The sequence below is a fragment of the Amia ocellicauda genome, chromosome 5 (assembly GCF_036373705.1).
Source record: "Amia ocellicauda isolate fAmiCal2 chromosome 5, fAmiCal2.hap1, whole genome shotgun sequence".
Classification (NCBI taxonomy): Eukaryota; Metazoa; Chordata; class Actinopteri; order Amiiformes; family Amiidae; genus Amia; species Amia ocellicauda.
The window spans coordinates 12,024,589-12,591,005 of record NC_089854.1 but is presented as its reverse complement, the minus strand read 5'-3'; the positions used below and the strand labels follow the sequence as shown (position 1 = coordinate 12,591,005).

General features: G+C 44.3%; 33 protein-coding genes and 3 long non-coding RNA genes across 81 annotated transcripts; 19 read left to right on the top strand and 17 right to left on the bottom strand.

Moving 5' to 3' along the window:
- The first annotated feature begins 49,334 nt into the window (after positions 1-49,334).
- chp2 (calcineurin-like EF-hand protein 2) lies at positions 49,335-54,933 on the top strand. The gene is made up of 7 exons (XM_066703873.1): positions 49,335-49,634; positions 50,178-50,250; positions 50,636-50,716; positions 51,306-51,433; positions 52,214-52,275; positions 52,602-52,724; positions 52,893-54,933. Exons 1-7 carry the CDS (start codon positions 49,568-49,570, stop codon positions 52,944-52,946), a joined length of 588 nt encoding a protein of 195 aa, XP_066559970.1. The 5' UTR covers positions 49,335-49,567; the 3' UTR covers positions 52,947-54,933.
- Positions 54,934-55,019: 86 nt separating this feature from the next.
- On the top strand, positions 55,020-64,911 carry rnaset2l (ribonuclease T2, like). The gene is made up of 11 exons (XM_066703872.1): positions 55,020-58,411; positions 60,059-60,114; positions 60,960-61,058; positions 61,196-61,253; positions 61,356-61,417; positions 61,945-62,002; positions 62,539-62,606; positions 62,994-63,107; positions 63,236-63,284; positions 63,808-63,882; positions 64,519-64,911. The coding sequence occupies exons 3-11, from the start codon at positions 60,967-60,969 to the stop codon at positions 64,708-64,710; spliced, it is 768 nt and encodes a 255-aa protein (XP_066559969.1). The 5' UTR covers positions 55,020-58,411; positions 60,059-60,114; positions 60,960-60,966; the 3' UTR covers positions 64,711-64,911.
- A 59-nt stretch (positions 64,912-64,970) lies between these two features.
- On the top strand, positions 64,971-71,462 carry adad2 (adenosine deaminase domain containing 2). Of its 2 annotated transcripts, none has more exons than XM_066703871.1 (9): positions 64,971-65,158; positions 65,699-66,165; positions 66,696-66,824; positions 66,997-67,147; positions 69,006-69,164; positions 69,406-69,620; positions 69,977-70,211; positions 70,547-70,679; positions 71,147-71,462. In XM_066703871.1, the coding sequence occupies exons 1-9, from the start codon at positions 65,046-65,048 to the stop codon at positions 71,255-71,257; spliced, it is 1,713 nt and encodes a 570-aa protein (XP_066559968.1). In that variant the 5' UTR covers positions 64,971-65,045; the 3' UTR covers positions 71,258-71,462. The 2 variants fall into 2 exon arrangements, with proteins under 2 accessions (XP_066559968.1, XP_066559967.1); XM_066703870.1 differs by having other exon boundaries at positions 65,115-65,158; positions 65,654-66,165.
- Positions 71,463-72,141: 679 nt separating this feature from the next.
- Positions 72,142-77,266, bottom strand: LOC136749497 (ras-related protein ORAB-1-like). Its single transcript, XM_066703875.1, has 6 exons — positions 77,170-77,266; positions 75,133-75,205; positions 74,574-74,669; positions 74,194-74,289; positions 72,985-73,116; positions 72,142-72,836 (listed from the first exon to the last, which is right to left on the bottom strand). The coding sequence occupies exons 1-6, from the start codon at positions 77,181-77,183 to the stop codon at positions 72,618-72,620; spliced, it is 630 nt and encodes a 209-aa protein (XP_066559972.1). The 5' UTR covers positions 77,184-77,266; the 3' UTR covers positions 72,142-72,617.
- LOC136749498 (uncharacterized) lies at positions 74,695-79,064 on the top strand. The gene is made up of 3 exons (XR_010816756.1): positions 74,695-75,198; positions 77,160-77,470; positions 78,625-79,064. It is a non-coding gene; the product is annotated as an uncharacterized LOC136749498 (long non-coding RNA).
- A 5,538-nt stretch (positions 79,065-84,602) lies between these two features.
- Positions 84,603-87,163, bottom strand: LOC136750555 (ADP-ribosylation factor-like protein 13B). The gene is made up of 2 exons (XM_066705698.1): positions 85,860-87,163; positions 84,603-84,843 (listed from the first exon to the last, which is right to left on the bottom strand). The coding sequence occupies exons 1-2, from the start codon at positions 86,983-86,985 to the stop codon at positions 84,788-84,790; spliced, it is 1,182 nt and encodes a 393-aa protein (XP_066561795.1). The 5' UTR covers positions 86,986-87,163; the 3' UTR covers positions 84,603-84,787.
- Positions 87,164-96,697: 9,534 nt separating this feature from the next.
- Positions 96,698-104,502, top strand: LOC136749493 (uncharacterized). 2 transcript variants are annotated; one of them, XR_010816755.1, is made up of 4 exons: positions 96,698-96,942; positions 97,581-101,189; positions 101,753-101,812; positions 104,370-104,502. It is a non-coding gene; the product is annotated as an uncharacterized LOC136749493 (long non-coding RNA). The 2 variants fall into 2 exon arrangements; XR_010816754.1 differs by having other exon boundaries at positions 97,581-101,812.
- On the bottom strand, positions 104,344-106,837 carry LOC136749492 (ADP-ribosylation factor-like protein 13B). Its single transcript, XM_066703869.1, has 2 exons — positions 105,516-106,837; positions 104,344-104,431 (listed from the first exon to the last, which is right to left on the bottom strand). Exons 1-2 carry the CDS (start codon positions 106,639-106,641, stop codon positions 104,376-104,378), a joined length of 1,182 nt encoding a protein of 393 aa, XP_066559966.1. The 5' UTR covers positions 106,642-106,837; the 3' UTR covers positions 104,344-104,375.
- Positions 106,838-111,355: 4,518 nt separating this feature from the next.
- Positions 111,356-119,913, bottom strand: ercc2 (excision repair cross-complementation group 2). Of its 2 annotated transcripts, none has more exons than XM_066703866.1 (23): positions 119,741-119,913; positions 119,312-119,411; positions 118,642-118,719; positions 118,365-118,427; positions 118,129-118,242; positions 117,842-117,958; positions 117,585-117,701; positions 117,189-117,312; positions 116,985-117,081; positions 116,589-116,722; positions 116,331-116,499; positions 116,040-116,158; positions 115,830-115,899; positions 115,649-115,718; positions 115,413-115,514; positions 114,240-114,303; positions 113,655-113,776; positions 112,956-113,048; positions 112,774-112,846; positions 112,591-112,661; positions 112,200-112,343; positions 111,929-112,072; positions 111,356-111,749 (listed from the first exon to the last, which is right to left on the bottom strand). In XM_066703866.1, the coding sequence occupies exons 1-23, from the start codon at positions 119,743-119,745 to the stop codon at positions 111,657-111,659; spliced, it is 2,283 nt and encodes a 760-aa protein (XP_066559963.1). In that variant the 5' UTR covers positions 119,746-119,913; the 3' UTR covers positions 111,356-111,656. The 2 variants fall into 2 exon arrangements, with proteins under 2 accessions (XP_066559963.1, XP_066559965.1); XM_066703868.1 differs by having other exon boundaries at positions 119,775-119,913.
- Positions 119,914-125,640: 5,727 nt separating this feature from the next.
- On the bottom strand, positions 125,641-133,524 carry LOC136749490 (cdc42 effector protein 2). Its single transcript, XM_066703865.1, has 2 exons — positions 133,360-133,524; positions 125,641-128,842 (listed from the first exon to the last, which is right to left on the bottom strand). The coding sequence occupies exon 2, from the start codon at positions 128,510-128,512 to the stop codon at positions 127,736-127,738; it is 777 nt and encodes a 258-aa protein (XP_066559962.1). The 5' UTR covers positions 128,513-128,842; positions 133,360-133,524; the 3' UTR covers positions 125,641-127,735.
- A 10,740-nt stretch (positions 133,525-144,264) lies between these two features.
- zc3h4 (zinc finger CCCH-type containing 4) lies at positions 144,265-158,421 on the bottom strand. The gene is made up of 14 exons (XM_066703864.1): positions 158,028-158,421; positions 152,542-152,797; positions 152,299-152,412; positions 151,777-152,041; positions 151,126-151,277; positions 150,510-150,615; positions 150,240-150,382; positions 149,697-149,810; positions 149,358-149,469; positions 149,072-149,181; positions 148,575-148,963; positions 147,930-148,300; positions 147,518-147,790; positions 144,265-147,388 (listed from the first exon to the last, which is right to left on the bottom strand). Exons 1-14 carry the CDS (start codon positions 158,111-158,113, stop codon positions 145,545-145,547), a joined length of 4,335 nt encoding a protein of 1,444 aa, XP_066559961.1. The 5' UTR covers positions 158,114-158,421; the 3' UTR covers positions 144,265-145,544.
- A 272-nt stretch (positions 158,422-158,693) lies between these two features.
- On the top strand, positions 158,694-171,022 carry sae1 (SUMO1 activating enzyme subunit 1). The gene is made up of 9 exons (XM_066703863.1): positions 158,694-159,012; positions 159,592-159,703; positions 159,803-159,976; positions 164,889-165,034; positions 165,279-165,378; positions 165,700-165,805; positions 167,805-167,949; positions 168,105-168,174; positions 170,557-171,022. The coding sequence occupies exons 1-9, from the start codon at positions 158,924-158,926 to the stop codon at positions 170,647-170,649; spliced, it is 1,035 nt and encodes a 344-aa protein (XP_066559960.1). The 5' UTR covers positions 158,694-158,923; the 3' UTR covers positions 170,650-171,022.
- Positions 171,023-172,250: 1,228 nt separating this feature from the next.
- On the bottom strand, positions 172,251-183,944 carry bbc3 (BCL2 binding component 3). 4 transcript variants are annotated; one of them, XM_066703859.1, is made up of 4 exons: positions 183,581-183,944; positions 180,460-180,850; positions 177,010-177,182; positions 172,251-175,053 (listed from the first exon to the last, which is right to left on the bottom strand). In XM_066703859.1, exons 1-4 carry the CDS (start codon positions 183,926-183,928, stop codon positions 174,952-174,954), a joined length of 1,014 nt encoding a protein of 337 aa, XP_066559956.1. In that variant the 5' UTR covers positions 183,929-183,944; the 3' UTR covers positions 172,251-174,951. The 4 variants fall into 4 exon arrangements, with proteins under 4 accessions (XP_066559956.1, XP_066559957.1, XP_066559958.1 ...); XM_066703860.1 differs by having other exon boundaries at positions 180,460-180,847; XM_066703861.1 differs by having other exon boundaries at positions 183,592-183,815.
- Positions 183,945-195,739: 11,795 nt separating this feature from the next.
- Positions 195,740-208,295, top strand: ccdc9 (coiled-coil domain containing 9). Of its 2 annotated transcripts, none has more exons than XM_066703857.1 (15): positions 195,740-195,885; positions 196,464-196,553; positions 196,912-197,016; positions 197,195-197,344; positions 197,624-197,977; positions 198,249-198,332; positions 198,839-199,009; positions 199,177-199,355; positions 199,439-199,500; positions 200,097-200,217; positions 200,346-200,406; positions 200,614-201,379; positions 201,598-201,765; positions 202,395-202,484; positions 205,364-208,295. In XM_066703857.1, the coding sequence occupies exons 2-15, from the start codon at positions 196,551-196,553 to the stop codon at positions 205,366-205,368; spliced, it is 2,319 nt and encodes a 772-aa protein (XP_066559954.1). In that variant the 5' UTR covers positions 195,740-195,885; positions 196,464-196,550; the 3' UTR covers positions 205,369-208,295. The 2 variants fall into 2 exon arrangements, with proteins under 2 accessions (XP_066559954.1, XP_066559953.1); XM_066703856.1 differs by having other exon boundaries at positions 195,741-195,885; positions 197,621-197,977.
- Positions 208,296-210,476: 2,181 nt separating this feature from the next.
- Positions 210,477-213,307, top strand: LOC136749486 (uncharacterized). Its single transcript, XR_010816753.1, has 2 exons — positions 210,477-210,585; positions 210,839-213,307. It is a non-coding gene; the product is annotated as an uncharacterized LOC136749486 (long non-coding RNA).
- A 5,030-nt stretch (positions 213,308-218,337) lies between these two features.
- pak4 (p21 protein (Cdc42/Rac)-activated kinase 4) lies at positions 218,338-245,657 on the top strand. Of its 4 annotated transcripts, none has more exons than XM_066703851.1 (11): positions 218,338-218,507; positions 237,208-237,434; positions 238,566-238,759; positions 238,858-239,083; positions 239,276-239,509; positions 239,635-240,156; positions 240,398-240,531; positions 240,928-241,054; positions 241,276-241,401; positions 241,541-241,675; positions 242,451-245,657. In XM_066703851.1, exons 2-11 carry the CDS (start codon positions 237,213-237,215, stop codon positions 242,604-242,606), a joined length of 2,076 nt encoding a protein of 691 aa, XP_066559948.1. In that variant the 5' UTR covers positions 218,338-218,507; positions 237,208-237,212; the 3' UTR covers positions 242,607-245,657. The 4 variants fall into 4 exon arrangements, with proteins under 4 accessions (XP_066559948.1, XP_066559945.1, XP_066559949.1 ...); XM_066703848.1 differs by having other exon boundaries at positions 218,338-218,514; XM_066703852.1 differs by lacking the exon at positions 218,338-218,507 and adding an exon at positions 226,041-226,148.
- A 3,562-nt stretch (positions 245,658-249,219) lies between these two features.
- Positions 249,220-255,647, top strand: LOC136749481 (sushi domain-containing protein 6). 5 transcript variants are annotated; one of them, XM_066703847.1, is made up of 5 exons: positions 249,220-249,387; positions 251,246-251,363; positions 251,747-251,947; positions 253,477-253,618; positions 253,923-255,647. In XM_066703847.1, exons 2-5 carry the CDS (start codon positions 251,270-251,272, stop codon positions 254,251-254,253), a joined length of 768 nt encoding a protein of 255 aa, XP_066559944.1. In that variant the 5' UTR covers positions 249,220-249,387; positions 251,246-251,269; the 3' UTR covers positions 254,254-255,647. The 5 variants fall into 5 exon arrangements, with proteins under 5 accessions (XP_066559944.1, XP_066559943.1, XP_066559942.1 ...); XM_066703846.1 differs by having other exon boundaries at positions 249,221-249,387; positions 253,920-255,647; XM_066703845.1 differs by having other exon boundaries at positions 249,222-249,387; positions 251,747-252,004.
- Positions 255,648-261,522: 5,875 nt separating this feature from the next.
- nccrp1 (P1, F-box associated domain containing) lies at positions 261,523-264,025 on the top strand. Its single transcript, XM_066703855.1, has 6 exons — positions 261,523-261,832; positions 262,370-262,447; positions 262,666-262,762; positions 262,854-262,949; positions 263,187-263,325; positions 263,584-264,025. Exons 1-6 carry the CDS (start codon positions 261,682-261,684, stop codon positions 263,719-263,721), a joined length of 699 nt encoding a protein of 232 aa, XP_066559952.1. The 5' UTR covers positions 261,523-261,681; the 3' UTR covers positions 263,722-264,025.
- Positions 264,026-265,053: 1,028 nt separating this feature from the next.
- hif1al (hypoxia inducible factor 1 subunit alpha, like) lies at positions 265,054-287,476 on the bottom strand. Of its 2 annotated transcripts, none has more exons than XM_066703853.1 (15): positions 287,394-287,476; positions 278,764-278,954; positions 278,490-278,632; positions 278,208-278,292; positions 277,965-278,077; positions 276,639-276,871; positions 272,773-272,879; positions 272,391-272,538; positions 271,958-272,154; positions 271,565-271,710; positions 271,035-271,130; positions 270,727-270,863; positions 270,316-270,409; positions 269,827-269,938; positions 265,054-269,630 (listed from the first exon to the last, which is right to left on the bottom strand). In XM_066703853.1, the coding sequence occupies exons 1-15, from the start codon at positions 287,417-287,419 to the stop codon at positions 269,548-269,550; spliced, it is 1,911 nt and encodes a 636-aa protein (XP_066559950.1). In that variant the 5' UTR covers positions 287,420-287,476; the 3' UTR covers positions 265,054-269,547. The 2 variants fall into 2 exon arrangements, with proteins under 2 accessions (XP_066559950.1, XP_066559951.1); XM_066703854.1 differs by lacking the exon at positions 287,394-287,476 and adding an exon at positions 280,465-280,591.
- Positions 287,477-287,886: 410 nt separating this feature from the next.
- LOC136749480 (delta(14)-sterol reductase LBR) lies at positions 287,887-296,345 on the bottom strand. 8 transcript variants are annotated; one of them, XM_066703836.1, is made up of 14 exons: positions 296,192-296,342; positions 296,008-296,058; positions 293,179-293,240; positions 292,678-292,798; positions 292,190-292,377; positions 291,551-291,605; positions 291,327-291,391; positions 291,017-291,149; positions 290,701-290,804; positions 289,984-290,103; positions 289,229-289,397; positions 288,825-288,905; positions 288,469-288,591; positions 287,887-288,125 (listed from the first exon to the last, which is right to left on the bottom strand). In XM_066703836.1, the coding sequence occupies exons 3-14, from the start codon at positions 293,200-293,202 to the stop codon at positions 287,965-287,967; spliced, it is 1,344 nt and encodes a 447-aa protein (XP_066559933.1). In that variant the 5' UTR covers positions 293,203-293,240; positions 296,008-296,058; positions 296,192-296,342; the 3' UTR covers positions 287,887-287,964. The 8 variants fall into 8 exon arrangements, with proteins under 8 accessions (XP_066559933.1, XP_066559931.1, XP_066559938.1 ...); XM_066703834.1 differs by lacking the exon at positions 296,008-296,058; XM_066703841.1 differs by lacking the exon at positions 292,678-292,798 and having other exon boundaries at positions 296,192-296,339.
- Positions 296,346-298,128: 1,783 nt separating this feature from the next.
- LOC136749479 (WD repeat-containing protein 20) lies at positions 298,129-303,677 on the bottom strand. Its single transcript, XM_066703833.1, has 4 exons — positions 302,964-303,677; positions 300,899-301,081; positions 299,087-300,706; positions 298,129-298,756 (listed from the first exon to the last, which is right to left on the bottom strand). Exons 1-4 carry the CDS (start codon positions 303,447-303,449, stop codon positions 298,709-298,711), a joined length of 2,337 nt encoding a protein of 778 aa, XP_066559930.1. The 5' UTR covers positions 303,450-303,677; the 3' UTR covers positions 298,129-298,708.
- Positions 303,678-304,751: 1,074 nt separating this feature from the next.
- Positions 304,752-332,133, bottom strand: map4k1 (mitogen-activated protein kinase kinase kinase kinase 1). The gene is made up of 32 exons (XM_066703832.1): positions 331,937-332,133; positions 325,714-325,771; positions 319,302-319,392; positions 318,771-318,835; positions 318,374-318,429; positions 317,764-317,811; positions 316,893-316,935; positions 316,665-316,737; positions 316,017-316,148; positions 315,756-315,818; positions 315,573-315,654; positions 315,188-315,304; positions 314,761-314,839; positions 314,452-314,507; positions 313,892-313,959; positions 313,535-313,588; positions 313,142-313,165; positions 312,933-312,978; positions 312,648-312,807; positions 311,497-311,597; positions 311,145-311,186; positions 309,950-310,028; positions 309,696-309,772; positions 308,749-308,809; positions 308,508-308,610; positions 308,233-308,291; positions 307,629-307,732; positions 307,174-307,351; positions 306,681-306,749; positions 306,156-306,248; positions 305,727-305,853; positions 304,752-305,466 (listed from the first exon to the last, which is right to left on the bottom strand). The coding sequence occupies exons 1-32, from the start codon at positions 332,042-332,044 to the stop codon at positions 305,370-305,372; spliced, it is 2,613 nt and encodes an 870-aa protein (XP_066559929.1). The 5' UTR covers positions 332,045-332,133; the 3' UTR covers positions 304,752-305,369.
- Positions 332,134-346,777: 14,644 nt separating this feature from the next.
- Positions 346,778-350,459, top strand: eif3k (eukaryotic translation initiation factor 3, subunit K). 2 transcript variants are annotated; one of them, XM_066703831.1, is made up of 8 exons: positions 346,778-346,969; positions 347,412-347,510; positions 348,590-348,710; positions 349,057-349,131; positions 349,284-349,350; positions 349,569-349,646; positions 349,776-349,901; positions 350,141-350,459. In XM_066703831.1, the coding sequence occupies exons 1-8, from the start codon at positions 346,908-346,910 to the stop codon at positions 350,170-350,172; spliced, it is 660 nt and encodes a 219-aa protein (XP_066559928.1). In that variant the 5' UTR covers positions 346,778-346,907; the 3' UTR covers positions 350,173-350,459. The 2 variants fall into 2 exon arrangements, with proteins under 2 accessions (XP_066559928.1, XP_066559926.1); XM_066703829.1 differs by having other exon boundaries at positions 349,054-349,131.
- Positions 350,460-352,663: 2,204 nt separating this feature from the next.
- On the top strand, positions 352,664-364,062 carry LOC136749476 (calpain-9). Of its 3 annotated transcripts, none has more exons than XM_066703825.1 (21): positions 352,664-352,818; positions 352,952-353,132; positions 354,386-354,455; positions 354,613-354,731; positions 354,933-355,066; positions 356,064-356,235; positions 356,736-356,807; positions 357,004-357,095; positions 357,203-357,277; positions 357,403-357,575; positions 357,816-357,970; positions 358,164-358,372; positions 358,582-358,618; positions 358,779-358,853; positions 359,370-359,430; positions 361,457-361,521; positions 361,896-361,964; positions 362,169-362,247; positions 362,537-362,653; positions 362,893-362,951; positions 363,053-364,062. In XM_066703825.1, exons 1-21 carry the CDS (start codon positions 352,679-352,681, stop codon positions 363,077-363,079), a joined length of 2,181 nt encoding a protein of 726 aa, XP_066559922.1. In that variant the 5' UTR covers positions 352,664-352,678; the 3' UTR covers positions 363,080-364,062. The 3 variants fall into 3 exon arrangements, with proteins under 3 accessions (XP_066559922.1, XP_066559923.1, XP_066559925.1); XM_066703826.1 differs by having other exon boundaries at positions 352,721-352,814; XM_066703828.1 differs by lacking the exons at positions 352,664-352,818; positions 352,952-353,132 and adding an exon at positions 353,898-354,168.
- A 5,382-nt stretch (positions 364,063-369,444) lies between these two features.
- actn4 (actinin, alpha 4) lies at positions 369,445-397,163 on the top strand. Of its 2 annotated transcripts, none has more exons than XM_066703824.1 (21): positions 369,445-369,704; positions 385,791-385,905; positions 386,025-386,144; positions 386,351-386,437; positions 386,635-386,722; positions 386,830-386,908; positions 387,131-387,212; positions 388,650-388,735; positions 390,039-390,131; positions 390,236-390,466; positions 390,565-390,712; positions 391,021-391,171; positions 391,295-391,403; positions 391,522-391,662; positions 391,756-391,938; positions 392,061-392,195; positions 392,323-392,502; positions 392,649-392,795; positions 393,352-393,432; positions 394,630-394,788; positions 395,034-397,163. In XM_066703824.1, exons 1-21 carry the CDS (start codon positions 369,570-369,572, stop codon positions 395,190-395,192), a joined length of 2,709 nt encoding a protein of 902 aa, XP_066559921.1. In that variant the 5' UTR covers positions 369,445-369,569; the 3' UTR covers positions 395,193-397,163. The 2 variants fall into 2 exon arrangements, with proteins under 2 accessions (XP_066559921.1, XP_066559920.1); XM_066703823.1 differs by lacking the exon at positions 388,650-388,735 and adding an exon at positions 387,439-387,524 and having other exon boundaries at positions 369,447-369,704.
- A 3,292-nt stretch (positions 397,164-400,455) lies between these two features.
- Positions 400,456-430,484, top strand: LOC136749474 (sodium/calcium exchanger 2-like). Its single transcript, XM_066703821.1, has 13 exons — positions 400,456-401,258; positions 417,465-417,929; positions 418,115-418,252; positions 418,545-418,772; positions 418,980-419,291; positions 419,570-420,043; positions 420,244-420,623; positions 422,801-422,904; positions 423,400-423,417; positions 424,811-424,935; positions 426,755-426,854; positions 428,635-428,919; positions 429,125-430,484. The coding sequence occupies exons 2-13, from the start codon at positions 417,558-417,560 to the stop codon at positions 429,499-429,501; spliced, it is 2,913 nt and encodes a 970-aa protein (XP_066559918.1). The 5' UTR covers positions 400,456-401,258; positions 417,465-417,557; the 3' UTR covers positions 429,502-430,484.
- A 5,700-nt stretch (positions 430,485-436,184) lies between these two features.
- cbr1l (carbonyl reductase 1-like) lies at positions 436,185-438,488 on the top strand. Its single transcript, XM_066703820.1, has 4 exons — positions 436,185-436,654; positions 437,165-437,345; positions 437,744-437,867; positions 438,068-438,488. The coding sequence occupies exons 1-4, from the start codon at positions 436,366-436,368 to the stop codon at positions 438,305-438,307; spliced, it is 834 nt and encodes a 277-aa protein (XP_066559917.1). The 5' UTR covers positions 436,185-436,365; the 3' UTR covers positions 438,308-438,488.
- Positions 438,489-439,850: 1,362 nt separating this feature from the next.
- Positions 439,851-454,692, top strand: hnrnpl (heterogeneous nuclear ribonucleoprotein L). Of its 10 annotated transcripts, none has more exons than XM_066703810.1 (14): positions 439,851-439,995; positions 442,564-442,682; positions 443,152-443,389; positions 443,707-443,794; positions 444,056-444,150; positions 444,304-444,376; positions 449,273-449,290; positions 451,874-451,942; positions 452,405-452,700; positions 452,863-452,984; positions 453,073-453,274; positions 453,485-453,555; positions 453,691-453,797; positions 454,055-454,692. In XM_066703810.1, the coding sequence occupies exons 1-14, from the start codon at positions 439,906-439,908 to the stop codon at positions 454,111-454,113; spliced, it is 1,647 nt and encodes a 548-aa protein (XP_066559907.1). In that variant the 5' UTR covers positions 439,851-439,905; the 3' UTR covers positions 454,114-454,692. The 10 variants fall into 10 exon arrangements, with proteins under 10 accessions (XP_066559907.1, XP_066559913.1, XP_066559908.1 ...); XM_066703816.1 differs by having other exon boundaries at positions 451,871-451,942; positions 453,497-453,554; positions 453,702-453,797; XM_066703811.1 differs by having other exon boundaries at positions 451,871-451,942; positions 453,497-453,555.
- Positions 454,693-458,762: 4,070 nt separating this feature from the next.
- Positions 458,763-469,785, top strand: ech1 (enoyl CoA hydratase 1, peroxisomal). Its single transcript, XM_066703808.1, has 10 exons — positions 458,763-458,985; positions 464,846-465,023; positions 466,774-466,862; positions 467,772-467,896; positions 468,285-468,333; positions 468,437-468,501; positions 468,645-468,715; positions 468,960-469,031; positions 469,113-469,263; positions 469,484-469,785. Exons 1-10 carry the CDS (start codon positions 458,949-458,951, stop codon positions 469,586-469,588), a joined length of 942 nt encoding a protein of 313 aa, XP_066559905.1. The 5' UTR covers positions 458,763-458,948; the 3' UTR covers positions 469,589-469,785.
- Positions 469,786-489,107: 19,322 nt separating this feature from the next.
- On the bottom strand, positions 489,108-495,979 carry srsf7a (serine and arginine rich splicing factor 7a). 4 transcript variants are annotated; one of them, XR_010816752.1, is made up of 9 exons: positions 495,374-495,681; positions 494,346-494,576; positions 494,013-494,195; positions 493,740-493,820; positions 493,563-493,598; positions 493,155-493,199; positions 492,391-492,561; positions 490,540-491,591; positions 489,108-489,967 (listed from the first exon to the last, which is right to left on the bottom strand). XR_010816752.1 is itself a non-coding variant. In XM_066703807.1 (8 exons), the coding sequence occupies exons 2-8, from the start codon at positions 494,567-494,569 to the stop codon at positions 489,916-489,918; spliced, it is 792 nt and encodes a 263-aa protein (XP_066559904.1). In that variant the 5' UTR covers positions 494,570-494,576; positions 495,703-495,979; the 3' UTR covers positions 489,108-489,915. The 4 variants fall into 4 exon arrangements, 3 of the variants coding, with proteins under 3 accessions (XP_066559904.1, XP_066559903.1, XP_066559902.1); XM_066703807.1 differs by lacking the exons at positions 490,540-491,591; positions 495,374-495,681 and adding an exon at positions 495,703-495,979; XM_066703806.1 differs by having other exon boundaries at positions 489,108-491,591.
- A 7,594-nt stretch (positions 495,980-503,573) lies between these two features.
- On the top strand, positions 503,574-516,489 carry meis3 (myeloid ecotropic viral integration site 3). The gene is made up of 12 exons (XM_066703804.1): positions 503,574-504,471; positions 510,991-511,124; positions 511,320-511,464; positions 511,665-511,715; positions 512,063-512,113; positions 512,492-512,641; positions 512,832-512,943; positions 513,260-513,405; positions 513,919-513,995; positions 514,453-514,511; positions 514,715-514,798; positions 514,979-516,489. Exons 1-12 carry the CDS (start codon positions 504,460-504,462, stop codon positions 515,212-515,214), a joined length of 1,257 nt encoding a protein of 418 aa, XP_066559901.1. The 5' UTR covers positions 503,574-504,459; the 3' UTR covers positions 515,215-516,489.
- A 5,541-nt stretch (positions 516,490-522,030) lies between these two features.
- Positions 522,031-532,129, bottom strand: LOC136750572 (cation channel sperm-associated auxiliary subunit gamma-like). Its single transcript, XM_066705713.1, has 29 exons — positions 531,914-532,129; positions 531,641-531,694; positions 531,337-531,484; positions 530,971-531,094; positions 530,455-530,527; positions 530,139-530,294; positions 529,829-530,000; positions 529,379-529,516; positions 529,058-529,123; positions 528,473-528,589; positions 528,044-528,091; positions 527,510-527,642; positions 526,957-527,071; positions 526,689-526,850; positions 526,469-526,587; positions 526,166-526,379; positions 525,870-525,932; positions 525,417-525,603; positions 525,161-525,285; positions 524,869-524,949; positions 524,615-524,671; positions 524,211-524,367; positions 523,824-523,887; positions 523,485-523,583; positions 523,252-523,353; positions 522,919-523,011; positions 522,576-522,675; positions 522,316-522,420; positions 522,031-522,093 (listed from the first exon to the last, which is right to left on the bottom strand). The coding sequence occupies exons 1-29, from the start codon at positions 532,127-532,129 to the stop codon at positions 522,031-522,033; spliced, it is 3,351 nt and encodes a 1,116-aa protein (XP_066561810.1).
- Positions 532,130-534,711: 2,582 nt separating this feature from the next.
- On the bottom strand, positions 534,712-547,289 carry rinl (Ras and Rab interactor-like). 4 transcript variants are annotated; one of them, XM_066703799.1, is made up of 12 exons: positions 547,022-547,289; positions 546,025-546,186; positions 545,611-545,764; positions 539,810-539,921; positions 539,643-539,715; positions 539,256-539,344; positions 538,890-538,990; positions 538,451-538,700; positions 537,499-538,245; positions 536,098-536,409; positions 535,825-535,956; positions 534,712-535,635 (listed from the first exon to the last, which is right to left on the bottom strand). In XM_066703799.1, exons 2-12 carry the CDS (start codon positions 546,069-546,071, stop codon positions 534,896-534,898), a joined length of 2,757 nt encoding a protein of 918 aa, XP_066559896.1. In that variant the 5' UTR covers positions 546,072-546,186; positions 547,022-547,289; the 3' UTR covers positions 534,712-534,895. The 4 variants fall into 4 exon arrangements, with proteins under 4 accessions (XP_066559896.1, XP_066559897.1, XP_066559898.1 ...); XM_066703800.1 differs by having other exon boundaries at positions 537,499-538,242; XM_066703801.1 differs by having other exon boundaries at positions 538,466-538,700.
- A 2,458-nt stretch (positions 547,290-549,747) lies between these two features.
- sirt2 (sirtuin 2 (silent mating type information regulation 2, homolog) 2 (S. cerevisiae)) lies at positions 549,748-555,558 on the bottom strand. Of its 3 annotated transcripts, none has more exons than XM_066703796.1 (16): positions 555,355-555,558; positions 554,807-554,850; positions 554,628-554,682; positions 554,312-554,428; positions 554,118-554,159; positions 553,899-554,005; positions 553,448-553,504; positions 553,090-553,158; positions 552,750-552,879; positions 552,286-552,345; positions 551,950-552,005; positions 551,687-551,763; positions 551,527-551,578; positions 551,376-551,443; positions 551,170-551,236; positions 549,748-551,036 (listed from the first exon to the last, which is right to left on the bottom strand). In XM_066703796.1, exons 1-16 carry the CDS (start codon positions 555,368-555,370, stop codon positions 550,863-550,865), a joined length of 1,191 nt encoding a protein of 396 aa, XP_066559893.1. In that variant the 5' UTR covers positions 555,371-555,558; the 3' UTR covers positions 549,748-550,862. The 3 variants fall into 3 exon arrangements, with proteins under 3 accessions (XP_066559893.1, XP_066559894.1, XP_066559895.1); XM_066703797.1 differs by having other exon boundaries at positions 554,807-554,878; positions 555,355-555,557; XM_066703798.1 differs by lacking the exon at positions 554,807-554,850 and having other exon boundaries at positions 555,355-555,557.
- A 393-nt stretch (positions 555,559-555,951) lies between these two features.
- kptn (kaptin (actin binding protein)) lies at positions 555,952-561,435 on the bottom strand. Of its 2 annotated transcripts, none has more exons than XM_066703791.1 (12): positions 561,101-561,435; positions 560,687-560,769; positions 560,445-560,529; positions 560,217-560,271; positions 560,056-560,134; positions 559,793-559,866; positions 558,255-558,361; positions 557,945-558,058; positions 557,617-557,680; positions 557,192-557,327; positions 556,778-556,963; positions 555,952-556,659 (listed from the first exon to the last, which is right to left on the bottom strand). In XM_066703791.1, exons 1-12 carry the CDS (start codon positions 561,303-561,305, stop codon positions 556,498-556,500), a joined length of 1,350 nt encoding a protein of 449 aa, XP_066559888.1. In that variant the 5' UTR covers positions 561,306-561,435; the 3' UTR covers positions 555,952-556,497. The 2 variants fall into 2 exon arrangements, with proteins under 2 accessions (XP_066559888.1, XP_066559889.1); XM_066703792.1 differs by having other exon boundaries at positions 561,185-561,435.
- A 482-nt stretch (positions 561,436-561,917) lies between these two features.
- On the bottom strand, positions 561,918-565,555 carry dmac2 (distal membrane arm assembly component 2). Of its 2 annotated transcripts, XM_066703795.1 has the most exons (6): positions 565,481-565,555; positions 563,271-563,467; positions 563,103-563,183; positions 562,818-562,957; positions 562,514-562,676; positions 561,918-562,369 (listed from the first exon to the last, which is right to left on the bottom strand). In XM_066703795.1, the coding sequence occupies exons 1-6, from the start codon at positions 565,496-565,498 to the stop codon at positions 562,183-562,185; spliced, it is 786 nt and encodes a 261-aa protein (XP_066559892.1). In that variant the 5' UTR covers positions 565,499-565,555; the 3' UTR covers positions 561,918-562,182. The 2 variants fall into 2 exon arrangements, with proteins under 2 accessions (XP_066559892.1, XP_066559890.1); XM_066703793.1 differs by lacking the exon at positions 565,481-565,555 and having other exon boundaries at positions 563,271-563,605.
- Between the last annotated feature and the right edge of the window lie 862 nt (positions 565,556-566,417).

Sequence of the window (566,417 nt, the reverse complement as noted above, 5' to 3'; positions counted from 1 at the left end):
ATTATATCTGGATGTCCTACTTAGGAACTTCTTAAATGCTCAATGATGTCATCAAGTGATGTCCCAACTCAGTTACTCAGAAACCACTTTCTACTATTTTAAATAAAAACAGGATAGAGTCTGAGAAGTACAAATAAATTCATAATAATGATTTGCACCTCAGCAGGGGGATTGAATAGACTGGTGAAAATAAGTCTAAGCTTTATTGCACTCCATGTTTAAGTCTACTTTCTGTTTGTTAATCCAATGAGAGAATGTAGTCCTAGGATAGATAAAAACACAGTCATGATTTCGATTACATTCAGGCCCTAATCAAACAGTAGGCAAGCAAGTCTGATATAATAAAAGTGATTTATTGGTTTGTTTATTTATTTGGCTGATACTTCCATGCCTATGGTGGCTCATGTTTAAAGAACTAAAAGGAACTGGATCAATTTCCCAGGGGCAAATGTGCTAGGCTTTCATTTTCATAAGCACTGTGTAGGAAAAACAACTCAATAGTCCTGATGCACCAAGGTTAACCAAGTTTACATGAAATACTTCACTCCTTAATTGTAAGGATGTGTTTTTTACATTTGTAGAGGCCTTCCTTACCTAATGCAAGACAAAGAAACTCCTACATTTCAGTGAAAGTCAAGAAAATTACAGAAATGAAACCAAACCTGTAGTGCTGTTTGCTGGTATAAAAAAAAAAACGTAATGTGCATCTTTTGGTGTATGTGTGTGAGAAAGTTGCTCTTCTAAGAAAGGTGAAAAAGTTAAAGTAACCTTGTAGTTTGTAATTGCTGACAAAGGTCATATGGCGAGATATGGTGTACAGTGTGTTGGAGGACAGGCACTGGGGCAGTAGGAGAGTGGCAATGGGGGGACTTTCATTTCATGTAACTGTCTTTTCTTTTGTGTGTGTGTGTTTTTGGATTATGATCTTGCCCCCCATTCCTTCCAGGATGGCTTCCTGTTGTTGAGGTATTTTTAGGCCTGACATGGGAAGGGAAGTGAACTCTGTTGTAGAGCACGCATCGCATTTCTGCCACTATTCTTTATTTTCAAGAAAAAGGAAATGCAGTATCTTCCTGGTTTTAGAGGTGGGGGGGTGGTGTAGGGGCCACACACATTCACACAAACACACACACACACCTCGTCCCACACACATTGACACATTGACACACATAAATATGTCAATTGTCACTGTGTCTACAGTATGGGTGTACATATGACAATAAAAAATGTGTGAAGCCTAGTAGCGAATAGGAGCGAATGCAGCCTGGTAGGCCGACCGCTTCACTGAATTCTTCCAGTTACACAAAAGGTCACCCTGGGATCAACTTTTTCAACACGTCAAACGAAGCACCAGTGACGAGTTGTGTTGGAAGCAGCCAATGCTCTTCTTTAAACAAAGTTCATATCAGTAGAAGAAATCTGTTTCCCTGACAGAATTCCCACAACTTACCTTCAACAGTTCTCTATCTCTGATATGTTCCACAACCCTATGTTTAGACAGGGTTGGCTGTGGAGCAATTGAAATAGAACCTGACATTTGAGAGCCACCACAAGATGATTTGGAGACGCAAGCGAGAATACAAACCCAGACGCTGACATGGATTTACACTGATGGGAAAACAATGCACAGTGACATGGGAAGGCATCCCTGCAAGCGTGACGGCACGGTTTGTATTTTGACAACAGAAGCGCTGTCAGACACAGTCTCGGCGGTAAAGGCTGCTGCAGATTAAAGTGTTGCATGGATATAACCCTGGCTAGGCTGAAGAGATAAGTACAGAGAGAATGGATCGGTATGGCCAGTATGTTTTTATTCTTGGTTTTTTAATTGCCTTCATTGTAACTGCCTACTGTGACCCCACGGCTTGCAGTTGACAAATGAGTCTCTTACCACCTCTCTTCTTACACCTGCATTGCTGTGCATTGTATCTGGGGACCAAACTTCAGTGTAAATCATTTCAAAACCAAGAACAAATAGAAAAGAAAGGAATGCTTTGCATACTTCAAGTCAACAGTGGACATGGATTCATATGACGCTTTGGCAACTTTGTAAACTGCAGTATATGTGGTCAAAACAACCATAGAAAGAGTGCATTGATGAAACTAAATTCCGGAGACCAAAATGTTTTGCTCCTATTTAATTTGTACAGATTGACCTTTGACACATGCCCACCACAACCTGACAGGACAACAATCAAAGAACATGACAGCGGCCCATTGTGGGAACTGTTTCAAGGGTGCTGTGTGGTTGGGGGTAATCGGTTTCTGCAACATTGTTCCCGCATTATATTTGTCAAATCCCCAAATGCGGCCAAATTATCACACAGCGAGGCCAGAATGCAAAAGGGGTCAGCTGGGAAGTGTGCAGTTAATGAGAGCGGCAGATTGTCGTTGAGGAGGGAAGCCATCTGAAACATAGGCTTCCTTTCTCATTCACAGGCCAAACTCCTGCCAGTGCACAGTTGCGATGGCCAGAGGTTCCAAGAGGTCACGGCAGATAGGAAGTGACCATTTCTCTCATTCGTCTGGAGGGGTCAGGGGTGATTTACGATAGGGAGTGCTTAAAAAAAAAAAAAGTGGGGGAGAAAAAAAAAAAACATTGACCCAGACACTAGCCATGCTAAAAAAATATGTATGGTCCAATTTAAAGAAAACAAGATAAAACAAACATGTCAAGTCTAAGCATTGATTTAGTGACTTGGTTCTTCCCGGCTTCAATACACAGAGAGAAGTGTATTTTCCTTGTCTTTTTGTGTTTGTTTGTTTTTGCTGTTCTTCTTCTTCTCCGTACTAGTTTCCAGACTGTATTTTGACTGTTGCAAAACCAGGGGTACATTTTTTGACATCCTGGCATTGTTCAATCCCACAGCCTTCGGAATGTCTCTCTTTCTGTTGTCTGTCTGTTTTGCAAGATTTTAATAATGTTTTTTTTTTTTTTTTTTTTCATTTTCTGCCTCTTGAAATGTTTCTCGGGAAACGGGGTGGGAGAGGACTGGGATTTGAAGAAAGTTAGGGATTCCAAGGAAGCTGGGAAAGGTACAGTTGCACTTCATTAATTCAGTCTGTTCAATGATTAGCATAGATTGAGGCCTGATCATCTGGAGATAAAAGATCTTGGCATTGAAATGAAATTGTTAATTTATTTATCTAATTTGGCTTTGATTTCCGTATCTCCTGAATGAAGTAATATCATTGAATTCCACATACACTTATCCAAGTTGGGTCTCTTTTATGTCCTTTTATGTGTCAAGAGTTTCTTTTTTTGTTCATAAACAGATGTTTATTTTATGAATGACCTACACGTTTTTTGGTTTTGTTTTAAATATGAGTGCATAATTAAGACAACGCTTCCTCATTCTCACAGTCAAGCGAGGGAGCTATTTAAGAAATTCAGTGCACAGGAATCCAAGTCTTAATCTGAGTGTGCATGTGGGGGGAATTTTGAGTGACTTGGAAGAACAGTCTTTTCTTAACCCCTGGAAACCACCTGGAGACTCAGGGTAACTATTTTGATAGTGAGCTATAATATAGAAAAACACCAACCATATTATTGATTTGGGTTACACTTTGGTGTCAGCTGGGGTATAGGCAGTTGTTTGTACTGAAAATGCAAAATAAATGTCCAATGGTTACATTTAGGTTGTTTATATGGTAATTTTGTAGATGTTTTCCCTAAATTTAAAGTTTAGTAATGAAATTAGCGCTGTATTTGGTCTGGGCCAGGTTAGACAGAACTTTTTTTAAGGTCAGGATTGTTTTTCTACAAAGTTAACTGAATTAAGTCTAGCTTGGCTTTTGCTAGGGTGGTTAAGATTGGGCAGGTAGTCTATTGATGTAGTACAACTGTGTATAGTGTAATGTTTCTCAGTTGGACCCTACAATGCATCACCATAGTTCAGAATAAAGACTCAGAATATTATTTAGGTTGTCATTGGACATCAAGGAAAAGTACATTTAGAAATTACTTTACAGATCCCATGTTTTGCTTCTCAAATAAGATTTTGAGTCAATGCTGAAATTAAAAAATAGAATTCTCTCTCAACATTTGCAATAATGCAGTATTCCAATGCATACTGTGTTTAACATAAACAATAATATAGTGTGGCACATGTAGGGTGTATCCTGCCTTGTGCCCTGTGCCAGCCAGATTAGACTCTGTCCTGGTCAAAGTGGTTACTGACAATAGATGGATGGATGCATAATGACAGGGCATTTTTCGATTGACCTGGAGTTCTGATTTCATTACTTTTAGCTCTGATTCAGAAAACAAGAAAAACAATGTGTGTGTGTATGTTTTCATATACCTTATTTGCCTAAAACACACAGCAGTTAAATCATGAAAATCTATTGCTTTAGCTATAAAATCACCAGTGTGGAAAATAAGTAGAGCAAGGCAACTTTCCATATCCTAATCTGAATTGTTATCCAAACTATGTAGATTTTGGCACTGTTGTCTAAAAAAAGTCCTTCTTTTACAGTCAAAATGACAGCATCCCTTAGCTCAGAGGAGCAAGACAATATTTTGAAAATAACTGAGGCCCACAATTGTTCAGTAGAATTTGAGGAACTGAAGGGCATTAGGATGAAAGGGACTGTTACGCTGTAGCCCTTTGACCTCTCCCAGAATTCCCCTAAAGTTCGAGCTGAAATGACAGGATAGCCACTCTGCTTGGCTTCTAGAAATAAGCAGGAAAACAATAGCAGTGTGGGATAATTACAAAAAACAATCAAACCTAAAATAAACAAAGTCAAAAGCACCCCCCCATCCTCCCACTCACAGCCCCAAGATTTTAAGTTTCACTGTGAATACAGTCATAAAAATCCCCTCGGCAAAAAATCTAAATAAAATAAGGTGAACTTTTCAACTTCGCATATTATCTCAACATCTATTTCATAACATATGTTGGGGAAAAGTTATCCCTTCACACGGAACAGAGAGGCCTGCTTGTACAGTAGGAATTTTTTAATTATTTATTATTATTATTTATGTATTAGCAGAAGGCCTTAACCAGATCAACTAACAGTCCTCACAAAATACATACATTTCAAGACAACTTACATCAAGAAAATACATTATACAATTTCAGTCCCAAATAGAGTAAAATCTATTAAGAGCAATTATCGCCATTATTACTGGGACTGTTATCACTTCTATTACTTCTACTTCCACCACTGCTACTATTACATCTACTACCACTACTAAAAACAATAATATTAATGATATCCCTGCTGCAGTATGAAGTGCAAGAGTGAATCCATCCTCAAATCTCTCTTCACAGCTAAGAAAAATCATGGTTGCTGGATTTGGAAGTTGGTATGGTGAGGGTACGGGTGCAGGTTGGGGGTTAGTTGGCTGTTTGGCGTGTGGAAAGGTTAAACACACGGGCTAATAGCGTAACATCCGCTCTCTTCCTCCCCTCTGACCCTTAGCATCGTGGGAAAGGCAGCAGGGACAGGCAGCGTGTCCAGGGGTATTATCTATGATTGTTCTAGCAGACCTGGTCACACCTGTCTCCAGCAGTACACTAGGCTGTACTCAAACCCTAGCTGGCAGGACTTGTTGGTGGTGGTGGGGGGGGGAGCTGTTGGTGATGTGGTGCCGGTACAAGTCAGGTTCAGATATTGTGAAGGGTGATGTCATGAAAATAATCTAGTTAATGATCAGTTTGTGTCTTTTATTGGTGTCTATTCCTCCAAACAACGTGTAGTTTAAAAACCCCAATCTACTTTAAGTGGGAGTAAGTAAATCAAGAAAGAAAGAATTAAAGTCCCTATGTTGTCTTGTGCTTGTTTTGGTTATCTGAAAAACCTTACAAAAACGCTCCCACTCCTGTCTTTGCAATGCATAACAATCTCTCTCTCTCTCTCACACACACACACATGCAAATCCACAGATCTTAAGTGGTAATTTGGCAAGGGCATTAGAAGCACTGTAATGTGCAATCTTTTGTGGCTAACGTCATAAACCAATGTGACCGTCATCTGGAATAACTTTTCAGCCGTGGTTGTGTCGTTAAAAGAGCATCACCAAGAGCGGGTCCGGCGCAGGGCATTGGGATCTGCTGTCGGGCTGAGAGGTGCTGAGTTATGATGACAGGTTTGAAAGAGACAGAGCCATTTAGTCTGGCCTCCTGTCAGCAGGGAACAAACCCGCCTGAGGTCTTTGAAAACCTGAAAGACGGTAGCTGGGTTGATGTGCCAGCTGTTCCCAACTGTAGTGCCTGTGACCGAGCAGTGGACATGAAAGCAGTTTAGTGCGGAAATAAGTAATACAAAGAAATGCTGGTCTTACTATCATCATTATAAGTAATAAAAATATCAATAAAATGTGTATTAAAACATATAGGTGAACCGCTCCTAGTCCAATTACTTCTGGTGCTAAACTACCTGTAACAGTAATGTATTAATCATTGTGTTCACTCACATCTCTTCACTCTAAGGTAACAATGCATGTGTTACTATTAATGCTTTTATCATGGCTGCTACTTTTATTGCTTCAGCTACCAAAGCTACCTTTTTTAGCACTCCCAACTACACCTGCAACAGCATCTTATAACTCAAAATAGAAATGTACGTGCAAATGAAGTTTTGAAATTCACTTCAGTAGCATCAGCATATTTGTTCTTATATTTGATGTATAATAAAATGGGACAAACAGTGTGAACAGAGTTTACAGATGCAGTGAGCTATTTCATGTTGATTTTATATATTTTTAGAAAAGAGTGAATCTTTTACTCTTTTTGCATGGTAGCACATTTTATGCAGCAATTATAAAACCTTGTTTTAATTGTGTATTTCTAATGTAATAATTGATATAGTTGAAACAGTTTTGGTGAAAACTTTTGATCTTGGTGTTTGTACCTAATACAAATCTGTCCTTTTATAGTTCTATCCATCTAACTATCCACAGTAGATATCGTTTTTTTTCCCATTGTATTTCTCCAAATTAATGATCTTTGATGAAAACAAATAATTATGCCTGCTCAAAATACACAATTCTTTCAAAGAATACCATGATACAGCTGATGAAACAGCTACCCGATGAGACTGGGCTTCTGAAACAGCCGCGGTACATTTTTTATGCTTTTAGGATTATTGATGGAACTTGAAGATGATGAATTGTGATTTTTTAAAATTCGGCTCATTCTTAAAATGTATTCCTTGTTAGTTCCACCGCTCTGCTTACTGTAGTTGTTAGCCTATCAGAATCCCCAGAGCAGCTACAGAAGTGTTCCACTGTCTGTTTGTAGATTTCTTAATTTTCCAAGACCTGGTTTTCAGTTTGACTTAAGATAATGGCTCATTCTTTCTCTGCCCCATTAGTGAAAGGTTGGAGAACCACACCTGAGGTTCTCTCTTTCTCTGTTTTCTTTCCAACCACAATAACACTGTATGTGGGACAGACCAAGGGAAAATCACATTGACCTTTACTTCAAACAGTTTAACAAATATTGGCTGTACTTATAATACAATACATTTTTGGATTTTGTCTTTCTAAACTATAATTATGTATACATACAAATATATCACACTTGCCAGCAGGCCAGTACAGTTATTGTCCCCTTGTCACTGTAAAATAGTAAAACAGCTGGCTGCTGATCAATAACACTATTTATAGAAAATATATATCCCCCTCCCCCACCACCACAGTAGTTAGAGCATGTTCTCACTCTGCTCCTACATCTCCTAACCCTGAGATGTACTGATACAGGCTTGGCATCCCACTTCTAACACCACACCCCTGGTTTTGACATCATGTATTTGGTATTTCGCCCATTGAGTACAGCTAGGCAGTCGAATGTGTGTGTACAGATCATTGCAATCCCTTTCCATGAATCAAATAAAGTATAAGTGAAGAATAGAGGAGTGTGGCTTTTTAAGATTTTCCTGAATGTTAAGCTCACGCACATTAAAAATATAATCCTCACAACAGTTTGTGATTGAATGTTTGTTTTATGGTTGTTAATAATACAACTTGGGGGTCATGATTACGGCTCTTTAAAACTATTCATGCAAATGTTGTCAAGATACGTTAATTGTCTGGAGATATTTATCTGCAAGATTCGAATTTCGAGTTTATGTAAAAGACTCAGTGTTTTCATTAAGTGCACGACCGCAGACAAATATTTAAAATGTAAGTCACATTAAAATAAACCATTGTTTATATTAAAGATACTACAATTTCACACACATATCTGTTTCGGGAAGTCATTTTTTAGGAAACCCGCCTTTTTATTTCCCGCATACCCAGGATACATCGTTTACCATAGGGACGAGTTACTCAGTCAGTAGTAATTGGCTTTTCACCCAAACTGAATGCTTGAAATGTGTCACCCAAGCATGATGATGTATGCAACACATACATTTCTTTTCTGGCTGTTCGTAGATGGTGATGGTGAAAAAAAACATATCTTGTACCTAGTGTAAAAATTAAACTCCGGTTCACAAAACAGTCAACAGTACACTAAATGCACTCAGTCAACTGTGTTATTGATGCTTTGTTTTCTTGGCAATACTCCTTCAGTCCTTTATAATTATTTACTATTGGGTTTCTGAATGAAGTTAGTTTTTTTTTTCTGCTCTCTCTGTGGTTTGAGTGCACTCCTTGGCGCTGGTCCTGCTCCTCAGCTTGATATTTCCCATGCCAATTAGCTGTTTTAATTAATTACTCCGTGCATGTTAAATAAGTACAGATGTGACTGCACACATAAATGTAAATAGCTGTGTGGAAGGTATCTCCCAGGCTTATGGTAAGGAGATGTGACAGGAGGGAAGTATATTAGTGCTGCACGATTCTCAGAACGCAGTACTAAACCAGTGGGGTTCACACCATTATACAATATTAAATTGCTTCCCCCTCTACCACATGTATGCAGTTGGCTTAGAGGAGTAATTCCCTTAAGCCTTCTTATTTTATTCTTGAAGTGTAGATGGATTTTATTTACAGCGAGATGGGGCTCGCAATCTCAAGTAATGCACCATGGACAACTGAGTACAGGTAGATGGGTTTATTTACACAATCAACTACAGCAACAGGGGTGCAGCAGGGCATGACGTCTGCTGCACACGATCAAGGGCTAAAGCTACTAAGTTACAGTTAAAATCGCCTTTAACAACACGGGGCAATAAATAAAACCTACAAAAAATGCTAAAACCTACACTAAAAACCTATAGCCCTAAATAAAATACTAATTAGCACCAGGATATTTACACAAGAGATTACGGTTAAAAAGAAAATAATAAAGAAAAAGTTCACAGTCCCACGGTCTGTCTGATCAAAGTACACGGTGTCCGAGTCTCACGTATGTTGCAATCCAGGCCAGCAGGACGGGTCTCCTCTTCTACTCCTGGACTCCTCCTTGGGACGAGAGTCAGAGAGTCAGAGAGAATGGGCTTAGGGAGAACGCCTGCACAACACAGATAAATGACTTATACTTTGACATAGCAGGCAGCTTGCAACACACGTCCCTTTCTCACCCCCTTTTACAGCGTGTCTCTCTCCCCAGGCTGACCTGATCCAGTCTCCAGACCTCCACGAATTCAAAGGGTCCTTGTCTCTGCCGGCACTGTAAGGTAGGTAAAATAGCAATAAATGTAAAGACTGTACATCCATTCGTGATGTTCTCTTCTCTTGCAGGTGCAACTGACTGGTGAGCGGGGCACGGTGTGGGATTTAAACAGCTGTTTATATAGTGGATCCCTTCTTCCTCACTGTATCTGTATCACAAAGTTTCTTTAATACTTAGCTTTGTGGCTTGCTGGACTTCCTCACAGCTTCCATCGCTGGGGAGTTTGTTCCAGATTGTGATGCCTCTCTGTGTGAAGAAGTGTCTCCTGTTTTCCGTCTTGAAGCACAATTTCCATTTGTGTCCCCGGGTGCGTGTGTCCCTGCTGATCTGGAAAAGCTCCTCTGGTTTGATGTGGTCGATGCCTTTCATGATTTTGAAGACTTGAATCAAGTCTAAATGTGAGGAGTCCATGTAGACTCCTAGGTCTTTCTCATGTGTTACCTCATCTAGTTCTATTCCTCCCATAGTGTAATTATAGTGGACATTTTTGTCACCTGCATGTAATACTTTGCACTTGTCCACATTGAATGTCATCTGCCAAGTGTCGGCCCACAACTGAATATTATCCAAGTCCCTTTGAATAGCCTGTGCTGCTGAGATTGTATCTGATGATCCACCTATTTTAGTATCATCTGCAAATTTGACAAGTTTGCTAACTATCCCAGAGTCCAGATCATTAATATAGATTAGAAACAGCAAAGGCCCTAGTACTGATCCCTGTGGAACTCCACTAACAACCCCAGTTAGAAGCAACTCCTCTAATCGACGCCCTCTGTTTCCTATACATAAACCAGTTCATAATCCATCTACTTACATTACCCTGAATGCCTGCAGCTTCCAATTTGAGGATCAGTCTTTTGTGTGGAACCTTATCAAAAGCTTTTTGAAAATCTAAGTATATCATATCATATGCTATCATGTGATCTACAGCTGCAGTTGCATGTTCAAAGAACTCTAACAGTAAGTAATTAGTAAGACATGATCTGCCTCGTCTAAACCCATGTTGACTATCTCCAAGAAAATGGTTTTCATTAAGATTTCTGTCTAATCATTTTTTCCAACATTTTACAGGTGATGCAGGTGAGACTGATTGGTCTGTAATTTCCTGGCTCAGTTTTGTCCCCTTTCTTGTGGATTGGTATGACATTTACTGTCTTCCAGTCAGTTGGCACATCCCCTGTTCTAAGTGTCATTTGGAATAATTGAGTTAGCGGCCTATAAATAATTTCCCTAAAAATAAGTACTGTTGGAAATATCCCATCTGGCCCAGGTGATTTGATTGTTTTTAATTCTGCTAGTCCCTTTAGTACCTCCTCCTCATTTATCCTGATCTCTCTTAGGGTTTGACTGGACTGATTGTTAACCTGTGACATGTTATCCGTTTTTCTTTTGTAAAAACCTCTGTGAAATACTCATTTAGAACATTTACCACTTCTTGTTCATTTTCCAAGATACTTGCATTTTTGGCCTTCAGCTGTTTCACTTCCTCCTTTATTGACCGCTTGCTGTTGTAATATTGCAAAAGCTCTTTGCATTAGTTTTAGCTCCAAGAGCTATGTTTCTTTCTATTTCCCTCTTTGCTTTCCTGATCCCTTTCTTAAGATCTCTTTGCAGCTCAACATATTCTTTGTATTTTGTTTACTCTCTATCCCTTTTGTACGTGCTATTCAACATTTTCTTTATCTTTATACTTTTTTTGCATACTTCTATTAAACCAATTTGGCCAGTGTTTTTTGGTCCTCAATTTGCTCAGTTTTGGCACAAATTTCTCCTGAGCCTCAAGTAGTATATTCTTAAAATATAACCATCCATTTTCAACTGAATCTGTATCCAATGGGCTCCAGTCTACCTCTTCTAAGTGCTGCCTCATACCTTCAAGGCTTGCTTTTCTAAAATTGTAGATCAATGTTTTAGACTTGGTCTTTTTTTTTTAAAGAATGCCTCAAAGCTAACCATATTGTGATCACAGTTTGCCATTGGTTCTCTATCTACTGTCCCCCTGACTCCATCTTGGTCATTTGAAAAGATCAAGTCAATACATGCACTCTCTCTGGTTGGTTCCCTGACAAATTGAGTTAGAAAGCAGTCATTTACCATCTCAACCATTTCTATTTCTGCTTCTGTAGTCCCAACTGGGCTTTCCTAGTCTATGTTTGGGAAATTGAAATCCCCCATTATAACAGCCACATCCTTGCTACATGCAGTCCTGATTACATTGCACACAATAATAAACACAAATACAAACACACCTAATAATAAATACATCAATGAAGTGAAAACAAATAAAGACATTTAATGAGCTCAGCAAGCACCTCTCGTGACAGGATAACAGGGGTTGTCAGCCCTAGTCCTAGAGTCACAATCCAGAAGACTTTCTGTAGTGGTCAGGAAATGTAAATGGTTACAGAGCATGGATAAATGTGTTCCCCGTCCCGCCCTCCCTCTTAATTTACTTTTCGTGTATTAGTGGCCAGCTCTCTTCTATAATATCTGCAGTGAGTTTTTTCATCTTATTTCTTTTTCTGCTTACTGAACTTAAGGCATTTCTTGACTGGTCAAAATAAAATAATAATGGCAAAGCGTTTAGAATTTGTGGATTTAAGACAGACATCCAGCCTTCAGCCCACTAGTCCGGGTCTCCCCAGCCCGCTTGGAGGAGGCCTCTGTTCCATCAAATCATCATCAAAAGGCGTGCACGGGACTCCTTTGTAATACAACGGCAAGGGAAACGCATAGGATGTGATTGTGTAGTTTTATTTTATGTGATTTGATTAATTTACAGTCAGGGAGGGAAACGAACAGTAGCAGAGGAAGCTCCAGTCCTTTTTGTAATTTATTGTGCCCGTGTGATGAGGCAACGCTTTTCTCACGGACAATGTGCCCATCGAAACCCTCCCACGGCTATAGAAGAAAACCGCTGGGCTTTCCAAAAAAACGGAACACGCTACACATTCAATGTATATGGATGGGCTGAGTCTTTATTATGAATAGCCCCACTGCAGGCGTGCATTTTTTGTTTTGGTTGTTTTTTTTGTGTGTGTGTGTGTTTTTTTTTCTTTTTCTTACAATAGGGTGAAGTGTGGGAATGAAGCGAGAGGAAGGAAGAGGGTTTCATTCGAAGCTCACTGCGATAAAAATCTGCAGAAAACGACTTTGCCACTTTTATTCTCTTAGTGACTAACTGCATTTTGGACCCCTTGTTCTCAATTACCTCATTAAAAGCTCTTCATAGGAATTGTGCTGCTTAAAAATTAGAAAAAAAAATACTGTTCATTATTTCAGCCTACTATGGTGTTCTTGTTCTTTTTTTTTTTTAACTATTCTTTTAGCCCCACATTACAATTGTTTCCAGAAACAACAAATGGAACAATTAAGGTACTTTTCGTATCTTTATGCATAGAGGTATTCATTTCTGGAAACTACCACGAGATATGCAATGAAAAAATAAAAAAATAAACAAGACAAGCGCAACCTGAGATCACGTTTTGATAGGAAAAAAAAAAATACCCCATGAATATCTGTTCAACCAGTCCTCAATACCCTTTAGTCTGATTCTAGGCCAGGTTTTAGAAACCACCTTCATTAACAGAAAAAACAGTCCAGTCTTTCCTTTTTTTATTTTTGTGACTTTTTCCCTTTCCTATTGCAGAGTTTGGAAAGGCCACCTCTAATAATCCACACGCCAGGGTCACAGGTCACTTCCTGTACAAGGTCTGGCTCCTTTAAGAGGCTGTGTTTTTCAGCTGTGTGCCTGAGAGCAGAGAGAAGACAGGGGGGAGTAGGAGTTGGGAGAGGAGAGCAGTGGGGGTTTGTTGTGGTCGATCGTTGTCAAGTCTACATCAGAAATGTTTAATCAGGGCCAGAGAACTAATCGTTCAAATGTGCAAATGCTTTCTGGAATTTGTCTAAAATGGCAACAGACACAGAAAAATGAGCAATTCTGTGCTCTCAATTCTGTGTTCTTGGTTTTGGGAATGAAAGCCAGTTTTAAGACTTGAAGAAATCCGTTTCCTCAGCTGAGGAGAATTGGACCATTCCCAACCCTGGGACTCAGTTTGAGGGAATTGTATAGGATCTCCCCCCAGTTTGGAGAACTGTCATTCATTAGTACAGAGAGGAAGGTTGGTGGTAGTGCAAGGGGGAGGGAGGGGGTGGGGTTTTGTGGTAAATGTATACCGTGTCCTGAACAAGAGGTTCCCACACTGAGCATCCTTTGAGCTTTAACTAGGTGTCTGCTAATGGTGGTTAGTGAAGACTGGTTCAAAGTCATCCCAGCTCTCCCAAGAGGTGGTGAGGAGAAAGTGTGCCACTGGGATTCTCCAACCCAGGCACACTTTCTGCACTTCAAAGAGGTTCCTTGTCACACCTCAAGGCATTCTGCTTCCCACTGGACTGGCAACATATTCGGATTACAGAGCCTTTAACAAGCAGTTGTAAAAGTGTGCCCAGTTTTAATGGAGCCCCATAGAAGTTGAGTCACAGGCGCTGTTAACAAGACTTAGATCTTTGCCACATCCAGCCCCGAGACACCTTTGATTTTCACGGCACATGGCTGTACGGGAGCGAGAACAGGAACTTGATTTTCTTTTGTTCTTTTTCTTTCAAAAATGTTTGTACTCATCCTATTTTTTGGTGTTGTTTTACTTCTATGTTTCTTGGTTTGCATTTGCCTTTCATTTGTGCTTTTTTTATTGCTCTTTTTTTCCTCCTTTCTCTTCCACTATTTCCAGTACAGGAAACTAAACCTGCAACTTATGTCAGTTACTACAGTATTTATTTATTTTTATTTTTTATTTTTAATGGGTATAGAAAACTTTTTTATGCGAGATGCAAAAATGCAAATGTGAGGATCAGCATTTAAACGTGTTTCAAATGTATGCATTTGTACAACATCCTTCTGTGTTTGTCTTTCAGTAAATAATTTGCATATTTAATTAAAAAGAAAAAAACTTTCCAGCTAAAACTCCTGGTCATGAAAAACCTTCAACTTACCGTGCAGACCTCCTCCGATTAGCAGAGATGTTATGATAAACCAGAATGAGTCAGATCAGCTTAAATATGGTCACTTTGTTCTCGTTAAAATATCCAGCCTCCTTACTACTATGTTCTCTGCTAAATAGAAGAGGAACTTCAGGTTCCATTTTTGTGCTAAAACTTCTGCAATTTGCACATTTTGAAACAGTTTGACATATTCCCAGGAACAGCCTTTTATAGTCTATTGCTGTCTTTTCCAAACATGTCATTTTATTTAAACCTATCGAAACCATGACCCAAGGACTACATCCTTTGTAAAACTGCCCAGTGATGAATCAGGTTCTTGAAACAATGGTCTATATTAATATTAAAATTATATTAAATGAGTAGCCATGTGTTTTCACGCACTACACAAAACTACTGCCCTTTTAATGGGAAAAATAGCTAAATCTATCTTTTTTTCTAGGGTTTTTGTATTTTGAAAAATATTGTTGTGAATTTTGGTCACATGGTGCACATTTCTGTAACTGGTGAACCTACAAATCAAGATCCATGAGACTGGCTCTGTATATTACAAGAATGTTGCATTCTCCTTGAGAGAAATAAAATAGATCTCATTTAACACTTTGAATGAAGCTTATTCCTTCTTTGTAATGTTTGGGAGCACAATTTCATAGCAATTCCCATCCCAGCACTTACTTCAATGATTAGTGTCAAAGGATACAAAGAGAAGGTGCAAATTAGAACAACTATTACAAAAAAAAGGTGTCATCCTTAGGCCTTATGAAAACCATGGAGATGGAGTGAGGAGTGTGCCCAGGAATAGTGTGTAATTTCTGGGAAAGAGGTGTGAAGAAGTGTGCCTGTGCCTGTCATTGGCATGTTCTTGTTAACTCTCCCGCACCTTCATTTCAAGAATGAGATAAGTGGTTAAGTAGAGCTTTCTTCTTTTAATTATTTTGGGTGTAGAGGGAGGGGGGTTAAATTACCTCTTGTCCACATCAAAGAAGGCTGTGGAAAGTATTCTGCTTTAACACAAACATTTCCCAGGCCCTCACATCCCTTTATAGAGGCCAGGAAGGGAAAGAACGGAAACTTCAAAGGTGACATTTGCATAAATAAAACAATACAATGACCAGTCACAAGCAACAACTACATTAGAAGTGTACAGACAGTTCTGATTAAAACATGTCTTACAGAGTCAAAGAGAAGGTCTCATTTGGGGTCTCATACTTTGCTTGTTGGACAATATTGACTGCTTTTGCTTATAATATTTATGCCCATGCAATGTGTTTAGAAACTTTATTTTGAGTTGGGTTGTTACAGAGCCCCCAGTTGGTGTCTAAACTGCCTCTGGTTAAGTGCAATTCAGCTTTGCAGTCTCTGAGAATATCTGGGGAGCAATCAAGTATTTAAAATGCTTCACAAATGCCCCAAAACTTTTAGATTTTTAACTGAGCTTTTCAAGGGGTAAGAAGCCAAACAGAGAAATTGAAACATGACAGTTATATAATATTTGGTTTGATAGTTGGCCTTAAGATCTTCCAGGTAGTGTGGTCAGTGAAAGATCTGTACAAATACAAGGAAATGTGATTTTTGTATTAGCAGGCAAGTGTGTCTGTAATAATATCTGACTCACAAAAGTTAGTGACCAAAATGTATTATTTTTCTTATTCGTAGTGTAATCTCTGCTGCTTGCCGACTCAAACCACAACCCCCTCCCCAATGAACACTGGGTAATATGTCTTTACTTGCAATACCCTTTCAAAATGGAAACACTGCTATTTAATAATAAAAACAAGTATTTGGTATCTAATCTCTGTGTGTCCTCACTGCCTGACTTAGTCCAAAACTGGCTCAGGTAACCTTCTCTAAAAATCCAAACCCTGCCTTCCTGTTTCCTGTGCCAGACACTATGTAACGCTGTCAGTGTGCCTGCTGCATGATTTGTTCAACACAATCTCAACAAGTCTCTAAACAAGCTGGCAGTCACGCATGTGTTTTTCACATTGTCCTGCTCAGGATAGAATCCCCAACCTATTTCTCCTATCTCCCAGATGGATTCTTTTAAGTTTTTATGTCAGAAGGTAGTATTCGTAAGATAGGCTGGAGAGAGAGAGAGAGAGAGAGAGAGAGAGAGTGAGAGTGTGGGTGTGTGGAAGGGGGGGTCACAGGAGGAAGATGGAAAAGGGGGGATTTGGTGGTGAGAATTCCAGTGCACTCTTAAGCAAATAAACTGAGCAGGTTTACACTTGACGTGAGCGTAAAGTGCAGGTTGTTGTAACCACTTTTAAAGTGGCCAGCTCAAGCTCTCTTGGGTTTAGGCGCTTGGACAGTCCTGAGGATATCCTGTCTTATTCATTGTTCAGAAGAGGAAAACGCTAGATTTGGGCCATGATTTCGCAGCAACACTACACCTGCCACTTTCTGTTTTAGTACTGTAGTAGTGTTTGGTACTCAAAAATGAAAGTGCCCAGATCTTTGGGAGTTTTTTAATAAGTTCACCTTGTGTGTTTGGTGTTTTGTTTTGATTTTTCTGAGGAGTCATTTTAGGTCATATTCCGTGGAGAAAAATAAACTCCAGATCATGATGCCCATTAGTTTTTTCTCTACGCCTTTCTCAGAAAAGCAAATACGTAGATGTGAAGCTTTACAGAATCTGAGGGACAAACTTACTTTTATTTGCCACTGTGCATTCCAACAGGGCTAAAAATATCCCATTGTATTCCAGCAAGATCAGTGCCGTGATGTCCTGGATTTGTGATGCCAATGGAAAATGGAGGGTCTTTTGAAATGTCAATACATTTCAGAGGGGTCACAGTTACCCTGAACCTTACAGTTTTAGTTGACCATCATCCAAACACTTCTGGTCTTCTGAAGCTTGCCAGTATACTTATATTCACTTCAGATTTGCTCTGAAATGGGTGATGGAATACTCCTGTTCTGTTGACCCATACACAATATAAAGAAGTCAAATTAATACATATGATCACTACTTGGTGTGAAGAATAAGCAGTAGTGGGTAGGGTTCTGAATTCTGGAGCAGAGGGTCGTGAGTTTAATCCCAACTGCTGTTATACCCTTGAGCAAGATGTCTCCAGTAAAAACCCAGCTGTAAATGGATAATTGTATTTACAATCTGTAACAGTTGTAAATTGCCCTGCATTAGGTTATGTGCTTGCTATCCAAAATATGCTTGCAAGTGATGTTATTCTGGAGTTTGTGAAAATGGCATAACTGTCCTGAAGTGCATCTCTTGAAACTACAATCTTTGACTTTGTGAACCATGGAGCCTTTTGTAGGAGCTGTGGATGACGCACATGTCCAGACAGTGACCACCCACCTTTGTCAGTGCCGGTCCTGTTCTCCCTTTCCCCTCAAGCATCTGACAGGCCATCCTTGTGCAATCCCCCCAAAAAAAGAACTTGTTTCCCACAGTTTTCCCTCAGCTCACTTTACAAAACTAATCCTGTTTTACTATGGGCCTCGTTAACCCAGCAGTTCAGATTACAAGGAGCAGATCCCCTCCTTGTCTCTGTGAAAGACATTATGGAAGCTCAGTCCACTAACCATGTAGATTTAATCTTACCTTTGTCCTTTGCTGGAACATCTTCCTTCCGATCTTCCTCTTGCTGTGTTTACTGTACATCCATGACATCACTCTGCTCACTGTTTGGGGGGGGTATGTAATCTATAATGTATATATATATATATATATATATATATATATATATATATATATATATATATATATACAGATGCCTGAAATCAAAGCTGTAGTAGGATGCTTATTCATCAATGAATATTGTGCCATGCCATTCCTGCCTGCAGTGCAGTTTGTAGGGCAGTCAGCTAAATGTATCCAGTATTTGTGTCAATGTGAATTGAACAATTTTATTCTGAAAGATAGTTATATTCACAAAATTCTAAATTGATTAATATTCTCTTAAAATACATGAAAATGTTCAACCGAGAGAGAATCCAATTCTTGCGGTTATCCCTGTTAAATACATTTAAATTTGTAGAAACAAAAACAGTCCATCACCGTCTAACAGTACACACAGCTATACGTAGATCTGTAGTAACAGGATCTGAGAGCAGAGCCTTATGGCACACTTCTAGTCACATCCTTGTCCTTGTCAAAGGTAAAATCACACATAGACTATTCATGTAAATCATTTGGCTTCACACATCACACACAGGAAGAATCCAATTTGGGTATGAACAGGTGTGTGTCTTCCATGAAATCCCTTTGTCAAATGAGTCTGGCCCGAGTGTGAAACGAGAGCCTTAATTCTTTAACGTGGCATCAAAACCAGAATATGCACTTCAGTTTTTCACCCTTTTTCTTCTGAATGTACTTGTGAAACTTTCAAGATTCAAGTTTAGACTATTTTGGGGGGAAAAAATGTACTAGCCCATAGTTAAGTTACACTGAAAAAATGCAATAAGACAGGGAAGAAAGTAACAGTTCAATACATTATGGAAAAGGAAAGTATGCAATTGTGTTTTCCAAAAACTTTTCCTCCGCACAACCAATCTTGTTCCATAGGCATGTTATGTGTCTTCTACATGACCCATTGTGGGCATATCTGCTGATTTATCCTGGCAATTGCTTACACCATTCAGCACCAAGCGAGCCTGTCTGTGCAAACTGGTGCTACTGACAGCCCTTTTTCTCACTGGCCTTCAGACTGGTAGCCTGCGTTACACCACTCTGCATCCCCCACAATATCCCTTCTCCTCCTGCCCGACAGACCATTTTCCAAAGCAATTCCTGTACAGTACATTAGTGATTACTAGAACACACGCACTAGGACACAAGAAATGAAATGACAGGGGGAAAAGCAAACGTTATTAACTACTGTTTTAAGTGGATTTCAATAGGGGGCGTTCCTCGTGTCACATTCCTGTACAAATAAGACAGCTGCTCTCCCCTCCCTCTCCCTGCTCCCTCGGTCTGCTCTGCGATTCGTCAAGCCGGTGTTGACTGGGAGCTCCCTGACCTTCAACCTCTCGCGGGGGTGCTAAGCTGCCAACTGTCGTCAGGAGTCAGAGCAAGTGATTTATTCCTGGGGGTCATGGGCTTTGCACACATGGGGGCATAGGGAGTTGGCCATGCTATACATTTATTTTTTTAACTGGGTGATTCAAAATTCTAACCTTTTCAAGATTTGCTCAAATATTAATTCAAATATTAATTCTCTGGCCAACTATTTGCAAATTGTTGTATTTCTCATTTGCTGTAAGATATGCATATTATTCTTGAGGTATTTCTGATATTAAAGAAAATATCAAAGTAGTCTGACTGTCAAGGAGTCAGTGAAAATGATTTGTTCAGTAGCACAATGATTGTGGATTATGGAGTCGCATATTGTCAAACTCCATACATCTTTTTTTTTTTTTAAATAGTGAATCTTGGGTGACCAGAATGCAGAAAGTTTACTGATATAGACTACTCTCTTCCTGTCATTTTTATCTTATGATGTGGATCTGCTTTTACAAGTCAAGGTGCAGTGAAGTTATTACAAAGCTCCTGGAGAACAGCCACTTTGCTGAAATGCAGTCATTTGGATTAGGATACCATCTTGCACTTGCAGTTGCTGTTCATGGAAGAGCATAAATTAACCAGCAAAACGCTGATACACCTGACTCCTCAGATTTAATTCATCTTCAGAGTCTCCAATATTAGGACCCCAGTTTTAGGTCTCATCTGAAAAATGAAGCCCAAGGAGGGAGATTTAATGCACCTAAAGCAGTTCCCAGTTTAATTCAGAACTTTTAACTTTGCTGTACCTAGAAAGTCTCGAAACAGACATGCTGAGATTCAGGAGAAGACCGCTAAATGTTTTGGCAAAAGACAGTCCTGCAAGCACTCTTCCACCCTGCCACTTCACCCTGTGCCTTCGACTCCAAGATGTTGGGAAAAAGATTAATAAAAACGATTAATCAGAAAACTCCAAACACCACTGTAAATGGGATTGTCAAAACTGGCCTCTGTTTCGCTTTATTTGTGAGGAGCAAGCCAGCTTGACTGTCCTGTCCAGTCCCGTCCCATCCCCCTTAACCGGCAAGGAATGAGTTACATTTTTTGCATGCTCTATTGTTCCCCCCGCCTCCATCTCTGTGCGCACAAGGTCTTTGCTCAGGGGATAAACAGGAAAAGAAGGATGGGGAATTCATCATGGTCTGGCATGGCCTTAATCAGGACTAGCAAATGTGGTTAAGGCACCGGGTCTCTCTTGAATGGTTTGCACGTGCTTGATTTTTTTTTTTCACACATTTGGTATTGCCAGTGGGAGAACTTTTGGTGACTTTTGCAAGAGCTACGTTTCTGAAGTTATCCACTTCCTGGCTGATCAAGCTGTTGCTTAACTGTTCATGTGCATTTGTCTGGACACAATCCTGACCTATTTCCCAGCAACCAGTTTGATCATCTTTTGACCTTGATCTTGCTGGTGCTGCTTTTCTTCTTCTTGTACTATGGTATGAATGATGAATGAAGTTAAACAAGCTGGAAAGATTTGCTAGTGAGTAAAATTACCACCTGAGCAGAAATGAGATTTCATAATGCAGGGTAAACTAAAAGGGATTAAATAAATGAAAAATGCAAAGGAAAAAAGTGAATTCATATTATATATTTTATTTCTATTAAAAAAAGGCGTAATGTCTAATCCACCTTTATGAGGAAGCTTTGCATGGCTGTACCTTTAAAACCTTAGTTTTTGCAGATGAAAAACAGTGAAGAATGCAGGGAATTCCCTCCTCCTCCTCCTCTCCTCCGGCCTTTCCACCCTTTTCCCTGCAAGCAACGCCTCAGGTTGTAACGTTGGTCCTACGCCAGCTCTTGAGTCCGAAAAATAAGAGTGCAAGAAACAAACAGCTCTGTGAACCCCAATCTTTCAACTTCCTGCGGCTGGGGGGTGGCTCTGTGATCACAGGCAAAACAGGATGCATATTGAAAAATAGCAATGCAGAAGCTAGCCGTAATAAAGAGGGGTGAACTAGGAAAATGTGGAAAATGGTCAGCTTGGAATGTGTATTTGGGACGTAAAGAGGTAGTGGGTGCCTGTTAAACTTTAGCATGGGTTAGGATCCAAGAGTACCAGGATATGTAACGTGTGGGAAGGACACTCGAATGTATCACTTTTGCCCCTTCACATGTACACCTTGTGCTTATTCCTGGTCTTTCTGCTGGTTCCCACGCAGGCTAGTCTTCAAAATTTGCAATTATGTCTTTTTAGCCTTATTTTTTTATATTCTTAAAAATAAATAAATGACCAGCCAAACCATGTTTACTACCTTACCTTACCCGCGCTCATGCTCGTCACCCTATTTTACAAGGAAACATCTTCTACCCCATTGTGTGGTGCCTCAATCAGGGATTATGATTGAGTAAAAAGTCCAGCCTCTACCCCTCAGTAACGTCAAGACTGCATAGATATCTCCTTAGCACGTCGGCTTTGTTCAACATGAAAGTCATTCACTTACTTATAGAAAATACAGATGATAACAAGGGTGATTTGCGTAACTGCAGCCCTGTCTCTGGAGTAAACAGGAAACCCCTGTAGCTATCCCCCCTTTTTGCAGCCCTTGAGGACCCATTGTGTCACTGCCTAGGGGCTGGAGTGGGTGACTTGGCTTGGGTCACATCCATTCATCCCCACTGTGGAGCTTCCTGGACAGAGCAGTGTCTGCTGGGGTCCTTTCTTGTGAATGAAATGTGCTGAACCTTGGATGACATTGCCAGAAATCAATCTATCTCTCTCTCTCTCTTTAAAATCACACTTAATTTCTGATATTAATATTGGTTAAATATACTCACTATACTACCTTGATTTAAATGATCAATTCTGACTCGCCAATGTAAAGCCATGCGTATGTTTTTTGCACCCTTACTCTAAAGCAACTATAATCCCTGTCATCATGCAAATACATAGCTCCCACAGCTTTCAAACAGTCCCCCAGCTCCCTAGCTGACGAGTCTTGGTGCTTCATCTCGGGCCTGTTAAAGACTAGCCCGTTTTGCAAGATGGAGATTTTATTCAGGGAAGTTAATTCTAGGATGCAAAACTCTCCGAGACAATATTCCAGTTGCAATTCGATCTGGCATGAAGATGAAAGTCTGTTTATTTATCACACCGTCTCTTTGCAGCAGTATAAGTTTGCATGGTGGAGTGGCTGTAATAAAACTTTCCTTTGTTCACTAAGAGAACCTATGATTGGCCCTCAAGGGAAACGCGGTGCAATAATCAGACAGTATACCTACAGAAACAAAAGCCTCTGGTTTTGATCCTTGAAACTCATGCTGCACAACATCTTGTCTTTCACTTGTGGGAAGCAGGTATGAAATTGGCTGCAGGAGCCCGCACCTGATGTGTTAACAAGGCATGAAAAAATTAGAAAACTGAGCTAAAACTTGAAGTAATGTTTGCACACATTCCCTGCAAGCTTAAACTTGTGTTGTGTAAGTAAAAGGCTACCAATTAATGTACTTGTGAATGACAGGAGGCCAAAAAAGAAGACATTTCTTCTTAGGCATTTGCAGTTTCAGGTCCTTCTTTCCTTTGATTTTATGCAAAGTGCCACATAGATGTTTATATCCATCATCAAACATGTATCACTTCATGAGCTCTTTTCCGTATGGCATTTATAACTGTACTAGGTTTACATACATTTTAACTCCTAACACAAATAACCACAAATATTACTGATATGTAGGGCATATCAGTAGGCTTTCTTGTACACTCCCTGATAATGCGCTTTGAAAAGTATTTTTTTCAGAATCATGGAATGATAATTTGCAGCAACAACGCTTTTAAGATATTCATCAAGTTTGCTAATGAAATAACAGGAAAGTTTTGCTGATACCCATGGCTTGTTTTGTTTTGTTTGAGCAGGTCAATTGAAAGAAAAAAGGAGAACGAGAAAAGCAGCAAAGGAAGCAGTGTAAGGCCCCAGCTTTTAATATCAAAGGCTAACACTGTTAATTGAGGCCTCATCTGCCCCAAGACATTTCCCCTACACGATTTTTGTTTTTATGACCGTCTCGCAGGAAATGCGTTTTTTTCCACAGTTTGCTTTTTTCAGTTATCGGGAAACAAATGGTTGGATAAACAAAAATGTAAATACTGAAAAAACAACAGCTTAAAATCAGACCTAGACAAACAGACAAACAAACAAATGACATGCAGGAAAGCCTGTTAATTGGTTTCTGGTTTTCATTCTTGTTTTTCTAAAATCAGTTGAAACAACAGCACTTCTTGAGAAAGGAAGCATGGGAGATGTCTTCAGATGTTCTGTGGTGCAGTAGGCAGTTGCTGAAGGGCGAGGGGAGAAAGGAGATGGTTGGTGGGGGGTGGGATGAGAGTTGATTACTGCACTTTCCTGTCACTGAAAAGTTGCCTAAAAAAAGCCTGGAAACTGGGCCTGGGTCAGCATGGGGAAGTGATGCTTTCCTGTTGACATGTTTCCTCTAGGAGATCAACCACATCCTGTTGTCTGTGTGTCGGGCTCACCATTACCATTGCCATCTGCTCCAGACTGGCCCACCAACACAGACTCCCAACTCTGGTCCAGCGGAATCCCCGTCTCGCCGGATTTTTGTATCAAGCTGAGCTCTTAATTGAGCTTAATTGAAGTAGTGATTGTCGTATTTCAAACTTTTCGGCTGCTTTCAGTGCTTTAACAGGTGGAGAATGGTGAGGTCTGTACCTGGCAAGCAGGCTAAAATACAAACTAACCAAAAGACACAGGGAGTCCTTCAGGACCAGAGTTGGGAACCACTGCCCTACAGCATCTGTGCTCCAAGTCACCTTTCTCCCAGCTGGCCATTCAGTTGCCACATCTTCCCATGTGGTTCCCAGGCAATGTGGCTTTTGGAGGGACAGTGTCTAGTGCAGGTTTCACTTCTGTATCCCCTATTGACTGCTCAGGATAATAAAGATTGTGGATATACTGACCAAGGAGTTGGGATACTGGTATTTGGAGAGTAGACGTCAGTTTCATACAGCTCTCCTAGCTCTTGTGACAATACTAGATGTTTTTTGTCAATAAGGATGCATATGTCAAAGTGATTTTAGAGCTGGTTGACACAGTGTTTCAGCAGGGGTACATACAGGTAGAGCAGTCTATGTACCAATAATCAATGTGTTCTCCTGTGCTGTAAGCAAGTGTCCTGCCAGCTTTCTGGCCAACTGCAGTTTAGTTGTAGAAGTCATCCCATTAGAGGAAATACTCTCTCTTCACGCATTCCTGTTCCAATCAGCCTTTAGTCGTGTTGACCCAGTTAAGAGGCATGTATTGGGCATTGAATGGTGTCCAGGTTGTAGATGAATAGATAAGGAAATGCAAGAAGCTTATATAACTAACACAAGCTGTAGTGGTGTATGTGTACATGGAGTTAATAAGCCCTCTCTGAATTATTTGTTGTTGTTGGGTTAAATGTCTTTATCTTATACGGAATCAACTGGCTGCAATTAATTTGGCAGTTGGAATTTGTACACTGAAAACAGCCTCCAGCATGTTATGGTAAGATTATTTAATAGTTTTTTTAAGAGAAAACTAACCAAAAAGCAAGATGGCTTCAGGGAGATTTTACAGGAAACTTGAAAACAAATTTTGGAAGCCAGCTGAATTCCTTTTTCTAATTTCTTATATATAATGGGACCAGAGATGCTATGCTTCATAAAAATCAAGTGAAAGCAGGTCATTCATTACCACCCTTGAAGTAACTGTGAGCCTAGTGTAACGGGACTCATTCAGTACAAATGAATGAGCACGTTACAAGTTATGCAACTCCTCTAAATCAGTACAATGTGAAGCCTCCCATGTCAGGAGACCTGGTCTTTTGGGCATCATTGGGCAGTAAGATTACTGATCACCAGAATACACACAAATAGCACACTACATGAAACCAAAAGTATTAAAGGATTTTACTAAACATTCCCGTCAGAGATTTTCTCAGTGATAACACATCCTGTGGGAACAGATGGCCATGACTTATTATGATCTAAAACTGGGAAACTCTGACATATCAGTCTAATAGGCTATAATTGGTTATTGTAAAGGGCTGGAGTATATACAACAGCAAGCTGGGCTTCCTGAGGGAACTAACAGATAAACTTCATGTTTACAATGGCTGCATTTTTTTACTCACTGTTTTTTTTTATCTGTCAGGTATGTTAATGTGCTGCTTGTTTCTGTTGAGAAGTGGCTCAAACAGCAGTTGCTGATCTTGAACTTCTGGTTTTGGAGGGGCGAAGGAGAGAAGATCTTAAAATGAAAGCATGACAGAGCCAGTAACCAAAAATCCCTTGTTTACAAAACTGATACCTGCCAGTTTGCGGGAAAACCTGCCTTTTTCAAGAAAACGAAAAAAGCCCAATTTAATGTTGCGATCCAAGAAATCTATAAGTATCTAATGTAATTATTATAATAATAAGCAAGTGTTCTATAATTGTCATTGAAAAATGACTTTGTAGCGGCTAAGATTTTTGGGATCTTACATAGTGTCACCCTGTTAATTTTTTGTTTTTAAAATTAAAAAAAAAAAAAAACTTTTTTTAAATAATTAGATTTGTATTTAATTGTATTTGTAATACTTTCATGTATTAAGTCTCTCCCTATCTTGCACCACAGTGGCCATTTGATTTATCCTGCCCACTGACATTTCTGGAAGGTGTCTGGGGCTTTTGTTCTAAAATGAAAGAATTACAAGGACTTTATCTTGGCAACAAACAGTTTTGAATGAGACACTTGTAATTGTAACCCATATTGAGGAAGGTTTGCAAAAGTATTAAAACATATATCCCTACAGGCATTGGAGTGCATTTTTTATTTGAATTCCATGTAGACGGGTTTGGACAGACAAGTTCATAGATGTTTGAAAAAGGAAAGATCTTATCTATTTTTTGTATCTACTTTCACCTGCATTTTTCTTTCATTTCATTTTCTATCCTTGAAAAATCTAACCATGGGGTTTGGTATTCACAACATACCCCTCCCCCACATGCATTTGATTAAAGAAGAATAGAAAAGCCTTCAATTTTCAGTCCTAAATTTACCTTTATTCCCACGTGTGTTGTGTGGCTCACCTACCACTGAGCTGGAAGCAACCCCAGTCGCAAAGATTGACACCACATGTAACAAGTAAGATGTAACAGTTGGCAGGAAACACAGACAACATGGAGTGTCCTTATACGCCAGCACATGCCTCAGCAGGAAAGACATGCATGATATAAGGATCAAAACATAGACCTATATTGATTGTCAGGAACTGCTGAAAATTGATGCTTGGAACATTGTTTTTCTGTTTTCCCCCAGTCCCCAGTTACTGTAATTGACCAAACAAGACAGTGTTTATCTTCTGATCAAAAGCTTAGGGCGTCAGACAGCTTTTGTAGTCACTGATGGCTCATAGTTTAGTATGAGCTATCTATTATCTATTTAGTATCTATTTAGTATCTATTAGAAACAACCCATCTAATAGCAGTTGATTTTGAGTTTCCAGTATTACGCCCATTTTATTGTGCAAAGCCTGCTCAGACCAACTTGAATAAATTGCTTAACAGTTTGCAACACCCACTCTTATCCGCAGATCATAGACTTTATTTATGTGAAACAGCTGTGTGTTGTTTATTGTCTGAAAGGATGGCGTGAATGTTTGGAAAATACATCAGCAGCATGGTGGTATTAGCCTACAGTTACTGTTACAGTAGAATTATAATTATAATTGTTTCACAACAAATAAGATATCAAGTGCTTTGAAGTCATCTGTGTGATCCATTGGAATACCTCTTAGTGTCATCAACACTTCCTTACTATCGATAATCACTGTAACAGATTGCGGAAACTTTAAGAAACACAATAGTCAGATTTTGTTTTGTCTCAGTAGGGAGGTTTCTTTTTTAATAGATGTTGAGGAAGCCATACTTTTGTCTCTGTGAAATTACCTTTATATATATGATCTCTTACTGTGTAATATGTACACATTTATTCTTAAAAACAACTGCATAACATTAATGTAATTAAACTCCAGATATGAGTTATTTTAGGGGTTAAGTTATGGTCTTGTGCTTTCCAACTCATGCCAATGTTTAATCGAGAAGTCAACCCTTCCTCCAGTCGCATAGTCCAGATGTGTTATTCAGGGTCACTTTAGCTTGTCGTCCATTAATTTCCTGAGGTGACCCAGAGAGTTGGCTGGCTTCACATACATTGAACTTGAATTGTAATAGATGTTATGCAGCAAAGTAATAATTTAAAAGATAAATTAGCACAAGGACAATTCTGCAGCCACAATGTGGAGGGAAGAAGTAGGAACATTGCAGATGGTGCTGCTCTTTTCCTGTTCCACGCCATTATCATTGTCATAGAGGTTTTGTGGAAAACATACACAGTAGTTTCCCTTTGGTCTGTGTTTTTTAAATACCATAAGAGCTTTCCTTTTAAGGCACAACTTTTAGGGCTGCTAGTATCCCATGAAAACTCACCTTGATTGAAAATGTGCCCTTGTTGAGGTTATTGCTGTTTCTACTGATGGCTGGGCCCTTGTCTGGAAGAACAGTGATGACTACACTCTGTTAATCAGATCTTTAATATTTGAATGGGAATGTTTGACCTGTAAGGTTTTTTTTTTCTGAAAACATCTCAGAGTTTATGTGACTTGTTGCAGTGCCTGGGAACAGAGGCAGACTTTTTTGGGGGTTTGGGGGGAGAGATAAGCACAGAATGCCCAAATAAGTTGGAGGATAATTTGCAAGTTTGAAAGGTGGGTCCCCCCAACTGTTCTTCTCGTACATTACCTTGCCCTTCCCCAGGCCTTTGGTGAAATGGCAAATGATTACCTTGCAGGGCAGTTTTCACAAACACTGTTTCTTGGCATACTGACAGACATCTGTGCTGTCATCCTAACTTTTCTGTAATTTGCCTTTTCTCCTTTTTTGTTAGTTTATTCAATTAATGCATCTGAGATTAATTTTGCAATGATTGAATACAGACATGTATGTGTGGGTGTGCGTATATGACCGTCTTAATGAAAGTAGACCAGTCACTTCATTTTTTGGAATCTAGGCACTAGACCCCTCCATCCCCCCACATTGGAGAGATCAGGAGCATTCTGATTCATAGTACTGGTCTTTATACTCATGTTACTGGATACCCGACTATTTTCACTGTAACTTTACTGAGAAATTCATCATGACTGTATTAGACCTATTATAGATTTTTGCCATGTACTGTTGCATTGCTCAAGTGTATACAATGGCTAGCCAGAAAAGGTTTGCTTTCAGATCACCGTGGTTAATGATAATCTAATAATAATAATACATAATCATTGTTTTAACATCAACTCATTGACTATTATTAACAGCAACCTACTTTACCATACTCTGCTGCAACCCAAAGGGAATTCATAAAGATTTGGGATCCAGGCGAAAGTTGCAGTTTGGTGGTTTTACATTTAATTATACTTCTTGCAAAGTTTACTTTAGCTAACATTAATTGAAACCAGCTTTATGAACTACAGATATCTCGAGGCAGCTTTTCATTGTTTCATAACCTTTGATGTTATGTATGGAGACCAAGGCATGCCTGAGTCAACAGGTTAATGTGATTAATGCATTTCAGTCATTAACAGTAATTAAATGTTGGGCCCCTTTCAGACATTTCTCAGTCTCCCTGTTATTAGGAATATAAATGAGGGGAGAATATATTTATATCTTGTTGGGTAACGAGGTGGAGGTGTGGACCCAATGAGCTATTACCACACAATTACTTACTACAGTGTACTGCAAAACAACATGACTCTCTCAATCGCAAGCATGTTTACCTTACCTTATAATAATGAGAAGTCCAAGATGTATTAGTAAGAATACACATGCTGTGCAATCCTAATTAAGACTGCTTGCTATGCCCCCCCCACCCCCCATCCCTCACAAAAGTGAATTCCATCTGCCTCTGCAGTATTACCAGCCAGGCTGTTGTACTGTACTGCTGTGCAGTTTATGACCACACAAGACGGATCAGCATGACAAGGATCAGAAGTGGCACTTTGGAGGGAAGGAGCGTGAACGGAGTGGGGAGCTCTGAGTGACAAGTGAGTCGTCCCAACTGGTCTTTGAGGGGCTGTCCTGGAAATTATGTTTTTGTGGAAACTATCCACAAGAGGCAGTTCGAGAAAGAAAAAAATAACTCTCCTGTAGCGCCCCTTAATATCTAGAAATGGAAAGTATGCAGTGCAGGGCCCCAGATGGACAGATGGACTCTTCAGCACTGCTAAGATGATTTGATTTGTCAAGCCAAGAGTCTGGTCAGCCCTCACTCAGGAAAGTTTTTGTGTCTGATTCTGTGGAGCAAATCACAATCCTTCTTCCTCTGAAATCAATTCAAAAAAAGAAAACGCCGACAACCCAAGTCATTCTGAAAGGAGACGTAGTGACACCCCGGTCACTCAAGTTACCCTCTGTTCTGAAGGGCAACTTCACCCAGTGGGGAGTGTCACAGTCACAGATAGGACACGAGTTATGAGTCAAATAGGCTCATTCATATGTATTTACCTTTTGCAAATGTGGGCAAAGTTCTACAGGTCAATTTGCCCAACACAAACTGAGACAGCTGCCAATCCTAGTGCAGTCACCTCTCACTCTCTGTTCCTGCTTTTGGGGTTCACGTGTGCACATCCATATTTCCCCTGTAATAACTGAGTGGGATCAAACAACCACGTAGTGTCTTCTTTTCATCCTGGGCTTGAGCAGAATTCGAGAGGGCAAGACCAGTGCAATACATGTAATGAACAAAATGCTGGAAATTAGAGACCCTGTAAGACAAACCTACCAGTATCGTAAGATTGATAGAAATCCTACTCAGTCCACATTTGAAATTCCTTGAATGTGGTGAGCAGTACAGACAGATAAGTTAGTTAATGTCTTATGGGATGTAGATTTATTTTTCTTTCTCTACTTTGTATTCAGCAAGGCATTTGTTCAGTTGAAAGCCAGCCAAGGGTCAAAGGGTCAAACAAGCCTTTGTCAGCAACTCCCAGAACTGTGGTTCGCTTGAAACCCTGCAATATTTTACAAAGTGTTAGCCAATTGAATTCCAAAAGCAAGATTCCAGCTGTGAAATTGGTTAATGAATGAAAACATAAATGAAAATCAAATAAATAAATCAAAGAGATTAAGCATTTGGCTTTCATCTATGGAGCTTTTTCTTGTAATGGCTCCAGTTTTCCACCCAAATGCCAGTTTGGCAGGCTTTTTCAGAGAATCTAGTGCATTGTAACCTAAACATGTTTTATCCATTTCTTTCTCACAACCTCTGTTTAAGCAGGGACTTGTCTCCTGTCCTGTTTTTATCTGGAGGTAGTCGATTTGTTTTGTTTTCTTCTGGTTCAGTCTAGACCACCTGGACTGGGCATTCTAGAGTTCAACACTGTGAGAGTTCTGGGCAGTTCACACCTCCGAATGCCCCTTTCCAACACACAAAATTCTGTGAATTAGTAATATACCCCATTGCTTATATATTTTGTACAATGATTTGACAAAATACAAAAACAAAATGTTAAATAAATGTAAATATTAGTATTAAAACAATTCCAGACCATTTTTAATTGTTTTAATTTGTTAAAGATTATAGGCATATAGATAAACATAATAGAAACTTCAAGTCTTTACCATTTCCCTTTATCAATGTGCACTGTACAAAATGAGGGCAAAGAGGATTGAGGAATTAACGGTGGGGGGTGTGGGGGTCCCCCCCCAGATTCTTTTTTCTTCTTCAAAATCTCCATGAAATCAAGCATATCTTTGCTTCACAGCCACATATCACTATGGGACACATCCAGCGAAAACTCATATATCAACCAACACTATGCACTATGTAACCTAAACGCGGTTTGTGGTGCTTGTCAATCACAGATTGAAGCGGATTGAAGCAGGTGAGGAGCACAACTTTAGATTTGTGCTCCTGCTAGAAATATGCCTCTTTATTGGAAATAAGCTGTTTCCACCACTGATGTAGGAGTTTCTAGGTGAATACAATTTGGCACCATGTCCCCCGCCCTAAATACGTCACTGGTCGTGTGTAAACACTTTTATATTTTGGAGATGAGGTTGAAATATGACCACCAGTGATCCGTTTACTTATAGAAATCAGGAAAACAAACTGAATACATTTATTTATTTATTTATTTATTTATTTTGACAAGTACAAAGTGACGCTCCTGCCCCAGTCCAGAATGTGTACACTGACGTCCGAACCGGGAATCTGTGAGCAATCAACTAACTGACTGATGGGAACATGAGCTCTATAGGACATCCCATATTAATGCGTAACATCCTATGGGCTAATAACCAGGAAGGGCTGCTACTAGGCTCTAAACAATACGGTGTTTTCTCCAGTAAGAGCGGGGGGCTGACGGTGCAACAGAAGGCACTACTATGCGGGATAATTTATCAACGCACCTAACGGGGACTATTGTAATTACTGTAGTATGAAAGACAATCTAATTGGAATCTCGTTTTTTGTTTTATTTTCTTCCTTGAATGATTAAGTAAATCAACAAAATTCCAGGGGGGCTGAGCACTGAGTCTTAAATGGTCTCTGGCCCCTCCCTAAGCTCAGACTTTCATGAAGTAAAATATACTGAGGTCATGCATCAAGAGTTTTTTTATAAACTTTTTTTTTTTAATTATGTTGTTTTATAGATTGCTGATGATTTAAAAAAAAAAATTGTACATAATTGTGAATTATGAAAAAAAACAAAAAAACATCTGTCCTACTGGCAAGCACTATTGGCAAGCCTGTTCATCATGGTGGTATATGGGCACAGAATGACAATTATCTTGTACACTAGAGGTGGTTGCCATTCAGAGTATGAAAGTAGGTTTGTGGTGAAGCCTCTAGCACGCTTGATTATAATGCAGTTTGCTATTGTACGAACACTATCATCAAGAATAAAGAGACCATCCTTTCTTCACTGATAGTCATGTGCTATGCACACGTTTTTTCTGGATTGGGAGCCTTTTATGTTATTGAGTACTTGCAACAAGACATAAATGTACCATGTCATTAAGAAGTGAAGTGTGACACACTGCTCCAAGGCAAATCCAAAACTAGATGGTAAAAACATAATTTGAATCTTCTTCATTTTAATTTTAATTGTATTTATTTTTTTATGGGACGGTTAAGCACACAGCTCGCATGCAATAACTTGCCCATTTGTGCATCCTGCATAGGCACAGTGAACCAGTTAACACCTGGAACTGTGTTGTGCAAAATCATCCTGATTCAAAAAACAAACAAAACAAGTTTTGTTTTAGTTGTTTTTGTAATGACTATGATGATTATTTACAGTCAAGGAGCTCTGAATTTGGATTTTACACCTGCAGGTTGTGTGTTCTTCCCACAATTCCTTGCTGCTAAGTGAAACATGGTGGCATACAGCCAGAATTCCAAAGAGGTGCACTCAGTCAATCCTGACACCAAATTTGATCTGGAAAAAAGCAACAAGAATGTTGGCGCAATCATATTTTATTTCTTGACCAAAATGCTAAGAGCTCATTGAAATTATGGAAAACAGAAGGCAGGAAAGGGGAGTTATGAAATGAAAGAAGTGTTTGGGACTCATGAGTGTCTAACCCTGGAATTTGGAATCCCTAGAAACTTCCATGGAAAAGTGAGAATTTGCTACATTATGCCACGGCTAGACTCATGTTTACACCAAGCAGGAGCCTTCAAGAACAACTGGTACAACTGGTGGATTTATACCTCTCTTCCAGATCAATTTCATCATATAAACAACTTTTAAAACTGAAAAATGTAAAACATACCAAATAATGGCAGATGTGCTGTATCATAATTCCTGGACAGCAGAAAAACTACAGATTCACCAGATCCACACAGCAACTGTCAAGTCAAAACAAGTTGATAGTGGTCATAGCTTCCATAGCCAACATGAACTGTTCCCGTGTCCATGGTTGCAGGAAAAACTGTGAAAGTTTTCCTCTAATCAGGACATGATGCCAATATGCCAATGTTTAATATTTTAAAGCGTTAGTTGCTTATATGATAGAATCAATGTGGAACGGTGTTTAACATCTTACTGATACACTATAGCAACATGTAAAGATGCATTAGAACCATAATTTTAGGTGATGCCATGTTTATATTTAAATAAGTGAGTTAAAAAACATTCCTCTTAAAATTGTTTGGCAGGGGGAGCAGATCACATGGATGCCGGAATGTGAGGCATATAAATCAGATTCCATGCATGATGTCTCCGTAATGTACAATTGATGTTCCACAGACTGTTCCACTTCATGGTTACACTGGAGCCGAACAGAAGGGCCGATCAAATGACTGGGGGCAAATGATAGAGCAGTTTGAGTTTTCAAGCATAATTATGCGATTGGGTTTGGGTTTTGCGCAAAGCAGCTTTCTTCCGTGGAAGTGCTTGTTGAATTGTGCACCAGTGCCTTTGTGAAAAGATAAAAAGATACCCCTATTAGCAATTTTTCTCTCCATCTACATTCCTGACCCAGTCCCCCTTTGTAATATGGCAGGCATGCATTCTCTTCCAGTAAGTATTTGGCTGCACTCTATTCTTGTTTTATTTTTTTCTCTCTAGTGGTTTTCCCTGGAATCTGTTGTGTTTTGGACACTTTTTTTTTTCTCCTTGAAAACGCTGACCAGAGCTGTTAAAAATAACACCTGCAGCAATTCCAGATCAGTCTTCTTACAATAGGACAGTACTGGCTCTTCTGTGATGTGTACAATTGTATGTAAATATGACTGTACCTCTCAGGTTTTCCATATTTGCAACATCATGTCTGTTCATTTGAATAAAGGTCTGTGCCTCAGCTCTCTTCATTGATTCCAGATGACCATATGGGATCTGCTCTCCCAATTGCTATTCTGGGAATAAGAAAATCTAGAATACTGACATCATTACAACAGTGTCCCCTCAGCACAGCCTATATAACCTCTACCCTATGCATTTTATATTTGTATTTTATATTTATATATTTAATATTTATTTTAAAAATATATTTTATATTTATATATTTAATATTTATTTTAAAAATATATTTTATATTTAAAAAAATATTTAAAACCCATGATTCCAAGTTTAAATAAAGGTCACCAAATCTCAAAGAGTTACTGTTGTGGCCCTCTACAATTTGGTAGTGGCAACACTAGTCTAGAACCTCAGAGGATACTAATGCATCTTTTTGTCTCCTTGTTAGGAAAATTAGGAAGAAGATTCACAGAATACAATCTTTTGTTCCTAAGCATTACAAGGGTTCGAGGATCAGTGTGGCTTTTGGAACAGAAAATCCACCCTTTTAAAATACATAGATATAACTAATGTTTAGTATCAGTAAATCACACTTTTTTACGGAATTGGGATCTAGCATTCTTCGAATGAATAAAGATAGTATTAATTTATTTTGCTTGTTGGGTCACTTCCTATGTAAAACGTACGGAGCTCATATTTTTTGATCAATTATTTTGCAATGCCGGGAACTTCCCACTGGATAAATTAATGTTTACCAGGTGTTGGCCTTTGTGATGGGGCAAGTGATTGCACCTCTGTTTTACAATCATGCCTTTACTCTCATTCCCGGTACTAGAGTGAGCAGCTCTCTGTGTATATCATGATCAACTGCTGATGACATGTTCCTCCATCCTATAGATGTCCACGGTGTTGGCATTCTTCTGATGGTGTTTTCACGGGGATGAACGTGTGCGCTGGGGCAGGCTGATGCAAGCCTCTTCTACGAGGCAGTTTTGGGAAGCTTGCAATCAACCAAGTGTGTTCCAGGAAAAAAAAAACAGGAAGTCATATTTATTTATGCTGCCATGTGCCGTGTGAGCCACTAAACTGTCATAAACACACACAAGTCTAAATACAGTGTGATTTAGGCGTTGTGCTAATCCAAACCATGTGCACAAAGGGTAAGACAAGGATGCATCAAAACAACTACTGCCACTGCTGCAGGGTCATTTTCAACCTAAGTTTGGGATTTCATAGGAAGAACAAGGAAATTCAGAAAATAGGAGTGACTCATAATCATAAAGCTGCCGAGTCACCATCACTGATGAAAGGGACCTTTTTACCCTGGAACCTGAACATCCTTTGGGGAGTGCAGGCTATTGTCAGCTGGAACATAAGCTATCCCATGGATTTCCAAATGTTAGTTCTCACTATGACTCTCTAGACAGTGTCCTTTTCTTCTCAGTGAGTCACTCTGCAAGCTTCCTTACCTCTAGGACTAATAGAACACAGCTCAGGAACTCTGCAGATTTGAATACGCTTCTCTGGGACAAGTCTTGTTTTGGGTGCTGGGGCTACCATCTGAGACACTATCAATGGGAAATCTTGAATTTAGCTTCCGCACAGCAGGAGGAGCAAAGTTGAGCTGAACAGCGTCAATTCAAGCTCTCTGAAAATGTCTCCTGAGAACAGCTTCAGATGATGCTATTCCAGGCCAGGCTGTAAAAAAAATATGGTTTCAATTCTTTGCCCCCTGATGGGAAGGAAAAAAATGTGTCTGTGTCTAGTTTATGTAATGTGCAACAGTTTGCCGTAGGGAAGACGTTGCTTGAAATGGGAAACAGACTTAATTCTGCAGTGATTGTAAGCATGAGTGGGGGTGAAGTTTAAGGCATCCAAGTGTGACACTTTTGGAATGAACGAGCATAGAAGTGGGGGGGGGCAGTGTCATGAAACTGATGACTTAAGTAGCTGTTCCTACAGAGCTAGACACCTACTTGTTCCCTGCAAAGCAAAAAGGAGCATGATCTGTCACGTCTGGATAAACATTACCTCATGTTTTGCGTATCGAGTGTGGCAGGACTGGAAGGTTAGTGTGAAAAGGCTTAAGGCACTTGGAGTCGATTTGTGGTTTTGTCCTTAATTTCATTTTACATAACCTGTGAAAAGGCATTTCTCTTGTGTAGTTTTCTTTTACCCAAGGTGACCCATCTTAAAGAATAGAAAATGCACAACACAAATGTTACTCATCTGTGACAAACTGCTCTAGTAGTGGTTTAGCAAACTAAATGTAACAAAGAAGCGAGACTAAATGTATACAGTGGAGCCACATACAGGGATGGGGGCGTGGATTGTAACTGTGCAGGACATTTGCATAAATTAGATGTGTCTTCTCTGAACAAAATTGGACAATAAGTTGGCAAAGTCTTGCAGCACCATTTTCAGGTAGTCAGTTTTGTTTGCATTCAGAATGTCTATTTCAATGGTAGATCTTTTAACACAGGAAGCAAAGTTTCCCTATAGGATCTTGTGGTCTTTCTGTGTCGAATGTGCATGTCTTTATGTTGGTCTTTCCTCCTGGTACCAAACATGTTTCTTCTGCAAAATTAGCATTCTCAAGGTGTGGCTGTTTGTCAAGCTGGGATGAGACCAGCATCTGGAACCTGTCTGAATTCTCGATCTGATCAATCAATCATCCTCCTCAATCAATCATTTTCAATCAATTGTCTGTCAATCAGTTCATTCCAATAAAGTAAAAAAGTAAGCAGTAAGAATGTAAAAAAATATAATATGGCAAATATAAGCAAATGTTAGTATGTGTAAACCGGGGTGATTCCAATACGGTCTTGTTTCAAATAATCGCAAGCGGGGGAACATTCCCTAATATTTCAGAACTGGCAAATTGCACTCTCAGAGCAATTCCACACACTACAAGCACCACTACTGAAGCCCCGTGCTCCATCTGCTGGGTTTTCCACCCCTGCAAAATGATTTCTTGTACAGGGCCTGCCTCTGAGAAGAAATGGAGTAGGAAGTACCAGTTTATGTTTTGGGAAAATAACTAAAAAGGTCAACCCTCTTAAGGAACTTGGTAATTAGTTATTATAAATTAAAGGATATGACTATATACAAACGTTAAAGGAAAAAAATCTGAAAGAAACCCGTTTGTTGACAAACAGCCCTGGAATTTCCCTCAGATGATGTTTCGGGACTTTTTGTCGGGACAGCATATGTGGCAACTAAAACAAGTTTTCGAACTGATGCAATTTTACCTGGTGGTGCGTGGTCTCTCAGTAACTTGAAACCCCAAAATGTGTTTTTCAAGATATCAAGACTTTCAATAATGGCTGCTGCTGTGACATCCCTGTAAAAGAAATCTAATCAGTAATGTTAACCTGTGTTTTGTTCCCAGTTACCAAGTGCCCGACGCATTATTTTCCTATTTGGACCAATGTGTGATTATTCAAGATTTCTTACACTTAATGTCGGTTCTCTGTGACACTCTGAGAATTTTCAGCAGCCGTATGTTCAGAAAACAAATGTGTCCACCTGAAGGTGATGTATTCAGATCAGATAATTTGTCTGATGTGTTGTAGATGCCTACGATATTCCATTGCATAGAAGCAGGAACTGTCTGTTAATCATTAATCTGCCATCAAAAATAGTTCCAGCTGTGTGATTTGAGATTGTCACAAAGATTGAAGTTTTAATTCATCCTTGGCCTGAGTTGAACTTTGAGCCCAAACCACATTATTGTCTCATTTAATGTAATCGTACATATGATGATCCCTGACTCATTGTCCGCTACTTTCTTTTTTCAGGATTTAATAAGGACTTCAAGAACCAATGGCAACTCTTACACTTTGTTTTGCCAAAAGGTGCAATGATACTTCCAATGCCCCCAGAAATAAAGGCTTCAAGTACTTCAGGGAAGAGTGTTGGAGAAAGATAAAATACACACAAGACTTTTCTTTCTTTCTTTCTTTCTTTTGAAATCGGCACTCGGAATTTTAAACCGTGAAGAGCACAAAAAGTGCACATTTATCCCAAGGCCAGTTTCTGGGCAACAATGTCTATTATTCACCCGCTCCTGCTCCGGTCTGTGTCTTCTTGATGTGAAGGACAGAGGAGAAAAGGTGGTGGAAGCAAAGGTTCAACCCTGACTACCCTTGTCATGAGTCGCCTCTTAAATAAATAAATAAATAAATAAATAAAATAAACAAACAAAACTTGAATTTTAAGAAAGCAGGAAATTATTGGATGTCCAGACTGAAATTACGGAGACCTCATGCTGCAGCACAGGTAGGAGAGAACTGTTATTATGTGTTTATACAAGACTGACTGCATTCTTCAGGTAGTGTGTCGTTTTCCACTAGTTTTGGCTTCAACAGTTTAAACACTGCACATGTCAGAGCTTCAAAGTCGTCTTCTCCAGAACACCTCAGCCAAGACTGGAGAGTATCACTCTGCTATTCCGGTACTTTGAGCAATTTAAACTCTCTTGGAAGTCTTGGGAGAACCCGAGCAGAGATTAGACAGGAGCTCGCTCCCTGCTAATGAGTCTCCTTTCATATTGTGTTTAAATAATTACAGACTGGCTGAGATCCAAGCCACTGTGGTATTAAGAGGACACACTTTCACTTCGGCTGCACAGCTGAGGAAATGGTCACATTGTGTGTTTGGTTGGTCCTTTTTTAGATCAGATTTAACTGAACTTTGTATTTCTGTGCAGAGCATATTTGAACTGGAAACGGTGTGTAACACATCGCTCAAAAATCTCCCATAGGTTATTCAATTGGGTTGAGATCTGGTGACTGCGAAGGCCATAGCAAATGATTCACATCATTTTCATACTCATCACACCATTCAGTGACCCCTCGTGCCCTGTGGATGGGGGCATTGTCATCCTGAAAGAGACTACTCCCATCAGGAGAGAAATGTGTCACCATAGGATAAAGGTGATCACTCTATATATATATATATATATATATAATATATATATATATATATATATATAATTATAATATATATATATATATATATATATATATATATATATATATATATATATATATATATATATATATATATATATATATATATATATATATATATATATATATATATATATATATATATATATATATATATATATATATATATATATATATATATATATATATATATATATATATATATATATATATATATATATATATATATATATATATATATATATATATATATATATATATATATATATATATATATATATATATATATATATATATATATATATATATATATATATATATATATATATATATATATATATATATATATATCAATTATTACAAATTCAATTTAACTAAAACATAGCATATATATATATATATATATATATATATATATATATATATATATATATATATATATATATACACACTCACCTAAAGGATTATTAGGAGCACCATACTAATACTGTGTTTGACCCCCTTTCGCCTTCAGAACTGCCTTAATTCTACGTGGCATTGATTCAACAAGGTGCTGAAAGCATTCTTTAGAAATGTTGGCCCATATTGATAGGATAGCATCTTGCAGTTGATGGAGATTTGTGGGATGCACATCCAGGGCACGAAGCTCCCGTTCCACCACATCCCTGTGGGGGCCAGTTTAGTACAGTGAACTCATTGTCATGTTCAAGAAACCAATTTGAAATGATTCGACCTTTGTGACATGGTGCATTATCCTGCTGGAAGTAGCCATCAGAGGATGGGTACATGGTGGTCATAAAGGGATGGACATGGTCAGAAACAATGCTCAGGTAGGCCGTGGCATTTAAACGATGCCCAATTGGCACTAAGGGGCCTAAAGTGTGCCAACAAAACATCCCCCACACCATTACACCACCACCACCAGCCTGCACAGTGGTAACAAGGCATGATGGATCCATGTTCTCATTCTGTTTACGCCAAATTCTGACTCTACCATCTGAATGTCTCAACAGAAATCGAGACTCATCAGACCAGGCAACATTTTTCCAGTCTTCAACTGTCCAATTTTGGTGAGCTTGTGCAAATTGTAGCCTCTTTTTCCTATTTGTAGTGGAGATGAGTGGTACCCGGTGGGGTCTTCTGCTGTTGTAGCCCATCCGCCTCAAGGTTGTACGTGTTGTGGCTTCACAAATGCTTTGCTGCATACCTCGGTTGTAACGAGTGGTTATTTCAGTCAAAGTTGCTCTTCTATCAGCTTGAATCAGTCGGCCCATTCTCCTCTGACCTCTAGCATCAACAAGGCATTTTCGCCCACAGGACTGCCGCATACTGGATGTTTTTCCCTTTTCACACCATTCTTTGTAAACCCTAGAAATGGTTGTGCGTGAAAATCCCAGTAACTGAGCAGATTGTGAAATACTCAGACCGGCCCGTCTGGCACCAACAACCATGCCACGCTCAAAATTGCTTAAATCACCTTTCTTTCCCATTCAGACATTCAGTTTGGAGTTCAGGATTGTCTTGACCAGGACCACACCCCTAAATGCATTGAAGCAACTGCCATGTGATTGGTTGGTTAGATAATTGCATTAATGAGAAATTGAACAGGTGTTCCTAATAATCCTTTAGGTGAGTGTGTATATATATATATATATATATATATATATATATATATATAATGAAGTCAGTCTGATTTCATTCTCTCTACAGAGTTTAGAATCACACGGCATCGAGAGAACCCGCTAAGCTATCCTCCACTTCCAGATTGTAGGAGCCAGTCCTTAGGGGTCCAAATCCTGCGTTTGTGACGGAAGGTGGCAGTGGGAGTGGGGTGGGGGGGTAGTCACAGATGGGCACTGCTCCAGGCCATGTTTTGATTAAAGGGATACTCTGAACAAACACTTGGCGTTTTCACCAGCTGCAGCGGGTTGTCCATGCCCTGGGGCCAGTGCAGTGTGCCTGGCCTGCTCCCCCCGCAGCACTGGCACAACAAGACAGTCGGTCTCGCTCTCTTAATTGCTTCGAGAGCTGGGAAGAGGGGGCCTTGTAATCCTGCCTGAAAACATCCCAGTGTTGCTTCTGTGCTCACACTTCTCCATCTCCTTTTTAACAAAATTTAACTAAAAGTGTATATCCATTTGGGTATAATACAGTGCCATTCACACGGGACCAATCCTCAATCGTATGCTGTTTGTGTACCTGGACTGTACACCCCCAAGAACCCTCACTGGGGAAGCACCGTTTTACTGTACTGATGTCAGCCTGACTGGCTTCCCCCTTCTAACTGCCCTCACACTCTCCCCCACTTGAAAGAGCCAGGAGTGGCTGTCAGGGTTGGTAAGGAACTTTATTTTTTAATTATATATTTTTTTACCATTATTGTTATTTTGTGGGAAGAGTGCTGGCCGACTAGCTCGCTGTGATTTCCTGGCTTGTCACAATGAGTTTTGCTCTTTTAAGCCCACTCAGTGGCCTGGAACGTTTCCCCTTCATTATCAGCCTCCTTCTCCCAGCTGGGTTCCCCTCGTTGCACACTGCTGCCTTGCAGACCCGAGCAGAAGAAGAGAAACTGCCACCCCCACCGCCATCCAATTAAGGTTAATTGACCTAGTTTGCGCCTCGGCACACTTCAGAATTCCTTGTCACCTTCTGGGTCAAGTATGCAAGGAGCCAAAGGCCGGAGGACTGTGACAACAGCCCAAGCAGAGAGAACCAGAGCAGATTTGAAACATTCAGACAGATTTAGTTCCTGCTTTACTGTCATTGTTCATTTTTTTATTTTGTTTGTTTTGTTTTGTTCTTTTGCTGCGGGGGAATTGTGGAAGAAGAAAAAGGAGAAATGAATGTCAACATTTACCCTTTAGCGACAGGTAGAGGAATACCTTATTTTTTTTTTTTCAGTCTGCTTTTTGGAAACGGGCAATAAAAACGTGTAGGAGAAGTGAGCCATAACCATCCACGAGAAGCTGAATCACTCTGGAATTTTGTATCACCTCTTGTAACAGGAGAGAGGGAGGTGTGAGGTACTTGTTCTCCATGCACATCCAGTAACCAAAGCCACAAGCAGAACAGTCACCAGCACCTATTTGGCTGCAAAAAAATGAGGAGTAGAACAGTGAGCTGGAGAGAGAGAGAAATACATAATGGTTTCAGGTCCATATTTGCACAAATTGATTTTGCTTTCGTTTTGTAATGAATCTCCAAGTCAAATCTTACAGGTCAAATGTCACATGGTGCCGTCAGACCTGCGCCGCTATTGGAAGAGATCTTTGTGAACAAACACGCAGAAAGCCAGAGGTCCCACAGAAGAAAGTGAAAATGAGAGAGAGAACTGACTGCTCCCTCTCTTCACCACAGCACTGTCCATTTCCAGTAAACACAGACCAAACTGAGACAGGCTTTATTGACATTCTCAGCACTTTTAATTCTCTCCAACTCACAAGTATTAGAATAACATTCAATCACCCGTGCCTTGTGTCTTTCCTCATCTGTGAACAGTCGTAGGGAAGCTTTTATAAAAAAATGTAAGCCTGGTTTCATTTTGATTGTTGTATTGGAGGAAAACACTTTAAAAACTCTCCCAGTGCAGCATTTCTAGGACTGCTACTGTAGGGCTGTTCATTCAGCCCTCGACTTGCTTTAGACACCTATGTAATAGGTAATGTAATGTGTTTTGCACTGATATCCTGTAGTACATGTTTGCCTGTCCATTGTTATCAGCTGTACAGAATGGGGTTAAAGTGTACCAAAGGCCATTCCCCAGTAGTTCGGTGTCGCATAAACTTTCACTTTCACTGGCCTTGGCTGCAATAGTGACTGAAGTGCTGGTTAAATAAATCTCGCTGTGTTATGCCATATTTAGTGCATAGCCCTAGTCAGCAGATCTGATTCGACTCTTGTCCCTCTATCTTTCCACACCCCCCACCACATCAGCCAAAGGTCACCAAGACAAACCTTGTCTGTTTCTGCTGACTTCAGTGACTCCGTTTCAATACTCGCTGCAAATGCCCTGTAGGGTCCCGCCTACCGCCCCACCACCTGCCTTGCTGACAGTGCAGCAGGATTGTGCAGAAAAGGTTGGGCTTCTAAGAAAGTAAGTGAGTGACAAGAAGAGCAGGGGCTGTCATATCTAAACTCAGCTGCTCCAGTCAAACAGTGTCAGAAAGGCTGGAAAAGAGGACGTGTTTACCTTACCGTGCTTCTATACCCCTCCTCCATGCTCCCTATTTTTTAACTACTTCCTGCATTGTTTGCTGCATTACTGTAATCTGTAATTTGATTGTCTTTGACATCACTCAGTGCACTTATGGTGTATGGTGTCTAGCACTGATTTTAATTTACTTTCAGTAGGACTTTTTCATTGCTAGTACCCGTGTTTATATTGTTTACCCCTATGTCCCCTTCCCCTGAGCTATTAACTATGACTTCACATCTTGTCTGCAATTATTAGCTCACAAATCTAGGATGTAGGACTGTATTAACTGTATATTTCTCTTTTGCTCTTATGTAATTATGAACTTGTAAATTGTACAATGCTTTGATCTGTAATTCTAGACTGTATTGCACTTTTATAAAACCCTTATGTTTTTTCAGTTTTTAAGTCGCCCTGGATAAAGGTGTCTGCTAATAAATAAATAAATAAATAAATAAATAAATAAATAAATAAATAAATAATAATAATAATAATAATAATAATAATAATAATAATAATATGTATTGTACTTAAACTGTCATATGTATTATTATTATATATATTACATATTCATTTGTTGTGCCTACTCTCCCCAAGCAAAATATTTTTCCAAATACTAATAATACTCCAGCCTACACATCCAGGCAAATGTATGTTTTTTATTTTACTTATTTATTTAAATGTGATCAAATTTCTACATTCACAGAGTCAGAGTTGCTGTCTTCAGCAGCAAAATGGCAAAAGAAACTAAAACAATATCTGGCGCGCACACACACACACACAGACACACACACATATATATATCTACAATTAAAAAAACAGGAAAGGAAGGGTGTTCAGCTGTTGAACTGACTACAGAATTAACTTAAGAATGAATGCACTCAGTGCTTTTTGCAAGCAACAAATAGGACCCTGGCTTTGCCCATGCCCAGAGTACTTGACCCATCAGTGTGTTTTGCCCTGGTACAAAGAAACAAAGTACACAGCAGAAGTCAGGCTAAAGATCTTGGGTCACAATGTTATGCTACGTGGGTTGAAGCTTATTTTCTTTCTGCACGGCAGCTTGGAACCCAGATGCAGGTTCCTATCAGTCTGGCACCATCAAACTGACAGAGATCAAATGAACCATCCCTTTTTTAGGGCCTTGCATGAATTGTCTTCAATAAAAGCATTTTGTACTTTCATCACTTTCCTCCTACTCCTCCCTCCACCACCACCATCAACACCCTCGCCCTCTCACTGTTGCAGGTCACAAGTCTTCAATTTGTATATATTTCAGTCTCTTCTGAAGTGGAAAGAGATACATGAATCGGACTCTGCACTGAGCTTTTGATTTTTCTGTCCTCGTCCTGGAACCTGACCCTTTTTATTTGTGCCTTCTGTGCACACTGGACTATGCTATGCATTTTGGCTGCCGTTTAACATGCATTTGAGTGGTCAGATAGGCCTTAGGATAGTCTTGGCTGGATCTTGACTGACTGCGTATATTTAAATGTACGATTTCTGATGCTCTATTGGATGCTTCCCAGCCCATGTAATGCATGCTCTGCGGGGATCCTCTGTTGAGACTGGGATGTGTTCTCATGCTTTGAGAACACCGCAATAGCACGTCGGGGCTGAGTGTGTTGTGTGAAATAACCGGCACAGCACAGACTGAGGAGTTTTGAAAGTTGAGAAACCAGGAGATCACCATGTTCCACTAGCAATGGACTTGTACAAGATTTCATATGCACCTATATGCTGGGTGAACAATGTGCATCTTTTTTCCAGCAGGAAAAGACGGGCTACAAATCTGGATAAATTGATAATACAACGATGCACAACTGACAGACCACATTGTGTTAGAATCTACCAACACACTTTTTCCCCCCTCACACTGTAACATGTCTCTTAACAAGCATAATGTTTTTGTGTGTGTATGGGGTGGGGGCGTTATTTTGTTGCCATTGTTCAGGTGTCTTTTTTTTCCATATTCTGTTGTCCACCTCTTTTTCTCACCGTTCTTACTTTTCCGCTTTGTCATGTTTAATTATTGACATGAAGAGCCGTAATGGGCTCTGACAGGACTATGGGATGTCAGCCAGATAATAACTCATGTGGTGTAATGAGTGCACTGGACATATGTTGTAACTAAAACAAGATCCCAAAAAAAGAAAGAAATTCCATCTGATACTTTTAACAAGTGTGCACTGTGGCTTTAGTGCTATTATGCATTATTAATTCATTATTAATGGCAAGTGTGGATTTTCAAACATATCAGACAGGTGTCCAGTGAGTCTCATCATTTAAGGGAGAGGGAATGTAGGGACAGCTCCCTTGAAATTATGGCAGCAGGCAATTATTTTCATACATTCGATAGGTATGTATTGTCAGTCCACCAGTGTTTAGGCAAGCTGTGAGCAAGATGTGCATATAAGCAAATCCTTTTGGAGTTTCCTGAGGACCACAAAGGAATCTTATCTTGTGGGCTCCTTATAAAAAACGCGCGCACACACACACACACACACACACACACAAACCATCCTCTCTGTCTTATATTTTTGTGTGTAAGATAATATAAGATTGCCATCTAGTGGCCAACGTTTCTATTTACAACCCCAAAGAAGGCCTTCCTGGGAATTCAATTGAAAAGCATGAGAGAGAGAAAAGCAGGAGAGCAGGCTTTTTACACACCACATTTGTTCTTGGCACAGAGGTGGGTATACCGCAGCCAAACATATTTGTTATTCTGACTGCCAAAAGCCGTTGGAGGTCATAAAACACAAGTGAAAGTGCTATTTTTTGAATGCTATCAGAAGACGAAATGGATCACTTTATTTTATGGGGTGCTGTGAATGTGTGGGCTTTCCTGATTCCTCCAGCTGAACCACTGAGCTAATCATTGCTTAAAAAGACCGGATCCTATTTTAACGGTTTGGCAGCTCCCACCAGTGTTGCAGAGGTCAATTTAACCAACGTTGTTGTTTATTTGAATAACTGGAAAATGTTCAACTTTAGTAGGAGCTGGAAGTCATGTTATAAAGGGTCTAGTCAGGTCAGTTAGCACTGCAGTTAAGGAGTGAGCTCGCTTTGCCTCCGCTCACGGAATAAGACTAGTTGTAAATGCATGTTGTACATGTGTCAGATGATAATCATACAGTCATGGGATATTGTCACTGTGCTGAGATTCAGTTTAACCCCTGGCATGCATAAACGCATGTAGCCTGCAATTATTTAAGTGAATACACCATTTTGAGTTTGACCAAGTGCTTGCCTCCCCTCCTGCACATTTCTGGTAAAGCTGGGGTACACGATGTGGGTCCTTGTTGTGGGGATGGGGCTCTTCAAGTTTTCATTCCACCTGTGCTTTTTTTGCTTAACTGGACTGAGTTAACAACTGTTCCCAGATCCGAAGGTGTTTTGATGAGGGAAGGAGATCTCAGACAAACCTGCTGGACTGGATTCACCTCTCCAGGACCAGGCCTGCGCACCCCTGCGAAGAGAACACGAAACTCACACGAAGCGGGCTGTTATCAGCTCCTTCAGAAGGGACCACCAATCTTTAATCCCTCCTCATTAATCATTGATCATTAATACCCATGTCTGACCAGCCTCCACTCCTCGTGCCAAGATCAATATTCTGTCAGGGGAGGAAGCACAGAGCGAGTGTTTGGAGACCTGTAAACACAAGTGGGGGGCAGTGAAGAATCCGTCCTTCGCTGTGTTTTCCACACGGCACCTAGAAGAGCAGCAACCTACTCACACCATGCACGGGCTTGCTCTCTGGAGCTCAGCCAGGATGCCACAAAGCTGAAATCTGTAAACCTCTCCACTGCCAAAGCCCAGCGCCTCTCTCACCAGCAGCTGCTCTTCCTTCTCACTCCGAAAAGAAGCAGTGGCAAATGAACACCAAGCAATCAACCTGCACTTTGACCTTCACCGGTCGTTAAAATACCTCTGCAAAACTGGAGACATCCGCAGTTGCACATCAGTTTGCAAACTCTCTAATAGTGCTGCGGCCACCATTGCACTGTGGAAACTATAAATACATTAATGCGTGCAATTTTCAAAAAATCAGGTGAGATGTTTATCCGGATCCAACTGCCCTTGCGGCTCTAAAACACGCACTGCTGCCCGTTTCTCCTGGTAGCGCTCCTGCCTTGTGTTCAAGCCCTGAAAAGGTACGACGCAGTGCCAGCTTTCCTCAGTGCGAGGTCGTATAGCGTTCTTGTGACACACGATGTGCTCATTGTTCCAGAGTACACAGCCCACCGCACTGAGCCCAGGGTGCTAAGGGTCAGCCTCGGCCAAACAGGAACGGCTCATTGATCCTTCTGCTTGGCTCTCATGCCTGCAGCAAGGTTATACCAGTGTGGAGCGGGGACAGCCAGCTGAATTGAACTGGTTTGCAAAGGCTTATTGTGTGTAGGCTTTTGCTGAAGAGAGAGGCCTCTTTTACACCTTACACATCTTTCCTGTTCATTTATCAGTCTGTATGTATCTATCTATACATCAATCAACTCATCTATCAATCTACCTACCCATTAATCTATCAATCCACCTACTTACCTACCTACCACTCTGCCTATCTTTGTATGTGTCTGTGTATCAGTTTCTTGGTCATGAATCTACAGTTGCTAAGTGTTTTAGCTTTCAGTTTCTCTTTGTTGTTCTCTTGGGTCCCAAATTGTGGATCGGAGATGAGTTATCTCATTGCAATATCCCCATAGTGTTTGTCATTTTCTGTCGGATAGTATGAAGGCAAATCCAATTTGCCCTGGGCCCCTGCCGGCACTGTTAGATATTTAGGAGGGGTGAGTTTAGCTTAGTTTGCAGTGAGTTTGTTCTGTTTGTCAGTGAAAGCTTCCTACTGAGTGCACTTTTATACCTCCCACGACTGCCTTAGTTTTCTGTTTATGCACAACTGACTTCCTTTGCACTAATTGTATGTATTTTCTTTAGTTTACCCCTCCTATGTAGTTAGACACATGCTGGGAGAGGCCCAGTGTGGTTATAGATCTAAAACGTTTTTGATTGCTGCTTTACTGTATTTGTGACTATAATTACTTCTGTCCTTCCACCTCTCATTTTTTGATCTCGGTTCTCCACTCCTGGTTTTCTTACCAATGTAAACGCATACCCCTTACTGTACAGTTCTATTTTACTTTTTCAGTTCTCTCCAGCCATGCCTTAATGAGAATGTAATGCATGTATGTACTTTCTTACTTCCCCTTATTTTAGATGCACACTGTAAAGCATATATATCCCTTAAGGTTGAGTGTCTCCTCTTGTCTGAGAACAGTACCAATGACCTGTTTTATTAGAATTTAAAACCAACAAGAGTGCACTTAGATATATTATTGCAGTATTGAATTTAAGGTGGGTGGATATAGGATTTTTTTTCCCCTTAATGTGTGTGGGAGCAGAATTAAGACAAATGTAATTTTAAGATCCCAAATGTGAACAGTTTTGTTTAATCTGAGCATTAGAAGAGGGCGGTCTTGCCAGCTTTGCCGCATCTTTCCATTTCACCTGTAGTCTTCTCATACTGTAATTTCATGTAATATGTAGATTAATTTTGTGATGTTAACTGTTGTCAAATGTATAGGACAGTGTTTTTGTTCAAATTAAATGGCCTTGGCTGCATCTAAAAAATGAATTGACAATTTGGGAGAATAGTCCTGTGGAAATAACTGACAAGGCTGAGAACAAGGCATTTTAATTCAATTACTTATAAAATAAATAAATAAGACAAACCCGTCAAATTCTCACTCCAGAGAAAAACAACTTCCTCTTGCCGGCTCCTGATTGGTCGCCTCTCTCTCTCACAGGAGATCACTGATTGGCTGGCCCCAGTGCCCGTCACGATGGAAGCTGATGCACGCCGAAGTAACTGATCCCAGATTCCAAAGTTTTCTGCTGTATCTTCCCGAGTTATTTTTAATCGTAGTGTCAATACAATCCCTATGCACAGAGATTTATATGCACATGCGTACAAGTGAAGATTTCTCGATAAATATCCGAAACAGACCGAGCTGTTGTGTATTTGTAAACCGCCCAGCCCGCTGCACAGGGGATTGAAATGGGTACGAATAACTCCACCATCTCTCGTATCCCAGAAGCGGAAGAAATCATGCAAGAAACTGGATGTAAGTTTAGTTGTTGTTGTTGTTTGGTTTGTATAATTGCACATTGCTGTACTGCGCGTCTTCCTGTTGATTTGTAGACGCAGCTGAAAAATGCCACTGGTTTTGAACATGACAGGCGATTTGACAGGATATAAAAATATGAAGACGAATATTCGCCCCGTTAAGTGAGTCAGGTTCAATTGTCCAGTAATGACACACCGTGTTTACTGTACAACACTGCTGTCCCTGTCCTATCACCCTCAGACACACCATCTTATCTCGCAAGACTACGTGCTGCACTGCAACTGCACATTTTAAACTGTATAAAACTTACTTTCTGTTAGAAACTCGGGCTTTTCATAATGTCCTAGTTCACCTATTTGTTTTATTATGGCAGGAATGTATGTAGCTTTTTTTATTATTATTATTATATGTGCACAAGTACATATCATTCCTACTTTAAATCTTACATTTACGTTGTATTTAGATTATTCTGTTGTATTGGATTTTATCCCAAGCTTTGTTAATTTATGCATTTATTTATTTGTCTGCTCTTGTCCACAGTCACACCTTCTCATTTAACCCGTCTCTATGACCGATTCAATGTGTTGGATAAGGATGAGAAGGGATTCCTCAGGTGAGTCCAAGGCCAGGGGATGGATATGTAAGGGTTAAACTGAAGACATTACATTTAAAGGTTTCAACTGGCGGATGGTGTTAGAGTTTAAGATATGGGATAGTATTTTGGGATTATAGCTGAGAATGGGTTCAGGTTTGGGGAACGTGAAGTGGGTTTTAGGTTTATGAAAGAAAACACCCTTTGGGAAATATGGAAAGAGTTAGGATCTGGGGCTGGTGCTAGGGCTCATGGAGTAAGGGTTGGGGTTTGGGGTCGGCGGGAGGTTAGGGTGTTTAGTGAGGAAAACAGTTTGTGATCTCTTGTAAATATCCAATGATGTGGTGCTGGTTTAAGATTCTTTGCCGGGGGGGGACTTCACTCTCTTTTCTCTGCTTCTTTACAGTCCCAAGGATTTTGAGAGCATCCGGGAGCTGACCTTTAATCCCCTAGGAGAAAGGATAATCAGCGCGTTCTTCGCCGATGGGTACACTCACATTTAAACAGTGCTTTCAGATCAGCTTTGAGATGCTGCTTCTCTTTTTCCGCTTCTTTCTTCTTTGTGAACTGAAAACTAAAAATAGCAAACATGCTTCTAATAACGTTGATATCCTTGTCCCCTGACATTTCTCTTATTATAACGGTCTGTTGCAAAACATAAAAGAGGCTGGGGCGATGCTTTGATTCTGTGATAAAATAATGGGGAGAGAAGAAAGAAATTGTGTATGAAAGTTTGGAATAAGGATTTTAGGGTTACAGATACAAGGTTGAAATGGTTTTAAAGATACATTTAGATTGTTTTTAGAAATGTAGTAGAATTTTGCTACATTTAAAAATACATTTAATGAAATTCATTAAGTTTTGGTCCTGCTTATGGTTACAGTCACGTTAGACGCTGAAGGGCATGAAGCAAAACACAGCACAGTGGAGTTGTTGTTGCAGATAACAACTCCACAACACTCTGGGAGATTGACGATAAACAAGTATATTTCGTATATAAACGTATAATATGTACTTAATGGCTCCACTGGTGCACTTTGGTTATTGCCCGTATCATGTTGTGATGTCGTTGCCAGAAAGGACACTCTGAGCTTCCGCAGCTTCGTGACTATCCTGGCACACTTCCGTCCGCTAGACAAGACCCGGCAGCCGCGAGACGCTTGCAGCCCAGAGCCCATCAACAGCCGGACCAGCAAACTCAAGTGTGAGTGCCAGTCCCCCCACACTGCAATTTTTCAGTCTTTTGTTTGAGTGTGGGGTTTGTGTTGGAGCTTGTTTTTTTTGTGTGGTGTTGTTGCACTGTGTCATGTTGTGTGTTTTGCTTTTTTTGTTGTTTGGTTTGGATTTAGTTTTGTCTGATCGTGTTTTGTTTTGCTGTTTTGCTTTTTTTCGGAGCAGACTGTAAAAACTGTCAGCTGCTTTTCACAGGAGTACAGGTGCTAAACCCAGTGCCTTTGCTGAGATCCAAAAACTGATGATAACATCAACCCTGATCTGAAGCTGCTTTATCTTAATTAGGTTTAAAGACTGTGACCTGCCTTGCCTCCTCCAGTTCTGAACTGAGGAATAGAGATTCGAATCTCTTCTTCCTGGTTAAATAAGGGCTGAACAAAAATAGATGAATTGTTAATTAAAAAAGGAAATTCTCTGCAATAATTGGACAGCACCAGTGGAATTTCCTCTTGCTTTCTTTCTTGTAACACCTCTCTGAAGAAATGACTCATTTTAAAATCTGCACACTTCAGTCTTCAGTTGCTTGACATTATAAACCTAAGTTGCCGGCAGTAAAGCAGCAGGTGGAGATTAGATGCATAAAATGATAAACACTCTGTCAATAAAAAAGCAGGTGTTTTGTTTCTAGCATTAACTGTAGTGTGTGGGACCTGGCTTCCAGTACATGCGTGTGTGTGTGTGTGTGTGTGTGTGTGTGTGTGTGTGTGTGTGTGTCTCCCTGTGGCCATCAATGATCTCTCCTCTGTTCCAGTTGCCTTTCAGCTGTATGACCAGGATAAAGATGGGAAGATCTCCCGCAGTGAGCTCCTACAGGTGAGGTGCTGCCCTGAACACCAGCTGGCAGTGTGGAGGGTGCACTGACTCATATAGTAAAATATTGTAACGTTTACAAACGAGAGGAGGCCATTCGAACCATCATGCTCATTTGGTGTCCATTAATAACTAAGTGATCCAAGGATCACGTCTAGTCTATAATTTACCTTTTGTAAACCTGTTCCTTAATCTAAGGCATCACTGAAGAACAACTGTTTGAGAACTAGATATTAAATAGGCTGGTCCACTTAGCGTGAGGTTTGGACATATATGAATGTGTATCTAGAATGTGGTTGCAGTGCGTTGGTGACCTTGTACCCCACCAGGTGCTGCGAATGATGGTGGGGGTGCAGGTGACAAACGAGCAGCTGGAGAGCATCGCAGACCGAACCATCCAGGAGGCAGACCTGGACGGGGACAGCGCCATCTCCTTTGAGGAGTTCAGGAAGGTCAGCAAGTCCACAGCTGCCTGTCTGTGTGTCTCTCTCTCTCTCTCCCTCTGACTCTGTGTCTTACTGTGTTTCTTTCTCTCTCCATCCATGTATTTCTGTATCTCACTCTGTGTCTCACTGTTTCACCTTTTCTCTTTCTGTTCCTGTACTACTCCTCCTCTGCAGTCTCTGGAGAAGGTCAACATCGACCACAAGATGAGTATACGCTTCCTACGATGAAGATGACGATTGGGAGGTGCCAGGGGGCAGGGAGGACCTGGGAAAACAACTGGGGCAGCTCCCTCTTCCTCTCTCTCACACTCTCATTCACTCACTCTCTCAATCTCTCACACCATTAGGCGCATTTACACTGCCATTTCTGATCCGGATCAAATGCATCGATACATTTGATCAGGATCAGTGATGTCGCGTCTACACTGCCATTTGATCAGGATCAACTTTCAGCCGCCTCAGGGGTCTTCACATGCACACTGGCACGTAAGTCCAGACTTAATTATATGCATTTAGTAAATTAGTCCTTTAGAACACAGAGCTGTATCAAAAACTGTCTTTATCTCGTTACAAATTATTTTATCAAGTAAAATCAATGCACTTGAATATTTTTTTCACAACTGAAGCATTTAAAATAAAAATACAATTATGTATTTTTGCTAAAATAAAATAACAAGTGATTTAGTGTTAAATTTAACTTTTTAATTTATAATACAGGAAGTAGGGACATGTTCTCTTATCTGCTCCAATGATGTGAAGGCTGATTGTCTGTCGTCTGCCTTTAAAACACAAGCCGTTTGAGCATCTACACTGCCAGGCTCAAATGCTACCGATGCATTTGATCCAGATCTGTACCATCTCCCTGAGAAGTACATTTGATCCGATCACTGAACTTTAACACTGCCATTTTGGATCAGAAATGGCAGTTAAATGTGCCTATTGCTCTCCTCGCTCTCTCATTCACTCACTCTCTTTCGCTTACTGTCTCACCCAGTCACTCTCTCTGTCTCTCAGAAACAGAACCCCCAAACTGCACAAATGGATCAGAGTGACTGTTCAGTCTGAAGTTGATGGTTGATTTTTTTTTTCTCTTAAAAAAAAAATGGAACACACTATGTAAATTGATTTATCACTTAAAAGAGCTGAGAATATTTAAAAAGGTCTTAATTTTTAATTTTTTTACATTTCTCTTTTGTCTAGTGTCAGATCACCTTAAATAAGGTCCATCAAATGTAGTAACAAAACTTGTATGACCTTCACCTTTTCAGCTACATCATTGTGTTTCTATTAAGTGCAATATGTAACTTTGCTAGAGTGAGGTTTATTTTTATTTGTTCTTTGACGGATTAGAATTCCTAATATTTTTAAGAATTGCTCATCGATATTCTCCTGGAAGTCTTAATGACACCCAAAGAAGGGATGTATTGTGTGAGAAGTCTACCGCAAAGCATATCCTTAATAATGTAATGGGGCTCAAAGTGTATGAGCTTGTTATGGTGACATCATCCCTCTCAGAACTTGATAGAGCTTTCAAACCCCACAAGTGTCAGGGGACTGGTCTGTTGGCATAGTGTGGGTAGTATGGTGTGGTATGTTGTAGTGCTGTGCAGGTTTGACGCTGTGTGGCAAGCCTGTTGAATGGGTTGGCTGGAGGTAGGTGTGCCTCAGATGGCGCTGCAAATCTGAGTGGGGGGATTGTAAATTGCACTAATTGCCGCAACTTGAGCCTTATAAGCTATAGTGAACAACTGGAAATCCAAACCAAACTGCCTCCCAGGTGTTTCCACCTGTCTTTACGTTTTACCCCAGACCACAAACAGAAACCGAAAGGTCCCTTGACTGCTTTTTAGTTTTCTGCATCTCATACAAATTAAAAGTATCTTGCTTGACTTCAGTAAATCCCACATTGTCCTTCAATGCAGAACAATATAGTTGGCTAGAATGGAGCTGGCTCTAATTAGCTTCTGCTTGCCTGAAGAAAACATTTTATTTTTTAACCTAAAAGTCCAGTCTTGTATGGGAGTCTGGCATCATGTTTACACTGAAATAACCTTGCTGCATATGTGATTAATGCCAGGGAGGAGTGACTTCCTGACATAACGCCAAAAGCAGACTATCATTGTTTGCTAAGCATGAGTTTTGTACTAGAATGATAATGTGTAAAAATGAAATTGCTTTGATTAAAGAGAAAAATAAAGGCTTGCATTAGACCTTTCTTATTCACTTACAGTTTTTTACTGAGGGGCTTTAATAATGTGAAGGTATTGGAGATGATTGTTAGAAGACTTTCTTTTTTAATCTTTTTAATCAAAGACAAAATCTTAGGTCAATGGGGCCTTATATAACGCAAGTCAGTAATTAACTATTGTTTGCCTCTGTGACAATTTGTTTGGGAAGGGCGCTGAACCAAACAATGTGATTGATATAATGTTCTTCATCTGGGCACTTCTATTGCAATCCACTGAATTCTCTGCGTTGGTTAATCATGTGGAATTAAAACCATCTGTGGAGACTATTCAGTAGAGAAACTATAATTTTTATGTTCCAGTTTGATCAAGGTTCTCTAATGGAATGCAATAGCGGAACATAGATCATCTCTCTTATCTGCCCTGTCCTCTCAGCCATTTACAGATTGTTCATTGACTCCTCTGCACACACAATTAAATAGGCATAATTAGCTCCTCTTGGTTCACTCGTCAGTGCTATCCAAAGGTCTTTTCAGATTTATGGCTTCTTGACAAAGTGCAGTTTAGAACAGTGTTGGTGCAGGTAAGTTTCTATAGACTTGATTTACAAAGATGATCGCCCCCTGGTGACTCAGAGAATGCGGTTGTTTGTCAGGTGTGGTTTAGTGTCAGATGAATGTACTGAAATGCATATTCACGTTTTGGATGGTGATTTTACTCCCTATTTTTCCAAACAAATCTTGAAAAAAATTAAAATTAAATAAAAAGGAATATCACCAACTCAATTGCCTAGGTTAACAGACACAAAATTGCGAAGTAAAAATAATAACGCTAAACAACTATGTATGTGTAAATAAATACTTGTAATATATACAGTATTTTTTTCAATTTTGGAATGAAATGTGGCAATGCAGGATTCATAATTTAGCAAACTGTGAACCTGAACATGGAACATGTTTTTCAGCACTGCAACGCACACTTGTGTCATCCTGCACAAAATAATGCACTAACTGTTTTCCACACATTAAAAGGCTTTATTGTAGACAGGGTCATGAGTTACATTCAATAGTGCTGGGCAGCGCGTCTTGGCTCCTATCTATTTCTGGGCTTACAGGCAACAAGCAGCCAGTAGAGGGAGTAGCAGGTTCCTGAAAAAGCCAGAGAGGGTGATAGATAGAGTGGTATAGAGAGAGAGAGAGAGAGAGAGGGAGAGGGAGATAAAATGTTCAGATCATTCTGGCTGCCTCTTTGTTTTCAGCAAATTGAGCCACATTTATAGAACACATAAAAAGTTCACAGCTATTTTTTCTTATGAGGCAGAGGCACACACACAAAGGAGAAGGGAAAGTGGCACAACATTTTCACAATTTCAGAGCCTGATGTATGTAACCAAAAGCAAAGCAAATGTCATTTTTCAGTTTAGGAAAAATGACCTCACGTCAAGTCAACAATACACTAGTCAAGGAGACACTGCAATATGTCACATTTACAGTTATGCAAAACCTAAAGGATTTTATACATTATATATATATATATGTACCTTGGCCACCCTGCACCACCCACCAGTTCTCCAGTCTTGTTAGCCCACCTGTTCTCCAAGTCCCCAGATTGGAGAACAGGCGGCCAGGGCAGGATGGCCGAGGTACCCGGACCCCCACGGTGACCTGTCCTCCCAACAGTTTAAATTATCTTCCATGAAGCTGACTGCTTTTCTGACCTTCAGGTGACCCTACCTCCAAGGGTGATTCCCATGGTGAAACGATATAGCAGGACATCCACTGTCCCCCCTTTGATATGGACGGGGAGGCCGTTATCCTCCTGGAAGAGAGAGAGAGGCAAAAATCATCTTACATTGCCACTACTCAGACAGCAGTAACAGCACAGGGACTGTAATGTAGGCATTGCACACTTTGTTTATTAGTGCCTTCACTGATAAAAATATATTTAATATTCTCACACTACAGATCAGCATTTACATCTACAATCTAGATTCTAAAACTAAGGTGCTAGATTCTAGAACTGCACTAGGAACACCCTGCTTAAATCATACAGTTCCAGCCTACAGTTCTAACCCAGCTCCTGCTTACTTCATCAGTCTGACTAGCTGATTAACTAGATGACTCTCCACTGTTTTACCTGGAATACTTTCTGGCATTCTGGCACTTTGTTCTTTAACTGATTCCTGGCCGTCGTTGTGAAGGAGCGAGACGCCAGCCGCTGCAGGTTCTAGAATGAAGAACACGTGTCTGTTTTGCACTCCAGCCCTAGTTGTTGCTGTCCTGACCTCCCCGCTCATCCAATGAAGGGCTTAATTAAGAGCTCAGTTAGGACACCTCATGGACCAGGGTGGGGACTCACTGTACTAGAGTTTGTACAGATTGTTCATCCAATTCATGTGTCACATTTACAAAGGATGGATTGGATAAAATGTTACTGACTATGAAATAGTACTCGGCTTGCTAAATTGATTTTTAGTACTTTGTACCTAAATAACTAAATCCGGGATATATGCATGCACAAATGTGTACAACTTCAGTCAAAAATAATCGCCACCTTCATTTGAAACAGTTATTTGGTAACTTGTTTAGTTAAATATTGTTTGTTAAACTCCATCAGTCATATTTGTGCTGTTTTCATTCCATTTCCCCCTTGCATCCACTTTTGCACTGTTAGTGAGTGTGAGAGAGAGAGAGAAACAGGTGACAGTGAGGTATTTATAGCGAAGATGTGATTTTAACTGTGATGGCAAAATAGAGAAGTGATTTTCTTCTGCAGACCTTTCAGTTCCTCCTGTTCAGACCATAGATCTGCCCAGAAAGGATAACAGCTAAGGGCTCTTACCCTCAGACCAGCCTCTCCCCTCAGCTTACACAGCAGAGTGCTGTGCTGTAAATTCCCTTTCTCCGTCAATCACTATTTGTTAATTGATAGTTAATGGGGGAGTCTCTGGATTTTAATCCCAGGTGGTGGACACTGCTGTTGTAAGATACTTTACCTAGATTGCTCCAGTAAAAAGCCAGCTGTATCAATAGATAATTGTATGTAAAAAGAATGTGATATATTGAAATAATAATAAAATAATAATAAATCAATAATAGTATCAAAATGGTACATTTAGTGAGATTTAATTCTCTATATTGTGGTTACCCGACTATGTTTTCTCAGGCATGTAGTTATAGTAAAGCTAATTTTAAAACATTATTTTGCAATGTTTTGACTAAATCTCCTGGAGTCTACAAACTTTTCTTGCCCCTACTTTGTACTGTCCTGTGGTAACTTTATTACATGGTTTCCCCAGATAAAGAATATAAAAAAACTTTAAAATATATTAAAACAACATTTATTTATTTTACTTCTTTTAACAAAGACACTTTCTCTTTAATTGGGTCTGAGTCTGGTCTCTCCAGTCTCAAGGTCAGACCTGTCCATTAACCATGACCGTGCCTTGCAGCCAATCAGCTCCATGTACTGTAACCCTGCTGAGGACCCTCAAGGAAAGCCAATCAGGTGAGTAGGAGTAGAGAGTTCACCCTATCACTACAGACCCTCTATCTGCGGACTCCCACCCCTCTCTACCCTCAGCAGTCAGACACAGTGTCCTGGCTGCCTGTAGTCTAATTTCGGAAAGACGGGAGTGTGACTGCTATGGTATGCGTGTCATGATTTGCACTATCCCTTTTCTGAAGCCCTTGTACTATTCCAAAGACCGTTTCTGCAGCAAAATCACAGCAAAACAGCAGAACCACATTCCTGCACAATGGGCCTGTTTTCACTCCCCTTTTAGGCATATTAATTTGAACACCAGTGTGTCACAGTTCATGGTAATCTCTGTAATCGACGGCCCTTGCCAAACAACAATCCTGTTCCTGGTTTTGTGTTTTATTTTTATTTATTTATTTATTTATTGTCTTTCTCTTCTTAAACTAGCACAGACATGTACCATTTTAGGAAGGTAAGGAGGAGGTGGTAGGCCAGCAATAATACTGGAAAGCAGTGCAAGGTTACAGAGAAACCTAACCTCTGCACCCTTTTCAGTTCCTCTCTGGCATACAGCAAGCAAGAAAGAAAACACCTGCAATCTGCAACCGCTTTGTATGATAAATCTTATTCTTATTCTTCCTCTGCGATCAATACAACACTTCGGTGTAGACATGTAAACATCCACCCTCATTTTCCCCCTTTTCTACCTGCCTGCTTGCTTGCCTGTTTGCACAGATACCTAGCAAAGAAAGACTGAAGAACTCTCTCAATGTTTAGATCCACATTACAACACATCAGAGCAAGGTAGAAAAAAATAAAAATAAATGTGATATTACCAGTAAGTGTCTCATTCTGGGCGCTGATCTGTGTAGCTCCACTATCTGCCTCACAGTGCACAACCCTTACAAGGACACACAAACATTGCAGTGGTTCTGAACGAGAGCCAAAGTATGGACTGCAAGAGAGTACAAACTGTGTTGTGAAAGTGCAGTAGCTAATTTTAGAATTCTCTCCGAGGTGAACTGTGAACTCTCAGAATACGTCTACACCAGAACCCCAGTTCAATTCCAATTGCACCCCCCACCCCCAAGCTTGTCCCCCTTCATACTTCATCCATCTTCTGTTCAATGCATTGACAGGAGGGTTTTCAAGTATTCAGTTGCATTTCAACTGGAAGTCACCCTGGGTAAGGGCATCATTTCAGAAATGATTGTTAGTAATAATAATAAAAATAATAAATATATGTCAAAATTGTGGTTACAATCATTCGTCTTGATGTTTACAAGTTGGCCAACCGTGCAATTTTTATGCTTTAGAATTTGTTGTTTAACACTGCATGTGAATCATTGTGTGCAAATAAAGATGTATACATACAAAGATACAAACATTTAGCAGGAGAAGAAGTAACCAAACACCAAATACATTATCAGTGTACCATATGAAGAATTGATGCATTTGCAGGTATTTAGTGGACAGACCAGACCAGACCACCGGTCAGGCCAGCCAGGCTCTTTATTTGTAATTACCGATCTCAGATTCTCAGTCACCCTAATGGAACAGAAAGCTGGGCTTCCCTGAAAAAAGGAAGTGAGAGTGCACCACAACTTAGGCACAGTCATGTGGTTACTTGCGTGTGAGCTGAGAAATAAAATGAAAAGTCTCTGCATTACACAGGACACAGCCGTCAGACACACTGCGATCCCCAGGCTGCTCCAGACACACTGCTGCTGGTAAGCCGGTCTTTAATTAATATTGGACATATTTTATTTTTATTCAGTCTGGGGCAATGTTGGGTTGCACTGGGCATCATTTTCAGGGGGTATGGTCAGAGCATTACACACAGTTCAGTTGCTACATACCAGTACCCTAGATGATGATGTTCTTGACTTATTTATGTTTGGCGTGGTTGCTTTATTCATTGTGTTGAGGAGTTGACTCAAGGTTCGGGTTCACATGACAGTTCAGCACAGTTTCAATATATATTCATTTGATTTGATGGAAAATACTTTTGTTCGTCATATTTTTTTATTGTTAGACTGGCAGATCTGGCATTGAATAGTGTACACACACACACACACACGGGGAAAGAGGAATCGAAACATCCACTGTAGCTGCCAGGTAAACAAAAGGAAGAGACAAAGTGAAGTGAAAGGCAGCTAGTGAAAGTGTCTGATTGCTCTACTCATGTCACACAGTGATCAGGCTTGTATCTCCATGGCTATTTTTCTTGTTCACGATGTGAGGCTCCTTTGTGGTCCCTGTTAGATAAGGTACCGTGAGCAAGCCACAAAACAGACACCCATGAGCCTTTTACTCCAGTGAGAACCTCATTCTCCAAAACTATGGTGAAGTAGAAAAAATTTAATAATAATCATAAATAAATACTACTACTACTACTACTACTACTACTACTACTTCAGCTACAAAAAACATTTCCTATAATATTAATAGTATGATACAGTTTAAATGCGTATTTATATACTTGTAGCTGATGGGGTTTTTAGTTGGTTTGTTTATTCCTGTTAGTCCTGTAACTCCACCAGTCCTGCTGTGCACCATCTCTGTATTTCTGCAGTGGGACAATGAGTCTCTTCTCCAGCCTGTCTCTCGCCCTGCTGCTCGTCCATGCGCTCCCTGCTGCCACCCAGGACAGCCACACTGGAGCTGACAAGACGTAAGGGAGTACTCTTGACTCGGATCGACCCGCTTTCTCTCTGTGTCCGTGCTTTAACACCGACGACAGTCAGAACTCGGGTTGGAGTGAAAGGGGGCTTTTGATACTGTGTCCCTTTGTCTCTCTCTGAATCGCAGGACCTGTCAGTGGGAGTGCATGAAGTTCACCCTCCTGTGGCCAGGATCTTTCTGTGTGGTGAGTGACACTTTATTTATAAATATTTTTTTGGGGGGGAAATGTAGGGTTTAGAAAAGGACAATTTAAGCCATTTCTTCCTCCACCCTTCCCTTTTCTCAGAGCCTGAAGGTACAGTGTATGATCCCAGAGTATGTGAAGAGCTGGACAATTCATGGACTCTGGTAATTACAGCCTGCTAAACTGTGACAGCCTGCAAGCAACCTGAGTGATGTGTTATGACTAAATCCAGACTATAACCAGTCCACCAACCGTGGGCAGATTTTATCCATAAGTGGTTTCTGACAATAAATTGGACCACAATGAGGTACAGGTTTGTAATTTGCTATTTGTGTGTCGTTACGTAGTAGGCCAAAGGTGATGGCCATTTCTGTGTAGTTCTTTTTATTTCTTGTACTTATTTAGTTTCAAACATGGGTTATTCGAAGCGTCTCTGTATCCTAACAGAACATTATTTTTTGTAAAAGAAATCCCTAAAACTATTATTTCAGATTTCATGTGCTGTCTTTCTCTTGTTCTAGGCCGTCAGCTCATATTTAAAATAAAAACGAAACCAAAAAACAATGTAAACTTAAATGGTCTTAAGAGACTCCTATTCCTAACAACATTTTACCTTAGGAGGTGTTTGTGTTTTTTGTTTTCTGTTGTTAAGGGTCTTATCTCGTTTTGTTTTTGTTTCCCCCCTCCCCAGGCCAATGTCTATAGGCCACTGTTGTTCCTGCTGGCCGATATTTCCCTCAGATCTGGAGGTCAGTCCCCTGCGCGCCACCACTCGAGAGTGACTATCCAGAATAAATGCAACTTCTCTCAGCCAGTGTAGAGTGGTATTTGACCTCACTTGGCTGGTGTGCCCGCTGTCTGGGAGTTGACCTGTATGCAGGGGAGGGCAATCTTCCCACGTGAGAAGAACCAAGATCCAAAAGGCTACACTTACATAGAATTATAAAGAATATAAAGTATTTTTATTTGTATTTATTTTTATTTATCTGTCCATGACTGTGAATCCCACGAATGGTGTAAAACACCCAAAAAGTGCTTTAAATGTTATTGAGAATGTTATCGCTGTTTTACGTTATAAATTACTAGCAATTTGAAGTTGAGCACCTGGTCCTCTTGACTGGAGTTTGGCCCAGGCAGCAGTGGCCAAGCTTAGGAATAATTGGGAAAGTCAGACTGTAGTTTGGTAGACAGATGGGCTGCCTCTGCCTTCATCGCTCTTCAACTGCAGGGGCTTGTCAGAAGAGCCCACAAGTGTCACTAAGCGCCCCCTGTTGTTCTTACACAGGAACTGCAACCTCAACTCTCCCAGGTCTGGCCCACGCTGTTAAAATCCAAATCCAACTTCACCTTCTGGTAAGTGCCAGCTACACAGATGCCATGTGTGTGTGTGTGTGTGTGTGTGTGTGTGTGCGCGTGTGTGCGTGCGTGAGTATATATTTATAGCAGCCTGAAATGAGCACACCTGTGAAAAAGCATAAGTGTTCAGCCTCAAGCTCTATGTGAGAATGCCTGCATCAAACTCTGCTCAGCGCATTTACATTTTTAAGCTGACGCAGTGAGGTTGACTAGACGAGATGTAAATCAGTTGTTGATCTCAGCTGTAGCACTGTAAAGACAAAGTTGTAGAGCTCTGTAAAGCACTGTACAACACTGTCAGCATGACTTGATTCAGAATGTGATCCCGTCCAATCAGCCCTGACACTAAAGGGGTCCTTCCTGTCCTCTGTCATCTCTGCACAGGAAGGAGGAGTGGATTAAGCATGGCACCTGTGCCGCCTGCGTTGAGGGCATGAACTCCCCCACCAAATACTTCCAAACCTCCCTCAAACTGGAAGCGCACTACAACATTCAAAGGTGAGGGGTCAGGGGTCTGTACCCTCCCCCCACACCAGTACAGAGCAAGGGGCCCTTCTGTGACTTCCTGCCCCCCCACTAAAAAGGGGCATTCACCCAGACTATCTTTCATCTCCTTGTGTTTTCAGTGTCTTGAAGGGTGCTGGCATTGAGCCCTCCTGCAACATGTCCTACAAGGTAACCTGAGAAAGTCTTGCACTGCACTGGCACTGTGTTTAACACTCCCTGTAGACACAAACACTGAAAATATGTATAGATAAAAAAAATATATATATTTTTTAAAAGCCAGAGTACATTATCTTGCATTTAAACACGCATCATTTACAATGTAGAGCAGTGGTCTCAAACCCTGGTCCTGGAGCGCCCCAATCCACTTAGTCTTGTAGTTTACAAAAAGAATTAACAAAATGCTTTAGGAATATACTCTTGGAGACTACAATACCTTAATATGCACTGAGATTGATAGAGAATTCCTGTTTAATTTTACTGCAGTGCATGAAACAAAACAAATAGCTTCAAATTAGATGCATTAATACAGGCCCTCCTCCCCACCGATGCTGATGCCTCGCTGACTTTAAAAACTGAAACTCATAAACTCACCCTTTGACTGTCCTCCCCTTCTCTCTCTCTCTCTCTCTCTCTCTCTCCTCTCTCTCTCTCTCTCTCTCTCTCTCTCTCTCTCTGTTGTGCTTCTGCCCAGTATGAGCAGCTGCACTCTGCTCTGGCCCCAGTCTTGGGAGATCTGCATTTTATCCAGTGTGTAGAAGATCACAGGGTAAGTGGGGCCATAGGAGATATGCAGCTCCTGTTCCATTCCATTCCACTCTATTCTCCTGCAGGGGTACAATTCAACTTGTACTGCATTTGCTTAACTTGACTTCCATTTACTTGAATGGCCCAGCTGAAGCTGACCGGTAGAGTGGAGTAGGCCATCGTATTAACAGTTCCATCCTACAGGTTCAGAGTTCTCAAAGAGGAGTACATTTGAGGTCTCGCAAAGGAGTTATATTATTAATACCATTAGGAGTAGTGGTGGTTGTTGTTGTTGTAAAAAAACAAAACGTAAAACATATTATTAATGTAATTATTTATATTCAGTGAAGACTTTTACATTAAAAACCTTAAAAGTCTCACACTGCTGTGCAATGATAGTGAGAATTGCCACCCCTGGTCTGTGAGTGTGAATCAGACTTGAGGTGGATTGAAGATCAGATATCCTGTGGGGTTTTGGCCTTGCTGGTCCAGAGACCTCAAGAGTAAGACATTCAATACATTCCTTCATCTCTCCTTCCTCCTCCTTTCTATCATCCTCAATCTCTCTCCCACTCTCCCCATCTCCCTCTCTTCCCTTCCTTCTCTTTTTCTCTCTCCATGTCTCTCTCTCTCTCTCTCTCTCTCTCTCTCTGTGCAGAACCGGCAGGTGTGGGTCCAGGTGAAGATCCCCATGTTTAAGAACTTCACTCTGGGCTGCCACCGTCACCTCTTGGGGACCCACCAGCACCCTCCCCATCCCCACCCTTCCCCCGGACACCCCTGCCCCCAGCAGACCCCTATCTACCTCTTCCCCATCAGCTACGACAATCCCCACCAGCCCTGTGACTGAGCACACACTGACAAGACCAGAGCTCATTAACAACACAGTGATAATGATCAACCTGTACATACATACATACATACATGCATACACGCACGTACATGGATACATACTTACATTCACATTTCGTTTTTCTATTGTGTCAATCAATATTTGTAAAGGTTAAAAAAAATGTATACACATTTCATTAAATAAATACCTATTATTATATTTGTGTTCTTAATTGTTTCCTTGAGTACAGTGTGTAATAAAATCAATTTTCAGAACTAACGATGTTTTTACGTGTGAATTTTGCTGGCTTGCTAGGTGAACTTTTATTATCTTTATGCTGATTGGCTGCACTCATGTCCAAATCTGAATTGTGCAATTTGATTGGTGCGTCTGGACGTCACTTACTGAAAAGGCCAACCCCTCTACGTCTGTGGCACGTACGGCTACGCAGTGCAGGAGGGAGAAGGTGAGTTCCGTGTGTGAAAATAAAGAGAAAATCTAAACACAACATCGTAGAGCAAAAGTGACAAAAATAGATTACTTAGGGTTTATTATTGATGTTCGCAAATACTTCGACAAGAAATAATACCGTAACATTTTTTTCTTTTTCACTCGTTCCCGTGGTTCTAAAATGTCGATGAAACTAATGGTGTAAAACCATAAAAAACTCTCAATGTTACGATAAATAATAACTCGTTGTATATTATTTAGTTTATATGCTATTCAAGCGATGTTTTACAATAGTCGATTTGTATACTACATTATAATTGGAAAACACGTTAAAGATTTTCTGCGTAAGTCGGCCACCTGTGATGCGTAGCGTTGTTGTGTTTTGTACATTGATTATAACCCCAGGTTTTGGGCATCGTTTGGAAGATACAGGTTGTGTATTTAAATTGTATCTGGGAAAAGAGGTTTGCTTTATTTAATAATCAAAAAACATGAATCACATTTTCCACAGTCTCTCTGTCCCTCTGTATCTCTGTCTGTCTGTCTGTCTGTGTAGCAAGATGCTCGATTCAGAAGGCACGCTGGACCACAGGCGCCTGCCACGTATGGCTGCCTCTCTGAACCTCGGGATCTCTGTCAAGGAGCCCCCCACAGACACATCCGAGACACCGCTGTCCCTGCCACCCCTTGCTCCCGCCCTTTCCCCCATCACTGTGCCTGACTACGAGCTTGTATGCCAAACGCCCCCCTACCCCGACACCCCAGACCTGTCTCCCGACCCCAGTGTTGCTCCGGCTTGGGGGTCCTCAGGTTCTGACATCCCATACCGAAAGGGGGTGGAAGAGAGCGCAGAGGAGATAGGTGAGGGAGAGGAAGAAGACAAAGAGGGGGAGGAGCAGAAGAAGAAGCAGGAAGAGGAAGAGGGGCAGGATGCCCATGTGAGGGGGGGAGACCCAGGGGATGGCAAACCCTCTTCAGTGACAGTGGAGAACAGCCCCAAGAAAAAAAGGACCTGTGTCGATGGTGAGCCTGAACACAGAGCCTCAACACAACTGGGCACAACACACCATGCAACTCACAACTAATGCAGTTGTGTTGTCTGCATACACTAGTCCTGTACATGTGATGCTTAGTGTTTTGGCTAGCCCTAGCCCTGGTGCCTAACCCTAGAAACCTGTTATGGATGGAAGCAGTAGCCATGTACAAATAATACAAAAATAATTATTATAATGATCACCCTTATCATACAAATAATACAAGTTTGAAGTGTTGAAGTGCTGCTGTAAGTGCCATTTTATTGTTTATATGTGGTCAACCAAAAATGCCTACGTCTTTCATCCGTATTAGTTTGAAAGTAGTAAATCAATACCGATTTAGCCCCCTCAGTGACCGTACCACATGTACCACAATTAAATAAATTAATGAATAATGTCCTTGGCGTTTACATAACCCACTTCCAGTGGCTGACATTGGTTAAGTTGATGTTTTTAAATGCTTTCATTCCAATTGTAGTATTTGATGATGATGATGATGATCCTCTCTGGTCTGTGCAGCAGAGTACAATATCTGCCACCTGATGCGTTCGGCGACCGTGTGCAGCGAGTTGTTCGACCGGCTGCTGCAGGACTGCCCCCAGTTCCACGACTGCAAGAGCTGCCTGGCTGCCTTCCTGCTGGAGAAAGGTGGGCCGGGGGAGTGGGGGAGCCTGCTACACTGACCTCTACTGCCCAGACATAACAGTTTAGCAGTGGAGTGCAGTGTAGTAGTACAGTGCAGTAGTATAGCTTGAGGCGTGAATCCATGATCCAATGATTAACTGGCAGCATCCCCTCTGTGTGTTTTGTTGATATCCAGAAGTTGTGGACACCGCTGGGCTGGCTTTTGAGAGGTACCAGGTGGTGGCCTTTGGCACAGGGGAGTCCTGCTGCTCGGGATGGCTGGGCTTCACAGGGCGCATTGTTCACGACTGCCACGCCCTTGTCATTGCCCGCCGAGCACTGCGGAGGTACCCCCACATACAGATACACACACACGATCTAGGGATGGGCACAAGTATTCGAATATTCAAAGTCATTTATGATAGTAAAAAAGTTGTAGGTGTATTAAAAAAAAAATTAAGAACTGTCTAAATATAATAATGCATTAAGAAGCACACATTTTAATTTTATTCGCAAACCCTCATTGCTGGTAACTATATGTAATACAGTAATGCTAGTATGGACGGTTTTCTGAACCACAAAAACTAAAGGTGTCAGACTTGTGTGCCCACAGAGATGTTCAGCTGCTTGTGAAACCAGAGACAGACATATGGTTCTTAAATATATCGATGGCAGAAATAAATCACTACCTTGAAAAATGTGCGATTAATACAACCACTGCCTGATCCATTGACAACAGTGTCAGGACAAGGTATATTGTTTTGATGCTGCATATGATGTTATAGATATTTGATTAATTTAATTAGTGACGCTTATTGTAATTGATTAAGCTTATGTGGAGGTTATCCAGGAAAAAATGCCAACACTGAATTTGTGAAAAACTGTTTAAGAAGGTTATGTATTCCAGAGTGATGTTGGTGTATTCATAATACTATATGAATATATTAGTTGTTCTTAAAAATAAGTTCTGCCAAGTTAGTTACAATCAGTATAGCTACATAAAGGCAGCGACTGTATATTTCATACTTACATGCTAACACACATGGCTATGTATAGCCATGACAGATTTGAGCAACACAAACATGCACTTTTAATACTGTACTGCAGTTTAATTATTACGCAGACAAATAATAATGGAAAATATCTGGGATACCTAACTTAACCGGGCTCCATACGTGTAGTGGAGTTTTCCACCACCAATATTGATAGCATCCCCCTACTCCATATTAGTGATGTCGAGTCTGCCCCCCCCCCCTTGGCAAATCCACTTATCATCCACCCCCCCCCCCCCCCCCAGACTTGAAATCTATGTCCCCCCACCAATTCTGAAACATCCACCCCCCCACACTCACATGGAACTGCATAAATGGGATGTATGGAGAGACGAGTGTCTGAAGGTAGCTTGGTGCAGTGTGGTCGAGACAGCGGTAGGTGAGGGTCAGTGTCTTGAACTGAATGCGTGCCAGTATCGGGAGCTAGTGGAGGGAGCAGAGCAGTGTAGTAGCGTGTGTGAATCGGGGCAGAGAGAATACCAGACGAGCCACAGAGTTCTGGATGAGCTGGAGCGGCGGGTAGTAGTTGCAGTCAGGCCGGCCAGGAGGGCGTTGCAGTAGTCCAGGCGGGAGAGGACCAGGGACTGGACGAGCAGCTGAGTCGAGTAGTCGGTGAGGAAGGGTGTAGGAGAGCACAGGATCGAGGGTGACTCATAGGTTCTTAGTGAAAGAAGAAGGAGAGAGTGTCGTAGATTCCAAGGGGATTGAGATGGAGAGATCAGCAGAAAGTGAGGAATGGGGGAAAAATTTGGAGAGGTTGAGCTTGAGGTGGTGCGAGTGCATCCAGGCAGAGATAGCAGACAAACAGGAAGAGATGCGAGAGGGGATGAGAGGGTCAGAAGAGGGGAAAGACATCTGGGCATCATCTGTGTAGAAGTGGTAGGAGAAACCATGGGATGCGATGAGGGAGCCCAGGGAGCGAGTGTAGAGAGAGAACAGGAGGGGGCCCAGGACGGAGCCTTGGGGTATGCCTGTAAGGAGAGGCTTGGGGGTGGATGTGAGTGGAGAAGATTCATAATATATTAGGATACGTTATTTGAGTAGGACCCAGAACAAGCTTGTCAGCACTGCAGTTTGACCAGTGGGATTTCTCCTGTGTGTTGGGTGCTGCTTGTGTTGAGGGGCAATGTATTTTTTTTTTTTTTCTTTTCAGGTTTTTGTATAAGCAGGTTCTACTGTTCTACAGCGAAGATCAGGAGAAGTCCATTTACAAGAGGTCCCCGGACAGTGAGCTCCTGCAGCTGAAGCCAGGCATCTATCTGCACCTGTACACCAACCAGACTCCCAAAGGGGCGGCCCAGTGCATTCTCATGTGAGTGCGCGGTGCTGGGCTGAAAATAACTCTTAGCTACTGTGTTCTCCCTGTTTTTGTCCATCGCCCTTCTCTCTGCCCCTCTCCCTCTCGCCATCTAATAAATAATAAATAATAATTATCCCTACCCTTCTTTTTGTCTCTCTATCTCTCCCTTTTTCATCTCCGTTTTCCTTTTTCCCTCTCTCCCTCCCTTTTCCTCTTTCTTTCTCCCTTCCTCTCTCCCCCTCTCTCCCCACAGGAGGATGTCCAGCAACAATTACACCTCCCTGAAGCTGCAGTGCCACACCAAGGGCTCCCTCATCCCCGCCTCCTTCCAGCCGCCCAGTGTGTGGGCCTCGCGCATCTGCTGCATGTCTGACAGCGACAAGCTGACCCGGTGGGCCGTGCTGGGGGTGCAGGGGGCGCTGCTCAGCTATTTCATCAACCCCCTCTACATCGTCAGCGTCGTGCTGGGTGAGAACACGGCAGAGCAGCTGAGGCTCAGTCCAGCACACACTCGGACACGGGCATGTGTACATACACACATCACTAACTGACACGCATACCCATGTAGCCACCCAAGTAGGAGATTTGAATGCCTACACAGACACACAAACATACCCACTCAGGCACACATACCACAACCTTAAATATGTACTCACACACACACACACGCCATTAACCTACATGAATAGTAATGTTCAATGCATTTTATTTCTTTGACCTGCCTGTTTGCTTGAACCCCATGTAAACTGGTGCAAGAAGTCTCTTCTGGTATCGCCAGCATAATTATCACCGTGAATCAACTGTCCCCCCTCCTCCCCTCGCAGGAGATTACAGCCACAGTGTAGAAAAAGTGTCAGACGTGATAAACGAGCGTCTAGGGCAGGGCTGGCATAGTCAGCTGCCCCCCCCCTTTGAGAAGCGGGAGATGTACATTTTCGGTGGGGCCAACGTTGGCCCGTTAGCCAGCCCACCTGAGTACAAGGACCTAAGCCTCAACTGGTGCCTGGGAGATGTGGGTGTGGAGATCATTGACAGCACCACTGGCCGCGCCATTGAAGAGTAAGCCGATGCACTTGGAAGTTTAAGAAAAGGATAACGATAAAAGTGGTGCATTTGCCACACAAATCAGAGTTTGAGTTGCAGAGTTGCTATATATATATATAAAAAAAAAAAAAAATCCATTCCATAGATTTTTGAATTAATAATATTAATAATATCTGAAAATGCTGCTTTAATGAGGCTTAAGTATCTCTGTATTAATAATAATAATAATAATAATAATAATAATAATAATAATATTATTATTATTATCATCTTTGTCCACTTACATATTATAAATCAGTGATGTTATTGTAAGCCGTGTGTGTGTGTGTGTGTGTGTGTGTGTGTGTCAGGTCTCCCTTCACCAGCGGCCCGTGCCTGTCCAGCCGGTTGTGTAAGGCAGCTTTCCTCAGTGCATTCAGGGCCGTCGCAGCGTTGACGCAGCGCCAGGACCTGCTGGAGCTCTCCACATATCGCCAAGCCAAGGTAAGGCCCCCAACCACATGTCGTCAAGGCAAAACAATCATCATCATCATTTATTATTTTATTATTATTATTATTATTTTTATTTTTATTTCTTGGCAGACGCCCTTATCCAGGGCGACTTACAACATGAGTGCAAAACAAAGTGCAAAAATACAAACAACATGAATGGATTCTGGGTTATGGTGAATCCACTCAGTATTCCATTCACTGACACTGTTGGACGCTTTACCAGAGTGATAAAGCTGTAAGGCAAACAGGGCACACTACTAAAGTTAGACCCATGTCCAACAGACTGCAGCTGTAAACCAGGGGCAAAGCCATAGTGCCTCAGTTTGGTGCTTTAAGTGGGTGTTGAAATATGTTTGGCCACTTAAGGTGCCATGAACAAAATAATAAACAAACTGTTCTGGGAAATTATCCTGGCAGGGATGTTAAACGGGGGGGGGGTTGTTTTGTGTTAATCTCAGGTGAAGGCCAAGCTCTACCAGGAGGCGAAGGCAGTGGTCAGGGCACAGTTTGTGAGCAACAACGTGGGGACCTGGAACTCCAAGAACATCGTGGACAGCTTCAGTGACTGATCTGCTCTGCCAGGCAAGACTCATTTAGGGAATGTTCTGTTTCTTTTAATTCATTTTTTGCTGCATTACTGTTGTACTGAAACTTGTCAGTTGGTTTTTAAGTTAACAACCGTTGGCGTGTGGGCCTGGTGTGAATTTATTATGGTATGCTTTATTAAATATAGAAGGAGTAAAACACCATTAAATTATAGTGTTTACATTGCAATGCAGAATAATAGTAGTTGATTTATGCTGCAGGCTTCACAATCTCCTTACATTGCCTTGGCTCCTAGTTTTCTATGTAGTGTATGCTGTGAGGCTAGATTTAATTTGTGACTCAGTTAATGCAGATTTCTTATGATCATTTTGACAATTTTATTTTGTTGCATTTCAGCATAAATGTTTTAATTGAAGGGATTATTAACCATAGAAATGGCCTGTTACAAATCTTTGGAAAATTGAAAATATTTGGCATGTTTATTTCTTCTATATATTACAGATTTCTATATAGATTTTTTTCTCTGTGTATATAGTTATATATTCAATGTAAAATGATACATATTTCTGGATTTTCCTGTATGGAAAACAACAAGATAAAGTTTAGAGTTTGTCTCAGTCAAGTCTGCCTGTTTCTGTTCAGTACACAGAGCGTGTTTAAGTATTGCTCGGTACACATTGTACACATTGCTCTGTGTACATGACTGATCGCTGTGCTATGCTGGGGGAAGAGCCTCAGCAGACTCTCAGAGAGTGGGGCTGAGAGGGTGACTCAGGACTCTGTTCTGCCTAGGAATATTCTGTAATCAGGTGGCAAACAAAAGCAACCAGGTCCAAGACAGTTCTAGTGGAAGATATTTTTAGTGAAACCTAATTTCCCACTATCAAGGCGTTTTTCATTATTTTCATCAGATTTCCCCTCCCACAGTTCTTTGTTTTGCCAGTTTCCCTTCACTGTGACTCTGGCCCTTTTCCCACTGTCTCTGCACACACAAACAACAAATGCAGTGTTGTGAAGGGTTTATTCATTTTACTGTCAGAACAATGAAAAGACAACAAAAGTTATTCATACCAGCTAGAAAAAACAATGGGGAATAAAATGCAAAAAGTGTCTGTGACCGACTGTCTGACTGGAATACTAACACAAAGAGTGACTGGCTGGTCTGTTCCTAGGGGAGAAAATCGAAATCACTTTAAAATAACAATTAAAAAACAACAACATCAAGGCAGGTGATTAACTGTTAGCAAGTTCTCTCGTTACTCTGTGACGATTTGTCAACAGAGCAAGAGCAACATCTTCATCCTGCAGGAATGTTTATCGATTATTAACCCCCCCAACCACCATCACCATCACCACCACCACCATCTCAAATCCCAGCAGTGGTCAGCAACAGCCCCCCTCCTCGGCCCTTGCCTTTTCTGCCCCCAGCCACAGGGGGGCGCTGTGGATGGGCGTGCTGCCTCGCTCTGCCTCGCTGTGCACCCCCTCGTTGCCCAGGCGCTTCTTGATTTCCGCTGCCATGGCCACAAAGGCCTGCTCGACGTTGGTGGCGTTTTTGGCGCTGGTCTCCAGGAACTGGATTTGCAGGGAGGCGGCGAACTCCTGAGGGCAGAAGGAGGAGAAAAAGGCGATGAGTGGGAATCGGTGCAACAGTAGTAGTAGTAGTAGTAGTAGTAGTAGTAGTAGTATTGATTGGGTTGAAACTATGACCTGCATGACCCTTGCCCTGTGACCTCTGTTCTTTGTTCACCTGTCCTGTTGTGAAATCCACCACTTTCCTGGAGGTCAGGTCACACTTATTCCCCACCAGCAGCTTGGACACATCCTCGCTGGCATAGCGGTCAATCTCCTCCAGCCACTGCCTCACATTGTTGAAAGACTCCTGTGGGGGCGACACAGACGGGAGTCCCATTCACGAATACAGTCCTGGATGTTTAGGGCTGGGCGATTTAAATTGTGTTGATAAAACCGCTTTAGTAAATTGAGCTCTGCGATTGGCTTAACAAGAGTACATGACCGTGTGGTAGACTTCTAATGCAAGACCATGATGTCAGAGACCAACTAACTTGGCCTGATCTATTTCATATTACTACGCCTTAAGAAATGTAGTTCTGGCATCATTTGGATCCATGAATAAAACATTGTGGGGTTAGATTATATTATGTTTTACAATACAATAAAACTTTATTGTCTACAAAAGGTGGAAATTTGATTTTGGTCTCACTTAAAGAAAAACATATAAAAATATAATCCATCCACACATAAGTCAATACATGCAATCAATAAATACATTATACATAAAAATGCATTCTAAAATATCATTTAAGATCATCCTGAGTAAAGAAAGCTAATTGCAGTGGGAATAAAAGATTTCCTGTATACATTTTTAGTTGACACAGGCACCCTATATCGCGTTCCTGAAGGTAACATCTCAAACTCTGAGAACAAGGGATGCAGGTCATCATCCAGAATACTTTGGGCCTTCTTCCTAGTTCTCAGTGCATATAGATCTCCTAACTGACATTGTGACCTATGCACTATTTTGCTAGCAATGTTTACCACTCTAGTGAGCTTACGCATATTTTCTGGCTATGGTTCCTGTACCAGGCAACAATGTTAAATGGCAATACACTCTCAATCAGGGATTTATATACCATCTCTAGAATATTCTGTTTCCAAGTAGGTAGAGGCATTGCATACACTTTTTAAAGATATAGTCAGTATTCTCCAAAAAGCTTAATCTTTTATCCAGGAAAGTGCCTAGATATTTAAATTGGTCTACAATTTCAAAAGGTTGGCCATTCATAATCACTGGCCGTACCACAAGGTCTTGTTTAGCACAAATTACTAGCTCTTTTGTTACCCTCTCATTTTTATTGGCAAACGGACAAGCTGCTTAATAAAAAATAAATATTGATAACCCGCGCCAAAGCCAAGAAAAATGAGCGGAGACCGGTACCTGGTCAGTCACGTCGTACACTATGATGATGCCGTGGGCCCCTCTGTAGTAGCTGGACGTAATGGTGCGAAACCTCTCCTGGCCTGCAGTGTCCCACTAGAGGTGAAGGAATAAATACTACAGTATCAGCTTATATAGCGCCTTTCCACAAAACCAAGGCGCTATAGTGGACTTCTACCTAATATGACAATTCTGCCTTCAAGATGTACCAGATTACCACTGTGTTAGTACTGCACCTTACTGTACTGTGTTGTGCTTTTCTGTACTGTTGTGTTGCCCTGATTGCCTGCTGTCCCAGTGCTTCTGATAAAGGGAGTAGTGGGCTGAGGTGGCCATTTTCAGGTGCTGGCGTCTGGCGCACAGGCAGGGCTGGGACTTACTATCTGCAGCTTGACGGTCTTGCCCTCCAGCTCGATGGTCCTGATCTTGAAATCCACCCCGATGGTGCTGATGTAGCTTTCAGTGTATGTGTCGTCCTGCAGACACCGCATCATTGGAAACCGATGTGTAGGGTGGGTGTGGGAAAGTCAATCTCAGTTTAAATATGAAAGCAAAAAGCAGAACGATAATAGCAGGCTGTTAACACTGAACCTTTCCCACAGATTCAGAATTTGTGTTGTGGTGACGGCAAGCTACAATAAATGACATGCAAGCTGCCAAATTAACCAATGACTTTAAACACACACAGGTGTAGATTCTTTCAAATTAATTGTATGTGAATACTGTGACTTACTGCATTTTAACTGTATTTTATTCCTCTCCAAAAAAGAATATCAGCAATACCAAATTGGTGTGAAAATAGTTTTTAGTATAGAACAGCCCAAGTGCCCTTAAACAGAAAAGGGCCACCGCCACACAGGGTAGCACAGCAGCCCAACACAGGAGACAGGAGCAAGTCTGCAGGGTTGAAAAAGGGCAAGTGTTACCACAAAGACGTACCGCAAAGCGCAGCAGCAGGCAGGACTTGCCCACTCCAGAGTCTCCAATCAGCAGCAGCTTGAACAGGTAATCACTGTAAAAGAACAAGATCTGTCTGATCCTTGGCAGACAGAACTCTCAGCGCACAAATATTCCACATCTAAGCCATCATTCTTTTACAGCGTTCCCAGAGGTGGGTTCAAAGCAGGAGAAGGTAGGGCTGCTTGTTAATCACAGACCCACAGACCCAGACACCATTGTATTTGGATGTGTTGGTTCCTGTCTTTGAATCTTTGCCTGTTCGGGCCAGCATTTTAAATTGAGATTTTACTCAAACGGACCTAAACCTAGTTCTTAAGAGCCCTCACAAAATAATTTTGTAGTGGTAACAAAAACTCGGAAATGCTAACTGATAAATAAGTAGTTGCATGAACAATATTTATTGCATTCTATGATTCATATGAAGGCTGTGAATACTTGCACCTACAATTGTGTGTGTTTGTACTTGAGCAGTGTGTGTGTGTGTATGTGTGTGTATATTTTATTTATATATATATATATATATATATATATATACACCGATCAGCCATAACATTATGACCACTGACAGGTGAAGTGAATAACACTGATAATCTCGTTATCATGGTACCCGTCAGTGGGTGGAATATATTAGGCAGCAAGTGAACATTTTGTTCTCAAAGCTGATGTGTTGGAAGCAGGAAAAATGGGCAAGCGTAAGGATCTGAGTGACTTTGACAAGGGCCAAATTGTGATGGCTAGACGACTGGGTCAGAGCATCTCCAAAACTGCAGCTCTTGTGGGGTGTTCCCAGTCTGCAGTGGTCAGTACCTATCAAAAGTGGTCCAAGGAAGGAAAAACGGTGAACTGGCGACAGGGTCATTGGCGGCCAATGCTCATTGATGCACGGTGGGGAGCGAAGGCTGGCCCATGTGGTCCGATCCAACAGACGAGCTACTGTAGCTCAAATTGCTGAAAAAGTTAATGCTAGTTCTGATAGAAAGGTGTCATAACACACAGTGCATTGCAGTTTGTTGCGTATTGGGCTGCGTAGCCGTAGACCAGTCAGGGTGCCCATGCTGACCCCTGTCCACTGCCGAAAGCGCCTACAATGGGCACGTGAGCATCAGAACTGGACCATGGGGCAATGGAGGAAGGTGGCCTGGACTGATGAATCACGAGTTCAAGGTGTTGACTTCAAATGGCCTCCAAATTCCCCAGATCTCAGTCCAGTTGAGCATTTGTGGGATGTGCTGGCCCCACCTCTCAACTTACAGGACTTAAAGGATCTGCTGCTAACATCTTGGTGCCAGATACCACAGCACACCTTCAGAGGTCTAGTGGAGTCCATGCCTCGACTGGTCAGGGCTGTTTTGGTGGCAAAAGGGGGACCTACACAATATTAGGCAGGTGGTCATAATGTTATGGCTGATCTGTGTGTGTATATATATATATATATATATATATATAATATGCTGCACACAACACATTTTCAGGCCTATGACTTAAGAAGAACAAATATTTTTAGTAACATGTTTCCGAGGAGTTTTTTTCTCTCTTTGCCTAATGTTATTTTCTTTACTGTCCTTAATTGTGTGAAGCACTCTGTGGCAAACTTGTTGGAAAATCGGTTATGCTAAATTTAAAAATAATAATAATAGTTCAGCTGTAAACTCAGAATACTGTATATTTTACATCATAATGAAAACTATCAGCAGGCCTTTGCAGTGACAGGGCCCTGTATCTGAAGGCCTTTCCACCACCCATGACTACGATCCAGATTGCATTAGCCTAGTGTCTGTACTTCTTGGTTATAGTGATGATTTTGTACTGCGGCCAATGCAGCGCAGGTAGTGTTATTTTTCCACACAGTCCCCCTTTTAACACAGATGTTAATATACATTTTCCAAAACGGAGAGAGGCCTTCTCCTGTACACTTCATCTGCCTTTCCATAAGACACCACCTATATATATAAAAATACATGTGCATCTATAGATTAATAGAGTTGTATTTTTCTCTCTGTTCACAGTCCTACTTACTACTCTGGATTCATGGCCAGGCGAGGTGCAGGGAGCCGTGGGGAGAGAAGTGCAGAGAGAGCGGTGGAGTGGAGATTGACGGCCTGGTGTGTCCTTGTCCTGTTGGCGCTGTGTGTTGTGTTAGCAGAGACAACCTGCAGCCACAAAAGGGCGAGCACTGAGAAAAGGCATAATTTATTAAAGACACGGATTGAGTTACACACGGACAATCACCTGCGTCTTAAAGCTGCAGTTACAGGTGGGCTAACAGGAGTGCCAGCAGTCACAGCAGTGTGTCGGACCAGGTTGAGACTGAAGTCAGGTCAGTCTGTGGGGCTGCGGTGGGAGGCAATAGAACTTGAATCTGATGGGTGGTACTTGAATGGGTGATCTGTTTTTGTTCTTGTGGGCAGTTGGGTTTGAATAAGGGTGTCTGTGAATATATCAATAATAATCCGATGCTATGAAAGATAAAATATGGATTTTGACTGTTATTGCTGTTAAACTTACCCATATATATGTGTCTGTGTGATATGGTTTGCGTGTTATTTCTGTGTCATGTTTGTGTATTAAGTATTCACGCCAGCAGTTCCAAACCCCACAAAGAAATGCGTCGTTCCCCCAGCAAGGGAAGTCCTCAGCAGCAGAATGTAGTCAGAGAAGCTTTTGAGACTTTACTGTCACTGTTCTCTGTGCATCCTGTGAACACTAATCACAGGGTGTAACTTGTTCACTCGGTTCCCAACCTCCCCCTCCCCCAGCTGCGTTTTCCACACACACACACGCAGCTCTTACATTATTATTGCAAGGGCTGGTGAAGATGCATGCTTTACATACCCATCATAAATCGTGTGGAAACCAAATTACGGTTACAGACTCGCACACACACATTCACACTAACACCCATACACACACGCGCTCACACTCTCAGACACATGAACGCTCACTCTCACATATACACACTAATTGACTCACTCACACATGCACATAAGCTCACTCTCTCTCTCACACACGCACTCACTCTCTTTGCAGGATATTTCACGCAATAGTCACACACAAATGGCAAGTACACTTCCAATGCAAGACCTATTCTGCTGTTGAGACCTGAGCTGGAACCGATTTCTCAGTGATGTTCTGACCTTGGCCCTGTGGCGTAATCTTTAGATAAGTGTTTAAATATTAGAACATTAAAATGAGCTGACAGAAGCTGTATGGTTTTTGACCATATAGGACTAAAATCTATATTCCAGGTGTCCCCGACGTGTTTTACCGTTACTTTCTGGATCCTGCCTTATTATGGGTCGACTTATGTTAATGATTTCCGTACCAAATGTAAGGTATTTGTAGATTTAACAGCGCTTGCAAATTGTGTTAAAGCAATTCAATCAATGGTGTCATATTGAGGAATGTAAATTATAATTACAAATAGTAGTACTTTGGTCAAGACACTAATGCAATAATGTTTATTTTATATAGCGCTATATACAAACCTACAGAGACTGAGGGAACTGAACCTTTTCACCCTGGAACAGAGGAGACTACATGGGGACTTGATTCAAGTCTTCAAAATCTTGAAAGGCATCGACCACATCAAACCAGAGGAGCTTTTCCAGATCAGCAGGGACACACGGACCCGGGGACATAAATGGAAATTGTGCTTCAAGGCATTAAAAATGGAAAACAGGAGACACTTCTTCACACAGAGAGTCGTCACAATCTGGAACAAACTCCCCAGCGATGTGGTAGAGGCTGAATGTTTGGGAACAATAAACTGGATAGGATCCTTGGATCACTCCGTTATTAATGGACACCAAATGAGCATGATGGGTCGAATGGAAAATTTCTTATGTTCTTATGTTACATGCATCAATTTCTAAATAAACGTTTACCTTCAACAAACTATGCAGTTGATTAGGTAAAACATCAAATACCTTGTCTTTATTTGTTTTTTGTTTAAATACAAGTCAAAGTACATTTACAAATCACTCCTCTTTGTTTTTATTGGCATTTTCCATACTGTCCCAACTTTTTCGGAATTGGGGTTGTATTAAAAAAACACCTAGTTATGTTTCAAGTCGGAAGCACTGCCCAAGGGGGAGGGGTTTCTGCGCACTGCCGTAGGAATCTGATCAAAACGTCACTCTATCAAAGCTGCCATTGTTCCCTGTGCTCATCACTCAGAACAGGTCCCTTCCCACATCCTGTTCCATAAAACGTGATGTCAGTGCAGTGCTCTTTTGCCACTTAGCCTGGACCCGAGAACGTGAGCTCTCTGTCTCTTGTCCGTGTATTAGACCCTTATTGTTGTCTAGCACGCCATCTGCTTCTGTGGGTGCAGCCATGGTTCTGCTCCATCAGAGCAGTTCACCTCTCAGGCCTAGCCAAAATGGCAGCAGACCTCCCCTCTCTGGGAGGCTCCCTGGTCTCGGAATGGTGCCTCCTCCCGTCTGTGGTACAGGAACTGTGGAGCCGGTTCGGCAGGGCGGACGTAGATCTCCTTGCCTCGGCAGGTTCTCTGTCCAAGACCACTCGGGAACCCTAGGGTGTTGGCTGCAGTCAAGCCCCAGTAGCCTACGGGCTCTGGCTCCTGCCTTTCCCTCTCCCAGTCTGTCCCTGTTAAGTGCATCCTGAGGGAGCTAGTGAACCGAGTTTTTCACTTCCACCAGACTATGCCTTCCAGTCGAGCACCTGTGCGAGCTGCTCCTGGATTTACTGACAGCCTGTCAATGTGTTCCCAGGGTCTGTCATGCGGCCTACAGGCACGTGCCTTATGAGGCCGCCCTGTATATAGTTCATTCATTATACATTGTGTTGCGGTAGTGCATGCCTCTGGCCTGTAACCAGCTCTGTATATATATATATATATAATATGTGTTAAACAGCAGGACTGTGGCTTCATCTGACCTGTGCAGCATGGAGCTCACTGCCGCTGTTCCCAGCTGATGGCGCTCGAGTTTCGTTGCCTCGCTGTGTATATAGTTCCTTGGTCAGCAGGTCTGTGGCCCGCTCTGGCTGTGTATGCCATGTAGCCAGGGGACTGCTGCTGGTGTCCTCCAGCGGAGGGCACTTGAGTTTCTCCAGTGCCCCGCTGTGTACAGTTTATTTATTCAGACGGTAAGAGCTGTAGTTGCCCTGCACTAGCTGCGCTATTTGGCAGGTGTCAACTGCTCCTGTGTTCCACATGTGGCACATGGGATGGCTCCTGCACCCCGTGATGTATATAGTTCGTTTGTCACGATGCAGACAGGCTGGTGTGGCCTTGCTTCTAGCTGTGCTAGTGTGCTAGTGTGGTGTATATAGTTCGTTTGTACGTAATCTACTTGTCAGCACAGTGGAGCTCTTCCACTCTATACTATTCAGTTGAGTTGGATGCTCCTGTGCTGTGTGCCGGTGTCATGAATGTCCCTGTGGCCATGTGATATATATTGTTGTTTATTTGTACAACATTGTAGAGCTGGTGTGGCCTCGCTCCTAGCTGGGCTAGTGGAGCAGGCGGCCAATGCTCCCATGTTATACAAAGAGTGCATGAACGGTTTCCTGCACACCGCAATGTTATGGTTTGATGGTCATGGTGCATTAGCTGCACTAATAGGTGACAACTGCTCCCATGTCACGTGGTGGTGCATGATTTGCTTCCTGCACCCCGCAATGTGTTTAGTTGTTATGACAGCACAGTGGAGCTGGGTGCTCTGTACCGTTCAGTGAACGTGATTTTCCTGTGCTGCGCGGAGGCAGCATGAATGTTCCTGCTGCCACACTGTGTATACTGTTATGTCCAGCTGTAGCTACTCAGTGAACTAGCCAGCTGTGTTATTCAGTGGGTCTGTGGCCCCTCTCCTGCAGGATTAGGGGTTCACTGCCACGTTAATGCGCAGAAGGCGCACAAGTTGCTTGATTGCCCGCACCATATTTTGTGTCAGTATATATACGGCCTTGCTCCTAGATGCACTAGTAGAGCAGCCGGCCTTGCTATTGTAAGCGGAGGGTGTAAGAGTTGTCCTCTGTAGCCCCACTTTGTATATGCTGATTGCAGACAGTCCCCGGTAAGAGCGTGACTACGGTCCTCGCTGCTGGACAGCCCAGTTTGGCCCCAAGGGGTCTCTATGGCTCCTGTCTGGAGTTGTGTTGCCGAGGCCCCTAGCGGTACACCTCGGTGCAGGCTCCCTTATCAGCTTGCTGCCTCCTCCCTTGCGACAGCTTGGTTATACAGTAACCCCTCCCCCTTGGGCAGTGCTTCCGACTTGAAAGATAACAATAGGTTGCATATGTAACCCCGGTTATCTGAAAAAGGAAGCACTGCCCAAGGGTTGCAAGGTTGCGCGGGAGTCCTAGCTCCTGGCAAAAGAGGACGAACCTGCGCTGACGTCACATTTTATAGAACAGGAAGTGGGAAGGGACCTGTTCTGAGTGACGAGCGCAGGGGCCAATGGCAGCTTTGACAGAGTGATGTTTCGATTGGGTTCCTATGGAAGTGCACAGAAACTCCTCCCCCTTGGGCAGTGCTTCCTTTTTCAGATAACCGCGGCTGCATGCGCAACCTATCGTTGCATTCACAGTCTTTCGAGTCTTTCTAAAATGACATGAAGCCAAAATTGTAATCAGTGTTCAAATTGAGGGGGAGTTGGGGGGGTCCCGGACCCCCTATAAGAGTTAAGGGACCCCCCATAAGAGAGAAGAAATTGAACTTGGGAGGTCCCATGCTATTTCATTGAATACAATTAGAATATTTTGTCAAAATTAATGCCCTAACACAAGATGACATTGTCCTCTTTTTCCCAATTTTCTTCAGTGTTCCAAATTAGATATTTTTACCTAACTGAAGTTCTTAACATGTGCATTTGTTCAAAGTCGCAGTTTTGTCAAGCAGTTTACAGCAGCCGACCGACACAGCGGAGCCTCGTATGAACACAAAATTCTCCTCTGATTTAGGATTGTTATTACACTTGAGTTACTATAACTATTAAATTGTTCAACTTTGTGCTGAAAAGCAGCTAGTTTGTTATGCAGCTGCTAGGCTGATATTTTTTTTATCTAACACTAGCAGACAATTGTAGGTAGCTAGCTGTGCTAACGTTACTACACATTCTGAATGAAATTATTCTAGTCATTATGATTGAAGAGAAAGAAATCTGAAATGCTGTACGTTTACATGCCCCACTCATCTTAAATGAGATCTTGAGCAGGGGACTAACATTTGAATGACAGCTCAAGGTTCATAGGGACTCCCTACAATAAAAAATAAAAAACATTGATACTGTATGACTGATATTTGCCAGCCTCAAACCTGCACAAATTGAGCATGATTCGAAAGCTTAGACAGTTAGCCACTGTGACAGAACGAGTCTGAATACATGGACATCCCTACCATTTTATTCCCTTCTATCCAGTTCTGCCTGCTCTCTCTGTCTCTCTCCCTCCCTCTCTCCCTCTCTCCCTCTCCCCTCTACCGGTTTGGCTCTGCTAACACATTTTCCCCATCAGATACTGCTAGCTTGGCAAATCCACACAATTCCATTCAGGTAATTCACTACTGGTTTTAAATAATGACATTACAGGCAGGTATTTAACATCCTTCCATTTATTTACCTTACATTTCAAACCGCAACAACGAGCAGTTCATACATACACCTCTGTTTTTTACATGTTTTGATCCTGACTTTCAGGGTAGGTAATAAGTATCTGGACAGTATTTTGGGGTGTCCTAAAATAATGTTGGCCTGTTTAGACCATACCACTCATGGGGAAATTATATTTGTATGTTATCAAAAACTTTTCTATCAGATGTGATGTAATGCAGTATGATTAATTACAAGACGTTTAAAAAGCATAGTTTGTTTCTTGCAAAATTCATATCAGTTAGCCTAATGTTTGTTTAATTTATTAAATACATTTGTAAGCTATGTTACGGTTGCCCCTCCTATATATGTAATTGTGTACATTAAGGATAATTACACCATGTGTTTATAAGGTCAATGGTCAGTTCTGAGGTGGTTTCTCCCCGTTACCACTGTGAATTAAGGGGCCATTGCAGCACCATAATCTGTGCTGATCATTTAATCATCAATTCTTCAGCTTAATATGTTTTTTTGTTGGGGGGGGTGGGAGTTCTTGCTCTGGTTCATTCACAACCCCACATTGCACTCGGGACACAGCCATTTTGTGTGATGGGACTCCTTCTTAGTGCTACATTGAGCGCAGCATGTTGATTTGCTGTGCCGTGGAAGGTGAGCAGCCCCAGACCTGCGTTTTTCAACTGGCACATGAGGTTTATACCGCAGGTCCTGAGCCTAAGTCCTCTCTCCTCAATCTGGCATTGACCAAGCCTGTCACAACAGTGCAACATACATCCGTGCCATCAGTGTCATTTAATCATGTGGAAATTGCTGGTTGTCAGTAATAGCATCACAAGAACAGATCCAGTAACCATTTTGTGATGAGAGATATATGGTAGCACATTTTCATTCTGGAAAAACATTTACAAAGATTTAGCCTGAAGACTTACTATGAAGAATAAGTACTTTGAAAGAACAGAGGCCAACAATTTGCCAACAGTAAATTTGAAAGAAAAGAAAGGCAACAGGCTTTAAAATATGTTTGGGTGTTTGCCTCCCATGGCAAAGCGAATCAAGATGCTGCGCTGAATGTAGCACTAAGAAGGAGCCTGTGTGGAAGTTCCTTGTTTGTACATTTTCTTAGTATGCACATGTTATAACTATATACAGGTGTGCAGATGCTTTGGAGAGCAGAAAACTCTCATGCATGATTAAATGTCATGGTCAACTTCCTACAATGTCCTTAAACCCAAACACATATTTTAAACAACATGTAAATTGTTGGCCTCTGTTCTTTCAAAGTACTTATTCTTCGTAGTAAGTCTTCAGGCTAAATCTTTGTAAATGTTTTTCCAGAATGAAAATGTGCTACCATATATCTCTCATCACAAAATGGGTACTGGATCTGTTCTTGTGATGCTATTACTGACAACCAGCAATTTCCACATGATTAAATGACACTGATGGCACGGATGTATGTTGCACTGTTGTGACAGGCTTGGTCAATGCCAGATTGAGGAGAGAGGACTTAGGCTCAGGACCTGCGGTATAAACCTCATGTGCCAGTTGAAAAACGCAGGTCTGGGGCTGCTCACCTCCCACGGCACAGCAAATCAACATGCTGCGCTCAATGTAGCACTAAGAAGGAGTCCCATCACACAAAATGGCTGTGTCCCGAGTGCAATGTGGATTTGTGCATGAACCTCAGCAAGAACTGCTTTCCCCCCCTAACCCCCATCACAAAAAATTTAAAAAGCTGATGAATTGATGGAAGTGACTGATTAAACGGGGAGAAACCACCTCAGAACTGACCTTTGACCTTGACACTAACCAATATGATCCTAAACTTATGATTGATTTGTTTCTCATTGATGTCAATAAAATTCAACTTTTGAAAACATATGTGTGTGTGTGTGCCTGAAATGGATAAGTGTGTACTTATATAAGTATTATTTAAATAATCTAACACATGCTTTCATCATCCCCATTGTCTCTGCATGCTGCATTGTGTACAGTCTTTCAAATGTATCTTCCCCCTTCATTTGTCTTTCCTTCCCCCTCTATCTGTTCTCTTCTCACAGGTGGACTCATCTGTAGACTTTCATGCGTTTGAACACCACAGGCTGGATTTCTTCCGATTGCACTGTTAAACAGAAAATACATCTCTTACATTCTGACTGCTTATGGCAATAAGTAAGCCTGTAATAATTAATGTTTCTATTCAGGTTGCAATTTAACTGATATACATACAATAAAGATACAGTGCAAATAATATAGGGTGAAACATTGTAGGAGGCTGTTCATTTTGAAACCTTGCAATTATGTACAATTTTGCTCTCTTGAGAAAAATGGCCAGTTAAAGAAATAACATATTAGGCTGCCTGAGGCCATTCATTAAATGGTGCTTGATGCAGCTTTTGACTGTCCAGGTTGTCCACCTAACACAAAATGTACAATGTACTTTTATTTTATATGGGGTCATGTAGACTAATCATAATTAGAATAGCGTTTTTGGATTGGCTCCTGATGGATAACTAAATTAAACATTGTTTTGAAATGTTATTTTATTGATTTTGTTCGGAGCACCTGGCAGATGAAAGAAGCTGGTTTTGTTTGAGGGATGTGGGAGCGAGAGGATTAGAAAAAGTCCTACAGGCCTTGGATGTACTGCAGGTTTTATTGTCACCTGTTTTGATATTGAAAAAGTGGTGGTTAATAACAGGACAATACTGTTCTGCTTGAGCTCGTGCATGAACACTGGCACTACTTACATTAATATACGGATTCAGAAGGGCTCTGAAGAGGCTCTGTGCGGTTTCCTTACAAATCAAAATAACCGGAGTGTTTTTTGTGTGTCGCCTCCCGAGTGGTCCTCTCCTACCCTCGGATGCGTGAGTAAAACACTGACTGTAAAAACTGTGTTTGTTTCTCAAGTTTGTGCACCACCAGAGCTCAAGACTTTCTTTATTTATATTTGTGATAATAACATGCTAAATTATATTCCTGAATGTAAGTAGTGGACCCTGCGGCTTCACGTTTCTCTAGTAATCGCTCTGACCTGCATCTTGCTGCACCAGCTCAGTGCTACACCTGGGATCTTGCAGTGTAACGAGTCAAATCACTAATTTGGGAGTGTTTATTCCACCAGAGTGGGGTTACCTTTTGGGGGCTCATATAGGATCTGCCGCTCTCTCTCTTCCTGCCAGCTCTGTGTCGCTGTGAAGATATTGTACACAGCGCTGTCGACCTTCTGGGGGCTGCTCTCCTCCGCCACGCCCGTCGTCAGTGGGCATGTCCTCTCCCAGCCCCGGCGCCAGGGGAACCGCCTCAGTTTCTTCTTCTTGTCCTTCTCTCTACAACTCTTGTCCTCATTCTCACTGCTCCCCTCTCCCACGCCTGTTGTCAGTGGGCATGTCCTCCGCCAGCCCCAGCGCCAGGGGAACCGCCAATGGCTTGGTTCATTCTCCATCTTTCTTTTCTGCTTGACCTCCTTCTTATTGAAAATGTCAGTTATGGGCTGGAAAGGGTTAGACATGGTGCCATCCTCCGCCTCCTCCTCCGGCACGGCCCTCCCCTCTCGCTCGGCCTCCTCCCTCTCTCTTTGCTCCCGCTCCTCTCGAACCCGGCGCACTCGCTCAGCTCTCTCGCGCTTGTCCTGCTCCTCCAGGGCCCTCTGCTCGGCCGTGTCTTTCTCCACGCGCTCGTTCAAGGCCGCATAGTCCCTGTCGATTCTGCTCAGCAGCCATGCCAGCCCCTTCTTGATGGACTGGTCCTGTTTTTTCACGTTGCCTGTCACAGCCGAGCACGGCTGAATCTGACAACACTTGTTTTCATTCACTACCTTCTCCAGAGCGAGAGATTTGATGAGGTCTGCCTCGCACAAGGCCCCGTCGCAGTCCTGTTTATTGGCCAGCACAAGCACAGGCTTCCCGGCAATGCGCGGGTGTCTCAGGACCTCGGCCAGGGTGTTCTTGTTCTCCTGGATGCGCTCCACATCGCTGGAGTCCACAACATAGACCACGCCGTGCGACTCGGCGTGGTAGTTTTTCCAGATGCCCCGGATCCTCTTGCCCCCGCCCAAGTCGAAGATGGTCACCTCAGACTTCCCCTGCTTCACGTAGATTTTGGAGAAGCCCACGGTGGGGGCCACGTCTTCTGGATTTTCTCCTAAAATGCCTCTCACAGTCGCTGTTTTTCCAGCTTTGTCCAGACCCAATGTCACTAAGGTCACTTTCCTTGACGGCTGATTTAACCGTGTCACCCAGTTGCAGCAGTTCGCCATCATACTGAACGAGAATGTGTGACTGGCTACTCTTTACTCGCTGCTGGGCTGTTCTAGCTACTCCAGTTCCTCCTCTCTACACTGAGATGGGTGATAAACAATAAAGCAACTAGAAAAAGTATGCAGATCCTGAGCTCAGTTTATCCACTGTTGCAGTTGTGCTCCAAGTGTGTCCTGACCCTCTAGCACGAGGGGATGATGTCATAATTGCAACTGGAGGCAGGTCGTCAAGCTGTTATTCAGCCAATGATTGAAGCTGCTTATGATGTCATAATTGAAGGAAAAGGCAGGGTGTCAAGCCTTATATGGTCATTACTGAATCAAATGTCCAGAAGCTCATAGTTATATAGAAGGGATGGCAAACCTTTTTTTGTCTGGAGTGCCCAAAGTCTAGTTTGTTCACGTCGCTAAGTGCCAAGGATGCCAATGATAAATTTGGGATTTTTAAACAATATTTATATTTATTTTTTTGTAATTAAGCAATCATGCCAACAAAACAAACATCAATGCACAATACAAAATAATCAAAAACACTATGGACAGATGGAACCCCTCAATCCACCCTCCCGCCACCTGCATGCACTGTTAACCTCCCCCCACCTTGAACCCCCCATGTCCCTCTGTGGTCTGGAGAGCATATGAATCTAGTCTGCTAATGGGACTTCTGCTTGAATGAAGTGAGTCAACAAGAAACAGTGTAGCTGGAGTTGGGCTCGTATGCCATAATCCAGTGGTGTGCAACCTGTGGTCCAAAGTGCATCCCCTTGCAGCCCATGACCACCCTCCCCAAGATAAAATTAAGAAAGAATACAGTAGTATATTTATGACAACTGCTTATTTTGTATCAGTGTTACTCCCTTAATACATTGTTGATATGTATTCATTGCTTGATATTGCAATTTTTTATTTAAAATGTAGCATTTGTAATTGTGGTAAAGGGGTCTTGCTGCCCAGGTAGTTATCTGTCACCTGGACTTGCGGCCCACTGCTTAATTTAGATTGCTCACCACTGCCATAATCAAATCAATGATAAGTGTTTTTCTTCATATATGACTTCATTGTGTATTGCATTCATTCTTGAAAGAAATTTGATGACAATAAAGCATTGCCTGATTTGCCATCAAACCATCTAACATGAGACCAATTAGCTGTAAAACATCAGATAGCAGAATTTCACACAAATTGCTTCATGATATTTTCACCCTTGGATTTGCAACCCCGTTGACTGTAGAATTGTAGATAATGGTCAAATTCTTCCTTGGATTACTAGTCTCCTGTATTCTGAAAAAAAGCTGGGAATATTTTCTCCCCTTTATTTTTTCATATGAGTCAAGCTACCCCTCCTGTTACTCAATCCATATGAAACATCATCACAGTCACAGCTGTACCAGTGGTTAGAACTGCTGTGTCCAGCAGTGGGAGCTTGATGGGACTGTGCTCTTGTTTATGGTGAATGTAGAGGTCACTCGCTCACTGAGGTAAACAATTCCAGGACTGAGCAAACCAGAGACTCTCATACAGTATTATCATTGCTATTATTATTTCTTTCTTAGCAGACATCCTTAATGCAGTTTAAGTGAAAAGCTAGTGGAAGAATAATAATTTCCATAATTGTATGTGTGTGTGGCTTATTTTGAAATGAATTTAGCATGTTTATGCGATTTGAAGTGAAATTATTACAGCAATGACCTTTCTATTTGCATAGTCATATTACCAGGTGTATAGTTCTTATTTCCTTAGCTCTTCTGTAGCTAACAGAAAAAACAAAACCTGTAATTGTAAAACTTTAGAGAATTTTACCAGTTCCAAACAAATGGCACCTCACAATGTATTTCTGTATTATTTATGTTTTCTAAAACTGCTTTCCTAAACATGAAAATAGATTTCAAATCTAGAAAGTGAAACCATAGATGTTTCAATCACTAATGTCTGAACAAGTTCTTGAACAGGAACAGTTTGCTTTTCCCCTGAAATGCTGAAACCAGTGTGAAGATAACAGCCCAAATAATGACAACTCATTGGAGCAGTTTTTCAGGTGGGACTTGTTTTGTGTTTTCTTTCTGTGTTTTTTCTTTTCATGGATTGTACCTTGGAGTAAAACAAACCAAACAATTATTGGAGACAATCTGAATGCAAATCTACAGGAGAAGTAATGTGTTTGGTCAAAGAAGCTTATACTATTAAGAGAATAAGTTATTATTTTTGTAATGCACCTGATGGCTTATCCCTATATGAGGTGAAACAAGCAGGTGGGGATCCTCTCTTCTTGCAATACATTAGTGGTTAAAAGCCGAGCTCTGGTCTGCATGCTCTCATTTGCCCAATGCAATTATATCTAAAGCAAAGTATTCACAATGCAGTGCAGAATACGAAGGATGGAAGGACACGGTGCTTGCTAAACATCTAAATACCTTGTTATCTGTGAATATAAGTGTTTTAAAAAAGGATGGAAAGAACATCACCTTCAATCCATGATGGCGCACAATAACACAAGTCTATATATATAACTTTATATCTATATCTATTCAATTGTTCACCTTTGTGCTGAAAAGCAGCTAGTTTGTAATGCAGCTGCTAGGCTGATATTTTTTTATCTAACACTAGCAGACAATTGTAGGTAGCTAGCTGTGCTAACGTTACTACACATTCTGAATGAAATTATTCTAGTCATTATGATTGAAGAGAAAGAAATCTGAAATGCTGTATGTTTACATGCCCCACTCATCTTAAATGAGATCTTGAGCAGGGGACTAACATTTGAATGACAGCTCAAGGTTCATAGGGACTCCCTACAATAAAAAAAAAACATTGATACTGTATGACCGATATTTGCCAGCCTCAAACCTGCACAAATTGAGCATGATTCGAAAGCTTAGACAGTTAGCCACTGTGACAGAACGAGTCTGATTAATACATGGACATCCCTACCGTTTTATTCCCTTCTATCCACTTCTGCCTGCTCTCTCTCTCTGCATGCTGGGAGTTTGTGGGAGGAGTCAGTGGTGGCAGGAGGTTTGTTTGGAGAGAGTGTGTGTTTTTACTACTCATTTTCTTTCCTTTTCTTTTTTTTTATACATACTTTTAATCGTTTTTTTAGGGGGGTTCTATTAGAGCGACATGGCGTCGCGCGGGGGAGACCCCCCACCCCCACCTTTGTTTAGTTATGAAACCCTGACCCGAAAGCACGGGTTTAAACTCGTGTCCCAGGAGCAGGTGTGGGTGGAGGACTGTGCGATGGAGATCGGCAGGAAGGTCGGCTTCCAGAACATCGTCTCTGCGGCTCGAATGAATCGGGGCGTCGTGGTTTTCCTGAGGTCTGAGGCTCTGGTGAATGATGTGGTGGAGGAGGGGGTCACGGTGAACGGGACTTTTCTGCCCGCGCTCCCTCTGGCCACCCCGGCGGTTAAGGTGGTTATTTCCAATGTGCCCCCCCTTCCTGAGCAACGATCTGCTGGTGGCGGAGTTGAGTCGGTATGGCAGGTGTTCAGTCGAAACATCCTACCCGTCAATTTTCCTACTTAATGCTAATGCGCATGCGTACATGGTATTTGCGTCATTTTTGTTAGGATTGTGGAGAACGCCCATAAATCCGTGCTACCTGGACCGCATTGGTTTGCTGCATTTGTTTTTGTTAAATGGTTAATATATTTAAAATTAATTTTTAAAGCATATATTTATAATTGCAAAAGCATGATATTTAACTTATGTCATTGTTATTTAGTTGTTTTGGTTCGGGTTGTCCAAGTAGCCAAACTGGTCATACCAGTACACGTTTAGGTCTTAGTTATACCGTTATTGCTAGGCGCTAGCGATAGGTCTATGTAAACACTGATAACTTGCTGCAGTAATGCCTATAATTGAATTGATTCGTCCTAATTTTTGACGTTGTTAAACGAGGCAGATTTACAAACTATTTTCACTGAGGGGTGGCGTTTCTATCATTACTAGTCGAATGTGTAACATTGGCTTCATTCATCTATACACATGTTGTGCCCATTGGTAAACTATTTACTAAGACCTTACTGATGGCTACACCACACATTGTTACTTTTTATCGTTTGTACAATTTCTTAAATTTAAATTTAACACTATAAGACACTCCATTGCACGTTTTCAGTACATTTACACTTGTGTGTATTACATTTCAACGAAAATATTGCATCTATATACTATACTGCAGGTAGGATGTTTTGACAAGGTTTAATTTAACCATAAAATGATAATACAATGCGTTATTATACCATTAACTGCCACTAAATTACTCCATCATGACTACTGATTTCTCTCAATAAAAAAACGGCAAAGGCTCCGAGCGGTAGTATTTTTCGACACGGTAGCACAGATCGATAGAGAGAACTGTCGGTTTACGCTGCGGTAGGATAATCTGACGAAGCAGGACAGCTCGACACAACACCGGCTCCCCTGCGCCATTAGGAGGGTGCCGCTGGGCTGCAGGCCCCGGAGCTGAAGCACGTCCTCTCCTACCGCAGACAGGCTCTCAAGGTGCTGGCGGACGGCGCCGATGAGTTAAGCCTGTCTCTGAAGTTTAAGATCGAGGCGGTAGTGTATGTGCTGTTCGTGTCGACTGATACCATGAGGTGTTTGAGGTGCGGGGCGCAGGGAGAGGCTCCGGCGGGGGGGCGAGAGGTAGGTGAGGAGCAGGCAGGGCCGTCCGGTGTCGCCTCTGCCGGCCGGGCGAGCGATGAGGGGGAGGCGGTGGCAAGCGCTACTGTTCTCGGTGGGGACGGAGCAGGGGAGCCTAGTGCCGAGGAGGGAGCTGCTGTTGCCACTGATGCGGCCGCCACCGAGACTGAACACCTAGCCAGTGATGACGGGTTTGAAGTGCCCAGGAAAATACAGCAGAAGCGGTCTGCCCCGTCTTCCGAGGCCGTCGATACAGTGTCTAAAAAGGCGAATGTTGCGAGGGCGGCTGGTGAGGAGGAGCCCGGAGACGGTGTGGGGGCTGTGGGGCGGCGGGACTCGCAGTCAGAGGAGTCTGTCTGCGGGAACCTGCCGTCTCAGGCCAAGGAGTCTGAGTGCAGCGCTGCGGCTGTGGAGAGCGCAGACTCGGACAGCGCTGCTGAGGGGGACATCGCTGTCTCCCAGAGCCAGCCCGTCTCCACCGACACTGCGGGATACAGCGCTAAAAGCATCAAGGATTTTTTAAGGGAAACCAAGGGGAAGAGGAATATAGTTTTAGAAAACTTCTTCCCTGATGCAAAGCAGTTCCTGGCATCTGCACAAGTGATCCTGCAGGATGTGGCACTCGTGGAGTTTAGTGAGCCGGAGTGCTACAGGTTAAAGAAGTGGAAGAGTGTTGTCAGGACTGCTTTGCAATCTAATGATGATGGTTAATAGTATGTTTTTTATGTCTTTCTCCTGTTGTCTCACATTGTTTTTTTCTAATCTTTTGGTCACCTCTTTTCTCTCTTTTATCAATGACTAAGCTCATGTGTGGGAGCATCAATATCACCGGTGGGAGGGCAGTGGTGAAGCGCACGGCACTGCTGCAGTGCACAGAGACACAAACTCAATGTTTTATTTGTGTTTATTAATATCTATGCCCCCAATGCTGTGAGAGACAGACTGTCAGTGTTTTCGGTGCTCAGCAAAGCGCTAGCAGACTGTGGGGCAGAGGAGATCCTGGTTTTGGGGGGTGATTGGAACTGTACTGTGGATTATAGATTAGATAGGAATCATTTGGTCCACAAAACACCTGGAAGGTATTACACAGTTGCACAATCTGGTCGATGTCTGGAGGAATGCCAACCCGAAGGTGAAACAGTATACCTGGGTGAGGCCGGGTTCCAGCATTATTTCGCTGGCCAGGCTGGATAGATTTTATACCTTCAGACATCAAGTAAATCTGATCAGTGGCTGCCGTATCACCCCTACCGGCTTGTCTGGCCTTTGTCTCATCACTATGAGTGTCACCCTGCCTCCTGTCCAGCTGCACAGTGCCTACTGGCTTTTTAATAATAGTTTGCTGCAGGACAGGAATTTCTGTGACTCTTTTATTTTCTTTTGGAATAGGTGGAGGCAAGAGCAGCCTAGGTTTGCCTCCCTGAGGCAGTGGTGGGACATTGGCAAGGTTCAGACCAGGCTCTTCTGCCAGCAGTACACTGAGCATAGTTCTGACAGCTTGAATAAATCTATGAAGGAGCTAGAAGAAGAGATTCAGGTGCTCCACGGAGCCCTGGACTCTGGAGATTCAGGGGCATTAGAGGACCTCAAAGCTAAGCAGCAGGCATTGTCAGACCTGCTGGGTACGCGGACTCGAGAGGCGATGGTGTGCTCGCGGTTCCAGAGCCTGACACAGATGTATGCGCCCACCAAGTTCTTCTTTGGGCTGGAACGCAGACGGCAGCAGAGCAGGGTGATGCTCTGCCTGAGGACGGCTGAGGGCCGCGTGCTGCAGGACGGGCAGGAGATGCGCAGTAATGCCGCCCAGTTCTATAGAGAGCTGTACTCCGCAGAGGGGGCAGCCTGGAGCAGCAGCAGCAGTTTCTGCAGGTATCTTAAGATACCTTCCCATATCCTTCCTTCCCTGCCTGTTTTTTATCATACTGTTTTAAAGGTGTGACAGCACTTCTCCCTGGGTAGGGAGGTAGGGGGCAGCAGTCTGTATTGGCTGTTAGAGGAGCCACTGCTGTGGAACCCCGGTTTTAGCTGTCCACTCCTGCTCTCCAGCAGCCTCAGGTCGGTCCTGCTTAAGGCCGACGTGATCCGACTGAGGGATTTGTTGGATTCTAACAGGGGCCAGTGGGTTGGTGCCGACAGCCTGGCTGCCAGGCTGGGTGTGCGGTCACTGAGAGTCGTAACCAGACTTCTCTGGGCAGTGTAGAATGCCCTTCCCATAGGCGCTGTGGAGTGGCTTTCCCAGGCCCTCACGCAGCGCTGCTGGCCCAAGGACCCTGACACCGTCTTTCCCCTTGTTTGTTTTGTTTGGTCTGTGTCTCTCAGTCCCCCCTAGCTCATCAGGCCGCCTTCTGTCACCTCACAGTCTGTGTAGTGTCTGTCTCCACAGCCCAGCGTCAGGAGCTCTATCAGCTCAGTGTGAGGGAGCTGCATCATCATGCACCTGGCTCTGGGAGAAGATGCCCGCCCGACCTGGAGGAGCCTGTACAAGCCCCCGCTACCTAAGTGCTCCACAGACCTGCAGTGGAGGCTTCTGCATGGCGTCGTCACGACGAACTCTTTTGCACATACACTGGACCCCCGAGTGAGCGACGCCTGCCCCCACTGTGGGGAGAGAGAGACACTTTTTCACTGTTTCTGCTACTGCCCTAGATTAGAGCCGCTGTTCGCTGCACTGGAGGGGCTGTTCAGACATCTGGGCCTCCTTTTCTCTCGTTTTTTTTTGGAGCGCAGTACAGGCAGCGCCACAGACATGTTTGTCAATTAGCAAACTTTCTAGTGGGGCAGGCTAAGCTGGCTATCCTGAGTACATAAGAACATAAGAAAGTTTACAAACGAGAGGAGGCCATTCGACCCATCGTGCTCGATTGGTGTCCATTAATGTCTAAGTGATCCAAGGATCCCATCCAGTCTATTTTTAAATGTTCCCAAACTTTCAGCTTCTACCACATCGCTGGGTAGTTTATTCCAGATTGTGACGACTCTCTGTGTAAAGAAGTGTCTCCTGTTTTCCGTTTTGAATGCCTTGAAGCCCAATTTCCATTTGTGTCCCCGGGTGCGTGTGTCCCTGCTGATCTGGAAAAGCTCCTCTGGTTTGATGTGGTCGATCCCTTTCATGATTTTGAAGACTTCGATCAAGTCCCCACGTAGTCTCCTCTGTTCCAGGGTGAAAAGGTTCAGTTCCTCAGTCTCTCCGAGTAGGACTTTCCCTTCAGACCTGGAATAAGTCTGGTTGCTCTCCTCTGAACTGCCTCTAGAGCAGCGATATCTTTCTTGAAGTGTGGAGCCCAGAACTGCACACAGTATCCAGATGAGGTCTAACTAGTGCATTGTACAGTCTGAACATCACTGCCCTTGTTCTCAATTCTACACTTTTGACAATATACCCTAGCATTCTGTTTGCCTTTTTTATTGCTTCCCCACATTGCTTGGATGGAGAAAGTGAGGAGTCCACATAGACTCCTAGGTCTTTCTCATGCGTTATTTCATCTAGATCTGTACCTGCCATAGTGTAATTATAGTGGACATTTTTGTTACCTGCATGTAATACCTTGTACTTGTCCACGTTGAATTTCATTTGCCAGGTGTCGGCTCACAACTGAATATTATCCCCTCTGAATAGCCTGTGCTGCCAAGATTGTATCTGATGATCCACCTATTTTAGTATCATCTGCAAATTTGACAAGTTTGCTAACTATCCCAGAGTCCAGATCATTAATATAGACTAGAAAAAGCAAAGGCCCTAGTACTGATCCCTGTGGAACTCCACTAACAACCTCACTCCAAGAAGTGACTCCTCTAATCGACACCCTCTGTTTCCTAGACATCAACCAGTTCATAATCCATCTACTTACATTACCCTGAATGCCTACAGCTTCCAATCTGAGGATCAGTCTTTGGTGTGGAACCTTATCAAAAGCTTTTTGGAAATCTAAGTATATCATATCATATGCTTTCACGTGATCTACAGCTGCAGTTGCATGTTCAAAAAATTCTAATAAATTAGTAAGACATGATCTGCCTCGTCTAAACCCATGTCGACTATCTCCAAGAATATGGTTTTCGTTAAGATGCTCCTCTATTTTCTGTCTAATCATGTTTTCCAACAGTTTACAGGTGATGCAGGTGAGACTGATTGGTCTGTAATTTCCTGGCTCAGTTTTGTCCCCTTTCTTGTGGATTGGTATGACATTTGCTGTCTTCCAGTCAGTTGGCACATCCCCTGTTCTTATCTTCTTAAAAGTGTCATTTGGAATAATCGAGTTGGCGGCTTATAAATAATTTTCCTCATTTCTTTAAGTACTGTTGGAAATATCCCATCTGGCCCAGGTGATTTGTCTGTTTTTAATTCTGCTAGTCCCTTCAGTACCTCCTCCTCATTTATCCTGATCTCTCTTAGGGTTTGACTGGACTGATTGTCAACCTGTGGCATGTTATCTGTTTTTTCTTTTGTAAAAACCTCTGTGAAATACTCATTTAGAACATTTGCCACATCTTGTTCTTTTTCCAAGATACCTCCATTTTTGCCCTTTATCTGTTTCTCCTCCTCCTTTATTGACCGCTTGCTGTTGTAATATTGAAAAAAGCTCTTTGCATTAGTTTTAGCTCCAAGAGCTATGTTTCTTTCTATTTCCCTCTTTGCTTTCCTGATCCCTTTCTTTGTTTAATCTCTATCCCTTTTGTATGCGCTATACAACATTTTCTTCCTCTTTATATTTTTTTGCATACCTCTATTAAACCATTTTGGCCAGTGTTTTTTGGTCCTCAATTTGATCAGTTTTGGTACAAATTGCTCCTGAGCCTCAAGTAGTATATTCTTAAAATATACCCATCCATTTTCAACTGACTCTGTATCCAATGGGCTCCAGTCTACCTCTTCTAAGTGCCGCCTCATACCTTCAAGGTTTGCTTTTCTAAAATTGTAGACCATTGTTTTAGACTTGAACCTTGTTTTTTGAAAGAAAGACAGGTGTTTTTAATGTGGAACCACCCTAGCGCTGTTATTGAGGTGGCGTGGACTTCTCATGTACAGGGTGTGAGCTGTGTGGTGTTTGCCATTTCTGTCCAGGACATCAGAGGAAATCGTGTCCCATGAAAGACCCGGGACAGGCTACTGCTGGCGGGGAGGAGCTGGGGGTGAACACGGGGGGAACACGGAGGTAGAGCCGGCGCCCCGAGCACCGTCACCGGGACCTGATATGCAGGATCATAGTGAACCACCGCAGCTAAACCCGCAGCCAGACATGGATGCGCAGCGGCAGGAGAAAAGGGATCTTTCTGCAGGAGAAGGGGGATAAAACGAAAGGCAAGCGTGGTGTGGAGGTAGCAACGTTTTTTTCTGATTTAAGGTCTTTTATTCAATCCACAGATTTAGCATTACGGAAGGCAACAGTGAAAGAGCTAGACATGCCAAAACGATACAGACTTTAAAAGATAGTACGCACTGTACGCGATTCATTGAGACAGGACAGAGACAATTGCATGTATAATTTTCATATATATGTAATATTTTTGCTTATTGTTCTTTTAACCTTTTTAATGGCTTCTACAAAAATGTTAATGGCTGCAGACTGAGTTTTAAGAGCGCACAAGTTTCCAGTGTTGTCCTCCAGGAGACGCGCTCGGGTCCGGGGATGAAGCGCAGTGGCGGCGGCAGTGAGAGGACAGTGTGTGCGGAGTCACGGCTCTCATACCAGTGCAGGGGTCGCCTTGCTTTTTGAACCTAGTTTAGCAGCAGATATTTGATTAATTGAAGAGATTGAGAAAGGGCGTGTTTTAAAAGTTAAAGCTAGAATTAATGATGTAGTGTTTACTTTTATAAATGTTTATGCCCCGAATATAGGGAGCAGAAGGGTATTATTTTGTAGGAGGTTAAAACGGACTATTTTAAATATTGATACTGAGGATATTTTATTTGTTGGTGGGGATTTTAATTGTACTGTTGATTTTCCTAATGACAGAAACGCTGCTGAGCCCCACCGCCCTTCCTCTGGAGAGCTGGCAGCGGTTTTGTTTTGTGGTGGCCTGATTGACATCTGGCGGAATCTACACCTTAATACAAAACAATATACATGGTCACATAATCTTTCACAAGGTATTGTTAGTGCTAGATTGGACAGATTTTATACTATCAGCACTCTCTAAATACATTTACAACAGCTAAAATAATTCCCACTGCCCTGTCTGATCATCACTGTCTCTTGGTCCCATATATTTTTGCCAAAGAACATCATTCTTCCTCCCATTGGCATTTTAATCAAGATGTATTGCAAGATACAGTTTTCACACAATGCTTAAAGGACATGTGTGGAAATTGGAGAAGCCAAAAGCGACAGTATAGTAGTCTGCAGCAGTGGTGGGACTTAGGTAAGGTGCAGATTCACCTTTTTTGTCAGCATTACACTCTGGATGCAACCAGGTCTCGGAATGCAGCCATGACAGAGCTTGAGAGAGAGACTGTTGAGTTAGAGAGCCGAGCAGACAGCCACCCAAGTGAGACGGCACAAGATACCCTGAGGCAGCGGAGATCTCCAATGAGCAGCCTGCTGGAGGAGAGGGTGCGGGGAGCGCAGGTGCGCTCCCGGTTCATAGAGCTGAGGGACATGGATGCCCCCAGCAAATTTTTCTTCGGCTTAGAGAAGAAGAAAGCCAATACTAAGCGGCTGCTCTGTGTTCGACTGCCCTGCGGCAGAGAACTGTTCAGTAAGGAGAACATCAGTGTAGCGGCGGTGAACTTTTACCAGGATTTATACAAGAAGGAACTTCTGCAATTCTGCAGACCTGGGGATGCTGCTGCAGGACCTTCCCAGGTTGAGCAAGGAGGAGCAGCAAGGCATGGAGGGAAACATCACACTGGAGGAGCTGAGCACCGCCACCTCACAGCTGACTAGTGGAACGGCCCCAGGGAGTGATGGATAACGATTGATTTGTGGTTTGATTCTAGAATGACCTGGGGCCTGACTTCCTCCTTGTGCTGCAGGAGAGCCTGAGGTCCAGGGAGCTGCCGCTAAGCTGCCATAGGGCCGTCATTGTGCTGCTGCCTAAGAAAGGGGACTTGTGCCTGTTGAAGCATTGGAGACCAGTCTCACTTTTATGTGCAGATTTAAAAATATTTTCGAAATGTTTGACAAACAGATTGAGAAACTGCATGGTTAACATCATTCACCCAGACCAGACGTATTGTGTGTTGGGGACATTTTTATAGCAACAGGAATGTGTGAGTTTAATGTGGGACTGGTCTCCTTAGATCAATAAATGTTTTTTGATCGTGTCGACCATTTTTATCTGTTTAAAACCCCGGAAGCCTTTGGTTTTGGTCCTCAATTTATTAAGTTTATTCGACTTTTATATAATAATATTTTTAGTGTTTTAAAAATTAACCATGGGTTGAGCCAACCTTTCCCGGTGTGCAGAGGTATCAGGCAGGGCTGCCCCCCCTCCAGGTATGCTTTACTCCCTCTCGATTGAGCCCCTGCTGGCTCTGTTGAGGAGTAGACTGACAGGCTGGAAACTGCCATGCTCCGCTCCTCCTGTGTCAGTGAAGGTGTCTGCCTACGCAGATGATGTGACCGTGTTTGTCTCGAGTACTGAAGATATCCTAGAGCTGCAGCAAAGCTTTGAGATGTTTCAGAAGGCGTCATCTGCGAAGATAAACTGGGACAAAACTGACACCTTCCTGTCAGGGAGCTGGCAGGGGAGTGGCCCTCCAGTTCTGCCACAGACCCTGATTTGGAGCAGATCAGGGATGAAGGTGCTAGGGGTTTTCCTTGGTACCGCTACTTATATGGAGCAAAATTGGGAGGGCCTGATAGACAAAAGCAGGGGGAGGCTGGAGCGGTGGCAGGGGCTGTTGGAACACGTCATTTAGGGGGAGGGTCCTGGTAGTTAATAATTTGACTGCCTCGAAGCTGTGGCACAAGTTTGTGTGTGTGGACCTTCCCCGGGATATTATTGATGGTTTTCAGAAGCTTCTCCTGGAGTGTTTTTTTGGGGGGAAGCATTGGTTAAAGCCAGCTGTAGTGTACCTCCCTCGGGATGAGGGAGGGCAGGGGCTCATCAGCATTGCCGGCAGGGTGGCAGCTTTCAGACTGCAGGCCATACAACGGTTCCTGTATGCTGGGGAGGGAGCCCACTGGAAGAGGTTGGCCTGCTTCTTCCTTTATAAAGTAGAGGGGCTGGGTTATGGCACTCATTTGTTTTTAATTAGCCATCACACTCTGGACAGTTCTAACCTACCTACTTTTTAGTGCAGTTTTTTAAAAGTGTGGAAGGCTGTGGAAGGGGTTTTCAACAGTGTAGAGCCTCCTAGAGGAACCACTTTTGTTTAACTCTTTGCTCGGAGCGCAGTGCCTGCAGTCATTCGCACTGCAGGAAAGGTTTGTGAGGGCAGGTATCACAAGGTTAGGACACCTGATGGCACCTTGACTCTCTCGCTGGCTCAGTGAAGCAGAATTGGCAAGCAGGCTGGGTTGCCGCTGCGAGAGACAGGCAGAAAGAGTACTGAGGGAGGTGAGGGGCTGTCTGTCTTCAGGGCAAAAGCAAACCCTGAGAGATGATGCCACACAAGTAGAAGGACAGGGACAAGACGCTGTTTTCCCTGAGCTGCTGGTGTCTCCCATAGTTGTGGTGGAGGAGCAGGGGGAGGATGAGGAAAGAGGTCAGTTTTTAAAACTTCGGAAAATGACACATCTAAATTTTAGAGTTTTACAAAGGTAAGACCTGTACAGGTTATGTATAAAGTCAGCCCACTGCAGAGAACTGAGAGGGAGGGTAGAGTCCAGATGGAGGGCTCACCTGTCCCTAGGAGAGGAGGGGACCCCAGAATGGAGGGTGCTGTATAAGCCCCCCCTGGATAAGAGAACAGGAGATCTGCAGTGGAGGCTTATTCATGGCATCCTGGCCACAGGCAGACTCTCGAGTGCGTTTTCTGTTCGAAGGAGGAAACTGTGTTCCATGCGTACAGTGACTGTGAGAGGCTAGAACCTCTATTCCACCTTCTCAACACCCTGATGCAGAGATTGGGGATACTGTTTACAAGGCGGCTGTTTACTTTTGGGGTCCCCTATAGGCAGAAACATAGCAATGTCTGTGTCCTAATTCATTTTCTTTTAAGGCAGGCAAAGCTACCTGTACTGAAGTCCCGAAAAAACAGGCTGGCAGGCTCAGGGCTGACAGAGGTGGTGAGGCTGTTCAGAGTGCTGCTGGTAAGCAGGCTCAAGCTGGATTTTGCCTATTTTACATTGGTTAGTGACCTACAAGGTTTCCAGGTGAAATGGTTTGTGAGTGAGGCTGTTTCATTTTAATTTGGACACTTTTGTCTGGTTTTAATGAGTTTCAGAGTGTTGATATAGTATTTTCTTTTCCTTTGTAGTTTTTTTTTGTCATGGTGAGTTGCTGGACTCTTATTGATTACTTTTGTTACAGGTTTTAAATGTGAAAATACTGAAATTTAAAAGTCAAAGTCTCTCTCTCTCTCTCTCTCTCCCTCTCCCCCCTACCGGTTTGGCTCTGCTAACGCATTTTCCCCATCAGATACTGCTAGCTTGGCAAATCCACACAATTCCATTCAGGTAATTCACTACTGGTTTTAAATAATGACATTACAGGCAGGTATTTAACATCCTTCCATTTATTTACCTTACATTTCAAACTGCATTTCATACATGCACCTCTGTTTTTTACTTGTTTTGATCCTGACTTTCAGGGTAGGTAATAAGTATCTGAACAGTATTTTGGGGTGTCCTAAAATAATGTTGGCCTGTTTAGTTGGTGGTTGTTGTAAATATTTTTTCTAAATCTGACATTATTCACTGTTGACACTGTGCACTTAAATAAACAACCTTGCACTGGATGTTTTATATAAGAAATTAATGCCTTGTAATGAGCACGGCTACCCTCACCAAGAGCCAAGGTGTGACAGACAACAAGCTTTGATTTAATGTCAGCCTATTTGCACAAAGTCTGTTTGCACTCTGCAAAGAATAAATATTTTACCAACTTTTTTTGTTATTCTTGCCTAAACTATATCATCCTTATTGTATCACTGTGAGATCTAGGAAAATTACAAACACCAAATTTCAAAATGATAATCACTGTCAAGACCCTAAAGATTAAAATGCAAATGTCTTCACAGAAATGGACAAGGAAAAGGGAAAGGGGAGAAGAGGAGGCTGATAAATGACTTTTTTGAAGGGTAAATATCTTTTTCAGTTCTGTAGTTTTAAAAAGGTGGTTCAGCAGTGAATGTTTATGTAAGATAAGCAATCAAAGCCACATGAAACATACACTGTACAACATATTGGTATGTTATTTATTTATTGTCGAGTCCAGCCTAAGAGGAGTGATAGCAAAGGTCAGACCAGTAACAGCAGCTCACTTCAATATTAGGGCAGCATAGACAAGCAGGGCCCCGGTTACTGGCAGAACAGACAGGCCAGCCCTGCCCCAGTCCACCACTAGCCAGCACTAGCAGAACAAAAAGGCCACATCCAGCACAGACCACAAGCACAGAGCTGTAAAACTCTGTCCCAGCACATTGACAAAATGTAGCAGTACACCCCTTGGCTGTGCATAAACAGTAATAATTTAGGATGTACTGTGTCCAGAGATGCCAAACGCCCCTTTGGAAGCTAAAAGGGGGTACAGGTGGCAGAGAAGTGCACTTTGGGTGAGGTCTCAGCTAAAGATGAGAAAGAAAATCTATAAAAATAGAGACAGCCTAGCCCATGTTGATGTTATTGATGAATTGGTGTGTCAAAACAGGAGACTTGCAAACACCTAGAACCTCCTACATCAGTGGCGGTAACAGCTTATTTCCAATGACGATGCATATGTCTAGCAGGCACACCACCAAATTAGATCTGTGATTTTTTTAGTTCCGGTGATGAGATGATGTTGCCACTGTCCCAGAGAAAGTCTGTTTACACCACTGCCTTGGGGTGTATGTTTTCATGCAAAACAGAGGCTGTTTTGTTCATTGATGTTTAACAGTTTAATTGTTTTTATTCATTTTATTTTTATTTTTTCTTTACTATGTCATTGTGTACATTCAGGATAATTACACCATGTGTTTATAAGGTCAATGGTCGCTTCTGAGGTGGTTTCTCCATGTTACCACTGTGAATTAAGGGGCCATTGCAGCACCATAATCTGTGCTGATCATTTAATTATCAATTCTTCAGCTTAATATGTTTTTTTGTTAGGGGGGGGGGGGGGGGGGGAGTTCTTGCTGAGGTTCATGCACAAATCCACATTGCACTCGGGACACAGCCATTTTGTGTGATGGGACTCCTTCTTAGTGCTACATTGAGTGCAGCATGTTGATTTGCTGTGCCGTGGGAGGTGAGCAGCCCCAGACCTGCGTTTTTCAACTGGCACATGAGGTTTATACCGCAGGTCCTGAGCCTAAGTCCTCTCTCCTCAATCTGGCATTGACCAAGCCTGTCACAACAGTGCAACATACATCCGTGCCATCAGTGTCATTTAATCATGTGGAAATTGCTGGTTGTCAGTAATAGCATCACAAGAACAGATCCAGTAACCATTTTGTGATGAGAGATATATGGTAGCACATTTTCATTCTGGAAAAACATTTACAAAGGTTTAGCCTGAAGACTTACTATGAAGAATAAGTACTTTGAAAGAACAGAGGCCAACAATTTACATGTTGTTTAAAATATGTGTTTGGGTTTAAGGACATTGTAGGAAGTTGACCATGACATTTAATCATGGATGAGAGTTTTCTGCTCTCCAAAGCATCTGCACACCTGTATATAGTTATAACATGTGCATACTAAGAAAATGTACAAACAAGGAACTTCCACACAGGCTCCTTCTTAGTGCTACATTCAGCGCAGCATCTTGATTCGCTTTGCCATGGGAGGCAAACACCCAAACACATATTTTAAAGCCTGTTGCCTTTCTTTTCTTTCAAATTTACTGTTGGCAAATTGTTGGCCTCTGTTCTTTCAAAGTACTTATTCTTCATAGTAAGTCTTCAGGCTAAACCTTTGTAAATGTTTTTCCAGAATGAAAATGTGCTACCATATATCTCTCATCACAAAATGGTTACTGGATCTGTTCTTGTGATGCTATTACTGACAACCAGCAATTTCCACATGATTAAATGACACTGATGGCACGGATGTATGTTGCACTGTTGTGACAGGCTTGGTCAATGCCAGATTGAGGAGAGAGGACTTAGGCTCAGGACCTGCGGTATAAACCTCATGTGCCAGTTGAAAAACGCAGGTCTGGGGCTGCTCACCTCCCACGGCACAGCAAATCAACATGCTGCGCTCAATGTAGCACTAAGAAGGAGTCCCATCACACAAAATGGCTGTGTCCCGAGTGCAATGTGGATTTGTGCATGAACCTCAGCAAGAACTGCTTTCCCCCCCTAACCCCCATCACAAAAAATTTAAAAAGCTGATGAATTGATGGAAGTGACTGATTAAACGGGGAGAAACCACCTCAGAACTGACCTTTGACCTTGACACTAACCAATATGATCCTAAACTTATGATTGATTTGTTTCTCATTGATGTCAATAAAATTCAACTTTTGAAAACATATGTGTGTGTGTGCCTGAAATGGATAAGTGTGTACTTATATAAGTATTATTTAAATAATCTAACACATGCTTTCATCATCCCCATTGTCTCTGCATGCTGCATTGTGTACAGTCTTTCAAATGTATCTTCCCCCTTCATTTGTGTTTCCTTCCCCCTCTATCTGTTCTCTTCTCACAGGTGGACTCATCTGTAGACTTTCATGCGTTTGAACACCACAGGCTGGATTTCTTCCGATTGCACTGTTAAACAGAAAATACATCTCTTACATTCTGACTGCTTATGGCAATAAGTAAGCCTGTAATAATTAATGTTTCTATTCAGGTTGCAATTTAACTGATATACATACAATAAAGATACAGTGCAAATAATATAGGGTGAAACATTGTAGGAGGCTGTTCATTTTGAAACCTTGCAATTATGTACAATTTTGCTCTCTTGAGAAAAATGGCCAGTTAAAGAAATAACATATTAGGCTGCCTGAGGCCATTAATTTAATGGTGCTTGATGCAGCTTTTGACTGTCCAGGTTGTCCACCTAACACAAAATGTACAATGTACTTTTATTTTATATGGGGTCATGTAGACTAATCATAATTAGAATAGCGTTTTTGGATTGGCTCCTGATGGATAACTAAATTAAACATTGTTTTGAAATGTTATTTTATTGATTTTGTTCGGAGCACCTGGCAGATGAAAGAAGCTGGTTTTGTTTGAGGGATGTGGGAGCGAGAGGATTAGAAAAAGTCCTACAGGCCTTGGATGTACTGCAGGTTTTATTGTCACCTGTTTTGATATTGAAAAAGTGGTGGTTAATAACAGGACAATACTGTTCTGCTTGAGCTCGTGCATGAACACTGGCACTACTTACATTAATATACGGATTCAGAAGGGCTCTGAAGAGGCTCTGTGCGGTTTCCTTACAAATCAAAATAACCGGAGTGTTTTTTGTGTGTCGCCTCCCGAGTGGTCCTCTCCTACCCTCGGATGCGTGAGTAAAACACTGACTGTAAAAACTGTGTTTGTTTCTCAAGTTTGTGCACCACCAGAGCTCAAGACTTTCTTTATTTATATTTGTGATAATAACATGCTAAATTATATTCCTGAATGTAAGTAGTGGACCCTGCGGCTTCACGTTTCTCTAGTAATCGCTCTGACCTGCATCTTGGATTTAGGTGCGTATTGCCTAGAGTGGGGGCTCAATATTTGAGTCAAATCTATGGGGTTTGTAGCGGATTTCACCAGCTCAGTGCTACACCTGGGATCTTGCAGTGTAACGAGTCAAATCACTAATTTGGGAGTGTTTATTCCAGCAGAGTGGGGTTACCTTTTGGGGGCTCATCCAAGATCTGCCGCTCTCTCTCTTCCTGCCAGCTCTGTGTCGCTGTGAAGATATTGTACACAGCGCTGTCGACCTTCTGGGGGCTGCTCTCCTCCGCCACGCCCGTCGTCAGTGGGCATGTCCTCTCCCAGCCCCGGCGCCAGGGGATCCGCCTCAGTTTCTTCTTCTTGTCCTTCTCTCTACAACTCTTGTCCTCATTCTCACTGCTCCCCTCTCCCACGCCTGTTGTCAGTGGGCATGTCCTCCGCCGGCCCCAGCGCCAGGGGAACCGCCAATGGCTTGGTTCATTCTCCATCTTTCTTTTCTGCTTGACCTCCTTCTTATTGATAATGTCAGTTATGGGCTGGAAAGGGTTAGACATGGTGCCATCCTCCGCCTCCTCCTCCGGCACGGCCCTCCCCTCTCGCTCGGCCTCCTCCCTCTCTCTTTGCTCCCGCTCCTCTCGAACCCGGCGCACTCGCTCAGCTCTCTCGCGCTTGTCCTGCTCCTCCAGGGCCCTCTGCTCGGCCGTGTCTTTCTCCACCCGCTCGTTCAAGGCCGCATAGTCCCTGTCGATTCTGCTCAGCAGCCATGCCAGCCCCTTCTTGATGGACTGGTCCTGTTTTTTCACGTTGCCTGTCACAGCCGAGCACGGCTGAATCTGACAACACTTGTTTTCATTCACTACCTTCTCCAGAGCGAGAGATTTGATGAGGTCTGCCTCGCACAAGGCCCCGTCGCAGTCCTGCTTATTGGCCAGCACAAGCACAGGCTTCCCGGCAATGCGCGGGTGTCTCAGGACCTCGGCCAGGGTGTTCTTGTTCTCCTGGATGCGCTCCACATCGCTGGAGTCCACAACATACACCACGCCGTGCGACTCGGCGTGGTAGTTTTTCCAGATGCCCCGGATCCTCTTGCCCCCGCCCAAGTCGAAGATGGTCACCTCAGACTTCCCCTGCTTCACGTAGATTTTGGAGAAGCCCACGGTGGGGGCCACGTCTTCTGGATTTTCTCCTAAAATGCCTCTCACAGTCGCTGTTTTTCCAGCTTTGTCCAGACCCAATGTCACTAAGGTCACTTTCCTTGACGGCTGATTTAACCGTGTCACCCAGTTGCAGCAGTTCGCCATCATACTGAACGAGAATGTGTGACTGGCTACTCTTTACTGGCTGCTGGGCTGTTCTAGCTACTCCAGTTCCTCCTCTCTACACTGAGATGGGTGATAAACAATAAAGCAACTAGAAAAAGTATGCAGATCCTGAGCTCAGTTTATCCACTGTTGCAGTTGTGCTCCAAGTGTGTCCTGACCCTCTAGCACGAGGGGATGATGTCATAATTGCAACTGGAGGCAGGTCGTCAAGCTGTTATTCAGCCAATGATTGAAGCTGCTTATGATGTCATAATTGAAGGAAAAGGCAGGGTGTCAAGCCTTATATGGTCACTACTGAATCAAATGTCCAGAAGCTCATAGTTATATAGAAGGGATGGCAAACCTTTTTTTGTCTGGAGTGCCCAAAGTCTAGTTTGTTCACGTCGCTAAGTGCCAAGGATGCCAATGATAAATTTGGGATTTTTAAACAATATTTATATTTCTTTTTTTGTAATTAAGCAAACATGCCAACAAAACAAACATCAATGCACAATACAAAATAATCAAAAACACTATGGACAGATGGAACCCCTCCATCCACCCTCCCGCCACCTGCATGCACTGTTAACCTCCCCCCACCTTGAACCCCCCATGTCCCTCTGTGGTCTGGAGAGCATATGAATCTAGTCTGCTAATGGGACTTCTGCTTGAATGAAGTGAGTCAACAAGAAACAGTGTAGCTGGAGTTGGGCTCGTATGCCATAATCCAGTGGTGTGCAACCTGTGGTCCAAAGTGCATCCCCTTGCAGCCCATGACCACCCTCCCCAAGATAAAATTAAGAAAGAATACAGTAGTATATTTATGACAACTGCTTATTTTGTATCAGTGTTACTCCCTTAATACATTGTTGATATGTATTCATTGCTTGATATTGCAATTTTTTATTTAAAATGTAGCATTTGTAATTGTGGTAAAGGGGTCTTGCTGCCCAGGTAGTTATCTGTCACCTGGACTTGCGGCCCACTGCTTAATTTAGATTGCTCACCACTGCCATAATCAAATCAATGATAAGTGTTTTTCTTCATATATGACTTCATTGTGTATTGCATTCATTCTTGAAAGAAATTTGACGACAATAAAGCATTGCCTGATTTGCCATCAAACCATCTAACATGAGACCAATTAGCTGTAAAACATCAGATAGCAGAATTTCACACAAATTTCTTCATGATATTTTCACCCTTGGATTTGCAACCCCGTTGACTGTAGAATTGTAGATAATGGTCAAATTCTTCCTTGGATTACTAGTCTCCTGTATTCTGAAAAAAAGCTGGGAATATTTTCTCCCCTTTATTTTTTCATATGAGTCAAGCTACCCCTCCTGTTACTCAATCCATATGAAACATCATCACAGTCACAGCTGTACCAGTGGTTAGAACTGCTGTGTCCAGCAGTGGGAGCTTGATGGGACTGTGCTCTTGTTTATGGTGAATGTAGAGGTCACTCGCTCACTGAGGTAAACAATTCCAGGACTGAGCAAACCAGAGACTCTCATACAGTATTATCATTGCTATTATTATTTCTTTCTTAGCAGACATCCTTAATGCAGTTTAAGTGAAAAGCTAGTGGAAGAATAATAATTTCCATAATTGTATGTGTGTGTGGCTTATTTTGAAATGAATTTAGCATGTTTATGCGATTTGAAGTGAAATTATTACAGCAATGACCTTTCTATTTGCATAGTCATATTACCAGGTGTATAGTTCTTATTTCCTTAGCTCTTCTGTAGCTAACAGAAAAAACAAAACCTGTAATTGTAAAACTTTAGAGAATTTTACCAGTTCCAAACAAATGGCACCTCACAATGTATTTCTGTATTATTTATGTTTTCTAAAACTGCTTTCCTAAACATGAAAATAGATTTCAAATCTAGAAAGTGAAACCATAGATGTTTCAATCACTAATGTCTGAACAAGTTCTTGAACAGGAACAGTTTGCTTTTCCCCTGAAATGCTGAAACCAGTGTGAAGATAACAGCCCAAATAATGACAACTCATTGGAGCAGTTTTTCAGGTGGGACTTGTTTTGTGTTTTCTTTCTGTGTTTTTTCTTTTCATGGATTGTACCTTGGAGTAAAACAAACCAAACAATTATTGGAGACAATCTGAATGCAAATCTACAGGAGAAGTAATGTGTTTGGTCAAAGAAGCTTATACTATTAAGAGAATAAGTTCTTATTTTTGTAATGCACATGATGGCTTATCCCTATATGAGGTGAAACAAGCAGGTGGGGATCCTCTCTTCTTGCAATACATTAGTGGTTAAAAGCCGAGCTCTGGTCTGTATGCTCTCATTTGCCCAATGCAATTATATCTAAAGCAAAGTATTCACAATGCAGTGCAGAATACGAAGGATGGAAGGACACGGTGCATCAGTGTATTCAGTGTATTCTGTACATGTGATCTACTGTTGAAAGTATTGTGTAATTGCTTTGGCAATAGTGTTAGTAATAGGCATGCCATAACAGAAACCTTTGCATTTAAATGAGGGAATGGGAGTACAACTAAACTATACAGACAGATTTAAAGTGAAGTGGGACCGAATTATTGAATGATTTAAATGGAAGTTTTTCTAGAGGAAATTGGAGGTTGTCAAATAGCTGGAGAGTGTCTGCATTTATACGTGGAGGATTTAATGAGGTTTGCTTTGCTGATACACTGATGCACCATGTCCTTCCATCCTTCGTATTCTGCACTGCATTGTGAATACTTTGCTTTAGATATAATTGCATTGGGCAAATGAGAGCATGCAGACCAGATCTCGGCTTTTAACCACTAATGTATTGCAAGAAGAGAGGATCCCCACCTGCTTGTTTCACCTCATATAGGGATAAGAGGAGCTGCAAAAAACAACAGGACACTTAGTAGGATCTGCCGATAATAGCGACTTGCATTGTTTTGGCTCATCTGCATGGGGAAATGACAAGGATTGGCACTCTTCCCTGTCCCGTCTGCATTTTCTGTGATTCTAATAATCAGCTGCTTTGATAGACTAGAACAAAGTTTTTACATTAGATAATCGGGCCTATAATTTGAGTGTGAAACAATTATTTATAGTCCTTTATTTATGGAAGCCATTGCCCTATGCTTTCCACTCTCGAGGACCACAGTATTGTCGGGGGATGGTCAGAATTAATTAGCAATCCTGCTCCTCTCTGCCTTACTCACCTCTTGCCAAAGTTCTAAATACCTTGTTATCTGTGAATATAAGTGTTTTAAAAAAGGATGGAAAGAACATCACCTTCAATCCATGATGGCGCACAATAACGCCAATCTTCTTCCCCAGAAACAGTCAAACAGCAACATTTATATAAGAAGTAAGATTCACAAGCCCAACCCTCTCTTCCCCATGAGGGCCTACCTCTTGTTTCCACTCTTCACTTCTGCAAACTTCTGTCGGATCACAAAACTTGCCAGGACCTCTGCCACCTGAACACAAACAGAACAACAACCCCAACGTTATATCCAGTGTTAAGTAAAAGTGTTCATATCCTTCATGCAAGAAAATGTAATTCAGTTATTTATTTTAACTGAAAAGTCATGCTTATAAAACTATACTTATCCATCCTTTATTTTTTCCACAATAATCTTTAGAAATAAATGGAGTGGCGGTCCAGAGATTACACACCTGCTGTCTAAACTCAACTGGAATCTTAAGTTTTATATTAGATGTCCACAAATTGCATGGTTTAATAAAGATACTTTCCACTTCAACTGATCTGTACAGTATTTCTTGTTGTAACATTTCTGTGGTCTCCCCATGATATTTAGATTGACTCAATCAGAAAATTGGATTCTTCCCCAAAATCGGTTGAAGCACGAACAGCATTTTATTACACAGCAATCGTTTGAACAATGAATGTAATTAATATCAGTATTACACATTTCAGATGTCATTTTCAGCATCCCTTCAGTATGTAATACAACTATACATAATTGTATATTACTATTACAAGCTATGGCACCGGTGTCTGTGCATAATAAATAATAAATAAAAAGCTAGACACTAACTCTATCAGGAGTATCCTCATGCACTGCGTGTCCACAAGGGGGCAGAAGTTGCATCATGAACTTCCTGGAACGCAGAGACATTGGGTTTCAGGAGCTGATAGACTTCTCAGGGCAAATGGCTATTGTCCTTGATTTTATATCATCATCACAATGTAAAGTATTTCAATAGTTTCCATTAGTTTACTGTGTATGATTCATTATTTTGTGCATCTGTTGGTATTGTACCCTCTGATGCTTGGTGGAGATTCCTGCTTCAATTTCCATAATATGTTGAGAGTCTGAGCCTTTTTTTCTTTTTGAACAGGCAGGCATAAACCTCAGTTTCAATGCAGGTAACTAGGCCCTCCTCTGCATTACCCTTGTGCCCATCACTCAAACAGGACCCTTCCACCTCCTGTTTGTATAAAAAGTGACGTCTGCACAAAGACTTCCTCTTTTTGCCCTTCGCCTTGGTTCGTCACCTAAGAGAGCCTTCTATGTTTGTCCAAACTAGAAATCTGTGAAAGTGTAATCAATTAAACTTCAATTAGGCTAGTTTGTGTTCAGCTGCATCCACGTGCTGTGTGTTGCAAACGATATATGACGTTTCTCTAACCTAGCTATGCTATTTTATACAAAGTTTAGTTTAAACCCCAGCAGTACAGTACAGTACAATAATACCACAGTCACAGACATCATTCAGAACTGAAGGATTATTAGAAATGTGTTTTTTATTACTGCAATTTCAAACAATAAAAAATATACACAAATAAACACCGCTTTTCATCCTGTTTTTCTTCCTCCCAAGCCTGGCACAAGTAATGAGTAGTCTTTGTACACGTGTTCTCATACATACACACATACATACATATTCAGGCTTACATACATGCATACATATATAGACATATACACAAGCTGGTGTGATGTCCTCTCTGCTTTCTCTCACCCCTTAACCCCCCCCCTCTCTCTCTCTCCCTTCCTTTCCTCTGTGTGGGTGTGTGTGGGGGTTAGACTTGGTGTGCGATCTGAGCGATCCTCTTCAGCATCTCCTCAGACTGCAGCTGATCCAGAGTGAGGAGAGAGAGTCCCAGCTGGTCCTCCTGAGAGAGAGAGAGAGAAAGAGGTTAATGAGAGGGGAGAGACAGAGACAGGCAGAGACTGAGGTAATGGGTAGAGAGTGAAAAGGGGCGAGAGGAGATGAGATAGGGGACAATGAGATGGACAAGGGAGAGCGAGAGACAGATGGAAACAGCGTGTGGTGCAGATGTGGGCTGCGTACCCTCCTGAAGGGCTGTGCCATGTCCCTGAGGAAGTGGCGTGCCAGCTGCAGCGCCTCGTCGATGGTCAGGTTCAGGCTGCTGTCGCTCAGGTGCTCCTGGATCCAGCGAGGCAGTTTCCCCCGCTTATCGGCACGAGCGTATCGCTGAGAGAGAGAGAGAGACAGACAGAGGGAGAGAGGAGGAATGGGTAGGGGTGAGGGTGACTGTATTGTACAATGTCTCTCTCTGCGCCACCTGTTTGCCCAGTTAGCCGTCTCTCAGCCTCTTTACCTTATCAGCGAACACCATGAGCCCGTAGTCAGTCTTGCCGCGAATGACCCGGCCCACACACTGCGCCGCGTGCCGCATGGCATCAAACGTCAGGAAGTCATTCTCTCTGATCTGGAACTGGTCCCGCAGGTATTCCAGACGAGCCTACAGAGGTCAGAGTAGGGGAAAAAAGAGGAAGTGGGGAGGGGGAGAGAGTGAGCTTTCTGATTCTGTTTTGAAGCTAGCATAGACACACATTCTGACTTTTTATCTATCAAAATTATAGAGATAGATGAGGGACCAGAGGGCTGAGAAAGGCAGAGGAGTAGAGGAAGAAGAAATGGGAAAGAAAACAAAAAAATAGAAGAGAAGATGAATGGAGGGATCAGAGTGGGAGGAGGGCCGTCCTTACCTTGAGGATGCGACTCTGTGTGTAGACGTAGGGCACGCCGAACATGATAACAGCACGACCAAAATGATGGACTGGACAGGAGAGGAGAGGGAGGAGAGAGTCAGTATCAGTCAGTCAGTCAGTCAAGATTCTGTGTACATCCCACTCTCCCTCCCGGCCCCGATTTCTTTATTCCTGTCTCACCAAAGTCGATCCCCTCGGACACCTTCCCTCTGGCCACTGACAGCAGGATAGCCCCCCGGCCATTCTCACACGCCTGCAGAGGGAGGGAGAACGTGAGAGTAAGGTTAAGTGTGCAACTCAATCGCTCATTTGGGTTTCCCTTGCTCCCCTCTCTCTCTCCTCCCCTGCGACCCCGCCATGACCTCCTGGTATTTCTCCAAGGCCATGCTGGTCTCTGCTGCGTCCTGCGTCTCAATGAAGATCAGCTTGTTCCTCTGGACGTTCTCCAGGATCCCCTGCAGGACAGACACACAGACGGGTGGAATGATGATATTTTCAACAAATGACAGGATGTGCTTTCATTGTGGCTCCTCTCCCCTTTCCTCTCCTTCCTTCTTCCCTCCCTCCTCCTCCTCTCCCATCCTCGTCTCTTTTGTTTTCTGTCACCTTCTTATTAAGGGTGTATTTAGAGTATTATAGTTAGTAATTTAGTTACATTTTACACTAAAAAGAGGTTGAGTGATGAAATTAGGGTTACCATTTTGGTCCAGGCTAGGGTTGCAATTGGAGTCCTCGGTAAACTTAGACGTCCATTAAGGTCATGGTAAAGGAATTGGGTGTAGAACTGTATGGACTTCACTTCAAATTTGAGTTGGCTATGGTGGGGATTCAGGCTGAAGAGGGGCTAGGTAATCTATTGATGTAATACAATATTGAAAAGACTCTTCCTTCTGTACTGCAGTGTCACAGTATTGCTAGGTGCTGTAATTGCTAATAAATTCTATATTTTGCTCATCAAATTAAGAGTTGTAGTTGTAGACAAAAAATAAGAAACTTAAAATAGAATCCACCCCATGATCCTCTATGTCCTTCTCTCCTCCTTCTATGTGTTCAGTACCCACCTGTTCATACCAGCTGGCCACAATGTTCTCCATGTACTGGTAGCTGGTGAAGAACGCCACAATGCCATCGGGCACCACCCCAGACAGCTCAAGCAGCAAATTGCCATAGTTACGGATGACAGCTGCAAAGAGAGACAGAGAGAGAGAGAGAAGTAGAAAGAGAGAGGGCAGGTACTCAACCCCCCCAGACATAAGGGAAATTAAGAACCAGCCAAATGCAAAATAGTCATGATCTTGGCAGCAAGAAGCTTTCCATCAATCAGAGCTGGAGATGAGTTTTGTTTTACCCATTTTGTCAATTTAACTAACAAGCGTCTTTTTTCACTCTAAGAATTACATTCACCTGGAACATATACTGACAGACTGTGCTTAAATCTCAGTGGATCACCTGAATAAAGTGCGTGTTTTAAAGGATTGAATGCAGATGTTTTCAAATGAAAACAGAAGTGCTTTAACAAGGCTAATCACAGCTTTCATGGCAGGTAGGCTGTGTAGGAAGTAGGCAGGGTAACACATCAGTGTTTTTGCCTGGTATTGGTATTGCCTGGGGTGAAAATGAAATAAATAAATAAAATCAATTCTCACCAAAATCTTCCCGAGTCTCGAATTTGGAGCTGATGGCCACCTGGTCATTGCCACGCCCCACAATCTGAAGACAGGGCACAAGTAGGTGCAGTTGATATACAATTTTATCCATCACTCTGTTTTTATTTTATTTTAGTATTTTAATCTGCTGGAATTATATTTGAATACTATTGATTATATATATATATACACAGTTAGGTCCATACATATTTGGACAGTGACACAAATGTCATAATTTTGGCTCTGTACGCCACCACAATGGATTTGAAAGGAAACAATCAAGATGTGCTTTAAGTGTAGACTTTCATCTTTAATTAGAGGGTAGTTACATCCACATTGGGTGAACTGTGCAGGAATTACACCCATTTTTATATGTGGTCCCCCCAATTGTAGGGGCTCAAAAGTCATTAGACAAACTAACAATCATGAATTACATTGCGAGTTTCAATACTTAGTTGCAAATCCTTTGCAGTCAATGACTGCCTGAAGTCTGGAACCCATAGACATCACCAGATGCTGGGTTTCTTTCCTGGGATATTTTGCCTTTAGTTTTACCTTCAGCAAGTGAAATGCTGCTCAATTGGATTCAGGTCAGGTGATTGACTTGGCCATTGCAGAACATTCCACTTCTTCACCTTAAAAAAGTCTCGGGTTGCTTTCACAGTATGCTTCAGGTCATTGTCCATCTGCACTGTGGAGCATCGTCCAATGAGTTTTGAAGCATTTGGCTGAATCTGTGCACATAATAGCCCTAAACACTTCAGAATTCATCCTGCTGCTTTTGTCAGCAGTCACTTCATCAATAAATACAAGGGAACCAGTTCCCTTGGCACCCATACATGCCCATGCCATAACATGCTGCACAGATGAGGGTGGTATGCTTCGGACCATGAGCAGTAATTCCTACACCGTTCACCCAATTTGCATGTAACTACGCTCAAATTAACTTCCTTTCAAATTATTTCCTTTCAAATCCATTATGGTGGCGTACAGAGCCAAAATGATGACAACTGTGTCACTGTCCATATATTTATGGACCTAACTGTATAAGCCGTTTGCAAATACATATATCATTAGAAACAATATATTATTACACTACTATTTTTTACAGTAATATTATATTATACTTATTATTATTTTGTGTTTATTTTGCCATTATCATTGTTTACTCACCAGAGGACACAGGCAGGTGCGAGCCAGCGTCATTGTGAAGGACGCCACAGTAACAGGTCGGAAATCCAGAATCCTGGGGTAGATGTCCAGTGGGGAGAGAGTCTGTGCAGAGACACACATACACACACACAGATGCACTCTGTGACTTTGAAGCACACACTAACTCACTTGTATACAAAACAAATTTTAACAGAAGAAGGTAGATAAAGAAAAGACAGAAAAGAGAGAGCGATTACCCCAGAAGTGATGATGACAGACTGGAATCTCTCAAACACTGGCTTGATGGCAATGGAGGAGTCCATGCAACTGAGAGAATAGGGAGGGTGAGAGATCATCAATACACACATCCAGTTGTAATCAAAGGTTTTCACACACTTCATTTGCCAACATAGACTCTCCCCAGACAGACGGACAGACCTAAAGTGCAGTACAGGGTTGGCGATGGTGGGGGTACGGTCCTCAAACGGCTCGATAATGATGGTGAAACCTGAGGAAAAGGAATAAAAACGCAGTCTGAGAGAGATGCACCAAGACAGAGATGGAGAGAGAGAGCGAGGCGCACACACAGGCAGACACGGATGCACCCATACAGACACAGACACACATGAAACCGGGGGGGGGGGTTACCTTTGCTGTATGTGCTGACCAGAGTGGCGAAGTGCGAGATGAGCGTGACAGCAGAGAAATCGGCAATGTCTGCAATCTCCAGCGTGCGCAACAGCGACCGCAGGCGCTCTGCACAGAACCTGATAGAGAGAGAAAGAGAGAGTGATACTGAACTGTGGGTCTGAACACTGTGAATCTCTCCCTCTTATTTCTCCTCTCTCCCTTGCCTCTCACTCTCTTCCTCTCTATTCTTTCCCCTCTCCCTTGCTCTCCATCATCCTCTCTTTTTCTCTGCTCCTCACTCTGTCTCACCTGAGCGGCTTGCGGTCGATGCAGACCTTGTCAAAGACATCCTTGAGGAACTGGGGGGGGCTCTCCTGAACCATGTGTTGCACGCGCAGCCGGGCCTTCAGGTACTCCAGGAAACGCTTCAGGAAACCCACAAAGTGCTCCGCAGTCCGGATACTGCCAGGGACCGCCTCTGAGGGGGAGAGAGAGGAGTGAGAGGAGGAGGAGGAGGGGTTGAGGGTTGAAAGGGAGTGGGAGGGAGGAAGGAAAGGGGGGTCTGACCTTGCAAGATCTCATCAGGTAGCACAGGATTAGACAGGTACACGTCAGTCTCCCGGGCAACGTTGGCCTCCTTGAGCCCCTCCACCAATCGCCTGTACTCCTCCTTCAGCCTGGCTGCGTCCGTTTCCTTGATCCTGACACAGAAAATGAACAGACAGAAGGACCGGGCAGGCTACAGTTTAAGCAAGTATTATCGATAGTCAGTCGAACATAAAAGACTCTCCATTTGTTTTGCATTTCATGACATTTCTACTCCTCATTTAGTAATGTAGACGTGTGTCTGTCGCAGTGGGTGCTCAGGTTCAGTCACTAACCTCCCATGTGGTGTGTTGCAGAGTGTGTGTGTGTATGTGTATGTGTGTGTGTTCAATCAGTGTGTTCAGTCAGGAGCCTCACTTCTGGATAGTGTTCTGTAGGGTCTCCACATTGGCCTGAGTGCGGTCCAGGGTGCGACGCGTGATGTTCACACTCATGGAGTCAATACACACGTTATCTGAGAGAGAGAGAGCACATAATGCGCTGAGGGATCAGTCTGGGCAAGGGTACACTCTGGGCAAAGCCTGGGGCACAAACTGTGTGTAGGGGTGCCAGGCTGTGTACCTATGTTGTGTGCCTCGTCGAAGACCACCACAGACTTCTTGGCCAGCTCCTTGGAGACCAGGTCTGCAATCTTGGGGTCCAGCAGGTAGTGGTAACTGTAGACTACAATATTGGCATGGAGAATCTAGAGAGAGGGAGGAGAGGGGAAGAGGGGATGGTGAGATGTGAAAGGAATGCAGACAGAGTGAGAGAGAGAGGGATGGGGACAGAAACAATTATGGAGAGATGGAAGGATGGTGACCTATGGAAAGATCTTGAGAGGGAATGGGACAGAAAGAGACCAATATTGTGTCATGGAGGCAGAAGGTGTTGAAATGGGACAGGAGGCAGGTGTAGGACTGAGGGGGCAAGGGAAGGGATGGGGAGGGCTGTTCAGGGGCTCAGTGGGACACTCACAGAGTACCGTGCCAGGTAGTAGGGGCACCAGCCTTTACGGCGTCCAAAGGCCTTCAGGTCATCTAGGTTGTAGACACCGGCAGGGAGGGGCACCTGGCGACCCACGGCATCAAACTCCTAAAGAAGGGAAGGACATACAGACAGACAGACAAATACACAGGCATTTTGGTAGTTAGGCAGACAGACAGAAGTAGTTACTCTCTTGTTCAGTCTTTCATTATAAATTGCTATTGTGCCCCCAATGCTCCCTCCCTCACCTCATAGAAGCGGCAGGAGGACATGGAAGGGTTGGTGTGGCGCTGGGCTCTGATGTACGATGCCGTCAGACTGTGACACTTCCCGTCCACCTCCTTACCAAACCGCAGAGAGCTCACCTGGACACAGAGACAGACAGTCATATGTACATACAGCTGAGGTAAAGGTGATAGACTGTACGAGGACACAGAGACACACAGGTACACTTAGACACAAGGAGAGAGAGACAGAAATGGAATGAGACGCACACGAACACAGGAGGGACCGAGAGAGGGGCGCAGAGACGCACCTCGGGATGCACACACAGGTTCTTCCGTGAGGACAGGGCTAGTGCCAGGAAGCTGCTCTGCTCCCCAGTCTCCTTCACTATGAACTCCAGCAGCTTCCTCAGCTCCTCCACCACCTGCACAGGGAGGGAGGTGTGAGAAGGGGGGGAAACTAAATAAAAGGGATTTGATAGGATCTATATGTAAGTTATAAGTTGTGGATGGACTAAAACATATTTAAAGAATTCCAGAGCCCCACCTTCTCAATCTCAGGCACAGTCCGGGAGCAGTAGATGAGTTTGGTCACTTCCAGAGGGTACGCCTGTGGGACAGGGACAGCACTTTTACTGGAAGCAGCCAGTGTGTGTGTGTGTGTGTGTGTGTGTGTGTAAAATCAGTGTCCCAGTGCCTGTGTGTGACTGGTACGGGGGAGGGTTCTGTGTTAATATCTATGCAAGTCTGTTTGTACCTGTTTTAGTGTCGGTCTGTCTGGGGGGCTGCGTGCATCGGCCTGTGTGTACTTGTGTGCCACTTACCCGCTGGTAGGCGACAATGAGGGAGAGGAGTGAGATGGTTTTGCCAGTTCCTGATGGCATCTCCAGTACCCCATGACCCTGCACCAACACCACAGAACAACATGAGAACAGTGCATCTATCAACAGCACAATACACAGCCTGTCACAAAACCAGGATAGTAAGCACTGTTGGGTACAAGCAGAAATACTGTATTACATAGGGGGCCCTGCAAAATCTAATTTGCTTATTAAATATTATGCATATTTACTGATCTGTAATGTGGTCTTTTTTAGTAATTTATGACTGGTAATATTGTTTAAAAAATCCAAATAAGTAAAATTCTAATACATTTACCAAACAAATGGACCTACATAACTCCCCCAATCAAAAAAAAAAATTTAGAGAGAAATTTCGTTTTACCAAGACTTGGAAACATTTCATTCCTATCAATCAAACAGGTCATGTTTTGGACATTAGTTTACAGACCATGTATGCTTGGAATCATTGTTACAGGAGTGCAATTAACTTAATTGCATTAATGACTGATTCGGTTAATTGAACAATAAGTAACACATGTTCCAAGTAACGACGAAACGTATGACAACCTATAAAAAGCCAGGCGGAGCGGAATTCTCCCGGATCAAAAGGGGTCTAGAGAGCCGGGGCAGTGCGGGGCAGTGCGGGGCTCACCTTGGCATCCAGAGTCCTCTTCAGCTCCAGCATGTACGAGTACTGCTCCGGGTAGATGTAGTCATAAGGGAAATGCACCAACAGCCCGTCAATATTCAGCCTGCGTGTGAAAACACAACAGTCAGTCCGAAAAGAAGTCAGGGGCAGAATATACCAGGAAATAGAAACAAAAAAGACAATTGTAGAAGAGCACGGCACTGAATGATGTCTTTGTAGGAAATGCCACAAAACAAAACTTAATTCTGCACTGCACTGTTTTGTATCTTGCTGCTTTATTTTTACCCGGCTTAGTAGCAAATGGTAGACATGGGTCATTTACACATCTACAGCGACGCCCAGCACAATTCATTGCAGCCCACTTAGAGCTGCATTTGTTTGGTACTCATTCAAATGGTAGTCGCTGCTAAGAAATAAAAGTTAGCTGCATACTTCATTTTAACGCGTGGCCGCGGTGCTCTTGCACCTTAGACAGTTCCAGGAAAATCCTTCGGCTCCACAAACAAAAGTTATTACATTAGATTCAAACTGAAATTATTTAATCCCCCAAAATCTCCGGCATCTGCGTCCCTGCCCGCTCTGATTGTTTATTCACGTGTGGTAGTCTGTCACGCCGCAGCCTAACCTAGCGCCTCATTAGCGTATGGCACCGCCTACCTGCTCTCCCATTGGTAGTTGAGTGCTGACGTGCTGCGGGATGTAGCCACTGAATGGCTATCGTAGCTGTCAATTATTCATCATCTTCCACTAACTAGACCTGATTAATCGCTCCCCGAGTGAATTACGAAACCGTAAACCCGAGAAATAACGGAAAGTGTCAAAATCGGTTTGTACACTGAAATAATTTTAACATTGTGTTTCGCCCCATTATGTATAATTTTCAATTTTGTCTTGTAACTTGGAATGTGTTTATTTTTAACCATTTTAAACAAATTCTACAAACTTTTGGAGTAAAACGTATAGATTGGGTCAGATTGGATAATCAGCATACCCACTTGTTATGTGTTTTTATTACTAGCTTGTGCCGTTCAGTGTTAAAACCGAAATGTAATTTATTTTGTAGTTCTTCCAAACATGAACATTTTTCTAATTTCTACAACTGTCACGATTTCGATCGTTTCAAAGTTTTGTTTGACTTAAATTAAATCCACGCATGCGTGTATAATGCGACCAATCACAGTACCCCTGCGCCACCCACTATAAAGCGCCCAAACACGCATGCAGAGGGGAACATGTAATTATTTAGGCCTACTGGTGTCGACGTCGGTGTTTTAGGGGCAAACCAATCTTTTCAATTAATCTCACTGATGAAAACATGTTTTGAAGATTATGATATCGTGGTCCTCAATGTCAGGCTGCAGAGACCTGGAAACGTATTGCATCAAGGCATTGGAGACTAACAGATGCGTTATCGCATTGTTTTGTTCCTTATCTCTGCCTTCCACAATTTTATTTCTAGATTAATTAAATTGGTTGACCGAAAAAACATTGTTGAATTTCTAACAACACATCTGCATTTGTCCTATACAGTACTTTATAGTTGAGTGTAAAAAAATAAATAAATGCTTAGTGTGTAAGGTAACATTGCAGCAGTATTAACAATACAGAAAACCCTTTGTGTATGTGTATAAAATGTATACGCCCATTTTATAGAGATGGCTATAATTGTGATGTTCTACTAATTCAAATCTTCCATAGGGCTCAGTATTCGTCAGCCCGTCCGTCTTCCTCAATGGACACTGCAGGGGGTTGTGGAGCCCAGAGAGAGGAGGTGGCAAAACAAGCCCAGGACCCGTGGAACATGATGTTGAGGACCCAGAGTGCAAATGGAGCCTGGGAAGGCGAGAGGGCGACACTGAGCCCTGTCAGCACGCCAACCCCACTGGCCACACCTAGTCCAGCTGTCCAGCCTGGAGACCACCGCTCTACACAGTGGACAGAGGCAGGAGAGTGTGCAGGCATCCGACTCCACTTAGGAATTTGCAATAGTTTAGTGTATTCCTGTTACCAGATGAACTGCATGTGTGTGTATAGGCCTTGATGTTCAGCTAATGTTCACTGTAGGTGTCCAAGGAGTTCCTTCCTTGCTGCTCTGTTAGGGGTTGGTTCTTTTCACTGCTCTCTGCCTCCCAGTGTCTTGCAGGATGTCCATGTCATCTACGCCGCTGTTGAAAGAGGAAGGGAGTCTTCCCGTAGACAAGCCAGGTGAGATAGGTGTGTATACCCTGCAACTTTCAAGTCAAACAGTTGGAGCAGTCTTCATTCTCAATTAAGTAAGGCTAAATGTGTATTTTTAGAAATGCTGGTATTTTTGTGATCTCTATGCTGTAACAGTCAAAACCAATTTATTTTAAAGTTCTTCTAAAACGAAGCAGTAGAGGATGGTTATATTTTGATACAGTAGGGAAAACATTCAGAGCAACAGTTTCCACTCTGAAACAATCAGCCCATTCATCCCAAAAGAGGAATGTGTACAACTCCTTTTTAAAGTCCTAGGATGCAGGAATGTTCTTGTATTTAATGTGCAATTGTAAAAAACTTTGTGCTGGCAGGATGGGCCGCCATTAATCACTGCTGTCCTCGGGCTGATGCTGCTCCAGATTGACCAATCATCTGAGCCAGAAAAGTTTGTTTGCAATTGCATGTACACGCTGGCCAGCTGCCATGATCTGCAATGACTCAACTTCTACATGTGTTGCAGAAAATCCATAAACCCCAGTATTTGAACACAAGCTTCCATTTAAATATAAACACGAAGTACAGTAATGGGTGTGGGTGGGTTTTTATAAATCCAAGTGACTATTGAACAGCTGTTTGTTCACTAGTTGAGGATAATGGGAGAGCATCAAAACACTTGCTTTTGCTTCTCTAGAACACTTTAGCATTTGTTTCATACTTCTACATCTGATAAACCAGTGACTCTGAATGGAAGTGTAGAGACCATTTAGTGCATCCTAAAGCAAAATAAGTACCCAATATATTGTTATCAGTGCTAAATGTTGTTCAGTGAATTATTTACCTCAATATTTAATTTCTTGGCAGATCCCTAAACAAACCACATTGCCACAGTCTGTCCGAGGAGCTTTTCTGATTTGTCTGCTGTTGCATCTGGAGAGAGGTATTGATGGGAGGCGACTGTTGTACCATCTCAAGAGGTGGAGATTGAAAGTCTGTGGCAGTTCCCCAGACCTGAAGATGAAGCCAAGGTAAGTTGTACTTAAATGTGTGTGTGTATATACACTCACCTAAAGGATTATTAGGAACACCATACTAATACTGTGTTTGACCCCTTTTCGCCTTCAGAACTGCCTTAATTCTACGTGGCATTGATTCAACAAGGTGCTGAAAGCATTCTTTAGAAATGTTGGCCCATATTGATAGGATAGCATCTTGCAGTTGATGGAGATTTGTGGGATGCACATCCAGGGCACGAAGCTCCCGTTCCACCACATCCCAAAGATGCTCTATTGGGTTGAGATCTGGTGACTGTGGGGGCCAGTTTAGTACAGTGAACTCATTGTCATGTTCAAGAAACCAATTTGAAATGATTCGACCTTTGTGACATGGTGCATTATCCTGCTGGAAGTAGCCATCAGAGGATGGGTACATGGTGGTCATAAAGGGATGGACATGGTCAGAAACAATGCTCAGGTAGGCCGTGGCATTTAAACGATGCCCAATTGGCACTAAGGGGCCTAAAGTGTGCCAAGAAAACATCCCCCACACCATTACACCACCACCACCAGCCTGCACAGTGGTAACAAGGCATGATGGATCCATGTTCTCATTCTGTTTACGCCAAATTCTGACTCTACCATCTGAATGTCTCAACAGAAATCGAGACTCATCAGACCAGGCAACATTTTTCCAGTCTTCAACTGTCCAATTTTGGTGAGCTTGTGCACATTGCAGCCTCTTTTTCCTATTTGTAGTGGAGATGAGTGGTACCCGGTGGGGTCTTCTGCTGTTGTAGCCCATCCGCCTCAAGGTTGTACGTGTTGTGGCTTCACAAATGCTTTGCTGCATACCTCGGTTGTAACGAGTGGTTATTTCAGTCAAAGTTGCTCTTCTATCAGCTTGAATCAGTCGGCCCATTCTCCTCTGACCTCTAGCATCAACAAGGCATTTTCGCCCACAGGACTGCCGCATACTGGATGTTTTTCCCTTTTCACACCATTCTTTGTAAACCCTAGAAATGGTTGTGCGTGAAAATCCCAGTAACTGAGCAGATTGTGAAATACTCAGACCGGCCCGTCTGGCACCAACAACCATGCCACGCTCAAAATTGCTTAAATCACCTTTCTTTCCCATTCAGACATTCAGTTTGGAGTTCAGGAGATTGTCTTGACCAGGACCACACCCCTAAATGCATTGAAGCAACTGCCATGTGATTGGTTGGTTAGATAATTGCATTAATGAGAAATTGAACATGTGTTCCTAATAATCCTTTAGGTGAGTGTATGTTTTATTGTAGAACCTGACTCTCTGGTGCTCCCCCCCCCTCTATTAACTAGCCTATTGACTCCATTGTCTTATGGTACTTTGCCCTAAGGAACTCAAGCAATGTTTATGGGGAAACCTGAGATGTTTAATACAGCAGCACCACCAGACCTCATCGACCGAATCATCTGGCTATGGAAGCTGACTTTTTGAACCTCAGAGTGACTGGAACCCACCCTAGCCATGCTTTCTCTTAATGTGAGGAGTTAAAATGCAAAATATTAATTTTGTCTACAAGGTACATACTGTTTGTTCTTGTTAGTGATGAAGCTGGGAGTGTCCTGATGTAAAACTTAAATCGCATCATGCCTAAATTTCGTGATTTCAATCTACTTTTTATTGCTCGGCCTATTTAAAAGCAGGAAGGACCATACAACAATTTGCCACAAAGTATACAAGTTTTAAAATGTCAATGCCCTGTTACATACAGGGAGCAAGTGTGTGCAGCACTATGATTGGGTGGGGATCTGACCAAGGAAGTTGTATTTGCCTTTATTCTGATCTGAATAGTAAAGCAGGGTAATTCAAGTTTCAGTTGATTCTGTTTAGTATTAGTCATTTAGCCCAAAGGCAGTAGCCTGGTTCTATGGCTGCTGTGTTCTGTCCTTTTAAGGAGTTGTTTAATTTAGGTCGGTGTATCTCTGACAAGTCTGGTTGTTGATGCCAGTTGTCATTTTAGTGCTGAAGTTCAGTGTTCAGTCCTACTTTTATAGAGCTGTTCCATTTTTGTTCTTGATTTTTCTTGAAGTTGTATTCCTGTTCCTCCATTGTTAATAAAACTTTTTTTAATGCCAAAACCTTGGTCTGTTTCTCCTTGCCTCCCTATACTATACCCTCCCCTTCTCCAGCTCCTACTGTAATGACTCCATACATTGTTTTAATAGATAAGTCAGTTGGTAATAATTTGGGTTTTAACTGGCATAGAAACATCACTGATATTTGCTGACAGAGCCGAACTAAAATGGGTAAGAATTTAAAACCTATTGGCAGGCAGTCATTCTTTTGTATTGACTTTTACTTAAGTGGATTAATGCTGTGAACTAGTCAACCTAAAGGTCTTAGTCTGGCTCTGCCACCAACCAATCTATTTAGTTATTTATTGTATATAAATGTGTAGCACGTATTTGGACGAACAAATTGTTACTGTTACGGTATTTAGTTTAGAATTTAGTTTAATTGAGTTTTTAACCTGGTATGTGTTCCGTTTTAATTATTGTAAAGTCCCCATTTTAAAATATAAGATTACATTTTCTAATCAAAGCATGACCGTCTGGTTTGTTTCAGTAACGATACAGTAAGTTGTTTTGTAATGTGTCTGATGTATTTGCAGCAAGGCAGCTCGAAGGTTTAAATGATATGGATGGTTAATGTGTTACAATGCAAAAGACAATGCGATGACCATGTTGCCAAAAGTGTGAAGAGTTTTTATGCATTTTTTTATTCCGACGAACGAATTGGCCCTGGTAGGTGAAGTACTGTGATAGGCTCCATTATTGCGGGTTAAACCATTTAAACAGATTGATGGAGAAAGTTTGGGGATATAGCAGTATATAGAATTATCAAAGAAAGAATCCGTTACCTCAGGGCGACACGTCTGTTTTAATCAAATGTATAGGATATGTCTAGCTCTGTCTATCAAATGTATCGGTTTTGTTTGTACTGGTCTAGATTCCAGATAGAATCTTGTTCACGTCCTTAAAATAAACCCTGGTTGCTCAGAAGTTGTTCAATACTTTACTGGTTACCTGAATTGATTGACTTTCTAAAGAAAGCCCCGATGTGCCAATAACGGAATTAAAGAAAAACATACACACACATACAATGGGACTGTCTTCTGTTCTTGCATTCATATTTATTATTTACAATATGAAGACAAGGGGGTAAACCGTAATTTAATCACATTAGAAAAGCAGTTTAGGATTGTTTACAGGAGCCACAGTGTCCCTGCAGAGTTGGGTTTTGGTTAAAGAGTTTAGAACTTCAACTGGATTTTAAAAGTTTTCAATAGAAAAATTCAATAAATATTTTTGTATTGTCTCAAAGGATGAGACGAATAAAATAAAATACTCAAAAAAAGAAAATTGGCAAAAGACAAAAATCACTAATTTCTACATCTTGTTTCTCTCTCAAGCCAGTACAGACCACTGGCGCTTGATTCCTGACATCAGCTTCCACACATTGCACCTTCTCTTTATCTCTCTCACTCTCCCCCTCCACCCAATTTCCCAAAGTCCATGCCACACCTGGTGTCCATAGAGGGCGCTTCACTTCTCCTCAGCGGTTCTTACGTGGTCATCATCAGCATTATCATATATTGTCCATCTTGCATCAGATCCCCAAAGCACATCTGGACATTAAAAGTTTAAGTCTCACCCTTAGAACCTGGATGCAAGATTATTTTCTATTACTATGTCGAGAGCATTCAAAGTCATTCAGGGTGAGAGATCAAAATCCACTGGTCAATTAAACAACCCCCACAAAAATTCAATAAACTACAGAAGTGGTTTACATTTTAATTGAACTAACTTGAACAACAACCGGTATCTTCAGAATCCTGCTATGACAAAAGCAGACCCCTTAACCTGTTAGGTGGGACACAACAAGTGTGCACAAGAGCAGGGGATCCAAAGGGTCTCATGGTTTTGACTCTTTTGTTTTGTGATATTCCTCCATTCAATTAAAGTAAAAGCATCTGACCTAATTATTAAACATCCAACAGGGTTGCTTGGACCACACACTGTATATTGCCAATCATCAATGATGGGGTTTTGTTGCCTTGAAATGACTGTCAGCTCTGGGTGATTGAGTTTTTTGTTTAGTATTATGTTGATTGATTGTATTTATTTTTTTAGATCCCTTTTCAAATCCTGCCAGACTGCACTTTCTTATCCCTCCAGTAGATGACACCCTACGCAAATCTCCGGAGATGTCTTACTGTTCGGCACTGTCCACAACCTCACAGGTATTCAAAACAAATAACTTGTATAGAATAAATATTTACTTCCTGTACAATAAAACAAATATACATCTTGCATAGATGGAATATGAGTAAAATACACAGTTTTTTGTTTTACTTTACTCCTCGGCAGTTTGAAGTCCGTTCCCTTCTGGTAACTTCTTGGTGTGTTTTCCTAAGCTTTTCATAAAGGGATTCACTGGAATTTAAATGCAGACCTAACGTTTTTTTTATACATTGAGATATATAAGGTTTAAAGACTTACTTTCTTAGTTTCATTCTACATTTGTAAAACAAGTATGAATATTTTAAGTTCAAAAAAATGAAAAAAAAACTATAAAAAGACAGAAGCCCCCAAGACATACTGCTACCAGTTTCCACACTGAAAGACGAATTAAAGAAGGAGAAAGCTATGTGCAATGGACAGTAACACAAGCAGCGTAACGTAAATGAGAAAATCAAGGTAACGCTGACTAGTAAAGGGCATTAGAACAGCAAAATATTTCCTCAAGGTTCACTTACCAAGATTTTTTTTTTTTTATTGAGTATTTACTTTTGTATAAAAAGAAAAATATAGAATTTAAAAATGATGAAATACAATAAAAATAAATGTAATGTATCTTTGATTTTTGTTTGCTCCTCACACATAGGAGGAGAGTTGATATGGTACCCCATTCCTTATGCAGGGGTGGATGGTGGGGGTTGCAGTGTTGCCGTCTCTTTACTGTCAAACCTAAAAGCAAGCCCTTCATTCTTCTCTCTTTCCCTTCTGTCCCATTCCCATGAGCAAAACGAACAGACAAGAACCCGTCTGCCCCCTCTTTGCTCTGTCCTTCCCACTCTGTCCACTCCACGTGTAGAAGGCCTCATCTTGGATATCCTCTGTGCCGCCAACCCTCCCCCAACCACCCCTTCCAGGAAGAAAAAAGCCCTTGTCTCTTTCCACCCTGCCTCCTCCTCCAACACCTTCTTCACAGTTCATACCCCCCATCCTGTGTCTTGTACTGGTCCATGATGCGCAGCACGTCCTCCAGGATGGACGGCCCCAGGTCCAGGTCCAGCCCCAGCAGGGACTCGGAGTGGGGCAGGCCGGGCGACTCGCTGCGCTCACTCCGCTCACTCCGCAGGTCCTCATTGCTCAGCCCCGCATCCGAATCCAGGCTGAGGCCGCGCCGGGCGTCCAGTGGGGGGCAGCCGTCCAACACCGAGTCCTCCGACGATGCCTCGGAGAATGAGCCCTCCGACGCCACCAGCTGGCCATAGCCCGGGAAGGCAGGGTAGCTGAGTGGCTGTCCATCCCCGTACAGCCTCTCCGTCGGCTCGCAGCTCACAGACATGGAGCGCTGGGCCTGAGGGTTCTCTTCTAGGTGCAGCCTTGGGGGTTTCGGGGGTGCCTGTTCGGGGGAGAAGGCGGGGAGGGAGATGGTGTTCTTCAGCAGTGTGGGGTTGCCGTTGAGGGGGTAGTGGCCGTGGTGGTTTCGCCGGTCGTCTGCGAAGCCATCATCCATCCCCCTCTCCACACTCTGGGACCGCACCCGGCTCATGCCTGGCAGCAGGTCCAGCTTGCCCTGCAGGAAGCCCACATCCCCGAACATGCCCTGCTCCCCCTCAGGCCCCACGTGGGCACTGTGCCGCAGGTCCCCCAGAGGAGGGCTGATCATGTCCCCAGACAGGACGTCCCGCAGCTTCAGCTTCTTGCCACGCTTGGGGGTGGACGTCTTCAGGTAGATTGGCGTCTTAGCAGGCATCCCGTTACCCAGAATTCAGAAGTCTCCCTTGGCTATTCCGAGCTGTATCCCGATTTGGACTGGACTATGCTATCCCTCCACTGGCCTCTCTCTCACACCGAACATCTGACTGTTGGTCTTAGGGTGACTACTACCTCCAACTGCACCCCGGTCAAATCTTTTCAAATGTGTTTCAGAAAGAGGAGCTCTTGGTGATTCCGGAGCCGGGAAGGCAGTAATAACTGTAATATCCCTCTTTGTCTGCTTGCCTCTCCTACATCTGACGGAGGGGTGCCAACCAAGAGTCAGGAATCTCGCAGAATGTGGCGTCCAAATGCTACTCCCAGGGATCTGCAGTGCAAACCGAGAAGAGAGGGAACAGAAGAGTGAGATGGGAAAGAAAGAAACATTCAAAATATAACATTTCCATATTTGTAACCCCCAGTGCTTTGATTTAGCCTTTTTTTTAATTATTATTATTTGGCGTGGGAGTTTATCGTGATGGTTTCTGTGTGACTTATTGCCATTCGACCCCCGATTGTTGTGATTATAAATATGATTATAATATGAATATTAATAATATTGTCATCATGGTTGCAATTCTCTGTTATCCCGCTGACGTTGCAGCCCCAGCGGGATAAGAGAGATTAGTGCAGTACAGCACACAGTTTCCTCGGCGGTGACATCAGCAGAGATCAGAGGCTAGGCACAGCTGCAGTGTGGGAGAGGAGCAGCCCTGTGCTCCAGCAGTGACTCTGAACCAGGAGGAGAGCAGGGAGGAGGTCAGGGAGATTAAGGGGAAGGAGGCAGAAGCGGGGGGGGGAGGGTTCTGTGTTTGTGCCAGCTCAGTTGTGTGCTTGGCGTTTTGGTAATCGGTAATACGTTCTGTGTATCCAGGCTGCACACTTCAATTCAACCAGCCTTCTTTGTAACAAATAATAAACTAAATCCTGCCTATATTTTTTTTAATATGGTGCGAGGAGACCGAGGTTTACATTTTTAAGACTGTTTGGTGCCTTGTGTTTTTATGTTGCCCTCACTGCACTATTAAACAGCTGGGTAGTTTTACTATTATTGTTATTGTTTTTTTTTTAATTAAATGCAATCCCACGTGTTCCAGATCTTTGGGAGGTTCAGCAGCTCATTCCCACAGACAAACTTCACAAGGTCTATAAACAGAGATCAGACAGAGAAATCTGAAAAGCAGTGCAGCCTGTTTATATATTTCACATCTGTGCTCTCACACCGCTGTCATACAGAAGCTCCTCTCCCTCTCCCTTTCTCCCCCATCTTGCTAGCTTGCTTTCTTTTCCCCCTCTTTCTTGATCTCTTACTATCTCTTATATAATGTCAGGCTGCTATAGTGATCACCCAGGGTGTGTGTCAGGCCTGTCCTCTGTGCTGTGTCAGCACCCTGGCCATGTGAAACTCTCAGCCCTTAAAGACAGATCAGCTGTAATCCTGTATTCAATTCAAGAAGCTCTGTTTATTCCATCACCTGTGTACGGTTCCTGGCTTACCTTACTAATACCTTCACTGAGACTATTATAGCCAACTCACACACACACACACACACACACACAATCACTCCCTCACAGCAGCTAATTGATTCAGGAATGGACATTTTTTCTCCCTTTATTTATTGCACCATTTGTTACTCAAGAACTGAAAACAATCAGTGCGTAGCTCGTTAGTCTTTGAAAGGACACATTATTTGTGAAACGACGCGTCAAAGTGGAATTCCACATTTTGGCTTGGCAAAGTTCCTGAGGAGACTGAATACACCGCTTGCTCTGTTGCCTCTCTCAAATTGTCAGTTGTGGGTGGATTAGCGTCTACCCCTTTGTCCCAACGGGTACCCAAAGTCTCCCATAAACAACTGAAATGGTTCAATGAGTAAAACAATAACCAGTAATATGCTTGTTGTAATTGAAGCAGGTATTTTAACACAAAGCCATACTCAGTATGAGCAGAGAGAGACTGAATACAGAATAGTCCTCTTGCGTCAGCCTGGATTTGATGAGAACTGACAGGGGCCTGTTCCACCATGTGAAGCTCCACTTCCCCTGTAAGCTAATTAAATGGCCCTGATGCCGACCTACAGCTACTGTGTAAGCTGTGATATTATCCCGTTGCCACCACCCTGCTTCAATGAAAAAGAAAAGCAACCTCTACCTGACCATTTTATTAAGGCAAGGGCACGCATAGTGAGAGAATAGGCAGCTGGTTGTATTTTTTCATAATCTACCTTAATAAGTTCCACCTGACATGACTGAGCCTTCTCTACCACAGAGAGACAGAAACTTATTATCATGACATTTCAATCATTGTTCCATGCTGACATCAACTGTCCAGAAATACTCCCAAAACAAAAACAAAATATTTAAAAATCATCCCATCAGTTTGGAACACCTCCTTGAGTCTGAGCTAACAAAATACAGTGAATGAAAACCTTAATCGTTTCACTTTCAACCCCCTGCTTTTAAAACACTGTAACATTACCCCTCCTATCGCCTTTCTTGGCTGATCAATACTAATGTAAGCTTTGAGTGCTGTACTAAATCCTGAAGGACTTACAACCATAAGTCTTCATTCTTTTTTTTTTTTACCCCTTTCTGGAACAACACAGGAAAATTACTTAAGGAATTTGGGAAAATCACAGATAAGCTGCCTTTCCCAAAACATTCAACATCTGCTTTCCATTTCTGCCCCCCATTAACCCCCACCATCACCGTCAACATTAACGCAGAACCTCATCCTGTGCGAAGGGCAGGCATTAGCAGGCTCCGACGTGCATGACCCCTGATCTGTGACCACTCCCTGAGGACCAGTTACAGCCCACCCCCATCCTCTTGTTCACAGGGATTTCTGCTGTATGTCCATCTGTAGTAACACCTGAAATAGGAGCTGCAAAGTCTCAACTACAGCCTGGAAAAGGTCAGAGGCCCAAGGACTCACACTTTGCTGGTCAGGAATAGTCCTCTCTACCCCAACCCCCTCCGCTACTAAACTAATAATTCATACGTGAGCTAAATCTGAGCTTCTCAAGTTCTGTCTCAGAGTAGATGTTTGTGTGTGTGTGTGTGTGTGTGTGTGTATATATATATATATATATATATATATATATATATATATATATATATATATATGTATTTATAGATCTTATAAAGAAACAACTCATCCTCTCCCAGAGATCTTTCTAACATATGGATCCAAAACAAACAAACTCCCAAACTCTCACTTAACAGTAATGTATAGAGGCCAAACTGTATTTGAATGTGTATATATACATGTATGTATATTTTGATAATAGAAATGTATATTTCCTTTTTTCAGAATTTTTATATTACTATTTTTTTCTATCAAAGCCCCAGCTGTTTTTACAATAACTGACGTAATCTTGCTTTGTAAATCAGCCACTACCCACCCCGCCTATTATAATCCTGTACTGATGTTGCTCCCTGTTTTGAACTAAAATAGCACAAAATGGATTTAACATATTAGTCCATCACACAGAGCCTTGCACTAATACTTAAGCCACACAACAACACAAGCACAAAACGGAGCAGACCCCCAACACACAAGTAGCCTGGCATAGCTTGGAACCTATCCCTCCTGAAGCAGCCAGTGTGTTTGGGCTGGTGGCTTTACTGACATTTGCAGCCAATTTTGAAACAACTGGGTGTTAAAAGTTATGTTCCCCCTAAAGCTGTGCCACTTTACGGTGCGAAAGAGAAACTTGCCACAGACGAGTTGGGGATTTATTTTCAGAGTTCAACTTTATTTTGGTGTGTAGGGGATGAACCCTGATTTAAAAGCGGTTTCCATTTCGGTGCCCGACTTTGTTCTCACATCCATTACGTCACTGGAACGCAGTGACGCGCTTTCATAGAACCCAGTGGCCCGGACGTCCTCTGATCCGCAGCATTGAAACCGACATCTCAAAATCCCACACCCTTACTGACTATTTTTGAACCACAATAAGCGACCAAACTACCATTCACACACACTCAAAAAAAAACATTCCCCTTCTCAACACTTTCCCCAAAGTTAAAGCGTCATTTCTGATAACTTCTCCTTTGTTTTGTATCATTCTTGCTTGCATCCAGCATTCCATGGGGACTAATTTACATCCCTCAATAAGAACATTACACACTAAGAAAGCGGTAGAAACGTCACATTTTTATTTCACTTTTTTGGAGAACGTGTGGTTGAAATTTGATCATTGGTTTTGTGTTTGAGAAAAGGAATAACATAGAAACAGACTATATACCCGAATATCAGGGCAATATCGCCACCATCACTTCCAGATGATTATTGTTTTAACACGTCAGAAATACCTCGTCTATATTAAGATGTATAATCTTCTTAACGAGATTGGCGTCTCAGATTCTAACCTACATCCCAAAGCAGTTACCTTCCATCTGCACATTAAGAGTCAACAATACACATACAAATACATCCAAAAAAGTGCCTTCCCGGGAGTTTATGTTCAGATCTGTCCGATAAATATATGAATCGAACTGAAACATTTAAAAAACAAATCAACATTAATTATCCCACGCCACGCACAATTCTCCAGCATCACGCCACTTCGGGGTGAACTTGTAATGTATTGAATTTAATAATTTAATAATACAGTGCACGCACTTTAATATTGAGCAAAACAATGAATCAAAAGTACTTGTGAAATTGCTCTCTGGGTGTATTTAGGTTTGTATTACACGTTATTTTAGAGGGCAACCCGCCCCCCACACCCCAGAAGACAACACACAGCAAACAAGCACACCTTATAATAATAATAATAGTAATAATAATAATAATAATAATAATAATAATAATTAACTGAAAAGTAAATGGGTACTTGCCTGGGCTGTGAACCACACGTCTCTCAGCTCTCAGTTGTCCGATAGTGAAGGATGTCACCCAGTATGCGAGCTCTGCAGTGGGACTCCTGGGCTCTTGCGTTAAGCCTCTTATGCGACTACGGCCGAAGTGGCTGCGATGTGCGGGGGGCGTGGAGTCGCTGCTGAATGAATCCCAGAGAGAGAGAGAGAGAGGGAGAGGGAGAGGGAGAGGGAGAGAGAGGGAGAGGGAGAGAGAGAGAGAGAGAGAGGTTAATGAGAGAGAGTCGTAACATCTGTTCACGAGTTCTCGCTCGTCCAGCTGTTGTGCTGGAGGCGCTTGTGCCGAGGTTTTGCGATCTATTAGACAACCATATGCAACATTATACAATAATAATAATAATAATAATAATCTATCCCAGTTATTAACTATCGTTTATAAAACGCATCTTCATCAGGGGCGAGATTTTTTAGGACTGGTTTCACAGCCCCAGATTAGCACCCGCCTTGAACTAGCCAATGTTATTTAGGTAGAGTGCTGATCAAGATCTGTGAATCAGAATAGTGCATTTTTTGGTATTGTTAATTTTAGACGTATAGTGGCAGTGTTGAAATAACAGTAATCTAGTGATGATAATACTTTCTTTGTCACAAACTTCCACATTGAGGGGGGAGAGGGTGAATTGTGGCGTCTTTGATAAGATCTGGGCTGTGGTGTCCCTGAAGCGCCGCATGCGTCAAACCAGTCCAGATGTGTGTGTGGAAACACAGTTCTCCGCTTCAGAGCTCCGGGAACTTGTACTCGTTGTCGTAATAGAATAGGGATTTCTGACTTCAACAGGGTATTGTAATAATAATAATAATAATAATAATAATAATAATAATAATCACTTTGTATTGCGCTTTTATTTTATAAGTTGCACTGGATAAGGGCGTCTGCCAAGAAATAATAATAATAATAATAATAATAATAATAATTATTATTATTATTATTATTATTATTGTTTAATGTAGATTCATCGATTTTAATGTATTGTAAAGTAGTTTCGGATTGTCCCTGAATTAATAGCTTTGACTTAATTCTACTGTCGTTAGTACACGATTGTTATACTTACAATATCAACAATAACACCCTAAAGTGTGTATTGTGTTCCAGTCATTCATTTGCATTGGTTATCACCCTACACTTCTTAAAGTGATGTATTATTGGTTTTGTCTAATCGATCGTAGCCTTCACCTCGAATCTGGAAATCTTGTGGTCCGTACCACATTTTTTTTCCTTCCAATTTCGCATGTTTTGACCGGATTGTCAGTTATCTGTTTTTTTCCCGTCCCCCGACAGGCTCCTTTCTTGCAAATTCGTTTTTTAATGCATTCTTTGAGATGAAAGAGAATGAAGGGCGCCTTGCTTCCTATCGAGTGTGTGCGCCGGAGACCCAGCCGATGAGATGACCTTCCTGCGGTTGCAGTCAATAGCCGATATTGTTATCTCAGTGTATTGGGATGAAACGCGGCGCAGTTTGATTGTGTCGTCGTAGCGTTTGAAGTGTGGCGCGCCGACGACACGTGTATTGCAGGTGTGAATAGACTTCGGGTACGTGAAGAGTGGGTGGGCGGGGGGGGGGGAATGTTTTTGCATTTTGAAGCAATTAGATAATTATTTATTTATCAAAATATACCAGCTCTAATTGTTTCTTTTTACTTTTTTTCCCTCTCCAAAACATTAAGTCGAACAGCCCATCGCCGTGGCAGTCCGAATATCTACACAGTTCCTGTGCTGTATACTATAAGCGGCTCCTTAATTGATAGTTTACTTTAATTTAATAACCAATCACTCCGGTAAAGAGTGGATTACAAAGTGTTTGGAGTGTCATTGATCGATATGGAACAATAACTGTGCTGTGTTAGAGGCAGGAGCGTCTGCAATCGCTAATTGAGATCTTGTGAAGCTTATGGTGTCAGTATAAGCTGTTGACACTTCCTGCTTTAAGAACCTAAAGTTTGCAATGCAGAAAACAAAACGCTATACCACAACTTTTATATTTGACCTCATTCACCTCAGAGCCCTACACAGAGTAGCACAATCTCTCCACATTCTCCACACTGGGGTTTAAATGCTCAGGCCTTTCTGCTGACTGTCTCGGTGATAAGCTGGAATTGACCACAGGGAGTCAGAATCACTAGATAACCCCTTATTGCTTCACAATGGATTCCAGACTGGAGGAGATGTGCTTACTGACTGGTACACGGGATGACTGATATAGGGAAATCTTTACTTCTTTTCCTATATGCATCTTGGTATTTACATGTGTTTTTCCAGTACTCCAGATTCTCCAGTGTTATTGTAATTTTGTCAGTGATAAGTCACTGACTGTACAACAGTCTGGATTTTGCAGAGCCAGGACAGCCTATTACAGTACAGTACAGTACAGTGACTCTGCTGCAGTATAATCCAGTCAGTGCCTCTGTAGAAGTTTTACAGTACATTCCAGTCCAGTCAGCGATTCTCCAGTCGGTGTTGATGCAATAGCTCACCCTCCTCCCTCCCTTCCAGGATGAGTCATATTGGGTTAAAAACAACAACCTGTGAAATGATTAATTCAAACATTTCATGTGAATGTCATTTTCCTTGAATGCTTTAAATCCACCAGGCGGTGAAACAATTTGTGAAACATCTGTAGTGAATCAATCAGAGGGGAGTGAGAGTGGCCTAACCCTAACAAGAATATCTAACTGACTGAAGGTGCTGAGGAGACAAATCAAAGGCATTAATTAAGGCCTTTGTCAGGTGTAATCCAATCTTTGTTTCTCTCTGGGGTGTTAATTGTGATTAAATCATCACTGCCGGGGCCCTGTCTGTCCTCAGCCTCTGTACTCCAGGGAGTGAACATGGGGACAGGTTTCCACTGAGCCAGCACTGTCACCATTTTCAAACAATTAATGAATTAATTAATCCATTATTTTTCCTTCCCCCCCATCTTTACTCCCCCTTTTGAAAAGCATTGCAGAGAAATGTCTGTGATGGGCTTGTTGATTTAGGTTCATTGTTTGTTTTGAATGCATTCTCTCTCTCTCTCTCTCTCTCTCTCTCTCTCTCTCTCTCTCTCTCTCTCTCTCTCTCTCTCTGCTTCAATGGATAGTAATACAAAATGTAAATTAAATGTAAGCCTTCAAAGGTTAGACAACACAGTCTATTTAGAATAATAATGAAGAATCCAGATTTGACCAGGCTAAAACTACATTTGATGATCTGTGCATTGGAAAATCAACAATAACCACCAGAATAAAAACAATAATAATCATGATTACTATAAAAAGAAAATGTGTACACATACATATATTGAGGCTTGCCACAGTGGTGAGGTTACTATGTTTTTTATTATTAATTAATTAGCAGATGCTGCCCTTACCCAAGTTGACTTATTGTGAATACAAAAAGAAAGGAACCCTGATCGCCAGAACACTACAGTAAGTGCAGTTAAGTAGAATACGCAGCATTCGTCTTATTTAAAGAAAACTAAAATCAGTATGAATAGGGCCAAAAAAGTACACCACATAACTACTACTTAAAGTTAACTTAAATTGCTACCAAATAAAATACAAAAGATTACACCAACACTGTGTGTGCTCAGAATGACTGCTATTACAGAAGTAGTTGGAGTAAGGTGATTAAAACTTCAGGAATAAGTGCCATTATGACAACAGTGAGCACAAACAAACAAACAGGGCACAGGGGGACACAACGCAATCTTCCTCACACACCCTAGGGAGCAGCTGTCCCCAGAGGAGCCTCCCCCTGAGACTGTGGTTCCTGCAGCACAACAAGCTGAGAGCACTGAAAAACAGGACAGCACACTCCAACCCCGAGAGAGAGAGAGAGAGAGAGAGAGAGAGATCTGTGTGTTCCCTCAATGCTGCCCTTCCTCCTCCCCTTTGAAACGCACAGTAATCACACTTTTCTCTCTTTCTCTGTTCATGCCACAACACCTCAGTTTTCCCAGTGGGTCAGCCCTCAGACCCCGTTCTATTCTTTTCAGGGAAATGAGAAACACTTGCTTGGAAATCCCAGTCACTTTCTCAGCCAACCAGCCAGCAAGGCAATTAGCCTTTTCCTCAATTCCATTAGGAAGAAGAATTCTTTTCACTGTGATGACTTGAGGCTGAAAAAGTAAAATAAAAAGTATATATATTTTATTTTACTAAAAAACAAAAACTAGGCTTGAAGTTTACAGTTTAATTCCTTGGAATTAGGGAGGGTTGGGGGGAGGGAAGGAAACAAGGTCTGAATGTTGGGCGCCCGGTGGCTGCAGCAGGGATGGTTTATTTTCAGGAAACTGTTAGTCACTTTGGCAGGATAACAGGGATCCCAGAGTCAGGCTGTACATTACACACACATACACAAGCATTAGGGTGTGCACACTGATAAGGGATGAGGTCACAGGAAAGTGGGGATGACACATCAGTTCCGTCTTGTCCCTCAATGGCACTTCAAAAAGTCAGGGACAAGAGCTAGGAGGTTGAAAAACACTCATTAACCAATCTCGTTAACCAATCTCTGCCTTTATAAAGTGCCTCTGCTGACACTGCAGATCATTTGCAGCATTATTAATAATAATACAGGAAAAAAAAATTGTACATGGTGTGCATAGACCATTACAAAACGTGGTCAAGTCATCCATAACTGTTAAGAAAATATACATTGAAGTCTTAATGAACAATGAAATAAATAAATACAGATGCATAATTAACTGCTTATAATTAGCTGGTTTCCATTTTTATACCTATATATTTTTTTAAAGTACATGGAAGAAAAGTTTAGGTTTTTTCAGATGGGAAATAGGTCTGGCGATCAGCTGCATTGAGCTGCAGATGAGATTTGCAGACTTCCTCCCTGGGCAGATTGAGTCTCACAGTTTGCATACAGCTTGCTGGGGAGCACAGAGATCCAGTTCTGGCTTGTTGTGAGCTTCAGTCGTTCTCATTCCAGCACCAGTACAACCCCCTATATATTAGTACAGACAGACAGCATGGCATTTGCCTATGAAATAAAGAATGATTGCGTTAATGAGTGATGCACTATGAGGAGCTGAGTGTCTCAGGTGTCCATGTTGTCTTGGTTTTTCTTAAAATTGGAATTATAGGGCTTTATTCACAGAATAGAGTAATTTAAGAGAGGATATGAAGGAGATTGAATTACAAAACATGGTTAAAAAAATCCTTAACTCTTAAAGATGGAAATAAAAAAACATTTAAATTGCTTTACACTTACAATATTTTATCCTTTGTATGTCTAATGCAGTTGTGCTCATGAATGCGTAAGGCCAGAAGTACAAATATGAGCCAGATAAATAATGGTAAAGACTGAAAAATTGTACAAATGTGATGGCTGCCCCATCTGTGGGGTGGCACACAGTTGGGATGTGAGGGGACTGTGTGCGCTCCTGGGTTGATGATTGTGTTGTCTGGCCGGGCTGCGCTGTGTGGGCTGGGGAACAGTGGGCAGAACTGCGGCGCTGACCCTGGGCTCTCTCCCAAGCTCCAGTGGATCCTAAAAGCGCTGCATTGTTAATCCACACACATGGAACAGCTTGGCAATTCTTGCCCGACGAAAGACATCAAATGTATGGAATTCTTGGGGTCATGGCAGACAATGGGCCCATGCCAGCAGAACTTGGCAGACAGCAAGAGTAGAGAGAGGAATCCTGGGAATCCCATATAGAACACATGGTTTTAATTTGTAATACAAATTGAAATCTGGCTTACATTTTTTTAAGATATATATATATATATATAATAATACACCTTATAGATTTCCTGTGATATTGCTTGCAATTTCAACAATGTCAAAAGAAAGACCTTTGTTGAAATTGCAAGCAATATCACAGGAAATCTATCTATCTGTCAAAAGAAAGACCTTTATCTGGGACTTTTGACCTTGATAGAAAGTTTTGAATTACTATTTATTTATTTTAATAAATCAAGCTAGGCTTCATGCTGTAACCCCATATAGCACAGTGCAGGACAGCAGACTGTACCCTTAGAGAAAGTTAAGGGCATTGTAAACGGTTGGAGCACTGTAAAGTTTAGAGAGGAATTTGAGTGGTAACTGGAAGCCACAGAAAAAAACACAGTTGAAGGAGTGTTGTGAGGAGTTAAATTGGGAACTCTTACTCTACCCTTCGGATTTGGTAATATTTCCTTAACAAGCATAGCACTGACAAACTCACTCACTCACACAGACATACAGGCTGGAAATAAACACAGTATTCACAGTTTACCCCACTGAACCAGAACAAGCCTGTAAAAAAACCAAAAACAACAAAAATGACAAAGGGTGATGTAATCCACAAAGGAAGGGGAAGCTCACGTAAAGGATATAAGAGGAACCTGTAAATATGTCAGTAAGTGAAGCCATACCCCCTCCCCCTTTAAAAAAAAATAAAAAGGAACACATCCGTTATTCTTCATATCCTACTTGGAACAATCCAGGCTCAATCGAGAAAAACACCCACGGGAAAAACCATCCAAACAAGTGGATAACCCCCTTTTTTAAAAGGTGAATTCGAGGGAGTGAAACTACTTTAAGGTTTATATCCAGGAACGTCATGTACATGATATAGTGGTGCAGTGAAAGAGGGGGAGGTTACCAGAGGTTGAATTAAGTTTGTCCAAAAATACTGTTATGAAGGCGTTTCCATTGTTGAGGCACAAGTTGTCATCAGAGCCCAGTCTGTCATTTCAGAACTCTCTCCAAGTGCTTTAAATACTATGACTACTAACATCCATCCATCTATCTATAGCATTCAGTTTATTGAGCTTTATATATGTATGTTTCTATTTTTATTAGATTTTAAAGGCAGTCTTTGAGTTATAAAAGCCAATTTTATGTTTTCAGTTTATATTTTGTAAATGGAAGAAGTTTGGAACCACCAGGACTCTTCCTAGAGCTGGCCGCCCGGCCAAACTGAGCGATCGGGGGAGAAGGGCCTTAGTCAGGGAGGTGACCAAGAACACGATGGTCACTCTGACAGAGCTCCAGCGTGTCTTTGTGGAGAGAGGAGAACCTTCCAGAAGAACAACCATCTCTGCAGCACTCCACCAATCAGGCCTGTATGGTAGAGTGGCCAGACGGAAGCCACTCCTCAGTAAAAGGCACACGATAGCTCGGCTGGAGTTTGCCAAAAGGCACCTGTAGAACTCTCGGACCATGAGAAACAAAATTCTCTGGTCTGATGAAACAAAGATTGAACTCTTTGGCCTGAATGGCAAGCGTCATGTCTGGAGGAAACCAGGCACCGCTCATCACCTGGCCATTACCATCCCTACAGTGAGGTATGGTAGTGGCAGCATCATGCTGTGGGGACGTTTTTCAGCGGCAGGAACTGGGAGACTAGTCAGGATCGAGGGAAAGATGAATGCCCTTGTGAATGTCCTTGAGTGGCCCAGCCAGAGCCCAGACTTGAACCCGATTGAACATCTCTGGAGAGATCTGAAAATGGCTGTGCACCATGTGCTTGAGAGGTCCTGCAAAGAAGAATGTGAGAAACTGCCCAAAAATAGGTGTGCCAAGCTTGTAGCATCAAACTCAAAAAGACTTGAGGCTGTAATTGGTGCCAACAAAGTATTGAGCAAAGGCTGTGAATACTTATGTACATGTGCTTTTTTTGTTTTTTATTTTGTAATACATTTGCAAAGATTTCAAACAAACTTCTTTCACGTTGTCATTATGGGGTATTGTTTGTAGAATTTTGAGGAAAATAATGAAATTAATCCATTTTGGAATAAGGCTGTAACATAACAAAATGTGGAAAAAGTGAAGCGCTGTGAATACTTTCCGGATGCACTGTATCTTGTTCAGATATTTGTAGTTGTGAACATTAGAAAGCACTGAATTGGGAAAGTAAGTTGCACAGGACGAGGTACAGTGAATGAGGGTTCTCGGAGGTGTCGCCAAGCTCAAGGCCCAGCTGTACTCAACATGGCTGTGTTTGGGTCTGCTCCATTTTGTGCTTAGTGTTAGATCACATGCGTGGTGCCTCTGTGTAAGCTTTTTATTGTGATGATGCTTTTTGGGTTGTATTTTGTTTTGTTTTGAGCAGAGAAAAACATTAACAGACCCAGACAGATTGGGTCCCTCTGAAGTAGTTTGTCTGAAGCCTAGACTGCTGAGGGTGAGAACTTTTCCACTGAGAAATCTGCCAAAACTACCCCCCACTTCCCTCTCCCCCCATCCTTATAAAACAATCTACATTCCTAAAGGAGATCAGACACTGATGGGTTCAGGGCTGGAGCCGCAGAGTAAAGAAAAAAGAACAAGCAGACTAGTTCCTTCTGGAAGAAAGGGGGGTGCAGGGGTTAGTATTGGAATCTTCCCAGGGAAATCCACTGGGATCTGGAATTCCTGGGACAAGGACACGTGTTTGTGTGTGTGTCTGTGTGCAGAAGTGGAGTAACAAGCCTCCTGGCAGTGAAATGCTGGGCTTGACCCCATCCCTGACTGTCCAAACTGCACACACGGCACCAACTGGAGGGGCCTGGGGAGCAGCCTGCTCAAGGACAGCCCACCCAAGCCAGCCGGCAGCCCCTTGAATGACACATACACACACAGGCTCCCATGGTTCTTGACATCTATGTGTCGGCAAGAGGAGCTCTCTGAGAGAAGCAGTCACTTAAAAGAAAACTGATTTGTAAAGACCTGGGCCAGGTGAAGATAAATTGTAAAACTTCACAACAGGGCACAACAGCCAGCAACTTTTGGGAAGAAAAAAAAGGAAAACAAACAAACGAGGCTGCCTTGGCTGTCAGAATGTAAACTTTACCTGTCGTATTGAAGGGGAACTCTACCACATACAGATTGATTGATAGTTGCATGTTCTGATTTTGTGACACCATTAAAACCTGCATGATTAGTTAATTAAACTGGAAATATAATTAAAATCGTGTGAAATTTCCATAGTAAACTAGTTAGTTTACCAGGTGGGCCATTTTTTCAGATTTGCAAGCAACATCAGTGTGTGTTTTTCATGAAAAGTCAGTATTTTAATCCACAGCCTGATCAATGCTAGAAACACAGACATTTAAATGGAGAAAGATTGTTTTTAGTCTTGACATCTCACCCCTTCTCTTTCAGCCTGTGACCTTTCTGGATGACCCCCGATCACTAATCCTGCCTATCGGAAGGGGGGTGGTTAGAGCAGAGAGCATGTGATGGTTTAAATAAACAGTTCAAAAAGGAACATGTAATGCATGGCCACTTCAGTGTGACTGGCACCACTGTGAACTGTGGGTGGGGGGAGGGGGTGTCTTTAAAGGCAAGCATGTTCCCAATTATTCCAACAGTAGTTTTTGATATAAATATATTTATATATTTTTTTCCAGGCTAGGAGATGACTCTAAGGAGTTTCCAGCAGAGAGTGAAAGTACAGGTAGTGGGATTGGCTCTTGTGGATGCTTTGAAAGTGTACTCTCCCTGTGAGTAGTAACTCTCCATTCTGCTTTGCATTTGTGAGAAAACCTCAGGTGTAAAAAAAAAAACAAATTTGACCCCTCCTTTGCTTTCACACCAGCGACAATCAGCACCCAGGTTTCAGAACTTAGAACCTGGGTTGGTGTGCTAGTATGAAAGGGGTTAAAATTCCCCCTTTAAATACCCACTCCAGACAAAGACGCATGACAAAAGTCTCAAGTCACAAGACAAGCCATACATTGCAAATAAACTATCTGGGCAATTCCTTTTTAATAGGTTCCTGGAAGAGGGGGGTAGCCAACAAGGAGAGAGATGATGCTAAGAGAACAATAACAACAACAGAAAGAGGCATAAGAAAAGAGAGAGTGGGAGAGTGGAGATGGCCAGAGACAGAGCCACAACATTGTGAAGCTGGCCTTGCTCTCCCAGTGCGGGAAAGATTGCCTGACCCATTTTAAGCTGTAAGCAGATCAGGCAGGTTATATATACTGACCCTGCAGGAGCTCCAGGCCCCTTCACTTTAAATTGAGTAATATATGGCTAAGAGGATTTAGGAGCTAGCGTCTTCCTGTGCTGTAAAAAAACAAAACAGACTGTAATCTTACACTGTTATGCGTGTTTATATAAATAGATGGATGGATACCTTGGCATGCAGTGGCCACTACATGTCTATATCCCCTTTCACACTCGCTCACCAACCGGGGGTGAGAACACAGACACAGGGAGAGAGCGTGTTGACCCGGGTCAAGAGCAACCCGCCTCAGGGGGTAGGTTGGCCACCAAGCCAGCACTAACCTGGGTAGAGCGAGACAAAAGTGTCCCTCCAGCAGTAACCACGGGTCTAAATCGCTAATCAGACTGGGGAGTGATAGCGGGTAGAGGATGGCAGTGCCAGAGGGGATGGGCTTTTCTTAGCTAATATTTCCTGGTACTGTGTATACACCTACCTTTGAGGTTGTCCACAAAGTAGTCATGTCAGGGGAAGCATTTATCATTTGCAAAAGGTCTCTACTGGAGGAGGTTTTTTTTTTCTTCTCCTGTATGCACACAATGCAACCACTCGAGGGCGCTGCACCCACATCACAAAAAACATAAAATCAGTCTAGAATAATTATATCAATGATATCGTGATATAACAATAGCAAATGACTCAATAGCAAATAATTCTGAAGTATTTTGTGGGGGTCTACACAGTTGGTGTCAATAATAATAACAATTTCAGTACAGTGAATGTGCAGACTTCAGTAAAAACTAACTGGAGGGACAATGAAATACATGACACAGAATTCTAGGCTTCAGATCATTATCAGCACCCTCAATCCACACTGCGTCTGTAGTTAGAGACAACAAGGTGGCAGGGACTAGCCGACATCTTTGCACTCGCTTCAAGATGAATTGGCACAGAAAAATCTACACTATGCAGTCCACGCTCCCCGAGTTAAACAGACCAAGGTGGAAATCGCTGGTTTATTTAGATTTTATTTTTAAAACAACTGGAAAAGAAGAAGTCCATCTCTATATTTTTTTGTCTTTTTAAGGGTTACAAACTTCAGATTTTTTCAAGTGTTCAGGTGTGGAGAAAAATAAAAATAGGACAGATTCAACTTCCAAATGACACTGAAGAAGCAGATTTGTTTTTAAAGTATAAAAATAATAAATACAAAAAAAAAATACACATTACAAAGAGCTTCTCAAACAGCGACTGTAAAAGTTTTTTTTCCTGTTCCTTTTTAAGTGGCAGAAAAATTGTCTGTGTTTTTAAATACAAAGCAACAAATGCCTAAAGCAGGAATACTAACCCATTCCCCCCACCCCACCAAAAAAACATCTAACATACTGCAGTTACTGAGAGCTAGAATATTTAAAACCGTTAAATTATTGACAGTTGAAAAGAGGGGGAAAGTAACAGCACAGGTGATGGTTGAGTCTCCAGCTTTGCTTTGAAATGAACAGTCAGGCTCAAATAACTAGTGGAAATAAATCAAAATAAATGCATAATTGTGTGTCTGATTTGGATAAACATTTGGAAGTTTCATGGCAGTGCATGCTTGATTTTTGTTATTACTTTTCTTCCTTTTCCTCATTTTGTAACTGGGCGACTGCTATACAACCATGCATAAGACAGGCTGACAAAGCAAGAGAGAGAGAGAAACAAAAAAAGCAATACAGAAACAGACACCCAGGCTGGTAGGATGACAAGTAAGAAATGTAATACAAAATAGGTGGGGCTCACGAAAAAACGGGAACCTCGTCTCCCTCTGTGCACCCACACCGATCACTGTGTTCTGATTAACTTCAAAAACATTGAAAATCTCTTTCACAAAGTAAACAAGGTTATGTACAAGCAGAAATTTGTCGATTTTCTTCTTTCTTTCTCCATTAGATTTGATTATGATTTTATTTTTTGGTAAAGTAAAGGAACAGGAACTGAATTTTTTACAGGAACGATAATTTTTCTTTAGTTTTTTTTCTCTTTTAAATCGTTTTATTAAAAATAGAAGCTGCTGTTCCTTTTCCCCTCCCTCCCTAACCAGCAAATGCACCAACACTGTACGGTGTCACAAAGCAGTAACACACACACTCACGCACACAAGCACACACACACGCACGCACGCACACACAACAGTCCTTCGTCACGTCATACTGCATTCCTCGTCCTCGCATACGGGAGATTTAAAACAAAACACAAAACGGAAAAACAAACAAACAAAAAAGTGAAATAGTCCGAGGACGCACGCCTCCGTCACTGGCAGAAAGGGGAGGCGGTGGGGTCGAAGCCCTTGAACACGTCCTTGAGAGAAGCCGCATCTTGCTCAGCGCTGTCCGGCTGGGCCGGGCTGTTGCCGCCAAACGGACTCCCGGTTCCGCTGGGCTTGCTGGCCTGCTTCACCATCCCGAAAAGCGTGGACACCGGTAGATTGTGGACACCCGGCTGGGGCTGTTGCGTCTGTGGGCCCGACTCTGGGTTCCCACCGGCCCCCGCCGAGAGACCCCCCCCGACCCCACCACTGGAGGAGGAGGAAGAGGAGGAGGCCGAACCTGCCCCCCCGCCCGCGGTTCCGGAAGCTGGGGAGGGCGTGGGTTTGGGCCGGGGTCGGTTGTAGCTGTTATATCGATCTGTGGTTGGCTCACTCGAGCTCTTCTCCGTTTCCGGCTGGTCCAGAGCCGACTTCCGCACAAACAGGGGCTCTTTGGACTTGCTCTTGCTCGCCTCAGGGGGTTTGGGCTCCCCCGTGGAAGAGGAGGAGTTGGCCGTGGAGGATGAAGTGCTGCCAGCGCCCTCCGTTTTGCTCGAGCTCTGAGTCCTTGGGTCGTACAGGCTGATCCCGCTCAGCACGCTGCTCTGGCTGCCCCCTCCACTGCCCCCAACCGCCCTGCTAGACCCGCCTGCCGACAGTAGCCGGGGGTCGTAGGGGGCAATTGTAGTTGGCGAGGGCGGGGCTGCCTGAGGGGCAGCAGGGCTCTCACTAGGCTGCTTGAGTGCTGGTTTCTGGGGCTGCAGTCTGGGGTCGGCGGGGGTCTTGCGGGCCATCCTGGGATCCACCAGCTTCTCCACAGCTCCGCCAGATGAGCCGGAAGGGGCGCCCGCCGTGGCAGACGCAGACGTGGAAGTGGGGGGGGGCTGGGAGGAGGAAGAGGAGGAGGAGGAGGAGGAAGAGGAAGAGGAGGGGCCCTGCGAGGGTGTGGGTGAGCTGCCTGAAGCTGCATTCACCGTCTTCAGGATGCGAGACAGCAACTCAAAGTCCGGGAGAGAAGATGAAGAGGAAGAGGAGGCAGAGGAAGAGTTAACAGCGGGAGAGACGGAGGAAGCTGTGGGGTCGGGCGTGAGCTGTGGGGGTGGCGGGTGCTGTGGTGGTGGCGCGGGGGCGGCGGTGTGGAGCTGCTGCTGGGCGCGGTTGAGCCGGGGGTCCAGGGCGCTCACAGGGGGAATGCCGGGTGGCAGTGGCAGGAAATCCTGCTTGGGGAGTGGCAGAGGGATGAGGTCCTCAGGGTTCCACAGCACCGCCCGGGCGAAGTGCGGCCTGTGCAGCACGATGTCCTTCTTGATGTGGCTGAACTGCTGCAGCTGCGAGCGCGGGTCCCTCAGAGACGCCCCCAGCAGCGGCTCCAGTGGGATGGGCACCGGCTTGTCCCTGAGCACGCGCTCCCCGTCCTCCTCATCCGCAGCGGAGGAGGCCGAGACGGGGGCTGGGGTGGACTTGTGGTGCCCGTGGGGAGATGAGGAGGACGAGGAGGAGGAAGAGTTGGGTGTGTCTGATTTGGCTGCAAGGCGAGCCAGCCTGGGGTCAGCCGGGGCCGAAGAAGTAGAGGAAGAGGAGGTAGAGTTGGCAGGAGGAGCAGAGGGGCTGCCATCCTCCCCAGCCCTCAGCAGGCGGGGGTCTCGGGCCAGGCGGGGGTCAGCCGGCCTGCTGGGGGGAGCTTTCTGCAGCCGTGGGTCGCTGGGCCCCACATTCCCTCCCAGGGGGCCGGAATCAGGCGGGTGCGGCTTGGCAGATGCCTGGGTCTGCTGGCGGAGCGTCTTCAGGATGGATGTGACGCTGCCCCCCCCGTCCTCTTCCTCACTGGAATACCAGTTAGCCGAGTCGCCTTGTTGAGAAAGATAAGGAAAGGAGCCGTCAGACCACATTCACACTAGTACAAACATAGTACAAAATGCTAGTAATTCTAGCATTTATAAACTTATGATAAATTAACGGTTAGAGAGAGCACACGTACCTTCTGCGTCCCTGTCGCCCCCACCCTCAGCCAGTCTCCGGGCCCTCTCCTCCTCCTCCTGCTGCTTCTGCTGGATCCTCATGAATAGTGCGCGCTGGGCTGCGGGCAGGAAATCGGGGACGTTCATCCCCTGCTGCTGACTGGGCGCCCCAGCGTTGGGGGGGGGCTCCATGCCCATCATGGGGCCCTGGGCCCCTGGGGGCGGCTCCCGGAACGAGCCCATGTCTCCTTCCTCCTCCTCCTCCATCCCTCCGTACTCCTCATACTCCTCTCCTGCAGGGAACAGAGAGATGCCCTTGTTACTTTTACTCGGCAATCTCTTGCACAGCGCTGCACTCTACGACCCTGTATCCCACACAGACACCTGCACAGAGAGCTGGCACATGACAAACAGACAGACGCCTTCACTCACCGTCTTCTCCTCCCCCTTCCATCTCCATGCCCTGCTGCTGGTGGTAGAAGTTGTCGTAGAAGGGTCCAGGAGGGGGGGGCCCCGGGGGCATCATGCCCGGGTGGGGGGGCCCGTCGCCAGGTCCAAATCCTGGCATCATTGGGGGGCCAGGACCCATGGGGGGTGGCCCCTGGTTCATTCCTGGGGGACCCATGGGGGGCATGTCATGGGGGCCTGGGGGCCTCATGCCTGGGGGACCAGGTGGTGGGCCAGGTCCCATGTGCCCTGGGGGACCCGGGGGGCCAGGGAAGCGGGGCGGAGGGGGTCCAGGAGGGCCGGGAGGACCTGAAGGACCTGGAGGACCAGGGGGGCCAGGGGGACCACCTTGACCTCTGTAAGAGAAAGGAAGAGTGTCAAGCAGAGTGACCAACAAAATATTACATTATATATAGATGTATGTGTATACATTTATTTAAAATATATATTCTGAAGAAGAAAGGAGCAACAGGTTTTAGCAGTTCACAGAGCAGGACAAAATCAAATCCAGATAATTGAAAATAAGTAAAAAGATAAGTAAACAAGTTCAATTCAGTTACATGAGTTAAGGTAACCCAAATAAAACAATGATGAGCATAACCACCCCAGTGTCCAGTCACTCCAGCTCACCTGACGCCCAGTTTCTGCGCCAGCTGTCCAGTGGGCTGCACCACAATCTCGAATAGTGATGGGATCTTCTTCTGGGAGTTCCCAGAACAGGGTGGCGGTGGCCCTATGGGGGGTGGCCCAGGTGGGGGCTGTCCTGGGCAGGGGCCGGGGCCAGGGGGACCAGGGGGGCAGGGGGGGCCAGGGGGCATGGAGCCTGGGGGAGGTCCCGGGGGTCCCGAAGGGGGCATGGAGCCGCCCGGGGAGCTGGGGTCGGGGGGGCCAGGACGCGGTGGAGTGGGTAGCAGGCCGACCCCGGGGGGGGGCTTGGGCAGGGGGTTGATGCCCTGCTTCTTCAGCTCCTCCACTTCCTTCTCATCCTCTGCTCCGGCCTCCGCATCCTCTGCCAGCATCTGCAGGGACAAAAGAGGGACGCCTGGTTACTGACTGTACTACACTGTATTGCGCTGCAGTGCAGTAAGATGCTGAAGGCACGTCTCAGGGTGGCGCTCAGCACTCACCTTGTCCAGCAGGTCCCTGGTGTCATCGGTCAGCGGCTCGTGGGAGAACATGCAGTCATCCCCATTCACACAGCTGCCCGTCGTGTGGTACAGCTTGCAGGGGAAGTCCCGTGGGTATAGGTTAAGGGAAACACAAGCCAGTCGAACCACATACCACCACTCACACATAGACATTATATTATTACTAATAGTTTGGTCCACGTCTGCGTGATACAGCATCATGGCTGCGCAGCTAGTGCCTAGCATTGCCTATGCCTCAGCAGGAGCAAGAAGCAGTAAAGGATATCATGCATGTAGGGACAGTTCTCAGCCCGGGCACAGAAACCAGTGATGTAAAACTTGCACAGTTCCTTCTTCTTGGGCAGCTCGATGTCGTGGCTGAAATTACAATGTTCCCCCTGCAAAGAAACAGACAATCAGGAAACATCATTTGGTGAACAAACTTCAAGGAGGCAAACAGAGAACATTGAAGGAACGCATCGCCCTCTTAAAAGGAATGCTGTTTCTCTGAAAATTCTGAGACCACAGAATACACCAGTTCCGGCCAAGCGTGCAATTTAATCACTTATGCACCGACTGCCCCCCAGGTTGATCCTGAGCGTGCAGTGACACCGGTGTGGCGTACCCAAGTGCAGCGGCCCTCGATGTAGTATTTGCAGATGACCTTGCCCTTCTTGTCCGAGACCTGCTGGTGAGATTTGTCCTGGTCGTTCCTGCGCGGGCCGCCACCGCCTCCATCCTGCAGGGACAGCATTGACAACAACATGACACACAATCAATACACCACAGAGGCACAGTGGACAACACAACAACACTGCTCTGCACAGGGACACTGCTTAAACACAGCACGACACTACTCTAAAAAGACTCAGCAGGGACGTAGTTTTAGGGATTTGGAAAAGAGGAACTGACATTTGCTTTCTTTTATACTACATGATTACACAGATGAACTACCACTAGGTGGCACTAGCCAGACTGTTACTCTAATAGGAAGTGACATTAAACCCGACTGCAAATTGTGTAAGTTTTAAAGCACATTTTCTGGGTGTTGTGCAGACAGAGAGAGAGAGAGAGAGAGAGAGAGAGAGAGAGAGAGAGAGAGAGAGAGAAAGAGAAACGGGCAGTGAGTATCCTGCCGGGTCAGCTGTGTTCAGTCACTCTCACTCACCCCCATGTCCATGTCTCCATTGTTGTCGTCGTCACCACCGCAGTCCATCCCTCCTCGGCCCCTACCTCGGTGGTTCCTGCCCCGGCCCCGGTTCATGCCTCGGCCCCCCTTTCCTCTCCCACGGCCCCTCCCACCTTTACCACCTGCAGGAGCAACAGAGCGAGTTACCACACACACACAAGTATGCATACACGCGTACATGCATACGAGGACCCAAGCCAGAGTATAAATTCAGAGCCGCTGATATCTGACATTTTGCAAGAGACTGACCCCGGCCTCGGTGCGGGCCCTCTTTGGACTTCCGGTACTGGTTGAGCTCCTTGGAGTAATCGTCGTACTCCTCTTCACCCATATTGTCGTAGTCGTCTTCTCCATACTACAGCAACCAAACAAACAAACAAAATAAAGCGAAGATTAAAAACAAGGAGAAACATCCTTTATTAATAGTAGTGACAATTAAGTTTTTTAAACATAAAAAAAAGTCTTTTTTTTTGTAATTACGTATGAATATGTTTGCTTATCATCATTATTTGAACTGATAAGGGGTGTGTCATAGCCGGTCTTTAGTAGTGTGCACCATGAAGAGTGATAGTAATACTAATGATATGGATTATAATTCTAATACCCAGCCGGGTTTGACTCGTGTTGGGATTGTACTTCTCCGCACGTAGAGTTGTGCGAGTCTGAAACAAGACGCCTGAATGCAGACAGGATCACTACTAAGGATTACTGAATAAACAGCTGGATGAAATCCTCCTTTACAACAATTAGTTATTAGCAACGGAACCCAATGAAGAAAATGGGCGAACCGGGCCCCCGCATTCTTCTCCCCCCCCCCCCCCCCCCCGAGACCTGCAAGTGATTGACAGCCAGCGGGACGCCTCACCTCCATTTCTTCTCCATACATCCCATCTCCGTCGTCGTTCTCCCCGCCCATCTTGCCCCGCCCCCGGCCCCTGCCCCCTCCCCCCCGGCCGACACGTCCCCTCATCCCTCCTCTTCCGCGACCCCGCTGGTTCTTGATCCGCCCTTTTCCTCCTGAGGAAAACAAAAGGGAACAATTTTTGTTTTAATTTTATTTTAGCTTTCCCGTTTTGATGTACCCAGACACAAACACACACACACAGCAAAGCCAACTGACATGCTGCATATATGCCCTTGAAGCAGAATTCACCAAATTGTTCCAAATTGGGACATAGGCTCAACATGGTCTGTTTTTTAAGCTGTTACGGTGGCCACCAACAGTGTAGATGCCACAGGGTTTTGAATAGCTTTCCAAATCAAGATCCAAGTGCTTTTTCGCGTAGCTGAAGACATTAAGACTGATTTCTGACTCATTGTTAGTGTGGCACAGAAGTAGATCAGGACAGGAGCCAGCTGTGAATAAGCCAGCAGGCTGGGGCAGTAGGTGCCTATGCCTCACATTTGATGTAATTAAAAAAAATATACACAATTCAGTTCAGTTCTGTGCCCCATGGAAAACAAACTCTCATAATGAACTCTCAAATGACGCAAATACTCGTGTTCTGCCAGTTACCTCGCCCTCCGCGGGGCCCGCCTCCACCTCCTCCCTCCTTGGCCTTGCGGTACTGGTTGAGCTCCTTGGCAAAGTCATCGTACTCTTCCTCCCCCATCTCCTCCTCCTCCTCTCCCTCGTACAGCTCCTCCTCATAGTCGTCGTAGCCGTAGCCCTGTTTCTCCATCTTTATGTAGCCTCCGCCTTTCTTGGGCATGGGCATGGGCATGGGCATGGGCATGGGGCCGCCATGGGGGGGTGGTGGTGGGGGGTAGCCCGGGTGAGGCTGGAGGAGGGGAAGAGTGTGTGTCAGTGGACATATAATACTATCATTCTATTACCATGAGGAATACTAAAAACATATATGTATAACAAAATCAAGGTAGTTTATGGGCTCTATAATGCTGTTGACTCTTTCTATGGGACAGCAACATTACAGCTAATGTCCAGACATGAGGAATATTATAGAAATGGAACCCGCTGGTTTGCTACAGAATCCTGTTCTGCAATTGGAATACGCAAGGCTGTGATTGGCAGACTGACCTGGGGCGGGTACTGGGGGCTGTACTCGCTGTACTTCCTGTGTCTCTTCTCGCTGGGGCTGTAGTCAGAATCGTCACTGAAATCCGAGTGGTCATCACTGGAGGAAGCATGTCGCTGCGGAGAGGCACAAACGCACACAGAAACGGTGTTAAAGGTCCTAATTGTAATAGTGCAGAGTTACATCTCTCTCTATCTATAGATTTAGAACTATAGGTACAGTGTGACAATGCGTAAGAGGCTCACTTTGTGCTTGGATTTGCGTCTCTTCTTGGCCCTCCTCTTCTCCTTCTCTCTCTCTCTCTCTTTCCTCTTTTTCCTCTTACGCCGGTGGGCCTTGTCCTTGTCCTTGTCGTCATCGGACCCGCTGCCGTGCCGCTCCCTGCTGTGCCGGACCTTCTCCTGCGCACCCCCGCCCCCGCCACCACCTCCCCCGCCCGGCCCCTCTGCCTCCCCTCCGTCGTCCTCCAGCTCCCCTTCCTCCAGCTCGCCATCCTCCCGACTGCACAGCAAGAGAGAGAAAGAGAAATTATAGAACCTGTATTTGTACCATATTATTATGATTACTAATAATCACTTAAACACTTATCCCAGGCAACTCCCAAAAGGATTACAATGTAACCTTCATTACCTGTCACGCAGTATGTGTGTCTCAAACTCTGAACAGGCTTGAGGAAAACATATACCAATTTAGCAGGCCTCTACATGGGGCATATGTCACTATGGGTTCGTAGGGGTTATTTTTTTCTCTCCAATAATACAAATGTAAAGAGACTCTCCCTCATTCTACCTTCCCTCACACCCACAATCCTGTACAGGCGCTCAGAGTGTCAGTGGTGTTATAAAGAGTAGGGCAGGAGGGGCACAGAGAGAGCCTGGTGTACTCAGGTGCAAAATCTGTTCCAGGTGGGAAATCTGACGTGAGGCACTGCACTTTTTTAAGAAGATTATAAAATACGTGTAAAAAGAAATGGTTGTGATATAGGCCTAAACCGCTCCCTGTTATGGTCAGGCCTGTTTTGGTGTTAGAACAACTCACCACACCTCCACCATGGGAGACGCTTGTTTATTTCCCAGCCTGGAGCCTGAGAGTCATAGGGCCGGCTGCCTGTGTTTGTGTATTGCTCTGTACTGCTCTTCTTTGGTCTGTTCTGTGCTCTATGTACCGCCCTGCACTGCTCTGCTATAGCTCTAGTAAAAAGGCTGCAAGTTTTCCTGGGAAATTTCCACCAGAGCAACTGAGCTCGAGGGTGTGGATGTAAGTTATGTCATCCTTCCTGATATAACACCAAGTGAAATACACCGAGATAAACTCAACAAAGAACAACAATGGAAAAGGGGGGGTAAAAAAACAAAACATTTAAGTGACCTTAGTGCCACACTAGGAAGATTTGTATTATTGTACTAGAACTATTGCATCGCACAGATACAGACGTCTATGCATCTTCTGCACTGCTGTAATCATGGCCACCTCCACCCCTCACCTGAAGCAGTTGATTATGTACTTGTTTGATTAGGACTAACACTTCAGTGGTGGATGATGGGAGTCTCCACTTAACGGAAACGCATACCACTACAATCATACATCACACCATGTGTATTACACCCCTTATTATTAATATTGATATCACTACTCTGACTTCCACCAACTACTTATGGCAATGAACAGAAAACCTTGACTGAACCTTGTCACTTAAACCAAAATCCAAAAGGAAAATGACAATGCCAGTGCTACAATACTGTCTGTCCTTCATTAACCACTCTGGCTGAATGCAGGCTGGGCTTCTTTAACCCTGTTAATCATAACCAAGAAAATAAATAAAGACTGAGGTGCTGCTGCTGGTGGGCCACTGCAGACTGACAGTGAGGCCATTGCATTCGTCTCAGACTGATTGGATCACAGAGCCAAGCCATCTATTCCCCGAGCCGTGCTCACGAGCGGCCGTTAGCTAGCAGTGAAGGTGCTGCACAGGGGAGCCGCAGTAACTCAACGTGGACTCGCCGCTAACCAGTTTTTACACAAATTGGGAGAGGGGCGGTTTTCATTGTTTCCCATGCAATATGTAATCTTACAGTTCAGCAGACTGTATACTACACACTACTCAGATCACAAGCCCGGGCTGCACACAATGTCAAGTGGCAGGGCAGCCTGGGAGCAGACCCACTGTGCTGAAGGGGTTATATTTAGATGCAGTCAAGGCTCAGGTTGCTGCATATTTAATAACAAAATGAATATCTACTAGTGGGCAAGTTTGTAGCCTTACAGCAGTTCTCAACGGCCTAAATATATATATTTTTCATTTCATGCAAGCCTATGCTTTATAAGAAATCCTCCCCCAAAACCAGACAATCACAGGTTGGTGGGAGTTCTCCATTTTCTGACCTGAAGGCATGTAGTGCTTGCAGAAAATGGTGTAATTGCCTTAAAACACAAGCTAATTGTCCCCTTAATCCACATTTATAATACAAATGATACACAAACGTACTCTCTCTCTGCTTAGATGCTGGTAGCTTTTCTATATGAATACAGGGGCTCTTTTTACTAATTTGTTTTGCACAGCTGGCAGTGCACAAGACATCCCATCGCGCAAGCTGACAGATTAGACAAAGAGACTACTGACTGCCCCGACTCCTGGCCCCCTCAACCCTCTCTGTGCAATGCTCAGTCTATGCATAGAGGCAGGCCAAAGAGGGGGGAAAAGACAATATGACAATGCTAATAACAATGGTAAAAATTATCCTGCCATATTGCAGGTATGTTTCAAAGCAAGGCAGCCCAGTTCACCAAAACTGAGGCGCCATCTAAAGCCACCAATTTGTTACAACTTCTACACCTTTGTTATAAAAACACAAGGAATATAGGTCTATCTCCAGTTTCTACATCTTAATTTGTACCTATATTAAACACCTTCTACATACTTTATAAATACAGGTACAAAAATCTCATCACAAAATCACACCGGCAGTGCAGCTTTCTTCCCATCGTTATTGTCATAGTGAATTTCAAAAGTTGCAAAGAAAAACCTACTTATTAAATATTCAGGCAAATTGTTAAAAAAATATATTAAACCCTAACCTTTTTTTTCACCTAAAATATTCTAAAAAATAAATAATAATGCTGCCAATAGTGGGGAGTGCTTGGGGTACTGGGGCAGATCTGTTTGAAAATGAGAGGAAACCAGTCATCCCATATGTATGTGTGTGTGTGTGTGTGTGTGAAGGTGTCAGAGCAAAGACCAGGAACTGAACATAGGGGGGTGGGGGGTGGTGGGGAGGGGGAGATTCCAGTACCTTGCTATGAGAAATAATTCCCATCATCAGCAATCAAAGAGACAAAATATAATTGTGTTCCTGCTCTTGAAAACATACCCCCTGAAGGGCTTTTTCAGCCAAGTTATTTGGTCAGAAGAGTCCAGGTGTATTTCTGCCTGTGGCTCACTTGGTGGGGGACTGTGTTGGGTGCAGAGAAAGTCATCAGTGAAAATTAAAGATCTGTAACCTGCTCTGACACTGACACACACACAGCAGGCAAAATTGAAGTCTTTTGGTTGTATGGTAGCTCTAGGTGTTGGGAGAACTGGTACTGGTACTTGCCTAAGGTACTGCCTAATGTGAAGGAAGACATGTACAGGAAGTAAACTGGGACTATTTACAAGAACAAAAACAGGTTCCAAACAAACATGTTAAGTGACGTTACTGGCTGACTGAATGAGTTCACTGTAATGTACAATATTTGTTTAAATACACAGTATATATGGTTATAGGCGGGTGTTGGTGGAACAGGATGGGGGGTTAACAAGTTGCCTTAATTTACTACATATAAAATGAGCTTATTTTTATAACATTCAAAATCAATACCAAAATGATGTATATCACAATAAGATCAAGTAAATAACCCTAACTGGATAACTGTGCCCACTGTGAAAATGTCTCTAGAATTGTAAGTAAAATCATAATAATCCTACCAGTTATTACAACATATCAGACTGCATGCAAGGCTTTCAATGAAAAACTGCGATCACAAAAGACAAAAAAGATAGCACGAGGAAATATTTCAAAAGTTTCACTGACTTAACTGATCTAGGCAGGCTTTCTGAAAAGATGAGCAGGCCTCGTTCTTTGTAAATAATGGAATACTTACTGTCGCCATGGCTATCTTCATAATTCCATTGAAAAGCATTGGGAATTCATAATTGTTTCTATATATCCATTGTGTTGGTACATTAGAGTGTTCCATTTTTATTATTGGCAATGGGGTTCATAAGTTGAAGGGAGGAAAATAAGGAAGACTCACAGCTAAGTTGCAGGGGAAAGATGAAGATACAGTTCAATTGCAACTACTCTGCACAGAAATACTCAATGGCAAGCAGGGAGTTAAAATGGGGAACTTTTTGTGGGTTTTTGGTTTACTTTTCTTTCGGGAATGCTTTTGGAAACGTTGAAACACTGTACTGGTCCTGTAATAAAGGGATACTGTAAAAGAAAATTACCTGAGAATGAAATAGGCTTTAAAACAAGAATAAAGTGACTTTTTAATGTTAAAATAAAAACTATAAAGTTTTTTGCGTTCTAATAATGATTTTTTTTTTTAAGCTAAGTATGGGAAGGAGTGGAGAGGGTAATTATTGTAAAGTGTGATTTTTTTAATGTTAACTTACTGTAGTTGCACAACATTTCACGTTATGTTTACAAAATAAACCTAAAAGTAATCGTCCATGCTTTCTAAAACATAAAACATGCATTCAGGTTCGGGAAATCTTTAAAGAAAAGAAAAGAAATGCATACTCTCTCTATTTAACAAACGTGTTAAAGATATACACATTCGCTATGCTTTCATGTGTTAGGCTAATACTACGTACGGTAATAACGTTAGTTACGTTGGACTTGTCGATTAGCAAATCGCATCGACGTTTTCTTAAAGGATTAAAAAAAAAAGGCAACAATAATTCAGAATCAACTCTGTAGTTACTCAGAACAAATATTTTGAAGAAAAAAAATATAAAATAAAAAGTTTTTTAAAGTAGTTGATCTTAAAACAATTGCGCCCAAAGATTGGAAGAGATCTAAAGTGCGTCACAGCTACGATTGTAGCAATAAGGTAATTAATATCAATTTAAAAATACTATATAGAAATATAGGTCAATTCAATCCGTTTATCGTCCGGAAACAACTATGACGTACACAATATGCATATAAACATATTTTTTTAAATAATTAACATTTATACTAATTAACATTTTACGATTGCTAGTCTGCAATCCATGAGAAAAACGTTAATTTTGATCTTGATCCATATCTATTTATTATGAATATAGTTTTGTTCAAATTATATTTTACTAAATATTTGTCGCGGTTTCATCAGATTCGCTTTTGCAATCCAATGTTGGTTTCATACGGAAATAACTAATTACGCTTTGTCTAGCAGGAGATTCATTTAAGTCTTCTCCTTTCCAAAAATATGTAGAAGTTTGTTCATTTTCAAGACGTTAAAAATACTGAACATAGATCCCAGAATATATTGTTTGACCTTCCTGTCGTTGGCTCTCTGCAATGTTTCAAGATGGCGTTTGTTACCTCTGTTACTTGTTCCCCAGAAAAAGGCGACTTTTAATCCCTTTGAAAAGAAACCAAAAAAAAAGAAAAGAAAAAGAAAGCCAGAGCTTTTTTAGGCCCTAAAAAAGCTCAGGTTAAATCAACTTTGGTATAGAAATATGATGGTAGAATTACTCGACCTTTCGTCAGTGAGAAGACTGTTGATGTGTTCGTGGTTGGAGGTTGTTGGGGAGATTGGATGGACAGTCATGCTTTCCACAGCCATTTCCTCCTAACATTTAAGTGCAAAAAAAACACAACTCGACACTGTAATCTACTGGCTTATGCGGCACAGACTTGGAGCTATTTGGTTACTGTTGTTGTTTTTGGAAGTTTCAGTTCAGAATAGTCAATTCCCCATTTACAGTTATAAGAAAGAGGTTGACTTTTTTCCTGACGTTCTCCTTCGTCCTACAGTTGCGCTGTGTAAAATGAAACTCATCCACATAAAATGGCGGCGGCCCTGTAACTCAGGGAAGAGGGAGGAGCTAAGCGGGGGCTCGGCCGAAGATGACGAAACAACGGGCTCCGAGCCTCACGGCCGTTTCTGAACACACTTCGTTTGAGTGACGTCGGCGAACGAAAATGCCCGAAGGTTAACTCCCTTTTTTCAGTCGTTTTTTTGAACGCAATAAACAATCCTTGCCATAGTTCTGAATTGTTACATTGGTATACATACGATTGTCATGAAGTGGTAACCTACGATGCAGCTACACTGAGTAGTAATATCGATCAGATCCACAAATGTAAACTAATCAGGCTGTTGAAAACGTCGCCAGGCTGATAGCAGGAGTTCCGTTTTCGTGGCACAATCGCATCACATGACAGGGGTGTGTCGGTGGAGACGCGTCGCGGCTTCAGCGTTTTTGTGGAGCGTGTAACGTCATCAACACGCGTCCATTCAAATCGCACACAGCGGGACTTTTGTTAATTTGGGGAAGCCGGATTTGTTAGTTTTTTTCGTTTGACTAACAAAAATATAGTACTTCCAGAACGGACTAGTCCCTGTTTTATATACCGACAGCGGAGTGCGACCATGGTTGAAAAAGAAGCGATTATCAGCGAAGAAGAGGCGGCGCAATACGACCGCCAGATTAGACTATGGGGGCTTGATGCACAGAAGAGGTGAATTGTATAATTATGTAGTGTACGTTTTGATTATTTCACACAGTACGTTCCAACAATGGAATATGAAATCAAAAGCGTATTTGATTTTTTAACTTGTAACCGTGTTTTGCAGTAATAATGCAGCCCTAATGATTCCTCTGAATTATTGCACACGAAATAAAAGCACAATGAACATTCTTGATATTCAAAATATCAAAACCTATTGCATGAGAAGCACGATGGATCACGTAATGTGATTCGTTTCAGCACCAGCCAACTGGCCAGAACTATTTGTAAAGTGTATTATGCTTTGAATTGCACTGTATTCTGTGAATTGGAATTTGTGATGTGTTATGCCTTGAACTGCATTGTATTTGTGCACTTTGTGTTGCGCTTATATTTTGTAAGTCGTCCTGGATAAGAGCGTCTGCCAATAAATCATAATAATTTGTGTTTGTGACTGGCATTGATGTCCACGGTTTTATGGAATTGCCCAGTTTCCATAGCCCTTTTTCAATTCACGATTATTTCACATTTTTGCACTGGGCTCGATTAAAACGCTTATACTGACGTGTTTATACGTGCTGCCTGCCACAGGCTACGTGCCTCCCGAGTGCTGCTGGTGGGGCTCAGAGGGCTGGGGGCTGAAGTTGCCAAAAACCTCATCCTGGCCGGAGTGAAAGGACTGACGCTGCTGGACCACGAACAGGTGAAAGATTAGCCACTCCTGTACCCCTCTCCTCCCTTTTCTCCTTGTCTCTCTCTCCCCCTCCCTACCATACTGAGGAAGAATCACTGTCTCCCCCAGGTGACGGAGGAGTCCAGTCGAGCCCAGTTCCTCATCCCTGGAGGTTCTAATGGGCAGAACCGGGCCCAGGCATCCCTGGAGAGGGCCCAGTACCTCAACCCCATGGTGGAGGTGAAGGCCGACACAGAGAGTGCAGAGTCCAAGCCCCGGGATTTCTTCCTGCAGTTTGATGCGGTGAGTGGTAGAGCGCTGTGTGGGTCACTGCACCCAAGGACAGCGGTTTGTGCAGGCCTAGCTTTAAATCTGAGTGTTTGCTTGGCTTGGGGTTAAAGCTGTCATTAGGGCTTAAATTGGGGTAAGTGCTTATTGCTGTAATAGTGGTTTATAGTGTCAGTTCTCTTTTTGCACCATATTATAGTTCGGCATGAATTAGGGATACAGATGAAGATAGAAATGGTCTGTTTTCACTAAGGTTGTTCAAAATAGTTATCAGTAATTTAGCAAATGTATGCACACATTTAAGTTAAGTGATGAAACGGGTTACAGTTAGGTCCAGTTTAGGGTTAGAGTCCCCAGAAAACCTAGGCTTCTGTTCAGGTTAGGATTGCTTTTCTACTAAGTTAACTGAATCAGGTGTAGATGTGTATGGGTCTAGCTTCAGATCTGAGTGTTGGCTAGGGCTGGGGTTAAAGCTGTTTGGGCTTAAAATGGGACAGGCAGCCTACTGATGTCATACAATGGGTTGTAGTGATTCAATCTCTCCTCTGCACTACAATGCAGCATCACTGTTCATATTAAGGTTCTCAATATATTATAGGCGATGTTATAATTAATGTTTATCTTTACATGAACTGAAGATTTGGATGTTTAAGGGAAATTAACATTAAAAAAACCAAACATTTGGCAGTTGTACATTTAAAATAGGAATGCTCTTATGGGTACATTTAGCTTGTTGTTAGAGTATTGTTTGGGTAATATAGCAAACCATTGAACTAAAATGAAGTTTATTGATTAAGGTTAAATTTGGTGAGGGTTTGGGTAAATCTGTAAACTTCCATTGATGTTAGGATTGTGTCTCTTCCAAGGTAACTGAGTCAGGTGTAGGTTTTTAGGAGCCTATCTTAAAATTATGTTTGCCTTTTGTTTGGTCTTAAAATTGTACAGGATGTATTGCAAAAGTATGTGGAATACCTTTTTTATGTTGGCATTAGCAATATAGATGTGTGTATAGGTATATTTTTATATTTGTTTTTTACATTAAATATTGTTCTGCAGTACTTTAAATAAACACTAGATGGTGCCTGAATTCTTTTTCTAATTTCTGCTGACAGTTGTAGGGTTAGGTGAACCAAACCAGATTCTGATAGGTGTACTGTTATGGGTTTCTCCTCATCAGTATACATCGTTATAAGGTCACTCCTCTCCTTGCCTTGAGTGATTTGCATACTGTTGATCTTGTGTTTGTTTCAGAAATTGAGTAATTCTGGATGTCCCTGGAGAGATTATCAAACATTTAATTTGCTGTCACACTAATTCAATGTGTATATGTGTCTGCTTATGTATAAATGCTTGAGTCTCACACCCTTCCTACCATGAAAACTTGTCAGTCTCCTTATGGGGAGCCTAATATGCACAGTGCACACCTCTTATTCTGAATTGTAACCATTTGTTTTGCCTGCTCTGCCAAAGCCAGTACTGCATCTCATCAGGCTGTGTCTGTTACTGAGTTTACACAGCAAGGGCGCACCTAAACCAGGGTGACCTGCACTCATACCGCCGAATTACAATGCGCGGTGGATGACCTCATAATCGCCTCCTGTGGGCGACGTGTTTTCTCCTCCCCCCAAGATGGTAGATTAACCCTGCTGTGGTACCATGGGGTCTCTGACCCCACCCCAAATGGTACTGTCAATGTAACTTTTTTTTCATGGTACCAGAGCAGGGTTAACAAACCAGTCATCACAACCCTGCTAGTTCAGAGTTGTTTTGTAGAGGTTAATCTGAGAATATTCATTACAAATACTAGATATCAAAAAGGAAATTAAGCAACACACTGAGTCAACTTCATCCTCTGTTTAGAGATTGTTAACTACACCTGCTTGAAGTGTTTGAAATCTAATCAACCGATTTATTTGTAACTTAATTGCATTCTGGTAGAGGATTGCAGTCCTTTCAAACTAAAACAGATATAAAGTTAGGTCCATAAATATTTATGGACCTCACTGTATAATTTAATAACTACATAATCTGGTCCATCGTCTTAATCGATCATTATTAATCATCAAATTCACTCGGGCATTGTTACCAAGGTGACTAGACCGCATTCTAAAAAAAAATATTCACACAAGATACATAATGTACATGTTTGTTTGCCTGGGACTTAATTTTGCATTTATACACATTATATGTAGGAGCAAAGACAAAGGTTATTTATAAGTTCTCACCAAATACTGCACTGCAGCCAGATGTAGCTGTAAGCTCGATAAACCCGTCTGCACTCCGTCAGTGTTTCGATTACGTTTAGGCCTAGACCACATCAAAACCTTTACCCGCGAACAGCAAATCACACACCTGTAAAAAGCTTCTGACAGCACATGAAACCACTTGGGTAAGTTTTGATGTGGTCTAGGCCTAATTCCTTATCATGTGATGATGCATGGAAATCGAGAGTCAAAATCCTCTTGCAAGATTCACTATAAAACCTGTGAAGAATCTCTTTCCAATAATGCCAGTGTAGCCTAGATATAAGGCAGAAAAAACACAAGGACAGGTAGAATAGCATTGCTGTCAAATTCAAAATATTAAACAGAAAATTATACTTTTCTTTCTTTCCTCTGGTGAGTTCAGTCAGTCCAGCCTTATGTTTGCATGACAGACTTCCAGACACTGCAGCTCTGAAAGCTTAACGGAGAGATCTTTTTTTTCTTATTCTAATATAGTTTTTCATTCTTTAATCATTATTTGATGTAGGCTAATTGAAAGCAGATGATGGTTGTGCTGTGAAAGATTAATAGACTGGGTTGGCTGTACAGGCAACAGCATGGCGTATAATACTGCTGCTATCGCTACACAACTCTGGTGCTGCCTTCCCAATGGGACTGTGATCTGACGTTCAAGGGGGGAAGGGGAGAGATAAAGAGTGATAGATGGGGAGAGAGAGGGATAGTTTTTAATAACGAGTGTTGAACAGACACACACTCAGTCTCTCTCTTTCTGTCTCTCTCTCACACACACACACACACACACACGCAGACTCTCTCGCACATTTGACACACTGAGAGAGCGTGAGAACTCTGTGCTGTGAGTTCCTGTCACTTCAGTTGGCAGTGTGGAGACTTACTCACTGCCTCCCTCTGTCTCTCACTATCCACCCCACTACCTCAGTCTCTCTCACCATCCTGAGTTTGCTCTTGTCCGGCTGTGTCGGTTGAAACCCCCTCCCCTGCCTGGAAACAATGCCCCCAGTGTTTGCCTGTGTGTCCGGAGCCTGTCCCATTGCTGCTTCTCCCTGGCTCAGTGGGAGTGGGGGGGTAAGCTGTGGTTTTGGACAGTTACATTTCTCCCAGGCTGCAGTCTTCCGCCCCTGCCAGTTTGTCAAGCAGTGAATACAATTCTCTCTTATAGAAAAGTGCTCAGAGTGGCACCCGTGGGAATTTGTGCTCATTAAGCCAGGCTGGTGTGCTCACACTACTTGTATGTGCCCCACTGCCAGACACTGTCCAGACTGGGGTGAGCACGACCTGGGTAGAGGATGGTAGTGTGAGAACAGCATTAGGAGTTGAGGTGTATTATATCATGGTCAAGGGGTCGGAGGTCAAACCCATTGGCAGTTATGATGTACTCTTTTCTGGCAATCTGGCCAATTAATAATGCACCTGGAGCTGCAGTGACCTGAGGGAACCCCCCTCACACACGCACAGTCTAGTGTCCAGAAGGTGATTGCTCCTTCTTTCCGCTCTCATTCATTTCCCAGCGTTTCTCCCGCTGTCTAAACGTGACGATGTCATCACCCTCACTGTCCCTCAGGGCCAGACTGCAGCATATTCACTGACTGGCATTGATCCACTGACTGATACAATGACCTGATAGACTGACCGACAGACTGATACAGATTTGATACTTAGCCTGACTGTGTGACTGATTGATACACAAGACTGATGTTGTCTGACACACTTTCTGACTGAACGATACACTATCTAATTGACTTACTGATTCCCTATCTGACTGCCTGATACTCTGATTGATTAATTGCACATCTTCCATCTTCCATTCATGCATATCAGAAGTCCTCTCCTTGCATAGAAGAAATGGATTATCACCAACAACATCGCTAGCATAGAAAAGAAAAATAAGTTTTCTTTTGATTTACTGTTGGACTGTTATTTAGTCTCATCCTATCACCCCCCAGCCCAGTTAATCTGCAATGTGTCTCTAGAGAATGGGAGGCAACCCAGACTCCCCCCTCAGTACACAGTGTTCTGACGCCCATACACACCCCATGCTGGGAGGATAAGAGAGAGTGGGTGGGGGGGTTGGTATACCCGTACTCCTCAGGGCTGAGGTTATCTCCAGTTAAACTCTTCTTGCAAACACACACACACACACACACACTCACTCCCTCCCTCCCTCCCTCCCCATTCCCAGCACCTAGATAGAGCTCCTGCTCCCTTGGATGAACGTTTGATTAAAGTTATCTTGCTGGAAAATAAATATATACATAACAATTCCTTCTGTCTCATTGAGTGGCCTGGGTGATGACCTGAAAGCTGTTTATTTGTGTGGGCCTGTCTGACTCTGGCAGTGCTGTGAAAGAATACATCTGCAGATCTCTCCTTCCAACAACAAATGAGTGAATAAACTGCATGTAAAAATAGTTCTTTCATTGATTTTTCACAGTTTTCTGCAGGCTGTGTATCTATAATATCACTATTAAAACTCTTACCTCATGGTAAACTTAATATAGCAGTTATTTGAACCATCAGTATATCATAATTTACTTAATAGAGATCATTAGAAGGTAGGGTGCAGCTCGGTATGTGATGTGTGCTGGTACCAGACAGAATCCTTTGTCCCTGCTCCCCCTCTTCTCTGCCCTCCGACTCACTTCCCTCTCTCTCTCTCTCTCTCTCTCTCCCTCCCTCCCCAGGTGTGTCTTACCTGTTGCTCCCGTGACCTCATGATCCAGGTCGACCAGATCTGCACTGAGAACAACATCAAGTTCTTCGGCGGGGATGTGTTCGGTTACCATGGCTACATGTTCTCGAACCTGGGGCCAGAGCACCAGTTTGTGGAGTGAGTGACCAACCTTTCTCATCCGTTAATGTGAATCTGATATTTGATTGATTGATTGGTTTTCTGGTGTCTGCTCAAGACTCACCTGTTAAGACTTTAACTGTGTTGCTTCAGTACCCCTTTCCTCTCACTTTAACACATTCATTTTCCCTAATCTACCTTGATTCGACACTCGTTTGTTTATTTATGTTTAATTAATGTATTTAATAATGTATGTATGTGGTTTTTCGGGTTTGTTTTTTAGAGAGAAACCGAAAGTGGTGAAGCCCACAGAAGAGGTCAACGATGGACCAGAGGCCAAGAAAGCCAAGATTGACCCCAGTGAGACCACCATGGTGAAAAAGGTACAGATAACATACATTGTGGGGGGAGCTGGCAGGTGCCTGTCTGAGTTTGTGCGTCTGTGCATGTCTTTTCTTGGGTGTGTGTGGGTTTCTGTGTGAGCAGGTGTCTGTTTCTGAGTAGGGGTGAGTGTTTCTATATCTTGTGTGTCTGTTTTTCCATTTGTCTGGTGTGTGTGTTCAGTTGTGCATATAGATGTGTATTGGTATGTGTATTTCTGTGTGGGTGTCTTTTTTTTTTTTTTTTTTTTTTTGCGTTTGTGTCTTGTGTGCAATTTTGACCATTTCTCTTGACTCTCTCCCTCCTCTCCCCTTCCCTGACAGACGTCAAGTTTCTGCTCTCTGAAGGAGGCTCTGGAAGTGGACTGGACGAGCGAGAAGGCAAAGGCCACTCTGAAACGCACCCCCACTGATTACTTCCTGCTGCAAGGTAACTGTTCCGTCCTGCGGTCATGAACTCTGAAATCTGACCCTATTATAATCTCTGCCCGGCAGAGTTTATAATGCTCTCAGAATCGACACCTCGGCAGGTTAGTAAGAGGTAGTGCGTCAATCTTTAAATTTAAGTTTAATTAATCTAGGTAGTACCCTTATGCAACACACAGGTAAACTGAATCACAGGAGCAGGTCTGTTCTGTCCGTGTATCAGGGCTTGCAAGTGGTGCGGTAAGACCTGTCAATCATTCCAGCGTACGGCCTCTCCTGTAGTATAACGGCCTGTTCTGGCATTAATAATTCCCTGTGTTTAAAAAAAAATAATGATAAGTAAAAAAAAAAAAAAAAACTGCAGAATTTGCAGCAGATCTGATAAAATGGCCGCAGGCGATGCCTTTTGAAGGGGGGAGGGGTGGCTAACGTTGGGGGGAGAGGGAGAGAAAGATACAAGGAAAAGAGTGGATGAGAACAACAAATATAATAAAGGTCATCCGGCGGCCAATTTCCAGCCGATCCTCACAACTCAGGAGGGAATGAGTCCACGGCTTTTGGGGCAGGTCTGTATTTTAAAGATGTTTTTGCTGTCCCTCAGTTAACCAAGTACAGACTTTCAGTGTTAAGGCAGGCTAACCTTCAGGGGGAACGCAAATGTCTCGTAGAAATGGCAGTTGTGGTTTTGTTGACCTGGTGGGAGGAGTGGGCCGGGCACAAGGCGTGGGGGCTCTAGGGGAGGCTGTGCAGGTGCAGGGTAGGTGAGTAGGTGTGTTTTCGTTTTCTCTGGCGTGTTTTTCCTGGGGCTCCTCTGACACCCGGACGTTATTAATAGCCCCCGCCCAGTCTCCTCATACAGGCTCTTGTGACATGTTCCATCACAGGCTTTCCTTGGCTAATCATGCATGAGGATTACAGACCACAAAACACTAGATAACGCGTCTCTCGCCTTAATAGTCCAACAGACCTGGTTATAGAAAGCAGGCCACTACATACATATTGCAAAAACATTTCCTTCTCTTGTTTTGGTTATTTTCAAGTTATATTTGTATGTGCTATAAATACGAAGCACTTGCAGAACATTCTCACTTGGAGGAAGAATCGTTTCCTGTCTCCCTCAGTCTCTCTGTGCTGTAGAAGCTGTTTCCTTGACATTTGACCCAATAATTCTATGTAGCAAATGCTTTTGTCCAAACTGACTTTGTCTCTAGTGGTTAAACTATAACTATAACTCTACTACACTGTACAACTGCATGTGCGTGCACTTGTGTGTGTACAAGTGAGCGTAGCGTGATAGTGTGTGAGAGCATGTGCACGTGTTGCGGTTGAATTCAAGAGAAATTGTGCTAGTGTGTGTGTGCGTGTTTGTTATTGTCTGTAAGTGCATGATTGTTCGTTTCTGTGTGTGAGAGGCTGTGTGTGTGTGTGTCTGTGTGAGAGGCAGGGGTGAGGAGCAGTGATCCAGGCAGGTACAGCCCTGTGAAGAATGGCTCAGTGTCTGTTCTGTGTCCACTGGAAACTGGGGTGGGCGGGATCAGAGACCTAAAACTCGGCGGTTGATGGACAGCTGGTGGCAGGAAATGGTGTATAGGGGGGCCGTGGGTAGTAATTAAAGGTGCGCGGGTGGATTCGGGAGGGGAGGCACACATTGGCACACCAGACGCTTGGCAAAAACGCTTGAGAGGCTAGCATCCTGGGCTGTGACTTTCTATTGAACCGTCCCGATGTTTGTTTGCTTTCTTTCGTCTGTGTCTTGGTGTGGAGATCGTGCAGAGGAAAGAGCACCGTTCTGTTTGGGCTGTTTCCTCACGGTGGCTTTGATTTCCTGTTTCTCACGGCTGCTGTCCTCTTCTCCCCTGTTCCTGCCCCCTTTTTTTTTAGTAGATTAACTCTTCCAGAGAACTGTGGGGTATTTGTAGTAGTATCAAACTTTTATTTTTAAGCTTCAATTGTTAAGACCTTCTTGTAATGTCTCTCTTCCCCCCCCCCCCCCCGTCGCGCAGTACTCCTGAAATTCCGTACAGACAAAGGTCGCGACCCCCACCCTGCCACCTTTCCCGCCGACTCCCAGCTACTGCTCCAGATCCGCGATGACGTCCTGGACTCCATGGGCCTTGGCAGCGAGCTGCTCCCAGATGAGTTCATCAGGTAAGGTGGCAGCACCGATGTGGGGGGTGTTGTGCCAGAGTACTGTAACACATTGAAGTCAAAATGTTTCCCCATACTTGTGCCTGTCCTGTGTGTGTGTTGAGTAGTGGCAGCTGTTTGTACATGGATGTGTTATTTATGTATCATGATTTCAGCTACTGTTTCTCTGAGATGGCCCCCGTCTGCGCAGTTGTTGGAGGAGTTCTGGGACAGGAGATAGTTAAGGTGAGCATTTTTGTGTCCCTACCTGCCTGCTGCCTCGCTAATGAATTGTATTGCAAATTTGTATTTGGTATCTACTTTTTTATGTAGTTTTCCACTGTGCTGCCGGTGCTAAAGTCTAATGCTGAAGTAGAAAGAACCTCTTATTGAACCATTCTACTCTGACCCTGGGGGGGCGTTTGGTGATTGTTATTGCCGTACTAACAGTTCATAAACGGGATATTCTGGTATATATGTTTGTTACCAGGAAGCCTGTTAAACTCATTCACGTCTAATTGATCAAATAAAACAAGTTGAATGAATGAATGAAACAATCAATCAATCGAAACCGGAACAGCTTGGACTTAAAACTACAAGACAGTGCCCTGAGCCTGGGTTTGAGTCACTTGATTTTACCAGTCGCTGTTCTCCAGGGCCTCCAGAGATTTTTTTTTTTTAAGAATACTAGCATGCAGCGTCTCAATATAAACAACACTTGCAAGGGCTACCATCTACACAAAAATAACATTATCATAATAAAATCATCCACACATTACAGTAGATGATTTGAGTGGCCAGTTAGGTTAGGTGTCAGTGCAAACAGGTCCATCTTTAACGTGAGGAGATGACCAAAATTAAAAACAATAATACAGGCGAGTGTCACCGTGCAGGGTTTAGATCTGTCCCGGCTGGGCCGTTATGCAAACTGGGTATTTGAGTAAGATTGCTGCAGGCAAGGCCTACTGGAGTTTGTTGCTGAGAGAGAAAGAGAGAAACAGGGAGGGAGGGGTGGGGGGAGGGAGAGTGTTCATGGCCCATGTTCAGTGCTGTCTTAGCAAGCAAGAGCAACACAAAATACTTAATATTCTTCTGTTCTATTTGTAAAAAAAAAAAAAAAAAAAGTCATTATCTTTGTTGACAGTGGAGAATAATTGAGCTCTGTCTGGTCTCGCTGTGATGAGAACGAGCGAGTGAGTGAGTTTGGTTAGACAAGGCCAGCGTGGCTCCTAGACTCATCCAGTCTCCTGCTAGCCTGCGAATGATGAAATCGGGTGCAATTAGAGTGTGAACAGGAGTTCTCGTTCGAGCCAGACAGCTGTGAAGGGAGGAGAGGGAGAGGAGGGGAAGAGAATAGAGGAGAGGGAGAGGTGAGGGAGGGGAAAGGGGAGGAAATGGAGGGAGAGGTGGGGAGAAGGAGGAGAGGGCAGCGGTTCTGCTTAGTGGTCAGACAGCAGAACATCACACAATAAAGCATGATTTGCTTAAGTGGTGATTGGGTAGGGGGGTAGTGTTAGGAGTCCAAATTCAGTGCAAACCCTTCAGACAGTCGGAAGAGAACCGTCTGCCCGCTCCGGTATGTCATTGACCTAGTTCTGCAAGCAGTTATGTAAGAAATGTGTTATTCATATTAAATGTTTTTTATTTTTTTCTCCTTTCTCTCTTTTCCCCTCCAGTATTCTGTCAGTTCCCCTGTTGTGTCTTTAACGGCTCCAATTATAACACACAGCGCTGGTAGTCATTAGATTCTCACAGTGGAGATGAAAGTAATAAATTACTAATTAAATAAATAATTCACATCACACGGTCAAGTACATGAAATCCACTTTTGAACAAAGTACGATGGCAGTACAGACCCTGTCATGCTGCTGAAGATTAACATATCACTTTCTGAGCCTGCGCCCGCCTCGGGGCCTGCATGCTCTGTGTTTACTGCTTCAGCTGTGCTTGTGCCTGTTCTTTACTTGTTTGGGAGTTTTATATCAATATTGTATACATCTAACTCTGTGACGGTCATCTCATCTTGACCCTCACGTCAAGAAAGACTCCCTGTTACTGTTGTTCAATCCTTTGTTTAATAATTTTTTGTATTTACTGTACTGCCTGGAGGAGAGAGCAAACCACTCGACCTTTGACCCCCCCCTCTGAGATTTAATGATTTAACCATGCCTGTGGTTCATTCCACTGCACTACTGTCAACATTTACCGAGATAATGCAAAGAGCCCTAACCCAAATAAATAAATGTATTATCGTCATTCGTATGCGACCAAAAGAAAAAAAAACACTTCTCCACAAGACATTGCATGTCACAGTAAGTGGAATTAAGTACAGAAAACAGCATTTGTCCTATTTAAATAGAAGTTAAATCATCACAAAGCACAGTCAAGTACAATTCACAGTAAAAGTCGTACTATAATCAGAACAATTGCAGTACAACAACTTACAACAATATGGGGCAGTGGGGTCCGGCAGCCATAGTGATTGATATTGGAGGTATTTACATTAATTTGATAAAAGTGCAGGAGTAAGTACCAACATAACCTTAGGAAGCAATAGAGGGCAGTGTATGGATTTTATTTGATCGGTTGATGCGATGGATCGATCCCCTGAAATGCCTCTCGTTGCAGGCTTTGTCCCAGAGAGACGCCCCGCACAAGAATTTCTTCTTCTTCGACGGGCGCAAGGGCAGTGGGGTCGTGGACTGCTTGGGCAAGCAGTAGAGGAGCAGAAGAAAATCAACGAAAGTTGGGAGGGGAGGGAGGGGTTGTTTTCCAGAGTTTGGGCACAGAGGAGCAGAGCTGTGAACCTGGACGCACTGAAACTCACTCATTTCCAGACGCACAGAAGGACGGACAGTCAGACAAACGCACCAAAAACAGATAGAAGAGGAACAGACTTGTGATGTTGGTCCACTTTCCCCTGGTGGAGAGGGGGGTTCTAGGCACAGTCTCTAGGCTGCTCCCTGTTCTGTCCTCTGCATGAAGGGACATTTTTTTTATTTTCTCGTTCAGCTTACTGTAAGTTTGCAGGATGTAATTTTTATGGGATGGGGGGTTATTGTAATAAAAAAATAAAAGAATCCAAAGGACTAAAGCACCTTTATTTTTGGTTCAACCTTTGTGCAGTTTGTATTTCATATTTATTACTCTTCACTAAAGAACTGTACTGCCCTGCGGGGTGATGTCCACAGAGTTTCGGTCGTCGGGTTCTGCATCTTGTCCTTTCTGCCATATTTCAAGTTCAGTACGTCTGCAATCCCCACTGTCCTGCTCAGCATATTGTCAGGGCAATTAAAAGTCCTCCTTGATACTGATGCTTCACCGGTTAAACCCAAAAATGAAGTTATTCGGAATGTGTATCGCCCAGCCCTGATGTGCCACACAACATCGCCTTCCTGGGGCAGAGAGTGCAGGGCCTCACCGATGCAGACCTGCCTCCGGTCAGCCCTCATGCCAAAGAAGAGAGGACTGTGACTGCGGGCTTGTCGTGCCACTCTCAATTTCACACGAACAAAGTAATCGCAAATGAATATGTGATAAGTTATCTTTCTGTTCTTTTCCCCTCACCCCTCTCTCTGCCCAGTGGCTACACGTTATCCCCATGTATCTGGGCCTCGCTCCAATTTAACCGTCGCGGTTTTATTTTTCATATAGATGCAAATATTGTCCTTTCTGCCAAACCGCTGATGTCATGCTTATTTTTTTTTTTACCTGAAGGGAATAAGTTGTGTACAGTATGTTCTATTATAGTTTGTTTTTTATAACACTGTTGGAGTGGTGTTCCACAACACAAAGCTGAGCACAAAACGGAGCATGCACAAACATCAGGGAGTGGAGGCGGGGCCACTAGCTAGCCACACTGTACAGTTCTTTCCAGGGAGATGGGGAATATCTGTGGGTTTTTGTCTGAGAGGAGCCTACTTTGCCTGTGAAACCACCCCCCACCCTGGGCCTGCTGAAATTGATCTGTGTTTACATTAGTATCTAGGGACCCAGAGTAAACTGACTGGGTGAGTGTGACTGAGTCTCGTGTGCAGCAGCTTTAGAAAGTGCATTTGTTTGCATGTGGATATGGGTGCGTGACAGCACTGTGTACACATTGTGTATGCGTTGGTGTCGTTGCCAGACTGGGACATTTGTGACTGCATCCATCCTGTACTGTGTCGAGCCACAGACGCGTTGTCACCGTGTGAAATCGGCAGGTTTGCCCTAGTGCAGTTGTCCCACACACAAATGCACACGCTTTTAATGCAGCAAGATGAACAGTGTATCCGAGTGTGGAGGGCAAGAAATCAGTGAACCATTGAAATTCCATGGAGGGGTTGATTTTTAAAGTTCTTTATTTCTTAAAAAGATGTACAAAATTCACATAGAAAAAAAACAACGGGGAAAAAAGATAGCAAATATACACAGCTTTTTCATCACAGTCTACAATTATCCAACAGGCTCCATCTACAGAACTGTCCTGCCAGCCCTCCCTCTGAAAATGATTGACAGCTCCCTGAAATGTCTTGTCAGAAGTGGTACTTACCAGCAGTGTTCAAATACCACCAGAACCCAGCCAGTGAACAGTACGTTGTGTGTGTGTGTGTGTGTGTGTGTGTGAGAGGGAGTGAAATATTTGACTTGGACCTGGACCACAGAATGAACAAATGCATAAATAAATAAATAAAAAAAACAAATTGATGTTTATAATGATAAATTGGGATCAAGTAACAGCAGGTTCTGCAGAACTGAAACCATCCACAAGTTATAACAAAGTCGTCATGGATGCACAACAGCGACCATGGCTGAGAGAGAAAAAATAAAAGCTACTGCTGATAAAAGGAAATGAGGCGCGTCTCTGACCCCCCATAGCTACAAGGCAGTGAAAGTTATTAAATGCATGAGGATAATTTGACGCTGCTGTACTGTACTGTGTTGTAAGGGATTTACCGTGATTGTTCTGCAGCACACTTACAGTATGGCTTCTCCTGTAGTTTTGCACAGCTATGCACAACTGTTAAGAACTTCCCCTGAACTAGAGTTAGAATAGTCAATCTCCAAACTCGGGCACAACAGAGTTGCATTTAAAATCTCTTGGTCTTTTGAAATACAGTACTACACAAAACTATATAACAACAGGACCAGCGAGAGCAAAATAAGTCATCATCGATCATATTGATAATTCCTATTGTTTTCAGTTTTGGCACAAAATAAGGAGAATTCATTTTTTTTAAATGGCTACTTTCCTTGCTGTTCAGGCAGTGATTATTAAGCGCTTTGGCTTAAACCTGGATGTTTGATTTTCTCGGTCAGTCCTTAGGCAATTAAAATAAAACACAGCTTCATTTCCAGTCACTAGATTGAGCAATATTTCATTTTTTTCTTCTTTCTCTTTCCAATCTGAATTACATTTGTGTGCATATATATAATATATATGTATGTATATTTTTTAAATGACAAATTAAATTGAGCCCTAACAAAAACCAAAAAACTGTTTTTTAAAGTTAGTATCGTTAAAAACAAATAGCTCCTTTAATGACTGTTATTAATAAACCTGAACATTTGTTCGACTGGGATAAGAAATTCAAAAACAGCTTTGTCATTGTTTTTCCAGAGTCAGGGTTACACTGGGTAAGTACAATTACATAAAAACACAGTTTTGTTTTTTCAAAACTATTTTTTTATATAGTTCAAAGATTGAAACAAATTACAGTTAGTAATGAGAACTAAAAATATTTTAAATCCACTGGATTTAAAGCCACTAACTTCATGAACAACCAGTACTGGTTTGCCATGTAAACTCACAGTATGCTTTTTCATCGTCCTATTATGACAATAAAAATAATAATAATAAATTAGAGATTAGAATGTGTTCAGTTAATTCTAGTTGGCCTTTTTTTCATCCTTGCGTCTTTGTGAACAGAATATTATTAAACCTCGCAGGCCGTTCCACCGCCTCACTATTCCAGTGTATTCAGTGCTTCATTGTCATGGAACTGATTGACTAGTGTCCAATAAGAGCAACACAGGGAGAATTAAGAGGGATTACAGGACAAGTCTGGGGTAGTGAGGGCGTGGTTATCAGGTGGCTTCTGCGGCTCAGTTCCACCACCCTTATGATGTCTTATTTCAGTTCAAACAAAAATTCAGTTTTTAATCTAGACACTATGAACTACCACACACCTGTGTAACTGTCTTCGACGCAGCCTGTTCACCCTGTGAGTCTGTGGTACAGTTCAGGGTTTACAGTGTGGCCGGGGGGCCCCCTCTGTGTACACTAGGGAGGCTGTGTCTTCAGTCAATCCCATGTCAGGTTCTAGAGTCTGGATTCCCATTCTGATTGTGGAATTGATATTCTGTGTTGCAGTTATGGAATTGGAATCAGAATGTGGATTTGAATCCGAATTGATTCTGGAACACAGAACAGAATGGGAATCTGCACAGACCAGACTGACTGAAGGCGTCACTAGAATCGAGCAAATGGAAGACACCCCCCCCCCCACCTCAGACTCTGGCTGCAGCTGTGTCTTAACCAGCAGATCTGTACAGCGTAAGAGCAGGGAAAGAGACACACCTGGAAAGTGAAGGAGAAGCTTGTTCTGCTTGTACAACAGCTGCTAAATCCCTGCTAGTTTAATTCACAGATTTACAAACTTATTTATTCTTTAAAAGCAAAAAGCGCGCATTTGGAAGTAGCAGTCTTGACTCCCAATCTTGTGTGAGGCTTGTTCACTGTAGAGAGGGAGGAAGGGATGGAGAGCAGGCAGGGATAGTGGCATAACACCCAGCTCCTCCTCTACTCCTCCCCCAACATTGACCACAAAACAAAACCCAATAACAATGACAACAACACAGGGATGATCCTCACCCTTCTACCGTAATGCTACATTGTTTTTCTGATAGTAAAGAAAACACAAATAACCATAAACAAAGTTGCCCATGTGACTGATCCAGCAGGCACCCCCACCCTCCCCCTCTTCCTCTTCTCAACTGTTCCAAGGGGAGGCCGGCCTCCCCTCCCCAACCCTCACCCACAGTCTATCTCAGGCCAGGCAGGTAGAGGGTGCTCAGTGTCTCTGTAAGGAAGTTGAACAGTTCTCTGCACACCCCTCTCCAGTTCTGCCAAAGCTGCATTTCATCCTGAAAAGAGAAGAGAGGGGGGCTCATTTTAATATGACAAGAGCAGTATACAGGTATAAAGTGCAGCATACACACCTCCATGCATGTAAATGAACATGTCTACCAATATTTACACATCACAGTATATATGTATAAGTTCTGAGCTGAAATAGGCACAGTTTAAATTGACCGTTTTTTGTTTTTTTTTATTAACCGCACCACCTATTGTTTGTCTGTTATTGTTGCAATCTGGAGTTCTGTCCGTTAGAGACGCGAATGTATGGAGAGAGAGAGAAAATATTTAAACAGCTTCTTTTGCTGGGCCGGGCCTGTTTGCTGGAGTGTATTGAGGCCCTGCTTGCCTTGTACTTTTCCATGCCTGTTGCCAGCGCTTGGCTGTGGAAGAGATAAACAGCAGGCATGGCGAGAGACACCCAGGCAACCAGCCAGCCAGGAAGGCAGGCAGGCAGGTGTGTGTGTGTGACACAGAGAATAAGTGTTTGCACTTTACTGTGCTCTGCTTTACTGCACTCTTCTGGCAGGTGTGTGTGTATTTGAGTTTAATTGTGTATGTCTGTGAGTGTTTGTGTGTGTATTTTGAATGTGCATGTGTGAATTAGAGTGTGAGTGAGTACAAGTCTGCGTGTGTGCGTGTGTGTGTGTGTGTGTGTGTGTGTGTGTGTGTTTGTGCGCATTTGCAAGTGCAGGCGTGTGTATTCCAGTGATGTATGCGTGTGGGGTCTGTGTGTCTGTGCCGTGGGGCGTGGCTGCTCTCTCTAGGCGCTGGCTGTGAGCGAGACGGCGACAGGAGTCAGGAGACAGCAGCCACACGACAGCAGCTGCTCTGACTCACTGCCTAAAAATAGCAGCACGCTTATAAAACACCAAGACACGAGACTCACTGAGAGAGGGAGAGAGAGACTGGGTGAGAGACACAGACACAGACATAGACATAGACATAGACATAGACACAGACACAGACAGCAGCCCGAGAGATGCAAAGACAACCATGCAGAGAAAACACGGGGCGGGGGAGAAGAGATAGAAAGATAGATTAATAAACAGAGAAAAGGAGGAGGGGAAGAGAGGCAGATGCAGATGGTCAGAATGTGACTACAGAAAGGGAGAGAGCGATGGGGGAGATGGTTGGGGGATGATGCAGACACAGGCTGTAAAAGAGATAAGAGATAGGGGGAGAGTGTTGTGAAGAGAGAGAGGGAGAGGAAGAGGGAGGGTGAGAGATGGGAGTGTGTTTGTGGTCTGCAGCCAGACTTTCCAGTCTGCACGGCCTGCTGTCAGTAAACACACAGACACACACTGCAGAGTAGCATCCCCCTCCCTCCCTCACACAACACCCTGCTGGGCGACTGGACTGTGAGGTGGGGGAGGGCACGAGGAGTCCATCATTGGGGGGCCGGGGGCACAAACCCTTGGCACGGCTCATGATGGTGCTCCACATAATATCTGTACTGAAATTGAATTTGTGCATGCCAGCGCTTAGACCGGCCATCATCACAGTGACTATCACATGCCTGTAGGTTTATCACCTGTGCTTCACCTGTGGGGACTCAATGTACTGGACAGGAGTATAGAGCAGCTGCATTAAACTTGAATAATGTATATACCCTCATTTTGTGGTAAACACTCTATTTTGTATATAAGCTAGATGTTATGCTGTACTGCTGTGGTGTGCTGTACTGTCCTGAGTTTGCCTGTGTTGTGACAGAGCAGGAGTTTCCAGTTGTGGGTGAACCAGGACCCCCCCACTCTTGCCCCTCCCCCAGCAGGCAGACATTGCATGAGAGGCGCTGTGCCAGCTGATACAGACTGAGTAAACACAGCTAGCTGTGCCCTGCTAAACAGGCCCTGACATCACTGACACAGCTCGCTTGCTCACTCACACAGACAGATACTCACTAATGCAAACATACAGATACTGGCTCACTCACACACACACACACTCAGCTGGCCACTCACCCTCCTCTGCAAGTAGATTTCGTTCATTTCATCTCCGATCACTCTCAGCTGCTCTGCCACTCTCCCGGACAGCTCCTCCTCCGACTGCCTGTGGGACTGCAGGTTCGGTAGGGGTGGGGCTCTGAGATGCCCATCACTAACTGGCCTCTGGACACTCCTCTGTGGGTCCTCTCCTGCACACACACAGAGACAGAAACAAGGGTTAAGTAAAGTTTATGGTTCAAACAAAATACATTAAACTAAACACACTTCCCACACACCTCACCCTCCCCTCTCACCCTGAGCCGACTGGACACAGAGGAGATAGATTGTCCTGTATGGGACACAATGCTGAGCACAACATGGAGCAGAGTGATCTGGGGTTCTTGAGATCCAGTCTGGGCTCCATACTATAGTCCACACAGCACTGGCTCCAGTCTGAGCCCTATACCACATTATAGCCCACACAATGCACTCCAATTAGGAATGTCACAAAAAAAATCTGCCCTAAGGCATAGCTGCACCCCGCCTCCCCTTCCTCCAAATCTCCAGGAGGATTCCCTGTATTAACTTGTGACTTCTTAAGGCTCTTAGCAGTCTAGTGCTGGCATGACTGTCTGGACTGTCGACCCTTGTTAACACCTTGCGCTCTGGTGTTTATTTAGAGCCGGGGGAGAGGGGGGCAGGGGGAGAAGGGTTCACATCCTGGCATTGCATCATAGTGGCCATCAAGCACTGGTTAGTTAGTCAGTGGAAAGGCCAATGCAAAAAGTTAAATATTCCACTGGTTCGATAGCTGACACTGACTCGTAGGTCAACAGAGAGCTGCAGCCCAGACCTTATGCATGTTTAAAAACAGTGTCCGCGCTTCTAACACGGTTTTACAGCACCTTAGCGTTACAGTGGACTCCTACGGTCTTCAGTGTGCCTTCGCTGTGCTGTACCACAATGGACCATGGGAATACCAGGATGCATATTTCTAAGGCATGCTTATAATGGTAGGCCAGGGTTTACTCGGGGCCCAGTGTAGTACAGCACAGCGATGTTGAACAAACCACAGAGTAACTGTCATATGGTAAATGTGCGTTAGGGAGGGCCCTCTGGTTTTGCTGTTGCACCTGGTCTTTGACAGGGAGCCTCAGAGAGCAGTGGGATCGGTTTTGCAGTTAATTAGGGGTTGTTATCGGCTTCCCATGACCACCTGCGCAGTCAGGCCCTGAATTGCAAATTCAGCTGAGGGCATAAGAAGGTGACATGTAAAAGCAGTACAGACAGGCGTGTTGCCTGTTGTGACAGCTGCGGAGTAAAAGCAGCCAGGTGAAGAGGGAGCTGATGTACCCTGGCCCGTGGCGGGGCGTCACTCCTGTCCAGGACAGGCAAGGGTGCGAGAAGTTCCCACAGTGAACTGTGCCAATTCCAGCAATTGCATCATAGTTGTGCCACTGAATTGGGTTCTATCTGCACTGTATGTACGTGAATTGCGAACTGCACAATCACAATCGACTCAAGCTCTCTCCAACCCCAGAATAAGAAATTGAAGGAAACAAAATGGAAACCTAAACCTGTTTTTTTTTTTTTCATTTTCTGCGGTATTGTCCTTTGTTGTTGTTTTTCTGTGGCAGTGTTGTTCCTGTTTCTCAATCAACCTTTTTTTTTTTTTTTTTTTCCTTTCTTTTAAAGTTGCTTTGATTATGTAATCTCTTAATCTGCTTAATGAGTCTAGGACAGCTCTACTGGTGTGAGTGTGTGAGTGCATGCATATGTGTCTGTGTGTGTGTGTGTGTCTGTGAGCGTGAGCGTGTTTAGGAACCCAATTAATTTCACTGATTATTTACATTAACCAGGAAAGTCACAAAGACAGCAGAGAACTGACTGACGGTGTCAGCTAAGTAGCAGGACAGAATATGAATACAATTTAAAAAGCATAAATACGGAGCCCTGCCTTAAAATGAGCAGCCTCTGAGCATTCAGAAATGACATGCATGCAGCACAACACCAAGCACAAAATGCAGCAAATACGTACTGTGGTGGGTGGAGGGTCTTAGCCTCTATCCCATTATCAGCTCTTAACGTGTACCTGTAGTTGACTGGAAGCGTGTTAGAACCAAAGGTGTTCTGATCATAAGCACAGAAAGACAAATGCATATTTTCTGTGCATCACCATTAAGTGCTGATATTGTAGTTGTAACATCAGCCTGTATACATACATGTACGTTTGGTTTTGTAACATTTTTTTTTCTCTGTAATACAGCAGCACTAGGTTTTTTTTAGCTGTGCTTGGCTGAAGTGTGCCCAGACTGGTAAACACTGACCAGCCCTGGCACAGCCCTGCAGGATCACAGCGTCAACGAGGCAGAGGCAGGCAGGCTGGCCTGTTGCTAGGGCAACCGCTGCCCGGTGCCTGCAGTGACGGGCTTCACCCATTGGCTGGCAGCCCAGGAGCACATCGCTATCTGATTGGCTGGCAGTGGTGGAGGGGGTGGGGAGGAGCTTGTCAGCAAGGAAGGATAACAAGTTTCTTTGGATACAGTGACAGAGCGAGAGAGAGATAGGGGAAGCAGAAAGAGAGGAGGGGGGAGAACGGGAGATTGAATGGCAAATGGACAGAATGAGAGAGAAATCAAGAGAGAGAGAACACTTCAGTACAAGAATGGAAAAGGGTTAGAATGGGGAGGGAGGGGGGGGGGGAGTAGGTCACCTCCATGAAAATAACCTCCCCTCACTGTGCTCAACATTCACCACCAGTTAAAGGAAACTAACAATGTCAGCATGTCAGAGAGACAGCCCGGTCAGTGCCAGCAGAGAGACTAACCGCGTTAGAAACAAAGAAACAACACACCAGAAAAAACCCTCAATACTGCACCAGCTACACAGTCAACCCATCCCTTTGCCACACTTAGCTTCAGCTCCCCCCCCTACATTACAGTGCAAGGAAGAAAGCGCAAACTGCACCCCAAGCTCTCAGACAGTGAGGGTGCGTGGGGGGGGTTAGGGTGCCCACTCACTTACCCACGTCCCACTGCAGAATACGGCAGGCTTCCTTCTGCAGGAAACTGCTGACAGAGGCAAGTCTGAACATGCTCTGAGCGCAGCTCTCCACACACGGGCCAGACAGAGAAAGAGAAAGAGAGGGTGGGGGGGTAAAGAGAGAGTGAAAGAGAAAAAGAGAGAAAGTCAAGGGTGACGGAGAGGAAAATCGGAGTAAGAGAGAGTCATGAGAGTGAGTGAAAGAGAAAAAATGAAAGGGAGAGAGAGAGACCGTCATTTTCTAAAGCGCTGAGCGTTCTCTGAGGCTCCGCGGCGCTCGGCTCGGCGCCAACCCGTACGCTGGGGCACTGACCCACGTGGGCCTGTGTTGGGGACTGCTCAGTTGTGTGCTTGGTGTTGTGCCTAGGAAAACTAAATGTGGGGTTCCGTATGACAGTGTAAACTACCCCCTGCCCCCAATATTTAAAATCATGATTCTCTTACCTGTGCTTCTCCTCCTGAGGGCTCTTCCTCCTCCTCCTCCTCCTCCTAACAGGACCGCCGGGGAGGGACGGGGGGAGAGCAGGATCAAGCTGTGGCCCCTTAGGGTGAGTGTTTGCGAGTGGGAGTAGCTCTGGGTGCCCATGTCTCTCAGCGTGGGGGAGGGGGCGGGCTGTGGCAGCCGGGGAGGGGGGCAGCCCGAGCCTGGGCCAGTGCTGGGGGCGGTCGGGAGGTAGAGGTATGAGTGGACCCCCCCTCGGCACAGGGCATCCGCTCGAAAAGCCTCCGTGCGACAGCTCTGACGGGTGCTCTGCCCACTGCTGCTGCTGTTGCTGCTATTGCTCTCCACTATGCCATCTTTCTGAGACCGGGCCATCAGGGGAGAGGAGCCCTGCTAGAGAGAGGGAGAGAGAGGGTTACAATATTAAAGTACAGCCACAACCTAAATCCCAATACACTGCACTGCACTGCACTGCACTGCACTATACCCCCACCACACTTATAAATTGTTGCTGTGCATTTCCATTCGCCTGCGTGTCGCCCTCCGGTGGGCACGGTGTGAACTGCAGGGCTGACAGCATCTCGGGTCTTACCAGTTCAAGCCGTTTATAGTGACTCTTACGTCCTGCTTTCTGCTTTCTTGAAACGCCCACTGCCCTGGTATTATAACTGGGCTGGAAAACTAATTTCGGCAGCAGAAACCAGCAGATTGTTCCACTTGTGTCATTTTTGTCATTGCAAACAACTGCGTGTAAGCGAGCGAAACTCCAGCCAGGCTGAAATTGGAACTGAAACATAAACTGAAAGTCTTTTGCTAAGTATTTCAGATCCGGATAACAGCAAGTGTACCTCCACTGATATGTACTGTAATCCTGATGTCTTAGTTTTCAATCCCCCCAGCGTCTCTATACATTTGCCACTGTATATGCACGTTCCTCACCCATTTATAGGACACAGTATTCACGGGAACTGAAACGATGCTGTTGCTGATCACAAATCAGATATATATCAGTAATACAGATTTTTAAATATATTTATAGTTTGCAGAAACACAGAAATCCAGCCTCAGAAAAATGTTAATCTTACAGTTTCTCCCGCGAGTAAAGACAGGAAATGTTGTATAATATGTATTAAAATAGATAGTAGGAATGAATCACCAAATATAACGACGTCTGTGAATAAACTGAACTATTCTCATTTCAAATATGTGTACACCATAAAAGGTAAATATTTGACCTACTAATTTATAGGCGATGTTGTGGAGATCGTGGGGGAAAGTGTCGATATGGAGGTGGGCGGGATGCAATCATGTCTCAGAAAGAAAGACAGACAGACAGACAGACAGACGGGATGTCCGACAAATACCGACGCCGTTTATGTTATTTTTTATATATTGACCCAGCAACCTATATATATATATTTAGTCATGACCGCTAGGGGGCAGCGCCGGGCGCCCTCGTGTGCCTTTAGTTTGTAAACAAACCGGAGCCAGAGGAGGAATCACACACTACACACTTACACACACACTACACACTTACACACACACTACACACACACTACACACACTTACACACACACTACACACACTTACACACACACTACACACTTACACACGCACACACTACACACTTACACACACACACACTACACACTTACACACACACACACACTTACACACACACACACACACACACACACTAACACACACACTACACTACACACTTACACACACACTACACACTTACACACGCACACACTACACACTTACACACACACACACTACACACTTACACACACACACACACTTACACACACACACACTAACACACACACTACACTACACACTACACTACACACTTACATACACACACACTACACACTACACACTTTTACACACACACACACACACACACACTACACACTTACACACACACACACAGTCTTCAACAACAGACCCCAGGGCGCGTCTGTTTCACAATTTCGCCACGATAAAAGGGTGTGCAGCCCATTTTCCATTTTGCAACACGATCAGATCAAAGGCAGCGAGAGTGAGAACAAGAGTTACTGTATCAGATGGAAATTTGTGACGGGGGAGAAAAACTCCATTAAAAATTGCATGGAAATACTGAAGCAATAAATAAAACAGAAGGTTACATCACACGCATGCCGTGTGTCTTATACGCACGCATCCATCACACGGTGCCGAGCAGCCGGACCCGGCGCACACGGGTTTCTGATCTCTGACCCACTTTCGCGCACCGGCTGGACAAGACTGCGGCCTATCCATGCTTATTACTGGGGTCTCCACACGTAATCTGGGCTGAACTTGGAAACCATGGCTAATAAATACTCGGCACTTATTTGAACTGAATCCCCGGTCTTGGTTTGTGTTCGCTTGCGAGGAGAAGCGACAGGCAGTGGTAGTGATGAGCAGGGAAAACAGACAGTGCTGGATGGACGGTCACGGTCAGCCGGGCTGCCCTGGCTCGCCACCTGCAGCGCGGCGGACAGAAACGCAAACAGGCGCAGCCGGGCGGCCAGGACTGGGACAACGAAACACTGCGCAGACAGACACACAGACCGGCCACCACAAAAACAGACACCCACGCCAGTCAGTCAGCCGTGTCGCGTCTGCGCTGCCTCCGCTGCAGGCAGGGAACTCGCAGCGTCAAAACAAGCCCAGGCGTGACCGCCGCGGTCCGGACACAGCGTCCCCTCGCACCCCGTCACAAACACAGCCCCTCGCTACTGGCAATCCACGCAAATCAGCCGTTTTCCCGCGTGTGCCACGTCAGAATACACGCATCGACACACGAATGACACGCATCCAGCGCCCAGTGCGCTACAGCCTGCGTGTCACCATCTGCATGACCGTCCGGACAGAAACACGGCGCGCCGCGCATCGATCCGCGGCCACTTCCACTAAGTAGGTTAGGGTGTCAGTCCAGACACGGGTCAAAGTTGAGGTGGACCTCAGCGCCACACCGCTGTCACTCGTGTCATCCTCATCATCCTCATCACAACGATCTCACATTTGCACCGCACGAAAAGCCAATAGCTTTATACTACACACACTGCCCGGGTGTCGCCTCAGAAAAGAAAGACAAATCCACGGAAGTCTTACCCGAGGCTTACATGTAAGATCGCACGCAGTCCTGGCTCTGGCGGACGGGAGGCCGGTGCAGATGCTGCAAATACAGGCTCTTGAGGTTGAGTTACGCTGCGGGACACACGTCCCATACGCAATCCTGCCTGCGCGCCGTCTCCGCTGCTGCTCTGCGTGTGTATGCACGTCTTCCGCCAGATCTGTGTACTGCTGTGACAGACACCGACTCCGTGCCTCACTGTGTGCCCGTGTGTGCGCGTCTCCGGCCGGGGTGGGTTTGTTGTGAGCCCGGGGCGGGGTGTGGAGGTGCGCGTCCCGCTCGCTCTCACTGGCTGCGCACTCGTCGCCCCGCCCCGTTTCTGACATGTCCTGACATGTATAGTCTCCGGCTAGAGAGAGAGAGAATCGTGCTTACCACACACTGCTAACCATGGGCAAGTTCACTTTAGGATCGCAGTTACTATATCTCCCCACACACGAACACACACACACACACACGCACAGGCACACACAGGCACACACGCACACACACACACACACACACAGGCCCTCCCCGTGGTCAGACTTGGGCAGTTTTTATTTCTGTGTGGTGTCTTGTGACGGTTTAATGTGAGCCCGCCGCGCACACTCGACATATCTTCCTTCCCTTTTTCCAAAACGACACCGCAAAATGAAAGTCCCACAGTTATCTCTCTTCCTCCCCCTACACTTTCTTCGTCAACTCCTCTTCCTCACCCTCCACGCAGCACCATTTCAGTGCCACTCTTTTCTGTCCTCCACAGAATGTCTATTCTTAGTACTCGTAGAAGTGATATAGTGGTGGCAACAGCAGATGTACTGAGATGAGATGGCTATACCCACCAGGACTGAGAGAGTATAGTAGGCCTAAAAACATGGAAATCAACAACACTTATTTAAATTATGGGCTACATAAAACTCAAGTCCTCATGTCAGGATACAGCAAGTACATTGCACTGATCTATCCAGTCCAGTGGAGCTATTGTCACCATATATCGAGTGCTGTTAGTGGCTGATTGTCTGATTATAAATTATTATTAATTAGTTAGGTTGTACGTGGGTTGAAATATTGTGATCTGCATGCTCTGCATAGTGACACTGGTGCAGTAATACTGTAGCCTGTGTCTGGTGACTGTCTGCAAGCCTTCCAAAAAGATGCAACGCCACTGATTTCACAGGCCTGGTGGGGCTGCTCTGTTGTGTTTGAGAATCCTCTTTTTTGTGTTCTGTGCTGTGTTTATCTTGCATGATCTCACAACCGTCCGTTTGATACCTAGTACAAAACGTATTTTGTAAATATGAATTTAAGATTTCTTTGAATTCATTCAAGTCAAATCAATAATATTACGTGTGTGTGTGAACTTCTGCAGCCGGGACAGTAAAAGTTACTAAAAGAGTGTTGGCCCCTGTGAGACGTATTGTTGTTGGCTCAATAAAAACACATCCGCTCCGAGGAAGAGGCGCTGGACAGGGTGCAGGAATAAAGGTGGGGGGGGGGGACAGCATGGCTGAAGCCAGAGAAGGTAAACAATACATTTCTCATAACCCCTCCACCACCCCCTTCTCTCTCGCTCTCTCAATGCGGCGTGTTGGTCTGTTTACCCACTGCTTCACTGTGACGGGACGGCTGTGCAGAAATATTATTACTGTAGTCCTGCTCTGTTTTGTACACAGGAAGCCCAGATGGGTCTGAGAGTCGCTGCAGAGTAACGCGGAAAAAGCCCAACTGCCCGTTCGAGGTTGTCTCGGGTGAGAGGTCAACAATAGCAGTCATAATACATTGTACCGATTGTAATGCATTTTTAAGTACTGCATTTTTAAGTACTAAGAGACAGGAACTGTAATTGACAATAGAGGCATCCCCCCCAGCAATATTAATTGAACCTGACAGACTCATTGACTCCTTAACTGAATTCCTTAGAAAAAAACAAACAAAATGATGAGCTTCTAAGTGCCACTAATTACTATAGGGATTGTTGTCTCATGTCTTTATTAGTGCGTCATTTAACGTCATTCACATTAAAAAATGTATGGAAATTGGGCAATACGTTTTCCCTCTTCTGACCCTCTCATCCCCTCTCACATCTCTTTCTGTTTGTCTGCTATCTCTGCCTGGATGCACTCACACCAGCTCAAGCTCAACCTCTCCAAATCAGATCTCCTCTTTTTTCCCCCTCCACCTCACCTTCTGCTGATCTCTCCGTCTCGATCCCCTTGGAATCCACCGCACTCTTTCTCTTCTTCCGCCAAGAACCTAGGAGTCACCCTCGATCCTGTGCTCCCCTACACCCAGCACATCACCACACTGACGCGCACCTGCAGATTCTTCCTGAGCAACATACGCCAGATCCGTCCCTTCCTCACCGACTACTCGACTCAGCTGCTCGTCCAGTCCCTGGTCCTCTCCCGCCTGCACTACTGCAACTCCCTCCTGGCCGGCCTGCCTGCAACTACTACCTACCGCCCCAGCTCATCCAGAACTCTGCGGCTCCTCTGATATTCTCTCGATTCGCACACGCTGCTCCGCTCCCTCCACTGGCTCCCGATACCGGCACGCATTCAGTTCAAGACACTGACCCTCACCTACCGCTGTCTCGACCACACTACACCAAGATACCTTTAGTCACTCATCTCTCCATACATCCCCTCCAGACCTCCTTTCCACTCTCCTTCCTCCAGAGCCGCTCCTTCTCATCCCTGGCCCCTAAGTGGTGGAACGACCTTCCCGCTGAAGTCAAAACAGCAGAGTCCTTGACCTCCTTCCAGCGCTTACTCAAGACACATCTTTTCAGACAGTACTTGTAATTTAGCCATTTACTCTTCTGTAAGAGAGCACTTATACAATGTTTTATCACAGTACTTGCCTTGCATTACTAGCACTCGTATTGTTATTTTGCTTTCCCCTATGCTCCCTTTCCCTTGGCCCTTGACTGTGACCTAACATCTTGTCTGCACTCAGCTTTTACAATCCTGGATGTAAGACCCCATATATTGTGTAAATTTGATTTTTTTAAATGTATTATGCTTTGAATTGCACTGTATTCTGTGAATTGGAATTTGTGATGTGTTATGCCTTGAACTGCATTGTATTTGTGCACTTTGTGTTGCGCTTATATTTTGTAAGTAGCCCTGGATAAGGGCGTCTGCTAAGAAATAAATAAATACATAAATAAATAATAATCATAAATCAAACAGGTTACATCACGTGTGTGTTATACGTCACAATACATGTTTTGTAGTTAAACTTCTTAACAAAGGTTTTGCTATACACGACGTGAATAGGGCTTGGTATTATATACTACTACTATCACAAACAACACAAATAAAAATAGAAAGGAATTGACCACACGTGTTATATAGCCTTACTTCCAGCCAATCTTAATACAGGGATTGATCGCTCTCTGTGCAGGGTGCGTTTCCCGAGCCTACCAGATCTCCTTAAAAGGCTACAAGTTCAATGGGCAGGTGTGTGATGTTATGACGGCGTGTCGTGATTCAACACCAGCGCATAACAGGAAGAAAAATGGAAAACAACACGTCGACGAGAACACGAACACAGCGCCCATCTTTCCAGGATCCCTTCCTGGCTCGGGTGCCCGGGCTCGGCCCCTCCCCGCGGTTATTTAACGCAATTTACGGAGCAGAAATCCGGCTCCGGGCAATATTTTAATCGAGGATTAGGAGATGTTGTGGTAAACATTGCGATCTGGTTATGACAAATCGCTCCCTGATCTACTGTAATTCTGGTATTTACACTGTATCATATTCCACCAACCACTTGCATTGTTTAGTCTTATTATTGTTAATATGGTTGATGTTGAATTGTATGGTGCAGTTAAAAAGAAGAAACTAGAAATAGAAAGTGAACTCTTTTAGTGCTGAAAAGATACAGTATTTTAAGGTTGTCTACCAGTCGCACCTATATATCTACCTCTATTTGTGCACATCTGCTATAATCTATGGATAACCATAACTGAAAGCACACACAACACGGACTGTCGCGTTTGAGATTCTGCTTGGCCTCGTACATGTTCTGCAGCCTGGGTGGACAAGCAGGCCGGGCAGGAGGAAAGTACCTCCAACAAAAGTTTCTCTTCGGGAATCCCCTGTCTTGGGCATGTGCATATATAAAGCTAGGGCACAGTATCTCCCGAGGCCTTGCTATTGTCTTCCCCCAGCAGCTGTGCCTGAGTGTATCAGTGTGTGTCCCGGTGTGTTTGTCTGCAGTTTTTTTTTTTTTGTTCTTGTTGCTTAATTGGCTGGAAGTGACAGCTTGTCTAGAGACCCCTGGCCTGTCCCGTCCGGGGACGAGCTGTCGGCCGTGCAGGGAAATCCCCAGGTCGGTACATGTCCGGGCGCGCCCCTGGGAGATGAGCCCCACAATCACCCCGCTGGATCCGTATTTAGATTCAATTACCTATGTACATCCCTGTTTTTATTTATTTATTTACTTGCTTAATAATATTTTAGTCCCTAATATTCCACGACAGAAATCAGTTGTAAACTTACAGTGAAGTGCAAAGTAATAAGGTGTAGACAATGGTAGCCTTTATACTGACTTTGACTCCTACAATCAGGAAGGCGCTAAACGTCCTGTATTTACATTTGTGATGATAATTACTCTTATCATTAGTAGTGGTAGGAATGCTAGCGACAGATTTATGTAATTTCTCAGTTGGTAAAATACTTGGACGTCTGTTGATGTGATTTGGAAACCTAAGAGTGCTCAAATAGTATAAACTAAATACTACCACTAATAATAATAAAGGTTAAAAATAATAATAAATACTGGAAAGAATATTAGGGTCTAATTATGAGTAGATTGCATTGCACTAACTGTGCCTATACCAGGGGGCAGACTCCAGTACTGGGGATGGGGGGTGGCTTTATTGTCTTCTGTTTTTCATTCCATCCCAGCTCTCAGCTGCTTAATTAAGTTAATTAAACAAACCGTCTGAATTTAACACTTGATCTCCAGACTCTCCAAAATGTGTTATGGGTCCCATATCACATTTAAAATGATCAGCTTAAATAAAATTCCCCTGCCTGAGAAAATAATGAAATTAATTGAGTAATTGCAAGAGAGCTCCTGTTGCAACAAAAAACAAAAGAAACTCTGTGTACTGGAGCTTGACAGGCCTGAGAAAAATAGTGATATCATAAGCCCCCCCACCCCCCCCATCATCTCCATCAACATTGTTAGTTCTCGGGCCCTGGGGAAAGAAAAGCAAGAACGCAATGGATCCCTGGTTGTGGCAGGTTTGCAATGAGTTTTCTTTTGCCTCTGTGTTAATGAGCTCCTGTTGTCGCGAGTTTAACCTGCTGCACAATCAGCGGCTGCCTCCTCTGGTAACATAACAGGCGCATGATGTGAGACAGACACCCCCCCTTCAGAAGAAGATCACAATAGAATTGTTTTACAGCACAAAGACAGAAAAACACTGAGTGAAATAGCAACACTCTATTTTCAAGGTGTGGTATCTGAAGCACAGTCAAGTACAAAGAAACATCATCTGTAATTGACAGACCCTGGATGCGAAGACCCAGAAAGCAGTCTAACAAATATGAACAAAACTGTAAGATAATATCTTTAAGGAATAGATAGAAGACAAATGTTGAATTGACAACAGAGCTGGTGGAAGGCTGGGGTGTAGTTGCCTGTCCATCGACAGTATTTAGGTCACTCTTGGAATCAGGACTTATAGGATGTGTGGCAGAAAGAAAACCTCTTAAGAAAGGGGAACAAGACTAAAAGGCTAAAATAGTCATGAGAACATAGGACTATGGAGCAATGGAACTCGTCAAAGTTTCACTGAAGGTCCTGTATGAAGCGTGGAGCACCATTCCACAAAGTTTTTTACAAAATGATTTTAAAGTCTCCCTAGAGGAAGTGAAATGGCTTTGAAGGGAAAGGGTGGACACCCTTGCTATTAGTTTATATCATGGTATATTGTATAAATATGGATATTTTTAACTAAGGGTGTATTTGCATTTATTTAACCATTATAGTTTCCTTATGCATCAGAGTAGATTAGCACAATGCACTTTTGCATATATACATAACCTAACTCCAGAAAGTGTGACAGTGGGTGGTTGCCATGTGCTCTGTCGTTGCCCCTGACACTGTACAATCACAGGCACAGAGTCAGTCGACCTCAGAGGCTCGGCATGCCAGATTACATCATCGGCCACAAAGCCAGGCACACGTGTGGCTGTCAGGGCTGGGACTGTCACACCCTGATCATCCCACCTGCAATGTATTGTGATGTGTTGGACCACATTTAATTTTAAATAATTATTTGATTGTGTATCATATTTCTTTGTATGTTATATCTTATTCATCATAATTTAGTATCTAGTGCAGTATAAAATATACAGTATAGTATAGTATACTATAGTGTAAGGTAGCATAGTATAGCACAGTGTACTGTAGGGTACACTATTAAGTATATTACATTACCATTTGTATAGTATTGTATATTATTTATTAATACACATCATAAAAAAAAGCCTGGAGTGTGTTAATGGAGGATTGGTGTCGCCATGTTTCTTTGTGGCAGTGTTAGAGCACCATGTCAGCACTGCTCCCCTGGGTGGTAGAGGGGAGGAACGTCTTTCTCTGACTTCATGGGGCAGATTCTCATAGCAGGATTCCACTTGTTGCTTTCTCTTGTAATCTCTCATTCTTTTTCCTTCTTCAAATTTCACTCTGTAGCTCAAACGGCCCTGGCCCTCGGGGATGCAGTGCAGAGCTGGTATTCGGTGTGATTCCCGATACACTAGGATTAGTTTAAGCCAGGCCTAGAGGTGTTAATGAGGTTCTGCCATTTTATAGACACCTGTCAATTAGAGAGTTATTCAGACCTGGAAATAACAATTATCACTCTAATGACTTCAATTAAGTAATTTAGATCTGAGGAGGTGATATGAAAACCTGGAAACCACTTTGGCTCTGGAGGGCAGTGATGCCCAGCCCCCCTTTATAGCAAGGTACAAAGATCCCCATCTGCTTGGTAACGGTCCTAGGCCCCCATTGTTCTGATAGTTTGTGTTCCGTTTAAGCTCTTAAGTACTTAATTGGAACCTTAATTGAACTAATTATTGTATTATTATTATTATTATTATTATTATTACTTAATTACTATTTACTTAATTATTCTTTTTAAATTGTATAGTTTGCAAAAGTTGGTGAATTCAACTGCTTTATATAATTTACATAATGAAATAAAATTGTCCAAGTGTTTACAATTATTAACAAACGGAATTATTAACAAAGCAAATTATTAGTTCAATTAAATAACTGAGAGCTCCTTTGGAACAAAACCAGGATGGAAACCCCCTCTTAAAAACGCTCATAAAAATGGGAAAACGCTCAGAAAACATCGTACCCAGATCCTTTCTTTTTTCATTTTTCCTTGATTCTTTCAAAGTGTCGCTCCGGCATCGTCCTGTGAGCTTGCGATTTCTGCATATTTTGGCCCGACAAAAATGACGTCAGCCAACCTGATGCAGAAACATATTACCTCTGACAACACGGAGTGGTGCACGTCCTTGACCACGGCACAGTAACACGGGTTGCACGATGCATAGGCCAATTTCAATACATATCTCACACAGTTCTGTTATGTTGCGTGCGTAAAGTGTGTTGTGATCAAAGTCCGTGAAATCCCTAAGCATTGGGAAACAACCAGGGGAGAAAAGCGCAGGACGGTGCAGTCTGGGGATGGAAACATAGGGACAGTGAAAGATAAAGCAGCACACAAAGCCAGCAGGAGCCAGGCGCGCATCACGCCGCGGCCAGCTCTCCTTTCTGCCCGGAGACAGGCAGCGGGGCAGGCTGTGTGTGTGTGCGGCAGCCGCGTCTCCGCCTCTCCAGCGATGACGACACTGCGGAGCAAGTGGACGAGCAGCGCCGCGGCTCGCTGTGCACGGTGGCCGTGTCCTGTCCCCCGCAGGCGACACCCGCCCCGATCCCCTCGTCCTTTAATCTCTTCTGCGTAGCCATAAAATCCCGTGTTTGTATTATTATTGGTGTGGTGTTTGTTTTTGTAAGTTTTATTTTACTATTGTTTGTTTCCTTCCGCCAAGTCTTGAAACGCTCGAAGTCACAGGGGAACTCATGGATCTTGGCATGTGGCAGAGCCTGTGAAAAGTAGATGTACTGGTCAGGTCACATGCTGTGGGCGACATATTGCGTTTTGCAGCGAACATTTGACATTCTGCAAAATTCCCTGGAACCTAATGTACATTGTTGTGTTTTGGTCCAGTTTTACCACAGAAGTCAGTGGGTCACATGCATCATTCAATGAACTTATTCTAGAAAACCATTATGCCCACTGAGGCAAAATATTGCATGCATGACACTACTACAACAGAGTACTATCAATTTTGTTCAAGGTCAGTTGCTCCAATGAAGAACATGACAGCCATGGGGATATACATAGGAACGAATGTGCTGTGTAACACATTACACATTTTCTACACACTGGAATAAACAAAGACGTATGAAACTTCATAGTTCAAAATTCAACTGCACTACTTGAAGCTGCAACAAGGAAGTTAATTTTATTAGGTGCATGGCTTAGTTGCTATCTTGGATACCTTGCTAAGCTGGAGTATGTCAGAATGTCTGCTTCTCCAATAATGTGTTGAAACTTTCTATAGGTGATACTAGTAATGCTAACAGTCAGATCTGTGAGTGGTGACTGGCTGCATACACAACCATGACACCCACAGACCCATTCAATTACATTTACTCGAATGTAGTAAGAACAGTAAAGTGTGGTGTGGTTTGGTGTTTTTAAAAAACACAGTAAAGTGTAAGGTGGTAAAAATACAGTATTGTGTAGGGTGGTGCAGTGTACTCTATTATAAACACAGTAACGTGTAGGTGTGATTTGAATTCAACACTGCTGTCCTCTACAACACTTTTGTGACTGACTGACTAACTGATGGATACACTAATTAATAACTGACTGACTGACTGATTCACTGACTCCCTGTCTTTGTTGTCTGTCCAGTAGTTTTTATTAGCATGTGACAACACACAGAATACTGTTCTCTCGAAGGATTATTGTTGTTGTTAAGCCCTTCAGACATTAATTATGTTCCAAGGTTGTGAAAAATATAATAATGCCTTTTTATTATCCTTAATGCAACCAGAAATGTTTTTTTTAATCAAAACACTTCAATTGTTACATTTGTTGTCCTTTTTAATGAATATTGGGTCCAAACAGTTGTAAAATACCAATACAATACAAACATCATATGATAGCATGATATATATATATATATATATATATATATATACACACACACTCACCTAAAGGATTATTAGGAACACCTGTTCAATTTCTCATTATTGCAATTATCTAACCAACCAATCACATGGCAGTTGCTTCAATGCATTTAGGGGTGTGGTCCTGGTCAAGACAATCTCCTGAACTCCAAACTGAATGTCTGAATGGGAAAGAAAGGTGATTTAAGCAATTTTGAGCGTGGCATGGTTGTTGGTGTCAGACGGGCCGGTCTGAGTATTTCACAATCTGCTCAGTTACTGGGATTTTCACGCACAACCATTTCTAGGGTTTACAAAGAATGGTGTGAAAAGGGAAAAACATCCAGTATGCGGCAGTCCTGTGGGCGAAAATGCCTTGTTGATGCTAGAGGTCAGAGGAGAATGGGCCGACTGATTCAAGCTGATAGAAGAGCAACTTTGACTGAAATAACCACTCGTTACAACCGAGGTATGCAGCAAAGCATTTGTGAAGCCACAACACGTACGACCTTGAGGCGGATGGGCTACAACAGCAGAAGACCCCACCGGGTACCACTCATCTCCACTACAAATAGGAAAAAGAGGCTACAATTTGCACAAGCTCACCAAAATTGGACAGTTGAAGACTGGAAAAATGTTGCCTGGTCTGATGAGTCTCGATTTCTGTTGAGACATTCAGATGGTAGAGTCAGAATTTGGCGTAAACAGAATGAGAACATGGATCCATCATGCCTTGTTACCACTGTGCAGGCTGGTGGTGGTGGTGTAATGGTGTGGGGGATGTTTTCTTGGCACACTTTAGGCCCCTTAGTGCCAATTGGGCATCGTTTAAATGCCACGGCCTACCTGAGCATTGTTTCTGACCATGTCCATCCCTTTATGACCACCATGTACCCATCCTCTGATGGCTACTTCCAGCAGGATAATGCACCATGTCACAAAGGTCGATTAATATATGCCCAATAGAGCATCTTTGGGATGTGGTGGAACGGGAGCTTCGTGCCCTGGATGTGCATCCCACAAATCTCCATCAACTGCAAGATGCTATCCTATCAATATGGCCCAACATTTCTAAAGAATGCTTTCAGCACCTTGTTGAATCAATGCCACGTAGAATGAAGGCAGTTCTGAAGGCAAAAGGGGGTCAAACACAGTATTAGTATGGTGTTCCTAATAATCCTTTAGGTGAGTGTATATATATATATATATTTCATCTTATAATTGTAACTGACATCAAATGGAACTTGAACATCTTAACAGTTTTTTTTCTTTTGTAATGTATAACATCAAATATTTAAAATAATTAAGGAATTAATTAAAATGTTCAGTGTAGAACTCGGATAGTTCCAAAGGTGAATCAGAAGACAGGAGCCTGAAAGGTTTCACATTCAATCCAGCATTCTCACAATAGTGCAGAACTCAGAGTTCACCTCAAGGGAAGAATCACACCATCAATAATTTAAACATTTGTCCCAAGCAGAGCTATACACACTGGTTGTCTGTGTAGCAGGGTGACCACACCAACACACCACTGTTTACCTGGGGTGACAGCTGTGACACTGTCCATATCATTGAGAACAACGGGAATATGTGGAAACACACACACACACACATATATATATATGGCATTGTATTATCACCTTACAATTCTTAGGAAAACCTCAGCTTTAATCTAGGTTTTAGCTTTACCGTCAACAAATTGCTTCTCTTTGTTCATGTTAGAAGAGGCATATTTAGTAATAATAATAATAATAATAATAATAATAATACAAAAACAAACACTGCTATCGTGAGGACATACTGCTACATGTATCTTGTATATAAATAGCGGTATCTCTGCGTTGATAATGTTGCATTGACCTGGCAGCCCAGACAGCCAGAGGCCAGCAGGAAGACGTGGTTTATAATGACGACATTGTTAACCGCGACGGTGACGTTAACGTCTCTGAAAATGAATAGGGTGGAGACTAAAGTGGTAGTGGGGTAGTGAATGCATCTATGTAACAAACCGTGATTTACATATTTATAATACTGCAGTACAGCACAACAGTGCTTCAAACGCGCATCTTCTTCTTCTTATTATTATTATTATTATGGACGAATTCACTTCTAGTGACGGTGACGCAAAATACCTTTATCCCAGAAAAAAGGACTAAACATTGAATTGCATGTGCAATGTCGCCACCTTGTGGGACTTCCAGTGAAGGGATTCATTCTCAGTCGTGAGGGGGCGGGCAAGCCATTGACATTGCTACACTAGATGTATTGTAACGACTGACCAGATACATTATGTCTGCATACAGAATATACTGGTACGTCAATCTCAAAATGATGACACCACTGTCATAATATGAAGCGTGTTTCAGTTTCCTCCTCCTTCTTCTACTTTTTATCGTTACTACTTATACACTGCTATGAATAACAATCCTGACGTATTTCGTGAGTTACTCAGTGGAAAGTCTATTTTCTGCATCTCTGACGGGAATTCGCCTTATTTCATTATATCCATCTGGCACCCAGGACTCTACCTTACAACCTTAAAAGTGGCATAGGCGGCCATCTCTAGTTTTTGGTAGTTAATCTATGTTACCTTTCAGTCATTTGCTGTCAAGTTAGATACGGTTAGTGCAACCTCCTATTAACCACAGTCTAACTAGCTGTGTGCACTGTGTGAACGTTACCCTTGCCCATTCATCTGTATGTTAGTCTAGCAGTACATCCACTATTATTTGACGTAGCATTTGTACGTCTTTCCGTTGCATTGTCTATTGTTATCGGAAACAACATGCCGATAAAAACTCCAGCGCCAGCCGTAAGGACGCACGTTGCCAGATCCGCCTCCCCCCTTTCGAAATCGCAAGCCGGGCTCTCACTATTTGGCAGGAAGCTGAGGCTGGCGTGCAGGAAGTGACTGGGAGGAGGACCCAATTTCGCAGAGGCCGACACTGGGAACAGTGTATCTGCACACTGTTAGCACAACCATAAACAGGCCCGCCGTATTTTAAACAAGCGGCGACGTTGGAAGCAGGTAAACAACAATAACACGTTTTCCCCCCCCAGTTGTCTATGCCGGCGTGGTTTGAATATTATAGCTCAGGTTAACAAGACACATGTTTCTGTCGCTTAATCGTGGAGAGTGACTGAAGCCGTGTGCAGAGTAGCTACAGATATTTGTGTACGTTTTTGCAACATTCATATAACGCCAGTATTTGTACAGAGGGCTTTCCTTTCAGAGCGGAAGCGTAAGACTGTGACGTCGGACGACTGCCTTTGAAACGCCGACGTACGCGCCCCCCCACCGCCGGGATGCACCGGCACCGATGGAGTTAACGCCGCACTAATACGCTTACAACTTACGTCTTTCAGAGAAGATTAGGATGTTTGGTAGCAACTGGAAATGAGTTCCCGTTGGAGATTTGCACGGATATCCCACCTCGTTACAGTTCAGTTTGGATGCAGTGTTTCTGCCTTCTCCCTCGGAGCAGAAATAAGTCCCCTGCACCTTTAGTTGCAGATGGGCTCTGTGTGATATTAGTCACATGATTGTTTGCATTTTTATTTTGCAATAATCGTCACCCTTTTATTCCTTTCACTTTTGTTTTCCAGGGTCCTCTCAGCTGAGCTCTGGATACACTTTTATTTGTATTTCTTTAAACCTTTCATATAGAGATTGTAAAGGAGCAGAACACAGGAATGGTGAGTGTCTCTTTTGTGTTTATTGAGGAATGTGTGTGTGTTTTGGAGGTGTATTATTATTTTGGGTAGATGTCTTCCTTACCCAGTACCCAGGGTGACTTGCAGCTGTATGCAAATACACATAAACATTTGATTAATGAGCAAAGAGTACTTTATGTAATTTAACTGTTACACTGCAGTCTGCTACAACATACAGTCTGGGGTTCTTGGTGCAAGATACAATGCAGTGTGTGTGTAAGTCTGGGGTCTGACTTCTTCATTCAAGGGAGATCTATTTTGCTTCTACTTTAAATATTTAATCTCAGTCAAGTTTGTTGAATTGATTTTCCATGTCCTCCTGTTTCTCTCCTGTCCACAGTCCACAGCCCTAGACCTGAAGACGAAGGAGGAGAAGGACGCGGAGTTAGACCGGCGTATTGAGGCCCTGCGCAAGAAGAATGAGGCGTTGGTCAGACGCTACCAGGTGAGGGTGCACAGGGATGTGGACACACATGGGACAGATGCATACTGAGACAGACGCACAGACATACTGGGGCTGAGGGACAGTGACATGCAGTCTCTGTCAGTGTCTCAGTCAATCTGCCTGTTGTGCATATACAGGCAGACACACTCATACTGTTGTTATTCTTCCCTACCTATAGGAGATTGAGGAAGACAAGAAGAGGGCGGAGCAGGAGGGTATTGCCATCACAACGCCACGCAAGCCACGACCCCCAGAGGCAGAGTCTGAGCGAAGGAGACCGGAGAAAGAGAGTCTGACCGTCACCGTGGACCTGTCCAGGCCGCCTGGGGTGAGAGTCCCTGGCTGTCACTGGACACGGGCAGCTACTGCTTAGTGTGCTTCTGTGTCCAAGACCTACGGAGCTGTATTTCATGGAAATGTTTTAACCTTGATTGTCTGTATTCCTTATGAGTATTAAGATGCCCCATCGTGTACTGAAGCAGGATGTAGGAAATGCACAGTGTCTGATCTCTGAGACTGGCCATTTCTTTTCAGTCGTCTCCAGTGTGGGTGTGGGTGTGGGTGTGTGGTGGCTGTGCTCACTGGTGCCTCTGTGTCCCTGCAGCAGGAGAAACGTGTGATCAACGACAGGAAGCCGCTGACTCCTCGAGCTCGAGGGGGGGAGGATGGACCTGCGGGGCCAGAGACCCCTGGTGAGCCCCCCCATGGTGACCCAGCTCAGAGCCCCCCCAGGAGAGCGGTGTCAGGGCGGCTGGGCAGGGGTGCCAGGGGTGGCCCGCGCCTGGACAGAAGAGAACCACGACCTGAAAAGACAGAGCCCCGCCCAGATCGGCCTACCTGGGACTGTGAAGCGGGACCGGAGGGGGCGCCCAGGACAGAGCGTACTCCCAGGGGAGGGGGGGCCAGGAGAGGCCGGGGGGGTGTGCAGCAGGGTGGTCTGGGGCCAGACAAGAAGGTTAAGGTAGGTCAGTTGGTCAGTGTGAGTCTGTCACTCAGTCACTATCAGTCACTGTGTCAGTCTGTCTGTCAGTGTATTAGTCATTTATACACACACGGTATATATCAGTCAGTGTCTTGGGTATTCATATAGAGTCTCAGCCAGTCAGTCTGTCATTCATACAGTGTATCAGTCTGTCTGGTAGCACCAGCACTGATAGAAATTGGGTGTATTTTATTTTTTTGGGAGTAGTTGACAGGAAGGATCCCTCACTTGTCTTGTCCCTCTCTGTCAGGAGTGGGAGGAGAAGAGACGGCAGAACATTGAGAAGATGAATGAGGAGATGGAGAAAATTGCAGAGTACGAGAGAGGTCACAGGGTAAGGGGAGAAGAACGAAAAACGACAAAGCAGGGTGAACTGATGGTGGGGTGGAAATAATGGAGCTTCAACATTGATTTGATTAATGAAATGCAGAAATAATTGTGTTAGGATGGCTTTTGGAAGCGTGTGGTCTCCTGTATTGTGATATTATGAGCGTCTGAAGCCGTTTTTCAATAAAATGGAATTTGGCTTTGATTTGCTCTGGCCCTCTTCTCGATCACATGACAGTCACAGAAAGGGTGTAAACGGCACAGAGATGGACAGCCGCTGGAAAGGGTTATGTAAAAAGTCTAGTGCAGTGCAGTGAAGTGTTTAAAGCTTTTAAGTATGTAATTGAGAAAGCAAAATACAGTAATACAAGGAAAAGAAAAGCAGTGTAAATTAATGAATTAAACAAAAAATACTGTCATATTTAGGTAAATGCTGTTATTCAGATTAGTTGTCTGTCTGGCACAACTCGGTGCTTAATAATCTGATTTTTATTTTAAAAATTTTTCTCCAAGGGGGAACAAGGGGACAAGAACCCCATCCGTAATTTTCTGGATGACCCACGGCGCTGTGGCCCGGTGCCAGATGGAGACAGAAAGGAGGGGAGCCGGCGGCACGTCCGCAACTGGGGGGGGCTGGACTTCGAGAAAGTGAGGACCAGTGCCGAGTGGGACAAGGAGTGGACGGTGGGTGGACGCGGCTGCTGCACTGTTTTTGTGTGTCGCGGTGAACGTCTGTGTTGCTGTGTTGTTGTGTGTTGCGTGCACAATACAGTTTACACCATTTCCTCCACTTCTTTTCTCTCCCTCCCCTTTTTCTTTCTCATGCTATCTCCTCTCTCTCCCTCCCACAGAGCCGGCGCACTGGTGCGAAGTGCTCTGACATGACCATGTCGATGACGGGCAGGGAGCGGGCGGAGTACCTGCGCTGGAAGAAGGAGCGCGAGGAGATTGACCAGGAGCGCCTGGCGAGGCACCGCAACGCCACGGGACAGTGGAGGAGGGAGTGGGATGCACAGAAGACGGAGACCATGTGAGCGCGTAGTAGCCTTTGTAAGAGATCCTGGTTGGCAGTGGCATGCTCAGATTTTGACTGCAGGTGTGTTTTGTTTGTAGGTTTAAAGAGGAGGCGGCTGCAGCTGCTCTAGAGACCCCAGAGCAACAGAGCGGCAGGAGAGGTGAGACCGCATTTGTCAGTGCGTGTCCATGTGCTTTTACCTTTGTGTCCCTCTCGGTCTGTCCCTCTGTCTCCCTCATGCCAGTTGAACTCAGGTGTGTCAGGTGCTCAGTCCTGTGAAGGTGCTGATCGTTATTCTGTCCTCCTGCAGTTAGAGGGCGCTTTGGCAGAGTGCAGGGAGGTGGCAGCGTCTCAGGTCAGGGGTCTTGCATGGCAGTGTGCCTGTGGACAGGGGGCCTAACCCATCTCTGCATTGTGGATTGGCCTTTACAGCTGTTAATTACTTTAATCCTTTTTCTTTCTCTGCTTTCTGTCTCTTGTGCTTTCTCACTCTGTTCCTCTCTGCCTTTCCGTTTGTCTCAGGATATCTCTGTCTCCCGCTCTTGTGTGTGAATTGTTTTTTAAAAGCTACTATATTCTGCTTTTGATCAGTTTTGGACTGAAGCAGTGGCTGGTGTGCCAGTGTACCTCATAGTATTTGCAAGACAAATCTGAAATGCCTGCAATATTCTGAAAGCTTGCCCCCATATCTTGGAGTGCTCTGATTGTCTGTCACTCAGTGCTGATGTCGTTGTTGTCATTTTATTTTTCCCTCAGACGACTCACGGAGGCCCCCCAAAACACCAACGTTTGGTGATTTCTTGGGTCAGGGCCGGGGGAAGGAACCAGGCCATGGGCGGGGCCGGGGGAGGGGCAGGTCACCTGGGAAAAGCTACAGGTAGGAAGCAAGGGGCAGACTCAATCAGTAATGCCAGTCAGTCTCTGTGTGTGCGTGTTCCAGTGGAAGTTTTCTGTGCTCCTTCCTTCAGTTGACAGATTGTTTTGAACCCATGTCTCTGTCCACAGCATGCATGATGACCGATGGGTGGATGAAGGAGAGAGAGAGGAAGCAAGGCCTCAGAATAAGGTACTGTTCTTGTGATTTACATATTTATATACTTTATTTTAATTCAGCCATTTTTAGTTGTTTAAATTGTTGGAGAGTCTGGGAGGGAAGGAGAGAGATTGTGGTGGAGAGGGTGGGTAGGAAGAAGAGTCTTATGGGCATAGTCTGAGTTGGTTCATTCTCACCTCACATTTTTCTCCCCTTCTTTTCCACTTTTTGTTTCTCCAGCCAAGCGCTGCCGAGAAAAAGAGTGGAGGTGGTGGGGGGCCGCGGACAGCACCAGAGAAGCCGGTGGAGCGGCAGGAGGAGGGGCTTGAGGAAGATGAGGATGAGTGGGAGGACGAAGGGGAGGAGGAGATTGTGGGAGAGGGGGAGGATGAGGAGGAGGAGGAGGACGACGACGAAGAGGCAGAGGAGCAAAAAGACAAAACAAAATCGCCAACGGCAACATCATCTTCATCAACTACCCCTGCTCCCTCTGTCCCCCACTCTCGGCCTCCTCCTGTCTCACCACCATCAGGCTCCGCCCCCCCCAAGGGCAGGGTGAGCCCCCGTGAACAGCGACCCACTCCCCGCAGAGCCAGGGACAACCCCAAAGTTGTCATCCCTGACCCCCAAGACCCCCACTTATTGCAGTCCCCTGAGGCAGGCAAGCCCCTCAGCCCATTCTCCCCCATCGATGGGCACCAGCCTGTGATGGACTGGGGGGAGGAGATGGAGATGCAGTCCCCTCGCAGCAGCCTGGGGGAGAGCCCCCTGAAGGCCGAGGAAATCAGGGAGAGTCCCGCTCCCCCACAGCCTGCAGAGTGCCCCCCCAGTCCCCCCGCCGCCCCGACTCCCATAGACACGCAGCCACAGAGCCAGGCAGCCCCCCTCCCCACCACCACCACTACTCCTACTACTACTACTACTACCACCACCACCACCACCACCGACCTCCCAGAGGAGATGAAAGCCCCAGCCCCTGTGCCACAGGAAGACACACAGACCGCAGGTGAGCTCGACTTCCTGTTCCTGCTGCAGTCCAATTAATAGACTTCCCAGTGTTAGTTTAGGTAGAGCAGTCTGTGAAACCAACCAATCGAGTGCTACTCTTGAACTCAATATGTGGAAGGGTTGGGAACGGTGACACGTGTTTGCAAGATGCACAGCTGTACTGTACTGCCCAGTGGACTTCTCACTCACCACACTGTCATCCCCCTCATCCTGTAGTGACGCAGCCATGTGACCAGCAATCTGAATCACGGACACAGGAAGATCTCAAAGAGGTGCCGCAGGCAGAATTGGAGCAGTCGGAACTGGAACAGCACAAGATGGATGAAGAAGGGGATGCCCCTGTCCTGTCAGAGTGCGCAGACTCCTTTCCCCCAAGTGTGGAAGGTGTGACCTCACAGAATACCCCCTGTTCTGCAGTTCTGGGCACCCTGCCTGAATCGCTTCCCAGGAAGAAACCTGTGAATTCAGACTTAATTTTCTAAATTAAAATGTATATGCTGATTATTTTTTATAATTGTATGTGTATTTATATCACAGTTCAGAGTAAAGAATCCGAATGTTATGCAGCTGGTAGGCTAGTTAATTGTTGTACCTGCACAAACTCACTGTTTACATTTAGATTTGTTTTCAGAGAATGTTTTTAATTAATTAATGAGATTAGGCACTAAATAAGTATTAATTTAGGGTTACATCTAGGTCCAGGTTAGGGTTCGAGTCCCCATTAAATCTATTCTTCTGTTGAGGTTAGGATTGCGTTTCTGCCGAGTTAACTGAATTGGGTGTAGATTTGTACGGGGCCTAGCTTCAAATTTGGTATTGATTAAGACTGGGGATCAGGCTGATGTAAGAGGTTAAAATGAGGCAGGTAGTGAAAAGTCTCCCTGCTGCACTACAGAGCTGCATCAGAGTTCATTAATATTCTGAATATTATTTAGGCATTAATTAATTACCATAGCTGTATGAAATGAAGATTTTATGAATTCATCCTCATTCCTGTCTGTGTCTCATCTCAGCTGGTTCCAGTGCTGCCAGCCCCTCCGACTTGGAGCAGGAGCAGACACAGACCCAGAGCCCAGCAGAACCCCCAGAACAGCCGGCCTCAGGTGCGGTCCAGATCACTGGGTTCGAGAGGGTGGTGTTCCGTAAGAACTCTCTCACCGCTGCTGACCTCTAACTAACCTCTGACCTCTCTGGGATGCCCTATTCTTTGCCAACTTGAGGGAAGGGGTGTTGGGGGTTGGGTGAAGAGAGAGGGCTGTGGGGGATTGGGTGTGGTGGCTGCACACTTTCTTCTGAAGCATGCCTTGGCTGGAGATGGGGAGGGGTGGAAGACCGGCTGATTTAATTACTTACTCGCAGACTCTGATCTTCACACCTTTTCTCTCTGTCTCGTTATTTATTTTTGTACTCTGGGACTCTGCAGTTCTCTCACTCTCTCCGTCTTCTGCCAGATGGAACACAGAGCAGAGAGAGCGAGTTCTGTTTTTGTGCTGCATTCCAAACCTGGGACCACCAGACTGATTTCCTGGAACTAACTCACTAACACCATCAACATATTGTTTTGTTTTTTATCTCTGCATTCTTTATTTTCGTTATTTATTTATTTTGCCTTGTATGATCCAATATTGCTATAATGCTTTTGCAACCATTCAGAAAGGGGGAAAAAAAAAAAAAAAATAAGCTCACTCTTGACAATTTCCTGCCACTGCACCTGTGTGCTGCCCACTGCTCAGTGCAGTGTGCTGTTTTGCTGGTCTCTGTCCATCGTGTCATCAGGGGGACAGAAGTTCCTGTGTGAGGTAATGGTCTGCGATCATAGTTTAATGCTTTGAAATGAATTGAGTAAGCTGGCCATTCCGTCACAAGCAGTATCAGACTGGGTGTGTCCAAACTCTAAACCGGAGCACTCTGGGAGGGGCGGCTATATGCTTTCCTCCTCAGGGACACAAACTTCTCGGATCAGGAACATTTATCATTCATCATTTATCAAGTCAGTGATCTGTACATTTTTATTTTTAAATGCTGGATTGTGGCTTTACAGGACTGCTTGATCTTAGATCCTCCTTTTGCTTTTATTGGAATAATTTGTATTCCTTATCCTTATTTATTTCTTAATTTTGTACAGCATATGTGTAAAATCTACTTTTTAAACTGTGCATAAGTGCAGTGCAGCCATGCTACGGTCCATGACCGTTTCGGAATACTAGAAGCGTCCGCATCCCTCAGACAGTGTTTATAACAGAGAATATACACAAACAAACCAAAACGATCTGAATTGTTACATTGTTTCCACTTCCTGCTGTACCTTCATTTTCCATTTAAGATTTTTCTCAGGACTAATCATTCCATCTTCCTATCTATAGTCCCCGGGTCTGATTAATTACACTCCTGGGACTGATTATGGGGATGCATGAATTAACCTAATTGGTTTAATTCATAATTCACTTAAATTACCCAGCTTTCTGGGAATTTAATTAGGGTCCGATTGACAAACGTAAGCAGTTGGAACAAGTTGGTTCATTAATGCCAGTTCCAATCCTCCTGTGTGTGCTCATCACTCTCCACATGTAGGAATCAGAGCAGGAGTGAAATGTTGCTGAAGGATGCATTCGCAGACACTCGGATACCGTTGCACACAGACATGCAAACCCCGACAGACGAACACGCATGCTGCTTATGACCTTTGTGACCCTACTGTAAGGGAGGTGAAATGAGGGGGGAAAAAAAACTGATACTGCCCTCGAAGTCTGGATTGGTCAAGAAATTATACTACGATTGCAACAAAACACTGAACATAAAACGGTATGTCTCCAACACCTTATCGCACATCCCCAGTCCTCAAGGGGTTAACCGGTTCCTCCCGATTTTATAAAGGGCCCTGTCAATAAGCCACTGATCTAAGGGCGAGAATAAACGGGGCAGCTTGACTTCTGGTCCCGAAGTGGGGGGGTGTATAGAACCCACAGGAACCTGCCCCCATTGTGGACTGGAGGTCTCAACCCCTGGCTGGGACCTTGTATATTGTGTAGAGGGCTGACAAACGCAGTCATGCAGAAAGCTCATGTTTTGACCCAGTTGCAATCCGACACACTCCACCCTCCCCTCCCCCTCCTCTCGACTGATGTACTCCATCTTACTTTGGAAGCTTTTACAAGGAACCTGGGTGTGCCAGTCTCATTAATGGCAGGGAGAGTGTAATGGAAGCCTTTAAAAACGTATTAAAAAGCAAGTGGTGGTCTGACAGGGATGATGGAGCCCATGAATCTGCCCATCTCTAATTGCTCCTGTTGTTATGCGGGCAAGGGGGAGGGAAGACCTCGTTAGCTTGAATTTGCAGAAGTATCTGGACATTTTGTGCGCCTTCACTTGAGAGAAATTCTGTGGTTTTCCTGTATTCTTACTGGAATCCGTAGAGTTAAGTAAGAGAGGAAATAAATAACATTCCAAGAAATATTTGCTAAAATCACAAAGGAATTTTCACTACAGGGCTAACTTGAGGGTTACATTTTCAACTTTTATTCTGTGAAGAGTTAAATCTCTTCCCTTGCCGTGCTGTATTTGTTCATTCTGGAAAACCCTGACTGCTGTCTGGGATTGTTGTTCCAGCCCATTCCCTGCACACACATTGTCTTCCAAATTCCATTTTAGATTTTATGCTTTTAAAGAAGTATAAGGCCTTGTGCAACAGCACTGTTTGATAGAAATAAACAGTAGCTGTATTCACACAGTCAACATGTACAAATGTGCCGTTTTATTTTCCAACCCTATTTTGTATGCTGGGGATGGTTGAATCCCACATCAGTGTCCCGTCACTAATGGCATAAAAATAAATCGTACAAATAAAAATGTTTTTATTTGATTTGATTTTTATTTAATTTCTTTCCCATTTCCTCTGTTGGGTTTGCTGTTGTTTTGTGGCTGCTGTGCCAAGAAGCAGCACGTGGTCTTGCAGAGGGGTGATGCTTGTGTTCTGTATCGACAGGTTGACGGGGGCTCGGCGTCAGTGTCTAGACCCATCACTGCCAGTGTTCACAGTTGACAAGGAGAGAGAGAGAGAGAGAGAGAGAGAGAGATGAAGAATGAGAAGTTGGAACCCCCAGGTTTGCCTTTACAGTCTTAGAACAGCAGTCTGTGACAAGCAATCTGGGCAATTGCACCTCGCTTTTTTAATTTTATTTTTTTAATGGAATTATGATTATCATTTATGGGTATTGGCAATCAGTCTAACTAAAGGACACTGCCACCTCTCGGGTGAGGAGAAGATCTGGACATTAAGAAAGAAAATTTATATATTTCTATTTTTGCTTGGTTGGTTTTGTTCTTTTTGTGAGAGCATCCTTGGCCCAGGAGTCCCGATCAGAGAGGGACTTGTCTGTTGTAAACAAGTGAAATCAGTGTGTTTTTTTTGTTTTGGTTTGGTGGAGACATGTACCCAACCCCCCGGATACTCATCCTCCGCTGTCGTCTGCTCTTATTAGGAAAGGGAAGGCGGCCAGCCATTATCAAAACGTACAATTGACCAAAATGCAATTAGAAGTCAATCGCACAGGCCTTACAAATTGCTACTATTTGTGTTTGATTTGATTGTGCTGTTATTATTATTGTATTCTTTAATCTCCCATCCTCCAGTATCGGTCAGTGGGAGCCGCTCATAGTCGCCCAATGCCTATACTTTTTTTTTGGTCCTGTTCTTCCCTCCTCCTCTTCACTCTGCTCATGCTGTCTGTGTTTAACATCCAGACCCAGCTGGGTGAGAAAATTCAGTCTTTGCAAAAGTGAAGTGTGAACATGACCTCTCCAAGAAGAACACTGCGTCTTTCTCTCAGAATTCAATTACAATGACGTACTACTGAATAGAAAGAGAGAGAGATCAGACTTGTACACAAATAGATATATCAGATTAGCATGCTGCAGATGCATAGAAATGCCTGTTTTGGATGTGGCTTTGGCCAGGTCAGAGGTATTATGTCTGTGTTGGGGGGACAGATAAAGACACTATGTTGGGGAGGGTGTGGGGTGGGTGCTTATTTTATATTACAGCTCTGTATGTTACTGCACAGATCAGGGATGCTATACTGCAGCTTAAAACAGATTGATTTTTTTATTTCACATTAAAAAAAAAAAAAAAAAAATGCACTAATCTCCACGTGACCCAGACATGGAGAAACATAAGTCATTTTGTTGGTTATTTAAAGTGTTAAGACCTGATAGCCAACAGGAAGCTTCAGAGTTAATCAAACAAACAAAAAATGGAATTGAATTATGGATTTTAAGATTTGAATCATTGTCACTCACATTCCAGTTTTTAATGTTTGAAATCTTTCAAATGCTTCCATTTATGTTGTCATGAACTGCAGTGAGAGTTTTTTTGTTTGCATTGCTAAACTAGAGGCTCCAATCAGTCGTCCTCTTATAAATCCATTAAATCATCTTCAGCTTCCAAACCAGTGATGCCTGTCCTCTTGTTGAAAGTACAAACCCAGTATTTTTTTTAATAATGATAATCATTATTTGTGTATATAAGTGTGACTCTAAGGATGTTTGCAGGTTTGTCTGCAGCAGTTTAAAGATCACTCTGTCTGTGTGTAAGGCAGATGGGGCAGGTTGTAGAATCATGAACAAAATTTTAAAAAATCTCTAAATCTAGTCTTCACTTTTACTGGCACTTTTTCCTGTGACGGAACCTCTGGAAACAATAAACTGTCCTATAAAACAGACAGATGGGTTCCTGTAATCATGTAGGTTGAAAAGAAAATGCAATGGGATTATTACTTATGATTTTTGTATTAAAGTCTCTTCTAGTTGGGCGCTTGCATAATGAAGAAATTTGATTTGTTTTTTGGGGAGTTATAATTTGTCCCTTTTTTTAATTTAATTTCCAATAAACATGGCTCACTATTAATTTCTGATTTATCTTACCTTCACACCATACAGCTGATGGAATTTACCGCTCCACTGCGGAACTGCCAGATGTTCCGGGACAGTTCCGTTTGGTTCAGAAGCAAATGTTCCATCTCTCTAAGTAGCTCTGCAGGGTGGCTGTTACCACTGAGGTTTTTGTGTGTGTGTATTTGAATCTCTTGTCATCCCAGAGCATGATTGTGAGGCAAGACAACTGTTCACCAAGTAACAGGCATACTACAGCATCCCATAGAGACCGGTACTAACCGATATCAGGCTTTGGGGAGTTAGTGTACAACTGAGAGTGTGGAGTATGCAGGGAGCAAATAGTCCAGATCAGGGCTCCTCAGCTCTAGTCCTGGTCTGCAATCCAGAAGGTTTTTAAAAAGTGGCCTTGGGGTTCCCCAATTCAGTGGCTGGAAGGCCACCTTGTGTGTGGCATTCCTTCTCAAGTGCAGCTCTCTCAATTAGTCAGTTCATTTAATGATTTTATTAATCGGATGTGATTTAGTCCTGCCCCAATCTCAAGCCTGACTTCTGCCCACTCAAAGCATAAGTATCTGGCAACAAATGCACCTTCCCAGCATTCCTTGCTTTGCCATGGTTTTTTTAGAGACATAATTTAAACATACATCTGGGCATCTCCTTAACCTTGGAGTATTGTTATTTATTTACTCTGAAATAAAGGCAACAGGACAATCTTTAATCTGTAACTATTTGACCAAAGTCCCGCATTAACACAAGTTATTTATATCTCACACACTAATGCATCAGTGGATTAGTGGTCCGCCAACAAAATCAATAGCGACAACAAATTGCACTTTGGACTGTAAAAAGCTTTTTCTTTCTGCTTTTTTTTTTTCCCCCTTCAGTGACATTGATTGGGTTCTCTCTCTCTTTCACTGCACGTTTTGCTGAAGCCAAAATTGTTTTTTTAAACGTTTTTATTTAGTTTGGACCTCACATGCAAAAAATAAACCTTTCATTAAAAACCCTGCTTTAAAAGTGTAAAACTGCATCAGTGTACCCATTGTTCAATTGTTTGAATAAGTAAAAATGGGGGAGAGGAAAAAAAACAAAAAACTAACAAACCATCTTAAAAACGTGTTTTTTTTACGTTTCATTAGACAGTTTATTTTTTTCAGTTGGTAAAGGCATAGGCTTGGAGAAGTTGGGTTAACTTAGCGATACAGTATTGAGATTTATATATATGAAACAAATTGCAGTGATAACCCATCAATTTAAGTTAGTGTTTTTGGTAGTAAAATAAATATAAATTCATCCCCCCTACAGCATGAAATTGAATATTCTGGAAATGACAAATCTGCATGACCATCCTTGTTTTCATTGGCAGAACATAGAGACAATTATAATGTTTTATTATCCATTAAATAGAACTAAGATGGATGTTTCATTTGTATTCAGCTCACATTATGCCATATTACCTATGATAAACATAACATTGAGCTCACAGCATCAGTAAATATTTAAACTATTGATAAACAAGTAGTCCATGTTAATATAAATAAATAGCAACTGCAGCTCATTATTGTCCAGCTACAGACTCCGGTCCCCCAAGCCATCCCATAGAGCCACAGACATGCCCATGCACATTATGCCTGTCTAGGGATTTAACCCTTTACCTTGTTCCATCATTGAGGAGTGAAAGTGCAGAGGGAATAAAAAAATGTCTAGCTAGTGGAACCTGATGGCAGTAATTGAAACAAGGGACAGAGGATTGAGTGCCTGATGACAAATCTGATGGTCTCAATTGTTTGGTGCCAGTTAATTTGCTGGCCTGGTTGACTACCCTTGCCGGTTTTGTTTTATTTTTTACTGAGAGATTACCTTACCACAAAGCAGTATTAAAAGTGAGGATAGGACAGACACTAACATTTCCCTGCAGACATTAAAAGACATTCTTAGTCTTAGAAAAATAGTACAAATTCCAGTTGATTGAAATGAGTCAAGACTGGCCAATCCATACAATGAAAGGAGACCATCTGAAGTTTATTACACACACACACACACACGTCCTGACTTCGTTCATTGGAGTGTGTCTGCTTCGCTGACCTCACAACCTGAATACGCAACGTTATTAATGTGCTGAGACTCGGTGCTTTAAATCAAAATAGCTTCAGTACACTGTCTTCTCGTTTTCCACAGAAACTGGGGCGAATAAGGACGTTAAAATGATTTGATCGCCTGTCTACAGTTTTCTCTCTCTCTCCCTAAGCTGAAACCAAAGGACATAACAGAAAGGCTCAAAATTGAGGGAATTTATTTTAAGACCGATCAAGACTCAATTACTAAAAAGTCACATGGTAGCAGCGGATTATTTCCACATTAGCGATGACATGTCCCATTTTAGCTCCAGTTATAACCTATTAGATATTGCATAGTGTTTTTCACTACTGTATTGCTTCAAGGGCTTTGAACACTGATGAACCGAGCCTCCAAAGCACTGCATTGGGGATTCATTGTTATGATGTGGTTTCAAACAGTGCCACAGAAATCCCATTGAAGACGCTTAAGAACCAACTCTCTGATCTTTTTCCACTGTGTTAACTTATTTATGTCAATCAATCGTATGAAAGAAAACTCGTTATCTTCCATGTTTAGTGCTCTCAGGTCGGTAAAGGGTTAAACTCTGAGCCCGTGAACGACACTTTTGTAGCCGCTGGAGGGGGCGGGGCGGGCGACCGGCAGGGGGCGTGGTTAGAGCTAGCGTCGACCAATCCCAGGCCGAGGTGGGAGAGGCTGTGACCTTGCGAAAGCGCTCATAAACAAACGCATGTTTCTCCGGCTGCTCTGAGCGCCTGTCTGTCATCGCGGCGCGGATGCGGCTCCTCAATGCACCGCAGAAAACTAGCAAAGACAATGATTTCTGCACGGAAATGTGAGCAGAAACTATAACGCAGGACACAAACGGGACACTGCCTTTCTAATACAGTCTCCGCAATAGGGGGAACCGCGTTGACTGACTTAAGATTGTATATACACACAGAAAAGCAGCATGAGAAGTCACAATAAGGACGCGCACAAGGGTGCCAGCGCGGAGAGAAGGCCCACTTACCCGGGGGAGATCCGGGAGAGGGTGGCCAGTCGGGCCACGAACAAATGGGTCAAAGTGGCCATGGCGATTGCCTATTTCTTCAGCATCTCCCTGGCGGCCCTGATCCTGGTCATCTACTACGGCGTGTTCTGGTCTCCGAACAACAGGAACAACAGCACCGCAGTCAACCTGACGTCGTCCCAGCTGTGCCCCACGAAGCAGTCCTGACAGCAGGGCGAGGGCGGCGGGTAGGGCCCCTGGGGTGTCCCGTTGGGCAGCGGCCCGGGGGGAGCGCGGTGTGCCGGGGAGCCCGTCCGGCGCTGGTCGCTCGCATGTCTCTAGTACTGTAGTAAAGATGTTTGACGGAGAGCAGGAGTAGCACAGCATACATCCCAGTACCCAAGTCTCATTTATTTATTTGCATTATTATTACGAAGGTTGACAGTTGCGTTGGAGGTTGTTTTTCCTCTTATTTTGTGCTCTACTTGTCACATGTCTTAGTCCCGCAGCACGGCGTGAGGAGCGGACGGACGGACGGACCGACGGACTGCACTGAAGGGCATTTAGGGCGAATGAAGCGCAAGTTCAATTGACAGGCACGAAAAAACCAAAAAAGCATCCAGGACAAAACCCACCAGGACAGAAATATCCGCTCCCCGCCGGGCCCGGGCGAGCACAGAGGCTGCTGCCTGATCTGACAGATGTGTCCTGCGGGGAGATGCAACTTTAATGCAGTACAGCATGCCAGGTACTGGGGCACGACATGACCATAGAGTGGCAGAGACTGTCTTATTGAGACAGGGCAAGAAGCAGCTGAGTTACCAACAGACACACGGACAACAACAAAAACAGGCATCGGGGTTTCTTAACACAAACTTGTATGAACTAAACATGAAGGTGTGTTAAATGCATTTTATGGTTTTGTATGTATGTATGTATGTGTGTGTGTAGTGTAAGACATCATATTATCAAGGCAATTGACTACTCGAATCGTTTTCCTCAGATTCCCTGTTTGCAGATGTCTCTTGTCAGGGTTCAAGCCTCGAAAGGAGCTATCATATCGGTAAATGGTTATTGAATCGCACTGGGCATCAATACAATAAACCGCAACCACTGTGACCATTAGTGCATGCAAACAAATCATTGCCTTCAATATGATGCGAGAGAGCCCGATATGAATAGGTCTGTAACCGTGTTGGCGTTTTAAGTAGTTGAAGTGTATATCTGCACAAGCAAAGACAGTAAACCCTGCCGGAATCAAATCGAGTCAAAATAATCAGGACATGTGCTACGCGGACGGTTTGCTTCAATGTACACTGATGCCTTCAGTGTCGATGGTTAATGGAGGGATGCAAATAAGGTCGAGTCGGTGCCTCCAGCCTCCTCTTTGAGCAGAACACGGGTCCGATTATACCCCGCTGTGAGGGTTAGACAGCCCCCAAGCCCGTCCAGGCCGTGTATAGTGTCTGCACGCACAGATGCACTCTTATGCTAGCGTTGTCATCCTCCCCAGTCGTGACGCAGTCGTGCTTTGCCATTAAAGCAATGCAATGCAATGCAACGCCGTGCTGTGCACTAACTGTAGTTCAATCACCCCAGGGCTGACTGCGCCGGCTGGATTCTGCGTGTCCACAGCGGTAAGAATCAACTGTACGGGATCGCTTTCTGAATCGCTGTACGTGTTGTGTGCCATTCAATGAGCAGACCCGGGGTTATTCTGTATCATACTGACAGCCTTTGAGAGGATATCTCCAACCACAAGCAAATGCATGAAATGACAATGGCTACATTGTTTCGGGCGCCCAAGGTCAGCCCGAGGTCACAGAGGAGCTCAACACGGGCGCAATGGACACGGACATCAAATTAAATAATAGATCATAGCACAGCTCGGGTTGCAGTTATTTTCATATTGTTCAGTTCACCCAGATGTCAGACTGGATATAGCCTGTGTTTCAACACAATCTCGGCATTTAGTTTTAGGAATTGTTTATTTTGACATTTACAAAGTGCGTGCGTGTCTCTAACCCATGTATGTCCATTTCTGTCCATTGTTTTGGTAGCCTGCGAAGACTGGGTAGTTGAAAAGCTCTAGATTGACGACTGTGTTATTAGTACCAGATGTAGCGCAGTACTGGATTTCATTCCCCCAGGTTTAAATGTCCGTGACGTGGATGGCCGTGTTGTACTAGGAATATGCACTCACTCCTGTAAAGTAGCTGCTCTCGGTGTTTTTACTACGTACACTTTATTCCTATGTCATATCTGTTGGTCCAATGTATATATTTAGGTTTTTCTTTTCGCTTTCTTAATGTATACATTAGGGAGTTAAAGCCATAATTTTGTAGTAAAAATAAAATGCATATTTTAAAATAATATCAAATAAAAAGTACTAATAAGTGTCTAATTTAGCATATGTAGTATTGTACTTAACAGTGGAATTTGATGACACCTTTAGATAAACTGTAGTGTAAAAATGACAGTTGGAATAGGGAAGTCCAGTTTTTTTTGTTACAATCAGACAAACACAAAGACTATGGGCTGCTTTTCCAACACAATGCCATTCAGTTGTCCTTTGTGTCAGTAGCTGTTCTGTGACACTTTTATCACAGAACACGTGTTCCAATTTGAACAGCACACTGTGGTTTTAATTAACCATTCATTATTGTTAATGTGCGTACATAAACCATTTATATGGCATATATCTCCATACAACGTGATTGATCGTGAATTAAACACAACACACGCCTATATAGAAAGGTGGTTTTCCCCACACACTTCCACTTGTCTGGATGACCCAACACGGACTGCACACTACCAGTGACTGCAGACTAATTAAAAAGAATACGCCTACCAATGCAAAATGTATCTTGTGCAATATTTTCTCAGTTTTTTTTTTTTTTTTTTTACCCAATGTTTTCTATTTCTTGTTCACTCAGCATTGTTGTTTTTAATAAAATGTATAAGACTGGCTTTTTTGGTGTCTTTTACCCGAGTTTGATTTAAAAAACATAATTTCACGTTCTCTCCACAAGGGGGGGATATTTTCCATCACAAGCACATATTTTTAAATCTAAAAACCTCGCTATAGCACACAAAGGCAGACCGTTGTTTGGACTTTTTTCCAGCTGATTTTCCAGTTACAATATTGAAACCTTTTAACGCAACGACCTCCAATCATTTAACAGCTGTCAATGATTGTAATAAAAAGTCCAATTAAGCAATTAACCTTCATTAATTACTTAAGTGGGTCATTCAAAAACATCCCCCCCACCCCTCCCCAACAAATACAAATAAAAATATGCATAATGTACTTTACAATCAGCCTGAAATCAGGGAAGGAAACATGAATAGCATTATGGGAAATTAAATTCCTGGTACTACTTTGCATGGGTCACAGAAGAACAATAGGGAAGATAATTCTGATTCGATATGAGTAATAACTATTTCATTCTTTTTTTTTAGCCCGGTAAATTTTATTATTTTAAACCACCCTGTTCACACTCTTGGTTCCTCTAAAGCACAGATCCATCAATACTTTATAAAAAGCAGTCTCTTCCTATTGACAGCTGTAAGAAATTCCTCCCATGTTTTATGCTTTTTTTCTCTCCTTGTAACACTTGGATTTATTTAGATGTGAGCAACCTGTCCTTTTCCCTATACAGAGCTACTAAAGTGCCGTGCCCCTGTACTGGATGAAGGGGTTGTTGAAAATAGACAGATGGATGGATAAACACTGAAGCCTCTTGCTCGTGGCAGGTCCATCTTTTCTCCTAACTCATTTTTAGTTTTCGACCTGAAAAGCTGCCATCACTCCTTCACGCTGCATAAATAATTGGATTGTTAAAAATCTGATCACTTGACTCTGATCTGCTACACACAGTACAACACGGCCTGCTGACACAGTTCCAGTGAGCCCGGGTCCGATCTGAATTTCTGATCTCGTCAGTCCACTTTGTGACCCCCTCCCCAGGGCCCCGTGATCGGTCCCTGACTGACACTGACTTCAGCGCTGGGTGTGACTCACCGGGCTGCTCATGGCATGGCAGTGCCGCAGTGTCCTCCTCCTGACGGAACGTGCTGGGGGTCTCCGTCGTCCCGGAAAAACTTGTTCCGGAGCACTGTGTCTGGTATGTCCTGGGAGGGCGTACCTGGAGGGGTGGAGGAGGCAGTGGGGGTGAGGGTGGTAGCAGTTCCAGGGGGGCATTTGAGCTCCAGGGTGGGAGTGGGCATCTGTGAAGGCTGGGTGGGGTGATGGGGCGAGGGGTCACTGCTGCTGGTCACTGTGCTGAGGCACTGTCCTGCTGGACCTGGAGCTGGGGGCTGGTGGAGGGGCACTGTGGATGAGCTCCCAGCAGCACCTGAAATAGATAATGCTCGTTAGCTGCAGTGTTATACAGTATATAGCCCTACACTACAGTGTAATGCAGTGTGAAATACTACACTACAATGCAGTGCAGTGCAGAGCAGATTACAGAGTAGTACAGTAGTGTGCAGTACTGCAGGGTGCAGAGCAGTATAGTACCAAGTGGGTGGTCCTGGTTCTGGTTCTGGTCTCCCCCACTGGTCGCCGCTTGTTTCCTCTGCCTCCCGGGGATCTTGGGCAAGGAGAGGAGGAGAGAGGGGGTGGGTGGGTGCGGCGGGGTCCCTGAGGGGTCGCAGAGAGGAGGCGGTGGGCGAGGGTGGGTCCGTCTGAGCCAACTGAGCAGGAAGCTGGTCCAGGGAGCCGCCCTTGGACTGGGCTGGCTGTGGGCCGTCTGGCTGGGATCAGGGCTGGGTCCAGGTCTGGGCCTTGGTTCTGGGCTGGTGAGCACAGGCTTCTGGATGAGCCGGTCTGTGTGCGTCAGTGACAGGCAGGGCAGCCCGTGGGTTGCGGAAGAACAGGGACCCGAGCTCCCCTCCACCTCCTCATCCTCCTCTTCCTCCAAGGCGTAAGGGTTCCTGATGACGTGTTGGGACAGCCCATCCTCACCCCCCCTGATGATATCACTGACCTGCTTCTCTTTCTCTCTCCCTTTCTTCCTCTCCTCCCGACCGGACTCCCACGCCCACTCTGGCAGTAGAGGCACTGTCTCTGTCTCTCTCTCCGTCTCACTCCCTCCTTCCTCTTTCTCCTTCTCTGACTTCTTCCGTCTCCTCCTGTCCCTTCTCCCCTGCTCCACTTGTGGGAACTTCCCTACTGGCTCTGGCCCATCCCAATTTGTGTCCGTCATTCCGACAGTGTCTAGGTTGCCACGCTTGCTGGGCAGGCTCCCCTCTATCCCTTCACCACCCCCACCCATCCCAACCCCTCCGCATGGCAGCAGCCCCCTCTCCATCAGCTGGGACAGTAGTAGGATGCTGTCCCCCGTCCAGACATTCACGATGGTCTCTCCCAAGGTGGCTGCCATGCAGTGGGCTCCCGGGACTAAACCATCCGACATGGCCGGCGGGGAGGGCTCCATGCTGGGACTGCTGTCCTCCTCTTCTCCCTGCGCTTCCTCTACCTCCTGGAGCTCCAGTGCCAGTCCAGTCACTATAGACATGCCTCACTCGCACTCTGTCCTGCTCGTTGTCTCTGTGAGGCTGTGTGTGTCCAGAGAGAGAGAGAGGGGGGAGAGCGGGACAGAGAGGACAAGAGAGACAGACAGAGAAAGAAAGAAAGAAAGAAAGAAAGAAAGAAAGAAAGAAAGAATGAGAGAGAGAGAGGAGTCTGTGAAAGGGAGGGGCAGCTGGAGATAGAGAGGGGTAGAAAAATGGACAGGTGAGGGAGAAAGCAAGATGGTAGAGAGATAGATGAGAGAGAGCAAAGAGGAGCAAAATCAAGGCAGATGAGAGAAGTCAATGAGAGAAGACTGCTAGAGAGAAAAAAAAGATGACAGAGAGAGGAAAGAACAGTGTGAGAGAGATGAGAGAGGAGTCAGATGGAGGATGAGAGAGAACTCAGCCCAGCCCTGCCCCCCCCTACTCCTCCCTTCATCACACATTGATTTAAGAGCAGAAGCCTGCAAGGCATATTGTCCCCCCCCATCTCCCTCTCTCTCTCTCTGTCACTCCCTCTCTCTTTTTCTCTCTTTTTCTCTCTCTTTCTGTCTCTACCTCCCTCCCTCTCTTTGTCCACTGTTGCACTCCATCATCTGCTGTTGGTTTTCTGTTTGTTGCCGTGTTTTGCTTTTTCCTCTTCCTATATTTAAGCAAAAAACGGAAAAGTAAATCACCAGGACGATCCTCTTTTTGCTGTTTTGGTTCGTTTTGTGCGTTTATTCCACCTCACTTCTCTTTTTCCTGTCCTCCGCTCTCCTCTTCTCTCCTCCCCTCTCTTCAGGCGGCTTCATAGGGGTTTCAGACGTTGCCACGGTGACGAGGGCAACTCACGATAGGACTGAGTTAGTAGCAATGCCTCCGCATACTCCACTGTGTTGTACTCCACTGCGCTGTACTGTACTGTGCTGTACTCCACTGTGTTGTACTGCACTGTGCTGTACTGCGCTGTACTCCACTGTGTTGTACTGCACTGTGCTGTACTGCGCTGTACTCCACTGTGTTGTACTGCGCTGTACTGTACTGTGCTGTACTGCGCTGTACTCCACTGTGCTGTACTGCGCTGTACTCCACTGTGTTGTACTGCGCTGTACTGTACTGTGCTGTACTGCGCTGTACTCCACTGTGCTGTACTGCGCTGTACTGTACTGTGCTGTACTCCACTGTGCTGTACTGCGCTGTACTCCACTGTGTTGTACTCCACTGTGCTGTACTGCGCTGTACTCCACTGTGTTGTACTGCACTGTGCTGTACTGCGCTGTACTCCACTGTGTTGTACTGCACTGTGCTGTACTGCGCTGTACTCCACTGTGTTGTACTGCGCTGTACTGTACTGTGCTGTACTGCGCTGTACTCCACTGTGCTGTACTGCGCTGTACTGTACTGTGCTGTACTCCACTGTGCTGTACTGCGCTGTACTCCACTGTGTTGTACTCCACTGTGCTGTACTGCGCTGTACTCCACTGTGTTGTACTCCAATGTGCTGTACTCCACTGTGCTGTACTACGCTGTACTCCACTGTGCTGTACTACGCTGTACTCCACTGTGCTGTACTGTGCTGTACTGTGCTGTACTACGCTGTACTCCACTGTGCTGTACTCCACTGTGCTGTACTACGCTGTACTCCACTGTGCTGTACTACGCTGTACTCCACTGTGCTGTACTGCGCTCTACTCCACTGCTCTGTCTTGTTCTACCCTGTACCCTGCTACTCCACTACTCTGTTCTGGACGGCAATAATGGAATAACTGCAAAAACCAACATGCAAAACAAAGCAAAATATTATTGAGATCGAATTTCACACATAACTTTGTCGGCGGCCGTCAAGCCAGTGGGGCAGAGCTAACAACCGTGTGTGCGAGTGTGTATTGACGACCCTGTGCACCCTGTGTATCGCACGGCCCGCTCCCCCTCTCTTTCTCTCTGTCTCCCCTAGGGCAGTCGCCTTTGCTTTCCTTTTTTCAGTTAACAACACGACCAATTTAAAGGCGTACAGTACATCCCGAGTGCCAGACCTCCACCTTTCCAAAACACGACGCCCACAGCCCCGGGCAGCAGCCTCCCCCCGGGCCCATACGCTACACCCATCACAACAGCAACACGAGAATACTACAACAGGTGCTGCTACTACAACAGCTGCTCTTACTACTACTACTTCTGGTCCTATTACTTCTGCCATTCTTCAATTACTATGCTATTGCTGCAATTACTACTAGTGATAATGCTACTACTACTTCTGACTACTAGTGATAAGGACATAACTGTAATGATAGTTGATTCAACTGTGTGAACATTTATTGCATCACCCCTATGTATCAATTAAAACCACTATAGCACACCCAGTCATTATAATATTGGATGATTGATTTAATTATCAATATGAATCTGACATTAAATCGGTGTCCCTGCGAGGTCCGCCTGTCAATCAGCGGTTGCTAAGGCTGCGTCCTGGCGGATCGGGGGTCGGTTGCTATGGAGCCGGAGCGACTCCAATTCCCCGGATGTTGCGATTTGCTCAACATGGCGACCAGATAGTGAGGCTGGATTTGTACGGAACCGAATATAAATCAATAATACCCCAGAGAGAGCGCACCGAGCTCGGAGGGGATTTCTACAGGGGTCGGGGAGCGGGAGACACGGGAGGAGGACGCAGGTAAGAGGTGAGAGAAACTTTTGGAGAGCCGGTTGGCTGGCATGTGTGTCTCTCTTGCAGTGCAATTGTTGTAAACTTGGGAGGTTATCTGGGGTGTCCGCAGGCTGTGCGGTCTGTGGAAACCTGTGGATTCAGTCTCCTTTCCCGATTGAAGTGTTTCACGACACGTTGGGGGCTTTACTGTAGTTTTCTTCTGATCGGGGGGGGGGTTAGCGTCATCTGAACCGTTGACCCACTTCAAAAGAGTCTCCTGCGCAAAATACGTGCATCAGTGAACTTTTCTCTTTCGTGGTGATGAACAAATGGAGCAGAGAACACAAGGTGAGTTTTGGAGGTTCGGCACAGTTGGGTCTGATTTCTCCAGAAGTATTGGGAAAGGCTGCGACAATTTACTGACTGGACAAAACAGGACGACGGAGGGAGAGTACAGTGGCATAGGCAATGTAGCTTTTATGTTCTTTTTAGTTAGTGTTGTGAACTGGCTACCCTTTCGTCCTGTTTTATGGAGAAGTTTCCTGGCGAGAGTGCTTTACGTTTTATGACAATAACACTCCGATGAAAGTGCCAAAATGTTGTTTTAAAAATTATATATATTTATTAAAATGTGTTTTGGTATATACATTTTTGTTTTGCTTTAAATAATCCCTAGATTGGCAAAGTATTGATGTCCTGACTTTATTTTTCAGACTTCTGTGCTTTGAAGTAGTAGTGTAGTCCTTAAAGATCATTATTAACCTTGAGTAATTAAAATTAACTGTTACTATTAATAATATAGTTCAGACTTCATTCCAACGGTGGTAACATCCCTATACAGAATTACACAAAGAGTTGCAGGTGTCTGGAACAATCTGATCATTCAACAGTAAACATGTATGGGATGTCAGTGTTGATTAGCTACCAGTAATCACACATGCAAAAAGTCTCATGTGTGTATGTGTATCCTCAATTCTGATTCCACAGTTAAAATTTACACAAGGTGTGACTCACTACCACTTGTCCCTTTATCTCTTGTCGCCCACTTGTTATTTCATTATTATTTTTTTAAAGGTTTTATCTCTTTATCCTGAAGCCCTAGGCCTGCAAAATATGTGTACAATCTCTGACAGCTCTAGGGTTAAATTGACATTTGATCAAGGCATACAGTACTAGATGTGCTTGACTCCCCACTCTATGTGTCACCCTGAGCCAGTTATTCAAGTCCTTTCACCTCCTTCATTTGAGGTGGATAAATGTAGTCCCTATTATTGCTAATTTGTTTCTGTACCAGTATTAGTAGATTAGTTGTTCACTTAATCGTCTCTAGATAAAAGCCCTGGGTAAGTGATTATTATTATTGTTATTATTTTACAGCCCTATAAAAGCTGCTGTAATACTTGGTTTTCATTTTTTTTAGGCTTATATTTAGATTTGATCTCTGTATTTTTAGACCAATGTTGATAGATTTTTTTTATAACTGAATTTATCTTGAATTACATGCATTTTAAAACTTAATCAATGAATAGAAGTCCTTACCAGATGGCAGGAAATCTACACTGATAGTCAAAAAGCAGTACAGTGGATTTCAAGCAGTCTGTTCCATTTAGTTGTTTCTGATTATTTTCTGGCAGGGTTGTTGTTGAAAACTGCTGTGTGAAGTTTTCAGTTTCAGTCTTCTCCATGTTAGGGCCTGTCCTGGTGCCAGGGCTCTGGTGCTGTGCGGAGCGTGGGGACGGTTGGCGGTCCATTAGCAGCTCTGGACGGCTTTGACAGATTTGTCACTGCAAAATTCAGTGGGATTTGCTTTTGCCTTTTGTTGAGATAAAGAGGTGTAGTGTAGGTTTTTCTTTGCCAGCGCTGACTCACATCTTTCCCTTCTGGAGTCTGATTTCTGACAGTCTATGTATTTCTGTAGCTGTGGTGGTGGTGGTGTTGGTGGTGGTGTTTTTTAATAGAATCTGATTTGAGTCGTGATGGTGCATGGGAGGGGTGCTGCTTGGGTTCAGTTCTAGATTTGGAATTGGAACTGGAGTCCACATTGGTTCCATGCTGAGAGTTACAGGCCAGGAACTGGAATGGACTGTCTGAGATGGAGTCGGAAATGACATTGAACAAAAGGCGTTGACCTAGTGACCTGTGTCCTCAAAAGACTCCCAGTTTTGGAATGGCTATTCTCTTCATTGTTGACATGCACACAGCTGGGTAGTGCATCCACAGAGCAGGATGTAGGGAGCTGTATGACCCAGATGCATCTTAAAACGTCTTCAGTTCAGACTCCCTTAGGAGTTCCTGGAGTTGAAGTTCACAGGTCACAGTCAACCCCGTCTGGAAGTCTTTCCTTTGATTCACTCCCCTTCCATTCCATATGGCTTTATTGGCATGGCGGGTACTTAAGTTGCCAAAGCACATACATGGCATGAAGAGAAAGTGTATATATATAGACATATGTATATATAAAATAAATAAAATTGTCTCTGCAGCTCTTGGTCTCCTTCACTGCATCTGAGCCATGCCCTTATTAAAAATGGCAACAACATCACAAGAACAACAATGCCAGTGACATTGTGGTTCTGCACAGGATTTGTTCAGGAGGGAATTTCTCTCCTAGGGCTGGGTGGTGCAGGCGGTGACCTTGTTCTGTCTCCCCATGCTGGTGGCAGCAGGCAGGCGTGTGGAGGGCGGTAGTTGCAGAGGAGGTGTGGCAGAGGGCCAGGGAGTGGTGATGGAGCGCTGGGTTTCAACTCAGCTGGAGGTGGAACGCAGGCATGCACAATCTCATGCCTCCAAGTTAATTTCATTTGAAATTTTATTTGAATTCTCCTTATTGAATTGGGCCAGAGGTTTCTTGGCTGGGAGAGATGAGCACTGGACCCACGCACACTATCACATACACACACACACACAAACTTGCACACTCCTATTTCCCCACTCCCCCCTTCTGCACTCTTTCTCACCGATCCACACTCTTCCTCTGTCCCCCTCTCCCCCCTTAAGTCCATTTTCCTCTCTCTGTCCCTGTATTCAACCTCAGTGTAATTCATTATCCCCTTTACCCGTAGTGAACACATGATGACCGCACCGTACCTTCTTCATTTCACCACTCACTTCTCTTCTGTCCCTACACTCCCAACTCTCTCTCTCCTCTTCCCCTTTCTCTCTCACCTCCACTCTCTCTCTGTCTCTCTCCTGCTGATAGGTGACTGAGTGAATGTATCAGCAGGGTGGGGGGGCACGGGGGGCACGGTATGTCGGGGGAGAGCTCAGTGCTGGGTACTCGCTGCATTCCTCGCATGCCTGAGTCCCCACTCTGTCCCACGTTTGCTCTCTCCCCCCCCCCTTCTCGCCTCCATCACACTGCAGCAGGGTTAGGGAAAGTATGGGTGGGGGATTATTGTCAGTTACTGTACCCTCTCCCCCTTTCTTTCTCCAGCTCTGTCTCTCCCCAAGCCTTGTTTCGACAGACAGGCAGGCCTGTTTCTAATTTGTACAGCTACTGCAGTGTGTGCATGTTGTGGCTCACCAGCACACATTAAAATACTTGCAACTCAGCTCAGCCCCATGAAAATATCCTGCTGTGTTTGGATTTTCTGCTGTTACTCCTTTACATGTTTTTTTCCCCTTCTGTCTCTCCTTCAGCCTCTCCCGGTCTCTCTCTCTCCTGCAGAAAGATGTATGTAACCCCCTTCTTGTTGCTCAAATGTAGAATTAGCATTTATTTAAACAGAGAGCATTGTCCCTGTGGAATAATATCAGGGTGTTGCTGGTCTTCATCCACACATGTAATAGTCTTGCTATTTTGGAAGCCTGCGCTGTCTGTTTTAAACTTAGGGGAGGAGTGGCATCTGAGAGAAAATGTACAGTGGAGTGGTGCAGTGGTGCAGAGTGGTGCAATATGGTGTTGTATAGTGTGGTGTAGAATAGTGCAGTCTTTAGTCATTGCATTGTTGTGCCTATCGTGTGCAGTGTTGTGCACAGGTTTTTTGTTTTGTTTGCAATGTGGTGCAGTGTGTTCTTGTCGTGTCGTGTGTTCTTGTGCTTCTGGTGTTGTTGCCTGGCTCAGTGTGTGTCTGGGGGCAGGGAAGAGCTAGTTTCCCAGGTTGGGGCGGTGAATCAAACGCTGTCATTGCTACTGTAATAGCGCAGTGTCACCTGGCTGGGACTTGCAGGGTTTTGCAAGTGCAGGTGACTTGTCTGTCTGCCTTAGTCTCCGTTTCATAATGCTAAAAGTCTTCAGACTCACAGTCTCTCAGCCTAGCAGTCTTTCAATGTTTGTCTCTGTCTCTGTCTGGGGTTTTTCTACACCATGAAACCGCACTTTTCCTCCCTGAGGTTTTCTGCACTACTGTAGGAGGATATCACAGCTGAGGGGGCTTGGTTCCCTCATGGGATGAGGCAGCGCTTCTGTAGTGTTGTATGGTGGTGTGTTCTGTATGTGGTGGTGTGTTTGTTGCGTGTATCATGTTCTGCGTGTGGTTTGTGTTCTGTTGTGTTCTGCTGTGCGGTGCTGTTTTCTGTTGTGTGTTGTTGCAGCGGCGGTGACACTAACCTCCCCCAGATATTCTGTTTGTGGATGGATGAGCGAATGCCTGTAATTAAATGGGGCTCCAAAGGCTCTTGTTTTGCGGATAGTCTTATTTTAGTGGTAAACCATCAAAGTTGTTTTGCATCGTCACCTCCATTGTACAGGCTGAGCTGAGAGGGAAGGGGAAACATTTTGATACATTTTTTCAGCAATTTTAGCACTTCATGACTCCGTTTAGAGATAACTGCCTAGCTAACTACTAAAATAAACACTACCTGATTGTGCTAGAATGTAGAAAGTTGCTGCTTAGCAGCTAAGTGATCGTGCTTGGGACAGCGAGGACGTGTTAGCTAGTGGAGGAGACGTCACAGGCATGCGCCTGTGCTGTAGTCCCGTTCTTCTGAAAGTTACAGTTTTGTTTTCCTTGCTGTCGGTAAGTTTGTGCTTCAAGACCTATAATGGCCAAATGTATTGGAATAGGGTAACTTCCACAACATGAATGTTGAATGTAGACCTTATTTGAGTTATGTTTCTGAATCTCTATGGGGAAAAATGAATGGGATTTTTGCGTTAATGCAAGTTAATTTGCATACGCTAGTACCTACACAGTGACGACACCACTTCGGCTCTCTATTGTCTTTGGTGAGAGTCTGTGCCCAAGGACACATAGTATGACAGGCCCTGACACAATTAGCGCCATATTCATCTGCGGACTGCCGCGCATCCATTTGAATGTAACAAAATTTACAATAACAAACAACATAAAAATGAGAAAAACATGTATTTGTTCAAGTCTGGACAAGTAAAACACCCACAAGTCAAGTCAAGTGACAAGTCAGTGATTGCCAAGTCTAAGTCAAGACTAAGTAATTTCAGCTTTTTTCAAGTCAAGTCCCAAGTCTCATAAATTCTGACTCAAATTAACTAGAGTCCCAGGTCACTTGACTCAAGTCTACACCTCTGTTACTAATGCCCCAAATTCCTTGAAAATGTATATGTAAGGAAATGGGTTAATAAATAAACCAAAAGTCAGACAACCGCCAGCGCAAAACAGGATGCACCGGTACATACACACAGGGATTTGTTCCTACAATTTTGTGTTATTGCTGTACTTCATTCTTTTTTAATAAAGAGCCCAGGTAGCCTGAGGGCTGGACTGTGCGCTGCAGCTGCAGTGAACAAAAGCTCAAGAAAGGGAACGCCAACCAGTAGGGCAGATTTCTGCACTACATCTTGCTGGTTTAAACCGAGGAAAGCGAGAACATTAAATTAATGCAGTAAGATAAAATGATCGAAGAGAGCTTCTACAATGAAGTGTTGCGTAGTGTGTTCATATGAGAGCACCTGAGGCAGCTGTTCCATGGATTCTTGTCTCGGGTGTCTCTCTGTGGCCCTGTTGCTCAAAACCACTCAAGTGTTCTCTGTAAGTGTTCCTTCGCTTTGAGGGCATTTTATTCAACACATTTGAAGTCAATACATTACACTACTGTACAATACAGTACAGTAGAGATTTATACAGTACAATACAATGTAATACAGTATATTTATCTGCACTACAATATTGTACACCACAAATACAGTACAGGAGAGCTCTACAGTGCAGTGCATTACAAGGGAATAACTGATGCTTAATGCTGAAGTTATCCAATGATTAAAGTTGTTGTGTGCAGCTGATCCTTTGGACCCTGGAGTCTGGAGCTCCCAATTACTTAATTGAGCTCTTAATTTAACTAACAATTAGCCTTACTGGACCTCAATTGGCGTTCTCTTAATCAGCTGGAGATTTAAAGTAAAATATATATGTATGTATATATGTGTGTGTGTGTGTGTATATATATATATATATATATATATAATAAAAAATCTAAAATCATACACCGATCAGCCATAACATTATGACCACTGACAGGTGAAGTGAATAACACTGATAATCTCGTCAGTGAGTGGGATATATTAGGCAGCAAGTGAACAATTTGTCCTCAAAGTGGATATGTTAGAAGCAGGAAAAATGGGCAAGCATAAGGATCTGAGTGACTTTGACAAGGGCCAAATTGTGATGGCTAGACGACTGGGTCAGAGCATCTCCAAAACTGCAGCTCTTGTGGGGTGTTCCCGGTCTGCAGTGGTCAGTACTTATCAAAAGTGGTCCAAGGAAGGAAAAGTGGTGAACTGGTGACAGGGTCATGGGCGGCCAAGGCTCACTGATGCACGTGAGGAGCGAAGGCTGGCCACGTGGTCTGATCCAACTGACAAGCTACTGTAGCTCAAATAGCTGAAAAAGTTCATGTTGGTTCTGATAGAAAGGTGTCAGAACACACAGTGCATCGCAGTTTGTTGCATATGGGGCTGCGTAGCCGCAGACCAGTCAGGGTGCCCATGCTGACCCCTGTCCACTGCCGAAAGCGCCTACAATGGGCACGTGAGCATCAGAACTGGACCACGGAGCAATGGAAGAAGGTGGCCTGGTCTGATGAATCACGAATTCAAGGTGTTGAATTGTCCTCCAAATTTCCCAGATCTCAATCCAATCGATCATCTGTGGGATGTGCTGGACAAACAAGTCCGATCCATGGTGGCCCCACCTCGCAACTTACAGGACTTAAAGGATCTGCTGCTAACGTCTTGGTGCCAGATACCACAGCACACCTTCAGAGGTCTAGTGGAGTCCACGCCTCGACGGGTCAGGGCTGTTTTGGCGGCAAAAGCGGGACCTACACAATATTAGGCAGGTGGTCATAATGTTATGGCTGATCGGTGTACATGTTCAGGGGTTTGGAAAACATTGCCATCTGGGAATAGAGACATAAAAAGTAGAAAAAAAAGAGGACTGGGAAGAGCTGTCCTGTGTGCAGAGAAACGAACCAGAACAAACCAGATCCCGGCAACGGCCGAGCACGAGCAGAGAGAATTAAGGAGGAGCTGCATTCCCACAGTGTGTCTAACAGCAGAGATCTCATTTAAAACAGTCAGATCAGAGTGGGAGTGGAAGTCAGCTGGGGAGTTTCTGTACACTGGGGACTGTAATCTCCCACACTGGCTGCTCGGCTGCTTCCCAAAGCAGAGCTGCACCCCGGTCCCCAGGAGACTGAGGCTCCCAGCGCAGGAACTTGTTTTTCCAGTTGGCGTCCAAGGTGAAGGAACAGGTCTGTGAAGAAATTCCTGGTTTTTCAGTGGAGCTTGCAGGCAGGACTGTAGGCAAAGTTAGTTTAGCATCAATATGAAATAACAACAATAGTTTTACTAAATTGTGGGGAGTTTAAGTACCCCACCCGCCCCACACACACACTTCCTTCTTGAATTATTAGTCCATTAAACAAACGCTTCCTGCCAACACCTAATGGAATCACTGCTCGACTCGGAAAATGCATGCATGGGTTATTGGATTTTAAGACCAGTTAGGAAGTGCCAGTGTATGACTGCCCTACAGTGAACATGTCTTCAGCTGCCTGATCCAGGGCTGTGGTGTGGATGAACACCTGGACTGGGAAGGGGGGTCAGCATAGGTGTGTGAAGTGTGTCTGGGTGTTAACAGACAGATGATGAATGATAAAATCCAGTTATATTAACTTACCTTAGTCTTTTATTAGTGTAACAAATTATTATTATTATTATATTATATAATATAACATTAAGCTGAAATCCTACAGTCTAAACTCACAGTAACACTGGAATTTTTCCCAACCTGTCCAAAGAGGCCTTGGCCATGATTCTTCTCCATCTCCTTATTAATTGTATTGTCATTTGATATTGCGGGTAATCAGCAGCAGGTCTTTGAGGTGCTGATTTCCTTTGGGCTCCCAGGGCTTTGTGTGGTTTAGGGGAATATACAGTATAGTATAACAAGGATCTGATGACTAGAGCAGAAACTGGGGCAATGGGTGCAGGTGAGGACTGTGAGTAAAGAATAAGCTTCCTTATTCTCTAAGGTGTGTGGGGCTGACTGACTTACTCTGATGTCTTATACACCTACTGACCAACTGATACCCTGACTAAAGAACTGACTGTCTCCCTGGGTATAGGGTGTCTCCAAATTAAATTCTTCATAATTACACCTTGATACACTGACTGCTATTTATTTTATGAAAAATTGCAGGGTGTAGTAGAGTAGGTTAGCATACATAATAAATACAGCAATGCAATACATTAAAGCAACTCATTGCAGTAAGAGATGCCGCACAACGACTGTAGCACAGTGTGTGAAGGGTTACAGCATGTTTGAGTAGTGATTGAGTGTGTAATAATTACAAGTTTAACGAAACCCCCAGATAGCATTTTGAAGCAGAACAGTTTATAGGCTGAAAGAAAAGCTGAGATATTTTCTTTTTCCTCAATGTTATACTGTTGTGCATTGAGAGGGAGATGGGGGAGCAGCAAAAGCTTGCATAATGGAGCTGACGGTCCCAGATTGAGGTGTATGTGTGTGTATTTTAGCGAGTATTTGGTTTTATCAGAGAGTGCAGTGCTGGGATTTTGGAATTCCGGCAGACAGAATTTTACTGCGAAGGTTCCAAGCTGACCTTTACATTCCATCTGACTTCAATGGGCAGCCGCTGCTGGAACACTGGGCTATGATTGGATAAAGAGAGTGGCTGCTTTGTTTGAACACTGCCGCCTGATTGGTCCAAAGTGTGTGTGTGTGTGTGTGTGTGTGTGTGTGTGTGTGTGTGTGTGTGTGTGTGTGTGTGTGTGTGTACAAATTAATTACTCTTAATCTCTGTGTCTGGTGTTGTGATTGGGTGAGGAACTAGAATGTCCATTGTTCCTAAATTCTGTGTTTGTTTTTAAAGCCTTTTGTTAAAGTGAAACAGTTAATTTCACTACACCTTGACCTGAATCACATGTTCCAGTTAATCCTGAAAAATAAATACACTAGAATCAATGCTGTGTAATCTCCGTTATGTAATTTTAAATTCTAATTAAAATGACCGGTTGGTGTGGTCCTTGTGTTTTGTGTTCTCCCCTGAGGAATTTGTGCCAGGGCTGTGCTCATTAATTAGTGAGGCGCTGCAGTATGTCACAAGCTGTCTTTACTCAGGGGGTGTGGTCCTCTGAGCCCATAGCGGGTCACAGGTCACTCGACATTGTGAATCATGAAGTGCCCTCAACACACACATGCACAAAGACACACACTGACTTACATGCTCACACATTGGCATGCATGCACACACAATCACATGTGCACACTGACTCACACACACCTCACATGACAGCTTTGTCACATTACTGCAAGTTGTTTTTGTTTTTTGGAATGGTCAAACGGAAATATTTCTATATTTTCATTACTCGCAATACTGGAGTGTGTGTTCATGTATAAGAAGACATGCCGATTTAATCTGTTCAAGATGATCAAGTCCTAACATATTTCGGTTCTGGGAAACAATGCACGTTACCCCACCTCTTCGCTCACAACCTGGTGTTGTTGCCGCGGGGGGAAGCGTACTCCAATGCGGTGTAGTGCGAGTGTGAAGTGGTTGCGTGTTTGGTGCATTGTTTATTATGGATTTGGCACTTTGGTGCTTTAAATGTGGATCCTAGAAATTCGAGCGGAGCGGGCGTGGCTTCCGCTGCACTCCCACCTCCCGTCCGCCCGTCCGGCCTCCGACACACACACACCGCACCTCTCTCGCCCGCTTCCCCGGTGACGTCACGATACTGGGCCTTATTGGTGAAACTAGGAATGCGAGCGAGGATAGGGCGCTTTTCCCAGTCTCCATAGCGAGAGAGCCGGGGCACACTTTTCATCGCGAAAGTTAGTCCCCATCACCTGCCTCTTACTCCTCCTCTTCTACAAGACCAAAAGAAAAAACTTTGATCATCTATTTTTAGTGTTGAAGTATGTTGTGCGTTAACACGTGTATGCACTCTGCTTGTTTTTCTGCAATAATAAAATAATCAATGGAGACTTTAATAGATTCTACCCTTTTTTTTTTTTTTAAGTATTTTTGGGGGATTCATTTCTGATTCCCGAGACGCACTAGGTTCCGGGAATGCTCTTGGATCAATCTATTCTTGAATAAATCTGGGAATTCAAAACAGAGGTGAGTAGAGTACTGTCAGTGAAAGCGCTTCCTGCTTCCTTGTACGGAGCCGTAGATCGCCGGACAGTGACGGCGAAGGATTCTGGAATATAAACAGTGTTCTGTGACTTGTGTCGGTTCCGCCCATGTTCTTCTGTAATCTCACTGTAAGGCTTATTGAAATACATGCAGCTCTTTCCTAGCAACGTTACACACTCTTGGGTTTCACATCTAAATCTGTGTTCGTTTACTAAGTTCTTATTTGGATAGTGTTACTAATGATTTGTCTCGCTTTCAAAACCGCATTTTCATTACTTATGTAATGTGAACTGTAAAAAGTAACTTCGTTAATAAGTTAGTAAAGTGTACACTGTTTTATAAAAAAAATCTTTAGGTTTAACGAATATACAGTACAAGGCAATGCAACTGCAGCACACAAGTTGCAAGATTGTAATACAAATACGTATGGTGTGTCTGTGTGGACATACAGTACAATAAGGGTTGAGGTTTGGGTGTTGTTTGGACTTAAAATGGTGTAGGTAACTAATTTATTTAATACAGTGGAGTATAGAGTGAAGTCTCTCAATTTGGCATGTAGTATCACAGTTCAGAATAGATTGTCCATGTCATGTAGGTGTTAGGATAATTAATAGTTTCACTGCCGTTTACTGAAGATTTGGATGTTTAAGAGGAATTTCCAACAAAAAACATTAAGAATTACTGTGCTGTCTTTATTTGACATGATTAAGGCAAGAATGCTCTTATGGTTACACGTAGGTAGTTTTTACTGTCATGTCATGAGTAATTTAAGGGGGGATGCACCAAAATGACGTTTATTGATGCAATTGGGATTATATTTTGGTCTTGGTTATTGTTAGAGTCCCCAGTAAACTTGGGCTTCAGGATAGTGTTGCATTTGTCTTGAGTGAACTGATTTGGGTGTAGATTTCTATTGGCCTCACTTCAAAGATCACTGTTGGCTAGGGTTGGGGTTCAGGATGTTTTTGGTACTTCAAATGAGGCAGGTCATGTATTGATATTGTACAGTGCTGTATAGTCTCAAGTCCTTGTTTCACTCTGCAGTGCAGCTTCACAGTTAAGATGTTTAATATTATTGTGGTTTTAGGCTAATCATGTATTCATCCCTGCATTCCAGTAAAAAAATAAAATAATATATATAGGACATGATTGTCGAAGAAGCACATTGTCAGTTTTGCTGCTCAGATTTTTAACCACTGAATTCTAGTCTTGTGATGTGTCTGAAATATCCCCTCTACAGTATGTGATTCCTAAACATCTGGCCTTTCTTGTATTTTTTTTTCTTTTTTGTTTCTTCTGTTCTCCCTTCCCCCTTTCTTCTTCTCCCTCTTTCGTTGTGCTCCTGCAGCCGATGTTTTTAACTGTGGTTTTTTGAAGAGTTGTAATTTGGTCGCAGCCAACGCAGTTGGCGCCTAGGCGCCTAACAGTGACATGTACAGTACAGAGCACAGCATAGCATTATACAGCCAGATACAGTACAGTATGTAGAAGAAGAGCTGGGCACTACAGTGTAGATTTCAGAGACAGCCTCAACATGTCTGATCTGTGCTATGGTGTACATCACCATTAGATTGCTCAGGTTCTTTACTCACGCGGTTTGCATTGCACCCAAGATAGTTAAGCCAAGCGTGTGAGCCGACAGCACTATGAAAACCACAATCTCGTAGCCCCAAGCTTTGTCGAGCAGACTCTTCCTTGAGGATGAAAGCATCATCTCCCTGCTGCTTTCTGTTTCCAGGGTCAGGGGTCATGGCAAGGTGTGGTTGTGGGGTGCTGAACTCTCTATCAGGGTCTGGCTGGGGTGTTCCAAGCATCACCCACCTATCCATCCAGCTCTCAGTAATTTAACTAAGTAACGTCTTGTCCAGTGTGGTTGCATTGGCAGTGTAGCCCACTCTGGGGTTGTTACAATGTGCCCAGTTATATAGAGCAGGGATCCCATGCCTGGTCCTAGAGGACCCCCTACCCTACTGTTTTTTGTTCCAACCAAGCCCTCCATTACTTAACTGAACCAATAATTAGTTTACATTTGACTTCTTAAATTGTGTAACTGATAAAAAGTTGGCTCCTTAATAAGAAGTTCCTTTAAAATTTTTTTGAAAAGCAAATTATTAGATAAATTAAGGTATCAATTAAGTAATTCAGAGCTCGGTTGGAACAAAAACCAGCAGGGTAGGGGATACTCCAGGACCAGGGTTGAGAACACCTGATAGAGTACAGTTAAGGTGCAGTCTTATTAGTATTATTCATGTAGCCTTGTGTAGCTAGGTTCTGATCAGCTTTATTCATGCTGGACTGAGACTTGGTAAAAGGGCTGAAAACATTTTGTGACTGAGCATTTTTTATTGTTCGCGAAAGTTCGTGCAAACGTCCGTGGGAATGTGTAGGAGCGTGCGAAGTGCGTGTGTGCGTGCTGTTCATGAATGTTTGACCGTGTACGCGTGCGTATGCGTTAGTGAAACTGCGTGAGTGCATTAGTGTGCTTGAGGTCTTCTCACAGGGACAGTCGTCTTCTCTCCATAATGCTGTTTTGTTTACGTTGCACTTTACAGTCCAGAAGGCATTAAGTGTGGGTGTGTGTGTACTAAAGTGGTAAACCTCACACAGGGTTCTTTGGTGTGGGTGCCCAGCTGGAAGTCACTCGGCAGACAGAGCAGGACCCAGACCTACACACGTTGGCCACGTTCACCAGCCGTTTAACCGCCACGTCAAGCTTACAGCTAAGAAAAACACCCTGGCAGTCCTGTGGAAGACCAACCCTTCACAGCCATGTTCACAGAAACCACTCCATTAAGACAAGCAGCAGGTGTCCCAGGTGCTTGTGAGCGACAGAGTGTACTGTATAGTTTTGAGAACTGCCCCATCATCCTCTGCAACCGCACTGGACCTTGTTTGTCTAAAAGCTCAGTATCTCTTTGTGTCTGTGGAGAGCCCAGGAAACTGAACGCAACGTGCCCCTGCCAAAAAGGCCAGCTGACTCTTCTCTCCTCTTCCCCATCAATGCAGTCATCACAGCGACGTCTTTCTTGCTGTTCATCGGTGCATAATAGTATGCTAATGCCAAGGTCCACAAAACAAGGAAACATCCGATTCCCTGAGGTCGATTAATCCTGTGTATGAGAGCGAGTGTCTGTGTGAGCTTCTTTGAGTGTGTTAGTAGTTGGGGTGGAAAAAAAAAAGTTTATCGCCCCAATTTCAAACCTTGTGGTGTAAATACCACCCCTGAGCATATGTGGCATGCTCCTTTTCAAGCTTGGTGTTTGATTCCTCTATGTCAGGGGGGACGAGAAAGTAAAACTTGCAGGTCAGCAGAAAAGCCATATGGTTAATTACACACAGCTGGTGGTGCTGCCAGTGAGAGGGGCTGTCTCTGCACACCTGTGTCTCTCACTCTCTCCTGTTTCAGCTGTGGGGAGTTGGGGAAGGGGTGTGTGTTCTGACAGGTCAGTTTTAATCCTTTTGCTGCCTGGGGCTGAGAGAGAAAATTGGACCTGTACTGAGTGATTAGTGGCTAATATTGCTCTGTCACACTGCTTTGTACACCTGCACACACCTGTACACACCTGTACACAAACAGGTGTCTCCCCCTGCCTGCCTGCACTTCTGCACAGATCAGTACACATCACATTATCTGTTTACTTGAAGTGCCAGTACAAATGGTACACACTCCTCAGTGCCAAACACGTTCAATGCGTCCTCATCTGTGTGAAATTATGGGCTGAGGTCAAATGAAACTCTGCTGAACAGCTGGCAAAGTTTCTGTTGAGACTGAAAACTGAACCTCTTGCTGTACTGCCTCTTTCACATCAGCTGTGTGTGTATCGGTGCTGAGCTCTTGGTTTTGATAAGAAGCAACTGAAATTGTTAGACTAATTAGAAAACAAATGCCCTGTGTAATATATACTTAGAACCCTGGATACAGAAGTACCAGTTGTTTCACCTATTATCTTGAGTCATGCATCACTGTTGTTGTTTGTGTTTTGATGCCTGCAAGACCATTAAGTCTGTGGTTTCCATCCCTGGTCCTGGGGGTACTTAACTGAAACCTTAAATTAACTAATGACTTGCTTAATTTGACTTTATAATGAATTGTTTCACTCACTAACAAGTTTGACAGTTCAGGTGCCTTATTAAAAGAAACGAAAAGAAAAAACCTGAGCCAAATTATTACTTCAGAGCAGCATTCAATTAAGTGATTGAGAGCTTAGCTGGAGCACCACCAAGGAGGACAATGGGGCCCCAGCACCGGGGTTGAAAAGCACTGCTCTGATGGAAAAGACCAGCAGCTACTTTCCTCTGGGCTTTATTTTCAGCCCTGTTCTTATCACTAACCGGGGTGGCTGTTTTGCAGGATTCTGTCTTATCGTCCTGAGTTTTTTTCTCAGTGACTCATGCAGCTGTTTGGTTTTTGCCCCGCTGTGGCCAGACTGTTTAAATACGCCACCATTAGATTACACTGACCGTGCAGGCCTTGTGTGTTTCTCTTGCCTCCTTTGTCAACTTTGAGGATTACAGACCAGTATACAAAGCAGAGCACTGTACAGGGGGCATGGGGGGTTTGTGGTTGTACTACAGAGACAGGCCAGGGCAGTGTGACTGGGAGCTGGCGTACTCCAGCCCGGTATGTATTCAAACTGGGTTCCTGAAACAAACCAACCAATTACAAAGAGTCTAGCGTTCATTTGTTTGCAGTCGATTTGTTTGACGTTCTACAACTTGATCTTGGTAGTTTATGATAGTGTATCTCTCTCGCTTCCCTTCCCTCCCCCAGTATAGTTCAACTCCCTGCATTGGAAATTCACTTTTGTTTCCTCTTGCTTTATTTATACTTTTTGACTATAATGAAAGCTTTAATTCATCACTGTTCCTGTTCTGGTGGCGATTGTCTGGACAGGACTTCACACCTAAGGCCAATGTCCCTGGCCATGACCACCACCTTCCTCTGGTGCAGCCCAGTTATGATCTGGGAGTGGGATTGAGTGTCACCCCAGACTGCTTTGCCTTTACAGTTGTGTTTTTAGATACAGATGAGTTAGACTAAAGCTCTATATCTTTTTATTAAATGTACAGGAGGCAAAAAGGGAATTTAACTTTAATTCCCGCAATCCTTCAACAAAACCACTTGTCACACCGGTCTGAAACACAACCCTCTCCGCTCCAAACACTTCTCTGGTCCCTCTCCACTCACTCTTAGCAGCAGAGGCTCCTTATGAAGGGTGTGGTGGCAAGCTGGGGGGAGAATTTACTGATTGTTAAACCATACACGAGATGGCATGATGCTGCATTCTCACGCTGGCCAATCAGTCCATGAATCCTCCCGGATAAGAGTCTTAGAGTATGTGGCAGGGGAGCCCACACACAAAATTGGCAGGATTTACTGAACGACCAGTGGGCAACATGGGACCGCTTGTTCAGTCTTACAAATATAATAATATCCAAAACACCACTCCTCTGTAAAAGCAGACAAGGCGGCGGGTCTGACCACCCCACGCTGCCCAAGAAATGCATGCAACCTCCCTCTCACACCCCCTCTGCCCCTGCACTGAGCAGACTGCGCTGCCTGGGGGACTGTACAGGAGCGACAGCGGGAGAAAAAAAGTGGAACTGGGAGGGGGGGAGTAGATTATGGAATCAGGGTGTTTTTGTTTGTGGTAAATACAGACATAATTCCTGTATACTTTCCCTGGATTATCATGGATTTAAGAAGTGCAAATTGTTCTTGGAGCTCAACATGAAGGATTAGAGTTGAAGAGGTGGGGGGGGAGCATAGCAGTTGTGTGTATTTAGGGAAGTAGGGGGTTGGTGTTATTTATTTCCTTAGGAGCTCATTCTCAAAGTTGGAGGACCCATATTCAAAGTTGCACAGGATGTTGGATCCGTGCCAGGTTGTAGCCTTGGCCCAACACGGGTCTCCTGGGTCCTCTGTGTTTGATGCCCAGACTTCAAACTTTTTGCATAGAAAAAGCTTGAGGTTTTGTATAGAAAGCTGTGTGGAGAATATAAAAATAAATAACCTAATAGAGAAATACAGACCTGTCTGCTTTCATGCTGCGCCTGTTAGATGTGGAGGTGGGGTCCGGGCAGGTACGGCATGAAAACGTCTCTGGGCAGCTGCTCCGTGTGGGCTGTGGTTTGAGTTCCCTTTGGTTTCAATCCTACCTCCAGCCTGCTTTGAAAACTGGCAGCGAAATCACTTAAGTGATGTCCTGAAGAGGATCCCACGGCTGGCAGAACAGCTCCTATTGCCACAGCTGCTCTGTGGTTGATTTGATTATTTTATTATTGAATTGACTCATTATTTAAATTTCCTTCAGGCCCTTTCTGTTTTTTCTTTATTTTACTTTTACTTTTTCTATTTCTTAAATTTTTCTTTCTTCCATTGTACATTAGGAGTCTGATCTGCTGATTTGCAGAATGTGGACGTTTTAAAATATTTACTTTGACTGCATTATCATTATTATTTATGATGATTTACTTTTTATTTCTTATCAGACACACTTACCTTTGATGACTTACAGTCGTCACAAGCAATACACATTTTCACGGAACATTACGTTGAGTGCAAAATAAATACATCAGCCCTCTTTACAGAGAACAGTGTTACAATATACAGTGCAATAGTGTGCTCTGACCAGAGGAAACATGCCATGTTCAGCGTGGCGTATTTTTCCACCAAATACAAGAAGCAGTACCTCCTATTTAATAGCCTGGGTTAGTAGCTTATATTAGTTGATGCACAGCAGCGCTGTGTAGGTGGTAAACTTCAGGACATCTCCAGCTGCACCATCCTACAGGAGTCTGTCTCCCCATCCCAGGTTTTTTTTATTCCTAGTAAATTATCCCTATCCTTCCTTCTGTCCTGCCCTCCCTCGTTTCTGACTGGGCCAGGTGCTGTGGGTTAACTGGGATTTTTCCACTTCCCTTGAGGGGGGTTAAGGGTTTGTATTATTTTCATCACAGTGCTTGTGTCTCCGCACCACCCAGGCCTCAGTAAGAGAAGAGGTCAAGGGTCAAGGGGCTCCAGCCATCTCTGCTGGAGCCACGAGGCATGGCCGTACTCCTGTGTGTTTAGATTTTTTGTATGTTTGTTTGGTAGTTGTCTCTTTCTGCAATCCTACCTCAGGGCAGGAAGTCTTAAACAACTATCCATTCATACAATTGTTTTTTTGTTTTTATTTCCTTCACTGGAGCATGCTGTGGTACACGCAAACATGCATACTTACCTCCTCATTCGCACGCTCTCACGTTCTCGCAGGACGCTGTGTTTTCATTTCCCAGGGCACCTGTGGTTTCAGTGTAAACGATGGTCGCCAGGTTGTTGTGATTGACCCCACCATCAGCAGATCAATAGATGTGATGGATGCCATGAGCTCGGCCATTCTCCCGCTGTCATCGCTCACCATCTCTGGTGCTGTTGTCCTGTGCAGTGCTGCTGTATTGCAGCACATCAGTTAATTCATTAATTAAATTTGCATAATTGCTGGAACTACCCCTGAACAGAATCCTGCGCTGTATTTTGTACTTGATCGGAGTTAACTGGCTTGACTATCATTGATCTTTGCATTTTTATTTTTATTTTTTTATTTTTTTTAAACATGTCCTGTGAAATGTTTATAGTTATGACTACTGTAATTGCCCCTAGGTAAGAGTGTCTGCTCAGAAATAAATACAATAATGGTAATAATTTTGTTACACAGCTCTGCTCTAGTGTAACTCGGTTTACACTTCATGGTCTTGGTTCTCTCTCTTTCTCTCTTCCTCCCTCTCCCTCTGTCTCTTCAACTACACTCCTAAGGCCTTGAATGACCTTGCTGATGAAGTGAGACAGTCAAGTCAGTCAGCTCCTTCCTGCAGCTGTCTATTCTTAACCCATCTGATTAAAACAAACTTTTAATTAGTACAACAGAACTCTTTTCACAGTTTTCATTTTTGGTGTAATTTTTGCTCCATTTAATGCCTCTTTCTCTGTCTCTGTCTCTGGGCGTGCTCTTAATTCTACCTTACATGCCCCAGTGGTGGTCGACTTGGTCAACTTTATTTCCAGATTTTTGGGGTGGGGTGGTGTAATTGATTGGTAATTTACTGTTACAAAGACTGTAATTATTGAACTGCCTAACCTTGTCTTACCCTCCCTCCCCTCCCACAGCTCTGATGTCCAGACGGGACGGTGGCGCCATGTTCAGTAAAAAGAAAAAGCGGATCCAGATCTCTGCGCCTTCCAACTTTGAGCACCGCGTGCACACGGACTTTGACGAACGCGAGCAGAAGTTCGTGGGTTTGCCGCGGCAATGGCAGAGCCTGATCGAGGAGTCTGCCAAGCGGCCGAAGCCCTTCATCGATGCCTCAGTCATCACCACTGTCGAGCCACGCAAGGTCAGTGGCCGGGAGGGTGTGGTTAATGGTGTTGGGCTACAGAAAGTCCTGCAAAGTGATCAACTGGTGGGCAGGGCGGGGCTTGGGGAATGTCCTAGGTTATTGTGATGGTATGTGTGGCTCTAACCCAGGGCAGGGACTGTCTGTGCTTACGACACAGACTGGAGGATTTAATCTGCTCTCTGACACAGCCGCTCCAGGACAGATCAATGCAGCCGGCCACACAATCGATACTCCTGCCCCAGATATTAGAGATGACATATAAACAGTCCCCAACTGCCCAGGCTGACTCCCACTCTGATCTGACTGTAAATGAGATCACTGCTGTTAGACACGCTGTGGGAATGCAACTCCTCCTTATTTCTCGCTGTTAAATGAAGGCAGCAAGAGTTTGAATTATCATAAACCTGCTCTTAATCTGTCAGTCTTGTTTGTCGCACACCCAAAACTCGTCTCTCTGGCAGGCGCTGGTTGATGTCACTGCGGCGCTGGTGTTAGGCACTTTCATAACTTTTCTGTGTTATGCTATGCTGCCCAACCCCTCACCATTTCCTTTCCTCTCCTCAGAGGATTCTACAGTCAGGGCTGTTCAGTGATTATTCATTGGTACATTTATTGCAGCAGGTGGGAGAGAATAAAGATAGCACTGAGGGAGAGAGATGGGAACTCCACTGCCTGCAGTTCAACTCAAGAGCACCATGGTTCTCGTTCAATTATGGCTCATATATTTTAATATTAGCTCAGATTGTATGTACATTTGAATAAAGTGTTTCACCCACAAGGTCAGTCTGAGAATGTTGTGTGTGTTTGAGCAGCTCCACCTGCTGTACTGTCGCATAACTGCACTCAGACCTCCCTGCAGTGGTGTGTCTCCCCATTCCCCCATACTCATATCAGCCCTGAGCCAGCTAGTGTTTGACTGCTGTGGTTTCTATGGTCCTGAGTAGGGCTAGACATATCACTAGTAGTTGTATGTGGCCCAGAGGCAGTATATATAAATTATATGTGCAGAAGTGAATTAAAGTTCAGTTTTATAACCCTGTCTCCCACTCTTTTTCTTCCCTATCCCCCCTCCCTCCCTCCCTCCCTCCCTCCGGTCTCTTCTCTCTTCTCCTCCCTCTCCACCTCCAGATGATTGTACGGGGCAATAAGATGGCGGTGGACGGCTCTCTCACCTGGCTGCTGGATGAGTTTGAGACTATGTCGGTCACCCGCTCCAACTCACTGCGCCACGGCAGCCCCCCCACACAGCCCCGTCGGGACTCAGCCTCCTCAGGGGGCGGGCAGGAGAACGGCGAAGCCCGGCACAGACCCCACCCAGACAGGTACAAGACTCCTGGGGAAAGAATGAGAATAAAACTTATTTTTTGTATTCCTTCTGTCAAACATTGTTTCTCACCTTGCTCTCCTCCTCCTCCTACAGAGACTGGCACAGGCAGGATTCTAGTGGAAGTGGTGGGGGGGACGCAGGTCGCGAGCGGCAGGGTCACCTGCCCCACCGTTCTCACCGTGAGGAGGGAGGGAGACCACAGCAGCTGCCCCGGGGGCAGGAGCCTGTGCGACACAGAGAGAGACCAGGCCCCCCCCCACCGCCCCCACACAGGGACCGAGACCGAGACAGAGCCAGAGACCGCAGCCAGCAAGACCAGGTGGATTTTCCAACAGTATTTTTATTATTATGGTGATGATGACAAGAAGACATTTCTGCTCTTTATATCTGTGGTGTTATGTGGGTGCTTTTGGTTCAAAACGGATATGGGGATTAGAGTGAGACAGACAGGTGACAGTTTTTTTGCAACAGCTGGGGACGTATTTTTCATATATTTCGCGGTCCCTCCCAGGTTGTAAAGAGGGAAGGGGCCGGGGAGCCGAAGAGGCCCAAGTCCAGCTACACCGGCCGGGACCCCAGCCCCCAGTCGCCCAGGGAGAAACGCCCACTCTCCGGGCCCAATATCCAGACGCCCAGCCTGCCTCTCAGCGATGGGGTGCTCAGGACCACCCAGCAGACCAGCCGGCCTTTCAACACCTACCCCCGCACCGAGAGCGACGGAGGAGGGCGGGGGACCAGCGGACAGGTACTGGAGCGAGATGGAGAGAAAGATGGGTGTTTTCCATGGGTACCTTGCAGATAATCCTGTTGAAATCTGTGCCTCTTGTGACCAAATAAACAGATTTCCCCTCCCTCTCCCCATGTTTGCAGGACCTGAAGCCCAGCCATCCCCCCCACAACGGCCCTTCCAGAGGGGAGGGCAGCAGTGTAGTCGGAGGAGGGGGGCATGGGAAAAAATCTCCGGGGCAACCACGGGGGGGCGACCCAGCCAGCCAGCCACCCCCCCGACACCACTCCTCTCACCCGGGTCTGGGTCCAGAACCACAGCCACAGCAGAAGAAACCCAACCCCCCTCCTCGTCACCCCAACCAGCTAGGCCAACAACCGCCACCCCCCCCTCAACAACAACCGCAGCAGCAGCCGCCCCCACCGGCCACCGCCCGATCCCCGCAAAGGGAGCCGCAGCGCGTGTCCCACGAGCAGTTTCGAACCGCCCTCCAGATGGTGGTTGACCCCGGGGACCCCCGTGCCTACCTAGACAACTACATCAAGATTGGCGAGGGCTCCACCGGCATCGTGTGCATTGCCACGGTGCGCAGCAGTGGCAAGCTGGTTGCCGTCAAGAAGATGGACCTGCGCAAACAGCAGCGCCGAGAATTGCTCTTCAACGAGGTCAGGGGCTGTGGGGGTGGGCGGATGCATCCACTGAATGACTGATACAATGGTACACCGACTGACTGACTGACTCCTTGACTTTACTGACTGATACACCGATACACCAACTGACTTGACTGACTGAGTAATACACCAATACACCGACTGACTGATACACTGACTCTCTGACTTGACTGACTGATACACTGATACACTGGCCGACTGACTGACTGACATTCTTTCTCTCTCTTCCTCTCAGGTGGTGATCATGAGAGACTATCACCATGACAATGTGGTGGAGATGTACAACAGTTACCTGGTGGGGGACGAGCTGTGGGTCGTAATGGAGTTCCTGGAGGGTGGGGCTTTGACTGACATCGTCACTCACACTAGGTAAATGTGCACACTCACCCACACACACACAGACCTGCTCACAAGCAAACGCACTCAAACACAGACATTTAATACAATAATGCACACTTCGAGAAATGAAAACTATAATGTGTATATACATATAATTTTATTTTATTCAAATATTTTGTGACACGCCACATAAATATATTTAGATTTAAATGGGTTTTTGCCCTAAGATATTGGAAACAGGTGACTTAACTCCACTGATGGCCACAAGGGGTTGGGGGGGCGGGCTGTACATTTGTATGGCTTCTTCTCTTGAAGTTTTTAGAACAGACAGAAAAATTACTTGCCAGATTCAGTCGTGTGAGATTTCACAAATGCCTGCTTTTTCTTCTCCCTCTCCCCCACCTCTATCCCCTCTCCTCTCTGCAGGATGAATGAGGAGCAGATCGCCGCGGTGTGTGTGTCTGTGCTGAAAGCGCTGTCCGTCCTGCACACTCAGGGTGTCATCCACAGGGATATCAAGAGTGACTCCATCCTGCTCACCCACGACGGACGGGTACGAGGGAGAGGGGGTGGGGGGAGAGAGTGAGGAGTGTTGGAGGGGAGTGGAAATGGGAGAGGTGGTGTTCATGGTTGTTTTTATTAGTAATAATAATAGGATTATATTTATTATGCTGTTGCTGGGACATAAAAATGTGATGCTAAATTCTCGGATGATGGCTGAAGTGTGTCCTGTGTTTCTGCCCTAATTATGACTCAAACTCTCTCTTGCTGCAGGTGAAGCTGTCGGATTTCGGGTTCTGCGCCCAGGTGTCCAAGGAGGTGCAGCGCAGGAAGTCTCTGGTGGGAACACCATACTGGATGGCACCAGAGCTCATCTCCAGATTGCCCTACGGCCCAGAGGTTAATACACCCTCTCTACCCCACGGCTATTCTGTCCATCCCTACTCCCCCCTGCCTTCTCTCCCTTCTGCCCACTGACTGGCTAACATGCTGACTGATCACACTCGCTGTCTAACCTCTCCTCCACTCCCTCTTTCAGGTGGATATCTGGTCTCTGGGGGTGATGGTGATCGAGATGGTGGACGGGGAGCCCCCTTACTTCAACGAGCCCCCACTCAAGGCCATGAAGATGATCCGGGACAACCTGCCCCCCAAACTCAAGAACCTGCACAAGGTGAGTCTGCCCCCCAGACATGAGGATGCAAACCCCCGACACACAGAAAGACACAGACAAACAGACACTCGCAGACATAGAGACACTGTCAGGTAGGGTTTTTATTTGTTGGAATGTTATTAATTTTATTTTTACGAATCACACACACACACACACACACACACATTTTCCAGTATTCCTTATTTGAGGACATTTATCAGTTGGATAATTTCAGTCTTCTACAAAAAATCAAAATTCTTGGTGACCAGTTTCTTGCCTTTCCCGTGTCCGAAACCCGTGCTGTGCATCTCCACCACTCTCTGGAGTTCTTCAGTGCCCTGGCAAGTCTCCCCCGCAGCAGCTGTGCTAGGATGTGGGCTGGCACTCACTCCCCTGCAGGCCTGTGTTTACGCCAGACGTGGTGAGGTGGGGTCTGCTTAGAAAACCACCAGGCCTGTTGCTGTCGTTTGGTCCGTTGGTGGTTATTTGTAACCGGCCCCAGCCCGTTGCCCTGCCCTTTTTAAAAACAGCCTTTGAGCTGCCGAACTGTCCTGTCTGCCACACCCTTCCTGTATGTGTCTGCTGCGGTGCCTCAGCCTTCACTCGACAGGGTCCCCACCCCTGAAGATCTGAGTGGGATTGGTGTGGATGTGGGTGGGTTTGTACTTGCATACAATCTGCACCTATACCTCCCGTTTAAAGTTATTTATCTTTCCGCCTGTTGTATGACACATGCATTTGTATTTGTGTTTGCGTGGGTTAATGTGTGTCTTGTCTTGTGTTCGCCTGTCCACAGGTCTCCCCTCTCCTCAAAGGCTTCTTAGACAGGATGTTGGTGCGAGACCCCACCCAGAGAGCCACGGCCAATGAGCTGCTGAAGCACCCCTTCCTGACCAAGGCAGGCCCACCCTCCTGCATTGTGCCACTCATGAGACAAAATCGCATGAGATGAGTGACATCACCCTGCGCCAACCACCCCACCCCCCTTACACACACACAGGACAGCAAACCCACTCACAAGGCCCAAACCAGGAATTCTTTCAAGACTCTCAGACTGTGGGTATAGACACTCAAAACACAAACACTGAGCGGCCCACTGACCAACTGATCCACACCGATCTTCTAAAAACACACACATACACACATGGCGGCCAGGGACCACCCACACCCTTTGAACTGAGAGTGTGATCTGCAAAAGGTGGAGGCAGAACTCTTTCTGGTTGGAATATGTATTTTTAAAACAAAGAAACACAATCTTTAAAGTCTGCCTTTTTTCCGGACATTGAAGGCGTAACTGGAAGAGAGCAGGAGGTTTACACATCTCCCTGAAGAACCTCCTCTATTTTTTGGCTTTTCCCCCCCATCTGAACTTGCTTCCCTTTTTTTAGTTTTCCTCTTTATTTTATTAGATTTTTTTTTTTATCTTCTCTCTTTCTGGCGTTTTGTTTGCCTTTTAAAACTCTGCGACAGACTGGCAGTAAAACAAGGACAGCTCTGGCTTCTGCTGTGGAAACACCACACCTGGTGAACTCGGAGGAAGGAGGAAGGAGGGACGGAGAGGCAGGGGACAGGAGAGGACAGGTGAGGGGAGGGCCCAGCAGCCGGCACACTACACCCCCCCCCACCCCACTCTTCAACTTCTGACAACTACAACGACAAAAAATACAAACACTTAACACTACATACAAAACAGTCACACTACACTTCGCACAAAAGGGACTGTTTCTATCCTGCCTACCTGCCTGCCTTTCCCCTGAAGATGGATTTTTTTTGTGTGAACACGTTTTTTTTGTTTGGTTGTTTTGTTGTGTTTTTTTTAAATCAGATGTTCGCAAATTTCCCATTGCTTAAAAAGTAACCTACAAGCCTAATGTCATTCCTAATGGGAGGAGAATCCACAGGACACACACAATCGTCCCTCTCGCCCTCTGCTGCTCCGTAGCCAAGGAAACTGAATGCATTTTAAAACGTCTGAAAGAGTTGTGGCAAGCATAGCAGAATTACCTTATTGTGACACTACTGTTCACCTAGCTGGGGACACAACCACCTCTATCTGAGTTAGGAAAAGAACGTAAATACTACTGAAGAAGGACCACAATCTGGGTTTATATAATGTTTTTTTTTTTTCTTAATAAAAAAAATCGCAGATCTGTGTTATGAACACTACGCAAACGATCAACACTGGAATTGTTTTTTTATAAATATTTGAAAATATATATATCTTTGTGTGAGTGTATGAGTGATGTGTTCTAGGAAGAGAAACAGTGTAAAGAGGAACAGGCTGCACATTATATTTTCAGTGTCAGACGGGGAGTTTATGGTGACCACTCAGAAGTCATTAAGTCCCTCACATGTGATTAGTATTATTAGAACTGTTTTTATTTGTTCTGGCTTTAAAAAAAATATATAGATGGAAATTCCCATCGATTTTAATTACAATGAGTTTAAATTGTTTTGCTTCATTGTCATCGTGTGCTAAGAGATTCTCTGGCTGTACTGTCTGACTCTTCTGTGTCTGTGTCTGTGGGGGGCAGGGGCTGTAGACAGGATTTTGGGAGCGCCGGGGTTATAGGGGACTAAATTCATCTACATCCAAGTTGACAGTCATTGTGTTAGAAGAAGCAGAATGAGCCACAACACAGAACTGACACAGAACCACAGCCGTGGCTGGAGAGAAGTGTCACTGTGTGACATACACACACACACACACACAGAGGCACAAACATTAACAAAAAAAAAGCTTTTTACAGAAACCCACTCGCACACACATACACATACACACACACGGCTACAGAGTGCAAGATGGGCAAAGACAATTGAAAAAAATCCTACTTGTGTACACACATTGGGGCACAGACGTATGCGAAGACAAGATTGCACTCTCACACGCTCACAGGCATGTGAACACGCACAAACACGCAAAGACACAGGCACGGGCACATGCTCACAAAATCCCAGGGGAGCACTGACACTGAAAGAAAGAGGCACCCCAGCAGGAAAGAGCTAATCCAACCAAAGACAGACACTACTATGAGTGCATGCGTGTGTGTGTGCATATCTATGCATGTACTCCACAAACAAAAGCACTCACACAAAAATAAAAAAAAACCTAAGTAATTCCTATAGCTCTCCTGTAGAAGTCCTCTGAGGGATCTGTTCCTAGGACAGCAGACAAGATATCTGCAGGACTCCATGACTGTTTATTGGGGGCACAATTCTGCAGTATTATTTTTTGCACATTTTCACAACACCTGCACACAACAAAAAAATATAGTATTTGTTTGTTTACTCATATTAAAGGCAGATTTCCTGTTCTGCCTGTTCTACTCAATTTCTCCCATCCACCCCCCGCCTACTGACAACAGAACACTAACCGAAAAAAAACGGAGTGCCTTTTCCTTCTGTGTCCCAGTTACACACAACGCCTACGTTACTGAATAACTTGAGTACAGCGGGCCTATTTCCTAAAGCTGCTTGAAGATTTGCTCCTGAGTCAGACTGGCAGGTTTTAATCCAGTTGCTCATTAATTAAGGTCATTTATGGGGGCTTTTACCAGCCTGGGGAAATTGGCCCAGAGTGTAGCACTATTTCCCTTCAGTAATGTTTTGTACTGTGTTGTATTGGCATCAATGTGGTAAAGGTGGCTTTCAGGCAACACCTTCAGACCCAAAGGTACACTTCAGGGTAAAACTGAGAGGTGATGTAAACTGAGGTGTGTTGCACAGCTGGCGAGTCTGGGATTCTCCAGCTCTGGAATCCTCAGTCGCTAATGTAGCCATTAAAACGGAAAGACAATCGAAACTGCCTGCTAGAATCCCATTGTTACATTTTCATTGATTTTTTTTTTTTTTTTTTTTTTTTTTGAATGGTTGGTTTATTAGTTTTTTTGTAGTTTTTTTCTGTTTTGTTTTTTAAGAAACTTTTAAACTGTGCCAGCTTTTATGAAATACTACAATTCCTTTTGATTTTTTAATAAATAAAATAATGAATGAATATCCACTAGGTCACGTGGTCTCTGGTATTGGTATTGTCAGATTCTGGGACATTCTGTGGTGGTGTTTTTATGTTTGTTTTTGTCATGAAAGAAGCAGGTCAGTTTTCATTAAGAGAATTTATGCCCCCTAAAATTGAGCTATTATTTTAATGTGGTTGGCTACATCTTGAGCGAGGCTTTCTGGTTATATATAAATGGCAGGTGTCCGTATCTTCACACTGCACCCTGAGAGAAGCTCACATGGTTTCAGGCAATGCAGTTAGACTGGGTGCACCCAGGTTTTGACTCAAAGTGACCTCAAATTTGCTGCTGCTTTATTGTTCAGAGGAAGATTTCTCAGTTCCTTATTTCTTAAGTTTTTTTTTGGCAGCACTTCAGAAAGTGGTTTGGTGTAAAGTTGCAGTTACTTCCTTCTCCATTCCAGGAGTCTTCATTATTAACCAGTTCCTTCAACTGTATCTCCCCCCCCCCCCCCATGTAGTTTCTGATATTTTTTTTCTTTCTCAGTTTAGTTTGTCAGTGTGCTGCAAATTGCATGTCAAGTATAAACTGGCAATCTGTGCTGATGGAGTTTTTATTGTTATTAACAGGATGAGTATTGTTAATTGCTTTTTTAAATTCTGTATCATATAATCTTTTGCTCATTTCTAACCTTCCTGTTCAAGAGACACTGAGAAACACTAAAATTTGCTTTGTTTTACAAACTCCCCACTGGTGCATCTCCCTTTAGATGACCACTTCAGTCATTGGCACACTGAAAGACGTGTCTTTTATGTGGGTTTTTGAACACCATTTTTTGTCCAATGTATTCACACCCTTTCATTATGAAAAGGTTCAGTTCTGGAGTTTATGTAATTTGTTCAATATCGGTTGTTAAACTGTACAACTTAATCAGTGGTCTGTCTTCACTCTTGGTTCAGCTCCAGGAAGGAATCTGTGTTCATGGAGTCCAAGTTAAATCCTGAGGACAGATGCAATAACATTTGGACTGTACCGCTCTGCAGGGATTGAGTGTTCAGTTCGATCATGTGTTTTGATGAACCAACGCTCAACAAAACTCTAGAGTAAGTAGAAAATAGAGTAAATAGACCACAGATAAACAAAAAAGTGTAAGGATTAATACTGACGAAACTCGACTAATCGCCGCATAACACCATTTCAAACACTGCAGCTGCTACTGCTGATACAGAAGAATGTTCACACTGCAGTGTCGCAACCATTGGATTCTGCGGTGAGTGAATTGAGCAATTTAGAGATTCCAATTTGATTATTATTTTTATTTTGCTAATGGCAAGAGCCTTAATGTTTGGTGATTTTTTTTCTTTTTCTTTTTCCAACTGTTGTCTACTTGAGATTCACAGAAGATTGCACATATGAAGACGGTTTTGACTGCTGCCATTTTGTATTTCTTCAGGATTCCAGCAGCTGTTTATTTTATAGCTGCTAACTGATTTACAGAGAAAGCTTGGTTCAATTGGGTGAGCACAACTCATGACCTGATTGTGACTACTGCTGACTGGCTTGCTTGGAATTATGTAATTGCAAAATGTAATTTAATGCATTGGAATGTTGTTTCATACTTTAATTTATACAGCATTTAATTTATTAATGTTTGTTTGTTTTTGATCGTTTGTAATTGTGTTGCAAGTCTTCCCAGATTCTTTTTTTTTTTTGCATTCAGATTTTAAATTTGTGCCTCTCTTGTAGAAAAAGGAAACCTTAAGAAGAAGAAAACGTTATTTAGTTGTTGCATTTTGCAGAGTTTAAATACTTTAGCAAATACATTTTTAAATAACCTCTTGTGTTGTGCTTGGTTTTGAGTTTGTGGTTTGTGGGTGCTGCAGGGAGTGAAGCCAAGATGCAGATCAGGCAGGCAGAAGGAGGAAGTGGCACACTTACAGAGACAGTATGCATATTATACCTATTTGGAAAACCTTTGAAAAGTAAATGCCTGCAGTACCTGGAGTTGGCACAGCCATGTACTAAATGGGTAACTTCTGTCTTCTCAATGTATCTAATCTCTCTGTCATTCTGTCTGTCTTTATCCGTGTCATGTTTCTGACTGTCTGTCTGTGTATTTGCATATCTGTCACAGATGGGGCATGTACACAACACTTCAGTGTCTGCCTGTTTCTCCAAGTTCTGTGAAGGTTGGGCTGCATATTACTGTTGTGTTATTCCTCTCTGGGATGATTCCAAAACACACGGGATGTGATTTTAAGATGCTGACGTTATTGTGCAAACACTGGAGACCAGTGGCTTCCTCTGTTTGTAAACTTCGTCCCTTGTACGTGCAGCACTGTACTGTATCGGTACAACATGCCATGCAAACTTGCGTGACCCCGCCAAGGCCTGCTTAGTATGGAATTACTGGAGCAGAGAAGATGGTTATATTTTGTCCCAAATGAACAGAGTGGTAATGTACTTTACAACTTAAACAGGCAAGTACGCAACACGTCATGGGGTAATCATTTAATTGTCGGGCTGTCGGAGTCACGTCACCTTTCACTGTGGCCCATAACTCCCACCCTCCCACACACACACACACATGATTGATGTATTTTTGCATTTGTGTCTTCCTTTCCGTGTGTGTGACGAGTCGAGACAGCACATGGTGGAAGTTGCCATCACTGACGCCATGGCTGGTATAGGAATCTGACGGAAGTTGGCAATCGCCGAATTGGCGGTGACATCAAAGGAACCTGGTGGAAAGCAGACACTGCTTTAGTTTATATGTATATAAATTATAATCTAATATATCTTTCTTTGAACTACCTGTGGGTGCGGTGGTGTGCAACTTTAAGTCCTCACCCACAAATCTGGTTTCCTTATCCGTCTGTGTGTTTTGTCTAGCGCTATATCATCTTAATATGTTAAGAAACTTGACATCCCTTCCAGCTTTTACACTGAATTTATAACTTGACCTCAATGAAGAACCGAGAGTCAAATCGCATGTATTGCACAGGCAGCCGGAGGGTTGTATATACAGTGAATAATGTGCAGGATGAATGTGCTACATTAGGTGCATATATTGTTCAGCAGAAAATGAAATAGCTTAGTTATAAAATATGTAAACTCCATTAACCCAGTCGATTCTGCAGCATAAAGAGGATTACGGGATATTAGCCTCCCTGTATTATTATTATTATTATTATACTTTATTTTATCATTAGTGTGTGTGATGGTGGTTTATTTGTTGTACAGTGTATGACCAAGGCGATTCGCATTCTCAAAAGGAATATAAAGTTTACTTATTTAGCGCACAGTCGTTATCAGCAAGTTAAAGTCTCTATAAAGCACTTTAAATACTGTGCAAAAAGATTATATATATATATATATATATAATATATATATATTATATATATATATATATATATATATATATATATATATATATATATATATATATATAAACTTTATCCCACAACAGACCGCTGGATGAGAGTGAGATGCAATCTAATATATACTAACAAACTATTTTTATATTTCTGTGAAGTGACTGGGGCTTTCTCAAATGTGACACGCCGGCGGGGGCGGGGCTTGCGGGCTGACGTCACCCGAGGACCACACTGCGTGCCAGCTCGAGCGCGGAGCAGTCGCCGGCGCTGCGTTTCTGCCGTCGAGTTATTACCGCATAAAACAGCGAAACAACGCCGAGCAGGGTCTTGTTTTCTTTGTCTTAGTTTAGTTCGTCTACTTTTTTTTGTTTGTTTGTTTCTCCCGCCGTCGAAATTGTCGGTAAGTAACCCCTATTCTGTTGACATTAAGTTTTTTTTATATTTGTGTTATTGGATGTAAATACCTTTCCCGGCCTGTCCTGGCTCGTCTAATGCTTCGGTGTTTGTTAAATATTAGATATACACACACACTGCGATGTCTTGTAAACTTATATAAGCTGTCAAAATCTCCAGCGACTCAAATGAATACATTATGCATGTTACATATATCATACATGTAATATACTTGATCCAGCCTACGATGTACATGGATAGAATAAGAGCGAATAAGAAATGATAATATTTAGTGACGTGTGTCTAAGGACTCGCAATAGTTTTAAAAACTTACGTTGAAAACGCATAATCTACGTATCATTGGTTTAACGCGTAGCCTGAACAGAATACACGTTATTATTTGGTGGTGATCGTATAGAAAGGGATCTTTGATCATGTATGTACAGTGTCGCCAGTGATTTGATATTCCTGTAAAGCGAAACTCGCCTACGCTCCGAGACAGGACACTACAGGCAGTGTTGAGCAATCCTCCGCCGCGCTCATGCCATTCATTCCCGGCGGATGGGACGGGTGCCGGCTGCTGGACCCGGAGCTTCAGATCTGATTTGACTGTTTTCGCCACGGTAATGCGAGAGTGTGAACTGCGTCAGAATCAGCCCAGTTCAGTCCCAAGGTTGTGCTCAGTCCAGTACATTGTATCTCCTTATAAGGAAAATCCTTTTATTTATTAATTTGATTGCTTGATTGTTTATTGGGGGGGGGGGCGCAAACGCCGACTGTTGTAACTAAAGTCCGTTCTAAGGCAGTCATAAATAGCTACAAGTTCGCCTTCGCTTGGTGACTGACTGGCTTACCGGAGTCTGTGGGCGCTTACAGAGGCGTGCATATAAATATAATGACGCACCACATGAACCAGCGATGGACGAAACGGTTAGCTTGTGTGATGCATTTCCAGCTGGCGAGTGTGTCGGTGACGTCACGCAGCAGGACGTTTGTTTTTCAGTTTCTTAGCATTCATAGCTTAAGATATCTAGTTGCTGTTAAGAACAATTCAGCTATTACTTATAACCATTTTAAACCTTAGGATTCCACAGTGTAACTCATACATTTAGACTTGATAATACAAAATATACCCGTTTACCAGACCTCTGCATTTGACTTGCATGTCACACTTGGTTCCCAAGAGTTAAACATGGTTATTCATTATTCATTATGCACACTGACTCATGAAAACACTTGCACACAATCACATTCAAAACAGTACAAAGGCAGTGCAGGTTGAATAGTGAAAAGTGTAGCAGAAGCAGCAGTCACTGAGAGTATTGATGCATCAAATTGATCATTTATTGTAGTATCTTTACTATGTATTTTTCATTATTTTAATAAGTAACAAAAAATGAAATATTGTTGTGAGCCAACCAGGCCCTTTCTGCACCCTCAGTAGCAGCAGCAGCCACAGAGTCTGCGCATTGAGTACTGCATCAATGAGGATCGTAAGATCTGCTCTCACACCCGCTGCTCCCGGTCTCCCACAGTGTGGTTTTAGGTGGGAAGATAGGGGGCCAGCCCAGTCGTTTAGCAATGACTGTAGCAGTGTGACAGCTTCAACCGCAATGAAATAAACTAAGCTTCCTGTGTTGTGTTTGTGTTTTATATGTGTAAAACCTTGCAAGGCAAGCATCCAAAGCAGTTCCCTGCAGTTTGCATGGGGAAAAAAAAAAAAAAAACTTCAAAGGTTCAAATGTAGTAAAAATAAATAAATCTGTGCATCTCTGTGTGTGTCATTGTCTCTCCCACTTTCTCTTTGCTGTGTGTCATCACGTCTCTCACTGTGTGTCTCATGGTGTCTCTGTCTCTCCCTACAGCAGGAGAACAGTGTTTGCGCGTGGATGTCTGTGCAGGGAGTGTCGCTATGGCAGTGTGTGCGCTCCGTGCTGTGCAGCGGAGTCCTGCTGCTGGCCTTCGCACTGGACTTCACCACAGGTACTCCCACTCACTGTGATTTGTATTCGTGTGTAATAGTAGGAGCCGTTTTAGTAGCTGTGCTGTACAATATATTGTTCCACCTGCAGGAAGAAGTATCCTGAAAACTATTTTGCTCCAGAACATAAACAATATGTATTACAAATATAATTGTAATGGTTAAAATGGTACAGTTCTAACTAGAAAAGTGTGTGTCTGTGTCTGTGTGTCTGTCTCTCTGTCTGTCTTTCTATCTGCCTTTGGGTGTCCCTCTGTAAATCTCAGTGTGACTGTATGTGTGTGTTTGTGTCTCTAAGTCTCTGTGTATGCCCCTGTGCATCCCTGTTCATGTCTGTGTGTGTCCATGCACAGGTAAGTGTTGACTTCCTGTTTGTCTCCCCAAGGTCGGAGGAACTGCAGTCACCCTCTGGTTCCAGAACACGGGGGCTTCCGCTGTGACCCCTCCCCCTGCCGAGGCTTCCCCCACAAAGGCAAGATCCGCTACTTCTGCGAGCCGGGCTTCTACCTCCCCAAGAACGAGCATGTCGCCCACTGTAACCAGGGGACATGGACCTCCTCCCCGTCCGCCTGCGCCCCCATCCTAGGTGAGAGAGAGGTGCAGCACAGAGGGAGTAAGGGCTCGCTCCCCAAAGAACCCTGCGGTAAGAACACAGCCATGCTGGATTAGTGGGGTAGAGCACTGGGCCTCATAGAAAAACTGGGAAATGCTAGAACACTGGGTGGCATTGGAACACTGGAGCATGTATGAATAACAATATAAATTAAAAGGATAGAACTGTACTGGACATGACTACACTGGCCTGGACTATAGACCACAGACTGGACTGGGTTATACTGCACTAGACTGAACTAGATTAGACTGGCTTGGACTGGACTGTGGCTTTCCAGGACCAGAGCTGTGTAGCCTCGGCCAGTAATGGAGCTCAGTAAGTGTAGTGTAGTGTAGTGCAGAACCCAAAGACCCTGAATCGGTGACTCAGGACCAGAACCGCCTGCTGTGGTCTACCACTGATGTTGCTTTTGGTCCAGAGCTGTAATCTAAACAGTGAGCACAGGCCCACCACCTCCTGCCCACTGACTGTAAGAGGGCAACTTGGGGGTGAAATGCTGTCTGTGGTTTAGATTACAGTAGATTACAGCCCAAAAATGTACCCAGTGATGGTGTGCAGATTTGCAGAACGACTGTGACCGAGGGCTCAGCACAACTAAACTTAAGGGGCTCGCTTAGTCATGAGCTCAGCTGTAATGAAAGCCAGTGGATACAGGGGGCCCCAGGATTTACACCATGTAACAATCCACACACACAACAGACAGCTTTGATGAATGAAATTAATTAAATTAAATGGCAGAGAGAGAGACAGATGCAAATGCTGCAGAGCTCTGTGCAGAAGTGTTATGCCAAGTGTTTTTCTGGCATGTTCCTCTTTCGGTCTGTGCAGCAACAGTGGGAAACGGTGACTGCAGATACGGGAAGACAGCTCATTGCATACCAGTCTCTTTCCTCTACTCATTGAAAAAGCATGCAAAGCCCCCACACACACACACACATACACAGCGTCACAGGAAAAAAGCAGAGGTGTGATCCTGAATCAGATTATGGGGAACCCCCCCCCCTTCCCTCCACCCCAATTAAAACCCACACATAAGCTCTCCTGCTCCACACTTCACCCCAGGAGGAGCCACAGCCCGGGTGCACAGTGCAGCGTGGAGTTAGCTCTCGGGTTGTGGCCTAATTTCTCGTTCTGCTCACTTGTCTCTGTTCTGCTTTCAGCGGCTGAAGTGTGGCACTGAGTGCAAGACATCTCCATAACTGGTGGGCAGTGAGCAGCCCCATTTCACCCATTTTGCTATTCAAAGCATAATAAAAAAAAAAAAAACGTGTGCCTGCTTTTCTCACAACTGAAATGAAACAACAAAAGCATCCATGAATAAATAAACCCACACATTCTTGTCTCTTCCTATATTCCTCTCCCAATTTCACTGCTTCTTTGTTTCCCCTTCCCCTCTTGTTCTTGGTCAACTATGCTGTCTTTGCTTTGTCACTCTCTCCCACCTAACACATCCCCTCCTGCACTGCCTCTCTCTGACTGCGATTGTGTATGTGTGTCCACAGTGGGAGACGGGAGCCCCGTGGACAGGGACGAGCAAACTGTTCACAGCGTTGCAACGACAGCAGTTGGCGTGTCCATCTTCCTCCTAACAACCACAGTCTGCATGGTTATAAAGTCCCGCCTCCACCCTTGTCACTCACAGAGGTGAGTAACTCCATGCCTTTCTCCTCTCAACCTGTAACAGCATTGTGACCAAGGGAATCATGGCAAAGCTCATCCAAAATCAATGGCTATTACTGAATGGGGGACTGTCCTCCAATCAGTTAACAAAGTTTATATTAATCTTAAATTGTTATTATTTTAAAAGATATATTTAATTATGTAATATATTAAAAGTATGGCAAACTGAGTCTACAAAACTCCAACTATTGCTATGTAAAAATAAATACAATCTTGTTTCAATGTTTTTTAACCCTGTTTTTAATTATAATTTTGTTAATTTCAGAAGACGGTCTTCAGACCAGCTGGACCTGGTAATTGACGGCTTTCCAGTCTTGCCATCCTATGAGGAGGCAGTATACGGGAGCTGGGGTGAGCGCATCCCGCCGTCCCAGGGACCAACTCAGCTCCTATTGGCTCAGGAGCAATCTGGACCTCACCCACAAACTGGCCAACCACAAACAACTGTCCCCTTCCAGCCAGCCAATCAGACTACAGACCTTCAGCCCCCACCTTATGAAGAGGTCCAATCAGATCCCAGAGGTGATGAGAGGGGAGAAGGCCAAAGAGAGATTGGTCAAGCGCTGAGAATCATAGTGTCCTCTGACAAGGATAACTAGACTGCCACCCTGGAAGGCCGTTTCCTGAACAATGTTGCTGTTAGGTTGGGTTCGAGGGTGCAGTGCAATAACTGACCTGAACCGGCGTTTCTGAATGTAAAGACTGGTCGGCCCAGAGTCCACAGCAGTCCGGTGTTTAGAGAGAGTCCGCCATGACACAATATTAGGTGGGAATGAGGATCTTGAGCTGAACAGAACGGTTGCACGGTTTCAGGCTGCACTGTCCAACAGCCCCACCAAAGCTGCTGTGGAGACACGGCTGACCGGTGCAACGGGAGGGGTTTGTGTGGAGTTGATCTGTGTACTAGTAATGTTGTTTCCATGGCTGTAGTGGGAACTGACTCTTCATGACTCCTGTCTGTGATGGGAACCTCGTTCAGCGGAAAGTGCTTCTGTCTGAACTGTCTAAACCAGCCCCAGAACAGAATCACGAAGGAATTTAGCACCTGACTTTCATTGGGAACAGTTTTATGATTTAAAAAAAAAAATATATATATATATATATATATGTTTGCATGGAACAGTTCTGTCTCATCCAGTTGTTTATGTAACCCGCCCTCAGTCATTGGCCTGACTGAGAAAGGCCGTGACAGATATACCACTGTCCGCCAGCCCCCTTGAATGACACGGTTCCTAAAGCACTTGGATATAACTTCATAATTATTATTATTATTGTTGTTGCTGTTATAATCAAGTTGCCATTCCTACTCACAAGGATTACTTTGGTTAAACAAAATCAGAGGTTGACCAATAATTTAACTCGACTGGATGCCGCTCCTCTCGTTTGTAACTAAATAAACCTGACTGTATATATCTGTGATTTCTGAAACTGGCCTGTTTCTGTGTGGTGTTCTGCCGACCTGCCGGGTGACGGCACTGAAACTTTTTATTACTGTACTCCTGCAAGGGGGGGAAAAACTACAGAAAATGGCAAAGAAACCAACTGTGTTACCTGTTGGATCCTGCTGTGGACTGGAGGGCATCACAGTCTGAGTCACAAGGTCAGAATGAATGCTATCTATTTATTTATAATTTTAAGTTTGATTATGAGTCAGTGACATTTTCTTGTTTATATTTAATGTGGTTTTGAATCGATATGCGAGTCGAGACCAGGAAACAGAAGCCTGCAAGATGCTCCGCTCAGCCAGACTGTGAATTAATGACCTACTTTTTCGCTGTGTTGTCTGTGCTCACATCTGCCATTTAAGAGCCCCAGAAACCTTTATGAAACTCCTTGGCCTGTGTAGAAAAAATGAATGTGCCTTTTAGTTTTCTTATTAGAAAAATAAAACAACCACTATAAAATGAAAATCTTAATATATTTTATATAAATGAAAGAATGAATAGTTTGTATACAATGCATATCCATATATTAAAGTATATTCTTTTGTTGATGCTTAGTTTTTGTCCCCTTCTCACACGCTCGGTCTCTGACCACATCCTTTTTTAATTTTATTTCCCCTTCCCTTTTTGTAACCTAAATATTTCCGTCTCAACGCCTTGAAAGCTCAAACCACTAACAAGAATGAAACTAGATCGAATGTGGTTGTTTTTTTGTTAATGGGGAGGGGAAGGGAGTTTTGAACTGCAAAGATCACTAACATAAGTTTTTGTATTTGTCATTTTTGGGCTCTACAACATCTTAAAACCTTTTCCTTTTTATAGATCAAGATTGCAAGAGAAAAAGAGTAGAGTTTCTGCAAGGCTCATAGTATCCCGTGGTAAACTCGCACAAGTATAAAATTGACATACAGTGAGAAAGTAAGTGGTTGTGGTGCAGGGCAGTGAAGCAACACACCCAAGACACACTGGAGCTTCTACAGTAAGACTGGAATTAAATTATCCCTTTAAACCAAACAAGCACAACAGACTGCACTGAAAGTACCAGAGTAGACAAGAGTGTTTATTTGAGGCATCCTTCCCAAAGTATAGTGAAGGAAAAAAGTATTTGATCCCCTGCTGATTTTGTACGTTTGCCCACTGATAAAGAAATGATCAGTCTATAATTTTAATGGTAGGTGTATTTTAACAGTGAGAGACAGAATAACAACAAATAAAATCCCCTATCAGCAAACTCTCCACCATGGCCAAGACCAAAGAGCTGTCCAAGGATGTCAGGGACAAGATTGCAGACCTACACAAGGTTGGAATGGGCTACAAGACCATCGCCAAGCAGCTTGGTGAGAAGGTGACAACAGTTGGTGCGATTATTCACAAATGGAAGAAACACAAAATAACTGTCAGTCTCCCTCGGTCTGGGGCTCCATGTAAGATCTCGCCTCGTGAAGTTTCAATGATCATGAGAACGGTGAGGAATCAGCCCAGAACTACACGGGAGGATCTTGTTAATGATCTCAAGGCAGCTGGGACCATAGTCACCAAGAAAACAATTGGTAACACACTACGCCGTGAAGGACTGAAATCCTGCAGCGCCCGCAAGGTCCCCCTGCTCAAGAAAGCACATGTACAGGCCCGTCTGAAGTTTGCCAACATCTGAATGATTCAGAGGAGAACTGGGTGAAAGTGTTGTGGTCAGATGAGACCAAAATCGAGCTCTTTGGCATCAACTCAACTCATCGTGTTTGGAGGAGGAGGAATGACCCCAAGAACACCATCCCCACCGTCAAACATGGAGGTGGAAACATTATGCTTTGGGGTGTTTTTCTGCTAAGGTGACAGGACAACTGCACCGCATCAAAGGGATGATGGACGGGGCCATGTACCGTCAAATCTTGGGTGAGAACCTCCTTCCCTCAGCCAGGGCATTGAAAATGGGTCGTGGATGGGTATTCCAGCATGACAATGACCCAAAACACACAGCCAAGGCAACAAAGGAGTGGCTCAAGAAGAAGCACATTAAGGTCCTGGAGTGGCCTAGCCAGTCTCCAGACCTTAATCCCATAGAAAATCTGTGGAGGGAGCTGAAGGTTCAAGATGCCAAACGTCAGCCTCGAAACCTTAATGACTTGGAGAGAAAATGTGCAAAGAGGAGTGGGACAAAATCATCTCCTGAGATGTGTGCAAACCAGGTGGGCAACTACAAGAAACATCTGACCTCTGTGATTGCCAACAAGGGTTTTGCCACCAAGTACTAAGTCGAAGGGGTCAAATACTTATTTCCCTCATTAACATGTAAATCAATTTATAACCTTTTTGAAATGCGTTTTTCTGGATTTTTTTGTTGTTATTCTGTCTCTCACTGTTAAAATACACCTACCATTAAAGTTATAGACTGATCATTTCTTTGTCAGTGGGCAAACGTACAAAATCAGCAGGGGATCAAATACTTTTTTCCCTCACTGTATTAATTAGGGATACAGTTTAAGGTAGAAATAATCTTGCAGTTACATTTAGGTTTTTAGAGTATTTATTGAGTAACTGAGGATGGAAATGCACCAAAACATAGTTTAGTGATGAAATTAGGGTTACAGAGTGGTCCTGGCTTGGGTTAGAGTTCCCAGTAAGCTTAGACTTTTGTTGAGGTTAGTGGTTGTGTTAACTGGTGTGAATTTGTATGGGCCTAGCTTCACATTTGGTATTGGTTACGGCTGGGGTTCAGGCTGCTGTAAGAGGTTAAAATGGGGCAGGTAGCCTACTGATGTAACACAATGGGTTCTAGTGAAAAGTCTCTCCCTGCTGCACCAAAGAGCTGCATCACAGTTCAGCATAAAGATTCTGAATATTACTTCGTTAATAATTATTGGTAACATATAAGAAAAAAATCTATACATATCCTGTTTAGTTATGCAAATTTGATTGGGAGTTCCAAAAATGCTAAGCAAATTAATATAAATATTCCTATCCTAGGAGAGGTGTGTATGCAGTGAAGTATTTGTTCCTTTTCAAATTACCAGAACTCAACCATTAAATATATATTATATATAATATATTATATCTAATCGACTGTCCTCAGAAAAGTGGAGCAATTGTAACAATTATGGAATTACTTAATCTCCCCCTAGTGGGAAACATGTATACTGCAGATTGTTTTAATTTTTTTATTAAAACCTTAAACTCTTCAAACATGAATTACACTAATGATATCTCAAGGGCAATATTATACAAGATGTATTCATATATGTGTGCATTTGTCTGTGTTTGAGGATGGGTTTCTTTGTTTGTAATCTTATTGAATTCCAATTAAGACATAATGGTATGTTTGAGTTGGTAAGGCAGTACCCCTGCTGTGGGCCACACCCCCATGTTTATATACTCTTTATACAGCAGTATAGTAAAATAAAAGCCTCTATCCCTTTACACGTTTGGGAGGAAGAGATTGAGATAATGTTTACAGCCTTTGTGATCTGTGCTCAACTCCAGGAATCACACCAAATGACACCTATTACAAACACAAAGGTGTGTGTGTGTGTGTGTGTGTGTGTGTGTGTACGTAGGGGGGCCTGGCAGGGCCTACTGATATTCTCACGATGATTGATGAAATCTGCAGAACTGAGGACAACAGAGCTTTTTTGCCCTGAACGAAGCTGCCAACATAGAGCGTGAATTCTGTCTGTTAATGTATTCCAGCACTGTGAATGGCTCAGTCATGTGGTCTGGTTAGCACATCCCTTATGACAAAGAAGAAGAGTTAAGTACACTTTATCAGTATACTTAATAGTATATAAGTGTGCATATACTATACTTAAATATACAGTTAGGTCCGTAAGTATTTGGACAAGGACACAATTGTCATCATTTTGGCTCTACACCACCACAATGGATTTTAAAGGAAACAATCAAGATGTGCTTTAAGTGTAGACTTTCATCTTTAATTTGAGGGTAGTTACATCCACATTGGGTGAACGGTGTAGGAATTACGCACATTTTTACATGTGGTCCCCCCAATTTTAGATGCTGGGTTTCTTCTCTGGTGATGCTCTGCCAGGCCTGCACTGCAGCTGTCTTTAATTCCTGCATGTTCTTGGGGTGTTTTGCCTTTAGTTTTGCCTTCAGCAGGTGAAATGCTGCTCAATTGGTTTCAGGTCAGGTGATTGACTTGGCCATTGCAGAACATTCCACTTCTTCACCTTAAAAACGTCTTGGATTGCTTTCACAGTATGCTTCAGGTCATTGTCCATCTGCACTGTGAAGCGCCGTCCAATGAGTTTTTAAGCATTTGGCTGAATCTGAGCAGATCATATAGCCCTAAACACTTCAGAATTCATCCTGCTGCTTTTGTCAGCAGTCACTTCATCAATAAATACAAGGGAACCAGTTCCCTTGGCAGCCATACATGCCCATGCCATAACATGCTGCACAGATGAGGTGGTATGCTTCGGATAATGAGCAGTTCCTTCCCTTCTCCATACTCTTCTCTTCCCATCATTCTGGTATAAGTTGATATTTGTCTGTCTCATCTACCCATTGGATGATTCCAGAACTGTACAGGGTTCTTTAGATGTTTGGCAAACTCTAATCTGGTCTTCCTGTTTTTGGGGCTTACCAATGGTTAATCCTCTGTATTTACTCTGGTGAAGTCTTCTCTTGGAGGGTGTTCTTGATCTGGCCAACTGTTGTGAAGAGGTTTTTCATCACAAGGGAAATAGGTCTTCTGTCATCCACCACAGTTGTTTTCCATGGTCTTCTGGGCCTTTTGGTGTTCCTGAGCTCACCAGTGTGTTCTTACTTTTTAAGAATGTACCAAATAGTTGATTTTGGCCACACCTAATGTTTTTGCTTTCTCTCTGATGGGTTTGTTTTGATTTCTCAGCCTAATGATGGCTTGCATCACTCACAGTGGCAGCTCCTTGGACTTCACATTGAGGGTTAACAGCAACAGATCCCAAATGCAAATGCCACACTTGAAATCAAATCTAGACCTTTTACCTGTTTACCTGTAATTGAAGTAATGAGGGAATAACACACACCTGACCATGGAACTGCTGAGACAGCTGAGCAGCCAATTGTCCAATTACTTTTGAGCCCTTAAATTAGGGGGAACACATATAAAAATGGGTGTAATTCCTACACTGTTCACCCAATTTGGATGTAACTACCCTCAAATTAAAGATGAATGTCTACACTTAAAGCACATCTAGATTGTTTCCTTTCAAACCCAGTGTGGTGGTGTACAGATCCAAAATGTTGACAACTGTGTCACTGTCCAAATATTTATTTACCTAACTGTATGTGTGCTTAACTGCATCACATTCTGTATTTTGATTAGATTTGTCTTGTGTTGGTCTGTTAAAACACCTCCCTGTGAAGTGAATATCCTCTTGCAAAATATCTGTATCTGGCAATCTGTAAAACTCCTAGTGTATCTGTTTCTGTCTTCCCATCCACCTATCTGTCCATCTTACTCTTTATCTGTCTGTCTGTCTGTATCTATACATTTTTCAGTCCGGTGCTGTGACAGTGAATTGTTCTCATCTGCCACAACTGTACTTGGCCCAAGAAGAACATAAAGTAGAACAAGAAAAAACACAAATTTGCATTATTGTGGGAAAATCATAACTGCTGTGTCAGAGTGAAGCAACTGTACATTTTCAACATGTTTTTCAGTTGGGGAACTGTTGCTAAATTATCAATAAAACCGCAATAGTCGCAATACACCAGCTGAGCCCAGTTATTGACCGTAGGTTACAAAATAACGGTCTTCTTTAGAGTTGTGTACATAGCTTGAGATGTCTTAATCAACGGGAGGGGGACATCATATTTGAATAATAATTATTAGTAATAATAATAATCAACAATGTATTTTTTCTCCCTGGTAGATGACAGAGTGTAACTTAATTTAGAAACATTCCTCCCTCTTGTGTCTATTATTATTTCCTTTGTTCCTGATCTTCCCACATTTAAATGGTTATCTTTGCCACAGACCTCTGAACCCCCTCCCCCAACCAACACAATATTATTACAATTGGTAGCAAAAACTGATTTTGTACTCCTGCTAGTAGTAGTTTAGTAATAGCAGCAGCAGATGTAGTAGTAGCAGTATAGTAGAAGCAACAAGTAGTTGCAGCAGGAGCAGTTGCCGAAGTAGTATATTAGGAACTACAATTGTTATTGTAGTAATATTATAGTAGTTGCAGCAGCATTGGCTTTTAGTATTAGTAGTAGTACTATAGTAAACTAACACCATAGCACTCATGGTTCATTCTCTTTGAAGGTTTAAGATTACTGTGTTGATTCCCTATTATAGATTAACCAAATAATATACAGAAAATATCACAGACACCACCTTCCCCTGAGCTGGCCTGACCCCACGCTGTGGTCGTGTGCAGATGTGGGTGGGGTGGAGAGCGCCTGCGCAATGTGTCGGTTCCCAGCATGGGTGGGGTGGGCTGTGTTCACAAACAGACACTGACTCACTGGCCTTAAATACGGACACCACATTGAAAACAGCAGTACAGGCACAGCGCTTTACGTGAAGTAATAACTGGTACAAAGTAAACTAAATAGGAATATAACACAAGAAGAAGAAAAATGTGTGCTGCCACCGACTGGAAACAAAAATGCCAGAGCGAGTGGAAACTGAAGGGGCGGGACATCCCGGCTCCGGACGGTGTGGACTGGAAATCCGTCCACAGCAAGAAACCGTTCAATCGCAACCTGCTGAAAAACCCTGCGCCACACGGTAGTATTATTAATGCGCTCACGTTTTTCTGTAAGAAATACCCAAGAGCTGCAGTGCGTCTGAATAGTTCATGGGATAACAAACAGAAGACAGGACACAGTTAGTGCAATGGGCAGGATTCAAGTTTATTATTATTTCTTTATATTTGACTTTCTAATGCAGCTGCAAAAAGTTTCAAACTTGTACGTTTGAGTGGTTTGAATAAACTTTGAGAGCAACTCGCACATCAAGGTGCTGTGTGATCTCCCGCAGGGCGAGCAGGACAAGTGAGGTGACCTATGATGGATACACTCCTGTCTCCCACTTTCTTTCTCCCTCTACTGCTGTGCCTATGTTTGTCTGTCTCCTTGGTTTTTTCTTCTCTCTCACTCTCCCCCATCTTTATTTCTCTCTGCCCCTCTCTGTACCTCCCTTCCTGTTTCCCTGAGATTCCCTGACTATCTTTCTTTCTCTCCTTGTCTCTTTCCCTCTCTCTGCCTATTTCACCGTCGCCCCCTCTTACGTTCAATGTCTCTCTGTCTGTCTGTCTGTCTGTAGGCCTGTCCCACACACAGCCCCCCCCAGAGCTGCCTGCACCTGGGTTTGGTGATGAACCCCCCCGTTTTGAGCCAGAAGGTAAGCAAAACAATGACACGTCTGGAGGAGCAGGAAGCTTAAAACATGATACAGATACTCAAGATACAGTATCTGCACAGAACTGGTGGTACCCTGGAGAGAATTTTGTATAAAATGAATCTGGTTTACTGTGCATTTCAATTAGACCGACATTAAAGTTGCCGAAGATGCTGTGATTAGTACACTCTTAACCATTGGCTGCCCCTCTGCTGGATCAGGTGACTTCAAAGACTGGACAACCAGCACAGAGAGACTTCCACTGGACAGCAGTGGCATCCCTGAGGGTGCGGCCATCTGCCACCTGCCTCAGTACAGGTGAGAGAGGAAGAGAGAGAGCGGGAGAGGAAGAGAACGTGAGGTAGGGACCGAGTGTTTAACTGAGCCTGTGTCTGGTGTCTCGGTGCAGCTGGTTCACTATGGAGCAGCATGTGGACCTGCTGGGACAGGGGCTGTGGGTGGAGCTGCTGGACTCCTATCAACCGGACATTTGCATCCAGGACTGGTAGGAAACTGTGTGATTAAAGTCATCTTCATCATGGAGTCAGTAATGTTTTCCTTTTTTTTTTGCACTCAACTCACTCCCTTCCCCTCCCTCACTCCCGTTCCCTCCCTATAGAGTTGTCTCTCACTCTCCCTGGCTGTGTCCCTCTCTCCCCATGTCTTTCTCCGTGTCCCAGTCTTCCAATGTCTGTCTCGGTGCGTCTCCCAGTCTGAGAGTGTCCTCATGTGGCCTGTGCAGGTATGAGGAGACCCTGCTGCACAAGTCCCTCTACCAGCTGCAGGTGAAGCTGCTGGGGGCCGACAGAAAGACAGTGATCCAGGAGCACTCCGTCTCCCCCGAGGAAGACCAGAGCCAAGACGAGCATCGCTGGAAGGAGGTACGTCTACTGTCCTTTTTCATGTGTTGCCTGTCTACACCGTTCCCTCCTTCCCTTGCCCTGAATCTCTCTCTCTATTTGCCTCTCCCTTAAATGTATATATTTATACTTCTAATAATAACTGTTACAAACTGCAGCCACCCAGGTTTTGCTGGGACATGTGCTAACCCTGTCTTACTCATAAGTGTCTCTCTGTGTTCCTGTGTGGCTCTGTGTGTCCCTCCCTCTCTTGCCCTCTCTGTCCGTGTGTCCCCGCAGGTCTCGCACAAGTTCAGAGGCTATGGCCCCGGTGTGAGACACGTCCACTTCCTGCACAGACTAAAGTGCATGAGCATGATCGGATTCCAGGCCACACGAGCGACCGACAGCGCCGTGCTGGTCCGGCTGAGGGACTGAACACCATAACGTTCCACAGGATCCATACAAATAGCACACAAACACCATTAACCCCACACACAACCACCGCACAAACTCCATGAAGCTCCACAAACCCCCACATGACCACCGGCCAAAGCGCAGAAGCAGTGGGAGACACCTCTGCCCATCCTGCAGTGTTTATCCCTGCCAGTGCGGCTGGGCAAAAACGCCATCAGCATCCAAACTTGGGACTCTGGTTCAACCAGTTGGGTCCCCTTTGATGTCCGGTCTTAAATCATTTTAGGAATAATAATTTTGAAAATAAAAATGATAATGCAGTGTATCTGCCTGTTTGAATTTTTTCTTCCAGACAGTTCCCCTGCAGAGTTCTAGAACCCAAAGTGTATTCTTTTCTAACCAGAGAGGGGGGAGAAAGACAATTTGCTTTTGACTGTATTTCTTTTTGGCTTTTTTCCACAGGGACATCACTCTGTAGAGTTCTGCAATAGTTACCTATTCCGTAACCAGAAAAAAAGGGAAGGCTAGGAATGAGGATTTTTTCTTACTTGCTTTCCAAGATCATAAACCATGTATCTTTTCGATAACTCCATTAAAGACTAGCATAATAACCCTGAAATAATTAGTGTGGGTGTTTGTTAGTTGATAAGTTATTTAGCAAATGCCTTTATCCAAAACAACTGAACCACTACAACAAATCGACTATTGAATCGAATTAAGGTATAAGATTAGAGTGGTCTACACACAGACTGCAGTTTTGACGGCGGGCCTGTGAAACTCTTTTGGCTCTTACTGATTAATACATGTGCCATGGACCCTTTTGAAAGTTCACAGTGGTGTACCATGGTAAAATATCTGAAACACACACTAGAGTGCAGTAAGCAGGGAATGAGATGACATCCAAAGGAATCACTGAAAATGAAAGTCTTAAAACTTGTACCATTTTGGTGTTACTGGGAAGTATAACTCATTTTCAAAAAACTGATAATGTACAGAAAGCAGGACGGGTACATGTTTACAACAGAGAGTTTGCACAATGGGCAGGATTAAACTTTATTATTATTGCTGTTTATAATTGTATGTAAAGTCGTCCGCTGTTGTATGTATGGTGTCTCCAAACATTGGCAAACATTTCCTGCCTTACTTAGAATCTTGAATTCTGTAGAATTGTAAGTTTCACCATTTCACTGAAGTCTCTTTGGATTTATGTTCCAGGAGGTGGCGCTATACACGTGATCCCATACATTTTACTTATGCATGGTTTAATGTTGCGGTGTGTGTATAACTGTGATCAACAGGACTTTTACACACACACATACGCCCTCTGAGCATATACACCCGTGAGGCTGTGACTTCAAAGCAGACTTGTTTATTTTCAGTCTATAATGGATACAAGATTTAAAATGCCAACACATTATGACAAAATGAAACCACAAACGGATAAAACAAGAACGAGGGAAAGAAAATGTTGACAATTTGTCAATCTTCAGGTTTAAGTTTGAGAGATGTCACAATTCTTAAAAAGCAACAACAAAAAAACTGCCTTTATCTTTCAGGATGTGTGGGTGTTATACTTATGTGGAATTGTTCCTTGGTTTGTGTACTGTAGAATCTGATACTGTGTTGTGCGAATTGTCTTGCACTGCTACGCCTTTTCATAGTTGTTTTTTAGTTTTCTACACAGAAGTACAAACCACAAGGCTTTGGTTGTTAAGAGACCCAGTGTAGCTGATCAAATGTGTTGCTGTACAGGATGTGTGTTAATTTTTGATCTTGTTCATACCGACAGTCCTGAGTGGATGTGGGTCACATCATCTGAGATGCAAATAATTTAGGCTATTGCACTGTTCGAAGACTAGGTATATGCGAAAGATTTAAATTGAAAGTAAAATAATTATCATGAAAATCAAGACATACACTTTTGAGAGAGAAAAAAACTTTAAATGCTATGTTTTTTTTGTTTTTGAACTTCACTTGATTAGTAATAATGAGAACGATAACAACAGATTAAAATATCACAGTGGCACCATCCTTCTACCTGATACAGAGCTCTCCCTCAGGGTCACTACAGCAGGTCTGCTTCACCACATTAATTTCCCAATGCGTTAGGAATTTAGGCGCTGTGACAGTGGCCTAGACCAAATCCATACTTTGCGTTACCCCTGAACCACAAAGAGCAAACCTGTACCACATCACAGTTTTCATTTTTAAGTAGTATAATACTGCCACTGACGATGCATTAAATCTTGTCAGTGTGTGACATTGTTAATGTGTGATTCACAGTTTTGATTTGGTCCAGGCTCATTTGTGGGTGTGTGTATTTTTTGGGAGATAATTAAAAGACCTTTGCACTGGTGAGGGGTCTCAGTCAAGGTCTACACTGTGTTCTGGCTTTATTCCAACCTACTAACTCACTTGCATTTACATTTGTACATTTTCTGACGATAGCCACCCCAAAACTGGTAATTTTGAATTCAGTCCAGTCCGTCAGTCAATGAGGTTAATGGTAAATGGGAGACTGGAATGATTATGAATTGCCCTTTAGTGATGGAATTCTGAATTCCTGTTCCTGTTCTAAATTCCAGAGGGAAAACCCTGCTGTAGAGTTCGATGGCCGAAGTGCTGTTCTCGACAGACACACGAGATTGAGATTTCACAGTAAATTCCCACAGTGCTGTTCACAAGACACAGACCGAGGGTTGTTTTATTTGTTTTACACACCGAGTTCTTTACCAAAAACCTTGACATGCTTATAGTCTCTTCTTTTCCTTGCACTCTCTCTTAAACCTGCTGTGTGTACCAGTCACAAATCAAGAAGAACAAATACCTGAAGTCCTACAGCGATATTTAAAAATAAAAAGACGAACATTGTTGGAAGAGTTGCCTCCATCAACTGATTTGCATACTATCTGTGCTTGAGCATTAAACAAAGAAAACATCCATGCATTTCTCGAAGCTTAAAACAAATAAACATACTCAGGAAGTCAAATTAATTAGTATTCCTGTTAAAATGTCTGACTTTTCATATAGGTAAATTCAGAAGACTAAATACATATATAAAGCAGTTTTGTTAATAATATAGGTAAGCAAACAATCAATTAGGAGCAAAAAAAAAGAGAAAGAAGCCATGCCATGAAGAAATACTCGTCCTTTTTGTGTTTTTATTTAGAGTTTTTATCAGATTGGTATACATTTACTGTAGTGTTAAGGGCTGGGTTTGTGTTACCCCAAGAGAAAGTGCAGTAAAATTGATACATGCTTTGCTGTGGAAGATGTTTGGTTTTGAAATTGTTTTATACCCAGTTAATGGCTGGATGAAGAGCGTATCTGAAAGGGTATGTGGAGTCTGGAGTCCTGTTCGCTCACGGCCCACAATTGCTGGCTCCGTCACCTCTCATAGCTAACTGCAGTAGCGGATGGGAAGTTAGGATCACCTTTCCTTATTACTTAGTGCATAACAAAATAAACTTGCTAATGTAGCCAAAGCCTATGGGATACAAGAACTGTTTAACTTAGCATTGGTCACAGTTGTCATCTGCATTGCTTCTCTGTGACTCGCAGAGCACCTTCAACTGAACTATCAGAGACCTCATTTCTCTATTCAGTATAGGTGTAATGCTAAAGTGAATTTTTATGTTTGTTGTTCTTGTTGAACTATTCACACCAGCAACCCGATGCATGGACTCTGTAGGCTGTCATGTGGATTTCAATGTTCTGAAGCCTAAGGTTGCATTGTGATGTGTGTTGTCGATCTGGCATAGGAAATTACATCCGGTTTATCGAAATAAAATGCATTTTAAAAAAAGCAAAACAAAGTTTATGGACTCCTATTACATGTCCCAGGATGCCATACACAAGAAAGAGGTTTAAATAGCAACATTAGCCTTCATTGTCTGGGTGAATACATGTGGAGCCACAGAAAACACATTTACACTGACGTTAAAAACATCAACAAAATTCTACAAGAGTTACAAAGAGTATAAAAAAGCGGTTATATAAAGATGCCACTGATTTTTTTTTGTCTCACGTATTCCTTATTGATATGAGAGTTTCTTTGAGCTGAGTTTTTAAGTTTGTCAAACCTCAGCGGAAAAGAAAACGCTGAAATTGTGCGCTTGTTCAGGAAGTGGGGACAGTCTGTTTTCCAACACACGTGATTTGGACCAGAGGTATACAGGCTTTTCGGCACCAGCGTCTGAAACAATCACCATTCGTTTGATTGATTTAGTTTTTTTTTGTGTGAAAACTATGGCTTTTTCTTATTTTTGTAAACTTTGATCTTTAGGCAACGCTCAGAAAGCAAAAGAAATCAATCTTAGAATTTGCTTGAAATTGCATTGTTGTGTTTTTTGTGGATTTTCATGTAATAAAGCAAAACCAAAACTTCTCGAAAATATGGCGATAAATTGTGTTTATGAAAACGTCAAGCCCTTCCTTTGGAAAACAAAACAAAAACAAAATCACGCCACCCAGATCTCATGTATGTTGCCTGTTCGCTGTTCCCGTGGTTCCCTCACTAAGGAGAGCTGTGTGATAAAACCCCAGGGAACACCAGTCTGGTTTTGAAAGGTAAAAAAAAAAATGACATGAAAATGACAATGTTTTACTAATCTCTGTTACCAGGCTCTATCCCACAGGTTTGCACTTTGTGTGTGTTTATTTGGGAATTTTGAACATTAGTTTTTAAGCGGAAGCCCAATTGAATGAAAACACCCTAAACTAATAAGTGTCCATTTTAGTTTTGTCTGTACGTGTTCCCTGTGTTTAATAGGGAACTTAACACAGTGCACTGAAGTTAACAGTATGTTCATGTCTGAGTACTTCGGTGCAACTCTACATATACTGCAGGTTATTCTGGGTCTAGAGGACAACAGTGGAACTGTTTTCCCACATCATTGCATTATACATTCAGGCGGACTATACCTAGAGACGTTCCCTCTGGGGGCAGTCAGTTTGTGCGGAGGGCATATGCCTTGCCCAGTATGTCCCGGTCAGTGCAGTGTGTGGAGCGTGCAATTCCTGTGCAAACCAGAAGGAGGCGAAAGAAGACCTCACTCAGTATGTGTTGTACTCAGTTGGCATTACACGCCCAGGGTTCTCCCAGTGATTCAGCACCACCAATCCCAGCACTGTCATTTCCCCTTCATACGCAATGTGAGCACTTAGGCCTGGTAAAAGTGGTGTACACAATTGTACACACAGTGACCGAAAGGGATATGGAGATCTCACGCTACACATTTTAAGTAAGTTTAGACTGCTGGTTTGAAGGGAAAAGCTTCTGTCTGTGGATGTTTTTGAAATAAACATCCTTTACCACCGCAGGCTGCTTCCCACGCTCCAAACAGAAGCACAGCCCAACTTCTGGATTCCTGTGTGTGGAACCCCTGCTGTGGATTGTAACAAAGAGGAGGCAGCTCCTGTGTGCGAAATTACGATAACAAATGATCTGTCTTGGCAGTCCGCACACCGAACTCTGGCGGGGTTCTGAATTCCGAGGGGAGAACCCTGAACTGTTGACCAAGCTGGGCTTCATAAAAAAGTAAAATTAATTAAAATATGAAAAAAATAACATTTCCCAGCCACTGATTATGTCAGCCTGCAGTGAAAACCTGCAAACTGGACAGTATGTGGACTGTAGAGGGACCTGTACTGTACCGGTCTGTACTGTACTGTCCTGTATTGGCTGTCTGTTTGTCTGGCATGTGTCTGTCATGTGTCATGGTTTTCGAGTTCTGTGGGTTGAGAGGGACAGGCTGACCAGGCGACATCCAATCCAATCCAGTTGCGGGATTTTGTTTTGTTTCTGGTTCCGTTTGTTTTCTGGCTGCAGAGATAGTGGTCCACGGCTCAAGTCAAAGGTGACCCGGGTCCCACCTCCAGGGGGAGGGCCAGGGCGTCGGCTGGGCGGGACAGGAACTGGCTCATCAGGGCTGTGAAGATCATTGAAAAAGCAGCGTGAGACGAGGCATGATGCAGATTGACTTAATGATGTAATGTTGTACAGATCCCTGCCCTAAGCATACCTGGGATTTAAGCATTTTACACAACACACCACACACCCCATGATATATTGTGACATTGTGGACTGTAATACAATCTACTGCAGTAAAGTGTAGTGTGCTGTACCTGCAGTGTCACACAGCCCCCTTTCCATGGGAGGCTCCTCTGTGGCCAGGAGGGTCTTGGTGCGTCTCAGCGTCTCCAACTCATCTGTACCGTCTCCATCCACCAGGCAGCCCTGCCATCAAAATGCACTCAGTCAAGAGGACACGTCTTAAACATTGCACAGCATTTGAACTTTAAGAGTCATGTGATCTGTCTTTCGCCATACATGTCAAGTGTCTGGTAAACAACGTAATTCACTGTGGATGAAGACTTCACCCAAATGACTTTATAATAATAATAATCACCCTTGACTTGCACAAAACTAATGAAGCCTTGTTTGTTCCTAGATCGCAGACATCCAGGCGGAAGGCACAAAGCATGTGACACGCACTCTTACACAATCGATACTCTGTGTCTCCACTAGGCCCCAGCCCCGACTCCCCCCTCCTTCCCCTACTGTCGCCGTCTGGCCTGAGTGACGCCCCCAGCCCGCCGTGCCCCTCCTCTCACCAGCAGGGCATCGCTCAGGAGCACCCCCTCGTGTTTCTGACGCTTCTCCTGGCATGTCTTCTTCAAAGGCAGGTCTTCATCCAGCTCCAGGATCCTGAAGAGCGAGTGAGGCAGGGAGGGGCGGTGAGAACACACAATTAACCTCTGGATAGACCCAGAACGCTGCAATTACTCTGCTTGATCGGCGTGTCCCAGGGCACTCTGAGGTCACTGTTCCACAATGCAGTCAGTTCAGTGCAAGCATTCCAGTTTAGTACATGTATACATATGTGTGTTTGTGTTTGCACATATGTGTCTGTGTGCATGTGTGTGTGGTTAAGACACTGCGCAGTCATAATGTTCATTCACGTATCCATGTATGAATGTGCATTTAAAGAGTGTGTTTGTGTGTTGGGGGGAAGGGGGCCTTACCGTTTCCTGAGCGAGGGGCCGGCGGGCTCCAGCAGGGGTGTGTCGGGCTCTGGCAGGTGATTCAGGAAGGTCAGCTGGAAGTCATCGTCCATGGAGATATAGGGAGCCAGCATGTCTAGGTCCAGACTCTCCACGTCCTGCCACACAACAGTAGAGGATGAAGACATGAGACGACAGCAGAGGCTGGAAATGGGGCAGGTAGTCTACTGGGGCAGTTAATTCAGTGGAGTATGAGCTCATTATGGTTCCAAAACAGCATCGCAGCCTGTAATGGAGGTTCTGGAGTTGGATAACCCTGTACCTCATACCTCGAATTTGGAGGCAGACTGCGTGTCATCCTCCTTCCTTACGGCAAAGAATTTCTCCACAGAATCCATATCCATGGAGACCTCATCACCTGAGCTCTGGAACCCAAAACACACACGGGGGTCAGACTTTCAAGATGCATGGTACAACTGAAGAAAACTGGGGGAGAAGTACAAGAAACAGGAAGTGGAGGACAGGAATGAGAAGGAGGAGATAAAAAACAGGAGAAACGAGAGAGCATTTACAAGAAAGTACAGGAGAAAAGGAGAACTAGAAAGTGACAGTGGAGGAGGAGGAAAGTACAAGCAATGAGAAGAGAAACAGGAAAAAGGGGAAGAAAAACAAAAGATGAAGGGAGAGAAGATGATGTATAACAAAGGAGTAAAGGAGATAAGGAAAAAACAGAAGGGAGATTGGAGGAGAAATAAGACCGGAATGAGACCAAAGAAGAAAGAAGAAGCACAGGAAGGAGCAGGAAAAGAATAGACAGAGACAAAGCAGAAGAAATGCACGGGGCAGACGGTAAACTCACGGAGGTGGGCGAGGGGGCGGCGGGCTGATCGAAGATGGGACTGAGGAGCTGGCGCAGCTCGGGGGTGCAGAGGTCCTTGGGCGAGGAGGCGGTGGAGAGGGGGCTGGAGGGGCGGCAGAACGACAGGTCCTTTATCTCCACTGGTCCTGCGAGGGATGAACACAGACAGGCGCCCAAGAACGCAGTGAGACAGATGGACAAAGACACACAGAGATGCACAATGAGACAGACAGAACGAGAGACTGGGCCTGAGGCAGTCGACTGTATGGGTGATGTGGGGCTTGGCAGTGTTTCCGTGTTCGATTGATGAGGTTCTCGGGTGTTAGGTTTTCTGTTGATCTGTTGTTCAGTGTGTCAGATGTTAAGTGATCAGGTGCTCAGGCAGGGCCCTACCTGTCAGTGGGATGATTTCATCCCCAGCTGCAGGGGCCAGCTGGGTCAGATCCTCTGGGCTTTCCTTCAGCTTCAGGAAGAGGCTGGTGTTCGTATCCATGGTGGCATCCTCGGACCCAGCCTCGAGTTCGGGTTTGGGTTTGGGGACACGCTCGACCTGCTCCATTGAGAACACCACATCCGCGTGCTCCACCCCACTGAGAGAGAGAGAGAAAGGGAGACAGAGGTGTTATATTTCTGTCCAGTGCACCATGTGAAATGCTTTGGTTGTCCTTACTTCAGTTTCAATTGCAGAGCGAGACAGCGATGGAGTCAAACAGCTTGCAGGTAAGTGTGTCAGAGAGAGACGGGGAGATCGAGGGCGGACCAGTGCGTGAGGTATTACCCGAGAAAGAGAGAGAATGTGAGCAGGGTCAGATGGGAGTGTCAGTACCTGAGGATGTAGTTGAGGCAGACCACGCCCTCGGGCTGGGCGCTCTTGTTGTTGTAGATGACAGAGGCCTGAGTCTCCGCCCACACAAAGCCACCCGTCTTCACCAGGAAGCGGTAGTGGGCTGTGGTCACCTGACCCTTTGACAGCACTGCGGAGACAGGGGAGGGGTGTGTGAGTGGGATGCAGTCTCGCTCTTAATCCATTCTCTCTCCCTCCTTTCTTCTGTCCCTTCCTTTTCCCTCTCTCCCACCATCTCTATTTCTCTCCCCCTTCTCTCTCTCCTTCCTTACTCTCACTACCCATTCTCTCTCTCTCTCTATCTCTCTCTCTCTCTCTCTATCTCTCTCTCTCCTTTCCTTGCTCCTTTCGCTCAGACACTCACAGATCTGTAGGCTCTTTGTCATATGGTCCGAGTCCAGGGCATGGTGGTACTCGTAGGCCGAACGACCAATCAGATCCTCTGGCTGGTATCCCACCAGCTCAGAAACTCTGCAGAGATGGAATAGGATAGAGTGGTCAGAGGGGACAGGGCCTCACTCAGGGCTGAGGTAGTTTATTATTAATGTTATTAATATTATGTAGAGTTTAAGCAGCAGGTATAGTAGTGTATTGCTAGTAGAAACATTGCACCAGATCAGACAACCACAGACATTTTAAATATCCAGTCTGAACTGAGTGCTGAGTTTGATCAGTTTCAACCTCAGAGGGCGCTGTAACTAAACAATCTGCGTTTACGCTGTGCTGTTGCTCAACAGGGCTAAACTCTGAACAAAACTTCCCAGGCTGACTTCTAGTCCCATTTAAATGTTACTATTTATAATACATTGGTACTGCTATACAGGGTCGCTGTGTGAATACAGCTCCTCTTCATTTCTGTCTGTTAAACAAAGGTGGCAGAAATGTTTGAATTATTCTAAACCTTATTATTATCACACACAGACCAGACTTTGTTGATGATGTCAATGTGACGCTCGCATTAAATTACATTTCATGAGTGTTTTATTAACAATGTTATCCTGTTCTACAGGTTTTGTCTAATTAGCAGCCAGCCCAGTCAAATATGCTTGAGTTTAACAGGCCCACAGGCCCTGAGCACAGAACTGAGCACGCCTGGGTTGGGTATGGCAGCCATAGAGTGGTCTTATCACACAATGCAATCAAGTCACAGGAATGCGAAAATACCCTAAAGACAGACAGACTAATAACCAAGGTTCCTAGTTTTCCATGATGAGAAAAAACAAAACTATTTAAATATATGTTAAAATTATATTCTGGTTAGGAATACTTACAGAAACATTATATTGAGTTTAAGAGTTTTTTTATTCAAACATTAACCATTTAACTCAAGATCGGAGCTCCTATCGAGAATTATCAGCCTAATAAAAAACAGCAGGCTACATCACTTTAATAGTTCTGCAAAACAACAAACAGTATGCACGATTTTCCTCTGAGGTAAACAAATCGCCATGTACAAACAGAAGCAGAAGTGAAAATGTATAGTTTATTTATTTATTTATAGTTTGTCTGGACTTTAATCGATATCATCGCCAACAGAATGGAAGCATTCCAGCCACGTGTGGTTTAGACATTGGCGTTGAACACAGAAAATAAGCCAAAGTTCATTTGCTTATTACAGTATAGATAGACACTGATAAACAGAGGATGATCTGTACGATGCAGAAATTGCACTCAATAGAAAGAGAAACATTCAAAATATATTTATCAATATTTCTAATAAAATAAAAACAAGTCTGTGCTTTTCTGCATTTTTCTGCGTCCTTGCTAATTACACAACATAACATCCTAACAATTTTCTTCTAGCTGACAAATGTTTTAAACAGCTGCTAGTTCAGTTTCAACATAGAGACACTAACATTTTGTTCTGTGTTTAACTCCACTGCAGAACATTTATTCTGTAAATCGCATTAAAACAACTTCAAATCTCAACACTGTGTTGGAATTCCTTTTTTCTATAACCATTTACTAAATCGGAATCCCCTCGGACAAGGGATTCCTTGCAAATTGTATTATAATACTTACTAACGACAAAGGCATCACCGACATAATAATACATGTTTAGTTCTGATTACTGTGCAGAATGAGGAGTGTGGAAGTATTTTTATATGCTGCTCAACTTTCTGCAAATAATCTTAATCGGTCACGTACCATTAGACACACAGTCACAAGCACTCACTCAGACGTGCACACAGGATCAAAAACACACACGCAAAGTCACCCAGGATCAAAACATCAAACACAGCCAAACAGGGTCACACTCAATCAGACAGATGGTGGGTGGCCACTGTAATGATCTCCAGCTTTAATCCCTCCTACTGTACAGCTCATTCTTTTTCTGATCTCAAAGACAGAACATGACGTTGCACTCTGTAAATCCAGCAACCTCTCTTGTAAGCCCTCCCACCGGCCCTCTCTCCCCCTCTCTCTCTCTCCTCCCTTACTGCCCGCCCTCTCCACCAGTGATCAGCTCAGTTAGAACAGAATGTTCTGCACTGAGCTCCTTGTGTTCGTGTCCCAGCTGGTTGACACCATGTGTCTGGCAGCCAGCCGGAGACAGACGAACAGGCGGGCAGGCAGGCAGCTCTGAAACACCCAAATCACGTTTCTTCCTTTACTGCATTCCCCTGCACCTGAGTTAGTTTTAAGTTGTTATTGTTTTACACTTGACTCACTTGGTTTTGTTTTCAGTTCTGTTATGATTTATATCAGGATTTTTAATGTTTTTTATAATTAATTTTAACAAAATTGTAATCATAAGTAATAAAATGTGTATGTTTTTAATTTTGAACATGTCAAATACAATACCAATAAAACAGTATATTACCCTGCTCTCTCCCTCTCTCTCTCTATTGCTTACTCTCTGCAGCAGCAAACAATACAGGTGGGGGCGAAAGGACATAACTGTACTGGAAACTAACCAAAACAATAACTATAAAAGGCGATAAATGGAAGAAAAGCAAACATGACAAACATACTGATGTCTGGCAGTCTGGTTTTTCAATAAAGGAGGTTTGACGAGCAATGAATGGAAGATTTTTTACTAATCCGTGCGTCCTGTGCAGTAATCCAGTGTTCATCAGTGAGTGTTTGTGGGCCTGAGCACCCCCTACCCCCACCCCCCCACTAACAGCCTCCTTTTGATTATCAAGTTATTTGCAAAAAGCTGAAGTGCTCTGGAGGGTATTGCAGTGCTGAATCTAGATTTGATTAATTTTGTTTCCTGCAGTCTTTCACAAAGCAGAAGTCTGTGTTACAGAGACTTGGTTTTGAGTTTAAGTTAAACTGCAGGATATATAAGGACTGCATGTACACATCGGTTGACAGTTACACAGGAAACACTTGCTACTTCCTGTGTTGTGTGTGTGTTTTGTGTGCATCTGTGTAGGGGGTTGTATATTATCATTTTACAACAGCATGATCTGTAATCATTAATTGCTTACTCAACATTTCAGCTACAGTTTTGTTAAAAACAAACAAAACAAAAACCTAGGCTAATCGAATTGTTACATCTTGTATTTGCACTGAAGCTACTGCCTCAAGTTAACACCTGCTTTCCTAATGAGGTAAGGAAAGTCAAATAAAACAAGCTGGGGAAGAGACATAGCCAGACATAGCACAAAGCCAGAAAAGAAAAATTCTCATTAAGCAAAATAAATATATATATTTGTAACTTTGGACCCATGCTTGTTTTTCATCTATAAAAGGTCCATGTTGACTTGAAATTGTCAGCAGCCAAATTCAATAAATACAGTTGGCCCTCTTTTGAAAACCAAAGAAAACATTTTTTTGCACACCACCAATAATTTTCTCTCTTGAACATGTCTGTTCCCGTCTCTCAGTACCCTTCCCTCCTTTTGCATTGCGTTCCCTGAGAGCTGTAGGTATTACTGTGCTGTTGATAGTGTAGTATGGTATGTTTATTTCTGCTACTACTAGTACTGCTGCTGATCACCTGTTATAACAGTAACAAGAGGGCATTGAAACCCAATTCCACCAACATTACCTTTTGTTTGACCTAATCACACGCACAATGCACCAGCACACATACAAACACATACTCCTACATACAACACACCCAGACCTCACCCCACGCTAACAAACTCAGGCTTATACCACAACAACAGCAGCAGCAGGAGAAATTAAGTGTGGGGGTGGAGAAGCCCCTGCCTCCACATCCCCCTAATTAAAACCAGCGGCGGGGAGTGGGGGGAACAGTCCCTGCCTGCCTACCTGCCCTGGCAGTGTGTAAACTTGAGGTCCAGGCTGTGGCGACTCAGAAAGGTGCTGCTGTCCAGGGGGAAGTCCAGGCTGGACGGGTGAGGAATCGGCTCACACAGGAGAGTCAGGAAGGTGAGTGGCTGTGGGGGGGGCAGCCCGAACCCAGGGGCTTCGCCGTCACTGGGGGTAGTAGCCTGCTGCTCGGGGGGCTTGTAGGTCTGGATGTGGCCACTGCAGTGCAGGACCTGGCGTTGACGGAGGTGGGGGGTGTAAAGGTCAGAGATTAGTGTTGTTATTATTATTATTATTATGATTAGGGCTTGAATATTTTGGTGTTTATGTTTCCTTTTAGAGAATGGGAATACAAATATCAGGAGGGCCAATCAAATGTAATAATACAGGGAAAACCTTGCCCCAAGATCAGCTGCTGGCTGTGGTTAGGGTTGTGCCGGTAAACTGTATACCGTCTCATCGCGGTGTCATGCTCTCACCACAGTGAAACATTATTTATCATCAGTACCAGTATTTTTATAGAAAGCTGTGCTCAATAACTGCAGCTGTGATGGAAACTAAAACAATTTGTGGAGTGACACATTGGAATAGGTGTCTGTCAGGTTGTTCACAGCTGCAGATTCAAAACATTTCCAGAACATCCGTCTGTCAGTTACCAAGCCGCATTTTCTTCTTCTAATACTCTAATAAATTCTCCCATGATTCTTTTAGGTTGCCATTTTCAACATCGACTTGCAGTCAGTTAAAAAACTACATGGCGCTACTTCTTATTATTCAACATATTGGAAAATATATTAAACACTTTCTTTCAAATAAATTAATGGTGATGTGTAATTACGGTTGTTCATGAGCAAGTGCTGCGAGAAGAAAATGTGACTCCGCGTCTGTTAAACAGGAAAATACATTTGGGCATTTTTCTCCTTTTGTAGTAATCTTATTTTCCCTCTTCGAGGCTATTCTAGTTTGGTTTTCATATTTTTTTATTGTTATGATATGACCAGGCTTTTTATTGGGCTCCAGCGCTTTGATAATGCAATTGGTTATGAAGCTCCATTGAAGAATTGTTTTTAAATAGCGAAACAGTGTCATATTTTCACAGTAGATGTAATTTAATAGTAAAATACTTTCTTTTGTAACAGTTATATTTGTGCCACTTGAATGGACCTATATTGGATTAATGTGTACTTCTTTGGAGTTTATCTAGGCCTGGTTGTGGGTATTCTGGTAATGCGTTTGAATCAGTTAATCTCAAATTTGGATTAACAAGCAAGAGACAACCACATTTGAAACAATGCAGTGAAGGCAGTGGGTCGCTCGCCCTCTTACCTTCCAGGAGGCAGACTTGATGTTGACAGTTCGTCCCCTGCTGGTCAGGGTGCTCTTCATGCGCAGGAAGAAGCTCCGCTCCGTCGGCACTTCCCGCTGCTTCCGGGAGAAACCTTAGAGGGAGAGAGATGTTATTGACGGACAGGGCGAGAGAGGGAGAGGTGTGTCGGGATGCGGGGAAAGTCACAGGTGGATGGACAGACAGAGATGTCACAACAGATAGAGTGTCCAGGCTCTGCTCACCCAGCCTAGTGGTCAGCGCGTCTCTCAGCTCCTCCTGGTCACAGGGGTGGATGAAGTCAAACACACTCTGTCCGAGCAGGTCCAGCTGAAACACAACAAGACACAAACTCAATACAGCTAGAGTACAACACGACACACACTCAATACAGCTGAAGAGCACGCACTACAGCACAACCACGACAAATCCACACAACACAAGCACTCACTCACCTGCACGCACAAACACACACATACTTCCATAAACACTCATTCTTGCTCACAACCTGAGCGCTGGGTGTATACCTGTGGGATGCCAATGTGCTTATTGACACTCTCTGACAGGAACACCATGTCCCCATCGCTGGACAGCACCATCACGAACCCTGCTGGTGCCCGGGCCAGGATTGCTGCCCTCTCCCCCTCCCCCTCCTCCACACTCACACCCCCTGTGAACAGAGAGAGAGAGAGAAAGAGGGTTAGAAACACAAAATAAATATATAAATAAATTGCACTATACTAAATACACCACACCACACAGTTAACTTCAAATTAGTGGGGGGAGCATCCCACCCCTTACCCGCTTGCAGGAGTCTGTTGATGCGCAGGTAGCTGAGTGTGACGCGCATGATGGCGGCCTTGTCCAGGTGTGCTGCAACGCGGCGGGGCAGAGGCAGGGCGTGCGCCAGCTGGTAGAACACCTCGGTCTCCTGGCTGCGTCGAGAGCGGGCCGCGTCACGGGAGCGCACCTTCCGCTGCTCCGAGCTCGGCCTGGAGGTGGGGGAAGAAAGGGATGGTTTTATTCTGGGTTATTATTGATTGATTATTGATTTACCATAAAACTTCAATTAAACGTCCCCAGCATTTATTTTAAATAACTGCAAGAAGCCCCGGCGTCAATTATTATTAACCATTCATAAATAAAAAGACATTGCGGACTCATGCAGGGTAAGAAGAGCCTGAAACATTGCTGCATTGTAGAATTAGGGTAATAGGCCAGGCTTTTATTATTATTATTATTATTTGTAATTATTCTTTTTTTGAATAATTTGCTTTCCAAAGATGCAAACAAATCACATTCAATGTGAACTATACACTGGATTGAAAACAAGATACTGGTAATTCTGTTAGCAGTCTGTAAATATGCTGTGAGCTGTCACTAAATAAACAAAAAGCACTTCAGCGGAACTGTGGAAATACGCTTTAACCAAATCAACATTATACTTCATTAATGCATTGTTTATGTCGTAATTGACAGTTCAATCACTAGAATTAACAGCAATACAAATATACAGTTACAACTATATATATATATATATATATATATATATATATATATATAGTTAAAGTGAGAAATAAATTAATAAAAACACACGTGATAGTGTTTTTTTTAATTAACATACGGTATATATATTTACTGAAAACAAAGATGCATAACCCGGCATTTATTAGAGACCGGCTGCTATTTGAGACCCAGACAATACAGGCATTATAAACAAATCATCCAGCAAAAGTAGAATTGTAAAAAAATCGCAAAACGTAACTGGAGTGTGCAACTGGAGAGAGATGGTGGAAAAATGAAGATGGTTCATAGTTGGAAGTTCATAGTTAAAGGCCTGGCAGAATAATCTTGATACTAATGCTGTGCCCCAGTGAAACAGTAGCTCAATCTGTCAACAAAAACTAAACGCACACAACACTTCAATACAGTAAGAACGATAATAATAAGATTCAAAATAATCACCACCGCCATCATTTGTTTAATATCAAATGATAATGTAAACACTACAACTACCTTAAAAAGCTCTCTGCAAACTCACAACAAATAGCACAAGAAACTCATAATGTCAACAAACTCAACAGTAATAATGAAAGTACAACCACCACTACCAGTATTAGACACTGTATACAAATACTGCCATGCACAACTCCAGCCACTGAACCATATCTTGTCTGTCATTTTGCAAGCTGGAGATATCTGACTGTAACAATCCTAGGCTTACAAAAGTGAGAGAGAGCAGTTTCTGAAACTATGTTCTTTTTAGCCTGTGGTCTCCTAGGGACTGAGCACTGCACTACAGAAATGTGCTACAGAGATAAAGCCAAAAACCTCTCTCTCCTTCCCTCCCCCACTAGACAGTGGTAGACCAATGCACCCAAAAGTTCTGCTCTCAAATAAGCCAGACTCTTTTTTTTTTTTGTGAATACACATTTTAGTAAATTACCCCCACCCCCACCCCCACACAAACAACACACACCATACCCCAGTTGGATTCCTTACATGGCTTTTAGATTCCACACAGAAGTCCCTAGGAAAAAATAAATGTGGGTAAAGTCTTCAGGCTTCTCTTCCCCTCCCTCTCTCTCTCACTCGATTTCCTTCGTTTGAGTGGGACACAGATAAAGTTTTTCTTCACTCCCTGCCTCCTAGTCCCACCCCACCATAACCTCCCCTCTTCCCCTCTTCCCCTCCCAGCTGCTCTCTCTGACTTCACAGAGGAGGAGTCTGTGTTGTAGTGTTTACGAGATTTGACCTCCCTCCATTCCTGGCTCCTTCTCAGCCTTCCCACCGAGATCTTCAAAAATAGGCCATCTAGCATGCCCCCTCCCCCAGAGTGAGAGAGGGAGGGAGGGAGAGAGGAGAGGAAAATAGGGAGAGTAAGGGGTAGAGAGGAGAGAAGGGAAGGAGGGAAGAGGGCAAGAGTAACAGACAGAGACTGGCTGCATGTGGTAACTGTAATAATCTGGTCTTTGTGCTTTTGGACAGAGACATGAAGACAAAACAAAACAAACACTCAGAAATAAACTCGCTGCCTTCATGCATGGAACACGTCCAACTCTTTTCTTTTGCGGACTGTGACTTCAATCCTAAGACTATGAAAATGTTATTTTTAGGTGAGGAAACAGTCCACCGACCAGCCGGAGGCAGCGTCTGTGTGTTTTCTGGGGTGTGGACAAGACAAAACAAACAGTCCCTATTCGTCCTTTCGGGGGAAATTGCCAGCAAAATGGAATGCGGTTGTTGTTTTTGTTTCGTAAGTGTATCAATTATGATTAATTATGTCCTGTTAGTGTGCATATTTTTGGGTGGGTTTGATTCTGGAAAACAGCCTATTCTCCATCCCACAGATTCAATCCCCCCACTCTCGTGGAAACACGCAGAGCTCATGACAGTCGCGAGCATCGCTTCCCACCATTTATCGCTTTTCCTTGCAATTAAGAGAACAAAAGTCTCCTGCTTCTGCTGTAGCCCCCCCCCCACCCCCTGTCTGTACTGGGCACCCTTCACAGCAGGAGTTTGCTGATGAAAAGGCATGAACAGTCCTATTACCCCCCCACCCCCTTACATTTTTAAATCATACAATGAAAAGCTTTGCCGGACAGTTCCTTCACTATTTTGATTAATCAGAAGTGATATGGATCAGTTTTGTAATGTATAAATGTTGTTTTTTTCTTCATAAATCAGTTGAATTGTAGTGTGCACAGAAATACGGGTTAAAAAACATACAGTCCAGTGTCACTGCTCCTGTGACTGCCTTGTGAGGATTCGTCTACTCTCACAGACACTGAAGAAACAATTAATTTGAGTCAGTGGCCTGTAGGAGCCATTTTCCCTGAGGCCTCAGAAGTCAGCATGCATTCCACAGATGAAAGAACGGTGTTTTTGTTTTAGTTTTTTTGGTCAAAGTGGTAGGGCTCCATTGTTCCCTGCAGTGCTATCAAAACAACTTCAGACTGTGGTGTCCCTATGCAATCAGAAGTGGGGGAGGGGTGGCTGCCTGCCTGCCTGCCTGGCTGAAGGTCAGTCAGGTGACCCTTTACCTAAGGAAAACTGTGCTTGCCAAACTTTTTTTTTTTGCTTCCAGAGAAACCTGAAATTCAGAGCTGGGCATGGACGCCTTAAAGAGCACTGTGCACCATTTCTCACCTGAACTTTCTGCAGTAATGATAATTATAATAATAATATGCATGTATATTGTGCTTTTAAAAATATTAATAAAATACAGTCATGTTTCTTAAATAATATACATTTACATAACAAATATGTACATTTATATTGCATTTCCTTTTTAAGGTGTCTGAATTCCCTTTTCCCTTTTCCATTCATGCTAACCTTTTATTACGTTTCATTTGTACTTTCTTGCTCACCACTAGGGCACCACAGAGGCAGGAAAAAACACCACTCTGTATAGGCAGAACCATAAATATTAACTTAACACATAAAGGAAATCATAAAAGCTGCTCCTTTAACTGTAGCACACTGCCCCACTTCCCTGCTTCAGCCCAAGTCTGCCAGCCCCTTATCTCCTGTTACAAGGGAGATGTCATTTTCTGGTAAATTTCCATTGGTCTCGCACAAACTCTATTCTGTCTGTCTCTGGCAGTATACCCTCTAGCCATGCAGTATTACACTGAGCAGAACCACAAACTCTCTCCCCACCCCCCTTTCCTTTCTCACTTGCAGTATTATACTGAGCAGAACACATCCCCCCAGCTCCTCTCCTTCTCTCACTGTGATGCATTACACTGAGGAGATCAAACTCTCCCTCTCCTTACTCTCTCTCTCCTCTTCTCCCACTCTGTCTTCCCATCTCTCTCCAATTCTGATTCTAAGTAAAAGAAAAGCCTGACTGGTGTGGCAATGTTACCCCAGTCTTGCCAAATCACTGTCGTACAGGTCAAGAGCAAGGGAGACGATAAACAAGAAATATATGTTTAGTAACTTAACACATACACACACACTACACATGTGGGACACAACACTAAGCAGTAACCCAGAGCAGCCTCAAACACATGGACTATAGCTGGTACATGTAAAGGACAGTTGGGGGGTGTGGTTTCACCCAAGGCTCCAGGCAAATCTTGATGTCACGTGATTACACTCTCACACACACACACACACACACACACACACACACACACACACAGAGAGCTTCCCGGTTTAAAATGAAAGGGGCACTATTTGCTGTTTTTGCAGTTTTGTAAGATCAGTCTTTGACTAGTCTCTGGTCACAAGTGACGACCTGGGTGTTAATTCCTAAATATGAGTAAACCAAGGGTTGTTTAATATTGCAGTCGAATAATCCCATTGTTGTTTTTTGGCCCTTTCTCTGCAAGGCGTTTTCAAATAGGACAGAAGCTAATCAGTAGAGCGTATAAAAAGGGAAACAGTACAGGCGTCAGCACATGGCAGAACTGAACTGGCCAGTTTTTAAACAGTGTTTTAAAGAGATAAGTTTGTTTCATGCCCCATAGAGAGAGCACAGGGACCACCCATTACATTATGCATGTGTCTGTGTGCATGCCTATCTCTGTTTGTGTGAGAGTCTGTATGTTCCTAAGATCTCAAGGGCACTTGAAATATTTATAAAAATAAATACATTGAAAATAATACTGTCAGGGGAATCTGCATTCTCTGGCTTTCATTGTTGCTTATTTAAAGTGCTGGGAACTGAAAATACTAGCTAGAATATATTAAAGTGGACAATTGAATACGAGTAATGTAAAGAAATCAAAACCCCTTTGTTGAGTTCACTGTGATGTTTGTTTTTCTTCCCCTCCAAAAAAATAAGTTGTAATTACTCATTCAGTACCGTCCTGTGGTTTTAAGATATTTCACAAGGGGAAATAATAAGAATAATTGCTATCCAGGCGGTGGCTGAGGCTACTGTACACTGTGTTCTGCATTACTGTACCGTGAACACCAAATCAGACTCACGGACGGGCTTCATTAAGACTCGGCACACAATGTTCTCGAGCAGCCACAAGAATATAAGAACAGACTGCCTCAGGAACAAAGCAGACACTCGCACACACAAACGCGCGCACCCTGACTTCCTCTCTCATGCACTTGCACGCATACACACTGAATTTCTTGACACTCGCATGTGCGCACTCTTTCTCTCTCTCTTACACTAGACACACACAAACTCTCTCACTCTCACTCAAGACATACACTCACCCTCTCTCTCATACACACACACATTCACTCTTACACATGCAGACACTGTGGCTCACTCTAGATTGTCTTTCCCTTGAGCGTGCCTAGGGACTCAGTTACAGAAATAGCACCGCTGCCTACGTTTGGGTCTCTGCGGGCCTTTCATTCATTAAGGATAACAACCTGGCATAGGGGCCTTGCAGGTCTCTATATATATGTGTGTATGTATATGTATATATACATACAAATCCCTCCTACCTTGCCTTATTTCCCCTCTGTCTGTCCTCTGTACTTGTAATCTCCAGTGCCTTAAAGGTCTCTGGTACAGGTTGAGTCCTACTCAGCACAGCACTGGCTCCAGTCTGGGCCCCCTATACTGTAGTTATGTGGCTATATTTAAACTAATTTAAACATTTTAAATCAAGGGTTCCCAATGTCTGGTGATGGAGGGCCAATTTCCAGAGGTTGCATGGGATGGGGGGCCGCAGTAGAAAATGAACCACAGATGACAACAAAATATGTTCCAAATCATAACTTTTTATTTCCTATACATTTCTGTTAGGGAACATTTTTGAACTTTAATTGTTGTTTTATTATTTCCCCCCAAGTTACATGTGCAATTTCTAACAGAAAATGTTCAAAAAGTGTAAAAATATAGTAAAGGTTCAGAAAATGGGGGGTTGAAGGTTGGCTTTGTGGGGCCGCACCAAACATCCTCGAGGGCCACACTTTGGGAACTCATTTTAAATGCACTAATCATAAGAATATATTGGAAAAGCAACAGGCCTGGATAAGGGTGTCTGCCAAGAAATAAATAAATAAATAAATAAATAACAAAAACTAAAATGTAATGTAACCATCAATGCAAGGGAAATATGTGTACTTCCTTATAAACAACGTGGAGCTTATTTGTATATATTAAAATGACAAATGAACTAACAAGAAAGTAAGGGGTCAAATTAAAGATATACTGTTACATTCATTGTAATGTACACTCACCTAAAGGATTATTAGGAACACCATACTAATACTGTGTTTGACCCCCTTTCGCCTTCAGAACTGCCTTAATTCTACGTGGCATTGATTCAACAAGGTGCTGAAAGCATTCTTTAGAAATGTTGGCCCATATTGATAGGATAGCATCTTGCAGTTGATGGAGATTTGTGGGATGCACATCCAGGGCACGAAGCTCCCGTTCCACCACATCCCAAAGATGCTCTATTGGGTTGAGATCTGGTGACTGTGGGGGCCAGTTTAGTACAGTGAACTCATTGTCATGTTCAAGAAACCAATTTGAAATGATTGGACCTTTGTGACATGGTGCATTATCCTGCTGGAAGTAGCCATCAGAGGATGGGTACATGGTGGTCATAAAGGGATGGACATGGTCAGAAACAATGCTCAGGTAGGCCATGGCATTTAAATGATGCCCAATTGGCACTAAGGGGCCTAAAGTGTGCCAAGAAAACATCCCCCACACCATTACACCACCACCACCAGCCTGCACAGTGGTAACAAGGCATGATGGATTCATGTTCTCATTCTGTTTACGCCAAATTCTGACTCTACCATCTGAATGTCTCAACAGAAATCGAGACTCATCAGACCAGGCAACATTTTTCCAGTCTTCAACTGTCCAATTTTGGTGAGCTTGTGCAAATTGTAGCCTCTTTTTCCTATTTGTAGTGGAGATGAGTGGTACCCGGTGGGGTCTTCTGCTGTTGTAGCCCATCCGCCTCAAGGTTGTACGTGTTGTGGCTTCACAAATGCTTTGCTGCATACCTCGGTAGTAACGAGTGGTTATTTCAGTCAAAGTTGCTCTTCTATCAGCTTGAATCAGACGGCCCATTCTCCTCTGACCTCTAGCATCAACAAGGCATTTTCGCCCACAGGACTGCCGCATACTGGATGTTTTTCCCTTTTCACACCATTCTTTGTAAACCCTAGAAATGGTTGTGCGTGAAAATCCCAGTAACTGAGCAGATTGTGAAATACTCAGACCGGCCCGTCTGGCACCAACAACCATGCCACGCTCAAAATTGCTTAAATCACCTTTCTTTCCCATTCAGATATTCAGTTTGGAGTTCAGGAGATTGTCTTGACCAGGACCACACCCCTAAATGCATTGAAGCAACTGCCATGTGATTGGTTGGTTAGATAATTGCATTACTGAGAAATTGAACAGGTGTTCCTAATAATCCTTTAGGTGAGTGTATATGTTTATGTTGAGCTCATGTCAGAAAACAATGCGAAAACAAAAGCAACTATTTAACGGGTTTCATAAAACACTTCCAAAATAAATAAATACATAAAAAATCATAACAGACCTGCAGGCTGACTTGTAGATATCTGTATTGCTCCGTGCACGATCAGATGATCTGTCCCGCCTGGCACCGCTTTGACCTGCAGTATGAGCCGCACTGTGTCGCTCACCTCGTCTGCCCCACTCGCGTTACTTTGTATCCTATAGCTTTTGTTTCCTGCTGTAAAATCGAGTGCACAGCTGCACCGAGCACTGCTTTCTTCTTGGATGTAAGTTACTAAACTTTAGTCGAGTAAAAGCATTTAAAAACACTCATATAGGTTTGTGTAAATGTGTGTATATATGGGTGTGTGAGCCTTTCTTTTGACATGGCACAGGTTGTTATGCAAAGAGGCAGATCTTGAGACGGTAATTCGTTCGCTGTATAATGATTATTTAACCGATACTGTTTAACATTGTATGCATTCGTGTATTTATATAATTCTTGTCGATTTTCCTGCATAACAAACACACGCATCATTTGTCCTGTTGTGCGGATCTTTTGCGATGATTTGTATAATACGAACAATGTATACATTGCACACGTATATGTACGCATTATATTAATATTTGCATTGTTCAAGAATGAGGCAATCTCATACAACACGTCTGTCTGCTGGGACGGTATAATCAGCGCAGCACCGTGCAGCCATCTGGGCTCAGCAATAACATCGTAGTTATACAGGCCAGAGGTTTACACTTCCATATGACAACCATAAATACATCCCAGCTACACGTTTCTCAGTTTTTTCTGGAAACGGTCAAGCGTCAGTTCAACACAACCCTCCTGCGCTAATGCAACTCTGTTGATTGATTTATTATTATCACTGTCACAGTACGATGGCACATAAAATACACATTTTCGCACAGATAACCAAGTCTTCTCTGATAAATACCCAAATACATGATTTTCCTTAATGCATTCGAAGCAAGTTGAGTTAAAAGGCAAAATTATAAATCGCATTACCTTGCGCCTTCCGATTCCGGCTCCATGCTTTTATTGTACACTTTGTTCTGTTCTGCGATGCTGTTGTTCTTGACAGTCTTGCGCCTGCGCACTGAACTACTTGGTCGCTCCACCCCGAAGCGTCGCCGGCTCGTCAAACCCCGCCCCCACGCGTGCCATTGCAGTGCGGTCTGGTGCTAGACTTTTGTAATTACAATACATGTGCAAATTTAAACTGCACTTTTTAAATGTATTTAATGAATTAATGGGTGGTAGGATTTGTATGTACTGCAATTATTACTAGTTTTGTGTTTATAATTATTTTATTTCTTAAAAGTCGATATAAAAACTGTATTGTGTATACTGGGGCATTAGTCGCTTTGAAGAAGAGTGTCAGGGAAGTCAGTAAATCCTGTATTACTGTACTTCGCACATTTGTTTTCCTTAAGTTTGCCACATTTTTGTATGTGCCTAGTCCCCCCACCCCAGACTCAGAGACAACAAAACACAGAGCTGTTTTGACACACGATTTATTTTTGCAAATTGCAGAGTGTGCGAGAGGTGTGGGACAAGGGTGTCTGCCCGACGGTGTCTAGTACACGTATGGGAACAGCCTGTATGGGACCCTGCGGCAGTACTCCTCCCAGGCGGGGCCATACTTGGCGTGACATTCGCTCTCGATTTCGGCCGCTCTCCTCCTCAGCAGGTTGGCGCAGTGCATCACGGGCAGGTAGGGCAAGAGGCTACAGAACCCTTAACACACACACACAGGGTTACTGAAGACCATACACAAACACACACACATCCTGTTACTGCACACACACAGTCACTGAACACTTACCTGCCCAGCACTCACATACAGATACACAATCACAGCCATACACACCCAGACACTGACAACACACACAGTATAGTAATGTAACAGCACAGCAGTCAGAGTTTGTTCTGTGGAATCCCCTTCATCTTTGACAAAATACAAGATTGTATCTCGATTGCATCTACATTTTTTACACCCTCCAAGTTGTCTAATGTATAGTCATTCAGCCTGATAACAATAAACATCACCATAATCTTCATCACAGTTTCATTGTCTTACCACAAGGAAGACACCATGCCAGGGTCATCATTATGTCTCCCAGGTAGTTGGGGTGGCGGATCCAACCGAACCAACCAGACACCAGCAGGCTCTTCCCTGTGTTGGTCGGGATGGTCACCAGGTCTGTGAGGTGAGAGTCAGTTAGATCTATATATATAAACATAATTAAAGGTATTTTCATATATCTTTCATTGGGTTGTGTGCTAATCATCAGCGCAGTAATTGATCCAGGCTCTATTACCAACATGAATCACACTGCCCTCTCCTGCCCCCTGACAGCTGTACTCTCTGGAACAGTTTGGGACAGATGTACATCTCTCTCTCTCTTGTAGGGGGGTGGTTGCACAGTCACTCACGGGCATAGGCAGGGTCCTCAGGGTTCTTTCTGAAGCCGTCCTTCTGCACGTTGGACAGGTGATAAAACAGGAACCCCAACCCTGAGAGAGGGAAGAGAGGAGATATGCACACGGGCCCCAAATTCATATTATCTTATACATGGAAAAACAAGGCCGAAATAAATATATAAAATACAGTATTTCATTGACATTAGATATACCTTTTCTCCCCCACACACTCACAACCAACACCCAGCACAGAACAGAGCACACACCCAACACAGCAGGACTATTTATCTGCTATGGTTTATGGCTTAAACTAACAGTTAGCCTTACTGGACCTCAGCTGCCGTTCTCTTAATCAGCTGGAGATTCAAACTAAAATGTGTATGTGTGTGTGTTTATCTGTGCGGATGGTGACTCACCATACAGCACACACAAAGAGAAGGCCCAGTGCACGCTGAGGGGGGGGTGGCGCTTCAGCAGGTAGTACACAGGGAGGCTGGAGAAGTAGGGAATCCACATGAACTCCCCCAGCATCATGAGGAAGCCCAGCCCATCCTGTGTGTACTCCTTCGTGGGCAGCACTGACGCCTGCAGGCCACAGAGAGTATTACACCCACACACACTCACAGCAGGGGATTGGATTGCGTTGATAAATTAGTTCAGAACGAGGAATCGGAATATGATGTGTATAGGTGTGAGGCTAATTATTTGTATGGAAACCCTGTATGAAATGAAGATGTGAAAGTTTAAGATTGAAAAGTTCTACAAAAAAGGAAAAGAAAATTCAAAATGTTAAATTAGGCATACATTTGAAGTTAGCGATGTTCTAACAGATGCGTTTAGGCTTTATTTATATGATTGTTTTGAGTAATTTAGTTACATTTAATAGTTTAATAGTTAATAGTGATGCAATTAGGGTTACATTGTAGATGGTTAGGGTTAGGGTTAGAGTACTCTGTAAACAGGCTGTGTTTCTACCGAGTTAACTGAGTCAGGTGTATAATTGTATGGACCTAGCTTCAGATCTGAGTATCCACTATGGCTGTGGTTCAGGATGCTGTTATGGCTTACAATAGGGCAGGTAACCTACTGATGTAATACAATTGGTTCTAGTGAAAAGTCTTAGTTTGGCACATCATTGCACATCTCAAACAGCTCTGCCGTGACCTCTGACCTCATCAGTCAGGAGCTCCAGGATGTAGAGGAGGTGAAAGGTCACAACCAGCAGCAGGGGGATCGAGGGCGCCCCGTGCTTCTCGATCTCAGTGAGCAGGAAGGACAGATCCACCACCGCCTGGGGGAGAGGCACCGTGGTGTTGACATTATTGTAATTACCATTAGTAAAATAAGTCGTATTAGTAGTAGACGTCATTGCAATAGTAGAAGTAAAATTGAGGCAATAGTAACAGTAGCAGAAGAATGCTAATAGTAGTTGGTAGTGGTAGTAGCAGTAGTAGAAGTAGTCACAGGCCTAGACCAAATCAAATGACCTGCAAGTTAATCACAAACTACAGACTTTAAAAACCAAAAAACAGTTACAGTTTATTTTGTGTTAGAAGCCACTTTCTTATAGATACATATATAGATTGCAAATGCCATTGGGTTCAACTTTGAAGTCTGATCTGGTCTAGACAATGGCTGTAACTGTAGTAGTAACAGTAGTAGGAGTAATAATAAAAGTAGTAAAACCATAGTGGATTTATTATTAATTTTATTACAGTAGTAGTTATTGTAGGACAAGTAATACTTTAGCAGTTTTAACAGTAGCTGTAGTAGCAGCAGTGTGGCTGTGGACACAGCTTAATTGGCGATGAGCAGTTAATTTTATCGAGACTAATTGCACACAGCAACTTGAGAACTTGTCTTTGGGCAAATGAGAAAGATGTCTCACCCAGCCCATGAAGCCAATCCTGACCATAACAAATTGCTTCATATCGATCCTGCCGACGCGAGGGTCCGCCACCCTGCCCAGCGCAAACTCCTGCAGGAAATTACCTGGCAACAGGACCAGAGAGCCACTTAAACCAAGACTGTGGAGGTTAATTGGTTAATTGATGGCTGTGTGTTTCTCCATGAGCATGTGTGTGTTTCTGTGTATGTTTCTGTGTGTGTTTCTGTGTGTTTGACTCTCTTTTTCTGTATTTGTGTTACTCTGCATGCGTTTCTCTGTGTTTGTGGTGCCCCCCCCCCCCGCTGTAATAACTTACTCTTCTTGCCGTAGTTGACCAGCTGTCCTGGGGGCAGCCAGAGGGAGTGGAGGTGCAGCCCAGAGCTGAGCAGCAGAGCCACTACAGTGGAGGCACACACCAGCTGCAGAGTCCTGTCACCCACCATCGAGCCCTGGGGTGGGGGGGTGAGTACAATCTTTGTTTATATATGTCATTTTATAGTGCCTTTGAAAGGGGGGGCTGATACACTAACTAACTGAAACACTGTTTGATGGATTGATAACTGAGAGAGTGTGACAGAGAAACTGTGTGAAAGATGGACAGTGAGAGAGTGTGACAGAGTGCACACCTGGAACACGCCACGGTACCACAGCCCTCCCAGCAGCAGCAGGGTCACTGCGAACGCATACAGACCTGCACGGCAAAAATAACAATATCAGCATCAACATTAGTATTATTATTGTATGATATATACATACACAGACACATACAAATACACACAATCACACATGCAGAGAAATTGAGAGAGACACACAAACACATGCAGACCCAAACACACACATATCTCTATACCATTCATGTTGTACTGCAATCGTTTCCCATTGTGTCCTATTTTACCTTCAGCCACCTGCAAACAGAGAGGGAGGGACAGGGACAGACAGAGAGAGGGAGGGTTAGACTGAGAATGAGAGATAGAGGCAGAGTTTTACAGCCTGAATGACAGTTTGTGTCTGCAATGACAACAGGAACACTGCAGTACTCATTTCTATAACTGCATGAACCAGTTTGTTATATTACTAAGAGAATATATACTGTATGTTCTCTGCATTTATTGACACATAAACAACACTACTGAACTCTGACGCACTGAAACAAGTTCTTCAGTAGTTATGAATTGAGTTACTCATCACTGTGCCCTCCGTTTGAGTGAATCTATGACATTGCATAAGCGATACAATTAATTTGGGTTTAGATTAAACCAGGGCTACATTTTGAACCTTGGTAGGGTTAAAAACAGACTATCATATTGCAGTTAAGGACAGAACATTCAATGCGGTACATACTTAGTCACGGTTTGTAAAAGAAACATTGATTCAGTTTTTGTATTTCTCCTGCTCTGAACCAAACGTAATATTCAATTTTTCGTCAATGCAACTGTGACGCCTTTCCTACAGAAAACAACTGAGGGGTGGGGGCATCCTGAGAGCTCACCTGGCCAAAAGGGAGGTAGTAGAGTGCCCCCTGCAGGGAAGTGTAGGCCAGCACCATGCCCAGGGCGTTCCAATCCCACAGCGTCTCTATCTTGAGCCTGAACACACGCCAGGGCTGGGCTGGGGGCGCGCAGCCATCGATCAAGAGCATCGTGAACACCGAGAGGAGCAGACTCACCAGCAACAGGTCTGAGAGACAGAGAGAAAGGCAGGGAGAGGGATGGTGAGAAAGAGAGAGCTGGGGAGAGTGAGAGACTGAAAGAGAGAGAGACAGACAGATAGACAGAGATGCAAAAGCACAGTGGGACATGCCTGTGTGTGCGTCTCTGCGTGTGTCTATGTCTAATGTCCACCTGTCTCTGGGCTCCATGTGCATCTCTCTGTTAGGGCAGGGAGAGTGGGACAGAGTGGGGAAGGAGCAGGAGGCAGGGGGAACGCAGGCTCTTTAAATCAGATTTGGACACATAGGGAAAAAATCGAAATGCTCACGGAGGTTGTTCCAGACTTTGTGTTCGGGGGTGGAGCTCCCGTTTCTTGCACCTTTCTCCCCCTCCACTCCCTCCTTTTCTCTGGAGAACTCGGGCTCTGCCCTGCGATGCACCACACATCCCTTTGTGTACAAAAACACAGACAGACAAACAAAGCAACCCAGGTCACCTGCTTGTTGCCTTTACAATGTGTCACAGCGATTCCCCTCATGAGTTCACCTTCCTAGTAATTGATTCCAGGATAATTTAATCTAGGATAGTGCTGTTGTTTTTTAAAGACTTTATCAAAACTCCCAGGATACTAAAACTACTCACACCGATATTTATATCTCAGTTTCCCAAATTGATTTTGAATTCGGTAGTTTAGTGAAGTTTTGCTTTATTTATATTTTGTACAATGCATGGTGAACTATGTACCGTGTGCGTGTGCGTGTGCATATGTGTCTGTGTTTTTCACTGTATATAGGTTTGATGCCCAGGACTGCTCCCGTCCCATCCTCACCTCGGATGAATTCAGCTTTTCCATTGCGGCAGGTGTGAGAAAATAATTCTACAACCAGAAACCTACACACACAAAAACAAATACACAAATATATTATTATAAACAGGGCAAGGGTTTTAGAGTCTGAGCCCCTCCATTTTGACACAGTCATTGTTTTTCAAAGACTGCATCCCTCACCTGCCAAGGCCAGACTATGTACCACATAGACAAGCTGTCTCACTATTAAAGCCCAGCTGTCTGCATAACCAATGAGGAAAATAATCACCTTGGTATTAGATAATAATTTAATCTCCTATGTCTTCCAGGCAGTAGTAGTTGGAGTAGAGGTAGTTGTAGCAGTAGCAGCTGAGTCTACTACAATAGCTTTACAAGAACAAAAAGCTCAAAATAAGTACAGTTCTAAAAAGTGGAAGAACTACTTCAATGAATAACCCAAATAAATCAACCTTCAAAAATACTTATTTATTGTTCAGTCAGTGTGTCAAGTGTTCAAACAACAGCTATGGACAAGCATGTCATAAAAAGCATGCAATTTTAAATAAAATAAAATAAATACATCGTTTATCGCTAACCTTATCACAGGGACTTCGAAGCACTGCAGCTGCATGCTGATCTCGGAATAAACTGACGAGAGCAAAGTGTCCATCTTTGACGCCACATAAATGGCATAGGTGCGAGCTCGCTAGCTCTGCAAATGCAGCTCTTGTGTGCGTGAACCCTGTCAACATGAAACAACTCGCTATGGTGCGAATGACTGGATTAACCTCACGTCAGCTGCATGCATTGAGTGCCGCTCAGGCGGTAGACACAGCACTGGCACCTCGCATCGCATCGCATCGCATCGCATCGCATCGCATCGCATCGCATCGCATCGCTGGCTTCTCTCACTGACTGGAATTCAAAGAGCTGCAGACACTGGGTGATGGTACTGTAGCAAACGTCCGCTAACCGCTAGATGACCGCTAGAGTGACCTGTAGTGCAGCGAAGTGACCAAGCGAATGGTAAAAAGTACCGGTGGGCTATGCAGTTACACCACATACAAATGAAGAAACAAATGACTCCGTGAGAGTCCTAAACTGCTTTCACACAACCAGCCTGTGTCCTCAGACTGCAGATTAGCGACGTGCAGTTCGCGAACGATTGGTTCTTTCTGAGCGACGGGACCCGGATCGGTGCCGCGTTCACTCGGCTTCAGCGGCGGATTCGTCCGTCCTGGCGACTGGTTCAGAGCTGTGAAGCTGAAGACCGTGTGCGCCATGTTGGTTCCAAATTCCCTCTCGCTTAGTGCATACAAAATAAATATATATGAGCCAAAATGGCGTCAGTTGCATCATCCAGACCGAGTATAGACTACTGTCAGAACATGAGATTAGACGTGTATGCAATATTATATACTGTACATAATGTGTGTGTATTACTGTCAGTATTCATTGGGTACATCTGCCAAACAAAACAAAACTATATAATACATCGCTATGAGGTCTGTTTTTGTATTGTTTTATACACATAAAACATTTTGCACAAATTATTATTAATTCTTGCAAGTCACCCTGAGGTGAATCAACAAAATGACCTATAATAATAATAATTAATATTAATAATAATTGAGATATACCTATGCGTAAGACATTTATGTAACGTTATTATTATTATTTCTTAGCAGACGCCCTTGTCCAAACAATATATTACATTTAATTAGATTAATTGTGTTGGCTAAATAATATTAATGCTTCAAACTGCTGTCATCTCCGGGATTTTAAATACATATTTGTCACAACTGTATTGGATTGAACCCAGTCAAATATAGACTCTTCCCAGCTTTTGTGGTGTGCGTCTATGTAACCCGTCCTGATTCGGGCTGCATTGGTGCGAGTCACTGAATCAGTGAACGAAATGAACGAATTGAATGGATTCACCGAACTGAACCGAATCAAATGAATCGAGTGACTGAAAAGACTCGAACTGCCGTCACTACCGCAGATGTGTTCGCGAACGTTACCGTGTTTAAAGCACAGAATGTTCACTAGACAACGTTCGATAACAGTTCCTAGCCAGCGGATGTAGTTTCATGTCAACTTGCTTTCGCTAGATAGAGAGGTTTAACAAGGTAAAATAAAATTGTATTTATAACTGTGTTGGCTATATTAGAAGTCACACCTATACAGTCAGTTTTGTTTCTTCTCTACTCTCCGACGATCACTTAACTTACATGATATTTTTCATGCAAGTGCTCAGCCCCACCTGCCTACACTTTCTTCGTTGTTATTCGCTGAGCACCTTCATTCTTGTAGCGCATTTTCCGCAGTTCTTCGCCGATCTGCAGGATTTCACCGACCCCATTGGTGGAGCATCGCAGATCTGCGCCGAACTGTAGTGATCTGCGCTACACGATCGGCACCTCTTTTCTCCTGCAGGGGCCGCAGTCTCTGCTGGGTTTTGTTCCAGCCCAACACTTGGCTCATTAATTGGTTTAATTGGTGAACAATTTACTGGATGTCTTCGCTCCAGTCTCTGAAATGTTCTGTGGGTTCAATGTTTTAAGTAATCAACACATTCTAAGATATTTCATATAAAAAAAATATATATGAAAATTGTAGATAAGCTTACCAGAAATAATTCAATTAATTCATTGGGAGCTCCTGTTGGATTAAAAACCAGCAGACACTGCAGCCACCCAGGACTGGAGGCTGACAACCCTGACTTAAAGTAATCGTCCACATATTGTTGCAGAGCCAGATTGAGCTCCTTTTAATATTGGGGGGACATTCCCCACATACATTACGCCCGTGAATAGTACACATTTTCCACAGCGTTACAAATCAACTAACCTTTCACAAGATCTGAGAGACCACTTCTGTGTCTGAAAGGAGCGGTTTTCTCTACAAGAGATATTTTAATCAGTTTAATTAATCAAAATCACGTCTGTTCATACATTAAACTATATATATGTTTTGCATTGTTCTTATGATTATGTTCCCTGGATAATATTACTGCCCTCATCAGCAGACTCACCTGCTCTGTAAGGTTGCGTTGGGGCTTCGCTGCAGTTCAGATCAGATTGCAGTGAGAGAGTGAGTTTACAGTTGACAGTTTAACAAAGGTGTGAGTGCAATGCTTTGCTACAGCTCAACAGACCCTGCCATCTGCTTTTCAGGTTCCTGTTGCACCACCCAACATTCAACGTTCACAAGTAAATTAACAGACATTTGAATCCAAGATGACTTGCATGGTTAGACGCAAACAAGGGGTTACAACAGCAGTCTGTGTAACATCCTCTGCTGTGTATGTCTTTGGGATTGTGTTGTTTTCTTGCTTATGGACTGACTAAAGATCCTGAATGTCATTTACGTAGGCTTGTTATTCCTATCAGATGCTTTGCAGAACCTGCAATTGAATAACTACATTTTAATATGGGAATCAATTGAATGTTGGAATGCTCTTACAGTTACATAGTACTATTTAGAATAATGGTTATATTTTGCACTAATATGAAGCCTAGTGATGAAATTATGGTTACATTGTGGTCCAATCTAAATCCAGTAAATGGAGGGTTGTTAGGGTTATGTTTCTAGTGAGTTAACTGAACTGAATCAAATTCAAGTGTTGGCTTAGTTTGGGGTTCAGGCTGCTATTAGGTCTTAAAATGGCATCTATCATTTATTGAGAAGTGCTGTGGTGCGTTGTGTCAAGTGAAGATCAGTAAATACTCCGACACACTTGCTTAACATTTTATGAGACTTACCAAACCCTTCCATTATGAACTTCAAAACAAAACCAACATTATGAGCAACCTGACCATGTATCACTCTACACTGAGTTTGTGTTTGACGATCCTGATTGTAGGAGTTCAATACCAAGGTTCTCTCATCCTGGAACATCTCCTCAACACACCCAGTGTTTAACATGCAGGGTGTGAATACTTTAGGCTGCAGCTGTACAGACACAGCTCAGAGTAGTGTGAAACAGCCCCTGTTGACCTGTCAGAAGATCAGCTGGAGAGGAGGGGGGGTGTTGACTGTTAAATCCACGAATACTGTTGCTTTTCTTTTATTATGTTTTTAGCCTATAGAAAAAGATGAGACCTAAAAACCAAATGGCAACTTTCAGACATTTTTAGACGTGCTCCAGTGCTGAAAATGTTGCCACCTCTTAATAAAGAACACCACTTGGTGGAGAGAGAGATGATACAGACCTTTCTTCTCATCCATGTCAAGTAGTTCAATTAACTAATTAACAGACCTGGGACAAAAACAAACAGGAAAAAAAAAACTTTTCATGCTGTAATTAATTAACCCCTTGTCCTCATTAACCTTTCATCCATTGCCTTGTACAGCTGCTGCTAAGAGAGCAGTTTGCAATTAAGTGTTTCCAGCTATTTCACTCGTACTTAAAACATTTTTTTTTATTTGCATATGGAGAAATTGAATTAGCAGTTATTAACTTTGTGAAAACTGGGTGTATATTTAATATTCACAATTGAAACATCAACCAACTAGGCTAGGTTTGTCCCAGGTCTGGTCATTAAAACAGGACTCAAAAACAGGACCCCCTGCCCTGCGGTTTTTTATTCCAATAGAGCTCCTAGGGTACATAATTGAACTCTAATTTAACACAATTTGCCTAATCTAAGATCTTAACATGACATATATCACTGTTTAGTATGAAACTGTAGTTAGAACTTGAAATCTCCATTTTCTTTTTTTAAGCTACACAATTTAAAAAGTAAAATGATGCAAATTAGTTAAATTAAGTCATTTGAGAGCTCGCTTGGAACAGAAACCACCAGGGCAGGGGTCCTCCGGGACCAGGGTTGAGAACCAATGACTTAAGGACTGGAACCCCCTGCCCCTGGTCAACACCTGCAGCCTTGGAGGCGTGTGCTTGTTTTCACTTGCCACGTTCTTGTTTTTCGTGAAACCCAGAAAATGCGCGTCTTAATAGAGGCAACATGCGTCATATGTTTCCTTTAATTTACATGACATTTACTTCCGGAATACTATCACACACTAACACTTAACACTACAGCTATTTGTTTTTTATTATCATTTTGTTCTTTTTTTTTTTAGGATTTACTAGTGCCAGACATTCAAGTTTAAATGTGTTACTCTGTACAATATATATTTTAATATATTAAATATCTTTTGCGTTCTTATTTTTTTAGTTATCTGATACCTCTAATCCTCTGTATTTATATTTCTGAATATGTACAATATAAATTACTAGAGTCCGTAATGTTAAAATAAATAAATAACCAAGGGAAACAGTCGTGGCTTCATAGTGTTTCAGGAGAGAGAGATAGAGAGAGAGGCAGGCAAATCCCCTCAGAGCTCCTGGCTAGAGCAGTTTGTGCACAGTTTGTCTTGTCCAGGGACTGAGAGAAAGGGAAAGAAAGAGACTGAGAGACCGAGAGGGAAGTGGGGTGCAATACTGTGATGAACTGGCGAGTCCGCAGTCCTGTGGTCGATGGAGGGAACGAGTCCGTGTCTCTGTGGTCGGGCCAGAGCCCAGGTTTTGGTCAGAGCTGTGGAGCTATACGACGGTGCCGCTGGGGGAGCTGCCGTTCTGTGCGGTCAGGTTCTGCCGGGACAAAACAGACACACAGATTTAACCTGCTGTAGGTTTAGCGATGCTGTTTATTTGCAGTGTGTTGGTACCATTCTGACAAACACAGCGTCACCCAGCCCCAATGATAACACTTATAATAACAACCTATGCAGTAAAAAGATACATAATGAATGCTTAATTGTGTGGCTACTGGCTCCTCCTTGTATGGGTGTGGCAACTGTCTCCCCCCCACCCCTTTGTTGTTGTATTGCACGTGAGTGTGAGTGTGAGTGTGTGTGTGTGTGTGTGTGTGTGTGTGTGTGTGTGTGTGTGTGTTTGTGTCCGGCGACTCGTCCCCCTCACCCCTTTGCCAGGCCGCGCCCAGGTGCAGATGAGCCCCTCCTGGCAGGCGGTGATGATGCAGTCATCCATGAACAGCAGCACGGTGAGCCTCTCGTGGGCGATCTTCTTGCACACCAGCGGCTCCAGCAGGGGCACTTCAGTCATGCGTGGGCACAGCGCCGTGCCCAGAACCTTGGCGGCATCCAGGCGACTGCTGCCACCGCCACTGCCCCCGCCCCCCCCGCCGCTGCCGCCTCCCCTAGGCGTGGCCACGTTGATCTTGTCGTTGCTTTTGCTGATGTTTCCCAGGCTGTGGTAGCGCTTGTGCTCCTTCTCACCCGAGGAAGAGGAGGAGGAGGAAGAACCGCCACCGCCTATGAGACTGCCCCCCCCCGACTTGTCCGATTTCCTCTCCTGCAGCGACAGGGTAGCGAAACGGCCAATGCTGAAAGGGACTCCTCCCCCACTGCCGCCCCCTACGCCACTTCCGGTGCTGTCCGAGCTCTGGTTCTTGGAGGAACTGCTGGAGGAGGAGACGGCAGGATGGGGGAGGGAGTTGGAGCGGGAGAGGGAGCGGGGCAGGGATGGGGGGTGGTGGTGAGGGTGAGCGTGAGTGTGCGTGTGGGAGTGGGAGTGGGTGTGCGAGTGGGTGTGGGTGGCAGTGGGGGCGTGGCTGTGGTGGTGGTGGTGGTGCCCATGGCTGTGTCCGTGGCCCAGCCCCAGCGCCCCGGCCTCGCTGCCGTTACCCCCCAGGGAGTTGAAGGTGTTGGTGAGGGTGCGCGCCCGGGAGAGGGGCAGCCGCGGGTACAGCACATCCTCCGTCAGGTCCCACAGGCAGAACTGGGTGTCCTGCCCCACCGAGCCGAATCGGTAGGTGACGGAGCTGGCCGCGCCCTTCCCCGAGCCACTGCGCCGCGACAGCCGGGAAAGCGAGCTGCCCGTCCGCACTCTCCTGAACCCGCCCCCCACCCCCGTGCCGCGCAGCTCCTCCTCGCTGGCGCTGAAGTCCATGGGCTCCGGCCGGGACCTCTCCACCGCCTCCCCGTTCTCCTGCCCGTCGTCGTCATCTTCCTCCTCGTCGTCGTCATCCTCCTCCTCCTCTTCCTCCTCCTCCTCCACACTGGTGGTGAAGGGGTCGAACGCCACCACGTTGACCCAGGACTTGTGCCCGTGCCCCCTGGCCACCACCCGGCTCTCCGAGAAGGACCAGACGGTGACCAGGTCGTCCTCCCCTCCCGTGGCCAGGAACTTGCCGTCGGGGCTCCAGGAGACGCACAGCAGGCCCCCGAAGTAGCTCTTCATCACCCCCTGCAGCTCCATGGAGTCAAAGTGGAAGACCCGCAGGCAGCCATCCTGCCCCACACACGCCAGGTGGCCTCCGTCGGGGGAGAAGGCGAACTCGTTGAGCGCCCCCTCCCCCACCGCCCAGCGCAGCAGCGGGTTGCGGGGCGTCTTGGCCTTGCAGGTGTAGACAGCGAAGCCCTCGCCCTGCCGCAGGAGGGAGTACTGGGGCGCCGCCGTGCCACAGGGGTGCTCTGCGTTGTACAGGTACAGTTGCCCGCTGGCGTGGGCGGCCAGGAACAGGTGCTCCGACTTGGGCAGCCACTTCAGGCATGTAACCTTGGACTTGTCGATCAGCCTCTGGGAGGACGGAGGGAGGAAGGGGGGGGTGAGAAAGAGGGATTGATTTGAATGATTAATGAGGACTGATTGCTGGTTTGTGTTGACATGCTCACACAGACGCACCACACTCACCCAGACACGGACAACATTCCCTTCCACTCACATCCACCTCATTCACACTCCCGGACAAGCACCCACAGCCCCACACACCTCCTCGTTGAAGAGCTTGCTGGTCTCTTTCTTGATAGGGTCCAAGTACTGCACCTGGCCGGCCGAGAAGCCCACGATCAGGGACACGCTGTGTGCCGTGGCCGAGTGCTGGTTGAAGTCGTGGCAGGTGGGCTGGGTGCCCTTGTAGATGCGCTTGTCTATGGGCTTACTAAGGTCCACTGCCTGCAGGCCAGGAAGAAGGAAGGGGGAGGAGGTTGGGGCAGAAGAGGAAGGGAGAAGTGGGTGAGGTAAGAGGAAAGGATGAAAAATAAATGCATCATTATAGTCTGGGGAGAAAGACAACTGGACCGAATCCCATTTTATTTTGAAAAAGAGCGCCCTCTAGTGTTGGAACATTTCTCCACACAACTATTCCAGAGTGCAGCAGAAAAATCAATTGGTTTTGAAAGCCATTGTGCCAGCAGAGAAAAACACAGGCCCAGCCTCCAGTTGAGAATACATGGAGCAGTGTGGTGCTATAGGGCTGTGCTGCAGTATTACTCTGTGCTGTAGTGCTCTAGTGCTGTTATTCTGTCCTGTGCGGTTCTATGCTGCAGTATTCTGTGCTGTAGTATTACTCTGTGCTGTGCTGGCCTGGCCTATTTGCAGCATCACCTTCACACAGCTTGTCCATTTAATGGGCATGTGTGTATAGCTGCAGATAACTAGAATTATCCAGTGACTGGTGATGAGAGACCTGTATAACCTGTCAGATTGCAGCTCTCCCAGAACAGGGTTGAGCACCTCTGTATTAAGTCATTAGGCTATTTTCGAGCGCTTTGGGTGTTTGTTTTAGTTTAGATTGGGCTGGAAAGCAGATTGCAGGCTGCGTCAGGTGTACTGGAACACAAAGAGGACATTTCTCCACCTGCAAAGGAGCTGAGGGCGTCTGCCTGGGCATATTTGAGCGACAAAAAGAACAGTCATAACGAAGATGCTTCCCCTTACTGTAGATCTGCAGATGAGCAGCTTCAGTGCGAGGAGGAAACACTTTTAAAAATACACCTGATGTGTGGCATGGCATCTTGTCACCACGAGTGTAGAGGAAACAAACTGCAGTTTGTGTAGCAGAAAAAAGCACCTACATCTAATCTCATTATCTTCATACTCTATCACTGTTGGGTTCACAGTATGTAGGGCTATGAGTGCGAATTTGAAAAAGCAGTTGCTTTTCTTCAGTATTATTTAGAGACAAACTAAGCAATTTGTGCGTTTCAAATGTCAATCCTCATATATATCGCAACATGTTGCTTTCACATCAAGAAAAAAGCTGATAAGTACATCTCTAATAATACAGTTCTTTTCTGTTGTTCAGGGATTGGTATTAAGGTTTATGAAGCTGTAGACCTAAGTAAAATAATCATTAAAACAAAAAAGTGAAATTATCATTGCAGTGGCCAATAATGTATGTTAGCATAAGAAGTTTTAATTTGACACATTTAATACAATGACAACACCCCCACAGAACAGTATAACATATATGGATTTAATTTTGCAGTTACATTTCTTAACCTAAACAACCGTAATCTCTCTATTCCCTGTCAGGCCCAACTGTAGGGCAGGCAGGCAGGGAGGGAGGTGGCAGCTCAGCCTCGCAATCATTGGTTACAAAATTATAAAGAGAAACTATCAGTGGACAATACATTAAAGGTTTATAACCACGGCCTTGTTTGTTTTGGATTAAAACAAAGATTAATAACGTGACAGTATGATTACCGTGATATACCGTGGTAAGAATATTCCATACCGTCCCACCCCTAATACACACACCTATTGCCTTTTTACAGTACAGGTGCCTCCGAAAAAATCAAGTATCTGTATTTATGCATTTGTGTCGGTCTTGTGCCGTTCAGTCAGTACAGTACACCCTGATAGTTACCACCATGCAGTCATTACAGAGCAAAACGCCCCCTAACCAGTCTGCAGCCCACTGAACCCATTGCATTAAAACACAGATAGATGGCCAATGCGATCACTATGTTTTACTGCATTTATTCCTGCACCGCGTCTCTCTCGGTCCTCACATTATGGTATGTATATTATCTGGTAAACATATATATTTTACCTTTTTAATGTTGGTATAGGTGTAAAAATATAGTTCCCTGCCGATGTTGAAGCACACTCGCTCGGACTCTTCACTGGGGTCTTCCGGCTGCAACTTTACCATAGAGACCCGGACTGCAGGCAGAAACCCGGCCGCCGATGAAGAGGAGGCGGCGGCGGCGGCGGCGGCGGTGGCGGAGGCTCCCGAGCCGGGGCCGGGCACGGAAGCCCCGCCGGGGGTCGCTCCCAGTCCAGCCCCGGGAGCCGTGCCGGAGGCCGAGGCGGGACCCCGGGGTAACCCGCCCCGTTGCTGGGAGTCCGAGAGGGTGAGCAGTTTGTAAAATCCCTCCCGTGTCCGAAACTGTGATTTAATCTCATGTATATCTTTCAGTGCGCCTCCATCACTGGCCATTTTTAATACAAACACACCGCACAGGAAACTCGTCCCCCTCCCTCCCTCCCTCACCCGGAAACACAAACCATGCAAAACACGGCTCGGTTTCCACATCCAGTGCTGGGGAAGAAGGGGATGGGAGCTGGCAGTGTGTGGGTTTATATTATTGTCTTATAAGTGATAATAGTGTGTTATCATTATTACCCACTGTAGAAGAATTGGTTTAAATGGAATTGTTTCTGGTTATTCAGTTTTTGGAAACAAACGCATTGGTATCCATACACGTGTTGGGATTGTGTGTGCAGTCTTGTGGAGGACAGACAGGCTGTCATGCAATAAGGGCTTAAGTGTCATTGAAAGAGAAAACTGGGCAAAGGTCGGAAGATGGGGGTCAGCCAAATCCCCCCCCCCCATCTATTATATTTAGGATAGTTATGAGGAACTATGATTAAGCATTTAATATGTCAGGTGTTTCTAGTTTCTGGGGTCTGGAAGCCCCCCTAGTGGCCATCCAAATTATGCATTTCACGTCTTAAAATTGGCGGAATGCTACTGCTGTGACAGTTCTGACTTCAGCTCCTGCTTTAATATTAGTTCAAAGGAGAGCTACAACCATCAACATGTACGGTGCTGGTCCTTAAGGTATGGTGATAGTATCAGTATTCAAAGTTGGGATAGAAATCTCAAAACATTTCTGAAATATTGGCTCATTGAATGGAGCAGGATGAACATTCAAAACAACGCCAAGGAAAAAACGTGTATTTCTTGAATAAAGGCATGTGCCCTCGTTTAAAAGAAACCTTAACATAACTTGAATATTAATGCAGTGAAGGCTTTACAGGGGGCTCTATGGGGGACACTTCTTGATTTTGGGAAGAATACACATCTGATTTAAGTCTAAAACTGGGTATACTGCCAGGAAATATTTTACAATTCAAATTAAAATCACTTGTGGTCAAGACCTTTATTTAAAAATATCAAATTAATAGCTTTGGTGATAGTGATTTCAAGAATGCTCTGATAGTGGTATTCCATTTTAAAACCTGAAAATTCATATTTTGGATAGCCACTAGCGGGGCTTCCAGATCTCAGAAACTAAAAACACCAGACATGTTATATTTTATGGTTAATCATATTTCCTCATAACTATCCTAAATACATTTGGCTGACTCCCATGGTCTTGGTTTTCCAGATTGTGCCTGTTTTTCTCACGCAGTAAAACAGAACTTGTTTTGATGCTCATGTTAAGAGATGTTAAAAATGGATTTGGATACATCATTCTGTATTTGTTTTCTGATTGTGGTACATTCTGGAAAGAAAGGTGCTTAGTGTAGCTTTAAGAAGTTAGTAATGATACTAGCCTTGTGTTAATTTATCAAAGCCAACTCGGAATCAAGAATGAACAATAATACGTCACACAGTGCTAATGTTATTTAGTGGAACGCAACAAAACATTCAAAAAGTTAACAGAGACACAAAACACAAAATGATACAGAGATATACATACAGCATCTATAGTTGCATGGTTTAAGTCCGTGGCTGAATCGAGTCACAAGCGTCCTAGATGTTTATTTTTGCAACGCTGGACTCTGGTGGGGATGAATGGGTTAATTTATTAATACTACTAGTAGGACTATCAGGTTTGATGTGAGAGTGTGTTCATATGGTTGGTTGATAATAAGACACCCAGTGAAACAGAAACCTTTGTTTGGACCATAAAAGACACACAAGTGTACACAAAGCACACATGGCAGAGTTTGGGGTTTATAAAAACAAAAGGAAATACGCTTTCCGATTGGGTTTGAAACACTTCATAAATTATTCCTCTTTTTATGTTTATTAAAAAAAAAAAACCATCTCAGCATTAATAGGTTCACTGACACCAAAGTAGCTGTAGAAAGCTTCATGTCCAGGTTAAAAATGTACAATAAGACCCCACTCACGCTTTTCATACAGTCACACAATTAGTCACGGGGCTGCCTTTCTCATGATAGACATTCACAGTGGTCCTCGTATTCTCATATCTGTGTGAGTTCACAACACAGGCACCATCTTCTCTGCGATGTCCAGGACGTACAAGTTGCTGTGTGCAGACTGGTCCTCTGACGGCCGGGTCTCCACGACCACCATCCTGCATACAAACGACACAACGCCGTTTGTCATGGCACAGCACACACAATACACACTCGCACAGAGGCAGACATATGCAACACAGCTCACAAACGACACCCAGAATCACAGAGCAAAACACAGCTTGTCACAGCACAACAAACACAAAACACTAGGCACGGACTCACAGATAAGGACAGACTCACAGATAGATGCGGGCACAGACTTATGCAGAGGCTCGCACAGATGCTTTCATTATAATGTCTGGCAGAACACACCCACCCTTCGGAGCCCACCAGTCTGAATGTCTTCCTGGGCTCAGTGAACTCCTGCAGCACCTCTGCAAAGCTGGTGCTGCGTCGCTGCCACCCGTGCTTCCACAGAGCAAGGATACTGTCCTCGAAGTACACTGCCAATGCACACACTGTCAGTTAATACACTGCACACAATGCACACACACACTGTCAGTCTATACACTGCAGTGACTAGGTTTGTACAGCTAGAAAAAGGTTTTTTCACAATGTCTGATTCGAGTGATTACAGGGTATTCCTTAATTGTTTATATTTAATTATATTTCTTAGTAGAATGATATCTATGGCAATTTCTAATTGTTACAATAGAGGGTCCCCCACCTGAGCCCTAACCACTGTTGCCCAATTTAACCTGTTTTGTTAATTGGCAGCTGTGTTCCCCGCCCACTCTCCACTTACCCACAGACTCCACTGCGAAAGCAAAGGAAATTTCTGACAGCTGCCTCCTTTGGGTCTTCAGCGTTCCCTCCAGATTGACCATGTGTACATTCTCTGCGAAGGCAGGAGGGAGAGAGAGAGAGATTGCATACATATTTGTTTTGGTTCACATGTACGTATTGTTGTATGGAAAATCAATTTTAATGTAATCGTTGCAACACCAGAAAAACAGGGAGGTGTAGATGACAGAGACAAATATTGGGTCACTTAATTATAGGTTTGTAAAAACAGTCTGGGAGACAGAAAGAGTGGTGGGGGTCTGGAAACTGCCCCCAGAAATCCCACATATTATTACAGTATAGCGGGACTGGCTGAGTCTGTCACTTTGTACACTCCTTTGTGTGTTCTTACTTCTTACAGTGTAGTGAGACTGTGCCTGAGTCTAGTCTTTCTGTAGACACCTCCCTCTCTCTCTGTGTTCAGTGTGTGCCTCCTGTCTTGGGCCATGGCTTCCTGTCTCATGTTGCCACAGTGACTGTCACTTACTCTGAAGTAGGACCAGCAGCGTGGTGACATCAAGCTGGGACACCTGCACTGGGTCTGCGTTGGAGCCCCCTGGAAGACAGACACACAGCAGGAAAGGTTAGTGGAGTACTGCACTACGATGGAAGTTATTGATCAATTAAGCAAATAACCTGTTCAATTAAGGGAATGCTGGTCATTGGCTGAAGTTAATTTTATTTTACTGAATCTATAAATAATTTAATTTAACAAAGCACCTGCTGAAGGTGTTAAAAAATGGATGATTTAAAGGTTACCTATAAAACCTGTTGGATAGGGGCTCTCAAGGTCTGGGTTTGGGCATCGAGGCCCTCTACCCCATTCTCCCTCCTCTCCTCGCTCCACTCTTCTGTCTCTGCTCCCATAATCCCTGTCTCCTCTCTCCTGATACCACTGTCTCCTGCCCCCTTCCCCCCTGCCTCACTTTTATCTGTTACACCTCTATTCTGCCCCCATTTTACCCCTCCTCCCATGTTACCCATGCCGGCGTCCGTGAACCAGGATGTGCAGGAGTTCAGGTTGATGTTCTCCAGCTGGACAGGTTGTGTCACGCTGGGCCCCCGGGAGACCCCGATGCACACCAGGGGGTACTCCTGCTCCGGCGCCACCACCATCTGGAACACGCGCAGCGGCGAGGGCAGCGGGAAGTCAAAGTGCTGCGTTGCAATCAAACGGTTAATTGGTCAGCTTGTGAGTGGTTAGTTGATACATTGAGTTATTTCACACATTCATAACACATATAAATTATAAGTTAACAGATAAATAGTAACAGGAAGAGATATGGTTGTCCTCATACAGGGGTTAAAGTCAGCAAAGCTTTCCTCAGGGGAGGGAGATATTGTAATCTCAGGCCTTGGATCAACTAAATGCCTCCCCAGGTGAGGCCACAGGGGGGGTGTGCTACTGAGCGGTGTCGATGACAACAAGACGCACCTTGATGAGCAAGAACTTTTGCATGGGCTCGTACCACTGCAGCAGCACAACACTGGATTCCAGAGCCCCACACAGGAAACTGCAGCCCCTCTGAGTGTTGTGGACTGGAGCGAGAGAGAGGGAGGGAAGAGGAGAGAGAGTTGAGAGGGTAGGGGTTAGAGGGGAGACAGAGAGGTGGATGAGAAGTAGTGAGGGTAACGAGGAAGTATAAAGAGGTATGGAGAAAGAAGGAAGAGAGGGAGGAGGGGGGAGGAAAGAGATGGGGAGAAGAGGAGAAGGAAGGGAGAATAGGGGAAGCAGGGAGGATGGAGAGTGGAGAGGATAAAGGGGAAGGATAGAGAGTGGAAGGAGGAAGGAGGGAAGGTGATAATGATGCTAGAAGGTGTGGCACCTTGAAGTTAAAGAACATACTAAACCATACATTGAAAAAATTCAAAGAAAACACCCAAACAAAACACTTTAAATCTATTTTTTAAATATCACATTGATTAAAATAATTAAATCAAACTGCAGAGTCTCCAGGCCTTCCTCTGAACCTGGGTTCATGGGGCATGATCTGTCCTGGGTAGCCAGAGCGCTCGGGCTGGGTCAGTGTTGGACTCACCCACGGAGCAGGTCCGGCAGCCCTTGGTGTCGGGGATCTTACTGGTGATGGCAAACTTCCTGTACCACAGACAGAGTGGGGTCAGGGGGGGTCAGTGAGAGTGTGTGTGGACAGTATGTATAGCGTGTTATCTGATGATCTGTGTGAATGGACAGTATATGCAGCATGCTACCTGGGCAGCAGTGTGAATGTGAGGGTATATAGCCTACGGTGCATTTTCCTTGGCAGCAGTTTGTGTGAGTATGTGTGTGTGGGCAATATATTCAGTGTGTTACCTGGGTAGCAGTCTGTGTGTGGGCAGCACTACCAGCCTGTGTTCTTTGTGGGCCTGCTCATACAATTCCTTCAGGGAGTGGGAGTGTAGCTGCGACGCCTTGCCTGCAAAATGGAAACACAGCACTGTAACAGTACAGCTTGTTTTATTATTAGTAGTTATAGTAGCAGGGTTCTGAAGCAAGTCTCCGTGCTGTATAAGACAGAGATGCAGCACACTGTTTATCGTCACTGGACGCCTACCTGATATTGACATGAGGACACTGCTGATGGTGTAGACCCAGGTGCACCGCCCAGTATAGAGCTGAGGGAGAGAACAACAGGGCAATGGAGTATTTCAGACTGTGAGAACATTACATCATCAGAATATCAGACCATCAGAACTTTAGAGCATCACTTATATAGAAAGTCTACACCCCCTTGGAACTTTTTTCACATTTTGTTGTCAATGCCCAAGTGTTCCATGCATTTAAATTAGGAATTCCCCCCAACACACTTATATACACACCATACTCCACACTGTTAAGCGGAAAAAATAAGAAAAATCCCCATATCATCATGCTGTCCCACCGTGCTTCACAGTAGGGATGATGTTCTTTGGGTGATGCGTGCTGTGTGTTACGTAATGTTTTGCTTTGAGGCCAAAAAGTTCCATTTCAGTTTAGTCAGACCACAAAACATTTTGTCACATGGCTACAAAATGTTTCAGGTGGGCTTTCTTGAGTAATGACTTCCGTCTTACAACACTCATTCAATCATTCAATTTTATTTAATATAGCACCCTTTGCACGGTAGCCACAGAGTGCTTTAAAGATGGAAAATAGAAAAACTAAAATAGAGTGCTTTGGATATTGTTGTCTAATGCGTACTTTGACCATAAAAGTCTGCAACTCTCGCAAAGTTTCCATTGGCCTCTTAGTAGCCTCTCTGATCAGTCTTCGTCTTGCTCAGTCAAGCAGTTTGGAGGGACAGCCTATTTTAAGCAGGGTTTTGGTTGTACTATCCTTTCCACTTAATAATCGTATTGACAGTATCCAAGATATTGAAGGCGATTGCTTCCACCTGAGATAATTTAGGATTGCTATTACAAGGGGGGTTAACACTTATTCTTCCAAGGTATTTCAGATTTGATTTTTAAACTGAGAATGTGAGTGTTTGTGTGTGTGTGTGTGTGGAGGTGTCGCTCTCACCAGCTCCAGCGTAGCCTCAGACTCGTTTAGGTTCAAGGTGAATATTCCCTCCTCTGCCGCAAAGATCAGGTGATGATCTGAAACACAGAGAGATGCCACGGTAAAGGCCTTAGTCATAATGATGAATAATTGTACAAAATGATTTAAATAAATGGAGTGCTTTTTTGTTTAACTTGAGCAACAGCTATGCTATTCTGGACTGTACTGCTGCAGAGTCACTGACTGGACAGGACTGGACTGCAGGAGGTCTGTACCTTTGGTGGTGGGGTGGATCCAGGTGGTGGAACAGTGGATTTTCAGGGGGCAGCCAATAAAGACCTTCTTCAAAAAGAGCTGGGAGGAGGGATGAGGGTAGTGGAGGGGAGTAGATGGTTTGGATGAGTAGAAGATGGAAGAGAGGAGACGATGGGATATGTAGGAACAGAGTGGAGGAGGAGGAGGAAGGAGGAAGAAAAGGTTATTCCATACATGAGAATCAAATGTAGGATAACACAAGCACTACACACAGTATACCTACACCGATCAGCCATAACATTATGACCACTGACAGGTGAAGTGAATAACACTGATAATCTCGTTATCATGGCACCTGTCAGTGGGTGGGATATATTAGACAGCAAGTGAACATTTTGTCCTCAAAGTGGATGTGTTAGAAGCAGGAAAAATGGGCAAGCGTAAGGATCTGAGCGACTTTGACAAGGGCCAAATTGTGATGGATAGACCACTGGGTCAGAGCATCTCCAAAACTGCAGCTCTTGTGGGGTGTTCCCGGTCTGCAGTGGTCAGTACCTATCAAAAGTGGTCCAAGGAAGGAAAAGCGCTGAACCGGCGGCAGGGTCATGGGCGGCCAATGCTCATTGATGCACGTGGGGAGTGAAGGCTGGCCCGTGTGGTCCGATCCAACAGACGAGCTACTGTAACTGAATTTGCTGAAAAAGTTGGTTCTGATAGAAAGGTGTTATAACACACAGTGCATTGCAGTTTGTTGCGTATGAGGCTGCGTAGCCGCAGACCAGTAAGGGTGCCCATGCTGACCCCTGTCCACTGCCGAAAGCACCTACAATGCGCACGTGAGCATCAGAACTGGACCACGGAGCAATGGAAGAAGGTGGCCTGGTCTGATGAATCACGAGTTCAAGGTGTTGACTTGGTCTCCAAATTCCCCAGATCTCAATCCAGTTGAGCATCTGTGGGATGTGCTGGACAAACAAGTCCGATCCATGGAGGCTCCACCTCGCAACTTACAGGACTTAAAGGATCTGCTGCTAACGTCTTGGTGCCAGATAGCACAGCACACCTTCAGAGGTCTAGTGGAGTCCATGCCTCAACGGGTCAGGGCTGTTTTGGTGGCAATAGGGGGACCTACACAATATTAGGCAGGTGGTCATAATGTTATGGCTGATCTGTGTATGTATTAGTGAATTAATTAATCAATTATTTAACACTCACCGGGGATCGGGTCAGGGCTGGGCTGACAGACTCTGCGGCACTCTGTAAAGACACAGCACGGGTCAGCATAACTTCCAGGACTGCACCAGCCACAGGTATTGCACACACTCTACTGCACTTACACTACCACACACTACCACACAAACTGCACACCCACTACCGCACATACTACTACTACTACTACTACTATCATCAAATGTAATAGAGTTGTGCTGAATCCACTCCCTCCCACACTTTAAAGATGAAGAACAAACAAACCCAGACCATCTGCAGGTGTGTATTTGTGTATCGTCATGTATATATATTTTTAAATATATGTAGTATCTGTTGTGCCCCAACCACCCCCACTTACTTTCCGCTGCTGTAGAGGCTTCCTGTCTTTCTTGGGTGGCAGGAGGGGGGGCTGCTGGTCCTGGGAGATGTTAATCTTCTGACCCCCGCGGTTGGTGGGGTCTGGGTAGGATAGTGTGTGGAAGAGAAGAGGTTATTTTTAATTTATTCTTATGTTGAATTCCTTTTTTATTTATTATGTTCCTTTATAAAGTTTGTTTGTTTTTGTTGGAGCCAGCGCTGTGTGGACTATAGTATAGTATTGAGCCCAGACTGGAGCCAGCGCTGTGGGGACTATAGTATAGTATAGAGTCCAGACTGGAGCCAGCGCTGTGTGGACTATAGTATAGTATAGAGCCCAGACTGGAGCCAGCGCTGTGGGGACTATAGTATAGTATAGAGCCCAGACTGGAGCCAGCGCTGTGTGGACTATAGTATAGTATAGAGCCCAGACTGGAGCCAGCGCTGTGGGGACTATAGTATAGTATAGAGCCCAGACTGGAGCCAGCGCTGTGGGGACTATAGTATAGTATAGAGCCCAGACTGGAGCCAGCGCTGTGTGGACTATAGTATAGTATAGAGCCCAGACTGGAGCCAGAGCTGCGGGGACTATAGTATAGTATAGAGCCCAGACTGGAGCCAGCGCTGTGGGGACTATAGTATAGTATAGAGCCCAGACTGGTGCCAGCGCTGTGGGGACTATAGTATAGTATAGAGCCCAGACTGGAGCCAGCGCTGTGGGGACTATAGTATAGTATAGAGTCCAGACTGGAGCCAGCGCTGTGTGGACTATAGTATAGAGCCCAGACTGGAGCCAGCGCTGTGGGGACTATAGTATAGTATAGAGCCCAGACTGGAGCCAGCGCTGTGGGGACTATAGTATAGTATAGAGCCCAGACTGGAGCCAGCGCTGTGGGGACTATAGTATAGTATAGAGCCCAGACTGGAGCCAGCGCTGTGGGGACTATAGTATAGTATAGAGCCCAGACTGGTGCCAGCGCTGTGGGGACTATAGTATAGTATAGAGCCCAGACTGGAGCCAGCGCTGTGGGGACTATAGTATAGTACAGAGCCCAGACTGGAGCCAGCGCTGTGTGGACTATAGTACAGTATAGAGCCCAGACTGGAGCCAGTGCTGTGTGAAAGTTCAGGGGTCAGGGGGTCAGAACTCACCAGAGCTGACGTTGCGGACTGTTCTTGGGTGGGGCACGGGCTGGGGGCGGGGACTGCTGGCTCGCCGCGACAGCGGGGAGGGGCTATACAGAGAGTTTCCTGTGTAGCAGCGATTGTCTTCTCCTGGAAAATTCTCCTCTGATCCAGTGCGCAGCTTTGGCTGGAACACAAAAGCACAGTCAGATAGGGGAACAGGAGATGGAGAATGGAGGAAGGAGACATTTGCACACAGATAGACAGACTGGGAGATGGAGAAAGAAGGAGGGATGAATGAAAGTTTCTCACTTTGGGTGGCAGGGGGGGTGGTACCTCGTCAGCTGGCAGTGTTTCACTGCAACACAGAAGAGCGAGAGTGTCTGAGTTGCCTGTCACTCACACACACACACACGCATGCACACACACACACACACACACAAAGACACAAACACACTCACACACACAGTATATAATAAAGGCTATATTAATAATAAATACAGAGAAAGCAGTATTCCCACCTGTTTGGGCCATAATTGCTGGGTCTACAGAGGGAGAAAGAGAGAGAGAAGAAATAGGAAGATGGATGGAGGAAGAAAAGGGAAGATAGGTTGGGGAGGAAGGAATAGGCAGCAAAGAGGCAGGGAAGGGAAAGAGAGAGAGAGAGAGAGAGAGAGAGAGAGAGAGAGAGAGAGAAAGTTAAAAATAAAACTCCATGCTTAGACTGCTAGAAGCAACTGAGACATCTACTATATTGTAGTTCTCAATCGCATTGAATTAATTGAACATGTAATATTAATTAAACTAAACAAATTAGGGAATAGCATTTATTTATATATTTAACTGAATGCTGCAAACACATTTCTCTGTGACCACATTGAAATCAATTTGATGGTTTTTGTTTAAACTCTCACATGTCAACGTCGTCGTAATCGTCGTCTTCATCTTCTGAGTCCATGCTCTCATCTCTGAGGGAGAGGGGGGGGTTAAAAGGACAGAGAGAGGAAAATGTGGTCTGTTTTAGAGTCTTACTGGAAGAACATAGTCAGTGTATCTCTGCAAGAGTCCATCAACCAGTCAGTGTGTCTGTGCAACATAATGTCTGTCAATCAGCTATTCAGATCATCAGTTGGTCAGTGAGTCAGTCAGCTAGTCAGTGTATCAGTTAGTCGCTTCATCAGCTAGTAGTTCAGTGCATCAGTCATTTAGTCAGTGCGTCAGCAAGTAGCTCAATATGTCAGTCAGTCAGTGCGTCAGTCAGGTCCGTGTACCTGGTGGAACCCCTGGTGTCAGTGCTGGTCCTACTGCCCACTGCTCTCCTCTCCCCTTTCTTCTGTAACTGAAATGCACAGAACAGGTATTACAGCACACAAACACAGGGACACCCCCTTCAACACCCACACACACAAACACATACACAGATTCGTTCACACACAAGCCCACATACATGCTATAAGATGTGCTAAGGTACAGCATATCCTGTTTCCTCTATGCCTGTGTCACCTCACAGCCTGTATTATGAATCATTTAATATCCCTATATGCTATGAACTAATGTAAACTGCTTGAGTTCTTGTGTTCAGTTTATGATCTTAGGCCTAAAGGGTTCCATTTCCTGAAGGACCTCGCCAACTCAGCAAAACAACTAGATCAAGACGGGGACATGTATTTCAGATTTAATTGGTTGGGATAAACCTATAGAAAGCCCACAGTCAATCCAATAAAGCAGGAGAAGACAAAGGAAGAAGACCCAGATGTTCACACACTATATACGCCCACCTACGCATTTGCACACATACACCCACACATGTCCATCTCCCAGTCATACTTACTGATCCCACGGGGGAGTCGGACTCAGTGGCAGGTTTCTTGGTGTGGATCTGCTCCACTGAAACACAACAGCAGAAAAGACGTCAGACTGGAGATACAGGGTCTCGGACACTGAGAGACACACAGAGACTGAGGGACACAGAAGGACGGACAATCAGACAGACACACAAGACACACTGACAGACAGTCAAAGAGACCTTGTGAGGCAGACAGTCAGAGACAGACACAGACACGCAGTAGATGACTGTCAAACCATCGGACAGACAGACATAGAGAGGCACAGACAGAGAGACAGGTGAAGAGGGACTCACGGCTGATGTCAGAGTTTGTGCGCTCTGCCTGGTTGTGTCTGTTGGTGGAGTGAATCCTTCTGAGAGACCCAGGTAAGGCCTAGATACAGGGAGAGAGAGAGAGAGAGAGATACAAAATCAGAGGTACAGAACTTATTAAATAATATATTAAACATATACAATAGACTACATATTGCACTCTCTCTTGCCAAAGGACATTGATGGCATTATTGTGCAACTATAACACACATATGAATCCATCCTCCATCCCTCCTCCTCCCTTTCAGTTCGATTCAATTCAATTCAAAAAAGCTTTATTGACATGGCTAAGTTACATATTGATATTGATAGTCTTGATAAAGCATTGACATGCAGTTCCAGTGCTCAGGAACAGGGCACTGGGGAACAATAAGTCTATCTCTCTTTCTTTCTTTCTCTCTCTCTTTACCTCCATTTCTTCTTCATCATAATGCATGCAATCTTTCAGTTTCTCTGGGTGTCTCATTTTCTCCAGCAGCTCCAGGGTCAGTGTCTTCTTGAGACCTGACTGGGTCACAAACAGGTGCTGCGGCGAGAGAGGGTTGGGTGGGGGGGGGTGGTGAGGTGGGTGAGAGATGCAGAGAGGGAGAGACAGGAGAGGAAATGTGTGTCAGCCAGTACTGTGTGTTTTCGAGACTGTGTTGTGTGCTGCTTCAGTCTTTCGTGTTTTTTGTCCGAGTGTTGTATATTGTGTCGGCGTTGCGTGATGTGACATGCAGTGTTGTGTGTGGCGTAGAGACAGCATTGTGCATTGTGTGTTGTCAGACAGTGCAGTTTGTTTTGTAGAGACTCACTGTGAGCATTTTGGAGGCACTGGGTCTTTTCTTGGGATTCCTGATCAGCATCATTTTGACAAAATTGTGGAAGATAGACGACCTTGTGAGAAACAAATACACACAGACACACAGTTAGAATACAGCACAGTGCCATGTAGTACAGTATAGTACAGTGCAGTGCAGTACAGTTCAGTCATTCACCATTTGGACTTGTCCTTCAGTTTGGGCGGCTGGTATCCACTTTTAGACATGAGAAACAGGACCCTGTAGAGAGAGACAGACACACAGCCTTAGAGAGACAGAACCGCTGTGGCACACAGACTGTATAACACAGTGCTGTGCCACACTTACAACACACACACACACACACACACACACAGACAGGCAGAGACACAGAGACAGAGGGACACACAGAGAGAGTCACACAGACACAAACACACAGACAGAGGGTGGTGTGGGTACCGGAGGGGGTGCACGTCGAACAGGGGCGGCTGCAGCTCGGCCAGCTCGATGGCTGTGATGCCCACTGACCAGATGTCACACAGCTCGTTGTAGCCACCCTTAATCTCCACCGCCGCCACCTCTGGCGCCATCCTGTAGGCAACACGGCGGAAAGCAGGGGGTGAGTTTTCTAAATAAGGAGCATAGGGTGTGTCTTACCACTTAAGACACATCTGTTTATCTCCTCCCATACCTTAATTGTGCTTAGTGTGATGTGTGGATGAACTTGTATTGTGAATGTTTTACCCTTGTAGAGTTGTGTGTCTGTAGAGTCACCTTGGATATAGACATCTGCTAAATAACTTCTTAATAATAGTATAATGACACCTAGGATAAAGACATCTGTTCAATAGCTTAATAATAAGAACAACAAAAACAACAACAACGACAAGAATAACTCTACAGTTGGTTTGTGCACAGCACTTTCCAAAATCTCACTCACAGTATTCAAAGCATAAGCGAACGCCACAGGCAGAGGAGCATGGCGCTGACAGCTGATGTGCTCTACGTGTCACACTGTGCTTTGTACGTGAATTCCAAGCAGGGGAGAATGTTTTGACTGTGAAAGGTACAGACTGGACACAGACAGGTCATGCAAAGGTCTCTTACCAGTAGGGCGTTCCAATGAAGGACATGCGGCGCGCAAAGGTGGCCGTGATCTGAGCAGAGATCCCAAAATCAGCTGAGGAGAAAGACAGACAGACAGACACAGAGTGGGCAAGACAGACAGACAGAGAGGAACATTACACTGACTAAATGAATCACTAAATAACATGAATATTCCAAATACACGTGGGTGTGAATGCTCCCTCCCTGTCTCTCTCTCTCTGTACTTACCCAGCTTCACCTCTCCCTGGTCATTCAACAGTATATTGGCTCCCTGCAGAGAGAAGGTTTCCAACAATAAAACATGCATACATAAACCAATGAATACATCAATTAAATGGCAGCAATTTCAGCAGCAGATAGCAGTAGCTGTTGTCAGTAAGCAGGGCAGTTGTGCGCTGTGCTGCTGTATGTCAGGGCAGGTGTCATGTTTTAGCACGTAACTCAGCCCCGACAAACCACAGATACAGACAGCTTTATTACTGAACAAGATACTCTCTCTTATACTACCAAGATCAAGCACTGACCGCACAATATTAACAAAGGACTCCCTTATTTATTTATATATTAGTTGGTGTTAATTAATTTCTGTATCCACTCCACAATACAGAGTCCTCACACTTAGTGCAGTATTATGGAGTTGAGGTTTAGTTGTCATTCCCAGGCTTCTCTGAGCTGCTGTGTGGTTTGCTGATTCTGCAGCCGTGTAGCAGACAGCGCACACAGGCATCAGAGCTGTGCAGATGCAACTCTCAGTAACTCATCTCTGCTCTGTGTGAAGACTGCAGGCTGCATTGTACATTGTCTGCAGGGACCATGTGTGAAGGGACAGTGTGAGAATGTCAGATACACAAACATCTGAAAGGGTGTGAGTGAGTGTGTAAAGGTGTGAGAGAGTGAGTGTGTGTGTTTGTTTATATATATATGTGTGTGTGTGTGTGTGTGCGTGTGCGTGTATGTTAACTGGTTACATCCCACTTACACATTCAGCACCCAAGTCTTAGGGGTGAGCCAGGCTCAATGAACAATGGCCTGATAGGATCAAGAAATTAATTATTATTGCTGCTTCCTAATTTACGAAAACAACAACAGCCTGTCTTACCTTGATATCTCTGTGGATTTTCTTCTGGCTGTGCAGGTAGTCCAGCCCCTAGGATGTGAAATAAATACAACACATAACACTGTCAAAAGCACCAGCTATCAGCTGTATTACACATCCAATAATGGTGTGATCTGGAAAAGAAATGTTGTAAATGGAAACAATTGGGGGAGGCCTTCATCCAGCAGTTATATGCTGCTGATATATATAGGCTGCTGATGATGATTAAATTAATTATATTTATTAATTGATGTCAATAGACTGTGTAGCTAAGGTGAAGCTGAAGACACCTTTTCAGCCGAACACTAATCTCCATTGCTATTAATTATAGAAGTTACGGTTATTGTTGTTGTTAAAATCGTATTGTTTTCTGGTGTTGCTAAGCTAGTATTTATATATACATATATGTGTGTGTGTGTGTGTGTGTGTGTATTCATATATGTTATTTCATGGTTTCCTGCAGTTATATTTGTACTCCCCACCCCCCTCAACAATCAACTCCCCCAGCTCTTGCATATTTATCCCCTCCTGTTTCTTTCACAAATACAATAAAAAAAAATGTCCTAAGTCCTAAGTTACAGGTCTGTGTGTGTGTGTGTTTGTGTGGACTCACCGTGAGCATTTCTCTGCACACATAGGCAATCTGCAGCTCAGACAGGGCTCCTGTCACTGGAGAGATATAGAGGAAGGAAGGAGAGAGAGTTTTAGGGAAGTGAAGGGGAAAGAGGGGGAGTATGGAGGTGAAGAAGTGGGTAAGGGAGAGGGCGATGCAGAAGAGAGAGAGAGAGAGAGAGAGAGAGACCTGTTGCCAGCTTGACCTCCACACACTCCCCACAGTCAGCTACAGTCATGTAATTTGTTACAATACAGCTGAACCTGAGGATCCTGACAATCCAAAAAACAACAATGGCACTCATACACATTCCGGTATGCAGAGCAATGACCTTTAACCAGAGCATCTGCCTTAGTCTGCAATTGCAAAAGCCCCCCCTGCCCACCCAGCCACTGACCGTGATACACGTCCTGCAGTGACCCCCCTCCACAGAACTCCATGCAGATCCACAGTTTGTTCAACCTACAGACACACAGAAGATACACACAAACACAGAAAGAGTATTAAATGGTGAAGTTATTTAACTGGCCACAAGGCTAGAGACCCCTGCTGTACTGTACTAAAGGTCAGGAGATTACTGCCATTTAGCTAGGCCCCTTAACTGGAGATTACAGGTAGGCCTCAAAGCACAACCAGAGAGACAGGAAACCAAGGTTTCTGTGGGTGTGTGAGAGAGGAGAGATGTGAGAGTGTGACCTTCTTGTTTGTTAGTGTGGGTGTGTGTGTGTGTGTCAGTGTGCATTCCTGAATTTGTCTTTGTTTGTGAGTTAGTATGTTAATCATGTGAGTTCGTTTGTATACACCTTTGTCTGTGTATGTGACTGTGCCGTTGTGAGTGTGTTGTGTGTCATTTGATGAAAAGTGAGCATGTGAATGTGTGTGTGTGTGTGTGTGTGTGTGTGTGATTGTGCCGGTGGGTGAGTCTCACCGTATGTAGCTGCCATGGTATGCTACAATATTCCTGTGAGTGCAGCTTTTCACCATAACTATCTCCTGCTGGATCACCGAGAAGTCATCCTCTGAGGAAAGACACAGACACACACAGGTTAGTCTCAGTAAATGTATGTCCGAAGCAGTGATTACACAGTAAGCAAACTAGTAGTGGTAATACTAGTGCATGTACTTTACAACCTTATAATATTTAGTGTAACTAATGTTCCACTAAGTGAAGCTTGTAGCACCAAGAGGTGCAAAGATGCAAAAAAAAAAAAAACACACACAATACCAATACAAATTCAAATAAACACAACCCACTATATACAAAGCAAATACATGAATGTACAATAAAAGTAAAAATTGAGAGTGTATGCATGAAAAGATTCAGCAAGTGCATTCGTCAGATAACAGCTCAGTTAAAGTGTTTTTGAAGGATGTAATGTAATATATTGAAGGCACTTTTGTAGCTCATTCCAGTCATTGGCAGCAGAGAACTGGAAAGAGTGTTGGCCAAAGGAAGTGCAGGTTTTTCTGAAATGGCCTACCAGAGCGCAATTTGCTGTTGATGATAGAAATATTGAGGAGTGAGCTGAGGTAGAGGGACTTGCCTGTGAGGGACTTTGATAAATTGATACCAGTAAATCTGGCGACGTGTATGCAATGAGGGCCAGTTGAACAAAGTATAAAGGTCACAGTGATGAGTGTGAAAACGGGCCCCAATAACAAAGCGGATGGCAGTGTGATAGGTTACGTCTAATTTTTTGAGGGAGGCTTTAGGGGCAATCCTATAAACTGTGTCACCATAGTCCAGAACTGGCAGGATAGTCATCTTCACAAGGGTGTGCTTAGCAGAGTGGGTGAAAGATGCTTTGTTACGATACTGGAAACCAGTTCTAGATTTAACTTTAGATTGAAGATGGTTGATATGAGTATGGAATGAGAGTGAGCAGTCCAGCCATATCCTAAGGTATTTGTAAGTGTGGACGTAATCTATTGCTGACCCACTCAGCACGAGAATGTTAGGGAGGCAGGCAGGTTGGGGCAAATTCCGATTGTTTTTTTGGGGTTGAGGAGTAGGTGAAGGTCAGAGAAGGCGTGCTGCATGTTGTAGGGTGGTCCACACAATGTTCAGACAGGGGTCAGATGTGTACAACATAGTCATCATAAAGATGGATAAAGGAGTCACCAGCAGTGTGTGCAACATTATTAATGTACACAGAAAAAAGGGTTGGCCCAAGGGTAGATCCATGTGGGACTACCATAGATATATTAGTGGGGTAGACAACAGGCCCTAAGATTTCCCAGTGTACCTGACCAGAGAGATAGCTCTCAAACCATGCTACACAGTCCTCTGAGAGCCCTAGGTCACTTAGTCCAGCGGCTCAACCCCAACCTTAGTCTGTGGAGCAGGACACAATGATTCACTGAGTCAAAGGCTTTTGCTTATGCTTATTGTCAAGCGCAGATACACTCACCTAAAGGATTATTAGGAACACCATACTAATACTGTGTTTGACCCCCTTTCGCCTTCAGAACTGCCTTAGTTCTACGTGGCATTGATTCAACAAGGTGCTGAAAGCATTCTTTAGAAATGTTGGCCCATATTGATAGGATAGCATCTTGCAGTTGATGGAGATTTGTGGGATGCACATCCAGGGCACGAAGCTCCCGTTCCACCACATCCCAAAGATGCTCTATTGGGTTGAGATCTGGTGACTGTGGGGGCCAGTTTAGTACAGTAAACTCATTGTCATGTTCAAGAAACCAATTTGAAATGATTCGACCTTTGTGACATGGTGCATTATCCTGCTGGAAGTAGCCATCAGAGGATGGGTACATGGTGGTCATAAAGGGACGGACATGGTCAGAAACAATGCTCAGGTAGGCCGTGGCATTTAAACGATGCCCAATTGGCACTAAGGGGCCTAAAGTGTGCCAAGAAAACATCCCCCACACCATTACACCACCACCACCAGCCTGCACAGTGGTAACAAGGCATGATGGATCCATGTTCTCATTCTGTTTACGCCAAATTCTGACTCTACCATCTGAATGTCTCAACAGAAATCGAGACTCATCAGACCAGGCAACATTTTTCCAGTCTTCAACTGTCCAATTTTGGTGAGCTTGTGCAAATTGTAGCCTCTTTTTCCTATTTGTAGTGGAGATGAGTGGTACCCGGTGGGGTCTTCTGCTGTTGTAGCCCATCCGCCTCAAAGTTGTACGTGTTGTGGCTTCACAAATGCTTTGCTGCATACCTCGGTTGTAACGAGTGGTTATTTCAGTCAAAGTTGCTCTTCTATCAGCTTGAATCAGTCGGCCCATTCTCCTCTGACCTCTAGCATCAACAAGGCATGTTCGCCCACAGGACTGCCGCATACTGGATGTTTTTCCCTTTTCACACCATTCTTTGTAAACCCTAGAAATGGTTGTGCGTGAAAATCCCAGTAACTGAGCAGATTGTGAAATACTCAGACCGGCCCGTCTGGCACCAACAACCATGCCACGCTCAAAATTGCTTAAATCACCTTTCTTTCCCATTCAGACATTCAGTTTGGAGTTCAGGAGATTGTCTTGACCAGGACCACACCCCTAAATGCATTGAAGCAACTGCCATGTGATTGGTTGGTTAGATAATTGCATTAATGAGAAATTGAACAGGTGTTCCTAATAATCCTTTAGGTGAGTGTATAATATAATTTAAAACCTTCAATGTGGTAGAAGTACATCCATGACCTGATCTAAAGCCAGACTGCAATGCAGAAAGAACACTGTGGGCTCCAGGTGGTGAGTTAGCAGTTTGTTAATCAGACTTTCTAACACTTTAGACAGACAAGGTAAGATAGAAATAGGTCTATAACAATTCGGTCTCCTGTACTTGTTGGAAAGAGAACTGGGGGTTGATGTGAGGGAAAGCTCTACAAGGGAGTTTAATAACATGACTAGCGGAAGAATTGGACATGGCAGAGTCAAAGGCGTATCCAGCCCTGGAAAAATGTTTGTTGAAATTCTCAACTATTCTAAGTTTGTCTGAGATGATAGTGTTCTCAATATTGAGTGCAGTAGATATCTGAGAGGAATATTTATTAATCTACAGGCCTACATGCAGCAAATTGATGCTTATAATATACTGCTTTTCCTTTCCTAATTGACAGAGTACATTTATTCCTTGCTTCCCTAAAGAGTTGCCAGTCAGATTCATAGAGGCCTTTGCTTTGTGCCAGACCAAGTGTTTCCGCTGGATTAGATCAGACAGATCAGTGCTAAACAAGGGGCTTAATAATTTTTAGTTCGAAATTTATTATGTGGCACAGGTATATAACGATATAGTTTTTAAAATAGGACCAAGCGTCCTCAACAGATGGAATAAGGTTGATTCTGGGTCAGTGTACAGATGCAAGGTCGTGTAAAAAAGCCTGCTCATTAAAGTGCTTTAACAGACATTTAACAATAATCAAAGGAGGCCATTTGACAGTGATACAGTTGTTGCTGAAGTGCTGATCGACGAGGGGGCTGACTTATCACCAACAAGAATGAATACAGCATGCTGAAATGCTATAAATGCCTGTTTGTTAAACTAAAATTTTTGTTAGTGTGCTGAACACTCATACATCAAATATCTCTCTGGACACTCAAGGACAATTCAGTAGAGGATCCTAGAGAACACAACTATAGAGAATCCTATAGATTATCCTACAGTACATACTAAAGGTGAATCCTTTATATTCGGATATTCTATAGGACTTGTGACCAATTTACTATAAGACTTTTTATAGGAGTTTCTATAGTTTTTTTATAGTACTATACATGTCCTTTAGGACATTTCCTGTAAGGGTGGGCATGATCAGAAATGTATATGCTGAAGTGTCTAGAATGAACTGACCAGAAAATAAAAATACTGCTATAATTTGGTGGTGTGCACAATACAGTTATAGTATACTAACTTATTTCCTTAAACTTATTTCCTGTGTCAATGACAAATATAGTTTGCTAAGTTAATGTTTGATATTTTTTTCTCACAAAGTTTATATTATTTGAAAACATTGGAAAAAGGATTATAAAGGAAATGTTATTTTTAATAATTTTCCCCATTGCTTCTCCAGATATTGAAATTATATGCAAATATTTAAATAGGAGTAACATAGTTTGAACTAATTGAACTCTGTCTATGTGTATAGGTTATAGTGTGTGTGTGTGTGTGTGTGTATATATGAGTGTGAGTATGTTCAGTGTGTGTGTATGTGTGTGGCAGTGTGTGTGTTTGTCTATGAGTGTAAGTATGTTCAGTGTGTGTCTATGTGTGTGACAGTGTGTGTGTGTGTGTGCACTACTGCAGTGTTCGTTCCTCTCAGGTGTCTGTGGTCTCTCTCTCTCTCTCTCTCTCTCTCTGCTCTCGAACAGGAAACACCCAGTCAAGCACAACATGCTACAAGCATCACAGCTTCTCTCTCTCTTTCTGTGTTTCTCTCTGAGGCCCTCCTCTATCTGCCTCCATCCCTCTGCCTCCCTTTATCTTTGCCATCCTGTGTGTCACTCCCTCCTTCCCTCCCCCTCACTCTCACTCTCTCTCTCTCTCTCTCTCTCTCTCTCTCTCTCTCTCTCTCTTCCTTCCTCTGCAGGGGGGGAACATGTGGTGAAGCAGTTATCAGGGATTCCCCTGGTCTCTGACTGTCGGTACACACTTCTCTCATCCCACTCCCCTCAACGCAGCACTTGTGTATGAAGCGTACACAAACTGAGACACACACACACACGCATGACTTACAAGGTTTCCAAGAGTACACTATAGCCAGAGTGCAATAGAATATTTTATTTACAACATCGCACATTAGTGCAGTTGGCTGGACACAAAGAGTTAGGTAGGATTGCGATGACTGAAGCTCAAGAAACTACACAAAGCATAGAGGAGAAAGACAACAGTGTCCACGAGATGTGTCTGTGTTTGTGACTAAATATGTGTGTGTATCTTTCTGTACATATGTACAGCTCTGGAAAAAATTAAGAGACCGATTAACATTGATTTGGAGTGGTCTCTTAATTTTGTCCAGAGCTGTATATGTGTATGGGTTTGTGTGTGTGTTATAAAATTATGTCGGAAGTGTGATGGCAATTTCTAAAGGTGTGTGTGCGTGGGAAATTATACGCCAGTCATGACCCCCCCACAGTTTAAATTTTGTTCCAGTGCCAGTGGTATAGGTGTTTGTGTATAACCATGTTCACATTTACTAGGGCGGCCCAGAGTACACCCTTTCTGTGTGTGTGTGTGTAGCTCTGTATCTGTGTGTGTGTCTGTCTGTGAATGAGAGATTGTGCAGCCAGACTGGGCAGTGCAGCTAGAAAGATACAAAATATTCCAAAACAAAAAGCACAACAGCAGCAACAACACATGAAAACACACATTTCCTTTAGCTCTCGTGTTGTTGTTGCAATGTGTGCAGCCTCTGATACTACAAAACCAGAATCGCACTGCTACAACTGCAGTCCTGCTGCTGAAGAACCCTACAGCAAGTCATTTTATAGCTCACTCCCCTAAATCAGCCATTTCTAATGACTGGGGGGAAAGCACATTAGTGATCTGTCAGTTCAATAAAGCACAAGCACAGTCCAGTCCATTCAATCACTAGCAAGTCTTAAAAAATCAGTTTAATAACGAATATTAACTTGGGTATAATGTATTTGTGTGTTATGATAGCGTTCTTGTCACTCTGATATTAATTTGATCATTAACAAACAAATTCCCTTCTGTCTCCACTGGTAGCAATATAGCAAATGGTGAAGTAATTATGTTTTGGGCTGAAACTAAAATTGGCAGACAATTTAGAGGGTTCCCTGTCACTGTTCTAAGCCATGAACTGTAACAGACTTTGAAACGATAGTAGTGGTAAAAACTGTGGAATTGTACTCAGAGGCCTGTGGGTTCGAATCCTGCTGGAGACACCTGCAGCAGTTGAACAATTGAGAATGCTCCTGTGAAATATATATTGATTGTATAAATGGGCCACCTTATAAGTCCCTTAGGAAATGAGTGGCACCTGAATAAATTAATAAAACAATAAAACGAGATTAATTGAGTGATTGAGCTCCAGTCAGGTCAGAAACCACAAGACTCTGCCTGGTGGTGCCGTCAGAACTGAGTTAGAGAGTCTACAGCCTAAACACCTGCTGAACTGTGGCTCACCAGTAGATAGTGTCTGATATTTATACAGGGTATTTTTATGTATTTTTGTAACTTCCAGACATTTATTTACTTGATTTATTTGTTTGTTTGTTTATTTATTCATTGAAGTCTAGTATTTCAGAGAGCCCCAGCTAGAATGTAAAGAAAACAGAAGACATTGTATGGAGACGCCAGTGCAGCTTGACACCCCCACCTGGAGACCCCAGGACAGCTCTGACAGACTCACCTGGTTCTGTTTTGATGATCTTCATGGCCACAAGCTCCCCAGTCTGCTTGTTCCTCGCCTGAAAGCAGAAGCATCACAGTAAGGTCAGTAAAAGAAAGAATCGCTACTCAAGGTTACAGACTGATCTAGTGAGTCTGAAGCACCCACACACACTGTACTGTGCTGTATCTTGACACCTCTGCTGTACTGGACTGTACTGTGTTTCTCCAGAACCAGGGCTGCAGACCCCTGTTCTAGTCTGTAATAACATGATAACTGTTTATAAGTACCCTGCTGCACAGTGCTCATAAACATGTGTGTGCGTGGAAAGCGTTGTGAGTGACCAAAGCACACAGAGAGCGCCATAGTGGAACCTTCACAGATGGAACATTCTGTGATGACATCACGGCTGCGGCCTGAGAATTCCGCCCACTGAGCCCCTCTGCTGATAAACAACAAACACAATGACACACACACATTGTCCTGCATGTTGTGTCCTTACAATCTTTAGTCCTTTGTTAGAAAAGGATGTTTCACTCTTGACACAAGTTCCACCAGGCAGTGGAAACAGAGAAATAGCGAGAGAGAGAGCACACTCATCCCAACTGGTCATAGCAAGAACAAAACAACATGGCAGAAACACACATACACAGTTGTGCACACACACGCTCACGGACGTGCACACACAGACGGACAAACGCACACAGGGTGGAAATATCGTTGCACTCCGCGCGGTTTTCCGACGGCCCCTTAAAGCAACAGACTGACGCAGAGAAACGAAAGAACGAGATAGAGAGAGAGAGAGAGGAGATTCAGATCGTGTAAATATTTATGTGTTTTGGTTCGCAGGTACTTATTGTTTTTTGGAAAATCAGCTTTGTTTATTTCCCCTCTTTGCGACATCAGACCGACAGAGAGGCACACAGACAAACAGATGGACGTAGATGACAGAGAGTTAGACAGACAGATACGGTTTCACTTAATTATAGGTTTTGGAAAATGAGCTGTTATTTCCGCTTTGCAAACAACAAACAGAAAGAGTTGTGGGGGTCTGGAGCAAACTGCTCTCCAGCCATATACATCAATGCTGACTGACTGACCGAAGGACTAATTACGGACTGACTGACTGACTGACTGACACACTGACTGATTGACTGAACAAAGGTCTAATTACATTGATTGTCTGACACACTGACTGAGTTAACATAAGACTCTCGATATTGATGGTCAAAACTACACAAACTGCGACAAGAGAGAGAAGAGAGAGAAAGGGGCAGGGGATGTCATTGGGGGGGCTTGCACTGATGGTAGCCTTTGTTCCTGTTATTGACTCTTTCAACCACTGACATCACTTCCTGCCTGTACCTGCTCTGCTGCTCTCTGATTCTTTCTCTCTGGAAACTCCAATAACCGCGGAGACACTACCTCAGAGACACAACCAGGTTGACACACACACACACACACTTTCTCTTTCTTTCTCTCTCTTGTGGGAGCTACTGTACATTTCCAACGTGGTACAGTACTGTACACCTCAGGCCATGTAGTACAGTGCAACAGAGCCCAGTAGAATTACAGTGCAGAATTGAGCAGAACATTACAGTGAAGATTGTATAATTCAGTCCAGAATAATACAGCACAGCACAGTATACCTACAATTCAGACTAGCACAGAACATTAAAACAATGCGATACAGTGGCCTGTCCAGCAGCCAGGTTCGACAGCCCTGGTATAAAAATGAACTGTGTCAGGCTGTGAGCTGCAGGGGGACTGGATGATATTTATAAAGTTTCATTTTGCAGCTTCCAGTTTGTTTGTTTGTATGGTGATGTTTTTCCTCTTTTAACTGTGTAGTGTGGAGAGGTGGGGGTTTGAGGAATTTACAAAGAACTTCACTCACACAGAGAGAGAAAAAGAGAGAGAGAGATAAAGTGTGTGTGTGAGAGAGAGAGAGAGAGAGAGAGAGAGAGAGAGAGAGAGAGAGAGAGGGAGGGAGGCAGGCAGGCAAAGTAGTGGTGTGGTGTGGGTTTTTACGTGAAAAGGTGTCTTTTGTTTGTGTGTGTATTTGTGAGAGTGAGAGAGTGAGAGATACAGAGAGAGAGGGACATAGAGGGAGGAAGGCAGAGTCAGATAGAGACAGTACTGTATTGTAGGTCTGCAGCAGCAGTGCATATGGCAGTGGTGTGGGCTGCAGCACACTGACTCAACCCCACACTCCCATCTGCCCCTGCAAACCCTCCACTGGCTGCTCCAGTGACAGGGGACTTTCCAGCTCACAGTCAACAGCCCTCCAGTGTGAGTGGCACACAGGCATCTTGTAATGAATGTGCAAGCAAGTGTAAACAATGAATTATTAACTTCCAAAAGGTTTATATATAACCGGACGGGGAGTCACCCTGGTCTGTGTGTGTGTGTGTTCTGATTTGTGTTACAGCCTCAGCTACTTAAATATTTGGTCTGTACTGTACTGTAGCTCTCCAGGACCAGTGCTAGAGTCTCAATCTGTGACCTCTCCCTCTCTCTAAAACATTCACAGTCCCTGCAGAGATAAAAATCATGTCAGTTTCTCACTTCTGCTTTTCTGAGACCCTAGTTTCTAATACGGGCACCTGTCTGGAGAGAGACAGCAGGCTGATGTGTGATAGCAGCCCAGCACTGACACAGAGAGGGGCAGGGTGGGGGTGGGGCTGTGTGGTACTGTGAGTCAGTGTGTGTGTGTTTGTTTGTCGTAAGGTCAGTTTAGTTAAAGGTCTATACTGTGCTCTCATTGTCACGCATTCTTTAGCGTGGCTTCTGATACAGAGACAGTTACCACAACCAGACAATGCACTGGGGGAGAACATTTGTCATTCCTCCACGAAACACCAATGACAGAAATTGGAAGAATATGTCTGCCTATCTTAACAAAGCAATCAACCTGCCACCCCCAAAAAGATTTAAGTGGGTTGAGGTTTTGAAAATGTATACCTAATACCCACAAGATTCTCTGTTACTTCAAAGATCAAAGGCCCTTGCTGCATTGTACCGTGCTGTACTAGCTCTCTGGGACCAGAACCGGGCTTGCCTGTAACTGAGACAATGAATAAAGATGTGTCCTGTTCAGTCCAGGGGTTGCAGAGCTGGCTAAAGGACTGGGGTTGCCAGAGGTGCAGTAAAGGGAAACACCAGCAGTCAAACACTTCCCTTTTCACATGCGCTTATACTCGTACATCTGAACTGCATCTGTAGAGAGGCCTCCTGCGATTGCCCTGTCAAACTGTTCAGCACCACTATGCACTGCACCCAAACTGAAATTATATGAACACACATGAACACCCAGCGCTCACACACACACACACACGCACACACACACTCAAACACCCAGCGCATACACACACATACACATGAACATATGCATGTTATGTCACAGTGTGGAGCTGAAAGTGTCAGTATGAGCCAGATGAGCATCTGTTCCAGTAAAGTTCAGTACAGAGCAGTGTCTTGTACAGAGCAGTATAGCAGAGTACAGTGCTGTACCGCGCAGTGTCTAGTGCTGTGTGGTACAGACACACACACACATACCAGACCACACACTCGCACTCACAAACGACTAGACCTTTTCTGTGCAGCCCAGCGCTGAATGAGTCAGTCGTCTGAGAGGTGAGGTCGCCCAGCACAGTGTCACAGCTCTGCACAGCCAGCCTGATCATCTTATAATAAACCTGCTGCCGAGGAGTGGTAATATGTAAATAAAACTAAATTTACAAGAACAACAAAAAGCTTCTCGCTGATCCGATTGTCATTTTACAGTGTCCAGCGTACACGAAGTCCAGCATAGTGAATGGTATTTATTACACTAAAACAAGCGCAGAATTATGCTGTTTCAAAAGAAGGGGCATGAGCTCTCCAGACTCCAGTTGTTGTTGCTGTTGTTGTTATTGTTATTATTGTTGTTGATTTTGTTATGGTTATTCAGTCAGTTCTTTAATCATATCAATCATTCAGTATTTATTTATTTATTTAATGCCTAGGCCACAACCTTTCTCTTTCTATCCCTCCCACTTCCCCATGTCCTGCTTTGTCCCCGTCCCCCCCCACCAGGAGGAAGAGCACACTAACTGCCCCCCCCCCAGGAGGAAGTCTGATGTGTCAGTCTTCCCTAATTTGCATCAATACCGTCTCTCTCTCTCCCTGATCTCTCTCACTATTCCCCCTCTCTACACTGCACGGCCCCAGGAGTTCATATATAAAGGAGATATTTTGTTGCTCTTTTGACAGCGGTGACACCTGTGAGTAAACTGCACAGTAAACAAATAAACACTACATTTAACACAGATTACAAAATGATTTTTCGATTCTTTTTCATAGAATGAGAGAAAGTGTTGGAGACAAGAGAGAGAAAGAGGGCAGAACCTCAGAAATTGAGAAAAGTTGATAGAGGAGTGGTGAGAAGTGCAACTGTAGCGAAAGAGGTGGAGTGAGATAAGACGGGGAGAGGGGGAGAGAAGTGGAGGCAGAAGAGGAGGTGAGAATAGAGGAGAAGAGACAGCAGGAGGGAAGAGTAGAGTGCGGAGGAGACAGGAGAGGAGACTAAGGGAGAGTGGAGGAGAGGAGACACAGGTCAGGGAGAGGAGAGGAGAGGAGAGGAGACGAGCAATGTGAGTAATGTGCGTGTGTGGATACGTGCAGCAGAAAAACTATGGAGGCTGAAATGGCAGCTACAGGAGACCCCACACAAAGACACAACCCCCCCACACACACACTTAGATACAACACAAACACACACAAATACACACACAAACACATGTCCTCCAGCCGAGATAGCCCATCCACAAACCCAACTACTTGTCCATCCTTTCTTAATTAGACTTGTAGTTAATTAGATAATCAAATTAATGGCACTGGTCTTGTAGGCCACACACACACCAGGGGGGCAAGAAAATTATGTTTTTATTTAAATACCATCCAGCGCTGGCCCAGTCTGCTACAGGGGTCCCGGAAACATGTTGAGAACAACTGTAACTCGGTTATATGCACAGTCAACATTATGTTTACAGGGCAGCGGTGTGGAGTTGTTAGACCTCTGGACTCCTGAGTGGAGGGTCATGGGTTCTATCCCAGGTGGAGAAACAGCTGCTGTACCCTTGAGCAAGGTACCAAGGCTGCTCCAGTAAAAACCCAGTGGTATAAATGGGTAGTTGTATTTAAAAAGAATGTGATGTATTGTAACAATTGGAAGATGCCCTGGATAAAGGCATCTGCTAGGAAATATAACATATATATTCTACGTATATAAATAAGGCACACACAATCCACATTTAGTTACTTTGTTTCCATCATTCACCTCTAGGTAACAGCAGCCTCTTGTTGTGTCCCTTTATGAAACAGGATGATGACAATCCTCTCTTAGGCCATGTGCCTTAGAGACCCCTCTTACACTGATCACGGCTTGTAACATGGCCCACTGTCAGTGGTATTTCACTCACACTGGCAATGGCCTTCGATCACACTGGTCCTCAAGTTGCACTAGTAGGATAATATCAAGGTGTTATTGGATGACCATGTGGTAATGTTTATCAAATTGTTCCTGATTGTCCCATTCTAATTTTATTAAGCCATGGATAACCATTGTAATCGCTTTTTTGTTGTTTAAGTCGGCCTGGAAGGGGAATAGCAGGTTAATACATATACATAAATAAATGATTTAATACATTTTAATAATAATAATAATAATAATAATAATAATAATAATAATAATAGTTAAATACAGCTGTTTTTACTTCAACCAAGTGTACTTAGTTTGTGTGTTGCTGGCTTAAAGGTACAGCACTTTCAAGCTAAACGAAAAGAGAAAACACAGAGGAAACAAAACTGCGGTCTTCTCCTGCTCCGATTTGAGCCCTGGGCTTCTGGTACATTTGAGACATCTTTTACTGTAATAGTCAGACTCAAGGTAATTATTATTATTATTATTATTATTATTATTATTATTATTATTCAATCAGTCAAATAATTAATCATATCAGTCATTCAATTTGTATTTATTTATGTATGTATATTTGTAATTATTTATGTATGTATATTTGTTTGTATGTATGTTTTATATATGGGTTTTAATTTGGCCAATAGAGAGAGGTAAGTGGTTTATAAACGAAAGAGACTGATTGCAATGAGAAGCAGGGAGACAGAGATGAAGAGGAAGATTAAAAGGAAGGTAGATAGCAACATAGAGATGAAGAGATAGAGCACGAGAGAAAAAGGTTCTGACCTTGTAAACCTCTCCATACGTCCCTCCCCCGACCCGAAGTAGCATCTCGTAGTCATCCTGGGGGTTCCTGGTGGAGATATCCAGAGCCACATGGTGTTGGGGGTCCATCCCTATTAATGCTCAGTCATGGCACTGACCATCCGCAGCAATCTCCCTTACACTGCGTACCACGCTCCTTCTCTGAGTCTCTCGCTTGAACTCTGTCACACACTCCCACCCTCCCTCCCTGTCGCTCTGTTGCTCTCTCTCGCGCTCTCTCTCTCTCTCTCTCTCTCGCTCTCTCTCGCTCTCTCTCATTTACATTTGCTCTGTTTCCTGCTGTTTGTGTGTGAGTCTGTGTTTGTGTGTGTGTGTTCTGTGTTTGTGCAAACATTTATGTGTACCTATAGCTGTCTGGACTCAACAGTTGAGTCTATGAGTGTGTGTGTTTGTGTGTGTGTTTGCGCACATCGGTCTGCATTGCTTTAAATCTTTCAAAGGGGGTTGTTCATGTGCAGCTGTATCGGTGTTTCAAAGTTTCAAAATGCGTGTGTCTTTTTCTGTGCACCTTCATTAGTGCATGCTTGTGTTTGCATGCATGCATGCATGCGTGTGTGTGTGTGTGTGTGTGTGTGTGTGTGTGTGTTTGCAATACACAATGGCTGCAGTCTTGCCCTAGATCCAACTGACTTCCTGTATAGTTTGCTCATTGCCGGCAACTATTTAACTGCACTAGGCAAATTCTGCACATATATTCATTTCTACAATTCATTCTTTTCATTTTTTTCTTTTTGTAAATGCGTCCAGTCAGGTATAACTACAGAGTGAGGCACGGCTGTCACCGCAGCACTGAGCTCAGCCATATCCGATTATTTTTACTCTTCAGAGAAAAATCTAAATTACAAAGAGAACTTTCTAACTAAAGTTACTTTTTATACAAATCAACCTATGCACACCAAATCCCTTTTACATTTTTCACTTTGTCCAAAAGAGCTATATTCTTTTATTTTTATTTTAAATACATAAATAAATAAATAAATAAATACATTTTAATTCCCATGGGGCATTAAGGTTATAATGAGGGGTTCGTCTCAAGCTAGATTTCAGGGTCGTTTTTAAACATTTACAGAACACAAACAGCAAACAAACAAACAAATACATATTAGTGGTGTTGAACAGGACTATGAAACAAATCAAACCACTAATAATAACACTCGTCAGTTTTTCTGAGAGAAGTTTGTTTGTGACTTTTGTGCAGTTGTGCAGAAAGCTGAGAGGAGTGAAGGAGAGCAGAGAAGAAAAGGGAGGCGATTATAAAGCAGAAGCAGTTATATTTAGCTGTAATGCAAGGGGCTCCGTGAGTGTTACTTGCAGCTGTGAATCAAAACTGACTTTTCAAATCTGTGCTCTGCTGTGAAGGAAGGTGAATCTGGCATTTTCAACTATTATTATTATTATTATTATTATTATTATTATTATTATTATAAATCATAATCATAACATCTAATCATAACATCTATATTTATATTTATAATATATTGTCTTAGTTATTTATGTTGTCTAGTTATTCAACTGCAGAGGATCATATAATGATAATCATATATGATTTAGTAACAGATAAACAGCCCAAACATACAGACACACATAAATGTTCAAAAATACATACATACATACACACACACAATCACACAGTTTCTGTCTCAGACTGGGACACTTTGATTTCAGTAGTTTAGGAGTGTATCAGTCATCACATTCCTGCCTAAACTTTAGTGCCCAGTATGGCATTCTGCTTATAGTGTACTGTTGGACACACTCTAGGTGTTCTTGGGATAAACACATCTGCCAGATTATTATTGATAATAATAACAATAACCACAACAATATTTTCCAGAAATGGAAACTCGTGTTCACTCAGAGAGAGGGAAGTGTAACATGCTGACATTTAGAAGGGCAAAACTTGTAGTTCCCTCTCGATCGCGATCATGATCTTGATTTTTTTCTTTTTTTATATTGAGGTGCAGAAATTATAATTAGGGCGTATAGGAAGTTGTTTGCTCTTAAGATGAAAGGTTATTTTAGAGAAGTGGAGTAAACAGCATTCTAAACTGGTCAGTTTGGATTAAAAACAAACAGATTAACATTGTATATATATATATATATATAGAGAGAGTGAGAGAGAGAGTATATATAAGCATATATAATGGTGTATTTCCTGTCTTTATTTACATTTTGAAGGTAAAGCATAGCCACTACCACAGCCCTGTTAAAAAACAACTCTGCATTCAAAGAATAGTTATAAATACATCAATATGTTATGATGAATGGTACATGAAGGTAATGCTAAACCTTACATTTAGGTTGTTTTTAGATTATTGTTTTGAGTCATTTAGTGATGAATTTAGGGTGTCAGTTTGGTCTGGTTGAGGGTTAGGGATAGAAACGTAGACTTTCATTAAGATCGGGATTGTGTGAACCAGGTATAGAATTGTATGGGCCTAGCTTCAGATCTGAGTGTTGGCTAGGGCTGGAGTTCAGGCTGTAGGGCTTAAAATGGGGCAGGTAGCCTAATGATGTAATACAATGGGTTCTAGTGAAAAATCTGTCCCTTCTGCACTGCATCACAGTTCTGCATACAAATTATAAATATTATTTAGTTGTAAGGGGAATTATGAATATAATTAATGGAAGATGCCTATGTTTAAGAAAAAAGTAAAAGGTAATTCAGGATTCAAATGTCAGTTGAAATTGTCTTGTGGTTACATTTAGTGGGTTTTAGAATATTGTTTGGAATAAATTTGCAAAGTTTTGACCAGATTAGGGTTACACTAATGTAGTTCAGCGACTGTATTGTTACAGGTTTACATTTCAAGAAAACTTTGACCTTAAGAAAATAAAGCATTTGATTTGTGTTTAGGTTAATTGGTTTTGCAACTATGTAACTGTTTTTTTTTAATTAAAAGTAAAAATGTTAAGTGTAGGCTAGGATAGATATTTTTTAATTGATTACATTTGCAAATACACAAATTGATTAAATAATTTAAAAGTACATTTAGAAATTGTTACATATACCCTGTACGTTTTACTTATGCAAATTTGGGTTATACACACACACACACACACACACACACACACATATATATATATATATATATATATATTAACAGTTAGGTCCATACATATTTGGACAAGGACACAATTTTCATAATTTTGGCTCTATATACCACCACAATGGATTTGAAAGGAAACAATCAACATGTTCTTTAAGTGTAGACTTTCAACTTTAATTTGAGGGTAGTTACATCCAAATTGGTTGAACGTTGTAGGAATTACACCCATTTTTATATGTGGTCCCCCCTATTTTAGGAGCTCAAAAGTAATTGGACAAACTAGCAAAATCATTAATTAAATTGTGAGTTTCAAAACTTGGTGGCAAATCATTTGCTCTCAATGACTGCCTGAAGTTTGGAACCCATAGACATCACCAGATGCTGGGTTTCTTCCCTGGTGATGCTCTGCCAGGCCTGCACTGCAGCTGTCTTTAGTTCCTGATGTCCAGCAGTGCCATCAGCTCAGATTTGGCAGAAAACAGTGGGACCCTGGTACACCCATCTACTGTCTGGAGAAGTCCGGTCAGAAGTGGCCTTCATGGAAGACTTGCGGCCAAAAAGCCATACCTCTGACGTGGCAACAAGGCCAAGCGACTCAACTATGCATGAAATCACAGGAACTGGGGTGCAGAATAATGGCAGCAGGTGCTCTGGACTGATGAGTCAAAATTTGAAATATCTGGCTGTAGCAGAAGGCAGTTTGTTTGCCGAAGGGCTGGAGAGCAGTACACAAATGAGTGTCTGCAGACTACAGTGAAGCATGGTGGAGGTTCCTTGCAAGTTTGGGGCTGCATTTCTGCAAATGGAGTTGGGGATTTGGTCAGAATTAATGGTCTCCTCAATGCTGAGAAGTACAGGCAGATACTTATCCATCATGCAATACCATCAGGGAGTCATCTGATTGGCCCCAAATGTATTCTGCAGCATGACAACGACCCCAAACATACAGCACAAGTCATTAAGAACTATCTTCAGCATAAAGAAGAACAAGGAGTCCTGGAAGTGATGGTATGGCCCCCACAGAGCCCTGATCTCAACATCATTGAGTCTGTCTGGGATTACATGGAGAGAGAGAAGCAACTGAGGCTGCCTAAATCCACAGAAGAACTGTGGTTAGTTCTCCAAGATGTTTGGGCCAACCTACCTGCTGAGTTCCTTCAAAAACTGTGTGCAAGTGCACCTAGAAGAACTGAGGCTGTTTTGAAGGCAAAGGTTGGTCACACCAAATATTGATTTGATGTAGATTTTTCTTTTCACTCACTTTGCATTTTGTTAATTGACAATCTATTAACATATATTTTTGAAAGCATTATTTCTATACAGCAGTTTTTCACACCTGCCAAAACTTTTGCACAGTACTGTATTTTTTTTCTTTTTAAATCAAACACAATTTCAGAGGCCCACAGCAAAGAGTACAGAAGCACAAGAGACGAAGCTCTGGTGCTTTTTTGACAACCGCCGCTAGATGGCGTAGTGGTAGCGCTGCCGCCATTTTGGTCTGTGGGACACAGTTACACACACAACCAGTACCACCATGAGCTCGACAGCGAAGTCTAAGTGGGAAAACAACAGAAAGTTGTGTTCATCAATGAACTGCAACAACTATCAGTTCGATAGTGAACATGGTCTTGCCTTTCACTGTTTCCCTAAAGACCCTGACAGGTAATTATTCACAGAAGTGTAGAAAGTACTACTACTAAGTACTACTGTACTGTAGTCTTCCTTGAAACTGCAGGTCCTACAGTAGACATAAAAATCATATTCATTTCTGTTATTGTCTGTAAGACATGCTATGGCAGGAGGACACCACTTTGTTATAAGGTGGTAAAGACTTATAATTTACAGCACCCAATCCACACGTACAAAATCAGTCTTAAAAACATGAGACTACATAGCCTGCCTGTAGCCTGAACTTCCGCTCCTGCTTTAGATTAATGTAGCCTTGGTTTTTCTTCTCAGTAGTTCTTGTTAGTTGTAATATCGAAATTGTAATGTAGCTACAAGGTAAATGAGTGAATGAGTGTGCAGGTGTGCAGGGTGGAGCACAATCTCAGGGATGCGGCTCTGATGGGGATGAGCTCTCAGCCGGCCAGTTCAAGAGGCCATCTAATGTGTATGTATGTACTGAACAAAATATCACAATCAAATAGAAAATGCTTTTAGAAAAAAATCAGCCAATAAAGGGTATCAATTTATTTTTGATTATCTTGTAGCCATGCTGGATTGAAATGGGATGCAGTGCCCACAAGGGTCAATGCCCCTAACCCACCACCCCCACTGGACGTGGAGTTAAGAGAAAGCCACCAAAGAAACGTCAGGAGTGAAGTACATAAGATTGTCATTATATAAATACAGGGACACTGAGTGCCTATCACAGTATCCATTTAGGAGTGAGTCTTACTGTCTGTTCATTGATAGTAACACATTGCTGTATTGCTGTGAAGTGTTTTTAGTTCATATTTTTCCTAATATGTGTGGGTTGGCCTGGGCAGGAAGCTGTTTATCAGTTGTGTGGAGATTGTGAGTGGTGCAGGGGAGTGCTGTGTGACAACAAGTGCAAAAAGTCGCTTATCTGCATGGTTACACTGTATACACGGATCAGTATTCAGCACATTTCACTCAGCCAAAATCTCAGAGCCAAATCACAAGCGCAATAGACCATTTCTCAACATAGGTCATCAGTAAATCATGTCATGTTCGTCATTTTTGTTCTTTAATAAATTAAATTCTGAATGAATGGTTTACACATTTCTGCTTTGATTCTTTAACAAATTGAGTAAGCAAGTACATAATTTGTATGAATATGTATATAGTATTTTTATATATATATATATAATTGTTTAACACATACTATTTCGGTAGAGGCATTAGATATATGGCGATAAAATATTGATAATTTTGTTTGTACATTTATACGGCAATTTGTTGGAGGGACGCTTTACAAAATGTTTTTAAATCAACTATAATTAAATCACCTTATTTCAAAGATAATTCTGGATTTGTTTTCGTTTAAGTTAATAGTTTAAAAAGTTCATTAAAAATATTATTACATTGACGTCTGTGGTCTTGCCTGGTACATTTTAGATATATTTCGTATCCCATTTGCCATCTCATGATTTTATTTACACTAATATCAAACGCGAACTGAGATTTATATATACTGAATAACACCCGGAACTAAAATGATGTGCAGTTATAAGCGAGCGGACACTGTTTACTGTCACACCGGCGCATCCTATGTAACTGCAGTCAGAAATAGTGACGATCTCTGCTGGAGCGGAGGTTTGTGAAACGACGTTTAAATGCACACAAGTATCGGTATATGGATGTGGACGTAAATTATGTTGTTGGGCAGAATGCAACTTGGGGTTATATTCAGTATATTACAATACCATGCAATACCGTATGTTTCGAGACAACTCGATATTGTACCGCTAATCATTTCAAATTGACACTTAGGTCTTGTCTAAATAAACATGTAGTGATGGATCCACGGCGCTGTTCCTACACATATATAATATTGAGCATTTGCTAAATATCTGTCTTTAATAGCAGTTAAACTTAAACTTAAACCGCACCGCTAACTTTGCACTGGGAAAATTGCGCAAGGCAACCCAGTAGTCATACCCTGAGAAATAGTTTATCCTTTCGCTGAAGCCCTTTTTCTTTCTTTTTCTTTCTTTCTTCCTGAATTGCAGAGCTGTGTTTGGTCATGGAGGGGTTCAGGGGCCGAGAGTGCGCCCAGGCCGTTTGCCATGAGTTGGATAACAAGGCATCGAGGGAGGCAGGGATCAGCTTTCACCGGTAAGGCTTGTGGGCAGTAGATACTGTCAAAGTTTTCTGTAAACGTAGTTTTTTGTTTTGACTATATTTGTAATAGTTATATCTATGTTTTCTAGTAACACTACTCATATTTTCTTTATTTTTATTCTTACTGTGAAACAGCCACAGTAAAAGTTTCCCATTTTACTGTTCTGGCAGTATGCAGACTTAAATTAGATTTAAACTTACTTTATAGTCAAATTATACACGTAAATATAAGGGCTATGAAATGTAAGTTTTCCAGTATACCAGGCATTAAATGTGGGCAGTGCCAGCTAATCGATTAGGAGATCTCTTATTTAATTGATGTTTAAATATGCCTGTGACAGATTCCCGAAGAATCCCGAAAGGAGGAAGAGATGGGCTTTCTTAATGGGCCGCGAGGACAACTGGGTGGCTAAGGACTGGAGTGTGGTCTGCAGCAAGCACTTCAGGCCTGAAGATATTGACCGCACCGGGCAAACCATCCGTCTCCGGGCTGGGGTGGAGCCCAGCATTTTTTTTCATTTGCCTGGTAATCAGCAAAAGGTCCGTCTTCTTTCAAGTGTTTATTTTTCCATAGAATGCACTCAGGAATAATAATGACAGTATTTTTCTATTTATTTAAATGGATAGGCTGACTTGCGAAAACAGTTTGAAATATGTATTCATCGTTTTTGTTTGTTTATCCTAGAAGGATGCTGTTAATGAATTGTGTTTTGATCAGTGCATGATAAATATGAAATTAGTCATAGTAATAATCACATCATTTTACTGTATAATTGTTTTTTGGTTTTCCAGAAAACTAGAAGCAAGGAAACACGAGCTTCGCAATCTCTATCTGCCGCTGTGTGTCAGTCCAACTCCAGCTCAAATAAAATTGCGCACTATGAAGTTATTAGTGAGGTAAGAAAGATGAAAAAGTAATTATAATTCTTGGTGGCTCTTTATTCGTGTCTGAAGTTGAACAAATCCTTAAAACTAACAACATTTGTTTTATTAATATATATATTTTATACTGAATGCGTCACAGCTGTGCAATTGTATTATTTATTCATGAAATTTCCAATCAGCTTAGAATGTATTTATTTTTTTAACATTTGTGTCACTGAAATGGTTTAGAAATAAGTAGTAACATCTTCGTAATGTCAATCAGTGAAGTTGTCACAGAGAGACTGGATGAGCACGTGTCTGTCAGCGTGGCTTTCGATCGTTTGGTGTGCCATAAAGCCTGCGGTTTGCTCGGGCACTTGTTTTTCTCGCTGCCAAAGCTCAGTGTTACCATCGGAGCGGCTGCCCGCTGTCACAAGTTGATGTCGCCTCAGTTCCACAGCTACTGCGCCCCCACCGAGGCCAGCCTGAAGCACAAGTCACGGCCGACAGTCGACCACCGTGAGAAGCTGCAGCGAGATTTGCGGAGCGCCACTTCGGGAGAGAAACGCCGCCGGAGGACCAGTAAAACTCTGCTGCATGAGCTGCAAGAGAAAGAGCTGCTGACGGACGAACTGCAATCAAAATTGCACCTCTATTCGGGTATTGGGTGTTTTTATAAAGGGCAGCCCACATATCAGGGGTTGGGGAGGATGTGACTCCAGTCCTGGGGGGGTGTAGTGTCTTCTGGTTTTTGTTACAGTCAAGTGCTCATAGATTCTTAATTGGTCTATTTAAACAATTAACAGTCTGAAAAGGTTGAGGGGACATCCGAGAGCTCCCAGCCGGTCTGTGACAAGTAGGCTAGAGAATCTGCCATCCAGTCAGGGCCAGGGTAGTGTGGGCAGCCAGACTACTGCTAGGATTCCCACACTGTCTCCTGCACAGTTTCGTGAACAGTAGAAGGTGTCTTGTAACACAATCTGTATTGCAGTATGTGCAGTTTTTGATAACCATTTTTAAAAAGGAACACAGATTAAAGCCGTGGATTCCTGTGTGACTGTTCGGCGGTTTACTTCGTTCTAGAATTCCCCATGCAGCTGTTCACCAAACCCAGGCGCCGGGGCGGCTTCAGCCAGGCGCAGATTGACCTGGCTCTGGCGCTTCATCTTTATGGACCGAAGGCATACCAGTACCTCAGAGACACTGTGCAGCTGCCTCTGCCCAGCCCGTGCACATTGGGAAGGTACAGTGTGCCACTTTTTTTCCATTAACCAATTTCAGTTACTAATATACAAACACTAGTTACAGTGAGGGAAAAAAGTATTTGATCCCCTGCTGATTTTGTACGTTTGCCCACTGACAAAGAAATTATCAGTTTATAATTTTAATGGTAGGTGTATTTTAACAGTGAGAGACAGAATAACAACAAAAAAATCCAGAAAAACACATTTCAAAAAAGTTATAAATTGATTTGCATGTTAATGAGGGAAATAAGTATTTGACCCCTTCGACTTAGTACTTGGTGGCAAAACCCTTGTTGGCAATCACAGAGGTCAGACGTTTCTTGGAGTTGGCCACCAGGTTTGCACACATCTCAGGAGGGATTTTGTCCCACTCCTCTTTGGAGATCCTCTCCAAGTCATTAAGGTTTCGAGGCTGACGTTTGGCAACTCGAACCTTCAGCTCCCTCCACAGATTTTCTATGGGATTAAGGTCTGGAGACTGGCTAGGCCACTCCAGGACCTTAATGTGCTTCTTCTTGAGCCACTCCTTTGTTGGCTTGGCTGTGTGTTTTGGGTCATTGTCATGCTAGAATACCCATCCACGACCCATTTTCAATGCCCTGGCTGAGGGAAGGAGGTTCTCACCCAAGATTTGACGGTACATGGCCCCGTCCATCATCCCTTTGATGCGGTGCAGTTGTCCTGTCCCCTTAGCAGAAAAACACCCCCAAAGCATCATGTTTCCACCTCCATGTTTGATGGTGGGGATGGTGTTCTTGGGGTCATAGGCAGCATTCCTCCTCCTCCAAACACGGCGAGTTGATGCCAAAGAGTTCGATTTTGGTCTCATCTGACCACAACACTTTCACCCAGTTCTCCTCTGAATCATTCAGATGTTCATTGGCAAACTTCAGACGGGCCTGTACATGTGCTTTCTTGAGCAGGGGGACCTTGCGGGCGCTGCAGGATTTCAGTCCTTCACGGCGTAGTGTGTTACCAATTGTTTTCTTGGTGACTATGGTCCCAGCTGCCTTGAGATCATTAACAAGATCCTCCCGTGTAGTTCTGGGCTGATTCCTCACCGTTCTCATGATCATTGAAACTCCACGAGGTGAGATCTTGCATGGAGCCCCAGACCGAGGGAGACTGACAATTATTTTGTGTTTCTTCCATTTGCGAATAATCGCACCAACTGTTGTCACCTTCTCACCAAGCTGCTTGGCGATGGTCTTGTAGCCCATTCCAGCCTTGTGTAGGTCTGCAATCTTGTCCCTGACATCCTTGGACAGCTCTTTGGTCTTGGCCATGGTGGAGAGTTTGGAATCTGATTGATTGATTGTTCTGTGGACAGGTGTCTTTTATACAGGTAACGAGCTGAGATTAGGAGCAGTCCCTTTAAGAGAGCGCTCCTAATCTCAGATAGTTACCTGTATAAAAGACACCTGGGAGCCAGAAATCTTGTTGATTGATAGGGGATCAAATACTTATTTCCCTCATTAACATGCAAATCAATTTATAACTTTTTTGAAATGCGTTTTTCTGGATTTTGTTGTTGTTATTCTGTCTCTCACTGTTAAAATACACCTACCATTAAAATGATAGACTGATCATTTCTTTGTCAGTGGGCAAACGTACAAAATCAGCAGGGGATCAAATACTTTTTTCCCCCCCTGTATCTGTTCACTAGTAGTGCCAGTACATATGCAGTCCTTAGTACCAAACATGTTCAGTATGTCCTCCTCTTTGCAAAATTACAAATACTGTATATATTTATTTTTCTCTTTACCCAGACACCTCCAGACTGCGAAGGGTGAACCTGGTTTCAGTGCTTCAATGCTGAAGGTTCTCGGGCAGAAGGCGGCAGAAGATCCTGAGACCTACCGGAACGTGTGTCTGATGATGGACGGGATTGACATCAGGAAACAGGTCTGCTACGATGGCTCCCTGGAGAGAATGACAGGATTTGTGGACTTGGGGGACAACCTGGAGAGTGATGACGAGGCATCGCAGGCGCTGGTGTTCATGGTGGTTGGGTTAAGGGGTTATTGGAAGGCACCCATCGCCTACTTCCTCACAGCAACGCTGGAAAAGAGGGCCCGGGCCACGCTGCTGAAGCACGCTCTGGAGCTGCTGTCGGACGTCAAGGTGGATGTCCAGGTCGTGACCATGGAGGGCTCGTCCTCTCACCTGTCCATGTGCAGAGACTTGGGCTGTGATTTTCACATGGACAGATTGGCCACCTTTTTCCCTCACCCGTCCACAGGGAACAAAGTGTTCGTGGTGTTGGACCCACGCCGCATGCAGGTCTTGACCAAGAACCTGGTCCACTCGCTCGGGACAATCCGATCGAGCAGCGGAGAGATCGGCTGGCGTTTTATCAGCAGCCTGAGGCGGGTGCAGGAGGGCCTTGAGCATGGCAGAGAGGTGACTGCCGGACAGCACCGCCACGCAGATCTGCCCATGGAGGTGAAGCGTAACGCACAGGTGTTCAGCAGCTCGGTCTCCGATACTATTCAACGCCTGTGTAAGGCTGGACACCCTGATTTCCAGGATGCCATGTCGACTGTGGAGTTCCTGCAGGTAATTGGAGCATTCGATAGGTTTCTTGTAATTTTGTTTAGTTCAGATTGTGTCCAGTGTCAGTCTTGAGCATTGTTGTTACGGCATGACTTGTCAGAATCAAGCGAGACATCATCACTCTCCTCTTCCTCCTTGATCTCTGTCGCCCCACTGCTGGATGATAGGCCTCCCCTCGTCCCAGTTTCCCCCAGCTCACTCCAGCATAGCATCTGATCTTGTCCTCCCATCCCCCCCCGCTCTGCTTCTGTTGTCATTTATCAGCTCCATTCCCCCGCTCCTTCTGTCCGCCTGTGATCGCTTCCTCTCAGTGTCTAGCCCCAACCCCACTTTATCATCAACCCTCTCTCCGCAGCGTGCCGGACACCTGCGTCTGTGCTCAGATCTGTTCTAGAACTGTCTGTCTTGTTATTGTGAGTGTGTGTCTTTAGCCGTGTGCTCTCTAATACAAACTCTCATTCGATCCTTCACAGCTCATAGGTCAGCTGTTTGACGTCCTGAACTCCAGGAACCCGAGGGCAAAAGGATACAAGTCCCCAATCAGAGCTGAAAACTGGAATGAGGTTTCAGAGTTCCTGAAGAAAACAAAAGCGTATTTGCTTTCTTTGAAGAGACAAGATGGGACCCCCCTATTCACCTCTAACAGGTAGAGCTTTGCTTTACATGCAACATCCCCTGTTAAAAACAAAAACAAAAACGTCCATTAGTAAGTAAGTATTTCAGTAGCACGTTGTTTTAACTAGAAAATAACCCAATGAATGTGCTTAACGTCCTTCAGTCAGGAGAATAACCTGCTAGTGGTGACTCTTTTGTTTCAGACACACCCCAGTCACTGGCTTTGTAGTGACCATTGAGACAATGCTGCATATAGTCCCTGCTCTCCTGAAGCAGCAGACGCTCATACTGACCTACACGTTCAGCCAGGACCACATCCAGCTGCTCTTCAACACCATGAGTAAAGCAGGTATGGATATGTCCCAATAGGCTTCCAAAAATTGCATTTTGATAGTTACCATCTTGACGAGGACATTTGTGGCCATTCCCCTAGCTGCAGACTTTACACCTTATGTGTTTTTTGTTTTTGCTAGATTTTTTAGGAGGATGTGATTGTGTTATGAGTGGTGTTCATGATGTGTGTGTGAGTGTTTGTAAATTTGTGTGTTTTGTCTTTTATTTTTTAGAAGGCTGGGCTGGGTACCCTAACGCAGCTCAGTTCAGAACAGCCTTCCAGAAAGTCCTGGCCAGGTGGGTCAGTCCTCTGAGCAGGCCAGGCAGAGCAGGGCAGCTGGGGGAAACCACGAGTCCTGCTCTGGCATCGGCTGCATTTCCTGGATCCCAAGTCCTGTGCGACGATGACAGAGATGCGATGGAGGATGGCGATTTGTTTGTACAAGATGCCCACCTGAGGATTGCCGTGGAACCCGATTACTCGGCCCCCAGGCACAGAGGGGTCCTGGCAACTGCAGAAAATTGTGTCTCGTATAGTGCGGGGTGGGTGGTCCGTCGAGTGAGTGCCATCATCTCCTGCAGCACCTGCACAAACTCCCTGCTCTCCGGCGAACCAGCCGAGCATGCTCAGTCCTATCGCTTGCTGCAGCTGAAGAGTGACGGGCGCTTGGTGGTGCCGTCTTCAGGTACAGTGTCTATTTTGCACGAGTGTGAAAGGAGCATTGGCAGAGTAATGAAGGCACAGTATGCTGAGGGAGTCTGCACACTAGAGCAAGTATCGAGACTGGTTAAGGAAACTATAGGGCACAAGGATGTGTTTGGTCTCGGCAGTCACAGCATGGAGACACAGTATGGGATTGATAACCACCATTTCGATCTCATATCTGTCTTGGTGCGGGTTTATTACCAGCTCAGGCAGCGCCACATCAAGAACACGTACAGCCTTCGAAATCGGGGACAGCTAGGGAGAAGTGTGTCGAGGAATCAGCTTGTGTTTTACTGACGAGGAAAAGACCTGCAAACTGTGAGGATTATATTTATATTTGTTGCTTCCAATGTTCGTTTAATACAGATAGAGACACAGGGCACCCCTGCACTCTGGGCAACAGAGAACATCATCGCACCTACAAATATATGCAATTTGCTTGATGATTTTAATGAAAATTGAAGCTGCACAGAAAATCAGGTGCCCTCTCATTTTCAGTATGAAAACCAGTAGGTGAAGAATTGTTTCACTTACTCATGGATCTGATTGGAGGTGCTGTGTATTATATGTATTTTATATTTGAATTGTATGATGCAATAACAGTGTATTTTCAATTATGTTATGACTGTATATTAAACAATGCATTCTTGTGCATTTGGGTACGTTTTCTAACTTGTAATAAGCTAAACTTAATGTAAATATCAGTGGATATAAATCCTATATGTAGAAATCAATATTAATCAAAGATGCATATTGATGGTGATGAACAGACTCAATGAAGAACACATTTGGAAATCTTATTTTGAAAGTGCCTGAAGTTACTGAAATAAACCTGTGCCTAAATTGAGCGTTAATTATGTGTGAATTGCTTTGTTTTCAGTGAAGTGCTGTCTTAAAGTCCTGTCCTGGGTCGAAGTCTACGTTTTTTACTAGATTAGTGGATCAGTTTGCTCTCATTACAGTAGAACTCGTATGAACCACTGACTGAACTAAACATCGAAGAGTACGTAATGCGTGCTGACGTCAGATACAGCGCTGGGGTTGTCATCACCCAAGATGGCGGATTTAATTGTCACTCGGCTGCGCAGTAGAGACATCCGATTGGCTGTCTGTTGACTATTAGATCTTGTAGAGCCAATTTATGTCGAATCTCTGGAGTTAACCGTTTAGATTTATACAGTTGATAAATACTGCACCTTTCCCTACGACAATTGAGAAATAGGCTTTTATTCACGTGCATAACTCATATACACTCATGAATGTTCAAGTATCTAATCTGGTTGAGTTATTTGGTTTTGCGTGGCATGGTATTTCTATAAATTACGTAGCCCACTTCCTAACTCAATCTTTTATAAATACTAATGTGCAACTAGAATGAAACGTATTGTACTGCATTCTAATTCAAACTAAATTGTTGGTAGATTGTTTTTAGCTCATTAATGTATAAATGTACGAATAGTCTTCACAGTAATGGTCCGCAGTCCTGCACAGATTTGCAGATTCTCGTCGATCCCATTGGTCGAACAGCGCAGACCTGCGGAGATCTGCGCTCTTTGCAGGCGACCAATGGAATCGACTCTCCTTCCACGTGACTAACATCACTTCCGTTCCGTCCACTTTCTAGTTCCCACCTGCTTCCGGTCTCTCTTCCCCCCTCTCCGCCGGTGACACACGTGTAGTTGTGGACCTAGTTCGAGCCGAACTCTCCCAGGAGCGCCGGTACCAGTACTACGCCTGGGTCCCAACCGAACCGAGACATGACGTCCTCGTTTGAACAGATGCGGTCCAACGTCGGGAAACTTCTACGGGGAATCGACAGGTCAGTGAGGCGCGGACTGAATCCTGCCTAGTCGAGACCGGCGATTAGGTTTGTTTAGTCAGACAAAACGAAAAATAACGAGAACACTTGAGTCTCTGTCACTATTATTAGTAATGTGTTTTTTTTTTCAGTCCGTTTTATTGTAATTATTTCATTTTTATGTTTTATTATCTCTTATCATTCTGGGAAATCGGTAGACTGTTTTCGGTGTTACACACTGCCCAGGTTTAACGCATAGACGTTGAAATGTGTAATAGTACTAATATATACTATATGTACGAAATAGTAATATATATTATAATTATATATACATACACACACACAAACGTATATAAACAAACAAGAAAAATATATGTATCTTGCTTAGGGGAACCTTAGACTTTTCCTTGTCACCCCACCCTGCTCATGACCTGTTTCTTGGTGCTGTCTCTCCCCTCTGCAGGTACAACCCTGAGAACCTGGCCACGCTGGAGCGCTATGTGGAGACACAGGCCAGAGAGAACGCCTACGACCTGGAGGCCAACCTGGCCGTGCTCAAACTGTGAGTGCCTGAAGGACGGACGGACATGGACATAGGGAGCGACAGATAGAGAGAGGACAGCCAGACATAGGAGTGTGCATGCATGTGTTGTCACGAAACCAAAATATTGACTTCGATACGGGTTGTAGTATCACGATACTCGATCCAAATTGTGGTGGTATCATTTCCAGTATTTACATATTAGCCAAAGTCACAGAATTACCACTGAACAATATTTCCTGATAAGTGGATAGAAAAAACTACAACACCATATTGAATAACAGAATATGATACTTCTCTCCCCATCAGGTAATTTGTTACAGAACAGCTGCGTACTTTTTTTAAGGAATTACGCATTATAATAAATGAATACAAAACAACCTTCAACATGTCCGCATACTGGCAACATATGTGAGCGAAAAATGCTTGAGCGTGTGGAGTTTAAAAAGTATTACTGAAAACTGTCACTTCTTCCTCCCCGCCCAATCCAAATTACACCGTAAATACTTTGTAGTGGACAGACTATTTTGTTTTATTTGGGTTCGACAAAGACCTAATTTCAGAAGCTTTTTTTATTTTATATTTTTCTCCCTCATGCTTTTTGTGAGAGTGTTGAATAATGCTCCGTCCCTGCGAAGGACTCGGTGTGTCTTTCTCTCTTGCTTTTGTTTGTTGTACCGTGTATGTTTATTGCTGTGCGAATCTGAAAAAGCATTTTCTATCGACCTATCTTTCTAGTAATTTCGTTGTCTTCAGTAAATGTTTATTTTCTCTATTTTTGTCACGGTGATAAATTAAATGCATATAGGCACAGTTATTATATTGTACACTTAAATGCTTGTAGAAACACTGAATATCTGCAATATTAATAATGCACAGAGAAAAGTAAAGCTCCTTGGTCATGACAACATGGGACGCATTTCACGTAAAAAATTTGATGTTTGACGTCTAGTATCCAACCCTTTTTTGTTTATTAGTATAGAAAAAGTACCACATTTTCCATGTATCATGTAGCACTAGTACTTACGTGTTTGTGTGCATGTGTGAGAGAGAGTGAGCGTGTATGTGCGTGTCCGTTATTAACCGATGCTGCTCCTCAGGTACCAGTTTAACCCGGCCTACTTCCAGACCACAGTCACAGCCCAGATCCTGCTCAAGGCGCTGACCAACCTGCCGCACACCGACTTCACGCTCTGCAAGTGTATGATTGACCAGACACATGTATCCTTTCGCGAACCCTTATTCCTCCCACCTCTGCGGTACAGTAAAGCCTGTGCGGTACTGCACGACATACTACATTCACACACATGATCCCTGGAGATACGCATCAAGATCAGGGTCATCTGGAGTTTAGGAGAGTACAGAACAGCAGATTACACTACACTATGGTACAGCACAACACACTACAGCACAATAGGATACTCTGCAAAACACTACAGCACATCACACATCAGCAACATACTGTACATCTTAGCACAGCACAGTCCACTACCGTGCAGTACAGCACTCAGGGGGTTCCCCTGACAGCTAGGGGTTTGTGCGCCTTTCCTTGACTACAGTGTCGCAGCAGGAGGAGCGACCGATAAGACAGATCCTGTACCTGGGGAACCTGCTGGAGACCTGCCACTTCCAGTCCTTCTGGGTAATTCAGAACATTACTTCCTGTCTCTGCGTCTGTGTGTGTCATAGGTGTCTGTTTGCAATTCTGCTTGCTTTTGTGTGATGTGTGCGTTTCTGTATGTATGTGCGGCTCATGGTCTCCCCATACCTCTCTCTTTCTCTCTCCCTCTCCAGTCCAGCCTGGAGGAGAACAGGGAGCTGATCGATGGCATCACTGGGTTTGAGGACTCCGTTCGCAAGTGTGAGTGACCAGCAGAGACCAAGACACCCTTCTCAGACGCTCTCACTCTCGCATATGCACCCTCACTATCTCACTGTACTCCCACAGAGCTCTCTAGTACAGTACAGTTCATCAGTGTTTCCAGCCCTTGTCCTGGAGAGAGAGTACAGCAGTCCTGTACAATTATTTCCCAGCTTTGTGCGTCAAAGCGAAATCTGTTCTTCTCTCTCTTCCACCAGTTATCTGTCACGTAGTGGGAATTACCTATCAGAACATTGACAAGCGGCTGCTGGCGGAGATGCTGGGGGACCCTCTAGGTGAGAGATCGCTCATCCGCAGATGTGATCACTTGCGTTGTAGGTCTCCCCAGGATGCTGCACTGTGTTAAGTGCAGAAGGCCTCCATTAGAGCACCCTAATCTGAGTCTCTCCCCCTCCCTCTCTCAGACACGCAGGTCAGGGTGTGGATGAGTAAGTATGGCTGGACGGAGGGAGAGGATGGACAGATCTTCATCTTCAACCAGGAAGAAAGCGTGAAGCCCAAGAACATTGTGGAGAAGATTGATTTTGAGAGTGAGTCTGTCTGTCACATGGCCTATGTCAGTCTGTTTCTCAGTCCTGCACAGAACCCTCAGCTTAAGATGTCTGTCTCTCCATCCCTCTGTCTGTCATTTTGTCCTTCCAGTCTCTCTGTCTCAATGTCCCTCACTCACCACTCTGACTTGCACTTGCATATTTGGTATGTATTTATTTGTATTTAAGAGAATCTCCCTCTCAATCTCCTCTTGCCCTCTCTCCCTCTCTTTCCCCAGGTGTGTCCAGTATCATGGCAACTTCACAATGATTCGTCACCGGCCCGTTACCCACTCCCCCTACACACTCAACACACTCGAGCAGAACAACATTACAAACTTAGTATGTCACCCATCCATTCATTGGCTTCTGTAATTACAAGTTTTTACAATAAACGTAATTTATCCCAACAAACAACACCTTAATGTGCTTTTACATATATATCTATATATGTGCCTGTAATTGTTTGTAAGTAGATTTCTAGGTCTGTCAATGTGTGTGTGAAGCTAAATAATACATTTGTGTGTGTCAATGTATTAAAATACATATTCATTTTTATATAGGTGTGTGTGTGTGCATGCACCACTTGTGTGATTCGACTTAATAGTGGTTGACTGCTGCATCCCAGCTGTGCTTAAACAGCTCTGTAGATCAGTGCCTGTATGCATTAAACTTCTTGGAATTACTCCTAGGAATCACATGAAAAGTTAGTTTAGGAGTAAAATTACTCCTCGCTCAGAGTAGGAGGTAGAAGTTAGTCATAAAGTCTCTTACACCTACTTTTAGCTGGGAGTAGGATCCAATCCTAGGAAAAACTATGTTTTTCATATTTTCACAACAGTTTAGGTTAGAATATGACTCACTGTGACGTATTTTCTTCATTTTGGGTAGAAAAACAAGACGTGAGATCATGTAGACGAGCAGGAAGGGAAATAACTATACAAATATGCTAAGCTAACTCAGCCTTTAATTTGTTTATAATTTGACAAGAAAAAAAAGTGTTTCCCACTTATTCCTTCATCGCAGGGATGTTAAGGTGCTAAACTGGTGGCTGTGATGATGGTCCCCTCACTGCGCCATTGTTGCATTTTCCCTGTGGCCAGACACTGCAACATTGTCACCACCTGAAACTGCATATCTGACTTGTTCAGTAACAAACAATATTCAATTTCTGTCCAATCTACACTCACCTAAAGGATTATTAGGAACACCATACTAATACTGTGTTTGACCCCCTTTCGCCTTCAGAACTGCCTTAATTCTACGTGGCATTGATTCAACAAGGTGCTGAAAGCATTCTTTAGAAATGTTGGCCTAAAGTGTGCCAAGAAAACATCCCCCACCCCATTACACCACCACCACCAGCCTGCACAGTGGTAACAAGGCATGATGGATCCATGTTCTCATTCTGTTTACGCCAAATTCTGACTCTACCATCTGAATGTCTCAACAGAAATTGAGACTCCCGGTGGGGTCTTCTGCCGTTGTAGCCCATCCGCCTCAAGGTTGTACGTGTTGCGGCTTCACAAATGCTTTGCTGCATACCTCGGTTGTAACGAGTGGTTATTTCAGTCAAAGTTGCTCTTCTATCAGCTTGAATCAGTCGGCCCATTCTCCTCTGACCTCTAGCATCAACAAGGCATTTTCGCCCACAGGACTGCCGCATACTGGATGTTTTTCCCTTTTCACACCATTCTTTGTAAACCCTAGAAATGGTTGTGCGTGAAAATCCCAGTAACTGAGCAGATTGTGAAATACTCAGACCGGCCCGTCTGGCACCAACAACCATGCCACGCTCAAAATTGCTTAAATCACCTTTCTTTCCCATTCAGACATTCAGTTTGGAGTTCAGGAGATTGTCTTGACCAGGACCACACCCCTAAATGCATTGAAGCAACTGCCATGTGATTGGTTGGTTAGATAATTGCATTAATGAGAAATTGAACAGGTGTTCCTAATAATCCTTTAGGTGAGTGTATATTGTCGCAATAACGCTTCGTAACAGCTCTGTAACACGTCTTTCTTTTACCGAAGCTGCGCTCAGTCGTGTCTCATTGCTGCCGTCTCCCAACTGCTAACTAGTTAGGGGACTCGTCAGGTCTCCTAGATATTGGTTGAGTTAGGAGTACTTTTAATTGAAAGAAACTTTATGAATAGCTTTTACTCCTAAGAGTAATAGTAGGAGCAAGTTGATGTCACTCTTAAATAATTCAGGCACTTAGGACTGATTTATCACTCCCAGACGCTTTATGAATATGCGGCCCTGAGCACTTTCCCCTGTCTGTCCGTTTTAATCCCTGGATCACGTCTCCACCATGCCAGTGAGTGCACAGCCTCTTGCAGACACGCCTGGGCCCTGTGATTGCTCAGCCAGGTCCATCGGGGAGCCCTGGAGGTTCACAGAGCTCTGAGTCTCAACCAGCTGTGGTGCTTGAGCTGTATTCCCCCAATACTCCACATCCCTTGCCTATAGTTATGTATCTGTGTTCATGTATTTGTTTACTTTGCACAGTACAGATTAAGCCTCCCCTGTATGTGTGTGTGCGCATGCATCCCCTGCAGAGGTTTAATATATGTGTATTGTATATACATTGAGTGTTATAATGCAACGGGCTACAACATTATTGTGCAATAAACTCTGCAGAGGAGAAACAAATGTATACATTAAGGGAGTGAGCGACACTTTGACGACTAGCTCTAGACGTTGCCCAAGGACAGGAGCTGAGTTTGGCGCTAGCCTGGAGCAGCGATGTGGGGGTGTGAGAGTGTCACTGCGCATGTTCATCCCTGGGCGCTGCGTCTTTAAGAAGGTGTGCGGCTCCTCCTCCGCGCCCGTCCCGCTGCGCACACAGCTCCGGACAGCGCAGGAGAGCCGGAAACTGCAAGAGCCACTCGGCCCCCGGAGTTGCAGTCGTGGGTATAAATCTATAATGGAGCTTTGGAAAACTAAAGCTTAATTTGAAATTGTTTGCAGGTTCAATTAATTACGCTTTTACATTTAAAATAAATCGATAAAACGATTAATATACAAATTGATGATGCATCTACAGAGGCACGGAAAAGTGGAAGTGCGCAGGCGCGATGTCCCGGCCGGGTCCCCGGACTCACGGCGGCCCCTCGCCGCTTGGAGGTGCGGATCCCCCGCGGCCGGACGCCGACCTGTTCGTTGATGCGAATTTCCCTTTTAGCTCTGCGGAGCACAACCCCGCAATCCAGTGGAGAAGAGCCAAGGTATCAGCACTGCTACTTCACTGCACGGCGGTCCTCATCAGTGAACTTTTAATACACACTTCACACCAGCCGCAGGTTCCTCTGTTTTGTGCAGTTTGTGAAGCATAGAAATAATGTGTAACTTGGCACTCATCCCCAGCTTTACAGTGTAGTCCAAAGATCTCGGGAGGGTATATGAACGGGTAGCTTTCAAAATGGTTTCTCACTGGAGGAAGAAACTGCTGTACTGAGACTTTGCTCACACACCTTCTGGTTGTATCCGGACGCTTAACGTAAAAACAAACAAACCTAAAACTTGACTAACATTGACCAGTCCATGACTAGTGCTAATGTGCGTCTGTGAAACCAGCCCGTTGACTGTATTTAGGGGGTATTATATTTAAATGCTTAGTTGACATACTCACTTTTTATCTCTCCCTCTCCCTCACTTCCACTCTTTTATCATACATCAGGTATTAAACACGATACGATGAACCATTTGTTTCAAATTTGCATTTGCCCGGGCATAGTTGAGTTTTGATGATTCTTTATGTAAACTGGAAGACTGAAATGGGAGAAGCCCTCTGGTCCTGGTTCAGTGAATAATTTACAGAGCAATACCCGTGGGATCATTTTATTAAATTATACTGCATGGCCAGCAGAGCATTTCATGACATTGTTCAGTACTGTGTTGTGTGAATAGTGGCATGCATTGTAGAGGAGCTTCTGCGGTGTGTAGAAGGTGTGGTTGACTTGGAATGAGGGAATGTGTCTGAACAAGAACAGACAAATATCGCACACGCACTGACTGCTCACCTTTCTGTGTCTTTATCTGTGATCTCAGGACGTATATAGTGTCTCCATTACGCACAGCACACACACAAACCTACGCTCAAACACTGAAACGTGCATAGACACATAGACACACACAGACACTTGCACTGATGCACTGAAACACACAGACGTACTGAATGAGATCTGGCATGTCAGAGACGGACATCCCCTGGTGCTACATTCAGTGAAATGCAATGCTCCGAGTGGGTGAAGGAACCTGAAGGTGAGTCCTAGCGTGCAGGAATCCCATGTATGTAGGTACTGGTCTGGGAATGGTGAAATTAAAGTTTGTGTGGAGTTCATGCTACTGAAAACTCCAGTAGCATGTTGTCTAACACACTCCTCCCTCTCTCTCATTCCCTCCCTCCCCTTTCCTCTCTCCCTCTCCCTCACTTCCACTCTCTTATCATTCCCCCTCTCTTTTTCCTCCTCTCTTTCAGGATATCTGCAAGTTTCCAAAGTTCATATTGGATGGAGCCACAAGGATGGACATCTGCCAAGGGAAACTCAGTGCGTGAGGCTGTCTCTGTGTGTCTCTGCCTCTCTCTCTCTCTCATTTTTTGTCTGTTGTGTAGGTGATGGCATTCAGCGGCGTCTGTCTCTCTCACTACGTACTGTGTTGTTGTTGCACACTGTCTCAGCGCAGTGTTGTGTTGTGGTTGTGCAGGTGACTGCTGGTTCCTGTCGGCAGTGGCGTCTCTCTCTCTGTATCGCAACCTGATGGAGAAAGTGGTGCCAGGCGGGCAGGAATTCCTAGAGGGGTACACCGGCCGTTTCTGCTTCCGGGTCAGTGCTGGTGATTAGTCTTTATTTTTTTTCTTCTTTCTCTTGGTTCCTTTACCCTTGACCCTTCTCTTCGTTGACTCTTTGACCCGTGAATCATCTGTCCAGTGACCCCCTGACCCTTTGTTTCTGTTTCTCCTGCTCTGTTGACTGTCTCTCTGTTGCTCTCCTGCTGACGCCTCTCTTTCCCTTCTCTGCCCTCAGTTTTGGCAGTATGGCCAATGGCAGGAAGTGGTGGTCGATGACTTCCTGCCCACGGAGAATGGGAAACTGGTGTACCTGCACTCTGCGGACGGACAGGAGTTCTGGAGTGCACTGCTGGAGAAGGCCTACGCAAAGTACACACAGCTCTGTCTGCCTGTATCTGTGAACACTGATCTGCCCGTTTTTCTCTTTCGTCTATGCCAAGTACACACACACACTTCTCTGTCTTTCTGCATATACTGTATACATTTCCAGTCAAAAGTTTTAAAACACCCCCATTTTTCCAGTTTTTATTGAAATGTAAGCAGTTCAAGTCCAGTGAATAACCTGAAATGGTACAAAGGTAAGCGGTAAACTGCCAGAGGATAAAAAAAAAAAAGTTTAGGTTACCAAAGACTGAAAAATAATGTAAATTTCACAGTTATATAGTGTGTGACTACAGCCTCTTAAGCATTTGGGAGTGTTAAGAGCAACTCCTGTGCATAAACGTTACACTGTATTCCTACAATGCACACATCGTATGAAAGCTTATCCTCTTGGCTATCAGTGCGATTCATTCTCAAACACATCCGATTTACAGTTTCCGTGTCGCCCGCCATCATTCAGAGCCCGGGGGGTAAATGCTCATAATTGTCAATATTTTCTGAGATTTTGTATTCCTACTTAGACCAGATATCCCCCCACCCCCCATTTCAGAAATCACATCAGAGAATGCTTCACATCATTAGAAAGCTGAGAGTCTCGGCTTTCATGGGATTCCAAACACTTGGCAAACAACACAACAGTGCAGAGTACACATGGGATTAAAGAGAAGCACATGGATTACGGTACCAGAGGGGTTTGTCAGTGTAAGGGGTTTAAATGTGTTAAAATGAATCCATGATTTATTTTTTATCTCCAATTGTTTATTTGTTCTATGCTTTAATTTCAGAGTGCATTGGCACATTAAACTGCATACATTTCAATAAAAACTGGAAAAATTGAGGTGTTCTAAAACTTTTTACCAGTAGTCTATCTGTATATATATATATATATATATATATATATACATTTACTCTCTGTATCTGTTCTGACTGTTAGACCACTTTCTCTGACAAGTTGGTCTCTTTCTGTGTGTGTGTGTGAGAGCAGGCTGAAGGGGGGGTACCAGGCTCTGCAGATGGGCTTTCCCCACGAGGCCATGGTGGATATGACCGGTGGGGTGACGGAGGTCTTCGCCATGGCAACGCTGCCTTTTGACCTGGCTCCCTTCTTGTCCCAACTACTGAGGAAAGGAGCGCTCATCAACTGTGCCAACACACAGGTAACACTGCGCGCACACGTAACACTGCACACACAGGTAACACTGCGCGCACACGTAACACTGCACACACAGGTAACACTGCGCACACAGGTAACACTGCGCGCACACGTAACACTGCACACACAGGTAACACTGCACACACAGGTAACACTGCGCGCACAGGTAACACTGCGCGCACACGTAACACTGCGCGCACACGTAACACTGCACACACAGGTAACACTGCGCACACAGGTAACACTGCGCGCACACGTAACACTGCGCGCACAGGTAACACTGCGCACACAGGTAACACTGCGCGCACACGTAACACTGCGCGCACACGTAACACTGCGCACACAGGTAACACTGCGCGCACACGTAACACTGCGCACACAGGTAACACTGCGCGCACACGTAACACTGCACACACAGGTAACACTGCACGCACAGGTAACACTGCACACACAGGTAACACTGCGCACAAGGTATCGCAAACAATTTCTGTGTTTTTCCTGCAGGGACCACTGGAGCAGGCGAATCCAGAGGGAATTGTGTACAGACATGCCTACAGTGTGACTAGTTTGGAGCAGGTGAGACAGCCCCCTCTGCTGGACAGAGCTGTAACTGCAGCCACATCACAGTGCAGTATAGCACACAGCACAGCAAAATGGTCTCTTCTGCTACATTGTCGTATCCCTCCCTCTCTTTCACTCTTCCACTCCCCTGCATCCCTCTCTCCATCTCTCCCCTTTCCACCATCCAATTATCTCTCTCTCTCTGTTCCAGGTGAACACTGACAGGCAGCTGGTGACTTTGGTTCGAGTCAGAAACCCCTGGGGCCACACAGAGTGGACCGGGCCCTGGAGTGACAGTAATGGGTACGGAGAGGGGGAGAGGGAAGGAGGAGAGAATGAGGGGCGGGGGTGAGTATGAGGTGGGGTTTTGGGGGTGTAGAGTGTGTGACAGTGTGTGTTGCTGTGTGCAGGGTGGAGTGGAGCTCAGTCAGCACCCAGGAGCAGAAGAGGATACAGAGAGTTCAGCTGGACGACGGGGAGTTCTGGTCAGTATCTGTCTGTCTCTGTCCATTGGTCAGTCATTACAGTCTCTCTCTATCACTGTCTGTCAGGGAGAGTCTCTTTTAAAAATGCTCCATAATTCCCTCTCTCTCTCTCTCTGTGTGTTAAGGATGTCACTCTCAGATTTCCGACGCAGTTTCGACACAGTGGAGGTGTGTCACTTGAGCGACGCGACGCTGAGCGAGGGGGATGGGGCAGGGGTGGCACTGCCCTGGCACTGCGACCTGCACGAGGGGCGCTGGTGTCCAGGTGTCTCTGCGGGGGGGGCCCCTAACTCACAGAGTATGTACCCGGGGTATGGAAGCAGGGTACTGGTGGTACTGGGGGAGGGACACAGAGAGGGAGAGAGAGATGGGGAGAAGAAGAGAGGGAGGGAGAAAGAGAGCAAGAGGGGGTACTGGGATATGGAGTACAGGGCATGGAGGGGGGAGGGTTGGTATTGTTTGCTCATACAGTCTGTCAGAGTGGTTGTAGTACAGCACAATACCACAGTCCTCAAGCTCAATTATTGTGTGTGTGCAGTGCAGTATTGGCTGAACCCCCAGTTCAGGCTGACCCTGCTGCCAAAGAGTGACACCAAAGACGCCACGATGACCTGCAACTTTCTGGTGGCCCTGATGCAAAAGAACCATCGCCTCCGAAGAGTCTCCCTCAACATCGGCCTGCACATCTACCAGGTTATTACACACTCACACTCACCTGGGACAAGCTGCTACACACACCCACACCTGGACCGGTAACTTCTCCCACACAGACACTCGTCACAAACAGTGGACACACACTTGCCATCTGGTACCAGTACCTCCCACCTCCCCTGCCCCACCGGCTCAGTCTCCTCCCTTCATGTCATGTCCCCACTCCCCCCTCCAGGTGCAATCCGAGCTGGTGTATCTGTCCCCCCATGACCTCGTGAAGGCCTTCCCTGTGCTCGGTACCCCCTGCTACAGCGACCAGCGGGAGGTCGTGATTCGCGGTTGTCTGGCACCCGGCCATTACATCATCATCCCTTCCACCTCCCTGCCCAATCAGGAGGGAGAGTTCATTCTGCGGGTTTTGACCGAGGAGGGCGGCAGGGTGGCGTGAGTGGGGCAGTTTGCTGTTGTTTTGGTGGGGGGGTGTAGTGGTTGTATGGTGTGCTAATAATGGTCTGTATCAGGAGATTGACACAGTGACTGACAGGTGCACTGACTCACTGAGGGACACACTGACTTGACTGTCTTTGATACTGACTGTCTGACTGATTGAAGCTCTGGTTAGAACTGATCGATCCGTGTCCCTTTGTTAACAGGCCGGCCGACAAAGCCAACACTGACCTCCGCAACCAGGTAATAGCCGTCTGTCCTCCTCCTCCATGCTTAAACTCCTGTAGTTGTGTAGGACATTTAGTAAAGTGCTGTGGAGATCACAGATCTCTCACAAGGTGCTTTGTGTTGCTGTGGTGCTGGTTGTAATGGAGGTGTGTTGTGTGTTGCGCTCTCTCTGCAGTTGCCCTCCCCCAGTGGGTCAGTGCTCCCCTCGCTGAAAGATGCCCAGCAGCTGTTTAAGAAGCACAGCAACACAGTGAGAGTTTCGACACACTCTTGAACTCCCAGACACACTCTAGAGCACAGTGACACACTCTAGAACAAAAAAGTCCCTTGAGATACGTGAGAGTTGTGTTCCTGCGTAGGCGAGAATTGCACAACTCGCAGAGCATTATCACAAAGCAAACAATGGAAATGTGATAAACGTCACTCAGACAGCATATTTTATACACCTGTATTACACTTAAGGTAACAATAAAAGATTTTCCAGTCAATACCTTATTTATAGAGTTACAACATCATATTCAGTGACTATTTACTCAATTTACTTTAAATGTTAAATTGGGATCAAGGATCAAGCTGTGCATGACTGCACTCCAAATACCTAAACACACTTTAGAACATCCTGACACACTCCAGAACAACAAAACACATTCTAGAATAGCCCGACCGACACACTGTGGTGTCCTACCTGAAAAACTGTGTGTGGCCAGTGGCTGGTCAGTGCATCTCAGTCCAGTGAAGTTGCACTGTCTTTTTCTCTTTTGACCAGGAGGGGCGCTGTGCTGCTGGGGAGCTGCAGAGACTGCTGAAGGAGGCCGTCCAGGGTGGAGGTCAGTCTGGGATCACGGGGTTAGAGTTCTGTTTTGGGTTTAAACATGGATGCCAGTGTGTTTTGGAGAACTTTAATAAAGGATACAGGTTAAAAGACTGTATTTAGATTGTCTGACAGAACTTTAAAGTAAATTAAATAATTTGAACGTATTGAGTCAATTGCAATGAACTGAAAGCAGCACTAACTGGAGATGATCCCGTGGTTAGTACTAAACTAGTATGCAAGTTAAATACCCATTGCAATGAACCCCAGATTCACTGCTGCTGCCCTCTAGAGGACTAACGGGACTAACTTAGTCCTACTCCAGCTACAGACTAGCTATGGATAGTACCGTACTAAGGGGAACAAAATGTGAAACATCAATGTATTGACTACATTTCTAACTGAACTCTATTCATAACCACAAATCTTTCTTTTTCTTTTTCTTCTAAAATACAGTTAGCCTATTTAACATTTTTGTTTTTGACATTGACAACATTTATTTATTAATAGCAGCAAATTATCTGATGTACATGGCTGAAATTGACACCACAGCTAACACAAACTTAAAGAACTAATGTACAAATTTTAGATTGACAGGTTTAATTAAATACTATGAAATACCTGATAATGTAGGGTATTGAAAGCTCTACAGGAATTATTACCCAGCTGAAATTGTAAGGCAATATAATATGAAGTTATATAATAGTTGGCTGTATGTAGCCAACCTTCATATATTAGTATATGCCAATATAGTATATTAGTATACTGTGCCCAGGGCAGGGTGTGGCTCAGCGCTGGGTGCTCCAGCTCGGGACCGCAGCTCTGTACAGGAGTGGTGTTGGGGCGCCGGGTCCAAAACTCAGCCTGTGCATCACATTCGTTCATTTCTTTTAAATAATTCAGACCAACGTCATATTAAATGTTTAGTCTGGATAATAGGTCAATGGGAAATGCAATTTAGCCTTGGCTATGTATTTTTGTGCCATACATATATTTTTGTATATATATATTTATATATATATATATATATATAAATTCATGAACAACACTTATTCTGAAGAAAAAATATCGACTATGCTACTAGAAAATATATAGAATTATTATAAGAATTATATTGTGTTGTCATATGGCATTGGCATTTTAACACGATTAGTATTGCCAATTGTATGCATGTCACCACCGGCGTTCTGTAAAAATGTTAAAAACAATTGCTCAGATGTCCTATATGTTCTGTGTGCCCCATACATATAGATTCTAGTCATTCTAGATCTGTGCCTGGCCCTCTTCAGTGATTTCACTTCCTGTTTGGTAGCATAACAACACCCTAATCCTTAGTGTCGGACTAAAGCTGGGGATCAGCTAGTTTTTTGTTGCACTGAGTTCTAACTTTAGTCCGCAGCTGGGGATGATAGTACCGTACTAGCTAGTCTGCAACTTAATACAGAGCTCCGAACTAACTCTGAAAGTTTGTTGCAATTGACACATTTAGTTTTGTTCACTGTATTAAGATGGTAATTTGTCATTTAAATATTTTATCATGAATTTGCTTGCAAACCTGCGCCACAAGATTTTTTTTGGTTTGTTTTTATGTTTAAATTCGAACATTTTCATACATTTGATATATTCAGTCTTTTTTTCCCACCACAAAGTAACATTATTGTACAATGCTTAAATATGAGAAAAGAGTTGAAATCTGAATGACAGAGGTATGTAACTAATGGATTTTGTAGGGCCCCGGTTTTGTTTTTAAGGTGTTTACCACAGCAGTGACTTCTGCTACTGCGTTGTTTTGCAGTTACAGTGATTCTTTAATGTCCTATTTATATTGTATTTATTTTTCCTGTGGTTAAAACACTTTTGTGTCTTTAGAAACTGCTGTCTCTGCACAGTCAGACAGGACGCAGGAAGTGCAGGCCTCACAGCACAGGAACTCCAGTGTACTCCCCTGCTGTTTTCTGTTTTTGTCGTTGTTGTTGTCATCGTTGTTGTTGTGACCCATTTCCTGTCTCCTGTATCCTGCTTCCTGTTGGTTGCTGTGGCAGTGCTGGCTAGGAGTGAGGACGAGTTTTGCATGGAGCGCTGCAAGAGTTTCTTGGCCTTAATGGATGTATCCTTCCACCAGAGACAATAGTCCTCACGTAGGACTATACAATGCGTTTGTATAGCAACACAAACGTACAAGTAAAAATCCTTGACAGTACTGTACAGAACATGAGAATATCACAGAATACTGTACAGTACATCAAATTACAATGCAAGTGCAATACATTACTATACCATGTAGAATACAGTGCCATACAGTATAGTTCAGTTCAATACTACAATGGAGTAAATAGCACAGTTCAGTACAATACGACAGACTACACTACACATACAGCTCTACATATAGTACAGTACAACACTTTAGAAAGGGGGTGTGGTCAGGAAACCCTGCAGGCTGACTGACAGCTGCTGTTGCCCTTGATGAAGTTGTTATCACAGACCAAGGGCTTTGGCAAGTTGGAGTGGGTGGATTTTGAGCCGCAGTGGGAGAAAATCAGGAAGTGGACGGTGAGTTGGGCGGCCGATCGGCATGGGGCAGGAGGGAGGGGCCTGTCCCAGTCCCAGAGAGCGGCAGGTGCCTTCCCATCACTTCACTGTCCTTTCCTACACAAGTATTATTATCCTACACAAGTGTAATGTGTTCATGAATTCATTCACTATTCCATTCAGTTCAGGTTAATTGTGTATTTCTTTATATAATTAATTTCCCAGGATATCTTCATGGCCTTTGACACAAACAGATCTTGCTCCCTGGAGTACGCTGAGATAATCCCAGCTCTGCAGGCTGCAGGTAGCACAACGCAATGGCACAGTCACTCAGTGCTGTCTCCCTGCATTCTACTCTTTCTTTTTCTCCCTCCTTCCCTCCCTGCCTCTCTTTGTACCTCTACACTTTCTCCTTTCCCCCTCTCTCTTCCTCTTTCTTCTTTCCCCATCTCCCTCTTTCCCTCTTCCCAGCATGTAGCTCTTATACTCTCACAGCATGTGTGATATAATGTATAGTGTGAGAGGGTACTGCAGTTCAGGGGTCGGGAGAGAGGCGCTGGTGTGTGATTCATGCTCGTTTGCTCCTGTCTCAGGTCTGAGGTTGGATGACTTTGTGCTGCAGCTCGTCGGCCTGCGCTTCTCCGATGCCAGCATGGCCTTCTCTTTCCCAGCATTCCTGCACCTGCTGCTCAAACTGGAAACCATGATCGGTGAGAGGGAGAGGGAGAGTGTGTCTGAGGGAGGGAGACCGACAGAGAGGACAAGAGAGAATGGGGGAGAGAGATGGAGAGGAGAGCGGGTGTGTGTGTGTGTGTGTCTCTGTGTGTCAGTGTGCATCTATGTGTTTGTTGTGTGTGTTGCTATTTGTGCCTGTCTGTGTTTCTTGGTGTCTGTGCATCGATGTGTCCCTGTGTTTGTGCGTCTCACCCGGGTGTCTCTGTTTCTGCAGCAAAGTTCCGCTCCTTTGACATGTTGGGCAATGGGACAGTCACCCTGAACTACAGACAGGTGAGGGAGAGGCTGAGAAAATACACACTGTACTGCACTGCACTTCTGTGTTCATTTCTGTATTAACTGATATATTATTCCTTTGTTTCTGTTCTTTACAGTGGCTTCATATGACAATCTACAACTGACTGTATAGTCTTGTAGGGGTTTAGTACATTCTCAGAATATACAGATGAAGATGTAACAAGTTTATTACTTAAAACATGAATACAGGTTAACTCTGAGCCCTCCTCTCACATGAAGTGAAGAAACATAAACTGAGGATGTGAGCTGGAGAAGCCTTTTTGTATTTTCAGAGATGGACAATAGGTTGCAGTCTTGCAGTCCTATTAACATAGGCTTGGTTTGTTAGTGTTGTTGTGTTTGATGTGTTGATTGGTGCTGGTCGGCTTTCTTCAGGCAGCAGATGTTTATCACACACATTGTTTTAAGTTCTTAATCAAATACCTGTGCCCCAAAACACACAACCTTTATACTGTTTAACTGTTTTAGATGATTGAATATCCTAGAAGGCAGTAGCTGAATGAATTAACCTAAAAGCTAATAGCTGATTGAATAATTCTAAAGACAGTAATTGATTGAAATAACCAAAACCAAAACTGCTGTATATAATTCAAGAAACAATTAACTGGGACAGGGTAACATGACTCTGGTAGATCTTTGTAGCATCCTGAGAAGTTGGTATGAAACTACAGACCAAAATGCTTTCAGTAACTAATAATTAAAGTGGCCCCCTGTACAGAGTAAAATACATACTAATTTGCATTATAGACAAAACCGAACTAACATTAAACCATTAACAATATAAAGAAAATAATAAAAGTACATTTTCCCACTACAATCTCTCACACACACACTCTGCCCCTGTGCCTATTGTGGAGTCCTGTGTTTGACCATTCACTTTGACTTCTGTATTCATATGTTTCATTCCCCTGTGATCACCAATTTGTGTGTTTGTCTTAGTCAATTGTGTTTGTAGGGCACCTTGTTTGATTCATGAAGATATTATATTGTGGAAAATGTGTAGCAGACCACTGCAAACCAGACAATATCCTGCATTACCAATAAATACGAATGTTATTAAAAAGAAATAAACCAAACAATGTAATCATCAGTTGTTCAGTGGTTCCTTTGGAAGACTCACCTGAAACCCAGTGAAATGGAATGAGTTTAGGCTACAATATGACCAACAACCAATCGTCTCTCTGGCTTAGCTGCAGTTACTGGTCTTTGCCAGCTGGGGTAGACAAAGCTCTGTATTGAGACCGAGTCTGAACAGGAGACGGGACCCGAGAGCTCAGCGGGAACAAGAAGCCGCAGCACAGTGGGGCCCCGGAAGCCGGGCTGCGAAGCATGACTCCGAGCGTACAGCAGACAGCCGGGACTGTGCCAGTGTGTACAGAACCGCAGTGCTCCTTGGGGTCCCACCGTGCTGCTGCTGTTTATTCCAGCTGAGCTCTCGGACTCTTAATTGAAACCTTAATTGATGTAATAATTTGCCTAGTCGGAGCTTTTTAATTATGTTACAACAGCCGGCAGAATCAAGTTAAATCTAAAATGATGAGGCGCTTCACTTCTCCAATGTTTTGTAAGCTAAGCAGTGTTAAGAGTCAGATTAAGCACATGATTAGTTCAATTAAGGTCTTGGATTAAGTCCCTGAGAACTGTGTTGGAATGAGAGAGAGAGAAACGGCAGAACAATGGGGCCCCTGCATCCAGGTATGAAGGCCACAGTGAACAGCCTGCACCGAGAAACACTGGTCCCAGGCCCCCCTAGGGAGGCATCTACTCTAATGCACGTGGAAGGAAAAAGGAGTCGGCTCTGATTTGGTCAATTGATATTTCTTTCTTGTGACGTAGCGGCAGAAGGCCAGAGGACGCAGCCTCTAGATTCAACGGAGTGAGTCTGAATGTTGAGTTACAGATCTGCAGTCTCCTTATAGGGAACAGCTTTTGTTCCCCATGATTCCAGGGTGTGACCATTGTTCTGTGTGCTCTGCCTCAACAAGACAAACATCTATATTTAGGCTCTGTCCTTCAATTGTTCTCACTCATATCCTGGGGTCAATCAGCTGGGCCCTGGATTCAGTTACACCTGCCCAGCTCATAAACCTGACTCGGTTTCTGACCTCCCAACTGGGCCCTGGTTCCAGATATACCTGTCCACAAACCTGTCTGCAATTAGTGACTCTGCTCATTGTTATGCTGATCATCCCAGCACACAGTGAAATAGTCTTTCGCACGTGAACTGTCCGAGCCGAGTTCCCTTACTGCAACCTACAGTAATCCCTCAGGCCTCCCTTAACCCCCCCAAGCTGGAAACGCCAAGTCAAACCTGTCAACGGCTCCAACCCACATCCTTATGTGCAAAAAATAAATGTGTGTGCAAGTTTCTGGATCTATAAATGCCTCCCTGCTTTCTCTCTCTTGCTATGATTCAGCCTCTCATCTTCTCCTTTAGGGCGTCATTATTAGGACCTCAGTTCACCATAAGCCACCGATTGTAAAACCGCAGTTCCCACAAGTACTGTCTCACTTCTCCTTTAGGGGCCATAGGGGAAGGAGAGGCTTACTGACTTATTCTTATATCATCTGAAGCATGCGAGCGCACATGTCAATCAGCTGATCTTTGCAAAAAGATCCATATGAATATGCATCATCAGCACAATGCAGTACAGTACAATATGACACAGTATAGTACAGCCTGGAGATTCAATAGCAGTGTGTTGGAAGTCAGGGACATGGGTGAATTGAAGTCATTACTGTTCAATAGGAGATTTCACTGCCCTGGGGTCACACCCAGACATGCAGACTACAGGATCAGCAGGAGGTCTGCCATTGTGTGTGTGTGTGTGAGAGACTTCTAAGATTCTTGTTCCCATAATTGATTAATTGAAGATTGAACTTGAGTTACAGCCAGACACTATAGTCACATTGCAGGTCAGAGCACTCAACAGATTATTAAGAATAAGAACATTCTTTATTTAGTGATACAGTGAGGGAAAAAAGTATTTGATCCCCTGCTGATTTTGTACGTTTGCCCACTGACAAAGAAATGATCAGTCTATAATTTTAATGGTAGGTGTATTTTAACAGTGAGAGACAGAATAACAACAAACAAATCCAGAAAAATGCATTTCAAAAAAGTTATAAATTGATTTGCATGTTAATGAGGGAAATAAAGTATTTGATCCCCTATCAATCAGCAAGATTTCTGGCTCTCAGGTGTCTTTTATACAGGTAACAAGCTGAGATTAGGAGCTCTCTCTTAAAGGGAGTGCTCCTAATCTCAGCTCGTTACCTGTATAAAAGACACCTGTCCACAGAAGCAATCAATCAATCAGATTCCAAACTCTCCACCATGGCCAAGACCAAAGAGCTGTCCAAGGATGTCAGGGACAAGATTGTAGACCTACACAAGGCTGGAATGGGCTACAAGACCATCGCCAAGCAGCTTGGTGAGAAGGTGACAACAGAAGAAACACAAAATAATTGTCAGTCTCCCTCGGTCTGGGGCTCCATGCAAGATCTCACCTCGTGGAGTTTCAATGATCATGAGAACGGTGAGGAATCAGCCCAGAACTACATGGGAGGATCTTGTTAATGATCTCAAGGCAGCTGGGACCATAGTCACCAAGAAAACAATTGGTAACACACTACGCCGTGAAGGACTGAAATCCTGCAGCGCCCGCAAGGTCCCCCTGCTCAAGAAAGCACATGTACAGGCCCATCTGAAGTTTGCCAATGAACATCTGAATGATTCAGAGGAGAACTGGGTGAAAGTGTTGTGGTCAGATGAGACCAAAATCGAGCTCTTTGGCATCAACTTTGGAGGAGGAGGAATGACCCCAAGAACACCATCCCCACCGTCAAACATGGAGGTGGAAACATTATGCTTTGGGGGTGTTTTTCTGCTAAGGGGACAGGACAACTGCACCACATCAAAGGGACGATGGACGGGGCCATGTACCGTCAAATCTTGGTTGAGAACCTCCTTCCCTCAGCCAGGGCATTGAAAATGGGTCGTGGATGGGTATTCCAGCATGACAATGACCCAAAACACACAGCCAAGGCAACAAAGGAGTGGCTCAAGAAGAAGCACATTAAGGTCCTGGAGTGGCCTAGCCAGTCTCCAGACCTTAATCCCATAGAAAATCTGTGGAGGGAGCTGAAGGTTCGAGTTGCCAAACGTCAGCCTCGAAACCTTAATGACTTGGAGAGGATCTGCAAAGAGGAGTGGGACAAAATCCCTCCTGAGATGTGTGCAAACCTGGTGGCCAACTACAAGAAACGTCTGACCTCTGTGATTGCCAACAAGGGTTTTGCCACCAAGTACTAAGTCGAAGGGGTCAAATACTTATTTCCCTCATTAACATGTAAATCAATTTATAACCTTTTTGAAATGCGTTTTTCTGGATTTTTTTTTTGTTGTTATTCTGTCTCTCACTGTTAAAATACACCTACCATTAAAATTATAGACTGATCATTTCTTTGTCAGTGGGCAAACGTACAAAATCAGCAGGGGATCAAATACTTTTCCCCCCACTGTATCTGTTTTCTTGTATGGCCTTATATCGCCAGCTCAAGTGTCCAGCCCTGCTCCTTGAGCTGTTCATCACTGCAGGGGTCTAATTAATGACGTACATTGGTCACTTAGAGCTCAGTTGGAATGAAAACCACAAGACACAGAACTGGCAACACCAGCGGATAACGATGATACATAAAATCTATATAAAAACTAAAGTTAAGCAATTGTATTGTCAATTAAAGGCTCGGTTGGGCTGAGCTAGGGATCGTCCACAGCACACCAGCACAAGTGGGTGACGTGTGTGCAGCGCCCGGAGTTTGCCTGTGAAAATAGGTGTGAATCAAAGCTTTCTAAACAGTGGTTAGCATAAATCCATAAATGACACGAATGAATCTGATATTTAAAGAAATGATTATAATACTAATTATTCGACTTATTGAACTAGGCTATTAATGTGGTTGTAGTTATTACTACTACTACTACTACTACCAATAATAATTATTATTATTATTAAATAATTGAAATTCCAAAAATATAAAGCAATCATGCCCCAAAACGAGGCGCCTAACCGGGCCAGTGTGCTCGGCTCAGGATATTGTAGGATCCCATTGTAGTCCTGCGAGGGCCGGCGGATAACGCAATACAGGACCTTTAACAGGACATGAAAGCGGAGAGAGGCGGCCTGTGTGTTTCCTATAGCTGGTATAGAAAGCTTTCTCTCACGGACGGTAATCTACAGCGACACACGGTAAAAGCATGACCTACTTTGTGCAGCGAGAAGCGCACAGGCTCCCAGTGCCCATGAAATGTTAATGTTTTATTTATGTATTATTTATATATACATCTATCACCATCAGAGTCAGCCCATATCGATCCCCTGCTGGATGAAGGCCTGCCCGGGATGTTTCTACTTGCTTCGATCAACCGCTTCTCTTCTCCATGGCTGTACTATTTAACCTTCCCCAAATGTGACTGTCTTTATATATATATATACACAAATATATATTATAAATCGAAAAGAAACACTTACAAAAACGAAAACAACCAATGCACTGATTAATAGACACCCACACCGACGTGTGAAACTGGTTTTTATACCTTAAAACTTTTTTTCAACCTCGTTTTATGTAATTGAAGAAAAACCTGGTCGACAATGGCCCGCCGTGGTTAATTATTCATAATGCGGCTCCTCATGAATAATGCAAACGCCTAGACACGCCCCAGTCCGGGCAGCAGATTATATTCATCCATTTGACTTGAATATGCAATTAGAGGCGGAAGTAGCGCAATTTACCTTAATTTAAATGCCATTTCCAAATAATGTTCTGTCCTGCACATGTGATTTTAACCTATTTTGAAACAAACAACGAAACGAAACCAAAATATCTGTGCATGGTTGCAAGGTGTGGCCAGTGTAATGAATCTGTGCGTTTAGTACATTGTGCTGTAGCTCCCCATAGCTAGGGCTGAACTGCTGGCGCAAGCAACACGTAAGTGCATTGTTAAATTAATAACATTGATACACAAATGGAGTTAAACATTGCAGTAAGATGTCGTTTTGGTTATTTAATTTGCACTCCCACATGGGGATAGACAGATAAAAAGATCAGACGCTGAAATGTTGTTTTCTTTGACTTAAAAATGTAGATGTATTTGTTGCTGCCCATGCTGATTATTATTGCTGAAGGCGAGTATGCGGTTTATACGTGTGGCGGGGGCGTGATCTTCCGTGGGAGTCTCATTAATATTACTGCTCTTGCGTATGATCCCGCAGGCCCGCCCCCTGGCCGAGCGGCGCGGCGCGGCGGACTGGCTGACTCGGTGCTGTTCCCGGGGCGGAGAGAGACGGCTTGAGAAGCGGTTATAGAGAGCGCCTGGGCCGGACACTGCTGATCGCCGAGCGCACCGAGAGCTGCGGGAGTTGGAAAGACACAAACAAACAGCGAGTAATTTGCCGTTGCAATAGTATTTTGTGTTATACTTATTATTATTATTATTATTATTTTTTTTTTTTTTTTAAGATTGTTTTTTTTCTCCTTGTTACTTTCTGCTAAAAACTTAAAGTCATTGCGTTGTTTGAAGCCGTGGAAATGGTGGATTATCACGCTGCTAATAATAATAATCAACAGTACTCGGCGGGTGGACAACAAGTCTACATGCAGCAGGACGACGAATGGGACCGGGACATGCTTCTCGACCCGGCCTGGGAGAAGCAGCAGAGAAAGGTGAGGGGGATGGCGGGGAGGGGTGCTGGGAGAGGTCGGGGACGCGCCGGGGCCTGGCCGACCGAGTTCACGGAATGGCAGGATTTCGTAGACGGGTAAAAAAAAAGGGAGGAAAAAAAAGAAAAGGAAAGGTCGGTCACGGGGGGGAAAGTAGGATTGTGCCCGTCAGCCTGTAATGTGCATTAGACACTGGAGTGAAGTAAACAAAACGCAACGCAACCCATTCACGACTTCCAGCTTGATTAGTGCTCATTTCTGTATTAAAATCGGAAAAATATGACCTATTGAACATGTGGTCTATTCCAGTCGTAGTGAGCCGAAATGTTGCACCCGGGGAAACGGTTAGAAATGGCAGAAGACGAGCATTGATGTATTGCATAAAAAAAATAAACTTGACTTGTATATTTGTATGATTCAGAAACACGCATCTGTGTTTTCTAGTTTGCGTGGAGGTTTGTGTAGTTAGTGGTGCTGGTGTAGTAACGGCAGCTAACTTTACATTCAACCTTTTGCTCTTGATTTGAAAAAGCTTCAGTGGGTTTGAGTTGTATTATTTTTTGCGTTTGGTTATTGGGTTGAATAAGTTCAACTGTCCAACCTGAAGCATTTATTTGACCCGATCCCTTAAAAATAAACTCATGTGAAAATGAAGAAAAGGTGGCTGCATTTTAGTTGTCCCATCCCGGCTCAACCTGTATTTTCACTTGTGATGGGGGAATTATTTTGTCCCCACACGGAAATGTTAGCATTTTGATTTTAGTTTTAGCTAGGTTTGAGCTGACCCCTGTGCGTCACAAACATTGATTCACTTTGGTTTCAGGTAAATGTCAGATGTGTTGATGGAGGGGGAGCAGGCGGCTGTTGGAGGTTGTTGGTTGGTGTTGGCTGTTGGTTTTTGGGGTGTGGGACGCTGTAGGTATGTCGGGACATCTTCTGCATTTTTTCGGTGATGCAATGCATACCTGAGCATTTACTTACAACTCATACCAACCGCCACGACCATGTTTTCTATATACATCATTATTACTGTATGATTATTTCCCCAGTAAACGTTTGCATGCCAAGTCTTAATCGCGCAAACAGGATTTGGTGTATTCAATGCAAAAGGGGCGCGGTTGATATTCAGACAAACACCGTTTATTTTTTTTTCCACACACTTGGCTGAAGTAGCAACGACGCCAAAATGAGCCCGAAACTCCAAAGTCGGCCAGTACTCGTATCTATATCTGTCACCTTGCAAAGCTAGGCTAACTTATGTACCTATTTCAGGGTTCAAAGTCTGAATGATTAACAGTCACACTGCTTTAGGACACTTCAAGGGACACGGGCACAGCAGGGCGACATTTTTGCACAACCTTGACGTTTAACAATCCATGCATTTGCTAGGTTATGCTTTTTTTTTTAATAATAATTAACGCACAGCAGTTAAATCAATGTCAGACTTTGCGTGCGACCCTGTCAAGTGCGGGAGATAATAAATACGCGGTACATGTCTTTATTGTAGAGCTGTCTGCTAACATAGTGATGCACAAACTATAGAAACAAAAACGCGTCTTTAATTGGTTTATACACAGCCGCCCATTTACTATGTATTTTTGTGAAGTGTAACAAAATAGAAAATGTGCCTAAAGACTTGTTTTACAGTAGCCACACGTTTGTATGTAGTGCATTGTGTCCTGTTAGACTGGGCGTTAGTCGGGCACTGTACTGCTATTCACACAGTCAAGGCATCCTCTGTGTGCCATTCATATCAACTGCCTGGGTGTGACGTTGGTTTCAGGGAAATTAAATAAATAAATGTAGAAAAACCAAGGGCATATTTGTGTTGAGTGGAAACCCTATGGCGCGCTTCTGTGGACGCTGTTGCCAAAGAGCTCAGAAGTTAATGATCGACTCTTTTTTCTTTCCGACCCTGAAGACTCCCCTTCCTGCGGCCGGCGCGCTGTCCTGCAAACGGTTGACAGGCGGTTGTGAAATGCGGTACTTGCGGCTTTCATCGGTTCCACAATCCCCCGTGTCTTTTGTCAGTGTGTGCCTGTGTTCCTTGTTTTTGTCTAAAACCCGAGGAAGGAGTGCATTCTTCTCTTTATTACTAATCTTCACGTGTTGAAGTGATGCATTTGTCCTATAGGTGTGCATTGAAAAGCACAGCTGCATTGTTGCGCTGAAATAGCCACCGTGAGAAAGCTGAACAGCGTCTGCTTGTGCATACATTAATAAGAAAATACAGCACGGCGCAGTGCAATACCTAAAAATACAAATCGAGATACTACGCCGGGAAATGCAGTGCAGCCGTGCAAAACGCCACACTAGGCACCACGAACAGTGCAACCAAGCGTTTTAAAAAGCATGCTTGTGATAGCGGCTGTCAGGTATCGGTGCTACCCAGAGGTTCAGACATTCATTTTTAACAAGTCGCCTACATTTAGATAATGTACGTCTATACTCTCTGTGATCTTGATTCGTATTGTTGTACTTTTTATGTATCCATGTGTATGTCGTCTCGCAAGGTGTGTCTCATGCTGTAAACTTAGATTTCCTTACAGATGAAATAATGTGGAACAGTAGAGCACAGTAGCCAGCTGAACTTTAGTTTCTTAAAGCTGTTTATGACTTGCTGGAATGTGAAGAAACATACCTCATTGGCATTTAAAAAACAAAAAAATAATAAACGTTTGGTTTAAGGGGAGAGGTCAACACCCAGCATGAAACAGAGCCGGCACCAACACCTAAAACAATTCCTTGTTTCTCTGCATGTGGGTCACATATGGTGATGGACACAGGAAGTCACAGGGGCTTCTTGTCCACAAAAGTGATGGGTGTTGGAACATGATTCTTTTTATATGGTGGGAATTTGTATTTTGTTTATTGCATATTTTGTGTAATTGAATTAGAATGTAATGGTGCTGTAGTGTTTCCACCAAAACAATGCTGAGCATTGTCTCCTTTTCAGAAAAATAATAAAATGTATATATCCGCATGACCCCAGTGATCTCGGCTTGCTTTTCACATTCTTTGAATATCTGACTCATGTAAGGAAAAAAAATACAAAAAATCTTGTGCAACCTGTAATTTCTCAACCTACCCCTTCAACTTCCAATTTTAATTTCCTGAGTCTTATCTTACTTTACTCTGCAGTTTCACTAACTTGCACTGTGATGTAACCCTCCTGTTATGTTAAAACCTTTCCACAGTCATTCTCAACACCTCTTTATTGCACTGTTACTAGACTCTATCTTCAGTCATTGTGCCACAATGTAGCTTTTACTGCTGACATTTTATTGTTCTAAAATTCCTCTCTGTAAGTATACAAGGCTACTGTGTTCAATGCAAGTCATTTTATAGAAGGGCAACAGGCACATCAATTTGCAGAGTAGCAAATTCGCCACCCCAACCCCGAGGAGAAAAAAAAAAAAAAAAAGTGGAATGCATGTCCTCACATTTTCCATTGTATCTGATTTGTAAGAATTGCATACACAGGACATAGGATAAGTAAAGTGGGGGAAAAAAACATATGGGATATATATATATATATATATATATAGATATATAGATAACCCATAAGTCTTTTTTTCTTATTGTTTTCAGTTATTGGGCTCAGTTAGTTACTCAAGTGTGTGCCAGGCTTCCTCTGTTCGAAGGTTTAGAGACACCTGTAAAAGCAGCAAGCACTGCTTCTCTCCAGGAACAGGACTGGATTCCCCCTGCTTAGACTGCAGATCAGAGTAATGCATTACAATGTAATAGGGCTGGGCGATATGACTTAAAAATAATATCTCTATTTTTAGAAGTTTGGGTGATACACGATGTATATCTATTTCTTGTTTTTATCCAATCAAGCCATAAAATAAGACCAAAGACATTCAAACTACAAGTATTTCGTTAATCCTTCAATAAGCAAAACTAACAAATACTACATGCAGGCTGTCATGGTAAATATATGCAGAATGCAACACATTACAGGGCAAGTGTTGTGTGATTACTATTATGTGTGTTATGTGATCTATATATGACAAAGACATATACATATGTGTCTATATATATATACACCTACATATACATATATACACAAGTATAAAAATAGCTGGCGTTACAATAGTTTTAATAAATCTTAAATGCGGGGTGCCTTATCCCAGGGATTTTATATAGAATGGTACAGCAGCTCCCGTCTAAAAACAGTCCATATTCACCGATGTCTCGAACATTATTTATTAGAGAAAAAGTGAACATCATAATGCTTACGCGTTTCGACTTATCTTCCTCAGACCACATATATACATATACACAGTATGATTTACTGTCACATAACAATAACACAAGTAATAGTAATCACGCAACACATGCGCTGTAAAGGTACAGATTCAGGTAGATTTAGCACAGCCGGGTTTATAGTAGTGCATTAACATCTGCTGGACAGAGACATTTCTCCTCTGACTGTCGCGTCTCGATTCTACTTACAAATACAGCACGTTGTTAATACAAAATAGTTATAATAGTAATAATAATAATACAACTGTTGAACCACTTCACCATCTTAATAAAAAGAAAATGATACTTTCTGCATGTGTTTGCATTGCTTTCCAATTTATTAAAATGCAAACAAACGTTATTATTATTTTTATACAAATGATATCAGTCTAAATTAGAGGGGGTGGGGGGTGCTTGGAGATCGAGTTCAGCCCGGCGACGAGAGCGGGGCGCAACGTGTGCGCTTGCGCATTAAAGCATCTCTTGGTTGTGTTGGTTATTGTGTGTCAGTTCTCTCTCCTCATGTCTGTCTGTTTCTGATGCACATTTCTTGCCGCATCCGGCACGATATAAACGATATAGCATAATATGAAACGATACTTTTATCGTCATACGATATATATAGTCATATCGCACAGTCCTACAATGTAACTTAGTATAGAGCAATGCAGTATATTACAATACTGTACAGTGAAATACAATAAAAACCATACACGACACTGCAGTAAAGGGAGAGCTACAGTGTTAAATACTGAAGTGAGTTGATGCCTCACAGGAGTTAATGCGACAGGCTACAGGAGTTTGGGTTTATCTGGGGTTTCGGGTAATAAGACCAAGATAATCTCTTTGCTGGGTTGCATGAGAGTTTCCGCTGACATGATTGTGATTTTGTATTGAAGGGAAAACAGTTTAATTAGGCTTAGTTCATTTTTGTAATGCCAATGTCTTACCAACTGTGTGTGACCTGCTGGTTCAGGGGGACTTTACTAACGATGATGTATACTTTATTTTTTTTGTCTTGATCTGCTGCTTGATGATTAATTCAGTGATTACTTGAATTTAATCAAAACTCCAGGGCAGTTTTACACTCGCCTTTTGGTTAAAGGCCAACCAAGGTATCTTGACTGGTTCCTTTAAAAGATATATTGTCAGAAGATGTTTTGCTCCTTGACGTTATCGCGTTAAGATAAAGAAACATGGAGCCTAAATACTTCCTGCAAGGGTTACAGCATATTAGGTACACCATTTTTCTTGCTGACCACTTTGCTGTATCTATTGTTCACCCCTGAGCCATCTCTGTCCCTAGTAGTTACCATGAGTTAGTAAATAAAAAATGTACGTCTCCAAGTTACTGTTTTAGGAGAGTATCTGTGGCCTTCAAGAGCTGATCCAGGCTGTCTCTGCACCCTGTACAGAGCTCTGCCATGCTGGGACACTAAAGAGATGCACAATATGCAAGATTATACCAAAGTGCTACACGGTTGTATAGGGAATGGGCATGGAGACAGAGGGAGGGGTAGGGATTGGGTAGATGAGGAGATTAGGTGTTTTAGGGAGCAGCAGACGTGTGAGGGAATGGGCAGGAGAAGGAGGGGAGGACAGGCAGGAAGGCGGCTTTGTGCTGTGTTCTCGGCGTGTTGCTGCATGTCTGTGTGGATTGGCAGGGTGTGCGTGGTGCCGCACAGGGCAGGGCTGTGTCAGTCCGTCTCACCCTCCTTCTGTCTGTCCTGCAGGATCTTCACGCATTGCAGGGCCAGTTTCGGTCTAATCTATTGTTTCTCTCTGTGCTTATCCTGTCTATATTGTAGCCAAGTGGGGGCACACACTTGACGCACTCAGTCTCTTTCTCTCTTTCACTCTCTCGCATACTGAGAAGCGGCATTGATCACACAGTGATACAAGGTGAAATTCAGTTTCTGCTCATCTGAGTTGTGGTCAGATGGACAGAGTGCAGAAGCGAGGACAGTGCTGCAGATAGTCAGTGTGTGTGTGCGTATACTGTCACTGTCTTTGTGTAAGTATCCATGTACTTGTCATTGTGTTTGTGTACTGACGCAATGTGCGTCTCTGTATGCGTAGGTTTGCTGTGATGGGGCCTCTCTCCCCTGAGAGCTGTCAGTCGCTTGTGTGTCTGGGTGGAATGTGCTTGGGGGGAGGGGGTAGGGAGGGAGAGTGAGCAAGCGAGGGGGTTGAGAGACTGAACGAGGGAGGGAGTGGGGAGACAGGCCAGGAATGTTCATTCAGGATAGTTTTTTCTTCCCCAACAGCACGCACTTCTCTTTGTGGGGGGGGAGTAAACTGCACCTACTTTCTGGGTAAACAAAAATCTGTGTTCCGTTGTTCTGCTTCTCTATAGAGATAAAGACCTAATACTGAGGTTCCCCATTATAACCCTGATTGTGCCCTGCTGGGAGGGAGGGAGACAGGTGGGGGGAGGGGACCGAGGGGAGACATGATAGAGGGGTTGTTGGTTGTTTCTAGGGGGCAGTTCCTCTCCCAGTTTCACTAGGCTGTCAGAAATGCCACCTGACCACATTTGAAGTTTATCTTGGTTTTTTTGGTGTCTTTTTTGTTTCTGGTTGAGTGAGTTGTTTTTAGGAGGCAAAAAAAAAAGTCTGAATAAACCACTTCTCTCCAGCAACATTTATATTTTCAAATTTAAATATGAAAAACAGATAGGATCACAAAGTTAATCAATTCAATAAAATCTACATTTGTGTACAAATAGTTTTTTTTTGTGTTTTTTTCTGTTCTTGTAAACTTAGCAATTATTCTGTTACTGTAGTTACCGGTCTGGACTGGACTTTACTGCTGTAGAGTCGATCGTTGATTTCCCTGGGGTTTGCCATGCAGACGTATCGCACTATTAATGCTTTAGTGATTCAGAGTGTCATTGATGGAATTGGGAGTAGTCAGTCTGTCTGTCTGTCTGTCTTTTTTGGGAACAGGAATATATTAACTTTAATTGGAACATTAACTGTTCCTGTTTCAAATTCCCAATTCCCATGCCAAGTATCCCAATTCCAGAATAAAATATCAACTATCCTCTGGCTGTTGACTGCACTCACTCACGAGCATTAATTCTCCAACCCGGACACGACAGACAGACAACCCTTTTGCCGCCTTCATTTCACAGAGAAATAAGAAGGACCTGTATTCACACAGCCAGCGTGCCTAACGGGGCCTATCTCATTCAAAACAGTAAGATAAAAGCTGTGCCAGAAATCGGCCTCTTCAGTTTTGTCCGCTGGCTGGCTGTTGCCATGAAGGGCAGAGCCGATCGCTCCCTGGACCCTGTGATTCCTTTCCTGAAGGACACTGGGGGTCAGTTTGCTGCTTGCCCCTGGCCAGGCGCGCAGCAAGATAATGGTGTGGGGGTGAGGCTCTGCGGGCCAGAGGCTAGCTGAACATTGGCGAACCGCTTCGCCACTTGCCATTCAGTTGAACAATGTCTCTCAGCTTCCTCCACTGCCATGGGGAAGAAGGGAGCACTTCTCTTCTCGTAAAACCTCAGGGAAGGGTAGGAAAGGGCTGTTGGGGGGAGGGGGGTGTAATATAGAAAAAATAAAATGTATTTGTTATATTGTTATCGATTTGATTGTTGTAAGCATGTAGTTAATATTCCTACCATTTTAATCTCTGTATACAAAAAAATACATTTACTCTCACACTGCCTTTGCCCCCACAAAATCTAAATAAATAAAAGGCAGTTAAAATCCAGTTGAAAGTCTTTATAAATTAACTACTGGTTTACAAGGTTTATACACCTTTTTTTTACTGCATTTGCAGTTTCCTAACCTTTGTATGTCTGTCTCTGTATACACAGTGACTGGGGTGTTTATTTATTTTTTGACTGGACATTTGCCCTGTGATTTGTTGTGGCTTCACACACCTGTGCTTGGAACTGGACCTTCAACTGCCTTTGAAAAGTAACTGTATACAAGTCTCCCCCCCCCCCCCCCCCCCACACACTCATTTTGACTTTTGTCTTTTCTGAGTTTTGGAGACCAATGTAATGATTCTCACTGACTAAACGGGGTGAAGATGTTCAGAAATTAGTTCAATAGTAGGTCAATACTCTCATGCACACCAGCTTAGAGAGAATTAGAGACTGAGAGGGACGTGGAGACTAAACAAGATTGGAGTGAGGTTGACAAATACCAAAAGAAAGGGAATTTGGGATGGAAGGCTGGGCAGGAAGGAGCAAACTGCCAGGCCCTGAAAGCAGTGACGTCTGAGCAGCAGGTCTTGACAGTTAACCCTACACACCCTCCCAGGTAGGCAGGCTGGCGGCTCTGTACTGCTCTGCCTGCTAAATGTAGGACTTGGCTGTGTCTGTGCCACACAGCTGCAAACAGCTGCTTGAAATTTGACATGGGAGTAGGATGGGGACAGGAGGCTGTAGGAGTGGGGTCGGTTGGGGGAGGATACATACAGTATGGCTATTTGTCACACTTGCTGAAGTCTTCAAGATCGATATTCTGGCTGAACTCTTGAGTACAGACCGGAAGTGTGTGTTCCCGGAGTGGAGTGTGTATACATGGTTTTTATTTATATTTGTGTGTGTGTGTGTGCATGTTTCCTATATATTTAAAGGCAGGGTTGTTCATAGAGATATGAACGGGGGTTAGAGGGTTGTCTAGAAGGCCGCCCCTTTGAAACCAAGACTCTTCAGTCAGTTTCTTCATTATTAATACCTGTCAGGCTTAATAAGTGGCATGGTAAAGCAACACAAAAAATCCCTTTGATTTCACCCCCCCTGCCTGTAGGACTAATCCAGCCCAGGCACACTCAGTCTCCAGGATCAGCAGGGGGGGTGGGTTGCCACTCTTTAAATATTAACACACTGCCCAGGGGCAGCGGACACATCTGCAGCGTTGAAATTGTAATTATTTCAAACTGTATCATTGGTGCTGCTACTGCTGCCCTAACTCCTATTGTCCTGTCCATCACTGTCCTTGTCTGTCCTGTGACTCTGCAGTCCAGTGCCTGCTCGGTGTGAAGTTATCTTAGGGGAGAGGGCAATTACACCAAAAGCACATGAGAAAACAACCCCCCCTCACCACCAACACAGCAGTGGCAACTATCTTTGTCTCTTTCATCAAGGCACTCGTTTATTTTCCTTTTTTACTGCCGTTTGAGGCGACGGAGGGGGTGGGGGGTTGTTTGTGCCCCTGGCAGTTCAAATTGGTGTCCCTAGAGTTCCTCAGAGGCGGCTGCGGTGCTTCTGATTTATAGGCTGGACGGTGTAGCTGCTACTATGGAAAAACCTGCTTCCCTTTCCTGGCCAACTGCTAACCTTCTCCCAGTGACCTGTGTGTTAGTCTGTGAATGAGGTATTTAGGAGGAGGGGGTAGGGGGTTGGATTGAGTGATTGGCAGCTGAACTGAAAGGAGAACAAAATAATAAATAAAATTGAATTGGGTGTGAATTTGAGAAAAAGCTACAAGGTTTAATGAAAAGAAGATTATATTTATTTTCTTTCTCCATCAAACCCCACCTTTGCTGTCTCACTGTTTTGGTGATGAGTCTTCTAGTGAGAGAGATGGTGAGAGATAGACAGTGAGGGAACTTTACAGAGATCTGTCCTAAAACAAGACTGAGAGACGGACAGACGCAGAGTTTTATCTCGTCTCCGCGAGATGTGTGAACTGGGACAGGAAGTTCATGTTCGAGTGTGAGAGAGACTCATACAGAGACGCAGGGAAAATGCAGATGCTGGTTTTATTTGCAAACAGCCAGACTAGGCTTTAGGAGGCTGTAGGGTTCAAAGCTTAAGCAATATTTTTCCTAGAATTCTTGTGGATTTTGTACCGAGCTGCTATGCCGCTGATGGCCCTGATGCACTGGTATTTGGTTCTCAGTGATTTTGTTCCTGCATGTGTGCTCGTCTGTGCGTTTTCACTCTTTGCAGTGTGAGGCGGTCAGTGATTCACACCAGCATGTCAGGAATGTCTGAAGAATTTGGGTTGGGGGGGTAGTTGGGTGTGTCCTCAGGTCTGGGAGCATAAAGGGACACACAAAGGGACACTGAGACATGTGGATACACAGGAGAGATGCATACACACAGACAGAGGAGGCACAGCTCACACAAACCGATGCACATGCTCACACTCACTCGGAAAGACATTCCAACAAGAACACAAAGGTGAGACTCCCCCCTCCCCCTGATAAGCACTCGGGGGGTGTGGCTCGGAACAGGTGTTCCACGGGTTCTGAGACGCACCCACTGGTTCCCTTGCCATGGAGACAATTGGCTAGCTGCGTGACCTTATAAGGAGATGAGTGAGATGCAGAGTGAGAGAGGAAGGAAGAGAGAGAGACTGAGAAATGGGGGATGTGTCACTCAGTGGCTGAGCCTGTTGGTCTGGTTTGGCGACATTGTCTCAGTCACACAGTATCTCTATCGGTCTTCCTTTTATTTCTCTTACTTTATTCTACAGTGGTCAGGGTGGGGCAGAACCTGTTCCTGGAGATGTACAGTCCAGTACAGCAGGGTCTCCAGCCCTGCTCCCAACCTTGTACAAACTCTTCCCATCGAGTGCCATTAAAATAAAACGCTTTACACATAATGGGTTAGACTAAAGCAAACAAGTCATTTCTTGGTAAAAGCCCTCTGCACTGTGCTAATTATACAGCAAGAGCAGTTGTACATACTCCACTTTGTAAATTCTAAGTGTCTGAAGACTACCTGCTGCCCTGGGCTGCAGCGGTCCGCCGGGAGCAGGTCTTCGGCAGTGGTCTGGACTGGGGTTGGGCCTCTAACCAGGCCACAGCGCTGTGAAGGAGTGCTGGAGTGACACAGGGACAGGGCCAGTGTCTGGAGTTTTTTTCTATACAGAAAAAATACATTTATACATGTCTGTTTTTATATATATATATATATATAATATAACTTCTGCACAGTGCAGTATTCACTTGCCTCTAACCTTCTTACAGATGTGTAGATATTGATAACCACAACACTCTGATATAGGTGCACAAAGTACTCGCTCACACTGTATGTGTGTATATATACTCATTGTTAGAAGCTCTTGCTATCCGCTCTTTCCTGCAGTTCTGAGGCCTGTGCACTGTTCCGCTCTGCTCTGCGCTGTGCTGAGTTGAGCTGTTAGTTGAAACAAGCGCCTGCAAACCACAGCCTATTAAAATCAAGATTGCAGGGTCACACTCGACTGTGGTGTTTATTTTGTCTGTATATATATGTATTATAAGTCAGTTTTATTTCTTGCCTGTTGTGAGATTTCAGAGGTCTTGCTTTTTTTAAAAATTATTCCTGGTTTACTTTTGGTAAGGGGGGAGCTGTATGTGTTGTGGCTCAAAACTATTAATGCACCTTCATATCATTTTGTGTTGAAGTGGCGTCAGTGTTATAGCTATAGTTACAGAAATGGTAAGCAGAGTCTCTAATCTCTGTGCCAGGCAGCAGTGTGGTAGGCCAGGCTGTTTATTTGCAGGGCTTGTTTGTAATGAAAAGGTTCCTGCAGCTAATCAGAGTGGATTATAGTAGGGGATAGTAGTATGGCATGGCAGGTGTGGCCTCTGTAGAAACTCGGAAGTGATAAAGACTGCAGGAGGGTGCAGCTTTCCTTACAGGAAGGTGGAGAAAAGGGATGGCAGGTGAGCGGGAGTGCAAGAAGCATGTGGTGATGTCACCAGGGTGGGGGAGGTGCAGGGGAGGGTTGTGTGCGTGGGTGGGTGTGGCAGACAATGACATCATAGTACAATAAAAATGAAGTAATCTGAAATGATACATTCTGCAGGACTCGGTTCCTGGAATGAGTCCCTTCCTATTTGGCAGGAAGGGTGTGTGTGTGAGGGGGTGGTTGGGATAGTATGGTGGGGGGAGGGGGTCTCCAGCCCTGGTCCTTAGAAGCTGCTGTGGTACAGTACAACAGGGGTCTCCTGGAGAGCTACAGTCCAGTCCAGTATTTTTTTTGGATCATGCCACAGTTATGGGTCTGTTTTTATTTTTTATGTAGACGCAGAGCTGTGTCAGCAGTTTACTGGACTCTTGGTTGGCAGAGGGGGGGGGCAGACAGGCAGGCCCTTCGCTTTCTGGTGTATTTAGTCTGGAGCCCCTTATCTACCTTCCTGCCTCCGCCGTCTGCCCCCCCAGCAGGTCCTCTGTGAAACTCAAACTCCGGGAAAGTTTCCTTTCAGAAGCTCCTGCAACATATGTAAATAAATTTAATGAAAAGAGATTTTTCTATAAAACAAGAAATGCAGACATATTGTTTTTGTGGTTGTTTAATCGATAAACTGTTAATGGAGCTTGGTTCAGTCCTGCTGGCTGTTGACGTGCGTCCGGTCTGTTTAGCTTTCAAGGCTCCCAGTCTTTCCTGCTCCTCTCTCGGACAGGAAGCTCGTTAGTGGCCATTTGATTAACGAGGTTAAGTGGGGGTCGGGGGGGGGCTTAATTGTGCTAGTGCCTTGCCAGTGGCTCTCGCCACCTCTCTCCCTCACCACCTCTCACCGTCTTACTAAATCTCTTGCCTTCTCTTTTTCTCTACTCTTGCTCTGTCCACTATTTCTTTCCCCCTCCATCTCTCTCTCTATCTCTGAAGTTGTTGATGTTCAGGATGTGATGTCCCAGTTTAAAGCTCTCTAAAAGCAGGAAGTGCATTTTTCACATTCTTTGAAATCTCTCCGACTAAATCAGGATGACATTCATTCTTTTAATAGCCTGCTGCTCCCCCTCTTCCTACCTCCCTTGGTCACTGAATGTGTGTGTGTGTGTCAGTGTGTGAGTAAAAATGAGTATTGGAATTTGTGAGCCATAAGTGCGATGTTTAATTGGATTAGTGTTTGTGTCTGTCAGTGTGATTAAAAATGTGCGTGTCTATGTGTTTGTCAGTGTGTTTATGAACTGATGCCCTTATCCAGGCTCACTTAGCTTTCACAAGAATCATTTTCAAGCATTACTCATGTACAGTAATACAATCTGTACAAAATACCATTAGCATTCATCTTAGTACAATGAGTGTATCAATGTGTGGGCATACCTGTGTTGTCCAGTAAGCCTTCATAGTACATGCCTGGGATTCCAGGCGTATGACATTTCTGCTCTACTCACACAGCAGGTGTGTTCGGTACATATACTCCTCCACCTCCACATGTGACGCACACTCTGAGCTCAGCTCTCCTGCTTCATTTCGCAAGTAAAGTGTGTGTCAGTGTGTGCATGTACCTTTACTCTTTGTCCGCCTCGGTTTACGGTCTGTGTGAACGCTTCTGTGTTGGTGTGTGTATGTCTGTGTGCAGGTGCGTGTTGGGGTGCAAATCTGGGTGTGTGACGTGGTGTCCATTTATAATCAGTGTTCCAGTCTGTGTCCGTCTGTCCGTCCCTGCCCGTAAAAGACTGCAGTTCACTTGAGAATAGCCTGACTCCTCCTATTTCCAGTTGCTGCACTGTGCTAAACAAACTAAGAAGCAAAGTAACATCTTTGTGCACAGCTGAGAATTCCTAAAACCCTGCAGTAGGTTTTGACTGAGACACATTGAGGTGCTTGTGCTGCTGCGAGTGCAAAGGGTCCCTGGAGTGTGCATGTAGCAGAGAATGGCCACAGAGCAGTCTATTTATTTTCCTTTTTGTGTGTTTTTGTGTCCTGGTAGCAGCGGGGGGGGGGCAGAGGCTGATAATTCCAGAGCTCTGGCTAAGAATGGGTGTCCTTGCCGGAGCTTGCGTAGACGGGGAGTGATCGGGAGGCACAGAGCGAGTGGGGTGAGAGGGAGGTGGGAGGAGATGGAGAAAGAGAGGGCAGGAGGGAAGAGCATAATGTAGCGAAGTGCAGTACAGCACAGCTACAGTACATTACGGATACAGCACAGTGAGAGGGTTGCTGCAGTAGAGAGTTGACATAAAACAGCTGGTGTGGAGAGTTACACACAAACACACTGGGTTTTTCCATGCTGTGCGTGTAGTGACAGGTCTGCAGCTATGGGGAGGAGTAACACGATTGTGTATTTTTCCCCAGGTGTGTGTGTGTGTGTGTCTGATCTTGAATTTGCCAGCATGTGTCTGTGCGTTTTCACACACTTGCTGGTCTGTTTGTGTGTGTATGGGTATTTGTGTGTTCGAGTGCTTGCGTCTGTGATGGGTTGTGTGTAGTGTCTTAGTGTGTCAGTGTGTGACTGTGTCTTATGCGTGTGTGTGTGTCCTGCATCTCTCTGTGGTGTGTGGGGCAGGGTGGGGAGTGCTGTATTTTTGCTTTGGCTGCAGGGGTGAAGTTTGCTTTGGCTTGTTCAGGACCTGCCTCCTTTATTCAACTTTATAATTGCACCCCTTCCCTCCTGTAGCATTGTGTACCCCTGAGCCCTCACTAACACAGAATGGGCGTCTCATCATTGGTGGGGAAAAGGGAGCTCCTTCCACTGTGTCAGATCTGTTTTGCATAGTAGTATCCCCAGTACAGAGCGGTGCAGAGTGTCTGTCAATGGAACAAGTTCCGTTTGTCTACTGTACTGTACTGTGCAGAGCAGGGCTGTAACTGTGCTAGTGTGCATATATATTTAGTTTCTCTTGTATTTATTTTTAGGTCAGGGAAAGTTCTATGTCTGCGTTTTATTTAAGCTCTGGCAAAAGCTATTGAAATAAAAACGATCGACTCTTCTCGAATGCATGCGGTCTCTGCTATTCCTGTGTGGCAGTGTGTTTGTAGCTGTTGGTGACTGGAAGGTGTGTGTGTTGCAGTGTGTGAGGAAGGCTGGTTTGTTCTTGCATCGCATTCCTGTAACGGGAGTGGTGCCCCACTGGCAGAGAGGGACATGCCAGTGGGGGGAGACAGAGACTCGGAGAGAGACGGGGAGGGAGACATCAGTTTTCAATGTTTTAACCGATATCGGTAGTCGGCTTAAAGCAGAACTGTCTGTCTCTTTAGCTTCATGAAATTGCTGGAAGATGTCTTCCCTTTGCTGAGGGGGACAGTCATAATTCCCACTGAGTAATCCGGAATGAGGAAGCAGGCGTGCATGATTGTGTGTGTGTGAGAGAGCGAGAGAGAGTATGTGCAAATGTGTTTGAGTGTCTCTGGGAATGCGTCTCTCTGTTTTTACCTCTGTGTGTGTGTGTGTCTCTCTCTCTCTCTCTCTCTCTCGGAGCTTGACTTTGAAAGTGGCTGTGTGTCTGAAGAGTCTCTTTATACACTGGCCTCAATGGTGTCTTTGTGTGGGTGTACTGAGCTGTAGAGTGGCAGAGGGAACACCATAATGTTTTCCTATCACATCAGATAACATTGCAGTGCCAGAAGTGGGGCAGAGAGAGACAGAGGGATGAGAAAAAGCATGGGATAGGGAGAAAACTCTGATCCACTTTTAAAGAATTGAGGGAGAGGCAGAGTAAGGGAATGGCGAGAGAGAGAATTGGTGGGATAACTGGGAGGAAAGAGATGAGTAGAGGGAGGCCCAGTGTGATTCAAGTGACTGGGGTAATGAAGAGAGAGATGGGGTTTAATCCAGGTAAATACCCTGAAGTCCTATGTAAAAAGTATGAAACTATATTAAGTATTATTATGATGATGAAAATGCATCCGGTTTTACTGGAAGAGTAAAAATGTGAAAGACATGCTCCACCCAGCGAGGTGCAGCACTATTGCCGTCCACTGAATGTGACTGCAGAGCTGAGATGCACCTGGTTAAGAGGCTTTGTGAACTGAACACTACTGATTGTGATGTGTGTAGCAGTGACCTACAGTCCACTGGGACTGTGTTGTAGTGTAGTCCTGTGTGAGTGTGTAGCAGTCTAGTGCAGACCAGTGTGTAGTGCAGTGTTGATAACACTTTATAAAGCAGAGAGATGAAATTAAGTTCTCTAACGATCCTCTCCCTCTTCCTCTCCAGACCTTCACGGCCTGGTGTAACTCTCATCTGCGTAAGGCCGGCACGCAGATCGAGAACATCGAGCAGGACTTCAGAGATGGGCTCAAACTCATGCTGCTGCTCGAGGTCATTTCAGGTAATCTGCAACACTGTTTGTTGCTCTGGCTGACTGTTTGTTGCTCTGGCTGACTGTTTGTTGCTCTGGCTGACTGTTTGTTGCTCTGGCTGACTGTTTTCCTCTATCCCACCCCACAGGAGAAAGGTTACCCAAGCCCGAGAGAGGGAAGATGAGGGTCCACAAGATCAACAATGTCAACAAAGCCCTGGATTTCATCGCCAGCAAGGGCGTCAAGCTGGTGTCCATTGGGGCTGAAGGTCAGTCTGCCAGCCTGGGACACTGTATTGCACGCTGAGACACACCAAGACTGAGACACTGATGCACTGTGGGAGATAATGAGACCCACACACACACTTGCATACAGATACATGCAGTCAGACATGGGAACCAATTGACAGACTGATGAAGCTGTGCTGTACTGCAGTGCTGTAACGTAATGACTGGTCCTCTCTCTCCCTCTCAGAGATCGTGGACGGAAACGCCAAGATGACTCTGGGCATGATCTGGACCATCATCCTGCGCTTTGCCATCCAGGACATCTCTGTGGAGGGTGAGGACAACCGTTCAATGTGCCATCTGTATCCCCTCCTCCAATCCCCCGCTCTCTATTCCCCCGTCTCTTGTGTTCCTGAGATTGTGGTCATTGCTAAATTCCTGGGAATGCCAACTTCCTGAAATCCCCTATACCTCCTCCTTCCCTAAAGAGTCCGATATACATTACCTCTCTCTTTTCTCCCCTTCTATCAGAGACCTCTGCGAAGGAGGGACTGCTGCTGTGGTGTCAGAGGAAAACCGCTCCGTACAAGAACGTCAACGTGCAGAACTTCCATATAAGGTCAGGAGCTGAGTCCTGGCACGCCCGTTTCTCTCTCCTCCTCCTCCTCTCTGTGCGTTTGTTGCCACTCATCGTCCTTCTCTCTCCCCCTCTCTGTTGTCCTGCAGCTGGAAGGACGGTTTGGCGTTCAACGCGCTGATCCACCGGCACCGACCCGAGCTCATCGACTACGACAAGTTGAGAAAGGTATCGGCGGCCTGGCCCACACACCCGCAACCTGTCGGTCTCGTTTTCTGTGCTGTGTTGGTGAAATGTAACTGTTCACTCTGCTGCAGACTGAGGCAGGATGTGGCCGGTTTTGAGGAGATGTGGTCTTGTGATGGAGGCCCTGTGTGAGGTCTGACAAGGAGGTTGTTTTTCAGCCTTTGAGCTCTGACCGGTGTCTGACTCTCACTCCGCTCTATGCAGGACGACCCTATCACTAATCTGAACAATGCCTTTGAGGTGGCGGAGAAGTACTTGGACATCCCCAAGATGTTGGACGCAGAAGGTAGAAAGGACCTCTGTTCCCTGTGTGTCCTCGTGTCTTTCTCTGTCGGTCTCAGTGTGTTCTCAGTCTATTGTCTTTCTGGGTGTCTCAGTTCTCTCACTGTGGATGCTCTGTGTCTGTCTCCCCTCCCTCCCTGTCCCTTGTCTCCCCCACTCCATCTCTCTGTGTCCCTGTCTCGCCCTCTCACTCCTCTCTCTGTATAACCAGTCTTACTTCTCCCCTGCAGACATTGTGAACACAGCTCGCCCTGATGAGAAGGCTATAATGACCTATGTGTCCAGTTTCTACCATGCCTTCTCGGGAGCACAGAAGGTACCCCACTACAGCTCGGGGTCACAGGCTCAGGGCTGCGGGGCCTGGGGCGGTGGTGTAGGGGTAACCCCCCTCCCCAGCCTGCTATATGCTATCAGCACGGCTTACTCACCTGCAGAAGTATCTTGGCTAGGGTTCGATCACGACTGTATTACCCAAGCTACCCCCAAGCTGTGACATGCACACTGTCACGCACAACACAATTTTGTCCTGCTGGTTTTAACGGCACCTTTAAATTAGCATCTGATGAACATCTAGACAAAACGGGTGGTTTGAGCATAATAATGACCCCAATTAAGGCATTAAGAAATGTAATTCTCCAGTTATACTGCACAGTTGTTGAAATCTATTTTCTGCTGTCGCATTGTAATATTGTTAGTTATAGATTTTATTTTTATACTGCTGGCACATTTAATGAGCTTGCGTCCCTACATGAAGCAATTTGTTAATGAGCAGATTGTTTACCGGCCCTCTCCCTGATTGGAAAGTCTTAATGAGCTGCTGTCCTCACCTGCTCCCCAGCCCCTGAGAGAGGGAGAGCGGGGGATATAGGAAAGAGATGGAGGGGGAACTAGATTTCTCAGAATCAATTTTCATTAACTGAGCACAGCATCATTAATGTAATTATTAGCATAGTTATTTATCATTGATAAATTCAGGATCTCCGATTAGGTGTTTACACCATTCTGCACTCACACACACACACTGTGCTGTGTGTAGGACAGAAAAAAAGTAAAGGTTCAGAAGTGTTGTTGCTGAAGATGCTGATTAATGCACTGATTTGTGTCATTAAACCGACCCCCTTTTATATGCTGTTTCCCACTCTAGACTGTGTTTGTGTGGGGGCTGAGGGCACAGTCGTGATAGAGACCCTGGCTGTCTTCGTTGAGGATGCATTACTGTACTCTCCTCCTTGACTCTCCTGGGCATTTATCTCCTCTTTTCCTTGGTACTAAAAACACAACTCTTTGGCCATGGGCTGGATAGCTCTCTCTCTCTGTCCCCCTCTCTCTGTTATTAGAGAGAGAGGGTGGGGGAAGGTGCTCGGTGGTTGCAGGCTTGGCTTCACTTCACTCTCTCTCTCTTCCTCTATCGCTTCCTTTCTCCTGCGCTCGTGCTGGGCAGACATCGTGGGCACGCTGAGGCCTGATGAGAAGGCCATCATGACCTATGTGTCCTGCTTCTATCATGCCTTCTCTGGGGCACAGAAGGTGAGAGCCTTTACATACACACACACACATACATCCACTGACACACTTGAGGACACACACACCACCATAATGTGTGGGGGGACAGAGACACAATCAGCTCTTATTCTCTGATTCAGTTGCTGCTGTGATGTCTTGACTTTCCAGCCGAAAAGACCAGCCTTCTAAGCACCCCCAACACACGCGCACACTCCAGGTTTTCTGTATCATCCAACTGTAGGTTTTGAGTGTCTGTGTGTGTCTGTGCATCCCTTGACTCTCCGTTCGTGCTATACATCTCTCCTTTTCTTAGATTCTCCTTCTCTCCATCCCTTGGCAGCCAGTCTCATTCCTCTTCCCTCGGAATCCCTTCATCTGTCCTTAATTCTCTCCTTCTTTCTGCTGCCTGACAGGTATTCACTCTCCTCTCCTCTCCTCACCTCTTCTCTCCTCTCCTGGCACGCGAGTTTGTGTCCCAAGTCCTCTCTGCTTGCTGAATGTGACCCAAGCATGCCTGACTGTGATGTCTTTTGCATGGTTTGTCTTAACAATCAGTTGCTGACCAATCTAATCTTTTAAATTACATTAAACAACATAGAGATATATACTGAACACGCTAACACAACACCCAGAACGCACCAGGACACACACACACACACACACGAACACAGCCATTCTTAATCACACCAAAACAGTCCTCTCCCTCTCTCTCTCACGCTCACTGACAGTATAGGGTGGTGTTGTCTGTGTGGGGATGTGCTGTAGACTGGACTTTGTTTTATACCAGACATTGGGGGGGGTGGGTTGGAGATATAGGGAGAAGGAAAGAGGGTGCATTATCAAAACAAAGCTGTGTTTTTGTCTCTTAAGAAGAAGAAAAAAATGCAACAGATTGGAAAAAACATAGAAAATGGTGGGTTCAACCCTGGAGATTTAACATTCAGTTTCAGAAGCTCCTCGGTTTACACATTTGTGTTGATTTTAGTTAGTGAGGTATTTAGTTTTGTGTCTTGGTTTGGTCCCCACTGTTCACACAGCTGTCCCACCTGGGTGCAAGACATTTTAGTGATATTTTCTAATATATATTTGGTCTCCAGTCTGGGCTCTATACTATACTATAGTCCACACAGCGCTGGCTCCAGTCTGGGCTCTGTACTATACTACACACAGAACATTATAGACATGTAGTATTGCACTTGCAATTTCAAGTGTAAGTGTGTTCAACTACAGTGTTTTGCTCTAATGGTGGACAGGGCTGTGTGAGTTCATTCCCCCAGTGATGCACACAGATGATTGGCGCCCTGCTCACCTCGCTTTTCTCCAATAGGCTGAGACTGCTGCCAATCGTATCTGCAAGGTCCTGGCTGTAAACCAGGAGAATGAGCACCTGATGGAAGATTACGAGAAACTTGCCAGTGATGTAAGTGCTGATCCCCGTCTCTGTCTATCCCTGTCTCTGTCCATCCTTCTCTTTCTTATTGCATTAACTTACACCTCTGTCTTTCTCTCCCCCTCTCTCTGTAGCTGTTGGAGTGGATCAGGCGCACTATCCCCTGGCTGGAGAACCGGGCCCCGGAGCGCACCATGCATGAGATGCAGCAGAAGCTGGAGGATTTCCGTGGGTACCGGCGGGTCCACAAGCCACCCAAGGTCCAGGAGAAGTGCCAGCTGGAGATCAACTTCAACACTCTGCAGACCAAACTGCGGCTTAGTAACCGGCCCGCCTTCATGCCCTCAGAAGGGCGCATGGTGTCGGTGAGAGACTCGCGTTTGTACCTCTGTGTGCCTCTTTCTCTCTGAGGAATACCACTAGTGCACTGTGGACCCCATCTCATGCCCCCATCTCTCTGCAGGACATCAATGGCGCATGGCACAGTCTGGAGCATGCAGAGAAGGGCTACGAGGAGTGGCTGCTGACTGAGATCCGCCGACTCGAGAGGCTCGACCACCTGGCAGAGAAATTCCGCCAGAAAGCAGCCATCCATGAGGCCTGGACTGAAGGTACAGCACGGCGTACATAACACTGCAGCACTGACCATAACACCAGAGAGCCCCTATCTAAACAAGATAGTCAACTCTGCCTATTTCACATGGGAACTTCCATCTCTGTAGAAGCAAGTGCATTGTGTGATTGCAAGGCATATCTATATAATGGAAAACTTGCTTAATTTCCATTTCAAAGCTTTCTCTTAAAAACAATTGCATTTTTTAATTCATTTTTGTATTCGATACGCCCCTCCTTATCGTAGGCATCATTTCAATGAGCAATGTTTTTCAAAGCGCCATGATAGCACTGTCGGTCTCTGCAGGTAAGGAGGCGATGCTGACTCAGAAGGACTATGAGACGGCCTCCCTGTCCGAGGTCAAGGCCCTGCTGAAGAAGCACGAGGCCTTTGAGAGCGATCTGGCGGCCCACCAGGACAGAGTGGAGCAGATCGCAGCCATCGCTCAGGAGCTCAAGTGAGGAAGGGTTGAAGGGGGTTGGGGACTGGGGGTGTTTTTAAAAGTCTCTTGTGCAATCTCTCTTGCTCTTAACTTGCAGTAGTAATGAATGTGCTGATCCCCCTCTTTCCTGTGTGTCAGTGAGCTGGATTACTACGACAGCCCCAGTGTGAACGCTCGCTGCCAGAAGATCTGTGAGCAGTGGGACCGGCTGGGCTCCCTGACGCAGAGCCGCCGGGAGTCCCTGGAGGTAGGCACTTGCCGCCACGCTCATTGATGGATGCACGGGCTGGTGCACTGGCTCTCACACTTGTCACACACACACACACACACACTCTCTCTCTCTCTCTCTCTCTCTCTCGACGCAGCGGACAGAGAAGCAGCTGGAGTCCATTGATGGGCTGTACTTGGAGTATGCCAAGAGGGCGGCACCCTTCAACAACTGGATGGAGGGAGCGATGGAGGACCTGCAGGACATGTTCATCGTGCACAACATCGAGGAGATCCAGGTATGAGAGGGACAGTAGGAGAGGGAGGGAAGGAGGAATGTGACACAGATTGTAGTTAATATTCATGTGCTAACACTCGCTCTCTCTTGCCAGGGTCTGATCTCTGCCCACGAGCAGTTCAAGTCCACTCTACCCGAGGCTGATAAGGAGCGGCAGGGCATCCAGGGTATCCAGTCCGGCGTCCAGTCCATCGCCCAGCAGCATGGCATCCGGCTGGCCGTGGGCAACCCCTACACCTCCATCACCCCCCAGGCCATTGACAGCAAGTGGGAAAAGGTGCAGTGCATGTCTGTCTGTGCCCGTCGCTGTTTCGGGCTCTGCTCAGTGTATGTATGTCAGTGTCTGGATGGCAGCATGTGATCTGTGCTGACGGTGTCTCCCTCTGCTGGTCTCTGCAGGTACAGCAGTTGGTCCCCCAGAGAGACCAGGCACTGCAGGAGGAGTTGTCACGGCAACAGTCCAACGACCATCTCCGCCGGAAGTTTGCCACCCAGGCCAACATGGTGGGACCCTGGATCCAGAACAAGATGGAGGTGAGAGATGCTGATTGACTCCCTTCTCTTTCACGTTCACATCGCAGCCTCTTTCTTTCCCCCCAATCTCTCTGTGATTCCCTCCACTCTCTCACACACTCGCGCTCTCTCTCTCTCTCCGCGGCAGGAGATCGGGCGGATATCGATCGAGATGAACGGCACGCTGGAGGACCAGCTGAGCCACCTGCGGCAGTACGAGCAGACCATCATCGACTACAAGCCACACATCGACACTCTGGAGGGAGACCACCAGCTCATCCAGGAGGCCCTTATCTTCGACAACAAATACACCACCTACACCATGGAGGTACTGAGGCTGGGGGTTTTAGGGGACAGGTGTGGAGGCGTCTGTCCCCTTGGCTGTCAGTCTGTCCGTCCCTGCCTTCGTGTGGAATACGACTGTGCAAATCTCATTCAATCCGTTAACGTCTTGCTTTCCTTTCCCCTCCACAGCACCTGCGTGTGGGCTGGGAGCAGCTGCTGACCACCATTGCTCGCACCATCAACGAGATCGAGAACCAGATCCTCACCCGCGACGCCAAGGGCATCAGCCAGGAGCAGCTGCATGAGTACAGAGCCTCCTTCAACCACTTCGACAAGGTGCAGGGCGGGGGGAGTGGGAAAGAGGGAGGGGAGAGAGTGTCGGGGGGCAGGGGTGGGTGAGGAAGGGATGGGGTGAATGGGTGAGGGAGGGAAGAATGGGAGAGAGTACAGATGGTAAAGGATTATATGGCAAATATGTACACCACCCTGTTCATGATTTCACCCAAGTTATTTATATTTAATTTATATTATGTATTTAGTGTCTTAAATCTATCATGCATTTGTTTAATATTTATTTCACGTTAATTAGTATTTCATCTATTGAATGCATGTATTCATTGATTTTATTTTTTCACCCATTTAATTTTGTTCATCTGTTTTTGTCCCTCTTGGGAGGGTCAGACAGTTAATCTGACTCCCGATTTCAGTTGCCCACAGCAATCCTGACCATTCTGCGTTTTGTCTGTTTCCATTCTTGTTTTCTGCATGCCTACTGTCCTCCCTCCATCCCTCCATCGCACGTTGTCATCACGCCACAACCTCCAACCCTTGATCCCTCTCACCCCATGGCGCTGCATTGTGATTGGTTGATTGCCACCCCTGCCCCACTCAGGATCACAGTGGGGGTCTGATGGCGGAAGAGTTTAAAGCCTGTCTCATTAGCTTGGGCTACGATGTGGAAAGCAACAAGCAGGTATGGACAGAGTGAGTGTGCCGGCAGACGAGTGTGGGAGGAGTGAGTGAGGGACAGGGAGGAGGTTGGCCCCAGAGCCTCTTTCTCCCTCCCCCCCCCCCCCCACTTCTGTCACCCTCTGTCTGTCTGCATGCTTTTTTTTTTGTTGTTTTTTTTATCGTTTAATAACCGCTGTCTGCTTCTTGTTGCTTTTTTTTTTTCCCTCTCCTCTTCCTCCTTTTCCCTCCAAACATTCTCTTGTTCTTACTTTCTCCATCTCCACCTGCTTGTCTATCTCTCTCTCTCTCTCCCACCTCTTCTACTCCTCTGTCCTCGTTCCCTCCCTCCGTCTCTCAGAAGCGAACAGGGATGATGGACTCCGATGATTTTCGTGCTCTGCTTATTTCCACTGGCTACAGCCTGGTATGCGTCTCTTTTGCTGTGCTGTCTGTCTCTGTGCTGTGTCTGGTTGTCTCTTTCTCACTGTGCCGTCTCTTGCTGTTCTTTTGCTGTACTGTAAAACTTCTACATGTGTAATTATTGTCATAGTCAATTACACACTGTTAAGGAGTAGTTCTTAATATGATTAAATGCTTAATTAGTCCCCATACTACAGTCCCCACAGCGCTGGCTCCAGTCTGGGCTCTATACTATACTATAATCCCCACAGCGCTGGCTCCAGTCTGGACTCTATACTATACTATAGTCCCCACAGCGCTGGCTCCAGTCTGGACTCTATACTATACTATAGTCCCCACAGCGCTGGCTCCAGTCTGGACTCTATACTATACTATAGTCCCCACAGCGCTGGCTCCAGTCTGGGCTCTATACTATACTATAGTCCCCACAGCGCTGGCTCCAGTCTGGGCTCTATACTATACTATAGTCCCCGCAGCGCTGGCTCCAGTCTGGGCTCTATACTATACTATAGTCCACACAGCGCTGGCTCCAGTCTGGGCTCTATACTATACTATAGTCCACACAGCGCTGGCTCCAGTCTGGGCTCTATACTATACTATAGTCCACACAGCGCTGGCTCCAGTCTGGGCTCTATACTATACTATAGTCCACACAGCGCTGGCTCCAGTCTGGGCTCTATACTATACTATAGTCCACACAGCGCTGGCTCCAAAACGGATAAATATTTCTGTAAATATTGCCTCCATTTGACTACTCCTACATTGATCTTCTCTTACCCCCCTCTTGCCCATCTCCTAGGGTGACGCGGAGTTTGCACGCATCATGGGCGTTGTTGACCCCAACAACAGTGGGGTTGTGACCTTCCAGGCGTTCATCGACTTCATGTCCCGAGAAACGACCGACACGGACACCGCAGACCAGGTCATCGCCTCCTTCAAGATCCTGGCCGGAGACAAGGTGAGGCACAGGAGGGGCTTGAGGTGGAGGGGTGGGAAGAGAAGGGGAGGAGTTGGGACATGAGGGGTTGGAGAGATCGGGAGGGCCTGAGTTAGACTAAGGGGAGCAGGAGGGTCTGGGAGAAAGACGATCAGAGAGAGAGGCTGGGAGATGCAGGCAGAGAGTCGGAGAAACTTCAGAACTCGGTGAGAGAGACAAAACACTAACAACTGACCCCCAACGCGCTCCCCTCCCTCTCCTCTCAGAACTACATCACGGCGGAGGAGCTGCGCAGAGAGCTGCCCCCGGACCAGGCGGAGTACTGCATCGCCCGCATGGCACCCTACACTGGCCCCGACGCTGCCCCCGGAGCCCTGGACTACATGTCCTTCTCCACCGCCCTGTATGGCGAGAGTGACCTCTAAGCCCCACCCACGACCCCTGACCTTTCCCATCTACCCCGACACCCCAATCTCAGTCCCCAGCTTGACTCTGCCTGTGCTGTTTGGTTCAAGGTTAGTGGCTAGGCCTGGTCTGGGTTAAAGGTCAAGGGTTACGGATTTTGACTGAGTTGGCAAGGGGCTTTTGGTCCTTTGACCTCCGACCTCCAACTTCAATGCTCACCTCTGAGTCAACTTTGACACCCCAGACCCTCTTAATTACACAACATGACACCCTTTCTCTTACCCTAATTGAATTTTTGTCCTAGTATATATTGGGAGCCTGACCTATGAGCTCAGACCTGATCTATTGTAGTTGTAGAGCTAGTCTGTTCTTGTGGATGAGGTTATCCAGACCCTATGACCAGATCTAGTCCAGGTCTCGCCCTGGTCTGTGTTTTAGGAGTATGGGGTTGTTTGTGGGTGGGGGGTGGTGTGGTGAAGTGTGTAGGGGTTGTATGGGCCATTTGGGCTTTGGAGAGAGTGAGTGAGTTTAGTTTTGCATTGTGTGTGTGTGTGTGTGTGTGAGAGAAATGGGAGGGGGGTGGGGTGGGGCTGGGCTTCGGTTGTGGGGAGCTCTGACTGTCTGGGATGATGCTATATTTTTGAAGGGGGGAAAGGGGTGGGTTAGAACCCGTACCTGGCCCGGTCCCAGGGAGGAGGCAAAGTAGGTTTTGCAGTCTTACTCCCTGAGAGAAGGAGCAAAGGGAGGGAAGGGGAAGGGGGAGGGAGAGAGAGAGAGAGAGAGACACACACACATTTCTAACCCTGCTCTTCTGTCTGGACACTGTCTGGACACTGCTGACCTCTCTCTCTCTGTCCAGTCACTGACCCCGACCTGAATTCTGCAGGAGGGGGTTTTCATACACACACACGCACACACACACACTCTCACTCTCATACTCGTCCGCACATACCGCCAGCCTTGTCCACTGTAGTAGACTCCTCCCTTCACAGCAATGAAATCTTACTCCGGCTCCTCCTCTTCCTACCCTCTCTTTTGCCTCCTCCAGCGACCTATAGCTGTATCGAAGCCTTAATTATTTAAAAAATCTATATAAAAAAAATTATATTAAAAAGCGCAATTTAAAATGAAATTGCTCAGTTACCTTAAATAAATAGTTGGCTAAAAAAATAAGTTAATTGTTTGGCACGCAGTCACCCGACCGTCCACAGCAACTTAAACTGTTTGACAAGACTCTTAAGAAATAATGGGTTAATGATAATTTAAGAAATCTTAAGGGATTCTGTAAGGGAATATTTCTATGTACTGTATTTACACAGGAGGACTGCAGTGTGCGTTTCAGGGGGCTGCGCAATAGGCGATCAACTCTCGGATAGAGTATTTACTAACAATAGACTGGCTGCACAGATATTTATAAGTATGTATATTTTTAATAAAATTACAATAATCACATATTCTAATGTACGGATAACAAAATCTGGTCTGAGCTATACATTCCTGTGTTTATCTCGCTCTCTCTTTCTCCATGCTTCTCTTGCTTTCTCCATCTATCTCCTTCTCTCTCTGGGTTAGAGGGACTGTGTCCAATATAATTCGAGAGGGTTGGGGGGAGCGGGCACATGACCGCTGAGGAGAGAATCTTATTAAACATTCCATTATTGTCTTAATTACATAAGAAAAATTACTTCCTTTGATCTATGCAAACAACTTATTTTCCAGTTTGGTATATTCTATATATATTCTATATGACTTCAGAAGATGGAATTAACATGTGGGTTGGTTTTCAGTTTAAATAAATAAACAAGAGAAAATTAAGAAACAGAAGTACTCATTTCTACAATATTTTGTGAGGGGGGGGGGGGGGACTGTCTGGGACCAGAACCTTGATCTGTTTTTTGTTTCATTTTATTTTTCCTCTTTGCAACTTTGCAAAAGCCTGATTTGTGATCTTTTTGTACTCTGCAATATAAAGCATATCTGCTGTACTGGAATGCCGTGAGCAGCCTTCTGTCTTTACAGGTTAATCGCAAAGCACAACACACACTGACACGCGTACATAATGAGACACACTGATGTGCACACACTCGCACACTGACACGAACCCATACTGATGTACACACTCTCTCACACACACACATACACATGTACACTGACACAATTATACACGTACGCATCGACTCCTACGTACATTGACACACTGATACAACCTGATGCACACGCTGACACACGCACTGAAGCTGATTCACACTTGACCCTCTGATGCAACAGTGAGAAACACAGACACACGGACACTGGTATCGGTCACATTCGCACACTGACACTCCTCCATCAAATCTTGGAATCCTTCATTTTTTATCAAGTTTATGAATATTAATAAATGTTCTACTGACACACTCATGCCTGTTTCAAATGTAATCTCTAATATTTAAGACCTCGACAGTGTTCTGATCTCTGCTTTACTGGGTTTGCAGGTGGAGATGAGGATTTCATATCTGTATGCATGAAGTTAGCATGAAATAATCAGCGGATTCTATTCTGGATTTTGGGTTGGGGGGGGGAGGTTGAAGGAGGTGGTGGAATAGTTGACCCTGCCTATTATGAGAAGTCTAATGTAATGGTCTATTCTTGCCATTAGAGGGCAGCAAGGCTCCAGAGAAACCAATCTCAGAAAAGCAGTGAATTACTATGTTTATTGTTTTGGTGCTTTTTGTAGACCCTGCAGTTCAAAGGCAAATGTGTATGACTCACTGGGTACCACAGCAGCTCCTGAATACGAGAGCTGAGCTGTGGCATAGTACTGGATTATCTGTAAGAAGGAAGGAAGGAAAATAAACCAGAAGGGAGAAGAGGTGAGTGTTTGTCTGCTCTTTGTTCAGTAGAATTAAGGTCTGGGGTAGAGTAGTGGTGTTTAAAGGGCATTTTTGCACTGCGTGGCACTAGACCATACTTCACTGCCCGTATGGCTCAGCAGTGTGGTGGTTGTACCCCGGGGATGTTTGCTGTTGTATACAAAGTCGTTTTGTGTAGAAACTCTGGTTACTGTAGTGAAACAGTAGAAGCAAAAATTTAATTACATTTAAAATGTGTGTGGGGGGGGAGCAGAAGCCCCATAGACTAATCGTACAGACTAACTGATTTAGAAAAGAGCTCCTACAATATTTACCGATTTTAATTAGGAATGGTGTCTCTGGCATGGTCCTAGCGTTGTCAGCAGCATCCGTTTGGCCGGTGGCAGGGCTGGTGTGCGAGCGCGGGGAGGGTCTGGCACAGCTGCAGGCAGCGACGGCGCCGGTGTGATCTGCTCCTCTCAGCTGAGCTTGCAGAACGATCATTGTCTTGGCTGAATTAGTCACAGCGGGCGGGTTGAACAGGATGCAGCTGCTGAAACGGGCAAAGAGCGCAAATGAATGGGTTTCACAAGTGACATGATTCATGCGATTTGTCACCTGCCTGGATTGTGTATTTTTAATGAATACCAGTTCTACATAATTTGGGTTGCCTGCATGAAAATGCCAATTTTACAACAGTTGCCTAGGCCACATAATTTGCATAACCTACATGAATTTGTGTAACCTAGGCAACTTATTTAATCTGTGCACCTCACTTCATTTTATGCAGTGATGAACTTCAGGACCTTGCAAGGGCCATCAACAACACGGGTTATTAATTCAAAAAGTCCCTATTAACTGGCACAGTGCTGTACACTCCAGGCACAGCCCCCCTCCCCTCCTCAGTGACGCACAGAACCAGAACTACAGCCGACGGAACCATTGCTTCTGCTCCTCCCTGAACTCAACCAACCCTCCCTGGTCTTATTCCCAGTCATAACTGGTGGGAAATTCTGCCCTAGTCCCACTCCCAACCCTAGGCATAGTTAAAGGTCAGAGTTCACCAGGACTCCCCCCCCCCCCCCCCCCAGTGCTGCACTGGACACTCCCTAAGAAGTCGTCCTCGGCCATTGAACTGTACACGGAGGGAGCAGTTACTTGCGATCGCCACTTGAGGGCAGTCTCTCAGCAGGGCTGTTCTGAATTTGTTACTTTGCAGTGTGAGGTGTAGACCGGCCCCAGCGCCTAGTCACTTTACCCTCAGCTGGAAAACCTTCAATCAGATGGCAAATTTATACTTCTTTAATTTAAAAAAAAAAGAGGGCACCGATTTTTATTCGTGGTCTTTTCAGTATAAAATATTTTTGTTCTCCCATTTCTGTTAATCTCTAGCTATCTGTCGGTTTCGTTCTCCCGTTTCTCTCGCTTTCTCTGAGCTTCTCTCTCTGTCTCTCTCAGACCAATTAAAATTACAAATGCCTGTGCTGGTTTGACATAATTAATAATTTTGCCAGAGCAGATTAAATTAAAAACCTCAATGCACATGTTAGTTTCTCATCTCTCTCAATTCATTTCAAGGGGAAGTATTACAAAAGATATAAATCATGGATAGAATCACAAATAAATGTGACTACAGATTTGCACAAGTGTATACAATGAATATAATCTTGTAATTACTGGAACAATCCTAAATGTTTTTAAATTATGGTGGTGCAATTTCCTCTCCCAAGCTGTCCCCCTATAGACAGAGCACACTGGTGCCCCCTCTGTCTGTGGCAGGCAGCTATATAGTGGGCAGCTAGGGGCCTCAATCAATCAGTCAGTCTCTGGCTCAAGCACTGGTGTGAAGCGTGGGAGGGACCTGCTGATTTTATAAAGTGCGTTTCCCTTTTTAGAGACTACTTTGTGGGCTTCCCTCTTCCTCTGTCTCTCTTGGACTCTCTCCACACGCTGTCTTTTGTCAGTGCAGTAGTAATGACTGTAACCCTGTATTCTCTCTCCTTTTACACACCGGACCTCAGGGACCCATAGTTTACTGCTGTTGTCTTTATTACCTCCCCCCCCCCCCTTGGTCTGTCTGTCTTCTCTCTCGTCATCTACCTGGGCAGGGGATGACAGCCAGGGCTCTTAGTGAAATGAAAAGGAGTTTTGATTTATTTATTTTGTAATTGGCACTGTTATATACACTGTATTGCAACACACCACAGATATACTCTACTGTAGTGTGTTGCACTATACTATATTGCTCTACACTATTTTGTATTCTACAGAGCGGGAGGAGATGAAGGGGGGACAGAGTGCGGTGGCTCAGGACAGTGTTGTCAGGTTGTGTGCCACCGGAGTGAAATGTCACTCAACTGACCGCCTGCCTTGTAACCATGGTAAACTGGACTGAAAGGTCACGGCAGTGGTGGTGAAAGAGTGGGAGGGGTAGGGAGAGAGAGAAAAGGAGAGCAGTGCACCTCCAGGCTTCCATTAGTCATTCATATAAGTTTTTATGTATTCATTAGTTTCTTCAGCTCGCTCTCTCCTACCTTCTATGAAGCTGAAACACAGAAAGAAAGGGGGGGATGACAAACCAAGAGGGAGCGAGCAAATTGTCACTCCTTGTGTGAATAATTCAGACAAGGAGAGTGTGAAACTCACTGACACGCACACCACCACACTGATCTATACTCGCAATACTACACATGCACACTCGCAGAGCTGCACACACACACTCCTGTGTCTCTCTCTCACTCTCTCTCTCTCTCTCACACACACTCTTTTAGACTCATATACACACTGTTACCTACTCCTAACACACACAATGAAATGCTGGCACCCAATTAATAGTTCCCCGGCTTCCTTCTCTCCATGGCGGCGCAATTATGCCGCTATGCTCGCTCCCTCCCTCCTGATAGGCTGTGTGTGTGAGAGAGAGGGAGTGAGTGAGTGGCTGTGTGTGTGTGTGTGTGTGAGAGAGTGAGTGAGTGGCTGTGTGTGTGTGTGTGTGAGAGAGAGAGAGAGAGTGAGTGAGTGAGTGGCTGTGTGTGTGTGTGTGTGTGAGAGAGAGAGAGAGAGAGTGGCTGTGTGTGTGTGTGAGAGAGAGAGAGAGAGAGAGAGAGTGGCTCTGTGTGTGTGTGGCTGGCAGATACGCTTACCGGAGCGCACAGAGAGGGAGATTTCTCCAGCGCTGCTTCCTCGCATCTCTGCCCACTATGCGCGTCTGTGAAGGCTGTGCCGAAAGGGACGACACCGAATAGCAACGCAAACGAGGTGAATACGGCGTTTTAAACTAGAATAAAGCAATGGCATTTATATTGCATTACATTATTCCTATTATTATTGCAATGCAATTAAAAGCACGGAGAGGTAACCTAACAAGCGGACAAGCCAAAGTAACGGCATGTCTGGACCGCCGTCACCAGTGGACACCCGAATAACAGAACTTAATATTACGGAGAGAAGTGGACGGGGGAGGAGAGGCGCACAGCTGCGGGCTGGCGCTGATGCTTAGTGGCTCAGTACATATTAATCACAATGTCGCGCTGCTGTCACGGCTGTCTGCCTCTGTGTCGAGGCGGCTGCCGGGCTGTCGTGCGATGACCGGTGCATGGCTTTATATAGTTGGGGTCGAGGTTATTTTACGTTCATTTTAAGCATGTAGGGTGTGTGAATATTGAGCTTATGCAGTGATAAGGGTGTTTACTTACTTGTGAGGGTAAACGGTGGTAGTAGTAGTATCCTTGTAGTAACGGAGGCGGGGGTCCCGTGTGTTTCGTTGGTTTTTTGAGGAGTCCGGGGCTCGTGTGGCGCCGCTGATTGACGTTGTTGTTGTTGTTGTACAGCACACAAACAAATGCGCTGCCTCGAAAAAGACTTCCGTGGAGTGTGAGTGTGCGAGAGAGAGAGAGACAGCGAGAGAGTGAGTGAGATGTGTGTGAGAGAGAGTGAGAGTGTGAGGGACTGTGTGTGAGAGAGATTGTGTGTGTGAGAGAGATTGTGTGTGCGTGTGTGAGAGAGATTGTGTGTGTGCGTGTGTGAGAGAGATTGTGTGTGTGTGCGTGTGTGAGAGAGATTGTGTGTGTGTGTGAGAGTGAGAGATTGTGTGAGAGTGAGAGATTGTGTGTGTGCGTGTGTGTGTATGCGTGTGAGAGAGAGATTGTGTGTGTGTGTGAGAGAGAGATTGTGTGTGTGTGTGAGAGAGAGATTGTGTGTGTGCGTGTGTGTGTGCGTGTGTGAGAGAGATTGTGTGTGTGTGCGTGTGTGTGTGTGCGTGTGAGAGAGAGATTGTGTGTGTGTGTGTGTGTGTATGCGTGTGAGAGAGAGATTGTGTGTGTGTGTGAGAGAGAGATTGTGTGTGTGTGTGAGAGAGAGATTGTGTGTGTGCGTGTGTGTGTGCGTGTGTGAGAGAGATTGTGTGTGTGTGCGTGTGTGTGTGTGCGTGTGAGAGAGAGATTGTGTGTGTGTGTGTGTGTGAGAGAGTGAGAGATTGTGAGAGTGAGAGATTGTGTGTGTGTGTGTGTGCGTGTGTCTATGTGCGTGTGTGTGCGGGGCGCTGCGGGGCTGGGGCTCAGTGAGCAGAGGGGAAGCACGGTTTTCCCGACTGCAGCGTCACTTTACTGATGTCTCAGCAAGAAACGCCGGGAAAATAATAATCTGCCAGAATGGCGCAGCGAGTGGGAGATGAAACGGGCAGGCTGGCGGCTCAGACGGTGGGATTCTCCTAGTTCGCTGGAATTAAACACACAGACAATTCCCCTGTCTCCCACACACACTCACACACACTGCCCTCTCCACAAAACGCTCACACTATCCATGCACTCCCATGCAATGCCCCTTCTCAGCAACACACTCACAATATCCGCACAGACTGCACCCACTCGCACACATTAATTACTAATTCCAACTTCCACAACACACACTTTCACACACAAACTCCACATACACTCTCTCTCTCTCTCTCACGTGCACACACAGATTTATTCATCCCTTTTTATGAATCCCTGTTCTCTCTGCCTGGGCTTCGCTCTTCACTTTTCCTCACTTGCACACACAGTCGAGCACACCCAATACAGCTGATCTTGCACCTTCCGCGTTTGACGCAGAACCCCGGCCGACAGGACATTCACAAGCGCTTCATCTTCTGTAAATTAATAACGCGCCCTGTGCCTGTCCTGCCCGGGCATTAACTGACAGATGAGTGAAATTTGATCCCGTCTGTTTTATTAATACTATTAATAAGGTTTTCTTCATTTAGAACCTGCATTATAGATGGATGGGTGTGTGTGTGTATATATGGGAAATAGAGAAAGATATCTGGTGAAATGGAATATGAACGCTTTGATTTGATTTCTGTTAATGCCATATTGTTGTAATATCACAAACACTGTAGGCCTATATATCAATGGACACAGATAGGATCAGAGCCCTGAAATAATAATATATAGTGCTCTTCATTTAAGTCCTAGACACACATACATAGAGATTTCTGATTATTATTATTTTGCATCTTTGTGTGTGTTTTTGTGCAACTCAGCGGAAACCTTGAGTAGATGAACACACGCGGGTGGTCGGTCGGCCGGTTCAATGTTGCGGTTTTTACTTAAGAGAAAACCTTGTAGACGTCGTCATTATACGCACTACTTCCCAGTTTGTTTCACTCCTGCAATCTATTATACTCCAAAATACTATATTACTCTTAAATTATACTATTCTGTATTATACTATACTACAATACACCAGATTACATTTTACGTAAATCTATACTATTCTGTACTATACTGTATTACGCAATGCTATATAGTATTGCATAGAATATAGCGCCATGTTAATAAGGACAATGAAAGTGCGTATAATGGGACATTAAGCGCATCCCCAGCCACAGCGTAACATGGCACACAAGTCCCACTGACCGCTGTGTTATTATGATTATGATGATGATTATGTATTTATAAATGTATTTGTATTTGAGGAACAAAACAATACTCTACTTTGTAATACTATTTCAATGGTGTGATTGAAGAAGGGGTTGTGAATGATACAATTAGCAGTTTCATTACAGGCTGTGGGCTCCTCATGCAGCACACTATGGTGGAGTCTTTGTTAAGAGTTTTGTATTTCTTTCCCTATTGCTCTTCCTCCCTCTCCCAGTTTTCTCTCTCGTTCTCTCCTTTGATGTGCAGTGAAAAAGGGCTTTCCTCAAATGGGATTTACTCTGTCTGGGTTTCCTCTGCCTCCATCCATTTCTCTCTCTGGATCCTTCGGTCTCCCTTCATTTTTTCCTTTCCACTTTTTTTTTTTTAAATAACCTCTCCCCCCCCTCTCCCAGTCCATCCATCCCTTACATTTCCATCCCCTCTCCTGTATCCCATCTCTCTAACACTATCTCTATCTCTCTACCTCTCACTCCCTCTTCTCTCTCTCCTTCTTATTCTCCCCCCTCCCTCTTAGTCTCTATCTTTAACACTACTCTGACGGGCAGAGAGAGACGGTGCTTACAGTGTAATTCCATTTACAGCTATCGATTTGCCGAAGTCTTTGTGTGGGACACTGTGGGTCTCTATGTGCCTGTGTCTTTCTCTGTGCGTCACACAGCACACCACTACACCACAGGGTGTAACACAGTGTATTCCAGGAATATAACGGTCAGCATTGCCCCTCTGTGTCCTGAACACTTTCCATGATATTCAGTCAACATCCAATTGGGGCCCTGTGGAGCACCCCACCCCATGGCCTCACCCCTCATCTCTCCATCTCACCTACACGGGCTCTCTGCTGGTCTCTGTTGTTAGCTTGGTGTCCCAGTGCATCCCAGAGCTGTTCTTTCTATAGGATTGAGGTCAGGACTCTTAGCAGGGTCCTCAGAGGTTTACTGCACTGATTCACACTGCTCTACACTGACTGTATTGCAACACACTATTATATACTGTTGTAAGACTCTCTATTTAGTTCCTTCTTTCTCCCTCCTGCTTTCCTCTTCCCAGTCTCATTTTTTTACCTCCCCCTCCATCTCTTCTTTCCCTTGCTCCACCACAGAGCAGACAGTGAATGCCATTTACAGTGAGGTGTAACTGTGCCACCAATTATAGCTTTAAATTTGAAAGGTTTGTTCCTGGAGTTATTAGTTTAACCTAAGATTTGCATTTCCACTCGGCTAAGTGATTAAAAACCAATGAACAATAATTTCACCTGAAGTACCCTTTCTTGACACACTGTGGAAAACATGCTGTTCCTGAAGAAGAGACACCATAGCCTAAGGATGAGCTAATGTCGGCAAACACTCACACACAACACCTTTCATGGTAACATTTTTCTTGTACTGAATCCCCATCCTAGCTGATATCGTAGTGAGTTTCCTAGCTGTATCCCCCTGCTACATAGTAGGACCGGAAAGTCAAAAGCAGCTCCTAATGAATAAAACCACATCTAACATGACACAAAGACCACAGGATTTTATTATCATTCAATAATAACAAATAAATAAAATTGTGTTCTAATGGGTTCAATGCCCTGTTATTGTTGGCATCATATGGCATGAGCTGTTTTTGTCTAGGCTGTCATAGGAGGCGCGGTGATGTCATTGCAGTCTTCATTTCCCTGTAAGGTTATGTAACCCTGGAAAAAAAATCCCAGTGGTGTGGTATAAACTGACTGACTGACTGACACACTGTCTGACTGACAGACTGCAATCCTTCATTTAAGAAATAGCCGGATTAGATATGATTCTGGAAGCAGTGAGAGAAAAAGGGGGAGAGGGAGACTGAGAGAGATGAATGCAGCTCCTCTTCACTCTTCGCTCTTCCTGATGGCCTTGTGATTTTATCTGAAGGACCTCGTCTGTCTGTACTCGCATAATTGGATTGGAGCACTCCTCCCACAGATTACTAACAGCCTCCGTGTGTGTTTGTGTGCGTCTATGTATATCTATTATATTAGAATATATATATTACAGGGCTTAAAAAAAAAACTATACATTTGCTTCCAACCGAACAAAACAGTTTTTAGGATCGTTTTAATTAAGTAATAAAACCCAGCGTTTTCACTCCAGAGACCTACCTACCTCAACAGCGTCTCTGCTCTGCTCTTCCGTTACCAAACAAGCATCATTATCACTCGTTCTCTCTCTCTCTCTCTCTCTCTCTCTCTCTCTTGCTCTCTCAGTCTCTCTCCACCTCCCTCCCTCTCTCTTTAGAAACTTGACTCATCTTTGCACAATAGTGGTGTGTTGCTGTGCCTCTCTCTAGAACCTTCTTGTACATTTTTTCCACAAAAAAGAGATGTCGTGTCAATTTGTGTACACCCCCCTGCCCTGCCACCTCCCCAGTACTGCTTTGGCTTACTAATAATTGAAGTGAGCATCTACATCACACCTATGGTCCTTTTCTGAAGACCTTCTGAACACACACATGGATGCACGCACATGCACATACACACACGCAAGCGCCTATACACACTTGCTGTACAAACTCAACACTCAGTGGCCACTTTATTAGGTATACCTGCTCATTAACGCAAATAGCCAAACAACTAATCAGGTGTCTGCAACTCAATATGTAACATGGTCAAGAGGTTTAGTTGTTGTTAGATCAAACATTAGAATGGGGAAGACACATGATCTAAGCGACTTTGACCGTGGTATGATTGCTGGTGCCAGACATGGTGTTTCTGGGATCTCAGAAACCGCTGACCTCCTGGGATTTTCATGCTCTACGGTCTCTGGAGTTTACAGAGAATGGTGTGATTAAAAACATAGAGAGAGGTCAGAGGAGAATGGCCACAAATACTCAAATAACCACTCTTTACAACAGTGGTGTACAGAAGTGCATCTCTGAATGCAAAACGTATCGATGGCAGATGGGCTACAGCAGCAGAATACCATGCTGGGTTCCACTCCTGTCAGCTAAGAACAGGAAGATGAGGCTACAGTGGGCACGTGATCACCTGGACAATTGAAGATTGGAAAAATGTCGCCTGGTCTGATGAATCTCGACTTCTTTTGCGATATACAGAGGTAGGGTCAGAAGTTGGCGTAAACTGCATGGATCCATCCTGCCTTGTGTCAACTGTACAGACTGGTGGTTGTGGTGTAATGGTGTGGGGAATGTTTTCTTAGCGCACACTGGGCCCCTTAATCCCAACTGAGCATCATTTCAGTGCCACAGCGTACCTAAGCATTGTTGCTGACCATGTGCATTCCTTTATGGCCACAGTCTACCCATTTTCAAATGGATACTTCCAGATAATGCTCCATGTCACAAAGCACACATCATCTCAAGCTGGTAACACAAACAGAGTGATTTCAGTTTATTCCAATGGCCGGTATGGTCCCAGATCTCAATCCAGTAGAGCACCTTTGGGATGAGGTAGAATGGGAGGTTCGCAGCATTAATGTGTGGCCACAAAATCTGCAGGAACTGCATGATGCTATCAAGTCAGCATAGACTAAAATCCCTTAGGAATGTTTCCAGCACCTTGTTGAATCCATGCCACGAAGAATGCAGGCTGTTCTAGAAGCAAAAAGGAGTCCTACCAGGCACTAAATAGGTGTAAATTATAAAGTGGCTACTTAGTACATACTGCATTGAAATGACCTTCAGAATTATACACTCAAAAACACACGCACATGCAATGTAAATGCAAGAATTACACACTGACTCACACTTTTTCTCTCTCCCCCGCTGACAGCCACATAGCAGCCAATCCCCTACCCACACGCCTCTCCCATTGACTGGCCTCCAGCCACAGAGCGGCCAGCTGTCCCACCAATTGGCCAGTTCATCTGTCCGCGTGGTCGGGAGCCCGCCTCCGCTGAGATGGAGGGAAAGCATTCCAAGCTCTGCCAACTCAGGGCTTGCGAAGAAAATAGCCAATGAAACGCTGCATGGTATAAATTGGAATGGGCAGCACCATATGGCCAGTCAGTCACTGGGCCGCCCTCAAAACTGAATTGGTAATCCTTAGGTATGTTTTCCCTGGTATACATATCCTCTTCCTATAGAGCTCCCACTCTTGCCCCCCCTAGTGGTTGGATGACCTACCCACAACATTTAGCCCCGCCCACTCCCTCAGCACTTTCATATCTTCTCAAGAATACAAGTTCAAACTGTACCTATAGTGGCTCAGTCCCATCCTCAGCAATACACCACTTCAACATTAAAGCACTTAAAGTTTGCACCAGTATGCTTCTTTCTATTGCTCTCTGCTATTATTCAGACATCTCTGTTGCTCGCTGTCTCTGTCTGTTTCTCTCTTTCTGTCCTCATGTAACCCTGAGTGAATAACCTTGTGTACAGTTTACTCCCTCTCCTCTCTTCTCCAATCCCTCACCCTGCTCTCAATTTCTCGCTCTACCTCTCTTCCTCCCCTCCCTCCTTCACCCTTCCACCTGTCTAACTCTCCACTTCATTCTACTCCATATAAATCAACCCAGACGGAGCACACACTAATACAACTGTCAGTAACTCTAAAGCAGTACAGTACCAGTCCAGTGAGGATCCATCTACCCGTGTCATTATCAACATTATTATAGATCATATCTGGTATTCCAAACAACACATTCTACATTTAAACCTCACTTTGCTTAAGGAGCTTCTGTTAATCGCTTAATTATGCAGAACAGAAGCAGGCTGCTGTAGCAGGTCTTTAGCATGGGGGTTGGGGGGGTGGGACCTCTTGGTTTTGCAAGAAGTTCTGGACTGTTGTCATGTGAGTAAATTGTGCTGAAGTGGAGAAATACACAGTGATCTAATCCAGATTTGTGTGTCTGTGAAAGGAGGCATTCTCAGAGGGCAGACTATGTTGTGTGTGCTGTTTTATTAACAGGGTTGTGTGTTTTTATTTCAACTAGCTGTATTATGCTGTACTGTTCTATAGTGCTTTATCCTATACTATACTATACTACATTATACTATATAATAATGCACAGTACTATACTATACTATACTATCATTTCTCCTCTAATGCACCATGTTTCACTGCCAGCTCTGTGAATGGGTGTGTTGTCTGGTTGTGTTGGGTTTTGTTGTATTGTGCAGATTCAATAAAGCTTGATCAGTGCTTCCCAGTACAGCTCATCCACCAAAAAGAGAGAGACGGACAAAGAGAGACGCTGAGGCAGAGAGACAGAGACCCATAACAGCACCGACGCAGAGAGAGAGTCAGGGAGAGAAGCGATTCAGGTTGTGTTTATAAACACAGCCACGGCTACCAGTAACTGCTATTGACACGAGCCCAGTGTGAGCCGCTTTGTTGTTAATTGAATCCTCGGCCCTAGGAGTTGGATATAGCCTTCTGCTCCAGGTCCTCTTGAAAAGGATCAGTGTGAGTACAGCACCGCTCCTGCTGTGCCCGGCGGTGGGTCCGCTGTGCTGTTGCCGTTGTTTGCGTGTTCGTTATTGATATGTCCCGTGTTGTGTGTATAAGTGCGAAATCCGAACTGAATGGCGGTGTAACCTCTCACAGGGCTCTACTCCACGCCTCGGCATGTGGTGAAAAAGTTTGTGTGAGCGGGTGAGCGAGAGTGACTGAATGAGTGAGAGTGTACATGTTTGTGTGTGTGTGAGTGAGTGAGAGTCAGCATGTGTGCATGTAAAATGTGTGTCTGAACAAGTCAGTGTTTGTGTGCAGGGTCAGACACAACGGGCACCCTATCCACCCCAGGGAGCTGGTGATGTAATCCCCCTCTCTGCCCCCTCTCTTTACACACTGTAATTGACTCTCAGTTCCCCAAGCCTCAGCAATTAAACCAAATGGAGCTTAATACCCCAGGTAACAGTGTCCGCTGTCCTGCCCTGCCCCGCCACTGCTGTCGCGTGCGAGGTATAAGTGCGCTACAATGAAGAGCCTCTGAATTAGTAATGGCTTCCTTTTCAGTCCTGGAAAGAGTCGAGTAAATAAATATATAAGTGAAAGTTCGCCCCCATGAGAGACAGAGTAGTTAAATGGCCTCTTAGCTCTGGGGCTGCAAGAGCTGGCAGGAAAATACCACCGTCACAACCAGAACCAGACTTGCTCTCGGACCCTGACTCGGAGGCAGAGTCATACTCGGGATGATAGTCAGAACCATGGTCAGGTCTAGAGTCAAACTTGGAATCGTAATCGGGACCATAGTCATTACCAGATTCAGAATCAGAGTCAGAGTCAGACCCAGACTTGCTTAACAAAAGAGACCTGTGTCTAAAATCCCAGTGTACTCTCTCTGTTATTCATCTAGCACTCCTATTCCTATAAGATGAGTTTTCCAGACCTATTAGTATTTCAGTTTCACAAGGAAACAACAGACTGAATTAAAGATGAGGGTCATTTCCTCTCTCTCTCCCCCACTCCCTCTGTCTCTCTCAGCTGCTCTCTCTGTATCTCTCTATCTCTCTTGGTCTCTCTATTAATGTCTGTCTCTCTCTCTGTCCCTCTGAGCCTCTCTCTGTCTCTCTTGGTCTCTCTGTTTCTGTTTGCTTCTCTGTCTCTGTGAGCCTCTCTTGGGCTCTCGCTGTCTCTCTCACCCTCTCGCTCTCTCTCTCTTTATATTCATGCAGTACTGAGTTTGTGGCCTTCCCTTCTCAATAGTGACTGATTTTCTGTGTCGGAGAGTCCAGGGAAATGCTTGCTCCTGTTTTTTTTGCCTGTTCCTATTTGATAGTTTACTGTCCAGACTTATTGATTATAAGTGTTAGGAGCTGGCTGTATGACAGGAGGAGAGAGTTGGGGGAAGGGGGAAATGTCTATCCAAGAGTGTGTGTGTGTGTGCCTGTGTGAGTCAGTGTTTGTGTGTGTGAGAGTCCTCTCTGTGCGGGGGTGGCGACAGGTGGGGGGGCAGTTTGTGGCAATAAGAGGGAGTGTTGGCAGAAAGAGGGCTGAGAGCAGGCTTGCCAGGCTACAGCTCCCCTGGCACAGGACCGGGGGACAGATGGTACTGCCACCCTCCCCAATGTGTGTGACTGTGTGTACTGCTGCGGGGTGGAGCTTCGCAGGTACAGACACACACTGAATATTGAACATGGTGTGTTAAAGTGTGTTAGACTGTAGCACAGTGCAGTACAGTCAGTGTCTCTACAGTAGTCCAGTTGTCCAGTCAGTGACTCTGCAGCAGTCCAGTCCAGTCCAGTTAGTGTACTTAAATATATTGTGACAGATTACTATTGATGTGGGCTATGCTTCACTCCATCATCTTCCCTCTGTGTTGAATCTGCACTGCACCTCTGTTCTGTGTTCAGATTCTGATTGATTGATGGAGCTCAGAGGTTAAGCAGTAAAAAACGATTTTCAGGGTACTGGAGTACAGACACATACTCCCCCACTCCCCACTCCACACTCCCACAGCACTATTGAATCTCTCATTATCATGACAGAGCATCCCCCTGGGAGAGAGCGAGCGAGCGAGAGAAGAGGAGAGGAGAGGTTGGGGATAGAGTAGGAAAATAGAAGGTGAGAGAGAGGGAAATAGACAGGAGGTGAGAGAGGAAAATAGAGGAGGTGGGGAGAGACCTTGAAAGAGGCTACGATGGGAGGGAGGGAATATAGGGAAAAGTAGATGGGTTGCTATGTATACAAAACATGGTATGTTGTGTGTGTATAGGCATAGCCATGCCCCCTTGTGAAAGTTGTGTGTGGAGGAAGCCAGTGGGCTAAATACGAAAGCTATAATATTTACTAACACAAGAATACAATATAATACAACCTTCTAGAGCTCTACAAGTGTGACACCCAAACACCCAAACTCAGAATCAAAATCAGACCCAGACTTGCTTAACAAGTGACATCTGTGTCTAAAATCCCAGTGTACCGTCTCTGTTATTCATCTTGTGCTCCCATTCCTAAGGTGAGTTTTCCAGGCCTTTATTAGTGTTTCAATTTCACATGGGATTGACAGACTGAATTAAAGATGAGTGTCAGTTCCTCTCTCTCTCTCTTTCTCTCCCCCACTCTCTCACTCACTGTGCATTTTTTACTCGGATTCGGAATACCAAATATTCCGAATATACACACTCCGCCGTGTAAAACAACGCGTTTGGAATATGAAACAGAATATTCCAGCTACGAATAGTGCGAATATTAAGGGTGGGATATTCCTCTAGTATTCAGGATACGGAGGGAATTCTGAGCCATGTAAATTACATATTCCGAATATGAGGTGACACCGACAAAAACGTGGGCGTGAAAGGAGAGCCAGGTGACGTCAAACATGACCACCAGCTCAAAGAAGATCAGCTACCTTTGGTCAAACTTTGCTTTTGTTCCGGATTGTAAAAGTATTCAAAATTACATAGCAGCTCTGTGGAAAAACGAGTCATCAAGCTGTTGTTATTGGCTTTTTCTTTCTTTTATTATTTTGTGAATTATGATTGTTATTGTTCCAATGTGTTTCTAATCCACTTTGCCGAACAGAAGGGCAATGGGACTCTCTGTGCTGTGATCCGACTGTAGCTGTGAATTGTATTGTGCTCTGAATAATAATCACAGTGCAGGACCGAGATATCACAGTAGAGAGAGCAAAAGAGGGGAGGGAAAGAGGGATGGAGGGAGGGGAGGGGAGGGGAGGGGAGTGGGTGGGAGAGGGAAAGAGTGGGAGAGGGGGAGAGAGAGAGAGAGTCAGGTCTGACTGACTGCTAGCTGGTGTTTCTCTCCCTGTCTTGATTAATTCATGCATATAAAATCTTTCCAGGGCCCATTTCTCCAGGCTGGCAGGCGGTGTGTGCAGTGTGATGTATAGCCCATACAGCACAGGCCCAGGATTTACTGCATCCTGCCAGTCTACATCTGTGAGCATGTTATAATATACTGTCTGTCATTCCGCCCTGTATTCTCAATGCAGCCATTACCACTTTGACTGTAATTGATTTATTACAAGCAAATCATGTTAATTGTGATGCCTGTTTGCTTTTCTTTAGTATAACATTTTAGTTGAATTTTTAAATATTTGTTTTGCTACTTTTCTATACCTCTTTTTGCTGCCTTAATCTGTTACAGTGGTGCACAAAAATAAATAAACAGTGATTCTCTGTGCTGAACCCAGGAAACCGTGCTTACAATCAGAAATCCGGTTTAGATGAGTACACGTTAGGGATAGGGTAGGCATCAGAAGATCCCTTGTAATCTCTCTCTATGAGTTCTGTCACTACATCAGTTTATTTTGTGTGTGTGTGTGTGTGTGTGTGTGTGCTGTACTGTATTGTGGCTCGCCAGGGCTGGAGACCCTGCTGTACCGTATTGTACCTTAACTCTCAAGGACCAGGGCTTTGTATCAGCCCTTTCCTTGGGTGTGTCTTATCTGCAGTGTTCATTAGTTAACGAGCTTTCAGGACAGCCAGTTAACGACTAAAACTGTGCTGGAACTGGAGCGTGATCTATCAGGCTGATAAACCGACGTGTGATAGTGTGACACTATCTTCGTCTTTACACCATTGTGCTGTATTGTATTCTATTGTATTCTGTTCTAATGAGTTCCATACCCTGAGCTCTCCTCGGTGCTTTGTGCTACACCCTAACTAAGAGACAGCTGAAAACAGACCTTTAAGCACAGGGCATGAGGTGAAGTGAGTGTGCGAGTGTGAGTGTGTCTCTGTGATTGTGTCTCTCTCTCTCTATCTGTGAGTGTGTGTCTCTGTGTCTCTGTGAGTATGTGTCTCTGTGTGTGTATCTCTGGGAGTGTGTGTCTCTGTGTTTCTGTGAGTGTTTTTCTGTGCATTTCTGGTACTGCGTGTCTCTGTGTTTCTGTGAGTGTGTGTGCGAGTGAGTATGTGCATGTGCATATCTCCGTATTTGTCTGTCTGTGTGTGTGTCTGGTGTCTAGGCAGGCAGGGAGTTAGCGCAGGCTGCTGCCCAGGTCCCAGAGTAACAGTAGCAGGCTGTGGAAAGTGAAACTGGAGCCTTGTGCTACTGCAAGCCATTTGAATCACAACACCACAATGAGCGTCTTGTCAGAAAGGCCCATTAAAGATGCAGGGAGCAGGTGTAGCGTTACTGCGCAGAGGTAAAGCAATGTAGCAGAGTCGCGCAGGGAGCCGTACTGTAGGTGGGGGGGAGTCGGGGGTTGGGGGATGCGGGGGGAAGATGGGAGGTCACCTGTCTTGACCTGACAGAAGGTGTCCTGCCAAGGTCCCCTAGTGTGTAACTAACAATGGGTTGTAGAAGAGAGAGAGAGCTTCATTCTGCCCTGCATCCCAGACTCATTAAACTCAGCTGATTCTTAGAATAAGAATCAGTGTATCAGTCTGTCAGTCTATCAGTCAGTCAGTTGTCAGTGTATCAGTCAGGGAATGTATCAGTGTATCAGTCAGCCATTCTGTCAGTCTGTGAGTCAGTCACCGTATCAGTCAGACTGTCAGTCAGTCCATCTGTCACCGTATCAGTCAGTCAGTCAGTCAATCTGTCAGTCAGGGAATGTATCAGTGTGTCAGTTAGTCCGTCAATCAGTCAGTCAGTCAGTTGTAAGTGTTTCACTCAGGGAATGTGTCATTCATGGAATGTATCGGTGTATCAGTCGGTTAGGCAGCGGCGTCTGCATTCAGTAACTCAGTTTTATTATGTTAACTGTAGCTCTGCTTTAAGTCACAGTTGATTACATTTATTACATTTTATCACACGTCGCTGCTGCTACCTTGTGAAATTTAAGAGCTACTACTGCACTACAGTGTGCTGTCATTTTAATGTTGTGTTATGTCTAAAGGTATTATTCTTATATATATGTAAGCACTCACACAAAAAAACACGCAGAGACTCACTTATACACACACAGCACAATCAGCACAATGTCATTGACAGTACTGTGTGCACAGGGTGGCTGGGAAGGGGACTGAAGAGTGTGTGTCGGGCGGGGGGGCAGTTTTGTGTCTGTAAGCTCCTCAGACCATTGGCTGTAGCAGCTGTTGCCTCTGTATCACAACTCCGATTGAGCAGGCAGGGAATGGAGCTGTGGCTGGGGAGGGGGGGTTGTGGTTAGAATAACTCTTGCTCTAATACCTTTAGAGGCTTTGAGAAATAAAACCAGGGAATAAAGAGAGTGCACATATTTGTGTGCCATTTTGTGTGATTTTGTTTGACCGTATAAAGCAGGATTCTTCAAATCCACAGTTCAGCACAGTGTAGCTAATTACAATGTGATACTGTACTCGCACTTGTCACTCTGTACAGTGTGTGAGTCTCCCTCTGTGACAGCAATACCTGCATAGCTTCTTAACAACAGGGTCCTAAAGCTAAGTGTGAATGAGTTTGTGAGTGAGTGTGTCTGTGTGTCCATGTGTCTGATCTGGCATCTTTGTGTGCGTTTGTGTTTGGGCTATTTGTGTGTGGGATGTGGAATTAGGGGAGGGTGGGGGATTAGTGTATGCACAGAAGGCATACAAAGTAATGAGGAGGTGCTGGTGGGGGTCAGTGGATGTCAAAGCTGAAATCCAGATTTAATCCTCTACACTGGATATATCTGCCTCAGAGCATTTACAGCAGTGGTTGTTGCTCACAGGGGCAGGCAGTTGTAAATGTAAATGTGCATTTCAGTATATTTATTTTCAGACTATATATCCCTTAACAGTATGTGTGTGAATGTGTGTGTGTCCCTCTGCGTCTTTCAATCTGGGCCTGTGTCTCTGTCTGTCCCTCTGTGACCCTGTTTATCAGTGTGTGTGTGTATATAACACTGTGTGTTGATTTCAGTCTAAGTGCGTATTCAGTATTTGAGCTCTGGTGTTTTGTCTCCATAAAGCTTTCCTGGGCTGTTTAATGCTGTCATTAGTTGATTGCATTAATCCAGAATCTAAAGAGTTTGCCTGTTGATTTACGGTTTAAATGTCAGTCAAATTAAAATATTGATCTCACTTTGTTAAACAAATGCTCTCTGTAATAAATGAGGGGACATGATTCAATAGAGTCATATATTGTTTCTATCAAGCCTTATTTCACCAGTCCAGACTAGTAAAGCTCAGACTGGAGCCAGCGCTGTGGGGACTATAGTATAGTATAGAGTCCAGACTGGAGCCAGTGCTGTGGGGACTATAGTATAGTATAGAGTCCAGACTGGAGCCAGCGCTGTGGGGACTATAGTATAGTATAGAGTCCAGACTGGAGCCAGCGCTGTGGGGACTATAGTATAGTACAGAGCCCAGACTGGAGCCAGCGCTGTGGGGACTATAGTATAGTATAGAGCCCAGACTGGAGCCAGCGCTGTGGGGATTATAGTATAGTATAGAGCCCAGACTGGTGCCAGCGCTGTGGGGACTATAGTATAGTATAGAGCCCAGACTGGAGCCAGTGCTGTGGGGACTATAGTATAGTATAGAGTCCAGACTGGAGCCAGCGCTGTGTGGACTATAGTATAGAGTCCAGACTGGAGCCAGCGCTGTGTGGACTATAGTATAGTATAGAGCCCAGACTGGAGCCAGAGGTGCTGTGTATTATATTATTTTGCAGTGTAATGTATTTTATTGTATTATAGTGTACCGTCTTGTGCTATTGTGCAGTGTAATTGTATGGTTTTGTATCCTACAATTTTGTTACATATCATATTGGGTTGGTCTGAGAAAGCTGCCACCTGCTCCTCAGTGTGTAGAGCTCTCCCTCCTTCCCTTCTTCTCTTCTTCCCTCTTTCTCTCTATCTCTCAGTGATATATGGGGCTCTCATACCGCTCGCGACGTTGTCATGGAAACTTTGGAACGTGTGTGGAATAACTGTCCGATCAGGACTTCCCCCTCTCTCTCTTTTTCTCTCTCTCCCCGTGTTTCCCTCTCTCACTCCTCCTGCTTTCTCTCTGAGTCTGCGCTGTCCTGCCCAGTTGCTCCGCTGGTGGCTGTGTGTGTATGGCGCTGTGTTACTGTGTCTCTGTGAGACCTCTCTACACAATTTTCTATAGTTCCTTGTTGAGTGGCATTGGACACAAATGTGAACATAATGTAGTAGTAGTAATAATAGTAATAATAATATTGGATTTACCTACCTTAGCTTATTATAAAATGATTTCCTTCTCCCCTCTTCCTGCTCCCCTCTCTCTCACCCCCCTCTCCTTCTCTCTCCTCCTCTCCACCTACCTTTATCACGCCCACGCACTCTCTTGTGTCCTGCCCTGCTTCTCTTCTCCCTTCTTTCCCTCCCTTCCTCTCCCCTCTCTCTCCTTCCTTCTTCCCCACTATTATCTTACATTCCCTCCCTACGTCTCTCTTTCTCTCTCTCTCTTTCCCTCTCTGTCTTCCTGTCCTGCTCTGCTCTACTTCCCCCCTCTCCATCCTTCCTCTCTCTTCACATCTCTGCACATCTCCATGGCAACAGTGTTAATGGGATCTCTAGGTAGTCCTATTAGGGAGAGGGACATCTGGGGGGTGTTCTGATGGAGGGAGGGAGCGGGGGGGCGGGATTGGGTTGTGGCTCAAAACCTGGGCCAGAACATGATTTTATGTGACATACTCTAACTCCTGATTGTTCTTTCCTATCTCTATATTTCTCCCCACTCTCTCCTTTTCACTCTCCCTCTCCCTCTCTCTCTGTGTCTCTGTGTACAGGTGCCCTGGGTCTGACCCACTGCTCTGCTCTTCCAGTGTGTTTCCCCCACTGACCCTTGACCCCTGACCCCTACCACACTGTGAGCTGTGCCAATGGCATTGTCACGATCCCCTCTCCCCCTCCTTCTCCTCCTCCTCTTGTCTGTTCTACCCCCCTGTGCCCCAGAGTCCCAGAGAGAGCCCACCGGGGGCCGCACATCCCCCACTGTCCTCGCTGAGCCCCCCAATGGTACGGGAGGAACTGGGGGAGGTGGGGGCGGAGGCGGGGGTTCAGGGCGTACCTGCTTGGACAAAGTGGAGTGTAAAAGTGGAATCCTGCTGCCGGTGTGGGAGCCAGCCAGCCCTTCACTGGGGGACCAGGTGGCCAGGGCAGTGGTGTACTTTGTGTCACTCATGTACATGTTCCTGGGTGTGTCCATCATCGCTGACCGCTTCATGGCATCCATCGAGGTCATCACCTCACAGGTACGGGCAAGTGTGCAAGTGTGTGTCTGCAGACATGTTTTTGTGTTCTGTAAAGTACAGTGCAGTGTCATGCAGGACTGCGTAGTACAGTACAGTACAGTACAGTATAGTGCAGCAGACTATAATGCAGTGCAGGACAGTGTAGTTATCTAATCATATTAATGCTATTTCTCCCTCTCTCTTAGGAGAAGGAGGTAACGATCACGCTGGCAAACGGAGAGACGTCAGTGGCGACAGTGCGGATCTGGAACGAGACAGTGTCCAATCTCACGCTCATGGCCCTGGGCTCCTCCGCCCCCGAGATCCTGCTGTCCGTCATCGAGGTACCCCCCCCCCCTTCCTCACTGCCTCTCCTCTTTCACAACTTCTCCTTTTTCATTCCCTCTCCTCTCTCCTGTCTAACTCCCTCTCTCATATCTCTCTCCTTTCTTCCCCTTCCCTCCATCATCAAGGTACCCCCACACTTTCTCTCTCTCCGCTCTTCTTTCTGCGTCTTTCTCCTCTCTCTTTGCTCCTCTCTCACTCTCTTTTCTGTGTCTCTCTCTCCACTCTGTATCTCTCTGTGTGTCTGTACCTGTTCACACCTGTCTGTACCTGACTGTACTTCTCCTCCAGGTGTGTGGGCATCACTTCGAGGCAGGAGAACTGGGCCCTGGGACCATCGTGGGCAGTGCGGCCTTCAACATGTTTGTGATCATCGGTGTGTGCGTGTGGGTGATCCCGGACGGCGAGTCCCGGCGCATCAAGCACCTGCGTGTGTTCTTCATCACTGCCTTCTGGAGCGTCTTCGCCTACATCTGGCTCTACCTCATCCTTGCTGTCATCTCCCCAGGGGTCGTGCAGGTCAGGGGCAGGAGGTGTGGGGGGATGTGTGAGGGTATTGTGGGGTTTGTACAGACATAGCACTCAAAACTGTATCCGTGTGTGTTTAGTGTGTTAACCCTGTGTGTGTGTGCATGTACATGTGCATGCAGTATGTTATTCCTGTCTGTACATGTGTGCGCGTGGGCGTGCATGCGTGGTGTGTTAACACTGTGTGCGTCTACCCAGGTGTGGGAGGCCCTGGTGACTCTGCTGTTCTTCCCGGTGTGTGTGCTGCTGGCCTGGGTCGCAGACAAGCGGCTGCTCTTCTACAAGTACATGCACAAGCGATACCGTGCCGACAAGCGGCGCGGCATCATCGTGGAGACGGAGGGCGAGCTCACACCCAAGGGCATTGAAATGATCATGGACGGCAAGTTCCCTCCCCGTGGGGCCATAGCCATGCCAACCGAAACCGGCCAGGACGGAATCCCTGGCAGTGCCCTTACCACCACCGTCACCATGGAGAGCAACAAGGAGCTGGAGGAGAGCCGGAAGGAGGTGAGGGACTGCCCTGGTGATGCCAGGAGGGAAGGGTTAGTAAATTAGATTAATTGGTTAATTGGTGTTTTTCATTATTATTATTATTTCTCTCTCCCCCCATCCCCCTTCCCTCCATTTCCTATTCCTCTCTCCTAAAACTTTCCATCCCTCCCCCACCCCTCTCTCACCCACTTTGTTTCCCTCCCCTCTTCTTCATCTCTCCCCTTCCCCTTTCCCTCCACCCCCTGTTCCCTCTATCACCCCAATCCCCTCCAATCCCATCCCCCCATCCCCAGGTGATCCGCATCCTGAAGGACCTGAAGCAGAAGCACCCAGAGAAGGAGCTGGAGCAGCTGGTGGAACTGGCCAACTACTACGCTCTCCTGCACCAGCAGAAGAGCCGCGCCTTCTACCGCATCCAGGCCACGCGCCTCATGATTGGTGCCGGCAATGTGCTCAAGAAGCACGCCACTGACCACGCCCGCCGTGCTGCAGCCGCCGCTGCCGCCGCCGCTGCCGGGGAGGGCCTTGCCAGTCCTGAGGACGACCCCACTCTGTGCAGCCGCATCGGGTTCGAGAGCCAGCAGTTCCAGTGCATGGAGAACTGCGGCACAGTCAGCCTGGGGGTCTCCTGCGAGGGCGGCCAGGGCCTCAACACCTTCTACGTGGACTACTGCACTGAGGACGGGTCGGCACGCGCTGGCTCCGACTACGAGTACAGCGAGGGCACATTGGTGTTCAAACCTGGGGAGACCAGGAAAGAGATACAGGTGAGAGAGTGGGAGGGGGTGGGACTAGGAAAGTAATACAGGGGAGAGAGAGGCAGGGGGAGGGACCAGGAAAGAGATACACAATAGAGGAGTAGGAGTGAGATGTGGAGAAGGAGCAGATGATGAGGAGGGGGAAGAAAGAGATCCATTTGTAATCTCCTCTCTCCCCCTTCACTTTCCCCTCCCTCTCTCTCTCTCAGGTGGGCATCATTGATGACGACATCTTTGAAGAGGACGAGCACTTCTTCGTGCGTCTGCTCAACCTGCGCGTGGGTGACTCCGAGGGTCTGTTCCAGAGTGACCCGCCCCCCGGATCTCCACCCTCCGCCCGCCTGGCCACGCCCCCGGTCACCACAGTCACCATCCTGGATGACGACCATGCGGGAGTGTTCTCCTTTACGGAGCGCAGCATGCGGGTCAGCGAGAGCGTGGGAGTCATGGAGGTCATTGTCCAGCGCAACTCAGGGGCCAGGGGCACGGTCATCGTGCCCTACCACACTGAGGACGGGAGTGCCAAGGGAGGGGGCGTGGACTACGAGGACTCCCATGGAGAACTGGAGTTCACTAACGACCAAACATCGTGAGTGCCTGGGCTGGGTGAGGAGTTGAGAGACTGTGAGAGAAACAGTGAGTAGGAGAGAGGACAGGAAGAGGGCAGAGAAGAGAGGAGTAAGTCTTATGAGTCACTGTTTTATTAGGAGGGAGAGAGGGGAGACAGAGGGGAGACGGAGCGAGTGATAGAGTGACAGTGAGAACGGAGAAGGAAAGGGAAGAGGAGAGAGAGGGAGACTCACGCACGCTCAGGCAGTCACTCACTCACACGCTCTCCCCCTCTCTCCCCCACACACGCGATTAATTGCTTACAAAATTTGAAGCAGCAGGAAGTGAGCGACGGTGCTAATGGAAACGCATGACTGGACAGGGCAGCACAGTGATAATGACCAGACTAATACAACATGACAGGGCTGGAGCACAAAGAGAGAGGGAGGGAGGGAGAGGGGGCAAGGATTCCTTCTGATTGAAGCTCATATACAGTAGTGTATAATAGTATACTCTACTGTAGTGTACGGTTCAAGTATCCTGTTCTATAGTGTCCCGTAATATCGTGTGATGTGGCGCAATGTAGTGTACTGCACTATACTGTTTAATGCACAATCCCACAGTGTAGTCTAATAAAGAAGAGTACAAACTAGTATATCTTGCTACGGTCCAACAGAGTGCAATAGACTCAGATTTCCGTTTGTTAGAAAGGTAAATCAGAATAGTGTATAATGATATTCTATTGTATTGACAGAGACTTATAGCGTATTGAGTAGTTTGTGAGTAGTTATTGATCAGGTATGGCAGGTTATTGACTGAGTATTGACCGGCTGGCTGTGATCAGTAAGGGTGGGCAGAGAGACACCGGTCGAGATGAGAATGGATGGTGGCTTATTGATAGGTGGGGGTGAGGACGAGGCGGAGAGAGAGAGAGAGGGAGAGGGCGAGAGAAAGCAAGTCACTATAAAATGTGAACATGACTGTATTGACTCTTAGAGGGATAGAGGGGTGGAGAATGGGGAGATCCCTCCCTGATGCACTCCCTCCATCTCTCTCACCTCACCTCTCTCTCTCCCACTGCCTCGCTCCTCTCCTGCTCTTTCTCTCTGTCTGGGTTGTGTTATTGTGTTTCTGTGGGGGGCTGTGTTGCCGTGACGATGCCCACAGTCCCCCAGGGTTCCGTCTGACAGGAAGACGAATGGAGCCGACAGGAAACTGCTGCCTGTGCACACGCTCATTCCATCACATCCCCCTCCCTCCCCTCTCTCGCTCTCTCTCTATCTTTTCTTTCCCTCTATCCGCCTTTCTGTGCTTCTCTCTCAAGTCATTTCAGTTCAATTCAGAAAAAGCTTTATTGGCACAACGAAGCTGCATCATTGTTGCCAAAGCATTGACAGACAGGTCCAGTGTTCAGGGACAGGGCAATTGAGGGACAGTAAATACAGTAAATACACATTTAAGATTTTAACATATTTACAGGCATTTTTCCTTAAAATGTATTTAGAAATTAATTGTGTATACATAGTGTCAGTATACATTATGTCTCTCTCAATTCAATTTCCATTTAAGGTGCTTTGACTTACAACTTAGTAGTGTTACCAAAGTAATAACACACTACATACATACATGGAAATCACAGATGATGTTTAATAAAATTCAGGACTAAATAAAATAAAGTACAATAAAGATATATCTCTCTCTGCCTTCTCTCTCTTTCTCAATGTGTCTCTGTCCTTCTCTTCCTCTTCCCACATCCTGTCTCTTGTCCACTCTGTCCCTCTCTCTGTGCTTTCCTGTCAAGTGTAATATATTTCTCCAACCTTTCCTCTCTCTCTCTCTCTCTCTCTCTCTCTCTCTCTCTCTCTTTCCCTCTCTATCTCTACACCGTGCACATGTTTTAGACAGTATTAGTCAATCTGCACTGGGCAGTCAGTCATACCATACGGGGGCAAGGGCAAAAGGATGGAGGGGGATCGGCTCTGGTGGGGGGGCTAGAAGGCAGCCATGGTTCCTCAGCCTGATGGACAACAGATGTTTGACTGCATCTCTAAGCTCCTCCCCTCTCTCTGTCTAACTGTCTAACTTTTCTCTCTCTCTGTGTGTGTCCGACTGTCTCTCTAATCCTGTATATGTGAGTATGTCTTTCTACCACCCCCCCCATCCACCTGTGTCTATTTCTGTCTTGCTAACCCTGTGTGTGTGTCTGTCTGTCTGCAGTCAGAAGCTGAAAGTGCGAATTGTGGACGATGAAGAGTATGAGAAGCACGAGAACTTCTTTATCGTACTGGAGGAGCCGCGCTGGATGAAGAGGGGCATCTCAGGTTAGCATCTCCACCTGAGAATGGGGGTGACACAGTGCAGCAACACTATGCCAACACAGACAGGCAAACAGGCAGAAAGGAGATGATGGGGCAAGCACAGGGCAGAGTGCTGACAGGGGGCAAGCACAGGTGCAGTGCATACACAGCGGGCCGCACAGAATGACGTCAGTGCAATCAACGTGACGTCTCAGTGCAAACAGATTGCTACAAAGGTGCAAAATAGTGTAAAAAAGGGGAATATAGAAAATGTGCAAACAAAAACAAATCACTGAATCACTGATCAGTTATAATCAATTCATAATCAATGAGCTGTGCCCTCAATGTTTCATGGATGAAATGAGTCTGCTCACAGTGACCAGCACTCAGTCACAGTATATCATATCCCCTCTGTTTGGACTCAGAGGGGGGACACATAGCCAGGCTGTACCAATGTGTGTGTTCTACAGAGAAGGGGGGGGGCTTAGACTGACTTGTTATTCATTTTTCTCTCCCCAGCTCTGCTGCTGAATGAGGGTAAGAGGACTGCCAACCCAATCCCTCCTTCTCATTCTCTGTCTCCCCTTGTCTCTCTCTCTCTCTCTCATTGGGGAAAAAATAAGGCCAAACACGATAGTCAGTGAAACAAGAACATTTATTCAAAACAAACAATTACAAAGCCCCGGAGCTCTCAACATCCAGAACTGGGCATTCGTGATTATTTAGAGCTTTTTATAGACTAAATAAGGTCAAATATAAAGACAGGGGATGGGAAGTACATATGAAAGCGAGGAATACACTGTTTTGTGCATCTGATTACACTTTCTGGTACATTATGTACCTTAAGAACAGTGATGAGTTCTCACCCTTCAGAGATTCTCCATCTGTCAGTAGTGTTAACCCCTCCTGTTAGCAAATGCAAAAATGCGTTTACTAAATATCAAGAACTCTATTAAAAATGAGGTATACATTTATACAAACCTAAATATTATCATCCTTACACACACCCTTGAACTCCATATACCTTGACAATATATATATCTTTGACCTGGATTATACTAGCAAGCCCTGGTTCCATGTGTCTGTATATATTAGTAGTTAATGTATTGTATTTTACCCCCAGACTGAGAGCAGTGTGGTTATCATCCTGCGGTGTGTGTAGTGTGTGTTACAGCCATTCAGACCCTAATGCCTGTCCATTACAGCCCCACGCAGAGCAAACTGAATTATTAAGTTAGCAGTTAAGCATCACCCACACAGGGAACAGTGCGCACAAGGGCTTTGTAAATAGACACTGTATCCAGTCTGGTTTAAAGCAAGCATTTAGCGTCAGACTAACAGCCTGTTAAAAGCGAAAACACAGCACATCCGGCTCTTACGGGATTACTCATAAATAATATATTTAGAAATAAAACTGAAAAGTAAGTAAGTAAGTAAATAAATAAAGAATTAGAAGTGCATTGTTGGTGTTGTGTGTGAGTGTGTGTGTTTGTGTGTTAATTGCTGTTCTGTGAGTCGTGATTGAGACAGTGAGGTTTGCACTGCTTCCCTCTCTCCATATCTATCTCTTCTCTTTATCTCCCATATTTTCCCCCCTTGCCCTCCAGTCCCTCGCTTCCTCTCCTCTTCTCCTTCTCCCCATCTCTCCCCCTCCCATTCTCCTTGACCCCTTCTCTCATGTATTTCCCTCTGCCACATCCATATCCCTGTCCCTCCCCCTCTCCTCCTCCTCCTGTTCCCCATCTCTCTCCATTTCCCTTTTCCCTCCCTCCCTCCTCCTCGCTTCCCTCTTTCCCTCCCCTCTCCCCAATTCCCCCTCCCTCGCTCTTCATTTCAATTAAATTCAAATTGAATTTATAAAAGCTTCCTTGACCTCACTAAGTTACATCAGTATTGCCAAAGCATTGACCTCTTACCCTCGCTCTGTCAGAGGGGGTGGAGGGCTGTCTGAGCGCAGAGCTGGAGGAGGCCAAGAGGATCGCAGAGATGGGCAAGCCAGTGCTGGGGGAGAACTGCCGCATGGAGGTCACCATCGAGGAATCCTATGAGTTCAAGGTCAGAGGTCACACTCCACTCTGCACACTGTACACAGAACATCTAGGGACACACACTGCCCTCCCCTGTCCCCTACCATGGAGAAGCACACTAATATTGTTACAGCTATCTCTCTGGTGGTGAAGTCATGTACTCACAAAAAGGCTATGCGGTGCTGTGTAAGGGTTGTGTAGACAGCACTGCATTGTCCTTTTATTGTCAATGAGGGGCTACCTAAACTAACACCGCCCCCCTTACACTCCCCCCGGTCCATATTGCCTGTCAGATTCGTCAAGGCATGACACCCAATGGGCTGCTGAATCCGGTAGGTCCCACCCACTATGCATGCAACAAGCTCCCTGACTGAACAGGCTTTCAACACTTACTATCTGATTGGAGCATGAGCCAATGTCACTCGTATCCATTCGGAGGTGGGCTGTGTCTCTGCTTAGCCAAGCCAGACAAACATTTTCATGACATGTCTGTTGAATGTGTCCTGAGGAACACCCCCATTGTCCAGTGTTTATTATTATTATTATTATTATTATTATTATTATTATTATTATTATTATTATGTATTTATTAGCAGAGGCAACTTACAAAATATAAGAGCAATACAAAGTTCAATAATACAGTGCAGTTCAAGGCATAATGCATTTTACAAATTCAAAATGTACACAAGTGTATACAAGATAAACAGTAAAAAATATATAAGGTCTTACATCCTAGAATGAAAATGCTGCAGACAAGATGTTAAGTCGAAGTTAAGAGCTAAGAGAAATGGAGCATAGGGGAAAACAAAATAAACAATACAAGTGCTAGTAATGCAAAGGCAAGTGGAGTAGCGTGTGTGAATCGGGGCAGAGAGAATAGCTAGAGTGGGCAGGTAGTAGATGCAGGCAGGCCGGCCAGGAGGGAGTCACAGTAGTCCAGGCGGGAGAGGACCAGGAACTAGACGAGCAGCTGAGTCGGGTAGTTGGTGAGGAAGGGTTGGATTCAGCATATGTTGCTCAGGAAGCATCTGCAGGTGCGTGTCAGCGTGGTGATGTGCTGGGTGTAGGAGAGCGCAGGATCGAGGGAGACTCCTAGGTTCTTAGCAGAAGAAGAGGGAGAGAGTGTCGTAGATTCCAAGCGGATTGAGAAGGAGAGATCAGCAGAAGGTGAGGAAGAGGGGGAAAAAGAGAAGATCAGATTTGGAGAGGCTGAGCCTGAGGCGGTGTGAGTGCACCCAGGCAGATATAGCAGACAGACAGGAAGAGGTGCGAGAGGGTGTGAGAGGGTCAGAGGAGGGAAAAGACCAGAAGATCTGGGCATCATCAGCATAAAAACAGTAAGAGGTGATGAAGGGGATAATATTTGTGTTAGCTGTTCTGATTGGACAGTGTTCTCTGCAGCTTAGCCAATGGTACTGTCCCACTCTATTGTGATTCCTCCTCCTGGATATGATTGGGGCCTGTCATTTCACCTCTCAGTTTGTGATTGGACATTTTTGGTTGATTGAGGATGAAGTGGACTTGTAGTGGTTTGGAGTTAATAGATACATGTGTGTTTGTTTGAGTCTGTGTCAATGTGTGTGTGTGTAACTCTGTTTGGCAGAGTGTGTGTGTGTCTTTTGTGTGTCTGTGTCTCTGTGTTCCTTTGCGTGTATATGTGTTTGTGTATCAGTGTGTGTGTTTCTCTATGTGTGTCAGGTGACCCAGACATGTCACCCCTCCCAGAAAAACAGGTAAAAAGAGTGTGCTTCTGTCACTGATGGGGGGGGCGTGGCCCTTGTTTTCATGAAGGGGGGTTCTATGACTGATTGGCTGCTCACCATCCCGGTCTCCCCTGTGATTGGCAGAGCACGGTGGACAAGCTGATCAAGAAGACCAACCTGGCGCTGGTGATCGGGACACACTCCTGGCGGGAGCAGTTCGTTGAGGCCGTGACCGTCAGTGCTGGTGAGAGCAGTGCATTGTGGGGGTGGTTTCACTACTGTGCAATGCAATATTTTTTTTACAGTAGTTTTGCCTCACCTCGGCCTCACAGCAATAATGTCTCTGTCAGCAGATACCAGAGCACAGACTGGGACAGGCTGTAAGGAGACCATGATTATATTGGCTAAAATGCAATCAACACTACATATAGGCTGATTGAAAAGTCCCTGTGCACCTGCAGTACTCAAAGGTACAGTTGTGTTCATCTTGCTTTACGTATATGAACAAAATAGGACGAGTGGATCGACGTCTGCGAGTTCACGGAGACCATTTCCAACATTTACTGGAAGCAGAAGGTCAATAAGCTGCATTGTTAATTATTGCAGGCACACAGGGATGCTTCAATCAGCTTATATAACTGATAGACAACTCTACTGCGCCCGCATGGTACACTTCCAGACTGCAGACTCTGTAACCTTATAGGCAAGTCCCACAGGCACCAGGAGACCGATACAGTGCTAGGCCACATTAGACCAGATTTGTGGTTTGATTGATTTTTCAGGAGCACCTTTTTACTGCTTAAAAGTCAAATTGGGACAGGGTAGAGGTTTGTGGTTTGTGAATCGTGGGCAGCTTGACATATTGATTGGATGTGGGCCATAAGCTCAGGGGACACCAGTCTACATGTTGCAAGAAAAATGAAGAAAAGCCGTTTTTAGCTTTAGTATTGTTCACTCCCCACTGGTTGTGTCCAACCAGAGATATGGCCCAGTTTTGAGCAGCGCTGCGACAGGGTGTCTGTGCTGCAGTTTGCATTGTGTAAAATAACCTTCGCGTCTTTGCTGCTTTCATTGCATCACCTTAATGAGGAGTTGAATGCCTGATAGACCCTGCTAGGTATTAATGTTGGTATATATGGAGGCTCGCTGTGAGACTGTCTTTAGGGGCTGAGATATTGCAGGAGGAAAAAGCATTCTCCACACCGTTCCAATTAATCCGGGTTAAAGTGCCCACTCTGAAATAGCGCTTCCTCTGTAGTCTGTATTCATCTGTATTTCACATTGTTGGGTTCAAATGTATAGCCCTGCAGTGGCTTGTGGGACGTAACACGATAGTATCCCAGCATGCTCTAGCTAACATTGACAAACGAGAAAACACAGATTCTTTTGTCGGCAGAACAAATTGCATTTTTTATTTCCTGGAGAAAAACGATGAGGCTGTTACAGTTGAACAGGCTCTGCAGCGTGGACCCAAACTGTATGAAGTGCTTTTATATCGGTTTTAAAGCAGCCAACATGGCTGAAATGCAGACAGGGCCTCTGTGTACCTATCAAGTCTGGATTCCCACTCTCTTGCTCTCTCTCTTTGTCTTTTGCCTTCAGGATACAAAACAAAAAACAACAAAAATACATTAAAAGTCTGCAAAATCCAGCAGTGGTTTATTAACTCGGGTGCCGGAGGCGGGTGGTGCTGTTCTGTTCTGCCTGTTAATCCATACTGCGGTACAATATTTCCCCCTGGTGGAGAAAGTGGCTCAACGTAGCTTGACATTAATTAAATGAAAGAATTTAAAAAATATATATATATTAATATATTTCTTAATATTGAAGATTACATTGAATAAAACTGCCACTTTCTCTTCTCCTCTATCAACCCTCTCCCAATCTCTTCTCCCTCACTTTCCCTTTTCCCCAACCCATCCCTCCCTCCCTCCCCTTTTTCCTTTACTACCTCATCTCTCACCCTTCCTCTTCCTCTCCCTCCTTCCTTACCCCCTACCCCTTCTATTCTCCTCCTGTCCCAGGCGATGGTGACGAGGAAGGGGCGGAGGGGGAGGGGAGGGAGGAGCGCCTACCATCCTGCTTCGACTACGTGATGCACTTCCTGACGGTGTTCTGGAAGGTTCTGTTCGCCTGCGTGCCACCCACCGAGTACTGGAATGGCTGGGCCTGCTTCTGTGTGTGCATCCTGGTCATTGGGCTGCTGACCGCGGTCATCGGCGACCTGGCCTCGCACTTTGGCTGCACTGTGGGGCTGCGGGACACCGTCACTGCCGTGGTGTTCGTTGCACTGGGTACCTCCATCCCTGGTGAGCACCTTCCTCTCTCTCTCTCTCCCTCCCTCCCTCCCTCCCGTATACTGACTCCTTTTACTCCTTCCCTGTCTTTCTCAGGCACCTTCACCAATCAGGGCCCGTAAAATAACGTCCCCCAACCTCTCCAGTCTACCAACCCCTTCTCTCCCTCAGGACCGATACAATAACCTCTCTCTTTCTCCCTCCTGCTCTCTCTCAGACACCTTCGCCAGTAAGGTGGCAGCCCAGCAGGACCAGTACGCAGATGCCTCCGTGGGCAATGTGACGGGCAGCAACGCGGTCAACGTGTTCCTGGGCATCGGAGTGGCCTGGTCTGTGGCAGCCATCTACTGGAACGCCCAGGGGAAGGACTTCCGGGTCGACCCGGGGTCACTGGCCTTCTCAGTCACCCTGTTCACTATCTTTGCCTTCGTCAGCATCGGTGTGCTGATGTTTCGCCGCCGCCCCTCCATCGGGGGTGAGCTGGGGGGGACGCGCACCTCCAGGATCCTCACCACTCTGCTCTTCTTTGGGTTGTGGTTCCTCTACATCCTCTTCTCCAGTCTGGAGGCCTACTGCCACATACAGGGCTTCTAGGGAGGGAAGGAAGGAGAAGGATGGAGGGGCAGAGCAGGAGGAGGAAGAGGTAGAAGTGGAGGTGGTGGAGTGGACTTGTATTCTGCACACACACAGATACACGCACACACACATGTACACACAGAGACAGAGACATGCACACACACACACACACACACACAGACACACACATGTACACACAGAGACAGAGACACACACACACACACAAAGAAAGGCAGTCAGGTATACACAGATTCACAGACCAGACAGCTTGACAGTTCTGACCCTGTGATTCTGATACTGATACAGACACACTGACACAGAAATACACACATACACAAACACTGATGTAGATTTTCAGACACACGCTGGCGGTTGACACACTCACACACGGATATTACAGACAAACACGTAGCCACTGACACAAAGATGCAGAAAGAGACAGTCACACAGACAGATGTACTGCCACTGACACACACACACAGATATACCAACACAGATACAGACAGTGACATGAACCCCTCTACCCCAGTCAGGACGGTGTCCTACCTCACTTTCAACAAAGCGAGTTACATCTGCAGGAGGGACACGGGTTGTTCCTGATCGGGGTCGACCAGCTTTCTACCCCTGTCCGTGCTTTCATACAATCGTAAACCAGTACCCAGGTCAAAACCCAGACTGGTGTGCCAGTGTGAAAGTGGCTACACAGACCCTGACTCGGATCCACAGTCCCCTCTGCTGGCCGAGATACTGAACTGCACCCCTTGCCCTCCAGCCTGTCCCGCCGACCCTTTATTCAACCCCCGCCCGCCCTCTCTCTCCTATTCCTCTGCTTCTCCCGTTTGCTTTCCAGCTCCTTCCATCCAAAACCTGGGATCTTTAAAATAAAAACACCCTGTCACACAGAAAGAGGGAGAGGCACAGAGAGAAAGAAAAGGAGGGAGGAAGGGAAGAAGGGATCAAAACAGGGAAGGAGATGGGGATGGAGGGAGGTGGGGGGGTCTTGTGAGAAAGAGGGAGGGGGGGAGAGAGCAAGGGAAGGAAGGACAGGAAGAAGGCCACAGTAGCTGCTGCAGTGTTGTAAAGGTTGTTGAATGTAGGGATCTTTCAGAACGCTGCAGGTGAGATCCTGCAATGCTGTGTTTAATCATGGTATGAACTGGTGGTTCTGTGTGTGTATATATATATATATTTATACACTCAGAATAACGAGACAGGTGTGCGACTCGCTGCGGAGAGAGGGAAGATGATTAAGTGTCGACGGGAGCCTGAGAGAAACCGACCACAGACAGATTGAAGGAGCGGATAAATGGAGCTGAAAAATGACAATAGAAGAAGAAGAGCAGGTGGTGATGGAAGGACGAGATCAGAAGCTATGCTGGAGAGAGATCGGGGGGGAAAGACTGGGGAGACTTTCATCCAGCAGTGGGGCGACAGAGACTGAGGAGGAGGAGGAGGAGGAGGAGGGTGATGTCGATTTATAAATGTATATAGCTTTAGTGGAAAGTATTCACACACACAGCTCCCATTGCAAGACAGTTCTCTTCAGTGGTTTGTTTCAGGTAACAAATCCTTGTACCTGAATCTGGTCGTTGGCAGAAACTCCCATGCAGACCTCCGCTCCTGCTGCTGTTCGACACACTGGCTGTGGGAATGCAGCTCCATATTTCTCTATAAAACGAAGGTTGTGAAAGTGTTTGAATGATCTTAAACCTGTTCTTATCTGCCCATCGCACACACACACAACTCCCCAGGGTGGGTGCTCTGGCTGGTGCTGGTTGATGACATCACTGTGACACTGGGGTTACATTGTCTTTAATCAGCTGTCCGTGTCATTCACAGTTGCCGCTCATATTCTACAGGCGTGTTCAGGCTTGTCTGAGGACACCCAGTCAAACACGTGTGATCGTGATTCTTTTAATAACAGCCATGGGAGCGGTGGTCAGCCAGGGCAGTTGTGTACACTGGGAGCTGTTGTGTCCTACATTGGTTCACTGAGCTTTTCTGAGGAGGTATCAAAGGTCAGTGTGTGAGGTGTTTGTGGTTTGTGCTCCTGAGTTAGGGGGCAATTCAGACTCAGTGGCTGTGACCCTAAATGCTCCCTTGCTCCCATATAACTTTCCCTTGAGGGGCAGATTTAGTATGCTTGCCATCTTAAGTGGTGTTCCAGTTCCTTAGGGAATGAGTTAAGGGGCTTAATGTGTACAGAAAAGTGTACTTCTGCAGAAGAGTTTTGTTCAGAGGTCCCAGAATTCCTTCCGTTAAAGGCAGAGACAAGTGGGAAAATAGGCAGACACTCAAATTACATTGACATTGTTAGGTTATTTAACAAGGACATTTTTAGCCAAATGTATGTTGTATGGAGTTGCATAGCTAATAAAATTATTCTAATTCACGATTTCAATGTATGATTAGGAGACTACACCAAATAAGTGTTTCAATACCTAGCTGTCAAGGATTTTGTATGTATTTATTTATTTATTTATCTATCTATTTATTAGCTTATTTATTTTCTCACCCTTACCAAGGGTGGCTTACAGTTGTTACGGGAAACGATTTTTTAAAAGCATTGCAAAATACAAGATAAGCATTTGTCCTGGAATATACAAGCTAAAACAACTACACAAAACAGGAAAAACATGCTTTTAAATTGAACAATATATTTGAAGTTTTTATTTTTACAAAAAACGGAGGGAGGCAAGGGAGTGGTTTGGAAAGCAGCCAGTGAAGTTTGTTAGGGAGAGAAACCCCTCCAGTGTAAATTAGTCCATGCTTTCTGTTCCGTTTCTTTCAGTTGTAATTAGTGTAATTGAGAAAAAATAATACAAAGGCTATAATTAATTACAGAGTATATTAAGGATGTAAATATTTATTTATGTATTTATTTAATTACCGGTTGAGTATTTTTATTTCTGTGCGCTATGTTGCAGGTTGTATCTTGTGTGCAGCAGGTGACAGGTGTTCAGGGGATTGATCCGTTGGGAACAGGTACTTGAAAGGGGAGAAAGGGAATTGGCCTGATTGACATAGGACTGGCAGAGGGGAGACAGGTGATTGGTCAATTTGAAAAAGGGGTGGCACAGGAGAGAGAGAGCGAGAGAGAGAGAGAGAGAGAGAGAGAGGCTCAGCCCATGGGCCTATGGGGAATGGATGTCACCAAAACTAAAATAAAACAATAAAATGAAATAATTATATTTTATTCCTGATGATGGCATCTGTGGTCTGTGAAAACCTGTACAGAACTTGTATTACTTGAGGGACCCTAGAGTAATGTTGCCGTTTTAATAAGTATGCTGTCTGGTCTCTCTGTGTGTGGGGGGGGGGGAGGCGGGGAGATAGGGGCCTCCATATATACCCTTATAGAGTCCTCAAACAGCACACACTGGATCACATCCCACTGAGACTAGTTTAAAACAGACTTTGATAGCCCCTGTGTGGGGAAGCACTGAGGGACAAGCCAGAAAAGACTATGAAATAAGATTATTATTGGTATTGTTGTAATTATTATTATTATTATGTTCATATATATAATTCAACCTATATATTGAAATGGAAATGTTTTTTTTATGAGCTAGGGAAATTTTTGAATGAAGCATGTTCAACAGCATAATACACCATTCAAAAATATATACAATTATTATTAATAATAATAATAATAATAATGATAAAATAATATTTACCTGTTCATATATAAATGTACAGTATGCACATCTATATATATGTGTGGATGTCCTATTGTTTGTGTACATCTCAGCTTGATGCTGGCAGGTTGTCTGTCAGATCTTTGTTAATGTAGTTAATGTTGACCAATTTGTGTCGTTATGCCTGTTTGTATAGGATATGTCTTGATCCTTTTAAAAGAAAAAATAATAGAAGTTTTGTTACATACAGTGTCTTTCTGCCGAGCCCGGGTTCGAACCCATTTGAATTTTTGGGGTTTGGGCATGCACATTTTTTTTAAAGCACTTCTTTCCTAGAGTCTTTCTCCTCCTAGACAAGGTTTTCTTTGTCTGTTTATATACGTGTGTTTAGAAAATGATAACAATTTAAAAAAGTCTTTGTAGCACTTTTGCTTTGGCTACAGGACTTGACACTTTAATAAGATGCACTGAAACAGCTGAGAGAAGGAGGAGATTTTTGTAGGTTTTTATGTCTGCAGAGACTTTTGCTGAACTGCTAATTTGGGCAGAGATTTTTTGCAGCGTCATTTTGCATTCAGTCCCTTATAGGAGTTAATTGTAGTCATATGCCATAGGGAAATACAGTGTAGCAAAGCAAAGTGAAATCATGTTAAAAGCATGAAGAGGTATAGTATAGTATAGCATATTATAGTATAGTAGTGGGGGAAACAAACTTTTTGGCAGAACTAAACACTTTTAATTTTCACCCACTACTGTCAAAGTCTTTAAAAATGAAGCTTTGAACATATTGGTTTATTTACATTAGTATTTATTTGTTTATGTGTTTGTTTGCTTGTTTACATGTGTGTATTTCTGTTCGTGTGACCAGCCCTCCTTAGTCCGGCTCTTTGCAGTCACTTTCCAAAGACCTTTCATTCTGAGATGCTGGCAATGTTTTGATTGATTTTCCATTCTTGCTGCTCCTGTATCCTGACTCTAGAGCAGTTCAGCCAGCCAGACGGACTGAGACACTATGGAAGATAAGATCACAACAATGCATTACACTGCACTACTGTATACTACACTACACTAGGGACAACACATTACACTGCACTGCACTACACTATACTACACTACAGTACACTACACTATTACACTCCACTATACTGCACTGAACTAAACTGCTCTGCACTACAGCACACTGCACTGCTCTGCACTGCCCTGCCCGTTTCCTTATTCAACTGCTGTAATCTTGCATCTAACTGACTGCAGCTCTTGTACTGTACTGTATGTTACACTGCGTCTCTGGTCACCCTGATACAGGTACACACTCAGCATCTAATATCTCCACTGCACCACAAAACAACTTAACAACTAAAACAAAAACAATAATAATAATAATAATAATAATAATAATAATAATAATAATAATAATAATAATAAACAAGAGCCTGATTTAAGACGTGCAGGTCCATTTAATCAATTTTGTTATTGGTTATATGATAATGGCTGTTTGTACAGAGTTACGTGTTTACACTCACTGAAGACTGTTATGTAAATGTTGGAACTATAATGTTTTATGTCCTTTGTTTCCTGTTCCTGTATCTCACTTCCTGTGTCGGGGCATGGGAGTTGCTCCAGGTCTTGCTGTCTATGACAATTCTTTTTTTGGGGGTATGACTTTTCTGTGACTTTTCCTCTTTGCCTGCTTTCATAGGGAAAAAATAATAGTAATAGATTTAAAATATTATAATAATTACTATATATATATATATATATATATATATATATATATATATATATAAAAGTGAAAGAAGAACAAGGATGATTGTTCTGTTGTGAGATTTTAGCATGACTTGTACTGTAACCCTGGTTGACATGTACATCTCCACTGGCTTTACGGAATATAGTTTATTTATTTTGATGCCTTGTCTCTGTGTCTTCATTTACTGGAATGCACTGCTGTAGAGTCACTGGTGGGACCAAAAGCCCCCCCCCCAGCCCAGAGGAAGGTGCTGAAACCCCCCTGTACCAACACCGCTGCACCACACAGGCAGTTTGTCTCCGACAAGACTGTGCAGGAGTGGTAGTGACAAGGAGAGGGGGAAGGAGAGTAAGAGGGAGAGAGTCAATCTAGGTCTTTCATCTCTTTCATTCGAGAAGCTACTTTTGTATCTTTTTTTCTCCCACATTATTGTATTGTAACATCATAACAATAAATACAGCAACAGTGTGAATGAAACACTGCTTTCTGTGGCAACTACAGGGTCATGGTTTTTGAGATAATTTAATCATTTCAGTTACTCATAAAATAAAAATTGTCTGTTTACTAGAAGTGCCAGGACATATGGGAAATGCAGTCCTCCTCTGTGTGAAATGATGGGCTCAAATCAAATAATAAAACTCCACAGAACAGAAGGCAGAGTTTCTGTTGAGATTAAAAACTGAATCTCTTGCTCTGCTGCCTCTTTCACATCAGCTGTGTTTTGATGCCTTGTCTCTGTGTCTTCATTTACTGGACTGCACTGCTGTAGAGTCACTGACTATACTGCTGAGTCACTGTGCAGAGGGGCTGATGTGATTGGTCTAGCTTCCATCTATGGGGAAAGCAGGGCACCTGACAATCCTTTAACAATGCTTTAAATCTACAGATATCATTGAATACACAAGACTCGTCAACTTCCCCCTATGACACATTTCGGCACATTGTATTCCTTATTTAACTAGTATTTGTATGGTAAATGTGTCACGATTTAAAAATAAATACATTTGTGGTGGACACTATTTCCATTTTATGGTCAGTTCGTTCAGTTTGAGACTGGAATTATCTGATCAGTTCACAGTTTTTGTGGGAAGGGTCCTGTGATGAAAAGACAAAACACCAAGGGCATGCCCCAGGTCTCGTCATTTGAATTCCCAGGACAGTCGATTCCTTACCCTTCTGTAATATGTAAAATCAGCTGTTAGAGATGACAGCAGCTCGGTTAAGTGTGCCAACGTGAATCCTTACGAAACCCCTGTCTCGTATCTCCCCAAAGGTTTGCTATTAACACTGCGCCTGCAAGCCCTGCCCCTCACTTCTATAACCTGAACATGACTGCGCTTTTTCTTCTTTCACCCTTGGCACACTGAGCAGACCTGTGCACTATTTAAACCGAGACCAGCAGCTTCTCACAGCGCATCGCAGCCTGTTGCTTAGACAGAGACGCATTACTGCACGCATTTTCTATACGGTATTTTATTGTAGATTTTGCACTGTACTGCCATGTCGACCAAGAAAGTAGCCGTGGTTACCGGAGGCAATAAGGGGATCGGCCTGTCCATCGTCACGGGGCTGTGTAGGGCTGGCTACCCGGGGGACGTGGTGCTCACGGCCCGGGACGAGGCGAGGGGGCAGGCGGCCGTGGCGGCGCTCAAGGCGGAGGGACACACCGCTCTGTTCCAGCAGCTGGACATCTGCGACCAGGCCAGCGTAGAGCGCCTGCGCGACTTCCTGGCCCAGAAGTACGGCGGACTGGATGTTCTGGTGAACAACGCTGGTATCGCATTCAAAGGTACCAGTCCAGAAAATAGCACATATATATATATTGCTCAACGTAGCTCAGCTATACAGTAATGATAAGAAAATATGCATTTGTATACATGCATGTTGCTTTTGTTGTAAATATTATTGTATAGTACCTATAGCAGCAGTAGTATTTAATAAACAATACATCTATAAAAGTTAGTTTATTCTTACCTCCACACACTCTCCATTCCTCCCTACCACTTTCTTCCCTTTCCTCTCCATTCCCACTTTCCCCCTATCTCTATCTATCTTCCCCCTCCTTCTTACCTTTATCCCCTTACACCCACTCCCCTGCCGCTGTCTCCTCTCTCTCTCTCCACTTGACCCCTTCCCTCTTTCTCTTTGCTTCAAACTATTTCTCACTCTCCCTTTCTCTCTCTCTTTCTCTCTCCCTATCCCCCTCCATCACTATCTCTTTCTCTCTCCTCCTTCTCCACATTGCTCCCCTTTCCTATGCCCATCTCTCCCCATCTCTCCCCATCTCTCCCCTTTTCAGTGGACGCAGTGGAGCCATTTGGGGAGCAGGCAGCCATTACCATGGAGACCAATTTCTGGGGCACCGTGCGTGTGAGCCGAGCCCTGCTGCCCCTGATCCGGCCCCAGGGACGTGTCGTCAACGTATCCTCATTCGTCAGCCTCAGGGCACTGAAACAGTGCAGCCCGGAGAAACAGCAGAGGTACACAGAGAGAGAGAGAGAGAGAGAGTATACTGAGCTGTTTCTGTTTTTGTTGTTGTTGTTCTTCTCCTCCCTCCATTCTGTAACTGATCTCTGATTTTCTGATCTTCCACATCTTCCTCATTTCTACTTTCCCTATTTTTCCTGTTCTTCTTGTCCCTCTGGTTATTCCCTATTCTTAATCCTCCTCCTCCTCGTCCCTCAGGTGGACACTAAATCAGAGACCAGCTGGGTACTCCCTCCTCACTCCTGTAAGTCTCCTCTTCCTTCTTTCTCCCTTCCTTTTCTTCTTTTCCTCCTCCTCAGCATTCTAACCCCTTTTCCCTCTCTCTCCCATTCTTTCTTACTTTCCCATTCTCTCTCCTACTCTCTCCCTCCCCTTCCCTCCCTCTCTGCAGGTTTCGTGATGAGCAGCTGTCAGAGGAGGAGCTGGGCTCTCTGATGAAGGAGTTTGTGTCGGCGGCGCAGCAAGGAGATCACCAGGCCCAGGGTTGGCCCAACACAGCCTATGGCACCAGCAAGGTACTGCAGTCCTGTGCAATTATGTGCTGTACTGTGCAGTGCTGTGCTGTGCTGTGCTGTACTATGCTGTTGCACAGTCCTGTTCTTTGCTGTCCTGTGCTCTACTATGCTGTAACACTGTACTGTGCTGTAACACTATGCTGTTCTTCGCTGTAACACTGTGCTGTTTCACCATTCTCTCCTGTCCTGTGTCTGTGCAGATCGGGGTGACGGTTCTGTCCCGGATCCAGGCCTGCTCCCTGACCCAGACCCGGCCAGGTGACGGCATTCTGTTGAACGCGTGCTGCCCCGGCTGGGTGCGGACTGATATGGCCGGACCAAAAGCCCCCCGCAGCCCAGAGGAAGGTGCTGAAACCCCCCTGTACCTGGCCCTGCTGCCCCCCAACACCGCTGCACCACACGGGCAGTTTGTCTCCGACAAGACTGTTAAGGAGTGGTAGGGAGAAGGAGAGGGAGAGGGGGAAGGAGAGTAGGAGGGAGAGAGTCAATCTAGGTCTTTCATCTCTTTCATTCCAGAAGCTATATTTGTATCTCTTTTTCTCCCACATTATTGTATTGTAACATCATAACAATAAATACAGCAACAGTGTGAATGAAACACTGCTTTCTGTGGCAACTACAGGGTCATGGTTTTTGTGTTTTGTGTTTTGTGAATCATTTCAGTTACTCATAAGATAAAAACTATCAGTATCACATTATCTGTTTACTAGAAGTGGCAGGACATACGCGACACACAGTCCTCCTCTGTGTGAAATGACGGGCTGAAGTCAAATAATGAAACTCCACAGAACAGCTGGCAGAGTTTCTGTTGAGATTAAAAACTGAACCCCTTGCTCTACTGGCTCTTTCTAATATTTCACTCCCAGCCTTAGAGAACTTGAGATTAACCAGAAATAAGCCTCAATGATTTAAAAAAGAAAAAAGAGAGGGGAGACCTCCTCATTCGTGTGTCTTTGCAGCTGTCTCTATTTTGTGCTTGGTGCTGTGTTTGAGGAGGGGGGGCGTGCAAAGTAAACTCTAGTACGAGGTTGTGGTTGGTGGTGGAATATGTCTATCTAAATCACTTTGCACAAAAAAAACAAAGTTTGTTTATAGCAGTTAATTCATTACAAACAACAAACAGCACATAACACAGGTAAATGAACGCACGCACAATTTCAATGGTAAATAAATAGTACCTGAAAAAAGAAACAAGTAAGGTGCAGTCATTTGATTCATGGGTGATTTATGCAAGTGATTAATTCTCTATAGAGGAATGTCTTGGGTTAATAAGTATCACCATTTAATGGCCGGCCATTCGCACTGTCTGGACTGAGGGCCTCAACACAATGCAGTGGATGAGTGGGGGGCTACACTACACCCTCCCATTCGATACAATACAATAGACTATACACGATATCACGATAGATTAAAGATTTAAAAAATGATCACGTATTCAGCTGAAAGCAACGGGGGCGTTATTAGTAACACGGTTTTATATTTGATTGATATTATTATTATTTTTACAGTGGATTTTAAAAATAGAACCACGCGTGGGAGCTTAATGGTGCTCTCTTATCCAGTAATAATAAAACTTTTAACAGTTTTGAAATTACGCACTTAAAGACGTTATTGGATAAGTGGTGTGTTGAGTTTTTATGATTGACGGGGGTGTATCCAATCTGGGATGTAGTTCAGATCCTTTGTAGTTTGTACCAATTGATCGACGTAGGTAACCATCCAATCGTCTCATTTCTTTCGACCATCCTGTCCAATGGCACAGTTTCGTGGGCGTTGTCTTTGCCAAATTCCGGTATTGCACACGCCCCATATTTTGATAGACAGGCGCTGGTTACCAATCAGGAACAGGTCGGGTGAATACTTAGCGTTTCATTGGCCCTGGCCTGTGTCGTACCCGAATTGACAAGGCCTTTTCGCCAATCCCAGGCCGAGTTTCGGCATCAGTGGGCGGGCTTTGGTAGGTTTCTTTTTGTTCCGCTTGTCCCGCCGTCTCATTTCATCGACGACAACGTTACCGAGGCTTTTTAACGGGTACAAAATGGCTGCTCAGGCTGGACGCTACTACAACGAGGGCGGTAGAGCGACAAAGAGACAGAAGACCGAAAACAGCGACGGAAGCATGGCGACGGTAACGAAAAAATACGCGTTGAAATGTGTTTTTCTATGTGGTTTTATTGGATGTTTTCCGAGTAGTGAAGAACTGACGTAAAGACGTAAATACAATTCTGCACAAAGAGAGCAGTAGGGTACGTGTGCGCTTGCAAACACACGCAAAACCACCATTACTTCAATGACATGAACGAATGTGAGACTAAGTGTGGATTGTATTTCTCACTTCCTCGGTTTAATGTTTTTAAATGCGCCATCTGTTACAGCACTGGAGGATCAAGCGGTTCAAGTAATAAGGTTATGATGGTAGATTAGGAGTTGTGGGGCATAAGGCATGAATACGCGAAGCCATTGTTGTTTGATTAACGGCACACGCCTGCTAAGAGCTGGATTGATCGATTGATATTTGTATTGCGTTGTGTGAAACGTGGCAAAATAACTTGCCGTTTTATAAATCCGCCGTGTATTGACAATGTCCAGAATGAATGGACCTAAAATACTCGTCGTTGTACTACCAGGCCCTATTGTTAGATGTCGCTTTGTTGGAGAAAATGTTACTTCAGATCCTCACATGCAACATGATCCCATAATGTCTGTTGTAACACAACGGTGCTGTAGACTTTTATATAGTTTTTGAATATTTTTGTATATGTTGCGTTTTATACACGTTTGATCACGTTAATGCCATATGCTGTATTGTAAGTATTGCGTTGGTCTGGGTAAGCTATGTTTATATGTACACAATTGCATACGCGATTGTTTTTTCCAACGCTCTTCAGTACATATTTGAAATGTAAAGTTTCTACTTTCGTTTGTATTACTTCACCACGTGAAACAGATATGATTGGGTCAATTCAAGTTTTTCTTCAGATCTAGTGTCTTGATTTTTTTCTTTTCTCCACAACATGTGAAAGCATCGTTACTGCTTATTCATGTAAAACCTTATCTAAGCGAGTTTGGAACCATTTTGCTTTTTGTCACCAGCTGTGCTGTTGGTGCGTCCTCCCTCATGTGCTCGGCGTTTTGTCGCGCAGGGGGTGTTCTGGGTAATAGGCAGCGTTAGGGTGGGTGGTAATGAACGTTATGGGACATCGTTCTGTGGTCAGTGTTGACGCTGTCCGGTCACAGACTTCGTTTCCCGTTACAATGGCACATAATGCAGCGGCCATTCATCTGAGATTTGTTCAGCCGTTAACAAAAACAACCCTGCTACATACCATCTGTCCATCCATATTCATTAGCCTCTGCAACAAATTGGGAGAATATGAACGTTTGATCTTGGATAAGTAAATAGTCTATAGTATTCATATTTAATGTGGTAACATCAAACCACTTTTCACATGAGTTTTCACAAACTGGGTTTTGTTTCCAGACATTTTATTAAAATGCAGAGTGTTTTGTTTATTAATGAGATTACCTGGAACACTGCAGGCACATTAATAAACACAATGAAGCCTCTGTAGTGTTTGTACTTTGTGTGGTATGCAACTTTTTGATGCTTTGGCCTTAGTTGATGTTCTTTGCCAGGGCAACTCAGTTTTCTGAATGGTACACATTAATCACCAGTCACATCAGGACTGAGAGATTTCTAAAACAAGCATCACACAGACTAATGATAATACTTGGGTCTGTTTGTTGGGCCATCGCATGCTGTTGTACTTGTGATCCCAGGCTATGCATTCTCTCTCGGCCACATTCAGGGTTCCTTGCTGGCCTGAAACTTGCCAACCTACAGTTTCCGGTTTCTGTAACTCGATTGTCTTTTTGAAATGGTCTGTTTGACTCTTCACTATGTATGGGAATCTGTGATTATGAAAAATGTCTCTGAAAAGAATGAATTTATGCAGAAAAATAAATGCATCCTAAAGCCAAGTCATGTTTATGCATTCATTTTAGTCACACCCACAGAACCAGCAGTCGTGGAATATAATTGACAACAAGTAGGTTGTGCTGTGGGAGTGGGACTTGTGAATTTATAATGAAGTAAATTCCTGTGTTTGAATTTACCAAGACACAGTTTGTGGTCACAGTTTGAAGGTTTTAATCCACTGTTTTATACAAAGTGATCAAAAGATTAAAAAGCTTGGGCCAGTAATGCTTCATGCCAGATCTTGCATGCGTGTGTATGCTTGCACCCATCTGCCCGTTCTACTGATGAGTGATTTGTATCACACGGGTGGGTGTGCGGGTTGTTTTCTTGGAAGTTAGACCTGTTCCTGTGAATGCTAGTCCTCTGCAGCAGGCAGGCAGCCATCTTTCAGGACAAACCCACAGCATTGCAGGAATTTAGATTCTAATCTAAATCTGATAGGTTGTGGTTTTCCCTTACACTACCCCCTTCTATTGCTATGGTTTAAACCTCTGCCACTAAATTGTTTAACTTGTTTGAGTCAGAGGAGGAAGCTGTGAGTAGTTCTGTGCAACTCCTCCATTACTTCTCAAGCTAGTCCAGTCTAGGCAGTGACTGCAGTAGCACAGTACACTTTGTGCATTAAAGCATTTAATAAGTTACTACTTTTAATAACGATAATAGTGAAGATGTAGTCATATGATTTTTACACTGTTCCCCCTCCCCCTCTCTTTCCAGGAGGGGTACGAAGACCCACACAAGACCCTGCCATCCCCGGTGGTGCACGTGCGTGGGCTGGTGGACGGCATTATGGAGGCTGACCTGGTGGAGGCACTGCAGGAGTTCGGCCCAATCAGGTGAGATACTGAGGGATACTGGACTTGATGCGTCTGTCTGTCTTCCCCATGTTTGTCTGCTCTTGCTCTCCATCACGGCTGTCGGTCTCCAGTGTCTGCTGGTTTTTGCCCTAACAGGAACTCGCAATAACTCAAATAAATCTTCTCACTCGGTCCCATTTAAATTATCAGATTGTTTTTATTGTGGAAGTCTTAATTTGTTGATCACTTGAGACAGTCCCCACAATTAATTTTGGAGTCTGGAAAGAAGGGTTCAATTCATCCAGTTAAGCCTTTAATTAGACCAAATTAGAAACAAAGTGCTGGCCTGTAACAGGACTGGAGTCTGACACCCTGCTCTACAGCCTGACTTCATGAAGTCCCTGTTTTAACTCTCCTTCTCTACTGCATTTATTCATAAATAGTACAATCGATACTGCCCCTTGGTAATCATGTTCTTTAATTGTATCCCTCTCCTTTCTCTCCTCAGTTATGTGGTGGTCATGCCCAAGAAGCGCCAGGCCCTGGTGGAGTACGAGGACATCAATGGCTCCTGCAACGCTGTGAACTACGCCTCTGACAACCAGATCTACATCGCTGGCCACCCTGCCTTCGTCAACTACTCCACCAGCCAGAAGATCTCGCGGCCCGGGGACCCCGACGACTCCCGCAGCGTCAACAATGTCCTCCTCCTCACCGTCATGAACCCCATCTATCCCATCACCACGGTAAGGGACCAACCCCTTTGCGTGTACATGCATGCTTATACATGCGCACATGGTTCTGTGCTACCAGTGACAACTTTGACAAATTCCCTGGCCACAGCTTCTGCATTTCATTGGAAATTAACATGTTAACTGGCTTATCTTGTACAGTTGTGTACTTGCTGCCTGTTTTTATTAAGTAACTCCTTGGAGATGCCCCTAATTCAGTTTATTTTTTTTGTTTTGTGCAAATCCGTCTGTAGATTGTCTGTTTTTAACATGTGTGCTCTCTTTCTCCCCCCAACCCCCCCCCCCCCTCCCCCCCCGATCTGTGTGTGCAGGACGTGCTATACACCATCTGTAACCCCTGCGGTCCAGTTCAGAGGATTGTCATCTTCCGCAAGAACGGAGTGCAGGCCATGGTGGAATATCCTTTCATTATAGCGCCTGTCTAATGTGGCTCCGGTCTGTGTGTGATCTGCTTGACATCCCAGTATTTTGGGGCGGGTCATAGGACATCCCTTTTAACATTTGTAATGTTAGTGTTCTTTTGTGTTTCCACACACCCCTAAATCTCCCCTTTGCTCAACATTTTCACCCCCACTCCATCATTACCTGAGTGTCTTGCACTGTTTTGGGGGGAGCGGTGTTGTCTGTGCCCTGGTTTCCTTGACTCTTCTGCTCCCACATTCGACTCGGTCCAGAGCGCACAGAGAGCCAAGGCCTCTCTCAACGGTGCAGACATCTACTCCGGCTGCTGCACTCTGAAGATCGAGTACGCTAAGGTGAGTGCGCCACTGTTGCTAGATTTGATTCTCCAGGGAGTGCACATCTGTTGCCATTGTCTGAAAAGAGGAACCACGCAAATACAGAGCAGTAGCGTGTTCAGATATTGTTTAACCTCTTTCAATGCCCCCCTCTCATTTTTTTTTTTCCAGCCCACGCGCCTCAATGTCTTCAAGAATGACCAGGACACCTGGGACTACACCAACCCCAACCTGAGTGGCCAAGGTAAGGGCTGCAGCCCTCCGTCTCCCTCTGCACAGCACCTTCCACTACCACTGGGGTGGCGGAGCGGGGCGGGCCGGGGGTGCGGGGCAAACCTTCACACTAGAATGCCACTGAGCACTGGTCACCCTTTGTTGAGCCCAGTGTAATTGCCAGTCTAAATGTCTTGTGCACTTCTGATTGACTGACTGCTTTCACAGTCGCAGGGTCTCTGGAATCGTCGCTAGAGATCTTATATATATATATATTTTTTTTTAATTCCAGTAGAACATTTTTAAGGGACTTTTTTTAAGGGTTTTATTCTGCTAATATACCATTCAACAGCTTTATTGAGGTATCTTAGCCCCTCCCAGTAATAGAGTGAAGCTAATATGAGGTATATAGGCATTTTTGCTCAACTTGGTGGAAATCCTGTAATCTGGATTTAAATGTAAACTTTCAGACCTCATGTTCCTCTCACTGAGTCTCAGCCTTTTTTCAATGTCCAGGGTTTTAAAGCACTCTGTTGGCAGACTGGACTTCTAGGATGTGTACCTCAGGGTTATCTATTTACATACACTCCCAATAAGAGTAGTATAATAGTGTCATGCTTTTAGTCTAGTTTTTTTCTGAGCATTAAACCTATGTACTTATTTTAATTTGTACCTTTTTAAAGTTTTCTGATCTCTAGCGCTGGTTAGGGAGCCCTGATTGCCCTGCCCTGGCCCTGGCGCCCAGTGATGCTTTGTCTCAGTGGTGTTCTAGTGCCAATTCCTCACCTCTCCACACGGTGTGCGGTCCTGTTCTGTCCTCACACGGCAGCTTCCTGTTTGGGTGCGAAGACACGCGTGTTTGAGTGGGTGCAGGGGGGGGGGCGGGGGGGTGTGAAGAGCATCCACAGTGCAGCTGGTCTCCCACACATGCACCCGTGAACGCGCGCACACGCACACTCGCGCACACGCGTGCTCTCTCTCCCCCATACAGGCACTGCACTGCAACACTGGTCTGATAGACGCACCTTCACAATCCTTTCATTTCCCATTGAATTTAGTCTGTTCTGTTGGCATGACTTAGATTACCAAAAGCACAATGCAATCGGTATACCGTACTGTATTTCACTGTACTGTATTTATGCTCCAGTTTAGATCTGTGAGTCACATGCTTTGATGCTGCTTTTTTAAATTGCCCTTAATTTTATTTCCCAACACCATTGATGTAACTGTCAACTTTGGAACGGTCAGTGGAAAGGTAAAATGCCTGGAGTATATAGGTTGATCTGTACAGACAGTGTGGGTAGCCGTCCCCACAGAAGGCTGTGTGCCATTAGTCGAGAGCCAGAGAATATTTTCCTTCAGTGTATGATCACGTGCTGTTTGGATGCACTTCCTTCTTGAAACAGACCTGGGCAATGTCCATCTCCAGTCTTGACTAGTAATCCCTGGGATGGATCGTTGCATCGGTAACTTTTTATGCGCAGTATTGACGGAGTAAGTATAGCACATTAGTCAACTGTAGACGTGTATGATAGGTGGCACACAAAGCAGGCTGCAGCCTGCTTTTGCATGATGACGTTTGTGGTGAGACTTGCTTTGACCTTTGAGATTAGAGTTAAATCAGAAAGTGAATGCTGAGTCACCACAGGAAATGTCCTGACTGGGTATCTGTGCAGGCTGGCTGTGATGTAGTTTTTTCTCTCTGGCCTGAAATAGACTTGAGTTATCCTTGAAGTTACTCTTATTATTAATCCGATTTGACCTGGAAGCTACAGGCGCTCAGACACGCATGACCGTGAGATGGACAACAGCTCCCAAACAGCTTGCAAAACCCCTCTGGCTGACTTTGTCCCATGCTTATTGAAAGAATTATGATCTCGCGTTTGACTGGGGTGTCCTCTTACCAGACAAGTCCGGACACCCCTGTAGAATATGGACAACTGTGAATGACATGGGCAGGTGATTGATGCTGCTGTGAGGTCATCAGCCAATGCCAGAGTTATGACAACCATACTATGTAGCTGTGTTAGTGGTACTGTGTTCCCTATTAGTCTGTATATGTGATTGTCTAAAAACACTGGTTTAAACTAGTTCTTCCGGTTGTGTTAACCAATTTTAGAAGACGCATGTCTGTACATCTGTAATGACACCTCATTGTCAACCAGTCCTCTGCAGGAAAAGGAAGCTAGTTGTTTACCTCCAGGCCATCTCACTCGTTTCCATACCTGCCCTGCTAGAATGGCCAACACCAACCCCGTTTTAGGGATTGCCTTTTACCCTTGCGGGTCGGTCGCTGCTTCCCAGAAACATACACACACACTCTTGACACGCTATTCTGAAAGGCCAGGGGTATGAGCTGGCCGCAGTAAAGCGAGATGTGCTACAGCAGCAGAGTAGGATGTCTGGGCTTAATATCTGATGGAGACATCGCCACCTCTGCCCTGTGTACAGCAGTGATACAGAATTCACTGATGCCTAGGCTACTTCCAGGGGCACATATATTGCAGTGAATTCCAAGAAGTGTGTGTGAATTGATGTATGGATATGTGTGTGTATGTATATATACGTGTGTATGTGTGTGTATTATATACATATAATTAAAAAAAAAAAAAAAATCACTATTCCTCCAGCCTCTCTTTACATTGGAGGTGGTTTACATTTGAATCTGCAACCCTGGTGTTAATCTGCACCGTACTCCAAATAGACCCCTTATTTGTAAGTAAAATAGGCCTATATGTACACACACATACACTTACTGTCAAGAGCCAATAAAAGGTGCATCTGCGTTCGGGTCAGTGGCTCATTGGCGATGCCACATTGAGACGGGTACGGTACATCTGTACCCTGGCTGACCACAGCTGCAGGGGAGAGGGGGCAATTCAGTTTGGCTAAAATCAAATCCGGTGTTGATTACAGTTCTTTAACTCTTGATGGGTTTTAAAAATATGTATATAAATTTATATTTTATATACTGAATTTAAATTCAAAATCATGGAATTTTGAATTTTTCAAATGAAAATTTGCCCCCATAACTCTGCTGCTGGACATGTATTTCCTCCCCCAACTGACAGCTGCCCGTCGGCCATTTTGTGCTCTTCACACTCCTTGGCGCGTCCTATATATCTTTCTCTCTCTATGTATATATATATATATATATGTGTGTGTGTGTATATATATATATATATATATATCAATCAGTCACATATACAGGCTACTTGAGCACCGCAAAACTGCAGAACAACATCAACCAAACAACAAAGCAGTACATCCGCCGCTACGCCTCCCTACAACAGACTGCACTGCAATCGCACAACTGACTGGAACACAAGAGGGGACATGTTTGCATTTATACTTGCACCACCAGAGATCACCACGGACAAAAGACACGCTGGGAAAACAAGACACAGAGAGACACGAGAGTGAGTGAGAGATAGAGGGGAGACATGGGACGACCACGGCACTGAAACCAAAAACTGAGACACCCCTGCCTGCCATTCCTACTGCAGGAACATGTCACTTGTTTGCTGACAAGACACTAGCAATGCTACTCCTGCTACTGCAGCTCCCATTCCCGCTCACAGCTCCAAACTTGAAAGGAAGATGCCTATTAAAGTGGTCCTGCCTTCTGTTATATATAGCACCACATCTCCACAGAGAGAGGCAGAGAGGAAAAGGCACTGACTGAGACCCACATATATCTGATCAGTGCCCATTGAGAAGCACGGCTGATCACACATTACAGCCAACATTTTTTTTTTTTTCCCCCTCCTTTTTCTGTCTTCACACACGAGAGGACCCCATGACACTTTTGCACCATCTCAAGGATAACAAAGAAATCTGAAAAAACCCAATAAACAATCCAAAACAAAGACACAGTGAGAGAGAGAGAGATCCTGAGACACATTCAACACTTCCTCTGGGCTTTATACTGTTTTGGTGAGGGTGTGTGGCTTCCAACTTCTCTTTTTCCCTGCTCAGTCATTTCTTGTGCTTGACACACACAACGGCACACTCCGGCAGTGAGCTCTCATACTGAACTGGGTGGCAGCAGGGGGGTTGGGAGGGTGGACAGGGAACATCCCAGCAACAGCAGCCACAATCACACGCTTTTTCCACACGGGAAGGAATCGGAACATTGACACGGAAGAGACCTGTACACTCCATACAAGCTATACCACACCTTCGCAGACAGACCAAAGCAGACAAAAACAGACACAACAACCACGCCTTGCGATCATCTTGTTTCACAAACGTCATCAGGATTTTTTTTTTTTCCTCCCCACCCCCCCTTTCAGTTTTTTTTTTTTTTCCTCCCTCTTCCTCCCCCTTTTTTTATTTTTTTATTTAAAGCTGCTTTCTGCCTATCCCCCCCCTTCCCCTTTTTATTTTTTAAATATACATCCTTGTGTCCCTGTTGAAAAAGCCTTATTGACGTCTCTAACACCTCCCATGTGATGCAGGTTTGGAGTTGTGTGTCTCTTGACGACATCCGTCTCTGAACTGCGAAAAAAATCGCGTCTGCTTGCTGTCAGGACACGGTAAGCAGATTTTATTTATCCAAACAAACGCACCTCAACAACTGCAACAACTACAATCAAAATAACAAAATAAACCTCAACAACACCACAAAACGAAAAGCCATAACAAAAAAATGGCAGCTACAGAACTACGCAACTGCAGGAGCTGGGATGAGAACGCAAAGCACACACACCACCACAACATCAACAACAGCAGCAGCAGCAGCAGCAACAACAAATTAATAAAACAGAAATACGGTACTCTTTCTGGTAAGAGGATGGAGACGGTAAAAAGAATAGGAGTGTGTGAGAGTGAGGGAGGGAGGGGTGGAAGTGATGGCTGTAACCCAGAAGATGATCTCTCCCTCCCTCTCTCTCTGACCCTTGACTCTCTCCTTTTCCATCTACAGATCCTCTCGACAGTGGCTGTAAGTAAATCTTCATTATAATTCTCATCTTTCAATGTTTTTCATACATGTTTAATTACATGTCTTAGTTTTTGCTTTTTTTTATATATATATATTGGATATATATTTATTTATTTATTTATTTTGGGGGTGGAGGGGGGGGGTTGTGGTTGCTTGTAAATGAACTTGTAAAACTTGTGGAGCTCTTATGGGAGTCTGCCAAACTGAACTAAAAACTAGTGCTCAGTCAGTTCAAGACTGGTTTTACACTTAGTGAATTAAATTCTGCTGAATCATTTGAATATTCCCAAACTTTCCAATCTGGATACCTACAGCAACAAAGTCCATCACTGGGGTTGTGGGAAGCAGATGCACAATTTGAATGCTGTGCTGATTTTTAAATTAGACTGTCTCAGGGTCTCAAAACACAAGGTTCTCTGGTCCCCCCCAATCCAGAGGTGCAGTGATCACTTTGTTCAGAATGGATAAGGACAGGGTTCCTCTCCTTAGGCTGACCAATCAGATTGGGGCTCGATTATAAAGCACAGCTGTGTAACCAGTAGGGTGGGTGTTGCCTGGCAACAGACTCCCATTCAAGGCTCCTGCTCCGGTTTGCAAAGACCGCTCAGTAAAGCTGGTATACTTCCTTACCCCTCTCTCGCCCAAAAGGTGTTGATGCTCTATTTTCTCTTTGTCCTCTCTCATCGGGGGGTGGGTTGGGCAGTAGAGAAGCTGGTAGAGGCTCCTCTGTAGGCTGGCTCCTCAGTAAGCGATGCTGCCCTCAGACTGTAGGAGCTTGTTTTTCGGTGCTGTGATTTGGTGTATTTGCCTGCTTGCTTTTCCCTGACTTGTCCAAACTGCCCTTCCTGGGAGCTATTCTGTTGCTCAATAAGGTTAGGGTGCAGCATCGTCACCCACCCTGAAGCCCTTTTTCAGGTTGATTGGGTGCCCCAGCCCGGTGCTGGATGACTCCCTGTACTGATTGGGTGGTTTTCACTCCAACTACAGACTATCATAGTAAGTCCAGTTAAGGACTCTCACAAGTTCGGCTGGCATGAAAGTCAGTGACACCGGGGCCCCTCCTGGGCCGGTGCTGGGAGGCACTGCCCTCACCCATCAGGGCTCCTCAGCTTTGGGCCTTTAGGGGTGCAGTCCAGCCTGGTCCACCGCAGTCCACTCTCTTTAGTGTTTCATTCCTCTGAGCTCCTAGTGACCTAATTTAGCTTGTTAGAGGCATAATTGGAACAATCAAAACATTTTCCCTATGGCTGACCATAGAGAAATTTTGAAGCCCTACTGGACTGTGGTGCATTTTCCCAGCCCACCCAAACCCTCCCCCTAGGTGCCCCACTGGTCCCCTAAGAATTTGTTTTTAATGCTTATAAATTGCATTTGAAAAGCTTGTTCTCGCCCCTGGGTTGAATGAGTGTGTCTGTGGGTGTGAGTGCTTTTGTCTGGTCCTGGTGAGACCCAGTCCAGCTGGCTCTGGCACTTGATCTTCAGTCTAGACATCACTGGGAGCAAGTGCCTCTTGGGCCCTAGAGCACAGTGCCCGTAACTCCAAACTGAGTGAGGGACTGAGTTCATTTCACTCAGTTCCCAGTGTTTAGAAATCTGTGATTGTTGATGGTCAGCTGGAAAACTGAGTAGTCTGGTGCTCTCCAGGACCAGGCAGGAGACTGGTTGGTGGTTGTAAGGCCCTCTGCCTCGAGCCTGTCCTGTCTCCTGGTATTTCCTGCAGCTAAACTGTCAGTTACTTAAATGAAGCCTGTTCTATCAATCTATTTTAAACTTCAAAATTAATGTATTCTCACCTTCTTGAATAAAGTGAAATCTGTGACTTTCTCTGTGGGAATTGTGCAAGCGTTTCATTTTCTTGCTGATCATTAAAATCACTTAAAAATATATATACTGTAATGTAGAGTTTGAACACCAGGTAGAGCTGTTCACTGTAAATCTGATAGTCTGCTTGTGAGATGTGGTAGTACATAGTAGTAATGGTAATAGTGGCCGATTGTGTAAAAGGATTTAGCGTTTCTCCTGTTTTTTTTTTTTTTTGGCACAAAGCACCTTAACCAATATGAAAGAATTGCATTGACTACTATGTAAGTTAGTCGCTACTGACAGTGTCTTGTGCAGTTGACCCCTATTGCTGTTTGACTCCTGGTGTTACTGAGCTGAGAGGACTCTTGATGATGTAGCCCTGAGCTGGGTGGTGGGGGTGGTGCTTGTGTGTACAGTTGGTGTGCGCTGTCCCTCTCTACTGCGGTCTCCTAGGAGCCTGGTTTGTGCAGCAGTAGTATGTAATGCAGAGTAGACTAGAGATAGGGAGGATTTATTGTGCAATAACCGTGGTGTCTCTCTCTCTTTTTCTCTCCCTCCCATTTCCCTTCCTTCCCTCCCATCAATCTTTGTGCTCTGTTAATTTCTGCCTTGCCTGGCACTCTTAATTTTCCTCCCTCTGTTACTGTCACTGCTCCCCCTTTTTCCAATTCTCCTTGTTCTCTTCCTCTCTGAATTTCTTGTTTTCTGCCCCCCCTGTCCTCTATTTGTGTGCATTTCTCCTCCTCCCCCATTTCCCTACCTCCACTCTGTTCACAGTAGACATGAACGCTAATCCAAACAAGCGTCAGAGACAGCCGGCCCTGCTGGGAGATCACCCCCCCGAGTATGGTAAGACATCCACCACCACCACCCCCCCCCCCCAGTCAATCTTTTATGGCCTCAAGAGCTGCAGCCTTGATTTCTACCTGTTATAGTAGTACAGAGGGACAGTGTTGTACAATAGTTATACAGTACAGTGAAACGGTACGGTATAGCACTCACAGCAGTACAATATGGTATAGTGCACTTACAGTAGTATGGCATGGTATAGCAGTTACAGCAGTACAGTACGGTATGCTTTAGCTCTCAGCAGTGCAGTATGGCATGGTACAGTACAGTGGAACAGTGTGGTCCAGGACTGTTACTGCCGGACAGACCCTGCGATTATTCACTGAGGTACTCTGTGCACTGGTGACTGCAGAACAACACAGCAGCACACTATTGTACAGTGCCAATATTCCTGCAGGGACTGTGCACTCTGATAAATCTCTTCCTTTCTCACCTCTCCCTCCCCACACTTCTCTCTCTCAGGCGGTCCCCAAGGTGGCTACCACGGCCACTACCACGATGAGAGCTACGGGCCTCCCCCACCCCCCCACTACGAGGGCCGCCGCATGGGGCCGCCCATGGGTGGGCCTCGGCGAGGAGGCCACAGCCAGCGCTACGGGGGTCCCCAGTACGGCCACCCTCCGCCACCCCCACCACCACCTCCGGAGTACAGCCCTCATGCTGACTCCCCCGTGGTCATGGTGTACGGTCTGGAGCCGTCCAAGATGAACGCCGACAGAGTTTTCAACGTGTTCTGTCTTTATGGCAACGTGGAGAGGGTAAGGGACATGGGGAGGTGGGCACTTAAGAGATTTAATCTGTCCTACTTTTTATCGTAATTTTTGTACAGTTGGTAACTGCCAGCTCTGAGTCTACTGTGCAGATCACACTACAGCGCTGTTTTCTGGGACTTTGTCCAAGCTAATTCTCCTCTCCCTCAGGTGAAGTTTATGAAGAGTAAGCCGGGAGCAGCTATGGTGGAGATGGGCGACTGCTATGCGGTGGACCGCGCCATCACCCATCTCAACAACAACTTCCTGTTTGGTCAAAAGCTCAACGTCTGGTGAGGACACAGTACGCCCTGCAGACACACCCTTTCCCTCCTCGGTCTCTCTCTGCAGTGTGTATTAACCCTCTCTCTCCCTCCGCAGTGTGTCCAAGCAGCAAGCCATCATGCCTGGCCAGTCGTACGAGCTGGAGGACGGCAGCAGCTCCTTCAAGGACTTCCACGGCACGCGGAACAACCGCTTCACCTCCCCCGAGCAGGCGGCCAAGAACCGCATCCAGCACCCCAGCAACGTGCTGCACTTCTTCAACGCACAGCCCGACGTCTCCGTGGACATCTTCAACCAGGTCAGAAAAAGGGAGACGTGGGGGAGGGTATGGGTACAGGGTTTGAATGGAGGGGAATGTAGGGGGTAAGGGCATTCAGAGTGCATGATGGGTGGAGAAAATAGGGGGAGGAGGAGGGGAGGGCTGTAGGGTGAATAGAGGGAAGCAGAAAAATGTGAGGTGGAGGAGAGGCGAGTCTTGGCATGTCTGTATATTGAATGCTGATTTCAGTGTGTGTTTCAGATCTGCGAGGAGCTCGGTGTCAAGAGTCCTTCAAACATCAAGCTGTTCACAGGGAAAAGTAAGTGTACTCTCTGACTGGGCACTGATCGGTGTGGAGCACGGTCTCTGCTGTGTGAATTGGATGGTCTTGTGTAGTGCACTGGGTCTTCCTGTGCAGTGTAAATAAATTGGACTGTCTTCTCTCTACTCGCATGCGGGGGTCCAGGCGAGCGCAGCTCTTCCGGGCTACTGGAGTGGGAGTCGATCAACGATGCCATGGAGGCGCTGGCCATGATGAACCACTTCCAGATGAAGAACCCCAGTAAGTACCAGCACTGGGAGCCCTGGGACTGATCTTATACTGGCTAACACTGATATACAAGTATTAATATTAGTACAGTTTAATACTAGCACTGATACTGTACTGCTGTTGATTTTATTAATGATGTGCGCAGGTATTGTTGATGCTCTTATTCCTGCTGTTGTATTGGCACAGAGACACTAGTACCTCTGTACTGGTATTGATTCCTCCGTTTTCCTGTGCAATGGCTTACTAATTCACTTTCTCTATCCCTGTAGATGGTCCCTACCCATACACCCTGAAGTTGTGCTTCTCCACAGCCCAGCATGCCAACTAACGGCCGATCGTCGCTACAGAGACCAACCTTTTAGATGACATCTCCCTCCCAGTCCTCACTGCCCCACACCCCCCACCCCTGCTTTGCTCTGTCTAAACGCCAGACCTCACAGTTGAGCTGGTTTTTTTTTTTTTTTTTAATATATATATCTATATAGATATATATAAATGATAGAGCTCCCGATATGAGGGAGACCTGAGTATTAATGACACAAGTGAAAGGATAACATTTGTTTTTAGTGGGTTTTTTTTTTTTTGTACCAGTATTTTGTTCTGTTTTTTATATATATATCACTTATCTTTTGGAACATTTGCTATGCTGTCTGTTCCATCAGCACTACACCTCCATTTGAACAAAAAAAGTTAAATTAAAATAAGCTTTATTCTGTTAGTTTTTTTTCTTTTTTTGGTTCAGACCTGAATAAAGACTGAAAAGTATTGCTGGGTGTGGGCTGTGCTTCGTTAAGCAGAGAACTGAAACATGTGGTCACTCATTATTCCTCTTACACAATAGTTGTGCACCTTTTGAAGTAGAAATTGAATTTGAAGTTGGGCCCAATAAATCTATTTTTAATTCAAACCATGTCTTCCTATTTATTTTGTCTGATTTGGGCTCAGCTGCATGTGCAGTGTCCCTTCAATTTACTTTAAAACTCCCCGTTTGAATAGGATGGTGGGAGGGGAGCTGGCAGAGCAGCGATGGGGAGGAAATCCTTTTGCAGCACACAGGGCTTACCCTGCTATACAGTGCAGATGAGTGGGTGTACAGCAAGTCTTTAGGGTCCTTTGATTTGCATGATTGTCTGCTAAAAAAGGGGAGTACTGATAGGTTTTATTGAAGTGATTCAAAAGGATATAGTGCGGTATACATCGAATAAGTTATTTATTTTAAGTTTATGAAATCCATGAAGAAACCTATGGTCACTTTCACCTTTGCTGTGGTCAATTCCCCAAACTATGCACAGCAGATCTTATCAACTGAACCCTATTACTGTAAAGGTTTACAGTGAGGGAAAGTATTTGATCCCCTGCTGATTTTGTACGTTTGCCCACTGACAAAGAAATGATCAGACTATAATTTTAATGGTAGGTGTATTTTAACAGTGAGAGACAGAATAACAACAACACAAATCCAGAAAAACGCATTTCAAAAAGGTTATAAATTGATTTGCATGTTAATGAGGGAAATAAGTATTTGACCCCTTCGACTTAGTACTTGGTGGCAAAACCCTTGTTGGCAATCACAGAGGTCAGACGTTTCTTGTAGTTGGCCACCAGGTTTGCACACATCTCAGGAGGGATTTTGTCCCACTCCTCTTTGCAGATCCTCTCCAAGTCATTAAGGTTTCGAGGCTGACGTTTGGCAACTCGAACCTTCAGCTCCTTCCACAGATTTTCTATGGGATTAAGGTCTGGAGACTGGCTAGGCCACTCCAGGACCTTAATGTGCTTCTTCTTGAGCCACTCCTTTGTTGCCTTGGCTGTGTGTTTTGGGTCATTGTCATGCTGGAATCCCCATCCACGACCCATTTTCAATGCCCTGGCTGAGGGAAGGAGGTTCTCACCCAAGATTTGACGGTACATGGCCCCGTCCATCGTCCCTTTAATGCGGTGCAGTTGTCCTGTCCCCTTAGCAGAAAAACACCCCCAAAGCATCATGTTTCCACCTCCATGTTTGACAGTGGGGATGGTGTTCTTGGGGTCATTCCTCCTCCTCCAAACACGGCGAGTTGAGTTGATGCCAAAGAGCTCGATTTTGGTCTCATCTGACCACAACACTTTCACCCAGTTCTCCTCTGAATCATTCAGATGTTCATTGGCAAACTTCAGATGGGCCTGTACATGTGCTTTCTTGAGCAGGGGGACCTTGCGGGCGCTGCAGGATTTCAGTCCTTCACGGCGTAGTGTGTTACCAATTGTTTTCTTGGTGACTATGGTCCCAGCTACCTTGAGATCATTAACAAGATCCTCCCGTGTAGTTCTGGGCTGATTCCTCACCGTTCTCATGATCATTGAAACTCCACGAGGTGAGATCTTGCATGGAGCCCCAGACCGAGGGAGACTGACAGTTATTTTGTGTTTCTTCCATTTGTGAATAATCGCACCAACTGTTGTCACCTTCTCACCAAGCTGCTTGGCGATGGTCTTGTAGCCCATTCCAGCCTTGTGTAGGTCTACAATCTTGTCCCTGACATCCTTGGACAGCTCTTTGGTCTTGACCATGGTGGAGAGTTTGGAATCTGATTGATTGATTGCTTCTGTGGACAGGTGTCTTTTATACAGGTAACGAGCTGAGATTAGGAGCACTCTCTTAAAGGGACTGCTCCTAATCTCAGCTCGTTACCTGTATAAAAGACACCTGGGAGCCAGAAATCTTGCTGATTGATAGGGGATCAAATACTTTATTTCCCTCATTAACATGCAAATCAATTTATAACTTTTTTGAAATGCGTTTTTCTGGATTTTTTTTGTTGTTATTCTGTCTCTCACTGTTAAAATACACCTACCATTAAAATTATAGACTGATCATTTCTTTGTCAGTGGGCAAACGTACATAATCAGCAGGGGATCAAATACTTTTTTCCCTCACTATAAATAGGCTGTGATTGCCTTACTGAAATTGATTTTGACTTATTTAAAATGTATATTCTGAGACTACATGGTTCCCTACTCAACACGGGTGAGTTATTTCAATAGTTAGTTCACACAGAGAGGCATCACAATCTGAACAAACTCCCCAGCGATGTGGTAGAAGCTGAAAGTTTGGAAACATTTAAAAATAGACTGGATAGGATCCTTGTATCACTCAGTTGTTAATAGACACCAAATGAGCACGATGGGTCGAATGGCCTCCTCTCGTTTGTAAACTTTCTTATGTTCTATGTTCTATATGTAAATCAAGACGATTTCCATTCTTGTATACTAAACCATGTGTTTTCAGTGTACCACAGTGTAGTGCGTTCACCCTGAGAAAATGTCCATATGAAATGAAGTACACTAAATGTACTCAATTTGTGCAAAAATTGAAGTGTGCTCTCTCTCTTAATAAAAATTAAAGCCTAACTGGGCAGTACCTAAAGATGTCAAATAAACGTAACGCATTGAAGACAATTTTGTACCTGCATAATTATGAATTTCTCGGTGTCTCCTGTGTGACAAGCAGCGCGATGCATCATTAGTATGTATTTAACGGTGTTTTTTTAGGTAGTATGCTAAGTAAACCGTATACTAGGACGATTAGTATACAATCCACAGTTAAGTGCATAGTCTGTAGTAAGCGATTTGATACTCGTCTTTACACTACAATTAAATCCGCTTCCAATATTCTCCGACAGCTTGAGCCTCCTCGGCCGCCGTACTCAGGTGCATGACCTCCGTGAAGTTGGCACCCCAAGTGTTAAGAATATGAAAAAAAATACATGCATTCGTTTTTGCAGCAAAAATCATTGTTTGTGCCGGTATGGTTCCCGAGATATTAAAGATTATATTTTATGAGCTGTGACGTCCAAATCGTTGAAACGCGTATTCTGCTTCAACATAATTCTGCTCGTAGGTTGCAGTGCAATTAAACAACAGCGTCTTTATTCGGCTGCCAACAGCAGAGCAGGAGAGTCGGGTTTGGACTGAGACAACACCAGTCAAGCCATGTTTTGCTTTAATAATAATTAAACACATCATGAGTGCATACACGTCTCCATGTCTCGTTTTCGTAGGTTAGGACTACATAATTTCGTATAGGCTTAAGCCTAAACCCCTAAAATCGCAAACACTGGAAACCAGCACAACAAGAATACACTTTCAGTTCACAAATTGTTGCATGTTATCAGCAGGTTCACCGCTCCATTCTAGGTACAGGGAAGTAGCCTATAACTCCATGCGAACCCTATACAATTGAAAAGGTATTTCTTTGCACCAGACATCAGTTATCCAGGACAACTTTCATACGAGACGGTCGATGCTATTCACGCATTGTAAGTTATTTCAATCGCATTGCATTAAAAACGGTCTCCTTAATAAAAAGCTGAGCCATGTACCCTAATAAAACTGATCAGCATAGCACGCAGACCCGTGAGAATGAAAGAAGCTGATTTACACATTCCAGAATTAATGATTCGATTGAAATCGATGTTTTTTTTTTTACTAAAATAAATATAATAGACTTTTTGTTATTGAAAGCTTTACTCCTAACTGAGCTCACCCTAGTTTGCATTAGATAAGTTGGGTACATTGCCGTTTTTAATTCTGTTACATATGAGCCAATCTGTACCAAAAACATTCCCCTGCAGCCCACAGCGCGACACCACAGCTCATACAATATCATGTTTTATAAAACAAACAGCGACAATTAAAGCCATAACGCTTTTGACATGGAAACAAATACAACACAACTAAAAGCAGACGTTACACTAAAAAAAGTCACTGAGTGACGTCACAGCTCATAAAATATAATCTTTAATATCTCGGGAACCAAACCGGCACAAACGATGATGTTTGGGGCACAAACCAGCACAAATGCAGCACAAACGAATGCATGTATTGTATTCATATTGTGAACACTTGGGGTGCCAACTTCACGTGTGTCTACGGACCCAGCTCCAGTAAGGGGTTAAAGAGAGGAGCGCACTGGGATGAAAAACAATCGCAGTTGGCGGCGTGCTCAACCATCTTGTGCACAGACAACTGTGCGCCGTAACTGTTTCAGCCTCTGAACAAAATGACGTCTGACGTGTATGGTTTACGTGCTTCAAATTCCTAACCGACGTGACGCCTTGTGTTTGCAATGTGTAGACGGCTGGTCCGCTGCTGTGGGACGGGGCTGTAGGTCGAGGTTGCGCGATGACGTCTGTAGCGCTGCGGCTTGTGTTCAGTAAAAGTAAGTAACAATGCATTATTCATATTTATAATAATAATCATAATAATACGATACTATACGCCTGTTTGCACCGCATGTGGAGGGGTATTTACATACAAATAGTATATACTGTACACGCACTATTGTACAAATGCTTTGAATGAATGATGTAGACATAAGATAGGTGCATAAGCTAATTGCCCCCAGTATGCAGTGTAAGTAGGATGTATTGCACTAAAGTATTTGAAACGCATTGAAGTCAACACGGCTAGGTCAAGAGAAAGTCGCTACTGACTGTGCACCCTGTACTTCGGACGGTTCTGGGACAACTGCCGTAAGTCCCGATATTAAATACATAATCATAATACTAGTAATGCATTCAGTTTGGTTCATGAATAGGAGTAAAAGAGACGCATGATTATTAATATCGCGCTATGAACGTACAGGGCGCTGAGCAGCCAGACTGCAGCGCAATGATCTGGGTGAAAGGTCACGCAAATTCAAATTCAAATTCAAAGGAGCTTTATTGGCAGGACTTACATAACAGAAACAGAAGTATTTACAAGTTGCCACAGAGAGAGACGGGAGAGTACAGGTGAGAGGTAGCCATCTTGTTGTTTGACTAGTTTCAGAATAGTCTTAGCATTGCTCATTTTGTTTTAAGTTTGCCTTAAATTGACGTTAGCATTGTCTGTAGTTTGCCTAAATTGAAGTCAATTCAGTTCAGCTGCTGAGTTGGTGAAAGTAAACAGGTTGTAGAAGGGAGTTGCTGTCTAGGACTTGCAGGAATTCTGTTGCAGGAGGAGCCAGGTGGGGCCAGTTAGGTGTGAATTGGGGGCAGGTAGACAAAAGCTACTTAAAGCAACTTGAGAAAGAGCTGTACTGTTTCTCGCTGACAAAAGTTAGGCAGTTGACTAGCAGCAGGAACCAAGAGAAGTATAAACAAACAAACAAACAAACAAACAAACAAGTAACATTTAGAAGAATTTGGCCACTACAGTGTCAGGTTTGCAGAATGATTGCCTTCCTGGATGAACTCATCCAAGAAGGCTTCATTTGTGAATGCCGTCGGCAGGTTGAAATCCTAGAGATCAAGGTTCGTGATCTTGAGGGTCAGCTTGTCGATCTGCGCTGTATTAGGGATATAGAAGAATTGGTCAATCAGCCCATGAGAGAGATGGTGTGCACACCAAAACCTAGAGAGAGTTGAGACCTTAGAGCAGGACAGTGTAGAGAACTGCTGGGTTACAGTAGGTCGTAACCGCAGAAAAGGGTGTGCACAACCCCTAGAGACACCCCAAGAGCTAGAATTGCCCAACAGGTTCCAACTGCTGGACACCGAGTTGGACCGTGACAGCTCAGAGGGTGATGGGGGGGCAGTTGAGCACCAGAGCACCATGGTGCCCACTCCCCCCCAGAAGAAGGAGGTAGTTATAGTAGGAGACTCAATTCTTAGAGGTGTAGATCACACAGTGTGTTCTAGTGACAAGGAGACCCGCATGGTATCTTGCCTGCCTGGTGCTCAGGTTGCAGATTACCTAAACTAGGTATGAGACGGCACTTAGAAGAGGTAGACTGGAGCACACTGGATACAGAGTTAGTTGAAAATGGATGGGTATATTTTAAGAATATACTACTTGAGGCTCAGGAGCAATTTGTACCAAAACTGATCAAATTGAGGAACAAAAAACACTGGCCAAAATGGTTTAATAGAGGTATGCAAAAAAATATAAAGAGGAAGAAAATGTTGTATAGCGCATACAAAAGGGATAGAGATTAAACAAAATACATAGAATATGTTGAGCTGCAAAGAGATCTTAAGAAAGGGATCAGGAAAGCAAAGAGGGAAATAGAAAGAAACATAGCTCTTGGAGCTAAAACTAATGCAAAGAGCTTTTTTCAATATTACAACAGCAAGCGGTCAATAAAGGAGGAGGTGAAACAGATAAAGGGCAAAAATGGAGGTATCTTGGAAAAGGAACAAGATGTGGCAAATGTTCTAAATGAGTATTTCACAGAGGTTTTTACAAAAAAAAAAAAACAGATGACATGCCACAGGTTGACAATCAGTCCAGTCAAACCCTAAGAGAGATCAGGATAAATGAGGAGGAGGTACTGAAGGGACTAGCAGAATTAAAAACAAACAAATCACCTGGGCCAGATGGGATATTTCAAACAGTACTTAAAGAAATTAGGGAAATTATTTATAGGCCGCCAACTCGATTATTCCAAATGACACTTAGAACAGGGGATGTGCCAACTGACTGGAAGACAGCAAATGTCATACCAATCCACAAGAAAAGGGACAAAACTGAGCCAGGAAATTACAGACCAATCAGTCTCACCTGCATCACCTGTAAGATGTTGGAAAAAATGATTAGACAGAAAATAGAGGAGCATCTTAATGAAAACCATATTCTTGGAGATAGTCAATGTAGCGTAAGGTACACTTATAAATTTCAATTAAAGAAGTGAATTTATAGTATCACCTTATCACGAATCCTGGAATCTTGTAGAACTCAATTTCTGTAATAATTGGACGCAGACACCAATTCCAAAGATATAAATTGTCAAATTTATTCAAAAACAAAGACTAAATGTAGCACTACACTAGTTATACAAAAGGGAAAAACTAATTAAAATTCAACTCTAGATCAACAAATCAAAGACAAATCACTTCCGTGACCAAATCAAAGACCATGGGATCGCATATGATAACACAAATATAAACACATTGACTACAATACCGGTTAGTAAGACGAAGGTGAGTATTATTAGTCAGACATTAAATAACTACGCAGGTTAGTATTTATGTCTGGTAACTTCTCGTTATATATATATCAGTCTCATTCACGTTTAGGTGCCGAGAAAGATCCTATCATTACTTGTTTCCACAATTTCCCTTAACTGATTATTATTCAATGATTAAGGATAGGCAGGGCCACCTATAATCTGGTGTCTATTAACTTGTGTCAATTTCAGACTAAACAGTTACACAGGAATGAGAAGATATGTCTCGGCGTTGACAGATTTTATTTCTAAAATTATCAACAAAACAGTTTAATGCAACACACATTTATATTTAAGAAAACTAAATGATATTACACATTCTAGAGTTATGAGTCACAGATTAACATTTCTAATTGATTTCTCAAATGTCACGAATCATGAACTCCAAACTGTTAAACTTATCTGAACTTCGTCGCAGAGAGGCCTCTCTGTCTTCGGGCTCAGATAACAGCACACGGCACGAGGTCCGTGTGGTTTGGAACAAAGGCAGTCCGGTTCGGCTTTGTCCAAGAACTTCCACTCAGTCGATGCACTTGGAAGTTGGGGTTTCGCGAATGTAGAGTCGTTTCCAAACAGATTTTCCACTGGTTTGAAGGCTCCAAGGTTGTGCACAAAATCTTCTTTGTAAGCAGGATTTCCACCGTAGTTACTTGAAGACAAAGTCTTTGAGGAAAGCAGGGCCCTGTTCGTTCCAAGGGTCAAGTTTCTTAAGACTCAATAGCTATTTAAATGACTGACACTTTCGTATACAGTCGACTTAGTCAATTGTCCAGCTGTAAAACTCCACTGATCAGGTGGGCACGGGCGGGCAGCGCAGTCTGTAAAGTTCTTTATTTAATAAAGTCCTTTAAAAGAATTCTTCGTACGGCTCAATCTCCTTTTCCCAGTTTAACTCTTCTGTTGCCGGCAAAGACTTGGTTGGTTTCTGGTTCCGGTTCTGGCAACAGAGCTACAGGTTGAGCTGTGGCAGCGAGTTACTGGTTCAGGTGAGAGAGAGAGAGAGAAAGACTGTCCGCTGTTCCTTATAGTCTGTCAGATCAATAGGTGATTGGTTCTTGAGTTTTTGAGATTGGATTTCGGTTTCAGCCCCCAGTGTCCTATTGGAGGGGGGCTTGATTTATGACTGATGTCAATCCATGCCATCTTTTGGAAATGCCGGTTGGCCCGGGTTTGTAGCTCTATGTCGGGATTTCGGCTCTCGTCCACTTCAAAGAGTTTTTATCACCTACAGGCCCCTTTCTCCAGACATTTCATAGCAGGATTCCAACCTATTTGGCCTCTTCTTGGTGCCATCCTCCCCAAAACTGTCACTTTGATGCAAACCAGTTCCAAGCTGATGAGCTAAGGAAATCTGATAACTTTGGGGGGGGAGAGGTCTTCTTTAGATCAGTGCTTCAGCTCAGAGCCCAAATGCTCTTATCAAAATACACCCAACATAACGCTACATCAACATGGGTTTAGACGAGGCAGATCATGTCTTACTAATTTATTAAAAAAATTTGAACATGCAACTGCAGCTGTAGATCATGTGAAAGCATATGATATGATATACTTTGATATTCAAAAAGCTTTTGATAAGGTTCCACACCAAAGACTGATCCTCAGATTGGAAGCTGTAGGCATTCAGGGTAATGTAAGTAGATGGATTATGAACTGGTTGATGTTTAGGAAACAGAGGGTGTCGATTAGAGGAGTCTCTTCTAACTGAAGTGAGGTTGTTAGTGGAGTTCCACAGGGATCAGTACTAGGGCCTGTGCTTTTTCTAATCTATATTAATGATCTGGACTCTGGGATAGTTAGCAAACTTGTCAAATTTGCTGATACTAAAATAGGTGGCTCAGCAGATACAATTTCGGCAGCACAGGTTATTCAAAGGGACTTGGATAATATTCAGTTGTGGGCTGACACCTGGCAAATGAAATTCAATGTGGACAAGTGCAAGGTACTACATGCAGGTAACAAAAATGTCCACTATAATTACACTATGAGAGGTACAGATCTAGATGAAATAACGCATGAGAAAGACCTAGGAGTCTATGTGGACTCCTCACTTTCTCCATCCAAGCAATGTGGGGAAGCAATAAAAAAGGCAAACAGAATGCTAGGGTATATTGTCAAAAGTGTAGAATTGAGAACAAGGGCAGTGATGTTCAGACTGTACAATGCACTAGTTAGAGCTCATCTGGATACTGTGTGCAGTTCTGGGCTCCACACTTCAAGAAAGATATCGCTGCTCTAGAGGCAGTTCAGAGGAGAGCAACCAGACGTATTCCAGGTCTGAAGGGAATGTCCTACTGAGAGATTGAGGAACTGAACCTTTTCACCCTGGAACAGAGGAGACTACGTGGGGACTTGAGCCAAGTCTTCAAAATCATGAAAGGCACCGACCACATCAAACCAGAGGAGCTTTTCCAGATCAGCAGGGACACACGGACCCGGGGACACAAATGGAAATTGGGCTTCAAGGCATTCAAAACAGAAAACAGGAGACACTTCTTTACACAGAGAGTCATCACAATCTGGAACAAACTCCCCAGCGATGTGGTTGAAGCTGAAAGTTTGGGAACATTTGAAAATAGTCTGGATAGGATCCTTGGATCACTTCGATATTAATGAACACCAAATGAGCACGATGGGGCAAATGGCCCCCTCTCGTTTGTAAACTTTCTTATGTTCTAACAGTATTGCCAAAGCAGGTACAATATAACCAATCAACATCAGTTTTACATAGTGTAACACTCGTGTCTTTGCATATCAGCGCTGTCACTACAAGTTCAGGAACAGATTTGGTTGTAGATTGTCAAGTTATTATTATTATTATTATTATTATTATTATTATTATTATTATTGTCCAATCTCACTCTCCCTCTTTACTTTATTTTCTCCTTTTTCTCGCTATACCCGTCTCCTCCTTTTCTTCCCCCCCTCCATCCATATCTCTCTCTCCATATATCACCCATCTCTTCCCATTCCCCTCTTTTCCCAATTCTCCTTTCCCTTACTCCCCTCTCTGTAAACCCTTCCTCCAATGCCCCCTCACCCCCCCTTTCTCTCTTTCCACTCATCCTCCGCACTCTCCCTCTTTCTCCAGATCGTGCAGTGTGGACACCCAGACTGGCCATGGTCAGGGCGATGTCGGGCTCGGAACAAGCCCCCCCACCTCCCCCCACCTTCGAGACGCTGCGTGTTACCCAGTTAACCGATGCCGTGACCCACGTGGAGCTGAACCGGCCTGCGAAGAGGAACGCCATGAACAAAGCATTCTGGAGGTAACACCCCCCCCATTTCCCCAGACCTTTTATTTATTATCATATTTTTATTTTATTTCTTGGCAGACGCCCTTATCCAGGGCGACTTACAACATACACTCACCTAAAGGATTATTAGGAACACCATACTAATACTGTGTTTGACCCCCTTTCGCCTTCAGAACTGCCTTAATTCTACGTGGCATTGATTCAACAAGGTGCTGAAAGCATTCTTTAGAAATGTTGGCCCATATTGATAGGATAGCATCTTGCAGTTGATGGAGATTTGTGGGATGCACATCCAGGGCACGAAGCTCCCGTTCCACCACATCCCAAAGATGCTCTATTGGGTTGAGATCTGGTGACTGTGGGGGCCAGTTTAGTACAGTGAACTCATTGTCATGTTCAAGAAACCAATTTGAAATGATTCGACCTTTGTGACATGGTGCATTATCCTGCTGGAAGTAGCCATCAGAGGATGGGTACATGGTGGTCATAAAGGGATGGACATGGTCAGAAACAATGCTCAGGTAGGCCGTGGCATTTAAACGATGCCCAATTGGCACTAAGGGGCCTAAAGTGTGCCAAGAAAACATCCCCCACACCATTACACCACCACCACCAGCCTGCACAGTGGTAACAAGGCATGATGGATCCATGTTCTCATTCTGTTTACGCCAAATTCTGACTCTACCATCTGAATGTCTCAACAGAAATTGAGACTCATCAGACCAGGCAACATTTTTCCAGTCTTCAACTGTCCAATTTTGGTGAGCTTGTGCAAATTGTAGCCTCTTTTTCCTATTTGTAGTGGAGATGAGTGGTACCCGGTTGTACGTGTTGTGGCTTCACAAATGCTTTGCTGCATACCTCGGTTGTAACGAGTGGTTATTTCAGTCAAAGTTGCTCTTCTATCAGCTTGAATCAGTCGGCCCATTCTCCTCTGACCTCTAGCATCAACAAGGCATTTTCGCCCACAGGACTGCCGCATACTGGATGTTTTTCCCTTTTCACACCATTCTTTGTAAACCCTAGAAATGGTTGTGCGTGAAAATCCCAGTAACTGAGCAGATTGTGAAATACTCAGACCGGCCCGTCTGGCACCAACAACCATGCCACGCTCAAAATTGCTTAAATCACCTTTCTTTCCCATTCAGACATTCAGTTTGGAGTTCAGGAGATTGTCTTGACCAGGACCACACCCCTAAATGCATTGAAGCAACTGCCATGTGATTGGTTGGTTAGATAATTGAATTAATGAGAAATTGAACAGGTGTTCCTAATAATCCTTTAGGTGAGTGTAAGTGCAATACAAAGTGCAAGAATACAGTTAAGCCCCACAGTGTGAAGTACTGCAGTTTACTGTAGTATAGCGCAGATCAGTACCTTACATTGCAGTAGTAGGTAGTGGCCAGTATATTACTGTACTGTTTGTAATGAGGCCCACTGTGTGTATGAGCTCGTTACAGTGACGTCACCCCTCTGTGAAATGCGTAGAGTGCATAAACCACCCTCGTCAGGAGTCTTTTGGGCTAGCGTGTTTACCTCTACTTGGTGGAGCTAATGCATGCGTGTGGGTGTGGTTTGAGCCCAAGCTGGGGTCCTGCACACGCTACAGGTTGTTCAACTATATCTGGCCCCACAGGGTGGTTGAGCACAGAGTTGAGATGACTGTGTTTTTTTTTTGTTTTTTGTTTTTTATTTTTCTCCCTGTTGACCTTTTCTATGTCCCTCTCCTTCTTCCTTTTCTCTCTCTCTCTCGTTCGTTCAGGGAGATGGTTGAGTGTTTCTCTCAGATCTCCGAAGACCCAGAGTGCCGCGCTGTTGTGGTGTCTGGAGCCGGAAAGACCTTCACTGCTGGTGAGAGAGGGAGAGCAGGGACGCTGCTTGTCTCTGTGAGTGCAAGTGTAGGTTTGCATTCAGAATACGGCACTCGGATGCCTCCGAGTCAGTTTAACATAAAGGGATACTTTGGTATTTTGGCATTTTAACCTGATTGAGTCATACGAATCAGTGGAAACCTTTTTAAATTCTGTGTCCAGTTTGAAGAAATTATATTTTTTTGTTTCATTAGCTTAGCACAAATCCTTTAATTCAGTGGTCGCAAAACACTGATTCTCAAGAACCGGCTAATAGACCTTATAAATACATTTGTACAATTGTAATTTGATGAATATGTTTAAAAGTGTGTTTCTGTTGGAACTATCTCACCAAACTACGCATTTCATCAGCTATCAAGGATATGCTCGCTCTGTTGAATGAAAACACAGTGCAGGCAGAATCAGGAAGTATGTGGAAACTCATTTCTTATGATTACCAGTAAGTTAACGAATATGTTGAACTATTCATTTACTTTTTATAGTATTGTAAGACTACAAATGACAAATGGTCAAGCTTTTGAGTATTTAAAAGGTCTATTAGCTGGTTCTTGAGAGTCAGCGTTTTGCGACCATTGACTTACAGCAATTGTGCTAAGCTAATGAAACGAAAAATTCTATTTTCTTCAAACTGAATGCATGGAGTTAAAACCGGTTTCCACTAATTCAAATGACTCTGGGCGAGTAAGCAATCAGGCTAAAATGCCAAAATACTGAAGAATCACTTTAAGAATGACTGCTTATTCAATAATGGCCTACATAATAAAACAATTATCATTTTAGATATGGAAAATAACTCTGAATTGTACCCATTTTAATAATAATGAATGCTGTTCCTTACAGTGTTGCTTTGTGCAGCACTAGTTATCCCATTGTGTTGTTGTGTTGTGAGGTATTGACCTGATGGACATGGCCAGCATTTTCATGCAGTCAGAGGAGGGCGACACGGCCCGAGCTGCCTGGAAACTGCGGCGCACCATACAGCTGTACCAGGACACCTTCACTGTCATCGAGAAGGTGAGAGAGACACCGTCACTGTCAGAGAGAGGGTCAGGGAAGGGGATGGTTCTGTTGGTAGTGTTCAGTTTCAAAGGTATGGGCTGTGGGGAGGGAGGGGTGTAGATATTAGTTTTGATTTTGTATTCTCAGGTGTGGGAGGAGGAACTTCAATATTTATGTGGGAATTAAGGGAACGGTATATGTATTTATTTATTTACTATTATTTATATTTACTGTTATTATTGCTATGTCTTCATTTTAATAGTTGGTCATGCCAATTAAGCTCTTTTGAGTAGGAGAGGGGGAGGGAGAGACACCTTCACTGTCATAGACAAGGGGAGGAAGGGAGAGGGAGTGGGGCAGGCAGACGGAGAGAGACACTTTTGACGTCTTGTTGTGTCCACAGTGTCCGAAGCCGGTCGTGGTGGCTGTCCATGGGGCTTGCGTGGGGGCAGGTCAGTCAGTCAGTCAGTCAGTCTGTCTGTCTCTCTCTCTCTCTCTCTCTCGCAATCGCTCTGTCTGTCTGACTGAATGTGTGTCTCACTCATTCCCTCTCAGGTGTAGATCTGATCTCTGCCTGTGATATCAGACTGTGCAGTCAGGATGCCTGGTTCCAAATCAAGGTGAGACACTCCTCCCTGATCGCTCAGTTCAGCTCAGAGCTGCTATGCCTTCTCAATAGCAGTGACCTCACTCAGCCCTCTCTCCTCTCTGTCCCTGTGTGTTCACGGACAGTAACCCTCCCCCTCTCCCTCTCTTTCTACAGGAAGTTGACATTGGGCTGGCAGCAGATGTGGGGACTCTACAGCGCCTCCCCAAAGCGATTGGCAGCCGGAGGTGAGCGCAGTCCCCCCACCCCCACCTCTTCCGGCCAGTTGCTCTTTTTCTGTTTGAAATTTAAATGGAAAACACAAAGCAGTTCCAGTCTGTTTCAATTCAGTTTAGATCTACAGTCCTCTCTTCCCCACTCCCTCTTTTGGTGCAACTGAAATTATGCTAAAATACTGTGTGTGGTTCACGAGGACAGGGGGTGCAGTTGTCGTTCTGTTCAAGCCTCTCTCTCTGTCCATGTGTGTTTCAGCCTGGTGAATGATCTCGCTCTCACGGCCAGGAAGATGTGGTCTGATGAAGCCAAAAGCTGCGGACTCATTAGGTTTGTCTTTGGGCCTATTTGAGTTTTTCTCTCTCTCTCTGTGCACTATATAGACAGTAACCCCTCCCTCTCTCTGTGTAGCCGTGTGTTTGCTGACCACGAGGCTCTGATGGCGGGGGCTCTGGCCATTGCCGAGGAGATTGCGGCCCGTAGCCCAGTGGCGGTCCAGGGCACCAAGGTCAACCTGCTGTACTCCCGTGACCACAGTGTGCAGGAAAGCCTGGACTACATTGTGAGTGGACACCGCACTGGGCACTATACACTCCATGGTTGCAGTTTGTGTTGCACGTTTCATATGCTTTTATGTTCAGTTGGCACTCAGAGAGACTTAAATAAACGACAACATGTATACGGCAAATTATTTCCACACACACAGAGTACACTGGACACTTGTTACTGGGTATTCTTGTGTTGTTGTGTGTAGGGGTTGATTGTTTTGTGTTGTTGCTCAGGCCACCTGGAACATGAGCATGCTGCAGACAGAGGACATTATCAAGTCGGCACAGGCTTCGCTGGAGAAGAAGAGTCCCAAACAAGTGCCTTTCAGCAAACTGTGAGAGGGTGAGGGCGGAGTGGACAGTGGGTGAAGGGTATGGGAGAGGGAGCTGGTGGCACAGAGGACTCTGGGTACCCAGCCTTGCTATGTCAGCAAGCTGCACAGCGCACACTGCGGCCAGTCTTCATTGATCATTAATGACAGTTATAATTTTGTCTCTGTGTTTTGTTGAATAAAGTATTGTTTGACACCAAATAATGTTTGTTAGGATTATTTGTTCTTCAGTGCTAGGGTAGTAAGACTTGATATTTATGTAACGTCATGTATAGTTTGTATGTGTATATATTTCAGTCAATCAGATTAGATCAAGTCGGTTCATATCTACTTATTCAAGTTATTCCAGATCAGATCACCATCTTCCAGAAGTTAGGCAGCATATCAGAATTCACATAAAGGTACACTACCGGTCAAAAGTTTTAGAACACCTCCATTTTTCCAGTTTTTATTAAAATGTACGCAGTTTAATGTCTCAATGTACTCTGAAATTAAAGCATAGAACAAATGAACAATTGGAGATAGAAAAGAAATCATGGAATAGTTTTGTTTAACAAAATGTAACCCCTTTAACTGACAAACCCCTCTGGTACCCTTAAAAGGGGGGGTTGGGGGGATACTTGGTCCGAGTAGGAACACAGAATCTCAGAAAATACTGACAATTATGACATATTCTGGAACCAGACAGTGTACTGATCAAGACAGGACCATCCATGTTTTGGTAGAAGCAACACACACCCGTAGAGAGCTCAAAATGTCAAGATGGAAAACCCTGTTTACAGTGTACTAATACACAACGATTTTACATAATTGGATCTGAACTTTTCTGTGTTTGATAGAATCAAATACTATATACTGGGTTAATCGTTCGGTTTGTTCTGAACAAAACAAGCCTATTTGCAAAGAAATCCGATTGAAACTGAGTGATCTGTGACCGTCTGAATGAGACACCCCCCCCCCACTGGAGCAGACTGCGCGTTTACCCCCCAGGCTCTGAATGATGGCAGGCGACAAGGAAACTGCAGATCGGATGTGTTTGAGAATAAGCTTTCAAACGATGTGCGCATTGTAGGAATACAGTGTAACTTCTATGCACAGGAGCTGCACGTAACACTGCCAAATAATAAGAGGGTGTAGTTATTTTTCAGTCTTTGGTAACCTAAACTTTTTTTTTTTTTTAACCTCTGGCAGTTTAGTGCTTACTTTTGTACCATTTCAGGTTATTCACTGGACTTGAACTGCTTAAATTTCAATAACCAAGTTTAACAAAACTGAAAAAATATTGTACATTTCAGAGTTATATAGAAGGCTTTTTCAGGGAACTAATGGGTTAATAACTTACAGCAGTTGTGCAGCAATGGAAGTAAATAAAGCCTTGAAAGTTGATGCTAACAATTCCTACAGGTGTCCCAATGTTTGATGATTACTTACAAACCCTCTGTCTGTATAAAAGCAGTGTTGGAACAGACTTACTACACCCTCTTAAGGATTTTTTGGACGGTATTGTACTGCAGGAAGTAGTATATTGCTATCATAATGGTGAGAAAAAGGCAATTAACAAAGGAAGACAGACAGACCATTATAACCCTTAAAAGTGTAAGTCTTTCCTGTAGAGAAATTGCAAAGAAAGCCAAGGTGTCAGTGAGTAGTTTCCTACACCACTTACATATATAGACACATACATAAATAAATATATATTATATTGTGTGTGTGTTTCTGTATGTGTGTATATATACACTCACCTAAAGGATTATTAGGAACACCATACTAATACTGTGTTTGACCCCCTTTCGCCTTCAGAACTGCTTTAATTCTACGTGGCATTGATTCAACAAGGTGCTGAAAGCATTCTTTAGAAATGTTGGCCCATATTGATAGGATAGCATCTTGCAGTTGATGGAGATTTGTGGGATGCACATCCAGGGCACGAAGCTCCTGTTCCACCACATCCCAAAGATGCTCTATTGGGTTGAGATCTGGTGACTGTGGGGGCCAGTTTAGTACAGTGAACTCACTGTCATGTTCAAGAAACCAATTTGAAATGATTTGACCTTTGTGACATGGTGCATTATCCTGCTGGAAGTAGCCATCAGAGGATGGGTACATGGTGGTCATAAAGGGATGGACATGGTCAGAAACAATGCTCAGGTAGGCCGTGGCATTTAAACGATGCCCAGTTGGCACTAAGGGGCCTAAAGTGTGCCAAGAAAACATCCCCCACACCATTACACCACCACCACCAGCCTGCACAGTGGTAACAAGGCATGATGGATCCATGTTCTCATTCTGTTTACGCCAAATTCTGACTCTACCATCTGAATGTCTCAACAGAAATCGAGACTCATCAGACCAGGCAACATTTTTCCAGTCTTCAACTGTCCAATTTTGGTGAGCTTGTGCAAATTGTAGCCTCTTTTTCCTATTTGTAGTGGAGATGAGTGGTACCCGGTGGGGTCTTCTGCTGTTGTAGCCCATCCGCCTCAAGGTTGTACGTGTTGTGGCTTCACAAATGCTTTGCTGCATACCTCGGTTGTAACGAGTGGTTATTTCAGTCAAAGTTGCTCTTCTATCAGCTTGAATCAGTCGGCCCATTCTCCTCTGACCTCTAGCATCAACAAGGCATTTTCGCCCACAGGACTGCCGCATACTGGATGTTTTTCCCTTTTCACACCATTCTTTGTAAACCCTAGAAATGGTTGTGCGTGAAAATCCCAGTAACTGAGCAGATTGTGAAATACTCAGACCGGCCCGTCTGGCACCAACAACCATGCCACGCTCAAAATTGCTTAAATCACCTTTCTTTCCCATTCAGACATTCAGTTTGGAGTTCAGGAGATTGTCTTGACCAGGACCACACCCCTAAATGCATTGAAGCAACTGCCATGTGATTGGTTGGTTAGATAATTGCATTAATGAGAAATTGAACAGGTGTTCCTAATAATCCTTTAGGTGAGTGTACATATATGTATGTATGCATATGTGTATATAAATGTATACTGTGGTTTCAGACAACATGACGTCAACGTTCTCGACAATGTTAAAAAATGTCCTGTACAAAAACGGTAAAGAACTGGCAGCAGGGTTGCCAGCAAGTTATTGTAAAATTAACGTTATCTTGTTGTAGCTGAAATTTACAGTTTACTACTGTTTTTGCAAATAAAGCATAAAGCTGTTATTTTACTACCTTAAAAGTAAAATACTGACAAAAGGGTCAGCAGTTAATTACTGTTTATTTGCACATTTTCACAAGAGGCATATTTGCAGGATTTTACTGTAAACTACAGTACAAATACACTACATGCTACTGTATAAGCTATTGAGTAATGGACTGCTAGCAAAAAGGACTACAATGTGTTTACTTTTTTATCCTAAACCTTGTGACTTAATACATTATTTCTTTGTCTTGCTATAAAAATGCCATGTTTTAATACAGTGTATAAATGTAGCCTTTGAAATAGTGACTTAAACTTTTAACACCAATAATACAGCTTCAAAGTGTCTTCTCAAAACATGTCTCTATTTGCAAAAACCCATTCTTGCAAAACATCTGTACAAAATTAGAAGGCAATTGGTAAGACAAAGCCCAAAGCTGATTTGGGTAAATAAACTTAAATTTCAGCCATATAAATAATAAATACATATTATAACAAACAATTACAAATCTTGCAGTCTGTCCAAACACTGAACTCTGGACACAAACAAAGACTGAGTAAGTTAGTAAATAACTGAGAAAGTGGCTGAATGAATGACTAAAACAGTGTGTGTTTGTGTGAGTGTGTGTGTGTGAAAGTGTTTGTGTGTGAGAGAGAGTGTTCGTATTTGAGTGTGTTGAGTATGTGTGTGTGTGTGAATGACTGGGTTCACCGACTTATATAATGTCCCACTCAAAGTCCATTAGTTTCTTCAGTAGACTGGAGACACGAGGATTGATTGATGTCATCTTTTTCTGGGCGAGCTTCCCCGTACGCTTTGACAGGACTTTATCTCGTCTGGCCTTGGTGCCTCTCTGTGTTCATAATTAGTATGGGAAAAAAGTTTACTCACTGAGATTATATAAATATAGCAAAGTCTATTCTTGTATCAAGAACACTGCCCTTGACTACATTAGGTGTAGTTAATGTTACATTTTAGCATCTTTTTAGAAGTTAAGCATCGTCACTGGTAAATCAATATATAAACATGGTTCAGATTGTCAATGAGATCATTGATGGAAGCCTCTGGAACCCCAAGTGAAGCCAACTTCTTGTTTAGTTTGTAAAGTAAGTGTGACTGGTTGACATCATAAATTGACTGCATATCTTCAATGGTAGTCTGAATGACAGAGGCTGGAAGCAGCAACTTTCCCTGTAATTTCAGATAAAATAGTGCAAGATTCTTCAAAAATAAGGTCTCATCAATATTTTCTGGAGTAACCCCCAAATGCTCGCTATTTCCAACTACATCAATATTTTCATCTGATATCATATCATTGTCATTATTTTTAGAGCTTCCAGCTTTAGTCACAAGTGCTGCAGCAACAATGGATTCAGTTAGGTTTATGTTTTCTGGATAGGTGAGAGGTAAATGTAGATAGTACTGCAAATAATTTATCACATTGCTATAAAGGGGCATGCCGCTGTTCGTCCCTCTTTAATGTACACTTTGTGAATAAAACTGAGTAAGTGTATCACATTTGGTACTACACAAGTCAACATGGCATGCTAGGTCTACTGGGCACAGATGTGATCTAGGCTCTATCACACGCTCCTTGTGATGTCTGTAAAGATGTGATTTCGAAGCTGCAAATTTTTGGAAGGTCTTATTGCAGTCCTGGACACAACACAGAGGAACCAATTTAGGAGTATTGCTGTGAAGTCTCATGTGTTTCACATAGGCCACTGTAGTACTACACTGATGTCCACAGATCTGACATAGAAACATGCTGACAAGTCAATCTGTGCAGTCCTTGGGTATGAAAGAAAACTCAATCTCAACAAAAAAGATCTCCACCTGCTCAAATGTCCATTAACACGCTGTGCTGAGCAAAATAACATTAGAATACAAATCAGCAACAGTTAAACTGTGAATATTAATCATCCTGTCTGAATATTCTATCACCAACTTGGACCGACACAATTCAAAATACAGCCAACAAGAAACGAAACAATCATAACACTCTTACAGAAAAGATTTCCCCTGCAAACAGACATATGTACAAATTAGAAAAAGCAAATATTCAAGGGCACAGAAATCAACGTTTTGACGAACGATGCAGGTTTTGGTAAATTACTGTAATTGTTTAGTTAGTTAAACTAGCAAGATAATATTCGCAAACAAGCTGCCTGTCATTTCAGCGCTACAGAGACAGCAAAGCAACATTATTTAAATAAAATTTGCATCGTTGTTTGAAGGCTGCAATCAATAACTAATTCAAAATTGCCTTAAATGCAATATTATTGACTATTTATTTGTATAAAATCAAAAGAATAATTTTGACTCGAGACAAAGGTTGTAAAAGAATGCCAGACAATTTTAGAATTAATTGTATCTAGTTTGAGGTATCTGTGACAATCCCTGAATTAGTTATTGATTTTGTTATGGCTTTAAATGGCTATTGGCGAATGTCTGTTGAATGTCTGTTGAATGTGTGAATATAGAACCAACTTTACCTCGATAAAGTCATTTAACCAACCAAAATTAACAGTAATGTACTGCGTTTAAATATAACAGGATTATACTGTTGATATTTTGAAGTAAATTAACAGCATTTTGTAATGCCTTGGATTATTATTATTATTATTATTATTATTATTATTATTATTATTATTATTATTATTTTAATCAGCTACACTGAACTACTGCAGGTGTCCTCTACACAGCAGTACACAAAGCACATTCATAACACAATCTTTGCTGCAACAAATACAATATTTTTGACATGGACACTGTCCCGCATCAGTATCGTTGTGTCTATAACTGTAGGATTTCATAAAATGCTGTATAGGAATCGTAAGACATTAAGAAGTATTCTATCTAAATCAAGAGACATTAAATTGACCCGGTTTAATGTATGTAGCTACTGAATTGAAAACGTACTGTATCTGTTATTTATGATTTATGACTAGCTTTGGGAGTTTATTTATGTAATTTGTAAGTGAATATGTGCTGTATCTGTTATTTAGGATATAATATAGCGCAACTTGTTTTTAGCACAGCTTGTGATATTGTGACCTTAACTGGTGATTATAGCAAGTAGTGATTTGAAAACTGAAAACGTGTTGATCAAAAACATGTGTTTAACATCTGCCATACAATACCAGACATTTTTCATTCGGCCAGTCAATATTATTGGTCTCGGACCCCGGTGTCTGTGAATATGGTGTCTCATTTTATGATGAACTACTTTCACTGAGAATGTGAAAACCAAGTTTCTGTCATGTGTTTAACATGCTATGAACGCAGGGGTGTCAGGTGGGAAATCCCGCAACAAACGGTGAGACGTAGAAGGCGGGGAATGGCTGCTCTAAACGCAACTCAACTGAAATCCGCCTGGTTCCGCAACGCGACTCTTCTTATTCTGTTAATATCGGAGCTTTGTTTGAGCCCAAAACCATGAAGGTATCAGAGGTTTGTAGCCGACCTCCTCAACACTCAATTACATTAAATTACATGATCAAAAGCATAGAGCAAATCTGCAGTATAGCATATAGTAACAGCAATCACTGAACTGAACACCTTCAAAAATAAGCATTTAAAAAGTGATACTGTAGTTTCCTTTCTTCGCCTAGAACAGAAATGTCTGTCAAATAAATCAATAAAGAAAACAGACAAACAATGTATTTGGACAATTTCTTGAACAGACGGTTAATCGGGCAGTTTTTGGACGGTTGTGCTGCTGTGGGCAGTTGGTGGGCTGCGGCAGTTATGCCGTCACATGACCAATTTGTTATTTTATAAATTGAAGGCAGAAGTCAACAACACTCACAGTTGTACTGGTACAATGAGAGTGCAAGATCGCACCTTTGAAGTTTATGAGATATACCATACCCTACAGTACTGGAGTTTGAAGAGGAAATTGCATCTGAAATCAGGAGAAGGCTTAGAGTAATAATTAAAGCACAGTTTCAAGGTAAGACAGTGTTTCCCCCAGAAAATTACATAGACATGGTGGGCTGCTTCAGGGTTGTTTATGGGGGTTGGTAGCAGCAGCAAACAAGAGTAGGGGTGGAGCAAAAGCCAGGGCACTTGTTAATTTCATTTTTTTTTACGTTCACACAGGTTTTTGGCCAGAGTTAGCTGCGGGAAGCCTTGAGTTTATGTCAACACTGGTAGCGATATTGTTACACGTAGTTTCACCTTAGCCATGGAACCAATATGACGCTATGTGGGTTTTCCTTACCTGCTGGTCAACATATAAGGGCATATTTCTTGCAGTATGTATGTGTCACATACACTGATACCTGAGTTTCCGTCTCTCTGTCTGTCTGTGTTGCAGCATGTCAGTGGTGGTTCTGCTGTACCTCCTCCTGGGTGGGGTAGTGCAGAGCCCCCTGATGGAGGGGGAAGATCAGTGCAGGTTGGAGATGCAGGTCCATGACAGGGTGTGGGAGAGGTATCTGAACCTCATGCTGCAGACCTTTCACCAGGAGATCAACTGCCTGAGTCAGAGGGCATCAGCAGAGGTCATGCTTTGGTGGAGTTGGGAGGAATGTACCTGGAGGACTCTGACCCGAAGGCATGGGTACTGGTTTCTGGGAGTGGGGTTGGTCCTGTGTGGGCTGGTCTTCTGGGGCCTGTGTGGGCTAATCTTCTGGGGCCTATGCTTTAGGAGGAGAAGGTGGAAGAAGGAGGTTCTAGTTGACACTGTGGTTTACAGAGTACAGGGACAGGTGGATGAGGATGGATCTGAAGGAGGACGAGAGGCAGACACAAATTCGGAGATGGAGACAGAAGCAGAGACAGAGGTTGACACAATGGCAGAGCATGAGAAAGAAGCAAATGCAGAGCCAGAGGTTGACACAATGGCAGAGCAGATGCTGACAGACCAGCTTAAAGTCACCTCTAAATGGGGTGTAGGCGGCTCAGGCAGAGATAGCTGTTTTGTCCAGGGAGTGGTGGAACATCTCCTGGATGTGGCACGGGGCTCCAGCCAGCTGTGTAGTGATGTGTTGCAGGAAGGCTGTCTGGGTGTGGGCAGCCAGTTTGAGGGCTGTTGGAACAGTGGCAGACAGCAAGACTCTGACTTTGATATGTTGGTGGTCATCAGCCCGCCCTACGCTTTCTCCTTCCATGTGGAGCTTGGCTATAGCGAGACTAGCAATCCCTTGGCTTGGGTGCCCCCCACTGACTACCACGGAGAGGGAAGGGTGCGTTTAATGAGGGTCTTCCCGCCCTCTCTGGGAATGTCACCCAGGCCTTGTGAGCTGAAGAGCAGTGTGGAGTGGATGGTACCCGGGGAGTACCTGGAGCCAGCCCTGGTGCTGCAGTGGCTGGGAAGTGTTCTAAAGAAGTCCTGGGGCCAAAGAAAAACTATGAAGGTGAGCTTTGGGGAAGCGGTGTGTCCTTGCAGGCTGCGGGTCGAGAATCCTTCAGGCCAGAGCCTGTGGGTGAACCTGGTGCCCGCAGTGAGAGTGGAAGGCACCGATGTGTTCCTGGTGACCCAGGGACCCGTACTGCGACCTCCCGACCAGTGGAGCCAGTGCTTCAGTGTGGACGAGGGCAACTTCCTGCGGGACGTGACTCAGAGGATGGCGAGTGATTCGTGCCACCTCAAATGTCTGCGTATGCTCTCCCTCGCCAACACCCAGCCAGTGTCTCGCAGCCCCACAGTCCCCTTCTCCTCCTTCCTGACCTCCAACCATCTGAAGACGGTCCTGCTGTTCATGTTGTCTGTATGGCCCAAGCCACAGTTTTGGACGGAGGGGCAGCTGGCTGTGCGGCTCCAGGACGCTCTGGATTTGCTGCGGAGACACCTGGAGCACAAGCAACTCTTCCACTTTGCGGTGTGGACCCGGGCCCTGGGCTTGCGCCAGGAGTTCTCCCAAACCTCACCCATCAACCTCTTCGAGCCACTGAAGCAGGACCCCAATCTGCACATGGTGGCAATGAAAGACCTCGAGCGGCTAACTGCACGGCTCAGTCCCTTCACACAGACGTCTGAAGTCCAGACATAGAAGTGGAGTGTGAGGTATCTGCCACTGCCCCCTGAATGAAGAGGCTGTACAGAACCAAACCAAAACCCCCCAAAACAATTAATAAAATTGTTATTTTCTTGTCAAGCCTGCAGGTGCTGTTGTGTTCCTATGAGCCCGTGTGACTGATTGGATCCTTCTGTCATTACTTTCTGCTGCCTGTAGCTCAGGACTCTGGGCTTGCCGATAATGTCCCCCTGAAACAGAATGCCTGATTGGATATTCAGTAGGGGTTAGAAGAATATGAATCATTGCTTGCAGGATTATCTTCCCTTGTCTCCATCACAGGCTGGTGGTGAGCGGTGTGGGGATTCCCACTACTAAACATCTTCTAAGTGCCTCCCACTGAGCCTGATACGGCACCGTGAATCGAGCTTCACTGGGGCTCCTCTGCAGGCCCTCACACGACTACATCATCGCAAGGGTTAATCTATTAACATGTTGTGATTCAGACAGCGTTCAGTACACATTGAAGGTATTTCTTATTAGAGATAAAATTGTAACTCAGGTCTGCAACTCTGTGACCTCATCATTAGTGGAGTACATGGAAGCAGCAATATATTCTGGTAATGTTTTCACCACAGCTTTAAGGGTGTTGTAGGTGTGATCATGCCAGGACATCAGGGTGCACCTCGCTTGATTTGTCACCCAGCAGTTCTTGTTATATATCCAAGCAGACTGTACCAGCTCCCCACAGTGCTGGCATGTATGAATCCAAATCACTGGTTCTAGTTCTTTTCCACCTACTTAATCAATAATTATTTGGTACATTTGTCATACATATGTAAACTTTGCTGATTTTAAATGTATGCACTATCCACTAAGGAAACAAATTGCAGTTCTCCACTTTCCATGCTTCTCAAAACTGACGTACTGAGCCTTATTCTGCAATTTTCCGTATATATCGTGCCATTGAAACAAGGAAGCAAATCACAGGACAGTGCAATGATATTGTCAACGTGTTCAATTAAGCATGAAAATCAAATGTATCTCTACAACATAATTTAATTGTTTGTTTGTTTAGTTATTTTAGGCCTTTGTTGAAGGTTACACAGAGCAAATTACGAACTGTATTGTATTTTACTGAAAAATTAACACACCCCAAAAAAGTAGTAGATGACCTAATAGAACAATTCTATGGTGGAGTAAAGTACAGTGAACGATTAGAATACAATTCTTACAGTGGGGTCAAATTACGTCCTAGGCAAAATGACCTGCATTACAAAGGCCCACCCCAATCTGCCAGCTTTTTGGGGTCAGTGCCATTGTAGCCAGTGGTCAGAATCCTGCTGTGGTCAACGCTCTCCATGATGATGTTCCTGCACGTAAACCATCCTTGGCAGTCCTGCAGGTCTGCATGCTCTCTGAGGAGACATTCCTCTAAACACAGCCTCTGTTCACTGCTGGGCCCTTTGTAGTGTCAAAGGGTTGCAACAGACCAGTCCTGACAGGTATCTGTCCAGTGAGGGTTTTTCAGCTCCCTAGGATTGATGAGCTTCATAAGAAGTGGGAAATGGTCCATTTGAACCAATCATGAGCTGAGTATGGAAATTAAAGCATAGGTTGACTGGAAAGCTGAGGAAAGTGGCTGTCCAGCACTGGAGGTGTGCAGCCCTGCCCTGGATCCTGGGAGATTTTGCATAGATTTGAAAAGGTATTTAACAGTAATTAATTGACATTGTTAAACGTTGTAACTGTGCATGAGTAGGAGAATGTTTTTTTTGTATGTATATACTAGCGATCTGGGGCCCTTGGAGATGGTTATGTTAATGGGAGAGAATGCAGTGTTGTTTCTATGTTGTTATCTCTATTTGTCAGTTCTTTGTGTGTGTGTGTGTGTGTGTGTGTATGTGTATGTGTATGTGTATAGGGTTAGGGTTAGGTTTTAGGTTTAGGGTTCTGAGTTGGGAAGGAAGGTCAGAAAAGGTCAAATTTAGGACTGGGTTGAAAGGAAAGCAGAAGTAGGGTTTAGGGTTAGGGGATCAGGTAGAAATAGGTTTGAAGTTGTGAATTAGGGTTAGGTATACAGTGAGGGAAAAAAGTATTTGATCCCCTGCTGATTTTGTACGTTTGCCCACTGACAAAGAAATGATCAGTCTATAATTTTAATGGTAGGTGTATTTTAACAGTGAGAGACAGAATAACAACAAAAAAATCCAGAAAAAAAACGCATTTAAAAAAAATTATAAATTGATTTGCATGTTAATGAGGGAAATAAGTATTTGACCCCTTCGACTTAGTACTGGCAAAACCCTTGTTGGCAATCACAGAGGTCAGACGTTTCTTGTAGTTGGCCACCAGGTTTGCACACATCTCAGGAGGGATTTTGACCCACTCCTCTTTGCAGATCCTCTCCAAATCATTAAGGTTTCGAGGCTGACGTTTGTCAACTCGAACCTTCAGCTCTCTCCACAGATTTTCTATGGGATTAAGGTCTGGAGACTGGCTAGGCCACTCCAGGACCTTAATGTGCTTCTTCTTGAGCCACTCCTTTGTTGCCTTGGCTGTGTGTCTTGGGTCATTGTCATGCTGGAATACCCATCCACGACCCATTTTCAATGCCCTGGCTGAGGGAAGGAGGTTCTCACCCAAGATTTGACGGTACATGGCCCCGTCCATCGTCCCTTTGATGCGGTGCAGTTGTCCTGTCCCCTTAGTAGAAAAACGCCCCCAAAGCATAATGTTTCCACCTCCATGTTTGACGGTAGGGATGGTGTTCTTGGGGTCATTCCTCCTCCTCCAAACACGACGAGTTGAGTTGATCCCAAAGAGCTCGATTTTGGTCTCATCTGACCACAACACTTTCACCCAGTTCTCCTCTGAATCATTCAGATGTTCATTGCCAAACTTCAGACCGGCCTGTACATGTGCTTTCTTGAGCAGGGGGGCCTTGCGGGCGCTGCAGGATTTCAGTCCTTCACGGCGTAGTGTGTTACCAATTGTTTTCTTGGTGACTATGGTCCCAGCTGCTTTGAGATCATTAACAAGATTCTCCCATGTAGTTCTGGGCTGATTCCTCACCGTTCTCATGATCATTGAAACTCCACGAGGTGAGATCTTGCATGAAGCCCCAGACCGAGGGAGACTGACAGTTATTTTGTGTTTCTTCCATTTGTGAATAATCGCACCAACTGTTGTCACCTTCTCACCAAGCTGCTTGGCGATGGTCTTGTAGCCCATTCCAGCCTTGTGTAGGTCTACAATCTTGTCCCTGACATCCTTGGACAGCTCTTTGGTCTTGGCCATGGTGCAGAGTTTGGAATCTGATTGATTGATTGCTTCTGTGGACAAGTGTCTTTTATACAGGTAACGAGCTGAGATCAGGAGCACTCCCTTTAAGAGAGTGCTCCTAATCTCAGCTCGTTACCTGTATAAAAGACACCTGGGAGCCAGAAATCTTGCTGATTGATAGGGGATCAAATACTTATTTCCCTCATTAACATGCAAATCGATTTATAACTTTTTTGAAATGCGTTTTTCTGGATTTTTGTTGTTGTTATTCTGTCTCTCACTGTTAAAATACACCTACCATTAAAATTATAGTCTGATCATTTCTTTGTCAGTGGGCAAACATACAAAATCAGGAGGGGATCAAATACTTTTTTCCCTCACTGTAGATTTATGGTTGGGGTTGGATTTAGGTTTTTGGGTGTTTGAAGAGAAACAAAATACAAACAATGAAGATTTAGGGGATGACAAAAGTATTTAGGGTTAGGTTTTTGGAGAAATTAACCAGTATACGGTTAGGGTTAGGGTAAAGAGATCCCAACTCTGTGCATGGGCTTTCCAATTTCCAATTTTAGTGAAGGAGGTGTTTAGGAAAAGGGAAGGAGAAAGAATCAATTTTAATATCTGAGCAGGCCAGGCTGGATTAGTCCCATTTGGGGCTATGGTTTCTAATTTTGCTATCCAAGATTTTTCCAACCTTTTCTTTTGGCTCCTGTACCAATTTAGGTTGGATTGTATGCCGATGATATATAGGGCCTCCAGATAATGTTGTATAAAATGTACCAGATGAGTGTGGTATATGATATTGTACTTGTGTTGGGTGAGTCTGACCAATAATGTGTTGCCTGTTTCTCCTAATATATTTTCTGGCATTTTGTGCAGCAGATGTCATAGATTATGTTACGAGTGTGGAGGTCCAGGCCTGTTTGAAGGGGGTATGCAATTTTAGTTTTAAGAGAAGTGATATAAGTAAGTTGTCTCATCAAGCCTTCTTGTGTACAAGGTCGTGGGCTGTAAGGAGCAACTACTGTGTACCAGTAGGTCCTGTACATTTTTGTTTGAATGATAGGCCGAAATGACTTTACAGCCCGGAAGAAGGCCCAGTTCTTGTTGGCCTTTTCTGATGTTATCTTTCATTCTCCTGTGTATCTCCATTGTTCGACCAGAGTAGATGGATATGAGTGGAATAATATGCTCATCAATTATGGGAACTGGGACCAGAAAGGTGTTTTTTTTTATTTTTCCACGGAATGTACGGCCATAACCTCTGTGCAAGAGAACCTGAAGCAAGACTCTAACTGCAGTGTGAAACTCTAACCTCTGGGTGCAAATTCTTTGAAACCTAAGTACAGTGCCGTGAAAAAGTATTTACCCCCTTCCTGATTTCCTCAACTTTTGCATATTTGTCACACTAAATGGTTTCAGAGCTCCATACAAAATGTAATATAAGACTAAGAGAACACAAGTAAACACAAAATTCATTTTTGAAGGAAAAAAGTTATCCAACACCACCTGCCCCTGTGTGAAAAAGTATTTGCACTCTTAGTTACTCAATCAACCAATTAACCAAATGTAAATGATAATTTGATTAAATTAGAGCAGACACACCCAGGCTTGATTACTGCCAGCCCTGTTGAATCTAAACATTACTTACATAGGATCTTACCATCAATGTGAAGTAGGCTACAAGGTCTCGACAAGCAGCACACTATGCCGCAATCAAAAGATATTCAGGAATAGATTAAAAAAAAAAAAGTTGTCAAGATATATCAGTCTGGAAAGGGTTACAAAGCCATTTCCAAGGCTCTGGGACTCCAGCAAACCACAGTGAGAGCCATTATCTCCAAATGGAGAAATCTTCCCAGGAGCACCAAAATTCCTCCAAGGGCACAGGGACGACTCATCCAGGAAGTCACAGAAACACCCAGGACATCATCTAAAGAACTGCAGGCCTCTCTAGCCTCAGCTAAGGTCAGCGTTCATGGATGGTTCAACAATAAGAAAGAGACTGGGCAAACATGGAATTCATGGAAGAAATGCAAGGTGCAAACCACTGCTGACTAAGAGAAACATCAGTGCTCGTCTCACATTTGCAAAAAAGCACATTGATGACACCCAAGCCTTTTGGGATAATGTTCTGTGAACAGACGAGTCAAAAGTGGAACTTTTTGGAAGACATGGGTCCCGCTATGTAACACAGCATTTCACAATAAGAACATCATACCAACAGTCAAATGTGGTGGTAGAGTGATGGTGTGAGGATGCTTTGCTGCCTCAGGGCCTAGAAAATAGAAGGAACCATGAATTCTGCTCTTTATCAGAAAAGTCTGAAGGAGAATCTCCTGTCATCAGTCCATGATCATAATTGGGTTATGCAGCAGGACAATGATCCAAAACACAAGAGTAAGTCCATCTCAGAATGTTGTTGTTTTAACTCGTTTCACAAAATCATAAGTATCCTTGATGTAGCTTGGGTGTGTTTTGGAAATTGGATTCAAAAAGTGATCTATGTATTCCGCAATGTGGTAAGATTCACCACCGCAGTCAGAAACTATGGGTCTTCCAGGTGGAATTATGGAAGGAATTGTCTAGAGGTCAGGTGTTTTTTGAATGTTAGGCAATAGATAAAATCTGTGGCGTCTAGACTCTGTTTCCCCTTTTAGATACTTTTTTTCTGAGGAGACCCTTATCCCTCAGAGTATTCAAGATGTTGTGTATTAGGGGGATAGACTCCTGAAAAATTGGAGTTTGTAGTTTTTGATAATGATGTAATGATTATTGTTCATTTGGCTGACACCTTTCATTAAGGTGTCACCATTTAACAATCATTTGTGAAAAACCTAAATAGCACAGGTAACATTGTGGAGAGGAAGGTGTATAATATATACATTTGCACACCTGTTGCACATTGCTGGGCCTCCGTACTGTGTGTCCAGCTTGTCTGAGTCTCTTTATAATCACTGAGCTGTGCTGCTCTGCTGGCAGTTTCTCTTCTCTTGATGGACGCTGTCTGTCAGATGCTTCCTTGGACCTTTTCCAGCAGAGTCGGACAGAATTTTGAATTTTTGTAAAAATAAGTTTATAGACACACCTTATAAAACAATAGTATGAGAGAGAAAACGCCTATATATATTTTTTCCTTACATTTTGTTTTTAGCAGATTGCATACCTCCCAGACACCCCACAGACCCCCCACAGTGAAATTCCTCATTCTTCTTCGCCCTAATTTTGGCCCCTGCTTCACAAAATCCTCCATCACTGGGATGACAGACTGGAGACATGTCCATCAAAGGATTGAGGAACAGAAGGTAGTGATGTACATGGAGATTGTGTTGACGCGTATTTGCCAACGGCCAACAAGGCAGGAACTGCAGACTTACTGAAATGTAAACAAATGACAGGTCGACGAGAACGAATGAAAAAAAGAATCGTCAGATACTAGAACGTACCGTTGATATTGTCAAGGTGATTGTAAGTGTGGACTTGATGTCAACAGAGAAGGATATTCTAATGACCCTTGAAACAGATTAAGTAATTGACAAGGTGGCAGAGAGGAGTGAACTCTTGCGACGCCTTCTTACAGTTTAATGTAGGACATTTTTTCTGTTGTCATAATCGCTGTTTTGCATTGGGTGAAATTGACTTGGTGCTGTATAGAGACTTCCATATCATCATTAATAGGTTATTCTACAAAAGTTTTACTTTTTAAATGGAGTGATAGGCTATCATTGCTGACTCAAGCAGCATAAGAAAATAGTGGTATATTGTGGTGGAAATTTAATAATTAAAATAATATGCTGTATTATATACCGGAAAAATAATAACAGTAGCTGTTTTATTAAGCACTATAAAATAATCCAACATAGGACACAGTGTGCGTATCACACTTGTTCTATGTCATCAATTACATAGTGCAGGGAGATTGTAATACTTATTCCTTTGGGCCGCTATTGTCATTGAATTCTAGTGCCGTTTCAAAGCCCCAATCCAACCCTGCCTGCAGAGCACGGTGGAGGGACTGATCCTGGAGAAGCACGTCACAGTGAGGGAGCATCACAACCGGTGTAGGATAGCTGCCAGCGTAATAATGCTCTTACAGTATCAAGGACTGCAGACAACTCCCGATTATTATATCCAAATGAATACTGAATACAAATATGTTATAAGGCTTTAATCATTACTATTATTGTAGTGCAGCAAAACACTGCATTTATCAAGGGGGCGTTATTTGTTATTGTTATTCCATTTAAGAAAAACAAATGTAAAGCTCGCCTGGTTTAACCACGATTGAATTTCCCTACAAATATAATATTTTGATGTAATATGTCTGAGGGAAGTGCTAGAGTGGCCATGGGAGGTTTGTGGTGAATCATGTAAATTCCAATTCAATTAAAGACCACAAAAGCAGTAACAATACATATTTCTCATCAAGACCGGCAAAGACTAATAGAGCCGAAAGAACCGATTGCAGCACGGTTTCCTGTTTTCGTTTCTCTGTACACCACCATCTGTGAGATTCCTTGGTAGTGCTTCTGCTTAGTTACCTGCAAAGTGAGGGGGGAAGTGTATCAGGGTGCCACACAGATACCTGAAACCCAAAAGCAAAGTGGTTGGCCCTGACCCGTGTAACTTGGTTATACTTCCCCATTGCATTTCTGTCCTGTCAGCTTTCAGTGGCAGCTGGTTCTGCTATTGCTCCTCAAGTGAGGCAGATTAGTGGACTGACACTGGTGCTGAAGTGCACTAGGTGCAGTGTCACTGTCCATGGTTCTGCACAGATCTAGGGCAGAGGGAGAGGGCAACATGGCTTTGACTGGGGAGTATAGGCCCCAATTAAGGTGCAACCACCCCTGGCAGCACCACAGGATTGAACACTTATGCAAGCAATATTTCAGTTATTTTTCTTACAAATATTTCCCCTCACAAACCCAATGTCTTCTTACAATAATTGAGTTAAATTTTAACACTAAAATATCAAATGGAACAAAAATTCAATGTACCATTTCTAATTCAGTAATGAGAGAATTGGTCAGGGGTCTGAATACTACTGCAAAGCACTATGTGTGTGTGTGTGTGTATGTTCATATAGAAAACTAAGCATGTTTTATCCAAGTAACAAGGCAGTTCAGAAATGAATTGATTGTGATGTATTATCTACAGTACACTGAGTCAGTCTAGTGTGCTAATTTACCGAGCGGAAACTGCAAAAACTCTTACTGCTCCATATTAGTAGATGGATTCCCAATCTTGGTAAACAGAAAAGATTCAGCTTCTTGTGGCAAGTGCAGGAAATGTTGGCTCCCTCTGTGGAGGACCTTAAATGGCAGGGTACAGGACAACACCTGAACACCTGCTTCTCAGAGATTTTCATATCCCAGAAAAGGCACTTCTCGTCTTTGCTATTGTGGGGTTGAAATTGGAAGGAAAAACAAATTGGGACCAACCCAGAACAAACAGTTCCAGCTTTCCTGTTCACTGAGATGAGATCCTGGTCTGCAAAACGGAGAAGCTTGAAAATAAAAACCAGAGACTTAGTACTGCCTGTAGGAACCATTTTGACATGATAAACACGTTGTGCTCTTTGAATTTCAAAATCACAGTGAGCCAAGGCAGGAAACCATGCAGAGATTGATCTTTTCAGGAATCCAACTGGATCAGCTACCTCTAAATTCTCATCCAGACTGAGAAGCCAAATGTTGGATCTTCTTGATTGTTCCTGCAATTCGACAATCTGGCCTCCTAATATTTCCAGTTTGCCTGCATGAAAAAAGGACCTTTTCTTGTTCAAGTTGCTCACCCGGGAACAGATCCAACCTCAAAACCAACTTCTGAAACCTGCCTGAGCAGAGATCGGATCATAGCACTGCCATCTCAGGTCTTTAAGAGCAAGGCTAATTACATATTTGATGTGTTGTGGGAGCAACCCAATACATAGTGATGTAGAGGGGAAGAGAACAAATAAAAATAAAAATAGAACAGGTCTTGTCAAACTAGTCTCTTTAGCTCCTAAAGAAACAAAACGTTTGGCGAACTGATTCCTTGATGTTTCTTCAGAGGTTATATTGGTTTCTGGGTTGCTTCGAATGTCGATAAGGGACATTAAAGCCAGAGCATATTCTTGAAGGGATGTGCTTTTGTTCAAAGAATTCCTGCTGCAAACTCACAAAAGACTGAGCAGCCATATAACTAATTTCCAGAATGTTATCAGGATCCCTCTCCCTTCGTGGCTGATATTTAATTTCAGCCCTAGCTTCTCCTTATTGATCAAAGGACAATGGCCTGATCTCAGTGGGAAATGTGCCTACTCCACCCAGTCTCCTACCACTAGTGAACTGGAGGAACTGGTTTTCCCTGAAAACTTGAGAATTGCACTCGAGGCATCCACACAAAACATTCTACAGACTGGGTCTACAGACGCTTGGGGCAGGACTCGGCCCTGGGTTACTCTCGGATTTTAGTTTTGCACACGGGCAAGTCTCATTATCATCCTTTAATAGCTGGAATTGCCCTCGAACTTTCCAGCTGAGCCTGCTTGACAAGTTCAACTGCCCCCTGCAGACCCTCTTTCTGAAAAGTTACCTCTTAACTACTTAAAGTCTCAAAAGGGTGGAGTTCCTTCTCATCAGAAATGGATGCAAAGTCAGCCAAGAATCAATACTGGGACAAAAAACCCAAACACATTTCAGCAGGGTTAGAACAAGGCTAAATCCACATAGGAATGGCTTAACATTAAATGCATACTTAAGCAGGGGGCATCAGGTAAGCATTTGCACACTTGATGGACCAACCCACCTAAACAAATAGAGGGTAAGAATTTACAACCGCTCTCAGCCCTTGAACCCACCCCTGCCCGATGACTGACTTTCCACACCACTCAATACAAGCCCCCCCTAGCCCAAATAACTACTTGATAACTATACACACCCCCAACCAGATTATAGTTTGCAGTACAAACAAATGACAAGCGAACAATCTGTTCAATGAAGACCAAGACGAGATCAAAAACCCCAATTTAAAATCCCACGCTTAAGTTCCTGGTAGGATGCGAGTCCCAAGACAAAGGCTATCAATGGAAACATGCCCAAACTCCACAACAGTAAACAGATGCAGAACACGAGTGCACATGCGTGTGTGTGAATACAGGTTAACTTTATTTTAAAAAACTAAACAAAGATACAAGTCAATTCACAATGACCATTACAATATTTTTTTTTTTTTTTTTTTTTATGAAATAAAATACAGAAACCTGCATCTCGTAGTCATCACCACAGTCACCCACATTGCGACTTACCGAACTCTCCAGGTTAAAACATATTCCAGTCAGTACTCATCACTGACAGCATGACCCCTTTAAATTAAGTACAAAACAAAAAAACTAAACTTAAAGCAACACTGATTGACAGCTTCAGTAAGTTATACAGTCAAACAAGATTTTGTTTTTAAAATAAGGATCAAATTCTGACTTGACCCCCCCCCCCAAAAAAAAAAAGAAAAAAAGAAAAAAAGCATTTGGTGTAGAAATCCAAAAATCCAGTTTTAGCTTAAAAATATTTATATATTGTTTTACAAAAACGAAATAAACCTGAACACACAAGAAGAGGGAAACTAACAAAGGAAAGTCTGGAATGTTCATCTGTGGGAGGAGAGATGGGGAGACTGAGGACGGACATTTTCATTCTTTTTTTTTTTTTACCAAAATAAAGACAGCAAGACACCTACAAATGGGGGGGAAACAAAACTAAAACAAGTTAAGAGACCAGTGTGACTGTGTGGGGAGGGAGGGAGGGGTGTGTGTGAGAGAGAGTGAGTGCACATGGGGGGGGGGTGTGCATGGGAAAGGAGAGGTTAAAAAAAAAAAAAAATTAAAAAAAAAATTAAAAATTAAAAATGTCAGGAGAGCGCCAGGCTTGAGGGCGAGAGGCCGCAGTCCGTTCCCTCAGTCTGCGTCAGGAGTCACGCTCTTTCTCTGGCTGGGGGACCTGGAGCGACTACAGCAGGGGGAGGGGGAGGGCGAGAGAGGGGAAGAAACGGACACGGACATTAGCACAGGCTGTGACTGTAGCGTTTAGACCTCCTGCCTTGCTCACACACTCGTTCAATTGGAGAATCGTCAATCCCACTTCTCTTCTTACCCCTCTTTCACCCCATACCCCACCCCCTGCCCTCCCCTCCCCTCCCTGCTTGGTCATGGCCAACTGCTTATCTTCAGCTCAGCACTACTACAAACCTTTGTTGCTGCCACCTTGAGTCTCCTAAAACAAATGTCAAACTGCTATTCTAGCATATGGGAAAGAGGGGGCAAAGGACCCAGGACTCACAGAAAAGTGAGAGGGGAGGGGGGACACATTCTAGCCCTGAAACACACTAAAATAAATGGATAAGGATTCAAGGGATTCAAGGGAAGAAACTAAAAGCATAAAAATACATACATAAATGTTGGGCTGTCTCAATGTAAAGGGGGAGGGGGGTGGTGTGAAGCCTCAACAACAATAGGCCGAGATCTGATCACTACTAGAAATAAGGGTTTCCTGTTTTTAATATTATTATTGATTATTTTTACCTTTCGTAAGTGGCGGAAACTCAGAGCAACATGAACAGAGAAGCGACGACACAACTTGTAGACACTGGAGGTCTTGCAGACTGATCTCCCGTCACCTCTGAGACTGTGTCTCTCTCTGAAGCTAAGCAAGGCTGGCGTGGCAGGATCTGGCCAGTATGGGCTCGGAGTCTGAACTCGCACAACTTCCATGATTGAAAAGCAAAGGATGGTGGGGAGGAGGAAGAGGGTAGAGGATTGGAGAGTATAAGGGGTTGGGAGGAGCATGTAGGGGGGTACCAAATGGAGTAGGAGAGGGAAAGGAGCTGAAGAAAAGCAGGAAGAAGAGGGGAACATTTTGAGAGTGAAGGGGGAAAGAAGAGGGGGGGGGGGAGGAAGGAGAAGAATGGGAGGGGGTAGGAGTGAAGTGGCAGGAGAAGAGAAGGATGGAATTGGGGAGGAAGGGATGGGGGAGGGTGAAGGTGGGGTGCAGCTCTGTCCAGAAGGTGCGACGGAAGACACCCCCTCCTATCTGACGCGGACGGTCGAATCAACTCTTGGAGTCTGATCTCTCGGACAGCTCTCTCTCTCGCGTGCTCGCTTGCGCTCGCTCTCTCTCGGAGGTCACAAAGCAAAGATGACCCTGGGCAGTACTTGCGCTGGTGGAAGGAATTTCCCCCTTTTTATTTCATCCCCCACCTTGCCTCAATTCTACAGCCCCTGGGAGCCCCCACCCCCGAAAAAAAAACTTTTGCTTTCCAATTGTCGATTATATCTACACAAGAAAAAGCCTTGGAATTGGTTCTGATCACGTCAAGGTTGTCTCTCAACATTTCTTTCTTTTGGGGTTAAACCAAGTTTTGGAAGGGGCGGCAGGGGGCTGGATCGGAGGGTAGGATGAGTAGTGGTAGTGGGAGGGATGAGATCGCAGAACTCCTGCGGTCAGCAAAAATGTCAACCAAAAAAGAAAAACTTTTCGTCTTGGAGTCTGATCTCGTTAGGTTTCTCTCTCTCTCTCTCTCTCTCTCTCTCTGAAGCTAAGCAAGGTCTGGCCAGGTCATTCTTGGATGGGTGACCTCCAAGAGAAAAGAAAATTAATCAGGAGCTGTAGCTGGATTTCACTGAGCAAGCATGGATCTCTCCTTTTGCTATGCTCCTCCTCCCTCCCTCCCTCCGTTGTTAATTACACTCAGCACAGCTGAGAGAAGCCCACCAGTGACCATCATGCAGATTTCACACCCCCTCATGCTGTGGGATAAGGCTTGTGCAAATGTCACATTAAAACTGGGAATTTAACACTCAATTTTATATCAAAGCAGACTCAAATGTAAGTATATACACACAAAGCACAATGTTCTAGGTGTCAGTGATATTAAAAACAGTTTTCTGACCAAAATAACTAAACAAAATTGTGCCATCTAAGTGTTAATTATCAAACAATATGCGACAGGCCTTGTCTGCTTGTAAAAATGTTGGTGGCGTCTTGCTTTTGTATTTGTTAAGCTTTTTCTACACCTGTGGGGAGTACACAGGTGCGAGACATACAAGACTTCAGTTATTTATACAAAATAAAACTGAATCAAAACAGCAGTTAAAATAGGCCTGCTACCCATCACACACAAGCCCCTGCGCTCTCTAAAGCCAGGAGGAGGAGGAGTTATTAATCTGACTGACCAGCTCTGACACCGAGAGAGAGGTAAAGAGCCAAATCTTTCATTATAATTTATACAAAAAGGTTTATAAAAAGTAAAAAAGAAAAAAGCATTTACACAATGATAGCACTGGGCAAGACCCAGGAAGCAAGGGCCAGGTCAGAGCGGGTCAGTTGTGAGTGTGGACGTCAGTGTGAGCACAATGCCCTGCAGTGGGCCTTACCTGGTGCGCTTGGCGCTGGGGCTGCGGGAGCGGGAGCGGGAGCGAGAGCGGGACCGAGAGCGCGCCCGGGAGGCAGAGCGTGCCCGGGAGGCGGAGCGCGCCCGGGAGGCGGAGCGCGCCCGGGAGGCGGAGCGCGCCCGGGAACGCGAGACTGAGCGAGAGCGGGAACGACTGCAAGAGAGGAAGAGAGGTCAGGCCACACTCAATCCTTAGAGAGGAGTGCTTTTATGAACCTGGAAATAACATTTCATTACATAGACTCCAACATTAGAGTAAACAAATTCTCAACTTCAACATTGACTACCTGCCTAACATTTACACCACTACAGCAGATTTAACCAACTTCAAAATCTTTATTAAAAGAGTGAACATACACACAACCACACCACTATACCTCACTTTGCGCATGAGATCAGTTCCGGGACAATTCATGTTTAAATCAAAATCTGTGCCAAATGTGGTCATAAATACATTCAATTAATGGGCTTGGATTGATTTCTGACTCCCCATGGATTTTAATAATTTTAATAGAATTCCTGTTTTTTTTTGTTTTAAAACACCTATGCTATCTATACAAAGTCACTGTTGTGCGAACAATTGATAGGTGAATGAATTTTAAATTTCATAAATGCATGCTGTAACAAATCTGTGCATAGTGGGGTATACCTGTCAGTGTATAATACACTTAAGCATCAGGTGAAAACCTAAAGTTTTCAGTAAGCCGGTTTCCAGAATTTACTAGTTGACTCTGAACTGGACATTACCTGCGAACTGGAGTTCTGGACTTAGAGCGAGCTGGGGAACCAGACCTGAAGAGGGCAGAGGAAGAGAGAGAGACAGGAGAAGGAAAAGGTTGAAATCAACACACAGCTCCCAATCACAATTCTAACGGATGCTCCCTCGCTGGACTCCTTAACGCAGCCGAGTTAAAGTCAGAGATACAAGGCCCGCTTCTGGAAGTCGTGCAATATATAGTGAACCCACAGGAGGTGGCATTTGCCACTGGCTCAGTTGGTGCACAGAGGCACAAAACAAAGGCACTGAAGCCTATATAAATATTGACTTTGTACAACAGCACAATTAAAATCTGAAATGCATGAAACGTGGAGTGCAAAAGAAGCCTTTGTAGCCATTGTATCACTGAGTTTAGTCTATGCAGACAGGAGAGTTACCTGCTTCTACGCCTGGAGTACGACGGGGAGCGATACCTGTCAGGAGAGAACAGAAGAGGAAAGTCAAGGAGGGTGACATACACCAGACACGCACAAAGCAGAGCAGGTGAACATGCATGTGGAGCACACATCCACACGCACACAAACACACAAGAGTGGCAGTAGGGAGGGACTGACCGGTCATTACTACGGCTGCGGGAGCGATAGCGGCGTCCTCGGGACCGAGAGCGGGACCGAGAGCGGGACCTGGAGCGGGACCTACACACAGAAGGACAGTGGAAGAACGGTCAATGAGATGCAATAACCTAATTATACTGGACATTCCAAAATACGGCATCAATTAGCCTTTATGCACTATGAAGAAATACAAAACAAAAAAACTATTGACGAGTGCCTGCATGTGAGAGGGTATGAGTGCACAAAGTGTGCACAAGGGAGCACGTGAGGTACCTGCTCCGCCGGCTGCCTCCTCTCTTGCTGAAGCGGTAGCAGTCGTAGGCATAGTGGCCTCTCTCGCCACACTGGTAGCAGCGGTCGTTGGGGTCAAAGTGGCGTCGGCTGGGCCTGCCATACCGGGTCTTCCGAGACAGGCCTGTTGACAGCTCCACACGGATCCTGGAGCCACACAGCACTCTGGGGAAATGGGAGGATCGAGCAGGGTCAGACAGACCATTCAGGCCAGTGTGTCTCTGGCTGGATGTTATTCCCAGGTACAATAAAAGCACCCTACACTCAGAATTGAGTTTGTTCTGAGCCCTCTTTCCCTCCACACCCCTCACTCACTTGCCGTCCATGCCCTTCACCGCGTCCTCAGCATCTCGGGAGTCTTCATACTCCACAAAGGCAAAGCCAGGTGGGTTCCTGGCCACCCACACGCTCCGCAGGGGCCCATAGTAACTGAACGCCCGCTCCAGCTCCCCCTTGGCCGCGCCATTGCCCAGGTCACCCACGTAAACCTTGCAATCTGTGGAGCGGGAGGAGCTTCGAGAAGACGAATAGTAGGACATCTCCCCTCTGAGAGAAAAAGATGGGGGTGGAGGGAATCAGAGGGGACAGGAGAAAACAGATTTAGCTTATCACTTTATTCAAAGCAATAATATTCAATATTATAAGCAATAAAATACAATAAGCAACACTAAAATGGATGTCAGTTTAGATTTGATGGGCCATTCTTCAGAAGAAAAGCTGTAAATCTTAGGGGGAAATGCGGCCTTTCAGTGCAGTATTCTGAATGCAATTCACACTTCCTGGAACACATTCCGTATTTAGAAATTCGAGTTAATAAATCAGTCCTGTATCACACATTCAGATGTAAACGTTGCTTCTCAACTATAACCACTAAAGACTGCATGTAAAACACCACACAATTCAAAATCAATGTGTATCCCTTTGACAGAAGTAGCTAGGGATGCTACTGCGATTCAGTTGCTGCAGAAAATAAAAACCTTCCTGGGTGATCCCAGCACAACAATTATGTAGTCGACACGTATTCGACAAAACAGTAGCTTTACTCAAATGAGACCAATAGATTCAGTGCAGTCAATGTATTTCAGTTTAAGCCATTTTCATTGTCATTGGTTAAGATTGCAACAACAAAAAAAGTGCAGGTAAACGTAGTTCGTGAAGCGTTGCCTGAGCTTGCATTATATTAAAATCAGACTTCTGCGAGTAGCTCTCAGGGTTTAAAACAGAAGACAGTCGGATGCATGAAGCGCCAAGGTTACAGGAGATCAGCGAACTTCGTACTGCGCCTGCACTGCACTACCTCCAACCCTGACCCTGAGCAGACCCCCACAACCGCTTTCACTTACCGGTACAAAAATATAATGGGACCTACTGCAAACACACCCCATACAGTCGACATGAAGAGGGGAAGTTATACAATAATACTGTGCCTACGGGGTCATGTAAAACAGCGCGGACACACGCGTTATTAACCGGGACTATTTAAATACTACGCAACAACTACGCACGCAGTGACTTACACACCTACATTTTAACGACGCTAACAGCTACACAACTGCCCCCTCTCTCTCGCACACACACACGGAAACAAAACACACGTTTCTGTCGCTCGTATTATCCCGCCAGGCCGCTCTAGACATGAGGCATGGATACTAACAATGGCCGCTGTACTTACTGTGCGTTTCCGCCTTTAGCTTCCGTGGTGGAATTGTCGTCTCAAGTTATGTAGAATCGGTTTTGCGTCTCTTACCGAAACCTTTTCCCCCAAACAAGGCGAGGGAGGAAGGGAGAAAAGAGACCTAGACTAGTACAGTTATCCGCTGCTGTGCATTAGCAGGAGGAGCGTTAAAAATAAAAACTACAACACAACTGAAACCGGTCGTCACGCAAGCCGCTCTCGTCTGTAGGCCGCAAGCCTCACCTCCTGTTTCTCACTCGCCCGCCGCGCCTGCGCAGTTTATACACGTTCCGTTTCAAACCCCGGGGAGAGGAGGGGTTTCCCGGCAGGGGCGCTAAACGGCGTAGGATATTTCCCAGCGTACAAAACTTAGACGGTTGACTTCTGGTTTTATTCCAGTTATTAAAATAAAGAATATTTTGTATATATACAGTGCAAAAGGGCAAAAGCAGATCACACATGTGGTCGTGTGTACATCGAGTGTCTTTTTTAATCAAATAGTCGCGCTGTTAAGGTAACTTCAATACCGACGCGACAGTGATGTCATCAACAAGCGCCAGATAATCGATGTAGGAAGTTTTGTTTGGGGGCGGATAAGGAAGACGCACATTTTCAATAATACACTTTCACCCTCTTCACTTAAAAGGGAGAAATAAGGAGAAGTTGTATGCATAACCCAAAATGTATATCAGCCCCGTTTTGATTGAAAATAATAAAAATGAGACCGGAATTCAATCTAATGTTGTATGCTGGAAACACAGACATAAACAGTTCATAATATAATATATAATTGTATGTCTGGTAAATTATTGTATCAAACAGCCTCTGTCTATTTAATTAATTAATTATATATTATAGCATACAAACAAATCAGTCTAGCTTCTGGTCCCGTCGCTTCTGTTATACCACCTGATAGAAACCAACTGGTTTTTGTAACCCTTAAGACTTAATTTCCCAGTTTCCACCTCTTTTAGTGTTGCCCGATTGGACTCGACTTATTACAAGTTGTTCTGTAACTGATAGCTATTTAAATATGTAGAATACAATATGGCCAAATCAAACTGCAAGAAACTTATTAGCAGTTTAAAAAAATAGATACATACATAATCAGTAGCCAAGAATGTTTATAATGTTTTCTAATGTGTTATGATAATTGCCATGTCGTGCTTGTACACTAATAATAATTTAATGTAACAATAATAATAATAATTATTATTATTATTAAATGCACAAATTTGTCACAATTTAATATTTATTTTCCAAATGTAAATGCGTTAGCAAATTAAAACGTAAATAAATCAATGTACATTTTTTTAAGTGGCATTGCACACATACATTTGGCAATTTAAAATATTCACTAAAGGAGCCATAATCCTGCAGACCAACAGTATAGTACAGTCAAATATAGCAGTATCTCCATAGTATGGCACAGTGTAGATTTTTTAGGAAATCTACAATGTGATAATGTTGTAGGAATTATAAGAATTTGTATCAGCTTGTATAAAGAAGTCAGCAAACAAATACATATATAAATATGCACCTGCTGTTCTGAAATATAACCAGGAGATGGCACCAACAACTCATTACAGGGCCACAGTCTGGACACCAGTAAACACTTACCGAAGTGAGCTGGACTTTACTGCATTGTGGATTATGTTCCACCAGTCCACTGAGCTGCATCACACAGTCACTGCACTACACTGTACCATAGTGTCACCACACTGTACTATACCACACTGTAATGTAGTGTACTGTATTTCACTAAAATTATTACACACTTTCAATGTACTCTACAACATGAATGGGCTACTCTGTTTCTGTACAGTATTCCATGGCTGGAATACTCTGAAGCTGATGGGAGTGTATTTTGATTAGATTATCTCAGTGTATTAGTGTGTGAGTGTGTGTCTGTCTGTGTCTCAGTGTGTGTCCCAGCGTGTGTGTATATCACTCTCAGTGTGTCAGTGTGTGTGTGGGGGGGTACTGATTGAGGGCTCTCTGGAGAAGGGTCAGTGTTAAGAGTTCGTGACCCCACTGACCCCTGGGGTGGCCAGATCATTAATCACTCTGTGACAGCACTGGGCAGCAGCAGCAGGCACCACCCCCTCCCACTCCACAACACCCCCACCCGCATCCCTGCCCCAGGGGGAAACAGATGGTCTTGGGACGCCAAGAGAAGCATACACACACTCGCATATACTCACATAAACACACTTACTCACACACACGCACACACACAATAACAGAGGCATACACTCCTGCATAAAATAAGCTACACACACACAATTAAATGTACCCACACAGAATCATACACACTAACAAAAAATAGCATATAAACACATACACACACGTGTTGACACACACAATAATATACACACAGATATGCACACAGGTGGAAACACACAACATATTAAGACCACACAGAAACACATTCACATACCATAGATTTAATTTAACAAGTGTAGAACATAGTGCATACTGTTGTGTAGCTTCACAATGAGGAAGGTGGGTGGGAGAGAGACAGAGAAGTGGGAGTAGGAAAAAAAGTTGCTTTTTAGGAACTCTTCTGCACCCCTCCCATCTCTCTCCCTCAGGTTCTCTCCATCCCTCTTTCTTTCTTGCTAAACCTCTCACTTTCCCTTGTCTTAGATCTTTCCCCCTCCCTCCATCACTGTTGCGCTCCTCTTCTCTTCCCCTCTCCTCCTCTCACTCTCCTCCTTTCCATACTACCTCTCCCTCTTCACCTCCAGTGCTCTCAACCCCCCCATCCCTCCCTCCCTCCCTCTCTCAGTGACTGATGACTCTGGCTCCTCTGAGCTTCATTCCAGTGATCAATGACCCTAGAGCTGGAAACAGCACCATTAATCTTCGCCCCGCGCTATTGGCTATCTGTCTCCCGTGCCAACCAATCACAGCAGCACTGACAGGAGGCCTATGAAAAATGAACTCGGGGGGGTGAGAGGAGGAGGGTAGTTTTACTGATTACCTGAGCCTTCCATCCTCCACACACAACCCCCCCCCACCCTGACCTCACCTCCTTCCAAACAGAACAAGGTCAGCGTGTACAGTAAAAGCACTGTTTTAAATGTATTTATTTATTTTTAAAGGGGACCCAAAACAAGGCAGTCCAAACATATTATTGTCCAGACAACACTGGCTGCAGTCTGTGTCCTATAGTTCAGACAGTACTCTACCATACTGTACTATCTATACTACATACTACACTATCCTGTATTGGTCTATGCTATGCTGTAGTGTACTGTGTTGTGCTATGGTGTACTGCTCTGTGCTGTACTGTATTTTACTGAGATGTATTGTACTCTAATGTTCTCTCTTGTGCTGTACTGTACTGTGCTGTACTATTATGTACTAAGCTGTACTATTATGCTCCCACTAAAACATGAAGTGGCTCCACCGGGAGTCTTACTAGGATACAGTCGATGCTGCAGAATATTTTCTACTCTCCTCCTCCTCCTCCGTCTTTCACCACTGCCTGTCCATCCATCACTATGACAGCCTGGTATTAATCCTTCTGTCTCATCCCCCGCTCTAAAAGACTAATGTAACAAGAATATTGATACTGAGGTAGCGGGAAGGAGATGGAGAGAGAGAAAAAGATGTGAGGGAGAGAGAGGAGAGGGAGAGAGAAGGGGAGTAGGCAGCGAGGAGAGCCCACATTTAAAGACCACTGAAAGAGATTCAAATAAGTGGATGCACTGCACACAGAGATCTCACCTCAGGCCAGACAGCCAGGCACAGAATACAGGGGAGAGGAATCTTAAATTCTCCAAACAATTATTCTCTCTCTCTCTCTCTCTCTCTCTCTCTCTCTCTCTCTCTCTCTCTCTCTCTCTCTCTTTCTCTCAGGGTGGGTGACAGGGGCAGATTAAGGAAGTGATGGATACTCCCTCCATCTCCTTCTCTCTCTCTCCCTCTCTCTCGCTCTATCTATCAGCTGAACGGCTGTAATGAGTTTTAGGGACTAGAGATAAACAGCCCAGCCATTTGTCTCTCTAATAACAAAAGTCAGGGAGACAGATAGGACACAGAGCCATGGCCTAATATCGGTACAGGAGTCTGGGGAGAGTGGGAGAGTGAGAGCCAGGGTGATGGAGAAGGAGAGATGGTCAGGGCATGGGAGAAAGGGTGAGAGAGAAAGAGAAAAAACTAGAAAGAGTGGGACAGGGAGAGGAGGAGAAGGAGGGAGAGAGAAAGAGAGGGATGGGGAAAAATAGACAGAGAAAACAAGAAAGAGGAATAGAGGGCTGTACAAAATAGAGGTGGTAGTGAGTATGTCAGATAGAGAAATAGAAATAGGGTGTGTCAGCTGGTTCAGAGGTCAGTGTAAGAGAGGTCACAGTTTATACTGTTAAGAAAGTGATATTTTGAACAGGGGCCCCCCCACACACCACATCCTATGCCATGATGCCCCCCATCCCCTCCCCACCTCCCTCCTCAGTAAGAATGACATGGAGAAACACAAATTTCAGTGTGAACCTGAGATTTCAGACACACAGGGAGCTAAAAAATCAGGGATTAACGAAAGCAGAGAGGGAGAGGGAAAGAGGGGGAGAGAGGAAGGGAGGTAGAGAGTTACAGCCGGGCTTGACAGCACAGCAAAGGAGATCAAGAGGCATAAGGAACTAGAGAAGGCAAGCCCTCGTAAAAAGAGAGAGAGTTCTGGCGGTCTGCTCTTTCAATCCTTCGTTCTGTCCCCCTCGCTGGGCTGTTTGACGCTGTGAACTCTCTCCACTGATTGTTGTGTTTCCACAGGTCACTGCAGTCAACTGGGTTTACAGTCGTGTCAACGACGCCAACAGGACCTCACGGTGACACTGCTAAAAACCCCACTGCTGACTGACAGCTACAGGCCACACAGTGTAGGTCGTGTACTATAGTCCACACAGCGCTGGCTCCAGTCTGGGCTCTATACTATACTATAGTCCCCACAGCGCTGGCTCCAGTCTGGGCTCTATACTATACTATACTATAGTCCACACAGCGCTGGCTCCAGTCTGGGCTCTATACTATACTATAGTCCCCACAGCGCTGGCTCCAGTCTGGGCTCTATACTCTAGTCCACACAGTGCTGGCTCCAGTCTGGGCTCTATACTATACTATAGTCCACACAGCGCTGGCTCTAGTCTGGGCTCTATACTATACTATAGTCCACACAGCGCTGGCTCCAGTCTGGGCTCTATACTATACTATAGTCCACACAGCGCTGGCTCCAGTCTGGGCTCTATACTATACTATAGTCCACACAGCGCTGGCTCCAGTCTGGGCTTTATACTATACTATAGTCCACACAGCGCTGGCTCCAGTCTGGGCTCTATACTATACTATACTATAGTCCCCACAGCGCTGGCTCCAGTCTGGGCTCTATACTATACTATAGTCCCCACAGCGCTGGCTCCAGTCTGGGCTCTATACTTTACTATAGTCCACACAGCGCTGGCTCCAGTCTGGACTCTATACTATAGTCCCCACAGCGCTGGCTCCAGTCTGGGCTCTATACTATACTATAGTCCCCACAGCGCTGGCTCCAGTCTGGACTCTATACTATACTATAGTCCCCACAGCGCTGGCTCCAGTCTGGACTCTATACTATAGTCCCCACAGCGCTGGCTCCAGTCTGGGCTCTATACTATACTATAGTCCACACAGCGCTGGCTCCAGTCTGGGCTCTATACTATACTATAGTCCACACAGCGCTGGCACCAGTCTGGGCTCTATACTATACTATAGTCCCCACAGCGCTGGATCCAGTCTGGGCTCTATACTATACTATAGTCCACACAGCGCTGGCACCAGTCTGGGCTCTATACTATACTATACTATAGTCCCCACAGCGCTGGCTCCAGTCTGGGCTCTATACTATACTATAGTCCCCACAGCGCTGGCTCCAGTCTGGACTCTATACTGTACTATAGTCCCCACAGCGCTGGCTCCAGTCTGGACTCTATACTATACTATAGTCCCCACAGCGCTGGCTCCAGTCTGGGCTCTATACTATACTATAGTCCCCACAGCGCTGGCTCCAGTCTGGGCTCTATACTATACTATAGTCCACACAGCGCTGGCTCCAGTCTGGACTCTATACTGTACTATAGTCCCCACAGCGCTGGCTCCAGTCTGGACTCTATACTATACTATAGTCCCCACAGCGCTGGCTCCAGTCTGGGCTCTATACTATACTATAGTCCACACAGCGCTGGCTCCAGTCTGGACTCTATACTATAGTCCACACAGCGCTGGCTCCAGTCTGGACTCTATACTATACTATACTATAATCCCCACAGCGCTGGCTCCAGTCTGGACTCTATACTATACTATAATCCCCACAGCGCTGGCTCCAGTCTGGGCTCTATACTATACTATTGTCCACACAGCGCTGGCACCAGTCTGGGCTCTATACTATACTATAGTCCACACAGCGCTGGCTCCAGTCTGGGCTCTATACTATACTATAGTCCACACAGCGCTGGCTCCAGTCTGGGCTCTATACTATACTATAGTCCCCACAGCGCTGGCTCCAGTCTGGGCTCTATACTATACTATAGTCCCCACAGCGCTGGCTCCAGTCTGGACTCTATACTATACTATAGTCCACACAGCGCTGGCTCCAGTCTGGACTCTATACTATACTATAGTCCCCACAGCGCTGGCTCCAGTCTGGGCTCTATACTATACTATAGTCCCCACAGCGCTGGCTCCAGTCTGGGCTCTATACTATACTATAATCCCCACAGCGCTGGCTCCAGTCTGGGCTCTATACTATACTATACTATAATCCCCACAGCGCTGGCTCCAGTCTGGACTCTATACTATACTATAATCCCCACAGCGCTGGCTCCAGTCTGGGCTCTATACTATACTATTGTCCACACAGCGCTGGCACCAGTCTGGGCTCTATACTATACTATACTATAGTCCCCACAGCGCTGGCTCCAGTCTGGGCTCTATACTATACTATAGTCCACACAGCGCTGGCTCCAGTCTGGACTCTATACTATACTATACTATAGTCCACACAGCGCTGGCTCCAGTCTGGACTCTATACTATACTATAATCCCCACAGCGCTGGCTCCAGTCTGGGCTCTATACTATACTATAGTCCCCACAGCGCTGGCACCAGTCTGGGCTCTATACTATACTATAGTCCACACAGCACTGGCTCCAGTCTGGACTCTATACTATAGTCCACACAGCGCTGGCTCCAGTCTGGGCTCTATACTATAATCCCCACAGCGCTGGCTCCAGTCTGGGCTCTATACTATACTATAATCCCCACAGCGCTGGCTCCAGTCTGGGCTCTATACTATACTATAGTCCACACAGCGCTGGCTCCAGTCTGGACTCTGTACTATACTATAGTCCACACAGCGCTGGCTCCAGTCTGGGCTCTATACTATACTATAGTCCCCACAGCGCTGGCTCCAGTCTGGGCTCTATACTATACTATAGTCCACACAGCGCTGGCTCCAGTCTGGACTCTATACTATACTATACTATAGTCCCCACAGCGCATATATACATAGATATACACATTCTAGCAAGAACAGGACCAGAATAATAAGATAAAAATAAAATTATTAGCCTACTACTACCATTAGTTATTATTAATAATAGTACGAGAATGTGTTACACTGCATGTAACTGTGTGTGTGTGTTACTGTCAGAAAGTTGGTCGTTTTGTCAGTGTTTCTACCAGACAGTCTGTCAGTCAGTGTGTGTCAGAGCCGCTCGACAGAAAGTGCGCATTGATAAAATGTGTTTGCTGATTAGCGGGTGATGCGGGACCCTGCGGTGTTTCGACCCCTCCAACCTCACCCCCCACCTTCCTCCATCCCTCCTTCTCTCTTTCTTTCTATCTCTTTCTTAACGAAATCATCGCTCATTTCGCGGTGACAAGTCTCCCATCACCACCGCTCGGCGTGTCGACGGGCAGCTGCAGCGACCAAAACACACGCGTCGACACAAACCGCGCTTTGCCTGCTGCTACTATAACCACCTTCGGAGCCGAGAGACAGGAGGGAGAGCGACAGAGGGAGATACCGACAGAGAGACACACAAACAGGGAGATACCGACAGATAGAAAGGGCGAGAGGCGACACACAAGAGCTCATGCCCAGCACACGCACTCCGCTCACTCCCGGAACAGCGCCCGGCCCCGCCTGACACCGAGCCGAGCCGAGCCGAACCGACCCGAAACTTAGCGGTCTGGGGGCGGTGGAGAACATCTCTCCGATGTGATTTTAATTATTATTTTTCCATCTGTCTCTCTATATAAGTGTGTGTGCAAATATTTATATAGCCTATGTTCATATGTACAGTTATATCTCTTACACATAGAGGCTAAAAGGTTGAGACTGTTATTGATATTATTATAATTATTAATATCTCCAATATTAAAGAGCACACTTTGGACGATGGAAACGATTGGACGTGCCGAACACACAGCCGACTGTTACTGTTAGGGCTGCTTTAAATACATATTATAACCCCATTGTTATTTAGCAATAGAAAAGCACCACATACACAGGATAAATATAACCTCTCTCTCTCTCTCTCGCCTGTACATACATAGATATATAAATACAATTCTCCACATACTTTTGTAATCATTCTTTTTAGTATTAGCTTTTTTATATTCGTATTTTGTGGTGGGGTATTGAAGCCCGGACTCCGCTGCGCTGGACTGCCGCTCCGCTTCCCCCACTGGCCGGCCGGACTGGTCTCTCCCTACTCGGATGGAGAGGAGGGTAGGTCCCGTTTCAATGCTATTTTGTTGCTGGTTACGCCGCCGCCGCTGTACTGGTCTGTATTTGTCGCTGCACGTTTAGATTCGGGGTTTCTTTGAGTGTAAATATGTTTTCATGTGCTTATATATACATTTCATCCACAAACACGCACATACCCTTTTGCTCCATCCCTCGCTTTCTTGTCCTCTCCACCTGTCTATTTATTTATTTCTCCCGCCGACCGGCTCGATCTGCCAGCACCGGCCGGCCCATGAGCGCTCCAAGGCGGCTGAGCTCCCGGCCTCGTCACCGAGAGAGCGGAACTGCGTCCTCATCTCTAAAGAAACCCTTACACTAGCTGTAGGTTGCCCCGAAAACTTAGTCTCGCGTAATATTATGATGATGATGATTAATAATCATAATAATAATAATAATAATAATAATAATAATAATAATCAACTTGCAGTGACATGCAATTAAGACGACATAGATATGGGCTAGATATTTGAAAGTAAGTCAATATTATTTATTACTACTGTTGCTTTTATCGCCTCTCTCTGACTGGATAATTTTGCTAGGATTGTGAGTTTTTTTTAGCAGAGAAAAAGAGAAGAGGGAAAAACTGCAGAGATAAAACAAAGAGTGTGCATGGGAGAAATTAGGGGACAAATAAACAAAAAGGACGGCAGCATGGGAATAAAACTGAACACAGAGACAGATGAAGACAAAAAAGTGTGTTCAGCAAGAAAAAGAAAAAGAAAGAAAAGATGAAAGAGAGACAGGGAGACTGTATGTAGGTCAACTTTTTTGCTACACTGACTCCGGCGGCTCTGCGAGTCTGCATACTGGAGTCACAGGACACACAAGCGACCCGCCGCTCTCCCCCCGCTGACAGGACCTGACTGCTGCTCCCTCCCGGGGCTGGAGGCCGGGCCGAGGCGCACTGCCCGCCCGCACAGAAAGCTGTCCACATCCCCTGGAAACCATGACCGTTACATTTGAAACGTTTCCGCGGAAACAAGCGGGTGTTTCAGCTTTCCTTATAATAGCAAGCATGCTATGATGATGATAATAATGATGATGATGATGATGATGATGATGATGATGATGGTAACAATACTAATGCTAAACTATCAGCAAATAGCTAGCGTTACTGCTAGTTAACATTGTTAAAGCATCATCACTATTGCTACTACTGTGGCTTGCATCAACAGTAGAAGTAATTATTTTTACTACTAGTATCAGTTGCTACAGATAGTATCACAAATAGTATCACTACTAAGAGTATAATTATTAGTATAATTGTTGGTATAAACCAGTAGTAGCGACATTATTATTATTATTATTATTATTATTATTATTATTATTATTATTATTACAAAGTTACATAGTCTGAGTTAAACCAGTATTTGGATATGGGAATATTCTTTTTTAAGTTACAGCAGCACAGTGGGCCTCACGCACAACACGGGCAGAGGCAGGCAGAAAGACGCCGCTCGGTGTGTGCTTCAGTGGGTTTTAATCGAGAGAAGCGGCGTGGTTCCTGACACGAGTTGTAGTGATCAGTTCTCCCCGTCTGTCTCTCTTTTATCCATTTGTCTCAGATCCCCAAAACTTATTTTGCCGACTAATTTCGCTGTACAGGACGGTGTGCAAAGTTTACAATCATTCTAATGCAAAACATCAGAAACAAAAGACAAAGCAAACATATTAAGCAATTAAACTCTAACAATATTAGAATACTGTAATGTACTTATTTGTGTACAGGGGTATTGTTAAATAAGTATAAAAGTTGAAAAATAATGTGATTAAGCTGCATATTTATGATACGCAAATAATGTCAGTAGAGACAGTATTTTATTATTTTCCCTCTGAAGATGTGTAGTATGAGTTTGGTGGGTAACTCTGGGGCATTTTTGTGAATCAAAAATCTGTAGTTTGATGACATATTTTTAAACTGTATTATTGTTTTATAATAAACCTGTATAATGCGTGATATTCGCACCAAACTGTGATTATTGACAATGTACTGAAACACCGCTACACGTTTCTCTCTAGACTCATGGGGCAGTGCAGACTATATTCAAACCCCGAATAGACAACAACACCAGGTTGTGCTGAGAATACAGAATATTGTGTTATAGAATTAGGATACAGAACGTGTGGTGTTTTGTGTGGATTCTGCAACTTAAAACAGTATGAACATTAATCGTGTTTTCATCATAACATTATTATTATTAGTCTTCGGTGTCTGGTCATTAGCTAGTATGCTACTTTTGAAACTAATTAACAAGTTACTAACGCTACAGAAACACGTCGCCACTGTCCCTGCGGATTTTAAATTAATTGTGCGCTCTATGTACGTTACATCGTATGTATTTTGCATAACAAAGTCATTATCGCCGGAATAAAGTCATTTATAACTTTCAGCCAAAATACACGATGTCATATTTAAATGTAACTAATTAAATAATTAGCCATTTCTCCAAGCCCCATTCAAAGTATGCATTTATTTAGAAAAACAAGGAAAGAAAGATTGCAGTTTGGTTCTTGTAAATGTAGATTTTTAAATGCATGCAACGGAACACTAATTCTCGGCGCTATGCAACTGCAACAGCTTTTCTAAATAGTAGTTATTATTGTTGCTTTTAGTAGTAGTAGTAGTAGTAGTAGTAGTAGTAGTAGTAGTAGGAGGAGGAGGAGGAGGAGGAGGAGGAGGAGGAGGAGAACTACTATATAATATCTGGCAAAAAAAAAAAAAACAGCACTTGTAGTGTGTTACAATTGGAACATGGTGTCCAGAGTCTTGCATCTTTTCATGACGTGCCGTCCCGACTGATCAGTTTGATTCGCAGTGATTAATGGTAAACACTAGATGTGATTATACAATTCTTCCCAAGTAGTTCTTCCATTTTAGCAGTGCAATCTTAATGCATGATAATTGAATACTATTATAGCAGTTTAACACACAGCACAAAGTTTAACTAACATTTTAATTGAACTATTATGCAGTTATTACTTATTACCGTTAAAGCCATTGCCTCTTTTAATAATAATAATAATAATAATAATAATAATAATAATAATAATAATAATAATAAATTCGCTTTTTGTTACTTTACATTTCAGGTACATTTATTTCTGGATACAAATACAGTATAACAATTTGATGTGTTTTTGTGTTTGTTTTTGAAGTCTTTGTCTTGAATAATATTCAGATGTAAACCAGTTCTCTTTAAACTAAACACGTAAACCAGGGCAAATTGTAGTTTTACTCATTATATGTTTTTTGTTTTACCCAAATAAGTTTAAGGTTTTAATAACAACAACAACAACAATAATAATAATAATAATAATAATAGCTGATAAATCTATCCACGCATTCAAAGTGAAAACTGTAATACAGTCTTACACAATGCTAAGGATATATAACAGGAAATACATAAAAACAGAATGTACTACACACAGTAATACAGGGAACGAGTTATCCTGCACAACTTATTTGACCTTAGCACTTGCAGTTGTTTGTAGAATCGGGTTTGTCATGATGGTGATAATAGGCCTAATAGTAATAATTATAGTAATACATTATTATTATTATTATTATTATTATTATTATTATTATTATTATTATTATTAACGGACTGGTTTAATTTAGAGCCGCTGCCCGTTGCTTATTATAAACACTTTTTTGAATAGTTTTAACACCAATTATGTTTTTGTCTGAACAATATTTGGGTTAATTTACTGTAATGGGAAAGTCAGCGCCGGGGGCCGAACTGCTGTTTCCCAGCGTGGTGTCGCTCAAGAGACTCACCCGCCACTCCCTGACAAACCCCGGGGAGAAGCGACACTGTGACCGCAGTCTAAAATCCTCTGGTAAATAAATAAACTAACACTAACTTATCAACATACTATAAGAATGTACTGTAAATATACAATACAAACGTGTATTACCTGAACCTAGGCTGCTGAAATTTAAAAAGACTTCTGAAAAAAATAAAATTATCCTGCAAGTTTATACCACCGCAACTAACCTATTGTAAAGACATTATTTATTAATGTTTTATCTCGTTGAAGCCGTAGCAACAGCCGCTACAACGAAATGTGTTTAAACAATAACGTGTCACTAATCACTGTCCGTGATTCAGGACATTTTAACCATAACCAAAGTATATTTAACAGCGGCACCGTGCGAAAAGCTTCACGAAAACGTCAGTATTTGTGAAGCACAGTTTGTGTGGCATGTCGGCGTGTTGGGTTAAAGATGTTAGCTGACGCTGCTGTACACTACAGTAACGAAGACGATCCCTATAAACAATCTGTACAGTGGTAAGTGTAGTTCACACACTGTTGTGAACTGTCCAACACAAACACAAAGTCACAAGAGAAGTAGCCTATAAGTAAACATAAGAGAAACACATTTTCCACTGTAGCAAGAATATTGTTATTACCAGCAGATACCAACATCATCATCTCTTTTCATATTGCCAGAATTCAATTATGGCTAATATTCCATTGTGTGGATTTTAACATTGTATTCCGACGAAGACACAGACCAAATCAAAACGGTGCCCTATCGGCGAATCGCAAATTACAAAACTTGTAAATATATATGAATTATAACAGTATATATATATATATATATATAAGCAGTAGAAAGTGGCCGACAATAAATTGAACCGCGATTGGGTATCAGAAAATCATTTGCCATTGGCGTCTAGGTCAACGTTTTGTTTAGTCAGGTCTTTTGCGTAATTATAGTATGAACAAGTGCTGGTGTTACCACCACTACTACTACTACTAATATAACAATTGGGTTTCAAACAATCGGAAAGAAACAAAAAAGGCAATATCACAGAAAAAAGTTTACAACCCCCAAAACCCTATAATAGCTAGGCCACCAGTTGTTTCACCCTTGGCAAAATTGTGTAAAGTGTGTAAAGTTCATGCATATTCGAAAGCAGTGAAGCGTAATTCAAGTCTATGGGTTACCGAGTCCCCGACCTTCAAACACATAAATTAAACAACACAACACACACTGTAACACAACACTGTTGTGTTGCGCTGGTGTATATTATTATTAATTGTATTAGCAGCAGCAGTAGTACTAATATCGGTAATATAAGATGTAATGGGAGCTGATACGTTGTTATTAATATAACTGCAGGGAGAACGCCAGATCCACAGGCCGGCCATCCGATCGCTTTGATGTGGGTTTGAGTGACAGGCCGAACCCTGCCACCATTCCACGCGTGAACGGCTCGGGGCGCTGTGTCCCCGGGCACGCGTTCATTAATAGACGGTATTTACGAGGTGTGCGGGTGAAATTGCCGCCTTCAAATCGGCCTCCCCCTCTCGGCCTCTATGCTGGACAATACACAAGAATGCCCCCCTAGTTCAGAAACTAAAGTAACACCTTTGGCCTGGGGATTAGCTTGATACAATCTGCTCTAAGGCTTAATTGAATACAAATAGAGTTGAAAACAGGACATTGTTTCTTGTGTTACAATTCTCACAGAATAAAGTGTGTCAATGTTTTGTATAAACTAGACTGGAAAGGCACAGTATAAATCCGCATTGGAAAACTGTATTAATTACATTGTATGGAACCAGTCTGCACCATGGTTGTTTACCTGTGTGTGTACTATGTGGATAGAAAGTGTGTAGGATTCAGTGTGTAGTGTGTATGTCATACAACGAGAGTAGTGTGTGCATGTGCATTAAACTGTGTGTGTACAATAGTGTGTGTAAAATACAGTGTAAAACCACGTATACCGTATGTGAATGTGTTTATTAGCTTTGCAGACAGTGGCTGTGTGTGTGTAGCTGTGTAGACTGTGACTGTGTGTGTAGCTGTGTAGACTATGTGTGTGGAGTCATGTAAACTGGCTGTGTGTGTGTAGCTGTGTAGATAGTGGCTGTGTGTGTTTGTGAGTGGAGCTGTGTAGACAGCGGCTGTGTGTGTGTGTGTGTGTGTGAGTGGTGTTGTGTAGACAGCTGCTGTTTGTGTGTTTGTGTGAGTGGTGCTGTTTAGACAGCGGCTTTCTGTGTGTGGAGTTGTGTAGTCTGTGTGTGTGTGTGTAAAGCTATGTAGACTGTATGCATGTGTGTGTGTGTGGAGCTGTATAGACTGTGTGTATGTATGTGTGTATGTGGAGCTGTATAGACTGTGTGTGTGTATGTGGAGCTGTATAGACTGTGTGTGTGTATGTGGAGCTGTATAGACTGTGTGTGTGTGTGGAGCTGTGTAGACTGCAGCTGTGTGTGTGTGTGTGAATGGAACTGTGTAGACAGTGGCTGTGTGTGTGTGTAGCTTTGCGGCACGCTGCTGTGGGTACAGTGAGGTGGTGCTGTGTGGAGGAGCCGGGTAAGCGCACATCAAAGCCAGCTGGAGAGACAAATTAGCAGGAGGAGAGACACTAACTACTGCAAACCTGCCTCCCACTCACTGACACTCTCTCTCTCTCTCTCTCTCTATCTCTGTGCAGTGTCAGAGTACAGCACTGTGCATTAACACTCTTCCTCTTGGTCTCTCAGTATGAGCAGCTGCAGTACCCCTCAGTGGAGTCGGTGTGTATGGGGGGGTTTGCTCCACCCTTGAGCCAGACCACCCCCTACACTCCCCAACGGGGGGTTGATGGACTCAAACACCACAAGGACCAGATCTACGGGTCAGTCAGAATATTATTAATATCATTATTATTATAGCCACACTGTGGTGAGATAAGCATTAAACTGTGTATTTAGATGTGTGTGCATGACAGTGCGAGTGTTGTGCTGTTGTGCAGGCACCCGCTCTTCCTGTTGCACGCCCTGGTGTTTGAGAAGTGGGAGTGTGTTACAGTGAGTGTTGTTTTGTTGTGCAGTCATCCGCTCTTCCCGCTGCTTGCCCTGGTGTTTGAGAAGTGTGAGCTGGCCACCTGCTCTCCCCGGCAGCCGGCCGCTGTGTCCCTGAGTGACGTCTGCTCCTCTGACTCCTTCAATGAGGACATCAGTGTCTTCTCCAAACAGGTACACACACTAACACTCCCACAAATTGACAATCACTGACACTCCCACACATTAACACACTGACACTCCCTCACATAGATACTCAAACGCATTGACATTGATACACACACACACACAGACTGACACTCCTAATAATGCTCTCACACACACAGATATGATTCTTATTTTATTATTAATATTGTCTTTCTGTTGATTTTCAGATCCGCTCAGAGAAACCTCTTTTTTCATCGAACCCTGAACTGGACAACTTGGTACGGCTGACCCTCTAAATAACAAATTCATAATGCATGGCTCATTTACTAATACCTTTTTATGAGAGTCCTGGTGCAGAGAGAGAGAGAGAGCTCCAATCAAGCTGTCCCTTCTCTCTCTCGCACCAGTAGCTCACGGGTGTGTCAGTGTATTAGTAAGTCTGTGCAACAGTCAGTGTGTCAGTGAATTTGTGGTTTGTTCCAAAGCCCTGTCTTGTCCGATTTTGTAGTTGTGGGGTAGTGTTGTATCATCTAAACTGTCAGTTTGTTGATATTATTGAGAATTAATGACTTACCTTCATTCTCTCTGCCCTCCCTACTACCATCTCTCTCTCTCTCTCTCTCAGATGATTCAAGCCATCCAAGTTTTGCGGTTTCACCTGCTGGAGCTGGAGAAGGTAATGGATCACAGGTCTTAGGTCAGAAGTCCATGATCCATAGTGTTCCTTTCCTCTCCCTCTCTCTCAGCCCTCTGTCAATATACTGTCATGTCCAGTTAGTCAGTCAGTGTCTGTACTAACCCTTCCCTCTGCCCCGTCTCTCCCTGCAGTGTTACTGTAACGCAGTGTCCAGATGGTGTGTCAGTAGTAACTCACCATTTCCCTCCCTGTCTTTCTCAGTTCAGTTGTTGAAGTGCAGTATCAAATACAGAAGTGGGACAGATGTTGTATATTAACCTCCATCTCTCTCTCGCTCTCTTCTCCTCTTTCATTCTCCAATCCCTCTCTCTCCCCATCTCCCACACTTCTCAAACGCTCTCTCTCTTCTTCTCTCAGGTGCATGACCTGTGTGATAATTTCTGCCATCGCTACATCACCTGTCTGAAGGGGAAGATGCCCACAGACCTGGTGCTTGAAGACCGGGAGGGTGGGTCTAAGTCCGATTTGGAGGATTTCACTGGCTCCTGCACCAGTCTGTCAGACCAGGTGAGTCTCTGACCTATGGCAGCTGGAGAGGCAAAGAGACACTGTTGAATTTACACTTATTTTACTTTAAGTTTTTAAGTCTGCAAGAATACTGTGTGTCTGTTTTAACTTCTCTCTCTTGGTACAGTATTAACACCCCCCCCTCTTTCTGTGCAGTATTAGTGTATAGTGTATTAATCTCTCCCTGTAGAATCTCTCCTGGCTCCGGGACCCTGACGATTGTGTGTCAACGCCCTCTGGGACCCCAGGCCCCTCCTCCTGCGGCCTGCCCTCTCACAGCACCGACAACTGCAGTGACAACGGTACACGGAGGCACCCTAAGACACTGAGAGACATCCATACACGCTAAGAGAAACCCAGACATGCTGAGAAACACCCAGATACACTGAGAGACACCCAGACATAGTGAGAAACACAGAGAGACACCCAGGCACACTGAGAGACGCCCAGACGCACTGAGAGATAAGATACAGAGAGAAACATTAATTGATACTCCAAGAGAGATTGAGAGACACTGGGGGACAGAGACACATAAAGACTGATACACTGAGAGAGACTGAAGACACTGACACACTGAAAAACACTCATAGCATGCCTGTCTGCATGACTGTCCTGCAGGGGATGGACTGGACACCAGTGTGGCATCCCCCAGCACAGGAGAGGAAGACGAAATGGACAGAGACAAGAAAAACAACAAGAAGCGAGGGATCTTTCCCAAAGTGGCGACAAACATCATGAGAGCCTGGCTGTTTCAGCACCTATCGGTAAGAACAGAGAGAAAGGGAGAGGGAGAAAGGAAGAGGGAGGGAGGGAGAGAAGGAGGGAGCAAATGAGAGAGAGCAGTTATTCTCTGCGCTTAGTTAGTCAGAGCCCTGTTAACGAGCGAATGGTAATTAGGGAATAATTGAAGCAATTCTAACGACTTTCACAGAGAGAAGAGCAATTACTGCCATGCCATTAACCCCTCCATCACACAGGGGGGGAGATCATCTGAATGTGAATAAGTGTAATAAGTATAAATGTGTGTGTTAAACCCCACCCAGTCTTGTGTGAGTGCCTGAGCAAGTGCGTCAATCAGTCTGTACAGCAAGGACAGTGCTGCCAGCTTGGTGTGTGAGACTCAGTGTTATAACCCTGCGGTGTGTCAGCGTCTGTGTCAATCAGTATGTCAGGGAGTCCAATACAAGGACTTCACAGTGCTATTACTATAACCCTGCTGTGTGTGTGAGTACAGCACAATACAGTACCATAACCTTGCTGTCTGTGTCCTCCCTCAGCACCCATACCCTTCAGAAGAGCAGAAGAAACAGCTGGCCCAGGACACCGGCCTGACCATCCTGCAGGTCAACAACTGGTCAGTGCTGGTCACCAGTTATCTGCGATATCTGAGCAATAATCAATAACTATCAACAGCTTAGCCTTACAGCTGTTTCAGCATTTGTTTCTTACAACTGCTCAGTGCCAATTAATGCCAATCAAATCCTGATAAATAATCAATAGCTTATCTGTAACAGAACCCAACTCTGTCTAGCCGTCCTGCAGACCCAAAACAGCTACAATACCTTACCAATAATCATCACCTATCGATAATACTTAAAATATTATAGTTCTAATAACAAAAGCTTGATAGTGCTACTTGTAATCAACAACACCTCTCAGATCTATACATGTATAAGTAACATTTCCCCCTCTCTGTCAGCTTTCCCTGTATGCTAATAACTTCCATTTCCTTTTCTCTGGTACCCCCCTCTCTCACCCTTACATTTTGCCCCCCCTCCGTTCTTCTCTGCCTATCTCCCTCTCTCCCCCAGGTTTATCAACGCCAGGCGCAGGATAGTCCAGCCCATGATTGACCAATCAAATCGCTCAGGTCAGACCCCGCCTCTTTTGTCTCTCCTACTCAGCCTTTTCCCATCTGTAGCTCACTCTAATTTTCTCTCCCTATTTCAGATTTTTCCTCTATTTCCTTCTTTGTTATCCTCCTGCCTTCCTTACATCTTCAGCACTGTTATAATAGTGAGCCCTGAGTGCACTGTGGTAAAGGTATGTCTGTCTCTCTGTTGCCCCCTATAGGTCACAGTGGCCCCTACAGCCCCGAGGGGGCAGCCATGGGGGGGTACAGCTTGGAGGGACCACACCTGGGTCTCAGGACAGCAGGTGAGAGACAGAGAGAGGAATGGGGGAAGAGATAAAAGAGAGGGAGACAGGGGTACTAGGGGATAGGGAAGAAGAGGGGGTGGAGAAAAGAGAAGTGAGAAAGGGAAGTGGAAAAGTTCAGTGGTAGAGTTCAGTTGTGCTTTGTTGACCATCTCTCTCCATCCCTATTTCTCTCTCCAGCTCTTCAGGGAGTGACTGGGCTGCCCACAGATTACCCCAGTGCAGTTCTGCCCCAGCCTGGGTACCCCCCCACTTCCCACCTTCCCCCCCACGGCCCCCCTTCGCTGCGGCACCCCCCGTCGCTGCCCCCCTACCCTCCCCCTCACCCAGCCATGCTGCTGCACGCGGCCCAGCCCTCCGCACCCCCCCCAGACTCCCTCCTTGGAGCACAGACACTGGACATTCACGCTCACTGACGCACTGAAACACCAACACACTGACACAGATAAACCTACACACTGACTATTGCACTGACGCACTAATGCACCAACACACTGACACACTGTCCCAGCTGCACGTTGTCACACTGGTAAGCTAACACTGATGCACTGAAACACTGATACACAAGACACCGGCAAAAACACTAAGGCACACTGGCACTGAGACACTGACACCCCCCATGCCCTCAGTGAAGTGGTGCTTGAACAGCATCTTCACTGCAGCATCAAGGGTGGTTGGGAATACAGAGGATACAGACAAGTGGCTGGAAGAGATCTGTGGGAGAAGGGGGAGTAATGACACACCCCAAAGCCCTATAGCAAGGCAGATTGTGCAGTACAGGAGACGAGCTACAGAGGGACATGGCGCCATCAACTGGAACCCCATCAATCTGCGATGCAAAAACAAGGCCTTCACTAAGCACCCGAGGTCTGACCAGAACATTCCTGGTTGTACTGGTGTGACACTGGTCCAGCGGAGCTTTGAACTAGGTAGCTAAGAGTTCAGGAGCAAATGAAGACCATCTTGAGTTCCGTTCTGAAGTTCAGGAATGCCGTTGTGGAATTCTTAAGTTCTCGTGTTCTGTTGTCGCCAGGGTGACTCTCTTCGCCTTTCCCAAAGTTCTGCCCCCTGAACAGCAAACGTATTAGTATGAAGTGATTTGAGTTTATGAAAGCCAGTCTTAGGCACACACTCATACATAAACACTCACTCAGGTACATAGACAGACACACACACATACTCACACACTCATAAAGACACACACAAACTGATAAGAGACAGATAACCACACTCACAGATTCATTCACACATATACAGACCCAGATACACACACTCTCAGACACCCACCCACCCAAGCCTCCCTGTCCCACCCTCACACGCCTACAGCCACACCACCCCATAGCTTCCACTACACTGCACTGCTACACAGCTTAGGTAAAACAACTTGACAACTACACCTCCACACTAACACTACTGAACACTGCACAACCACACAACCACCGCTCAGCCTCCACTGCTCCCTTCCTCAGTCTCACTCATGTGGGGCTTTTCGAGTGAAGGACAAAGAAACTTCCAATTTGTATGATCTTATTTAATTTTATTATTTTCTGGTTGTTTAAAAGGAGAGTGACCATGAAACACATCTCAGTGTGGAGAGAATGACATCGATCTGTTGGCGCTGTATTAATTTTTTTTGTTGTAATTTTTATGATGATCTTATTTGAAGATAATAAATAATGGAAAAAAAAGTCTCTTCCTTGCTGTGTTGTTCCAATTCCTATAACTTTTCTTCTAGATAAACTGGTTTATTATTCCCACCTGCTTAGTCTATCTCTCCCTGTTTCCTTCTTTCACTCCATCTCTTCCTCTCAAAAGTTTTCTTCTCACGTTTTTCCCTGGTCTCTTTCCCTCTTCACTTCACAAAACTGACCCTCGGCTTATAAAACCTCTCCTACTCTTCATTTTATCCTGTGCCCCTCCCCATCTGTCTCTCTCCTCCTTTCTTTCTTACTCCCTTTCTTTCTTTCAATCATTCTGTACCTCCCTTCCCCCTCCACAGCAAAGTTCAAATCCGAGCCAAAGCAATTAGTCATTTAATGTCAAACATGAATTCAAACACATTTATCTCTTTCCCCCCCTCCCCCTCCCCACTTTTCTCTCTCTGATGGATACAGCCCGAGGCAGGGGTCAAAGTTCAAGCAGGGGTTGACAGGAAGTGGCCTAACCGCCTAACCTTGGGGTGATGACCCCGAGAATGAGTGACCCCCTTAGCTTCCTGTCAGGGAGTCTGCCTGTCTATCCAAGTGTCTATGTAAGAAAGTGTGGGTTGTAAATTAGTATTTAATTAGTAGTATGTAATTTAATTCTAGTAGTGTGATTTTTGTATTCATCGAAAATATTTCAGTTACTCATAAAATAATAGCGATCAGTACACACCATGTTTACTAGTAGTGCCAATACATATGGGACACGCAGCCTCAGTGCCAATCAGGATCGATATGTCCTCTTCGTGAAATGACACGTCCCAGCTGACTAATGAAACTCTGAAATAAAGCTGGCAAAATGTCTGTAGAGAACAAAGTCCAAACCTCTTGACTGCCTCTTTGAAATCATCAATTGGATATGGACTATCAGTGTTGAACACATATATCTTCAAGCTTGTCAAATCTTGCTTCAGAGACTGCAGTGGTTAGAAGCACTACAGCAACTACAGACTGCATGTCTGACAATGACACAGAGACACGGACTGACTGACCCACCGAGACGCAGCCCAACAGACGCATCGGATCAGACTGACTGCGCTGCAACATTTGTCCCCACATTATCCCAAAGAGTTTGACTGAATTATTTATCGTGAACTGTGTTTAGTTATAAAGGCTTCACATTCATGTTCGGTACCCAGCGTACACTGGCGGGAAATATCCTCAAGGCTGCAGTCCATCCATCAGTCTGATTGGCTGCTGCTTTGTCCCCTGGTATCTCTTGCTTCCCAGGGCAGTGTGCCCCGCTCTCCGTCTCTCTCCTTCAGGCTGTGTCGTTGTCCAGGGTGCAGGGCACAGTACAGTACTACAGTAATAGTGGATTATGACTGCCCCCTTACCCTACTACTAAATAGTACTCAGAGAGAGAGGCTATTTCAAACCTTCCTATTTAGATAGTTTCTGTTGATATATATATATATATCATAACACCAAGATGCATGGAAAGTACATGCTTGGAATAACACAAAAACAAAAACATAAAAAGATAATCCAAGAACAAAGATAAATATATATCTGTATGTACATGGGCAGAAATGAAACTGCTTTTCAGAGGTGTGAGTAAGCCAGTAGCAGTGTGTATGTGTGTCAGTATCAGTGTGTGTGTGTGTGTGTGTGTGTGTGTGTCAGTATCAGTGTGTGTGTGTGTCAGTATCAATGTGTGCATGTGTGTGTATTGTGTGAGTCAGTATTAGAGTGTGTGTGTGTGTTTCTCGATATCAGTGTGTGTGTGTATTGTGTGTCAGTATCAGTGTGTGTGTATATTGTGTGTGTCAGTATCGGTATCAGAGTGTATGTGTGTGTCAGTATCTGTGTGTGTGTGTCAGTATCAGAGTGCGTGTGTACGTGTGTCAGTGTGTGTCGGTATCACAGTGTGTGTGTCAGTATCAGTGTGTGTGTGAGTGTGTGTCGGTATCAGAGTGTGTGTGTGTGTCAGTGTCAGTATCAGTGTGTGTCGGTATCAGTTTGTGTGTCAGTATCAGTATCAGTGTGTGTGTGAGTGTGTGTCAGTATCACTGTGTGTGAATGTGTGTTGGTATCAGAGTGTGTGTGTGTGTGTCAGTGTCAGTGTGTGTGTCAAGGTTCCCACTAAATTCAGGGTTCCATTTCCAGGACTTTCCAGGATAATTTCCATCATTTTACAGGAAAAAAGCAAAGTTCAAACTAAACATTTTCTATATTGCAAGATATTTTCCTGTTTGATATATTCAGTCAATACTCAAAAATAACATTAATAATGTGCATAATAACAGTCAGTGTGCATAATCATCATATTTGTACGCAGATTAACTGCTGCCATTACTAAAGGTCTATGTAAATAGTTCTGTGTAAGGTGCATGTTACTGAACTGATGCCAATACTAAATCTCTCCACCCTACCAAACTACTTCAAAACTACAGTAAGTGGGTCATTCCATGTCAAATGCACCCTCATCATCCCAGAGTTATGAAATTGATTTTATAGTTAGAAACAAATATGGTAAGCATTCCTGTAATATTATTTTGTAGAAAAAATCTCCAAGAAATTAAACTAATTGATAACACGCCTATTTAATTATTTAATTTCCTAGAATTCATACAGTTTTCACTAAATACAGTTCCCTGACTTTTCCAGGTTCAAAACATTTTTGACTATTTTCCCTGACTTTCCAGGTTTTTCCATGACCGTGGGAACCCTGGTGTGTGAGTGTGTTAGTATCAGTGTGTGTGTGTGTGTGTGTGTGTGTGAATCAGTATCAGAGTGTGTGTGTGAGTGTAGGGTGAAATGGGTAACTACTTCAGTACAGTGGGTCTGTGCATGTGGGTGTGTGTGGGAGGAGGGGGCAGGCAGCTCACACTCATAAATCATTGCATTACACACCTGTCAGAGTACACACAATGAGACGGCGTGAGGGCAGGAGGGAGGAGGAGGGGGCAGGAGGGAGGCGGCTGGGCTTTCTTGTTGTTTTACTATTAGAAAGTGTGTAGAAAAGAAGAAAGAAAAAATAAAAAGCTAAAGGAAGGAAGAAAAATAACAAAAAGCGAAAAGAGTGAAAGACAGAATAAAACAGAAATGACACGCAGACGCACAGACACACAGCTGTGCTGCAGTGTGAGGCGCAGGGTGTGGAGCCGCTGTGTATCTCCCTGCCTGAGTGTTGTCTCCTCATCTCCCTGGTTAGTTAAGAGACCTGAGGCGGCGAAACACGGTTAAAGAAAACTTTCAAATAAGAGATCAAAAATATGAAGAAAAATCATCAACAGAGGGCAAGAAAAAATACAATAAAAAAACGCACTGCTGACTCCACATTTCAAAAGAGGCAAAACTCGATAAAAGAAAGTTCAGAGAGGGATTATAATGAGTGTGTGCTGCCCTCTTGTGTACATGAGCCATACAGCAGTGTCACTAACACCAAACTTAGGTATAATAATACTGCTACTTCTCCTCCTAATAACAACCCTGATAACAGCCCTGCAGAGGCTGGATAAATGACACAGATGCCAGGTTTCAAACGCAGGGCTGTTGGTGTGTATTGAGTTCAATGTAACACAGCGAGTAGGCAACTGCAAACACAAGTCAACAACTGCTGCCTTCTCTTGAACACCACTCTCTCAGACAGTTGCGAGCCACGAAGCCTGGAGCAGACCAGAGCACGTCCCCAAACACACACAACCTCAATCTACTTACTGAAGGGAAAGGGGAGGGCGAGGGGGAAGAGACTAACTGAGGGCCCAATCCCCTTGCAGGATCACAGGGGCAACAGGGGTCTCGGCCTATCGGGTCCTCAGCCCTGATTGGTAGAAGAGATGAAAAAAAGAAAATACATAACCATCAGTGTAGTACAATAAAGTAATCCACAGTATATTACAGTACAGTGCAATACATTACAGTGAGCATAGTGCAGATATCCTAAAATCAAACATGCTGCAGTGCTGTGTCTGTCCCAGAATTGGACTCGGGACCGTCTCAGTGTCGCTGTGTGTCTATTGTCTGGCTGCGTATATAGTGATCTCAGGGTATCAATACATGTGCATGGATCAATGTCTGTGTGTTTAATGCATGTTATGCGTTTGAGTCTGCCATGTGTGGTCAGCGTCCTGAGTGTGTATGTGTTGTGCATGCAGTGTGTGTTGTATATGCGCAGTGTCCGGGGGCATGCCACCCCAGAAGAACATTTTGCCAATTTTAACAGCATCGATCTGGTGCACTCTGAGAAGAAAAAAGGCTAGATCTGTGACGGATTTTGGGTTATTGTAAAGAATCCAATCTAAATCCATGCAGTTGTATCAACTTGTAAGACGCTAGAGCATACACTTGAGCCATCAAAGACATTAAGTAAAAGCTGCCACATGTGTTGTACTGGTTTGCTTAAAGTGTTTTCATTCCACTGCAGTCAATTAACGAGAAGAAGAAAACAAAAATATACAGGGCGGGGCAGGGCACACACATCAGTGGCAAAGTTTGTATCCCGCATTTGGACACTTAATTAGCTGTAAGGAAGATTGATGGGAGGGTGGGATTTGTTATTAGAACGTAACCTGTGTGTAGCGTGGATTTCCGGCTCCACCAATGGGATCGGTGAAATTCTGCAGATCTGTGCATATCTGTAGACATCTGCGCTACAAGAACGCAACCAGTGGCTTCCTCACAGAGAAGTTCTGCATGGAAATACTTTGACAAAGTAAATGAAAAAATACAACTGGTATGTCAACTCACCTAAAACCCAAACACCCTTCTGCGATGCTAGCAATGACAGAAAAAGAAAGAGGAGCAACAAACACATTAATATCATTAAGCTGCACACACAGCCAGCTATTGCTATTTATTTTGTATTGTAACGCACGGGTGTGTTTCCGAATGCAGAGCGGCAGTCTGTGTGTTGTGTGGCTTGGAAACGTGGAAATGTAAATTGTTTAACTAGATTGTATAAATTAGCTATACCGATCTAATACATTTTGTATTTCGCTATAATAACCTGAAAATGTTGCCACAAGGATGCTAATGTGAAGGCATTTTCGTGGCAGCTCACATTGCTAAACTATTATTGAATAAATAAAAATTGAAAAAGAAAAACATTTTAGTTGGTCAGTTATAGCTGTAATTGCAAAATATTTATTTATCAACAAATAGTCAAAACCTTTATAGTTAATCTGAAATTGTGACGACAAAATAAAGTTGTGACAATATTGGCAAACCATCAGCAAACAATAATACAAGAGTCTGACACGATGCGTGAGTGCGGACAGGTCTGCTTATTGCTGTGGTTATTATGCCATTATTATGCCGTTATTATTTTTACATAGCCTAACGTTTAGCTATTTAACAAAGTTGTTGTGTTAGATAAGTATTTTAAAATAAAGTTCAGAACTTTTAGTAATTTCAAAAATTGTCACATTGCATTATCGCATTTACTGTATTTCGCATTTTGAATGGGTGGGGGGCGATTATTCGAATAGTCGTGGACTAACAGCTGTTGTATATTATTTGTCATGCACATCCCTAACCAATACCGCAAACGATGTTGTCTCCTCAAAATGCGTTCTGGACTGAGCATCACATTTGCTGCCGAAGCCCCACTCTCAACTCGAGCGCAAGGGGAGAGGAGAGGCTGACGGCCTGCGAGTGAGAGCTGTTTGCCGAAGCGACAGTGCAGCACATAGCGATCTTTTATGTTTATTATGAGAGTAAAATTTTTCTTCATTCTGAAACTGTGGTGGGTAAGTTAGTTGGGAACCACTGTGTTCACAGTGTGTGAAGTGTGTTGTGGTAAGTGCAGTGTGTGTTGTGCGCAGTGTGTGTTGTGCAGTGATCTCAGGCCACTCCAGTTCAGCCCCTTACCCTGCAGCGGAGGGAAGAGAGGCGAGTCCTCAGACGGGGCCCACAGCTTATAGACTCCCACACACAGAAGGCGAACAGCACAGCCCACAGCAGCCCGTGACTCATCTGACAGATGAGGGGCAAAGAGAGAGAGACGGTACTTCTTATCACTTTTAGAAACTTCTTATTACCATTGGCAAGAGACCAGTGGAGAAGGGCACGGAGGGCAGGAGAGAAACAGAGAAAGCCAGAGGGGTGTGCTGTGGGCAGTTTAGACTCACCAGCATGTAGCTGAGCCCACGTTCCGGGGCCAGGGGCAGACCATGGACATGGATCATGAACTGCAGAGTGTAGTCACAGTACGTACTCATGTCCACACCTCTGGACACAGACAGACAGACAGACAGGGAAGACAAGAGGGAGGGAGGGAGAGATGGTGATGTTTTCTCATTTTTATTTTAGCAAATAAAAATGGCATGAAACTAAAAATTTACTTTCATCACAATCTGTTACTCACAAAGCCCCTTCACTGAGGTACCCTAAGTGACCCTCCCAGGTCAAGTAAGGGAGCACCAGTCAGTCCCAGAGACCCAGACTGACGCTCACTGAGCCCGCAGTGCTGACCTGTTGGACGCCTCTACGAGGAAGAAGAACTCTGGGGAGGTGAGGTTGACGGCCAGGACATCGGCACAGGGAGAATTCGACTCACATATCCAGCTGCACGACAACAACACAATGCTTACTGTCATACAGCACCACAGCGAACACACAGCAACAAACACACCTACTGCGCTCTGCACTCGCCAGGCTGCACACACACAGCACACAACTGCAACAGTTGCACCAGCGTTCATTCCACCTATAACACACCTACACCCATGGTACCCTAAATGATTGTTAGTATGAGTGTGTGTGTGTGCGTGTGTGTGTGTGTGTGTGTGCGTGGGTGTGTCGTACCTGATGCTGACAGTACCCTGCAGGATGGGGAAGCCATCCTCAGTGTTGTTGAAGGGCTGGCTTGAGTCATCTACCATCATCCACACCAGAGAAGGAAATGAGCTGAGAGAGGAGAGGGAGGCAAAGAGTCATGTATTAGACCACTGCAGGGAATGTGAGGCTGTGTTACAGTGCATTCGCTGGGTGAGGCTGTTACAGTGTGTTCGCTGGGTGAGGCTGTGTTAGGCTGTTACCTGTAGTTCTGGCTGTTGTATCGCAGCACCTCCTCCTCAGTGTACAAACGCAGGTTGTCTTGGGAGTAAGGCCCTCCACCCACCACCTTGAGGGTGTAGCTGCAACATACAACACACAACGCTGAGCACACACAGCACATAACACACTCACACTGAGGATCGTCTCAACACAACACACTCAGAACTGACTGACCACATTATTACACACAACTCATACCCTGATCAAGACCAACTGCTCACAGCACTGACCACACACAAACACATACTCACACACTGTATACACACTGACCACACAACACACACACAGTAACTTCAGAAAACATACTCGCAGTCACTCACCCACCCAGGAAGCGTCTAGATTCCCCTGTCACCATGTCCTGGATCAGAAAGAAGGGGTAGAATACTGCAGACAGAAAGAGAGATACCAACTGTGGGGGGGAGTGAGAGAGAGGAAGAGAAAGAGGAGCAGAGATACAAAGTATCTCAAAGTAAAGGCAGAACATCTCAGGGTCTGGCTGGTGGAGGGGGAAGACAGAGAGATAGTGACAGAGATCTGCAGGATCTGGGTGGTTTGGAGGAGAGAGGGGGAGAGAAAGAAAGAGGGAGAGCAACTGAGAAGCAAGGCATTTTGCAGGCTGGCTTTGTGGAGAGAGAGCGCAGAAAACAGAGGGAGATAGTGAAGGAGAGGGTAAGAGGAAATGAAAAGAGGGAGAAAAAGGTACTGACTGTCCTCGTAGTAGAAGCAGGGCATCTTGGGGTCGGGCTTCGCACAGTCAAAGTATTGGTTGTTGAGCTGCATGGCGTAAGCCAGCGTTGAGGTGATGTCAAACACCAGCTGCTGGCCAGGAGGACAGCCCACATACACAGGCACCCTGCTCTCCCCCTGAGAGGGAGGGAGGTGAGGAAGAGGTGGAAGAGAGGAGGAAGGGAAAGGAGAGGGAGGTGAGAAAGGTGAGGGAGAGAGAGATAAACAATGGCACTCTGTGAGAAAGTATTGTAATCAATGTATGCCAGGGTGTGTGGGTAGGAGTGTCAGTGTGTATCACTGTGAATATAAGAGTGTGCTTCAGTGCGCGTCTGGGAGTGTGTACCAGTGTATTCATGTGTAAGTGAGTGCCAGAGCACCACACCTTGAAGGAGATCCCTGACTCTGTCTGTTCGTAGCACTGCAGCTCTGAGTGCACAATCTGCAAACACACAACACACATTTAACACAATTAAAATTGTGTGGCAGGCATGTACAGAAAGAGACCAACAGTACAGTGAAAACAGTACATTACAGGACAGTACACATACAGCACAATTAACAGTACAGTGGAAATAGTACAGACAGTACAATACAGGACATTATATACAGTATAATTCAGCGTGGAGCAAGTCTTACTCGCAGCAGCATGTTAAAGCTCAGGAGACCCTGCCCTGACAAAGCCTGGCCTGGAAACAGACACAGATCCTTCAGCTCTACCTGAAGGAGAGCAAGAAAGAGGGAGAGAGAAAGGAGAAAGGAAAGGAGCAAGAGGAGAGATGCAGAGAGAGGAGGGTGGACTTGGGAGAGAGGGTGATGGGGTGAAGGAAGGAAAGCAGAGTTATAATTAATCAATTAAGCATGTAAATCAAAAACACCAAGAGTGTGGCAGTGCACAGTGCGTACAGCCTGACAGTGCAGCAGTGCGTACCTTGTAGAGTAAGCCGCCTCTGCTGATGACCTCGTACCTTTGTGTCTTGACCTGGATAAAATTACCATTGGAGACGCTTGCTGCCAGCCACACCTGTCTGAGCAAATCCTGCCTACTACTCACATCTACAGTGACAGAGAGAGAGAGAGAGAGAGAGAGAGAGACCACAACACCCTGTCACAGCCTGTGACATTTTTTCATTTACTTTAAAGATAAAGGAAGAGAGAGACAGAGAGGGAGAGCTGGCGGACTGTACCGGAGAGTGAGTCAGTGGTGTTGGCAGTGAGGAACAGAGAGAAGTTGTAGCTGCCCCCCCGGTCCAGGTAGATGCAGTCGGGCAGCTGCAGGGCGCCGGGGCTGCTGTACACCTTGTTGTAGTCCTCCATGGATAAATACAGTCCATCGCTTGACAGGCGGTTACTAGCCAGGTAGAAATAATAATCCTGGAAGACAGGAGCACATGCAAGGACTCAACTGTCATTGTCTGCATACTGCACACAACTGGGGGGGTGTGTGTTCAAGGGGGGCAGCTCGTGAGCTTTTGGGTAGGTGTCCCACCTCCCCCAAACCTCACAAGCTGCCCCCCTTTAACAACACACCAAAAAAAAAACATTTCAGAAATGTGTGAATGGACAAAAAAAAAAAACACACCAGTTTAGAACACTCCTCACTCCCCATCACCCTCTCCCATGTCCTCTCACCTCCTCACCTTGTACATGGCCTTGTTCTTCCACCAGCTCTCGGTTGTGTCATACACTGGGTCTCCATAGGGCTGTAGAGATAAACATCAGAGTCTCCTGGGAACGGACACTACGCCCTACTGCAGATATGTACACTACACTGTCTAGTACTGTGCTTCCCTGTGCTGTACTGTGCTGGCCTGTATTTTCCTGTGTCATACTGTGTTTAACTGTGCTCTACTCTGTTTAACTGTGCTGTACTGTGGTTTCCTGTGCTTCCTGCTCTATACCGTTTTACTCCGTTCCTGCAGTTGTGTGTTCCTACCCTGTTGTAGGAGGACTGCAGCCACAGCAGCTGGTACAGCATCCCCTGGTAGACAGCCAGCGAGGTGGGCCTCTGCAAGCCAGGCGGGTGAAGCACGGTGGGGGGCTTGGCTTGGTAGTGCTGCACGCGGCTGTATGGCTCCGGGGGGGGCACCTCCTCCACCCGTATAGAGAAGAAGGGACAGGGCTGCGGGAAAACAAACTCACTGGATGCCCTGAAGGAGGGAGGGACAGAGAGAGAGGTGAGAGGTGGAAGGAGAGGGAAGAGGAAGTGAAACATGTAAAGTACAGTGCAGTGCAGTACTCAGTGTGCTTGGTGCTGTAGGGCAGTTCGGAGAAGTGCTGATAGGAGAGGATCTCGGGGACGGGCAGCAGCCTCTTCAACAGGGAGCCCCGGCCTGCAGCATCCACTGTGTAGACCAGCTGGAGGAGCAGCAGAAACGCAGAGAGAGAGAGAGAGAAGGCATTGGCACAACATGCTCTCTGAATGACCACTAGCGCTTGACCTCAGGGCGGCACAGTACCTCCTGCAGCAGCTTGTCAGCATCATAGTAGACTGAGACCAGGCTGTGGGGCAGCTGGTAGCTCTCTCTGCCGCTCAGGACCTGCAGGATCGAGAAGGTGTTCCAGCCGGTGGAGGGCCGCACCCGCACCAGTGAGGACACCCCTTCCTGCCCCCACCACACCTGGACACAGTAACAATACACCCTGTCACACCGGTACACAACAATGATAAGAGTGCTGTACACACACACTGCACACAAAGTGCCTGCGACCACCAGACACGCAGACCTGCTCAAACTCGGTGACGAAGGCGAACTCTCCAGTACGAGACATGGTGAAGTACTTGATCAGTTGGTCTTCAGGGAAACCAGTGAAGAACATGTAGTGGTTACCCATATCATTGCTGAGAGAGAAAGAGAAGGAGAGGGAGTAGTACTGAGCTCAGTGCTTCTCCACAGCACAGAACAGAAAGACAGAGAGAAAGAGGTACAATAGTACAGAGATATTGAGCAGTGTTCCCCGTCAGGAACACAGCGGTTGAGTAGTACAGTAACACAGCAGTATAGTAGTATAATCACACAGTGACACAGTGGTATAGTATTACAGTAACACAGCAGTATAGTAGTACAGTAACGACACAGCGGTATAGTAGTACAGTAACAGTGGTATAGTATTACAGTAACATAGTGACACAGCAGAATAGCAGTACAATAACACAGTGACACAGCAGTATAGTAGTACAGTGACACAGCAGTATAGTATTACAGTAACACAGTGACACAGCAGTGTAGTAGTACAGTAACATAGTGACACACCAGTACCACAATACAGTAATACTGACGAGCAGAGCACAGCGTTTCCCCACAGGAACAGTGTCCAGGTAAAGGGATTTATCTCGATGCCTCTCAGGAGCAGGGGGGTGGAGCTGTAATGCTCTGATCCAGTGAGAATCACAAAGCCCCCGGAGCTGTCCTCTATACACACACAAACAGAAGCAGAAAATTAAAAAAATGTGTGTATTTTTTATCAACTGGTGGAATGCAATAGGGATTTTTTTACTTCAGGTGTAATCTCTTTTTTCTATTTAACTGAAGTGATGTTTTACATAGAAACAAGTGACTGAAATACACTGCATACAATACAGTAAAATATTTAAACACACATTTATATACACACATTTGTGTAATACACACAAAGTACAGTAAGAAACAAGCAGTACAGTATACATTTTAACAAATATGTCTGCTCTCTAGCACTGTGAAATGAAGAGTTATGTGGGGGCTGAGATGGCGGATCCTGAACAATGCTATGTGTGAGACGAGGTGATTCGAGGCAGACAGACCACTGAGACAGTACAGCCCCACTCCAGCCCTACCTTTAGGAAGGAACCTGGGCAAGGGGGACAATTCAGTGAAGTACAAACCTGCCAAGGGAGAGGGAGAATGAGAGGGAGAGAGGGGGAGAGGGGGAAAGGAGGAGGTAAATGGAGAGAGTGAGAGTAGGGGAGGAAGAGAGAGAAAGTGTTTTTAGATAGACATAATAAACCTTGACCACGATGGATAGCTCAACACCTGTTTAGAAGGAAAAGGAAACTTCAAAGGAAATTTGAAGTTGTATTCTGAGCTCAGCTCTCTCCTAGTCTCCCCTGTCCCTTCCTTCTCCTCTCTTTATATCCCTCCATCTCCATCTCCCCTTTCTCCCTCTCTCCCCATCTACCCTTTCTTTCCCCTTCTTACATCCCTCCCTCTCTACCACCTAAGACAGGGACAATACATAATGAAACAGTGAAAGGCTCATTCTGTACACAGGCCCAGCAGGACGTAGGCGTGGTCGAGACCCTTCTCCGGGAGCACTTCGACCAGCAGGATGTCACTCTTGCTGTACACTGGATCATGAGCCACCCACAACACCTGACAGTCACCTGAGGGAGCCAATCAAAGACCAGAGGGGGAGAGGTAAGAGCAGTGTTAGGTTTTTTAATAAAGAATTAAAATGCAACAGCCAATAGTTCTTCTACTGAAGGATGGATTCACTGCGCTCTGAAGACCTGGAGCTCTGGCTCTCTGGCAACCTGCCCACTCCGTCCTCTTACCTGAGACCTGTCTCTGTAGTGATCTCTCCCCATCCCCCAATCTAGTGACCTCTCTGACCTGTGACCTCTCTCATGAACTCTCCTTTGAAATCTCATCTGCGACCAACCCAGTGACCTCTCTGACCTGTTACCTCTGTTACCTTTGACGGGCGAGCACTCTAACTCTTACTTCTCTCTAGAGACCTCACTCGCCTGTAAACTCCCATGACCTCTCTGCTTTGACCTTCCACCTGTGACCTCCCCTTCCTGCGACCTCAGTCCTGTCTCTCAGGTAAGTGCACTGGCGAGGAGACTCACTGTTCAGGTGCTGGCAGGTGTTCTTTCCATCTTCATCCAGCAGCTCTTTAAACGTCACTACACCATCTGAGATAGAGGAGGCCAGAGAGGGGGACACAGGAAGAGACAGAGACAGAGGGAGGCAGAGACAGGGAGACAGAGAGGGACTTAACACACTAACACTGGACACACAGACAGGGAGTCAGTCAGAAGTTAAACAGGTAGACTGACAGTAAATCACACCGAGACAGACAGTAAGACAGACACACACAGAGAGACAGACAGTCAGATAAAAGAGACAGTGGGAGAGACACACAGACACACACAGGTGGGCAGACTGACCGGCTATCTCTGCACGGTAGGTGTGCCCTCTCTGCAAGCCATCTGCAAGGATGAAGAAATACTCCTTCCCATCGTGAGACATGGGCACTGGGACCAGCCGGGACACACACACCCACTGCAGGACACGCTGCCAGTAAACTATATATACACACACACACACACACACACACAGTCAGTACACTGGACACAAACATACACACACACAGCCAATATACTAGACACACACACAGTGTCAGTATACTGGACACACACACACACACACACACACACACATGCACGCACGCACACACACACACACACACACACACACACACATTCAGTATACTGGACACACAAACACACCTACACTGCACTGCAGGATACACTCCTAGTACACTGCACATACACAAACACACACAGCACACTGCACAATATTGGCATAGTCAGTGCAGTGTCTGGGGCAGTTGTTACCCGAGGGGGGTGGTGTGAGGGGCAGTAGGGAGTAGTTGCCAATGAACTGGTACACCAGCTGGTTCTGCCGGATGAACAAGGTGCTCTCTGTCGCAACAGCGTCCTGAATCGTCAAGGAGAGCTCCACCTGTGGGCAGCTGAGAGGGCCCACCCCGAGGCTCTCGATACCCACCTGTACCACAAACACACACTGACTATATACACACACACACAGATTGACACTGTGATCTTAAATACACAATGACAACACAGACAACTGTTTTCCTTCTCTCCCTCTCCCTCTCCATCTCTCCCTTCCTCCTTCCCTCACCTCAATCAGTGCAACATGAGTGAAGTCGGAGGCAGTCAGCAGTACAGCCTTGTAGCCTGGCACTTGGCCCAGCACCAACACCGGAGACACGCCCTCCACGAAATACAGAGGCCGCGAGGGGTCAGACAGAGACAGCATGGACTCCAGGGCGGGCACCTGGGCACACACACACACCTGTGGCACACCTGGGACAGTTCTCTCTTTGACATGAACACACCTGCAACACACTCCAGTTATACACCTGGAAACACAAACATGGACACACCTCTAGATCACACATACATATCTTTAACAGACCATCCCAACACTCTCTCACCTCCATTCCCACTGACGGCTCCATGGCCCCTCCAGGTCCAGGACGCACATAGCCGTTCACATTCAGAGAGAGACTAGTTCACACAGACCGACAGAGGGAGGTTAAACTGGGCTGGAGTCAGATAACAGAGAGGCATTTAAAAGTGGGATGCAGACAGACAAACAGGCAGACACGGACACAGAAAGAAGGAGAGAGGGGGTAAAATTATCCTGTTATCTACAGCCTGACTAATAGGCCGGCCCCTGCAGTATGGCTGTGTCTGTACAGGGTTTCCACACACAAATACATTTAGAGGAAATTATACAAAGGGGAAAGATAAGCAGACAGACAGAGGGACAGAGTCAGACGGGCAGAGAAGCTCACTGTCAGAAAGGCAGGCAGGCAGGCAAGGAGACAGCCAGCCAGACACAAAGTCAAATGGTCAGATATAGACAGATCAGACATACAGAAGTTCAGATACACAGACAGGCAAGAAAAAAACATTGAAAGAGATGCAGACAGACACACAGCCCTGACCTCTGGTCCTGCACTGGGTTGCCCAGTCCGTTGGAGTGGACCAGCACTCTGTAGACCACTGTGCCATTGAGGAGCGGCATGGGGGCATACCAGCCTAGCTGGCACAGCTCACTGCCACAATCCACTGCAACACAGCACAGCACAGCACAATACATTAGAATACACTACACTACAGAATAGTACAGTACACAACAGTACAATAGATCACATTAAACTACATTACCTTACAGTACAGAAAAACACAGTAAACACAATACAGCACAGCATAAATATGACAGCCTTAAGTGTAGTTACATTATATGTATCTATACCTCTGCCAGAACTGTACATGCACATACACACACAAACACAAACACAGACTCCCACCGTCCTCCAATAGCAGCGCAGCACTGAGCTCCACCTCCAATCGCTGTGGTTTCTGGCGGACAGGGTGGACAGGCTCCTGAAAGATCACAGTGACGAGGGGATACAGGCCAGTCAGGTAGGCCTCCCGTACTGCCTGCTGGGATATCTCCTGTGACGCACACAAAAACACACAGAAAAATAAGAGACAAACAGTCCTTACACACACACATGCAATCGCACACGAGCAAAGGTTCACACAAAGAGACAGGCACACACAGACACAAGACATGTACGGCCTGGTCCTGCGCAGAGGCTGCTGTGGTACCTGGGTCTCACAGGACAGGTCAAGGCGCAGGTAGTAGGGGAAGCCCAGGTATCTCTGTAACAAAAGAGGAGCATGCAGAGCCATCACTGCCTGACACGCTGCGTCCCACTCCCCTGGCAGAGAAGCACTCCTACTGAACCTCTCTCTCTGTCTGCCTCCTCCGTCCTCCCCTCTCCCACCCTTCTGTTCACTCACTCCCTCTTTCTCTCCCTCTCCCCTCTTGCTTCCCACCTAGTCTACTCTTTCCCCATTTCTCTACAGCTCCGCTCTCACCGTACTAGGGTCCAGGGGGTCGACGGCCTGGTTGGTCAGCATTTCCATGCTCTGTAGCAAGAGAACCGGCTGCTGGTCCTCAATGGCGTTGGCTATGGAACCCAAGTCTCCGAACTCACAGAGCTGCACCCTCCACTCACAGTGCCCTCTGCAACCCTGCACACCGGCACCCACAGCCACCGCCCACAGGCACAGCACTGACCACACGCTGGGCATCACTGGGAGAGATCGAAAATGGTGGAGGGAGAGTGAAATTTGTTGGTTTACATAGCTACACTGACCCCCCCAGGGAACACACTGGGCATTGCCAAGAGAGGGTGGGCCAGAGAGAGATGATAGTTTTCAAAAACGTGGATAAAATAACAATGACAACAACTAGTAGAGCAATTATATTGTAGTGTTTGCAGGTTCAAGTGGTAATAATGAGAAGCAGGCACGTATTTATGACAATCGGTAGTGCTGCATGCATGCTTCAGATAGAGCAGGGGTTGACAACCCTGGTCCTTGAGGACCCCCTACCCTGCTGGCTTTTGTACCAACTGAGCTCTCAATTACCTAATTGAAGCTTAACTGAAGTAACAATTTGCTTAGACTTGATTTTTTAAATTGTGTAATAAGAGAGTTGGTTCTTGAATAAGTTATTTGTACAATTCTATACTTAAATTAACCCCTACTGTTTAAAATAATTAAAGGGCTCTGATTTAGGAAATTATTAGTTGAATTAAGTAATTGGGATCTCGGCTGGAACACAAAACAGCAGGGTATGGAAGTCCTCCAAGGACTAGGGTTGGGAACCACTGTGATAGAGAGACCCCAGGTATTATTATTATTAATATTAATTTATTCGCAGACGCCCTTATCCAGTATGCTGACATACTCAGATATGTGGCGCCCACCAAACTCACGACACCTGATGTCCTGTAAAATCCGTCTGACACAGATGATGCAACAGGTAAGTGTGTAGTGTCATTTGAGACACGATGTTGTAAAACGCTGTGACACGATGTTATCGCAAGGTATTGTTTTTTGTCCACAAAAGATACATGTGTTGTCTTTATCGACATGAAAGGATTTACAATGCGAATTGCATGGTGTGAACCGTAGGAACCTCCCCTTTAATTCCAGGGTCTGGAGGGCCTAATATGTCGGTCCAATTTTACGTGACAACGGAACTTTCTAGAACTGACAACAAACACACACATACAGGTTGTTGTGCAAATTCCCCCCCAGAATACGCACGTTATATTATTATTATTATTATTATTATTATTATTATTATTATTATGTATTGTTTACTGCACTCACCACCAGCTTTCCCGCCTTTTATTTTAAAGTCTAGTTCTCGGGTATACTCACTTTAACATTTGCTTTATTCGACGTAATTTATGTATCCCAAACTGACAAACACGTAATATTTTTTTTATATATATATATATATATATATATATATATATATATATATATATATATATATATATATATATATATAATGCATATTTTAAGTATTTATTATTAATAATATTACACATTATTTTAATAATATTTACCGTCAAATACACCAACCAAAGGCTAGCTTAGATAAACTCTGGCGTGATGTGAAAGACAGGGGGGCGCCTCTTGCCGCTACGACTATTTAAAAAATCCTAATAAATCGAAAAATCTAAATCAAAAACATGAAGTGACTTCACAAAAAACAACGTATTTCGCTCATTATAATCAGACCTGCCGTTGGCAACAACAGGGTTCGCCTCTCCGTTTGTGTTCTCGCTTCGCATTGGCTGACGAGCTGCCCGTTGTGCGTAAAGATCCAATAGGAGCGTCTGCGGGCTGTCCGTCCCGCCCTCTCAGAAGAGCCTGCACTGCTATGCGCTACCTTTCCTGTCCGGTAGATGGCAGCATGAGTTCAGTGACAACAGCCATATGAGTGACAGGGTGTAAGCGCAGCTCACACAGGAAAACAATGCAACAGCTACAACAACACACACTGACACAGTACTACGACACACACACACATGCACACAGTTACACACATAGTGTACCCCACACCATTTTCCATGACTTTCCAGGATAATTTTCATTATTTTCCAGGAAAAAATAGTAAAGTTCAAACTAAACATTTTCTATATCGCAAGATCTTTTCCTGTTTGACATATTCAGTCAATGCTAAATAACATTAATAATGTGCATAATCATCATATTTGTACGCAGATTAACTGCTGCCATTACTAAAGGTCTATGTAAATAGTTCTGTGTAAGGTGCATGTTACTGAACTGATGCCAATACTAAATCTCTCCACCCTACCAAATTAATTCAAAACTAAAGTAAGTGGGTCATTCCATGTCAGACGCACACAGAAATGTGGATTTCGACCCTCATCATCTCAGTGTTATGAAATTGATTTTATAGTTAGAAACAAATATAGTAAGCACTCCTGCAAAATTATTTTGTAAAAAAAAATATTGGGGAAGAAATTAAACTAGGGGGAGATATTACAACATCAATATGTTACCAGGGATCTTGAGGGTTGTTTATGTTGTTGTTTTGATTTTTTGTTTTTGTTTTTTGGAAATATTAATATTTTTTTCCCTAACTTTTCCAGGTTCCAATTTTTGTTCACCATTTTCCCTGACTTTTCCATGACTTTCCAGGTATATTTTTTCTTTCCCTGACTTTCTAGTTTTTTCCATGACCGTGGGAACCCTGAAACACAGTGACACACACAGGCAAATAAATATACCCCAACCCCCCACATACACACTAAACAGACAACCAGAACACACACATCCTAGTGCTTTGACTCCAAACATCTGTTGATTTTTTTTATTAAATTTACAGAAAACTCAAATGTCTTTAATTATTATTAATAATATTATTATTAATGACAGTGCCCATGGTAGTTCTGCTCAGTCTTCCTTAATGGCCACCCTGGTCTCTTGATTTTGTTAGCTGATACCCTCTGTAACAAGACTTCCTGTAAATAATTAATTCATTAATTTCGCCCAAAGCACCCCAGAGGCCTCCTCCTCACTGGTGGGGGGCTGCATTTCAGGGGTGCACTCTCTCATTAGTGACCTGGTTAAGTCCAAGCTCATTAACCCCACCCCCAAGTCAGTCCTTTCCTGCGGTGTGAGGGGGGGCCCCGTTTGCTCCCTGTCCTTGTTTTTCTCGTTACCCGTCTCCGGCTGGCTGGCAGGTTCGTTAGGCAGCTCATTAGTTATCCTGTTCTGGTCGGGCTGGTCGTGCTGTGATTGGGCATAGTTCTGTGGCTCCTTTTTACCAGAACTTCCATCCCCAACTTCATTAATCTCGTCAACCTGCATAACCTTGTTAGTCTCATCAACCACCCTCCCCAGACTCTCTGCTCCTTCTGCCAGCTCCTGCAGGACGCCCAGTCCATTAGTGGCAGCTTTAGCCTTGTTTACACATCCTCGCTCGTCTTCCTCCTCCTCCTCCTCAGTCGTGGTCGTCAGCGGTGACAGAGACCGCCTCTTGCCCTGGTCTCCCTCAGCCCTTCCCGGCTCTCCGTCCAGGCGTTGCCTATGAGTTGGCCGAGCTTTCACCCGCCTCCTGCCCTGAGACTGGCTGTAGTGCAGGGTCCTCCTGCGATGCCACTGGTTGATGGAGCGCTGAGCCTCCGCGCTGACTTGTCGGGTGACCAGTCGGGGGCGGAAGCTGGAGATGTGGAACAGGGCAGCGTAGAGAGACGTCAGGTAGTACCCCCCTGCAACACAAAGAGACACCGTCACTGCTACTGGGACTGGGGCTAAGATTACTACTGGTACTGGTATTGTCTTCTAATGTTATCTGTTCAATTCCTGCTAATACTTACTGCTACTAGGACTGTATGTTTGTGTGTTTAAATAATTGCCCCCAGAGTGTTTGTGTGTGTATAATTGCCCCCTCTCCTCACCCTCTCCCTGCAGTTGCCCCGGATCCAGCAACTCCATCATGTACTCAGTGTCCAGCTGCAGGCGAGAGAGCTCACTGCCCAGCAGCACCCAGGTCAGGCAGGGCAGGAAGTCATCCGCCCCCAGCACTGCCCCTGAGGGGGGAGAAATCGTGGGGTTAATACACACTGACTGACACACTGCACATACTCCTGCAGCTCTAGCACTAAGACAGAGAGAGAGAGAGGGATGAGAAGACCAGTTCCTCCTTCTGTCCCCCAGGGGGTGTCACTCACCGCTGCCAGAGCTCATGGCCTGGTAGATGGTCTTGCAGATCTTCAACAGGTGTTGGACCTTCTTACTGGGGGAGTAGGACTTGTGCATGTCGGTTAGCCTCTGCTGGATCCTCTCCATGGTGACTGCATCAGGCACGCCCACCCCGGGGGACCCGCCCAGCTCCTTTATACTCTTCCCGTGCATGACCTCCTGGTTGTCGTTTAGACGTTGCAGGGTGCCATCTCGGAGTCGGTATTCACGGAGACAGGTGTACAGATGGGACCGCAGGGGTTTCAGCACTATCTTGTGGATGGTGACCTCCAACATGGCATCTACAGAGAGAGAGAGAGAGAGAGAGAGAGAGAGAGAGAGATGGGACAAGGAGAAAGATAAACTCCCCTCTTCCTCACTAAAGACATTGAGTTCCTTTATTTTGTTGTTAATTTCTGGTCTTGTACACCGAGAACAAAACGACAACCACAAAACAAGTGTCTCTGCCGTGCAAGAGCCATGATGGCTGTGGAGTGTTTCTCTGATAGTCACAGAGGACGGGCTGACAAACGCTGAACACAGCAGCTTGCCCCACGCTGTCTCTGTGTGAGGGGGGTGCTTTTATGTAAAAGCAGAGAGAGGGAGAGGTGTGTGTCACAACCCTATGTCTGTCTATGTACGCTATATCATCTTTTCCACTATGAAGATGACAAGAGAGCACACCAACGTTCAAGCAACTAAAAAAATTCCACGTTCCATTTCTCAACCAATGGCACTGTCTCCTTCACCACCACCAACACCACACCCCACTTCCTCCTCCTCCTCCTCCTCCTCTTCCTCCTCTCTCCCTCCCTCCTCTCACCAGCCACTCCTTCCCTCCCTCCCTCCTTCCTCTCACCCCCACCTCTCTCTCTCTCTATCTCTCTCTCACTCACAGCTGGAGCCTGGCGGGGGGGTGGCTGCGTTTCCTGTAGACAGTGTGTACTTTATAGCAGCTCTGACCACATCAAGACTCTGAGCTTCTTCAGCACAACCCGATAACACAAGAGAGAGTAGAGTATTGCAGTGTACTGACAGGTGTGCAAGTCAGTGTGTGTGTATCTGTGCATGCTGTTAGCAATTAGCAATTACTGTGCCAGTGTAGTTTTTCATTTCTGTCTGTGTACACTTCTGTTCATTTGTGCTTGTACATTTGTTTGTGTGTCTGTGGGTGTCTTTGTGTGCGTCTGTGTGTGTGTGTTTGTGTGTGCAGCTGGTATGTGTTGTTTAACTGTGCGTCTGTGCGTATCTCACTGAAGAATGCAGAAATGGTTTGACTCTCTGTCTGTGTGGTCAGATAGCATCAGTGTGTGGTTCTCTGAAACAGTGTGTGTGTCGGTATTGTTGCAATACGTGTGTGTAAGGTGTGCAGCGTGTTCTCCCTTTCTCACCCAGGTCCGCTTCGTTGGTGTCCGTCAGGCTGTCCAGCACGGCCTGTATCTCTGGACTGTCCAGCAGGGCCTCCCTCAGAGCGGTCAGAGCCCCCCTAACCTCCTGCAGCATCTCAGAGCCCGAGGGGTGAGTGCCACCCCCTCCATGCAGCATGGCGTCCAGGAATGCCCTGACCTGCTCCCCGAAGCCCCCCGCCGCACAGCTGCCACGCCTCTCGCACAGCTCCATCCCCCGATTGGTCAGCCGCTGCTGGGCAGAAACCAGCCCTCCAATGGCATGGCCCACAGCAGATAGGCGGTTGCGCACCTTGTCGGCCAGAGCCAATGAGAGGCGGGACTGGGAGGTGTGATGATGAGAAGGATGTGGAGCGCTGCCGTGGAGGTGAGGGTTGTTGTCGGGGTCCTCCTCTGTGCTGCTGATTGACAGGGAGTCCAGCTCGTAGACGGAGAGGTGGTGGTGGTTGTGGGGATGGTGAGAGGGGGCCGACAGCGAGCTCGGGGGGAGCCACACCCCATCCTCGATCCAGGACACACGATGGGGGAACTGGGGGGATGGGCTGTTATTGTCGGAGATTCCCCCTCCACCGCTGGAGTCCCTGGTCCTCCCCAGCAAAGAGGGATCTGGGGTTACCGGTGTCAAGAGGTCAGGGCTCGTTGGGATCACCTCTTTCTTCACCATGTCACTCTTCCTTCTCAGGACAACTACTGGAGGAGGAGAGGGGGAGACCGGGGACTTTACACTGACTGCTGAGAGAGAGGGAGAGAAAATGTTTAATACACACATACGCTGCGCATTATTAAACTGCACTGACACTGAATATGATACTACCGATAGGTGCGTTTTATATAAAAATGTATATCATTATCAATTTTATTATTATGATCATGATTGTTATTATCGTTATCATTGCTGTTATTGTCATTATCATTAGTAATACACAAGTAAACTCACAGACTCCTTCTTCACCTGTGGGGGGCGTGTCCTCCTGTTCCTTGTCCAATGAGGGAGCTCTCCTGTTCCGAAGCCCCGCACCTCCCCAGGCCCTGGTGGTGCTCAGCCGTCTCTCTCTCCTATGATTGGTTGCTCTGGGGCTGAGTGACGGGCTAGTTGTCGGGGGTGAATGCTGAGTCAGCCAATCGTCTCCGTGCTCTTCCAGGAACAGGGGGTTGATGATGCAGAGGGCGCCATCAGCCGAGGTCACCTGCCAATTAGCATCCCAGGCAATTAGACATCAGTTAACCAATTAATCAAATTGAATTATGTAAGTAGGTCTCTGCAACCCAGCCCAGTGTCATATGACCTACTACTGCTGATACTACTAATATTACTACTGCTAATGCTGATAATAATAATAATAATAATCATAATCATAAAAGTATCCGTGTGTCACCTGTATGGAGCACATGCTAAGTTCATTGGTGGGGTACAGTGGGGGGGTGGTCATGTGACTGGGTTCCACGTGTGGTCTTGGGGGGGAGCACAACCAGAACTCTGAGAGAGAGAGCACAGAAAATAAATGGACAGAAAACAATATAGAACACACACAGTACAATATAGAACCCCAACAATCCAATATAACACACCCACAGTACAATACAAAAGGATATATAGAACAATATAGAACACTTCATAGATGAAAGCGTAACCTAATGGATATAGAACATGAACAGAATGCAACAGAGAGGGAGAGAGAAGCATAGAGGAAGAGGGGCAGAATTAAAAGGGGAGAGAGACAGGGAGGGAGAGAAAGACTCACCGGGCCCCAGCTTGGAGAGGGTGAGGGTCTGCTCGGCGCTGAGGGACAGCAGAGTTGGGGGGAGGGAGAGACAGCACGGCAACACGTCCCTGAGAGAGGGAGGGAACAGTGATATAACTAGGGACAGTGTCAATGTGAACGATTCCAAGAGTATCTCTAACACCCAACCCCACCCCTCTCTCTCTCTCCCTGTCCTGGTCTACATTCCCTCTTTGTATTCCTCTCTCTCTATTCCTTGTCTCCATTCCCCCTCAATTCAATCCCAATGACCTTTCTGCCATGACCTATTGTTTTTTATGTTGCCTAAGCATGTAAAATACAGAAATGATACATATAATAATCCATTAAAAAGTAAATAAATAAATTAACATATTCTTGCTCTCTCACCTGCTCAGTGTGTAGAACGCCACCAGCTGAACCAGGTTAGAAAAGCCCAGGTGCGACTCCACTAGGTGAAACACTGAGGGAGCGAACGGGGGAGGAGAGTGGGTTGGTTTATCATTGATTACCAGTATCATTGTGTACCTGTCAGTGCACGGTGTGTCATTGTGTACCTGTGTCAGTGTGCTTGATGGGGAATTCTCTTACAGGCTCCTCGTCGCCCCCAACAGACACACAGAGGAAAAGCGAGAGAGAGGGGGGGGCATTGCACAGCACCAGGAAACACTGCACAAAGAGACAGAAAGGTAAAATTTAAGTTATCAGTTTAGTAAAAACACTGTAAGAATTTCACATCTTCATCTCAGGTCCCCATTTTGTAAACTCAGGCTATTTGGCTGTTTATTGTCTTTACATATTTAAAAAAAATATTTCAACAAATTCAGTTGATCAAATTCATCAGTCTTCAGCTTAAACAATAGTTGTCCGTGTCTGTTTTGCTTCTGGAACATTTTCGGAAGCTATAGTCCCCACGTAATAATACAGACTGCATGAGTGTGTATTAGAGTGGGTGTGTGTCAGAGAGTGTGTGTGTGTGTGTGTGTGTGTGCATATGTGTGTGTTAGTGTGTGAGAGCGTGCATGTGTCTCTGGACAGAACAACTCAGGGCTGACAGAAATAGCTATGAGGCACACAGAGCTGCAGCTGGAGAGGGGGAGAGAGAGAGACAGTGGCCTTGCTTTATTTGGTATCAGTGAGAACCATTTGTGAGTGCGGAGAGATGAGAGCAGAGATAGAGGAGCTCTTACCCATCTTTTTATCTCTCTCATGCTTCTTCTCTACCCTGTCTCTCAAAATCAGATGCAAGTTCAAATGGACTCTGTCTAAGCACATTCAATTAAACATAACACCACAACAGATTAAAGACTCTCTCTGTACGTGAGTGTGTATATATCTAAATAATCATGGTCTGGGGTCGGGTGGTTGAGGGGCATGTCATCTCTGCCCACACCTTCTTATTTCTCAAGGCTAGGCCTACAAAGCAGGTGGTAAACTGCAACCCCCAGTCGCCCCACGCAAGGGGAAACCAGTGTTTCGCCGCCCCACACTATAAAGCCTTGCCGGTCTTGCCTCAGCCTCACCGTTCTGATACGAGACAGGGCGGGACAGGCAAAGAGAACGAGCATGTGCGTGGACACAGTCATTCTTTGCCGAGACAATCTTTGGAAGATAACCCAGCTTGCAACCTTATTTTGGTTCTGAAACCTGCGACTGCATTGATCCCCGTCTGTACGAGGACCCTGTCCCGGACTGCCCCCGGCCTGTACTGCCGGCTCCCAGATCACCTGTCTGTCAGGCCTGCTCTCCACACTGCCGCTGTTCCACTTGAAGTCATCATCATCACCCGAATACTAGGCAGTCTCCCTCTCCAAATTAGCTATCATCCAATTATCATTCCACTTCTCCGTGTGCACATGTCACAATAACCGTCTGCCCTCATTGGTTCTACCTCTCCCTACCAGCTCCTCTGTCTCCACTGTGCCCTGCACTTAATCCCGTTTGTCCTTCAATTACTGCTAAGTCTTGTCCTCTTATCAGAGTCACTTCTAAGCATTCCCATATTGCCTGACTATTAGTGTTCCTGACCTCTCACTTTCTTCTCACGACCTCCCCTTTGGCTCTCCTTGTTTTGCCTGTCTGCCCAATCGATCTATCGCTGGACTGTTCTTGAATACGATTTTTGGATCTCCCCTTTGTACTTTTGCCATTGCCTTCCTTCTGGTTGAGTATGCACTTGAGTCCACCTGTTAGTGTCTGACTCATTACACTGTCCCTTAGGCTCCAGGACTTGCATGTATTTTACTGCTTGGCAATCCAACCGACCTAATGCGTTCCCTCTCCCCAACTCATTCTGAGAGTTTTAGTTTTGCAAGAAGTTTCTCCATTTGTTCTCCAGCTTCTTTCAGGATCTGGACTTTGTTCTTGTGTTTTTTAATTTTAATAAGCTGCTTCTTGTGGAATCACTCGTGTTCATTGAGACCTCTTCCTCTTCATCTTGTTCGCTGATGTCATCACTGCTGTCTGGGTTTCTGTAGAATTCTTCCACTCTGTTAATTATAGCATCTGTTTTGCATTTTTGATGTTCCTATATTAATGTTCCCTTTTGATGTAAACTAATAAAGCTTATTAAATATATCTACAACAATGCCACATCAACAACCACACTCCACAGAGACACTGACCAGACACAATCTGCAATCTGAAGACACACTTGAAGAAGAAAACGGAATTGAGACAAACTTAAACATATTTATAACTTATTACAACAGCTTACGATTTGCCCATGACATCATTGTCATTGCAAAAAAAAAAGAATACTTGTGGCTTCAAATTCACAATTCCTGGAAAATTTTAAGAAAATTGAACATAAAATTAACTTGAGTAAAACTAAGTCACATTCAGAAACTTTTGTGAAACCTAAGACAATGGAAGTAGATAAAATGATACTTGAGGAAGTCAACATGTTTCATCTACCAGTAAATCACACAGATATCTTATAGAAGAAATATATATATTTCAGCCTCGAAACCTTAATGACTTGGAGAGGATCTGAAAGAGGAGTGGGACAAAATCCCTCCTGAGATGTGTGCAAACCTGGTGGCCAACTACAAGAAACGTCTGACCTCTGTGATTGCCAACAAGGGTTTTGCCACCAAGTACTAAGTCGAAGGGGTCAAATACTTATTTCCCTCATTAACATGTAAATCAATTTATAACCTTTTTGAAATGCGTTTTTCTGGATTTTGTTTGTTGTTATTCTGTCTCTCATTGTTAAAATACACCTACCATTAAAATTATAGACTGATCATTTCTTTGTCAGTGGGCAAACGTACAAAATCAGCAGGGGATCAAATACTTTTTTCCCTCACTGTATATATGAGATGGAGTACATTTTGAATTGAAGAAAGCACACCATTGCAAGGAAATCTACCTAAAAGAAGTAATAGTGCTCACTTATGGTTCTAAAACCTGGTCACTAAATGCAAAAATGACACAGAAACAGCAAACACCACCAAGAAGCATGGTAAGATGCAAGCTTGGAATAACAAGAATATAAAGAAAAACAAATACATAGATTGGAGAACAAACAAGAGTATGTGATATAATTGAAAATGTTTAAACAAGTCGAAGCAAGTTGAAACATCATCTAGCAGTGGATCAATAAAGGCTGCTGATTATGACATATATATAGCTCTCTCCTGCAGATTGTTTACATACTGTACTTTTATGTAAACATTGAGAACAAATGCATTTGAAGTGCATTGTGAAACTGATTCTCCTGCTTGGATGTCCATTTATAAGTCCATCCATCCATCCATTTTCGAAACTACTTATCCTGGTGAGGGTTGCGGGGAAGCTGGAGCCGATCATTTATAAGTCATCTATCTAAAATTTGCATCCCTTATAACTGGACTGCACTGTATTGTACTATGTCCTGAATTTTTGTACCATATGTATTGTATCACCCTGTACTATCCTAAACTACTGCAATATACAGTATACTGTATATAATTAGTAAGTTACAAAGTAAGTTAGCTTGCGCTATGCCAGATCATGCATTTCACATAACTGTGCTGCACTGTTGTGTTATACTGCACTGCACTGTCAACTGTTATATCGCAGTGTGCTTTGCTGCTCTGGACTGCTGTGCACTGCTCTGTACTACATGGTACTGCACCAGTGAGAAGTGAGAAGGATGTAATGAAAGCCCCCACACCACCAGTTTCATTGTGCCCAGACAGAGAATGACATTTACTATAATTTACTGTACCTACCAGTCTAGCTCTTTGTCTGTCTGTCTCTGTGTTTCTCCCAGGTCTACAAACTGCACACTGACAGACTGACAGAAGAGCAGACTGTAACCCCCTCTCATTCTCTCCCTCCCTCTAGCATTTTTTTTTCTCAGAAAACCAGTTCTGCAATAAATGATTAACTGACAGCTTTGTGATTAACATGAAAGAGGAAAAGGAAGACTTTGAAAGAAAAAACAGAAGAGAAAAAAAGGTATACCAACTTCCGCATCTGTCTGCCTCCCTGAAACACTGCACACAACACAGTTGCACAGCCACATGACAGCACAAAATAGTGTAACAGTGTACAGCAATACATTCTCCAAGATGAATGCAATGCAGATTTACACACACACACACACACACTTACACCAAATCACACATTCCCTCCCTCCCTCTTTCTCAAAGTGTGAATGGGTACTTCCTCTATCTAGGTGTAATTGGAGTCAGTGCTATGCAGGCCCTGCTGTGTATTTCTCTGCTCAGCTGTAACACACAACACAAACTGGCTTAGCACCTCACACACAGCTACAGCTGCCATCCAATCAGTGTGTAATCAGGCACACACTTCTGCTTTTCATATGCTATGTGCATCCCACTGTACCTACATAAAAATACAGACACTCACACATAAAAAGATATATATATTAGGGCGTGAGAGGTTGAGGGTTTTGGTCTCAATCATACCGTTTCTTTTACTTTGTTCTGCCATAATATTGTTATTAATTTCCCAATATCCCTATGCATTTATTCAGTATTGCCATCCAGTATAAGCGGTGTGCAGTCTGGGTGTGTTTTCACAGAAAGGGAGTTCAAAATGTGAAATGAAGAGCTTAGTTATAGCAGCAGCACAGGAACGATACATTTGCATACAATGTCTGTCACTATGACCAGGGCAGGATCTGGCATGGAGAATTGATCGCAATGGATATGCAAGTGATTTAAATTATTTTTATGTCTAAACGTTTACTAAATTAAACACCACATATTTTAATGTAATGGAACATTAAATAAAGAGATACAATTGTGGAAAAGAGGAAGAAAAGTCTACAAAATAAATAGACAAACTGGCCAAGGCCATTAAATAGTTTGTCTAGTTTTGTTTCAAGATTCAACACTGAAATATTTGTAATTTAAACTTTGCCCTATTGCCAGAAGAAAGTGGCATACACATGTAAAACAATTATTAAGGTATATTATATAAATAAAATAAAGTACACCCTAGCAAGTGAAAATAAAATATCACATCTGGAAAAAGCCTGAGTATAGTTTTGTTGGTATCAGATCTGTTCTAAATACTGTCACATATATAAATAATAGAAATCTAAAATTTCTATCACACAAAATAATCTGCTTTTATTTAATGGAAATAAAATATTCTTTTGAAAGTTTAATAATAAAATAAACTTCATGTTGTTAACAATTACACACACAGGGCTCAACTTAAATGACTCAGAATCTTAAAACAGCGGTTAGTTTAAATATATGTACCTTACCTTTACTCTGTTATTATAAGGCCATTTTTTGTTTTCAGCCGGCTGAGGAATTTGCTAAATCAGTCGCAAACTCCAATCGAAACCCAACAGAACAACCAATCAGAGTTTGTTGTTCTGCTTAGAGCGGACAGCTGGTCAACTGCCAATCAGAACTTGGTATTCAGTGTAGATGTCGCCCACACATTACAACACTGTATACAATCACAATCACAATTATGTTTGAACTCTTTCAATCATTGTTCATTGTGCTCTGCATTTCAGCCTCCTCTTAGAATGTGTGTGTGGATGTACAAAACTGTATTGGATTCCTCTATGTCTAATCACATTGCACTATATCCTGTGTAACAACGTGTGTAACACATTCTAGTGAGCAGCATTACACAGTGGCATAGGAAGTGCGTTGAGTAACTGTCAGCATACTCAGCTCAGGGGGTTGGGTAATGCAGTTGTAGTTGTTCCAAGTTTGTTGACCGGAGAGTGTTTAGTTAAGGATAGATTAATCTGTGAAGTTGTGTACATGTGTGTTACAGGTATGCAGCTGAATTCAGAGAGGTGTGTCTCAGGTGTACAGGTGTATAGGGACAGGTGTGTACAGAGAGCTGTGTTATGTTTATACTAATGTGCACTCACCCCAGTGTGGCAGCCCCTCAGGGCTGTGTTGGCTCTCTCTCTGTCCCAGGGGTCCCCAGGGCACCAGGCTGGCCGGCTCAGTCTCAGTCTATCTAGTAAGGAGAGTGGACCCTCCCCTGGCCCTCTGCTCCCGTTCTCCAGCCCCCCCGCCGCCCTGCAGCACAGAGACACACAGAGTCACACACTCACACCGCCTGCATTGGAATCCCACTCACCATCAGTTGCAGGCAATCAATACAATTAAACTCACTATCAACAGCTTAACTGATACAAGTCAGTTACACCAGTAATTATGAAATACAGGTTTGTGTTTAAATAAGATTTATAGACACACAGATACAGAAGAGAGACACTAGGGCACAGAGAGATTGAAACTCACAATTAGTTTCTATTAGACCTCGCTCTCTTCCTCACCTCTCAGTGCTGATCTTCTCAACGCTGTCCTCCAATCCCCTCATCATTGCTCCCAGCAGGGGTGGGACTATGGCTCAATGGGTGTGTCCTATCCTGCTTAGGGGATCCGATTGGTCCATTCAGATGTGTGTTGTAATTCCATTGGCTACTGTTGTTGCCACTCTGCAATTATTCAAAACGAATGAGCTTATTTGCTTATGAGAGTTAGTGAGTGAGTGAGTTAGTGTATCAGTGATATAGAGAAAGTGAGAGGGAGGTGCAGAGATGATGGGTGCAAGGTGATGAAGGGGAGAATGAGAGATTGAGGAGGAGGAGGAGAGACTGACTAACAGCAACAAGATGCTTGTGGTGTAACGGTTTCCTGCTCCCCCTGCTGGCCCTCTCTTTCTCCCTCCTTGCATCACTCCTAGCTCTGTCTGTCTCTCCCTTCCTCACTCTCCCCATCTCACTCGCTTTCCCCTCTCCTCCCCTGTCTCTGGTTTTTATTCACTTTTTTCAAACATTTCCTCTCTCTCCTACTCACCTTCTTGAACCCTCCCCCTCTCATTTCACAACTCCCTCTCTTTCTCTCTCTCTCTCTGTCCTTTGCATCAACCCGATTAACTGATTCATATCACTCTTGATGATTCGTCTCCTGTTCCGAGAAACTTGTGTCTCAGGTATTCCACCCCTGAATCAATGTCTTTTTACATTTAAGGCAGAATAAAGAGATTTACTGCCTTTTCGACTGACTGACTGGCAGAGTTCTTGAGAGAGAGATGGCGCTGGACAGTAAGAATCACAGTAGAGCACAGAAGAGATAGAGTGAGACAGACAGACAAAGGCAGAGAAAGAGACAGATAGAGACACAGAAATGGACAGAGCAAAAGAGAGACAGGGAGGGGCTACAACAGACAATCCCTCAGTGATAAAACACATTCACAGTAGGACAGAGAGAGAGAGGGGGAATAGAACAGGGGGTGACAGTGGATTATAGAGCAGTGAATTCTGTACTCACAATTGGTGGTTTTCTGTAATGTTTCTCCGCAAGTCTTCAGCTTGACACTTCAAGCTACTCTACTCCCGCTCACTCTCCCTCTCTATAGCTCTCTCTCTCTCTCTTTTTCTCTGTTGCAATTATTTCTCACCCTCTCCTCCTTCACACGTAACCTCGTTTTGTCTGCAATTCTCATCGTAGAATTTGGTCCATCGTTTCACGTCTCTTTCTCATTTCTTTTCTTCTCCATCAGAGCTGCTCTTCCTATGTGGTGCACCCGCCTCGTCACCTCGGGGTTGCTTTCTTTCTAAACTCTCTCTCTGTGTCATTCCCCCTCCCTCACTCAGTCTGTGGTTTGCGTTTTAGCTCTATTAGAAAACACGGTGATCACAGGAACTCAGACACACAGCACACTGTCACACATACACACACACAATACTGACATAATATACTGACACGCATATGAACACTACTGGTGTGTATACTGATACACTCAGACACAAACACACATTACTAACACACTCTCACACAATACTGACAAATATACTGACATGCACACACAATACTGACATATTTAATTTATTCAGACAATGTATTGATATATATATACAGTTAGGTCCATAAATATTTGGATAGTGACACAATTGTCATCATTTTGTACACCACCACAATGGATTTGAAAGGAAACAATCAAGATGTGCTTTAAAGTGTAGACTTTCATCTTTAGTTTGAGGGTAGTAACAGTACTGTACAAAAGTTTTAGTTGGGGGGACCACATGGGTGTAATTCCTACACTGTTCTCCCAATTTGGATGTACAGTACTATGCAAAAGTTTTAGGCAGGTGTGAAAAAATGCTGTAAAGTTAGAATGCTTTCAAAAATAGGCAAAGGGTGGTCACACCAAATATGGATTTGATTTTGATTTTTCTTATGTTCATTCACTTTGCATTTAGTTATTTGATAAAAATAATCTATTAACATGTATATTTTTGAAAGCATTCATGTGGTCCCCCCAGTTTTAGGGGCTCAAAAGTATTTGGACAAACTAACATAATCATGAATAAAATTGTGAGTTTCAATACTTGGTTGCAAATCCTTTGCAGTCAATGACTGCCTGAAGTCTGAACCCATAGACATCACCAGATGCTGGGTTTCTTCCCTGGTGATGCTCTGCCAGGCCTGCACTGCAGCTGTCTTTAGTTCCTGCTTGTTCTTGGGGTGCTTTGCCTTCAGTTTTGCCTTCAGCAAGTGAAATGCTGCTCAATTGGAAAGGGCAAGGCCGAAAACCACTTCTGAATGCGCGTGATCTCCAATCCCTCAGATGTCACTGTCTTAAAAACCATCATGAGTCTGTAATGGATATCCTGACGTGGGCTCAGGAATACTTTGGTAAACCTTTGTCAGTCAACACCATTCACTGCTGCATTCACAGATGCAAGTTAAGGCTTTACTATGCAAAGCAGAAGCCATACATCAACACTGTCCAGAAGCGACACTGACTTCTCTGGGCTCGGTCTCATCTGAGATGGACAGTAGCACAGTGGAATTGTGTTTTGTGGTCCGACAAGTCAACATTTCAAATAGTTTTTGGACAAAACAGCTGTCATGTTCTCTGGGCCAAAGAGATAAAGGACCATCCAAGCTGTAATCTGCGTCAGGTCCAAAAGCCAGCGTCTGTCATGGTATGGGGTGTGTCAGTGCCCATGGCATGGGTAACTTGCACATCTGTGAGGGCACCATTAATGCAGAAAGATATGTACACATTTTGGAGCAACATATGCTGCCATCCAGATGTCGTCTTTTCCAGGGATGTCCCTGCATTTTCCAGCAGGACAACGCCAAACCACATCCTGCCCGGATTACAAGCGCATGGTTGCATAAGCAGAGAGTGCTAGCATGGCCTGCCTGCAGTCCTGACCTGTCTCCGATTGAGAATATGTGGCACATTATGAAGCACAAAATAAGGCAATGAAGCTGTACAGTTGTGCAGCTGAAGAAATGCATAATGGATGAATGGGGGAAAATTCCACTTGCTAAACTTCTTCTTCAGTGCCCAAACGCTTAATAAGTGTTATTAAAAGGTGATTTTTTTGGAGTGTGTTGCAGTCATCAGATTTGAAATGAGTGTATATTTTCAAAAATAAATTAAATTCAAAGTAAAACATCAAATAATGTGTTAATAATGTGTTTTCAATATAGTACAGGGTAAATAGAATTTTCAAATGACTCTTGTTTGTTTTTTTGCATTTTCAATACTGTCCCAAATTTTTCAGAATTGGGGTTGTACACAGTTCACCCAATTTGGATGTAACTACCCTCAAATTAAAGATGAAAGTCTACACTTAAAACACATCTTGATTATTCCTTTCAAATCTATTGTGGTGGTGAAATGATGACAATTGTGTCCTTATCAAAATATTTATGGACCTAACTGTATATATACACACACACTTCTGACACGCACACACTTCTGACACACTCAGATATGCTACTTACACATACACATAGCGATACCCACACTCACATACACACACAAACACACTGACACATTCAGTCAGTCTTCCTGTGTGAAGTGCTGGCCTTCTCTCTCTTGCTCTGTCTCTGTCCATCTATGCCTTTCGCTTTCATTCTGTTGCTCCATCCTTTCTAAAGATTCAGAACAGCTTTATCCATCTCTAGCAGTCTCTATAATTAAATAATAATAATAATAATAATAATAATAATAATAATAATACTCACTCAGTGGATTTAGTTTTTGGAAACAGGATATTTTAATAAACCCCAAACACCCACAGCCCTTTAATCTGAGACAAAATCGGCACTCTTTCAAAACACAGTACAGCACATTTCACCAGTAGTCCATACACCTGTACAGCACAGTCCAGTACAGGGAACCAGTCCTGTCCAGTCCACCAGTATATTATAGCAGTACAGTAAACCAGTATACAGTCCCCCAGTATAGTGCAGAGCACCAGTAAACTAGTACAATACAATTAAACTCTACAATGAACAGTAAACCAGTCCAGTGCACCAGTGAAGCCATCAAACCATCGGCCCATCTCCCAGACTGAGCTTCATACTGATGTGCAACCGTAGTAGCGAAAACAGATACTGCAAACTGAGCATTCACTACATCCAATGGAGGGGAGGGGAAGAAGGAAGGAGAGTGGGGAGAAAGAAGAAAGTTGGGGAAGGGTGAACAGGAGACAGAGGGAGAGAAGGAAAGAGGAGCAGGGTGAGGAGAGTGGAGCAGGGGAGGGGCTGGGCCTTGGGGTTTGTTGCGATTAGTATTTCGATTTTTAGTAATTATGGGTAGTTTTTGTCATGCTGCGTTTAACTGGATTTAAGGAGCGTCTCTCGCTATTTGTGTCTGTTTCTGACTCTGCCTCCACCTGCTGGTCATCAGGGGGAACTATTTCTGACATTTACGAATTACCCCCTTACAAAAAGAACAAAATAATAATAAAGAGAAATGTGTATATTCTTTATTTTCATATGTATTTGATTGTCTGTCTATTGCTTATTGGATAATGTACAGTTGAACTTCACCCAAGCCTGTAGTCAGTAAAAACTGTGTGAGGACAGACACCCACACACAGCTGCTTGACTGTCTGTGTGTCTCGCTCTCTCACTCACTGTTTCTGACCTGGTTTGTCTCTCGGTCTGTCAATCACAGTGTCTCTCTCAGCCTCAGTCTGTGAGCATGACACAGATGGAGAGAGAGGAAGAGGGAAGGAAAGTGAGGAAAGAGAGAAACAGGGAGGGAGAGATTTAGGGACAGACAGGATAGGGTCAAGTGCACTTCTCTCTGAACCCACACCCACCCACCAACAACAGACAGTCCTCCCTGATCGGCCAGTAATCACTCCTGCTTCGAGTCACCCTCTTCCGTTGGCTGCTCAGGCTTGTCACTCTTCCCCGACTCCTCCGCCTCTTCTGCTGTCCTGGCACCCTGATTGGCTGCCCCTGCCTTCTCTTGCTTGGCTTTGCTGTCAATTAAATTGTGCTCTTTCTTTACTAGCTCCTCCAGCTCCGTCTGACAGAGGGAGAGAGTCAGAAATGGGGAGAGAGGGAGAGAGGGATCAGTTTCTGCCTGTAGTTTGTCTCCATCAGTCTGAATGACTCCCTGTCTGTGCAGTCAGTCAGTCAGTCAGTTTGTCTGTCTGTACCTTCCAGCCCAGTAGGTCAGCCAGAGCGAGGCAGCCCTCATCACACGTCCCCAGATACGCCACGTCCCTGAGGGAGAGAGAGGCAGAGTGAAGTTGTGCGATTGTACTGCCATTTTGGGTAGATCTGTTGTCTGTCGCTGCACAGATGTGTAACTGTTGTACAGTTGTGTAGTACTGTGTAGTTGTGTACCTGTGCGGCCTCTCACCTGTAGGCTTTCTCCGAGTCAAAGTCCATTCCTCCTCCAAATCCCAGCATGCCCATCAACGAGTCTGACTGAGAGAGAGGAAGTGAGAATGTTATTCTGCGTCTCTGCCTGTCAGGTCTCATCAGTCTGTGTGTATGTCTGTCCGTCTCACCTGTCCTGTCTTCTCCATGTTAATGAGGAGCCGTGGGGTTCTCCCAGAGACCCTGCAGAAACACAGAGAGAGAGTTAATGTCAGTCACACACACACTCACTCACTCTGACAGACAGACAGACAGACAGACAGAGACTCACTCACTCCCATAGTCACTCACTTGCCGACGAGTGAGGCGAAGGGCTGGACCTGCAGGGAGGTTCCCATGATGATGAGGAGATCACAGCGAGGGAAATCCTGAGAGAGAGAGAGAGAGAGAGCAGGGTGGAGTGAAGGAGGACAAGATTAAAAATATCTCTATATTTTTTTTTTTGTGTGCCAAATTTGTATTTTTATTGTAAAGCAATATCTCTCTGTTGTGTAGAAAACCCTGCATAATACATTTATTTTAAAGTTTTTATGGCCAGGCTGTCTCTCTCTCACCTTCGGCACTGAAGTGAAGAATCGCGCTGGTAAATTCTCTCCAAAGAACACGATATCTGAGCGAAAAGAGAGAGACAGAGACAGACAGAGAGAGAGAGGGGATTCTAGATGTTTGCAAATAACATGTTAACAGAACATTCTATAATAACTGCCAACAGGAAGCGTAAAAGAAGAATATAAAAGTAGAGGAAGCAAAATGCAGAAGGAGAGGTAGAGAGTAGAGGAGAAGGAGAAGAAGGGGAGAAATGCAGAAGGGGGAGAAGGGAGAGGAAGAAGGAGAGGGAGAGGGGGAGGCGAAGAAGAGGGAGATAGGGAGACAGTGTCAGTCCATCTCACCAGGTTTGACCAGGCTGCTGCACTTATCGCACCGAGGGATCTGCTCCGAGAAGATCTTCTCTGTGCCACACAGGGAGGGACAGACACACAGTGACAGACAGAGAGAGAGAGAGAGAGAGAGAGAGAGAGAGAGAGAGAGAGAGAGAGAGAGAGAGAGAGAGAAGGAGGAACAGGGAGACAAACATAGACAGATCATTGGATAAAGACTGAAATTATTTTCACTTTTCCTATTGTGTCCTATCCTGTCTACCCACATCCCTCCTTATTCACCTCTCTCCCACCCTTCCACCCCTCCTTCCATACTTGTGCCCCCATCTGTCTCCTCACCCTCTTCTTTCTTTGGTTATCTAATCCCTCCCTGTCTGTCTCTCTCTCACACACTCTCCCTTTCTTATTCTCAACCTCCCCCTCTGCCTCCACCCCTCCATTCATCTTTCTCTCTCCCTTCCCACCATCCCTCTCACCTTTCATCCATTCCAGACTGTACTCTTTGCGGCACAGACATGCGGTGCAGTGGGAGGTGTAAAAGGTACCATGGGCTTCAATCAGGTCCTCTCCCTCCAACCCCGCCACACGCTCCAGAGTGTCGATGTTCTGATGGCCAATCACAGATCAGCGAGAGGCAGCAGCAGGCCAATCAGAGAGCAGGTGAACAGAGAAACAATGATTGATCGACTGATACACCAACTGACTGACTAACAGATTAAACATTAGATGATTAAACATCCCTCCCTCCCGAGTCTCTCCCTCTCCCTCCATCCCCTCTGCTAGGTGTATCTACCTCTCTCTCTCCCTCTCTCTCACCTGGGTGTAGCAGCGTCTCAACAATCCCTTTTGCTTCAGCATCCAGATAAAGTAATGACACACTGTGGGCTAGAGACACATACACCATCAAAACACAGCCTGTGCACATTGCTTAACAAAATCAGTTCAGCTTATAACATAATCACTACACAGTTTTCAAAACAGTAAGTACATAATCTGTAACACAGTTAGTATGCAGTGCATTACACAAACAGTACACCTTCATAACACAATCTATATAAAGTCTATAACACAATTCAGTACACAGTGTATAACATTGGGACTGGAATGAAGTAAGGACACACACCGTGGGCTAGACACCTTGACAAAGAATCAACGACAGAACTACACCTCTCACCTTGAACTGCCCTGGATAGAGCTCTCTGGCCAGAGCAAAGAATGGCTCAGGGTGTTTCTGAGAGAGGGAGAGAAGGAGGGAGGGAGGTTGCAAGTACACAGTACAGCTAAACCATTTCACCCACTACGGCTACTGAGTGCCACAACTAAGCAAATGCTTCAACTACAAGACGGACACGCAGTATGTCCAGTCAGTCAGTGTATCAGCCAGTAAGGTAGTGTCTCAATGTATGAGTCAGTCAGTCACTGAGTGTCTCAATCAGTCAGTGTATCAGTCAGGCAAGCAGTCAGTCACTGAGAGTTTTGGCAGTCAGTGTGTGAGTCAGTCAGTCGGTGCACCAGTGTCTCAGTCAGTCAGTCAGTAAAAGTATCAAGTGGTAACTGCAACAGTGTCTCAGTAAGTCAGTGAGAGTGTCAGGCAGTCAGTGTGCCAGTGTCTCAGTCAGTCAGACCTTGAAGTAGTCTATCTGAAAGATGGCCTCAGGGTACGGCAGGTTATATTTCTGCAGGTTAGCGTACAGTCCCGTCCCCGGGGAACGGAAATCTGGAATCCCAGCGGCTGAGAGGGAGAGAGGGGGGTTAAACAGTGTACTCTAGGGCTATACTGAGGGAGGGATGGAGAGGGAGAAAATGAGAGAGAAGGAAAGAGGGAGAAAGAGGCCTATACTCACAGGTTGATATTCCTGCTCCCACCATGCAGATTATGTTTTTACCTGAAAGAGAGGCCCAGAGAGAGAGAACAGATCAATAGCTCAGTCTACCAGCTTGCAGTTCCACAGTGCTGTGCAGTGTCGTGGTGCTTGTGTTGCAGTGTTGCTGTGTGTTGTGACCAGTCGTACAATTGTATAGTTGTGTGCGGACTCACAGTTGCCACTCTGGATGTACTGGGCCACTCCCTCCAGGGTCAGCTCATTCAGAACCTTCTCACCAGATCCAGAACCCAGACCCAGAGTCTGAGAGAACAGATTCCTCAGAAACTCCACTGAGAGAGAGAGGGCGAGGAAGCGGGAGTGGGAGGAAGAGAGGGAGATGGAGAGAGTGGGAGCAGGGGAATGAGAAGGAAGTGAAAGGGGGAGGATTACAACACAGAATCATTTAATTCACTATCTTAGTTAAAATCAGTCAGTAGTAACATGATCCTTCAACCCCCATCCCTACATCTACACACAGCTGTCACTCACTCTCAGAATCCCCAGTGGCCACGCCCTCGTCGCTGCTGTCCTCAGACTGGTTCTCCTGTGCGCAGGGAGTCACAGAGTACAATGTCAGATTGGAGAATTCATTTTATTCTGTTGTCTGTTATTACTGTTACACAGTCAGTGTAACAATGTATAGTCAGTCAGTCTATGTTTGGTGTTACCTCTGGCTCAGAGTTACTGGCCTCCTCTTCTTTCTTACCAGGTGCTGCAGAGACAGCAAAGGCACTTTATTACTGTTAGAATAAATATGATAGTTCATAGTGTGATTAGTGATTGATGGTGTGTCAATCTTAATAATACGTTTACATTAGTATGCAAGGTGTTGCAGTACTCTATTATTGTGTAAGCGTTAAACTGAAAAACGGGTACTGTTTAGTATAGGCTACAGTTTATATTATTATTATTATTGTTATTATTAATAATATATTCAGAAAATATGTGTCTGGAATGTTTATGAAAACGAAACTAATAAACAACAGTAAGACATTATGTCGACTTCAGGTGCAGTGATCTAGCAATAACAGTTAAACATGTAACTCGTTCCGTTCAAATGATAAAAAACGGGGCTTCCTTATTTGTGGGTTAGCGATATTTTAAGAGCGGACTCCAGTGTTATGCTATGGGCAGCGTGACACACAAAAACATGCATCCGCGTTGGAAACACCGATGATCCGTCTGAAACAGGCCGCTCTGGCAGGGCAACGTGTACCTGATGCCTCCGACATTTATCCTCCTCGCCCCGTCAGCTCCGGACAGCGACAGCACAGGCAATGGTGTTATTTGTATCGTTTGATATTTTTGCGGTTGACAGGAGTTTGTTGTCATTCGCCCAGCTGGTTTCCGTCCAGGCACTGCGGAGACCCATAGACCCCCACCCCTTTATTTTTGTTATTGTCCGTCGCTTTCTCCATCCGCCGGCCCGTCGGTGCCGCCTCCAAATGCGCCCGGGTGGAGCAAAAAGGTGGTTCCGCATTATCCGTTCCTGGCCAGCTCTTTCCCCCCTTTTCCGTATCTCAACCATTCTTCACCCATCCCTTCTACCTCCCCCTGGATACCCACACTTTTTCTAGGTCCATTTCCAGCTGAGTTCTCAGTAACTGACCTGTACAGTACAAATGTCAGCTGCAATCAAATTCAGTTCAGTTTGGTAAGTAACGATCCAGGACCAAGGCTGAGACACGCACTCCTCCATTGAAACAGCATGCATACCAATACACATCACAACAGCAGCAGTTCCACCAAAACAACAACACAATTCAAAAAAAGTAGCAGGAGCAGAAGTAACACAAATAATGAAACAAATAAATAAAGCAATGAAAGTTTATTGTGAGATCAGACGCAGCTGACCGCACTCCCCGCAGCCTCTCCACCCAGCAAACTCCATAAACTCAAATAAATACCAATAATATTAACAATAACAGTAATAATAATACGAGTCAATTGTTATGTTTCTTTGTTTTCATTCCTGTTAGTGCAGCAACCACTCAGGATTACCTGTCTGTCCAGCATACAGGGCAGATCACCCTCTCTCTGCGTTTCTTGTCCTGTTTTTGTCAGTCTTTTCTTCCCTTGTTCTTTGGCTTTGTGTGATCCGTCTCTCTCTCCTAATCCCCCTCTCAGTGGATTACAGGATTGCCGTCACCCTCTTTATTAGATCTGACACCTGTGCTGAAATCAGAGCCTCCTTCTCACTCCACCTTTCTTTCTTATTCCCACCCCTTCCTACATCTTCCTCCTTCACATCTGTCTCTCTCCACACCATTCATCTCCCTCTCTCACTGACTGATTGATACACTGACTGGGGAAATAGTCAATGGCAGCACAAAGTCCGGTGATTGACAAGGACATCCTCCTATGGTGTTGCGCCCTCCTGCTCCACACAGGGATTATCCCCGCCCCCTTCTGATTCCTGGACTGTGATTGGCTGCTCCCTGATGTCAGTCTGACTCTGTGACTGTAGTGCCCTGCTGGCTAGACGCTTCAGAACCAGGTCAGCCGTCCGGGTCAGACTGTGCTGGAGAGAGAAAGAGAGAGAGAAGGGGGGGTAAGGAGTGTGCAGTCTTGTATGTATACCTGCAGTATGTGCTGTCCTTTCAGTCTTAGTATGACCAGCTATGTGTAGTTTTGCTTACCTGCAGTATGTGCAATCCTTTCAGTGTCAGTATGACCAGCTCTTTCAGGCCATCTCCTGTCAGGTCCAGGTAGTTGATTGACAGCAGAGGGCTCTGGAAGCTCCGCCTCCACAACAGTTGGAACTGCCCCCCAGGCCCCAGGTCCCGCCCTCCCTCTGGGAGCATGTACTTATAGCAGAGGAGCTCCTGAGAGAGAGAGAGAGAGAGAGAGAGAGAGAGAGAGAGAATAGACACTGAATAGACACTGACACTGCAATGTGCACATACAGATACACACGCACACTTATAACTATATTCCTCACCATCTACCTCCTTCTCATGCTTTATTATCCTCCCTCCATCTCTCATTCTCCCTCACCCTGTCCTTCCCCCACCTCCAAATTTACCCTCTTCCCCCCTCCCTTATTCCCTCACCTGTCCGTAGGTGCCCAGCACCACCTCTCGTTGTCGGTCAAAGTCGAGGTCCGTGACGAGGGCGCACAGGACGGCGTCACACTGCTCGCTATCTGGCAGCACGGCCGGGGCACTCAGGCCACGGGTCAGCACGTCTCTGAGGACACAGAGCACTGTCCATTCACTGACTGACTGGTCACTATACTGACCACTCACTGGACTACACTGATCAGTCACCATATCAAACTGACTGCCCACTGAACCACACTGACTAAGTGGTCACTGTACTGCATTGACTGGTCACTATACAGCACAGACAGAGTGTGCACGGGACTGCACTGATCACCGACTCTACCACACTGACCACTAGGATCCCAGACTCACTGATCAATATAGTAAACTGTGGTTTACAGAGTGGTCAGTGCAGGGCCTGCGGCCACACTGACCTGTACACCACAGCCATCTCTATAGTACTGGTCACCAGCAGACTGTAGCTCTCACTGTCTCCATCTGAAACACAGACGCACACACATTCAGCACAGACAGACAGACAGTGAGGGTCTGTGCCTGTGTCTTTCTCAATTCAATGCTGATTTATTGCTATGATTAATACAATAAGTTAAATAGAATAAAACAATAAATACAGTAATGCTTATTGCTTCAATATGAATCTCAAATCATGAATAGTAACTGCTCTCTCTGTGTGTGTGTCAATCCACCTCTCCGATTCTCTCTGTATCAGGGTACCCCTCCCCTTTCTCTCTGTCAGTGTACCTCCCAATCTCTCTCCGTCTCTCTCTTTCTCCAGTTCCAGTCCGGTCCAGGACGGGAACAGTATCACCGTGGAGATGGGCCCGTCCTGCTGGATCCGCCAGCTTCTCAGAACCTCTGACAACAACAACACACTGGGTTACTGCACACAGCACTTGTGTACACATGCACAGGAGTGCAGCTGTGTTACTGTAGGCACACTGATGGTGCAGATGTTCAGCTGCTTTAATGTGGTTCTGTTGGTGCACTTGTGTAGCCGTGTGGCTGAATAGTTGCGGGGCTGTGTGGGTATGTCGGTGGGCAGTTGACTCACCTGGCCGGCTCTGGTCCACCAGGGCAACACCTACACAGCCACTCTGACAGCCAAATGCGGAGAGGCGGCGCCCCCCACCGACACTGAGCACGTCCAGCCACAGCACACTGAGAGAGAGAGAACAACACAACCATGTCTACTGTGCTACTTAATTACTTTTATCTTTTTATTTATGTATTTGTTTATTTTCCCTCTTTACTGTATTTATACATGATGTGTCCACACTTGTGTAAGCTTGTCATGCCAATAAAGCTAATTTGAATTGACTTCTGAGGGGAGGGGGTGAAAGAGAGAGAGGAGGGTGTGAGGGTATATACACTCACCTAAAGGATTATTAGGAACACCTGTTCAATTTCTCATTAATGCAATTATCTAACCAACCAATCACATGGCAGTTGCTTCAATGCATTTAGGGGTGTGGTCCTGGTCAAGACAATCTCCTGAACTCCAAACTGAATGTCTGAATGGGAAAGAAAGGTGATTTAAGCCATTTTGAGCGTGGCATGGTTGTTGGTGCCAAAAGGTGCCGGTCTGAGTATTTCACAATCTGCTCAGTTACTGGGATTTTCACGCAAACCATTTCTAGGGTTTACAAAGAATGGTGTGAAAAGGGAAAAACATCCAGTATGCGGCAGTCCTGTGGGCGAAAATGCCTTGTTGATGCTAGAGGTCAGAGGAGAATGGGCCGACTGATTCAAGCTGATAGAAGAGCAACTTTGACTGAAATAACCATTCGTTACAACCGAGGTATGCAGCAAAGCATTTGTGAAGCCACAACACGTACAACCTTGAGGCGGATGGGCTACAACAGCAGAAGACCCCACCGGGAGTCTCGATTTCTGTTGAGACATTCAGATGGTAGAGTCAGAATTTGGCGTAAACAGAATGAGAACATGGATCCATCATGCCTTGTTACCACTGTGCAGGCTGGTGGTGGTGGTGTAATGGAGTGGGGGATGTTTTCTTGGCACACTTTAGGCCCCTTAGTGCCAATTGGGCATCGTTTAAATGCCACGGCCTACCTGAGCATTGTTTCTGACCATGTCCATCCCTTTATGACCACCATGTACCCATCCTCTGATGGCTACTTCCAGCAGGATAATGCACCATGTCACAAAGGTCGAATCATTTCAAATTGGTTTCTTGAACATGACAATGAGTTCACTGTACTAAACTGGCCCCCACAGTCACCAGATCTCAACCCAATAGAGCATCTTTGGGATGTGGTGGAACGGGAGCTTCGTGCCCTGGATGTGCATCCCACGAATCTCCATCAACTGCAAGATGCTATCCTATCAATATGGGCCAACATTTCTAAAGAATGCTTTCAGCACCTTGTTGAATCAATGCCACGTAGAATTAAGGCAGTCCTGAAGGCGAAAGGGGGTCAAACACAGTATTAGTATGGTGTTCCTAATAATCCTTTAGGTGAGTGTATACTCCAAAGTCCCATAAGACCAACAGGGAGAGACAGAGACAGACAGACAGACAGACAGGTAGGTAGGCAGGCAGGCAGAGAGAGAGACTGACTGCCTTACTTGCTGGGCAGCTCCTGCAGTTCTGGGAAGAGTCTCTCCACTGGCTGCTCCTCAAACTGGTGCAGAGACACATTCTGTACCGAGAGGAAAGAAAGGCAGAACAAGAGAGAGAAAGGGAAAGAGAGGGCCAGTCACACAGAATAGTCACTGTTGCCATCAGTTTGTGTTGCAACATGAGGTCAGTCAGTATATCGGTCACTCGGTTTCTCTCTGTATCAGCCAGTCAGTCAGTCGGTGTATCAGTCTCAGTCAGTCAGTTTTACCTCCTTGTACAGATGGATCCTCTGGTCGTGTCCACTGAGCAGAAACACTGTCTCACTGTCACTGCCTGAACACTGCACCCTGAGAGAGAGAGAGAAACTCCAGATACCAATCACACCCACTGACTCTGTCCACCTCTCCTCCTCTCTCTCTCTGTACTCACTCGGTGTGGTAGAGCTGGAAGGGTGTGAACTGGAGCTCCAGGTTCAGACAGCTCTCTGGGGGACAGAAGGACAGACAGACTGTGTTATTAACATACAGACATTTAGACATCAATGCAGAGTCAAACACAGACAGACAATTCCACACAATCTTAACACAAATTCAGCGCAGACAGACTAATCGAATTTCACTCACACAAAGGCAGACTGATATTCAGAGAGACACTCACGTGCAATGGAGTCCAGGTTGAACTCTGACCCCGGCTCATAGTCACAGTAAATATTGAGGAATGGGCTGGCTTTATCACCAGAGTCCTGGGACAGAGAGGAAGTTAATACATATACAGTGATTGAGAGACACAAAGAAAGATGCAGAGAGACAGAAAGACAGGTGTAGAGTGAGAGACAGAGACGGAGAAAGAGAGAGATTGGGTAGATGGACGACAGAGGGACAGACGGATATTGCTCTGACCTTAATGAAGGTGATCCCGACGACCAGCCCTCTCCTGGGAGGAGACCTCAGGAAGGAGTCGATTGACACAATCTCCGCATCCACTGTGCACACAGAGCAGGCACTGAATACAGTCATACACACACTGTACACACACACACACACACAGAGTAGGCACTGGATACACTGCACTGTACACACACAGTAGGTACTAAATACAGTCATACATACTGCACACACAGAAGACACTGAATAATGCACACACACACAGCAGGCACTGTAATAAAACTGCATTGTAGACACAGTACACACTGCGCACAAAAACAGGGCAGTCAGAGACAGTATAAGAACAATGTACTATTCATATTCCACAATGTACAATCATATATTTATTATTGTTGTTGTTGTTGTTGTTGTTGTTGTTGTCACGCTTACCTGGAATATAGGTAAACTGCACCTCTTTGGCGACGGGTCGGATTTTCTGTCGGAGGTCCTGGTATTTGAAACAGACCACCTTACCTTTAAGAGTGGCGGCCAGCAGTTCTTGCTCACCAGCGCGGCACAGACCATAGATGTTACTCTGCGATGAAAACCGGCTGAAGCTATCCTCAACGAACGGGCAGTTCCCCTTCGCCTCCATCACAGAGCTCACTCACTCAGCCCCGGACGGTTCTCGCTGGCGCATCGGCCGGGGGCGGTGAGTTGAAGGCGGGCGTCTGCGCTCAAGAAAACCCGCCGTCTGAAGGAAGGCCCCATAAACAAAGGGGCGGAGTCGGGCGGGTGTGGGCGTGTACTTCCGAGAGACCTACCAATACCTGCAGCCTCACGGAGAGTAGCGGCCAATTACAGCGCGCAGGGGGCGTGTCTATAAGGACCCTATATTATTACCAAAATCCTCTACTCAACTAGATAGAGGATTTATTACTGTATTATTTCATTTTTTAGACATTAATGCAGTTTATATGCTGTTTATATCTGTATAATACTGTGTTTATTTTTTGGGTGAAAACACACTTGCTTTGTCTCTTTGTACTCTGTCCCATGTTTAAACTTTTTTTTTGTACTCAATTACATTTTAAACTGTAATTTCACTGGTCATTTTGTTACAATTATTAAACACTTGACTAAAAAACAGCAATATAAATAAGCAATATACAATGAGCTGTAAACAGTACAGTGACAGTATATTACAGTACAGTGTGGTACAGTACAATGAAAGTATAGCACAGTACTAAAACAACAGTCATATTGGTTTGATTTTTAATTGATTTTAATGTATTCATTTCATAATAAACACACAGTGTTGAATGGTTTTCTGTTCAACCAGTTGCCCCTCTGGTAGTGTCTGTGTCACAGGACAAGACACAAACCAGCACGACAACAACATTTAAACGCACAACACACAGACTCCCACAAACACACTCACATAGCCCTCTGGCTCACAGGGTGTCTGTCTCAATGTGTCAGTGTCAGTCAGAGTGTGAGTCTGTGTGTGTATCTCAGGTGGTGTGTGTCAGTCAGAGTGTGAGTCTCTCTGTGTGTGTCTCAGGCAGTGTGTGTGAGTGTGTGTCAGTCAGAGTGAGGCCCTGTGCGTACTCTATGCCAGTGATGGTGCAGGCAGGCAGCTGTTCCTCCAACAGGATCCTGAGCAGCCCTGAGTTTGAGACACCTGGAAGAGCCGATAAGTCCAACTTGCGCAGCCCCCTGGGAGGGAGAGAGGTAGAGAGAGAGAGGGAGAGAAAGGGAGGACAGGAGAGAGAGATAAACCTTCAATTCTCAAGTACAGTAAGACATTGTGCAACAGTACAGTACAGTGTGGATCAGTGCAGTGGGGCGAGGGTTCTGTACCGGAGCTGTGTGAGAGGCAGTAGCCCCCCCTCAGAGAGCCGGGGGCAGTTGGACAGACACAGCTCCTCAAGAGAGTCAGAGAAGACATGCAGCCGAGACACGAACCAGCCATCCACCGCCGGACAGCCCCGCAGACACAAAGAGCGTAGCCTGGACTGAGTCACTGAGAGTGAGAGACAGAGAGGGACAGGGGAGTTATTACAACCACAGTGTAAACAACAGAACACCCACCCACTCCATTTCCCCCTGTCCTCTCTCCCACTCCCTAACATTCCCCCACTTCCCTCCTCACCCTCCCTCTCACCCAGGTTGTCCAGTCCTGTGTGGTTGATTAGGGTGCCACTGGCGTCCACCTCTTCAAGGGGGACGTCCCGCAGCGAGAGGAAGTCCCAGCTGAACCGGCCCCTGCGGTCACTCCTGAACCACTCACTCTGACCTGCAAACCTAATGGAGCGAGGGAGGGAGAGAAAAGGAGGGCAAGAGAGAGAAGGAAATAGACATGAGAAGGGATTAATACATTCAGATCCATAAACACACACGTTGACACACAATCAGATAGTTAGACGGTAATTTTCAACCAGTGCTTTACCTGACTGCTCCCCCAATACTGAGGATGTAGAAGGCAGCTGCCACATTGTCTCCATAGAGCTTCTGAGTATACCCATAGTAACTGAGAGAGAGGGGGGGGGGTTAATGAACACTTGTGCAGTACACAGCAGTAGTACAGTGTGAGTATACAGTGAGAAGTGTCAGTCACCTGTTCTTCTTCCTCAGTCTCCAGGCTTTGAGGGCGGAGCTCCAGCTCACCAATTGCTCAACGTCGTAGAAACGCTGACACAGGAAGAAGAGAGCCCTGCCTGGGAGAGAGGGGGGGGTCCGCGTGGGGCCGGCGGAGGAGCTAAAGCATCTCCGGGCAACGGATAGACACCACCACACACGCCCCCCTGACCTCCACTGTGACAAACACACAGGAGAGACAGACAGGTAATAGAGTAAGAGACAGAAAGATAGACAGCCCACAGGTATCACTGTATGTTGTTTGTTTGTTTTTATGGCGGAGACTTTTATCCAAGACATTCAAAAACAAAATTTCCCTGCAGAAAAAACAGCTTAAATTCCAAGACTGGTTTGATGCTGGTAAAGTTGGTAAATGAGAATATGATGCTGGGAGATTTTTTAAGACCAGCTTGTTCAAGCTGGTTGGTTGACCATGTAACCTGGCTATGCTGGTTAAGTGACCAGCTAAACTGGCAATGATCTGATCTTGCTGATAGGCTTGATCAAGATCTAAAGCAATGTTTGCTCAAGGTGGTTATTAGTGATCAACTATTCAATTGCATAAACATATCAATGATACACACGTGTTAGTTTTTTTTAAGGTTAGGTTAATTTATAATCTGCTATTATTGTTCTTTTTTATTGTTATTATTGTTTAATAGCCTAATTCCCAGTGTTATATCTTATGTTTTCTTGTTTTTCTGTCATGCAATTTCCTTTAAATCTCATTATCTGTATTTTTTAAATAAAAAACTACAATAAACATTTAACAAAATATTGTATTTTTTAATTCAATGTTCCTTTGTGGAGAGTTGAACAGAGAAGAGTAAAACAGCGCTCCTCATTCTAAACCTCTCCCAGCATGAATGGAGAGCAGCCTTTTAGTCTACACTGTAAAAAGTGCTGGGTTATAATTTGACCCAATCATTAGGTTGTGAGTGTTGGGTCAAGTGTTATTTATTGCATTAGAATGAAGATTGTTTAAAATCTCTAAGAAATCTGTAATGTTCTTAAAAACAAATAAGCAGTTTAAAGGTAGTACAGGTAAGTCATATACACCGATCAGCCATAACATTATGACCACTGACAGGTGAAGTGAATAACACTGATAATCTCGTTATCATGGCACCTGTCAGTGGGTGGGATATATTAGGCAGCAAGTGAACATGTTGTTGATGTGTTAGAAGCAGGAAAAATGGGCAAGCGTAAGGATCTGAGCGACTTTGACAAGGGTCAAATTGTGATGGCTAGACGACTGGGTCAGAGCATCTCCAAACTGCAGCTCTTGTGGGGTGTCCCCGGTCTGCAGTGGTCAGTACCTATCAAAAGTGGTCCAAGGAAGGAAAAGCGCTGAACCGGCGACAGGGTCATGGGCAGCCAAGGCTCATTGATGCACGTGGGGAGCGAAGGCTGGCCCGTGTGGTCCGATCCAACAAACGAGCTACTGAGCTACTTAATTGCTGCTGCATCTACATCTCCAGAGATGACAGCAATTGACCAACAGCCAGACCCACCATTGTCCCTAGGAATGCATGAGGTCAATAATGACAAGGTATAAAATAAGTTAGACTTGTATGCATATATATGTGGTGAAAAGTGTCTTATTACCGTTTTCTGTCACTATTTAAATTAAATCTGAATTCAATCATTAGGCATCACTCACTCAAACATAAACTTTTGAGGAGGTTTTGAGGAAGTGGATGTCTGGCAGATGACTGGTCACCAGCATAAACCATCAAGAAACACCACCATACGCTTGTCACCAGCTAAAACCAGCATAAAATGTCTTAGCTGGTCTCTAGGCTGTTTTTTCAGAAGGTTTAATATTTTTTAAAGCATCGTTAACTTAAAAGGGCCAGTAACAGCAGACATACACCTCACAGTGCAGAGCAAGTGGGTTAAACAGACAATGCAGAAGACAGAAGCGCTACAGTAAGTTATTGTGTGAGGCAAACAAGACACGACACAGCGCACAGTAACAACAGAGCCGAGCACAAAGCACAACACATTTCAAATATTCAAAAACTGGACGAAATAACAGACATCTTAAAACCTAACCTAAATCTGTTTAGTGATAGAGGTCTGATAAATTATTCTGTGGTCACACGACTGCCTGTCTGTATTAACAACCAACAATGTACAGATGTATTTTAATGTATATTTATCTTCAACCCTTAAGAATGAACTGACCTGTGTGGCCGCCGCCATGTTTATTGTATCAGGTGACCCCTCCTCTTCTACGAGTCGCACACGCTGACAAACTACCGTCACCATCTCCCCACAAACGCGCAAGTCGTGGTCTTTGCTGCCGCCTGGTGGCGAAATGGAGGAATGTATACTGAGCTGATCAACACTGGATACATTTAATATTATCAGTACGCATGTGACACAATGCATAGTACTGTTCTCGGGCATTATTATTATTATTATTATTATTATTATTATTATTATTATTATTTGAGACAAACACTAACTCATCCCATGGCTTTTGTACTGGAAATACAAAACACATACCAGTAGCGTGGCATTGCAGTGTATATACTATATGGGCCATAGATGGGTCTGCAATACCTTCATGCACTACCACAGTTTTATGCCATAGGACATTAAAGTGTAGTGTGGTGTAGTACCACAGTAAAAGAAATGTAAACAAATTGTGAAGTGCTGTGTGGGGTGCTGTGGTAAAATCACAGTAAAGTGCAGTGTTATCTGCTGTGGTAATAAAAGCACAAAGGGGTTACTAGGTAATTTATTGAGTTATTCTACACACATAAACACTTTGGTGAAAGAAACATTAGCAGACAAAGTAGTGGAGACACTACCAGATATTCACACAAAGACCCACAGAGAGAGTGGGAGATGAACACACAACCATGGCCCCATGTGGAGGAAAGAAAGAGTACATCACACACTGAGAGACAGGGAGAGAGACAGGAAGAGAAAGGATAATAGAAAGAGATGGAGATAGAGATGGGGGAGAGGTGGAATGTAAGGATGACAGAAAGAGAGGGATGATGATAGAGAGAGAGACAGACTCACACCCATGTCCCCCATTCCTCCTGATGGGTAGCCCAGCATGCCCCACTGTGAAGTGTGCACCACTCACTTTACATCTATTATTATTATT

What these genes read in the sequence shown, in the direction of transcription:
- chp2 (XM_066703873.1), top strand. Translation starts at nt 49,568, where the DNA reads ATGGGTACGAATAACTCCACCATCTCTCGTATCCCAGAAGCGGAAGAA. An exon ending in AATCATGCAAGAAACTGGAT is followed by an intron (nt 49,635 to 50,177) that starts GTAAGTTTAGTT and finishes TCTTGTCCACAG; the next exon opens with TCACACCTTCTCATTTAACC. An exon ending in CCCGCAGTGAGCTCCTACAG is followed by an intron (nt 52,276 to 52,601) that starts GTGAGGTGCTGC and finishes GTACCCCACCAG; the next exon opens with GTGCTGCGAATGATGGTGGG.
- rnaset2l (XM_066703872.1), top strand. Translation starts at nt 60,967, where the DNA reads ATGAGTCTCTTCTCCAGCCTGTCTCTCGCCCTGCTGCTCGTCCATGCG. An exon ending in CACACTGGAGCTGACAAGAC is followed by an intron (nt 61,059 to 61,195) that starts GTAAGGGAGTAC and finishes TCTGAATCGCAG; the next exon opens with GACCTGTCAGTGGGAGTGCA. An exon ending in TATTTCCCTCAGATCTGGAG is followed by an intron (nt 62,003 to 62,538) that starts GTCAGTCCCCTG and finishes GTTCTTACACAG; the next exon opens with GAACTGCAACCTCAACTCTC.
- adad2 (XM_066703871.1), top strand. Translation starts at nt 65,046, where the DNA reads ATGTCCAAATCTGAATTGTGCAATTTGATTGGTGCGTCTGGACGTCAC. An exon ending in AAAAAGGACCTGTGTCGATG is followed by an intron (nt 66,166 to 66,695) that starts GTGAGCCTGAAC and finishes TGGTCTGTGCAG; the next exon opens with CAGAGTACAATATCTGCCAC. An exon ending in GCGGCCCAGTGCATTCTCAT is followed by an intron (nt 69,165 to 69,405) that starts GTGAGTGCGCGG and finishes CTCTCCCCACAG; the next exon opens with GAGGATGTCCAGCAACAATT.
- LOC136749497 (XM_066703875.1), bottom strand. An exon ending in AGACCGTCAAGCTGCAGATA is followed by an intron (nt 74,290 to 74,573) that starts GTAAGTCCCAGC and finishes CTTCACCTCTAG; the next exon opens with TGGGACACTGCAGGCCAGGA. An exon ending in TGTACGACGTGACTGACCAG is followed by an intron (nt 73,117 to 74,193) that starts GTACCGGTCTCC and finishes TCGCCCCCACAG; the next exon opens with GAGTCTTTCAACAATGTGAG.
- LOC136750555 (XM_066705698.1), bottom strand. Translation starts at nt 86,985, where the DNA reads ATGATGGCGAACTGCTGCAACTGGGTGACACGGTTAAATCAGCCGTCA. An exon ending in CCTATATGAGCCCCCAAAAG is followed by an intron (nt 84,844 to 85,859) that starts GTAACCCCACTC and finishes TCTGTTTAACAG; the next exon opens with TGCAATCGGAAGAAATCCAG.
- LOC136749492 (XM_066703869.1), bottom strand. Translation starts at nt 106,641, where the DNA reads ATGATGGCGAACTGCTGCAACTGGGTGACACGGTTAAATCAGCCGTCA. An exon ending in CTTGGATGAGCCCCCAAAAG is followed by an intron (nt 104,432 to 105,515) that starts GTAACCCCACTC and finishes TCTGTTTAACAG; the next exon opens with TGCAATCGGAAGAAATCCAG.
- ercc2 (XM_066703866.1), bottom strand. An exon ending in TCATTGTCGCCTACCAGCGG is followed by an intron (nt 118,428 to 118,641) that starts GTAAGTGGCACA and finishes CCTGTCCCACAG; the next exon opens with GCGTACCCTCTGGAAGTGAC. An exon ending in CTGTGCCTGAGATTGAGAAG is followed by an intron (nt 118,243 to 118,364) that starts GTGGGGCTCTGG and finishes CTCCCTGTGCAG; the next exon opens with GTGGTGGAGGAGCTGAGGAA.
- LOC136749490 (XM_066703865.1), bottom strand. Translation starts at nt 128,512, where the DNA reads ATGCCTGCTAAGACGCCAATCTACCTGAAGACGTCCACCCCCAAGCGT.
- zc3h4 (XM_066703864.1), bottom strand. Translation starts at nt 158,113, where the DNA reads ATGGCTGTGGAAAGCATGACTGTCCATCCAATCTCCCCAACAACCTCC. An exon ending in ATGGAGACATGGACATGGGG is followed by an intron (nt 149,811 to 150,239) that starts GTGAGTGAGAGT and finishes CTGTCCCTGCAG; the next exon opens with GATGGAGGCGGTGGCGGCCC. An exon ending in GAACTGTCCCTACATGCATG is followed by an intron (nt 149,182 to 149,357) that starts ATATCCTTTACT and finishes ACCTATACCCAC; the next exon opens with GGGACTTCCCCTGCAAGCTG.
- sae1 (XM_066703863.1), top strand. Translation starts at nt 158,924, where the DNA reads ATGGTTGAAAAAGAAGCGATTATCAGCGAAGAAGAGGCGGCGCAATAC. An exon ending in TCTTCCTGCAGTTTGATGCG is followed by an intron (nt 159,977 to 164,888) that starts GTGAGTGGTAGA and finishes CTCCCTCCCCAG; the next exon opens with GTGTGTCTTACCTGTTGCTC. An exon ending in CTCCCAGATGAGTTCATCAG is followed by an intron (nt 167,950 to 168,104) that starts GTAAGGTGGCAG and finishes TCATGATTTCAG; the next exon opens with CTACTGTTTCTCTGAGATGG.
- bbc3 (XM_066703859.1), bottom strand. Translation starts at nt 183,928, where the DNA reads ATGTCAGAAACGGGGCGGGGCGACGAGTGCGCAGCCAGTGAGAGCGAG. An exon ending in ATCTTACATGTAAGCCTCGG is followed by an intron (nt 180,851 to 183,580) that starts GTAAGACTTCCG and finishes CCCTCTCTCTAG; the next exon opens with CAGGGCTCCTCTCCCCTGAT. An exon ending in AAATCTACTTGCAGAGGAGG is followed by an intron (nt 175,054 to 177,009) that starts GTGAGTGGCCAG and finishes TTCTCTTTTCAG; the next exon opens with GATGAAATGCAGCTTTGGCA.
- ccdc9 (XM_066703856.1), top strand. An exon ending in AGTGGGACAAGGAGTGGACG is followed by an intron (nt 199,010 to 199,176) that starts GTGGGTGGACGC and finishes TCCCTCCCACAG; the next exon opens with AGCCGGCGCACTGGTGCGAA. An exon ending in AAGCAAGGCCTCAGAATAAG is followed by an intron (nt 200,407 to 200,613) that starts GTACTGTTCTTG and finishes TTGTTTCTCCAG; the next exon opens with CCAAGCGCTGCCGAGAAAAA.
- pak4 (XM_066703851.1), top strand. Translation starts at nt 237,213, where the DNA reads ATGTCCAGACGGGACGGTGGCGCCATGTTCAGTAAAAAGAAAAAGCGG. An exon ending in TGCTCACCCACGACGGACGG is followed by an intron (nt 241,055 to 241,275) that starts GTACGAGGGAGA and finishes CTCTTGCTGCAG; the next exon opens with GTGAAGCTGTCGGATTTCGG. An exon ending in AACTCAAGAACCTGCACAAG is followed by an intron (nt 241,676 to 242,450) that starts GTGAGTCTGCCC and finishes GCCTGTCCACAG; the next exon opens with GTCTCCCCTCTCCTCAAAGG.
- LOC136749481 (XM_066703843.1), top strand. Translation starts at nt 251,270, where the DNA reads ATGTCTGTGCAGGGAGTGTCGCTATGGCAGTGTGTGCGCTCCGTGCTG. An exon ending in CGCACTGGACTTCACCACAG is followed by an intron (nt 251,364 to 251,746) that starts GTACTCCCACTC and finishes TGTCTCCCCAAG; the next exon opens with GTCGGAGGAACTGCAGTCAC. An exon ending in CACCCTTGTCACTCACAGAG is followed by an intron (nt 253,619 to 253,919) that starts GTGAGTAACTCC and finishes TGTTAATTTCAG; the next exon opens with AAGACGGTCTTCAGACCAGC.
- nccrp1 (XM_066703855.1), top strand. Translation starts at nt 261,682, where the DNA reads ATGTGTGCTGCCACCGACTGGAAACAAAAATGCCAGAGCGAGTGGAAA. An exon ending in TGCCACCTGCCTCAGTACAG is followed by an intron (nt 262,763 to 262,853) that starts GTGAGAGAGGAA and finishes GTCTCGGTGCAG; the next exon opens with CTGGTTCACTATGGAGCAGC. An exon ending in ACGAGCATCGCTGGAAGGAG is followed by an intron (nt 263,326 to 263,583) that starts GTACGTCTACTG and finishes GTGTCCCCGCAG; the next exon opens with GTCTCGCACAAGTTCAGAGG.
- hif1al (XM_066703853.1), bottom strand. Translation starts at nt 287,419, where the DNA reads ATGGAGCCGGAATCGGAAGGCGCAAG. An exon ending in AGTCTGCCTCCAAATTCGAG is followed by an intron (nt 270,864 to 271,034) that starts GTATGAGGTACA and finishes GTTGTGTGGCAG; the next exon opens with GACGTGGAGAGTCTGGACCT. An exon ending in GGGGCTGTGTGACACTGCAG is followed by an intron (nt 269,631 to 269,826) that starts GTACAGCACACT and finishes TGATCTTCACAG; the next exon opens with CCCTGATGAGCCAGTTCCTG.
- LOC136749480 (XM_066703836.1), bottom strand. Translation starts at nt 293,202, where the DNA reads ATGGAAAAGCTGAATTCATCCGAG. An exon ending in ATTGCAGTACAACATGAATG is followed by an intron (nt 291,392 to 291,550) that starts GTATAGAGATAT and finishes TTTGCCGTGCAG; the next exon opens with GTCTGTATGCGTTCGCAGTG. An exon ending in GGTCAACTACGGCAAGAAGA is followed by an intron (nt 290,805 to 291,016) that starts GTAAGTTATTAC and finishes TCCTGTTGCCAG; the next exon opens with GTAATTTCCTGCAGGAGTTT.
- LOC136749479 (XM_066703833.1), bottom strand. Translation starts at nt 303,449, where the DNA reads ATGTGGAAACCGAGCCGTGTTTTGCATGGTTTGTGTTTCCGGGTGAGG. An exon ending in GCAAGCTCTTCAACGAGGAG is followed by an intron (nt 300,707 to 300,898) that starts GTGTGTGGGGCT and finishes CCGTCCTCCCAG; the next exon opens with AGGCTGATCGACAAGTCCAA. An exon ending in GGGCGCGGCCTGGCAAAGGG is followed by an intron (nt 298,757 to 299,086) that starts GTGAGGGGGACG and finishes TTGTCCCGGCAG; the next exon opens with AACCTGACCGCACAGAACGG.
- map4k1 (XM_066703832.1), bottom strand. Translation starts at nt 332,044, where the DNA reads ATGGACCCCCAACACCATGTGGCTCTGGATATCTCCACCAGGAACCCC. An exon ending in AAATCCACAGAGATATCAAG is followed by an intron (nt 316,936 to 317,763) that starts GTAAGACAGGCT and finishes TTCTCTCTGCAG; the next exon opens with GGAGCCAATATACTGTTGAA. An exon ending in GCTGCTGGTCCTACTTCAGA is followed by an intron (nt 306,249 to 306,680) that starts GTAAGTGACAGT and finishes CTGCCTTCGCAG; the next exon opens with AGAATGTACACATGGTCAAT.
- eif3k (XM_066703829.1), top strand. Translation starts at nt 346,908, where the DNA reads ATGACGTCCTCGTTTGAACAGATGCGGTCCAACGTCGGGAAACTTCTA. An exon ending in AACCTGGCCGTGCTCAAACT is followed by an intron (nt 347,511 to 348,589) that starts GTGAGTGCCTGA and finishes GCTGCTCCTCAG; the next exon opens with GTACCAGTTTAACCCGGCCT. An exon ending in GTATGATTGACCAGACACAT is followed by an intron (nt 348,711 to 349,053) that starts GTATCCTTTCGC and finishes ACTACAGTGTCG; the next exon opens with CAGCAGGAGGAGCGACCGAT.
- LOC136749476 (XM_066703825.1), top strand. Translation starts at nt 352,679, where the DNA reads ATGTTCATCCCTGGGCGCTGCGTCTTTAAGAAGGTGTGCGGCTCCTCC. An exon ending in CTGGAGAAGGCCTACGCAAA is followed by an intron (nt 355,067 to 356,063) that starts GTACACACAGCT and finishes GTGTGAGAGCAG; the next exon opens with GCTGAAGGGGGGGTACCAGG. An exon ending in TCGGCCTGCACATCTACCAG is followed by an intron (nt 357,971 to 358,163) that starts GTTATTACACAC and finishes TCCCCCCTCCAG; the next exon opens with GTGCAATCCGAGCTGGTGTA.
- actn4 (XM_066703824.1), top strand. Translation starts at nt 369,570, where the DNA reads ATGGTGGATTATCACGCTGCTAATAATAATAATCAACAGTACTCGGCG. An exon ending in ACAACATCGAGGAGATCCAG is followed by an intron (nt 391,663 to 391,755) that starts GTATGAGAGGGA and finishes CTCTCTTGCCAG; the next exon opens with GGTCTGATCTCTGCCCACGA. An exon ending in AGATCCTGGCCGGAGACAAG is followed by an intron (nt 394,789 to 395,033) that starts GTGAGGCACAGG and finishes CTCTCCTCTCAG; the next exon opens with AACTACATCACGGCGGAGGA.
- LOC136749474 (XM_066703821.1), top strand. Translation starts at nt 417,558, where the DNA reads ATGGCATTGTCACGATCCCCTCTCCCCCTCCTTCTCCTCCTCCTCTTG. An exon ending in AGGAATCCTATGAGTTCAAG is followed by an intron (nt 424,936 to 426,754) that starts GTCAGAGGTCAC and finishes TGTGATTGGCAG; the next exon opens with AGCACGGTGGACAAGCTGAT. An exon ending in ACTGGGTACCTCCATCCCTG is followed by an intron (nt 428,920 to 429,124) that starts GTGAGCACCTTC and finishes GCTCTCTCTCAG; the next exon opens with ACACCTTCGCCAGTAAGGTG.
- cbr1l (XM_066703820.1), top strand. Translation starts at nt 436,366, where the DNA reads ATGTCGACCAAGAAAGTAGCCGTGGTTACCGGAGGCAATAAGGGGATC. An exon ending in CGCTGGTATCGCATTCAAAG is followed by an intron (nt 436,655 to 437,164) that starts GTACCAGTCCAG and finishes TCCCCTTTTCAG; the next exon opens with TGGACGCAGTGGAGCCATTT. An exon ending in AGCCCGGAGAAACAGCAGAG is followed by an intron (nt 437,346 to 437,743) that starts GTACACAGAGAG and finishes CCCTCTCTGCAG; the next exon opens with GTTTCGTGATGAGCAGCTGT.
- hnrnpl (XM_066703809.1), top strand. Translation starts at nt 439,906, where the DNA reads ATGGCTGCTCAGGCTGGACGCTACTACAACGAGGGCGGTAGAGCGACA. An exon ending in AGATCACCCCCCCGAGTATG is followed by an intron (nt 451,943 to 452,404) that starts GTAAGACATCCA and finishes TCTCTCTCTCAG; the next exon opens with GCGGTCCCCAAGGTGGCTAC. An exon ending in CCGTGGACATCTTCAACCAG is followed by an intron (nt 453,275 to 453,484) that starts GTCAGAAAAAGG and finishes TGCTGATTTCAG; the next exon opens with TGTGTGTTTCAGATCTGCGA.
- ech1 (XM_066703808.1), top strand. Translation starts at nt 458,949, where the DNA reads ATGACGTCTGTAGCGCTGCGGCTTGTGTTCAGTAAAA. An exon ending in GCGGCTTGTGTTCAGTAAAA is followed by an intron (nt 458,986 to 464,845) that starts GTAAGTAACAAT and finishes CTCTTTCTCCAG; the next exon opens with ATCGTGCAGTGTGGACACCC. An exon ending in CGGAAAGACCTTCACTGCTG is followed by an intron (nt 466,863 to 467,771) that starts GTGAGAGAGGGA and finishes TTGTGTTGTGAG; the next exon opens with GTATTGACCTGATGGACATG.
- srsf7a (XM_066703805.1), bottom strand. Translation starts at nt 495,426, where the DNA reads ATGTCGACTGTATGGGGTGTGTTTGCAGTAGGTCCCATTATATTTTTG. An exon ending in CGCAGCCGTAGTAATGACCG is followed by an intron (nt 493,599 to 493,739) that starts GTCAGTCCCTCC and finishes CTCTCCTGACAG; the next exon opens with GTATCGCTCCCCGTCGTACT. An exon ending in TACTCCAGGCGTAGAAGCAG is followed by an intron (nt 493,200 to 493,562) that starts GTAACTCTCCTG and finishes TGCCCTCTTCAG; the next exon opens with GTCTGGTTCCCCAGCTCGCT.
- meis3 (XM_066703804.1), top strand. An exon ending in GGCTGTTTCAGCACCTATCG is followed by an intron (nt 513,406 to 513,918) that starts GTAAGAACAGAG and finishes GTCCTCCCTCAG; the next exon opens with CACCCATACCCTTCAGAAGA. An exon ending in CCTGGGTCTCAGGACAGCAG is followed by an intron (nt 514,799 to 514,978) that starts GTGAGAGACAGA and finishes TTCTCTCTCCAG; the next exon opens with CTCTTCAGGGAGTGACTGGG.
- LOC136750572 (XM_066705713.1), bottom strand. Translation starts at nt 532,129, where the DNA reads ATGCCCAGCGTGTGGTCAGTGCTGTGCCTGTGGGCGGTGGCTGTGGGT. An exon ending in AGCCGTCAGTGGGAATGGAG is followed by an intron (nt 530,295 to 530,454) that starts GTGAGAGAGTGT and finishes GTGTGTGCCCAG; the next exon opens with GTGCCCGCCCTGGAGTCCAT. An exon ending in CAGGGTACTGTCAGCATCAG is followed by an intron (nt 523,012 to 523,251) that starts GTACGACACACC and finishes GTTGTCGTGCAG; the next exon opens with CTGGATATGTGAGTCGAATT.
- rinl (XM_066703799.1), bottom strand. Translation starts at nt 546,071, where the DNA reads ATGATGAGGGGATTGGAGGACAGCGTTGAGAAGATCAGCACTGAGAG. An exon ending in GAGAAGATCAGCACTGAGAG is followed by an intron (nt 545,765 to 546,024) that starts GTGAGGAAGAGA and finishes TCTGTGCTGCAG; the next exon opens with GGCGGCGGGGGGGCTGGAGA. An exon ending in CACCAACGAAGCGGACCTGG is followed by an intron (nt 536,410 to 537,498) that starts GTGAGAAAGGGA and finishes CTCTCTCTGTAG; the next exon opens with ATGCCATGTTGGAGGTCACC.
- sirt2 (XM_066703796.1), bottom strand. An exon ending in GGCCACTGGGGATTCTGAGA is followed by an intron (nt 554,429 to 554,627) that starts GTGAGTGACAGC and finishes TCTCTCTCTCAG; the next exon opens with TGGAGTTTCTGAGGAATCTG. An exon ending in GACTCGGAGAAAGCCTACAG is followed by an intron (nt 551,237 to 551,375) that starts GTGAGAGGCCGC and finishes TCTCTCCCTCAG; the next exon opens with GGACGTGGCGTATCTGGGGA.
- kptn (XM_066703791.1), bottom strand. Translation starts at nt 561,305, where the DNA reads ATGGAGGCGAAGGGGAACTGCCCGTTCGTTGAGGATAGCTTCAGCCGG. An exon ending in AGACGGAGAGAGATTGGGAG is followed by an intron (nt 557,681 to 557,944) that starts GTACACTGACAG and finishes TCTGTGTTTCAG; the next exon opens with ATGGAGACAGTGAGAGCTAC. An exon ending in AAGGATTGCACATACTGCAG is followed by an intron (nt 556,660 to 556,777) that starts GTAAGCAAAACT and finishes TTCTCTCTCCAG; the next exon opens with CACAGTCTGACCCGGACGGC.
- dmac2 (XM_066703793.1), bottom strand. Translation starts at nt 563,590, where the DNA reads ATGTCTTGGATAAAAGTCTCCGCCATAAAAACAAACAAACAACATACA. An exon ending in AGTATTGGGGGAGCAGTCAG is followed by an intron (nt 562,958 to 563,102) that starts GTAAAGCACTGG and finishes TCGCTCCATTAG; the next exon opens with GTTTGCAGGTCAGAGTGAGT. An exon ending in CTGCCTCTCACACAGCTCCG is followed by an intron (nt 562,370 to 562,513) that starts GTACAGAACCCT and finishes TCTCCCTCCCAG; the next exon opens with GGGGCTGCGCAAGTTGGACT.